Genomic DNA, 463,073 nt, shown 5'->3' on the forward strand with positions numbered 1-463,073 from the left:
AAAAAAATCAGTCAGCCTTTCTCCTAAGGCTCATATATTTTGTCTGTTGTAGTGGAAGACAGAATTATTCATATAAAATAATTAGCCGATACTTAGCAATCATGGTACATTGTTAAATGTACTCACATCACTGCACACACAATTTGTGAACCAAAAAAAGAGGATGAATTCTTAATTAATTTTAATCCTACCAAATAGTTTGGCTACCACTAGTTGTCATTATGGATGGGCAAGTCTTTGATGCTTTAGAGGTTTGGCTCAGATGCTTTTCTGAAATGTCAGAGTATAGCAATCAGTTTGGAAATACCATGAGAAGAGCCTTTCTTGTTGTATATCAATATCTGCCGTTGAGGGGCAAACTACAAAATAAAGAGAAATATGAAAATTAACATACAAATCTGAACGTCTTTGAAATATTTTGGGTTGGGGCACTGAAGGTTAGGATGGGCATGACCAGATACTATGTAACCAATCAACCCATTGCAAGATAATCTTATGTGACACATCCTACATAGTATCAAGTGAGTTATAAGATCAAGAACACATATTCCTGCGCATCCAGAAATATAATCTATGCTATCATGTGCCGAAAGTGTCCGTCTGCTATGTACATTGGACAAACATCTCAGACACTTCGCCAAAGGATTAATGCCCACAAAACAGATATCAGACAAGATCACAAAGAGAAAACAGTTTCTTGCCACTTTAACCAGAAAGGACACTCTCTAAATGACTTAGCCACCTGCATTCTGCTACAAAGACCTTTTACATCTGCACTTGAAAGGGAATCCTCTGAACTGTCATTCATGTTAAAATTCGACACTTGCCAACAAGGACTTAACAAGTCTTTGAACTTTCTCACCCATTACCAAGACAGTTTCCCCAATTATCACCTGTAATACCATTAACTCACAAACATCCCACTCTCCCTACCTTTAATATCAGCAATTCACAGACACTTACCTTCCTTCCTCCCCCCCCCCCCCCCCCCGCATCCCCCTTCTGTTCTGCAATGTGATTTGTCCTTTTCATATTTGTTCATTTTTTTTAATTGTATCCTTTGGTATATATGGTTGTGACTACTTTCTTCCACTATTTGATCTGAGGAAGTGGGTCTGGCCCACGAAAGCTCATCATCTAATAAACCATCTTGTTAGTCTTTAAAGTGCTACATTGTCCTGCATTTTGCTTCAACTACCCCAGACTAACACGGCTACATTTCTATCACTATTCTACATTGTATCAGCAAGCTGTCATTATAACCTTTGTCTTGAAGATGATTTATGGGACCTATATGAGCATTGCCTGATGTATGAAATATACACTGAGAGGCATTCAGGTGTGCTGCTTGGTTATTCAGTGCTCTGGCTCACTATTCCACTTTGTTCCCAGAGGTTGGTTAAACTGTAAACAGGCCACAAAGTGGAAAGAACCAGAGCATCAAACTGCAGCATGTGCGGCCAAAACAAGGCAGTGCACATAATTCATAAGTATAATCATGAACTTTCAACTACCACATTGTTGGGACAAAACTCCAAGGGCAGTAAGGAATGAATCCATTCTTGGAGTGTCTGTTAAGTAGGAGGGAATAGCATGAGCTTGACACTTTGGCTGTGTCTTCACTGGCAAGTTATTCCGGAAAATCAGCACTTTTCCAGAAAAACTTGCCAGCTGTCTACACTGGCCGCTTGAATTTCCGGAAAAGCACTGACGATCTCATGTAAAATCATCAGTGCTTTTCTGGAAAAACTATGCTGCTCTCATTCAGGCAACAGTCTTTTTCTGGAAAACTGTTCTGGAAAAGGGCCAGTGTAGACAGCACAGTACTGTTTTCCGCAAAAAAGCCCCGATCGCGAAAATGACGATCGGGGCTTTTTTGAGGAAAAGCGCATCTAGATTGGCCATGGGCGCTTTTCTGCAAAAAGTGCTTTTCTGGAAAAGCGTCCTGCCAATCTAGACGCGCTTTTCCGAAAATGCTTTTAACAGAAAACTTTTCCGTTAAAAGCATTTCCGGAAAATCATGCCAGTGTAGACGTAGCCATAGTGAATACAGTCACGACTTGCTTAGCTGTAGTACCCCTCGATCCTCTAGGAAGTATAACCCTGTTGTGCTGTGGCAAATACCAGATATGTGTAGGCAAAATGTGTCTGCTCTCCTTCTTGATGCACCAGAAATCCATGTAGAAAGCATGTGCTGGATTGTTGAATGGTTATTTATGGCTAGCTAGTGAAAGATGGGCTTATAGTTAAAATGCTGGATTGGAACACAAGGTCTGAGTCCATTTCCCAATTCTGTCACAGACTGCCTCTGTCACGATGGGCAAGTCACTTAATCAGGCTGTGCCTCAATTCCCCAGCTGTGGAATGGGGGTGATAATAGTTCCTATCTCACACCCAACAGCTTTTCCATGTAGATTGTAAGCTTGTTGAGGCACAGGTGGTGTGTACAGCGCCTAGCACAATGGAGTATGTTTCTCAGTTGGGGCCTTTAAGTGCTACCATAAGCGAAACCTTCTGCTGCTGAATTCTAGTAAAATGCACCTGATTTGTTGCTGAATGTACCTAATTTAACATTCAGTTGTTTTCAGTGGAATTTAAATGAATAGCAGAAGAGCAGGTACTGCCGGGGAATCAGCAAGCAAAATGTTACGTTCTAATTCCCATTTCCCATACATCTTTTTATCTGAATGGAGTTTTATCACCAGCGCATGTGGTGTTCTACGATGCAGATACGCATAGAAAGTTAAGACTTCCTGTGACAAGCAGAGAATCTCAATGGGTAAAGGAGTTCAAACAAAGATCCCACATTCTGGGTGCTTTTCCATGTCTATTGGAATGGAGCAGGTACTGTTTGGCCTTGAAATCAAGAGTAGAAGTTTGTTCGTCTCAGAACACATGGGTTCCTTTGAGCCAGAACATTCTGCCAGAATACATTTTCTCATTGCACTTAGGCTACGTCTATACTGCAAGGTTTTTGTGCAAAAGCAGCTGTTTTTGTGCAAAAACCCATGGAGCATCCACACCTCGAATGCACTTTTGCGCATGTAAATCAACAGTTAAACAGCAGAAGAGAGGGCTTTTGCCAGTGTAGGTAAACCTCCTTTTACAAGGCATAACTCCTTTTTGCACTACAGCTATTGTGCAAAAAGGCAAGTGTGGACGCTCCAGAAGCGTTTCTTGTGCCAGAAACACCTATGGGAAAAAGCACAGGTGCTCTTTTGTGATGTGCTTTGAGGTGTGGACTTGCTCTTGCGCAAGAAGTTTTTGCACAGAAACTCTTGCTCAAAAGGCTTCTTGCGCAAGAAGCATGTAGTATGGACGTAGCCTTAATGAAAAGATAGAAACCCCCCATGAATTTAGCAGCGCTTTTCCAAGGTGTGAGCCTGGTTCAAGCTTTGGGGAGAGTAGAGCGTCATTTCCCATTACAGTCAAATGGGCTGTCCAGTTCTGCTTTTGACACGGACTCCTTAAGAGCAAACACCATAGAGGACAAATTGCTCGAAAATATTTCGATTTTGATCCACCACAGGAGCAACCTCACTGATTCAAACCAGATTCCATCTAGCCCAGTGTCTTGCCTCTGACAGTGGCCAGCACCAGCTGTTTCAGAAAAGATGCAAGGAGCCGGGAAGCCGTGGGATAACTAGCCCCCAGGAAAAGTTTCCTCCTGGCCCCTATTAGGGTATGTCTACACTACAAAGTTAATTCGAACTAACAGCCGTTAGTTCGAATTAACTTTAATAGGGGCTACACATACAAACCGCTAGTTCGAATTTAAATTGAACTAGCGGAGCGCTTAATTCGAACTAGGTGAACCTCATTCCATGAGGACTAATGCATAGTTCGAATTAAGTAGTTTGAATTAAGGGCTGTGTAGCCACTTAATTCGAACTAGTTGGAGGCTAGCCCTTCCCAGGTTGCCCTGGTGGCCACTCTGGGCCAAACCAGAGAAACTTTTCTGCTTCCCTCCCGGCCCTGGAGCCCTTAAAGGGGCACGGTCTGGCTACAGTGCTTGTGCTAGTTGCAAGCCTGCCAGCACCCAGCCAGCAGACCCTGCACCTGGCACAGCATGAGCCAGCCACCTGCTGCCACCCAGCCCTCCGCCTCTTCCCAGGACCAGGCTGGTGGCTCCCAGGTGCCTGCCTGGGGCCACAAGAGGCGGGCGCCTGCCTGGTCTAGTGCGGAGATCGTGGACCTCATCGAGGTTTGAGGGGAGGCGCCCGCCTCTTGTGGCCCCAGGCAGGCACCTGGGAGCCACCAGCCTGGTCCTGGGAAGAGGCGGAGGGCTGGGTGGCAGCAGGTGGCTGGCTCATGCTGTGCCAGGTGCAGGGTCTGCTGGCTGGGTGCTGGCAGGCTTGCAACTAGCACAAGCACTGTAGCCAGACCGTGCTTAGTGCCTTGGAAAGGGTTCAGAAAAGGGCAACTAAAATGATTAGGGGTTTGGAACAGGTCCCATATGAAGAGAGGCTAAAGAGACTGGGACTTTTCAGCTTAGAAAAGAGGAGACTGAGGGGGATATGATAGAGGTCTATAAAAGCATGAGTGGTGTGGAGAGGGTGAATAAAGAAAAGTTCTTCATTAGTTCCCATAATATAGGGACTAGAGGACACCAAATGAAATGAATGGACAGCAGGTTTAAAACTAATAAGCGAAAGTTCTTCTTCATACAGCTTTCCAAGGCCAAAATATATTTTTTGAGGTGAGGAGACCACATCTGTACACAGTACTAAAGATATGACGTACCATAGTTTTATACTTCCCCTCCTCCTTCTTCCCTTGGCTTTCCCCTTCCAGCTCCCTCCTCCCAGATTTCCCCCTCCCCTCTTCCATCCTCTCTCTTCCTCTCTCCCACCTCCTTTTCCCAGTCTCCCCAGAGGTTAATCCCGTCCCCCAGTTTTGTTAAATAAAGAGAGTTTCTATTTTTGAACACACGTGTCCTTTATTTTTTACATCAGGAAGGGGGGCTAGAGAGTGGTAAGTGGAAGGAGGTGAGGGAGGAATGGGGCATGAGGCCCCGATGGGGAGGACTGGGGTGGCTCTGCAGGCTCCTCGGGGTGAAATCTCTCCTGCAGGGCCTCCTGGATCCTGACAGCCCCCCAATTGACCCCGCCCGGATGGCAGCCTGAGGCAAGTGCAGCCGAGCTGATGGCCGAGTGCTATGATGTGCCAAGTGAGGGCACTCAGGGCACTCCAAGACAGGACTGCTTTGCTGTCCCTCATCAAGTTAGACAAGCAAGTGGGGAACCCTGAGAACTGTCTGTCCGGGATGGGGGTCGGGTCCCTTTAAGCACAGCCCTCGGCTAGCCTGAGGCAGCAGCTCCACGCTCTAAGTCCTAACCTGATGCCCTGCCAGCACTGGTTCCGGCCAGCCTTAACTTTGGTCCAGGGTCTACTCAATGTGGACATGCTAGTTCGAATTAGCAAAACGCTAATTCGAATTAGTTTTTAGGTCTAGATGCGCTAATTCGAATTATTGAATTAACTAATTTGAATTAAGTTAGTTCGAATTAGTGCTGTAGTGTACACATACCCTTAGTTAGAAGTTGGCTCATGTTCAGGAGAGTTCACAGTGTCTCCCAAACAATCTTCATTGTTATAGCACTGGATGTTCTTGCTGTCCACAGAAACCTCCAGTTCTCTTTCAAAGCCTGCTAAACTCTTGCCTTCAGTGATGTGTGATACAGGAGCTAGAAACATGAGATTCCTTTCAGAAATTGGTTTTCGTGGCCAAGGTCTTCAATGATTGTTTCTTTTCTTTGTATCCATCAACAACCACAGTGCTATCAGACAAAGACACCCAAGCTTCTGTTTTAGTTGCATTCATACCTGGACCTTCAGAGGCAGATATTGAGAGAGGAGGTATTCAGCGAAGACAAGCTCTATCGTTTGTCTGATGAATGGAGAGGGCAGCTTTCAAAATCACACATAAGAAATGCTGGTCCTCACCCCCCAGAAGGCCCAGGTGAGCTGCTTACATGTGGCTTTCATCTAGCAGAGCAAGGACTGCTGAACTGGGAGGACGGCACGAGGCAGCTTCCAGAGTGATTTGTAAATAATTCAAAGGCCATAAATTCTGCTTTTCAAATTCTATAATTTGCCAGGGTTAGAGCTAACCAAATGCTCAAAGATTTTCCTCTTCTTAAGAGTAGCAAGAGGAACTCCGGTCTAGTGCTACAGAGAATTGGCCAGACCCTGAGCTGCAGTAACTCAGCGGAGTTTCAGTGAAGCCCGAGAGCTGCACTGGTTTACACCGGTTGAGGATCTTCTCTGGTGCCAACTGGTCTTGACAGAAGTGACATACAAGAGAAGCGGTTTGTCTAATTAAAGCCTAAAACAACCAATCAACAGCCAAAAATACCTCGTCGGCCTTCTTCAGCCTTTTAGTTGCCTTTCAGCTCCTTTACATATTTCATATGTAAACACTGAATTTGCATTTCAAAAGGTAAGCAGTTAGGCCTAGAGATGTGTTTCCAAACATGAAGGGACCCAGTACTTGACAAATACTTTTCTACCCGCAGTGTCTATCAAGAGAAAGAAAGCCAGTTGGTGGCATGAAGAATCCATGGCATCCTGCATAAACTTCCCACAAAAGAAGTTTTTTGGAAAAACTTCTAATTTCCAAAAGATAGGAGTTCATCTTCTGTCAGGGCCTTCGCAAAAGTTAATGACTTGAGAAGAGGGCGATTTTAAAACATGTCACCCATATCCCCAGCAGTGGTCCTTGTAAACTGTGTACTGGAGTGGCCAACTAGGGGAGATTCAAATGCCATCCAGCTGATTAGCACAGCACCTACAGCTGGAAGCATGGTAGTGCACATCCACACATGCCTCGGTGCACATAACAAAATGTATTCTGCACCTGGATGGAAAAAATTAGAGGGAACATTGACTCCAGTACCAACAGATTCAGGGCATTTTGGATTAGTAACCTTGGGCATATTGGAAAACACTTCATCTGACTAGCTTATAAAATCTACACCCGTTACAATGGGTGAGCAGATTTAAGATGATGTAAAGCGGGTGTAACAGCTGCCATCTTGGCTGACACCGGAGACAGAATAGAGAAACTCCAGTGCTAAGAGCAGGAATCACTACAGCTTGAACTAAAGAAGCAGGCTTTCCGACTGAAAGCCATACCAGTGAGCAATGCCAGAGAATTTGGAGGCTGCAATCTCTCATCTTTCCTGTTTGTGGAGAGCTGAATTTATTGAGACTATTTTCCTATGTACAGAACAATACCCTTCCTCCCTTTTTAGCTTGCACAACACTCCTGTAATTCCACTGGGGGGGTTCGGTGAGACAGGGTGGTGAAGCTCAGATCTCTGGAACCACAACTCCGAGTTATAGTCCCTTTGTTGGGGTATACATAGGATGCATTGCTTGACTGAAAAGCATGATTTAAATAAATCTTCTATCCCAGTCTCCATCTCTTTCCACTGCCCCTCTGCCTTTTCCATCTCTGGTTCTTTCTTTTGTCTCTTCTTTTCAGCCCTCTTTCTCCAGTGATGGTTTCTGTGAATGCTCCAAACCAAACTCCTCCAACTGGCCTCTCATATTATGCTTTCCTTGAGCTCCTGAGTGTTCCTGTTCATATGTGGGATTTGTTTTCTTGACCTACTGTATTTAAGCCCCATTTCTGTCTCCTTCCCCCTCTAACTCTCACATGGGCTTATTAATAGTAGTAATAATAATTACTCATCAATCATATAATAATCATTACATGTAAATAATAAACTTTACATTTTGGTCATGTCCAGAGCCCCCAGCCAGGATCAAGGCCTCATTGCTAGGTGCTGTAAAAACAGACTGTTTTGGAGTCAGACAGCTTACATACTCAAAGATGCCCGGGTATTGTTTTTTACCCACAGCAAACACCCTACACAACAGATGCAATACTGACATAGTGCCACAACAATGCGGCCATGTTGTGTCGCAGAAGCATGTTGCAAAGAGACTGTGTCATATTCTAATTCCTCCTGTTCCTGCACACATCGAGGGCTCTTGTGAAGCCAGTAAGACAGCCTTTTTGGTTGAGGGACAGACCTGGAGAATCAGGACAGGTGGAACCAACTTGGAAGGGTAGCACCAAATCTGTAGCTCTTCACTGCCTTGCAAGAAAGTGAAGCTACAGGAAGACCAAAAAGAAAAGAAAAAAAAACCAACCCACCAAATCTCAACCCATTGAATTATCCAATCAGTGTATTTTGACACAAATAATGTTAATTTATGTAGTGCCTGTCAATGTGTCTGTTAGAAATGACTCAGAGCCTCTGACTGAGAATTCGGGAAACCAAATTAGATATCACTTAATGCCTAACTCCCCAGTAGCTGAAGTCTCTTTTCCCAGTGCAGCTTGTTTTAAAACTAATGTGGTGTTGTTTTTCCTGGTGACTGGGGACCTGAATACCTAGCAGTTAACTGTGAAAAATACCGGTATCATTTAAATGAAAATATCAAAACCAAAACTCCAGAGACTGCTTTGTTAGCAGTGCAAGTGAGCAGAAAGCATCGGGAAATAGAGAAAGCTCTTTTGTAGGTTCATCTCTCTTGCAAATTGAATTCTATAGTTTTACCTTTCAGAAACAAGTGTGAACATGTAAACTGGAATCAGAGCAACCTGGAGGCTTCCGGGAGGGGTGAGAGGGGAACTAATGTTTCCTATGCTGATGGATTTAGATTAGAGGATGTCAGGAGACTTTCAAAAAACTTAAAAACCAACAAATGGTCCTGCAGCATCTTAGAGATGAAGTTTTTTTTTAATTACAGATTAACATGGCAACCCCCCCCCCCCCCCAGGGACTTTCAAGTTGGTCTGGAGAAAGGTAACCTGTACCACTCTGCAGAATTGTAAGTAATCTCATCATACACTTTTTGGACCTCAAGAAAGGTTTATCACGTGACTTTTATTTTTATGCAACTCTGTCTGCTGTGTGGTTGCTCCCAGGGTGGGCAGAGTAGAACTCAAATCTACCACCTTGTGGTCCCCAGGTGAGAATGCCCTATCCCCTAAGCCTCCAGCCCCCATGCTAGCACCATGATGGAGGATCCAAATACTTTAAGCATAAATCATATCAAATTTTATCAAACCCTGGTAATCTTGGGAAACCCATGAGAGAATCTTTCCCAGACGGAGTTTCACCTAAAGATGTTTGGATAACTGAGTAAGACACAGATCCCAAGAGGAGGCTGATCTTGTGGTTAAATGACCGATGTAGGTGTCAGGAGATCTAGGTTCAGTTTCTGACTCCAGACTGATGTCTTGTGGATGGATGTGGTGTAAGTCATTTAATTTCTCTGTGCCTGAGTTTTCCCTCAGTAAAAATTGTGATAACAGTATTTCCTTTCGCTCTCCCTTTATCTGACTTGTCTATTTAGGAGAGGGTTCATACCAAGAGGCACAGTCCCCAGAAAGGATGAGGAGTTAGGGGTACCTAATGGACTCGGGGAGGTCACAAGCCACAGAGATGATAGACCTGTTCAAGAGCCATCACCTCAGAAGGGCTGTGTCTAGTCTACATGGCTCCATCGACGGAGCCATGTAGATGAGTGTTATAGGCAAAGGGAAATGATAATCGCGGCTTCATTTAAATTTACATGGCTGCCACGCTGAGCCGACAAACAGCTGATTAGCTGTTTGTCCGCTCAGCACGCTAGTCTGGAGGCTCCCCTGCCGACATCAAAGCCCTTTGTCGGCAGCCCCGTTATTCCTCGTGGGATGAGGTTTACCGGGGCTGCCGACAAAGGGCTTTGATGTCGGCAGGGGAGCGTCCAGACTAGTGCGCTGAGCGGACAAACAGCTGATCAGCTGTTTGTCAGCTCAGCGTGGCAGCCATGTAAATTTAAATGAAGCCACGATTATTTTAATCGCGGCTTCATTTCCCTTTTTCGAATACACAAATCTACATGCCTCCGTCGACAGAGGCACGCAGTTTAGACGTACCCAAGGTGACTGAGAGGGCTGAGAGGTCCCAGCAGGACAGAGGGGCAAACATTAGAGTGGCAAAGAGGGCTTGCGTGGACCCAGATCCTGAAGACAGAGGGTCTAGGGGTATGTAGTCTGTGTGTGCAGATGGAGGAAGTGGAGAAAGCCCGTTGCAAGGGGGCTTTGATGGGGGGAGAGCTTTCTCTTACTGTGTGTGTGTGTGTGTGTGTGTGTGTTTGGAAAATCACTTCATCTCTCTCTGCGGGTATGTCTACACTACCACCCTAGTTCGAACTAGGGTGGTAATGTAGGCAACCGGAGTTGCAAATGAAGCCCAGGATTTGAATTTCCCGGGCTTCATTTGCATCATGCCGGGCGGCGCCATTTTAAAATGTCCGCTAGTGCGGACTCCGTGCCACGCGGCTACACGCAGCACGGACTAGGTAGTTCGGACTAGGCTTTCTATTCCGAACTACCATTACTCCTCGTTTCAAATCCCGGGCTTCATTTGCAACTCCGGTTGCCTACATTACCACCCTAGTTCGAACTAGGGTGGTAGTGTAGACATACCCTGTTTCTCTTTCCTCTGACTGTCTTGCTTATTAAAAGTGTAAGCTCTTGAAGGCAGGCACTGTCTCATAGGAGCTTTTGGTTCAGGATTTGACACAACAGGGTCCCAGTCTTGGCTGAGGTCTCTCCGTACTATTGTAATAAATTAATGATAATTAATAATAAATAGCACTTACCCTAACCAGACCTTTTCATCTCACCCCTGCCAAGTAACAATTTTGTGCTGAAGTCCTAGCCATTAGGAATATACAATTTTTCCTAGGAATAGAAAACCCAACTCTTCCACCTTAAGTGCCAATGCAATTTGGGACAGCTCTTTGATTCACAGAAATGGTACAAACAGCCCGTCACATTGTGAAAGAAACGTCTTCATCGGTATTTTCATGAATAAAAGCGCTAAGTTCAGTGGTCTGGCTTGTGCAGTCGCATTATTCATTATGAGTATTCAGACAAATGCTGGGTATTCATGGAAATGTTCCTGAGGGCTTGTCTGTGCATGAAAGATATTCTGGAATAAGGCAGGATATGAATTTAGATCAGAACAGTTAGTCTGGAATAACTCCATATGTTCATATTCTCTCATTCTGGAACAATTTAGTCGGAAAATGTTGTCTCTGCTCTTCAACAGCTACTCAGGAAAGACAAAGGCATTTAGGGTACATCTAGACAGGGAGGCTATTCTGGGATACCAGAGGTCTTTTAAATGCGCCCGTTTTTTTGAAATAACAGGCATGCTATTTTGGCATCCCTGTAACTTTCATTCCACGACGGTTAACGGGGTAGCGCGTTATTTCAAAATTTGGTGCTGAGTAGACGCAAAGTAAGATATGCAATTTATGGAGTGCAAATTGCGTATCTTATTTCAAACTTAGGGCATTGTGTAGACACATCCTTAGAGAAAATCAGGATTGGTGTATGTATCCATCAAGAAAGGGGGCACACTGGGAATGAATACTGCATAGTAATAATAGCATCCCTGAATTAACTGGGCTTACTCACATGCTTAAAGGTATATAAGTGTTTGGGGTCTTTGTGAGTTATAGCCAATGGTGAAATGGCTGGATCATTTTTCAACCAACTGTAACCCTAAATGCTTGGGGTGAAAAGGGTTAACTTAAAGCAAAGAAGCTGATTCCAAATATGCATCCCAGTGTCAGAGCCTTGGCCGTGTATTACAGCCAACTCAGGCTCAGTCCATGGGATTTTTGCTTCACCCAGGGCTGTCCTTAGGCATACACAGCTGTCCTACTAAAGTTGGGGTCCAGTGTAATCTAGTGAGGAAGACCTCGGACAATGTGGAGAAGACGTACTGAGACTGAAGGACAACAACTGGGGTACTCCTGGAGTCAGCTAGAAGTTTTGTCTCAAGACAGAGTGAAGTGGAGGAGACTTGTAAATGACCTATGCTCCACTCGGAATGCAAGGGTTTAAGAAGAAGTAATCTAGTGGTGCCCTATGCTGCATATGGCTAGGAAAGGCCACTTGACCCCCGTGGGCTCCCATCTCTATCCCTGGTCACCCCCGATGCAGGCCTTGCTCACCAGGCAGTAGCAAGGCACAAGCACAGGCTGGAGGACTCAGGAGGAGCAGAGGGTGGCCATGCAGCTGGCGGCTGGAGAGAAATGGTGCTTTACCCTTCCTTAAGGAACACGCCGTTTGGCGTACAATAAATAGTACAGCCCAATTTACACAAGAGATTCCGTTCCAACAAATTAACAGGGGAGGACGGACTAAGTAAGAAGGCATGTTGATTTGAAATGGGTTTTTTAAGGAATCAGAAAGGGGTTTTGTAACAGGATGAAGAACAGGTTGGTTTGAAATAACAATGGCGTTAACAGATGAGGATGATAAGGGATCAGAAGGAAATTTTGCAGACCTTAAGGCTGATCTGCTAGCACCAGTATTTACAAGACAAGTCACAGGCTGTTCCGTGATTTTACAATTTATGTAGGCCCTTTTTGATTAATAGGAATTAAAGGATTTATGATGCAGTTATGTTTCCTTAAGCTGTTCTAGTAGGAATTAGCTTCTGGAGAAAAGGAAGGTGCATCAAGGTTCAGGAAAGGCGGAGGAGGAAAAGGTGGTGAGGGGTTTGGAGAAGGTTGGTTCGGGCATTTATTTTTTTTTAATGTTTTTTTTTGGTGGCAGTAATGACACACCGTGCTTTTTGTTAGGATGGGGTATGAGGAACCTCCCCCCCCCCCCCCGTTCTTGACCTTGTTCTTATCCTTTTCGTATAACCCCACGGCCTTTATATTGATAAGTTTGCAACTGTAAAGCCAAGAGTTTTGTTTTAGTACCTTAGTTAAGGAGCGTCCATTTTCGGGATTGGTAGTGGGCCAATTGGTCTGAAAGAGAAGCCGTTGCCGGACTTTGGATGGCATAACTACTTGCAAGAGTTGTAACACTGAATTACTGTCTGGAGGTTTTTTGTTTTTAATTTTCAGGCTTTTTTTTTCTATTTGGGAACTTTTTGACCAGGTTTTTAAGGTTTTCCAGTGTTTAAGGAGCATGTACTGTGACCAAGTTTTTTTTTGCACCAGGCAGTTGTTTTAAGGGGGCCATGATTATTGAAGCCAGATTTTGTTGGTTTTAGTATGGTTTGCAACTGGGCTATTGGAGTAACCCTCCCTGGCCTGATAGGCCGAGGGAAGGGGAGATAGGGATGATTGCTTTTTAGAGAGCTTGATTTTTTTAAAATTTTATGTTTTTATTATTTTATTTTATTTTTTTATTTATTTTATTTTTTATTTTATTTTATTTTTTTAAATTTATTTATTTGCGATTGACATATGTGTTGGTAAGCCTTGTGCTGCAGCTTGTAGATTAGGAGGAGGTGCAGCTGACTGAAGGAGAGCAGAGGGGACTGGCTGTTGCCCTGGAACACTGCTGAAGAAATTTACAATGTTCTTAGCTGCCTTTTTTTTTTTTTTTTTTTGCTTTTAGTTTTAATTAATTGGGGATATAAAGGAGCCGAGGGAGTTAAGGAAGTAATTTGGGTGCGAAGACATTCGGGTGCTTTACATTTTGTTTTTAAATCCTGCACTTGAGTTTTTAATTTTTCCTGAGAGTCCTTTAGACTCCGCACTTGAGACTCATGGAGTCTCTTTGTGGCTTTTTTTTTTACCAATAGACAAGTGGCTTCCACTGCATATAAGAGAGAAGTGGCGCTTTGAAGGGTAAACCACCATTTCTCTCCAGCCGCCAGCTGCATGGCCGCCCTCTGCTCCTCCTGAGTCCTCTGACCGCTCGCTGCTCCTCCAACCCACACTCATAACACCCACCACCGCCCGCGCCTGCTCCCTCCCAGCTCTGCTCTGAGATTGCCAGCTCTCCCAAACTAGATGCCATTGCAACAAATGGCTTCTGTCCCTGCAGCTTCCCCATGGAGTAGACGCTCCGCCCTATGCGGGGTGGTGTGTATGTCGGTGCTGGGTCACATAGGGATGGGCCTGACTTTGGCTCTTGGCGTTGCAGATCAGTGAACTCCCCACACACAGAGCAGATGGGCCCTGACCTGCTTTGTTTTTGTACTTCTGTGCCTCTGGGGGCTTTGGGTTTGATTTGCCATTGGGAAAATAAGTAAATCATCATTAAAAATTGCTTGAAATGGATCATGCTAATGATGAAAATTGACAAGAAGAGTCGGGGCTGAACTGGGCATGCCTCTGAGATCCTACCTGGGTGAGGCTGCAATGGGTAGCGAAAGGTAGGGGCCAGGACAGGGGCATTATATCCAAAGGCCAACGTCCTCACCTAACCTCTCTTTAGAGATATGGGCCACATTTGGGGTTGCCCTTGAAGCTGAGACCATGGCAAGCACAGGACTGCTGCTCCTAAGTCTCCAATTCGATCCATAATGGATCCAGTCCATGTGGGCGGGGGGGAGGAGGAAACCTCACGTGTCCATCACGCAGAAAGTTCAGTTCCACCCGTCAGTCGTAATTGCAGAAAGCATGCCTACGTTTCCAAACTGTACTCTGACACTTGGGAAAACTGTTTCTTCCTGCTCCGTCTAGATTTTCTTGGGCGCAGGCTCTTGAGAGGAAAAGATGGTCTGAGTTTGCACATCCCACGGATCCACTGAGGGCAGACAAAAAGTTCTGTGTTTTCTGCAACACGCTACTCCAAACAAGCCCCATTCTGCAGTCCCTCTTTGATCTGTTCTGTGGACAGAGGGCTGGGTTCATCCTCCAGGCCTGTAAATCTCACCTCTGTGTCGTAGGACCATAAGCCTGGCCATACAGAGTCAGACCAATGATCCAACTTGCCCAGTATCTTTGGACTGCGATTGGTGCCAGATGTGTCAGAAGCAATGAATGGAACAGGGTGATTAGGGAGCGATCCACACCCTGTTGTCCAGTCTGGGCTTTGGGCAAGCAGGATTGTCGGAATGCAAATGCATACATGCAAGGGAGACTTCATTATCTTGCTGAAAGACAAAACCTGTCACACAGGGCCTCACACCAAGAAGCTGCCTCGTGGAGTCCCATCAGGGGTACACTGCAGTACTGGCCCCATGTCAGCTGATTTGGGCTCGGGCTGTAGGGCTTAGTTGTGATGTAGACATTCTATTTCTGTTTGCAACCCAAGCAGCGGGAATCTTCCCCCTCCAAGCCCAGACATCTGTACTGCAGTTAAGCAGCCCCACAGTCCCAGCCCTGTGAGCCTGAATCAGCTGACACAGGCCAGCTATAGGTGTCTGACTGCAGTGTAGACATACCCTAGGAGAAGCCAGTGTGTGGGGAATGGCTTCAGTAAGTTTCGTTGCTGTCCCTTGCCATGCGGGTGAGGATGGATTTTTGAAAGCGTGTGGCTATGCTCTTTAGGCTGAGCGACGCAGCTGTGAAGGTCTCCCTTCTCGGGGCCAGGCCTTGCACAGAGAGAATCCGCGAAGGTTGGCGCCAGCTGTATGTATTTTGCACCTCGGTCCCATCCCACTGGGACTGCAGGGTGCAGAGAAGTGAGAACCTAATGCAGCTGCTGTTTGTTGCGTTATCCCCTTAGAGTGAGTGCTGCAGAATAAAGAGACACTTTATATATGAACACAGTGATGCTCTGCCACTCTTAACTGAGTATCCCAAGCTCTAGAACTCTGGGGAGTGGAAAGAAGCCATGTTAATGTGAGTTTCCCCTTCCTGGTTTCTGCCCTAATGACTTTCCTAAAAAGCTAGAAATTCTTTTGTCCTTCTGATTTGCCAACCCTGCTGGTGGCTAACCATCCTCTGGCCTTTGTTGAATCTAGTTTGCTGCTGTGGACTTCCCATTTCTTTCTTCCCTGTAAGATAACAGGTAACTCTTCTCTGTTTCCTTCTGTTTAGGTCACTTGTTCCCTTCATTTCATAGGGTGTGTCTAGACTACAGGGTTTTGTCGACAAAAGTGGACTTTTGTCCACTTTTGTCGACAAAACTATACCTGCGTCTACACTGTCGCTGAGTTCTGTCGATGGCTGTAAACCTCATTCTACGAGGAATAACGCCTTTTGTTGATGGAGCTCTGTCGACAGAAGGCGTTATTGCATCTACACTGTCCTTTGCGTCTACACTGCCATGTCGACATAGCTGCTTGCTTTGTCGACAGAACTGGATGTAGTCTAGACGCTCTTTGTCAACAGAAGCTTTGTCGACAGTATCCGTCGACAAAACTTCTGTCGACAAAAGCCTGTAGTCTAGACGTACCCATAGAAATCCTTGGACTTATCTAGTTCATCATTGCAAACAAAACCACCCAGGGCATTTTAAACAAAACCACCCTGGCCTTTGGCCTGCTTCTTTTCCTCAACATGTTCCAGTTGCGTCTCCTGCCTTGGGTTCCTTTCATTGTATTCTTACTCTGGTTCACACTGAAGTCGTTCTGAACCTTTCGCTCCATGATTACAGCCCCTGTGTGCTGGCCACTGACAAACAAGTCAATTTAAAAACAATCCCTGTCCCTAAAGAACTCACACTCTATCCATCTGTTACAATTTGTCATAATTGTAACCAGACAAACAGGATCTGAGGACATTGTCACCGTGAAGACTGACAGATTTGCACACAATCTCGGAGCCAGATGCTTGGATGGCGTAAATCAGCATAGTTTCACTAAAGCTGATTTTACACCAGCCACATTTCTACTCCTCAATGCATTAGCAATCTCTTTTGACAGCACCATGGGTATATGGTTGGGCTGTATCTATTAGCAAGGCTTACTTATGTGTCTGCAATGACAGCAGAGGCATTAAGGAGTTGGTAAAATTCTGCAAACAACCCCTGAAGGAAACAAAATGTTGTGACAGAGTAACAAAACGGTCTCCTCGGCAACCAGTTGCCAATTGTTGTGCAATAATTAAACAGCTGCAAGCAGATGTGCTGCAAATCTTGCAGCGCTCACCGCCCTCACTACTTCTAGCTCTTACAAAGGCAGGTAATTTTTTTAAGATGGCAAACACATTCAGCCGGTACTTTTCTACCTACAACAGCAACTGGCCCCTGTATTGTTTCCCTCCACAGGGGGACACGGAAGCAAAGAGGGTCAGAAAGCAAGAGCCGTGTGCAATGCCAGCTGATTGCAATGTGTGCATGTGACTGCGTGAAAGAGATGGCAAGACATTTGGGGGGATCTCTGGGGTGTTTGCAGATTGATCTGGGTGTGTCCAGATTTGCTCAAACAGCAAATGCAACATTTCATTCTGGAAATCCTGATACAATGAAGAAACCTCCTGAATTTTGCCCCAGAGGAAGCATCACTGGTTTTGCCTCAGTACTGTCTTGGTCACCACCATTGGCTGTACCTAGAGTGCTTGCAAGGCCGGTAGATTTCAGGGCCCTCGTGGCCAGCAGTGGCCATGCCTGAACACCTCCTCCAACAAACCACAGAGAAAAATAACAAAAGCAGGCCGCACTGAATTTTAATGTGAACAATAATAGCTACCCTGCATGAGATGTGATAATGCCAGATGTTCTACAGAAGCAGCAAGCAGAATGTGTCTGGCTTGCAGCAGAGGCAGGTAAATGCTAGTCAGCCCCTGGAGGGATGGCTGGGTTTGCCATCAGCGTCTAAGTTAAACCTATTTCGTCTGTCAGGGAAAAGGACCTAAGCTTGCATCTTTCAAGTGCCATCAGGGCACGTGTCATTGGACGTGAGCAAAGGTGAAAGGAAGCGGGTGCACCCTGGTGCACAGCTCCAGCAAGAGCTGGGTGAGCTGCGGCAAAAGCCTGCAGGGAGCTATTTAAAGAGCTGGCAGAGACCTGGGTTGCAATAGGACAGTACCGGTAAGAAATTGTAAGTTACTTTCACCTCTGAGCACAACCCAAGAGCATTTGACTTTGTAGTTTGGGTAGTTGCTGCTTAATGTGTTGTGAAGCCAGCCTGCTGACTAGGATCCCTCCCCCCTGCCCACCTTTCCCCCGGCTGTGATCTGAAAGCAGGGCACTTGCTGAACATGGGACTTTGTGCGCACTAGCCCCATTGTGAGAGTGTCCTGCCCTTGTGTCTTGCAGTGAGATCACATGGCGCTAGCTATATACGGCCTGGTCTTAACCTGGTGCTACTGCGGCGAAAGGGATAGTTCAAACTTTACAAAGTGAAGGAGAGGGAGTGTTGTCCAGTAGGTGCAGCGAGGGGGCCAAGAGCTAGAGCCCTGGGGGTCTGCTCCCAGCTCTGTCATACACTCCTTGTGTAACACACATTGGGCAAGGCAGCTGCCCGCCTGTGTCTCCCTTTCCCTGTTTATACAACGGGGGTAACAGCGTTGATCTCGCTCAGTGGTACTGCCCGGCTGAGTTCACTCCTGTCAAGCACTTTCAGATGCTCAGGTGACGTTTGGGTGTTTGACCAGAGCTCTGTCAGGTGTAAGGGCAGAGAGATACAAGTCTCTGGAACTGGTCAGTACTATGAGAATATGATCACTAATTAAAGGCAAGGTTTTTTCAAAAAGTGATTATTTTGGGTGCCTTGATCTTTGGGGGGGGGGGAGGGTCCAACTTAAAGGTGCCTGATTTTCAATACTCAGCACTTCCTATGGGGTCTTAAGTTGGATAACCCAACTCATGAGTCACTTCTGAAAGTCCTGGGGATACTGGCAAACCCCTATAGAACAGCTATCCATCACAAGCGCTGTCTGCCCCTTTAAGAGCCAAGTAGCCAGAGGTCAGACATTCCAGCTGAGGGCAGGTGCTTTCTATAAAGGGCTGAGAAAGCGACACTGGAAGGGCAGCAAGTGGAAAGATGGGCTGATTCAGGAAGAGACTGAAAGGAAGGGGAGGCTGTCTTGTCCATTAATTTTCAGCACTGAGAGAGGCGAGGGGAAAAGCTACGGTGGGCAGAGAATTAAGTTTTATGAGCCTTTTTAGCTGTGTGGGCCTGGTTCTGAATCCAAAGTGGGAAGGTGGAGAGACACCACTTCAGCCAGGGGGATCTGAGACCATGGCTAGACTGAAGCCAGCCTGGCTACGTGATGTTGCAACAAGGTAAGACAAAGGCAAATCTGCTGTATTAAGCAGAGTTAAGTGATCAAAATAGAAAAACATTTGGAAATATCAAACTCCCTTGTGAACAATAGGCCTTTTTGTGTTTCTCTGAGCTTTTTGTGTGTGCTTTGCTCATTCAGAGAACAGATTGTATGATAAACCTTGTAAATTTGTTGCATGGGTCCTTAATAGCTGCTAATTCAAAAGGTGCTTGTCTGACAGTGCTATCAATGCAGCTTGATGGCTCTACAAATGTCTTCTTGAAAACTGTCAAAGTGTCACAAATTAATTAAATGTTAGCTTAAGTGACTCAGTGTGAAGGAGAGAAAAATCAGTGCTAAATGCAGCAATATCACTCTTTCTATTCTCCCGATGCCCTTTGATAATGCAAAGCTATCTTAAGAGAAGGCAGAAACTTGTGTGAATTGCAGGTTTTTTAAAAATAGCCCTCCACAAAATTCCCTAAAGCTGTGAAGCAATTCACTGGCAATCACTTGCTGTGTGCATGCATTCTCTCATCCCAGGCCCTCGATTGCCTCTAATCGGTGTTGGAATAGGGTCCGGAAGGCCATTTGAAAATATAATGTAGCCATTGACATTAAGGGCAGGTTTGTCACTTTTGGCACAGTCCTAACCAAGTGATGCTGCTGCAGGATGCACAAGGAGGAGTAATTCAGAGGCAAAATTCGGTACCTGCTTGCTCAACTGGAAGCAACAATTTGCTGTGGTCCAGATGTCACCCGCATGGGCTCAGTTGCTTTGGTGAGTGAGATCATTGCGGGGTGAATCCAAGTTCTACCCCTTCCTCCCTTTTCTAGGGGGCACAGTGGGCAGTGCCTGCTTCCTCCTAGAGGCCTGGACCAAGGCCTAAGTATATTGCACAAGGGCTCTGCTTTCTAGAACTCCTTAGCTTGTACAGGGCCATCTGGGCCCTGGGGCAACCCTCCCATAGTGTCCCAGGCACGAGGTTCAGGGTAACTCTTTTACCACAGGCCCCACCGCTGCTCTGCCCCTGTCCCGTTGTCCCCTCCCCTGAGGTCGCGGGAGCCAGAACAACCCAGCAGCCTGCTTCGCCCTGCTGCGTCACCCTCCCACCTAGCTGCGCTCGGCTTCATCATAGCAGCGGGAAGCGGGGGGTGGGGGCTGTGTCTGTGGCTGGGTGATTCCTGCTGCTGTGATGAAGCAGGACACAGCTGGTTGGGAGAGGGTGAGGGAATGGAGCAGGCTGCCAAGTTGCTCAGGCTCCTGCCACCATGGTGGGCGACGGGAGGCGACTCCTGCTGCTGCCATGTGCCAGGCCCCATGATAATCCCCTGGGCCCTGCCTATAGGACAGTTAAGGTGGCTGCCGTGGGGCCCACCCAAAGCTCGGGGCCTGGGCACCTATCTAGCATGACATAGCTAGCCTCTATGGGACTCTAAAAGGTGGGACTCTAAAATAGGCTGCCGCTCTGTTTTAATGAGGTCACCAGGGCTGGGGTTAATTCGTCTGAGGCTGAAGCCAAAGTCCAGGGGCTTGAGACCTGAATGGCAGGGCTTGGGCTTTCGCCCCACCCACTGGCTTGGGCCCCCTTTTCCTGGCACTGTGAAGTAATTTTTGTGGTCTGAAGGGGGTCGCTGTGCACGAAGCTTGAGAAATGCTGGTTCTAGCCCCATGACTCCCCAAAGAGCTGAACGATTTTAATTTGGGACTAGATAAGGTATAATTTGTGCGTCTCTTGATACCTTTTTTGCTTTTGAAGAGAGTACGGGAGATCTTCGGAAAAGTTACCCAGGTGACTATTGATTTTGATTTCCCTTCCTGGACTGTTATGTAAGGTGGATCAGCCCTTGATTGCAAACTGCTTCCCAGGGTGTGATGGCCAGGTTCCCTTGAACTTGAACCCATTCTGAAATTCAAATAAAGGTCATGAGACTGTGCTCTTGGCTCCCAAGGAGGGACGTAGTTTGGCATCTTTATCATTTGTAAACGGCAATGCTCCTCCGTGTCTCCCAGAATATCACGTAGCTTTATGGAGAGCAGGACTGCTCACAGAGCAGCCAGCTATGATGGAGGGTTTGGCTGATCAACTCCAAGTCACCACTGGTTGCACAGTACAGCTGAGGAATGCGAGGAGCCAACCTGTTTGTTCTCTAAACTATCCCTTTAGTCTCCTCGCACCTCCCTGCAGGTGGGAATTGAGGGCACTTTGTTAAATGGGCTGAAAGGTGTTCTCTTGCTTTTTCAAGGTGACTTCTGTAAGCGCTTCTGTGACCTTTGCAAACAGAAAAAGTGATTTTACGCAAAAATAATAAAAAAGCTCTTTCAGGATTTCCTGGAGCATCGTAGTCAGGTTTTTTTTAATTTATTTAGCACTATACAGTGATATCCATCACCCTGGAACCTGGAGTCTTTACATGGGCGGGAGTAGGATAGCCCAGTGGTTTGAGAATTGGCCTGCTAAACCCAGGGTTGTGAGTTCAATCTTCTAGGGGGCCATTTAGGGATTTGGGGCAAATCTGTCAGGGATGGTACTTCATCCTGCTGTGAGGGCAGGGGACTAGATCCCGTGACTCCTCAAGGTCCCTTCCAGCTCTATGAGATAGGTATATATCTCCATATATTATAACCAACTATTGACTAGCTGCTCCTTAAGGCAATGTCTACACTAGGAGCCTATTTCAAAATAACTAAAATTGATTTAACTCTCAAAATTGTATGCCCACACAATGGGGAAGCCTTGAAATTAGTCCAAGGCAGGCTCTGTTAATGTGGACATGCTACCTTGACTTGGAGACCCAGGAAGCACTGGCAAGTCATTAGTTCAAATTACTTTGGGGAGTAGTTATTTCAAAATAGCAGTGCTGGGACATCCTCACTATTTTGAAATTAGTGTTATTCCCCAAAGAAAGCAGGAGCACAGATTCCAAAATAAGCAGCAATATTCCAGGCAATAGAGTGGATGCTCCGCTTATAAATTCGACCTAACGGGGACAATTTCAAAACAAAGCCCTAGACCAGTGCACAGTCCATCCTGTGCACTGAATGTGGCAGGTAATCATGTAACTGAAAGCTTGTATCATAACACACACCCGAGGTGTAAATTGCATGGGCAACCTTGATACTGGCATTTCCTAACTCAGTTTGTAACTTTAATAATGTCCTTAACTTAGTTTGTGTTTCTCTGTCATTTGATTAACGCTGTACACGAATCGACATTGGAATTCTTTTTCTAGACCTGAAGAGCTCCATGTGGCTCAAAGCGTCTCTCTCATCAACAGCAGTTCTTGCAATAAAAGATATTACCTAATCTCTCTAATCAGGGGAACCTGACAGCATCATGTTAAGCACAGGAGTGATGACGTGTCTGTTCTGAATCACTGATGAATATTGCTGTAACGAATGCTTTGATTCTTATTGCTGATAAATAGTGTTTCAACAGGACAAAGAAGCACTTTAATGAATGCACCCAAAGGCTTTCTAAGTGCCTGCTCCTTTACGAAAGCAGGTGACAGGACAATGACTACAGAACAAAGTAAGTGCAGTTGGCGAGCCAGAGCACTTTGCTACAGGAGATGTGACCAAGGGAGAAAAAAACAACCCAAGAATAGCTCAGACCCTTGTTGTGCCTGGCAACTTGTCATTAACTTTGTACCTAGGTTTGAATGGTATCACCAGCATCAGAGGCCTCAATAATAAGATGGGCTGGCGGTTAGAGCAGTGGATAGTAACACAGGAGTGGGGCTGACCAAAACTTTTCTGTTAAAGCTTGTTTAATGGAAAACTAAATCTGTGTGTAATTGCTAGTAGAAGGTGTCTACTTGCTTTGAAATGTTGGATTTTTTTTCAGCAGAAACTGATGTGTGATGTTTTCAGTTATCTTAAAAAATCCCTCCTCCCCCCAATACTCACATTTTGGATTTTTTTTTTTTTTTTTGCCCCTATGTTTTGTTTTCCAGCAAACTTTTTTAGCTCTTGCTGTTTAAAAAAAAATGCTTTGTGTATTTTTTTTGTTACATTTTTTTTAAAGCCTGGACAATATCTTCAGTGTGAAGTGAAGCCTCCAAGTCCCACACATCCGCCTTGTGCTGTGTGCTGGTGCGATTCTGCCTGCCTCGGATGTTTGCTAACTCAGTTCCCTCACCACTGCTATCTTGCATAGAACCGGTGTTTGAAGACTGCTTTGGAAGCATTACATATCCCTCAGCAAGGCTATGACCATGCTGATGGAAATGAGTAGGTAAGGCGCATCCCAGGATAGTGAGGCTTCATTGGACTCCGAACTCTACGCTTCAGCTTAGTTAAGCGTACACTGAAGCAGCAGCAATAAAGTTACTAGTTCAGAGTGATTGCATTGATGGTGGTCGCAGAGGTATAAAGCGGTGTTTCTTAAACTATGTTCCATGGAACAGTGGTGTTCCGTGAAGAACTCACAGGTGTGCCACGACCTCTTCTTTGTTTTTGTCTTTTTTTTTTCCTGACAATTTTTTTTGAAGAAAATTTTCATAGGTGTTCCGCATTAAAAAAAAATATATTGTTTGGTGTTCCGGGGTCTCAAAGTTTAAGAAGCACTAGTATAAAGAGCTTGTGCTGTTTCCTAGATATTTACACATTCTTGCATCCTTCCTGCATTTCTTCTAAGCCTTGAGAGCTTCCATGGAAGGCCTCTCTCTCTCTCCCTCTCTCTCTCTCTCTCTCACACCCACACCCACACCCACACCCACACCCACACCCACACCCACACCCACACCCACACCCACACCCACACCCACACCCACCACTCAGGCACAAAGTGCAGTTCAGCTAGCTTGTTAGAAGACCGAGGGTTGCACAGCAAGGTCTGTAGCAAGAGACACTGCAGTGGGGCTTTAAGTTAAGGCAGTTCTCTTAACCAACAGCTGCCGATACACATTGTTAGAATCCCGCGTTGCAGATTTAGGCTAAACCTTCTTCGTGTTCTTGATTACATACCAAACGAGTAGAGCAGACCACTCCTACTGTACTACTTAAGTGGTGTGTTTGTTTACTGGAAAACGCACAAGCTGAGCTGTTCAGCACTTTGCAGTGTGTAAGTTGCTCAGCCATCTGCTACGTGATCATTTAGAAAAGCAGGCCACAGTATTGCACATACTTCCAAACTGGTAGTGGCCCACACAGAGCACCCTATACATGCTGAATATATTTTCACACTTGAATACAGAGCACAGAACAGTCTCCAGTGGTGACACATCGGAGAAGGGCTGGAGAATTGGGAAGCTTTTTCTTTAAATTTCAGAAGACAGCTCAGAGCTGCAAGGAGTCGGAGTTGGGTGTTACTCTTTAAATAGTTTGGAAACCCTATAGTGGGCTGCCTTGTTTTCTCTTCTGAGAGCCCTGCCCAGAGCAGTAGGACTTGTCTGTGTGAGTAACTGCAGTGGAAACCATCCATGTCTGTGAGGTTTCTGTACATTCCTCATGTTGTGTAGAGACCCACCTTCTGCATCTTTGCAAATGGAGAACCCTCATCTATGCTAGCCCTGCCTTTGCTCCTCTACAAACTTTCCAGCTTATGGATAACCCATTTGCATTCTTCTTTTCTTAGGGTGCATCTAAACTACAAAGATTTTTTTCAAAAGAGGATATGCAAATTCTGCAGGAATTTGCATATCTTCTGATTGCATTTTTGAAAGAGGATCTTTTGAAAGTGAAATTAGTCTGAATGCAGGTAGTTTGGGGAAAACCCCTTTTTCCAAAAACCCGCTCTTCCTAAAAAAAAAAAGGAGATTTACACAGGTTTTCAAAAGGGTTTTTTTTTTCTCCAAAAAAACTGTGTCCAGACTGCTTTAATTTTCGAAAGATCCTCTTTCGAATATGCGATAGGAAGAAGATATGCAAATTCCTGCGGGATTTGCATATCCTCTTTCAAAAAATCTTTGTAGTTTACACGTGCCCTTAATAGCCAGATCCCTTTCCCACCATTGTGCAGTTTAAAAATGGATCTGTTGGCAAGGCCAGTATTACTACTCTAATTACTGTTGTGGCAAACAAGCCTTGGATCTCACTAGTGTGCAGGCATGGACACAGGAATTGCTGAAGAGTGTGTGTGTGTGTGTGTGTGTGTGTGTGTGTGTGTGTGCTTTTTTTGTAAATATGGACCTCAAGGGTATGAATGCACCCCCTCATGGTCCCCTAAGTAAATGGGGAAATCAGCCCCAGCCTTCCACTGGCTGGCCGGAGCATGCTTTTGCACCTCCCTTCCCACCTACCCCCCACCTGTGTATGAGTCTGTTGTGTATAATGGGCCACACCTAACCATTTCCTTTTCTGGGCAAGGTGACTTAAGTCTGAGTCATGAAATATTCCTGAGATCCTTCCCAGCCACACAGAGGGATGACCCCGATGTCTCATTTGGATAACATGTAGCATAAAAGCCAGCCAAGGCCTTAGTGAGAATACCCACCTGTACCTTACTCTGATCTGAATCATATCTTGGATCTGCTCTGTGCCATGTCTCAGGGGTGGCCTGTCCATATAGGCAAACTAGGTGGTTGCCTAGGGCCCCACGTTAAAGGTGGCGCCGAATGGTGGCGCAATATTGTTGAGGGGTTTGGAGGTAGGGGTGCCGATTGCATGGTTCGCCGAGGGCACCAGTTGCTGGTAGCTAGTCTAGGGCTGCTCCTGTCTCTAGACTAGCTGGAGGTATTGCTTTACTTATCAGAAAGCCCCTGCTTTTAGGCATCCTTGCTTCTTTTTATTTCCCTCTCCAAACGAGAAACTTTTAAGATGACCCTCTTTTAGGCTTTGCCTCCTGTTGCAATGTTTAAAAAAAATCACCTAGATGGAACTCCGGGCAGGGAAGAGGGGGAAGATGCTTTGCCGTGGACCAAAACCAAAGATGTTCCCATAAATCATTGGGAAATTCCCGAAACTCTCCAAGTCAGTTGCCCTTTTGCCAAGAGGCAGCTCATGACTGAGGTATGTCTGCTGGAATCCCAGGCTTCCCCAGCACTAGTGAAATTTGGAGAGAGAGGTCCCATGCTTCTCTTCCTCCAGCAGCAGGGACCATGGAGGGGAATAAACTCTGCAGCAGCATCCAGGCTCTGACCTCCCAGCCCACGGGCATCTAGCAGGGCCGGGAAGATGAGTGACAGGCAGACCTGTTTATTGCTTGAATAATTCATGTTGTGAACTCCTGAAGCACCAAATGAGCCTGAGAGGAGAGCAAGCGAGCGGTGGCTTCTCCTCTCTTCCCAGAGTGAGAATAAGGGCAACATTTATGGGCCTAGATAAGGGAGAGGAATCAGGTGAGCAGGGGAACAAAGGGAGGGAGGAATGACCCAGGATTGAGCCAAGATGAGGTAAAGCGCCCCCAGGAGGACCTCAGGGACATAGGTGCTGGAACTAAGAGTGCGGGGTGTGGCGTCCGTTATACACAGAGTTTACAGTTTAGTTCAGTGGCACCCCCACGATAAAAATTATTCCAACACCCTGAGCAGGGATGCCACCAACTGTAAGAACAAGGGCTTAGGAGGCCGGTTCTTCAGTGTTGCTCCATATACTTCAATACACTAGTCCTCTGTGAGTCTAGGATAACTGTTAATGCACCGTAAGATCCCACCTCAGCTGATCCTATCTGCCTCAGCGTTTTCTTTCAGCATTGGCAGGTAAAACGCTAGCCAGATGTAGCCCTAGTACCATAGGGTATGTCTACCCAGCGCTATTTCAGCATTCCACGAGGGTTAAGGTGTGTTTTGAAATTGTGCATTATTTCAAAATTTGGTGCTGTTTAGACGTGCCAAATTTCAAATAAGCTCTTTTGAAACAATCTAAATAAGAGACGGAATTTGCATAGTCCAAAATGTGTATCTTATTTTGAGTTTAGGGTGCTGTGTAGAGGCATCCACAGTGTCCTTAAGTCAAGTAGGGGCTAACCAAGCCCTGGATAGCTGAGGGATCAAAGAATTAAAAAACAAACAGATTTAGTTCGGTTAAAGAGCATGTAAACTTTAAGCAGCTCGAAGCACTGTCTGTATCTCTAAAGGAAGTTGTTTTCCTGTCCCCTTTTAACTTTAAATCTATTATTCACATTTATTTGGTTTACTGCCTGTGTCTATCTAATCTCTCCTATTGTTCCCATCACCACAGTATTTGGGCTCACGAGTACAAGCACTAGACATATTAACCCCAAGGAGCTCTGGCACTTGGTACAGTAAGATTGCTGTAGGCTGCCTGGGCTGCAGAGTCAGGCTACTCAAATATTCTTGCTAGAAAAGTCATGCATGTTCTCTAGGCAGGTTCAGTAAAGCACCTGAGCCAAGCACTTACACCTGTAAATGCTGAGAAGTGCTATGAGCACTGTATTTTGTGCTTGGAAAACCCCTCCCCACCACCATCTCATGGGCCTTTGTGTCACTCTCTGTAATGATTCTTTTTGCTGGTGCCACAATATTTTCCACTCACAGAAGTTCATTCTTGATAATTGCACTGTTCAGAGCTCACTGCGTTAATTCAGTAACATGAATCACATTTTCCCGATGGCAGCCTAGGGAGAGGTTTGGGCATAGGAAACCAGAGCGTGAGCAGAAGCAGCCTTAAGCTCCTCTCTGAAATCCTCTTGCAGGACAGGATAGAGGGATCTGTGTTAAATTCCTGCTTCTTCCGCAAACTCCCTGTGAGTCTATGGCCGGGTTTGCACTGAGAGAGAAAGTCGACTTAAAATAAACAACTCCAGCTATGAGAACAGAGTAAGTGGAGTCAATGTGCTTTAGGTTGAATTTCTAGGGTGTCGTCCCCCTCCCCCTGTCCCCCGTGGGAGAGTGATGGGAGAAACTCTACCGTCACTTCCCTTACTCCTTGCAACCGAATGGAGTACCAGGGTCGATGAGAATGTGATCAGCATTAGATTTAGCAGGACCTTACGAGACCCACTAAATCAAACCCCAGGGCTGTGTCTAGACTGGCAAGTTTTTGCTTTTGCGGAAAAACTTGCCAGCTGTCTACACTGGCCGCTTGAATTTCTGCAAGGACACTGACGATCTCACGTAAGAAATCAGTGCTTCTTGCGGAAATATTATGCTGCTCCCGTTCGGGCAAAAGTCCTTTTGTGCAAAAGCTTTTGCGCAAAAGGGCCAGTGTAGACAGCTCAGATTTGTTTTGCGCAAAAAAGCCCCAATTGCAAAAATGGCAATCGGGGCTTTTTGGTGGAAAAGCATGTCTAGATTGGCACGGACACTTTTCTGCAAAAAGTGCTTTTGCGGAAAAGTGTCTGTGCCAATCTAGACGCTCTTTTCTGCAAATGCTTTTAACGGAAAACTTTTCCATTAAAAGCATTTGCGGAAAATCATGCCAGTCTAGACGTAGCCCAGAAGATTGATCTCTGAAGCATAGGTCTCATGGTAAGTGAAGACAAGGTCTGTGAATGTCAAGATAATTCAAGGCCATAGGGAAACACCAGATCATCAAGTGTAGTGACTCTCAACCTCTCCAGACTACTGGACCCATTTCAAGAGTCTGACTTGTCTCTTGTACCCCAAGTTTTGCCTCATGTAAAAATAACTTGCTTACAAAATGTCATAAAAATACAAAAGGGTTGCAGTGCACTTTTGCTGAAAAGTTGCTTACATTGTCATGTTTACTATAGAATTATAAAATCAATTGGAATATTAATATTGTACTTACATTTCAGCATATTGTATCTAATGCAGTATAAATAAGGCATTGTATTGAAATTTGAGTTTATACTGATTCCGCTTGGGCTTTTCATGTAGCCTGTTGTACAAGTAGGCAAATATCTAGATGTGTTGATATACCCCCAGAAGACCGCTGTGAATCCCAGGTTGAGAACCACACATCTAGTGTGAACTCGCATATCGCAAGATACCAACACCACCCTGCATCTACAGCCTAACTTCAACCTTGGGCAAGAAACTAGATTCTTCAATCTCCTATCTGTCAATTAGGAGAAAGGGATATTAATATTTGCTATCTTGGGCCCTAAACTTCCACTGGAGAGGGGTTTTTTTGGTGGGGGGGGGGAGAAATAATAGGTAGGTTGAGGTTTTTTTCAGGGGGGAGGATTAATAGGGCCTCTTTCCAAACCTTCACTGGAAACAATGGAGGAACTAACTCATAGGCCCACTACAGAGTTACCTGGTCATCCAGACAGAACTTAGGGTACCACTGTGCTTTCAAATTCAGTGCTGTTGGTCTATTGAAAACTGGTGCAAGCACTGGACTAGGCTATTCTTTTAGATTGGAACTTGAAGGGAGCAACTGAAATTCAGCGGGATTTGGGTGTCTAGCATGCTTAGGCCTTAGAATAGGTGTGACGGACCATTTTTGGCCGACCCACAGAAAAATCAATACACTAGTGAGAAGCAAACAACCAAAACATGCCTCCCTCCCACCCAAGAAAACCAACCCTCACTAATGTAACCCCTGACTGAGAAGAAGACAGACAGTCCCCACATTCCCCTCACACACCAGCACCTAGAGGGGCCCAGGCTTCTAGATTATCTGTGCTCCAACCCCACGGGGGGGAAAGCAGGGAGGCTGGAGCACTAGCATAGGCTCCCCAATGCTGGGGGGAGCCCTGAACCTTGGGGGTCAGATCCCGGCAAGCCAGGTACCACACCCATCCCCCAGGACTTAGGTGTCTCACACCTGCCTTAGAACATCCCAGCCTTCCATGGGAGGTGCTAGGCATTGTATAACCAAGAAAAGAAGGTATTCAGTGGTACTTTGCTATCAGTGTAGGAATCTGGCCACGCTAGAACTTCATGCCAGGACTATTTGCAAAGACTGTCAGCAAATCAATTTATTTTCTTTCATTATGGATTTGCTGCCCATGCTGCTAAATCTGCTCCCTGTGCTTTCGTTTTTGATAACTGGTAGGGATCTGACCAAACTATTTTTGTTTGAAAATGTCCATTTGTTGGCGAGAGAGGCAGTTCAAGAAAACCCTCGATTCAATTATTTTTGAAAGCGGTGACGTTGACGCATCCCGTTTTGATATTTTCTGCACAAAACAATTTGTTCTTCTTCTTGAAACAACTTTTGCTTCAAGATGTTAGTTCTACACTAAAGGTATATAAATAAAACAGGTCAACAATCAAATGAAATGTTTTGAAATAATTGAAACCACATGGTTTGATTGACCTAACCTGATTATTTTTCCCGGGATATTTTGAGATTTTTCACTTTTTGTTCCATTTTTGGGAGAGGGAAAATGTTCAAAATCTTAACTCATGTGGCCTGGAAAGAGAAAACCCAATGGCTAGAAGTTGAATTGAGATGATTTTAGTCTGGAAATAAGGTGTACATTTTTAACAGTGAGGATAATTATTGAACCAATTTTCCAAGGGGTATGTGGATTCTCTATGGCAGTGGTCCTCAACCTTTTCAGGTTGGCGGGCGCCAGGGGGCGTGGCCGTTCGCCCGCCGGGCGCCAGGGGGCGGGGACACTTGCCCGCCCGGAGGCGGCCCCCCCCAGCCGCATGCCCGGGGGTGGGGCCCCCCCATAGCCACGGGGCTGGGGCCGGGCCCCCCCCATAGCCGCGCGCCCGGGGAAGGCGCCCCCTGGCAAGCGCCGTGCGCCCAGGGCCGGCGCGCCTCCCCCCCCCCGTAAGCGCCGTGGGGCCAAGGCCGGGGCCGGGGCCAGGGCACGCGCGGCGCCCCCGGGGGTGGCACCTGCCAGCCCAGATTGCTCCGTGGGCACATGTAAAGAGCCCGGCGGGCGCCATGGCACCCGCGGGCACCGGGTTGGGGACCACGGCTCTATGGGTATGTCTAGACTACAGGGTTTTGTCAACAGAAGCTTTGTCTGCAGATACTGTCGACAAAGCTTCTGTCGACAAAGAGTGTCTAGACTACATCCAGTTCTGTCGACAAAGCAAGCCGCTTTGTCGACATAACAATGTGGACGCAAAGGACAGTGTAGATGCAATAATGGTGCATCGGTCGATAAAAGGCGTTATTCCTCGTAGAATGAGGTTTACATACGTTGACTAAACTGTTGAGTTTTGTCAACGTTATGTCGACATAACTCAAAGACAGTGTGGACGCAAGTATAGTTTTGTTGACAAAAGTCCACTTTTGTCGACAAAACCCTGTAGTCTAGACACACCTTGTCCATGGCAATTTAAAAACCAAGACTGACTTTTTTTTGTAAAAGATCTGTTCCAGTTGAAACAGGGATTATTTAGGGGCAGGTCCCAAGCTGGTATGATAAGAGGTCAGACTAATTGATCACAACAGTCCCTTCTTGGCTTGGAATCTAAAAAGGCCAATTCCCTCTCTTCTTCCCCTCTCCCCATCTGTTTTCCATGACTTACAAGATGACATCGTGTCCCAACCCAGCAATCACGGTAACACTTATTTTAAACCCCACCTCCACTGAGGAAACCTGAGAAGTGCACAAAGTCCTTGCAGGCTCAGAACAGCAGCTGTGGTGCTGGATGAGTCACTCTTTCGCCTTCAGAGAGGGGTGACTTTTCTGTGAGCCCACACCTGGGTGATCCACAAAATCAGCAATTTTGAGTGTTAATCAATATAGTTTCCTCCAGCAATTTTCCCTTTCAAATGAATGGCATGTCACTCCCACAACCCACCTGCATTTCAAAAAGAGACAGAGATTTGACTCCTGCCTGACAACTGGAGGAGAGACACCGATTCATGTTCCGCTGCGAGAATGTGTGGGGATAGGAGGTGCTTCAGTCTTTCAGCATTACACGGGGTGGGGGGGGAGACTAAGAACGTTCTCTAGCTGCTGCTATCCCCAATCCAGCTGACACTAAAGGTGTGGCCATATTGAGGGCAGACTCGTGCCTCCCAGCCTTGGCAAGGTTCAGAGTGGTATTCAACACAGCTTGGGCTCCAGTCCACCTGACCCCTCCCTGTTAGGCTGGAGAGTTTGAGCTGCAATGCCAGTAGTGAAGGAGTTAAGGACAATCGCTGATCCCCCACCCCACCATACCTGCAGCCCTGGGCTAAGCCAGAAGGGAGAATAAAAGGAGTCAGCCTGGTTCAGAGAACACTAGAACTGGAAGGGACCTCAAGAGGTCATCAAGTCCAGTCCAGGGCTGATTGGCCCCGAAGGAGGGAGAGTCTTGAAAGGAGCTTTGCCTGCCCAGGTAAGCAGTCTCTGACCGGCTAAGGAGAACAGCCACCAGGGAGGAGCAGCTAGACACTCCAGGGAGTGAAGGATGTTTGTGAATGGAGTCGGAAGAAAAAGGCAGGGACAGCCCAAGGGAAGGCTGGTGAGCAGCCCAGTATAGAACTGGCTTTGCTTCTTATTTGAGGAGACTTTGGGTTGAAAGCCCTCCAGCCACCTTCTCTACGGAAAAGGAAGAGGCCAAAGGAGCAATGAAACGTGAGCTGAAGTCAACTTTAATGGACCCTGGAGGCAGAAATTCCTTCCTCTTCAGGGAGACCCAGGATTGCAAGAAAATCCACAAATTTTACAAAACTAGTACAGAATCAGAACTTATTTGCAGAAATTATTCAGTGGTTAAACTCGAATTAATGCTTTCCAGAACTCTTTAAATAGCTCAAGGAGAAGTCAAACAGAAGAGGAGGTTAAATTCGTTTAATAAATTAATGGCACAGCTCTGGGTCCCTGGAAAAGCCACAAGGGGATATGGCTTCAGTCGCCCCCAATGCAGATATTAAACATCATGCTCCAGGGTTTAAAACAAGCTCTAATCAGTAGAGACCAAGGTGAGACCTAATGCAGGGGGCAGATGATTCTACAGTTGCTACAGCGTCCTCTGAAACCTCTGATGCTGGTAGCTATCTAAGCTGAGATACTGGTCTACACGCAACTTGGTTCTGGTCCAGTCTGGCAATTCTTATGGGCTTCTGTCCAACGTTGTCCAAAGCTCTGTTTGTTCCTGAATGCTATTGTACGTTGCCCATTCACTGCATTCCACACACCCAGAGCTGTGCCATTAATTTATTAAACGAATTTAACCTCCTCTTCTGTTTGACTTCTCCTTGAGCTATTTAAAGAGTTCTGGAATGCATTAATTCGAGTTTATCCACTGAATAATTTCTGCAAATAATTTCTGATTCTGTACTAGTTTTGTAAAATTTTATTTTCTAACTATTTGACAATTCCGCCCCCTCGCCCGAGTTTCCCTGTTTTCACTGGCTGTGGAGCTGGTTGAAGTTTTAAAGAATTATGTCATCAGAAGTTCGGGGAGTGGGAACAGGGAGAGGGAAATGAAAGATTTTCTTTAATTCCCCTCCTCCAACACTTTTTTTTTTTTCGGTCAGATCTTGTCTGTAGATGGTTTGTTCTAAATATTTGATACCCAATATTTGAACCATAGAGCCGAGTTTTAAACGAAGATAGGGTATGTCTACACTACCACCCTAGTTCGAACTAGGGTGGTAATATAGGCAACCGGAGTTGCAAATGAAGCCCGGGATTTGAATTTCCCGGGCTTCATTTGCATCTTGCCGGGCGGCACCATTTTTAAATGTCCGCTAGTGCGGACTCCGTGCCGCGCGGCTACACGCAGCACGGACTAGGTAGTTCAGACTAGGCTTCCTATTCCAAACTACCGTTTCTCCTCGTGAATAGGAATAGGAAGCCTAGTCCGAACTACCTAGTCCGTGCCGCGTGTAGCCACGTGGCACGGAGTCCGCACTAGCAGACATTTAAAAATGGTGCCGCCCGGCAAGATGCAAATGAAGCCCGGGAAATTCAAATCCCGGGCTTCATTTGCAACTCCGGTTGCCTATATTACCACCCTAGTTCGAACTAGGGTGGTAGTGTAGACATACCCATATTGATATAATAGGCATAACAGAAACTCGGTGGAATGAGGACAATCAATGGGACACAGTCATACCAGGGTACAAAATATATTGGAAGGGCAGAACAGGTCATGCTGGTGGGGGAGTGGCACTATACGTGAAAGAAAATGTAGAATCAAATGAAGTAAAAATCTTAAATGAGCCAAAATGTTCCATAGAATCTCTATGGATAGTAATTCCATGCTCCAATAATAAGAATATAGATGTAGGGATATATTATTGACCACCTGATCAGGGCAGTGATAGTGACTATGAAATGCTAAGGGAGATTATAGAGGCTATCAAAATAAAAAACTCAGTAATAGTGGGGGATTTCAACTATCCCCATATTGACTGGGTACACATCACCTCAGGTCGGGATGCAGAGATAAAATTTCTTGATACATTAAATCACTGCTTCTTGGAGAAGCTGGTTCTGGAACCCAAAAGGGGAGAGGCTATTACTGATTTAGTCCTAAGTGGATCGCAGGATCTGGTTCAAGAAGTAAATATAAGTGGACCACTTGGAATTAGTAACCATATTGCAATACAATTAAACATCCGTGTGGTGGGAAAAACACCTCAGCAGCCCAAAACTGCGGCATTGAATTTCAGAAAGGGGAACTACACAAAAATGAGGAAGTTAGTTAAACAGAAATTAAAAGGTACAGTGACAAAAGTAAAATTTCTGCAAGCTGCATGGAAACTTTTCAAAGACACCATAACAGAGGCCCAAATTAAATATATACCCCAAATTAAAAAACACAGTAAGAGAGCCAAAAAAGTGCCACTGTGGCTTGGCTTAACCAGGTAAAAGAAGCAATGATGGATAAAAAGATATCTTTTAAAAAGTGGAAGTCAAATCCTACTGAGGAAAATAGAAAGGACCATAAATGTTCTCAAATTAAGTGTAAAAATATGAGAAAAGCTAAAAAGGAGTTTGAAGAACAGCTAGCCAAAAACTCAGAGTAATAGTAAAATGTTTTTTTAAGTACATCAGAAGCAGGAAGCTGGCTAAACAACCAGTGGGCCTTTGGACGATCGAGATGCTAAAGGAGCACTCAACGATGATAGTCATAGCAGAGAAGCTAAATGAATTCTTTGCTTCAGTCTCCAAAGCTAAGGATATTGGGGAGATTCCCAAACCTGAGCCATTCTTGTTAGGTGACCAGTCTGAGGAATTGTCCCAGATTAAGGTGTCATTAGAGGAGGTTTTAGAACAAATTGGTAAACTTCACAGTAACAAGTCACCGGGACCAGATGCCGTTTCCCAAGAGTTCTGAAAGAACTCAAATGGGAAATTGTGGAACTGTTAACTGTGGTTTGTAACTTCTCTTTTAAATCCGCTTCCATACCTAATGATTTGGAGATGGCTAATATGATGCCAATATTTTAAAAGGGCTCCTGGCAATTACAGACTGGTAAATCTAATATCAATACCAGGCAAATTAGTTGAAACTATAGTAAAGAATAAAATTGCCAGACACACAGATGAATATAATTTGTTGGGTGGGAAGACAACATGGTTTCTGTAAAGGGAAATCATGCCTTACTCATCTGCTAGAGTTCTTTGAGGGGGACAAAAAACATGTAGACAAGGGGAATCCAGTGGATATAGTATACTTAGTATCAGAGGGGTAGCCGTGTTAATCTGGATCTGCAAAAGCGACAGGAATCCTGTGGTACCTTATAGACTAACAGATGTATTGGAGCATAAGCTTTCGTGGGCAAAGACAAAGTGGGTCTTTGCCCACAAAAGCTTATGCTCCAATACATCTGTTAGTTTATAAGGTGCCACAGGAATCCTAGTCGCTTTTATAGTATACTTAGATTTCCAGAAAGCCTTTGACAAGGTCCCTCACCAAAGGCTCTTAAGTAAAGTAAGTTATCATGGAATAAGAGGGAAGGTTCTTTCGTGGATTGGTAACTAGTTAAAAGACAGGAAACAAAGGGTAGGAATAAATGGTAAGTTTTCCGAGTGGAGAGAGGTAACTAGTGGTGTCCCCCAAAGGTCTGTCCTGGGACCAATCCTATTCAACTTATTTATAAACTATCTGGCGTTACAGCTTTGTTGTGTATTGATAAATTTGTTTAGGAAAAATAATCTAATCTGTTCAATAATTAAAGTGAGTTACCGAAAAATAGTCAGTATACATTGTTGAAATATAAGTTGATATAACTAAGGTGAGAAGCCTGAGGGGAAGGAGGGGAAAGGGAGCCGCGTGCCTGCCACTGGCGCCCGAGCCCACCCTCCACTTCCTTGTCCCTCTGCTGGGTGAGTGAGTGACTGTCCCCGCCGCTTCCTCTGGGAAGCCGTTTCTCCCCGCACTGCCAAGCTCCATGCAGCCCCAGGAAGAGGTATCGGTCTCTCTTCTCTTCCCTCCATCAGTCCCTTAAAACTTTCTCCTGGATAAAAGGTTATCCCATGCAAAGTTTGGCTGTGGTAGCTCTTACAATATTCAAGTTATTAGTGCACAAACATACATTCTACTTTATATATTAGATGATCCGGAGAAAGGGGTAAACAGTGAGGAGGCAAAATTTGCAGATAGACTTTTCAGCTTAGAAAAGAGGAAACTAAGGGGAAATATGATAGAGGTCTATAAAATTGTGACGGGTATGGAAAAAGTGAATAAGGAAAAGTTATTTACTTATTCCCACAATATAGGAACAAACCAAAGGAAGTTTTACTTCTCTCAGTGCACAATCAACCTGTGGAACTCCTTGCTAGAGGATACAGTGAAGGCTAGAACTTTAACACGGTTCAAAAAAGAGCTAGATTGATTCATGAAGGTTAGGTCCATCAATGGCTATTAGCCAGGATGGGTAGGAATGGTAACCCTAGCCTCTGTTTCTCTGGAAGTGGGAGACAGGGGAGAGATCACGTGAGGATTACAGGTTGTGATCCCTCTCTGTGGGGCATCTGGTATTGGCCAGTGTCAGCAGACAGGATCCTGGGCTAGATGGACCTTTGGTCTGACCTATTATGGCCATTCTTATGTTCTTATGTTCATCTGTGTTTGTCCAGCACAGTGTGTCCTGACCATGACTGGCTCTGCTAGGCACTGCCGTAGTAATAATAATAATAATAATAATAATTATTATTAATAAAATCTTCAGATTTAGCAATTAAAATATTTGCCTCTCACTTATATCATCTGCTGCTCATTTAAAATCAGATCTTTTTGTGAACATTCCTGTCAGTAGACTCATTTTGTAAAAACTATTTGCCAAAATAGCCAATTCAAGGGGGATATAGAGCAAGTGAATGTTGTTTGTTTGTGTGAATAGGTGTGAAAATGTTTTGGAAGGTGTTTGTACAGTAGCCCAACTCACTCATGTTTGCTGTAAAGCCTATTTTAATAGATCCTTTCTGGTTTGATGGAGGAGTGTCAATCAACCTGAGATTTATGTGTCTAGCCAGCTGCTAGTTCTCTGCATTTGAGACTAAAAGGAAACGTTACCTGACCCAGGCCTTGATCGGTCAAGATGAGTGAGTAAAAATGCAGACATAGAGTAAATAAGATGCTGTGCAGTTCCCCCCATGCTGCTCAGTCAATACTTTCCAACTCTGATTTCTGATGCCCTTTGATCATTGTTGCCACTTAACTCTGCCACTGTGTCTTCATCCTGATGTGCAATGTCCTCATTCTGTCCTATACTCGCCCAGCCAAAGAAATGTAGGGCTGGAGAGGACCTCGAGAGATCATCTAATCCAGCCATCCAAGCAAAAGCAGGACGTAGTGAATGTGCCTGTTATGTAAACAGATGAAGGAATTATCCCTGGCTTTGAGTGTGGCCCTTGATAGGTTGGACATTTGGACCAGAAAAATTGGTTGTGAAACAGCATACGTAGTTTTCCACTAGCTAAGGATTAGGCCTATTTATCTCTGTACTTCTGAGACCCTGCAGTCCTGCATTCCTGATTTGTAGCTCTCTGTTAAAATTATCAGCAACTATCTGACCTGCTACAGGCCCCGATTCAGGAACACATCCTTATTCTGCTTACATATTAACCGTAACTGTTGCTGAGCCCCTACATGGATTCCCTGGCCAGAGTGCATCATGGGAGATATGGTGTGGTTGACTGAGGAGATTAGGGTCATGCGGTAGCTGAACTATAGCTCTCCTCAGGGACCATTTCTTAACTCACATGTTGGAAGCTTTCGACCAAAAGACGAAAGCATTTTGGTTTGGTTATTGATGAGAAGCTGTTTTCTGGAGAAGGGAGACAAACGTTGTTTGGTCGAAAATCCAGTTTTCCCTCAAAGTTGTGTGGTTATCCTAGCGTACCAAAGTGTTGACATGGGGCAGGACATGGCCCTTCTTGTGCACTCTCTGTCTGAGGTACTTGTATGACCCTGGAATGGACAGGAAGAGTGCTGACCAGCACCCGGTGACTAAGGGGTTAAGCTCAGGTAGCTAGCAAAGATGTTGGGCAGGAGGGTGGGAGACCCAGTCGAGATCGAGGGTTGAACTATGAACTGGAGATAGGTTCCTCACCTGCTTTCTTTGTGTGGGAGAGAGAAACCAGGAGTTGACACACACAGAATGATTTAAACCAAGGCAGGACTGCCATGTCTCCAAGAAATTCAGGGCGTGGGAGAGGGTGAACAAAGAGAAAATCAGAAGTAAGGAAAAAGTGAATCTAGTCACATTCTGGGTAATTTTTCTTTATTTCGGGGTTAGGTTTGAACTGTGTGTATCTGTGCCTCTTCTCCCTGTTTACTACCTTGCATTGTGTCCGGACACTTTTCTCTGTGTTTTAATTAGCTCTCACTAACATCTAGCTACCAAGTATGCTCCATCAAGTTTACTTTATTCTGCCTCTCCCTGGGGGGCCAGGAGGGAAGCTAGAACCTACCACCCTGCTCTCCCCACATGAACGCCCTAGGCCATGACAGAAACTGCTTCACCACCTCGCTTTCAGGCTGCCCTTTATCACTTTCTTTTGAGGTGGTGATTTGATTCTTGTGTCCTGGAAGGTCTGTAGCTGCCAGACACACTTGATGGCGGGGAGGTTGGCCGGGAGAGGGGACGGGACTGGCCAGGAGGGTGGGGCAGGGGCAGTGCAGCTGGCCAGGGAATGTGGGGGAGGGGTCAGGGGCAGCGTGGCTGGCCAGAGGAGATGTGCGGGGGTTGGGGGCAGCGCGGCTGGCTAGGGGTGATCGGGAGGAGGAGAACCAGCAGGCAGGAAGCAGGGATGGCCAGGAGGAGGTGGGGGGGGGGGCAGGACTGACCCGGGCACGTGCAGATCCTGGGGCACTGTCAGTCCCGTGCACGGTCCGGGGAAGTGCAAGTGAGTCCAGCTGCGGCTCCACCACGCGCTCAGGAGCAGGGCCAGGGACAGGGCTTCTCCTCCTCCCCAAGGCATCAGACGCAGCCAGACTCCCAGCTCCAATCTCGCCCCACCTCCCAGCCACTCCCCCAGCCCCCGCCAGGCTTCCGTCCGGCGCCCAGCCAGAAATCCAGGAAATACCGGACATTGCACATCTCTGGTATTTTCTGGATTTTTTTACCAGACAGAGGCCCCAAAAACTGGACTGTCCAGATGTCCCATATTCTACTGGCAACCCTATCTGTGGATTATGATTCTGGGGGGACGTTTTTGTAACCAATGTCTGTAGAGGCAAGGTTTTGAAGCTCTCTTGTGGGCCCTCACCTTCTGCACTCAAAGTGCCAGAGTGGGGAACAGCCCTGACAGACCCCCTCACTGTCATGAATGTATTTATGTTCTGACTACCGCTTGGTGGTAGGGAAGGGCTATTTCCTCCATTTTACAGCCCACAGAGACCGATTTCCCATGGTTGACCATGAAGACTGGGTGGAGCAGGGGTTTGTGCCAAATTCTAAACTAGTGCTCTAACCACTGGGAAGCTCTTCCTCTCTGTTCACCTGATTCATCCCATGGAGGGGCCCAGCCTAACCCATTAGGCAGTACATCCCTCTCATTCTGTTGCTTGCTGTGACACAGGAGGCCTTCCCCAGTAGAATTATCGGGAGGTCTGTCTTTGCTCCCACTGAAGACACGGATGGGCTTTATATCTGGCCCTTAGCATGTGAAGCAGAAATATGTCAGGCATTCAACAAATTGCTGCAAGAGGGAGCCAAGAGCAGCCAGTAGCAGGGTTGAATGTTTTACGGCATATCGTAGCTCTTGCTATTGGGACCCACAGTGTTGCCACTGGCAATCAGAGCACGACATAAATTCAACAGAGATCCATTTCCTGGCGACATCCAAACCCCGGGGGCTGGGGAATGAAAAGGCACATGCAATGCGGTACAACAGTACGAGGCAATTAACTCACTCCCTTCCATTCTGCACCCTGGGAGAGATCGTCCCCCATCTGACGGTACAGCAGGGAGGCAGCCAGTGGCTGAGTTACTGCGGGATGCGGTGTGACAGGACGTGCCATGTTACGTCACATAATTCTGCAGAGCATGGCCCCTGTGTGACTCATCAAGGCTTCCACAAAACCCTCATTAAGAGACTGAATTGAGAAGGCAGAGGGAGCTTCCCCTCTCTCCACTCTGGTCCACTGCGCCCACAATGTTACTGGGTCATAGCTGTCTACTGACTATTCCCCTGGCTTCAGGTAACCCACATACCCACTGGGTGCGATGCACGTCTCCTCCAGTGGCACTGAGACCACTTCCAGAGAGAAGGATGAGTCTGCTCTACTGCCTGCTGGCTTTGGCTCATGCAGTGGAGGCTCATGAACTAAGCTCCAGAACAGTGGTCCCCAACGTGGTGTCCGCGGGAGCCAGGGCGCCTGCCGGGGCATTTATGTGGGCCCACCGAGTGACCAGGGCCGGCCCGACCCATTCTTGTGCCCCAACCCCCGGGCGCGCGACACATGCGCGGCCCCACCCCCGAGCGCCCGGCAGCCCCAAAAAGTTGGGAACCACTGCTCCAGAAGTCCCAGGTTTGACTCCACTCACAGACCACTGTGGTCTGTCTGCGTTACAGTCACGTGTCTGGCTTTCTTCACAGCTGTGTTCTGAGGGCCAGGCGTTACAAAGACACGGTCCAGTTGACTACAGGGGAGGAAAAACATCTGGGAGCTAATCCAGTCAGTGTTTTAGGATGGGATTTTCCAAAAAGAGCAAGGTAGTTAAGCACCCAACACTCTGACTTCCAAAGGGCATTGGGCACCTCACTGTTCGAGGCTCTTTAAAAATGCCAGCCTTGATCTCCTTGCTCCATACACTGGGCTTGTAAAATTGGACTCTTGTTCCTTGGAATCCATTTGCTCTTGCTGCTCTTTCCCCATTTGGAGTCATTACCCTTCAAATAAATGACAACACCGTTAGTGCTAAGGTAACAATCCCCATTCTGGCCTGCTGCTTGCTAGGGCAGCACAAATACATGCTCGCAGAAGAGCCTTGCTATAAACTGCTGATATTCAGCAGGGTTTTTTTTTTCCCCGAGGGGCTGCAAACACACCTCAGCCGCTCCTGGGCGAGGATGGAGTCTGAGCCTGTGGTGTCTGTGCCGTCTTCTGGCTGTCCCATTCAGTGCTTCCAGCTCCCAGATGACTGCGTCCTCTCTGTCTCGCTCATTAGGAGCCAGAAGTCTAATTGCGGTACCCGTACAGAGCGTAACCTAACAACGGAGTCTGTTTCCAGGGTTCCTGCCTATTGCCTCAGGGCTCTGAGCAGCACACAGCAAACGGCTTCAGGCTGATGGGAAAGTAGACGCTTGTGAATCTGAAATCTGTCTGCCCCTTTAGCGCAAAGGTGCCCCTGTAATTGGCTGTGTGACCTGCCTCTCCTGCACAAGCTCACACAGCCGGCACTTCTTAACCAGGGCTGGAAGTTCACAGGCAGCATAGTTGCTACGCTTCCAATAAATCCCATTTGCACTAAACGTTAGAGGCAAAATTGTGCTCTCGGCAAGAAGTTTGGACCTGTCTGAAAAAGAATACGATGCACCCCTGACCATCTGTCACATGCCCTGACACTCCAGTGGAGGTAATGCTGAGGCTAAAAAGCCACCCCTATGCTCTGTTCTTTAATCAGGCTGATACACCTGAGCAGAGACATGAAATGTAGCTGTCTTGTGCTACATGCTATAGGCCCAGTCCTTAATGCAAGCCAGACTCCCAGGAGCACTGCTTGCTGTGCGGGGTGCTGAGTGATGGGGTGAAAGGACTCTGTGCTTCTAAGAACTATATGTAGAGTGCTTAGGGTTGCCAGGTGTCCGGTTGTCAACCGGACAGTCCAGTATTTGAGCTTTCTGTTCGGGAAACAAGTTGAGAAAATAGAAGTGTCCGGTATTTTCTCAATAAGATGGAATGCGGATTGTGATGTCATGTCAAGTGTGTCCCAATATTTTTGTCAAAACCATCTGGCAACCCTAAGAGTACTGCCTCTGCAGCCCCCTGTGAAGCATATGGACAGAGTTCCCAGTGCCTCCTCCAGACTCTGACCACTTCCTGGTTCTCTACGGAACAGGCTCAATATAGAAACCATTCTGTAAGCTCGACAATAGCCTTGACACAGACCAGCCATCAGTCTCTTGAAGTGAATCCATTCAGTCAAAGAGAGACCCAAACCAATGGCTACTCCTCAACATCATTCAAACCACAGTTTCCTTTTCTCTTTTATTGCCTTGCATTCCGGCACTTCTACTTTCTGTTGGAACTAGAAGCTGAAATACTGGATGTTCTTGCTGGGTTTTTTCTCATGGACCTCTTACTAAAAAGCCTGCTCTTGGGAGATTTCCAGAGCTTTTCTGGACACTAGTATCAGAGGGGCAGCCATATTAGTCTGAAGCTGCAAAAGCAACATGGAGACCTGTGGCATCTTATAGACTAACAGATGTATTGGAGCATACGCTTTCGTGGGCAAAGACCCATTTTGTCAGATGCATCTGACAACAGGGCTGGCCTGAGCCATTTTGGTATCCCGGGCCCAGGCGCATGGTGCCGCCCCCAGGCGCACAGCGCATGCTTGGGCCCGCCCCCGGGGTACTGCTGCTGGCGCGTGTGCCGGGCCATGCAGGGCCCTGCGACCATGGGGGGAAGAGTGCTGCTGGCTGGTGCCACGGGGCTGGCCCTGCGGAAGCCAGGTGCCCAGCACCTGATGGCAGCTATAAGGGATGCCACGCACCCCTTACAGATGCCATCGGGTGCCCCCTATCGGTTGGTGCACTGGGCAGCTGCCCGGCTCACCCACCCCTCAGTCTGGCCCTGTCTGACGAAGTGGGTCTTTGCCCATGAAAGCTTATGCTCCAATTAGTCTGTTAGCCTATAAGGTGCCACAGGACTCCTCGTCACTTTTTCTGGACACTGGTGATCTGGAGAAGAATCTGACATGATCTTTCTCCATTTTGGGCCATCAACTAATTTTTCACTTAAAGATGACCCAACAATTTATGAAGAACTTCAAGAGGCAGCTTTGCTCTGACATGTTTCCAATGGCTTGTTAGTCTTTAAAGAGCTACTAGACTATTAGTTGTTTTTAAAGTTTTTCCTGTTACAGACTAACTCGGCTACCCCTCTGAAACTTTTGACTCCTGGGGTTTGTTTTAATTTGGGGACCTATATGTGGAGACGGGTAATCTGATTAGCTATTTATTACCTACAGATTCCTCTGTCGTCTGAGCTACTCTGGGGATACATGTAAATAACTAGTTATCCTTTATCCTTTATGGATAATTAAGGTGAAATTGGCTCAGGCCTTGACGTGGGACCTTTGGGGATTTATTTCAGCATGTAGATGATGTTTGCGCCGGAGGTACCAGTATGTGCCAGAGAGGGAAACAGCAGATCTCATTAGGTCTGGCACATCTCTAGCATGAATAAATTATCCCAAATGTTTGCACTGGCTGGAACACAGCCCCCGAGGCTGGAAGACAAAGGGTTAAGTAATTATAGAAATGATGCCTCCTGACCCCCTGCTCATGGGTGAGAGGCCAGAAAACACCGGGACAAATTCTCCGTAGGTGTAACTGTGCAGAAATCCATTGACGTGAAGGGAGCTGCATCTCTTCAAACCAGCGGAGATGATTGGCCCAAGCAGTGGAAGTATAGCCGGCATTTGCAACCAGGACAGGTGAAATCTAGCAACTGAGAACTGATGGTTAATTGGCCACAGCTGAAGCCCATGTTGCCTAAATCACAGACTGAGGCTAGGTCCTTACTCCAGACCTATATCGGAGGCACTACTTTGCTCATGCCTTGTGCAGACAGTGACTCATTGGTGGGAGAAGTTCCCCAATGACACAGCTACCACCTTTCAGGATGATGGATTAACACTGTTGATGACAGAAGCTCTCCTGTTGGCCAGGGTTATAATAGGTCTATGTTTACTTGCATGCTGCCTCCTTTTCTTTTGACTCTCTGCTCTCCATCCAGGCAAATTTTCCCACTAAGAATCCCTATCCAGGGTTGTTGCTGAGTAGTTACTGTGGCTCCGAAAAAAGCCCTGATTGGTCCATTCCCCTGCAGTCATGGCTGCTGGACCCCACCCACCCAAAGCCAAGCCCCCAGTCCTGACAAAGGGCCTCAGGAAAGTGCTGACGGATGGCTGATGTTGGATTCTGGGCTTGCGCCGACCATGCTACCATCATGAGAGGCAGCAACATTGCGTCCTCCCTCCCCGCTCCGGCTGTGTTCTCTTTTGGGAGCTTGAAATATGGCAGCCCTGCTGTCGGCATAGAAGTGGGTTCACTTAAGCGCTCCAGATGCACCATGTTAAGTGGAGACCTGCCCTGCCGAAGGAGGGGAATAGCAGCTTGCATGGAGGAAAGTAGTAAGAGATCTCTAACTACACTTTAGATCCCAGACTTGTGGGTGTATTTGCTGTCTGTGGGAGTTTCATCTAACTTGAGGCCTTCCCCAGTAGGAAAGGGTCTGTTAAATGAAGCCGGGGATTTACTTAAACCTAGTAATTGAGGCTCAGTAATGCTCTTGGAAACTGCTTCTGTATCGCATTCAGCTGGGATCAGCGGAATGATAGGCATGAAAATGGGGGTTGGAAGAGCAGTGAGCCAAATAGGGGTTTCTGAGCACGTAAGAAGATTTGGATTCAGTTTGCCTTTGGCCTCTGCTCTTCTTTGAGCTGAGCCGTATGGTACAAGAGAGAGCAGGCAGCTTTGGAAATAGAAACTCCAGGTAGGTAGGTAGGTAGGTGATTTCAACAGCGGCCTGCTGTAGCCCTGTCGTTTGGGGCTCATGTTGGAGTGTTGTGAAAGTCTGTGACTGTATCATACTGGAGGGAAATTTCCAGTGTGACAGGAGCATGTGACAGAGCAATGACACCACAGTCCTCCTCGCACAACAATCTGTTGCCATTCCTACATCTACATACTCTACATCCCCTCACAATATCTCAGGGAAGCTTCTTGGATCTGCTGGCAAATGCTCCATAGTCTCAAGCCACAGTGCTCTCTGTGATTCCAGGATCTTGCATTTCCTCCTGGACTTCTTAAGAGAGGAACGCAGGCTTTCCTCTTTCCTTTGTGTTCTTCCATAAGGCTGGTTGCAGGCTGGCTGATTCATTTCCAATCCCAAACTACCTGCTACAATCTCAGCCATGCACTCGGTGCTTCTTTTCTCTCCATTTGCTTTTTGCTTCATGAGAATAAGCAGCAATTAGAGGTGATGGGTGTTTGGGCAAGTTCTCCTAAAAAGGGTAATTACAGAGAAATGCTCCTGGCTAAGTAGCCTAAAAAAAGATGGTCAGAATTTAGGCCTGTGTGAATCCAAGTACTATCTGTGGTGACCGTGTACGTCAGCAAGTAGTCCAAACACTACGGGCTGGTAGGAATTCCCCATCTTGAGACTGTAGCAGACAGTCCAGCAATGGCTGCTAGCTCTCTGTTTCCTTGAAATACTTGTTGCTTCTCATCTTATTTCAAATCACTTAACGCTGGCAATACTAACAGAACCCCAAGACATGGGCAAGGTTATTCCAGCCCTATGTGTTCAAACAGAGTTCATTTGATCTATGCCTTGTGGAGTAGATCAGCTTGAAAGCACAGAAATTCTGCTGCAGCTCTGAGAGGACATTATAAGCAATAGCTGGGTTGTGGGTCTTGTTGCAGTAGCAATAGACCCAGCTAACTGCATTGGGATGAAATTGACTCTGTGTAAAAGGGCAGAAAATAGCTGGTTTCCGTTAGATTTAAATGCTGCATAAGCCTTGTGCTGATCCTCTGTGCTGGGGTGAATGTCACCCCTATGCACATCAACACTATCCCTGTTGGACAGCAAAGGTTTTGAAAGCTTTATGCAGATTTTTTTGGAATTCAGACTCGATGAAAAATATACACATGTTGCAAACTCCGCGAAACGTCAGCCAATTCATTTCTAGGGTTGACATGGCTGTGGTTCCTAGCTCAGGACCTCTTTGTGCTATCTGTGAGCATAAACAACTGTCTTTGCTCCCAAGAACATAAAGTCTAAATCCAGGGTGCCCACTAGAGCATTTCACCACACTCTAATGGCTGTGTCATTAGTGTTTTGACATCTTGTTTCCATCACTGTAGTTTAGTTGTGTTCATGGTCTGCATTGACAGCTGTTTTTCCACAAAAACTCAGAGCGTATACACCTCAAGTAATAGAGATGTAGCAGTGTTAGTCTGGTCTTGCTGAAACAAAAGACAGGACTATGCAGCACTTTAAAGATTAACATAAACCATCTTGTTAGTCTTTAAAGTGCTGCATAGTCCTGTCTACACCTCAAGTGCGTTTTTGCACAAGAGAATTGAAAACAGAGGGGTTTTTGTGCAAGTGGTATTCCTCTTTCTATGAGAGAGAAGCCTTTTTGCGAAAGAGTTTGTTCACAAAAAGGCATATGTGGACAGGGAAGAGGGGGTTTTTGCGCAAAAAGAAGAAAGAGGAAAAAGCACGGGTGCCCTGGTGGCCATTCCGTGCATACCGATCAGTGCTTACTTTTGAGAGAGTATCCATGCAGTCTGGATGCTCTCTTGCGGAAAAGCCCGTCTCTTTCTCGATGCACTTTTGCAGTGTGGACGTGCTCTTGCACAAGAAGTTTTTGCGGAAGATCTCGTCCGATAAAAGCTTCTTGCACAAGAAGCCTGAAGTCTAGATGTAACCTATGGGACTCAGGTGACCCGCCACAAGAGGGACAGCGAATGCTGAATGTCTGACTCAAACCGTTGTAAACAAACCCTAGGCTGGAAACTACTCATCAAACACCTTCATCATACAGCCATCCACATTATTTGACACACATAGGATTGGTTCAGGGATGACTTGATAACCACCAAAAGGCCACATGAATCAGATCTGAGCCAAGGTTTGGAGAACTCTGGTGGCAATTCCACTGACTTCCATGGGCAATGCATCAGACCCGATTTCTCCACCCACTTCCAGCAGTGGAGTTATGCCAGTCACTTCAAGTACCATTACATTGGTGTAAAAACCCATTGTGAGTGAGAAGGAGGCTTGGCAGGGCTCAGAGAATAACATAGCCTAGCAGGTGGAACCCTAGACTGATTGTGGCACAGAGGACAAGTCACTTTGTCTGTCTTTCTGTTTCCTTTCTGTCTGGTCTATTGAGAGTGCAAACTCTGGAAGGCAGGCACTTTCTCATAGCATGTGTTGTACAGTGGCTGGGACAATGGGGCGCTGATCTCCATTAGGGGCTCCCATAATAATGAGATTCATAATGAATATTATTCATAATTAATAGCTGGGACTGGCTCTTGTTATGAAATATGTATTGTTCCCTTATCCGTTTTATTCCAAAAACTCATTAGCAGAGCGCTATGTATTCATGAATGTTTCCATCCCATTATGTCTGGGAGCATATACTCTTTCAGATTCAAATGCCATAAAGACCCAGTAATGTTTTTAATTATTGAACGCCGGGTATGAGTAATTGAGAATTAAGGCAGAAATGAACCTTTGATGCCCTGACCATGCTGTCTTCATTGGCTGTTTTATTCATCATCTTCATAAACGAGGAACAAACGTGGTCCAGTTTGCTATTTGCTGAAGGTGATTGAAGCGCAAACCTCACCATGGGCGACATTGGGGAATGGCTAAACTCCAAGCAGGAGACCTTTATGTTTCTTCAAAGCTGATTAGAAAGTAGATGAAAACAGTGTGTTCCTCTTCACGCACCTCATTACGCTCTTGGCTCCCTGCCTCCTCCCGGTGAAACCTACAGTCCAGATGAATAAACCTGATGGGACAGTCCCTGGGATTTGGACTTTTTTTGTGGTGCTGATAGCCTGCTGATAGCCCCAGGAACTGTCTCACCGGAACTCTCTCACAATTGTCTAACTTTACATACAGCTATTTAATGCTGTAAAATTATTGGTGAGTTTCCTCTCAAATGCAATGGTCTGGAAAATGTTAATACAGTGGTTCTCAACCAGGGGCACAGGTAGCTCCAGGGGTTCCCAGAGATCTTCCACAGGATACATCTACTCATCTAGAAATTTGTCTATTTGTACAACAGGCTACATAAAAAGTGAAGCTAGTACAAATTAAAATGTCATACAATAACTTGTTTACCCTTCTGTATGTACTAGCTACTGAAATGCAAGTACAATATTTATATTCCAATTGATTTATTTGATAATTACGTGGCAAAAAAGAGAAAGCAGGCCATTGTGTATTTTTATGTCTGATTTTGTGAGCAAGTAGTTTTTGAGTGGTAAAAGTTGGGGGTATGCCAGACAAATCAGACTCCTGAAAGGGGTACAGTAGGCTGGCAAGATTTGAGAGCCACGGTATAAAAAAAAGTTCATAATAGGAGGATGACAACATTTTTGATAAGTTTTAATAATGAGCCAGATTCCCCATTGGTGTAAATCAGTCTAGCACCACTGACTCCAATAGACTATTCAACCTTTGCTGTCTTTGCTTAGATTTGCAGTCACGTGGGGCCAGTTGTGGATACATGTCCCGCTAGTAACAGGAGCGAGTCTCCATACAATTCCATATGTCGCACCAAAGTGATACACCATAGAAGCAACTTGGAACTAGTTGATCAAAAAGTTTAAAGTCCTTATATGTGATTAACTGAACACTAAGGTATGTCTACACTGCAATTAAGGTATCCTGGCATTGCTACCCAGCTTCTTTTGAATGCGACCGCTATTTCAAAATATAGCGGATGTGCTATTTTGACATCCCTGTAAACCTCGTTCCATGAGAATAAGGGATGTCTCAAAAAAGTGCTTTATTTCGAAATTTGACACTGTGTAGATGTAGCCTGTTTCGATTTTCGAAATAAGATATGCAATTTGCCTAGCACAAATTGCATATCTTATTTCAAGCTAATGGTGCAGTGTAGACTCGCCCTGAGTCACATGCAGTTCCTTATGCATCCTATATAGCTGCCATCGTTCACAGGTTCCAGGCTGATTTTTGTGAATACATCAGTGATATGCTCCTCAAGCCTCTGTATTTTGTGTTCAGATGAAGCTTGGCACCTCTGCCCAGGGTCACATCCACTGCAGAGGTGCGTATCCTGAAAGCTAATAACGCTGCCACTTTGACATTTAATGGAGGTAACAAGAACAGGACTGGAGTGTAGTAATGTCCATTGATTGTGCTGTGGGTAACACGCCATGGTTTTATTTGAAGCAATAGGAAAATAACATTTTTCTTAGCATCTTTAGACGTAGATTGGCAGTGGGAAGTGCTACGTGAAAGTACATAACCAATATTCCCTGGATATAAAGAACAAGAACACTTACCTGGCATAGCTCGGGTCCTTAAGGATGGGGGCTGGCAGTGGGGGAGGGGGAGAGGAGCATGAATCGGAGTGGGGAGTTGAGTATGTGAGGGTTTCAGTGCAGGAGGCAGGAAGAGTGGAGGGTGCAGGAGCCAGGACAGAGGGTGAGGAGAGGCTCAGGACAGGACAGGGTGCTAGGGGCCGTATTGCTTGCCAGAGGCAACTCATTGGGGCGCTTGATGCACCCCATAGTCATATGTGTGTATAACTGTCTCCTGTGCTTGCTCCCACTCCCCCCGTCGTCATGCATGAGTATAACTCTCCCTTCTCTCTCGCCCTTCCTTTTCCATTGGATATGAAACAGTCGCATTCCAGGCACATCCCATTATCCTGGCACACACAGCCCCGACCTCGCTTTACATTATGCTAAGAGAAAGCTGCCCACCCAATTTGGTGGTCTAGCTCTTACCATTCAGGAAGAGTCCTTGAAAAAATGGGCTCACAAAGCCGGCCGGACGGACAGACACACATTTCTAAAATATCTAGTAAAAGAAGGAATAGTTGTGAGGAAAGCAGAAGCTTTCTTTCAATTTTCATTTAGCCAAAGCCGGTTTTCCACCGGGAAGGGGAAAATGTTTTGATGGAAAATTGCAAACAGCTTGAGTAGTTAACGACACTTGAGAACATTAGAATCAAGAGTTTCAAAACTGCCTTTCAACTCCTCTAGCGTCCCACATCCCAGATGTGCCCCATATGGGATGTTTCCTTCTCTGACACGGACAGTCAAATCCTCTTAATTGGCAGACATCCTGCTGGAAACAGACCTGCCAAATGAACAATCATTGTGACTCTCAGGGGGCTGCTTCACACTCAGCAGTTTCTCCTATTTCACAAATTGTTTTAAATATAAAGCACAGACTACAAAGCATTGTTTGAAAGAACATGACAGTGAAGTGAACAAAAACTCATTTAGCAGCCAGCCAGAGCTGGGAAATTACCTGATATGAATGAAACCTACAAACCTTGGGGCAGATCCTCATCTCGTTTCAATGGGCCTAGCTTGACTGAAGTGTAACTACACTGTACACTATCAGGTACACCAGTCCCCATGTTACAATTACCACAACACATGGCTTTAAAGTACTATTTTAAATTATTGTGAGAACATTCAAATCTCTGACAGTTTTTTTTTTTTTATTCTAAGTCCACACAGACGCTAGATCAGTGGGTGTCTGATAGTTGACTGGTGCCCCTATGTGCAATAGTAAATAAATACAGCTAACTTAATAAAGTGTTATTTATTGCCCCTGCAACGGGGCCCAGATCCCCAGTTATGCACCATGCCCCTATGATGCTTGATGCTGTACAAAAAATAGAATGAAAAAATCGATGTAATAATACTAATTGTTAATAGTTTGCAGAACTCTTCCTTAACCTGGGGGGTTTCAGTGTTGACTTTTTGATTTCCCTAACTGCTAAGATAATTTAAAAACTTTAATATTCCTAGTCATATGTAATTCAGAAACTGTAAATAAGGCACAGACATATTCATTTGATGTCATGGCAGCTGAAGTATTTCTGTTCCATTGCAAACACATTTTGAAAGCCTCCTTAAGCCCTAGGAGAATGTAGATGAATCAGCTGGATGCTTATGCCACAGGGAAAAAAGTAGCATTTGCTGGTCAGTGGTATGTATCTAACTTTTAAAAGGGGGACAGGAATGGTGCCTTTTCTTTAAACTTAATCATAAGCTGTGTAATTTTCAGAGGCCAACATTTTCAAATGTGGATGCCTACAAGTAAGCCCCTAATGCCGCATTTAGGCATCCAAATAAAAGAAGCCCCTCTTGGAATGGCATAGGTAGGACTTCTGCAGCTCCCACTAATAACAAGGAAATTTGTGAGAATCATTGCTCCTCAGACCTTTTTAGGTCCCTGAATAGGGAGTGAAAAACCCAGTTCTGAATGTTAGTCAAGGAAGAAAGTGGTCAATGCACTAATCTAGGACATGGGAGACCTAATCTCAGTTCCCTGCTCCGCTAATGTTTTTGCATGTCCTTGGGTAAGTCACTTATCCCCTCAGTGCCTCAGTTCCCTATCTCTGCAATGAGGATAACAGTACTACACTAGGATAAGTACCTTACAGTGCACCCTAACTCAATGCACCCTATATTTTCGAAATAGCATCAAACTAAGATGAGCAATTCACGTAGCTCAAATTGTGTATTTCGTCATTGGGCACTGTCTACCCTGCGCCAAATTTCAAAATAAAGCACTATTCATAGAATGAGGTTTACAGGGACATCAGAATCGTGAGGCCAAAATAATGGACTTGCTGTGAAGACGTGGGATAGCTATTTCAGGAAACTTCAGTATCCCGAAATAGCATTGAAGTGTAGACGTAGCCTTAAAGAATTGAAGTGCTCAGATGCTACAGCAATAAAGGCCAGATAGACTCCGACACTGATAAATTCTGTTTTAGGAGCTTATCTGATTCTCATAAGTCTTAGAAATAACAGGAATCCAAAGTGTTTTGGGGGTGACTATCCAATGCATGTTGCTAATATCGATGGTGTGCTATATCAGTTAGTAAGTGTGACTTTGCTGAGGCCAGATTTCAGTTCTAGCATTCAAAGGAAGGTGAACATATTCATCACACTTAGTTCTTGGTTAAAATCTCATTTTGTAACACTGACGGATGCACTGCACCATCTCTGTATAATTTATTTTTATTCCACTTCCATGGTATCAGCAATTAGTCTCCCTTGAAAAATGCAGTAAAATAAAATACACACACCTTTCAATGAAAAGTATTTCCAACATTTGAAACTTGTGAAGCAGCAGTATTTACAGATGTGGGACTGAGATTTGGGAGAAATAAAGCCACACACAACTGATAAGGAGCTCTGAATCAAAATTAATATTAAGTACAAAGCAGAGACAATCAAAACAGATTTCACGTGTTCTGGACTGCTTGCTGATAAGCTGTCACCAAACAGTTTTACACAGATTCAGCATGTTCATTTAAAGCCCCTGGAAACTTACAATTTGACTCAATTCACGATTACTCTGGACTACTAATAGGACTTAATATTGTGTCTTATGCCTGATGGGCTTTGTTGCTGCTTACAGTCTATTCTTTTTGTCCAAATGCTGCATAACACCCAAAGCTGCATTTACATTTTCTGAATGGACTAATCATGTCTCTCGCTTTGATAAAGAACTTGCTGCCACCCACATACTCACATGGAATGCATTGGAGAAGAGTAAACCAGAAATAAATGCTTTCCAAGGGGATGGAGAGAAAAATACCCACAAAGATAATTGGGAGAGATGTACAAGCAAGTAACACATCACTCAGGCACATCTTCAAAGAAGTAAGGAAGCTAAAAATATGTACATGAGAGACAGCAAGAGAAAACATGACTGACGTGGAACAATCGAGAGAAGAGTTAATACTGATTAGCAACCATTTTAGATTGAAGATTGGTTGGTTTTCTGTAACAGAGTAAGGAGTGATGCCTTTGATAAGACTCAAACAGTTGCTTTCATAGAATCATAGAACCATAGAGCTGGAAGAGACCTCAGAAGGTCATCAAGTCCAGCCCCCTGCTCTAGGAAGGACCAATCCCATCTAAATCAACCCAGCTAGGGCTTTGTCAAGCTGACACTTACACACCTCTAGGGATGGAGACTCCACTACTTCCCTAGGTAACCCATTCCAGTGCTTCACTACCCTCCTAGGGAAATAGCTTTTCCTAATATCCAACCTGGACCTCTCCCACCACAACTTGAGACCATTGCTCCTTGTTCTGCCATCTGTCACTACTGAGAACAACCTTTCTCCTTTCCATAGAATCTAGTTAGCAACATGCTGGAAAGTCAAACTAATCAAGCTAATTTGTGTATTGCTGAAGAATTACTTAGAGTAACTATGGATGCAAAAAGCTTTTCCATGTACCTTTCGGTGCACAGGAGAATCAGGCCCCAAACAAATCACTCCCATCCAGACCCTAGCTCTTCAAATTGTTTGTCTTGAATTTGTTTAGAATCCAATTTATTGCATCCCTCTCTTATCCTGTCATCATAAACTTGCTTACATCTCTGTTGCACAAAAAGTGAGAAACAGAGATCACTTACTGTTAATAACAAATCAGTAGACAGAGGTTAAAATTCACCCCTGGGGAGAAGGCCAATACAAGGTCTATACACCGTTCAGTCCCACTCACACCTATAAGGTAGTGCATAGAGATTAACTCATGCATTTGATGTTGTGTGCATGCTTAAATGCTTTGCTATTATCAGGGCCCAAGTAAGCAATGTTCATCCTTGGAGTTTAAACTAACAAGGTTGCTAGGTGGAGAGGTGGGCCAGAGAGAATGGTAGATTGAGCATTAGTGTGTGCAGGGCAAAGCAAGAACATGCTGTGGTAGCTATGCTGAACCAGGAAGGAAGGAGACCAGGCTTCTGTATGTAAGCCTCTATTTCTGCAAAGGTCATAAATAGGCTCCCGTGTAGCTTAATAGTCTAAAGAATGTTTTTCTTTTTCCACCACTGGATGTTCTCTTTATTATGGAAGCATTTCAAGTTGGCTGCTGTAGAGAGTTCCTGTTAATGCTTTTGGATGCCAGTGGTAGAGACTGAGAGAGTCTAGACACAAGTCAATCCATATCTGGGTACATGCTCCAAACAAAAGACCACTTGGATAGTTGTCTGAAGTAGAGAGACTGTTGTCTGTCCCATAGGATTAAAAATTCTCCTTCCAGTAGCATGAGGTTTTCTGGCATGACTACCACGCATGAATAACATGTTGAAGAATCAACACTGAGGCATCCAAGGTAACTGCTTCTGAGATTAAGGTGTTGGTTGGTTCTTAAATGGAAGGGGGTTGAAAGATGTATGACATTCCAAGCTGCTTCTGAAATCAGAATATTACAAACTCTTTAAAGGAAGATTTGGGGTTTCAAATTTAAAATTGAGAAGGGAGGTGAATCCCTTAGCTTCTGTGATAAGAAGGTGACAAGTCTGAGGGGTAATTGTATCTGCAAAAACAAAGAGACATCCTGTGGCACCATAAAGATTAATTGATTTATTTGGGGACAAGCTTTTGTGGGTAAAACCCACTTCATTGGATGCATTGGAATATGTCAGATGCATTGCAATACATCTGAAGAAGTGGATTTTATCCAAGAAAGCTTATGCCCAAATGAATCTGTTAGGGTATGTCTACACTGCCACCCTAGTTCGAACTAGGGTGGCTAATGTAGGCATTCGAAGTTGCAAATGAAGCCCGGGATTTAAATATCCCGGGCTTCATTTGCATCTTGCCGGGCGCCATTTTTAAATCCCCCTTAGTGTACAAGGTGTACCGGTAGTTCAAATTAGAGAGCCTAATTCGAACTACTTACTCCGTGCTGCGTGTAGCCACGGGCACGGAGTCCGCACTAAAGGGGATTTTAAAATGGTGGCTCCCGGCAAGATGCAAATGAAGCCCGGGATATTTAAATCCCGGGCTTCATTTACAACTTCGAATGCCTACATTAGCCATCCTAGTTCGAACTAGGGTGGCAGTGTAGACATACCCTTAGCCTTTAAGGTGTCACAGAACTCATCGCTGTTTCATAAGAAGGTGAAAGTTATAGAAGAGAAAACATGCTACACCTCCCTTAACTTTCCTAATCTATCTTCTCTGCACCTTATTTCATCATTAAGACCTATGCAAGCTTAATGTAAATCACTGCTTTGGTAGCATTTCACCCCAATGAGTGACTGTCATTTTACTTATTTCCTTAATAAAACCAGTTAGTACAGACAGGAGTTTAAAGTTGTGATTGTTTGTGGTCACTGGCCTTGCCCTGTGTGGTCCTAGAGCCTCCCAGTTTGAGACAAGCACTGAAGGTGGTTTTCACCTTGTTGAGCTTGAAACTGTAACACCAGGAGCTGAACCTTCTGTGGTTTAGCACAGAGCCAGTAACTTGATTTAAAAAGAGGCTACGCTCGGCTCAGGTGGACATGGCTGAACAAGGTGCAGAGACCCCGAATGACTAACTTGACTCTGTTGGATTGAAGCAGTAGTAGGGAAGGCATATTTAGCTTGTAATTGCTTAATAGTCATGGTTCTTGCACTAGCCACTAGTGACAGCAACCCACTGAATCCAACTGTGGCATGAATTGTTATTCTATGCAGGTGAGATGTTACAGCAAAGCTGAAAAGGCTTTATAGTTAATTATTTCATCTGTTTCCTTCCACACTCCTAGGTTGCGTCTAGACTGGCATGATTTTGCGCAAAAGCGTCCGCTTTTGTGCAAAATCTTGCCGCCTGTCTACACTGGCCGTGAGTATTTGCGCAAGAACACTGACTTTGTAATGTACAAAATCAGTGGTTCTTGTGCAAATATTCTGACGCTCCTGCTCAGGGATAAGCCCTTTTGCGCAAGTATTCTTGCGCAAGAGGGCCAGTATAGACAACAACGTTAATTTCTTGTGCAAGAAAGCCCGATGGCTAAAATGGCCATTGGAGCTTTCTTGCGCAAGAGAGCATCTACACTGGCATGGATGCTTTTGTGCAAAAGCAAATCTTTTGCGCAAAGGCACATGCCAGTATAGACGCTCTCTTGCGCAAATACTTTTAACGGAAAAACTTTTTCGTTAAAAGTATTTGCGCAAAATAGTGCCAGTGTAGATGCAGCCCTAAAGTGTGCTGACAGCAGGTGCCTCTGTGATATCTCTGGGTATATGTGGAAGCTTGTCTGTGCTCTAATGCGGCACTGGAGATGCTGGGCCCAGTTCTATACTGCTGTAACTCCATTCACTTCAATGGATTTGTTCCTGATTTCTATTGGTGTAAATGAGAGAAGCTTCAAGACTTTTGGACCTCTGTGGACAAATCCCTGCTGCTAAGAGAGACACTGGAAAGAAGCCTTTGAAATCCTGCTGTCTCTGTTCATAAAGAGGGAACAGTATAACATTCTGGGGGGTTAGACTATGACTTCTGGCAAGGCTCTGCCCAAAATTGCACTACTGCAGGAGAGGCCTGAGAGGCATTGACTGGGCCAATCCAATCTGTCTCAGCTCTTCCTTTGCATCCTCCTTGTTCCCAGGCGCTAAGCATTCACCACTGGTCTATAGCAGCAGGAGATGATGGTCTCTTTCAGTGAAGAGCTCCACCAGGCTCCTCCAATCATCTGCTGGGATTGGTCCTGCTTTGGGCAGGGGGCTGGACTTGATGAGCTCCTGAGGTCTCTTCCTGCTCTATGATTCTATGCCCGCTTGTCCCAGCCAGGAGCCAGTAAGGAGATGAGGATCCTGGGAAATGTACCTGGATAGCCCAGGTAAGGGCCTAAAGGGATCCTCATTCCCTCTGACTGCTCTCTTGCCCACTCAGCCCATGTCACAACCCTGCTTTACCCTTTGGTGTTGTTTACAATATAAGTGTTAATACAAATAAAATGTGAGCTTTGGTCTTCAGGATATACATTGCCCACCCGATTAGTGATGCTGAATATTAACCCAGAGCCACTCCGCTTTTGTGATGGTCCATGTGAATCGGTCTGAAACCTGAAGAAAAATCATCTGCTTCTTAGAAGATGGCAGGGGTTGGAGAAAATTCTAACCGCATAGGAAGTCTTAAAACAACAGCTGGGCGCACAAAAGCTGCTGTACCTGAAGCATCTCTGTGCTTTAAGGCTGTGTCCAGACTCCATGCCTCCGTCGACGGAGGCATGTAGATTAGCCAGATCGGAAGAGGGAAATGAAGCCGCGATTAAAATAATCGCGGCTTCATTTAAATTTAAATGGCTGCCCCGATCTGCCGATCAGCTGTTTGTCGGCAGATCGGGAGAGTCTGGACGCGATGCCCCGACAAAGAAGCCTTTCTTCATCGACACAGGTAAACCTGGTTTCACGAGGCTTACCTGTGTCGATGAAGAAAGGCTTCTTTGTCGGGGCATCGCGTCCAGACTCTCCCGATCTGCCGACAAACAGCTGATCGGCAGATCGGGGCAGCCATTTAAATTTAAATGAAGCCGCGATTATTTTAATCGCGGCTTCATTTCCCTCTTCCGATCTGGCTAATCTACATGCCTCCGTCGACGGAGGCATGGAGTCTGGACACAGCCTAAGTGGTAATATGTTTTCCTCATTACAGAACAATAGCTAAGATATTGCAGTAATCCTTATGCTAACAAAGGTCACACAGATTATCTTGCGAGATACTTTATAGAACAATGGGGGATGTCATGCTGAAACCATGCTGTGAATATGTAGATAGTGCATGTAGGCTTAAAGAAAATCTGAAATTCAGAGCATCTTCAAACATAGCATGCAAATGGGTCATCATGGCATGCCATGTGCACTCTACATGTGTGTGCATAGCTGTAGGGCGCTTAGTGTGACATGCCATGGAGTCTTGTTATGCTGCACATGGGAAATTTAAATGGGCTCACCCCTGTGTGAGTAAAAACTGAGATCTAAATGGGAGAGATTTTGCCAAAATTTACACCAGAGTAATTCCAGTGTCTTCCGTGGAGTTAGTCTGACTGATTTTCACCAGTTTTACATGATAGCAACATTAAAAACTTTCTGTAGTTCATCTATGCAGCTTTCATTACATGCAAAAAGCACACAAAAGAGATTCAGTTTGTTCATAAATGAACACGGGAGTAATTTAAGAAAAGTTTACTTTAAGATGAACAGTTTTTGATTAGTATGCAGGCAAATGGAAGAGTTCAGGTTCAAAGATAGCATTTCCATAGACTTGAAAATGAAGCAGACAATGGGAAAAGAATACATCCCAGAAATTAAACTAATCAATGTTGATTACTGTTACTCAGCAACTTCTTATAGCCACTTCTTCTTTTAGGGAAAGAGCAGTAGCACCCATACATAGCTAACTTATTTTTTGAGTTGCTAGGAGCAACCCACAAAGACTTACTTTGGAAAGAAAAGTAAAATACCTAATATAAGCCTATGCGTTGTTACGGCCATTGTGTGATTGAGGAATCACACTTACATGTGTAGATGCTAAAACATACTCACTGTTCTGCAGTGAACTGCTTTTGTAAGCTGTCTTGGCAAGGGCTAGTGTCATTTCTCAGTTGGTTGCTCATAACTGACTTTAAACTTTATTTGCATGGACAGCAAAGCATGATCTACATCCTAACCTCCTGTTTGTACTGCTGCTCTATGTCTTGCATCTTGACTAGCTTGGCTGAGATTTTTGTGTACAAAGAATACCCCATATAACCCATTTACATCTAGCAACTCGAACAAAAATGCTTTATCACAGAAATGCAGCATTTAGGGCCCAACCCAACTCTCACTGAGGTCCCTAGAAAGATTCCCACTGACTTTGGTGGGAGGCAAATCAAGCCCATAATGTCATGGCAAAGACATGGGTATCAATGTAACAGGGAAGACTTATTCGTTCCCCACAAGTCATTGTCAATCATCCATAACAGTTACTAGCAATGGTTAGAGGAAATAACCTGAAGAACGTGTTTTCCAACCTTGATCTGGAAAAGGGGAAGAAGACAGATACCCCTCCACCACTAAAAAAGACTGTTTCTCACAAAGACCTGTCTCCTTTATTGTACTGAGAAATAAATAACAAGGGGAATTGTGGCTCTGACTTGAGCTGAAATACTAAGTCACATAAGAGAAAAAACTATTTTCCCCTTAACTCCCTTTATTTCCATCCTTTGGGGATGACAGCCGCAGTCTGCTGGATTCCCTGATCTGAGCACATCCAGGAGAATGGAATGAACTCCAAATGTGCTCCGTCTAAACATGGCCATTGGGGGTTTGCCCCCTTGGTTTGTTTCCTATGTGTTTGGGTGCAAAAAAGAGAGCGAGTAAGCATTACACTTCTAATGAGGGAAATGTGTTCCTTGGGCCACAATAAATGCATCTTACTGTTTCATCTGAACAGTGGGTTGTGCCCACAAAAGCTCATGGTCCTATATCGATATATCATATCATCTATAGATATATTGTTAGTCTCTAAGGTGCTACAGGACTATTTGCATCTTTGTGGTTTAGCTAGAGAGTTGGTAGAAAATGAGGATGAGAGCATGAAAATAGTTTTATTTTGTGTGTGTGGGGGGGGGGAAGTTGGTTCAAATTGTAGAAGAGAATTTCCACTGCAGTTTAGAAATGTGGAGGCACGAAATACAAAGCCCTAACCCAACCCTTAGCTCTGCCCGTCCATCTGTTTCCCTTGGCATCTGTACCATCCATATTACGGGAGGTGAGGAGGCGGGAAAAAAATGCACCTTAAAATGTTCTGTCTTACCTTCAAGCCATACGACTCCCTGGAGCAGAGACGGCAACTCTTCTTGCCCTGTATATCCACAACAGCCCCACTCTCCGCCGTGGCGTCTCCCACCCTTGTCAGGGCGTCCCCACAGACTTTTCCATCTCCAGGGGCACCTCTCCTGAGCGCGCACACGCGCGAGTGTTACCCCAACGCGCCCCACGTGCTGCTCCTGCCCAGTCAGCAAGGAGCCGGCGCTGCAGGGGGTCCGGTTTGGGGGAAGCTGCTCTGCGGCCGGGGGGCTGTGCAGGGCTCAGGGACGCGCTTGGCAAAGGCGTTTCCAGCAGCCCTTTGGCAGCAAGCCCTCAGGACTTGGGGTCAGCTCCTGCGCCGGGACCCGGGGGATCTTCTCTCCGGCGCGTTCTGCTGCTGGCGGCCAGAGGCAAAGTTTCCTCCCTCGGATCTCGGCGAGGAGGCTCCGCTCCCACGAGCCGGCTGTCTCCGCCCGCCCTGCGCCGGCGTGCCCAGGGCGGGGAGCTGCCTGCCAGTCCCGCTGCCCGCCGGAGCCGCGGCTGCTCGACTCGGCGCAGGGGGTAGGCGGCGGGGCTGCACCCAGCCGGCCGCGCTCCCGCAGCGGCGGCTTCAGCACTGAGCGCTGGACAGCTCCGCCGGGAGCCGGCGCGGGGGGCGGAGCTGAGCGGGGAACTCGCCCGCGCCTTGCCCGACCCCTCCGGCAAGGGTCCCCAGCCGCCCCTTTCGCTGGAGCGCAGCCCACGCGGCCGCTGAACTTTGGGGCAGCTGTCAAAGGCCGCCCCTGCCCAGGGAAGGAGCCAGGACATGCCCCCTTGCAGGGTGAGAGCCCAAGAAGCAGGAGGCTGGGCAAGGCAGAGGTGCAGGAGTTGGCTGGGCCTGGGAAGCACCCCCAGGTGGATTTGAATCTGGGACCTCAGAGCTTCGAGTCTGGAGCTTAGGGTAGGTGCCGCCACCGGGTCAACCGCGCTCAGCCCAAGCTGTAGAGGAGCCTTGCACCTATCGGTTGCCGGACGTGGTGTAAGTGCCACTACATGGGACAGTGAACCACAAACTCTAACCCCCAGTCATCTGAAGAAGTGGGCTGTGCCCGCAAAAGCTCATGATCCCGTCATATGTTTTGTTAGTCTATAAAGTGCAACCAGATCATTTGTTGTTTTAAAATTCACACTAGATGTGTGGGTTACACTATGACCCCTCTAGTCATTTCTGAATCCTGCCTGGAGGGCAGGGGACAGGACATGGGGACCTACTGAGGGCAATTGCCACCCCACACCTCTAGGATAGGGAGCTCCAATAGGCACGCTGTCCAGCCACTGCCACCCCACTAGGCAACTGCTCCAGCTACTGCTAGGCCCTTGGGGAGCTTAACTCCACCTGCTGCATCCCCACTGGGTTAGGAGCTCAAGCCTCAGTTGCAAGTGAGCTTCCATCTAATCCCCCCACTCTCAGCCCCTCTGAACTAGCCAGCTAGCTCCACCTGGCTGCACCACTTCACCAAAGCCCCACCTGTTTGTGTATGGCTAGTGTCACATACACACACACACACACACACACACACACACCCTTGCTGCATGAAATGCGGCATGTGAATATGAATGCACAACAAGAAGATGCTTGTTGCAAAAGGCATCGTGTAATATGTCAATTTTAAAGAAACAATCTGCTGAATCTGTATATCCTGTTTTGGTGCATGTATCATTCTTGTATATGGAGTTGGAAATATGACATGTGAATCTGGTTTTAAGTCTAAATGTACTAATAAGGGCCATTAGGGATGCTTTAGGAGCTTAATGCCTCAGTAGTCAAACCAACCATCTGTGAATGGTTTTATTCTTCCTGAAATCCCAAACTGTAGTTGGTCCTACAAAACCCGTGTTACCTGGTACTGGAATCCATCTTGAATCTAGTATTTTTCCATGGAATTGGAGATACTGAACAAAGGGTTCCCATGGTGGCGGCAGGGGTAGGTGTCTATTTAAAGAATGGAAAGCAATCAATTTTTGTCTTCATCTGGCTTTTGAAATTGCCTCACCTGCACTAAGGATAGGTCTACACTATAGAGAAGCTCGAGCTACCACTGTCAATCTTCCAGGATTCAAATTAGCAGGTCTAGTGGAGACATGCTAATCTGAACGGAGAGGGACACTCCAGACTATGCCAGTAGTTTTGCTTCCATGAGGAGTAAGGGAAGTGGAAGGGAAACTGTTCTCCTTTTGACTTCCTGCTGTGTGGACAGCACCAAAGGTCAAGTTAAGGTATTAGGAACTGGGGATACTTTTGCGAGAGGGGAAGCCTATACAGGAAGGATGGGCTCCACCTAATCCAGTGTGGAACCAGACTGCTGGCACTAAACATTAAAAGGCCATAGAGCAGTTTTTAAACTAAGAGATGGGGGAAAGCCGATTGGTGTGGAGAAGCACATAAATCAGACGGAGACTTCTCTTAGAGGAGAATCCATTGCTAGAGATTCTCTAAGCTGTAGTCAGAAAGAGAGGAGGGGAGAGGGCAAACCATGGGCCAGAGCAGACAAACAACCGCATATAAAGAAATCCAATGCATCAGGGAAGGGCAGACAAATAAACAGTGGCAATTTTTAAAGTGTTTCTACACAAATGCTAGGAGTCTGATTAATTAGATGGGTGAACTAGAGTACCTCGTATTAAAGGAGGAGATTGACATAATAGGCATCACTGAAACCTAGTAGAATGAGGAAAATCTGTGGGACACAATCATACCGGGATATAAAATATATCAGAGGGCTAGAGCAGGCCGTGTGAGTGGCAGAGTGGCACTGTATGTGAAAGATAATATAGAATCAAATAAAATAAAAATCTTAAATGAATCAACATGCTCAATAGAATCACTATGGATAGTAATTCCATGTTCCAATAATAAGAAATTAGCAGTAGGGATATATTATCGACCACCTGACCAGGACAGTGATACTGACATTGAAATGCTGAGGGAGATTAGAGAGGCTACCAAAATAAAAAACTCTATAATAATGGGGGGTTTTAATTATTCCCATACTGACTGGGTACATGTCACCTCAGGAAGAGAAGCAGAGATAAAATCAAGTATAAAAATGTAATAAGAAAAGCAAAAAAAGATTTTGAGGAACAGCTAGCCAAAAACTCAAAAAGCAATAGCAAAATGTTTTTAAGTACATTAGAAGCAGGAAGACTGCTAAAAAACCAGTGGGTCCTCTAGACAATCGAGATACAAAAGGAGCAATCAAGGACGATAAAGCCATTGCGGCAAAACTAAATGAATTCTTTGCTTCAGTTTTCATGGCTGAGGATGTTAGGGAGATTCCCAAATCTGCACCATCCTTTGTGGGTGATGAATCTGAGGAACTGTCCTGGATTGAAGTGTCATTAGAGAAGGTTTTGAACAAACAGAAAAACTTAATGTTAACAAATCACCGGGACCGGATGGCATTCATCCAAGGGTTCTAAAAGAACTCAAATTATCTGTGGTTTGTAACCTATCCTTTAAATTGGCTTCCATACCTAATGACTGGAAGATAGCTAACATGACACCAATATTGAAAAAGGGCTCTACAGGCAATCCTGGCAATTAGTCTAACTTCAGTACCGGGCAAATTAGTCAAAAAAATAGTAAAGAATAAAATTGTCAAGCACATAGAAGAACATAATTTGTTGGACAAAAGTCAACATGGCTTCTGTAAAGGGAAATCATGTCTTACTAATCTGTTAGGGTATGTCTACACTACCCCGCTAGTTCGAACTAGCGGGGTAATGTATGCATACCGAACTTGCTAATGCAGCCCGGGATTTGAATTTCCCGGGCTTCATTAGCATAAAGCCGGCGCTGCCATTTTTAAAAGCCGGCTAGTGCGAACCCCGTGCCGCGCGGCTACACGCGGCACGGGCTAGATACAGGAGTACAGATAGTTCGGAATGGCTACGTAGTTCGAACTATCTAGCCCGTGCCGCGTGTAGCCGCGCGGCATGGGGTTCACACTAGCCTGCTTTTAAAAATGGTGGCGCCGGCTTTATGCTAATGAAGCCCGGGAAATTCAAATCCTGGGCTTCATTAGCAAGTTCGGTATGCATACATTACCCCGCTAGTTCGAACTAGCGGGGTAGTGTAGACATACCCTTAGAGTTCTTTGAAGGGGTTAGCAAACATACAGACAAGGGGGATCCAGTAGATATAGTATACTTAGATTTTCAGAAAGCCTTTAACAAGGTCCCTCACCAAAGGCTCTTGTGTAAATTACATTGTCATGGGATAAGAGGGAAGGTCCGTTCATGGACTGAGAACTGGTTAAAAGACAGGAAACAAAGGGTAGGAATAAATGGTACATTTTCAGAATGGAGAGGGGTAACTAGTGATGTCCCCCAAGGGTCAGTCTTGGGACCAATCCTGTTCAACTTATTCTTAAATTATCTGGAGAAAGAGGTAAGTAGTGAGGTGGTAAAGTTTGCGGATTATGCTAAACTGTTTAAGATAGTCAAGACAGAAGCAGACTGTGAGGGACTCCAAAAAGATCTCACTAAACTGAGTGATTGGGCAACAAAATGGCAAATGAAATTTAATGTGGATAAGTGTAAAGTAATGCACATTGGAAAAAATAACCCCAACTATATGTACAGTATGATGGGGGCTAACTTGGCTACAACAAATCAGGAAAAAGATCTTGGAGTTATCGTGGATAGTTCTCTGAAAACTTCCACACAGTGTGCAGCGGTGGTCAAAAAGGCAAATAGGATGTTAGGAATTATTAAGAAACTGATAGAAAATAGGACCCAGAATATCTTACTGCCCCTGTATAAAACTATGGTACGCCCACATTTTGAATACTGTGTAGAGATGTGGTCTCCTCACCTCAAAAAAGATATTTTGGCCTTGGAAAGGGTTCAGAAAAGAGCAACTAAAATGATTAGGGGTTTGGAACAGGTCCCATATGAAGAGAGGCTAAAGTGACTGGGACTTTTCAGTTTAGAAAAGAGGAGACTGAGGGGGGATATAATAAATGCATATAAAATCATGAGTGGTGTGGAGAGGGTGAATAAAGAAAAGTTATTTATTGATTCCCATAATAGAAGAACTAGAGGACACCAAATGAAATTAATGGGTAGCATATTTAAAACTAATAAAAAAGAAAGTTCTTCTTCACACAGTGCATAGTCAACCTATGGAACTCCCTGCCAGAGGAGGCTGTGAAGGCTAGGACTATAACAGAGTTTAAAGAGAAGCAAGGGTATGTCTACACTACCCTCCTAGTTCGAACTAGGAGGGTAATGTATGCATACCGCACTTGCTAATGAAGCCCGGGATTTGAATTTCCCGGGCTTCATTAGCATAAGCGGGGAGCCGCCATTTTTAAATCCCCGCTGCTTCGAACCCCGTGTAGCGCGGCTACACGGGGCTCGAACTAGGTAGTTCGGACTAGGGTGCCTATTCCGAACTACCGGTACTCCTCGTTTCACGAGGAGTAACGGTAGTTCGGAATAGGACCCTAGTCCGAACTACCTAGTTCGAGCCCCGTGTAGCCGCGCTACACGGGGTTCGAAGCAGCGGGGATTTAAAAATGGCGGCTCCCCGCTTATGCTAATGAAGCCCGGGAAATTCAAATCCCGGGCTTCATTAGCAAGTGCGGTATGCATACATTACCCCGCTAGTTCGAACTAGCGGGGTAGTGTAGACATACCCCTAGATAATTTCTTGGAGGTTAGGTCCAAGGCTATTAGCCAGGGGATAGAAATGGTGTCCCTGGCCTCTGTTTGTCAGAGGCTGGAGATGAATGGCATGAGACAAATTGCTTGATCATTGTCTTCGGTCCACCCCCTCTGGGGCAGCTGACGCTGGCCACTGTTGGCAGACAGGCTACTGGGATAGATGGACCTTTGGTCTGACCCAGTATGGCCATTCTCATGTTCTTATGTTTATTTCGACTTCAGCTATGTCATTAACGTAGCTGAAATTCTGTATCTTAATTTGACCTTATCCCGTAGTGTAGACGTACCCTAAGAGGTTACACACAAAGAAACCTGGCAACAAAGAACTCTGAAAAAGCTATAGATCCAGGCCAGAGCAAAGATCAACTCTGACTTGAAGCATATTACCTGAGGTAAGAGAAACTGTTTAGGGTAAGAATTTGCAAGTAACAAGCTTCTAAGTATATTAGAATTATCTGGCATCTTTTCTTTATTCTATCTTAGTAACTTGCTTTGATCTGTCCATTTTCACTTGCAACCACGTAAATCCTACTTTTTATACTTAATAACAATAATTTTTATTATCAAGCCCAATGTAAATAATTGTTTGGGGGAGGATGGAAAGAGAGGAAGCTCTGTGCATATCTTTCTTCCATTGATAAAGAGGGATGGACTTATGAACTTTCTCTGTGTGAAACTTTTACAGAGCGTAAGTTGGATTTATCTGGGGGTTGGGTTCCCCATTTGGGGTTGGGTTCCTGGGTGCTGAGCCATGATAGCTGAGCTCTCCCAGAGCTGAACTGGTTCAGTGTCTGTGTTGCTCTGCAGGGGGGCAGCTCTGCCTTGTCTGGGGGAGATCAGAGATTCTGGCCCAGTAGCTGAAGGTGGTGGGGAGCCCCAGAGGGCAGGAAGATGAGCATCAATGGCTTGATCAGCCCCTTGGGGGACAACCCCAAGGGGATTCCAGTGATCCAATCCATGATAGATAGGAGTCAGGTTTGGGGCAAAAATGGAGTTACACCAGAACTAATATTGCAGCCGAGAGACTAGCCCCAGGTGTATCTGTGTGTGTGAAAGGAACAGGAAATCAAGGGGAAGGCAGCTGGGAGCATGGCCTTGAGTTGAAGCCAAGAGGCAAAGCTTCTTTTGAGCAGCATGCTTGCTGAAAAGACATATGTGGATTTCTGAACAAGGGCACAGCCTCCTGTAGCTTGTTTCTAGTGCATCCACAGAAACAGCACTTCCTTTATATTGTGTGTAAATGAACAGGCTGACTCCTCTCACCAGTTTCTCCCACTAACAGAACACTGCCCCCTCCCCCTACACACCCACTAGTTAGACCCTGAATACTGGCTCAATTCTTGCGGAGAAGAGGGAAAGCAATACTCATGGCGATAGCTAGATCCTTTTATCTATTAAGGGTAATTATTTTCTGATCCAGAGATTTTTCCTCTTGATGCCTTGTTAAAAGGGGAGAGGGGGGTAATCACAACAGAGTGGTACGAGTGCTGCCAGTGAAACATTTTGTTGCAATATTTTAATATATGCATTTCCTAAATTTTCAAAGACTAAAGTGTCTTGATTTTGAAGACAATGCCCACCTCTTTGATGAGACTTCTGTAAAAGCATTTATTCAGCTTTGTGGAAAGTGGCTAACCAAAGAGATGATCTAGATCTTGACTGAGCCTTCTGCTGAATTAAACTGATGGTTTTTTTTTCATTTTTATGCCACTGGTTAAAATATTGTCTCCTGGTGTATTTGATACTAAAAGACTGATTCATGATGTGACTGTGTGCAGTAGTGAGGTAGACAAATTTCTAACAGAGCCTTCAGCACAAGAGTCAGAAGCACTTAAATGACTTGCATTTGCCTAAGAAAATTGTGCTAGTCAACTCCCATTAAAGGAGGCTTCATAGATTTCCATTTCAGTATGTCTAAAGCAATCTGATTTCTGCTTGAACTGGGTCAAACCTTATTATATTTTTATTCTGTCTTACCACCTTTGTGCTCTCCCTCAAAACAAAACTATTTAATTCCCAGATGAACAGCAGTTAATGTAAGTTTTTTGGTTTTTTTAGTCATTAGGCTTCTTTTCCGAAGGCCAAGAAATAGTTTGTCCTTTTGTAGCCTCTTCTGCTTTACAATGATCACACAAATATGTGGTAGATCTGATCATTTCAGAGAAAAGCAACCACATTCCGCTGTGTTCCAGAAAAACAACGACTTGGTAATTCATAACTGGAGGAAGCCCTGTTTATGGACAAACTCCCAGGGTAACATTGATTATTTATTATGTGCCAAGGCATTGCATGGGAATCAATACAGTCAGGTTGATGTACAGGCTTTAATAAAGCTATGGGGGAATATTTTAGCTGCCTCTAATGGTCTTATTTATTTTTGCTGTCATTACATTTTTTCACTCTAATTAAAGAAAACTGCTTTAGTTTTATTCATTGGAAAGGTATGTGTTATCTGTCCGCCCTTGGGTTCCATGACCCTAAATTAATTCACGGGACCGAGGCTCTACCCAGATCCAATTTATTATGTCAGCCCTCTTCCCATTGGCTTACGATCGTCCCCTACGTTATATCAGAGTACAGATCATTAACATTTTAACCAAGATACCTGCCTTCAGACAGGTGATACAAGCCCCAGCAAGGGGAAGGGGGACTCGGGCCCACCCTCTCTCCTGAGTCCCAACACAGGGCTCTAAGGGTAGGGAACTTGCATCCCTATCCAGAAGATGGGGTCACAACTCCTAAACCACCCACTCATGGGTTCCATGGCCCTACCCTGGGTTGCTTCCTTCCCCCTTCCGTGCCCAGGGGTCGCTCATCCTTTCCAGCAACTCACCGTCCCCGTTATTCCCCGGTTGTCTGTCCTTGCTCCCCTGTTCCTCCCCTCTGCCCCCTGGCAGGGCTCCTTTTGAATTCCCCGCCGCCTCCACTGGGGCCGTCACCACGGCACGACCGGCGTTCTCGTCACCGGTGCGGCTAGTGACGTCATCTGGCTGCACCACAGCCCTTGCGTCTCTGGCATCCACACGGCCCCTGCCATCAGCTGTCTGGGCCATTCTGGCTCCTCTCCTGGCAGGTGCCGTTTCGCCGCACAGCTCCCGGCCGGTGTCCATTTGGGCAAGTGTGGGGCAATGGCGCCCCGTCACAGTATGAATTAAAACAACAGCTGACTTCATCAAAGGCCTTGGATTGGCTTCCATGTCCCATTGTCCGTGCAAATAATACCTGCTATCTTTTCCAAACTAACAGTATATAGATCCTTACCTGATGTGAACTGTAAACCAATTTATGTCTGCTGGGAATCTGTACTACAAAATATATAGTGAGATTCATTACTTTTGTACCATATATGTGGAATTTAAGTATCCCCCCTGAGATGGGAGTGAATTATTTGTAACACATGTGATGGGATGTATCTACCTTGCACTAGGTCAGAGCAGTCTAACACCATGCTATGGGCTGAGGACACCACACCCTTTTTCCCCTACTGGGCATGCTCCAACTGGAATCTTAGTATAAAAGGCAGCAATTCAGCTCAGACTGGGCTAACTGCCAATGAGAGCAGATGTTTGCTGCAGGCAGCTGCGGGGAAAGTCCCCAAGCCACCAGACACTGATGCCAGCCAGGTTGGTGCCTCTGCTGCATGCCAGCCAGCCATCATGGCCCAGAGGCTAGGCAGCTATTGCCAAGGGAGCACCTGCGTTGGAAGATGGGGTATGAATAGGAATGGGATAGTAGCTATGGGTGACTGGGAAGGAGAGAGCAGTATCAGTGCCCTACAGCCCTGGGTTAAGACCCACTGGAGTAAGTTGAGTGCAGGCCCCATGTCCCATCTCACCTAATGCAGATGCTGCTGGCAGGCGGGGAGGTGAATCAGGCTGCGGAAAAGCATTACATAGATGCTGGCCACTGGGCCATGTTGCCTTGAGAACAAGAGCCACTATTCAGACTTTGGCTACTACACCTGCTTGCCCTGAAGCCCAGATCTGCCTCAGTGATGCTGGCTGAGATGCCATACTGCCCTGAAGGACCAATGGGACGTACCTACCCCGCAAAGCGCAGACCCATAAGTACTGAGTGAATGTCACTTCTTTTATAAGATTTGTCCCCAAGCACAACCCACTTTTCTTCAATCCATTTGTGGCTTGCCATTACTCACTGAACAGTTTGTCTGACTAACTGTTAGTCTATCGACTATTCATCAGCATTTTACTGCTGGTACCCAATGCTGCACAGATATTGTTGGTCAATTTTGTTTAGGCACAGTGCACACAGGAGAGCACTTCCTCACCTGGATGAATGTAACTTTTGTAATACAGCTCCTGGGGTGCATACTCCTGTCTATTAAATCTTAATTTGCCTCCCTGAGCATTCTCCAAGATGACCTTAGTAGTCCCTCTGTGAGCTTCTCTGTTAGCAAAGTCACTGGTTAGAACTAGGGATGAAAGCGACTAGTCAACTATGCGATAAGCAAAAGCTTATTGAACAGTTGACTAGTCCCTCGACTAGTTGCTTTCCCCTCCCTCTTCCCCCACCCCCGCCACTTGTTGCCTCTATCAGAGGCAGCAAGGGGTGGGGAGCATGAGCCAGTTCTGAGGGAGCGGCTTAAAAGCCGGTTCCTCCCAGCATCATCTCCGTGGGGGGCTGAGGGATAGTGGGGACCAGGCGTGAGCTGGGAATCAGCTGATTCTCGACTTGTGTCCAGTCTCAGAGGCTGCGCCTCTGCTTTTTAAATGTGTTGAGGGCCTGCTGGCTTTTAATACATTTAAAAGGCAGAGCCAAAGCAGGGTTAGCTCCCGGGACCGGGCGCTAACCTCGCTGCAGCTCCCCTGCTTATTCACTAGTCAATGGAAATTCCATCAACTGGTTGATTAAACTACATTTAACATCCCAAGTTAGAACAGCACAGAAAGAGGGTCAAGATGGGCACCCACTGGGCCTCACTTTCCGACTGAGCAAACAAAATAGCACTGAAATCTCACTGTCATTGCCATAAGGACCAGGTGTGCATGTGGGAGGGGAGGGGGGAAGAGGAGCAGCTTGTTTGATGATCCTTCCCTCCCATTGCTTCATCTCTGGGCCTATAAGATGCCTGAGCATCCTCAGGAAAAAGACCATTCTAAGTGGTCAGTCAAGATGAAGATCATAGCTGACAGCTTCACTCTGTGGAAGGTCAGGACCTCCTTTGGTACTGGCACCTCATGTCCTGAGACCCCACTGAACCTATTTCCCCTGCCAATTTGGGCCCCTATTGCCTTGTCTTACTGAGCCAGACACACTAGCCTGCTGCAGCACTGACACAGGGTCCTGCCCATGCCCCCAAACTTGCAGACTTTAACTAAAAACAGCACAGAAAGATACCTGTCACCAGCACTCAGATACCCAGCCTCTCCAGAAGCTGAAGCCCAGATAACTCTGTCCTACACCGTATAGTATTCCATCCAGAATAAGCTCATAAATATTCACCCTCTTTCTCAATGTAAAGAGAGATATGCACAGAGCCCTTGCCTCCTCTCAGGTAACAATTATTTACACTGGGCTTCTTAATAAATAACAATGATTTTATTAAATATAAAAGGTAGCATTTAAATATTCATAAGAGATAGCACCTAGAACAAAGTCAGTTACTAAACAAAACAGAACACACAAACTAAGCGTAATAAACTAAAGAAACTATATGTGTTAAATATTTCATCTGAAAAGTTGTTCTAATAATCTTCTTAGAAGACCAGATATTCTTCCAGCCTGGGCCCAGTTCTTCCCCCAGGGGAGTGTTTAGTTGTTTCCAGAGGTCATCGTGGATGGGGCAGCCAGGGAAAACTCATGGCCAGGATTACCTCACTCCCAGCCCTTAAATAGGATTTGCATGAGGCAGGAATCTCTATTTCAGTCTGATCCCCTCCCATTTTCTCATGGAAAAGTACAGAGTTTACTATGGATTCCAGTATTACATGACATGATCACATGACTTTGCAAGGCCCCATGCTCCCTAATTCATGGGCTGACTTGCAGGTCCTTAGGGACACTCAGCTCAATTGTCTCTTGCTAATGGTCCATCACAGCCCTGAAGTATAATCAGTGGGAGTGATCCAAAGTAGTGACTATGCAATTACAGACACTCAGTTCAATACTCCTAGCTTGATCTACAAAAATGATACATGCATACAAATGGGATAATCAGATTCACTAGATTACAGTCGTTCCAATGATCTCTCCCATGAAGTGTCTCTCCCTAAAACATAATCCAGTTATATCTTATTCAGAAACATCTTCCCATACAGAATACAAAAGACCCCATCACACGCCTCTCTGGCATAATGGTACTATCCCAACAAAGGGGAAGTTCACCTGTTCTGGGGAGAGAGCATTGTGGAGAGCCAGACTGTGGGAAGAACTCTCCCCGAAACTGAGAACCATCACGAACCTCAATCCTTCCCCTTCAAGAGCAGGATGCGTTTTGTTGGTCTGACTTTTCTAACGTAGCCGTACAGCGGCGCATGTGCTCACACACAATTCCAAAACAAAACACTCCATGGCATCCACTTCTCCCTCTTCCTGGGGAATGGATGATACAATAAACACCTGCTTAACGTCTGGCCGGAAGTTGCTCAGATAGTAACAAGATAAGTGTGGCATTAGAATAGAACAGAACTCTCCCTGGGGCCAATGGGACTGGAGGAACCTCAGCAGCTTACAGGAGGCACAGTGTTCAGAAGTGGGGTTGTCCCAGAAGAGAGTGCTGTGCAGGCATGGGGAAGAGCTGAGGGAAGCACCTTCACCACCTCTCAGAAGTCCAGCACCATTGAAGCCAGGAGCCCCTCTTTCTATTCCAGCAGACCATCTCCAAGTCCAACTTCAACACCCCCCTTGCCCAACTACATGCCGTCACCCCACCCAGGCACTGCCTCCCAAACAACATTCTCACCAGCTCCCACTAGTAGACAAATCAGGGAATGCAAACATGGACATGTCTACACTGGGAAACTATTTCGAAATAACTAAAATCAATGTAATCACTCCCAAAATAACAAAATCGAAATCGCATGTCTTCACTATGGGGTAGCCTTGAAATTAGTCCTAGACAGGCTCCATTAATGTGGACGTGCTACCTCGACATAGAAGCACTGGGGAGTAATTACATTGAATGATTCGGGGGACGAAGTTATTTTGAAATAACAGCACCAGAGCATCCACATTACCGCTATTTCAAAATCACTATTTCGAAAGTAGGGTTATTCTCCAAGGAAAGCAAGAGTACAGATTTCAAAATAAGCATCCCGTTATGTTGAAAGAATGGGTTTGGCAGTGCTCCGCTTATTCATTTGACCTAAGGAAGTTATTCTGAAATAAAGCTCTAGTGTAGATCAGGGCAGAAATATGTGACCAGATTCTGGGGAAAGAGGGTGTTTTATTTTTGGGGGAGGTGTTGAGCATGTGCCCAGCTCTGATTCATTGGTGATTATTGCAGTGCTGGTTGGCTGGAAGTTGTGAAGCCACTATTAAACCTAAATACAATAGCACATTAGAATTCATCACAGAAGATGCTTCCCTTCTCTGTTTAGCTACATCTCGTTTCAGGGTGGATAAACTCGGGAAGAAGGCAAATTAGTCATTAGGTAATGTGCATAATGTCAGTGAACTTGAATGCTCTGCATATATTGGGGCACAAATGGTGTAATTACCAGACCCCCTACGAGCCTCTTACTTCCATTTCAGAGAAAAGACCGAAATGTTGTCTTTGTTGTAAAAGGAGGCTCTGCCACCGAGTTTCTATGTGGCACTGGGTGGATTCCTTAAAACAAGGGCTAATAATAACTACGCATCTTGCATGGGTGTAGTGTATCTCTATTACTTACCATCTGATCTGTCCAACATAGGTCCAGTCTGACCTGCATCCTTCACCTGCTTTAACAATTCTTTAATGGGCAGAAGACTTGTATCCTCTGCCTGCTTTAACGAGTCTTTAATAAACAAAAGTGACTGAATAGACATTCTCATGTAATTTATTGACTTGGACAACATTTACCTGCCCTACATGTCATTAGTTAGTTAGGAGACAGACACCACCTAACAAACATAGAACAAAACTGCATAAATTCAGAGCACAACCACACGAGACACGAGCAGCAGCCACACAGATCAATCAAAAATCGATTGAATATTTGACTGGAGAGGACCAAGGAGCTAAAACTCTACACTGCTTCAATTCTTGCTATGTAATGGGTTCCACCTCTCAGCTTCATAAAACACAGACAGCCATCAATGGCTGATGAAACTTTTGCAACTATCAGATTAAGGGAAGTATCAGATCTTGGGCAGTGAATTGAAGAGATTCTCATACGTGATATTCATGGACCAACCCTGAAGAGAAAACGTATATAGGGACTTATAGATTGATTGGATCCATGTATTTCATGGGCTTGGGGGTGAGAAGTGCCAATTATCATCTGTACTGATAAGGGGAATGTAGAATCATTGGGCCAGACTCTGAGATGGCATAAATCAGTGTTGCACCATTGACACCACTTGAGGTTTCTGGCCTGTTAGGAAGCATTCGTTTTTTTGCCTGGCAGTGCCCTATTCTTCTGGCTGAACTAAGCCACCTACAAAGCTGAGAACTAAGCCACCTACAAAGCTTGATCTACCTTGTGGATGGGGGGAATGAAAAGGTTTGTGGGGAGTAAAGGGGGTTGAAGGAAAAGAAGGGTTTTTAGTGGAAGATTTCCCTTTTGGCTGAAATTATCCTTTTTTCCCCAGTGAAAACCAAGAGAAATCATTGATTAAAAACTTTTTTTGGGGGGGGGGGCGGGGGTTGGCAGAAAGTTTGTGCTTTTGAAAAGTGGAAACTTTGACCCAAAACCGACACATTTTACTCCAACTGGTATTTGAGGACTGAAAAATTCTCCTAAGCAGCTAAATCACTTTTGACCATTGGACTGAGGCTTCTAAGTCACTTGGATGCTTTTGAAAATACCAAAGCAAAATGCAGGACTATGTAGCACTTTAAAGACCCTCACTCTAATGCACAGCTCTTTCATTGCCTCTCCTCAAGCTAGTTCCCTTCAGAGTTTAAAGCAGCTGCAGTCCACTGTGGCCACTGGAACTGCTGAGCAAACTGAGAGGCTGCTGAGCTGCTGAAACAATTTCCTCAGTCACACTCACACACACCTGATCCTTAGGAAGGACACTCATTGGTCAGAGCAATGCCATTCTCACCCTTAGCATTATTTCGGTGTGGTGTTTGTACTTGGGCCATGCCTGTTTTGTTCCATTTATTTCTAGGTGACTAAATGAAGCTGAGAATAATCAGGTCACAGCTGATGGAGAGGCAGCCAGGGGAATAAGAGGAGGCCAAGCAGAACAAGTTTTTTTTGCAGAAAATAGCAGGAAGATCCCTGTTCAACTGGCTTCCCCAGTTTCTCTGTGCTCTTTGCAGGAATTTGGCTGCAAATGCAGATGAGATCATGTTGACCACAGAGCCAGGATGCTCCAGGGCAGTGCATTCTCAGACCCACTTAGCTTAACAAACCAAATGGAAAGCCCTGATGGTGAGAATGCAGCAATGCACCATGTCAGAAGGTGCTAAAAGAAGATGATCTTTCAAGAGGAACCAAGACCCAGAGGAACCAAAGCAGCTGGTTTTAGGGCTACCAACAGAGGGCCATTTACATTGGCATCCAACACTCACACAAAAAACACCTCCTGTTGGCAGTAACAGGCTGTGAGGTGAGTTCTGGTGCGGCCTAGGGCAGCATTTCCCAAACTATGGGCCACGGCCCGGTACCGGGCTGCAGGAAGAAACTACCGGGCCTCAGCGTGGTTGCCGGGGTGTTCTGTGCTCCTGGAGTGCCCATGTGGCGCCGGGTCCCCCAAGCCCTTGGCCGGCCTGGGCGGAGTCTGCAGCCGGATGTTCCAGCTCCCGGCAGAGTCCTAGCTAGAGGAGGTGAAATTGATGGAGTCCAGAATTTTGATGCAACTCTATTTATTTACAAAGACTATGGAAAGTCGTGTTTTCCTGAACACAGTCAAACAACAGGAGATAGTTTCTTTGCTCATAGCTGCAAGCCTCTTTAAGTCAGCACCCTGCCCAAAAACACTCTGGCTGTGTCTACATTGGCATGATTTTGCGCAAAAGCATGCTGCCTGTCTACGCTGGCAGGGAGTTCTTGCGCAAGAACACTGACGTTCTAATATGTGAAATCAGTGCTTCTTGCACAAGAACTATGATGCTTCCGCTCAGGAATAAGCCCTCTTGCACAACTGTTCTTACGCAAGAGGCCAGTGTAGACAGGCAACATGAATTTCTTGTGCAAGAAAGCCCGATGGCTAAAATGGCCAGCAGAGCTTTCTTGCGCAAGAGAGCATCTACACTGACACGGATGCTTTTGCACAAAAGCACATCTCTTGCGCAAAAACACATGCCAGTGTAGACACTCTCTTGCGCAAATACTTTAACGCAAAAACTCTTGCGTTAAAAGTATTTGCGCAAAATCTTTCCAATGTAGACGTAGCCTCTGTCTCTTAGTTTTTTCTCCTGGGGAGTTTTTTCTCCTGGGCACATTTCCAGTGCTTCCAGGGCACGGTCTGGTACTTCCTCACTGTTTTCTCTCTAAATGTCTCTGGCCTTTCTGCTGTTTCTCTCTCCGACACACTGACAAACGGTTCCAATATCCTAGTCAGTGGTCCCTGTAAGCCATGCCTTTGTGCTGCTACTCAGGAGAGATTCAAATGCCAGCCTGCTGACTGAACAGTGAAGCTTTTTGTTCCTACTGGTGGTGCACATTTGCACATGGCTCCGCTATAATAAAACAATTTATTCCGCACATGGGATGGGAAAAATCCGTACATGGATGGAAAGGATCAGAGGGAACATTGGTGCTAGCCTCTGCGTTTCCTTAGGGAAATCCTTTCAGTCACATGTTCCAGGTTCTACCCAAGCCTCACCAAGTGCTTATGTTGGGATACCCCTATTGTTTCAACTCCCTGGTTACTTGTAGGAGCTTAATGGCTTTTTCCAGCAATCTGAAGGGAAGGGCCATGGTTCCATCCGCTCAACGGCTAAGAAGGTTGGGTTACACGATATCAATAAGCAGAGGGCTCCACCTAGCAGGGCATGCAGAATCTGTAACAGCCAAGAGGAGGTGGTAGTGTAAAGAATGCAGACTCCATGACTGAGCACCATGCTACAAGCTGAGCTACCAGGCAAGGTCTTTTGATGGAATGTCACTGCTGTTGCACATGGCCCCGTGCAGAACAGGGAACAAGCATTCCTGAGCATTATCCCCAGCTCTGGCACTGATTCATCTGGTGGCCTTGATCAAGTCACTTATGCCAAACATTGCTCGGAGATGACAAATAATAACAAAATGGGAGGTGAAGATACTCAGCACTATTGAGTAGCAGGCTCCCCATTATCACAAATTTGAAACCACCTGAATCGGTAGCTCTTTGGATAATGCTGGCTTTAATTTGGCTGACATGGTTTCCCATTCTGTAACATGAGGATAACAATGCTAAGACGCCTATCTTAATGCCCAGGGCTTTTTGAAGAATAATGAATTAGATACTATCTGTAAAGGGTTTGAACATGAAAAAGCACTACACAATGGCTATTGTTACACTTATCATCATTCATCCATTACTCATAGCTGCCTTCAGTTCTACAAAGGTCTATCCACTGAAAGCCCCAGAGACCTCTGGCTGGGGCCAGGTACCAGAACACATGCAAACAGAAACAAACATTGCCACAGCTGTTTGAGAAACATTGGCTTGGATTTTCTGCAAGGCAAAGCCAGGTAGGCTGCACAGTTTCAACAAGAGTTTGTAAATGAAAGAGGATAAAATACATATCATGATCATGCCTGAATGCCAGGTATGGTGACACATGCAGGGATCCACACGGTCCTGGGCTGATCTCACCCTATCTGGAAGGGTGCAGCCTGCTTAGCTCATCACACATGGGATGGGAGCAAGGGAGAGGATACAGGCTGCCTCCAGGCATTGCAACAACTGGATTTATCTCCAGTGCCACCCACAAGCCCTGGAGTGGGTAGAAAAGTAAACCTGACCACAAGCAGACAACGAGACTGCGGTTTATTAAGCCGGGGCTGAGAACCCCGCCATGGAACTGCATGGGCAACAGAGAACAAACCAGGGATAATTTTACAGCAAATTGATTTCTTCCAAAACACCTGACAGGAGCTGGCAAGATAAAGAACAATAGAAAAAGCACTTTCAGGAGGAGATATTATGCAGTGCAGTGGGCCAATGCTGGCAAAAAAGGCCAGGAGTTTCAGAGAGCTGCACACAGCATCTCTCAGATCAAGGAGACAGGAAAATCCATCCACACCTTGAACACATTGGGTTTTCTCAGTGCATTATGTTTTGAATCAGGGGTAGCAAGAGTCGCCCTTATAGCTTCTTTGGCAAACGAGTCCCCAGCCTGACAAACTGTTTGGGAAGGGGGCGTTACTCCCCCAATATACAATGACATGGAACAGCAGATTCAGCTCCCGGAAGGCAAGCCTGCTTAGGATGGACTTGGATAAAGGGAGACCTGGCACTAGTAAGTCTTTCTCTTCCAGCGACAAAAGGGCCATGAGATCTGAGAGGCCGCACACTCAGGCCTTGCTGTTTGTGCAGCAGAGCTGCTCCAAAATTTGAGTTGAAATTGTGTGCGGAGGGAGGGGCTTTTTATTAAGGCAAAGTTTCAATGAAATATTAGCATATGCCTTGTGCATTAGTTCTTACTTCTCCAGGATCAGGTTTCAGGTTGCCAGGTGTCTGGTTTTGAACTGGACAGTCCAGTATTGGAGCTTTCTGTTCAGGAAACAAATGGAGAAAATAGAAATGTCCAGTATTTTCTAAATAAGATGTAATGTAGATTGTGATGTCATGTCAAGTGTGTCCGGTATTTTTGTTGAAACCATCTAGCAACCCTAACTGAGGGGCTAATTAGGGTTGCCTGGTAGACCCTGCCAAAAAACTGGACACACTTGATCGTGGGCGGAGGGAGAGGGGGGCAAGAACCGGCCGGGAGGGGGGTGGGGCTGGCCAGGAGGTGGGCAGGGCGGGAAGCAGAGCTGGTGGGGGGGGGGGGTGCGTGTGGCTAGACAGAAGGAAGGGGGGGACGGAAGGAGGGGGGCGGGAAGCAGAGATGGCGGGGGGTTCTGGGGGCCATGGGGCTGGCTGGGAGGAAGGCGGGGGCCGGGAAGCAGAGCTGGAGGGGTTGGGGGCCACAGGGCTGGATGGGAGGAGAGTGGGACCCAGAGGAAGGGTGGCAGGAAGCAGACCTAGCGGGGGGGGGGTGCAGCCACTGGCCACAGCCGGAGTCCTTTGGGCCACGCCCCCGGCAGGCACTCCCTCTAGTTGCGAGCAGAAGCGGGGGGGGGGGGGGGGGAGAGGGAGGGGGCGGGGCTGGGAGTCACTCCCCCCCCCAGCTTCTGCACATGTCCGGTATTTTCTGAATATTTCTACTGACAGACGGTGCAAATACCAGACTGTCCAGTAGAAAACCGGACAGCTGGCAACCCTATCCCTGCAGGGCCAGGATCAAAAGCTAGTGATGGTATGTTTTGCTTGTACTGACATATTACAGCAGTTCATGCTCTGAACCTCAGCAGAATCAAACAGCAGCTGACTTCCATGTGCGCAGGAGTTTTTGGTGGCTTATGGAATCCGCTGTAGCAGCAGGAAGTCATTGATTTAGTTGGGTTACAACCGGATTTTCACACAATCTGACAAACAGCACCCCGTTGACCTTTCATTGCTTTTTAGCACAAGCTAAACCTATCTGCCCAGGCTGCTTGTTGAGGGATCCTTCCTCTCTGACCAGAGAAGTCACCAAATTAGGGTTGCCAGATGGTTTCAACAAAAATACCAGACACGCTTGACATGACATCACAATCTACATTCCATCTTATTTAGAAAATACCAGACATTTCTATTTTCTCTTTCTCCATTTGTTTCCCGAACACAAAGCTTCAAAACCAGATAGTCCAGTAACCCCTAGTCGCCATCAAGTCAGCAGTGAGCACAGACCAGTCTGTGAAAGCAAAAGCACTTTGTCTCATTGTTACAGCTGTGATAAGGCATCCGCCCAACAGGCCAGGGCAGAGTAGGTTAAATTAGGTTAACGAAGCTGAGAGGCTGCAGCTGGGGGAGAGCCAGGGTTGGCAAGACTGATTGATGGGGGAGCTGAGCTGAAAAGGCCTGATATAAAGTCAGGAAGTTAGCAGCAGCCCAGGTTGGTAGGGAAGGTTATCTAGCAATTTTTTTGGGGGGTAGGGAAAGGAAAGAGAAAGGAGGCAGGCAGGTTGGGAGCAGCTGTGTTGTGCAGTCTGTGGTTGCTTCCAGGAAGGGATGGAGTTCTGGCTGGGAAAGCTGGTGAGCAGGCTGAAGCTACAGTGAAGTAGGAAAGGGGTCCAGGGGATTAGCACCAGGCCTGGAAGCAAGCAGACCATGGCTGTATGTAAGATCCCTAGACTGGAAACTGGAGTAGTGAACAGGCCTGGGTTCCCCTATTGGCTGTTGGCAAAGTGGCCTGGGGCTGTCTTGGGAATCTGTCTGTCTGGGGTGGCCTGAGGAAAGCTGCTACAGTGGGACTGTGGTACCTGTGGAAGGGGAGGGCCATCCTGTGACCTGTCTGGAGGGCTGAGTCACCCAGAGGAAGTGCCAGACGTCCCAGAGAAGGAATGGAGCTAGGATCCGAGTGAGGTGAAGCACAGGCCTGCCAAGAACTAATCCCCCGTGCAGCCAGGAAGTGCTTTCCAGCAGCAGGTGTCTCTGGTGATGTGGTGCTTAAGGTAAGTCTCTGGAATGAACAATCTGACTTTGGGTATCTGCTCCCCTGCTCGGAGTGTCCAGATATCTCACTGGTGCCAGAAGCCCTGGTTTTTATGAACACTTTACAGACTTCACTGTCTGTGCTTTTGCAAAATCTTCATCAGAGGGTGCTCTACTGAGTCTCTTACAGCGATGAGTTACCTGGGTCTTCACTGTGGTTAAGCCAGTAATTATTCTAGGCAACATAATTTGCTTAAAACCATGACAGTTCAAAATATACATTAGGGCTAAATTATTGCTCAGCAAGACAGCTGGTAAAAATCCACCTTGTAGTAATAATGCAGCACTATAAATGTTCCTAGCCCATTTGGGGTTTTGAGTTAATATAGCTATTAAATGCTTGCTGCAATATCGCTAAAGTTCCAGAACATCAGACCTTTCTGTTCTCTAGTTGTGCATTGATAGAACAGATCAAATTAGCTTTCCATTGTCAGACTCAAAACATATGCTGATGGTGTTGGGTTTTTCTGTAGTGCCATAATTAATGAGGCTTGAATGCTAATTTAATCTCTAGTGAAACACCTCTGTTTTCAGGGTGGTTGATGGAGGTGAAAATGGTCTGCATATCCTTACTGGGAAACTGTTGAAACTTTTGTGCCTGAACTACTTGCAAATGCAAAGGTCCTCCAATAAGGGAGTTTGATTAGGAACTGGAGTGCAAAGAATTCCTTCCTATTGTGTGCTGCTTAATTACATGTGTCCTTTTGTTTTCCTCACTGTGGGGGTGTGAGGTGCTATGGGAAGCATTTTGTAGGCCAGAAGTAGGGAACTTTTTTGGGGTCGGGGCTGCTGACCCACAGACAAATCAGTCGGGGGGCCACACACAAATGAGAAGCAAAAAAAAAAACCCCAAACAAAAAAGCTGCCCCTGGCTGAGAAGGAAGGAGACTCCCCATATTCCCATCACACACCAGAAGCTAGGGGGCTCATACTAGTAGTTTGTGTGCTCCAGCCCCTTGGGGGAAGGGGGGGGGGGTGCAGGGCTGGAGTACCAGCATGGGCTCCCCAATGCTGGGGGGGAGGGGACTGAGCCTTGGGACTAGATCCAGGCAAACTGGGGGCCACATCTGGGCCTGAAGTTCCCCAGCCCTGCAGCAACTGACTAAAAAGCTGAGAAATGGGCCTGTTCAGAGTTTAGGTCTGCATGGAACAGTGGGCATTAAGTTGTCAGAAGGTGTGGAGTGCTACGAAATGACAATTTTAGAGATAGCAGGTCTCTTGGGTCTGCGGGTGTTGTACAGGGCATGGGTCATCAATGTATTTTTCTAAGGGTTAAGCAATATTACTGGTCTCTGAGGCAGGTTTTTGACTGGCTTAGATAGCAGTCTGCAGAAAAGTGAAGTAGTTGTTGTTCTCCAAAAGTGGCCTTGAGCAAACTGCGGCACTTAAAGATGTTAATGCACCTTCTCTCCAAATTGAGACGCATAGGTTGTGCTAGACAAACCAGGACACTGCCACCAAAATCAGCCAGTGTGGGCCATTAATCTGTGAGCCCAATTCCACTTTTTCAACTCTTTGCTACATCTGAGCGGTGCCAGACTTTACAGCAGTGTGGTCTGAGAGCCCGAGGGGCAAAATCTTCTATGGGTGTAAATCAGTGTAGCTCTGATTTCATAGTTGGCCCCTTGGGAGCACTGTCCAGGAGAGGCCGAGGAATATGCCCCTTGAACTCCCCTCTTACAAGTAACCCCACTGGAGCAGTTTGACGCACACTTGGGGGAATGTTGGCCTCATCTATTCTGTGCGGAAACCAGAGGCGTCAGACTCCAAGGCCTAACTTGCATGCAGGAGACTGAAATGAGACTGTGTAATGTGACTTGCTTCTGTTTGTAATGAAGTGACCTGAATCCATAATAAAACCTGCTTTTTAGGTGTAAAAAGCAAAGCTGCCACCCAACACTTGAGTAAGGCCTTGTCTCCAATTACCTTATTACAGGAGATAATTCTTTCCCTATAATGGGCAGCTTCACCATCAATAGAATGACCAAGGAGCCCCTACCAGTGCAGATGAGCTTTTAGGAAGTTCCAGAACTAGATTCTATGCTGTCAGGAGATTCCACATGGGAACTAGAGCCGGGACTGGAAATGGGGAGGGAATAGAAGTGACTAAACTACCAGTGCAGTTAATTCTGCTCTCAGCTACCAGTCCCCAGGGTGAGGTAGAGGAATCCCTCAGGGATGCTCTGATTTTCAGCAGCTTTGCACAGTTCTGTGGCCTGCCCTGCAGCCTAGAATAACCAGGGAGAAAAGAGGTCCAGCCATTTCTCCCCCTTGTGCCCTGGCACGCCCCCAGTTTGTGTTCTGATGTTCCTGCCCTGGCCATGCTCCAAGTTGCTAGAGCTTTGCATAAACTCCATCATTGGCCTCTGCAGCCACTTGTGGCTGTGTGAAAGATTCTCCTTTCTGCAGCATTTCAGTGTCAATTTTCCATGCTAATTGCAATAAATAGGACACTCTGGGCTTGATCCAGTAGAAAAGTTCCTTTCCCTTCGACAGGTTTTGGATCAGGCCTGTGGACTGTCTGAAAGCTGCTTGCAGTCAGACCTTACATTAGGCCAGTCTAGTGGGCATAATCTTGTTAGAGGCTGAACTGATTTATTGAAGGCCGAGAGAGTCTCTTTCCAGCCATCCGTCAGGCTAAGGAACACAATCCTAATTTAAATCCTCCTCAATTGGGGATTTCTCCGTGGCCACATGTCCTTCATCCTGCTCGGATAACAGTACAATTGCAGTTAGAGGAGTAATGTTGCAAGGTTCACACTCACGGCTTGAGTTGAGAACTTATTGAGAAATTATCTTGTCAGAGTCTCAGGGAGGGAACAGTCTCCCATAGTTACATAATCAAGACATCTGAGCTTTGACAGAAGGGCATCCCATTAGCAGGTGGCTGGAGGGTGTGCGGTTAAATTCCCTCTCCTTCTGCAGCTCATGCTGAATGCAATCCAGGCAACGTTTACCCCAGTGCCGGTTTGGTGTCTTCCATTAATGAAGTGTAAATGACACGCAATGTGGAGAGGTTCCCTGGTGTCCTTTGATGGTTGTCTGGACGAAAAAGCCTATTCATAGGCAGCCCCAGAGGACCTTGTTGGAGCACAATGGACACGCTACTTGTCTGCTGGAATGCCACGGCATGGGGAGCCCAGGCGAGGCTTGTAGGCAGCCTGTATTCTGTGCAGGGCTTCCTGTGTCCCAGCTTGTGGGGCTGACAGCAGGCTCCTGGATGAGGGGTGGGAGTGGTATGCTCCACACTCCTGGATGGCAGAGGTGCGGGTGGTACGCTCCACACTCCTGGAAGGGAAGGGGTGGAGCCTTCAGCAGGGGAGGGGGACATTTCAGATGTTGGTGGGAGGGAGGTGACTTGTACATGCTGTTACGGTGCAGGACACAGTGCAGGCATGGGGGCAAGACTGAGGGCAGTGGCTTCAGTAGTGTTATTGAGCATGCTCAGTACAAGCCAAGCAGCAAGTGGGTGGGGAAGCACCATCCATTCTCTTCCCCCACATCTCTTTCCAGGAGCTAGTAAGGCACTTGGTTTCTAGCATTTTGGCAGGTAACTTAGCAATGAGCTGATAGGAGCACTGTATCTAATTCCTATATAAAGACAGGAAATAAAATAAATATTAGACCCACTCAGCTCTAACACTAACCTCTTCTGACACATGGTGGTATCACATTCATCTGATGAAGTGGGTCTTTGCTCCAGAGGGAAGAGGCAGTCAAATGGTCCATCCCCTGTTGCCCACTCCCAGCTTCTGACCAATAGGCTAGGACATAATCCCTGCCCATTCCTGCTAGTAGCCATTGATGGACCTATCCTCCTGGAATTTATTTTGTTCTTCTTGGAACCCTGTTATAATTTGAGCCTTTCCACCGTCTCCTGGCCAACAGTTCTGCAGGTTGACTGAAGAAATAATTTCTTTTATTTAAATCTGTTGCCTGTAAATGTAATTGGATGAGCTTCTTGTGTTAGGGGAGAGTAACATTTCCTTATTCAGTTTTTCCACACCACTCATGATTGTCTAGACCTGTGGTTCCCAAACTTTTTGGCATCACACCCCCCCTCTTTTGACTTTTGAAAAACCCTCACGTGCTTCCCCCCCCCCCCCCCCCCCCCATAGCAGCAAAACTTGTTGAGCACAAAAAGGGAACTGAACAGGGCAGCAAAACTTGATTGGGGGGGGGGGGGGAGGCTGGGTCTCCTCATGCCCCCCTGGAATTTCTTCATGCCCCCAGTTTGGGAACCCATGTTCTAGACCTTACATACACTCCCAACCTTAAGTCATTTCTTTAGCAAACTGAAAAGTCCCAGTCTCTTTAATCTCTCATTTTAATCATTTGTATTGCCCTTCTCTGTACCTTTTCCGAATCAATACATCCCTTTAGACGTGGCAACCAGATATTCATGCAATGTTCAAGACTGTATATAGAGGCAATATATTTTCTGACTTATCTATTTCTTTCCTAATGATTCCCAATATTCTGTAGCTTTCTAGACTGCTACTGCACACTGAACAGATGTCTTCAGGGAACTACCCATCGGCTATGTCTACAGTGGCACAATCTTGTGCCAGAGCTATGCAAGTGAGGCTCGGCAATATTCCACGCTCAGCCTCATTTGCATATCTAATGAGCTGCCATTTTTGTGGAAAAGGCTCTTGTGTAAGAAGGAGCTGTATACACTACCCCTTGTGCAAGAAAAACCCTCTTGCGCCATGCCGTTATTTCTGAAAATAATCAGCATAATGGCATTGTCTACATAATGGCATTGTGCAGATAGCTCCTTCTTGCGCAAAAGCCTCTTCTGCAAAAATGGCTGCTCATTAGATATGCAAATGAGGCTCGGCAATATTCATGCTTAGCCTCATTTGCATAGCTCTGGTGCCAGATTGTGCCAACATAGACATAGCCATAATGTTTACCAGATCTTTCTTGAGTGGTAAGAGCTAATTTAGACCCCATCATTTTGAATGTATAGTTGGGTTTATATTTTTCTGTGCCTTGCTTTGCATTTATTAACATTGAATTCCACCTGCCTGTGTGTTGGATCTCACAAAACTGGGTGATTGCACCTTTAACTCTTTGCCTTGAGCTTTGGGCTTCATTGTTTTGAGAAATCTTAGAGCTGCAAATTTTGCCACCTTCACATTTACCCCTCTTAATGAATAAGTTGAATAGTCCCAATGCAGGCTACTTTCCCTCCTATCCTTTAAATGGAGGGCCTGGAAATGTTTTCATGATTGAATGATCCTTCCATTACTAGAATCACAAGCCTTTTGTTACCTTAATTACCCTGCCTCCCTCTGCTTAGAAAGACAAGTTGGGAGCAGTGCGAGCTCTGTTGCACTTAAGTGCTACCTCTGGGGCTAGTACGTGCACTTTAAGCAGACCTCAAGTATGAAATCCAGGCATTCAAACTTCATAGGGGGCTTCGAGCCCCCTTGTCACCTTTAAATGGTACCCCTGCTCTGGCAAAAGGGAGCCAGTTCTCTGCAAGGCCTGGAGCATGTCACACGCTGAGCCGCCGCCTCCTCTCTGCCCCGAGGCAGCCCTCCCAGCCACCAATAGCACACTGGTGACACTGATTGCCGTTAAAGGACCTGGACTCCCTTGTTGGCAGCCCTTGTACCAGTCAGCCAAGCTAGAGTTGGTGGTGATGGGGAAGTGGAATGCTAATTCTGCCAAACCACGTGAAAGCCATCTTCACTGCCTAGGCAGGTGTTGGGTAGGCTCCTTTTGTCCTAACTTCTATGGAAATCTTCTAGTCTCATCACTAAGACTTAGAAAATAATCATTTTCCAGGAGAAGGGTGTGCATGAGGGGGAATATGCTGAGCAATGCTGCTGGCACAGGAGAGGGAACAGATGTTCGACTGTTCGGTCTGTCAAAGCTGGAACGCAATGCAATGGCTGGAAAGTGAAGCTAGACCAACTCACAGGAAATGAAGTGGGGTTACCCACTGGAACAATTTACCAGGGGTCACGGTGGAATTGGCAGCAGAGAAGCACAGACTAAAGATTGGATGCTTCTCCAAAGATCTGTCTGAGTCATCCGGTGGCCATCTGAGGCCAGCGTTACGCGAGATATCACACTAATGTCTTAGTTCCAAGGCCTGAAGGGACCACACTTATAAATGACAGCTTCTGTTCTAGCAAAGGTTCTGGAAAAGTCCATATCTGTGACTCCCTAACTTAAGGGAGGACAGAGTGCTCACCATGCACATACACACACGGCTAGGGAAGTGGAATTAATGCTGCTTACTGGCAAATTCCAAAGTTCCGGAACAAATTCCAAAGTTCAGGAGCATCTATGACCTGTCCTGCAAGAGCCAATGGCATCTTCCCATTTGTTCTGCATTACCTTCATTAGTTCAAAAGCTATCCCTTAAGTCAGAGCTACTCAACATCTGTTTGCGGCCCACTGTGCAGTTTGGGTTTACATGGGGCTCAACATGCAACCTGCAGGTGGGAGCCAAACAAAGTGATCAATATAACGGTCTTCTGTTGATATGCGATTTAGTAGTTAAATTCCGGGACTTTCATTGATCATTAAAAGTGCTGACATATGGGTGGAAATCAAGTAAATATTGCATTTTTATTAACAGCAGAACTGACTTAAATGGGGCCTGCATGTTGTGTAGTCTTGCCTTAATCTTTGTATTCATGCCCATCAGTGTGAAAAGTTATTTGCATGTTATGCAACCGCACTTAAGTTGTGGCCCTCAGCATGTGCTGTGAGTGTCGTTGTAGAGCTTTCAAAGTTGAGTAGCCCTGCCTGAAGTGAATAGTATTTGGCCTGTATGTAACAGGTGCAGTAAAATGCCTAATCTGCCTTCATGCAATCCTTTTGGCTGTTGAACTAGGCAAAGATTTCAAAACAGAACTTCAGTTCTATGTGTTGTTTGTGAAGCTGAAATTAGGGCAGGTTCTGAATGCTGCTAAGGCCATGTCCACACTCACGGATATAAAGTGCTGGTAGTTACAGCATTGCTTGCAGAGCACAGCAGGGGAACTACCGTGGTGTCCACACTGTGATCCTTGTAATGATGGAACATGCCTACATTGGAAGCTCTTGAAATGTATTGTAGTAGCAGGGTGCTTTGGGAACAGTTTGTAATGCCGCATGGGGTTGTCAGCGCTGCATGATGCAGGTTTCTCCAGTCTATTGCTCTATGGTCATCCTGCTACATTGACAGCTGCTTTTCAACAGAAGTCAGGGGCAGGGGGAAAGAGGGTGATGGGAGTGTGTGTATGTAGAGTGGGGGGGAGATGGTGTGTTTTGGGAATGTGAGCATGCTGCCTTCTAAAGTCAGATAGGGACAGGAAACAACCCCTCCTGAGGTACGTGGAGAGAGAAACCCTAACCTCTCAGCCCCCCTCCCCCCCCCCGTTGTCTCCCTCCCCAGCTCTCAGAGGTCTACTTCTCTGTTCAGCAGCATGAGTGTTTCATCTGAATGGCTTGCTCTGGATCCTGGAGCAAATCAACACCGCTTGTAGGCTGTCAGACAGGGAGCTCTGAAAAGATCTAAACATACCTGCAGGGCAGTCAGCAGCACTCAAAACAAAGAGCAGGAGGGGACTTGAGGGTTTATGGACCATTTCTGGAGGTCAGTCACAATGCAGAAAACAATGCAAGCGTCCACACTGGCCCCCAAGTGCTGTATCCAGAGCGTAGCAAACTGTACTTCTTGTCACACACTAGGTGCCTTGGCCATGTGGACACATCAGGTGTTACAGGGCTGGGAGTTGACTTACTACACGGTAACTTGGCAGAAAGTGAGGCCAAGTCTACGTTGACAATCTTGTACCAAGTTCATGTACAAGAGTAATACACTCCAGCAATTTGTGAAGACTTGTTTCAAGATACAGCAATTGGTGAGTTTCTTGCCCAGCTCTTACAGCACCTTGCAATCTGCCCAGATCCAGATGTGGGATGAGGACAGAGAACAATAAAGGCTAGAAACAGAATACAGGCAGTCCCTGGGTTACATGGATCCGACTTACATCGGATCCCTACTTACAAACGGGGTGAGGCAACCCCGCACTAGCTGCTTCCCCCCAGCAGACCAGGGAGACGCGAAGCTAGCGCCCCTCCCCCAGCAGACCAGGGAGACGCAGAACGGCTTTTCTCAGCAGACACCTCAGCTTGAGAATAAAGGACTGAGGGAAGTGAGGTGTGGGAGAATAAAACTGAGCTCTGGAGAAATGTTTGGCTAGTTTCCCCTACAGTATGTACTATTTCCGACTTACATACAAATTCAACTTAAGAACAAACCTACAGTCCCTATTTTGTATGTAACCCGGGGACTGCCTGTAGTGTCTAGGGAGCGTTAAATGATGTAGAAGGTGTTTTACCATATCATGAAAATAATATTGTTCCAACTTCATCTCATGAGTCACAATGTCTGCGCTAAACTTGCAACGAATGGGAACACAGATGCTGGAATAAAGAGCACTAATAATTGACTGACATGAAGTGCGGGGTTTACATGGTGCACCATTTTGGTAGAAAGTTGGAGGATTTGTATTGCCTAACAAACCTGCATAAATTAGATGCTGCACTACGCAGTAACACAATTACACTTCAGGAATTGTCCTTTTCACTTGATTGGTCACTTGCAGCAGCAGCAGCAGCAGCAGCAAGCAATTGCTATTATGTGACCTTTGCATGCCAAATTAAAGTGATCATTTAGATTGGGGCAGGCAATTTTTTGATGGGGGGTGGGGGGCATGCCAAGATTTTGGAAAGTGGTTGATGGCTGCGCTCTTCCATGATATTAATGAAGGAGGTGCAGGGTCTGGGATGGAGGTTGTGTGCAGAAGGGAGCTAGGGGTAAGGGATTGGGGTGCAGGAGAAAGTGGGGTCTGGGAGGCAGTTGTGATCTAGGGCAGAGGATTGGGGTGCAGGGTTTTGGAATGTGACCTAGGGCAGAAAGGGGTTGTGATCTGGGGCAGGGACTTGGGATGCCAGATCTGGGAGGGGGCAGAGGGTTTAGATATGTTGAGTTGGGTGGGCAGAGGGTTGGGGAAGGAAGGGGCTGGGGTGCCAGAGTCAGGCTCTGGCCAAGAGACTTACCAGCCAGCAGCCAAACCAACCTGCCTGCAGAGCTAAATGCTTGTAGAACTTAGAGCTTTGCTCAGCCTGCCTGCCCTGTACCAGCACAGCCTTGTGCTTTTGTGAATAACTGAGCCGGAGGGGAGGTGGGGCATGGTGCTTCATGTGCTGCCTGTTGTTCAAAGAGGCAACTCCCATTGGCCAGTTTCTGGTCAGAAACTGGCCAATGGTATTGTGCTGGAGGCAGATGCATTGCCTTAGACCTTCCCTCCCCTCCAAAATCAGCTTTGAAAGAAACGGCCCTGCAGCTGCTTTTCTGAGTGATGTGCAGGCTGTGGGGCAATCGGAGGAGCTTGCTGGGGGTTTCCTGCTGCGTCTGTGGGCTGGATCCGGTGGCTTGGCGTGCTGGATCCAGCGCAGGGACCATATTTTGCCCAGGCCTGACTTAGATAAATGCAACCACATCACCCCAACACAAACGTGGAATCCCTGACTAATCATGTGACCGCATATATCAAGGTATCCTCTTATCTTGCAGGGGAAGTGCAGGTCTGATAACCCCATTCTCTTGGTGATGAATACCTTTCTAGCTTGCAGCTAATCCCTCCCTAAGGCTGTATCTGTTATTTGAAATTACCCAATTTTTCTAGTGAATCCCATATTAGCCCTTAGCTCTCTAGTACAGTAGCAAGTACATGCAACAGGCTAAGATTGTGTTTCGACAGTGGGACACGAGTCTTTGCAATGAGGCGCTTGGTGTGAATCCCCAAGACAGAAAAGTCTCGGGTGTGGGGAGCTCTGTGAGCCTGTAACATTTAAAAATGAGCAGTCCTGTGGCACCTTAGACTAACAAGAGAATTAGGTTCAAAATGCAAGAGTCCCCATGGCCACAAATCTATTGTAAAATTTGATTTCATGCACACCACACCGGTACCTGAATCACCAGCTCTTCCTTAGCTTCCTTTTTAGGAATCCTTAGTTATTGCCCAACTCTTTCAATCTCCTGCTGCAGATACCAGGGAATGACTCCCCCTCTCCTCCCCTTGTGATCAATGACTGGTCTGTCACAATTTGGTGGCTTTTGGAGCCATCACGATCCTATTTAGGGGGTCAATATGGCTAGTGGCTGGAAGGCTGGACTTCCACTCTGGAGATCTGGTATCTGTCCTGGGCCTTGCTGTTGCCTGATCTTGGGCAAATCATGTCTCCCCTTGGTGCCTCAGTTTCCCCCTTGTGCTATAGAGATAGTGGTACTGGTCTCCTTTTGTAAAGTGCTCTGATGTTGGCTGAAAAGCACTATATAAGAGCTAGGTGTTTTTAGTTGCCTGCTGCAGAGGAGTCGTCCCAGATGCTACAGCTGTTCTCTACTGAGCAATCACATCTAAATATACTTGTTTGGCTAGCCTGAGCCATGGCTATGCTATGTCTAGATCAAAGCTTGTACGCATCTAGCTGAGCAGTGTGACCCTGACCGCTCTGCTTGAAGGCACTTTCGAAAGTGCCCTTCCATGCTCTGTGGTGGTTGAGGGAAATGCTGCTGCTTTAGGATCTGATAAAACTTCCATTGTCCTGAACAAATGGGGTCTGGACCTTGGAATTGGGCACTCTGTGACCTAGAACAGAAAAGCATGCCTGCCTGGTACCTTCACCAGGGAAGTACTATGCAACCAAGTCATGAATGCTGCATGCAGTGGGGACTTGGGCAAATCTCATTGACCAACTTTGTCACTTTGTTCAGTAGGGCAAAGGCCTCTACTGCCCCCTGCTGGGGACTCCACTGCAGAGTCTGTCGCCCCGCCTCTTTTCACGTCTTCTCCAGGGCATTGGTGGGGCTCGTAGAGCAATAGAAGGCTGTGTAAATGACTTTTAAGTCCCTAAGCACATTCCGATGCATGCAGATTGCTGCCGCAGAATCAGATGGCTCTGTTTCAGTATGAAGAGACTATACTGTGATTTCCTAATGGATTTAGGCATAGTCAGGGCTTCCTAATCACACCTGACATCCTAGAGTTTTTGTGCCTTTCTTTGGAGCAGTAGGAATCTCTTCAGCACTAATATAAGCCATGACTTGCATTTTTATACCCCTGATTGGTAAGGGCTCAGAGTAAAACCCATGATACCTAGCCAAAACCAAAACAAATTCTGCTGTAATAAACTCTGCTTCACTTCCTGTTTTCTGATTTAGTTTAGAATAACTTATTCTCCTCCAAATCTGGTTTGGATTTATCATTGCCTCAGGAGCCCTGGAAAGGGTGCAGGCAATCTTTGGAAAAAAATCCTAGCAGGAAGGGGGATGCACTTTTGCCCAATTCTAATAGCAAATACAGGTGATGTTTCCATAGAATTTTGGCTGGTTGGGTGTCAGCATAAACAAGGTTTTCAGGCTCTTCCATCTTCAATTGGTACAACTGAAACTTGGGTTTCAAGTTTTGAATTGCGTGGGATTAGCCCCCACGGCCTAATTGTGCATTATGGGGTGTCAGTGGGAGCAAGACAAAGTTTATGGTGTTGCTTCTTGATTTTCCTTGAAAAGGGTCCTGGTGCTAATGCCCTACCCACCTGCATCCTGCTCAAGGCTAAATCCCAATGAGCTCTTCATGCCTGCCAGCCTGAAGCCTTGCCCAGTGCCACTCGCAGGCCCTCAGGTGTTAGCAGAAGGCTTTCAGGGGCTCATGCCAATTATTTTCTGTCCACTTTCCTAATGAGCACTTGTGTGGATTGTCTGCTCCGCTCTGGCAGCGGCTCTCACAGAAGCAGCATGTCCAATTTCCTAGCTCAAAAATAAATGTTCAACTCTCTTACCCCCCAGAGTTTCCAACTGGTGCATCCTCCGATGGTGGGTTTTTTCCATCTACAAGCAGAATAGATGTTATGTGCTGAAGCACGTGTGGATGTCTAACACATACTGCTGGCTGTGGGCATTGCGGGTGCTGTGCTCATGAGCTAGGCAACTTTAGAAACTCTCCTGGGTGGCTGACCGAGTGCTTAGGTTACCCACTGCGGTGTTGCCTGTAAGATAAGCAGAGCACCTCTGAGCTCATCAGCATGCAAGCCAGGAACCGCACCTCACAATGATCAGTTGATGATCTTAATCAGGAATCCAGAGACGAGTGTCCACGGCCTGTGTTCTGGAAGAGGTTGAAAAGGCCTGCCAAGCCTTAAAATCTGTGCATGAAATCCTGGCCCCATTGTAATCCACTGGAGGTTTGCTACTGACTTGAGCAAGACCAGGATTTCTCGCCAGGAATTGGTTTTCAAAGGGCTTTTGGTGCTAGACAGGCCTTGTGCACAGATAGGAAAACAGGAGGAAAGACCACAGCTGCATGCCCCAAGTGCAGCAGCTGTCTGGGCAGGGACAGCTGTTGCATTAAAATGCCCCTGGCTCAGTAAGAACCCAGGCTGCTGCTATGGAAGTTAACAAGACTCATTCATTACTTCCACGGCTCAGAGGGTAAAGCTCTGAGCTCTTGGAACAATCGACTTCGAATGCATGTTGCATGGGGGGAGGGCTCCTAGCAAGCAGCACACCCTTTGCAACTTGTGCAACTGAAAGCCTTCCAGTTGCTGCTGGTGGCATATCTTGTCGGTTGCCCTGCTCTGCAGGAAGCCCCCTGACTACTTGGGTGGTTAACCTGCAACCTGACAGGAGGAAGGGATTTGGGTAAGACTCTGAAGCAGGGCATGGCCGTTAGTCGCTTGCCATTGTATCGGTAACCCTGGTACCCTCAGTTGCCTTATAGGGAAGGAGAGCGAACCAGCTCCAAGGTTAGATGTGCTCGTGTAGGACCAAGCAGCTTGCGAATGAAACAATTAATGAATTTCTAAAGCCCTCCCGTGCCGAATTCTCTGCTGCATCTCTAGCTTCCCCCTCATGGGCTGATATCAGAAGAGGAGGGCACTGGTATTAATTTAATTAGCATGTCTATTGGCAGTGGGCTCATTGAATTATGTTTCCACGTCTTGCAAGGTCAGAGGATCCAAGTAAGAGAAATTGCTTGCTAAAGATATTGACTGAACTGTGGCTGTTCAGTGTGAGTAATGGAGCCACTGTTCCTATTGCTTAGCTTTTCAATTACCTGCGCACGCTGGCTGCTCCAAATGCAGCCTCCTGCCTGGAGTCCAGGGGAAGGGATGGTACAATGTTGGAACACATGAGTGATCTGATTGGGTTGATGGGACTAAGCAGCAAGGAACCCTTCTGATTAGCAGGCTGCCCTCCCAAATGGGGTGGGTGTTCTTTGGGTCAGATCCTCCTTTCTGGGATGGTGACTTTGCAAATATTGTCTATTCTGGGCCCCACGGTTCAAGAAGGGTGATGAACTGAAGCAGGTTCAGGGAAGAGAAATGAAAGGGGGGGGCAGTTAGAAAACATCCTATAATGAGACTCCAGGAGCCCAATCCATTTAGCTCAACCAGAAGGTGAAGTGAAGACTTGATCCCTCAGTACCTAAGAGGGGAGCTTTGCATTGAGGAGCCTTTTAGCGCAAAAAAAAAAAAAAAAAAAAACACAACAGGTCCCAAAATCTGGAAGCTGAAGCTAGACAAATTGAGACTGGAAATAATGTTTAGACTCTTAATACCAAGGGTAACGAATCCCTGGAACAATTGAACAAGGGATGTGGTGGATTCCCAATCGGGTGACTATTAAATCCATCTGGGCTGTTTTTTTTTTTTTTTTTTTTTTAAACTGTTTTAGGACTCTCTCAACAGGCCATTTGAAATTGTATGTGGGAGGTCCTAGGTCAGATCATACAATGACCATGGGCTCTTCAGCCCAGGAAGATACGAAGGTGGCTTGAGGTGTGTCCCAAGGCCAAAGACAGCAGGGTAGACCGTACACTTCTGATTGCCCCAGAGCAGGGCTCCGAGTGGCAAAAGCAGCAGGCTCAGAGCACTGAGGAAATGGGAAGTGGAATCTTGTCTCCGAATTCCTGTGCTGTCCAATTCCTTCCTCTATGTCATAGGTTCCCAATGGGGAGGGGGTGCCCCCCTGGAGGGCATGAAGAAATTCTAGGGGGGGGGCATGAGGCAACCCTGCCTCCCTGTCAATTTCCTCTTCCTCCTCCCCTCCCCCCAAGAAAGAGCCTGGTTCCTGCACCTCTAGCTGGCTGGGGTGGGGGGAGGATGGAGCATCCCGGGCATAGTTCAAAAGGGCAGTCTTTTTTTGGGGGGGAGGGGGCATGAGGGTTTCTCAAATCAAAAAGGGGACGTGATGCCGAAAAGTTTGGGAATGACTCACTGCTCTACATGAAGCTGGTAAAAATGGTCGTCAATGTTTTCCCTCCGGGCCACTGACCCACAGAAATCAGTCGGTCTGCACACAAGTGAGAAACAACCCTCCACCCCCACCAGTGTGGGCTCCCCTGAGCCTCGGGGGCCAGATCCAGGCAAGCCATGGGCTGCATCCAGTCCCCGGGGTTAGGTTTTCCACCCCTAAAGAGGACTGTTCCTAAATCTGCTTTCCAAACAAGGCCACAAAAGCTTGTTGAGTAGGAAAGTCGAAGTGGGGTTGATTCTCACCAATGCCCTTTCATCTGGGTCACAACACTGGCTACTAAGGGTCAGGTTCTGATTTTGCTTCCATTGGTGTAAATGGAGGAATCGTGCCACTGATGTGCTATCATAAAACTGGAGCAAGTGGAGACCCCAGCTCTACAGCTGTACTCTGCCCAGGCAACCTGATCCTGTACCAGGGCTCCCCTGCATGCACTTGAGAGAAGTCCCCGTGTACTTACTGTTAATAGTGGTGTCCCGTTTGGATACAAAATGGTGTATTCTGAAGCCCCAGCAGCTGTTCTGCTGCTGTTAATTCTCAAATAGCCTTCATGCTCCATCCCTGTTGACACTGTGGCTGTGTCTAGACTGGCAAGTTTTTCCACAAAAGCACATGCTTTTGCAGAAAAACTTGCCAGCTGTGTCTACTGGCCACTTGAATTTCCACAAGAACACTGACTTCCTACTGTCTGAAATCAGTGCTTCTTGTGGAAATACTATGCTGCTCCCGTTCGGGCAAAGGTCCTTTTGCGCAAAACTTTTGCACAAAAGAGCCAGTGTAGACAGCTCAGATTTGTTTTGCGTAAAAAAGCCCCGATCACGAAAATGACGATCGGAGCTTTTTTGCGGAGAAGCGCGTCTAGATTGGCCACGGATGCTTTTCCACAAAGTGATTTTTGCAGAAAAGCGTCCTGCCAATCTAGACACTCTTTTCCCCAAATGCTTTTAACGGAAAATCATGCCAGTCTAGATGTAGCCTGTTTGTTTCTACAGGCGTGGGTCTGGGTTAGAAGGCAGGGACTTGGAAAGACATGCTGCTGAGTGTCCCTTAAGGGGAGTGGGGAACGGTGTGCCAGCCCTCCAAGATGGGCTGTGGGGTCTCAAGGAATTGAAGGCTAATTTTACAAGATGGCCATGTGACATCTCCAGGACCACATCCAACCATGACGGGCGGCCCTCAGAGCAGAGGGGAGAAATTCTCTTGACATGGGAGTTAGCTGCGGTAATAAAGCCACCGTCGCTGCCCAACCTCTGGCAAGGTGACCACAAATGGAGGCCTGAAGGCTAGATGGCACTGAGGGAGAGGAGACTGCTCCTTGAGGCTTTGGTACAGAGTTGCAGAAGGAGACGTGAGTTTGGACCTAAGCTAACTGTGCTCCAAGAAGTTCTGCACGTGCCAGCGAAGGGGAGAGCTTTAAAGCCAGAGCTGTCGCCACCTGCTGCGTGTCTGTGCATTACAATCGGAAAGACTGTGTTGCCGGGAATCCCAGCATACTGCCTGCCCTTCATGAGAGGGGAGAGGGACCAGCAAAGAAAGAACCAAGGATGCTCTAGTATGGGGAGGGGCCCCCCTCGGACTTCTCCCAGCACCACCCCTAGCCTGGGCCCCTAGGCTACGTCTACACTGGCATGAATTTCCGAAAATGCTTTAACAGAAAACGTTTCCGTTAAAAGCATTTTTGGAAAAGCGCGTCTAGATTGGAAGGATGCTTTTCCGCAAAAGCACTTTTTGCGGAAATGTCCTTGGCCAATCTAGACGAGGTTTCCACAAAAAAGCCCCAATCGCCTTTTTCACGATCGGGGCTTTTTTTTGCGGAAAACAGTACTATGCTGTCTACACTGGCCCTTTTGGGCAAAAGTCTTTCGGAAAAAGACTTTTGCCCAAACGGGAGCAATATAGTTTTTCCGGAAAAGCACTGATGACTTTACATGATTGTCAGCGCTTTTCCGGAAATTCAAGTGGCCAGTGTAGACAGCTGGCAAGTTTTTCTGGAAAAGCAGATGATTTTCCGGGAAAAACTTGCCAGTCTAGACACAGCCCTGGAGTAAAGGGATGTCTGTCCAGCTGTGCTGCATTGGGAAGCAAGCAGCATGGCCAGAGACAGCCCCCTCTTCAGCCTTCCTGAAATCTCTCCATCTCCTCTTGCTCTGTTGCCTATAATGAACCAGACAGCTAGTGAGCTGGGGCTACTGCTTCTCTCATGGACTGAAGTCCTCATTGTCTGGAACCACCCTGGGTTCCCCATTGTCTCTTTGGCACAGGGACTCCGCTGGTCCAGGCCCTAGCAGGAAGGGACTGACTGGGGCGCATAGGTGCTGTGGGAACACAAATACTAATGTTTCAGGAACACCAAGAGTGGCAGAAACATCAGGTCAGGTTGCAGAGCCTGTACTCAGGGAAACGCTTACTCACATTCTGGGCATCCCGGCTTCTCTGGTCAGCTGGACGCAGTGCCTGAGGGCAACATCAGAATCCCTATTGCATTGAGCAGGATCAGGCCCATATAAGTGTAAATAAAGGCACCACGGTCTCACCCAAAGCAGTAGCTGTCACTAGCCAGCTGCAGTAGAACTGATAGAATACTAGGACTGGAAGGGACCTCAAGAGGTCATTGAGTCCAGTCCCCTGCCCTAATGGCAGGACCCAGCACTGTCTAGACCATCCCTGATAAACATTGATCTAACCTACTCTTAAATATCTCTATGGAGATTTCACAACCTCCCTGGGCAATTTATTCTGGTGTTTAACCACTCTGACAGTTACGAATTTTTTCCGAATGTCCAACCTAAATCTCCCTTGCTGTAGACATGACACTGGTGACCACAGCAGGGCTTTTCTAGGCCCAGGCTGATGCACAGGTCCTGCATGAGCGCGCACAGCTGTGGGCAGTTTTACATTTTACCGACTGGTTCTGATCAGGCAGGAACAGCTTTTTTCCAACCTCATTGTGGGGGAACTGAACCTCTGCCGCCTTTTGTTTTGCTGTAGATGTAGCAGAAAACTGAGATGTTGACTGTTCTATTCAGGAAGGGACCATCACAGCTGCTTGCTAGTGATCACTGGCCTTGAACGGCTTACTCAAGCCAGATCTACCTTCGCAGTGAGCACTGAAGGCATCTTGCCTAGGAACAGAATGATCTAGCTCCATTTCCTAGGTCCCAGATCCCTATGTTAAGCCTTTGAGCCTGTCTTATCGGTATGTCCAGGTCTGATGAGGAAAATTAAGTAGAGAAGGGTTTGATTGGAAAAAAAAAAAAACTAGTTGTCCCTGGCAGCAGCAAACAGTGGTGTTGAAGTTTCCATGCTAATTAATTTTGACTGTTGATGCATTTAATTACCACTTACATAAGGAAGGAATGAAAAGAAGGGGGAAGTGCCACCACGTTCTGAGTTGGGGAGAAATAAGCTTTTATTCATGAAAGCAATTAAATCTACAACTCATGCAGATCTGCATTAGAAATGCTTCGCTGGGGAGTTGCCTGCTCCCCCGCAGATCAGATTTTGCTGCAGTGCTATCCAGGAATCGCCTTGTTGAATAAAAACTCCAGCCGAGGAATCAAATATCCAGCAGGCTTCTGCTTGGCTACGGCCATCTATTTATTGCATTTGTGTGCTGCCTTTAATGGCATCACAGGGCCCTTGTTTGGGGCTACACCAGAGGGAAGGAGGAAGATGCATCTGTTGTACCTCTGTTCTGTACCTTGGTACCTTAGGTGGTCTGAACTGTCAATGTCAGCGTCGTCTGGTCCGGATTGTCCTGGCACAATCCTGACAGGGCCTCTACTCCGTCAGTGATAAACTTTTGGCTGCATGTGTAAGAATTGGTACTGTTTTTCTAGAGTGTTAGACCCCGGGCACTTGGGTCAACACAGGAGAACTCTGAGCGGCCCTGGAAACGACAGATGCAGGCAAGGTTTGAAATCAATCGAGCAGGTTTATTGTCAAATGCAAAGTTCTACCAGTTGGTAACAGAGATCAGGACAATGTTACACCACTGGGCACTATGGCCCGCGTTGACAAGGTACCGGGCAGGCCTATTGCCATAGACAGGTATTAACAGAAGTTAGTCAGAGTTAAGCTACTGTGCATTCTGTAAGTTTAGGCAATGACATCTGCCGTTCAGGCACCTAGTGCGCGCGCCCCCCCTCCCCGCCCCAAAAAAAGGTTGGCTGAAGAGCACCTTCTGCAGTATCCTTAGACCGGTACAAACACTTACATCACTTTACGTACCTGGTTGCCACCCTGTGTTGCCTAGATACCACCCCTCACCTTATGGAAGGGGGCCTTACTTACTATTCTTCATGCTGTCAATTCCAACCTGGTCCTGAACCTAGGTCAGTATGTGCATTAGTTTTTGGGGAGTCTTTGTACCAAGACACTTAAGATGTTCCGTTACTCCCTTTGGCTCACAGTCTGTACCCAGTGCCTCCCTGTGTCCTTCCATGCTCTAACTTACACAATTACAGTTATTAGGGCCTCTTTCTTGGCTCCTGTGTTACTGAACCAAAGTCTTGCTTACTAGATTCTAGGCCTGTTGCTGCTTTCATGTTACAGGCTTCTGTCATGTTATTGGATTGAGGGGAGCAGCTGGGTCACTGCTGTACCCATTTGGGGGGGAAAGGTGTTTGGCCCAAAAGTGGTACAAAGGGGGCCATGTGAGGGGTCAAACAAGCTTGCTTGCTTCTGATTCTGTATCTGCTCTTTATATGTCTGTGTGTAGTTAGGAATCTGTACTCTGTATGGAGACTGGAAGTCTCTCTGAATGTGCTTGAGTATTGGGCAAAGCTCGGCCTATGGACATGCTAATTAGCAAGGCTATGTGGGACAATAGCACTCAATAGGCCAAGGACCCCCCCCTCAAGAATGAGGGCTGAGACCTAAGAGCTGCCAGCAGGGAACACAGGGATAGACCGCTGGCCAGGTGATCTGCTGCAGCCAAAAAGAGACCAGGAAGGAAGTATAAATATGCCATGTGGTCGACTCCATCTTGGTGCTCAGCTCAGCACTTCAACCCAGAGGCAGCACTTCAACCCAGAGGCAGCACAGCAGGGATCGAAGAGCCAGAAAGAACTGTGGACCCATCCTAACCTAGGATGTGGAACAAGGACTTCTAAGCCAGCAGCTATAATCTCTGCTAGAACCTGCATCGAACTGGGAAATTCAATGCATGTAAGGTTGTTAAAGGATAATACTTTACACTCATGCTTTTCTTTCTGGTAGCAATAAACCTTTAGATGGTAGATTCTAAAGGATTGGCTCAGCGTGATCCAGAGGGTAAATTGACTTGGGATCTGTGGCTGGTTTCTTGGAACCGGACAACTTGTTCGGGGTAGGTGGGATTGGGTTCTAAGACCCCTCACCTGTGTATGAGGCCTGGGGTACGGATATTACTGGGGTGTCGGAGGGGTTTTGCTCATGAGGCTTCAGGCAGGCTGCTGAAGTGCTCTGTGGGACTGGTTTGTGGCCTATTTGGAAAGGTCACCAGTCTGGGGGCTGTAAGGAGCCCTGAATTTGAGCAATTTACCATGAGCGGATGCTCTCAGCTGAGCCCAGACCCAGCCTGGTCAGTCACAGCCTCTATTCAGGCCTACTTACTCCATGTTACTGACCCTCAACTTACTACAGCATCCTTGGGATAGCTTGGATGATTTGTCAAGTGGCCCAGAGCCATGATGCTCAGACCTCAGTGGTTTAGGAGCAAATGAGCAATGAACATAACCCCAAAGTGGTGTGAGCTCATGGTTTGATTTGCTGTACTACTATATAGCCCCACACACACACGATGACTGGGAAAGATTTAGCTTTAGACTCAGCCAAAAGACTAACCAAGTATCTTATCAATGACCATTGGTTAATACAGTGAAAGCATCTCACAGGAGGGATCAACCCAGCTGGTTTAAATTTAAATAGTGTGTTTAATATCATGGCCTGCCCAGCTACTGGGGATGCAGTCAACAGCCAACTGGAAATCACTGTCCCAGAGCAACTTGAGACATGGGTCGGTGCAACGCCTACATGCCTGGCCATGAGGAAATCTCTTTGCCACAGTCATGGCTGCCGCCTGCGGGCCTGACGAGTCTGTTTCAATCCAGGTGGTGGTGCCTTTGCATAGAACCCAACTGCTGGAGTGGACACTGGAAATGGCTTAGCTGAGGCACAAGGAGACACTAGCAGAAGCCTAGCTAGAGAAGTTGATGCTTGTAAGCTCTCAGGCACCACGGCATACAGATAAGTCTCTGGGCCGCATTGCACTTCTCGTGGTGGTGGTGTCCAAAGTGGATGTGGCCACGAAGAGCTTATCCAATGGAAGGGCTTGCTGTCTCAATTCTTTCTACGCAATCGCAGGTAGTGTACAGTCCACAATCCTGGCAATATAATGCAACTCTCTCCCCAGAGCTGAGAAGCTACTTCACCTTCCTCTTCCTGACAGACAACCTCAGCCTTTGCCTATACAGTTTGGCAAAGGAGGTCCAATTAAATCCCTTACTACTGCAACCGCGCTCCAGGTAACAGCTTCCGAGCTAGCAAGCAGCTGGGCAGAGACCCCCGTTCTCCAGTCATGCACCTGTTTTGACCTGTTCAAGCAGGGGAAGCCTATCAAATCATGGGCATAGAACTAGGCCTAGACCAGTGTAGACAAACCCTGCACCTACTGATGTCTAGGCTCCCAATGAGGCTTATCACTGGTGCCGGGGTTTGCCTATTGGAGTCTGATCCTTGGCAGTGTAATTCAAGGATACAATGGAGAAGAGGTGGCACCAAGTGACTGACTGAGTTTCTCTCTTGCGAGGTGCACATCTCTTCCTCTGTTATTGGTCACTGATGCTCCTGATATGTGGGTCCACCGTCTCTGGTGCCACGTGGACTCAGCCATCAATCGACAGATCTCATCTTCTAGGACGCCATTGGTTGGCATCAAGAGCAATACCTTCACATAGGAATGGATTTAAGTGAGGCAGGTTTGTGAGTTCGATTGCCACTCTCTTCTCACACCGACCATTGTGCAGAGGAACTATGACATGTACACTGGAGAGAGTGTGCAGGTTTGAGATCCCAGTTACCTTCTCCTAAACCAAATGTGCCTAAAAGGCTTAATGAGCTCCATCTGCCTCAGTTTGGAATCAGAGTTTTCCTTCTAGGTACTGTTGGTCCACGGCGCCTTATTCAGTGCAACCCCTCGGCATCACTCCATGGAGGGTGTCCTCAATCTGCCCCCCTGAGGACGCGCCTCAATGCTGTAATACATGACACCCCACGTGCTGGGGTAAGCTCTGAAATAACAGAGCCGTGCTGGGGAGGGAGGGACAGAAGGAAGGAGTCTGATCTTCTGGCGCCTACTTGACTGCTTCAAAGAACTCCTGCTTGCTTGTCAAAAGGCTTTTCCCCTTGAGACTATGATTTGCCAGCCTCTTTTGCCAGGCCCATTTCTTGCTCTGCCTGCCTCCCTCCCTTCCTGAACTGTTCTCCACTGGGTTTCGGCTCTGGGTCCTGCCCATGGTGCAGAACTAGAGATGTATCACTTATTGATGGTTTCACAGGGAGATGATCTTGCCAACCAAGAACATTTCCTGTGCAGAATGGCAGCAAATGGTAGAAGAATAACAATAATTAGGATTGAAAGGAAAACCTATTTACATGACAAAACCCATCTCTCAATTCTAATATCACGATTTTTTGATTTAATGAGCATCTCTCTCATACTTTGCTGGTGATGTATTAAAGCTTAGCATGGCACTTGTGTGCTCTACTTCTTGAGTAGCCTGGAAACACAATTCTGATAAGTTTGCTACTTGAATTACAGCAGCGCCTCCAGGATTCCAGTGAGTTCAGAGCCTCCCTGTTGTGCATGCAAACACATGGGAGTAGTCCCTGCAGACCTCATTGAAAATCATGAACAGTGCTGGGAGAGAAATGTGGTGTTGCTGTCTTACAGGTATGGGAGCTTCAGGGGGTAGCTGAGTTAGTCTGTTACAGGAAAAAACCAGCAAGCAAATGGTCTGGTAGCACTTTATAGACTAACAAAACATGCAGATAGTATGAGCTTTCATGGGCACAGCCTGCTTCTTCAGATGACCGGAGTTATGACTAGGGGATAAGAAACAGCATAAGGACCAAAGGGAGTTAGGTACCTTAAACCCACATTTAAGTGGCAAGTACCAGTTTTAGATATAACTCTGCCACAAAACCCCCGTTTGGCTGCTGCCTGGCCCTGTCAGTGGCTACATTCACTCAAGATCCCATTTCTACTGTGACAGTTCCTAGGAGCCCAAGTTCCTTCATGCTGAGTGTACATTGCTGCCTCCTAGGCATACAGATGCTCAAGTCCCACAAACCGGGCTAAGAAAGGAGCGTGCCTTCCTGTCCTGCCTGCAGGGCTGGCTGTGGTAGATGTGCTTAATGGTGAGAGGTGCAACACCGCAGTCTTGTTGTGGTTCCAGGCCTGAATAACTTGTTCGGAATCACACAGGGGATCCAGGATTCTGGGGAACGGAATCCTGCTCTTATAGAATTGTATTTTGAATAAGAGCCCCAGTCATGGGAACATGAGGCCGTAGGGGGTCAGACCAAAGGTCTGTCTAGCCCGCATCAGTGGCCAATGCCAGGTTCCCCATAGCGAATGAACAGAAAAGGTAATCAAGTGATCCTCTTGTTATTCCCAGCTTCCGGCAAACAGAGGTGAAGGACCGCATTCCTGCCCATTCTGCCTAATAAGCATTGATGGACCTTTCCTCCATGAATAAATATCTAGTAGAACACTGAGCAAAAGAACAAGTCCTGTCTCCAAAAATGCAGACCGTTGTGTTTCCCTGGATTGTGCATGAATCACCAAACCATCCTTCGTCACTAAACAGCTGGTTTGTCATCCCCCATGGCAGGACCCTTAAAGATGCAGCCTCCAGGAAAAAGACCATCATAGTTTCTACCTACACAGCTCATGCGAACCTGGACAACCCAGGTAAAATTCCCTGTTGGGTAGAGATATGGCCTACGCCCTGCACTTTAAGCCCTAAGTTTGTCCCTCAGATGAGCAAATTTCACTCTAAAGTGCTTGAGTTTCATGGCCCAATCTCACCTTTTTCGGGCACCTGATGAATCTATAGGCAACACAATCCTATTGCTTGAATCCTCCACTGACAATTGAATCCTTCAAAATGTGATGTGCTTTTGCAGAATATTATCCTCTGTCTTCTTGAGCCTTGGCAGATTTGCCTACCTAACTCTTTCAATTTAATTTGTTCTATTGCAATGGCACTTTCTGCTTAAATAGAATAATTGGCTTACAGGAGCTCAATAAACACTAGGCTGCATTTTTGTTCAGATAGTGTGCTTTTGAATGCCTCTTCTAATTGACGCTTTGCATTTTATTCCTTCCATTGTTTGGAAAAACCTCATTTTCCAGTTATATAAAATGTCAGAGGAGTTAAGCTGTGTCTGTCGAAGGCACTTTGATCTGAAACAAGCAAAAGGATAAATGTTTCAAGGTAGCTATCAACATCTCTGGCAGGAGCTTCAAAACGCAGAGAAAGGGAAGATAGTCTTTATTTTACGACTGCTCTCGTAGAATTTCTGAATGCACAGTGGCCTTGATTCTACATTGCTTTTTTGCTTTCTCCCACTTGTGGGTCTGAGGAGATCTGCGGGGGGGGGAAGGGGGGAACTGGAGTGGTAAGTTATCAGGCTAGATTCTCTAAGCTACACTAGTTAACTTTCACTGAGTTCAAAGGAGCAGTGCCAGCTGATGACAGCAGAGAAGTTGGATCACTGACTAATCAAAGATCTGTTTCAGAATGTGTCTAAATCCTGAGTTTCGCCTTGTGCCAGCTGGGGTAAAGCATTAACCCCTGCTGACTAGAACATATTTTCATATTGATTGATACCTATGCACCTCATGGGGGTAGAGTCTGGTCTGGTAATGTAGGCACCATGTGCAGAGATGTTCAAAAATTTTCCACCAGGTTGGCTATAGAAAGGGCAACTTGTTGAAATGGAAATTTTCTATGAGCTTCCATTTAAGCTGAACTTCATTTAGAAGGGGGAAGAGAAGAAGGCTGAATTTCCAGTGAAACAGCCATGCTGATCCCAAATGATTTGTTTTCAGACCTTTGCCTTTTAACTTGGAATGAAAATGACTAAAAGTTGCTTCAAGATAGTCCATTTAATGAAAGTTTAAAAGCTTCCTTGTTTTTAGCCATCAAATCAGAATAGTGTAGTGTTGGAAAGGACAGACCATCTGATTCTGCCCCCTGTCCAGAGGCAGGACCAAATACAGGCAGTCTCTGGGTTACGTACAAGATAGGGACTGTAGGTTTGTTCTTAAGTTGAATTTGTATGTAAGTCGGAACTGGTACATATTGTAGGGGGAAACTCTAGCCAAACATTTCTCCACAGCTCAGTTTTATTCTGCCACACCTCACTTCCCTCAGTCCTTTATTCTCAAGCTGAGGTGTCTGCTGAGAGAAGCTGCTCTGCATCTCCCTGGTCTGCTGGGGGGAAGCAGCCAGTGCGGGGTTGCCTCACCCCGTTTGTAAGTAGGGATCCGATGCAAGTCGGATCCATGTAACCCGGGGACTGCCTGTACACCTCTCAGGGATGCTCTCCAGGAGTATGTCTCTCTTGTTAAAGAAATGGGGATTCCCCTGTGGGTGTAACCTGACAAATGAGCCCTATTACTCAAAGACCAAATACTAGGTAAAATCAGATGCAAGAAATAAGTGACTACAGAAATAGCTAAATGTGTGGAGGGAGAAAATTTAAAATATTGTGAACTGTGGCAAAAGAGAAGCATATTGTGTAAAGGTTGGTTCTGGAACATGACCTGGCCCATATTAAAGTGCACAATATAATAGAGTGGAAGACGCAGGCTTAAGCCTACGGTTAAACTTGTACATACATTAACCAATGCTTGTGTGGATTGGTATGCCCAGTATCCACCTCTTTATGTGGGTCTGATCAGTTAGTTCTATGTAGTTCTACCTATGCTAATAAAGGCTCCAGAGTGAGCAATTTGAAGTCAGGCTGAGTTCTTGGGAAGAGGTTAAGAGATCCTCCCACCTGTTCCAGAGTTTTTCCTTTAAATGTCCTCCTTGCTGTGGGCTCAGCCCATTATTACTACTTTGTCTACTGAAGGCAGGACAACAGTTACTGGTCATTGTTCTCTTTGTAACCACCCTTAATAAATTTTAAGACTCCCCCGACAGGTCCCTCCTAAGCCTGTCTTTCCACACTAAACATGCCCAGTTCTTTTACCCTTTCCTGATAGACCTGGTTTTCCTAAACCTTTTGATTTTTGTCTTTATGGAATTTCATCTTGCTGGCTTCAGGCCAAATCTCTAGGTTTATAAAGGTCCTTTTAGACATTAGCTCTGTTCTCCAAAGTATTTGCAATTTTTTCCAACTTGTCATCTACATCAGTTTGAAAGCCCATTACTTTGTGGTCTGAATCATGTCTTGGCATGACACTTTAAGGACAAACCTAGATAGGTCTTCCCACTTTGACAGCAAACCTGAGGTAACTACTATGACTGGCTCTAGCCTTGTTTAAAATCGATAACGAACCTGCTTCCCCCTTACTGGCTAGGCCAGTAACCCTGTCAAAGAAGTAATTTAAACTGACTGTTTTTGTCATATCTGTGTTTCCAGCTCATTATCACATATTATAATGTAGGCTTTTGTTCTAGCATCTTTCCAGTATTTCCTGTAAACTGCCTGGTCTATAGGTCCAATTCTGAAATTGAAGTGTCCTATGAAACAAAGGCTGGTTCCCTCAGCACTAGTATGGAATATGAATACCTGTTGTGTGTTAAGGTAGCATCTGGACATAGTAATGAAAGCACTATGGGGCCTGCCTGCCAAGTGCTGAGCAAACATAGGGGCTAAGTCTACACTGGCATGATTTTCCAGAAATGCTTTTAACAGAAAAAACGGAAAAGTTTTCTGTTAAAAGCATTTTCGGAAAAGAGCATCTAGCTTGGCAGGATGCTTTTCTGCAAAAGCGCTTTTCTGTGGAAAAGCGTCCATGGCCAGTCTAGACGTGCTTTTCCGCAAAGAAGCCCCGATTGCCATTTTCGCGATCAGAGCTTTTCTGCAGAAAAGAAATCTGTCTACACTGGACCTTTTGCGCAAAAGTATTTCGGAAAAAGACTTTTGCCCGAACGGGAGCAGCACAGTATTTCCGCAAAAAGCACTGATTTCTTACAGTAAGAAGTCAGTGCTTTCGCAGAAATTCACGTGGCTAGTGTGGACAGCTGGCAAGTTTTTCTGCAAAAGCTGCTGATTTTCCAGAAAAACTGGCCAGTCTAGACACAGCCACAGAGAGGCAGTCCCTGCCTTGCATAGTTTGCCAGGTAAATTGGTATGACCAGATGTTGGGAGAAAGTATCTTCCCTGCTTTACAGGTGAGAAACTGGGACAAGTTGCAGTGATGTGCCCAAAGTCACATAGAAAGTTGACTGCAGAGCCAGATCGCTGGAGCCTCAGTTCTGTGTCTCTATTGGAAACTCTTGCCAAGAGGCCAGGGTAACTAAAGCACAGCCCAGAGCGGCCGTTGCTGACTTGTGCTTTCCTTCTCATTACCAAAGCCGCACCTGCTTGCTGCAAACCAAAGCCTACAGTATTTGGAGGTCCTCCCTGAACGCAGACTAAATTTGCTCTCCACATGGCTGGGAGTTGGAACTTGTTCTTTCATCAGACTACTCCTATTGCAATCCCCCTTAAGCATTTTCTCATTTTGGGGCTGGCAATCATTCTGCAAGAGCTTTGGCCAGGCTGGGGACCAATATAATTGTTAGCTCAGGGGCTGCTTTAACATGGTTTCGCGTTAATTAAAGAAATCCAACCTAGATGGAGCTACTACATGGTGGGTACATAACCGGCTAGATAACTGTTCCCAGAGTAGTTATCAATGACTCAATTCTGTGGAACAAGGGTTCCACAGGGATCAGTCCTGGGTTTAGGTCTATTGGAGGATTTAGATAACAGTATAAAGAGTACGCTTATAAAGTTCCCAGATGATGCCAAGTGAGGAGGAGTTGCAGTCCTCTGGAGGATAGGATTTTAATATGAAATGATCTGAAGTAAATAGGGTGACACTCAGTAAGGACCAGCGGCGGATTTAGGGCAGGGTGAGCAGGGCAGCTGCACCAGGCCTCGTGCATGTGCTGTGTCAAAGGAGGGGCCCTGTGAAATTTCACTGCCTGGGGCCTCGTGGCACTGCCCTGGGCCCCACAGCACAGTCATCTGCCCCTGGTGAGGACAAATGCAAAGTACTCTGCTTAGGACAAAGCAATCAGTTGCACACATACAAAATGGGAAGACTGCCTAGGAAAAAGTTCTATGGAAAGGGATCTAGGGGTCATAATGGACCACAAGCTGAATGAGGCAACAGTGTGACACTCAATCTTACACGGAGGCGGAGCTCAGCAGGTTCACATCAGCACAACTGATTTCGGCTCTAGATAATGGATTTACATCAGCTGAACTAGCCCCTGTGCTCAACTTGAGCCCAGCTACCAGTTATCTCCATCTCCTGGCTGGCTTGTTGATATCTGCATTAAAAGCCCCTTGGCCGCGTTCGCCTGCGATCTGAGTGCCAGCAGAACACAAGACGTTGCGGAGACATTCCAAGTGTCATTGCATCTATGTATGTCGCTACTTGCCCCCGTCTCACTTGGAAGGGAAGATGGCAAACCTGTGAGCCACTGTTTCCTTCCATAGCTGCTGAATTCCTAGCACTTCAGTCCTTGTCTGCTCATAATCTATCCTTTAGAAACCTATAAAGCATGCCTGAACACAGGATGGCCATTGCCTGCTAATGTATCCAATGTGTGTATCTTTTACCTACAAAAGCTCATGATACTATATATTTGTCTCTAACGTGCCACAGGACAACTCGTTATCTTTTAATGAGTTAGAGATGCCCTTTAGAGCTAATGTCATGAGAACACAACTCTGATTCATGGATTGTGGGAGCCTTTTTAAATGTCCTCTTTGTGGCTTCCCTCGCCAATGTCAATTCATAAAGTAGCAGACAAAAGCAAAATGCGTTCTACCGCCAGCGTTCTCCTACAGTAGAGAAACAGAATGAAGCATTAGGAACTTACAATCTTCAAAGTGTTGCATTAAACGATCTAAGTGTAAAACATAGCGTGTACTCCAGTTGGTCGGGGATGCTTTTAATTTGGTGCTGTTCATTGTGATTAAGCTGAACCCCTGAAGTAGTGATTTGTGCATGTCCATGTTGCAACATCCACGTTTGTTGTGAACATGGAGATCTGATCTTAACTAAATGACAAACTAAAAAGACCTATCGACTTAGGGCCTGTGAATAAGCAATCCTGACTTTCATTCCTTGCTTAGTCAATGCTGTGCCAGGTCACCACCTAAAGTTCTGTGATTTCTTTAGGACTCCATTTACCTTCCTACAAAATGGGAATGAAACACTGATCTACATTAGGGCTATGTCTACACTGGCGGGTTCTTGTGCCAGAAATATGCAAATGAGGCAAAGCGTGGAATATTGCTGAGCCTCATTTGCATATCTAATGAGCTGCCATTTTTGGGGAAGTGGCTCTTGCACCAGAAGGAGCGTCTACACTGCTCCTTCTTGTGCAAGAAAAACCCTCTTGCACAATGCCGTTCTCCCTGAAAATAATCAGCGTAGTGCCATTCTGGCGCAAGAGCCTCTTCTGCAAAAATGGTGGCTTGTTAGATATGCAAATGAGGCTCAGCGATATTCCATGCTTAGCCTCATTTGCATGTTTCTGGCGCAAGAACCCGCCAGTGTAGACATAGCCCATGTGATTGTGTGGCTGAATTTGTGCAGTGAGCTCACCGGATGAGTGCAAAAAATGCTAATGGGGTTAGACTCTTTTTTTTTTTTTTTTTTTTTTTTTTTTTTTTTTTTGCAGATTCCTCAGTGAGTCAAGTATTCACTGTAAAGAATAACACTTATAGCCCACCTTTCGTTTTCCCTCTTTGGTAGGGCGGCCCTTCAATGTTAATCTCCATCCCACACAATCCTGTTGCAGTCTCCCTGTTACCATTCATGATTGACAGTAATCATGCTGAAGGAGGAGCTGAACTTTCAAAGAAGGGATGTTTGTCAGAGAAGTGAACACCGCATGATTTAAAACCGCCTTCTCCATTTGCCCTGCGAGGACCTAAAGGATGGTTGTGCCAGCTATACAATAGGCGAGATGGTCTGGGATAACGTTCAGTACCATTGCATTGCATTTCACAAGTCTACTCAGTTGCCTGAGGGGGACTGTTGGTGCTGATGTGTCATGTGACACTGCGATCTGATGTGAAATAATTGAGCTCCTGAAACATTCTAACCAGAGGATTGGCTTCCCTTCCATGGATTCAAAAAAGGGAGTTTAAAAATGGCCCCAGAACAAAATTGCTACCTGGCTTGCATGGCTCCTGTCCCAATGCCAAGTGCCTTTGCTGGCTGTAACCAGATGCTCTGAGAGCACATGCATGCAGCTCCCTGGCTGTGTGGAGAAGGGAGAGGATATCTATTTAGCTCCAGACATTTAAATGTGTTAAACTGGCCAGTCACTTGGAGGGCCCTTGGTTTTCAGGCTTCTGACAACTGCATGGACCCTGAAAAACTGCCCTCTGAAAATCAGGTGCCTTGAGTTGGGCACCCCCAAAATTCATGTGCCCCCTTATGTGGCTCCCTGTGCTATGGTGTGTCTCCTGCTTTAATGTATTACCTTCACGGCAGCCCTGCGAAGGAAGGCAGGGTTGTAATCGTGTTCCCTGTAAGCTGAGCATTTGGTGGGGGCTATGTGGGAGAGCTTCAGCTGCTGCCTGGATGATTGGCAGTGTCCAGAGCTGGCAGCCTGTGTTCCTATTATTGGTGCACATCTGTGCATGCCTTGGTGCACAAACAATTTTTATTCCTCACAAAGATGGAAAGAGCATTGGCTGTAATCCCCGTTGTATAGATCAAAAACTGGGACACAATGTAAGTTACTTGTCCAGGGTTCACACAGCATGTGCAGAGCGGTGAATTAAATTCAGGTCTCCCAAGGCTCAGACACATGCTATAACTACTAGAGCAGTGGAGGGCAGCCTGCGGGCTGCATATGGTCCAGTTTGTGTGGCCCAAGAGGCATTTTGTTTACTTTTGCCCTCACATAGAGTTGCCAGATTGCACTAGTTTCTGTCCACATAGTGCCATGGTCCCCAACCCGGTGCCCACCGGGCCCTTTACGGCCCTGGGTGCGCCACGCATGCCAGTGCTGACCCTGATCCCCGCCCCCGGGTGCGCCGTGCATGCCCTTGCCGGCCCTGGTACTGGCCTTGGCCCCGCCCCTGGGGGCACCGCGCGGAACGTGTACAGCCTCTGCCCGGGATCGCGGCACATGCCGGTGCCGACCTTGGGCGTGCAGTGCATGCTTGGCCCCGCCCCCAGTCACGTGGCCTGTGAGCGGCCCTGCCCCCGTACGTGCAGCATGTGAGCATGAAATGTCGCCCCAGGCGCCTGGAAGCCCCAAAACGTTGGGGACCACTGACATAGTGTGTCACTTTTGTAATATTGGTAGGAAAACCTGTAAAGAAAGGGCATATGAAGTGAGGTGCATGCTGATTGCACACAGCTTTTGACTGACACCTGTGCACTTCTGCATCCAATCAAAGCACTGTTACGGTTCAGTTGGCATTTTGCGTTTGTGTACGTAGGAGTCACAGTTAGCAAAACAACCCTACCACGGAAGCAATGTTCCCTCTTAAGATTTTCCATTTGTGAGCAGAGTGAGTTATGTCTTGTGCGCCAATATTGACGTCATGTGCGCTTGTTCGGATGTGTGACACTGTGGCACCCACCAGTTAGTAACTAAATTTTATATACATAAAATTTAGGTAAGAAAACATACTAAAATAAGGGATAATTAACAAGGCTCATGACCTTGCACCTACCCACCCTGAAAACCACCCAGCTTGGTATATTATTCTGTTGCTAGATGTCTGTGCTTCCTGTGCAGAGTTCTGGGAAGGGTGTATTCCCTGGCAAGCAAAGGCGACACAGTTGAATCTCAAGCTGTGTACAAACTGTTTTTGTGTCTATACCTGTGGCTATTTTCTTTAATAAATGGTTCCTGCTTAAGTAGGATAGACATGAACTATTCTGGTCTAAACCCACTATCTTAGTATCCATACAAAGTTGGAATTAGAACTATGTTATTGCATGATTACTCATTGCACTGTTAGACCCATTCATTCAAAGTTAATTTAAATTAACTTGCAGCTCATCTAGTTTTCTTTTTTCAGAAAATCAAATTTAAATTATTTTAGTAACAATAGAATCCAAGGAAAAACATTCTCATGTTATTAGACTAGAATATCACTCACACAAATACACAAATTTGCAGGCCAGATCTGGCCCATTTGATAGATCTATTTGGTCTCCATGGTATAAAAAAAATTTATCGCTTGTGTTGTGCAAATAAAATTCTCCAAATGTGAGCCAGTTGCAAACTGATAAAATGCTTTCTTTCTAAGTCTGCAGGGGACCCTGTAATGAACTCCCCTTTAATTGCATTGGGATCTTAACTTCAAAGACTGAGATTTTTTTTAATGTTGTAATTAACCCTTTGCAGTGTTGTTGGGGCCATGTTGGTCCCAGGACATTGGAGAGACAGTTTGTGGTGTAATATCTTTTATTAAACCAACTTCTGTTTGTAAGCATGAAAGCTTGTCTCTTTCACAGTCTGGAACCACTCACCTGCCTGTGGCCCGTGACTGCAGAATCTTGAATAGTCCCTTGCAAAATGTGTAAACTCCTTATGCTAAACTGTCCGTTCCATCTTGTATTTAGTGGTAGCACCCGAATACCGTTCCCTGACCCAACGAAGAGTTCTCTGTAAGCTCAAAACTGTCTTTCACCAATAGAAGCTTGTTCAAAAAAGAAATTACCTCATGCACTTTGTTGGAATTAATTGTTTGTTTAATGCCTGCTTTATCTCTGTTTGGAGTCTGTAGAGATTGAGAACCACCAGTGTTCATAGCTCAGTATGAATGCAGGACCGTTTCTTTGCTATCAGTGTGCTCACAATATAATTCAAACTAATAGTCTCCTAAAAACTGAGCTGAGCTCTCCATTACTAGGAGCTTCCAAACTTGGAGGAGATAAAGCATTAGATTTGTCCTGTGTGCATGTGACATTTGCCAGGGTACAGTCTGAATGGCTGAACAGCTGTATCCCCTCAATTCTCCAACTTGGAGGAAGAGAGGCCTTTTACACTGCATTGTTGTGAGAACAACCACTCCTGGCCTGTTCATACACAGCATGCAAAATCATGCCAGGTGTATGACTGGAGTACTCTAGCCAGGCACTGCTGACATATATTGACACCAGCAAATTCTCAGGCCCAGATCTGTTCCCAGAAATGTGCATCTGGTATTGCTCTGTTCCCTCTAGGACAATATAAACTCATAGACAGTTTGTCATTTCATGAATAAAAAAAGATATCCACGACCCGTATTACCTCAAATAGATTGAAATGTTTAGCACCCTCCAAGCGTGCTGGCTTAGTTAAAACAAGTATATTAACTAGAGAAAGATTTTAAGTGCTTGCATGTAATGAGGCAAAAAGGTCAGAATTGGTTGCAAAGAAATAAAAAGTAACACACAAACTAAGTGAACTTTAAAGCAACAGGATTTCTCTTGCTTATATGTTCACAGTAGTCTGGCTGGATCTTTTAGCCAGTTCAATTCCCTCCTTTTGTCTTTCAAACCTTGTTGATGCTATGAGTCGAGATGAGGGACGCAAAGTGACTTGTGTCCAGTGTTGTCCCTTCTTGTAGCATTTCTTTGGGTTCAAGTGACAGGAAGTCTGTTTGTCAAGGTATACAATTTCTCACTCACCCTCTTCTACCTGCCAAAAACTGGCTGCTTAATCTGCTGACAGTCTCTTTCACTATGCAGACACCTGGCTGAGCTTGATGGTTAGATCTTTGTTTCTGGGGAACTGGTCTAGGCTGCTTCCTCAGATTTGGAATATGTCTTAGAAACATCATGCAGAAGAATTGTATAACTACGTTCAATGTCACCAGATATATTTTACCAAGAAAATAATATTTAGCAAATGATGAATTTTCAAAGGATATCTGTCACAAGCTCACAAAATCCATTGTAGTCTTGTAAAAAGTCTGAATGATGGTACAGTACATAGGCACTGAATTTTATTTTTCCTGGGGGTGCCCACTTCACCTGAGGTTATGCCTCTGCCTCTTCCTGCTCCCTTCCCAGGGTCCCTACCCACCAGCCGCTTGCAGCTCTCCACCCTTTCTAAACCACCAAACGGCTGCTGCCGTTGCTCCCCATGCAGCGGCTCTGGCCCTGGCTGCTGGAGCTGCCGCCACCATTTACCACGTGGTGGCTTGGGCCCGGCCACTGAAGCAGCTGCCAGAGCCTGGCCTGAGCCCCAGCTGCAGGAGAAGCCACGCTGCCTGTCATACATCAGCTCTGGCCCCAGCTGATGGATCAGCTGCTACCCACCCGCTATGCAGCCCAAATGGCTGCAGCTCCAGCTCTGGAGAAGGGCTGAATCATAGATGACTAGAACTGGAAGGGACCTCGAGAGGTCACCAAGTCCAGACCCCTGCCCTCATGGCAGGATCAAGCACTGTCTAGACCATCCCTGATGTCTATCAAACCTGCTCTTAAATATGGAGATGGAGATTCCACAACCTCCCTAGGCAACTTATTCCAGTGTTTAACCACTCTGACAGTTAGGAAGTATTCCCTAATGTCCAACCTTAACCTCCCTTGCTGCAATTTAAGCCCATTGCTTCTTGTCCCATCCTCAGAGGCCAAGAAACTATTTTTCTCCCTCCTACTTGTGACACCCTTTTAGATACTTGAAGAATGCTCTCATGTCCCCTCTGTCTTCTCCTCTCCAAACTAAACAAGCCTAATTCTTTCTGTCTTCCTTCATAGGTCATATTCTCCAGGCTTTTAATCATTCTTGTTGCTCTTCTCTGGACCTTCTCCAATTTCTCCATCTTCCTTTCAATGTGGTGCCCAGAGCTGGACACAAGACTCCAACTGAGGCCTAATCAGCACAGTAGAGTGGAAGAATGACTTCTCGTGTCTTGTTCACAACATTCCTATTAATGCATCCCAGAATCACGTTTGCTTTTTTTGCAACAGCGTCACACTGACTCATATTTAGCTTGTGGTCCACTGACCCCTTGTGATGGCACAGTCAGGGTTCCCCTCGATCCTGCAGCCCAGTAGCAGCAAGAACAGACTCTGCCAGCCAGTAGAACAGAGAGGATTTATTGCTTCTCCAGGATCTAGCACAGTACAGTGTACTCCGGGGCGAGAAAAGCTGCTCCACATCTCCCTGGTCTGCAGACCAGGAAGACGAGGAGCAAAGCCGCGGAGGGGCTCGGGCAGCCCAGGCGCGCCTGGGCTGTCCCACTGCCCGAGCCCCTCCGCGGCTTTGCTCCTCGTCTTCCTGGAGACCCCCCAGCAGACCAGGGAGACACGGAGCAAAGCTGGGGAGGATGCGGGCGGGACCACGGCGCATCTCCGCGGTCCCGCCGTCCGGGTTTCCCTGGTCTGCTGGGGGGCGCAGCTAGTGCGCCTCCCAGCAGACCAGGCTTTTCTCACCTGGGGTAGAACAGCTGGGGCTGCTGGGTTGGTCCTGCAGCGCCGCTCCTGGGCACTACTGTACCAACCGGGCAGCACCCCAGCTGCTCTGCCCCAGGTGTCCCCAAGTCAGCCGCTGCTGAAACTGATCAGCGGCTGACTCCAGGAAGCCCGAGGCAGAGTTGCTCTGCCCCGGGCTTCCTGGAATCAGCTGCTGATCAGTTTCAGCAGCGGCTGACTTGGGGACACCTGGGGCAGAGCAGCTGGGGTGCTGCCCGGTTGGTCCCCCCCAGTGCTGCCCCTGCGGGGACCTACCCGGCAACGCCCCAACTGCTCTGTCCTAGGCGTCCAGATTCAGCTGCTGTTGAAACTGATCAGCGGCTGATTCCAGGCAGCCCAGGGCAGAGCAACTCTGCCTAGGGCTTCCTGTAGTCAACCGCTGGTCAGTTTCAGCAGCGGCTGAATCTGGAAGCCAGTTCCGACATACACACAAATTCAACTTAAGAACAAACCTACAGTCCCTATCTTGTATGTAACCCGAGGTCTGCCTGTATAGACGAGATGTGGTTACAGGAGTCAAGGCCAGGATGCTTCACACCCCTGAGATTATACCATGGCAATGAGCCTAGTACCCAAATCTAAACAGAACAGAGAATGGGGGGAGAGGCTGTGTATCTAGGCTAGGAAACTCACTGTATTCAACCATTCCTCCTAACATTAGTGTTCAAAAGTCGCCTTTTACAGCAAAGGGGTTGTGTGGGATTGGTAATGCGGTCTGACTCCTGGGGTGAAGAAAGAAGCTATTTTACAAAAGAAACTTGCTTGTGTTCAGCACAGGTTTGAGGAGACATGTCACTAGATAAAATAGCTGGGAATTGCATTTCAAAATGAAATTTTGACTTGACACTTGATTTCTGAGCCTTGTAACTCTGTACAGGAAAAATGACACCTGCAGTTTCCATGTGCCTTTGACACCAGTTTAATATTGACAGTTTTTCCCCCACCTTATAATTAGCTGAATGTTCTGAATATCTCTGCTTGTCAGGGAGTCATTTGGGTGGTTAGCATTTAAGCATCGGTGGGATTTTTCTCTTGACAAGAAGACTCCATGTTCTGCCTCCTTGGTTTCATGAGCTTGTGTTGCCTAAGGCAGTTGTAGGCAAATAAATGATCCTCAAAATATTCCCTGGGTGGAGACCCTGGCTCTGATAGCTGTGAATCCAGCTGAGGGCTTGCTTTGTCTTTGTTCTCCCCACAAACTCTTGGGGAAAAAAAACCAAAGTTTTGTGACAATCATGAATCTCTGGCTTAAAGTTCTGTTTGTGCAAGTGACATTTCAGTGAAGTTGATGGCTCTAATAGGTAGCTTCTCAACAGAAGGGAGCTTCCCCTAGAGGCAACAAATTGGTTGCCTAAGTATCAGCTCCTGCTTGCTGATATTATTCCATGCCTGAAGTCAAAACCCTGTTTGCGATGGCCAAATCAATTCAATTGACTTAGAGAGCCTTCCTCTCACCAGCAAATCCAGAGGGATCTACAGTCCCAAGGAACTGAGGCTGTCACAGCAGGGAAGTACCTGAAATGCGCATGTTGCAAGATCTCCTTATCCCAACCCCGCAGCAGCAATTAAAATGGCTAGAGTCCTAATATAGCCTTTTGCTAGTCTAACTCCTCTTTGCAGTGTCTTTGAAGGGGAGCGTCTCTTGTTCGTGCTGCAGACCTCAGTGTGAGATGGTTCTCTTCCTTGCTTGGCTCCATAGCAGCATTAACATTGCAGAGATGTTCAAAGTGGCTCCTTTCTTTTAAGTGTCTTAAGGTCGATACAAGTTCCTGTTACAAGATGCTTCCCCCAGGCCTTGCTGTAAAAGCATTTATCTACTCTCAGTGCGCCAGTTTCTATGTAACTGATTCTCTTGGCTGTGTAAGTGCTTCAGTGAGAACATCTCTCCAATATGCAGTAGGGGACACAGCTCAGAACAGGTTGGGCACCAGCAGCCTGGGAGAATAGTAATATGAGGGAAGGATAGCTCAGTGGTTTGAGCATTGCCCTGCTAAACCCAGGGTTGTGAGTTCAATCCTTACGGAGGCCATTTAGGGATTTGGGGCAAAAAAAATTCAGGGATGGTACTTGGTCCTGCTGTGAAGGCAGGGGATTCGACTCAATGACTTTCAAGGTCCCTTCCAGTTCTAGGAGATAGGCAATCTTCATTATTTTTTTTATATATGATTGGTTTGCAGCTCAATCCCCTGGAGATTTTCTCTGAAACGGGGTTGGTGTAAGTACAAGTCAGAATGCCCTTGGTTTAGCAAGGTTCCACTCCAAGCAAAGAATGAATCTCTTCTTAAACACAGACTAAAAGCTGTCTCAGCACCACTGTCTACACTAAGGGCAGCATCAAGCCCTTAATAGAAGGTTCCTGGTTGCAGGTGCTAAGACGCATTGACACCAGGAAAAAGAGCTGGTTCTGCTCTAGTTAGGCCTCAGTTGGAGTATTGTGTCCAGTTCTGGGCACTGTGTAAGCGGGGGAATAGTCCCGCTATTGTGGGGAACTTTCCTGGCTTCTATACACCCCGGTGAAATGAACCAGCGAAAGGATCTGAGTCCCCGCTCCCACTTCCTTTACCCCACGGCTCCCTGATCCTGAGGGCTCCCCCTCCACTCTCCTGAGTAGCAGAGTCCTCGAAACCCCAACAAGGCTGGGCCCAGGTTTCCTGGGGCTTAATCCCTGACCTTGTAGTCACTAGGGGCAGGAGTTAGGGTGTCCCCACTCCGAGGTGCTCTTTACACTGCAGGCCTTCTTAGCCCAGTGATCACTTCATAAGGTTCAAAGCAAATACAATTTATTAAACAACAACTGATTAAAGAGAAAAGAATAAGAAAAAAATGAGTGGTTAAATGAGAACACACAGCCCTGCTCTGTAGCACAGGGACATCAACACAGCAGTCTGCAGAGTGTAAGGACAGTTCACAGTCTCTTCCTTAGAAGCCCTGAATGTGCTGCAAGGGGCTGCAGGCTGGACACGTTTGCACTGGCAGTAACCACACAGCCTCAATCTCTAAGTGGCCAGACCCCTCTCCCAGTCCAGAGCCTTTCCCCACACTTTGCAGGTCCCAGTAGCTCACCACATCCAGCTGCAGGCTGTGCTGCTTGGCCAGTTCCAGCTCCTTGTGTTGCTTCTCTGTTCCTTTTGCCTCTCTGAGCACTGCCAGTCTGCTGCTCAACACAGGGTCTGCACTGCTTGGCCTGTCTGTGTCTGGTTCTGTCGCTGCAGGACTTCTTCTTGTACTCCTCTTTCAGCTCTGTCTTTGCAGGACCTCTTCTGCACACAGCTGGCTCTGCTCTTTCAGCTCCCTGTTTGCTCAGAGAGAGCCAGAACAATCCCCACTTACAACCTGTCAGTCAGGCTGAGCTGGAGTGTTGACTGCTTTCCATTGTCTCTGGGGTCTGTCAGTCTCATGAACCCTTCCCCTTCTGAAGCTGGTAAACCAAAAAACTCCCACAGAGTTTTAGTAAGGGGTAACAGTCCCCTTACACTGCATTTCAAGAAGGATGTGGAGAAATTGGAGAGGGCCCAGAGAAGAGCAGCAAGAATGATTAAAGGTCTAGAGAACATGACCTATGAAGGAAGGCTGAAAGAATAGGGTTTGTTTAATTTAGAAAAGAGAAGATTGAGGGGGGACATGATAGCTGTTTTCAGGTATCTAAAAGTGTGTCATAAGGAGGAGGGAGAAAACTTGTTCATCTTGGCCTCTGGGGATAGAACAAGAAGCAATGGGCTTAAACTGCAGCAAGGGAGGTTTAGGTTGGAGATTAGGAAAAAGTTCCTAACTATCAGGGTAGTCAAACACTGGAATAAATTGCCCAGGGAGGTTGTAGAATCTCCATCTCTGGAGATATTTAAGAGTAGGTTAGATAAATGTCTATCAGGGATGGTCTAGACCGTATTAGGTCCTGCTGTGAGGGCAGGGGACTAGACTCGATGACCTCTCAAGGTCCCTTCCAGTCCTACTATTCTATTATTCTATGATTCTAAGACCTCTGGCTGAAGCAGCCATCTGGTGAGTTTTATACTTTAGCCTTATGCCACTAATTCTTTACCTTCCCTCCACTTCTCCCACCAATGTTCAGTAGCTCATGGTATACAAACACATGTTTGAGAGTCAGGAATTCCAGTTTTCTAAGCCAGTCTCATCGCAGATTCAGTGTCTGACCTTCTACAAGTGAACTGCAGCCAACTTTTCAAAAGGGGAGTGAAACTTTGTTACTCGGCTTGGGATCCTCTGCATTTGATTGCCCAAGGTGTTCAGTGTTGGGAGATGCAACTGATTTGCCTCTGATTTTCAAGAGGTGCTGGTTGTATGAGAAGGAGCACTTGAAATGAAGGGCTCAGAATCAGTGGCAGCTTTTGAGTGGATTTAGAGGAATAGCCAAGTCTAGGAATTGGGCAGCACTGTGCCTGGTGTGACACTATAAATTGTGGTTTCTCATGCTGGTGCATGTATCAGAGGGGTAGCTGTGTTAGTCTGAATCTGCAAAAGCGGCGAGGAGTCCTGTGGCACCTTATAGACTAACTGAAGTGTAGGAGCATAAGCTTTCGTGGGCAAAGACCCACTTCATCAGATGCATGTCATGCTGGTGCAATGGTCCTTGGTATACTGTTTGAATGTAGCCTTACCTCCTATGTGGAGTCTGCTTCCCTGCCATTTTAAAATGGGGAGTGATATTTGTTAAACTCCCAGAAACAATGTGGGAATTCATCAGTTCACTCTACACAACCAATGACTATTCCAAGGGCAGACCAGAAGGCATTGGTGTGATTGATAATTATCTCCATTTTATAGAGTGATACTTGAGAAGGCAACGAAGCCAAGTGATCTGCACTCAGTTGTGTGGTCACAGCTGAGTGAGGAGTGAATGCCGGCGTGCAGACTCGTTCTATGCTCTGGCTGCTTCCCTTATTTCTTTCGGTGGCAGTCACTTTGGGTTGCTTTGGAAGAGAGCGAAAAGGCATTCAAGTCAGCCTACGCTATTTCTGGGAGGGCTGGAGCATAGACCCGTGTAACTTAACCTTGGAACACAAATGCAGCTTGATTGCTCAAGATGGCATTCACTTGGCTAGGTCTCTATTTCTGTTTCACTTGTGAAGGCAGCTCCCGTTCCAATAGGCTTGTTTTTAAGTTGACCTTCAAAGACTTTAGAGGAACTTCAGAAAACCGCTTTTAATTACACTTCTAATTAAAAAGTCAGTCACGGGGATGACACCTTGAATGCATGCAAACGTGAAACACTTTATATTATTGTCATTCCCTCTTTTAAAAGGTTCCTGAACATTATCCAGGGTCTCACTGTGCAAGCACAGCCTGACATGCAAAACACCGGCTGAGGAATCAGACTCTGAACAGGAAGGATTCAAAGCAAAGGACATGAAACCAAAAAACAGAACTATGTAGCACTTTAAAGACTAACAAGATGGTTTATTAGGTGATGAGCTTTTGTGGGCCAGACCCAAATTTTGATCTGAGGAAGTGGGTCTGGCCCACGAAAGCTCATCACCTAAAGACTAACAAGATGGTTTATTAAAGTGCTACATAGTCCTGTATTTTGTTTCAGCTACACCAGACTAACATGGCTACATCTCTATTCCTATTCGACATGAAACCAATTCCTTTCCCTCCTCCCAACCCAGACTGTGTGATCTTGAGGACATAAAAGCCATTTAGAGTATCTATGCGCATTTAAAAATGGAAGGCGGGTGCTATCAATGGGAGAAGTCTTAACTACAGTTCTATTTCGCCTTTGATGCTACTGATCAATCCACTTCACAAGTGCACCTGGACTGCATTGTATCTATCCTGGCTGCTTGGCTTTGTATTCATTGGGCTGATGGGGAGCATTTATTTTTGTCTCTGAACTGTTCATGAGCAAATGGAACCTTTCCTTGAATAAGCAGCAGCTAATCTGGACTTTTCAGGACCGTGGTTCAAATGATGACCCAGCAGCTTGCTCTGAGACTCCTAGAGACCTGCCAATTTAGGCAGCAATTGCCTGCACATTTGCTGCACATTTCTCAGCAGGGTGAAAATGCACAGCACAGTCTATACCAGGTGTGGGCAAAATCTGGCCCGCCAAGTTACCTGATCCAGCACGCAGAGCCAGTAGAGAGCCCCAGGCAGGCTCCTCTGCTTGCCCCACAGCCCTGCACACTTCTAAGAAACACGGGTTCAGGGCACTTTCTGAGTCTGAAGGTTGGGGGGGGGGGGGATTCAAATGCTGCTCCTGCCCCCAGCACAATCCCATTGACCAGTTTCTGGACAGACACTGGTCAATGAGCTGCCTGTTTGAATAACAGGCAGCCACAAAGCACGACTCTCCTGCTCGTTCACTTAAGCACATGGCTGAGCAGGCAGAAACGTTTTAAGCTCTGCAAGCCTTTAACTTGGCAGGCAGGCTGGTAAGTCTCCTGGTGAGAACTTGCCACTGGCACATCAGTCCCTTTTCTCCCCACCCCTCTGCCCCACGTTCCTGCCCTGCTACTCCACATGCACCTATAATCCCCCCCCCCCACACACACACAACCCCCAATCTGGCATCCTAATCTCCTGCCTGAGATCACAATCCCCTCCTACCCTAGATGAGATCCCAAAACCCTGCACCCCAGTTCCCTGCCCTAGGTCACAACTGTCTCCTTCGCCCAAACTCCCTCCCAGACCCTATTCTCCCGCCAGTGCCCCATTCCCTTATCCAAAGCTCCCTTCTGCACCCAACCTCCCTCCCAGACACAGCACCTCCTCCATTAATACCATGGAAGAGGGTGGCCCTTGACCACTTTCCAAAATCTTGGGAGTGCCCCTCCCCCCCCAAAAAAAATTATTGCCCACCCCGGTCTAGACAGTTGTAAGCATGAACTGAATGGACCATGCCCAGGCTTTTCTGCACCACACTGTCCCACACATTGTGCTTGCGCAAATAAAGGGAAATGTAGCTTCCAGGGGCAGTTCTTTATTTGGCCCCAGGCTGCCATTGTGCATTTGATACAGGTGGATAGAAAATAACTGCTCCACATTACAGTGGCTGTTGAGTCGATATCCATTTCCTGCCCGTTGCCAAACCAAGGAGAGCGCCTCTCCCAACCACAGCAAACACATATTTTCCCCATTGGTTTTTGCCCAGGAGATGCAAATTGTGTCCCATGCCATTGCTCCTCATCAGGGTGACCAGAGGCAGAGCTCAGACAGGGACACGAATGACTCAATGTAAAGGCAAGTCTCTGTTCTGAGGTACAGATATACTGGTCACCCAGTTTTAACTCGGGTCCTGTTCTATCCAAGGCTAAGCAGTAGAGTCACCAGAAAAAACTCTCCCATGTGGGAAGAAAGTGGCATTGGGAGAAGAATTCCGGAGCCAGGCTCCAACGCTGTAACCGAACAGCATTTTAACCAAGGCTAAAGAGCCCTGAGGCCACATTTATGAGCTCCTCCTAGTACCCTAACTGCTTCCCCTAGATCGTCCTGGGTGTGATGGGGAGGCCAGTGTTCCAGTGAGCTGAGTGCTGCCTAATGGGGTCCCACAACCTGCCTGGGTTAAATGTAGGGCCACGCACTGCTCCTCCACACAACGAGTGGAATAAATGGGCGCTTTGTCTGTTGGAGCGCCTCCTAAGTTAAGAGAGATCAGAGCTCCAAGAAGGACCCGTGGGAGTCAGGGTGGGTCTCCAAGCAGAGGGCGTTCCCCTTTGGTGCTGATGGATTTAGACACTGATGTCAGACTTGGCAGGAAGGTGCTGGGCTGCTGGGAGCTTTGAGACTGTTCTCAGGCATCAGGGCAGTCCCGGTGCCTCTCTTCCCCCATACTGCATGTAAACGCTGCTTAGGAAGGATAAGGGGGAGGGATAGCTCAGTGGTTTGAGCATTGGCCTGCTAAACCCAGGGTTGCGAGTTCAATCCTTGCGGAGGCCGTTTAGAGATTTGGGGCAAAAAAAAAATCATTGGGGATGGTACTTGGTCCTGCTGAGAAGGCAGGGGACTAGACTTGATGACCTTTCAAGGTCACTTCCAGTTCTAGGAGATCAGAAATCTCTATTATAAGGCACTGGCTTCTTCTCTTGGCACCTCAGGCAGTCCCAGAATGGAGCTAGCAAGATACATCTTTGTACGTGCATTCCTACTGAGGAGAAAGCAATGCTAGGGGTGCAAGCAAATGCTTTGTATGAGCCCAGAAAAGATGGGCTAGAGTGCTGTTTCTCAACCTTTTTTTATATGAAGTACCCCTTTTAAAAAAAAAAAAGTACCCCCAGTACCTACAGTTTTCAGACACACACTTTTTTTTCTGCCCTTGCAACACATTTGTTTAAACAATTTAATGGTAGCCAGGCGAGCGCTGAAATTTTTGGGTGTAAAAAGTCCAAAAATAATAAAACGCTGTAAAACATAAAACAAAAGTTCAGTTTTCTCCAAATTTCAGTTGTTGATGTACCCTCCTCCCCAGACTGATCTCCAGTACCCCTAAGGATACTCGTACCACTGGTTGAGAAACACTGGGTTAGAGGAGAACTGAGCTTGTCTTCGCTTTGGCTCCTTCCCCCCAGGGCGGGAGCGGTTCAGGGTTCCTCATCCATCGAGTGATGGCTATGAGGGAAGGGCGTGTGATTTGAATGTCACCGAGCAATGGAAATCTCCTCCCTGCTTTCCCAATGGCTGACTTCCCTCTGAAGGGAGTTGTGATGTAGAAGCAGGAGCATTCGCTGGCAGCCAGGCCTTTCCCCACATATGCACGAAGGGGTGACACCGCTACTGGATGTTCAGCGCTCCTGTGTGCTCTGGGCTCTCTGGGGGCAGGGGAGGCTGTGCAAAGTTCAGGAGCTTCTGTTTGCACACATGGCTCACCGGCAGGGACCTGCCGAAGCTTCCAATCCTCCGTTTTCTTAAGCAAAGCTAGTAAAGGTCAGTGCGCTACGCTGGAATATTTAAGCTGGAATTTAGAAGGATGTGTCCTGGCGCCAGGCTAACCCTGGGTCTCCCACACCTCTGACCATACCCGAACAGCCAGGCTGAACAGCACGAGTCTCTCTCCCCGTCCCTGTGAAAATAGAATTGAAACCAGTAACATGTCTGCGTCAGCATATGGAATCGCAGACAGTGCGGCGTGTGAGGGAACTAAATCACTTGAAATATAAATATCCGAGGCGACAGATTAGTACTTGCAGATTAGCTTCACATTTGGCTGTCAATATGCATTAATTGCCGGTTGAGCCAGCTAATCTATGAAACCTATCGCTGTGGCAATCAGAACACTTACGTTTCAAAAAGAGGGAAGGATTTTCGTCTGTTAATTACACACGCAGGCGTTCTGCAGTGTGAATCCCACATGCAATTTAGACTAAATCAGCAGACAAATTGGATAACATGTTGCTTTTATTGAGCCAACAAACAAGAAAGCCCCCTGTCTCTTGGAGCTGGCAGCAAAGCTGCCAGAAGCGAGGAGGGCTGGCTCTGCAGAGACCCACGTGCTGGAATGGATATTCTCAGGCAAGGAGCCAAGACCTCTGGCGAGGGGGAAAGGCTGTGAGTTGCCAATTGCTGTGGAATTGTTTTCTTTTGCTGCGGAAACAATTTCCCGGCTGCTGTCCTTTCAGCCAGTGCAGCAGCATGTGTCTTACTGTGGATTGGGCGTGTTAAGGCATCGCAGGAACAAAGCAATGCATCATGGGAAGCTCTGTGGATTCTATACAATCGAGGCTGCACGCTGGGGCCCGATCTCTCCTGTGGCTCGGAAGCACTACTATGAAACGACCACAACTAGTTCCATGGGAGCCGCCAGTTTCGCGAGGAAATGATTTCCCAGCATCGAGGGGAGCTGCTCTTTTATTCTCATTCCGCCACACGATGAGGCACCGCTGTGAGTTTTAAACTAGCTCGGCTGGCTCATGATCATGCCACAAGTTGTTTCTAAGTGGGCTCCCTGCCATGCTGCTGGGTATAATCAGCAAAAGTCAAGATTCTGCTGAATAACTTCCTCCCACCCAATCTATATTGGGACATGTCCCCCGTAGGACCTTTTGGTGCTGTTGGCCCAATTGAAGAGGCAGGCCTCTGAATCTAATCCTTCCCCTGCTGCTCTGTCTCTCGCTATCCTCCTCCCCTATTGCTATCCCTGGGTCTTGGGCCGTGGCAATGGAGCTGTCGATAGCGGAATGGCTGATTAGTGCATGTTGATTTTCAGTACGACTGCCAGAGAGGTTGCCTGCTCTGAGACTAGTTATTTAGCATGGGAGGGGAGATTCTGGCCAATGCTGACATGGAGTCCATTTGTTGTTCAGTCAGAAATCAGTCCCAAGGGTGTTCATTCTGGGCCAGGACTTAGAAGGGGCTGAACCAGTGGACACGGCAGATTGTCCCTCCATTTGGGACCCAGGAAGCTCTGTGGTCTGTTAGTTTAGCATCCCAGAAACAAGTCTGCTAGTCATGGGAGCAAGTGGGCTGGCTCCTGCCTCTCCCACGGCGTGGGGGGAGGATGCTATAAGCACTGGACCGTAGCAATGCCATGGATTTGCTTGCTCTTGCCTGACCCCTTTTTACCTCTTGAATTCTTTAGCCAGAGTGAGCATCAGTGGCAGAGCCTGAGGTAGCTCCATGCATCCCAGAATTACCTAATACTTACCATTCCCTGAGAAATGGCAATCCCTCGGATGGAGGAGGGACTTGATTGGGTGGAGTCCCCCATCCCAGGGGAGTACCCAACCCTCTGAGATAAGTTATGAAGGAGGTCCCCCTCTCTGACTCTTCCCTGCCAGGACCTTCTGTGCACTCACTTTGGGGGCCCAATCCAGTAGGCACCGTGTGATCACGTTTATTGGATTGGGCCCTGCAGGCCAAGCAATGGTCAAACTCCTGTCTTTGCCCCAGGTCATGAGGCCCTCTGGGGCTTAGGGTGCAGTCAGGCATCAGGTGTGTAGAGAGGCAGTGGTGCTCATGAGGCAAACGGGCACTGAGATCTCTTTACTGAAAAACAAAAACTCAGTGGCAGGTGGGTGTAGGGGCCTAAGTAGGTGCCTCTCAGTGCTGAAACTAGGATATAGCTACCTCGAACAGGGGTGTAGATATCTTATTTTTTATTTTTTTTTGTATCCAGGCTTTAGTCTGCCTGTCTCTTAGTTCTCCTCAGTCAAACAGGGTTAAGAGCTCTGTCCTGCCTCTTGGAGGTGTCATGAGGAGAAATACTATAAAGATTGTCAGGTGCACAGATGCTGTGCTGATTTGGGGGCATGTAAGCACCCTACATGTCTACACATCACATGATCTCTGTCACTATTAAGTATTCAAATGTATGCCTGATGAGAGGCAGCCTTTCCCCATTATCTGGCCCCCGAGTTACCTGACTTTCTTCATGCTGAATTTTGCTCCTACATAACAATAGTGGTGTTATTGTTGCAAAACCAAGTGCAGGTCCCATGAGCCAGAGGTAAATGAAAGAAGGTATTCATCTAATTAGAAGGGCACCTTGGTCTAAGGGGCTCCACTGTGATTTTAAAGTATGGACTTGCATTAGGACTGTCGCAGTGCGTCCCCCATTGCCTACTTACAGTGGGCGAATGAAACATCAAGCCATTAAACTAACACTAAAAAAACTCTGATTGCATTTGTTGAAGCGTGAAGCCATAATTCAGCTGGTCAGACGTAGTTATGATTCAATAGCAGTACAGAAACTGATCAGGATGCTTTTCTGCTGACTCCCTGAGCAAACACGGAGAGGGGAGAAGCAAGATGGGAGAAGAGTCCCTAAAAAAGTGGATTTTTGTCTTGCGTGTTGGAATATGGCTACGCACAGTGTTGCAGTATTCAGGCGACTGCCCTTCTCTGTCAGCAATAAAGCAGAAAGGTTTTTGGGGTTTCCTCATTCCGATTGTGAAAACATTCTGGAGCTAGTGAGTCAGTGGAAGGCCTCCCGTTGCCTTAATAGGCTCCCTTTCTGTACAAGCACTGCTGGTTTGGGGACCATACACTGTCTTAGGACATAGCAACCCAGGTTTGAGCATATAATTAAAGTCTGTTAGCCAGGGGGTAGAAATGGTGTCCCTGGTCTATGTTTGTCAGAGGCTGGAGAAGGATGGCAGGAGACAAATCACTTGATCATTGTCTTCGGTCCACCCTCTCTGGGGCACCTGGTGCTGGCCACTGTCGGCAGACAGGCTACTCAGCTAGATGGACCTTTGGTCTGACCCAGTATGGCTGTTCTTATGTAAGGCTGACTAGCGACAACAGGCGTCTCCATAACAACTAACAGTAGCTTTGACTTTATTCTAAGAATGAATGTAACACACAATTCAAAGCAACCCGTCCCCTACTGTCCTATCAAAAGAATTGGTAAAATACCCCCCGTGCTTCCTTGATATCCGTTATCATGGGCTGTCTTCCTCCAGAGCTGCCGCAGTAAATGGCAGGAGTGACTGATGCTGTTTCTATGGCAGAACTTGTGGAACTGTCAACCTGTGGAACTCCTTGCCAGAGGATGTTGCGAAGACCAGGACTTTAACAGGATTCAAGAAAGAACTAGATACATTCATGGAGGTTAGGTCCCTCAATGGCTATTAGCCAGGATGGATAGGAATGGTGTCCCTAGCCTCTGTCAGAGGCTGGGAGTGGGTGACAGGAGAGGGACTGCTTGAAGATTCCCTGTTCTGTTCACTCCCTCTGGGGCATCTGGCACTGGCCACTGTCGGCAGACAGGCTACTGGGCTAGATGGACCTTTGGTCTGACCCAGTACGGCCGTTCTTATGTTGTTATGCATGAGGCATCTAGTCTTAATTAGTGCTGGGGCTTTCTGGCGCTGAGCCCCAGTGCCTCTTTGAGCACTGTCTGCATCTCCTAGGCAAGCAGAGCTATTTTCATGGCTGCCGGTTCACGCCACGTACTTTGCCCATTGGTTTGTAGCTCGGAGGTACGATTCAGGTGCCAGGATGGGGATGGATACGGGCTTGGGTGACGCTGCTTGATGGCTTCATTTGGCTAGGGCTGTTGTGCTGGCTGTGATGGACCGCTCCTCGGACCCACCACGAGCCAAACTGGATCAGACCTATGGTCCGTGTGATACAGTATCGTGCTCTGACAGTGGCCAGCTCCAACTGTGTCAGAGGAAAGTGCGAAAACCCTGCACTTAAGGGGTGTTTCCTCCTGAGCCCCCATCACAGGGGCAGTATGGGAAAGCTCAGCTGGTGAAGGTAAGCCCCAGCCCCACCATTTCCCCTTAAGCCCTGACCTCTCAGCAACCTCTTGGCTCCCTATTTGTGGAGCCAAACCAACTCCAGCCCCTGAACATCCCCAGACTGCTTAGTCTACCCATGTCCCGCTTAGTCTACCCATGGCAAGGCCCCCGCTGTTCCTGGTCGGCTGGAGCACTGGGCAGCCAGACACCTGGGTTTCCATGCCACAGCCCCCATTCTCCTGGGCAGCCGAGATTCCCTCCAGGAGGCCTGGGCCATGCAGAACATGGGCAGTTCGGGGAAGGCAACTTACACCTGGAAGGCTGCGGATTCGTTTCCCTTCCCAAATACTTGTGTGGAAATGCTCTACAATTTACTGTCCAGGAGCCAGCAAGGGAGTTTTAGATTAGATACTCAGCAAAACTGTAACTGTAAGGAACAGCTAATAGTCTAGTAGTACCTTAAAGACTATCAAAACATGTAGATGGTATCGTGAGCTTTCGTGGGCGCAACCCACTTCTTCAGATGACTGGAGTGTTAGAAGTCTAGATCCAAGAATAAATAAGGGAAAGTGGGGGGAGGAGAGAGGAAAGGAAGATATCATTTGTTTGGATCTGTGCACGTTTCTTTGTGTAGTTGATGGATTTCCACTCCATATGGCTGAATGCAGTGCCTTGCATGTTCAAAAGCTTCGGGGGGTAGCTGAATTAGTCTGTAACAGGAAAAACTTTAAAAAAACATCAAATAGACTTAAAGACTAACAAATCATGTAGAGGGTATCATGAGCTTTCGTAAGGGTAGCTAAGATCTGGAAGAGGCTTCCAAGGGAGTTTGTGGAATCCCCGTCACAGGAGGTTCGGAAGAACAGGTGTGACACACGCATAGCTGGGCGGTCTGGATAGATTTGATCCTTGCTGCGGAATGCTGAATGATGTGAGGTCCCTTCTGGTTGGATGCTTCTGAAATTCTATTGTCTCTCTTTTTCCCCGCCCCGCTCCGTGAATCCCACAAGAGGCACCGTCTACTCCAATCTCCACATTCTTCGGGCTCATTTCATTTCATGGTGTGGGCTGGTTCTCCTCTTGCGTGGTCTCTAGAGATTCTGGGCCTGGATGTGCAGACTGCATATTGAGCATTGCTGAAGCTGTTTTGTTTCCCTTTAACGGCTGGCACGGATGGTGCACGGGAAAGTGCAAGAGGGCAGGATAAGCAGAAAACTAATCACTTAAGCACTAATTAATAAGGGGATTCGGATGACAGGGAAGCCCAGTGTAATTACCACTAATTAGCAGCTGAGTGCAGGAAGAAAAAAAATGATTCGATGGTTTTAAGAAGCGCAAACAGGTCTTTGTAATTTACTGACAGCATCCAAATTCTGCATTCCATTGGATTGGGAGACAATGTACTGATCAGAGTTCTCAAGAGCTTTAGAAAATGAGAAGTATGTCCATAGACCAGATCGCCTGATCTCCCCCTCCCCCTTTTGATCCAGTTCTGTCAATAACAGAACATCTCCAGCATCTGAGTTCTGCAAACTTGTTTCTTTCCTACCTGGCTCTCATTGGTGAGATGAGTTTGTCGTTGTGCAAGCTGTTAGTTTAGTATGTAAATTCCTGACCCAAACAGCAACTGGACGAGAGGAGAGGCATCTCCAAGTTGTTGAGGGAGGCTGAGGCAGCATTTGCTTGCTTTGTTGCAAATCCTCACGCGTATAGATGGTGCAGTCGGCTGCTATTCAGGGACATTCAGCTGTACATAGATCCACCATTTAAGGGAAAATCCATGTGAAAAATCAGTGTGCATTGCATCTGAAATGCTAACTCTGCCATAAGCAGCGTAGTTGTAGCTGTACAGTATTGGTCCAGGATATTGGAGGGATGTTGGAGCTAATACCTACTTTAATAGACCAACTTTTCTTAGTGAGAGTGTTTTGAGCCAGAAGCAGCTCTTCAATATTGCTGCTTACGGCATTATCTTCATCTTGGGTCTGACCCAGATACATGATGTGTCATGATTGTTAGGTGTCCAACTGTCCTGTTTCCTGCAGATTGTCAGATATGTGTTTCTTGGTGCTTTGTGGAAACACATGCCTCTGCAGGAGTCTGTGATGTCGTGGCTTTTTAGGAGCCCCTCTGCCCATCAGATGGGTACTGTAACATGTCATTTGCACACGTGAGTGCTGCATTTTGGAACCTCGTGGCTACAGGTGTCCAGGGATTAGAAGATGGCTTTTCTTTCAGGGGAAAACACTGCTTTGTCAGGTGAAATGGTTTGCTGGAAAGAATCAATTTCCTGACTTAAATTTTGACAGGGAGAGGGAGAATATGTTTTGAAATGGGCCATTACCCGTTTCAAAAACAAAACTTTGTTTTGAAAACACCTGATTTTCTTCTTTTTTTGACCTTTTTTTTAAAGGTTAAATAGAAATATAGCTTGAAATTCAAATAGATGCCAGTGAATTGAAACATTGTATTAATCATTTTAAAGCTATTTTCCTTTGTAGGAATTTCAACTTTCTGTCTTAGTTTGGATTGGGGAGGGGGAGAGTTGAATTCTCAATTCTTCTGGAGTGGTCAAAGTATTCCCTCTTTCTCATGATCTGCATGGTGTTGATTCTGAGCTAGTGCCAGGCCTCCCTCTCCCTCCCTCCCTCCTCTCCCAAGACCATGCTGGCAGGAAGGGCCTCAAAAGACTCAAAATAACCCATAAGTTACTTCCTGTAGCTGGAACTACAGGTGGCAGGGTAAGGATGCTTTCGGAGTGAACAGCTCCTAACCCAATGGGGCTTCAACCTTCACTGGAAACCCTGGGAGTAACCAAAATATAAGTAAAAACTTAAACAACAAATAGAGTAGTAGCACCTTAAAGACCAACAAAACCTGCAGATCAGCATTTCTTAGTGTGTTCCATGGCACACTGGTGTGCCGCGAGGCAGTCAGAAGTGTGCCACAGAGATATGGTGACCATATGTCCCTTTTTTTCCCGGGACAGTCCTGGATTTAAAGACACCCCGCACTAGTGTGGCGCAGCGGCAACTCCCCGCCTCCACCCAGCACCTAAGTGGCTCCCTTGGTGTTTTGCGTGGGCAGCCAGGGCCACTGCCGGCGGCGCACAATATTCAAGCGTCCAGCTCCTGTCCAGTGCGCACTGCTATGCGGCAAACCCTCCCCACCCCGCATGGCCCTTCCCTCCCGCTGTGGGACCTCCTCCGCCGTGCGCAGCCGCCAGCCCGGCCTCCTCCATCCACAGGCAGCCGCCACCACTGCTGGAGGGGAAGGGGCGCTGGTTGGAGGTGAAACCCAGCAAGCCACTCCTGGGAGTGGATGCCAGAGTACCAGCAGAGTCTGGCTGGAGCACTGCAGAGCCGGTATGTTTGGTTTCTGCCAGTGCACGGCCCTTTCTCCCCCCGCCCCTTCCCACCCCACTGGGGGAGTGGCAGTGCACCCACCCACTCACTCTTCCACGCTCCATAAGCCGGCTGGGGTGGGGGGTTTCTCCCCTCGTCCCCCATCGCCCCCTCCCCCCCGCGCTGCTCCTAATGGGAGCCAAAGCTGGTGCAAGGGCTGGACTGCACTAAAATTAGCACTGCAGGCGGCCCAACTCCAGGTCTGGCAAGTGGTCCTGCCCTGGAAGCAGCTGGGGCCGGGGCTGCAGGGACTTCCCGAGCCCAACTACAGCCTCCAGCCCCGCAAACTGGAAGGCAAAAGGTGGGGGAGGGGCACAGAGAGAACTAGGGGGAAGAGGGTGGGAGAGGAAGAGGCTTGTGCTGAGGGGAGGGACCACACAAGCCACATGATCTCAATACTAGTGCACAACACAATTCATTCTGTTCATGGGAGGAAAATCTTAGAGGGAACACTTCCCCTAGCCTCTTCCCTCCTCCCCCCCCCCCCCCCCCAAGTTAATGTGATACTAATTGGGTTAATTTAATTGCAGGATAGTTGCATGAGGGGGGTTGGGTGGGGGCCAAACTCATCCCTGTTGGTAGGAGGATGGTAGGAAAAGTTATTAGAGGGGGTCACACGATACCTTTTATTACTGGTCATGTGTCCATCTTGACCCGAGAGTCAGGGGCATAGTTAACAGAGGTCGGGGGTGTGGCTAATATGTCCCTAATTTTGGTTCAGAACATATTGTCACGGTATGCAGAGAGAACAGAGTTCAAATGGCTGCCCTTAAAGGGGCAAGCCTGCTTTTTTTTTTTTTTTTTTTTCCCTCAACAAAAAAATCCTTGGAATTCCCCATTAAAAAAAAAATTGTTTGGTGTTCTTCGGTCTTACAAAGTTTAAGAAATTCTGATGTAGCTGGTATCATGAGCTTTCATGAGCCCAACCCACTTCTTCAGATGACTGGAGTATTAGAAGTCCAGATCCAAAAATAAGTAAGGGAAGGGGGGGGTGAAAAAAAGGAGAGAAAAAAAAGAAAAGGAGGGGGAAAGGAGACAGAGAGAGACAGTGAGTAGATGGTTCAAATAATTACAAGAGTCCCTTGTTTTGATCATTTGAACTTTACAAGAGAGGCTCTTGTAACTATTTGAACCATCTTCTCTCTTTCTCTCCTTTTTTTCCCCCCCCCTTTTTTCTCCCCTCCTTTCTGCCCCTCCCTCCTCCCTTACTTATTCTTGGATCTGGACTTCTAATACTCCAGTCATCTGAAGAAGTGAGTTGCATCCACAAAAGCTCATGATACCATCTACATGTTTTGTTAGTCTGCGAGGTGCTACTAGTCTATTTGTTGTTGGTTTTTTGTTTTTGTTTTTCCTGTTACAGACTAACTCAGCTACCCCTCTGAAACTTCAGAATATAAGTGTTGATTCATAGTTGTCCTGCACTACAAATATTTTCCTTTGTGTCACTACAAATATTTTCCTTTGTGTCACTATGTCATGCAACACTCACCACCAGCACCATGAATGTAAAATGCTCGTGTTCTGCCACGAGCATGCCGCCAGCATGGTCTCTGTAGCTGCTAGCTGCTGTTAGAATGATAAAGGCAACACAGTGGAACAGCGTTAATTATGACCCTGTTGCCTTCGTCCGCTCCCTGCTGCTTGTTTATCTCCATGCGTGGGGATGGAAAGTGCAGTTTGGCTCCTGCGAGGATGATTTTTTTTTAAAAGCGCTTTAAGTAGAAGCCTCCAGGGGAGGTTTTTGTCAAGGTCACAGAGTTGAAATTCAAATGATCAAACCTGTGAATATTTTTCCTTCTGTGAGCTTTAAAACCAGAGACAGGCAAATTGCAGATGGTTCAGAGAACCCCTCTCTCAGATGGTTCGGAGAAGCACAATGTTCCTTCAAAAGCAGCTCCTTTTTTGTTCTGTTTGTGCAGCGTTCACTTCCGCAGGGTGCTCTTTCATGATCAGGGCTTCTCGGTGTTACAGTCCCCATATTGCTTCAGTCTCCAGCAGGCAGGCTAGAAATCTAGCCTCAGCAAGCAGAGGCTGTCTGAGGTTTCTGGGAGAAAAGCTGATTGCTCACTTGTGGGTGCTTGGTGATGGCTGAGAGGTTATGGAGTGGAACTCAAGGCCTCAAATGGTGCAGGAAAAATCTTCTTTGGCCAAACCCCAGGCAAGCAGCAGAATTAACCGTTGGAAAGGGAAAGGGATTGATCTTGGAACTGTACTCATGTCTGTGTATATTGATTGCTTACCCAATACTCTTCTTTTTAAATAAACCTAAGTTAATAAGAATCCTGTAAGTGTATATTTGGGTAAGGTCTGAAGTACTCATTAACCTATGAGGTAGTATGTCTGATCCTTTGGGATTGGTAGAACTTTCTTAGGCTGTTCACTGATCTCATATTTGACTTGGGTGGCTTTAAGGGAATTGTGTCTTCTGGGTATCCAGTAATGTATCCTAGAGGCTGTTTTATGCCACCTTGGCAAATGTAAGGGTACGTCTACACTGCAACACTGTTTTGAAATAACTTAGTCCGAGTCTACAAAGCAGGCAGTTACTTCGAAATAGTGTCAAAATACTGTCAAGCTGGAGGACTGCTTACTCCAACTCTTGTAACCCTCATTGTTCGAGGAGTAAGGGATGTCAGCGGGAGCGTGCTCTATTTCAAAGTAAGCACTGTGAAGATGAAGCATGGGGTCATGGGTTCTAGTCCCGGGTTGGGTTGGGTGGACCAAAACGGGTCGGCTCCGGGGCTGGAGGGATAAAGGGTGCCCTGACAGTAAGGTGGTGGGGCAGGGTCCTGGGTTCCCCTGTGGCCTAGTGGATAGGGCTCTAGCCTGGGAAGCACAGAGTCATGGGTTCTAGTCCTGGGTCAGGTTGGATGGGCCAAAATGAGTCATCCCCAGGACTGGAGGGATAAGAGATACAATTAACATAGCTCAATTTGCATAGCTTATTTCAAATTAAACCCTGCAGTGTAGACACACCCAAAGTGTTGGGGTATCCACCACCCTTTCAGGACTGGCTATCTCAGTCTTTGCTATTTCATTTTAATGGAGTGATCTGTGTTGGGTCCCCTGGAGCTCTAGTCACAAATTCCAATTAACACTTTATGTCCATGTAAACCCCAAAGGACTCAAAAAGATCCCAGAAATGTGGTCCACTGTGGAATGTTGTTGGTAACATTGAGCAAATGTCATCTGCTATCATTGATCTCCTCTCTGTCTGTGCTTGGGAGGTTGTTTTCCTTTCTCCTTGATGAACGGGCTGGTCTGCAGGATGTTTCTTTGTTTCACTGTTTAATGCGGTTTTGTTTTATGCAAGGTCTCGGCAGGCTTCTGATAGCCGGGAGTAGATAAGAATGTAAATATCACCTGGAGCTCCCAGGAGCTGCTGTGGGAAGCTGTAGCCTTTCAGACAAATGAGAGATGCAAACTTTATGTGCAATAACTGTGCAAAATAATATTGCTTCAGCTCAGACTATCTTAGTTAAATCTGAGGCATTTATCGCTGTGGAATTTAAGTGGAAGAAATTTACATTTCCTTAACTCCTTTTGGCCGTTAAAATATGCCAAACGTGGGTTTTGAGTAAGGAGCAGGCTGATAACTTGGCTCTTCTTTTTGTTTTCTTGCCTCTGAGCTGGGCTGGGCCTTTCCATTCACTTCAGTTTTCTCATGTGCTAGCATATAAGCTCTTGCAAAAGGTCTTATGAGACAGCTGATCAACTCATTTTGACACAACTTGTCCTATCTAAATCCAAATGTGTTGTGGCATAGAACAGGGGTGGGATATGGCAGACTTGGGATTCAGAGCTGATATTGACCGTATTTTATTTCAATAGGCGTTAGCTGCCTTAAATATCTTGGAGGATCTTGCACCTCTCCTCCAGCCTTTTATCTGTCTTGTCTATTCAGACTGCAAGCTCCTTGGGGCAGAGACTCTTGCCATGTCTGCCTGGCACAATGGTGCCTGCATCTTGGCTACTTCCTCTCTGCACTACTGTACTACAATTAGATAATTGTGTTAATGCAGCAGATGGACTGTTTCCATTCCATTGGGCTTGGGGTCTAGGGAGAATGCTCCAGTTGCGGGCGACAAAAGGCAGGGTCCTTTCCCCTGGAGTTCATTAGCAAACCGACATGACATGAATTATTTCCCTGGTACTCTGGACTAGGCTGTAAATTGAGAGCTTGCTGTGCTGAACTGGGCCCTGAACTGGAGTGAGTGTAGTGTCAGCTGCCTGCTGTGAGCACTAAGCTCCACAGACCTAGTCAAACCAGGAAAGATGCTTTTTTTTTATTCCAGGTTCATGTGACTGCATCAGGCATTTGATTTCTCCGATTGTCTCTAAAGCTGACATTGCAAGCGTTACATTAAGAAAGTCTAAGAAAACGACAAAAATCTGGGCTTTGAAGACACTCTGCGAGGCTATTTACTGATGATTTTGCATCCTCACCCTTCTTTGTCTGCCTTGTCAAGCATTGATTTAAATTTGCAGCCACCTTGAGGAGATGCCCAATAAAAGGACAGGGAGTCACTCGTGCAGAGCAGAACAGCCAGTACCAAAAGATCAGAGGAAACAGCTGTTCCCTAAATGTTTATGATCGTTAAAATAACAAGTGACTAAATGACCTATTCTGCATGTCCCAGTCCTGGCTTAGATCCCTGTAAGAGAAGAAACACAATTAATTATACAAATAATAATGAATACCCTCCTGCTTGAATCCCCTTTTTGTAGTGTTCACTGCCCCCCTGGCTGAACACACAATTCCCATAGCACTTATGGTGGCTGCCCCATGAAAGGAACCCAGTGTTATGGAATTACATGTTTCCATTTTACTGAACAGTTTTCATCGGTGGGAAGTGTTCATATGGGGCGAATTCCAGCATCACTATGAAAGCCTTAGCCACAGTGGCAGCTTTGAACTGATGGCTGCTTTTATCCAAAGAAAAGGTAGCCTTGGTGGATGAACAACAGCTGAGGAAGGGCAAATGAGCTTGGAGGGAGGAAGACCATATAGGAATCTGCCCCCAAACACCCCAGAACATCTATTGCAGGTGTTAGTAGGATCTGGCACTTGATGAAGAATTCCAGATAACTCCCTTCCCTTGTGCTCAGTAGGGACTTGTATCTAGGAATTTCTTCCAGAGCCTGAGCTGCTAACATGGGAAATTCAGACTGAATGTGGCAGAGGATGTGCTAATCATACAAGATGCGCTAATGCCCTGATCCGAAGCCCAGTGGAAAAAATTGTTGGAGGTTCTGTATCATGATAGTGACCCTGTTGTAGTCGCCGACCCTGCTGCGCTAGGCGCTGTACAAACCCAGGATAAAAAGATGGCCTCTTCCCCAGCAAGATTACAACCTAAGCAACAAGCTGCATTTTGGGTCCATATCTGCTGTCATCTTTTAAGGCGATGGACCGGACCAAAGACAGTTCATAGTCAGCATCCCAATAATACTGGCATGTTATCAATATGCCCTCTAAGGAAGAAAGCTGTGAGATTCCTGAAGGTCCTGCTATTTTCAAGTGACAAAATCCTGCCAGACTTTTTTGCCGAACCTGTGAAAGAGCCATTCAAGAGCAGTGGAGCCATTAAACAGGTATTTGCCAACCCCAGGTATGTTCTGCCTGTTTCTGGATTTACTGTGTTAGTCAGCAGGACCTTAGTTCAAAAAGAGTTTTAAAAAATATACGAGTGTGTTGCTGAAGATGGTGAAATCCCATCTCTAAAAAATTATCTCCCCCAGGCTACCATTGGGCGTAGGGGTACCAGTTTAATAGGACTGTGTAGGGCTCCATAAATCTTAAGCACAGCCATTGGACCATCTCCTTTTCAGTAGTGGTGGATGGAGCTGGGCCCGACAGGCTATAGAATCTTGGTAAACAGAGTCATACCCCACATGCCCCTGGGAACCTCTGTTTTATAAAAAGACCCAACAGGCCCCGACCGTGCAATTTGCAGGAAGCAAGTCAGGGTGGCTTGCATGGAAGAAAATGTATAGAATCATAGAGCTGGAAGAAACCTCAGGAGGTCATCAAGTCCAGTCCCCTGCCCAAGGCAGGACCAATCCCAACTAAATCAACCCAGCCAGGGTTTTGTCAAGCCAAGACTTAAACACCTCTAGGGATGGAGATTCCACCACCTCCCTAGGGAATCCATTCCAGTGCTTCACCACCCTCCTAGGGAAACAGCTTTTCCTAATATCCAACCTAGATCTCCCGCACTGTCACTTGAGACCATTGCTCCTTGTTCTACCATCCGTCACTACTGAGAACAGCCTCTCTCCATCCTCTTTGGAACCCCCTTCAGGTAGTTGAAGGCTGCTATCAAATCCCCCCCTCACTCTTCTCTTCTGCAGACTAAACAAACCCAAATCCCTCAGTCTCTCCTCATAGGTCATGTGCTTCAGCTTCCTAATCATTTTGGTCGCCCTCCGCTGGATCCTCTCCAATGCGTCCACATCCTTTCTATAATGGGGGGCCCAGAACTGGAACAATATTCCAGATGTGGCAATTGCATGATCATATTTTCAAGATATGTTTGTCTCTGGTGTGCAGCCATCTTTAGACTACGAGTTGTCAGCCTCTTCCACCCCCAACTCACTGCAACAGCACTTAGACACTGGGAATGACTCTAGCTGTAATGCTGAAGAGGTTAAGGAGCCAGAATGCAGTTGCTGGAGCTGGAGGTAGCACGTCCGCTCTTAGGAAAAAGCCAAAAGATTTTTAGTTACTATGTTTTTATGGCAAGTAATAAAAGTCCGATGACATAATGCAACCCTCACACTTAATGACAGAAATTCATGAGGCCAACTGTGTGTCTCCCCGCATCATGGCTGACCTGTGCCTTCCTGGCAGTCACAGCTCGGTCGCTCTGAGGCTAAGACTCACTGGTTTGTCAAGGACCATGAAGGAGAGAACTTTCCTTTTGCTTCTGGCCCTGGACAAGATATCAAAATGGCCACCGCTCTCCGAGAATGAAAGTCAGAGGAAACCTCACAGACACACACTGGCTACGTCTAGACTGGTATGATTTTCCGCAAATGCTTTTAACGGAAAAGTTTTCCGTTAAAAGCATTTGTGGAAAAGAGCGTCTAGATTGGCACGAACACTTTTCCGCAAAAGCACTTTTTGCAGACAAGCGTCCATGCCAATCGTCATTTTCACAATCGGGGCTTTTTTGCGCAAAACAAATCTGAGCTGTCTACACTGGCCCTTTTGTGCAAAAGCTTTGTGCAAAAGGGACTTTTGCCCGAACGGGAGCAGCATAGTATTTCCGGAAGAAGCACTGATTTCAGACAGTAGGAAGTCAGTGTTCTTGCAGAAATTCAAGCTGCCAGTGTAGACAGCTGGCAAGTTTTTCCGCAAAAGCAGCTGCTTTTGCAGAAAAACTTGCCAGTCTAGACACAGCCACTGTGTGTGGGGGAAGGGTACAAGTGGTGGAGAGATGGAAAATTGGATGGAACCTACCTGGTCTCAACACACTACAGTTCACACTAGCACATCTACAGTCATTTACTGCCGGGGTGGGTTAGGAGAAATCTACTGCCCTGTTCAAACAATTGAGACTTGAGGTGACTCCAAATCTTGCCTCCTGGGTTGTTCCTGGGGTGCTGCAGTTTACACAGCCCCTTGTTCAAAGCTGTGCTTGGATTCCCATTCTAGGCCCTTACAGAATAGGCATCCAGAGCAAAACATAGAGGATCTGGTTTGAACAGAGAAAGAGGAGAGACGGTGGAGAGTCCAGCCCTGGATCTGACTTTCTCCATCCTATAAACCAGACATTCCTAGTTCTTGCTTCAGGCAGGCAGGTTGCCACAAGACTCTGCTGCAATCCTGCATCTCAGCCCAGTTCACAGCCAGCAGGAATTCCAGCTTCCCCCTGCCACGCTGCTATTCCTTCCAGGAGTCACCATGAGGGGCAGCACCTGGGAGGCGCACTGCCCCCTGCACCCCGCCACAATTTTAATTGCTAAATGGGGTGCCTCTTCATGCCCTCTCCCTGTTCCTCTAGGTGGCCCTGCCTGCACCTCCTCCCCCAAAGGCACCAGTCGCCTACGCTTCCCCGTGTGGATGAGGGAACTTTCTCCCCTTTGGCCTGCGACATTGTGAACAGCTTCCCTGGGTTCTCCAAATGCCGGTCCCCAGCCGTGTGGAGATCACCTCCCTACCATCCGTGCCAGACACTTACAGGGAGAGGAACTAGCAAGCTCCTTGGCCAAATGCCACCTATAAAGCATCCAGTCTGCTTCATGCATTGACATGGATGCCAATGCTAGTAACTTTTCAATGACTGTTCATAAAACAGCCATTAGGAGAGGAGGGAACCTTACCAGCTGATGTACAGTTTAGTTATTAGGATGTATTGATCTGATAGGTCGAACCTTCGCAAATGCTTATGCACGTCAAAAGCAGCATTGAGGGATTTCTCACTAGACCACAACCAGTAGGTGAGTTGTGCTCGCTGTGTATCGGGGCAGGGAGGGATTGGTCATGCTCTCTGGCCAGCAAGATGGGAAGCAGTAGGGATGTGGCTGTGTAAATGTGTACATGTTAATGGATGAGCCTGGGCTCACTGATTAACCTTCATGGTTAATCAGAGGCAGCACTGCAGAGAGGCAGGCGGGAGCCAGTGCGCATGGGGAGTGGCTTTTAAGCCAGCTCCCTGCGTGTACCAGTTCCCACGGTGCCACCTGCCTTCTCCTTACACATTGGGACCTTTGATAGAAACAGCAGTGCGAGGAGTGGGGGCAGGGCCGGTTCCCCACATGCACCAGCTTCCAGGGAGCCATCTGTCCCCCGTGTGTAAATGTGTAATTGCTGATGTTTTCAGTGGTTACACGTTTACCTAAATAAACTCACTTTAACATCCCTAGTGATCAGTGGTGGGCCAAGCAGATGGCTTCCAAGGCTTTGCTGGCTGAGTGAGTAATAGGTCTGACACCTTGGCAAGTGAATTTGCTACGACTCACTTGTATGGCCATTCCCTGTCTCACCAGCTTGTTTGCCTTGCCAGGAAACTCAGCAGGACTCTGCCAGTCCAAACCTTGTTATGCAGGTAACACTGAGCTGCAACTCCAGATTTCCCCAGAGCGGTCTTTGTGCAGTGTCCGGCCCTCTCACTGAGCACTCAGATGTGAAGTCCTTTAAAGAGACAACACAATGCACCCAGTTAGCTCCAATCAGTGCACTGATTACAGTAAACCACACATTTAATTAGCAAAGGACATGGGATTAAGTGATGCTAAGAACCAGGAATAAAGATAGAAAAGGTTACATGCAACCAAAACTAGATTTCTAAGACTTAAACAACTTCTCACCATGCTGGAAAAGAGAACTTTCTATCCAGGACCTTTCCTGGATCTTGGTGTTCAGTTCCTGTCTCTTCAGGTAAAGGGTGCCAAAATGGCTTGTCTTCTCTCTCTCTCCTTGTATCTTCTAAAAATTCCTTGACCCTGCTTCAAGAGACAGGAAGCTTCCTGGGGTGCCCTCTGTAGCCATCATGGAGATGAAGTAGTCGTCTTTTCCTACTTGGGCTGTGTCTAGACTGCAGGCTTCTTTCAGTAGAAGCTTTTCTGGAAGAGATCTTCCAGAAAAACATCTTTCGAAAGAGAGCGTCTACACAGCAAAAGCACAACGAAAAAGCAATCTGCTTTTTCGAAAGATAGCATCCAATGAATGCGGATGCTATCTCGCATTCAAGTTCTGATTGCTGTGGACAGATTGGCCACCAGGGCACCTGTGTTTTTCCTGGAGGCCTCTTCTTTTGAAAAAACCCTCTTCCATGTCCACACTCAGCTTTTTCCAAAAGTGCTCCTTCAGAAAAAAGCTTCTTCCTCATAGAAAGAGGATTACTGCTGTTGGAAAAACCGCTGCGTTCTTTCGACGTTCTGTTAAAAGAACGCAATTTCAGTGCGGACTTAAGTGTAGTATTTCCGGAAAAACTCTGCAGTGTAGACATACCCTTGGTCTCATGATGGCTTTGTTTACCATGCAGGTAAGTGCACTTTCTTTGGAACTGCCTGATGACAAGTTGTGACAGACAAGGAAATATATGTTCTTTTACCTGTGGCAGATGTGGCTTAGGTGTTGCTTCCAGAAAACATTTTAACAAAATTCTAGAACGCTTTGCAAAATTCTAACATTTCTTACAAGCTTTTGTTAACATCCTGTACAGTTCTCATGCCAAGGCTATCAGTGATCTGTGAGTAGCTAGTTCTCCAATGGAAGAGAACGTGCCACCTTTTGGCGTGCTGTGACAATAGTGTTAGGTGTCGTCAATGTCAGACCTGACGTGGTGCTGCCAGAGTAGTGAACCACCAAGGGGTCTCTGTCGTAATAGGCACTGATTGGAATATATGGAAGCCTAAGGTTGGAGTAACAGAGGTTAGTTGTGGGTGAGGAGCAGCAAGTTGTTGGGAGACGTAGGGCTGGAATAGTGGGAGGTGCTGCATGTCAGCACTGAGGAGAATCAGAACTAACGAACACCTACGACTGGAATAGCAGGGGGTGTTGGTCAGGTTGGAGAGGCATTAGCTGAGCTTTGCGCTGTGCTGGATGGGGTCCAGAGGTCCTGCTAGTCAGAATTCCACATTACAGGAGAGTTACATAAGAACGGCCATACTGGGTCAGACCAGAGGTCCCTCCAACCCAGTACCCGGTCTGCCAACAGTGGCCAATGCCAGGTGCCCCAGAGGGAGTGAATCGAACAGGCAATGATCAAGCCATCTCTCTCCTGCCATCCATTTCCACCCTCTGACAACCAGAGGCTAGGGACACCATTCCTTACCCAGACTGGCTAATAGCCATTTAATGGACTTATCCTCCATGAATTTATCTAGTTCTCTTTTAAACCCTGTTATAGTCCCAGCCTTCACAGCCTCCTCAGGCGAGGAGTTCCACAGATTGACTATGTGCTGAGTGAAGAAGAACTTCCTTTTATTTGTTTTAAACCTGCTGCCCATTAGTTTCATTTGGTGGCCCTTAGCTCTTATACTCTAGGAACAAGTAAATAACTTTTCCTTATTCACTTTCTCCTCACCACTCATGATTTTATAGACCTCTATCATATACCCCCTTAGTTGGCACAGCTCTTGACCCGGACCTAGCAGAGGATCGGCCTTGTTTCCCAAAATACTAACCCATAACTGAGGGCAAGTTTCCAAATAGATTAGCACCGCTCTAGTCAGACTCAGTTTGAGATTTCAGCTTTTCCATAGCAGTAGTGAATTGGTTTGTGACGGTCTCTTTTCATTTCCAGCTCTCACACACATCCTCTTCCTCCAGTTTGACATTATAGAAGCCTGAAAAGAGAAATTAGAATAACATTAAAAAGTGTATTAAAATTCCCTATCTGTGTGCCGTTCAGCCTCGCTTGATGCAGCGGAAATGAAGGGCGGGTGATCTCCATGGCTCAGTGCCTGTTAATTAATGAAGATATCCTCATCCTTGTTACTTCCCTTTTTGAAGTGAAATCAGAAGGTAACAGTTCTATAAGTCCATGGTCTGAGTTGATTAGGAAAGAAATGTTGGCATCAACTGCTATTTCACAGCTCCACAGACCTCACGGTCTGGAATAAGCATCCAGGCCTCAGCCTGAATTTCTTTTTCATCCCAGTTATACACCAAGCACCATCTAGAATAGATCATCCCTGATAGATGTCCGTCCAGCCTGCTCTTAAATATCTCCAGTGATGGAGATTCCACAACCTCCCTCAGCAACTTATTCCAGTGTTTAACCACGCTGACAGTTAGGAAGTTTTTCTGAATGTCCAACCTAAACCTCCCTGGCTGCATGCAGTCTAAGCCCATTGCTGCTTGTCCTATCATCCGAGGCCAAGGAGAGCAATTCCCCTCCCCCCCCCGCCTTGTGACACCCTTTTAGATACCTGAACACAGCTATCAAGTCTGCGCTCAGTCTTCTCTTTTTCCAAACTAAAGAAGCCCAGTTCCTTCAGCCTTGCCTCATCGCTCATGTTCTCTAGACCTTTCGTCATTTGTGTTGCTTTTCTCTTTAGGCTCCAATTCAGGACAGCAGTGAAACACACAAGCATAAACTGGCCCATTGGTTTGAGGGAGGCTACTACTCCCATGGAACGAGCTAGCATAACTTTTAATCCTACAGAAACTAATGGCCATTAGCTGCATCTCTGGTCATGTAATTGCATGAATTCATATACTGGAAACTAACGTTGCATTTCCCGCAGCTCCAGGAATTAACTGGCCTTCTCTGATCAGTTTTTCTAATAAACCCATAATTCAGTCCCTGGTTAAATCCTGCTTAAAGCTCTGAACTGTATGGAACTAGATTGGAAAGAGAAACACCTCCTACTTCTGAGAATGATGTTGTTTGTCCAGTGGGCCAGATTTTCAAGGTGGTGTTGTAGATCCACATAGCTCCACTATAGTCTTTGTAGTCAGTGAAATGGATGGAGCTGTACCAATTGACAGCTGAAGATCGAGCTTGGCTTGGTGAGAAGATACCAAGTCAAAAAGGCCTAGGGAATTCAGCGTGTGAGAGCAAAGAGTGGAGGCAACATTGCACAAGTTCCAATTTCCACTTAAAATCTAATTTTGTTTGGATTGTCATCACCGTTGTGACATTTGCTTTTTGCACACTTTGGAGAGCTTAGTCTTTAACGTGCATACTTGTGCATACAAGCTATAAACATTGCTGTACACAAGTGTTTGCTGAAAGTAAATTTCAGTGTGAGAGAGAGAGGGTAAAATTCAGTTTGTGGTGTTAATGACCTACAACATGTGAGATTATTCCGGTTTCCTGACTGGCTGAATTACATAACTGACTCACTGTGGATGGTGACTGTCATAACTGAACATGCTGATAAGCTTAGTTAGTCACATAAATTAGTGTGAAAGGCACTCCATTCCAGTACTGAAAATCTGCCCGATCTGCAGACCTTTAAAGAAATCCCAACACATGGAAGCATTTCATGATACGCTTGTGTTCAGTGCCGAAGAGAAGAGAGGTGATCATCCCTTGGACAGATTGATTTATTGTGACTAACTCAGCTCTAGCATTCAGCACCAACCTCTTCTCCAATCACTTAGCCCTAATCCAGCAAAGCATTACATTTAAAGATTGTCTTTGACGCAAAGATCTTACCGTGGGTAGCAGGTTTAAAACTAATAAAAGAAAGTTCTTCTTCACACAGCGTGTAGTTAATCTGTGGAACTCCTTGCCAGAGGAGGCTGTGAAGGCTAAGACTATAATAGAGTTTAAAGAGAAGCTAGATAATTTCATGGAGGTTAGGTCCATAAAAGGCTATTAGCCAGGGGATAAAATGGTGTCCTTGGCCTCTGTTTGTCAGAGGCTGGAGAGAGATGGCAGGAGACAAATCGCTTGATCATTGTCTTTGGTCCACCCTCTCTGGGGCACCTGGTGCTGGCCACTGTTGGCAGACAGGCTACTGGGCTAGAAGGACCTTTGGTCTGACCCAGTACGGCCATTCTTATGTTCTTATGTACCGTTTAAACAGCTGGAACAGATAAAGGGTGGGAGTCTTATTAGCCTCCAAACAGGTGTGGAGCTGAAACAGAAATGAAGGGACTTTGCTCCCATTCACAGAGGGAGCCTGTGAGAGTCAAGGCTTCATCCCTGAGCTCCTCAGTTGCAGTGCAGTTCCGTCAGCCACAAGGCCATCCTCCTTACATGGACTGCTGCATCATTCGCTTCTGTGGAGGCGGGAGACATGTAGGCTGCGCCAGACAGAAGAATTTGCAGGGTGTGGGAAGTGGAGTTAGCAAGCACAGGCTGCGAATATAGAGACAGCAGCCGCCAAAGGGGCATGATGTGTCCGCTTGAGCAGCCATCTTCTAGTGCGTCTGGTGGCTAAGGGCCGACTGTGAAATTCAGACGTGTATCTCCCCTAGAACACATTTGCTTCCCGCTGTCTCCATGTCCTTCATCTGTGGGGAGGGGAACAATAGGCCTGGCCTACTCTAGGAGATAAGTTTGAATTAACATAACTTGCAGTTGCATATCTTAATTGAGTAGCTTTAGTCTAAGTATCATAAGTCTAATTTTGGCGCTGTCCACACTGCGGGAAGTCTAAGGGAGTAGGGATGTGAAGGACTAGTCGACCGGCTAGTCAACTAGTCACTTCCCCCCCCCCCTTGCTGCCTCTATCACAAAGAGGCAGTGAGGGGAGGGGAGGGGAGAGGAGGAGGTGTACTTCAAAGCGGCAGCGCCACATGGAGCCTGGGATCAGCTGGGGACTCCTCTGCTGATCCCGGGTTCCATGTGGCGCTGCCGCTTTGAAACGCCACGTGGAGCCTGACGCTGGGTTCTCCGTGGCATTTCAAAGCGGCAGACCCACAGGGAGCCTGGGGTCAGCGGGGGAGTCCTGAGGGCTGTTGTGACACTTCAAAGACGGAGGCGGCCTATCAGCTAATCAAATCGTTGATGCAAAATGCATCAACTACTCAATTAGTCAATTACTCACAATTTAACATCCCTATAAGGGAGCACACTCTCCCTTCGACTTCCCTTACTCCTCGTAGGAGCAGGATTGCTGGCATTAATTGGAGCACCCCTCTGACTCCGAATTAGCTGTCTTCACTAGACTCTGGAACCCTGGAAGATCAACAGCGGCAGCTTCAATCTTCTCTGTAGTGTAGACATGGCCCAACAGAGTCGCTTCTTCCTTCCAGGCAGTTTGTGACTCTAAAGGCAAGGGAGGAGTGCGGGTGTTTGCTAAATGTGAATCTTCTCTGCATGAGCAAAAAATCGAGAGGGAGAAGAGTTGAAGTAAGGACTTGTTCTCTTCTGGCTCCATTTGTTGCATTGGGTGGGAGAGGCATGAGTCTCTTCCTGTGTCACTGGGGGCCTCGCGCTGTGCTGTAAATCACAACTTCCAGCCACTGATTCCAGCTGCGTCGAGTAAGTAACGATGTTCTGGCAAATGTTCTCACCGGGGAACCCATCAGTTAATGAGCCCTGCATGCTAGTTCAACGCGGTTGCTCTTGTCACTCGCCCAAGCAAAGCCGAAAGGATGGCACGGCGGGGGGAGAAGAGGGGTCACCTGTTTGGCTGGGTTCTTAGTGTGCTGCCCAAGCTCTGTGGAGACAGCAGACCTTGAGCAAATTGCCCAATGGCCGCAGATTCATTTAAGGCTTATTTGTTTGTTGTTGAAGCACCTGGCAGACTGGGTGAGGCTACGAAGTCCTGCACGCCCATTTCAATGGCTACAGTTCAGCGAATGGCCATTTTCCCCTTCGGCTGTGCAGCGACTCCCATTCAGATACAATGTGATACCCTCAAACAAGTGGGCTGTGTCTAGACTGGCATGATTTTGCGTAAATACTTTTAACTGAAAAGTTTTTCTGTTAAAAGTATTTCCGCAAAAGCGCGTCTAGATTGGCACGGATGCTTTTGTGCAAAAGGTGCTTTTGCGCAACAGCATCCGTGGCCAGTCTAGACGCGATTTTGCGTAAGAAAGCCCCGGTCTCCATTTTAGACATCGGGGCTTTTTTGCACAAAACAGTTCTTCCCTGTCTACACTGGCCCGCTTACACAAGTATTCTTGCACAAGAGGGCTTTTTCCCGAGCGGGAGCATGAAAGTATTTGCGCAAGAAGCACTGATTTTGTACATTACAAAGTCAGTGCTCTTGCGCAAATTCAAGCGGCCAGTGTGGACAGCTGGCAAGTTTTTGCGCAAAAGCAGCTGCTTTTGCACAAAATCTTGCCAGTCTAGACGTACCCGTGATGTATATCCCCTGACATGACTCATCACCTTGTACATGTTGGTTCGAGCAAAACACTATGTACTGTCATCCTGAACGTAGCGCTTAGGTGGGGCCAGTGTGTTCCTGTCATCCTTGGGGAATGTTTTTATACCAGCCTTGATATCAGGCTGTTCTGGTACCACTTGATATTGAGGAGAGGGGGGATTGCATAAGTGCTCTCTGCTTAGCACTTCTCAGGAACATGTATTTCTGTTCTTGGCAGGTGAGCAGGTCCTGCCTCTCACCAGGTCTCTGATATAAGGGCTTATGTCTCAGGCTTGTCAGTAGTGGGCGAGGGGCTTGGACAAATGGAAGTGGAGCTTAGGGGTATAAATCTCTCCAGGAGAAGAGACAAGAGGTGAGAGTGGCTCTGTGGGTGTAAATATCCGGAGAGCAGCTGGACCCTGGAGTCGGGCTCACTTACACTAGCGGAGAACTCGGATACAAATATCCAGGTGCTAGTGAAGGGGCAATGAACAAGACAGTCTGCAAACAACCTACATGTGGCCTAAACTCTCTAGTGGTTAGGAAACCCTAGACACACTTCTGGGAATCGGCTGTTCTGGGAGCTACTAACACGCTGGAAATAGGGTGGAGTTTCCAAGCACCCTTTCAGGCAGCTCTGCTCATAGTGTGTCTGTCCAAATGGTGAACACACAAAAACCTAATGAACCTTCAGCCAAAACCGGTCATGTTTTGATTGGGCTACAGTTTAGGGTTTTGGAGGTTTTGATGAAAACCAAAACAGAAATGGTCTTTAAAACTTTCAAGGGAGGTGGGGGGGGGGGGGGACTTTATTTTCTGATCAGTTCCAGTGATATGGCCACCTTTATATAGCAGATATGAAGCACACACCCACCCTCTGGTTTTTATATAGATCTAGGAAGACTGGTAACTCCCCTGCTAAGATCAGAACTTCTTGTGCTTGGTCTGAGCACTGACTTGCCCTGGACATGTATTGTGTCTGAGTGGCGGTCTCCCTGGCTGGAAAGCCAACTGCTTGCCTGTCACTGTCATCCTCTTCCATACCGGTTTCTGGAAAGTCTGTACCTGCTTGTAGAATAGTGGTAGAGATGTAGTACCTGCTTGGAAAGTCTGCCCTGGGCCTTTGTTGTGGTGGTGACTAACAGGAGTTTCCTGTTGGCTGCGCTCTGTGGTGCTGCCCTGCCTGTTCTCACCCTTCCAGTCTCTCGTTATTCAAACGTCCCTTGTGCTGCTCTCCCAGGAAGACAGTCAGGCCTGTTGCTAATTGCTGCACTGTGCTTCTCCCTTCCATTAGCCTGAGTGAATGGTGTGGGTTGACCAAGGCTTTCAACCACTACTAGAGCAGAAACAGGAGATGGTCAGGTAGAAGTGGCTTCCTACAGTGTGCTCCAGGGTCTCCCTCATGCCCGGAGTGAAACCCCCAAACCCTGGGATTTCCCCCTTCCCTTTGGGACACGGTGCAGGCCGACACCTCTTTGTCACGGACTCATTCCCAGCACACGTCGTCCTTTAACTCGAACAGCTGGGGAATAGTATCCCCTCCCTGCTTTGTGCATAGTGAGAGACAGGAAGAGACGCAGCCAGAACTCAAGTCAGTCTGGCTTTCATTTTCAAATCTTAGCGCTGAATCAGTTAGTAACTAGGATCTTTCTGGCATTTTGGCAAACTGCATTCCCCACTCCGTCCCCAACTGAGTCTCACACCTGGTGGCCTGTTACTTTAAGAGTATTTTTTACTTCAGTGTATTGTTTTCATCTTTCCTGTTGCTCTGCATCTCCTGAGCCTCGCTGCTTTCTTGAGGTGACTCCTGGTAGCTTCGTGGAAGGCTCCAGCTTCGACTAGGATGTGACCCCCCCCCCTCTTACAACTCCCAAAGATTTAGCTTCCGTTCACTGTAAATATTGTGTAGGCTTCACTTGCCAATAAGAGGACTCAAAATGTCAGTATTGTATACCAGAAATGCCTCTTGGCACATGCCATTCTTTTAAAGGGCCAGGCACAGCTACTATATTTACCTCTCTGCCCTACTGAGTTCTGGGTTCCAGGAACTTGACTCTGTTCTGTATAACACTGGGCATCCAGCGATTTATTCAAAATACATCCAAAAATTCACCCCACTGAGTGACCGCTGCTTCTCATACGCCCGTGCTTGGTAATTCCACTTCCCACACCCTGCAAATTGTTCTGATATAGCCTAAATTTCTCCTGTCTCCTAAGCACCCTCCACCTCCCCTTTCTTGCATTTGCTTATATTCCTCTTGACAGCTGGGCACCTGAGTGGAAGAACTCCGAAGCATCCACTTGAAGCTCAAATCCCTGAGGAATTGGTGAGGACGCAGTACCGCCTTGCTTGCAGAGAAGCCTGGGATCCCAGCTGGCATGAGAAGTTCATACCAAAGCTGCCTTAGGGCTTCTTGGAGATATGAAGAACAAAGGGGTAATTACAGAGAACAAAGTCTTCATGTTCTAAAATGTCAAGCAGAGTTTATCTGAAATCTTGCCCAGCTATGAGAAAATGCAGCAAGAAAAAGGCACAGGGAGAATGCGGAGCTCTGTGGAGGAAGAAGGCTATTCACTCCTCCTGAGGTGGGACTAACTCCTAACAACTGGGCACTGTCGTTTATGCCAACCTTCATGGAAAGTAGTCAGCTCACCACAGCCGACACTGAGGGACCTGCTTCATAAATAGCAGGAGAAGGATGGCCCAGGGTTATGGCCCTAGTTTTTGACTAAGGCTAAAATTCCTGGTTCTGCCATGAAATTCCTGTTGGACTTCAGGCAAGTTGCTGGTGGTTAGGTTAAACATGGTTTCTTCTATAGGCAGGGACCATCTTGTTTGTTCTCTGTACAGCGCCTAGCATAATGAAGTGCTGATCCAGACCTGGGGCTGTTGTACCGTAATACAAATAAATCCATTCTGTAGATAAATCTTACATCAATCCTAGCCAAGACAGATTTGCCGAGCTAAAAAAATCTAGAGAGCCGAGCTGCGCTCTGCTATTACCTTATAAATTTCCCATGCTCCCAAGTGTCCAAACATTGCCTACATTTGCATGTGCAAAGCTGGCTGTGTCCTTACATTAGATATTGTGGCACTGTGTCTGACCTTGTGGCTTTAGCTCACTGTGCCTTGGTCTGGGTATAGGACCGGGGTTTTGCCGGAGAAAAGCGCCAGTCTAGACGGGATCTTGCGGAAAATAAGCCCTTTTCCGGAAGATCCCTTATTTCTACTTGAAATAAGTATGTTTTTCCCCAAGCCGGAAAAAAGCGGCAGCCATGTTCATGCAAATGCTGCGGGGGATATTTAAATCCCCCGCGGCATTTGCAATTCCGACTGGTCTCATTAGCATCCCTTTTCTGGAAAAGGGTGCCAATGTAGACACAGCCCAGGACTACAACTGACAGGCAATTTTTTCCCTCCCTCTTGCTTACTCTGAAGGTCCCTCTTTTCCTCCACTCAAGATCATCTCATCTGAAGAAGAGGGTTTGCCCATGAAAGCTATATAGATTTTGTTAGCTTCTAAGGTGCCACAGGACTATTCGTTTCTTAAAGTTACAGACTCACATGGCTACCTCTCTGACACTTTTAAAAAAGGAATTAAGGTCAACATGTATCCACATATTCAATTTTTCCAGTGAAACAAAATATTTTGGGTCAGATAAAATGTTTTGTTCAACCTGGAACCATTGTATTTCATTGGGTTTTTTCCCCCACCTTTGAACTTTATATATCCAAGTTAGTAAAATGCCAAAGAGATGTCTTTCCAAAGCAATAAGCCAAAACTTTTTATTTTGGAAAGGCCAGAACAAACTGCTTAGAAACTGTCATTTTTCTTTTTAATAGGTTTTAGTGAACTGTTTTGGTAAACTATCAGAATTCACTAATTTTCCAATCAACCTGAATGTGAAATTTTTTCCAGTGGGAAAAAATGATTTGCTCAGAAGTTTGCCCAATTCTATCAAGTACTAGTCCGTCCATTAGTTTCATGGTGTGGGTGCTCCTACTTGTGGACTGTGGATTCCGGAGAGGCCTCACTGTAGCTTTGCAAGGTAGGGACAAGTATCCTTCAGTGAGGTAGGTAGCTAAAACCCTGATTCAGCAAAGTAATTAAGTACAGACTAAGCTTTAAGCATGAGTAGATGATGTGCTTTTAAAGGTGGGTCACATGACCCAAATCTCAGCTTAGGCACCTGAGTGTTCGCTGCATCACTCTGGTTTTGTGTGTGGGTAATTCCTTTGAAGTCAGCTGAGGCATGTAATTGCTAATGCACAACCAAGCATGCCTCTCCCATCCCAAAACAAGTGAACTAGATTCCACTCTCATTTGCTCACGTGTGCATGGGCTCCCTCTTCCATTGACTGCAGTGAGCAAATTGTGGCCTGTGGTACAATATCATTTTCATTCAGCAGGTCCAGGATGCGTAACCCCATGGCTGTGATGTTGGATATAGTTTGGAATGACAAGGCAGCCCTTTGCACGTTGCAGACCTAGATAGCAGATGTTTCGCATCTCTACCCTGGTCTCATAAAATGCCCCTAATGTGTCTTGCCCCGGGGGCACTTAGAAGAGGCCAATAAAAATTTAAATCTGGTGCATTTGACATTTCCAGGCAAAATCCTTGTAGCGCTAGTCACGTGTGACTGGAATCTAAATGTCTCCTGATGTCAATAGGAATCAATAACCTGCTTAAGCCGGAATTGCTACCCATTTTTCTTCTCATCAATTCCTCGCTGACCTAATCTAATGCTTCCAGGGCAGCTGACATATGAAAATGCAGCATTTGTTCAAACAGAACCGCCCTGATGCTGCCAAACAAATCCATGATGTTAAGAATCTATAACCTTGTTTCCGCATTCAATATAATTGAGGAGGAATGGGGCTGAGGCTGTCTGTCATAGTGTTGAAAATTGGAACAGGCTAATTGTGCAAACACTTAACATCTTGGACTGGAAAGTGACCGGGTTTCCTTCAAATAGGCACATGCTTTGCAAACTTGATGACCATGCAATCCAGATGCCGGCAAGAGGCATTGCTTGTGCACAGACAATAGCTCAGTAGAAGCCCTGGGCTGCCCATATCTGCCTGTACTGCCAGTGTTAACTGCTGCAGTACCCTGCGGAGGGGAGAGCTACATCTGGCAAACATGCAGTGATATGGAACTATAGAGGTACAGACAATTACAATTAGAAATCCAGTTCCACCCCTACCCCCCCCCCCCCCCCAATCTTAGCCATTAGAGGCACATTGACCAGGGAAGTGGTGGATTCTCCATCTTTTCATGTCAGTTCAAAACTAGATGCCTTTCAGGGATCTACTTTATCCAAACACATGTGTTGGGCAGACTAGTTAATGTGCTCAAGAAAGATTTAAGTGGGGGCAATGCAGTGACATATCGGAGGCAAGACTATATAAGATGCAGCCTGGGGACCAAATCCAGCCTGACTAACACTTTGATCTGGCCCACAGACTTCATCTGGCTGCTTTCTATTCATATCCTGCTGCTGTGCTACCGAATTTCCAGGCGGTGGCTCAGGCAGCAGGATCCTATTTAAAGAGCTCAGCTCTTGGTCATGATGCTACCTTGGCAGAGGTTGGAGTCATGAGCCCTTTAAATAGCCAGGCAATGCAGTAGTAGTGGGGCCAGGAGCCTTTTGTTGTGTTTTTAATTCAAAGCCTCCAGCCCCAGACAACCATAGGGCAATTCTAATCCCCAGCCCCGCCCCTTCCACACTAAGCCCCGCCCCTTCCCCACTAAGCCCTGCCCCTTCCAGGGGGTGGAGCCAGCCCACGACTGTATACCAAAATTAAGTGCCCCTCTCTGCAAAAATTATTGCCCACCCCGATCTAATGGCACCTTCTGGCCTTAAGCTCTGATATGAATAAAATTGTAGGAAGAGTTGGAGGCTAATTAGATGACAGTCTGCTGTATGTGTAACAATGCTAGCCAAGGGTGACTGGCAGTTTTTTTAACCTGAAGATTGCAGCACAGATTTCTGCTTGGGTTAAATAAATAGCTGTCAGCAGGTAGCATTGGTAAGTTGTTATTCTCTAGTGCAGGGGCAGAGAACCTTTTTTTGGGTCAGGGCTACTGACCCACAAAAAAACCCCAAACAAAAAACTCCTCACTGACGTAGGAGAAAGACCCCCAGATACACATGAGAAGCTACTTGCAACATCGTAAATAAAAAAGCGCTGGTGGTGGCTGCAGTGTGTGCATTTGCTATTCACTTGCCATGCATTAACAAAGCTAAGATATGCCCCTGTAGCTTTGGGTTACAGAGATGGATGCAGCACTGTTCTGGTGGGTCTGATCAGTGTTCACCCAGGTGTGTTCTCACCAACATATCAGATGCATTTCCCCACTCACCTACTCCAGCCTACAGCAGGAGTAACTTAGTGAAGTCAGTGGATGTACCCATGTAAAACTAGCATGAAAGGAGAATCAAACTCAGAATGTTCCTTTCTAAGCACCTGAAGTGAAGACGCACGGACCCGTTAGAGGAGTGATTAGGTCAGTGGTGGGCAACCCGCAGCTTACGAGCAACCTGTGGCCCATCGGGGTTCCATGTGCAGCTTGTGCACCCACGCCTCTTGCGCCTGATGGTCCCACACTTACCTGTTCCTCCCCCTCCCTCCCAGCATTTCCAGAATGTTGTGAATCAGCTGATTTGTCCCTAACCCCCACTCCTACCCCTCCCTCTCAGAGCTGGAATGTCATGGAGGAGCAAAGACAGGGTGTGAATGAGCCAATTCATGGCACGCTGGAAGTGCTCATAGGGACGGGGAAGAGCAGGGATGGGACATGCTTAGGAGAGGAGGCAGGAAGAAACCAGACAGGGATTTGATATTGTAAAGTGTAAAGGTTCTTTATTTGAAGTTAATGGTGGATCTATAAATAGATGAGTGATTACAGCATTTCTACTTGTGCTGAAAGATTCCGCAAGCCATGTGTTAATTTATTTAATCTAGTCCTTGGGGTCCTGGTTAATACTCTTTACTGATTTCAATCTTGTGGCCCACTGAGACCAAAGAGGGCTATTCATGTGGCCCACTCACGAGTCTTAGTTGCCCACCACTGGATCAGAAGAATGAAGGATCCGGAGTAGTTTACTCCTATTTACTAAAATAAGCATAGCTTGCCAACACAATGTAGCAACCATGGGAGGCATATCTGGAAGTATCTGAAAGACTCAGATTGGAGACAGATTATTGATCAGATCTCACTCCTACCGCTGGGTGAGAGAGGGTTTTCTGCGTCTGTGAATATGGATGAGAGTTGAAAATACTCCGTCTTGAACTGGGATGAGGATTTGAAATCTTAAATGATTCAGGAAGAAAAAGAAAAACAAAATTCAGTTCGGGTTCATCAAAATTTGATTTGGAGTTGGGCCTTTTTCCAACCCTTTTCAAACTTTGTCTAATTAGGGTTGGCAGATGGTTTCAACACACTTGACATTACATCACAATCTACATTACATCTTGTTTAGAAAATACCGGACATTTCTATTTTCTCATTTCTATATTCTCAATTTGTTTCCGGAACAGAAAGCTCAAGTACTGGTTCAAAACCCGACACCTGGCAACCCTATGTCTAATTAGTTTAAGTTTCGGGGGAGAGGGAAGGTCTCATTCTGAATCAAAAATAGAATGTTCCCTCTAGCAAATGTAGATATGAGCTGCTTTGACAATTCCTGCTTTTAAATATCATTTTGTGGTGGGAAACACATTGAATCCCAACCGGTTTCACCAACAGCTTCACTTTTGACAAACTGGCATTTTTTTTTAGCAGATTTCTCTATTCACTGCCTCTTTGCCACTTCTTGACTTTCTCAGCAACCTCTAGCATTTGTAGACTCCCATTCTCTGCTCATACTCATTATACCCTCTTTGTAAGTGCCCGCTTGACAGCCTTTTGACTACTCAGTCTTTCTTTCCAGCCCATAGACTTGATTCAAGCAGAGTCATCCATGCAATTACATTCACCTCGCTTTGCCCCAGCTCTGGGAAGTGGAAGTTAAGAGACAGCAGCGAGATGCAGGCATGGAGATGACGCAATTTCCCAGTGGGCAGTCCCTGCTTGCGGCGGTGACGTTAAGCTGCGTAGAGCTGCTAAAAGCAGGGAGTGGAAATCTCTGATCTCTGCAAGTGCCAGACACAGAAGGCTGATTATCTGCAGAGAACTGGGGCTGTTTTAAGAGGGCTGCAAATCTCCCACTTGATATCCTCTTGCCTTGACTCTGCAGATCCCACTGGGACAGGAAAACTGTTCCTCCGCACGAGTCGGCCCCAATACGTCAGTGGCTGGCAGTGTGTAAATGAGGCCAGGAGGTTTCAAGGCCAGAGTTTATGGTGGCTTATTAACCTCCTGAAATTTGAACTTGCATTTATACACACATGCATATTTATACAACCAGAGCAATTAGGTATCCAAAAGTAACAGAACTCCCCTTCCCCCATGTGAATAGTGACTCAAATGTGTGGAGACACAGGCATAAAGCCATGTTTGTATAAACAAGCCCCTGAATTTCAACTGTCCACAGATGTAAAATTCCCATTTTTTCCATGATGCAAATAACCTGCATGCCTACCAACTTCCGTTTGCATACCAAATGAGGGTGTTGTGCTTCTAATAGATATGTTTGCTCAGGCATTTTAATTAATAGAGCTTCCATAAGTGTAATGATTAGTGTTTGGGGATGGCAAAGTTATTTATCTGCAGCTAATAGAATTGAGTGCTTGCTACTTTAAGTGGAGCCAGCTGTTATAGCTCATATGAAAGCCATAACCAGACATCGTGATCACTTTTTCTGAAGTCTGTTTAAATATTAAAAAACATAATTGCTGCTCATAAATCTCTCTTTCTCTGACCTACCTGGCGTCAGAATGAGTCCAAGGTAGATATGCCTAAATAAAATATCAGCATGCACAAAAGATAAAGCAAACCAAGTTATTAACACAGCATTTATGATGGAAAAATAATGGTGCTAACACAGTATAGGAAGGAAGAGATTTAATTACATAGGCTGGTAAGCTCCATTTAGTTTGTGTCGCGAAAGGGTCTGTACTAAACTATGGAGAATAGGTTTCCACGGGTTATTATGAGGATGTAAAATGGGAAGCTGTTTTGATTGCAAATGAAAATGCCCTATCCCTCCATCTGTCCATGCATGCAATAAAAGCTGAATATTTTTCAGCGACACACTTCCCCATCAAAATGCCAATTAGTAGAAAGTGCTTCAATAAGGTCAATGTGTACGGGAAGAGAATGCTTTGAAAACCTCAAAACCACTTTTTTCATTTTGACATCTAATTGTATATTCTAATTTATAAAACTAGACGATTTACCCATTGTGGCTCGGGTCCTTGACTCAAGTTTTTTGTTTTTCTTCATTTTAACTCCGTGCTCTGGGTGGAGCTGGGCATGAGGGGTTCCATATGCAACTGTCCCAGGGAGAGCAAACAACCCCAGCCCACTCTCACCGCAGGAGGATAGGGCGAGGTGAGAAGGCACAATTGCGGGAGGGGTACATGCCCCCCATGTGGGGAACATAGACAAACCCTGACAGCTACAGTAGATAGTGGTCCCTTTCTCCACCCCTGCCTGCTGCTGGCCCAATGGGATTATAGCTGTCCTGTTCCCTAGCTGACCCCTTGCTGCCTCCCTGTGGTCATTCTACAGTATAACTCCCTCCTACCAGCCCCTTCCCTTTCCATTTTATGAGAATCAATTGAATTCCAGGCACATCTCATCATCCTGTCACCACCAAACCCTGACTTTGCATTAAGTGAAGAGGAAGGTGAATGCCCAATTTGGTGGTCCTTGCTCTTAATGTTTAGGAGTTCTTGAACGAACAGATTCTCAGACGGACAAGAGAGACAGACATTTCTAAAATATATAGTAAGATAAAATCAAGCCAAAACAGTCTGATTTTATGAAATAGTTTGATTAAAAATTTCTTTTAAAAAAAAGTTATGGGAAAGGTCAATTTTTGGTTTTCTGAAATGAGAACAATTGTGAAATGTTAGAATTTCTCACAGAATTCCTGATCAGAAGTGGCTCGATCAGAAGTGGAGTCGATCTCCATGGCATCCAAGCAGCTCCCGAGAGTAAAAACCAACAGCCGTGTTCACTGCAAGGCTCACCTGCTTTGTCTGCACAAACTTGAGGGGATTCTTCTTTTGTTGCTTGAGCACAGATGCAGTCCTGCCCAGGGTAACAGCTGTGCCAGCCATGGGATGCTAGTCTATTAACCATTCCACCTGCTCAGCGCCTGCTTTCATGGCACTGACAGAGTTTCACCTCTGCTGGAGCAACCAGGGGGGAGAATCTACTGAACTTCCCATTACCGGGGGATAAGTCATTGGAAACGGGGCGGTCCAGCGCAACACAATGAGATACTCGGGCTTTGTCCACAGTAGCAGTTTGTCACTCAAGGATGTGAAACTCTACCCCTTTGAGTGAAACCGGTTCCCTGGTGGGGACAGCGCTTTGTCAGCAGGAGATGCTGACTGCTGACACAGCTACCACTGCTCATTAGTGATTTAAGTATGCCAGTGAGGGAGTTCTCTCTCCCAGCGTAGTGTGACTCCATAGGACACATGACAGCAGGACAGCTGTGCACAGGCGCTGAAGTACCCCCGCCTGGAGAGGGAGGCGGTGTCTGTGCAGCTGCGCCACTGTAGGGTCTGTAGCATAGACATAGCCTTAGTTGGAACATAGTGCTCAGCCCGTCGGTGGTTCTGAGGGTTGGAATCTGGATGTTGTCTCTGGCAGACAACACAAGAAAGGACAAGGCTGCAGCTTAGGCTGAGTAGTTGCCAGGTTTTTTCAGTAGTAGCAGCTTTGTTCAGTCAGGGCCTTCTCCTTACGACAGGCTGGGACTTCTTAGCTCATGAGAGCTTGATTGACTAGAATCAGCATGAAACCTTTCATGCTCAAAAATCATGAGCTCGGCCCACCAAAATCATGAGATGTTGGGTTTCTGGTTTTGAAGCCTTTAGGATTTTTAAGATTCACCATTTCTCCCCAAACCAGAGGGCTAGAATTCAAATGCATTTGAGGAAGTCAATTCTCTCTCTTGAAAGCATAAAAAATGTGTTAGTTTTCAAGGTGTGACTGGGCTGTTTTTGCTGAAACAGACAAATACTGCTACCTCTCTGAGTCTCAAACGCAGGACTCCACAAGCTGAGGCTTGAAGAAAATATCATGAGGCTGGTAATCTTAAGAAGTAACAACCCTGTCTCCTGTCCATTTTGATATGGAAATCAAGATTGGTCAGCCACTCTCAGCACAGTAATTGCGCTGCCTTGTTTTGCTTGGGACAAGTATACTGTGGATGAAGACACTCCCATATGGCATACCTGAAATCTTGGCTGTAGTCAGGCAACATTGAGAAAGCTCTCCAAGTGTGCCTATGTGCCTGACCAACAGCCCTGTAAGGCATTGAAAACACAGATTCATTGGTCTTAATCCTGCTCTCACATAGGTGCAAATCAGGAATAACACCACTACTGTCAATGAAATTATCCCCTGTGTAAATCTGGTGGAAGTGAGCAGAGAATCTGCCTAGACCGCTGATAAAATAGGGTATATCTACACTTGCACCCTCTTTTGAGAGAGGGATGCAAATGAAGACATTCGAAATTGCAAATGAAGCCGGGATTTACATATCCCATGCTTCATTTGCATATTTGCATTATGGCGCTATTTCGAAATAAGACACTGTTAAGACAGTTATTTTGAAAGAAAACCCTTCCCTCGAAATAACTGGTAAACCTCATTGTATGAGGAATAACCGCGTCTTAACAGCGTCTGTTATTTCAAAATAGCCCTATTTTGAAATAGTGCCATAACAAGAATATGCAAATGAAGCATGGAATATTTAAATCCTGGCTTCATTTGCAATTTCAAATGTCTTCATTTGCATCCCTCTCTCAAAAGAGGGCAGACATACCCTTACACACACAGCTAACTACAGCCTGTGGATAATCAAAGCACAGCACCCTGGAAAAGGCTTTCAATGCTCAAATAGTCTGACTCTCTGCCTTTCACTGGTTTGAGGCTGGTGCATCTCCACTGATTTGGAATGGAGTTATACAGACACAGAATCAGGTTCAGTGTGTCTTTACAAGCAGCTTGCTCCAAAGACATAGGGGAACTGCAGGAACAAACAAACAAAAAATTCTAACCCAGAAGTCAGCAACCTTTCAGAAGTGGCCAACAAGATTAAACTTAGGGTACATCTAGACTGCAAGGCTATTTCGGAATACCAGAGGTATCCTGAAATAGCTGCCCGATGTCCAAGGAACACGTCCGCTATTTCAAAATAATTTTCTAAATTGTTGGACACGCTATTTCAGCATCCCTGTAAATCTTGTTCCACAAGGAATAAGGGATGTCTCGAACTAGTGCTTTATTTTGAAATTTGGCGCAGTGTAGGGGTGCCAAATTTCGAAATAGCCTATTTCAAAATAAAATCGAAATAAGAAACGCAATTTGTGTAGCATAAATTGCGTATCTTATTTTGATTTTAGAGTGCAGTCTAGACATACCCTTATTCACTGCTATTTACAGATCTGCGTGCCATTGATTTTTTTTTAAAGTCAATAATAGTCCTACTTACATTTTAGCAGCTTTATTAATCTCTCTCGGTTGCCTCAAGTGTGCGCCGCATCTTCCTTCACCCCCCTCCTGGCCCCACATCCCTGTGTCCCCGGTGCACACACTGGCAGGGTAGCAGCCCTGGGACTTGCCCCAGCGCTGCTCCTGGGGGGCCGCAAGGAAGGGCCGGGGGGCAGAGTCACTTCCCTGCCTGGCCCAGCCCTTTGCCCAAGGTTCGCCCCTCACCTGCAGGCTGCGACTTCAAGTCTGGGGCATGCAGAGCCCTTAGTTCCCGGGATTGTGTGCCCAGGCTGGGCAGGGGCAGCCCCAGGGACACAGAGCCCAGCTGAGGGTCATGCTGTCCGCTCCACTTGCCTGGCCCCTACGCCATGCTGCACGGTGGCCACGAGGCTTGAACCACACCACGGGCTCCCTACTGTGTGGGGGAGTGGGTTGCACTTGAGCCGTGGACCACCTAGGAGGCAGCCACGTGCCACTCAATATCATTGTGTGTGCCACTTATGGCACGTGCTGTACGATGCTGGCCCCTGTTCTAACCTTTCACACCTCCCGCAACTCTCCCCCACCCACACATACACACACCCCCCCTCTGTGGTTGGAGATAGGTTTGGTGCTTTAAAACTATCTCCTTTTCTGCTGTGCTTCAGCCTTTTAAAGTGAATTGCTCTTTGAATTCTCTGCACAAAACCTCCTGGGAGAGAGTACTGGAGAGTCTAGCAACTGAATGCCTCACCTTCCATTAGAACCCAATTTTTAGCTTTGCTGCCTGAAATGACAAATTATTCTGAAACCAGCCTAGAAATCAAGCAAGTCTGGACTGAGAGAGGTATTGAAGGCTTTTGGGGAGAACATCCACTTTCATCTTTGCACTTCCCAAATTTTGATTTACTAAGAATGTTGTCTTTAAAGGAAACAAAGCATTTCACGAAGGAATCAACCCCGATTGCTTGTAGGGAGTGGAGCTCATGTAACTTAGGGGGTTACATGATCAACACTTGCACTTGATCAATGAAAATGTTGTCATCAGAGGTGCTTAACCCCTCATGAAAATGAAATGGAAGGGACGATGTGACGCTGCATGGTCAGGGATAAAGGATTTTTGTCAGCAAAAGTGCAGGCAAACAGTGTTTTCACATGCCGACTTTTAGCAACAGGGCTGTGTCAACACAGCCTTATTGCTAAAAACCGCATAGTGTGGACGTGCCCAAAGGGAGAGGCATTACAATCAAGTTCTCTACCTATATGCTGGGAATTTGGTTTTGTCATCAGTTATCTGCTTGGCATCAGCAGAATTAGCACCCAGGCTCTCTCTAACTTAAAAGCAGGAGGCTCTACAGTTCTACTAAAGCAACAACTCCAGTAGCTGGCGGCTGTAGTAGACTCCTCCTCTTATGTAGACCAGCTAATAACAAAGACATAGGGGCTGCGTCTAGAGTGGCAAGTTTTTCCACAAAAGCAGCTGCTTTTGAGGAAAAACTTGCCAGCTGTCTCCACTGGCTGCTTGAATTTCCGCAAGAATACTGATGACCTCATGTAAGAAATCAGTGCTTCTTGCGGAAATACTATGCTGCTCCCGTTCGGGCCAAAGTCCTTTTCACGCAAAGCTTTTGTACAAAAGGGCCAGTGTAGACAGCTCAGATTTGTTTTGCGCAAAAAAGCCCCGATCGTGAAAATGGCAATCGGGGCTTTTTTGTGGAAAAGCACGTCTAGATTGGCCACGGATGCTTTTGCGGAAAAGCGTCCGTGCCAATCTAGACGCTCTTTTCCGCAAATGCTTTTAACGGAAATCTTTTCCGTTAAAAGCATTTGCGGAAAATCATGCCAGTCTAGATATAGCCAGGCTGTGCTAGTAAGTTAGAAATGTACCTGCAGAAATCCCATTAACTTCAATAGGGCAGGATCATAACTTCAGAGGGGTATTTGAGCTCTTCAAATGCCATAGCATAGGTTTGTCACTCATGGGCTTCCATCACAACTGGATCTATGCAACCAGAGACCTTCATGCCTTGGAAACCAACCAAAATGGAGTGTGAAAAGCAAAATGTTTCATTCTTGGCCTCTCCTTTTTCCCATCTAAATAATAAGCAAAGGTGAAAATGTCCTTTCACCATGATAAACTCTCTGCCCAATTTTGTTGGGCTAAATCCATCAAATACTGAATAGTAATGTTGGAGGCTAGGATTACGGCATGTTTTTAGTATGGGAACTTTTTTTTTTTTTTTTTTTTGCCTTGAAGCCAATTGGTGAACATTAACATCTGGCAAATGTTTTCACATGCTTTACCCAGGAAGGGGATCTTGTCCGAGCTATATGAACTCTGCGGTACTGCCAAATTTAGCTGGAACTTTCTAAGGAGCAGACTTTCTAACGTTATCCTGCTTCTGCCCATGGTTAGAAATCCCCTTTTATAGGGGAAACAAAAGACAGAACTATGTAGCACTTTAAAGACTAACAAGATGGTTTATTAGGTGATGAGCTTTCATGAGCCCATGAAATCTCATCACCTAATAAACCGTCTTGTTAGTCTTTAAAGTGCTACATAGTCCTGGTTTTTGTTTCAGCTAGACCAGACTAACACGGCTACATCTCTAACATCCTTTATAGGGGATTTGGGAACTTCCAGTCCCTACCACAGCCAGAAATACTCTGGCACTGACAGGACCATCCCTCTTCAGGTAGTTCTTTTCAAGGTTCCTCTATCAGAAATGGCTCAAGTTTCAGAGGATTCTTAATTTTCCCAATTCATTTGGCTCTTTCTTACCAGGATTACTTCAAGCAGGCCTGGCCTTTGGGCAAGGCGAGCGAGGCAATTGCCTTGAGCACTGTGTATTCAGGGCCCCACGCTGCCCAGCTCACAGCCCTGGCCACTCACTCGCTGTCCTGACTGGGAGCTGCACAGCTGTGCGGCTCAGCCAAACACAGCGTGCTGCCTTGGGCCCTGCGAACTCTTTGGCCAGGCTGGACTTCAATCCTTATCCTGTCTATTTAATCCTGCCTCAGTGTGGGAGAACGGACTAAGATGTCTTCTCATGATCCCTTCCAGCCCTACAATTTAACAACATGCTCCGTTCTGGAGGCTTCAGACTCCCTTTATTTTGGAAGAAGCACCATGCTCCATCTTTCCCTTTTTCTCCTCCTCGCCTGGTCGCGCTTTCTGGTGAGTCATTCACAGGAGGGTCTCCAACGCGGGCACTATCCAAGCCTTCTTGGCGCTGATGAGATGCAGCGCAACTTCTCGTCGCTCTGCACGCCCTGCTAGGGAGCTGCCATGTGTTTGCGCTGCGAAAGAACACAGCTTATTTAAGCCACATCTTCTTCCCTGAGAAGACAAGGTGTGGAAGAAGAGGGTGTGAGAGCACTAGTGGGTGGAGGATACGTGATACAGGCTACGTGAAGAGGCCTAATACACAGGGCTCGACAAATTATACAATCTACTCACCCGTGGCGAGTAGATTGTATCCCGGAAGAGCCGGGTTCAGGTGATCTGCGCATGCGCAGAACGATCTGTGCATGTGGAGATCGCCGGACAGCGCGGCTGGCGAGCGGGGCTCGTCGCAGTTTGGTGAGCCCTGCTAATACAGCTAGACTTCGCCGAGATGGCATAAATGTTACATGTGTGCAGAAGTCAGCAAAGCCACTCAGATTTACCCCAGCTAAAGATCTGGCCTGGTAAATTTCCCCTTCCATTCCACACTGCAGAATGAGATTTGGTCATTCACAGTTCTGAGTTTTCTCAGGCTGGCTTTTTTGGAGAGGAAATAAAACAGCCTCTTCTGTTGTAATGGCAACGGGTGCGTTAGAAAACTGACTTTGATCTGGTGACCGTTCTATGATGGGTGGAAATGTTCTCCTGCTGTTGGATTATTCATAAATAAACCCCATCAGCCATCCGGAGAGGGATGTTTCTCTGAATCTCAGCTGGGAATTCAGATTCCAAACTCAGAGACGAAGCAGAGATGGAAAGAATATGATTTAGCTCTAGCTTGCCCTTCTATAATCCGCTTCTTATGCAACTCCATGCTCTGGGTGTTCATTCGTAAACCAGAAACTGGGAGTGGACAACAGGGGATGGATCGCCTGAAAATTGCCCTGTTTGGTTCATTCCCTTTGAAGCATCTGACACTGGCCAGTATCAGACTGGGAACTGGACTAGATGGACCATTGGTCTGACCCATTATGGCTGTTCTTATGCTTCATTCAAACCAGAGTACAAGCCAAAATCTGCCAGTGAAATGATCCCTTGCTACTTTCCATAGATGCATTGATTCATAGACTTTAAGCCATTAAATCATTAGTCTGATCTGCAGCATAAAACAGGCGATTAAATTCCTGCTTCCCCTGTATTGAGCTCATTAAGTTTTGTTTGACTAAATCATCTCTTCTTGGCAGGCATCCAGTCTTGACACGATGATTTCAAAAGACTGGAGAATTCACTGCTCCCTTCAGTAGTCTGTTCCGATGGTTAATCACCCTCGAGGTTTTTAAAACATTGTGCCTTATTTTTAAATGGAGTTGGTCTGGCTTCAGTTTCTTAGTCCTTGTCACTCTGGCCTCTGTTTGTTTGGAGAGGACCTTATGCACTGTAATGAAGTCAGCGTGTGACCTCTTTGAGCAGCTGAAAAGCTAGCGCTCCTTCAGCCTCTTGCTGTATTGCATTTTTTCCGCACTGTTTTTTGTGGCACTTCTCTGCAGCTTCTTCCATGTAACTGCTGTGTCATTCGTTGGGGATGGACTACCCAGAGGCTGTGCCCAGAGACCCCCGAGGCTGGTGGAGCTCTGTTCTGTGAAACTTGTTTCCCTAGCTACGCGTCTATTGGGTTGAATCATAGGCCTTCCCTTGGAGTTGTCATCCAGTGTCCTCATCAAGCCTCTGATGTCCGCCTTCCTGCCCTCTGGGGCTCCCCACACCTCTCTCCTGCTGGGACAGAAGCTCTAGTTTCCCCCAGACAAGGCACAGAGTTGGGGTTGTTGCCCCCCTGAAGAGCAACACAGACACTGAACCAGATTTGCTCTGGGAGGACTCAGCTATAAGGCTGACGACTGCACCTGGGAACCTAACCACCAAAAGGGACCAAAGCCCCGAACAAATCAGTCTTATTCGGTACAGAAGTTTTACACAGAGAAAGCTCATATGTTTGCTCCTTTTATCAAATAAAGAGAGACGTGCACAGTGGTTGCTCCCCTGAGTAGCAATTATTTACACTGGGCTTGATGATAAACAAAAGAGTTTTATTACACATTAAAAGTAGGATTTAAGTGATTGCAAGTGAAAACAGAAACATCAAATAAAGTTACTAAGCCAAGATAAACAAAACAGGCCATGTAATCTCTATCCTTTGGAAATGTGGATATGTCTGCCTCTTTGGTCACTACTGGGGAGAGTGGGAGTGAAGAAACTGGCCATGTCTCAGAGCTCACTCCTCTAGACCCTGATTTAATCCTTAAAGCAGGTACAGCCTGCAGCTGCCCCATTCCCATCCTGCAGTGCTCCTCCTTCCATCTGCCCCCCGGAGACCTTTACCTGCAGGGAGCAATCGTGTGAGGGCTGTTTATCCCAGCAGAGAATTTGAGCCGTGTGTGCTGGGAGCTGCACCTCCTGGTAACAGATAAGGCCAGTTTGGAGGACTCTTGAGTTGTACTGAGCTATAACTCACTGTTGGGCTACCTCGGTTGATGTTGACGACTGAGCCTAGTTTTGGGCTAACAGCTGAGCAAGTTCCAGGTTTCCCAGTGGCAATCGCTAAAGCAGGGGTGGGCAAAAGGTCCCCCCCGGGCCAGATCCGGCCTGCCAAGCGAGTGGAACCGGCCTGTGGAGACCAATTAAGACCTGGGGGCGAGGGAGCACCCAAAGCCTTCTCTGCTCTACCCCCGCCCTGCGAGGAGCCCGTAGGGCAGGGGCAGAGCGGAGGAGGCTTTGCACTCTCCCCCACCCCCAGGCCTCAATCGGCTTGGGGTTGGGGAGCGCGCAAAGCTTCCTCACCCTGCCTGGAGCGTGTGGCATTTGAAACGCCGCATGCTGCTTGCAGGGCAGTGGGGAGAGCAGAGGAGGCTTCGTGTGCTCCCTCACCCCAGGCCCTGGTACGCTTGGGGGTGGGGGAGCGTGCCAAGCTTCTTCCAGGGCATGGGTGCCTAGTGAGAAGGGGGGGCAAAGGGGCTCCTCCATCCCCAGACCAATCATGGTCTGGGGGTGGGGTAGCCCCGCCCCTTCCCATTTAGGTCCCGCTCCTTCCTGTTTAGGCCCCACCCTTTCCAGGATGGCCCAGGCAAAAATTATTGCCCACCCCTGCGCTATAGGGAATGGCACAGGCGAGAGAGCATGAGTCTCTCTGCTGATGTGTGTGTGTGTGTGTGATACTTTCCAATCAAGCCCAGCCGCCTTATCGCTAACCCTCAGGAAAACCCACCTATGTCCTCTCCCTTTGCGGAGAGAAAGAGGAGGGGAATATACAGCTGCAAAGTGCTGAGGCTGGCTGATGAATTAGGTGGAAGCTTCTCTTGGTAATTGATAAGCCAAAGCATGGGCAGGCTGACTTATCCTTAGGCTCATAATGACCTGCCATTGCTCACATTAACTGACTTCCTTGCATTAGCTTAATAAACAAGGAGACGTTAATTGCTTCAGTAACAAATTCACATTGGGTTGTGGAGATATTTACCATATTTCCAGAGGGATGTTTTTATTAGAAGCCTGAGCACTCAAGAAAGCACTGCTGCCAGCAAAGCTTTCTTGGCCAACGAAAAAATTCTACCGTCTCCAATCTTTGGGGCTGTGAGATAAGTTAATTAAATCTCCAGTTAATAGAACAACCGTGCAAGTAGCAGGGGCCTGCTCTGAAGTTTTGCTCTCACCCTTGGACCCACAGAGACTCCATCTTGAACTATTCAAGGGTCGTGTTTCTCTCAAGTCGATGGATGGAGCTGTACCCAGGCAGTTTCCATTAGCATTTGCATGGAATGGAAAATGTTTATCATACTGCTTTATTCAGTTCAAGGTGCTGATTTTACCATTTGCACTTTTCCCCCAGAGGAACAGGAAAAATACCCCTTTACTGTGCTGCAAAAAAATAGGGATTTTATTGTCTGAGGCTATGTCTACACTGCACCCGTTTGACGCAAGAAATATGCAAATGAAGCGAAGCGTGGAATATTGCCGCACCTCATTTGCATAATTAATTAGGCTCCATTTTTGCGCAAGAGGCTTTTGCGCAAAAAGGAGCTGTCTACACAGCTCCTTTTTGCGCAAAAAACCTCTCTTGCACAAGAGACGTTCTTCCTGAAAAAAATGCGAAAATGGCTCTTGCGCAAAAATGGAGCCATATTAATTATGCAAATGAGGTGCAGCAATATTCCAAGCTTCACCTCATTTGCATATGTTTTTGTGTAAGAGACTACAGTGTAGACATAGCCTGAGTGTAGATTTGCTATTTTTCCCAGAGAACAATTGAAAATGCACATAAGAGCAGGAAGGGTTGAAGAACTCCAGCCATAGCACTAGAAAGGGCCCACCTGTGTTATGGAGGCCAGTTCTGCTATTGCAAACAATCCCTTGGTACATTGAACTAAGCTACATTTCCACATAGGGTGTTTGCTCTGGGAGGCTGTTCCAGAACCTCCTTCCCTTCTGAGAGTGAGAACCCTTGTTTGTGAGCGTGGTGTAACTGCTTTGGTCCCAGGACATGAGAGAGACAGGATGGGGGGAACATAAGAACAGCCAGACTGGCTCAGACCAAAGGTCCACCTAGCCCCATATCCTGTTGGCCAAGAGTGGCCAATACCAGATGCCCCAGAGGGAGGGATCAGTGTAGCCAGACGTGAACCCCCCTTGTAACATCCATCTTTGTCTGCTTGAAACCATGCAGGGCACATAAGAGCAGGAAAACAGCATATTCTTTGAAAACCTTGGAGCAGGAGGTTTAGATATGCTGGCTCAGTGACCGTGACCAACTGTAAGCAGAGATAGGAGGGTGGTCAAACTAATTGTTGACCAAGAGGCTGTACATCGTGCCCTTGACTTAACCCATATTGATACGAACACACAACCGTCCGCGGGGGGAGGAATCTCCCGCCCAACAAGAACATCCGGCAGTCCTAATTTAGCTATCTTCCTCTCTTACAAGTGTAAATTAACTTGAAACTTGCTTGTAAGAACTGGCGCCACAAAACGGACCAGTAAAATTTGGCTTCTTAAGATAAGAAAGAGAATATGGGCCCCCAGGGGTATAAAGATGGGTACAGCAGCACACTTGCTTTGTGTGTCAATCTACCATCTATCTGCTGGTCGGGTTTGGTGTTTGATCTCCCGAGGTTCCAGAGGGGACGCCCACCTCGTATTCGTCTTTCCGAGGAATTGAGAGACCGGCCCTGGCCTGACACGCTGGAGTCGAGAGGCACAGAAGAGGGTAAAAATTGTACCTGGATGTGGTCCTTTATTTAAGTATATATACATAGTGTTAGAGCTCTTTAAAGATTAAGCTGTCACTTGGTACCATTATTTCTATTTTCTATCTTTACCTTTTTCCTGTAACCATTTTAAGATCTATATTTTGCTAATAATTATGAAATAGAGCAATAGCCATTGTAACCATATGATTTATAAGTTCCTTTAATAAACCTGTAACTGTTTAAGTTTTAACCTGACTCCTTCAGTTGCTGTAATAGAACCAAGCACAATTTAAAAGAACTTCAGCCGGTCATAAAGGGACAGACATAGGAAGAGCTTGGGCGTTTGAATCTGTGTCACTCCCAGGTGACAAGATCCGCTAGGGCACCTTTCCAGCCTTTCCCAGGCTGCCCGCTGCGAAGGAACTTTGTGTTCTAGCAGTTAAAATCTAAGGTGTAATAAGCTCTTCCTATATAACAGGGCGTCTGTTGGCCTGCTGGCCACCCTCTGCGACGGGACCCCGGTCCTAGCAGTAAAGACACGGACGTTAAACCTTTTCTCGGAAACATACCCACACACACTGCCCTGACCGTCGGCTGACAATCAGAATGGGGAATCTTCAAGCAATCCCTCTCCCATCACCCATTCCCAGCTTCTGACACAGACTTTAGACACCATTCCTAACCATCCTGGCTAATAGCCATTGATGGACCTAACCTCCATGAATGTATCTAGCTCTTTCTTGAACCCTGTTAAAGTCCTGGTCCTCACAACATCCTCTGGCAAGGAGTTCCACAGGCTGACTGTGTGCTGAAGGAAGAAAAGCTTCCTTTTGTTTGTTTTAAACCAGTAGCCTATTAATTTCATTTGGTGCCCCCTAGTTCTTATGTTATGGGAACAAGTAAATAATTTTTCCTTTTTCACTTTTTCCATATCAGTCATGATTTTATAGACCTCTATCATATCTCCCCTTAGTCTCCTCTTTTCTAAGATGAAAATTCCCAGTCTCTTTAATCTCTCTTTATATGGCACCTGTTCAAAACCCCTCATCATTTTTGTTGCCCTCTTTGGAACCTTTTGAGATGAGGTGACCACATCTGTATGCAGTATTCAAGATGTGGGCATACCATGGATTTATATAGAGGCAATAAGATATTCTCTGTCTTATTTTCTATCCCCTTTTTAATGATTCCTAACGTGCTGTTTGCTTTTTTGACTGCCGTTGCACATTGAGTGGATGTTTTCAGAGAACTATCCACAATGACTCCAAGATCTGTCTCTTGAGTAGTTGTAGCTAAGTTAGTCCCATCATATTATATGTATGGTTGGGATTATTTTTTCCAGTGTGCATTAATGAATTTACCAACATTAAAATTCATTTGCCATTTTGTTGCCTAATCACTTAGTATGGTGAGATCCTTTTGAAGCTCTTCACAGTCTGCTTTGGTCTTAACTATCTTGAACAGTTTTGTATCATCTGCAAATTTTGCCACCTCGCTGTTTACCCCTTTCTCCACATCATTTATAAATAGGTTGAATAGAATTGGTCCCAGTACAAACTGTTAGAGGACCCCGCTAGTTACCTCTCTCCACTCTGAAAACTGACCATTCATTCCTAACCTTTGTTTCCTGTCTTTTAACCAGTTATCAGTCCAAGAGAGGACCTTCCCTCTTATCCCATGACAACTTGGGGAAATAAATCACCAAAAAGCCCAGACCTGGGGAAGAGCTGTGTGGAACTTGTAAGCATGTCTCTTTCACTCACACAGGACATTCCAATAAAAATTACCTCCTCCTCTTTGTCTTTCTCAGAAGTCTTCTAATTTCCAGCTTAAACTTACTCATGAGCTGTTGTTGTTGTGCAGGTCTGCCAATTGTGTGTGTGTGTGTGTGTGTGAGGGAAAATGGGGCAGTTGATGGGGGCCTGGGGAATCAACAGGGGTGAATCAGTATGGACTGGAGCCCCTTAAAATCACCCCCAGAGTTCCACTGAGGTGTGGTCCAGGCAGTGCTGGAGGACTGGAGAGGGAAGGCAAGCCCCCAGCCCCTTCTGTGAGCACAAAGCCGCCTCCCTCACCTTGCTCATGGGCCAGACAGTTCTGTCATCTCTTCCCCCCCCCCCCCCGGTCTTGTGCTAACGTTGTCCTTCAGCTTAAATAGCTCTTCTCCTGCTGCGTGTTTCTCTGTAAAACTAGGGAGGGAAGTGGCTTTACCTCTAGCCTGGCCAGCACTGAGGTCTCCTTTACACAGCTGTGTAGAGAGAAGTGAGAGCCCTTTGTGCACACATCACCCATCAAGATGAGACATTGGGAGCTTAGTCTGTGTGGGAGACTTCATTGGGGTAGATTTACGCCCGGCCCTAAGCAGCCTGAAAGGAATTTCTTAGGGATGGACCCCTGTCTGCTTTGCTAAAACCCTCTAGGTGCATTGGTCTGAGCAGCACTGCTAGGAAGAGGTGTTCTTAGCAAACAGCTCATAGTCACCTTGCATGCAGAGAGTCTGGGGAGAAAATTGAGGCAGTGATACCCTAGGGACCTGGGGCAATGGCACCATTTAACAGCAAAATCAATGGAGGGAGGAGGAGCTGGGTATCCTTGTCTGCTCCAAAAAGCTGTGCCCTAGGGCATGTGTTTGATCCAGTACAGTTACCCAGGGGTGAGCCTTCAGCAAGGGGGAGAACACAAATCCAAACTTTGGCACCCTTCATGCAGTTGATACAGGGTAAGGATGTTAAGTAGCATGTAATTGGCTAATCGATTAGTCGATAGGCTTACCAATGCCACAGTGTTTCAAAGGGGCAGCACTGCACTGAGCCCAGGATCAGCTGGGGACTCCACAGCTAACTCCAGGTTCTGTGGAAATGCTGCAGCTGATTGTGGGCTCCATGGAGCGCTGCCCCTTTGAAACACTGCCGCGGCGTTTCAAAGCGGCAGCGCCACTCGGAGCCCAGGACTCCATGCGGCACTGCCGCTTTAAAGTACCCGCCGCTTTCCTCCTTTGCTGCTTCTATCTAATAGAGGAAGAAAGAGGAGGGGGAAACGACTAGTTGACTATCCTGTCGATTATCTGATAAGCATTTGCTTATCGGATAGTCAGCTACTCCTTAACATCCCTAATACAGGGATCTCCTCTGCCCTTTTAGAGTCCCAATGAGGTCAAACAGCCTGTGTGGTTCAGTGACAGCATCTGGCCCTTAATTAAAAGCATTGGCCCACATTGCCCCCTGTAATCAGCAGAGTGCTTGCTGGAGGGTGGCACCGGCCCCATAGGTTGTGTTCCATTGTTTGTAACATCCGTGGTGCATTTGGGTCTTATCACACTAAAGGTGAGAACCATTGTTGTTATTTGCCTTGTGATGGTAGCAGAGACTCTCCTGAAGCCTTGTGGTGCTAGATGCCTCACATGTACACAGGGCTGGCCTTACCAGGAGGCAAATTGAGGCAGCCGCATCAGGTGCCAGACTGGGGGCAGGGGGCCACTAGGACCCAGAGTGTAGAAAATTGTGTCTGCTGCTGGTGCATATGTAGGTAGCAGAGCAGTCCCATGAGAGGAGTAGAACAGGAAGAAGGCAGAATTGAGACCTTTCAAAGTTTTGGCCCAAGCAAGGGGGTAAAGGGGTGTCATTTGAGCTCCCCGCCTCAGGTGCCAAAATGTTGTGGGCCGGCCCTGCATGTACAGCGCAAGAGATGGCCCCTGCCCTGGATAGTGTATAGACCCGACAGGACAGACAGTTGTCAGAAGTAAAAACTGAGGCATGTGATTTTCCCATAGTCACACAGTGGATCAATGGCAGAGCTCAAAGGAGAATCCGGGACCCTGGATTCCTGTTTCAGCAGCCTGCATGCAAAGCAAGCCACAGTGTCATAGCTAAAAAATAGCCCCCATCCCCTCTCTGGCGACAGCTATAACTCTGATTCATATCACATCCCATGTGCTGCTGCGAATGAATTTTCCCTGCAGATAAGTAGCAGTTTGGCAGAAAAGGACCTGGGGATTACAGTGGTTGAGAAGCTGGATATGAGTCAATAGTGTGCCCTTGTAGCCAAGAAGGCTAATGGAATATTGGGGCGCATTAGGAGAAGCATTTCCAGCAGATCTAGAGAAGTGAATATTCCCCTTTATTCGGCACTAGTGGGGCCACATCTGGAGTATTGTGTCCAGTTCTGGACCTTCCACTATAGAAAGGATGTGGACACAGTGGAGAGGGTCCAGCAGAGGGTAATCAAAATGATGAGGAGGCTGGAGCACATGACCTACAAGGAGAGGCTGAGGGATTTGGGCTTGTTTAGTCTGCAGAAGAGCAGAGTGAGGGGGGATTTGATAGCAGCCTTCAACTTCCTGAAGGGAGGTTCCAGAGAGGATGGAGAGAGGCTGTTCTCAGGAGTAACGGATGACAGAACAAGGAGCAAAGGTCTCAAGTTACAGTGGGGGAGGTCTAATTTTGGATATTAGGAAAAACTATTTCACTAGCAGGGTGGTGAAGCACAGGAATGGATTCCCTAGGGAGGTGGTGGAATCGCTATCCTAGAGGTGTTTAAGTCTCTGCTTGACAAAGCCCTGGCTGGGATGATTTAGTTGGGGTTGGTCCTGCTTAGGGCAGAGGGTTGAACTCGATGACCTCCAGAGGTTTCTTCTAGCCCTAGCATATTATAGGGGAGCGACAGCTCTGTGGTTTAAGCATTAGTCTGCTAAAGCCAGGGTTGTGAGTTCAATGCTTGAGGGGGCCATTTAGGGATCTGGGGTAAATCTGTCAGGGATGGTACTTGGTTCTGCTGTGAGGGCAGCAGACTGGACTCAATGACCTCTTGAGGTCCCTTCCAGCTGTATGAGTTAGGTGTATATCTATATATATTCTATAATGGGGAAGTGAGTGGCTGGTGGAATATCAATGGGGTTATAAAATCTTGGAGGAGTAGCCATGTTAGGGTGCATCTGCACAGTACCCTTACCTCAAAATTATTTATTTCTTGGCACTATCTACAAGTCCTTTAACCCTCATGGAACAAGAGTTACAGGGATGGCGAAATAGCACGCCCGTTATTTCAAAATCTATTTTGAAATAATGGGCACATTTAAAGATGCGGAATAGCTATTTTGGGATACTTCTAGTATTCCAAAATAGCACCACTGTTTAGACGTAGCCTAAGACTGTAACTTTAAAAAAAATGAGTCATCCTGTAGCACCTTAGGGTGTGTCTAGACTACATGCCTCCTTCGACGGAGGCATGTAGATTAGCCAGATCGGAAGAGGGAAATGAAGCCGCGATTAAAATAATCGCGGCTTCATTTAAATTTAAATGGCTGCCCCGATCTGCCGATCAGCTGTTTGTCGGCAGATCGGGGCAGTCTGGACGCGATGCCCCGACAAAGAAGCCTTTCTTCATCGACACAGGTAAACCTGGTTTCACGAGGCTTACCTGTGTCGATGAAGAAAGGCTTCTTTGTCGGGGCATCGCGTCCAGACTGCCCCGATCTGCCGACAAACAGCTGATCGGCAGATCGGGGCAGCCATTTAAATTTAAATGAAGCCGCGATTATTTTAATCGCGGCTTCATTTCCCTCTTCCGATCTGGCTAATCTACATGCCTCCGTCGAAGGAGGCATGTAGTCTAGACACACCCTTTGAGATTAACAAAAAATATATATAGTATCATGAACTTTTGCGGGCAAACCCACCTGGAACTTCTAGGTAATGTTGATTTTCATTTGAAATGTGATGAGATTATTTGTTGCTAGTCTGCAATTTTCAAGATCTGTTAAATACACAGAAGATTTGCTTGGGCAGCCCAGCAGCAGACTAATCTTACTACTTGTGCAACCTGCTCTGGAATAATGTCGGATATCTTCTGAGCAAGAACTCAGAATACTTTAATTTGTAAGTGATTCTGTTTCAACAATCCTGCGGGAGAGTTCCAACTGAGATAAGTCCAAGGGTTTGCTTAAGTGAAGGAGAAGCCTAAAACCACATAGGAGCAAACCTAAAATGCTTCCTAAGCTGACCAGAGCATGTGGCATTTTGGAAGCCCACGAAAGGGTGTGAAATTCCTGCCAGCAGTGGCTGCTGAGCGCAGTTAGCTCAGACAGAAGGGAGAGCATGAAAATGAGGACACCAGACATGATGATTTATTGTATTACGGGAACAAGCCAAGGTTCCTAACTAAATGAGACCCAGTCATGCTGGGCACTACACAAACATTAATAAAAGGCCGGTCCCGCCCCCCAAAACTTTACCTTCTCAGTCAAAGACGAGCCTCAAATATTAAAAAGAGGGGCAGGAGGAGAAGGGTTTCATCCAATTGCTTGGTTCTGTGCAAAACTGACAAAATCAGTTCTGATCTCAAGAGATTTCCCATCGAGGACAGAGACCTTACAACCTTAATTCACAGAATCCAGCCACATGCATCACCTGCATCCTATTAGATTCCAGGAATGTGGGTTGCAGGCTCCCTTCTCACAAAGCAGAGCCAGATAAGATCAGATGCAACAAGGGGTTCTCGTAGACACTTCCCCCTTTTTCTGTGTCTCCCCCATGATTCATTTACAGCATCTGATCTGTCGATGCTCATTGAATGCTAAGGAAAAACTCCCTACTCATTGCAGGGGGTTCAGGTGAATCAATAGCAATGCATAACTGCGATTTAGACTTTAACTGGTTGGTGCATTACAAAGCCAATTTCTCCTGCCATTAACATCATCCAGCCCACTTAATTAGCCTCATTAACACAGCTCTCTTGCAATTGAAAGGTACTTTCTTTGCTGTTCTAGATATCTCTTGGTTTCTGTTCTTTCCACTCCAATTCATCTGACGAAGTGCGGAAGCTCATGATGCTGTAGATTTTGATTAGCCTCTAAGGTGCCACAGGACCACTCGTTGTTTTTACAGTGACAGACTAACACAGCCACCCCTCAGAGATTTAGAAGTCAGCTGTTCTAGGCAGTCATTGTTTCTCGTTATGCGTCTTTGCCACTCCCAGCACAGAGCAGCCCCCATGTTGGTTGGTGTCTCTGAATGTAACCGTAATGCAAAGAATAAATAATTGGAGACCATTGGAATGGTCAGACTAGATCAGACCCAGGACGCGTCTACTCCAGAGCCTTTTGCAACAGCTGCCTGCCATTTGCCATCTCCACACAAAGGAGGAGACGTTAGTCATCGTCACCACGCAAAGCGACTGCTTCATCGGTTCAGCTGGCAGATAAGGACAAACTTTGGTGTGCCTGTCTTCACTGCTAAAGAAAGGCAGGTGTGTGCCACGGGGTAACTAACACGCATGAGCCATCTTGCGTTGAAGTCCTACTGGAGATAAACCGCTGGGCTGTGTCTACATTGGCATCCCTTTCCGGAAAAGGGATGCTAATGAGACACATCACAATTGCAAATCCGCGGGGGATTTAAATATCCCCCGCAGCATTTGCATTTACATGGCTGCAGCTGGCAAGTTTTTTCAAGTAGGAATAAGAAATCCTCCGGAAAAGGCTTTATTTTCCGGAGAATCACGTCTAGACTGGCGCTTTTCTCCGGCTTATCCCCAAGCCGGAAAAAAGCGGCAGCCATGTAAATGCAAATGCCGCGGGGGATATTTGCAATTGCGATGTGTCTCATTAGCATCCCTTTTCCGGAAAGGGATGCCAATGTAGACACAGCCCTGTAGTTTCACTGGGTGGTAAGTGAGGTGAGATCCATTCCTGGTGGAGGTTTAATGCTGGTCTTGCATAACTACATCATGATAAAATAAGAAGTTACTCCCCTTGTGCCGTAACAAAGGTTCTTTGAGATGTGTGTCCCTGTGGCTGCTCCACTCTAGGTGTCGGTGTGTCCTTGCACTGGCGATTGGAGATTTTTGCTAGCAGTGCCTGGCCATGCCGTGCACGTGCACTAGTCGTTTTGTGGTGCCATTTGGCACACGTGCATGGTGTGACTCCCTACATTCCTTCTCTTCCACAGAACTCAGAGATGAACTCCAAAGTAGAGGCGAGGAGGGTGGGTAGTGGATTACCCACAAGGACACGCATCTCGAAGACCCATCGTTCCTGCACAAGGTGAGTAACTTCTTCTTCTTCTTCGAGTGGTGTCTCTGCAGGTGCTCCACTTTAGCTGATGGTAAAACAGTGCCCCCTATCCAGAGGTGGTGGGATTTGGAGTCAAATTAGGGAATGGAGGATAGCACAGCAAGGCCGATGGTGGTAGTGGTGTAAGAGTGCCTGATACGGCACAAGGTTTAACAAAGGTATATTTGGAGGACCAGGTTGTGGCTCTGCATATATCCATAAAGGTATGTTCTTAAAGAATGTGGCTGAGGCTGCCATCACTTGAGTGGAGTGTGCTGTGACTCTCTGTGAGTGTTTTTATCATGTATTGTGCTGCATGCGTGTGTACAGGAGAATATCCATTTGGAGATACATTGAGAGAAGATTGCTGCACATTTGGATCATTCTGCTAGGGAGACAAATAGTCTGGTGGAAAGATTTGGTCCTGTCCATCGTGTCTTACAACTAGGCTGTGTCTAGACTGGCCAGTTTTTCCTGAAAATCAGCCGCTTTTCTGTAAAAACTTGCCAGCTGTCTACACTGGCCGCTTGAATTTCCGCAAAAGCACTGACTTCCTACTGTAAGAAATCAGTGCTTTTTGCGGAAACACTATGCTGCTCCTGTTTGGGCAAAAGTCCCTTTTGTGCAAAACTTTGTCGCAAAAGGGCCAGTGTAGACAGCTCAGATTTGTTTTCCGCAAAAAAGCCCCGATTGCGAAAATGGCGAGTGGAGCTTTTTTGCGCAAAAGCGCGTCTAGATTGGCACGGACGCTTTTCCGCAAAAGCGCATCGTTATAACGCGAACTCCGCGCCAATCTAGAAGCTCTTTTCCGAAAATGGTTTTAATGGAAAACTTTTCCGTGAAAAGCATTTCTGGAAAATCATACCAGTCTTAGACGTAGCCCTAAAGTACAAAGGGACACTTTAGTTGTAGTTACTTTGCTATTCCGGATGCTTGCAGCCAGGGGGCTGTGTCCATGAAACTGCTGTCGCTGTGCTCTGAGCTGCTGTGTTGGCTACATCCAGGGCTTCCTAGAGGGTTGGTCATAGTTGGCTAAGAAAGTCTCATAACTGGCTACCCAGAACTGGAGGGTGGCAGATGAATAGATTTTTCACCCAAAGAGGTGCAGGCATTTATGGCCCTTGTCCTGAGACATGGAGCAAAATTGCAGTTGCTTTGCTCTGTAGTGAACAGCCGCGACCACTAGGGAACTTGGTCATGGGTTGGAAAATAAGAAGTCCGTACCCATAGCCAGGACAAAATATTTTCTGCATGCCCAGTTGGTAGTGGGAGGGGCAGAGGCTGATGTTTGTCAAGTGGCTTCCGCAGACTCCCTTACTGCCTCATCTCTGGGGAGAACGATGTTAGTGGTAGCAGAAGGCTGCAGAATTTGCAGCAATTGGTGCTGTTTTTCCTGCACGTCCTGTAGTGTGGAGTCCTGGGCTGTGGCTTCTCCCCTGGACAGTTCTTGGAACCATTTGAGGCCATCCCCTGGCCCCGGGATGGGTGGTCTTGCTGCCTTCTCTGGTGAGGAGGTGGGGATGATTTCTCAGTAGATGTCTTCTTTGTTTCTGGGGGCGAGATCATCACCCTCCAGTGGTTCCTTATCCCCTGTATTTGAGGCTGTGTCCTGTGTCTGAGGCAAAGGGGACCTGATGGCCTGAGGGAGTGGGGTAAGTGGGGTGTATATTAATGTCTGTCACTCACCTGGGGTCCTACGGTGGCCACTGCATAGGATAAGGTGGTGGTGGGAAAGGCCGTGATTGCCCATACCATGGCTGTACAGGTCCTGCTGTGAGTGGTCTTGACTCTGGTGGGTTCCCAAGGGGGCCTCTTCTGTGTGGGGGAGGAGTGCTGTGAAGAGAGCTGCCATGCCCGGTGGTTCCACCCCTCACTATATGCAGAGGAGGCTTCAGGGGACAATGGAGGCTGTTCTGACTGGCTGGGTGGTGAGCAGTTGGTGCCGAGAAGCGGGGATTGCGGTACCGACACAATCTCCATGTCGCTTTGGTGTATCAATTGTGGCGTTGCCGACTGCTGTTGAAGCGTGGTCTGCTTCTGTACTGGTTTAGCGTTCGTGGTTGGGGCCGTGGTGTGCGTCGATGCTGGCGAAGGTGGCATGTCCAACCATGCAGTCTTTTGTGCCAAGTTGGTGTTGACAGTGCCACGGAGGGGACTTTTGATTTCGGCTCGAATTTAGCATGTTTGGCCAGACCTGGCTTCCACAGCTCAGCGGTGCTGGAGATGCGCGGTGTTTGGGGGGTATTGACTCTTGAGGAGCTCAGCACCAGGGGCAATGTCTTGCCAGGGATGCTCTCGACTGTCAAGAGTGCTGGTTAGGAGAGGAAGAGGCTCTCTTCCTTGAACTGCTGGAAGCTTGAGCCTCGGCCTTTGAGGTAGTTTTATGAGACGCTGTGGCAGGGGTCTCATCAGAGGGCTGCAGAGACTTCTCCAGGAGGATCATCTTCAGAAGAAGCTCTCCATCGTGTCTGGCCCTCGCTGTTAAATTATTACAATGGGGGTATTTGGGGGGTAAATGCGTTTCTGGACACAGAACGAAACCGGCACGGCCTCTCGGCACAAATCACATTTTATTAATCTGGCATCTTCTCATGGAAGGCAGCAGCGGATTTAGGGCAGGGCGAGTAGGATGGCTGCCCCGGGCCCCGCGCTTCCCAAGGCCCCACGCATGCGCCATGTCAAAGGAGGGGCCCCATGAAATTTCACTGCCCTGGGCCCCGCGGCACTCTCATCTGCCCCTGACTGAAGGTGTAAGTACCCTGATGGGTCAAGGAGGAGGGGGAATCTTTTTTTGTTTGTTTTTAAGTTAGGGAGTTAAAATGAGATTGGCAAGGGGAAGAAGTAATTTTGTCTTTCTGCCTCTTTCTTGTGCTCTTCCGGAGAGAGCACTGTCTGGGGCTCCATCTGCTGCTGAGGAGAGTAGAGGAGGAAAGGAGGGACCCGTGTGTGTGTGAAACAGAGGCCAATGGCACCACGGGGTGGCTACTGTGCATGTGGAGCATGGCCAGGCACTGCTAGTGAAAATCTCTGAGCGCTGGTGCAAGGAGGCACCGACACTGAGAGTGGAGCATCCACTGGGACATCACTTGCAGAAGAACCACAGGTGCCTTGTCTCTGCTCAGATTTAACAGCAAGATAGCTCTCACAGGTCAATTATCTTCCTGCAACTGTCCCCTGCCACGCATGCCCCTTTTGGGCCATAGGAGCTGGAGCTTAGCCTACTAGAATGTTTGCTTGGGGGCTGACCTTTGTAAAAGTTTCCCCCAAAAGGCTCGGTGGCTTCCCTGCAGACAGATGCTCATTTTCTCTTCGATGGACAACCAGAGGCCCGAATGACCAGCGCAGGCTGCCCTACACGAATTGACTGGTTTTATTAGAAAAGGGGACAGCACACAGCAGCTGATTAATTGGGTCCTTCCTCTGCGCCCCGCTGCTTTCCGCAGATAACACCCAAAGAGAGATTATATTGTCTTAGATGCTCATAAATCTCCTTCTGAAGCAGCAAAATCTGTTATGACTAGCCGCAGCTTCAGACTGCAATTATAAAGTTGTTGGTTTGGGGCTGGTGGGCTTTTTTCCCCAGCATCCAAGTCATATTAAATATTCATTTCAAGCGGAATGGCTGGGCAGCTTTCAATAGTGCACGGTTATTATTTCTGGTTGTTATTTATAAAGGGCCGTCGCTGACTATTGAGGTTAGTAAACTTATCTTTCTATCTCCCCGTTGTCAGACATTTCTTTCTTCCTTTCATCCTTTTCTTTGAGAGGGCTGGCCCTGCGGTCTGCCTGAGTACAGAATTCCATATGCAAGGAGCAAAGTGCTGTGGGCCTACAGAGTGTACTCGCAGGGATACGTAAGCCAGATTCGCTTGTTTTTCCTTCAGCTCCCCTTCTCTTTCTGTTGTCTGTTCTCTGCAGTCTTTGATGGCTGATATCCGCTCCTTGTTAGATGCAGCAGCCTGCAGAGAACAGGATCCAACCCACTTGCTCGCTCTCGCTCGCTAGGTCCAAATAATTGTTTTCACAATGGGAGGAAGACCCAATAATTTCCCACCCAGTTTTTGGGACTGAGCTGTATTTGCCTGTATGGGAATTGGGGAGAGGGGCTACTCAGCATCCAAAGCGTCAAAGATACATGAGATCCCCATCCCTGGGTCTGCTCACCTGCCGTTCTAGGAGATCGGAGAACAGATCCAAGCCCGTGTTCACTGCTGTCCCGGGGGGGGCTGGGGGGGGAGGATCAGGGGACTCGGGCTGTACGGCTCCTTCTATCCTTGGCTTCTCTGCTGAGACTGTGAATGGCTTTGCTGGCAGATGCCAGCTCTGCGGGTGAGTTGTTTTGGGTGTGATGTGGATGCCCTTCCCCTGGGAACTGCTGAGACCCACCAACCCCTTCAAGACATGCACTGCCTGGCGTAGCACACCGCCAGCTTGTCCCACTGTTGGCTTCCAATTCCCAAAGCTTCCAATTCCTCCCATATCTGACCACCCCATGCAGTGCCCCTGTCATGATCATGAGGGATAGCCAGCAGCCTAGGGGCTAAGGGGTTAACTATACCTAACTCAGGTATCTAGGAATGTAGGTAGGAATCTCAAACTAGGACAAAGGAATTTGGGGGTTTCCCTCCTTTGTCTCTGGGGAGTTTTTCTTTTCTCTCTCCAGCTTTTGAAGGGGGCAGGATGTCTCCCTCTAAGAAAATACTCTTCACAGTCTATAAGTAGGATAAAGTTTAGATAGATCCATTAGGATTTATTGTTTATGGTTTGGAAAATGGGATCTGATGTATTGGCTTTCCTTTGTAACTAAGTTCTAGGCCCATGGAGTTTCTCCATGAGTATATTATTTTGTTACTTTTCCATCTAATTATTATGCTTGCAACAGGAATAGTATGGTGATAATCAAAGTTTTCTCTTTTCTTTTTAACCTGGTATTGGTTAATGGTTGTGTCCTGGTTTGTACTTTAGGGGTGAGATTTCCCAAGTAGTCTCTCCCCTGATTTTCTTTATTAATATTTGGGAGGTGGCAGCGGACATTTTATTCCCAAAATCTAGGTTGTTAAGATTTTGGGGGGAAGTTTTATATCAAAGCCTGGTAGATAAGGTTTGGGGGTATTTTTTCTGGCCTCCATTCCTGCATTTATCATGCCAGAGTGGGGAAAGAGCCATGACAGCCCCAGATGAGGCCAAAAGCTCCTCTTGCGAATACACAAGCTGCTGGGTAGTGTTTGCACTTTCCCCCACCTGAAACAGGCCCGTATTTACCGAGCTGCCACTTAGAAGGGGGTGGAATTAAACGATGTGTCAATACCCCCAATGCCGGCTTGCAGGATAACATCCCTTCAAATCCTCCCCGCCTCCCCCAGCAATTTTAAACAACGGTTGTGCTTTCAGCAGCGATTTCTTGCCAGACTCTGCAGCCCTCCACAATGCAAGAGTGACAAAGGCACGGCAGAAAATTTCATGTAAGGAGCTATTTGTCAGGAATGACATTATTGACAGGCAAATTATCTGTCACAATCAATGCAGCCATCTTACAAATGAAACTTAAGCACCCCCGTAATAATAGCTCAGCAATCCGGTATTGATTAAGTTGCACAGGGCGCATTTGTCTGAGGAAAATAGCTTATTTTGCCTTATGCTCTGCAAACATCCTACACTTTAGACATGGTAATGCTTTAATGTTGGCTGGTGTTCTGACCAGCTTCCAAAGCGTGCCGGGGATCATGCTGCGGTTGGGGGGGAGAAGGAGCGGTTCATTGATTTGAGTTCCCCCTCCCTTCCCTGTCCTTGCTTCAAAGCCTCAGCCCTTGGATGAAATGAGAGAGAGAAACTGATCCCAGTGGAGGGCTGGAGGGAGTGCAGCTGTCTCCCGCCGAAATTCGTGAGGGGTGAGCCATGGGGCTCAGAACAGGAGGTAGGAGAGAGAGCCCAGAAGGAAAGAAGCTTGGGAAAGAGACTCATTAAAGAGAAAGTGAACGACATGGGAAGGGGATACAAAGCTTTAAAGTTTTTCTCTTTATGGGGAAACTGCTGCTGCTAAGGGCTGATCCTGAGATTTAGATCTCAGTGGGATTTTCTGTCAGGCCCCAAATGTGAATATCTCACTGCAGTAATGGAAATAGAAATTACTGGGCAGGGTGAAATGTGAAACCCCATTTCCCTTTTCCTGGGTCTTGTCTTCGTTCCTGCTTCCTATTACATGACGGTTTCTATGCAGTAAACTCCAGTGAACACAGAGCAGTGGTAGTTTGAACACAAGTTAGCAGCGCAAGGTAAACCCAACCTACTGATGCATCTGAGGCACTTACATGGCCCCCGTTCCTCCAATATCTGAGCATCATGCAATCTTTAATGTGCTTACCCTCACAAAACCGCAGTGCTATTCTTCCCCTTGTGCAATTGGGAAACAGAGGCACGAAGGGGCTAGAAGTCTAGCCCAAGATCACTCAGGAGGTCTGATGGAACAAAGTCTTGACTCAAGTCCCCTTGCCTATGGATAAGGCAGGTAGATGACAAGCTCAGGGCCATGCTTGTTGCAGACCTGTCACTTTTGTCTGGGCAGATACAGTGATGATTATACAAAGAACTCATTTGCTCCAATTCCCATAAGGTCAACGAAAATCTTTGCATTGCTTATTTAGAAATTTGGCACTGTCTACACAGCCCCAAATTTTTTTTAAAAAAGTGCTATTCCAAAACGTCCTTTAATCCTTGTGGGACAAGGTTACAGGGATGCCAGAATAGAGTGCCTGTTATTTCAAAATCTATTCTGAAATAATGGCCTTTAAAGATGCAGAATAGCTATTTTGGGATACTACTGGTATCCCAAAATAGCTCCTCAATGTAGACGTAGCCTCATTCATTTCCCCTCTATGAATTAGATCTTTCTATGGATACGGATATCCAGAGTTGTTATAAATAGGTTGGTAGAGTCACCATCCAAAGGAAAGACTTTCGTTGACCTTATGGGCATTGGATCGAATGGGTTCTTTGTATAATCATCACTTTCTCTGCCTCCTTCTCATAAGAACATAAGAACGGCTGTACTGGGTCAGACCAAAGGTCCATCTAGCCCAGTAGCCTGTCTGCCGACAGTGGCCAACACCAGGTGCCCCAGAGGGGGTGGACTGAAAACAATGATCAAGCAATTTGTCTCCTGCCGTCCCTCTCCAGCCTCTGACAAACAGAGGCCAGGGACACCATTTCTATCCCCTGGCTAATAGCCTTTTATGGACCTAACCTCCATGAAATTATCTAGCTTCTCTTTAAATTCCAAGAGGAATAAGTTTCATTGCGTTCTATAATTAGCTATCGTGCATGGAAAGGATGGAGCAATCTCTTCACATCTGACCTTGTTGTATTATTTAGCACTAGCTGCACTAAGGGCGTAGTGGGGGGGCTGTCTGCTCTGTAACCCGGGGTCCCCCTGCGCTGGGATGTGATTCTCACTGACTCACCCACATGTGTATTAACCCAGACACATAGGCTCAGCCTCCCAGGGAGAGAGACAAAGGGAGGAAGGCGGAGACCAGCACCTGGCTGGGGGGCAGGGCCTTGGGGGGAGGCAGTGGCTGTCTGGGGAACATGGAGAGAACAGGCTAAGCTGGGGGCTAGGGGTGATGGACCCTAACCCTAGGGGCCTGAGCCATCCTGGCCCTGCCCCCGGTAGCCACATCACGTCTGTGCTGTGCTGTATTCTGGAAACTCAATAAACCCCTCTCTGTTCTACTGGCTGGAGGAGACTGTTCTGGCTGCCACGGGGGTGCAGGATCGGGGAAACCCCAACGCGCCGTCACAACCACACTCTGAATTAACCGTGTGCAGCGCTCCCATCCTATGTGCTAGTGTCCATGGTGGAGGGCAGGCTTGTTCATTAGACAGTTCTTGGCACCATTCATCTGGTCGCGACATTCAGCCAGCTACTCTTGCGTTCTCCAAGGTGAACCACACATTCGTGGGGAAGGGGGAGTGGGAGGCTCTGGGTGCTCACGCAGTCTTGCCCTTCCAGCCCTGTCAGTCATACTTTGTAAGGCAGAAGCTGCAGTTTACCTGAGGAAGGCCTGCAAAGCCAGGGCTGGAGTCGTTTATGCTGCAATGGGAGGTGCTCTCATGCCACAACACCCGCCAGTGTGCAAGGAGCCTCACTAACCCTGAGGATAAGTCCAATAAGGAGGGGCTGCCTCAGTTTCCCAGCCATAAGGACCCCAACAAAGTTGTGAGCCAGGCCAGGTGGTGCCTCTGTCTTGTTGCTTTGTTACTGACCCCGGGAGGGGCTCAGTTTGTGTGGACTGGAACTTTTGCCTTTCCCCAACCCACAAGTAAAGTAAGCAGGCCTACAAGGACAGGACCCTACCCTAGCCAGGAGTGCGTGGCCTACATGGCCTGTGATCGCTGGGTGGAAAATGGACAGGGTGAGGTGTCCCCAAGAGACTCTTTTACAAGGCTGCTTTGGAAGAGGTTCTGGCAGACTTCTCCCTCAGTAGCTCACAGTCATGCATGCTGGTATTTTCCTACACTAAGGCGCTGGATTCGTATCATTTTTATCTTTGTTACAATATCGGAGAGCTTTGTTTTCTTGTTGAACAACATGCTCGTTCGCTACCTGAGTCATTGAAAGTGCACCCGCTCCCTCGGCGTCCTTTGGAACGTGCTCCTGTGCTGGGTGGGAGTTAAAGGCTCATGGAACTTCGTGTCTCACCTCTCGGTCTACTGGGATGCAGAGGGCACTCGGGGCTCTGATCCCCAAGCTAACCATGGGGCTTGAGGATGTGGCATCCGCTTACCTGGGTACCCCTTGGTTGGACCTGCCTGGGAGTGGACTGGTCAGAGGAAAGCAACTAGGACACGGGGGCTTGCACAGAGCAGGGGATAGCTCTGAGGACCTGGGAGTCAAGATCAGAGCTCCAGGGCGGGGAGCAGAAGAAAGCTGGAATGGCAGGGCTGGGGAGGAGCCAGCGGTGATCCGTGAGAAAGGCAGCGATGTTAATGAGGAGGCAGAGAAATTCCGAGAAACAACATTCCAACATCCCAGAGAGGAGCATCGCTGATGTCCTGAGCTCCTTGCATGGCAAGTGTCTCACCGCATGGATTTCCCCAGAGGCCTCCTAAACCTTTCCGGGAAGAGCTTAGTCATTTCTGGCATAATGACGCATCATAAATACACCACCAAGCGACATTCCCTGTACTGCTGCTTCCCAGGCCTCCTGCTGCTGTTCTGGGGCTCTGGGACCATTCTTCATGTCTGTTTACCTTTTGGAAAATCCTTTTAAACAGTATTAGCCATGGAAGGAGTTGCCACAATGTCCTGACAGCTTTCATGAATCAAAGCATCTTTAAAGGGTGGGGTGGCTTGTGGGGTCTTGGGCCAGGGAAAGCCACACGTCAGTCTGGCTTTAAGTTGATTTTCAGACTCTCTAATCTATTTGGATAAATATTTGTGCGTGGCAGTCGGCAGCATCGTAGGTGGGTGCAGCAGTGGGGGCCGGATGTTAGAGGAGCTCGACGGAGGACAACTGAAAAAGACAGCAGAGAGGACAAGGCAAACGCCAAGTCGTGGGACATGTGGGTGGATGGGTTAATAGAAGAAAGGAAGGGAGAGTCGCTTTGTTTTTCCTACTGCTGCTGTGCTTGCAGCTTACAGGGGAGATCAGAGCAGGAATGGCTGGAATGACCTGAAGTAGGGTAGGATCCAAGAAGAACCCCTGGAAAGGCCCAGGGCCATAATACATTTTGTTGATTCACTGGTAGTTGTGAGCAATCAAAGAAAAAATGCACTTGAGGTCGAACTGAAATGAACCTTTCTGAAAATTTCAGCACCTAGAAAAGTGCGGGAAAGAATCATTTCAGATCAAACCCAATGTCTCATTTGACCTAAAATGAAGGGATTCGTTTTGCTTCCACGAATTTGGTTTTTAATTTTAAAAAAGAAGGAAATTTCAAGCCATCACATCGTTTTGAACTGAAAAATCAAAATGGTTCCCTTTGAAAATGTAAAATGAACCATTTTCACTTCAAAAAAAATTATTTTGTTGGTTCTTTTCCAACACAAACAGCCAAACCGACACGAATCCCTGAAGTGTTTCAGTGGTGCCAAATCCGTATTTTTTGACTGGAAAAAAGTTTTGGCTCAGAAATGCTGCCCAAAGCATTGGTACAGACAACTTCTGCCCCAGAGCACGCATGGTCTAGGTGTCATACAGAATGCAAGAGGTGGATAAGATGGACAAACCGGGTGTCTCGGAGTGTGCCAATAAAATTAACAGAGTTTAATGGGAACACAGAAGTATAAGGGCTTGACTTCACAGCACAGTTGCCCCACTCAGCGAAGTCGCTACCTTGGTTGGCGGCAGGGCGTTTTCTATTGGCGTAGGAATTCCACCTTCCCAGGAAGTGGTAGGTATGTCAATGGGAGAAGCCCTCCCATGGACACAGTATGTCTACACTGGGAGTTCAGTCAGTATAATAATGTCACTTAGGGCTGTAGGGTTCCCACTTCCCTGAGGGATGAGGCTTAACCAACACAAATCTATAGCATAGGTCAAGCCTTAATTCCCACTTGCCTAGCCAATGCCTGATGAGAATCCTGGGGGAAAACCGGATTTGGCCAGATCTGCAGAGCCAAGGGTGGGGAAGGGAGCTTGGAGAACCATCTAAATTGCCTCTCTCCTCCAGCTCTTTGCATCTTAGTCCATGAGTGCATCCTCCCCAGATCTTTCCTCTGAGTTCTCTTGGCTTTGGATCGAGCCCCTCCACGGCCCACACACATAATCTGTGGTGTAATGAGCCTCCACAGCCGAGCGGCACCTCTCATCAGAGCCTAATAAAACATCATCTTCAAAGGATGTTTTTATCGCCTCGTTAATGTTCCCCCTAATTAACACACGGGAGGCAGCGCTGCCGTTTTTGCTATGTTCAGTCGGCTGATTCGCCCTGTGGAACAAAGGGAAATTGAAATTGAGGGGAGACGGCAGAATGGCCGTCTGGGTGATTAACCACGGCCGTGGCGATGAGGAGAATTATCTGCAGCCAATCGGTCTGAGCACATGGTGACTCGGGCCTGCCAAACATCCTCCATTGATTCCTCACTTGTCTTTCACGCTGCAGCCTCAGCATGAGATGAAGACCATACCAGATGAAGACCATACCAGGCTGTGATGCTCTGGGGTCCAACTCAGACCAGGAAAGGGGGGCAGCCCTTCTGCTCTGGGTGGGATAAATGCTATTCTGCCGCGCTCACAGAGCTGACACCAACAGCCAGCATAGGAGCATGAAGGGGGCTCCCTCAGCAAAACCAACAGCCTCACCAGGCCCCTGAGCAAGGCTGGGGGGCCTTGCTTTGTACCCTCAGAAGGGGCGGAACCTCAGATGGAAGGGGCGGGGCTAAGGCTAGGCAACTCTCAGCACCATTCAGAGAGCACTGCACCTCTCCTGGCAGCCCTCAGTGGTACCCAGCACATGTTGGGTGGAGCTCTGGCAGTGGTTTAAAGGGCCCAGGACTCTGGCTACCACTGCTGCCCCCGTTCCTTTGTCTCTTCGGGGGAAGAAGACAAAGGCCTTTTCTCTCTCCTTGCGTCTTCCCAAAGTTCATTGAGCCTGTTCTGAGAGGTGGGATGCTTCCTAGGTTCAGTCTCCATCCCCAGCTGTCATCTTTCCCCCCTTGCTCTCCTGAACGACTCACAGGTCAATGTGATTTTCTTTGTCTTTGGTTACACCTGGCTTAATTCACATCAGAGGCTATCTCTAGACCGTGGCGCTATTTTGGGATACTAGAAGTATCCCGAAATGGCAATTCCATGTCTTTAAACATCCCCGTGATTTTGAAATAGACTTTGAAATAACGGGCACGCTATTCCGGCGTTCAACAAGGATTAAGGGACTTATCGGAATAGCACTTTATTTTGAAATTACCTCGAAATAAGCTCCACAATTTGCATAGTACAAATTGAGTAGCTTATTTCGAGGTAAGGGTGCTGTGTAGACACAACCAGAGACACATTCAAGTGGTCAGAACCACCATCCTTTGTTTAGGGCAAGCATGACTTGGACCCAGCTTCCCAATTTGATTTCAAGAAGATAGTTCCAGGGCATCATGACAAAGTCCCATTGGGTATTCTTAGAGTCACATGAGGCTAATCCAGGCTCTCTCATAGTTGGGTACAGCAGGACACAATAACTCCACTGAAATCACCAACTCAAATTTTTCAGTTCACCAGATCCTTTGTGGATGTAAGTGGTTCTTAGGCCTGGCACCAGCTTTCTGCCCAGGGATGAATGTCACCCTCTGCAGAGATAAGCCTATATTTACTGCACAAGTACACATGGGTAATGCTGCCAGCAGTCTAGCATACATTAGGTGCGTATGATCGATTTAGCTTATTACATACAGATCCAATGTTAAAAAAACATTATTAAGCTTGCAGAGTCCAGCACTTAATTAGGAAATGCCAGATTTCAGGTTGCCTTTGTGTCTTAGTTTGGCCATCTTGTGCATATGCTTTACTTACATGACCACATACTATTTTTACTATTTTCAATACTATTTTTTCCATTGAAAATACCTTAATTCTGGCATTTCCTAGCTTTTTAATGGATGTTTTTGTGGGCATACCAAACACACACACATGCACTTTGCTGTGGTTTTATCACTACTACAACTCCTTCTTAAAAGCCCTATTTTGCTTTAATTAAAAACAAACCTCGTGTGGGCTAAAGAATAATTTCCCAACCAGCTCTAAACAAACACAAATCAATTTCTTTTCCTCACCTTTTTCAATTGTATCTAATGAGTCATGAGATTAGCACCTTTGAAATTACAAGGAGAAGACAAAAAGCCCTATTATCAGAAAGGAATCCTCCTGCATCTGATTTCTGGCAGCAAGTGACACAAAAGTTTCGCTGGGAAAGTCGAAGCTCGCCGCTTTGTGATTAGCTTTTCATTTTAACTGCTTTTTAAAAAAGCAGCTAGTGAAGCTTGAATCTCCTGTCAAACATTCGGTTCGCTTTGTAGTTAGAGGTTTAGTATGTGCAAGTGACTAAGATGAAAACAGTCAGCCATGTGTTTCAGTGTGTGTTTTTGTAGGGTTCAAAAAAGAATAAATGTTTAGGTCTATCAATGGCCTTTAGCCAGGAAGGGCAGAGATGGTGATTCTAGCCCAGGTATGGGCAATCATTTTTGATGGGAGGGCCACTCCAAGATTTTGGTAAGTGGTTAAGGGGCCACACTTTTCTATGGAGGGGGTGCAGGGCTTGGGACAAAGGTTGGGTGCAGAAGGGAGCTTGAGGAAGGGAGCTGGGGTTGTGAGTCTGCAAGGGAGTCTGAGTGAAGGAGGGGTTGTGACATGGGGCAAAGGATTAGGGTGCAGGTTCCAGGAAGGAGTAAGGGTGCAGGATTCTGACATGGGAGAGGAGTGGAAAAGAGGGTGCAGGGTCTTGGAGGGGCAGGAGGGGGCTGGAGTGCCACAGGCAAGCTTTGGCCAGGAGGCACTTACCTAGGTGGCTTCTGACCAGCAGCCCAGTGCGACCCTGGGGCAGGCTCCCTGCCTGCCACAGCCCCAGGCTGCTCAAAACAGCTGGCTGCTCCCTCCATGTGCCTCTATGCGCCGCAGGTGAGGGGGGGGGGGCGACATTGCGCACTGCCTATGCCCCCGAAACCAGCCAATGAGAGCTGTGATGAATGGGCTGAGGTGTGGGGGAGTGCATGAAGGGTCCCAGCTGCAAGGGGTGCGCAGCACCTAGAAGCACATGGAGCAGCTGACGCAGGCAGAGAGCCTGTCTCAGGGTCCCGGTGCAGTTGCCCATGGACAGGATCCAGCCTGCTCTAACCTCTGCCCGAAGCTGGGAATGGTTCCCGGGAAAGGCTCACTTGATGCTTCCCTGTTCTGTTTGCTCCCTCTGAAGCATCTGGCATTGGCCACTGTCGGCAGACAGGACACGGCTGGATGGGCCTTTGCTCTGACCCAGTCTGGCCGTTCTGATGTTCTTAGACACAGTTTCCCCCTCATACTTCATACTCGTGCCCCCATTCGACATGCCCACACACACTCCCTATGTCTAATCCCTCGTCTCCCTCCCAGCCGTTACGCACATGCCTCACAATTGGCACTCACACACCAGCTCTACGTGCACACACGTTCACCGTGGACACCCCCCATCCACACACGTGCTCACACCTAGCACTCCTTTGCCACACTCCACACACAGACGCTTCATGTCCCCCAGCCCACGCTCACGTTCGCACCCAGCCCCCTCTCCCCACGCGGGCATGCAGAACTAGCTACCCAGCCTGCTGCAAAACGTCAGAGCCAGGTGCTAACCATGCCAAGCTGGGTGCATCAGGCGGAGCTGAATGGGGAAGGAACTAGTCTGAGAACGGGCTAGAACCTGGGAGGGTTTCCGGGGAAAGGGAAAGGGCTCGGATTCCACTCCCCAGACAGGAAGTGCTCAGCAAAGTCTAAAAGGGGAGGCCGGAGGCCCAACAAGCCATGAGGATGTTAGTGCCCAAATGAGAATCCAGGCATCAGAAGGGGGCAAGCGCTCTCTGCCATTGCGGGGCACAATGTGCGCTCTGCTACGGGGCTGTGCATGACCGGAAATCTCAAGGCAGCAAATGAAAAGAGCTATTGAGAGCAGAGGGAAATGGGCTTTCGGCTGCTATGCCAGCAGCACAAAACTCACTCGGGAAAAGTAGGGAGGAGGGGAGAAGGAAAACAACCTCTGCCTGTCCCTCTCTCTGGGGCCTAGGATGATTTTATCGTCTGCCTCTTCCTCTGCAGCGTCTAAGCCAACACGTCAAAGCAGCCCCCAGCAGGAAATGCAGCATCTTTTTGCACTCCTTGTAAATACAGGGGCTCTCTTTTTTCCAAGGGGGATTTGCTTTAAATGTTTAGTCTGATGCTCAGCAGGGAGGCTCTTTTCAACAAGGCAGGAGGTAGAGGGATAAGGGAAATACCTTTCATAAGGCTTAGCGCTGTGCATCTTCGGAGCCCTACTTCCTCATTAGCTAACGAATCCCCCTAATGGGACCAGGAGGTGACTTCCATTCCCACGCGGCTGGCACCGCTGCACTGTGGCTGATTCTTGCAGTCGTTGCTGTTTTTCTTGAAGTCCCAGCTCCGGAGGCCATGTGATGATTAGGATGGACTCTTGGCTTTCTCCCCTCCTCCATCCCAGTAAGTTGGTTTCTGACTCTTGTGGCTGTGGAGAAAAGCTTGAAAACATGAACCCCCCCGCCTGTGGCAGATCATGCTCCTTGCAAAGCAGCCGCAGTGGGGGAGACTGTGGGGAGAGGTCGATGCTCTTTCTTCCTCACTGGGAGCCGCCAGATCTCCACCGCCAGAGAAGGGAGCAATCCGGCCTTGTATTAGTCACACTCCTTTAAACCCCATTGCTGTCTCCGTTTCGGCTTCCTCCTGTGTCTGGACCTGCCTCCACCCCCTTGTGCCGTTATACCTGGATTGAGCCCTGATATGACAATGTCAGGGGTGTGGCTTGTTAGTAGTGATCCTAGGGCAGGCCTGCACAACATACGGCCCGCGGGCTGCATGCGGCCCGCAGGGGCTCACTGTGCAGTCCGTGACGACTACAGGCCGCGCGGCCCCATCCAATCCGCCAACCGGGAGGAGGAACAGAGCGCCGCCGGGGAGGTGGAAGTGCGGCGATTCTCACTGCCAGGCTGCCTGCGTGCAGCTCCGGCGTGAGGAGGTGGGGCGCGAGCCAGAGGGCAGGACGCCGGCAGACACCAGGACGCTGGCGTGACGTGGCGTCGTGACGTCACGGCCGGCGACCGCCAGATTCAAAAAGGCTCCGGCAGCCCCGCAACCTGGAAGGCAGAAGCCAGGTAGGGGAGGGGAAGGGGCTTGTGCTGAGGAGAGGGGGCAGGTCAGGAGAAAGGGGAAGGGGCAGGGTGGAGGAGAGACAAATGCCAGGGGGCCAAGTGGAGACAATGAGGAAAAGGGCAGGAGGGGAGGTGTGACAGGGTGATGCTGGGAGGGGAGAGGGTAAGGGCATTGGGAGCTGTATGTTGTGCAGGCCTGATTTAATTGAAAAATTCTTAATAAAGTATCACCGCCCCCCCCACCAACCTACCCTTGCGGCCCGCAGCTGTTTCCTTTGGAGTAATATGGCCCTCGCCGCTATCTGAGTTGTGCAGGCCTGTCCTAGGGCAATCCCTAGTGTGATGCAGTGACATTGGCATAAAGGTGCCATATAGCAGCATAGCTTATCCCCATCCCCCACAGGAATCTATATCGGTACAGTATAGGCACATTGAGACTGGCATTACTGCGGGGTGGGTGGATGTGTTTGTATTGCTTGGACTGCACTGGAATAGGCTGGAGCAGTGTTTCTTAAACTTTTTAAGACCGAGGAACACTAAACAATAATTTTTCTTTATGAGGAATAGCAAGGATGTTTTGTTGAGAAGAAAAAAAAGGGGGGACAAGGCGAGGAAAAGTTATTGACAAAAAAAAAGGGTTGGAAGGGAAGTTGAGAGAAAAAAATGGCCTGCCCCTTTGAGGATGGCCATTTTGAACTCTGTTCTTCGTGGCACACCCCCGACTGCCTCGTGGCACACCCGTGTTCCATGGAACACAGTTTAAGAAACACTGGGCTGGAGAATACACCACTAGCAGCACTCTGGTCTACTTGGAATTACGATTGGTCTTTTCCATCTCTGCCTGCTTGGAAGTGCCGATGCGAAGCTGGCCCAGGAACGTGCTTCTGCTTGTAGAACAGGAAGCTCACAATGTGTTTGGATACAGGCAGGCATAGAGAGAGGGCCAAAGGGTGTGAGGGGAAGACTGAGGAGGTGAGACAACGTCAGGGTGTCCTGTGGAATGGGAGGCAGGTTGGCTTTGAGGTGGTGGCACTGCACTGGGAATGTGGAGACTGGGGGTTAGTTCCTTACTGTGATGGGATGTGCATACCTTCCAGGCCAGTGGGCGGAGTTAATAAAATGTGGTCAGTGGAAGTCCCACCCTCCAGCCATACTGAGCATGCTCCAAATGCTGGGTTACTATAAAAGGAAGCAACTCAGTTCAGTCTGGGTTGGATACGGGAGAGGAAGAACCTGTGATAGGAATGCCAGAGGTAGCCCTGCCACAGATCCTAACAATGAGTGCCAGAGACCCAAGAGACTGGAACAAGCCTCCAAAGCCAGTGGAGCCCTGGAGAGTGACTTACACGACCCCGAAACCTTGCAGATCACCCCATTGCCAGAGATGGTAGGAAATGACCCAGAGAGGAAGTGCAAGTGGTATCTCCCTCCTGAGTGAGCTCGGTGTATTTCAGTGGGATTTCCCATTGAGCTAGCGTGTAGTCAACCTGTGGAACTCCTTGCCAGAGGAGGCTGTGAAGGCTAGGACTATAACAGAGTTTAAAGAGAAGCTAGATAATTTCATGGAGGTTAGGTCCATAAAAGGCTATTATTAGCCAGGGGATAAAATGGTGTCCTTGGCCTCTGTTTGTCAGAGGCTGGAGAGAGATGGCAAGAGACAAATCGCTTGATCATTGTCTTCGGTCCACCCTCTCTGGGGCACCTGGTGCTGGCCACTGTCGGCAGACAGGCTACTGGGCTAGAAGGACCTTTGGTCTGACCCAGTACGGCCGTTCTTATGTTCTTATGACTACTCCACCCCTGCCAGGTCCCTGATTCGGGCCCCCCCTCCCAGGGCTGCTTCCCCACCTCTTCCCTCTAGAGACAGTCACCTTGGCACTAGCTATTAGGCCACACTGCCCTGCAAGCAAGGGCTGCCCTATAGACTCTGACCATTAGTCTGCACTGCCCTGCAAACAAGGGCAGCTCAAGAGATTCTCACTGCCCTGCAAGCAAGGGCTGCCCCATAGATTTGGACCTATAGGTCTCGCCGCCCTGTGGTGATGGACTGATTTGGGTCACAGAATGACATGAAGCAGTAAGAGCGATGTCCACACACCCCAATGACCCTCCTCTTGGGACACAGTGTGCATACACCGCCACACTGACACCGCCAGACTCCCTGTGAGACCCTGGGAAAATCCTTTACTCTCTGTTCTTCATCAGTACCCTGGGGTTAGAGTCCCCAAGCTCACACTCAGTTATCAGGACAAAGTCATTAGCAAGCAGCTCAGGTATTGCATAGAGCAAGGGTGGGCAATAAAACAGCAGCAGTTCACCAGGGTTAGCCGCTGGTGGGCTGTCACTATATTCACCTGCACCTCCCCAGGTACGGGCGATCGCAGATCCCACTGGCTGGGAACAATGATCCACGGCCAACGGGAGCTGTGATCACCTGTATTTGAAGAGCCGCAGGTAAATATGGCGCTGTGGGGGCCCACCAGGGTATTTGCCCACCTCTGGCACAGAGCCAGAGAAGCAATAAGAGAGAAGAGGCTGGAGCTTTCGAAAACTCCACAACTCCAGCCTGTAGCAAGACTTTGTTCCTGTGTCCTTTAGGTAAAGCCAGTTCCCTCCCATTTCTTGTTTGACTGTCTATGCACAGTGCAGCACCGGCTTTGCATGAGCATTTGGACTGAGAGCAGCCAGGGTAGATGCGAGTTTGTTCATCCCCGTAAAAGGACAGCCTCCTCTATCTGGAGAGTGACTGTTCGGTTAAAGAACTGCTTCCATGTCTGAAGGCAACTTGACGGCACAAAGCACCCCACCGCATGTTTCTGCAGCTAAATCCCACCAGCCCTGTGGGTATCTGCCTCTCCATGTGCAACTGGAGAGTAATAGTGATGGGATTGCCATGCCATCTGCTTCCCCTACGTCTCTGGTTGTTGTGCAAACACTTCAAAAGAATAATAGCAAACTCCTGGGCACGGCAAACATGGTGAATATCAAGAATCTTTATTCATTTGCCTCCATCAGTTAAATTCTCTGTTAGACAAATTTGTGTAAAATGGAAATACAATCCTGGGTCCAAATGCCTTCACGCTTTGCCCAAACCCAGATCTGCTCCCAGCACGGTGAAATTTGGGGGGAAGGACTTCTACGCAGCGTCTAAAACTTACTACCTGAGGACGCCTAGAAGACAAGAAGGTGATCAGTAACAGTCAGCATGGATTTGTCAAGAATACATCACGTCAAACCAATCTCGTAGCTTTCTTTGACAGGGGAACAAGCCATGTGGATGGAGGAGGGAAAGGGGGAGCATTTGATGTGGTATATCTTGACATTAATAAGGCATTTGGAACTGTCTCGTGACCTTCTCACATAAACAAACTGGAGCAATAGATTGTATGTAGCCTGCTGAATTAAATTTCTTAGCTAATGCAACCTTTTAGCATCACCCCCTCCCCCCCTCTCAAGCAGGAGGGGAGCTGCCATTCAGAGATAGACAGCACTGACCGCTTAGTCCCCGGAGTGAGGGGGAACAAGATGCCCTTTTGCTTCTCCTTGTATTCGCCAAAGTTCATTCTCTCGTTCTCTTTCTCTCAAGAGTCGGGCTGACTCTCTGGGGAGCAGACCTGCCGGACATGCTCTTCTGGGCTGATGGTGGCGTGCTGTTTCCTCATTCTCCTACCTAACTGGTGATCGCCTCTGATACAAATGAGCTGGCTTTACCCCGATTCATTTACATTCAAGACCCAGAGGCATCAACGTTCCTTTGTCTGGGACAAATTTGATCACCCACTTTGCCTCCAGAAACTACTGCAGGGAGAGATTTCCCTCACACATGCAGGCTGTCTGCACAGACATCAGACAGTGATATCAATGACGGGCGTGGCCCTAGATTTCATTTCATTTCATTTCACCTCACACAACCCTCTATACAGATAAATATGACAGCCGTGCGGGAGGTGCCGGGAGTATCTCAGGCCTAATCCAAGATACAGCACCAATTGACACTGATGGGCTCTGATGGTCATAACTTGTCAGTCCTCTCTTTATCTGTCTACATCGGCCCACCAAGCCTTTGGATGCGGCTGCCCTGCAAGGAGCCCCAGGCTGGTTCCCTGCCTGCTGGAAGCCCAGACGGCTCAAAGTGTCTGGCTACTCTATGTGCCTCTCTGTGCTGCATGCCTGAGGAGAAGGGGGAGGACTTTGTACATTGCCCCCACTGCTATCAGCCCAATCCTAACAGCTCCCGTTGGCTGGATTATTATTAGTGCCCACCCCTGATTCAGATTCCTATTTTTCACCCCCTCCCATGGAATCAGAGCCCCACGTAAAGAGAGGCTGCTATTTCTCTCTCCCAGCCAGCCAGCATGGGCCAAATGCTGAGCACACCCATGACAAAGGCAAAAGTCACATGGACTCTGGTGGCACACGCTTTGAAATTTTATACAAAGTTTTGCCCCCAACAAATTTTTTTTAAATCCTTCCCTCTGCAGAATTCCAGCTCTGTTGCTTTTTATAGCAAGAGGAAAGCCATTTGTGTGCTGCATCTTGGGATATTTTCAGAGCTCTCACATCAGTTCAGGCCCCCGGTCTTCCTTGCTGCTTTGTTTTGCTCGCCTTTAACTAGTCACTGAATGGTTCTGCCAAGAAAATCTGATGCATTGACAACACTGTCCCACGGGGAATGGGTTTTATAAATTGCACTTCCAGTGACACAGTTGGTATCCGCTTTGTAACGAGTATCAACTGCATTATTGAAATAGTCAAACATTTAATATCCACCCCCCACGGGTATAGCTTTCTACACATTTTAGCTGGAATAAGGTTATTAAAGAATAATAGAGCTAATACACATTCCATCACCAAGAAAATTCAATTGTTTTACGCTGTTTACATTAGCAGGAATGTTTCTGTGCTGCTGAATGACAATGTTGGCTTTTCAGCCCCCGGCCATCAGTTTCATTAGCACCTCACTGGGGGTATGTCTACACTGCCACCCTAGTTCGAACTGCAATGAGGAGTAATGGTAGTTCGAATTAGGTGCTTTAATTCAAACTACCTAGACCGTGCTGTGTGTAGCCGCGGGCACGGAGTTCGAACTACAGGGCATTTAAAAATGGCGGCGCCCAGGATCATGCGAATAATATGGGATATTTAAATCCCGGGCTTCATTTGCAAGTTCGAATGACTACATTAGCCACCCTAGCTCAAACTAGGGTGGCAGTGAAGACATACCCTGGGTTACACAAGTGCTATGTAAGTACTAGGTATTGTCACCTGATCTGGCAAAGGTTTCTTTTAAAGATCAAATGGGGGGGAAAGCTAGCACAGGGGTTAATCAGAGTGTTAGCGGTCAGCCTGTCATTCTGCTTTCCATCCCGCCTTGGTTTGGTCTCTGAGGCTGAACTGCTCCTAAGTGAAGAGTGAACTTCGATGACACTGAATGTGATCTCCCAAGGATGGGTAGAGCCTGCGAACCTGGAACTTTAGAACAGCAGGAATCCTAGCTCTGGAGGAAGATATGGGTTTCTGCAGCAAGGCGAGTTGTTGTCTGAGCTGGGAAGAAGGCAAGGCCCTGCCTACCCACTCATAAGGCACCACAAATGGAAATATGTGCTTTTGAAGACGCTGTTCTGCAGATGCCTTTATGAAAGTGGGAAACGGGATGGAAAAACTTTCATCTGGCTAAGGATGGAGTCAGCAAACCACAGAAGGCAAAGGATTATCCATGGGCTACAAAGAGCCACGTCCGCTGATGAGAAATGGGCCTGTGAGGAGACGGCATTTCAACAGGTAACGTTCAGCCTCCCAAGGGGTGTATTTGCTCAGTGACCGATGCTTTCACTGCAGGAAAAGTCTCACTACGCTACCGCGTGTTTGGTCCTGACTCCTGATCCGTTATTGATCCGGAGCTGCCTTCTAATGGAAAAGTTCCAATTGTTCGCAATGCACCTCGGGTTGGCGAAACCACGGGACGTGCATTGGGTAAGCAGAGGCAGGATCCACATTACAGGTTCTTCCTCGGGAGCCTCCTCGTGGCTTTACCTATAGCTCTGTACAAGCATTTGCAGCTCACCCCAGCTCGCCTCCTGGTGGCTCACCTGGGGATTGGTTTACCACTGCTCGCACGCCCTTTCCTGCAGTCACTCACCTCCTTGTATCCATCTCACCCTCTGGAACTCAGCTTTCTTCCTTGTGACTCAGCCATCCAGCCAGGGGTTCTCCCCTTCCAGGGGTCTGTCAGTGCCTCTCTGCACAAGCTGTCCTTCTGCCGTCCCAGGCAGGCCTCTGTTCTATGCCCATGGCTGGGACACTCCCCAGTGGCTGCTGGGGGCCCCTGATGCTGCCCATGATGCTGGTTTCCAGCCCAGGGACTCTGTGCTCTGCAACTATGGTCTATTTATTCCCAGACCTGCTTGCTACTTGCCTGGGCTCTGTCCCACTTCCTTTCCCTGTTCTCTGGCACCTTGGATTTTACCAGCTGTCTGATTTTTCTCTATTCCCCATGGTTGTTTCCCCTTTGTCTTCTTACCAGCCCCAACACAGCTCCATGCTGTCCCAGAGTGACAGCAGGCTATTTCCCTCTGGAGCCCCTTCTGTCCTCAGCATCTTGGCTTTATAGAACTCTTACCCGTTCCTGTCCAGGGGAGCGTCATCCTTCATTAAGTCCTGGCTCCCCTCCACATGCAGCCAGTACAGTTAATTGGCCCATGGAGATACCTGAACCCCTTCAGGACTGAGGGTGTGGGTTGAACACCATCACAAGCAGCCACAGAGAGAGATGTGAGTGGGCCTTGCCAGATCTTTATTTGGCTGAGGCTTAGTACAGATTTGGCAAAACACGTTCCCCTTGTGACTGCCCTCGATGTACCCTGGAAAGGCCCCTCTCACCCCACCTAAATGAGGAACTGAGTAAACTCCAACCCTATTCTGCATTTGCCCAGGATTTTGGGTCACAGCAGAAATGCAAGTACAATGTTGCGGTCTGTCTACACTGCCTCCCTACTTCGAACTAGGGTGGCTAATGTAGGCATTCGAACTTGCAAATGAAGCCCGGGATTTAAATATCCCTGGCTTCATTTGCATGTTCCCAGGTGCTGCCATTTTTAAATGCCCCATAGTTCGAACTACCTGCCCACAGCTACAGGCGGGCACGGACTAGGTAGTTCGCATTAAAGCTCCTAATTCGAACTACCGTTATTCCTCCTGCAAGGAATCCCAGGCTTCATTTGCAAGTTCGAATGCCTACATTAGCCACCTTAGTTCAAACTAGGGTGGCAGTGTAGATGTACCCTAAGGGATGGAGTACAGCCTAACAACACCGATGAAAATGGCCACAACTTTGTCCTGAAACTGCAAAACCGGTGCACCAGGATCCTGCTCTTCCTCCCGAGCCCCCTGGTGTTCATCTCCCACCTCTCCCTCTGCAGATCATTGGGCAGAGATAGAGAAAGGAAGAAAAAAGAAGCCGCTAGCTCAGACATTCAATTCCTCCCCAGGGGAGTCTAATATTAGACTCAGAGACTTTCCGCCAACTCTCATTAGATTCAAGCTCCGTGCGGGATTTCCCTGCAGTCCCTTTGCCAGGTGCTCGCCTCACAGGGTGGAGAGTGATTTATGGCGTCCTCCGTGATGCCGTGAGAGGTGCTGTTCCACCAGTCTCCCAAATACCAGGGTTACGGAGCAAGATTGGTTGTGATGTGCAACGTCTACTGGGACACTGAGCCTCACAGCTCCCGGGGTCAGTTTCTGCAGGTATCTAAGTGGTGGTAGGACAGGGCAGAATAACGTCCATCCTTCTTAGCACCGTCAGTCAGTCTTCATGGCACCTTCGGCACCTTTAGATCACAGAGTCACCACGCACCTGTGGGGTTGGGAAGTCTCATTATCTCCCGCAACCAACGGGGAAATCCAGGCATGGCTCCTGGCTTAGGGATGTTAAGGACTAGTCAGCTAGTTGATTCCCCCCCCCCTTATTGCTTTTATCAGCGAGAGGCAGCAAAAGGGGGGAAGAGAGGGTACTTCAAAGCAGCAGTGCTGCGTGGAGCTCAGAGTCAGCTGGGGATCGTGCACTCCATGCAGCGCTTCCACTTTGAAATGGCGAATGGAGCCTGGGATCAGCTGGGGACTCCCGGGCTCTGTGTGGCATTTCAAAGAGGCAGCGCAGCATGGAGCCCAGGGTCAGCAGGGGACTCTGAGTCCCCCACTGATCCCAGGCTCCATGAGAGCGCTTCCGCTTTGAAATGCACAAGAGCCCCAGGTAGGGACTCTTGTTCATTTCAAAGCTGGCACCTTGTGCATTTCAAAGTGGAAGCGCTGCATGGAGCCCACGATCAGCTGGGGACTCCCCAGCTGACTCCGGGCTGCACACAGAGTTCCGCATTCCTCTTTTGAAATGTACAAAAGCCCCAGCGGGGGCTCTTGTACATTTCAAAGGAGGAATGCAGAAGTGCCTATCGACTAGTCGAGTAGTGGATGGAAATTCTATCGACTACCTGACTAGTAAATTACTCGTTAGTTAACAGCTCTATCCTATCCTGGCTCCCTACTCTAAGCACTGGAGAACCCTTCCTTATGGACATCGTTGAGCATTCACGTGCTGTATGAACTCTCAGCTGACTATGACAGATGATTGAACCTATATCGACTCTTTTAGTATCTTTCCACTCAGTGAACCAACTGCTATAAAACAGTTCCCTTCTCTGCATAGCTTATGGACGGTTTGGTTGAGCATCTGTACCGTATGTGCAACCCACGTGAAACTAAGGGGAACTAAGAACAGCCATACTGGTCAGACCACAGTCCATCCAGTCCAGCATCCTGTCTTCCAAAAGTGGCCAGTGCCAGATGCCCCAGAGGCAATGAACAGAACAGGGAACATCAAGTGACTCATCCCTTCTCGCCCATTCCCAGCCTCTGACAAACAAGCCAGGGACACCACCCCTAATAGCCATCAAGAGGAGATACGCACTCACACGCATTTTTATTTATTGCCCTCGGTCATTCCTCTCTTGTCTAAAATACTCTGTGGATAATTCAATATAATTTGTAGCTATAAGCTCTGGGCTTGTCTGGACTGGGATACGGGCCATTAATTTTAATGGGAAGATGCATAACTGAGTCCCCATCTCTGCTTGGAAAATCTCACCCATTGGACTTATTATCTATTTATTAGTTGTGTTATGGTAGCAATTAGGAGCTGCAGTGACAGACCAAGACACCACTGTGTTAGGTGCCATACAAATGCAGACAAAAAGCTCAGTCTAGACACTGTACAAATGACCATCCAGTCTCAGTTACCAGAGTTGTTGCTTAACACAGTCCTCTTTCCAGTAAGTCTTAAAAGCAATCCAGTCTCTTAGTATTAAAAGTTCCCACACGATATAAACAACCATAATTATGCTGCTGTAACCAATAATTGTGAAAAAATGCCGAGGGGAAAGGCAAATATTTTATTTAGGTTTTTCCTTCTCCTTCCACATCAGAGGAAAAACCACAGAATAATGTATTCACAAGATACCAAGCAAAGCCATGATTTTCAGCCCCTCCTGCTAACTTCTGTCATCTGCATGGTGTTCAAGGTAACGCCAGGCTTTCCTCCTTCCAGCCAGCCTGATGCAATCATGACTAATTGGATCTCAAATGATTTCAAGGAGCAGAAATCAGATTTTGATTAAACTCAGAAAATGTGTTTAATTAAATATTGTTCATTTGAAATGCAGGCATGGAAGTAAATAGGAATTAACTATTACTTATGCTGGATGGTTCCTCCCCGCATTGGCACAGAAGCTTTCGCTCTTTCCTAGCCTCAGCGATAGAGGAAATTTGTTTCTATGGGAGTTGCTACAGCCTCACCCACTGGACCACGCAGGCTGCTTTGAAGGTGACGTTCACCCCAGCGCACTAAACCTCTTGGCCACTTAAGTTCCATGTATGATTCCAAAGCAGGAATCTACCCGAGCCCCCTGCAAAGTGCTGTATTTCAACCAGGGCGAGGGTTTAGAAAGATCGTTCCAGCCCTTGGAGGGTTTTGGGAGTGGAATGGGCAGAGCAACAAGCCGTGCTCTGGGACACAATCGTTGATTGGCAAAATCATGGGCTACATTGGTCCCTCTACTGTCCTTGTCTGCAGGGACAATACAAAATGGCCTGGCATATTTTTAGGAACAGCACAGTCAAGGGAGCTACCCATTGTGCCTTTCACACCCTGTGCAGGGGAGCCCGAATGCCTCTTCCTGTTCTTGCCCATTCCAGTTTCTTTGGAGTACAGACGTCCAAGTATATCACAGCAACACAGTTACCTTATCAATCAAACTTAATCTCCTCAATAGAAGATAATCAGAGGAGTTGCCTGCAGGCAGAAAGGCTGTCTCTAAGCAGGCCTTACTCATCCAGCCCAGGAGCCGCTAATAGACTAGGGAAGAGTCCAGTGGATAGATCCCTGGTTGTGCATTTTTAAGCCCCGTTTCTGAATGCTGTTGTCCTATTGTTACTGATAAACAAGACCCTATTCTTCCCTGCAGGCCGGTGAGAGCTTTGGGGTCGGGGTACGTCATGTTCCCTGGGGTATCACCGCTTTCCATTGTACCTCATTTCGCCCTAGTAATAGATGTTTGTGGGGGAGGGGGCGAGCTGAGCACAGGACTCTGCTAAAGTTACCCTCCCTTTTCCTGTCTCTTGTCAGCCTGGCCTTCAGGATTATGAAATACTTGGATTATTGTTGTTTATTTCATTGCTATCATTTGGTTTACAATGGCTTCCAGGCATGGTCAGGACTCCAAAGTGCTAGGCACCATACACACACACATAGTTTGAGCCAGTCCCTGCCTCCAAGAGCCTTCCATTCTATATACAAAGAGGGGTTTATCATCACCCCTCACCCCACTGTACAGGTCAGGAACTCAGGCATGGAAAGACTGGGTGACTTGGCCAAGGGGACTCAGGATGTCTGTGGCAGAGCAAGAGACTGACTCCAGTTCTGCTAGGTCCCAGTGCTTCAACTCCACAACCATCTGTGCACTTCTAGGACTGGAAGCGCTTTGCCTCTCTCTTTTCCCATGGCTGTCTGCAGTGTCTTGCCCAAAGGGGCCCTAACCCTGACCAGCATTTCCAGGCAACACTGTAATGCAAACAACAGCTGTGAAGGGGGAGCTGATATTCCCATTTTCTAGATTCAAATGCAAACTGGATATAACTCAGTTTAATGCCTGAGCACAGAACATTTATCAGCTTGATAGACACAAGGGCCTCAAGCCATGTTTTGCTCCTTAGTTACTGGGGAAAGGCTGATTTTAAATGGCTAGTTTATGTTGCACCGATGAGAGAGAACAGCTTGGATGGTCTCGTTCTGACTCAGGATGCTCTCTGCTAGGCATGGCAGCTTTTTCCTGATCCTGGGCCCGATTGGGTTTGCCAGATGGTTTAACAAAAAATACTGAACACCCCCCTGCCCCTCACAAAAAAAAATCACCGGGGAAAAATTCTGTTGAGGAAAAAAAGCGGGGAGGAGAGACCAAAGTTGTTAAGCAAAAGTTGCACCACTTCCTCCAGTTTGGGGCCACACACTAACCGCCAATGCACCCACCCTTCCCTCAGAGCCAGGCCCCTTTAGTACCTCCCCATCCAAATGCACCCACCCCTCCCTCAGAGCCAGGCCCCCTTAGTACCTCCCCATCCCAATGCACTCACCCCTCCCCCAGAGCCAGGCCCCTTTAGTACCTCCCCATCCAAATGCACTCACCCCTCCCCCAGAGCCAGGCCCCTTTAGTACCTCCCCATCCAAATGCACTCACCCCTCCCCCAGAGCCAGGCCCCTTTAGTACCTCCCCATCCAAATGCACTCACCCCTCCCCCAGAGCCAGGCCCCCTTAGTACCTCCCCATCCCAATGCACCCACCCCTCTCTCAGAGCCAGGCCCCTTTAGTACCTCCCCATCCAAATGCACTCACCCCTGCCTCAGACCCAGGCCCCCTTAGTACTCACCCCTCCCCCTGAGGCAGGCATCCCCAGCACCGGGAATGCCCCTCCCCAATCAAACCCTTCCCCCCTCCCTCTGCCGCAGAGCCAGAAATGGGACGGATGGGTAAATTAATCTGACTTTTAAAGTCGCTTCTCCTTCCGCCCGGCCCGGCTGCCTCGGCTCACATTGTGCAGAGGGAGGCATCGCGTGGCCAGTTCCTGGATCTCTGCTGGTCAAGTGGGCCAGAGCAGAGTGCACTCCGCTCCCACGCCAGCCCGGCGCCCCCTAGCATGGCACCCGGAAAGTGCCCCCTTCTGTCCCCCTTCACTTACGACACTGCCACGCTCCTCACTCCCCCGTCACCGCCTGACGTGGCAGGGGAAAATTGTCCCCACCGGGCTTCCATCTGAGGGAAATAGGATATACCCGACATTTCGCCTGTCTGGTGTTTCCTGGTTTTGTTTTTTTTTACCGCATGGAGCTTGCAAACACCAGACTGTCCGGGTGAATATCGGACACCTGGCAACCCTAGGCCCGATCCTGTGCACGCTGTATATGTGGCACTCAGCTGGCCAGGTCAGTGGGAGTTCCTAGTGCGTCAGGATCTCGTTCTATTTGAGAAGAGCCAAAAATTAGACGAGGGCTGGAGAGCAAAACCCTTATCCATGAGAGCCTTAGAGCGCTCCATCTGGTTAGCTTATAAAAATGGTCAGGAAGTGCGTTGATTACAGGCCCGCTGACGGGGAAAGGGCAAAGTTGACAGTTTGCCCAGAACCCTGTGACTCAAACGGGTCTGGAGCTCTTGGATGATACCCTAGGGGCAGCAGTGACTGGAGTCCTGAGCCCTTTTGAATCACTGCGGGAGCACGGCACGGCCTGCTCTGGGAAGCTCTCAGGGCAGATTGGCTGAGGGAGTAAGAGGGCAGCATGGCATGCTCTGGACAGTGCTGAAAGCTGACTACCCTAGCCCCGCCCCTTCTGCCCAAGCCCCACCTCTTCTGCCCATGGCCCCGCCCCTTCTGCCCAACGTCCCGCCCCTTCTGGGAGCGCAAAGCCAACCTCCACGCACCTTGCCCAAGGGTCTGACAAGTCCGTCGCCCCCCACCTCCCGCGGTTGATTATAATGCTTATGAACCTAGATAGCAAAATATACCAGGTAGTGGGGGGGAGGGGGCACATCTCTTTGCTCTAAACAGAAAGGTGTTCCCAGGACTCAAGGCTGGCAATTCAAACCAGACAAATTCAAATGTTTAGCAGGGAGGGTGATTAATCACTGGAGCGACGTGCCTAGGGAAGTGGAAAGCAATTCTCCATCTGTTCACGTCTTCCGATCAAGAGCGGGTGCCTCTGTGGAAGAGACGCTTCAGTCAAACACAAGTTATTGGGCGTGTCTGGATGAGTTGCTGCAGTCTGTGTTAGACAGAAAGGAGGCCAGACGGGATCATCGAATGGTCCCTTCTGGCCTTAAACGCTATGATCCTCATCATCATAATTAAAATTCACCCTACTGCACTGGCAACGTGGGAAGGGGTGCAGAGGGGCCATGTGCCCCCTTGAAATGCCATAGGCAGAAGGGGCAAAGGGCCAGAGCCTCTGTAGGCCCAGGGACTAGCGGTGGGGAGAGGGTCACTAGCGGTGGGGAGAGGGAGGGGGAAGAAGTGGAGCAACGAGGCTGCACTCCACCAGCTGCCAGCCCCTTCTCTTGGGGGCGGGGTGGGACCATGCCCCACTCACTGGCAGGAAGCAGAGAGACCTGGCTGGAGCAGTGAGCTGGGGCTGTGAGACTCCGCTTTCCCCCGGTCGGCAGCAGTGTTCCCTGTCAGCTGAGCACTTGGGCAGCCACCCAGGAGATTGAGTTGCTGCCCAGCTGATTGGCAGCTGCCCACGGCCAGCAGCATGTGTTTCTGTCAGTGGTGCACAGCTGCACATGCCTCCGTGCATATGCCAACATTTATTCCGCACTTGGGTGGAAAAAATTAGAGGGAACCTTGGTAGGCAGCCGATTTAAAACAAACCTCAGGCCGTGCTTATTCTCACAACACAAACCTGACCTCGGGAGCTCATTGCCAGGGGACCGTGCAAAGGCCCAAAGAATAACTGGGTTCAAAGAAGAGTTAGATTAGTTCCTGGAGGGCAGGTCCCTTGATGTCTGTTAGCCAGGATGGTCAGGGATACAGCCCCGACTTCTTAGTGATCTTCAACTTCTGACTGCCAACAGCTGGACCTGGGCGACCAGGGATGTTGCCCTGTTCTGTGCATTTCTTTTGGGGCAGTTGGCCTTGGCCACTGTTGGAAGTCAGGGTCCCGGGCCAGAGGGACCTTTGGGCTGACCCAGTGTGGCCACTCATCTGAATCTCTATCACCTGCCTTCTACGAAGATCAAACAGTTTTTCTTACGACTCCCCGTGTTGAAGGAGGCTGGAATGGCGTCTGTGGTTTGCGGCCTACTCCGAATACCTACCGGGATGGATGTCTCGGGGGTGCAAAACCTCCCCAAATATTTTATGAGTTTTTCTGCCACCTGGGATTGCAGCGTAAAACAATTTCACAAGCATTTAAATCAGGGGTGGGCAAATAGCGGCCGGTGGGCTGGATCCAGGCTGTTACCGTTAGCCCCACAGTGCCGTATTTATCTGGGCCTCTGCAGGTACAGGGGATCACAGCCCATTGGCTGCAGAGCACCGTTCCTGGCCAATGGAAGCTGCGATTGCCTGTACTAGAGATTGACTAGTCAATTAACCTCTTGAATTCTTATTGGTTACTCAACTATTCTACAGTCTCCAGGGGCGGGGCCAGCAGCCAGTGCTCTCCAGCCTCACTCCCGAGGAGCCCCCGCCACTCTGTGCTGCTGCTTCTGTATCAGAGGCAGCAGCGCAGGGTGTCAGGTGGGAGCTGGTCCATGAGGGGAGCCAGTTTAAAAACTAGCTCCCCTCCTGCACTGGCTGCCAGTCACCCTGTGCTGCTGCCTCTGAAAAAGAGGCAGCAATGCAGGGAGGCAGCAGCCCCTGTCTGGGGGAAGGGTCTGAGCTCCTGGACCCAGCTTGAGCCGGAAATGAGCCAGCTGCCTGGCCACCTGGCTCCTAACATATTTTAAATGCAGAGCCGCAGCTGGGGTAGGTCCTGGACCCGGCATGAGCCAGGACTAAACTGGGCTGCTGGCCAGCCTGCTAAAAAATGTACTGGTGGGGAAGGGGAGGGCATTGCATGCAGTCTATAGCATTAACCTACAAGCTTTTGCTTATCGGTTAATTAGTTAATCGACTACACTATTACATCCCTAGCCTGTGCCTGTGGAAGTGCAGGTAAATATAAGTGGCAGTGACCCACCAGGAGCTACCCCTGCTGAACCACTGGCGTTTTATTGCCCACTCCTGGCTTAGATCTATGTTTGAGTCATACATCTTGAAAGGGAGATTTCCTGGTTAAAGGTACAAATCCTTTTACCTTTCTGTTTATTTTTCTCTTTACATCATTTTCTTTCATCAAGTGCTGATGCTTCCCCAAGTTCTTTGAGCCCAGTTCTGTAGTCAGGGTTCAGCCCAACCTCTTGCAGAAGTGATCAGAACTTTGCTAGAGACTGGGAGGAGGAGCTGGGTTTCTTACTCCACACCTGCTCGTGGTCTGCTCCTGTGGGAACCCTCCAGTGCCGAGTGTTTGCCCCGCCTTGAGCACTTGATGTATGTGTTGTACTCTGCTGCTCATTGGCCCTGACCTGAAAAAAAAATCAATGCCCAAAAAATGTTGTGACAAAAAAACTTTCAACTGGCCCCAGCAGCCATCTCAATACCTGTCCCAAAGTGGCCTATTAGAGGCCTCATTAAAAGAAGTGCCGAAAAGAATCTGATATGGTTTACCCTCTGAAAAATTAATGCTTTCAATATGTATTTAAAAGCAGGGAATGATGGGTAAATCAGGAAGAAGTGAGTCTTAGGTTCCCAGGGACATCGATGCAAAAGATCTTTCCAGCAAAGGAAAACGTGAAGAAATAACTAGGGAACTTGAGAAAAAGCACTCCCTAAGTATTTGTTGTTATGTGTAAATGCTCTTGTTTGCTTCAAGTCTGCCCCAATGAGGGACCTGCCATTTGAAGAGCATTGCCTTGGGAAAACAGCAGAGCCCTTGTTTTATAGGAGCAAATTGGGATGAAAACATCTAATTTAATACTTCTATACTGTAGCAATTCCTCACAGATGCTCTGAAATCGCTTTCCTTTATCTCCCAGTTGGCATCCACTTTCTGCAAATCTGTTTACTTTGGAGCAGAAAAAAAGACTGGTGTGTTGATGAAATTTGCTGGATACATTAAGAAAGTATCAAGAAAGAAAGGTAACTTCCCAGTAGTGGAGCGCTACGTCTTCTCCCCCAGAATAAAGTGGGGTCTCTTTAGCACAAATTGCCGGGTGATTAGCTGATGTGAGATGCAGAAGGGAAAATAAACAAGGTGGGGGGGGGGGGGGAACCACTTTGTAAATCTTCCTACCAACTAGGGTTACCAAATGTCCCAGTTTTACAGGGACAGTCCCAATATTTGGGGATTTTTCTTATATAAGCATCTACTGCCACTCTGTCCTGATTTTCCACGCATGGGCTGTGTCTAGACTGGCCACTTGAATTTCCGGAAAAGCACTGACGATCTCATGTAAGATTGTCAGTGTTTTTGCGGAAATACTATGCCGCTCCCGTTCGGGCAAAAGTCCTTTTCTGAAAAACTTTTGTGCAAAAGGGCCAGTGTAGACAGCAGAGATTTGTTTTCTGCAAAAAAGCCTCGATCGCGAAAATGGCAATCGGGGCTTTTTGCGGAAAAGCGCTTCTAGATTGGCCACGGACGCTTTTCCGCAAAAAGTGCTTTTGCAGAAAAGCATCCTGCCAATTTAGACGAACTTTTCCGAAAATGCTTTTAACTGAAAACTTTTCCGTTAAAAGCATTTCCGGAAAATCATGCCAGTGTAGATGTAGCCATGCTGTCTGGTCACCCTGCTAACAACATCAGTATTCCGGGGTGAGAATTTCACTAGCCCTCCACAGTTGGATGCACTGGAGAAAGGAGAATGAATCCTTAATGCATGGATGCTTCCAGGCTGCTTCTGTCACCTCTCTGGTGCTTGAGGCAGAGCAGGGACTGTACATCAGCGTAGTAGGGGGAATAGAGACAGAAGCTGAGAAGGGGCAACAGGGGAGGGTCACTTGATTCCCTGTCTGTTCATTCCCTCTGGTGCACCTGGCACTGACCACTGTTGGACACAGAATACATGGTTAGATGGACCTTTGGGCTGACCTAGTAGGACTGTTGTTATGTGCGTATGCACCTCGCACCAGCCCAGCAGAGATGGCTGGGTTCATATAGGGCATTAGGGGGCAGGCCTGTAGCAAACCATTCCTTGCCCAGCTGAGCTAGGGAGTTCTGGAGGAGCTGTGCCTCAAAGGCGTGTGCCTGACAATACAACCTCACTCCAAACTCTCACACCAACTGTGAGTGTGAGGGTCTCATATCCAAGGAAATACGCCAACGGGCTGTTCCTAATGTGGAGTCGGTTCCCATGGATTAGGAAGAGCATCCTGGACTTTGGCTTGATTGGGGTTGGAGCTGACATCTGCAGGATGGCTTGGAGCTCTTGAATTTGGCCAGCTCAGTCCTCCCCAAGAAGGACCCTCCTCCTGGGCTCTCACTTGGCCATCGCCGATGGATCACGTTGATCCCTTCCCTGAACCTGCAGGCACTAAGACTAATATCAGAGTTGGTGACAAAGTGTCTGGCATAACTATGGTGCTGCTGTCTCACTGGACTCCCCCAACCTCCTGAGTCCAACAGAGACGGGGGAAACATTACAGTGGGTCTGTGTTTGTCTCCCCCAAGGGAAGGTTCTGTATTACCAACCATCACAGGGTCTGATCCATTCCCTGAACATCTTCCCGCTTGCTTAAAAGGATGCGTCCGCAGCTGGCATAAATTGGGGAAGTCACTGGCATTAAATTTTCACCAGCTGTGGGTCTGGCCCAGGATATCTGGGTTGGCGAGTGAGCCATCTCTTTTATCAGTCCTACTCTCAGCAGGTAAGCCAGCCTTCAGCAGATATCCCCGGCAGTATTCTGAGCTGCCCGCTCAGTATTCTCCTTGTGCTTGTTCAGTTGGATACGTTCCATCATGACCAGATCCCAGAGTGACTCTTCTGCAGGACTGTCTCCAGCCCGGCTTCGTGGATGTCAGGTGGTCACTTAGCACTGAGGGCCAGGAGGGCACCAGAATGAACGTGGCTAAGAACTGTATGGAGGTGGGAAGAAGGAGTCGATCACAACTGTGGCTCTGATGTTGTTTTTTAATTTGCCAACTAAGTGAACCCAATCAAACAGAGCTGCCTCTGGAGAGCCGCTCCACCTATAAAAGCCTTGAAGAGCCACTGAGAGACTATCTCATTGTTTCAAGCAATGGATGGTTTCCAGCTCTGGAGCCAGAAAGCCTCCGCGAGCCATTTCTGCCCAGTGGTCGGGCTTCTGGTATGAATGTGCAGTGTCATGAATCGGTAAAGTAGGCCTGCTAATCCCTTTAAACGTGACCTTGTGCAAGGGCAGGATTATACATGTGTGCGCAGCCAGCATTTCAAGGGCTTGCTTAATGATGGCAAACAAACCCTGAAGGACGTGCAAACAGCTCCTCTCGGCCGGAAGCGGGGCGCGGAGCAGGCAGGCAGCCTTTTTGCACATGGTTCTGGGTGGAGCACAGACTGTAGGATTGGGCTCAGCCGGAGCCAGGGGTTCTGTGGGTCTCTGGCTGCTACCACTGGAGAGCACGGGGAAGCTGATGTCCCCCAAAGCACCTTGCTGAACGTGGAGGTCTTTCCTCCAGTCCAGCTCCAGCCTGCTGCCACCGAGTCCAAACCTGCAGTGGACTTTGGTCAGTGAAACGGCTTCTCCTTCGCAGAGTTCAGACAGGGAGCTCAGTGTGCGCAGCGGGGGGAGTGCTCTTCCTCCGTCCCCTGCCTTAGCAGTGAGGGTCTCAGCATGCCGCCTCCTTAGCGTGTTCCGAGTTGGACAAACACATGTGGAAACGATCCTCCTGCCAAAGCGGCTCATGTGAGAAGATGACCCCAGTGGGTTCCCGCGTCCACTGATGCACACAGCTGTCCTGCTGGGTTCTTTCTGCTCTGCCCAACAGTAAAGATTCTGGGACTGGACGTGAGTGGTGGATGATCTTGATGGTGTGTGAAGCCCATTTTCCTGTTAGCTCCCTTGGTTCAATTTTCACCACCTCTCTCCTTGCCCTCTCTTGCCTTCTGGATAATGCCTGCTTAGCTCACTGGCTACTCCAGAAAGAAAGGCCCACCCTTCAATTATTTCTATGTGTCTCGTATCTCTATGGGATTTCCAGTTTCTCATGCATGAGCCACAGTGTGTGGGTAGAGTAAAAGTTCCCAAAAAGTTGTTTCTTTTTTCAGTTACAACTTTGCTTGATAATTGCCTTTCACCATTATGTATTTACAGCATGTACATTTATTTACAGAAGTAGGGGCTATAATTACATTCTAATTAAAATGTGTAATTAGGTAATTAGGATATGTAAATATATGGATTAAAATAAAAAAAGTAGTGTACAAAACTCCTTCAGGAAGCAAATGGGTTCCCAAGGCAGCAACAGTGTTTTCAGAGTGCTTGCTGGGGGCTGGTGTTTTCGTGTTCCTTTATCGGACGGAAAAAGCATATCTAGAGCAAATGGAAGGGATGCTGATGCTACAGAATTCAGAGTGCAGGTTGAACTGTAGAGCCCTGCATGGATACAAAATTCGTATTTGCATCTGAAAAAATAATCTGCGGATATCCACCCCTGCGGATGCAGATGCCCATATCCATAAAGCAGACATCTGCAGATTTGTGGGGTTCGACTGAACTGCCTAAGGAAGAAACGCACCTGAGAACCAAGTCAGGTCAGCAGTCTCTGGGCCCTGTTGTTCTGCCAAGATACAGCTGGCAAGAGTATCCGATGATTCCTGGAAATACTCTGTGCTTTTCTGAGGGAGACGCTGCAAACCGGGACAAGGAGAATGTTACAGGAAATGCTTTAGTTCACTGTGTAGGAGAGGTACAAGTTGTTCAGGAGTGCACGGGATGAATTTTATCAGGGGTTTTATCAGAATTTTAGCAGGCTCTAGCAAGAACCCAAAGCCCCACGCTTTCTTCCCAGCTGGGTGTCTCCTTGGCAGAAGGTTGATTCTAAATAGAATCTGTGCCTGGAAGTCCTGAGCAGCTACCAAGGATTTGCCGGTAGTAAAGTGCACAAACCGAAAGGCTCTGCAACTATAATGATTCCTGTTCTTTGATCTACCAGAAAGATCCAGCCAAGCACCAATCCTCCTCTCTCCTCCACTCACCTGAGCTTGGCTCCAGAGCTGGAAACTGAGAGCTGAGGAGCCACGCTGGGTGCTGTCTCCAACATTCCAAGAGCAGGGTCCTCTCCTGAAGCCAGGAGCCCTCTTGCTGTCACTGCTGCCTGGAAGTATGTGGTGCTCTCCGCTCTGGATGCAGCTGAGAGAGCCCTGAAGGAAGAACAGCACTGGGGCAGATTCTGAGACAACTTGCTCATTCCTTATGGTGGTGGTGGGCTTGGCGGGGTGCTGTCCGCCTGGCTGTATGGTTGTGAGGCCATTTCTGGCGGGCCTGTCGTGACATTTCCTCACCTCTAGCTGAACCATTCCAAGGGCACGCCAAGCCCTCACCGGCACCAAAGTTTTGCCCAAAGTTGCCAAATGTTTAGAAAATGGCTGTGCCCCTTTATATCCGAGCTGCAGTGGAATCTTTTTCACCTGAAGCCCAATTTTCCCGTCCAATGAAAAATGGCAGGTGCGCTCTGGAAGTTGGTATAGTGAGAAATGTAGAAAAAAAATTGGAAAAGGAGTCTGGCTGCAAATTCTGTGAGCTGGCCGGTGCTTTTTTTTGTGACGGTTCTGCCCGGTACGCAGTACTGGCACCTCCAGACACAGTACCAGCACCTCCAATCCGAGCTCAACAACTTTTCCCCTGGAGTACTGGCACCTTTTTTTTTTTTTTTAACAGAAAAAGCACTGGCTGGAACCAAATTTGTACCAACCCTAGGGAGGGGATGAGAGAGCAGAGAAAGACAAATTGTGAGCTGGCGCAAACGGGTGCAGCTCCATGGGAACCCTATTGTGACCCCACCTTTATTTCTGGGAAAACAAAATGTACCGGTCATAAAGGAGGAAAGCAAAGAAACTCCAGAACTTTTAGGTTATGTCTAGACTGCAGGCTTCTTTCAGAAGATGCTTTTCTGGAAGAGATCTTCCGGAAAAACTTCTTTCAAAAGAGAGCATCTACACAGCAAAAGCACAACGAAAAAGCAATCTGCTTTTTCAAAAGATAGCGTCCGCATTCATTGGACACTATCTCGCATTTAAGTTCTGATTGCTGTGGACAGAGTGGCCACCAGGGCACCTGTGCTTTTTCCTGGCGGCCTCTTCATTCAAAAAAAAAAAACCTTCTTCCCCGTCCACACACGCCTTTTCCCGAAAGAGCTCTTTTGGAAAAAGGCTTCTTCCTCGTAGAAAGAGGTTTACCACTGTTGGAAAAACCCCTGCGTTCTTTTGACTTTCTGTCGAAAGAACACAATTTCAGTGTGGACGTAAGTGTAGTTTTTCCGGAAAAATGACCGTTTTTCCAGAAAAACTCTGTAGTGTAGACATACCGTTAGCTTCTCTAATAAAGGAAATGAGTCTTCCTATCCCAGTGTGGCACTTGGGCTGAAAATAGAAATTCTCCAGGACTCAGATGCAATCTACTCTATGGAATAGCATGAAGGAGATTATTTTCATTCATATTCCCCTTTGCCACTGAAAAAGAGATGGCTAGACATGGCTGCTTTATCTCGATACAGCCTATGCTGAGCTGCAAAGCAGAAATTGTACAGTTTCTAGATAACATGGAGTAAGAAATCCAAGCATCCGAGGCCGGGTCAGCGAGGTTGCATCTGAAGATTGATTTTCTACCAGAAACAAATAGACACTCAGCTAAAGTTTGATGTCTGCTTGTGTCCCTCAGGGCACTCAGAAATCCTGCAGCAGCTTCATTGCTGGGAATTGCCAGTGCCCAGAGGAAAATAGAGAAAAAAAGATGATAAAATCATATTCATGTCGCAGGTTGGCAGTTGCACCAGTGATGTTTGACCTAGAGTGAAATGTATCCGGTTTAACAGAGGAGCCCGTTGTTGTTTTTTTTTAATCCCATGAATGCTGCAGCAACAAAACCCTGTTCACTGAGCTAGGAGTAGGTGTGTTTCAGGTTTGAAGTGAGAGGTGGAATTTCTGATCGCCCCTCAACACCCAGCCTAGTTCCATTCGTCTTTAGAGTTTCTCTTCACCTGGCCTTCTTTACTCTGACCAGTCAAGCTGCCCGAATCAAAACCCTTGTGGTATTTGGGATTTGTTCCAGGACAGCTCAGTCTGAACTGGTTCAGGAACTTGTGTACATCATAGTTAGGCTAAGATTTTGCTCATATAGTCATAGGTAAGATTAACCAGGCCTGATCCAAAGCCCATTAAAAACAGTGCGACTCTTACTCTTGACTTCAACAGGTTTGGATCAAGCCCCCAACTGAGTAATATAAACCATGCAGTAGTTTTCTAATGCATTTGTATAATTTCTTGTCAGACTGTATATGCTCAAGAAGGTGTCTATCGCCATGGGATTTGAGTCTTCTTCCACATTGCCTAGGAAAATCTACCATTTCCATGGATGATGGAGTATTATTTCAAGGCATGTCGATTTATTTTATATCTATAATATAAAAATATAGGAAGTGTAAACCATCTTACAAACCCTTGTTATGTAAATATCAGAAACAAAACCATCATTACAACAGTTTGCTTTTATTAGAAAAAGATTATCCCCCGCTTTTTCTACCTGACAGTGTTACCATTTTAGAGCGTCGGCATCATTCCAAGGCCTATAATACAGCTGGCCTGGCTTTGGGAAGGTACCTGTTCCCAGGGCACTGTTCCAAAGTGGGTGGCAAAATCAGATGTCCAGCTGCTCCAGCCTAGAGGAGGCTGCATTTCCAGAGTGGTTGAAATGAGGCGTTGGACGAATGCTCAGAAACCCGTTGGAAGCCTTGGAAGAATGTTGAGTGCACGGGGTTGTTTGTACCTTCTAACTTGGTGTCTACAGGTACGTCCTGGAGACATGGCCGTGAAATGCATCCCTGCCTATGAGGACCCTGTGTCCCTGTCTGCAGTGGGCATAGTACCCACATTTCCCCTCATTTCACCAGGTTTCCTCACTCTTTCCTTGTCCATGGGATTTCACATCTCCACATTCAGGTCCCAGCAAAGCCACCACGCATGTGTCTGGGCCCACATGGCCCATCTTCCCCATCTGCTTAAATGCTTTGCTAGACTCAGACAGCCTTTCCTTTGATTTCATTGGACTTTGAATCTGGCACTTTTTGAATGATTTTGCCACACAGCAGGAGAGATATGAACTTAGAAACCTTCTATATGTTTGGGGATGACTCTATATGCAGTTCATTTTGTTGGTTAATTAAGTGCATTAATGGGCTTTAATTTCCATCTGTAATGACTTCCTAGGAGCTGCAGAGACTGAGATCGACAATGTAATTGTCTAGGAAAAGCCTGCCCCCTACCCCTGTCCTCCATGGCTTTTAAGCAAGTTGCAGGGGGAAATGAATAAAAATGAAGTCAATCTCAGTATTTCTGCACCATGAGTCACATCTTCAAGTTATCACCCAAGGCTGAAAGGACATGGGTAAGGAAATCAAAGGGGGAACAACTGGTGATGCAGAGTCCCTTTGGGTCGGGAAGAAATCCTTTCCCTGGCAGAGATGGATCAAGTCCCCTTTGACCTGCAATTGCACAGAGAATTTTCCGATTCAGTAGCACACACAAAGTTCTTTGAAATAGCATGCTGTGCAGGTGAGCCCTGCACTGCCTATAGCATAAACATCTTTGAGGTAGGACTTCTGTATGCTGGCCTCTGAAGACAAGTTAATTTCACACAATGAACCCTTCTTCCCCATCAGATCCATCCTGAAAAGCCCACTCCGTTCACAGATTTATGCTATTTATGCTATTATTAATCATCATGTCAACGATCAATAATATTAAGTTGTATATATTCAGTCATTCAATGGGCATTCTTATACTGGCTCTTTGTTGACCACTTGTACTGAATTTTGATGCCGTTTGGCTCTTTGGTTTGAAAGGTTGCCAACACCCTGACCTAGGCATATCAGGCACTTAGCCCGTTGGAGCCGGGCCCTGGTCTTTGTATGTGTTCTCTGAATAGAACCCTGGACTCCACGGATACAGCTAGGCTACATCTACACTGGCATGATTTTCCAGAAATGCTTTTAACGGAAAAGTTTTCCATTAAAAGCATTTTCGGAAAAGCGTGTCTAGATTGGCAGGATGCTTTTCTGCAAAAGCACTTTTTGTGGAAAAGTGTCCGTGGCCAATCTAGACGCGCTTTTCCGCAAAAAAGCTCTGATTGCCATTTTCGCGATCGGAGCTTTTTTGCGGAAAACAACTCTCTGCTGTCTACAGTGACCCTTTTGCGCAAAAGTTTTTCGGAAAAAGACTTTTGCCCGAACGGGGGAAGCATAGTATTTCCACCAAAGCACTGACAATCTTACATGAGATCGTCAGTGCTTTCGCGGAAATTCAAGCAGCCAGTGTAGACAGCTGGCAAGTTTTTCCGCAAAAGCAGATGATTTTGCGGAAAAACTGGCCAGTCTAGACACAGCCCTACAGTGTAGCCTTCTTCCGGAAAAGCTTATGCAAATGAAGCTCAGTGTGGAATATCACCACGTTTTATTTGCATAATTAATTAGCAGACGTTTTTGCGCAAAAGGGAGCTGTGTAGACCAGGAGCCAGGCCCTCTGTTCGGTAAGAGGAATGGAATGGCAAATGGCACAGCTCAGAGACTTTTCACACAGAGGTGAGATGTGGGTGGGACTCTGTTCTGGAGGGAGCTCTGTATTCCAGACAGGTAGAAATTGATCTTCGTGGACTTGGCCAGCCTGCCACCCATCATCATTTATATTCAGCAGATGCCATGTTCATTAAGCATGTTTATGTCTCCGGTTAGGCCTGCTGCTGGAGAGGAGAGTGATTTCTGAAGGAAATTAGGATCCGCCTCTGTTTCGTAATGGAAACAATTTAGCAAATTAAAAAAAGAAAACAGAGCAGGGCTAAAACCACACCTGCTAAGTCCCTAGGAAATAAAACAGTGCTGTGGTGGAAAGGAGTGAAAAGCATCTCCGGCGGCTACAGGCTTGCAAAGGGCAGCTCATTCAAAGCACAGGGTCCCTGCTTTTGCAATGCTAAGCAAGGGGTGGGTGCTAGAGAGAGCAGTTTCTCGTGGAGCACAGGGGCTTGGAGCCTGGAGGATGGGAGAGAGTCCGATTGCCTGGCTGGGTTTTCTCTGCTGTTGTTTAGGTGGCAGAGAAAGAGAGCGAGGGCTCCCTGCCCTGGATGCACAAGCAGGCTGCAAAGAGGCCTAGAGATGCCGGGCTTTACTCCTTCCCTGCCCATGTCTGAGTGTGTGTTTGTTACTCTTTCTGGCCTTGCCCTCTGTGTGCCATGTGCTGGTTTCCATCCATTTGCATGCTCTGCAGGGAGGGGCCCTGAGGAGATGGTGAGACAGGAAATGGCACTGAAGCTAGATCTGCGTCAGCCTGCTCAATGAAATGGCCGTGACCCTGTAAATCTGCCTATTGGTGGCTCTCGGCACCCATTTGCGCCATCACAACCCACCGCTGAGACGTGGCACTGGCGGAATATTCAGCGGGTGGGAAATCAGCCGGAGCAGAGGAGGCATGTACAGAGCAGAGCTCCATTTGCAACGAGGATGCCCCCGTTATGAAAGGCCGAGGTAGGAGGGAAGCAGAAATCCAGATGATGTCAGAGGTCTCCTAAGGCCTCTGCAGCCCTTCGGGAGTTTCCCCATCAGGATTCATTGCTGCCTTTGGCAGGATAAGAGGCCACGTCGCTAGCGGCTGCTTTGATGACATTAATAGGTACAGAAGCTGAAGCCAGCAGCCATGCTCAGCGATGCGCCATATGCTTGGCGTGTGTCCTTGGGCTAATGACTATCCAGGCAGAAAGTGCACCCATTAAATGCCTCCAAAGACAGCAATAGGACTTGGCTGAGCCATTGCTTTCATGCAAAAGCTGTTTGCTTGCAAAATGTGCTATCCACGGCATGCCTCTGCCATGAGTGCTTTCCTTTGCTTCCCAGGCAGGAGAGAATTCCCACCCGGCTGAATGGAGGTACCTTTTGAATGCTCTGACAGACCCTCTAATACAGGCTGCAAAGAGGAGTAAAATAAATACGTCTCCACGCAAAGTACCTTGGGGCAAGAACAGCTCAGCCAGGAAGAACTAAGTTCTCCAGGAGTTCACACTGGCCTTGCTCCATCAGCAGAGGTGATGCAAAGGCCCTGCAGGACCTTGTATGGAGAATCAGCATTTCAGAGTCATTTCTGTAAGTGGAGACTCTAAGGGTACATCTAGACTACAGATACTGTTGACAAAGCTTCTGTCAACAAAGAGCGTCTAGACTACATCCAGTTCTGTTGACAAAGCAAGCCGCTTTGTCGACATGACAGTGTAGACACAAAGGACAGTGTAGATGCAATAATGCCGTCTGTCGACAGAACTCTGTCGACATAAGGCGTTATTCCTCGTAGAATGAGGTTTACAGCCATCAATAAAACTGCTGAGTTCTGTTGGCGTTATGTCGACAGAACTCAGAGGCATTGTAGATGCAGGTATAGTTTTGTTGACAAAACCCTGTAGTCTAGACACACCCTAAGAGTCAGGACCATGGGGAGCTGAGTAGAGGTTCCTAGCACAACCACTTCTTGCTCCTAGGTAGCATGGTAAAGGAAGCCAAGTCCTGGTTGGGGGAGGGTGCAGGCAGAATTCACTCAACATTTGTCTTAAGGGGTAAATAATAACCAAAAATCCATAGGGGGAAACTGAGGCAGAAAGTAGAAGGGACAGGCTCACACAAAATTAGAACTTTGGCCCCTTGTGAGGTATTTGCAGTACACCTTGCTCTGTGTGAGCATCCCAGCCCAATACTCAGCACCTCCCACATGACCGGACTCCTACGTCCCATGTGAGAAAAGCTCCTGCCTGAACCTGGACATCTCTGAGGAGCCTCATGATGATTCGATTCACAGGCTGCTCTGTGCATGTGGCTTGTTGCAGGCTATTGGGTCTCCAATCCTGGCTGTGCCGTTGGGGGATTCAATTCACTCAGACAAGGGGAGGCAGCTCTTTGATTCATAGTAACATTCAGGGAAACGATTAGCTCATAATTCTGAAAATTAAAGGGAGCGATGGCTAAGGAACTCAGTTTCCCTGCCCCCAAGCTGTAAGAGACCCCCTTTCCCACCAGGTCTGGGGGAAGGCATGAGGAGAAGCTGAGGGTGGGATGGGAGGAAGCTTTCTCTTTGGCAGCTGTAACATTATTGATTTTGTCTAGCTCAACATACAAATCATTGTTGCAGCCACTGCTGAATGTTTGTGCAAAGTGGGTCAAGTGAGGTGTCTATAGAAAGCTTATGATTTGCTGATTCTGCTTGTACTGCTCTCATATGCATGCAGGATTTTTGCACGGAAGTTACAAATATTGGCTCTGTACTTGTATTTCAAATGTTTGCTTCTGGGAGACGTCAACAGGCTTGTCCAAACTATTGTGAAAGGGTTGTAAGCCTAGAGAATTGCAGCACTTCGCTGACCATGCACCTCAAGTGGTGCCAATCCACATCTGAGGAGCTTTGCTGGGAACGTTCAGACCTGCACGTTAGCAATGGCTGCTGCCTAAAAAGGACTGAGTCATACCTAGACAGGAGACTTGCTCATATGACAATCTCCATCTTGGAACACGTGTTCCCACACTGAGAACAATGGAATTCTCTCCAGATGGGCAAAAGTATTAAAAGGGTCCTCGAGGTTCCTTCTTTGTTTTCAATCCTGCTGATCACCTATGAAGAATCTTTGCTATGAACGGAAGCCTGTAGTGACTGATGATTCATCCTAACAGTGGGTGTGTTCCAAGGACTTAATGTACGACAGCAGATCATTCCATCTCTGCTACAAGCCTGTCCCAAGAACTGTGCAGATGATGTCTGTATTATGATTCCTTTAACAATTTTACTTTCATCCTTTTCTTTTTTTCCCCTTTTATTAATGCACCTTTAGATTTTAATTCTAAATGAGTGGCCCAGCATGCTCTTTTGGGTAAGATCGAAGGTATAAATTGACCTGGGAATGTGTCGGGGCCTTTGAGGCTATGTCTAGACTGTAGGCTTCTTGTGTAAGAAGCTTTACCGGAAGAGATCTTCCACAAAAACTTCTTCCGCAAGAGCACATCCATACTGCAAAAGCACATCGAAAAAGCTCTCAAAAGTAAGTTCTGATTGCTATGCACAGAATGGCCACCAAGGCACCTGTGCTTTTTCCTCTTTTTGCACAAAAAAACTCCTCTTCCCTGTCCACACACGCCTTTTTGTGAAAGAGCTCTTTCGCAAAAAGGCTTCTTCCTCATAGAATGAGGAATACCTACGCCGGAAAAACCCCTCTGTTCTTTTGATTTTTTTTTTTTGCATAAAAACATACTTGAAGTGTGTACATTCTGTGAGTTTTTTCGAAAAAACGTCTGTTTTTCCCGAAAAATCTCTGTAGTGTAGATATAGCCTGAGATTGGAAGAATCTATTCGGATTTGATGAGGCTAGTTTTCATAACCTCTCATCTGTGTAAGGCGTAGTGCTGGTGGTGTCGCAGGAGAGCGGCAGTGTCTTAGGAAATTGCTTTTATAACTGCTTGCTAGCCAGTGTGGCAGAGGAGAAGAGCTCTTTACAATTGGTTTGGTGCCTTATAAGAGAGGATCCCCAGTCTTGGGCTGTAAGTAGCTCTGCCTCTAAGCAGTTTGCACGGAATTGACTCTCTCAGCAGTGCCCCAGAAACCTGCTGTATTATAGCAGATACTCTCCAGCAGTCCAGCACCTTCCAACCACAGTGAAACTCAGCATACGGGAGGGGCAAAGCAGAAGAAATTCTGTCCTAGAGCTTTGCAAAGGAGGGCCCCACTGCGTCCATCTTGAATGAAAGGCTGCGAGCCTTGAGATTTTGCCTCTGCAGTTGTGAAATAATAGCACTTGGCACCTATATGGACTTTTCCATCCATAGGCTTCACTGAGGCTAGAAAGGCAGGAAACTGGGAAACTGAGGCACAGAAGGACTCCCTTCCTCCAAGTCCGACGGTGAGTCCATAGCAGAGCTGGGAGGAGAGTGCAGCTTTCCTGACCTCTGGCCCTGAGCCCCAGTCATTGGACCATGCTGCAGATGACGCTGGATTTATCCACTTTACACGGGACAAAGTGGCTGTCTGCTTGTATTGCTCCCCTACCGGGATCTTCTCCCAGCCTTCCCCACCCCACATTGTCCCTCATCCCTCACACATTCAGCCTATGTCTACACTGCTGGGTTCTTTTGGCAGAAGATATGCAAATCGTGCTCTCATTTGCATATCTTTTGCCGATCCTTTTTGTGGAAGAGGTTTTGCCACTAAAAAGCCCCATGTAGATGGGGCCATTTGTCAGGAAAAACCCCTTTTGTGCAAGATCCCTTATTCCTCAAAAAATGCGATTTACCGGATCTTGCGCTAAAGGGGGGGTTTCCGACAAATGGCCTCGTCTACATGGGGCTTTTTAGCGGCAAAACCTCTTCCACGAAAAGGATTGGCAGAAGATATGCAAATGAGAGCACGATATGCATATCTTCTGTCAAAAAAACCCGGCAGTGTAGACCTAGCTTTAGCTTCATCCCCCAGCATAGAGAAGGAAGCCTTCAGTGTTGCCTTATAGGGCATGCCGCGAAGTCCCCATTTCATGTCCATTTTCAGAAGCAAACCAACCGCCACATCTGCTGTGTGTAAAAACCGCACTGCTGAGGCAATCCCCTTGGGCGAAGGAGTAAAGTTCAGGGAAGATGAGCTCCCCGAGTTCTCCAAAGGTCACCAACCCTCAGCACGTAATATGCTGCCTGGGACCCACCCCCTGCTCAGACAAATCCAGAACAGTGGTAAGATCCAGTCAGCAAACACACCCCGTGTGGCTTCAAAAGTGTGTATCTTGGGGCTTTTCTGTCATTTGGCAGTTGCTGGGGTGTCTGACTGGCAGCAGCCGTAGCCCTTGATGACAGCTGGAGCAGAAAGGTCTGTCCCTTCACACAAGGCCCCGTAACACTGGGTTTTCCTGCGAGCTCTGAACACACGGCTGAGGTAAAGAATCAGATGGGGCCAAGGGCTGGACTCAGGGAAATGGTGTCGGTTCTGTCCCAACAGAGCGACACAAACTCACATGCAGCCAGAGCAGAGGTCATTATGAATAATACCATAGTCAGCTCACCAGCAAGTGGATGGATGGGTAAGTAGCAAGAGGCTTTGGGAGGAACAGTGGAGTGATGCTGGTTTATATTAGCCATTTTGGCCTGAGGTGTTAGATATTAAAATACCTAGCCACTTGGCTAGCCTGAATGCCTTACTGATGTTGATACATGTAGCACTGAAGAGCAACCTTGTCCTCTGTATCCTAGGTCTGTAGAGCGTTGGGTTATTGAGTATTCTCCCCCCCTCGCCACACACACACAGTACAAGCTTAACCTCTGTGACCTGGATGTCCTTCGGCCATCATCACCCCTGGTCCAGCATTGTCTGAGATGCTGTGGGTGCTTCAGGGCTGGTGCACTCAGGAAGAAAAACTGACGGGCTGGGGCCAGGAGCGTTGGAGAGAGTGAAACTCCAGCAACCCAGAGGCTGACAGCGAAGTGGGCTAGGGGGATGAAATCACAGTGGGCCAGGGAAGCAGGGGGCCAATGTGCCAGGAATGGAGGGATCGGCATTGACCTCCCCTGGTCCGGCATATTCTCTGGTTCGGGACCCATCAGTTCCTGAGGGTGCCAGACTAGGGAGGTTCAACTTGCCATTCAGGGTTGTGGTTTGGGCAGTATCTGCAGTAATAATACCTAGCTCTTAGAGCACTTTCCATCAATTAGTTGGTTGTGCAGTGCTTCCCAGTCTTCAATGTGTTCCTCTCTTAGCACCCTGTCAGCGACCAAAACGCGTTTTGAGCAGTTGTAGAAACATCAGATCTGGCTCAAGTGCACCTGTCTTTGTGCTGCTCTGGAGCAGCCATGGTCTACACTAGGGGTATGTCTAAACTACATGTAAATTAGGCTGATCGGCAAAGGGAAATGAAGCTGCGATTTAAATAATCGCGGCTTCATTTAAATGTAAATGGCTGCCCTGCTGAGCCGACAAACAGCTGATCAGCTGTTTGTCAGCTCAGCGCGCTAGTCTGGAAGCTCCTGCGCCAACCTGAAAGCCCTTTATCGACCTCTCCGTTATGCCTTGTAGGATGAGGTTTACCGGGGAGGACAATAAAGGGCTTTCACGTCGGCACGGGAGCATCCAGACTAGCGAGATGAGCCGACAAACAGCTGATCAGCTGTTTGTCGGCTCAGCGCGGCAGCCATTTAAATTTAAATGAAGTCGCGATTATTTAAATCGCGGCTTCATTTCCCTTTGCTGAACAAACAAATCTACATGGCTCTGTCGATGGAGCCATGTAGTGTAGACGTACCCTAGGGCGTTATTTTGAAATAACCCCCTTCAGTCGAATTTATAAGCAGAGCATTCACACTACCAAGCCTGTTATTTCACACTGACCTTTTATTTCAAAATCTGTACTTCTACTTTCCTTGGGGAATAGCACTCCAGCGCTGCTACTTCTAATTAACTACTCCCCAGAGTAATTCAGACTAGTGACTCCCCAGTGCTTCCTGGGGGTCTACACTGAGGTAGCATATCCACATTAAGAGAGTCTGACTTGGACTAATTTTGAGGCTCCTCCGTAGTGTAGACCCGCTATTTTGATTTTGTTATTTTGAGAGTTATTAAATCAATTTTAGTTATTTTGAAATAGGTCCCTAGGGTAGACATGCCCATCATCTGATGCCAAGTGGACTGGACCAAACAGGGGGTCACTTTAAGACATTCTTCTCAACGTCAAGCATTTCCCAGACACCTGAGGATTAATTTTTAAAGGAGTATGACCTCCACCAGAATGGTTTCCTTCAGAATGAAAGCTACCCCCATTTAAAGTGGAGTGAAGGAGGAAGAGCAGGAGGGGCTGGCTTGATTAATTTCTCCTGTCTTTGGTTTACCAAATAACAGTGCTAAAAATAGAGCTGGTCCTCAGGGTACGTCTACACTACACAGCAATTTCGGGATACCGGAGGTATCCCAAAATAGCTACCCCACATCTTCACAAGCCGCCCATTATTTTGAAATATTTTTCGAAATAACAGGTGAGCTATTTCGGCATCTCCTGAGGGTTAAGGAATGTCTTGAAATAGCGCGTTATTTCGAAATTTGGCACTGTGTAGACACGCCAAATTTCAAAATAATCTATTTCAAAATTCAGTCAAAATTAGATATGCAATTTGCGTAGTGCAAATTGTGTATCTTATTTCAAGTTTAGGGTGCTGTGTAGATGCACCCTTAGGTATGTCTAAACTACATCCCTCTGTCAAAAGAGGAATGTAAATTAGGCAAATCGAAAGTGCAAATGAAGCGGGGATTTAAATATCCCATGCTTCCTTTGCATAATTACATCACAGTGATCTTTTGAAAAAAGGTATTTCAAAAATGAAGCCGCCATCTAGATGCAGTTCTTTTGGGAAAAAAAACCCTTTTTTGAAAGATCCTGTACTCCTCAAAAAATGAGGAGTTTTTTCGAAAAACCACATCTAGACGGTGGTTTCACTTTTGAAATACCCTTTTTCGAAAGACCGCTGTGACAGGATTATGCAACTGATATTTAAATCCCTGCTTCATTTGCACTTTTGATTTGCCTAATTTACATCCCTCTTTCACCAGAGGGATGTAGTTTAGACATAGCTTTAGAGCGCGACCAGGAACAGCTAACAGGAGAGTTTGGAGAGGGAGTTCTCCAGGTAAAAGAGGAGTAAAAACGGGACCCTTGTGGTAAGTGGCTGTCTGGAGTGTGTGTTTGTGTGTGGGGGAGTTATTTGCTGTGTGCTGAGCTTGTGTTTGGTTCGTTTGTTTGATTGTTTGTTTGTTTGAGGGAGCTTCTAAAAGGTTTGAAATCTAGAAGCGTCTGTTAATTGGCTGAGCCTCAGTCAGGGGGAGGGGCTACCAGAGCTATATAAGCCTGTGACTCAGCGACCAGCGAGAGCTAACAGGAGAGTTTGGAGAGGGAGTTCTCCAGGTAAAAGAGGAGTAAAAACAGGACCCTTGTGGTAAGTGGCTGTCTGAAGTGTGTGTTTGTGTGTGGGGGAGTTATTTGCTGTGTGCTGAGCTTGTGTTTGGTTGGTTTGTTTGATTGTTTGTTAGTTTGAGGGAGCTTCTAAAAGGTTTGAAACCTAGAAGCCTCTGTTAATTGGCTGAGCCTCAGTCAGGGGGAGGGGCTAGAAGAGCTATATAAGCCGGTGACTCAGAGACCAGGAACAGCTAACAGGAGAGTTTGGAGAGGGAGTTCTCCAGGTAAAAGAGGAGTAAAAACGGGACCCTTGTGGTAAATGGCTGTCTGGAGTGTGTGTTTGTGTGGGGGGCGGGGGGGGGGGGGGGGAGTTATTTGCTGTGTGCTGAGCTTGTGTTTGGTTGGTTGGTTTGATTGTTTGAGGGAGCTTCTAAAAGGTTTGAAATCTAGAAGCCTCTGTTAATTGGCTGAGCCTCAATCAGGGGGAGGGGCTACCAGAGCTATATAAGCCTGTGACTCAGTGACCGGGGAGAGCTAACAGGAGAGTTTGGAGAGGGAGTTCTCCAGGTAAAAGAGGAGTAAAAACAGGACCCTTGTGGTAAGTGGCTGTCTGGAGTGTGTGTTTGTGTGTGGGGGGGAGTTATTTGCTGTGTGCTGAGCTTGTGTTTGGTTTGTCTGTTTGATTGTTTGAGGGAGCTTCTAAAAAGTTTGAAATCTAGAAGCCTCTGTTAATTGGCTGAGCCTCAGTCAGGGGGAGGGGCTACCAGTGCTATATAAGCCTGTGAGTCAGCGACCAGGAATGGCTAACAGGCGAGTTTGGAGAGGGAGTTTAGAGGGGGACGTTAGAGGGCACTAGTGACTTCTGACCTTCTTTAAAACATAACTCTTAGAATAATCTATATTCCAGAGGTTTAAAAAGAATCCCAGTTTATATTTAAACTTATTCATTAGGAAAATGGAGACAGAAGCCCAGCAGCAGAGTGGGGGCTATCCTGTTTATTGCGTCGAGTGTAACATGTATGATTACCTGCTCTGTGGGCGGGTGGCGTATGTGTGCACCCGTTGCAAGGAGCTCCTGACCCTCAGAGACCGAGTTCGGGCTTTGGAGGCCAGGGTGGCTGAACTAGAGGAGCTAAGGGAGGTAGAGAGCTATGTTGATGAGACTTTCCGGGACACTGTAGTACTGTCCCACCTCCAGTCTGAGGGTATGTCTACACTACAAAGTTAGTTCGAACTAACGTCCGTTAGTTCGAACTAACTTTCATAGGTGCTACGCTAGCGCTCCGTTAGTTCGAATTTAATTCGAACTAATGGAGAGCTTAGTTCGAACTAGGTAATCCTCATTCCACGAGGATTAAGCCTAGTTCGAACTTACTAGTTCGAATTAAGGGCTGTGTAGACCCTTAATTTGAACTAGTGGGAGGCTAGCCCTCCCCAGGTTTCCCTGGTGGCCACGCCAACACCAGGGAAACTCGTATGCCCCCCTCCCGGCCCTGGACCCCTTAAAGGGGCACGGGCTGGCTACGGTGCCCGTGCAAGCCTGCTAGCACCCAGCCAGCAGCCCCTGCACCTGGCACGGCTCGAGCCGCCCACCCGATGCCCCCCAGCCCTCCCCCTCTTCCCGGGACCAGGCTGGCGGCTCCCGGGAGCTTGCCCGGGACCGCAAGAGGCGGGCACCTTCCTGGGCTAGTGCAGACATCGTGGACCTTGTCCACGATCTCCGCACTTGGCACAGGAAAGTGGCCAGCTAGGGCAGGAGAGCTGCTAGCCTGGCCACCCAGGAGCAGATGTGCATGAAAATCAAGGGGGTCCACTGAGACCCCCGACCCTGAGCCCTGAGCTTACAATGGCCATCCTGGTTCAGACCAAAGGTCCATCTAGCCCAGTAGCCTGTCTGCCGACAGCGGCCAACCCTAGGGACCCTGGAGGGGATGGACCGAAGACAGTGACCAAGCCATTTGTCTCATGCCATCCCTCTCCAGCCTTCCACAAACCTTGGGCAGGGACACCACTCCTACCCCCTGGCTAATACCACTCCATGGACCCAGCCTCCATGACTTGATCTCACTTCCCTTTAAACTCTGTTCTAGTTCCAGCCTTCACAGCCTCCTGCAGCAAGGAGTTCCACAGGTTGACTCTTTGCTTTGTGAAGAACAACTTTCTGTTACTAGTTTGAAGCCTGCTTACCCATTCCTTTCCTTTGGTGTCCTCTAGTCCTCCTTTATGGGAACTAATGAAGAACTTTTCTGTATGCACCCTCTCCACCCAACTCCCGCTTTTAGAGACCTCTATCCTGTCCCCCCTCCGTCTCCCCTTTTCTAAGCTGAAAAGTCCCAGTTTCTTTAGCCTCTCTTCATATGGGACCTGTTCCCAACCCCTGATCATTTTAGTTGCCTTCCCCTTTCCCAGCCTCTCTCTTCCCCTCTCCCACCTCCTTTTCCCAGTCTCCCCCAGTTTTGTTCAATAAAGACAGATTCCATTTTTGAACACAATTGTCCTTTATTTTGTACATCAAGAAAAGGGGCTAGGGAAGGGTAAGTGGAAGGAGGTGAGGGAGGAATGGGGTACGAGCCCCCGATGGGGAGGACTGGGCTGGCTCTGCGGGCTTCTGGGGGTGGAAGCTCTCCTGCAGCCCCCCAATTGCCCCCTCTCCCCACATGGCAACCTGCAGCAAGTGCAGCCGGGCTGATGGCCGAGTGGTGTGATGTGCCCAGGTGGGTACTCCAGGCACTCCAAGCCAGGACTGCTTTGCAAGCGGGGCACCCCTGAGAACTGTCTATCCGGGGTGGGGGTCGGGACCCTTTAAGCGCAGCCCTCTGCTAGCCTGAGACAGCATCTCCATGATCTAAGTCCTCCTCTGATGCCCTGCTGGCACTGCTTCCGGCCATCCTTAAGCCCTATTCAGGGTCCACTTAATGTGGACACGCTAGTTCGAATTAGCAGAACACTAATTCGAACTAGTTTTTAGTTCTAGACGCGTTAGTTCAAATTAGCTTAGTTCGAATTAACTAATTCGAACTAAGTTAGTTCGAATTAGCGCTGTAGTGTAGACGTACCCTGAGAGCCCCAGTGCTCTTAAGGAGGATGAAAGTCTCAAGGGAACAGAGCATTCAATGGGAGCAGAGGGAAACCATCCCGTAGTTGGGATCCTCCTCCCAGAGGATGTTGCGGTATCTTCTCGCACTGAGGATACCTCTGAGTGGGGGAGGGAATGCCAGTTAGGAAGACGCAGGTGTTAGTAGTGGGTGATTCGATTGTTAGAAACCTAGATAGTTGGGTTTGTGATGACCGGGAGAACCGTATGGTCACTTGCCTGCCTGGTGCGAAGGTTGCAGATCTCTTGAGGCATCTAGACAGACTTATGTGTAGTGCTGGGGAGGAGCCGGTGGTCGTGGTACATGTAAGTACCAGTGACATAGGGAAGGGTAGGAGAGATGTCCTGGAAGCCAAATTTAGGCTGCTAGGAAAGAGACTGAAATCCAGGACCTCTATGGTGGCATTCTCGGAAATGCTTCCAGTTCCACGCGCAGGGCCAGGTAGGCAGGCGGCGCTTCAGAGTCTCAATGCGTGGATGAGACGATGGTGTAGGGAAGAGGGGTTTAGATTTATTAGGAACTGGGGACACTTCTGGGAGAGGGGGAGCCTATACAGGAAGGATGGGCTCCACCTAAACCAGGGTGGAACCAGACTGCTGGCACTAAACAGTAAAAAGGCCGTAGAGCAGTTTTTAAACTAAGAGATGGGGGAAAGCCGATTGGTGCGGAGATGCACGTAAATCGGAGGGAGACTTATCTTAGAGGAGAATCCATTGATAGAGATTCTCTAAGCTGTAGTCAGAAAGAGAGATGGGGAGAGGGCAAACCATTGGCCAGAGCAGACAAACAACCGCATACAAAGGAATCCAATGCATCAGGGAAGGGCAGACAAATAAGCAGTGGCAAATTTTTAAAGTGCTTGTACACAAATGCTAGGAGTCTGACTAATAAGATGGGTGAACTGGAGTACCTCGTATTAAATGAGGAGATTGACATAATAGGCATCACCGAAACCTGGTGGAATGAGGAAAATCTATGGGACACAATCATACCGGGATATAAAATATATAGAAAGGATAGAGCAGGCCGGCTGGGTGGCGGAGTGGCACTGTATGTGAAAGATAATGTAGAATCAAACGAAATAAAAATATTAAGTGAATCAACATGTTCAGTAGAATCACTATGGATAGTAATGCCATGCTCCAATAATAAGAAATTAGCATTTCAATGTCAGTATCGCTGCCCCGGTCAGGTGGTTGGTAATATAGCCCTACTGCTAAGGGAGATTAGAGAGGCTACCAAAATAGAGAACTCTATAATAATGGGGGATTTTAATTGCCCCCATATTGACTGGATCCATGTCACCTCAGGAAGAGAAGCGGAGATAAAATTTCTCAATGGCTTAAATGACTGCTTCTTGGAGCAGCTGGTACAGGAACCCACAAGGGGAGAGGCAATTCTCGATTTAGTCCTGAGTGGAGTGCAGGATCAGGGCCAGGATATAACCGTTACAGGACCGCTTGGGAATAGTGACCATAATATAATAACATTCAACATTCCTGAGGTGGGAAGAACATCTCAGCAGTCCAGCACCCTGGCATTTAATTTCAAAAAGGGGAATTACACAAAAATGAGGAGGTTTGTTAAACAGAAATTAAAAGGCACAGTGACTAGAGCCAAATCCCTGAAAGCTGCATGGAAACTTTTTAAAGACACCATAATAGAGGCCCCACTTAAATGTATACCCCAAATTAAAAAGCATAGCAAGAGACCTAAAAGAGTCACCGTGGCTTAACCACCATGTAAAAGAAGCAGTGAGGGACAAAAAGGTATCTTTTAAGAAGTGAAAGTCCAATCCTAGTGAGATAAATAGAAAAGAACATAAACACTGTCAAATCAAGTGTAAAAATGTAGTAAGAAAAGCAAAAAAAGATTTTGAGGAACAGCTAGCCAAAAACTCAAAAAGAAATAACAAAATGTTTTTTAAGTTCATTAGAAGCAGGAAGCCTGCTAAAAAACCTGTGGGTCCCCTAAATGATCAAGCTATAAAAGGAGCAATCAAGGATGATAAAGCTATTGCAGAGAAACTAAATGATTTCTTTGCTTCAGTCTTCACAGCTGAGGACGTTGGGGAGATTCTGGAATCTGCACCGTCCTTTGTGGGTGATGAATCTGAGGAACTGTCCCAGATTGAAGTGTCATTAGAGGAGGTTTCAGAACAAATAAAAAAACTTAATGTTAATAAATCTCTGGGACCGGATGGCATTCATCCAAGGGTTCTAAAAGAACTCAAATGGGAAATTGCTGAGCTATTATCTGTGGTTTGTATCCTATCCTTTAAATCGGCTTCCGTACCTAATGACTGGAAGGTAGCCAACGTGACACCAATATTTAAAAAGGGCTGTAGAGGCGATCCTGGCAATTACAGACCGGTAAGTCTAACTTCAGTTCCGGGCAAATTAGTCGAAACAATAGTAAAGAATAAAATTGTGAAGCATATAGAAGAACATAATTTGTTGGACAAAAGTCAACATGGTTTCTGTAAAGGGAAATGCTGTCTTACTAATCTGTTAGAGTTCTTTGAAGGGGTTAACAAACATGCGGACAAGGGGGATCCAGTAGATATAGTATACTTAGATTTTCAGAAAGCCTTTGACAAGGACCCTCACCAAAGGCTCTTGGGTAAATTACATGGCCATGGATAAGAGGGAAGGTCCTTTCTTGGATTGAGAACTGGTTAAAAGACAGGAAACAAAGGGTAGGAATAAATGGTAAATTTTCAGAGTGGAGAGGGGTAACTAGTGGTGTCCCCTAAGGGTCAGTCCTGGGACCAATCCTTTTCAACTTATTCATAAATGATCTGGAGAAAGGGGTAAGCAGTGAGGTAGTAAAGTTTGCAGATGATACCAAACTGTTTAGGATAGTCAAGACAGAAGCAGACTGTGAGGGACTCCAAAAAGATCTCACTAAACTGAGTGGTTGGGCAACAAAATGGCAAATGAAATTTAATGTGGATAAGTGTAAAGTAATGCACATTGGGAAAAATAACCCCAACTATACGTACAAATCAGGAAAGAGATCTTGGAGTTATCGTGGACAGTTCTCTGAAAACTTCCATGCAGTGGTGGTCAAAAAGGCAAATAGGATGCTAGGAATTATTAGGAAAGGGATAGAAAATAAGACCCAGAATATCCTACTGCCCCTGTATAAAAATATGGTACGCCCACATCTTGAATACTGTGTACAGATGTGGTCTCCTCACCTCAAAAAAGATATTTTGGCCTTGGAAAGGGTTCAGAAAAGGACAACTAAAATGATTAGAGGTTTGGAACGGGTCCCATATGAGGAGAGGTTAAAGCGACTGGGACTTTTCAGTTTAGAAAAGAGGAGACTGAGGGGGGATATGCTAGAGGTTTATAAAACCATGAGTGGTGTGGAGAGGGCTGATAAAGAAAAGTTATTTATTAGTTCCCTAAATAGAAGAACTAGAGGACACCAAATGAAATTAATGGGGAGCAGGTTTAAAACTAATAAAAGAAAGTTCTTCACACAGCGTGTAGTCAACCTGTGGAACTCCTTGCCAGAGGAGGCTGTGAAGGCTAGGACTATAATAGAGTTTAAAGAGAAGCTAGATAATTTCATGGAGGTTAGGTCCATAAAAGGCTATTAGCCAGGGGATAAAATGGTGTCCTTGGCCTCTGTTTTTCAGAGGCTGGAGAGAGATGGCAGGAGACAAATCGCTTGATCATTGTCTTTGATCCACCCTCTCTGGGGCACCTGGTGTTGGCCACTGTTGGCAGACAGGATACTGGGCTAGATGGACCTTTGGTCTGACCCAGTACGGCCGTTCTTATGTTCTTATGAGTCTTATGAGTGCTGACAAAATACTGAGAGCAACTCCTCCTTACTGAGGGCACTGCTGTTTTACTCCAGTGGTGGATCTGGTCCTCCAGTAAATAAAAAAAAGACTTGTCATCTCTGGGGAATGTCAGGAGCACAACACCCACCGAATATCAGCTGGAATGCTTCAGCCAGGCACACTGACAGGGAAAGAACACTGTCACCTCACCTCCTCGCCTAGTGATGTGTGTTACCTCAGGATCACAGACAGCCCTGGGTACAGAGCAGTTTGAAGGTTCAGCATCTCTGTACCCACTAGCTCTTGCTCTGATAGCAAGGGCCACTAACTCTTGGTTAGCATGGAGGCAAAGGCAACTGGGATTCCGTGGGACAACTTCAGAAAAATAAAAGAAGCAAAGGGAGCAGAAGACTAAAAAACCAAACCTTTTTTCTGGGCAGGGCTCGTCCCTGAGGCTAAAATTCGCTTGTCATAATTAAGCCCTGAAATGACACATTCTCCGTTCAAGCCTTAACTGTCAGTGAAAAGGAGCAATGGGCTGTAACAATTAAAAGCCAGTTAATTGGCAAAAGAGCTTTATCTTAATGACTCCAAAGGGTATAATCTGTTACAGGAGGAAAAGCTCTGAGCCTGTCATGGTCTGGAAATGTCAAACACAATTGAGATAAATCTGGGTACCCACCCCCTCCCAGAGATCCAGTGATGGGCCAAGTCTACATGCGATCTAGCCCTACCGTGGCCCTCAGTGGCCTGCAAGACAACAAGAAAAGGGGTTCGCCAGATACCTGGTTGTGCTAGGGTTTCATGCGGAATTACTGGAATTCAGCTGCCTCGCCTACCCCTTCACCCATGAAGCACAGAGGAGCAGAATGTGAGAAAAGGAGGGCGGGAGGGGAAGGTAATGGAAAGTTCTGGGCATTACTCGGTGCACATTTTGTTCCAGTTTTTCAAAACGCTTAGCTCCCAGTTAGGTCCCAGTGTAGCTTTTGTCATTCCCACGAGGGCACTTTTAAAAATCTGGCCCTTTGAGTCTGGGCTGAAGGTTTGCCTGGACTATGGCTTTTACTGCCTCTTCTTGGTGGAGCGTTCATCACGCTTGCTCTGTGGTAGCGACAGATGGTTTGCAAATATGGGGCACTCAGTCTGCTCTGACTTTCTGCTCCTTTTCCAGAACAGGGCTGAGAAGTGCAGACCAGCTCCCCTGCCCGGGCAGTATGGCCGCTGATTTGTCTTTCATTCTGTTCCACAAGGTGCCAGCTGCTCTTGAAACAAACGATTGCAGTGGCTTATGGTGATGGCTTTCCTCCTCGATCTCTGCAAAGAGAAAGGGTACGTCTAGACTACCGCGTTTTGTCGACGGAAGTTTTGTCGACAGATACTGTCGACAAAACTTCCGTCGACAATTTGCGTCCAGACACATGGAGTTCTGTCGACAAAGCAAGCCACTTTGTCAACAGAACTCCGTAGTCTGGACGCAACGTTACAGGCAATAACACCTTCTGTCGACAGAACTCTGTCGACAGAAGGTGTTTTGCCTCGTAAAATGAGGTATACCAGCGTTGACAAAACCGCGGAGTTCTGTCGACGTTATGTCGACAGAACTCCGCAGTAGTGTAGACGCTGGTATTGTTTTGTCGACAAAAGTCCACTTTTGTCGACAAAACTAGGTAGTCTAGACACACCCAAACATGTCCTCCTGAAACTGTCGAAACTCCTCCAGAACCATCATGAAGTAAATTGCCTCAGGAGAGACTCTAGAATGAGGTCAGAGCTGAGTCCAGAGTTGCTTCTACCTCCCTACTGTAGACTGAAGCATGGAGAGTGAGACCCTGGGAGCTTTAGGTTTCTGCTGGGAGGGGACACAGAAGGTACATGGAGTTTTACAGGAATCCCACTTGAGTTGCACTGAGGCATAATAATTCACTGAAGGGTGCAAGGTGAGGTGTCTTCTGAGGCTTAGTAGCCCATTGGTCATTATAATCATTGCAATAGATGTGCATGGATAATATTTCAGGTGATATAGAGCTATGCCGATAATTGTGCTTTTACAGTATGGGCATTAAGGCAGGTTGCCAGACAGTAACTAAATGTCCTTTTCAGACAGGAGGTAGTAGATGCTTATCCCTCCATCTGGTCATGTGTGTCTTGTGGATTGTATGTCTTATAATGTCTTTAGGTACCGAGCCAGATACCAGGCATAAGACTGACTTCTACAAGAGAAAAAAACTCACAGGAAAAAGTAACCTAAGGGGTGATGTCCTGTTTCTGACTAAACTCAGTGGATCAGTCTGGCATTTCCGGTAATGCCAGGAAACACCCAACATCCTACGTCTTCGAGACAAGCAGGCAGTGTGTTTTGTCTCATGATAAGGGGATCGCAGCCTGCCTGCTGGAAAGCATCAGTGAGCAATACACTATTAAACAGGAGAGTATCCTATCAATTAAGTCCAGAGTCTACAAAGCAGCTTATGATTTTGTTTTAAATGGAAACAGATTTGCTTCCAATACTTCAATTTCCTAGCGCTCAAATCTCCGGCCTTTGTTAAATGAACTTTTATTTGCTTTCACTATAGGCTTATTGAAGCGCTGTGCAGGAAGAACCCTGCTCCTATTGTATAGGAGTTACTATAGAGAACTCTCTGGGTGTCTGGCTGGTGAGTCTTGCCCACATGCTCAGGGTTTAGCTGATCGCCATATTTGGGGTTGGGAAGGAATTTTCCTCCAGGGTAGATTGGCAGAGGCCCTGGAGGTTTTTCGCCTTCCTCTGTAGCATGGGGCACAGATCACAGCTGGAGGATTCTCTGCATCTTGGGGCCTTCAAAGTATTTGAAGGCTTCAATATCTGAGAGATAGGTGAGAGGATTATTCTAGGAGGGGTGGGTGAGATTCTGTGGCCTGCGCTGTGCAGGGGGTCAGACTAGATGATCATAATGGTCCCTTCTGACCTTAAAGTCTATGAGTCTGACCTGAGGTGGAACTGGGGTGTAAATACTGACACTGTCCAGCAGAGCAGGGGGATGTTTTAAAGGCTCTGGGGCTGGAATGCACCTATATCTGTAGAGACACAGTTGGGCCTTCATAGTTCAGGGTGGGGGTGCTTGTGTTGCCTGTGGAGTTAAGGAGCTAACCCTTCTACAGGCATGGACAAGCCCCCAGAAGAGTCTGAGAGAAGCAGAGAGCGGGAAGTTCCAGGAGTGCTGTTAGAGACTGAAGAGACCCCAAAGGTAAAGCCTAAAAGGTTCTAAAACAGAGGTGGGGAACCTCAGGTCTGGGGGGCTGGATGCGGCCCCTGGCTTGTCTGGATCTGGCTCCCGAGGCTCAAGGTACCCCCCATTGGGGATGGAGTACACCAATCTACTAGCCTGGGCCCCTCTAGGCTCTGGTGTGCGAGAGGAGCGTGGAGAATGTCTGTCTCCTTCTCAGTTGGGGGCCACGTCAGTGAGGGCTTGGTTGGTTGTTTTACTTCTCATTTGTGTGCAGCCCCTGACTGATTTTTCTGTGGGTCAGCAGCCCCCGACTCAAAGGTTCTAAGAGGAGGAGCAGACACATGACGCTGCTGGAGAGCTTTGTGGTGAGGTGAATGAGAAGAGTTTTCTTCCTGCTGGGCGGTGAGGTCCCAAAGAGGCTACTGCCATGTGTGTCAAACCAATGCTGATGCCAGGGCCTCCCTGAGGATTCAGGGGGCCTGGGGCAAAGCAATTTCGGGGGCCCCTTCCTGGCACTCCCTGTCTCAGACCTCAGACATTCTTGCAGGGGCCCCTGCGGGTCCCAGGGCTTGGGGCAAATTGCCCCACTTGCCTCCCCCCTCCCCCCCCCCGGGGCAGCTCTGGCTGATGCACAGGCATGACACACCCAGCACTTTCCTTAATCTTAGCCAGTGTCTCTGTTCTTCCCCGAAACCCAGCTCAGAAGCCATGTCTGACCTTTCCCAACATTCCCTCATCCTCACCAGAGGCACAAGCTAGCTCCCGTTCAAGAGTTTGCGCCAAAATGCATTTAAGGGAACGCTGCCTTCGGATCAGGCTTTGCGAGGAGTTAGAGTGAATGCCGAACTGCCTCAGCAGCGTGCTGAGGGCCTGGCGCTCTGTGGCACCAAACTCCATTCCATGGCTTTCGTTGTCCCCAGACAGCTTGGTCTCTAGTTGGCCCAGACAAAGAAATGAGCTACCGCCTTTCTGCTCATTGCTCCTTATCTCATATCTCTGTGGCCTTTTAAAGGGTCTTTCAGTTGCCCTTCATTGGGACTGCAAGGAAATGCTATTCTCACAGTCTGATCTCTGCGATTGAAACCCACAGTCTCCATTAGAAAAAAAAATCAATATTTCCTTCTGTGCACCCCGCACTGGGTAACAAGGGGTTAACCCTGCACTGAAGGCTGAGAAAGCCACACCCCTTTCACCTTACTGGGCATGCCCCAGGTGTATGGATATAAAAGAGAGCAACGCAGCTCAGTTGGGGTTGACTGCTGGAGGGAGAGGACATATACGGCCTGCTCCAGGCAAGGCCCATTGGAAACTCAGGCCAGGAGATGCCACAATCCAGGCTGAAGGCAGAGGCCTCATGGAGTTAGGAGGCACCAAGGAATGGGCCATCCGTGGACCAGGAAGGTGAGATGGAGGCCCGCACCACTGCTGTGAGGATGATGGCAGGGGAAGGTGAGTAGGCTGATGCCGGGGTGTCAGCATGTTCTGGCAGGAGCTTTTCCCTGTTGACTCAGTGGCTGATGCTACAGCCACTAATAGAACTCTGGGCCATGGTTCAGTGGAGAGGGAGGCACTGGACTGCCTTGCCTGGGGATATAACCCCCTCTGTCTCCGCCCCTAACCAGAAAGCCATACTTCCCTGCAAACGGGGACAAGTTTCTGGACTCTGGCCACTGGGCTGTACTGCCCTGAGAATGGGGGCGAGTTTACAGGCTTGCACTCTTTGGCCATACCACGGCAAGATTGAAGGCAAATCTATAGATGTGCGTTGGCGAGACCTAAGCAAGGAACTGCACAGAGGAGGTGGGCGCACTCGCCCACCCTGGGCGTGGGCTTCCCCAGCCATGTTACACCTTCCAAGGAGAGGGTTGCTGGGTTAAGCAGCATCTCCCATCAGCCTCCCAGTTACAGGAGGATTCTTGTTTCTGCATCTCATTACCACGGTGAGACCACATGAGCTGTGGGGTAGGAGCTGCGGGAACATCTCGATGCATATTCCTAACTTTCAGCTCGGTGTTGGCCTGGTCCCAAGAGCGCTCGAGTCTCACTGACATCAGTGGGAGCTCAAAGCCCACTTAGTCCTTTGCAGGAGGCTGCGTCTTGCCAACACCGGCCCACCTCTCTGTGTCCAGCCATCTGTGGCTAGCGTCTAGGCAGAGCCGAGCAGTGCTCTGGATGGACACTGAGAACTGCCCCCGGGAATGTGAGAACACACAAGGGGAACTTTCCACTTTCCCACAACGTGTCTTCTGTTTCAGTGACTAAACTGCAGCGACACTTTCCCTGCTCGTGAAAGCCCGATCTGGCTTCTGAAGCAGACACCACGTGCAGCCAGTTGCCGCGGCGCTGCCTTTTTTCATTATGTTGCACAAACCACTGCAAGACCCTCCGACACATTCTCCCTTCACCGTGGCCTGAATCTGAAGCAGCTGCACTGAACTCAGCTATTCTGGATTTACACCGGCATAGCTGAGAGCAGAGATGCTCCTGCTGAGTCCAGCATGGGGGCTGGAGGAATTTGAAAGGACTTTCCCTCTTCCTGCTGCTTCTCTTCCCGGCCCTTCCTTGCTCCCTCCTGTAGCATGAGTTACATTCCAGAGCTATGGGGACAGTAAATCTTTCATTTATTCACGGAGTCACCCACCCAGGCAGGAGCAGTGAGTGAGAAATGCAGTCTGTGGCGGTTCTCCACTGCTTGTCGCCTCACTAAAGACACATCTATGACAGACTGTCAGGGCAGTTTTTCCAGGGTTTCTATGCATGGCAGAGTGGGCCAGCGTGACATCTCTGACAGCCCTAGAGGGATAGGCCCGTAGCCTAGGACAAACTGTAGCCAGTAGCTAGAGGATTGACTCCTGCAGCCTCACAGAAATTGGCCCACGGGCGGTCGTGTGCCCCCGCACTGGTGGGGGAACTGGCAGGAGGGCCTGGCGCCTGCAGCAGAGATCCAGCCCCCATCACATTCACTAGCATGAGTGGCGGAAACAGAGCAAGGGGACTGCAGGTCGCTCTGCTCTCTGGGACTGCTCTGCGCTCCCTGGCGGGAAGTGGGGCGACTTGGCTGGGGGGAGCAAAGCGAACTGGGGCTGCCTGGCTCTGCTTCGCCCCTCACTGCAGTTGAGTGGGGGGCTGTACCCCTGCTGCCAGCACTGCCCCGCTGGTCTCCCGCTCACTGGGGGAAAGAGGCAGGGCGGGGGTGGAACAAGGGCGGGAAGGAGCCAAATGAGGCAGAGCCTGGGGCAGAGTGGGGTTGTCCCAACTCTGTCCTGGGCTGGGGGGGGATCATGTGTCTGGTGCCCCCTCACCAGTCTCCTCTGATAGTCAGCTCTGCACTTGGAGTCACTGCTCAGGAGAGAGATCTTGGAGTCATTGTGGACAGTTCTCTGAAAACATCCACTCAGTGTGCAGCGGCAGTCAAAAAAGCAAACAATGTTGGGAATCCTTAGGAAAGGGATAGATAAGACAGAAAATATCCTATTGCTGCTATATAAATCCATGGTACACCCACATCTTGAATACTGCATGCAAATGTGGCTGCCCCATCTCAAAAGAGATGTATTGGAATTGAAAAAGGTGCAGAAAAGGGCAACAAAAATGATTAGTGGCATGGAATGGCTTCTGTCTGAGGAGAGATTAATAGGATTGGGGCTTTTCAGCTTGGAAAAGAGATGACTAAGGGGGACACGATAGAGGTCTATAAAATGCCTGGTGTGCAGCAAGTAAATAAAGAAATGCTGTTCCCTAGACCTTGTGTTATAAGAAGGAGTGGTCACCACATAACATGAAGAGGTAGATGATTGAAAACAAACAAGAGGGAGTATTTGCGCATTCCTGGGCTGGTGGAGGGGGGTTGGTGGAATCCATTCCTAACATGACGGCTTTGCCCTGAGATTTCCTTGGGATCATTCATGCAAGGCCACCCAAATCAAAACAGAAAGAAACCAAGCGTTGAGCAGAGAACCCTCCCAACTGTAACTGCTGAATTCCACCCAAGTGCTCAGCTTACAGGGAACATGGCTCGGGAGGTTTCCCCTTTAGGAAACCACATGTCCCAGCCAGTCCCATCCCGGCCCCAGCTGCTGTTCTGGTGAGTTGCATCCTCTGGCTCAGTAGCCTGCTTGCTTGAACGGGAACCCTTCCTTTGCAGCAAAGCATTGCCGAGCTCCGGCCTTTCTGCATTGTCCACCACTAGCTTGCACACTGAAAGGCAACGTGCCCACATCAGGCCACTGGGATGAAAGAGCCACCGGGCAGGGAATGCATCCAACCAGGGGCAGCTTGAGGCGGGCTGCTGGCAGCTGGCACCCAAGGCAGAATGCGTGATCGGTGCCCCCACCTCTACAGCCCTCAATGGCGTGACATCATTTTAACGCGGCGCCCTAAGCGACAGCCAAGTCGGCCTATACGCACGGGCCACCCCTGCATCCAACCATCTGTTCTGCGAGGCTCCTGCATGGGGAGGGGATGTAAATAGCATATATCACAAATCATCTTCTCCCCTGCTAAAGGAAGGGTTAATGACCAGGAGGACTGGCTGACACAGGGGAAAGGCAGAGCTTTGGATTAGACACTGGTTCAAATCAGGCTCAGTTTGGAAATGAGCTGGGAGACCAGCATGGTCACAGGCTAGGCAGGAGCAAACTTTCCAAAGAACATGCCAAGAAACGGCCCCTTTGTGGTTAGACTAATCATGGACCAGAGTCCCATAAACTGATACTGCTGCTTTACATCAGTGGAACATCTGGTCCATTACTCCACCCCCTCCTCCCCACCTGGGACTTTCCAAAGTGAGGGATGGTTTTGTTCCAAAGAGAAGAAGTAAGACGTATGACGGCCTTGTACAGAACCTAGAAAGCCATTTTCTAAATGTAAATGACTAAGAAAACTTTGCATTCTTCATAACCGTGGCTGTCAGACAGTATTGATGGCTAACACGAAGGAATGTTTCAGCATCAGTATTGATGTCTGGAGTCTCCTGCTGCTTGTTTCCGTCCTGCATTTGTATTTTGTAATAGCTACATAAAAATATTGAGTGGAGCTCGTCAAAATGGGTAAAAAAATATGCCATGGCATCCCCTCCTCCTGCCCTTTTTGCACCATAATTATTCACTTCAAAAAACTCTGACCAGCTCTGGATTAGTCATTAGCATTTTATGGAAGACAAACAGTGCTGTAAACCGTGCACTTTATTTTCTTACATAAATACAAAGAGGGAGCTCAACAGCTGCAAAAAAATCAGGGAACAGCACAGCACTGAGGTGGGTTAGGCTGAGAGTGGGCTGGGCAGAATTCGTTTTCTCAGTGTTTATAATTGTGATGGATAACGTTGATGTCTATTTTTAAGCACTGGCTCTTGATTTGCCTCAATTCAAAATTTCACAAATTGGGGAAATGGGCGGGGGCTGGGAGTGGGGTGTCAGACATTGCCAGGTACCAGACAATAGTTACTTAATGACGGTGGATGTTGAGATTCAAAAAAATTAAAGCTTTTGTAGCTACTCAAGCAAAAAATTGTTAACAGTGCGTGTCGACTTGTACAAGTATCCTGAAATCGAGCTCTGGTAAGTTCTCAAAGTTCTGTCTGACGTTGCTTATCTGCATTGGTTAGAGTGTGTACCGTGGAATTCAGTTACTGCCAAAAACAGAACCCTTGCTAGTCCTGTTATGACTTACATGCAGTAATCACCTTCCCTGTATAACATGATAGCAATGAATAGCGTGTGTTTGTTTTTTACAGTTCGCCTTTCTTCACACAGCTCTGCTGGGAATCTGATACAGCCAGTCAATGGCTCCATCTGAATTCTTATATGCTGGGCAGCAGCATTTCTATAGGGGTCTTTTGGTTTTGCACAAAAAAGGAACGACATGTTTAGTGGCCGCAGACCCAAAACATTGATGGTCCTCAAATCCCTAAAGCTGTAGGAATATGGGGCTTTATGGCTAAATTAATTCTTGCCTCTGTTTTCTACCCACAGGCCTTTGGGGGATGTTCCTTTGGGGACAGGCCCAGAAAACAGCAAGGTGAATCCTATCAGCTGAGTAGCCTGGGAAAGGAGAAGTCGCCGACTCAGCAGTCCTGTGTATCGGAGAGTCCCTAGTCCTTCAGCGCCATCTGCTGTCTGCAAAGGTGACTAAGAGAAGACCAGACCCTTGTGCTATTGTTGGTGAGGCAGAGACTGCCTGGATGTGCAGGAAGACGCGTGAGGCTGGTTAGATTGAATCCATAGCAATCAAGGGCTCATGGGTTTAGATGCAAGTGGAAATGGGGAGGAGACTCTCCAGTCAATTGCTCCTAGGCTGGGCAATAAGGATGCAGCAGGGATGTGCCACTGACCCTTCCCCCGAGTTTGTGCAGCTCACTCTTGTGGGTGGCTCATGGGTCCCTCTCTCCCCATCCACAAAGGACAAGAGTCTGCGACAAGTGCGAGCTTGGGGATGTTGGTCCCTTCGCACACTCTAGAGCGCACTCTTAGCGCAACAGGTCCTGAGATCAGTTCCTGAAACTGACGAGATGGCGTCGCTACATTTGTAAATTGCTAGACAGAGCGGGGGAGGCCCTAGGAAGGACCAGGCATGACCCAGCGATGTGCCACCCCACCACTGCAGCACTCAGGGCTGGGCTCAGCCGGCCTCCCACATTCCCAGCACCTGCTGCTGGTCCCCCACCCCATCTACCTCTTGGGCCATCCTCTTGCCTCCTGCCATCCCTGCAGGAGCTCTGGCCTGTGCCTCTGAGTAGCTCTTAAGAGTGAAGGGGGGGAGGGAGAGCAGCTGCTGGCTCTGGCCACTGCACAGGTCTGGGCCTACGTGGTGTGTTGCTAACCTGCTGTGAAGCGAGGCCAGCAGCCCAGCTGAACAGACGCATCTCCAGTGAGCTCCAGCTTTGGAAACCAGAAGCAAACCTGGCTGCCAACAGACTAACCCCAAAGCCTCTGACTGTCTCATGCGGACAGCGACATCGCCCTCCCCGTGGTGTTACCTGAAGATGATGAAGTCTGGAAAGGGGCCATGGAGATGCATGGAGAAGGTTCCTTGCCGGTTTCCCTCTCCGTGCTAAGCCTCGGACTTCCACTGTTTGCAAGGAGGATCCCGGCAGCTTTGCTACTCTGAAGCTGGGACCTCTGCTCCTGCCACAGGTCCAAAAGAGCTTGGCCCAGGTTGGATACTGCCCCTTTGGGGAGCGATGCAACTGGCGGCAGTTTACAGAGACACGGGACGGTCTTTTCCAAGTGAGATCTCCCACTGGAACAGAGTGTTTAGGGTCATTAGGTTAAGAAGATAACGCAAACTTCTGTGCATGTGTAAGATGGCAGCGCATCCTGCCCACCTTACCCAGATGCTGAGGATTGATCTTGCTCTGGATCTTGTTTCAGTCTGCTCATCTCTCAGGACTTCGATTCCAGTCCTGTCGCCTGTTTCCAGGCCTCCCTTGGCTGGCAATAATGAGAAGTTAATGGTCCAGTTGATGGCTATGTAAGGAGGAAGGAGGGACCCAGGCCACCCACTGCTCTGGGTCCTGACCCAGAGACCCTCTGGTGACAGCCATTTTCTGCCCTCCATCTCTCCCCTTGACAGCTCCCATTCCCTGGGACCATTGCACCTTCCCAGTCCTTTTTATCACAGACAGAAGGTATCAGGCTGGAGCTTCTCTTGGGATCCCCTGAGCCTGCCCAGCATGGCTGTGTCCAAGGGGCGCTCTCTCTCTCTCTCTCTCTGCAGGGAGCTAGCTAGTCCTTGCTTGTCAAGGCCAGAGTGAGCTCCCCTCAACTCTGCAGCCTTTTGTAGGGCCCCACCAGCCCCTGATTGGCTGGTTTCTCCCTTCACCCTGATTGGCTAGGGTTATTCAGGCCCCCCCCCTCTGGCCTGCTTTTAATCCTTTCCTCACCAGAGTGGGGTAGCTGCCCACTACACCAACCTAGACAGGGGACTCTCACCCAGTCACTGCCTCTCTTACCTTCTGTCTCAGGAAAGCAAGAAAGCCCTTGCCCCACAGTGAGTAACAATACTGAAGGGGGTGGAGGGAAGCTGGAATATACGTATGTTTCTTAAAAATAGCACTGAGATTTCCTGCATTCTCTGCAGAAAGTTTTAACCCTTCCCTGCTTCTCATGCCCAGAGCCCCCAGTCTGTGTGCAACAAATCCATCCAGTGCCCACTTATGTCAGAGAATCTCCCCCTTTCAGAGCTGTCACTAACTGCCCCCTCCTCCCAGTGGCTGAGCCTCAAGAGAGAAGACAGGCTACTGGGCTAGATGGACCTTTGATCTGACCCAGTATGTCCATTCTTATGTTCCTCTGAGAAAAAAGGCCGATTCCTGGAGGCTGAGCTGCGGTGAGACACCTCCCCCCGGCAGTGTAAGCCATGCTGTGGGCTGGATAAAAGACTTTCATCCCCTGAAGATGTTGACCAGGCATGAAATTAACCAGCTTGAAATTAACATGGGAAATCATCTTTCACCAGCATGAAATTAACATGGGAAATCAAAACAGAACCAAAATGGCAGGACCCACCATGCTGACCTTTAGGAGAGTTGATTCTTTGCACTTGGCATGCAAAAGGCCCGGGGGACCCACAGGGAGCTCAGGGTCAGGTGCACGTTCCTGGGAAATCACACAGCCCTATTTGTTTGAAGCCTGCCGTGGTTCAAGCAGGTGCACGGGTGTAACCTTAAGACAAGTGCTGAGTAACTGTCACCTGGTTGGCAAATAATGCGCATGGTGCCTGGAGACGTTACCTGCAAATGTCACACTCCAAAGGGTGGGTTTGCTGAGACGCAGGGAGGCTCAGGAACAAGCGGCCATCAAACTGCAGCATCCAGCTGGTTTTCTGGGCCTCCGCTCATGCAGCTGCTCCAGCCCTGGGGTCCTCTGCTGCCACCACTCAGTCAGCTGAGTTTGCTCAGTGCCCTGCACTCCAGTAATGCGATGCAACCCTGCAGCCCCCTCCTCTGCTAGATCAGCCCTGCATCAGTGAAACACGCCTTGGCCGCCTTTCTCTGCACTCTGGGGCCATTCCTACCCTGCTAGGGGAGGAGAGGAGCCACCAGCCGCACTGCAGATGAGACCTGTACTACGGCCCCAACAGTCCCTGCCTTTGGGTCTGCTCTGATTTAATTGTCCCAACAGGCTCTTCCTTGTGTGCAGTGAGTGTAGGAATTAAAGTAGGGTGGGAGGCTCAGGACAGGGGTGTGGAGTGTCTGGGGGGTGCAGGAGTCAGGGGAGAGGGATAAGGGTGTGGGGGGAGCTTGGGCCTGGGATTGCAGCCATCATACGACCTGTCCACAAGATCCCTGGGACTGTCCAGGGTGGCAGGGACCGCATTGCCCGGCCACCCGAACACCAAGGCTGGGGTATTGGTGTGCTGTGGCCATGCAGCCCAAGGTGCTGGCAGCATCCAAAGCCCTGCCTCCAGCCAGCCAGTCTCTTATGGGTGCACCATCTTATTTTCACCTTTGTTTGTAGGCACTGGCAGCCACTGAGCTATCTAAGGCATGGATCTGAGAGAGTGTACTAGGAGAATGGGGCTACCAAGGAACTTGCAGTACCCAGCACGATCTCTGAACATAAGAACGGCCAGACTGGGTCAGACCAAAGGTCCATCTAGCCCAGTAACCTGTCTGCCGACAGTGGCCAATGACTGATGCCCCAGAAGGAGTGAACAGAACAGGTAATCATCAAGTGATCCCTCCTCTGTCATCCATTTCCAACCTCTGACAAGTGGAGGCTTGGGACACCATTCCTACCCATACTGGCTAATAAGTATTGATGGACCTAACCTCCATGAATTTATCTAGTTCTTTTTTAACCCTTGTTGAAGTCCTGATCTTCACAACATCCTCTGGCAAGGAGTTCCACAGGTTGGCAGCACACTGTATGAAGAAAAACTTCCTTTTGTTTGTTTTAAACCTGCTGCCTATTAATTTAATTTGGCGACCCTTAGTTCTTAAGTTATGGGAACAAGTGAATAAATTTTCCTTATTCACTTTCTCCACACGTGTCATGATTTCATAGACCTCTATCATATCCCCCCTTAATCTCCTCTTTTCTAAGCTGAAGAGTCCCGGTCTTTTTAAGCTGTCCTTACATGGCATGCTGTTCCAAACCCCTCATCATTTATGTTGCCCTTTTCTGAACCTTTTCCAATGCCAATGTATCTTTTTTGAGATGAGGTGACCACATCTGCACACAGTAGTCAAGGTGTAGGCGTACCAGGGATTTATATATAAAGGCGATAAGATATTCTCTGTCCCTTTTTTAATGGTTCCTAACATTCTGTTTGTTTTTTTGACTGCCGCTGCGCACTGAGTGGATGTTTTCAAAGGACTGTGGGCTCAGAGACCATCGTGGTAGGACGGAGGACAGTGCAAAGTGAGAGAAACCCCTTCTACTTCTGCAGTCACAACTGTTTCCACAGCTGATGGCCTTAATCTTTTCCCACCCCTGATCCAGGCAGGGCCAAAGAAACCCAGGGAACCTCATTGAACCATTAGATCCGGCCCCTGTTGGCTCCAAAGCCCAGGAGATGTTGCATGACTTTGAAAGGAAGAAGGAGACAATGGAAATGGCCTTGTAGCATGTGTAGCCACTGGCCCCCACAACAGCTGGGCGACAGGAACACGCTCCCTGGCTGCCGTGAAGCCTGCCCAAGACACGACTCCCGATGCACCGTGTTAATCTCAGCAGCACCCTGGAGCTTTTGCCAACGATCTGACAGGAGCAGAAACTGTTGGGAGTTGTTGATCCAGATTTAATACCAGCATGTGCCATTGGCACTGATGCTCTATGACTCGGGTAAAAGGATCCCATGGGGGGGGGGGGGGAGGATATGTTTTCCTCCTGCGTGATGGATGAACTGAACCTTACAGGGCTAGTCTGGGCTGCAGCGGAGGTTGCTCTCTTGCCGTGTTCATCACCTTGAATATTACGGCTGCACTGCCAATCCGTCTTGTCCGGACCGAATTGAAATGCACCAGCGGTCTGAGCTGTGAAACACTTCCACAAATGCCAGTGTCGCTCTGTCACAGCCAGCCCCCAGCCCCGCCGAGTGACAGCAGCGTTTCCCTGTGGGGTGCCCCCAAGAGCGGCATGCTTTCTGGGCATGGGGAGGTGGGCCAGGCGTTGCTAAGCGACTGCTCCCTTATCTATTCCAGGCGCCCAATGGACAGATTGTCGAGAGGAAGGCAAACCCGTCTGGCAGCCTCCTGACTTCGCTGGGAAAACAACAGCCCTATTCACTGTGACACGGTAGCTGCTGGCATTGTCTAGCCCAGGCGGGTGGTGTGAAACCCTCGCTATTTAATGGGAGGCCCGGGCGCTGCGCCTGTATCAGAGAGCAGCCGCTGGCCCCATGGAGCAGTGACTGTGAATTAGCTGCACGCTCTCACCCCTGAGCGCCGCTGTCATGGTAAGGAGCCTTTTATATCCTGAATGATCACTGGCTCTCTGGGACACGCAGCCGGGAGCCCAGCGGACCTAGGGGGCCTGCAGTTTGGTAGGGAAGTGGGGATCTCTGTGGGGTCCGTTCATGCGCCAGAGCAGGGGTTCTCAACCTTTGTTTTTCTGCACCCCTCCCTCACTCCCAATGTGCTATAAAAACTCCAGGGCTCAGCTGTGCCACAACTGGTTTTCAGCATATAAAGCCCAGACCGGGGTTAGCAAGCAGGGCAATTGCCCAGGGCTCCACACCACAGGGAGCCCTGCAAAGTGAGCTGCTCAGGCTTTGGCCTCAGTCCTATGTGGCAAGTTTTGTCCTGCAGCCGAACGGGGCAGGGTTCGGGCTTCCCTTTCTTCCCTGGGCCCAGGGACTCTAATGCCAGCCCAGCTCCAAGCTTCATGTGGGTAGCCCCCCCGAAACCTGTGTACAGCCCCCTGGCGGAGAACTTCTGCGGCTGCAGATCTAACACACCCTGACATTTGATGCCCGAGAGTAGGAGAATGGAATTGTGGGTTGGAAACGAGTGAAGAGCCCATAGCAAAGGGAAAGCCAAAGAGCTGAATGTTGTTCGGTTCTTCAGCGGGCATCCAGTCATTATCAGGGAGACAGCGTGTGTGCAGGACGTACATCAGCTGCATAAAGTACTTTATGTTCTTTCAGGGATCTTCTTACAGCTCTTTGGGGTACGCCGTAGTACAGCTTCTAGAGGGCAGCTTCAGCCTGCAGGGGGTGGAAATATTTCACAAACACATTTTTTGAACAAAATTAACATTTTAGGGAAACTTTGTTGTGGTCAAAAACTTGTTTTTAAACTTCGGGTGTTTTTCAGAGTTGGGAGTAGGGGGTTGCTTTCTTTCCCCCCTTTTCTTCCCCTTCCTTTAACAGTGGGAAAGGGGAGTGAGGGATTTATGTCGTTTCAGATTACAGAACAAGGAGCCATGGTCTCAAGTTACAGTGGGGGAGATCTGTTTCCCTAGAAGGGTGGTGAAGCACTGGAATGGGTTCCCTAGGGAGGGGGTGTCAAGTATCAGAGGGGTTAGTCTGAATCTGCAAAAGCGGCGAGGAGTCCTGTGGCACCTTATAGACTAACTGAAGTGTTGGAGCATCAGCTTTCATGGGCAAAGACCCACTTCGTCAGATGCATGTAGTGGAAATTTCCAGAGGGGGTGGAATCTCCATCCCTAGAGGTGTTTAAGTCTCGGCTTGACAAAGCCCTGGCTGGGTTGATTTTGTTGGGATTGGCCCTGCCTAGGGCAGGGGGCTGGCCTTGATGACCTCCTGAGGTCTCTTCCAGCTCTGTGATTCTATGATTCTAGTTTCACTGAAAAAACAACTGAAAAATATCAATGAACATTTTTTAAACAAAATGAAAATGTTTGTGGGTTTGAATTGTTTTCCCTACGAGCGCCCCCTGCGTATTGACCAGCTGTGTCCAGTCCACACCGAGCTGCCGGAGGAGTGCTCCAGTCTCCCATCCCACCCCCCAGTATCTCAGGCTTCCATTGAGAACAGAAGGAATGGCTCTTACCAAACTGCTCCAGCTTTATGCCTCTCCCTGAGAGCTCTCTGATCCGGCTCCTGAGCCAGCTGTTCCTTCTCCGTTCAGGGCCTCACTGGTGCAGCTCCTGCTTGGAGCATGCCCATTAGGGTCCCGTCCCTACGGGGTTTCCTCTAGGAAACCGAGAGAATCACGAGATTTTCATTGACTTTTTGGAGATTATTGGCAGGACCCTCTTTCAGCACAGCTGGACTCTGGCGCTGTAGGCTAGGGACATTGCGGTCGGTTGCATTGGGAAGGCACTTAGCTCCTAGGGTCTTACTAAACTGCATGGGGGAGAGCACACTGGCTATTTATCTTCCTAGCTAAGTGGGTTTTCAGGTCTGGACACAGCACGAGTGACAGGGCCATGAGCCACCTCCACCAGGACAGCTGGGGCCACCCCCCAATTATTTCTCTGCGGCCCCAGATTTGTACAGGTCTTTGTTTCTTTCCCTCTAGAGTCTGGGATCAATTGCCCAGGCCCCCATCGACCTACAGGGCCCCAGGGAGTCTGGCCAAAGCCCGGGGGCCAAAACAGAGCCGAGAGGAGAAGCGGGAAGGATACAGACCTCGGCAGGACATGGTGAGCTGTTCACGGGATGGGGCAGCCAAGGCAGCATGAGGGGGAAGGGGAGTTTCTCGGCTTCGCCAGGCACCCACAGAGCACACAGGACACAGACTGAGGCAGGACTGGCACCCGATATCTGCTCACATCAGTGTGGCCACACGGACCTGGCTTAGGCCAGGAGTTGTCGGAGACCAGGGGTCCTCACGTGGGAATCCCACAGTGGGAGAATCTCAGGCGACCGTCCGTCTCGCTCACCACAGAGCTGGCGGAAGCTGAGGCCACTTTCTCCAGGCCCCATGGTCTGCGCCCTCAGGGGCTGCGCTCCCCTTGTCAGCAGGCCGCAGCCCTCACCTCGCTTGGGAAGGAAAGTAGCCTCCTAAGCCTGACAAATCTGCCACCCCCTCGGCAGCCCCGGATGCTGCCGCTCAGACACAAAGCCGGCCCCTGCTGCTGGGAGGTACCAGCACAGAGCTCGGGGGTGGGGTTTGCAAGATCAAAAATGAGCCCTGGTAATGGGTGCCCCTCGGCCATTCTGCTGTCCCCTTCCCCCACCTCGTTATTCTCCAAGGGGCTGAGTGGTGCACAAGCCTTGGCCTGGCTCTCTGCCCCGAGGGGAACGTGAGGCCAGCAGGAACCACTCGGATTCTCTAAGCGAAGCGCCTGCAGCACATGCCAGTCGTGCTCCCTCGGCGGGGCTCTGTCGCATCAAGTGCTCAGCTCTCTGTTCCCCAATGCTGACCGGCTTCCCGGGGGGCTGCAGGCTGAGCTTCTTCCAGGCCTAGAGAGCCCTGCATAGAGGGTGCTGGAGGAGCCAGGCTGGAGGAGCCTCCCCACATCTCCTGGAGAAGGTCACTGTCCATTTCCCCTGGTTGGAGGGGTCCCCCCAGGCAGTCTCTTCTGCATTGCTACATGCAGCCAAGTGGGAGGGGTTCTCCAGGGTGTCAGGCTGAGGACCACGTGCTCGTTTGCACAGTGCAACATTGCACCACTGGCTCTGGTGCTCATGGAGATGGCCCAGGGTGTCTGTTGTGAGCGACAGACGTGGCAGGTGTTGCCTCTCCGGAGATGCAAGCGACTGTTCGTAAGTAGGCAGAGTGCCTGCTCCTGCTAAGCTGGCTTCTTCCATTGAAAGCAGCCTGCTGCCCCTCTGCCTTTGAGGGCGTTTTGTGCCCGGATGGATGGGGAAGGTTTCCTCGTGCGTTCCCACCTGCCATTTGCACCCCTGGGAGTCTCGTGAGGGATGGAGACCCAGGTGAATGGTGGGCAGCTGGGACAGTCCTCGGAGGAAGAGAGGAGACTTTGTGGTGAGCTACGGAGTTGACAAGGGGCTAGATAGGGCCCAGACTGGGCCATGGAGGAGAACACAACAAGACCCAGAACTTGTCCTGTATCCAACCTCCCCTCTTCTCTTCTTGTGTTATCAAGGTTCTTCCAACACGTCCCTGGAAAACCTCTGCCCCCTCCGGAGATGTCTCCTCTTGCTGGGGGCCATCGGGCTGCTGGCAGGGGTGGCTGTCGGACTGTGGCTCCTAGGTCTGTATCTCCCGGGGGGATTCCACACCTCTCTCGAACCTGCCCTTAGCCCCATGGCTGGAATGGAGAGTCAGGGCTTTGAGATCACACAAGCAATGAGCGAATGGTCATGAGGGTCCCAGCATCACAGGTGCCAGGCGTGGGAAAGCCCAGCTGCAAAGCCAATGGAAAGCGAGCACACAAGAGGCAGCACGGCGCCGTGGGCACTAGGGTGGGCCCTAGCCCCGGTCTGTCCTGGCCTGCTGTGTGACCCTGGGCAAGTTCTTCCTCTCCCGGAGCCTGTTTCCCACCCCTGCGTCCGTCTTGTCTGTTTCAGTGTAAGCGCTTGGCAGCAGGTACTGTGTGGTTTGTACAGCACCTTGCACAATGCAGTCTGATCTTAGCTGGGCCTCCCAGTGCTACTGTCGTGCAAATACTAGATTAGCCTCTGTGACGGCGCGTTGGGGGTTCCCCGTCTCCTGCACCCCGAAATGGCACCAACAGACTGCACCAGCCAGTGGAATTGAGGGTGGTTTATTGCTCCTCCAGCACAGCGCAGCACAGATGTAATCTGGTTACAGGAACTGGGGCTAAGAGGCCTCAGTGCCCCCCCTTGAGATAGGGGAGTCCCAGCCCCCTCCCCAGCTCCTTATTCCCTGCCTTCCAGATAGGAACTAACTCACCCTCTCCAAGCCCTGCCCCCCAGCCAGGGCAGCATTCCACCTTCCTTTGTTCCTCTCCATGGGGGGTGTCTGGCCACTGGTTCAACAAGTTTGGCATTACCTCTGCCTAGTGAGGTTTTCCCTGCTGGGTCTTGCTCCAGACAGCAGGGGTCACCACAGCCCAGCAAGTACCCCCACTACGTCACAGCCTCCTAATAAACAAAATCAACTGGAATCTCTCCATAGCCTTTGCATCAAATTCTACGGGTTTATCTAACTCCCTTGGGGCCAGTGCAGGGTTGTTCCCCATAGTATGGGCATTAGGGGCTTGTCTAGCCTGTTCCATCACATCTCAGTTCTTGTGCTTCCTTCTGAAGTGAAATTCCAGATGGCGCCCCCCTCGAACCAGGACTCCAGCCCGCTGCAGGACACGGAGTTGATCTCGATCTGCAGAGAGGCCGAGGAAGATGAGCCCACAGCTCCCAGGAGAGGTTTGGGGTCTTTACTCCCCACAGCCCCTGCTCTCCTTGCCGCCAGGAGCTGGGGGGAGAGGATGTATCCCCTGGTGCCGTCAGCTGGGCCTTTCGCTGTCAGCAATATATGGAACCACCCTACGATCTAGCCTGTCTGACCTCACAGCCAGCAGATTTCCCTTCCTCAAGGTCAAAGGCAAAGCAAAGAATGAGGCTGTCTCCGTGCCTTGACCTGCCCCTTTTTCCTTGTCAAGACAGACCAGAAAGTCCCCGTCCCCCCCTCGGTGCTCTACTTGTCTCCTTCAGCACTACCCAGAATGCTTTGCCACTACCTGGCAGTGCCACCCCCTGAATCCTGGGAACACATGGAAAGGAGCCAGGGGTGGTTTGCAATAGCCCCACAGGTTTTCTGGGGCACTTTGTGGGGCCAGACCTGGGGAGGAGATTCATCCCTCCTTAGACACCGGGACTTCACCAGGTTTGATTTTGGTCTCTGCCAAGAGCTGGTTGCAAGAAAGCTTGCAGGACGTGTTTAATAAAATGGCTTTAGTATCTTTCAGAATAAACACGGGAAACTTCTTGTTGGAAGTGCAGGTGGAAGGCAGGCCCGGCTGGCTCCTGGTGTGTCACGAGCGGTGGAATCTCTCCCTGGGGACCCTGATCTGCAGGCAGCTGGGCTATCTCCAGTAAGCGATGCTCCTCCCAGCAGAGACTCAGTCGGCCAGCCTCAGGCACACGACTTTGATTTGCCAGTTTTGCAACGATACTGCAAGAAATAACAGGATCCTAGCCCAGGACCATAGACTCACTGACGTTTATTTACTGGGGCTTAGAAACGGGGTCCCACAGTGCTAGACCCAGTTCTCCCCCTTTTCCTATTTTACCACTGGAAAAGGGAGGAATCTCCCAACATGAAACGATGTGGGGATGGAATTTTCACTGCAAAATGTAATTTTGTTCACTGGATATGTTTTAAAATGAAAAAAAAAATGAAAATTTCCAGGGAGGTGGGGGGAAAAATCTGCATATTTTTTTTTTGAGCCACGCTAGATGTTCCATAGCTCCTAGATCTAATGTCACTGTTCTCTTCTCCACTGCTGTTCTGTGGCTGTGCATTTTTCCTGCACATCACCATAGAGACAAGGGGGAGACTTTTGTGGCATAAATGATAAGCAGGACTCCTGGGTTCTAATTCTACCTCCTCAACCTTGTGGCCTTTTCCTCTCTGCCTCATTCCCCTCATCTTTCAAACAAGGATCATAATAGTCATCCGATCCCCAAGTGAGCATGAACTCATTCATGTTTGGAGTGTGTTGTGAGATCCTCATTTGGAAGGTATTAGCGAAGGACACAGAATTATTATTGTCTCCAGTTTGTACTCATATGCTGTTGACATTCCAGGGCTAGCAAAGGGGACTGCAGCTTCTGAAAACAGTTTAGTGAGGCAAGCAAACCTATCTCCTGATTCTGGGGTTAGCAGAGTGTCAAGTGAGGGTCTGGAGTATGTTCATTCGCAGTATTATTATGTAGCCACTAGATGTCCCTGTCTACTTTACAGTTCCAGTCAGGACGTTTCCTCTGGTAAATGAGAGAGACAAAACTGGAACTCAAGTTGTGCGGATGCCTGTTTTGTATTTGTAGTTAGTAGCCCTCCTGCGTAAGCACTGTGATTCCAAGAAACATGGCAGGGGAAAGGATTAGCCTTCCCAGTGTGTGGCTATGTCTACAGTGCCTGGTTTTTTTGGGGGGGTTTTTAAACCTTTTTCCACAGCACCTTTTCGTACCTTTTTCCACTTGTTTTTTCGGAAGGGTTTTTTCCGACATGTGGCCCATCTACATGGGGCCAAATGTCGGAAGAACCTCCTCTTTCGGAACATCCCTTATTTCTCATAAAATGAGGAATACAGGAATGCTGAAAGAACGTGCCCGCTTTTTTGGAAACGGTTCCAAAAAAGTGGACGTGTACCATGGACGTGGCAGAGTTTTTCCTGGGATACTCTGCAGTCTAGACATATCCTGTGAGAGCTAGTATGTTTAATCCTTTCATCTCTGTCTGAGCAGTGGCCAGAATTAGCATGTATAAACTACCGTACAATGGTTCTGTGCAGAAGAGAGGAAGAAAGTGACCATAAGAATGCAGTCATGTCAGGGGCATGGGTGAGCTCACTGATCTCTTGGCGGGATAGCCTGGACAGCCACTCACTCTGCGTGTAGGTGATGACGTTTGCCTTTGCTTCTGCAGACTCGCCCATCACAAAGGAGTGAACCTGACAGATGTCAAGGTGAACGATACCCAAGAGTTTGTTCAGATTGTGCCCGACCAGAAGAGCAGCATTGAAGCCATGTGGCAGGTCAGGTGGGTGACGGCGCTGGGGAGAGCAGGACTGGCATTGTGGGAACTGAACAGAAGGCCCTTTCCCTTCTGTCTTGTCTGAGGAAAACGTCTCCCTGGTTCTGGAGGTGACCGCCAAGCTCTGTGTCGACTCTGATCAGCAAATATGGAGGGAGGGAGAAAATCTGAACTGGCCACTCAGAGAAGTCCAATGGAATGGAATGGAAACAGCACAGTGCCTGCCCCGGCAGGAGCCACACCTGCAGGGAGGATCACAGCTGCCGTCACACCTCCACTTGCAGAGCAGACACCCCCTCAATACCTGCAGGGGAGCTGGCATACAGGCCTTTTCAGACAGGCCCGCTGGCCCTCTCAGGACAGCTCTGCTGCTGCAAAAACACACAACCTGCATCCTTGCACTTTCTACCCCTCATCAGCTCGTGTTTGCCAAGGGCTCTGCAGGTGAAAAGCCTTCGGCGGGCACCATGACAGTCCCCATCAGAATCCACATTCCAGGCCTCCTGAGGGAATCTGGCCTGTCACCATGCCAACGGGGGCTGCCAGGGAACCCCGGGATGGGCCATCTCTGTGTCTCATGGCTGCTGGGAACCTCATTGCTAACCCTGGTTCTGCTCTGGTGCAGGGGCAGCTGTGCTTCAGGGCGAATCGTGGCTCTGAAATGCTCCGGTAAGTGCGCTAGCCCCATCCTCAGAGAGCGCTGAACTCTCTCGCATTCCTTGTGCTGTTACAGATCCTCCGTTGTTAGGAAAAGCCCCAGGTCAGCTGGACACTGAGCACCCTGTTGCTCGACATGGGCCTGCTTTTCCTTTGAAAAGTCAGCGTCATTCCTCGCAGAGTGGCTTTCACAAACAAGCAGGCCCAGTGCTGAGGGGCCCACAAGCCGCGGAGTTACTCAGGGACGCAGCTCCAGCATCCCTATGGTAACACGCCTGCACCAACCAGCCTGTCTGGAGGGCAGGAAGGTTTGGCTTCCCATTGGGCTGTGGAGCAAAATAGAAGGTGGGTTTGCAGCTCCTGGAGTTCGCCTTTGCCCATGTGATTTCACAGCTGGGGTTTGCTTGCAGCGGCAGCAGCAACATGGCCTTCAGCCCCCAAACCCTCCTGTCCTTATGACCCATCTCGTGGGTAAATAGCAGCAGGTGCAATGAGCACCCCCTCCCCAGTATTGGTCTCACCGCCTCTGCTTGTCAAGGAAGGAAGCTGTGGCCCTAAACTTGCCCCGTGAGGCCCCGGGCTATTTCAGGGCGAGCGGCAAGGTGCAGACCTGAGAACGCGCAGGTGGAGAGGTGGGAATCCTGCATTCTTTGCTGTTTTCTCTCGCTCCCTCTCAGCTCTGGCTGAGCAGTACTGAGTGGGGATATCACTACATGGAAGAGACTTTGCTTAGGACCTGGGGTGGCAAGGCAGAGGCTAGCTCGGAGCACACAGAAGGGTGAGTGTGGGTTTCTCCATGTTATTTCTCATGGGGAGCAGTACAGGTGACAAAAAGCAAAGGAGAAAACAGGGGTCACCCTGAATCCCTAACAGCCTGTGGGGGTGACCCAGGCACTGGGATGGAGCATAGGTGGGACAGGGTCTGGGGTAATACTGTGGAGCACAGCTGAGAAGCAGGAGCATACACGGGATGATTCCTGCCGGCTGGTCCCTTCTCTGCAGCCTTGCCTTCTCCTTTTCTTTTCTTCCCTTTCCAGCCTGTGAGGTCGGCTGCTTTTCTCCTCCAATTCCAGTGCTCAAAGACCCGCTCTGTCTGCCTGCAGCCCCAAGTCAAAGCCCAGCCCAGCTCAGCTCCTGGAGAGGGCCGGGTTTCTCTGACCGGTGAGGTGTTTGCGGCTCCAGGTTCATGTCTCTCCCCCTTTGCAGAGTGTGGCGTGCGCTCCAGGGCAGCCCGGATCGTTGGCGGAAGTGAAGCCCCGTTGGGACGCTGGCCATGGCAGGTCAGCCTGTACCTCAACTCCAGACATGTCTGTGGCGGCTCCGTAGTGGCGCGCAACTGGATCGTCACGGCCGCTCACTGCGTGCACAGGTGAGTCTGGGAGCAGCAGGGCAGGAGGGCTGAGGGGGCAGCCTTGTGCAGGGCATGGCTTTTCCCCTGCATGGAAGGTGGTGGGGAATTGGCCACCCGAGCTATACCGCATCCCCAGAGGGACAGGTGAGTCATGTCTCTGCCCAGTTACAGGCTGCCCCACGTCTCCAGCTGGCTGGTCTTTGCCGGGATTATCACCCACGTGTCCGTCAAACAGCAGGCCGGGGCAGCGGTGGAGAAAATTATCTACCACCCCCGCTACGACGACCGGAGTCACGACTATGACATCGCACTGATGAAACTCACAGCACCCTTGAACTTCTCCGGTGAGAACTTACTCTGCCACCATCTCCCCCTTTGCAGGGTGGGGGATCCCCATGGGGAGGCCCTGGCTTCCCTTCCCAAAGGGACTGTAACAGGGCCACCCCCCTAAGGGTCTGATTCCCACCCTGGTGGCTTGTGCCGATCCTGGGGCAATGCCAGCAGCGGGGTGGAGAAAGCTTTCCCCAGGCAAGCCATGAGGCTCTGGTGATGGCACAGAATGCTCACAGACCTTGTCTCCCATGGCAGCGTGAAATAAGTGGGCCGATATCTAAAGAGCAGGGCTCTGGCTGCGCGGGTCCCAGCGGGAGCAGCGCTCTTTGGAGAACGTGGCCCCCGGAGCCAGGGGAGCAGAGCAGCAAAGGAATTTCACTCTCGATCGGTGCTGTGCGCTACGAGGGCCGTGCCGAGCTGGTGCTGCTCTAACACGCCTCCCTCTCTCCAGACGCCATCCGTGCGGTGTGTTTACCGCTCTCCCGCCAGGATTTCCCCCACGGCACCCGCTGCTGGATCTCCGGCTGGGGCTACACCAGCCCTGAACATGGTGAGCGGCTCCAGATGGCCTGGCGAGTGGTCTGGGGGCTCCTTCTTACCAGGCAGATGAGCGAAGGCTGCGTGTCACCGGAGGGGACGTCTGAGTCACCAGGAGAGCACTGAGTTCTGAGCTGCGACTCCCCTGCCGCCCTCAGTCCTGACCCACAGCCCCTGCTACTATTGCAGCCTAGGGCTCCTTGCACATCTACAGCCCTAGCCCCGATCTGCAGCCCTCCCCCCAACTTCTCCCCTCTCCTCCTCCCAGCACCCAGAGCCCTAGGGCTGAAGCGTCTCTGTATAGCTCGGCATCCCGCTGTGCCTTGAGCACAAACCCCAGCATTTAGCCCTCCGGCTGCAGTTCATCTGTCTCTCTCCTTTGCCTTCCTCTCCCCCAGCTCAGGTGGCTGAGATCCTGCAGGAAGCTGTGGTTCCCTTAATCAGCACCAAGAAATGCAACAGCTCCTGCCTGTACTCTGGTGAGCTCACCCCCAGGATGCTGTGTGCCGGCTACCTGGATGGGCAAGCAGATGCCTGCCAGGTAAGAGCAGGGAGAAAACATCCCCTGTTGTTAATAGGCGGGGGTGGGGGTCGGGTCCTTTCCCTCACTAAGGAACGGTGCGATGCTGCCACCCTGGGCTGGATCCCACCCGGGGTCTGTCACGGACATGCAAATGGGGGAGAGGGGGAGAGGACACGGCAGGAGCATGCTCAGTGCAGCACACAGAGGGCAGGGCAGGGGTGTGGAAAGGGGGAGGTGGGAGGGTCTTGGGGGCAGAGCAGGGGCACGTGGGGCATGTGCAGAGCTACTGAGAGGCTGCTGGTGTCAGGGTAAGGGCGTCAGGGCATGAGGGGGTTTGCTCAGGCCTTCTGCCAAACCCGGGAGGGCGTTTCAGGGTGTCAAAGGTGGGGAGGGAATGTGGCAGGAGTGTGCTTGGGGCTGCCTTCATCCTGGGGAACAGCGGGTCACTAGAATGTGTAGAGGGGCAGCCGTTGCTGAAGTTGAGGTAAATGCTCCTTTATTACAGGCAGGGCAGCTGTCCACCCCTCCCTACGCACCAAGCGGCAGCCAGTGTGTGTTTCCTCTGGCACTCAATTCCTCCTCCTCAGCAGTTGCTCCTAGCGATGGCCAATGCTGGATCAGTTCACACCCTGCACCCTCCATCCTGCACTCGCAGTCCCTTTGCTTTAGGACAGATAGGCACAGCCTGGCGTCCTGTTACGATAGGCTACTGCATGAGTCTTGGTTACAGGCTTGTCACCCTGTTTTCTGCACGGCCACCAGTCCCCGCTGGAGACAGGCCCGTAAGCAAGGCAGATCCTTGAGGTGAAGCTACAGCATCTCCTTAGGGGGGCTAGGCTCAGAGCCACAAACAGAGCCTGGCGCCTAACTCCTGTGGGTTTGTCTAGGAGATAGGGGTCTCACTTCATTTGTTCTTCTGGGCCTTAGGGGAGCAGCATCTTTGGTCTGGCTATTCATGAGGGATGGACCAGGCCAGGGAAAACCCCACACAACAAAGGCAGCCTCCGGCTGTTGGGCTTCATTGCTGTGCTGTGTTACAGCAGTGCGGGGAACAGCACAGAGGAAGAACTCTCCACTGGGCCCAGTACCCTCCTGCAAGCTGTCTGCAAATCCCAGCTTCTGCTCCTTGGACGCCGTCCCGCAGCATCTCCCCAGAAGGGAAGGGGGGAGCATTTTGGTCCAGATTCACAAAGGCGTTTTGCTGCTGCGCTCCCATTGATTCAAACCCTTAAATCCCTTTGCAGATCTGTGGGGCCAGGATTGAAAATGGCCAGTAAGGTACTTTGGGATCCTCTGCCTGAGGGAAAGGGAGTGGGGAAAATCAGGAGGAGTAAAGCGACATAACGGAGCTGGGTTAGCGATCTTCATGCCACGGGGACCTGCTGGCAGCTCTGCTCTGCCCCTTGCTGCATCGCAGCCTCTGGCCAGGCTGGTAGCGCCTACAGGGCAGGGGCAGCCCTACAGGGCAGAATCCCACCCCTGTGCTTTGTGGAAGCACTGCCCCCCCCCCCGGTGACACTTGCTCTGTCTTGCAGGGAGACAGTGGGGGGCCGCTGGTTTGCCAGGATGAGCTCACCTGGCGCTTAGTGGGCATCGTCAGCTGGGGCACAGGGTGTGCTGAGCCCAACTCCCCAGGAGTTTACACCAAGGTGGCCGAATTCCTGGACTGGATTTATCACATCGTCGAGGTGAGGGAAGCAAATGGACAAAGGGTGGACCTCCGGGGAGATGCTAGAACTCCGCAGGGGGCTGGTTCACTAGCTCTGTCATTCTGGCTACTACCCAATACAGTACTTAACAATCTGCCCCTTTAGCTAATTCTACCCCAGGAGAAATTCCTTCCCCATCCCTGCGACAGTCTCTTGCTTTGCAGGAGACATTTATAAGGGGCTGGAAGGGAGATGGGCTTTAAAACACCCTGCCATTACAGATGTAGTGCATCTCCTGGGAGAGAGCCAACTGCTGTGTGCTCTGCAGCAAGAGCCTTCCAGAGGGAGGAAATCAGACACACAAGCCTGCTTCCCCTGCGTTTGGTAGCAGAGAGCTGAGAAGCAGAGTGGCTTCAAAAGCCTTGGTGTTCCTCATAAAAAAAATTGGTGTTTCTTGGTCTTAAAAAGTTTAAGAAACACGGCCCTACAGTATGTGAATTGCAGACAAGGCGGGGAGCATGGCTGGTTTATGAAAGAAAATTGCCATAAAGCAGCTCAATTTTCTGATTTGTATGAAAATATTTCTATGGATCTCAGGGAACACTGAGCTTCAAATACAACTATCCCCCTCCATTTACATAGCTTACCAGAACAAACCCCAAACCCTCACGTAACAGGATTTTAATTCTTGCTTCCAAATTAACCATATTCACCCTTGTGATTCTAGCATTTGGGGGATCTCCCAAAGCACAGAACTGATGCAGCTTGTTGTCTGTTCTTTCAACAGAGCCACTAGGAACATAGCAAGGGGGTTGACTTAAGGAGCAGAACCACATGCCAAGCAAAGAAGAGTCACTATGGCGCTTTGTCCCAGTTCCTGTGTAGTGAACGTGAATCAGCATCAACTGACTGAGGGAGCTGACAGGCCGGCCTGTTACCAAGTGTAGGGTCTAGTCTCTGCTCTAGGGCGTGGGGCAGCTCCCCTGCTTTGTGCTTGTTGTAGCTATTCCATGTTAATTCATTAGCGTTTGGGCAATGGCTGCCACACCCTTTCTGCTCTAGTGCAGGGGCTTGGTGCCATGTTTGGGCTGTGTCTTTGGGGTGGGGGGGTGCATTCAAATACCTTTCCTGTGTTAAGCAGGGCTTTCAAGGGGGTGTCAAACACAGTCCTGCTGCACAGTCTTGCCTCATGTGCCTTGAGCAATGTGGGGCTTGCTTCACCTTGCCTGTGGAAACTGTTCCACTTGCATTCAATGCTATTCACACCAGCACCGTTTTTTTAGACTTCCTTGGGAGCCTGGTGGCTTGGCTCTGGGCTAGTACTGAGACAGGTGTGGGTTTGATTTTACCCAGCTACCTCATCTCTAAAAGTCATTGGCTTGCCCAATGAAGCTCTTCCACTTTAAGTGTGCTGTGAGCCAGGCTTCTCGTTAACCTCACTCTCTAGTCCAGTGGTTAGGATACTAGCCCAGGCTGTAGGAAACCCTGGTTCCAACCTCTCAGCTGTTTGGCAGTGGTTTGTGCTGCGCTCCCTTACCTCCTATGCAACCATCCTTTGCAGTGCACCATCCTTGTCCCCACCCCCTCTCTTTCTCAAGAGGCTGCTGACTTCTATCACGCCACCAAGCCAGCTATTGGAAGAAAATTACCACAGACAGCTCCTACTGAAGGGGCCTGGACAATGAGTCTTTCAAACACATGCACAATGTTTCTCGCAAGTCTCATGCTTACTGGCATGTGGTCCTACAACAACCAGAGGTTCATTTTGCAACAACTTACCAAGAGTCATGGTGGATTCTTCAACACAGACAGTGTCTAAATCCAGACTGGGTGTTTTCCTAAGGGACCTGCTCGAGGAATTGTTGGGGGGCACTTCACTGGCCTGGACCATCCATGAGGTCAGGCTGGGTGAGCACAGTAACAGTGGTGCCTTCTGGCCCTGGAATCTGTTGATGCTTTTTGGCTGCTGCACCAGCAACGTTCTCCAGTCTGTTCACCTTCATTCGCTGCTGCACTTCCTCCCCTGGTTGCCAGGGAGGGCTGTTTTGAAAACCCAAAAGACACACCAAGGTAAAAATGCCACCCTGGTTATTCTATCCAGTGTGCAGCTTTACAGCCCTTCAGAGGCAGGACATGGCAACCGGGAGTCAGGGATATCATCTTTGAATTCTAGTGCCAGGAGGAGGTTTGGTAGGTCTGTATAAATCTGACAGTCAATCCAATAGTAGCATTTGCCAACAATAACTGGGCAGGTACCCAGATTCACCTACTACTGGACAGACCCAACAAAGAAAACAACATAATGCCACTAGCCCCCATCGAAAAACCTCTCCTACACATCGTCAAGGATCTACAGTCTATTCTATTGCTCTCATAGGCCTTGGGAGGCAGGCCAGTCCTCACTTACAGATAGCCCTCCAGCCCGAAACACATACCCCAACCACACATCCCACAACAGAAACACTAACCCAGGAACCAAACCCTGCGGCAAACCCCGTTGTCAACTCTGTCCGCACATCTACCCTAGTGACACCATCATAGGACCTAACCACGTCAGCCCTTCCATCAAAGGCTAGTTCACCTGCACACCAACTAACGCAGGGGTCAGCAACCTATGGCTCATAAGCCAAATATGGCTCACCAGGGAGCCAGATATGGCTATTCTGGAGCTCCAGCTTAGCTCCCACAGCTCCCTCTGCAGCAGGGAGTCAGTGCTGATGCTACAGCTTTGACTCCCTGCAAGATTGGCACGCCAGCGCCAGCTTCCTGGTGGGAAGCGAGGAGGGAGAAAGCTCCGAGCCTTCTCACCAGATCTGGCATGCAGGGAACAACATTCCTTCCCCCAGCTGGGGAAACAACCTTGCAGGGACGCTCTTCCTGGAGGCTTACCCCTTTGTCCCCATTGGCCAGAATCCAGCAAATGGGAACAGTGGGAGACAGTGTTACATGGTGCCTGCGATGCAGCATGAAAGCAAGTAAGTGCTCCCCACCTCCTCATGCCCAGATCCTACACCCCCAACCCCCTCACTCATGCCCCACTGAGACCCTGCACTACCAGCCCCTTTACTCCCCCCCTGCCAAGACCCCTCCCCCAGCCAGACACCCTGCCCCCAGCCTGCTCCTGTACCCTATCTCCCACCTAGACTTCCCAACCTCACCCCCTCCTATACCCCACTTCCCATTCAGATCCTGCACCCCTATCCCTATCCCACTCACTGGCAGCCCTGTCCTGCACACTTAACCCTCCATTTTTGGCTCCAACCCAGAGCCTACAGGGGCCCACAAAATCCACTAACCCTGGAACCCCAGAAGAATATCTGGGTTCTGAAGCACCAGAGGAGTGAGGTGTTTCAGTTGGGGGCCATATCAGTGAGGGGTGGGTATTCTGGAGGTTTGTTTTGTTTTGTTTCTCGCTTGTGTGGTCCCCATTGATTTTTCTGTGGGTCAGTGGCCCCTGACCCAAAAGAAGTTCCCCACTCCTGACATAAATAAACACAATGTTGAAAGCTTTTGTGTTGGACATAATATTTTACTTTATTTAAAAATGAAGCCTGGCCAACAAGTTCCCAATTGGGGCCCAGTGCCCATCTGGCTGCAGCATCGTAACACTCCTACACCACCCCACATCCCAAACCTGAGCCCATCTTACACCTGAACCCCCTGCCACGAGCCCCTCATGTACCTCAACCCCGATTCCTGCACCCCCGCATCCGCAGCCCCCTACCATAACTCTCCTGCATCCCACACACACCCCACCCTTGTGCCCTGGGTCCAGCATACACCCAAACCCCTGGCCCTTAGCCCTTTGCCATAAGATTGACAGAAGACAGCCTGAATGCGTACATGAAGCTGGATTTGACCAGTTATGATGTAAACTTCAAAGAAACGTGAAAAGCTGCAACAGCAAAAGTCCCGTTAAATCTGTGAGTACAATGTTTCATTTATGCTATTATTAATCATTATGTCAATTATCAATAATATTAAGTTGTATATTTTCAGTCATGCAAATGGGCACTCTTATACGGCTCTTTGTTGACCATTGGTTCTGAATTTTGATGTAGTTTGGCTCTGGTTTGAAAAGGTTGCCGACTCACCCTGTGCTAATGGGATCGTGTGCCCTCTGCCATGAACATTAGACAAGCTGCACTGTCTCTACACAACAGAATGAATGGACACAAATCAGACATCAAGAATGGTAACATACAAAAACAAGTGGGAGAACAGTTTAACTTGTCTGGGTACACAGTTAAGACCTGAAAGTTGTCATCTTCAAACAAATAATCTTCAAAAACAGGCTGTAATGTGAAACTGCTGAGCTGGAATTCATATGCAAACTTGATACCAAAAAATGGGTCAGAATAGGGACGGGGAATAACACAGTCATTACCATAAGTAATTATCCACTTTAGGTATTCTCACCTTCTTATCCACGTACCCCTTATTGAATTAATTAGCAAGGAAAGTTTAGGTTGGACATTAGGAAAAATTTCCTAACTGTCAGCATGGTTAAACACTGGAATAAATTGCCTAGGGAGGTTGTGGAATCTCCATCACTGGAGATATTCAAGAGCAGGTTAGACAGACATCTATCAGGGATGATATAGACTGTGATTGGTCCTGCCATGAGGGCAGGGGACTGGACTTGATGATCTCTCAAGGTCCCTTCCAGTTCTAATATTTTATGATTCTATGATTAATTCTGATGGAACATTCCCATATCTGTATCTCTACCATCTGTTTCCTTAGTATTTCACTTAATTTATCTGATGAAGGGTACGTCTAGACTACATGCCTCTGGCGACAGAGGCATGTAGATTAGGCTACCCGACAGAGTAAAATGAAGCGGCGATTTAAATAATCGCCGCTTCATTTACATTTACATGGCTGCCGCGTTGAGCCGACAAACAGCTGATCAGCTGTTTGTCGGCTCAGCGCGATAGTCTGGACGCTCCCCTGCCGACATCAAAGGGAGTTGTCGACAACCCAGGTATGCCTCCTGGGATGAGGCATACCTGGGTTGTCGACAACTCCCTTTGATGTCGGCAGGGGAGCGTCCAGACTATCGCGCTGAGCCGACAAACAGCTGATCAGCTGTTTGTCGGCTCAACGCGGCAGCCATGTAAATGTAAATGAAGCAGCGATTATTTAAATCGCCGCTTCATTTTACTCTGTCGGGTAGCCTAATCTACATGCCTCTGTCGCCAGAGGCATGTAGTCTAGACGTACCCGAAGTGAGCTGCAGCTCAGGAAAGCTTATGACATAATAGAATTGTTAGTCTTTAAGGCTACGTCTACACTGCGCCGCTATTTCGGGATACCGGAAGTATCCTGAAATAGCTATTCCACATCTTTAAAGCAGCCCGTTATTTTGAAATAGATTTTTCTATACAGATTTCAAAATAGATTTTGAAATAATGGGCTCATTATTCCGGTGTCTCTGGAACCCTCATTCCACAAGGGTTAAGGGACGTTTCAGAACAGTGCTTTATTTCGAAATTACCTTGAAATAAGCTATGAAAATTGCATAGCTTATTTCAAGGTAAGGATGCAGTGTAGATGCACCCTGAGGTGACACCAGACTCATTGTTTTTGTTGAGCTAATGAATCAATAAATGCAGGGAAAGAGCTGATATCTACAACTAGCTCAGACTGACAGATAAGGAACTTAATAGCTAAAATGTGAAAGCAGAATGTAAAGGTTGTTACCCCCAAAATATTCTCACTGGAGACCACCCAGGGTTACACTAGTATGGGTTTATTTCCAGTAGGTAAAACTAAAGAGGAGAAAGCAGCCACCAAAGGTTTAAGCAAAGAAGATAGATCGATCTCTCTCTCTCTCTCTCTCGCACACACGCACCCCTCCATTCATTCACTCATTTACACCCATTTATTCCTGCCCTCAGGCAATCACACACTTACACAGACATATGGGTTGCAGAAGGAGCCAAGGCATGTGGATTCTGGAGGGTCTGTCTGCTCATCAAGGCTGGGGAAGCTGGTCAGGAGGAAAGACACTGGAGGGGAGCGTCTCAGGATCAGTGGAAGGAAAAAGAGAGTCTCACATGTGCTCCTTCTCCTTATATTGTAGCTGAATGGCTCCTGTGAATCATTCACCTTGTCATCAGGGAGCATGCCCAGACTTCCCTTTATCCAGCAGAGAACATGCCCAGACTTTGATGACTCATTGCCATGTAGTCCATTGTTCCAAGCCTTCTTCAAACACACTCACGCTCACTCTCTCTCCATTTACTCAGGGGAGAATTCAGCTTAAGGAAAGTTACAAGCAAGGTGGCTGCATGTTACAAAGATTACCAAGTTGCAGTTTACAGTAAGTTTGGGAATGCCTACATAGTTCGGACCCCGTGCCGCGCGACTACACGCAGCATGGACTAGCTAGTTCGGATTAGGCTAGGAAGCGCGGCACGGGGTCCGAACTAGCCGGCATTTAAAAATGGCGCCGGCCGGCTTTATGCAAATGAAGCCCGGGAAATTCAAATCCCGGGCTTCATTTGCAACTCCGTATGATTACATTACCCCCCCTAGTTCGAACTAGGGGGGTAGTGTAGACATACCCTTTGAGAGTTACACAGATTACAAAGATTGACAAGGATCATAATAAATTGCAGTTTAAAACTTTAGATCTTACAGTTTGGTGTAGCTTTAGAGAATCCATGTATATAAATCTAGTGAGCTCAGGCGGAGGCTTTCTTATGCAACAAAGGTCACCCTCAAAGCAGGACTTCAAAGGCCTTAACATTTTCATAAGAACATAAGAATGGCTGTACTGGGTCAGACCAAAGGTCCACCTAGCCCAGTATCCTGTCTGCCAACAGTCAGATGCCCCAGAGGGAGGGAACGGAATGTAATCATCACGTGATCCCTCCCCTGTTACCCATGTACAAACAGGATAGGGACACCATTTCTACTCATCCCGGCTAATAGCCAGTGATGGACCTAACCTCCATGAATCTATCTAGCTCTTTTTTGAACCCTGTTAAAGTCCTAGCCTTCACCACATCCTCTGACAAGGAGTTCCACAGGTTGACTGTGCACTGAGTAGAAAAAAAACTTATTTTTGTTTATTTTAAACCTGCTGCCTATTAATTTAATTTGGTGACCCCTAGTTCTTATATCATGGGAATAAGTAAATAACTTTTCCTTACTCACTTTTTCCACACCAGTCATGATTTTATACACCTCTATCATATCTCCCCTTAGTCTCCTGTTTCCTAAACTGTAAAGTCCTAGTCTTTTTAATCTCTCTTTTATTTCCAAAGCTTGCCCTTGGATACAAGGAAGTTAAAAACATTTAAGGGCAAGGTTTGCAGATGAAAATGTTTGGGAGTTACTAGTAAAACTTCTGAAGTGATTTAAAGATAACCAAATATTTCCCTCTAAGCAATGGTAAGTTACATCTAAATCTGATTAGTCAAGCAATTTTCAGTCAAAGACCTGTTGTAGAGGTCTTCTTTGCAGGTTTAAGAATATGGAGACACAATATGTCATTCTAGCTTAGAAAACACAGATCAGTAAATTAGAAATTTATTTTTTTCTTTTTGTGTACACACAAAATCTTTATACTTACATATATCAATGCCAATTGATGTTTTTAAATTATAATAATATTCAAAACAGGTGAAAATATTTGGGGTAAAATTATGAATATTAAAATTTTGGTTTTTTTATAAAGTTAGTGATTTTAAAATGTTGGTATCAGAAATATCAAAAGGGTCCAATTTTATTTATTTATTTATTGCTTTTGTTTTTTCAAAAATCAGGTTTTTAAAAGGGAAGGAGAATCCGAGGAAGAGGAGACCGGTCAGTCCCTGGAAGTATGGATTGAATAAATGGACTATAAGGTAGATAAAAAGCTGGCAAGATTGTTGGGCTCAACAGCTCGATGTCTAGTTGGCAGTAGATATCAAGCAGAGTACCCCAAGATTCAGTTCTGGGACCTGTTTTCTTCAACATCTTTATTAATGGCCTGGATGAAGGAATGGATTGCACCCTTAGAAAGTTCGCAGATGACACTAAACTAGGGGGAGAGGTAGATATGCTGGAAGGTAGGGACTGAGTCCAAAGTTACCTAGACAAATTGGAGGATTGGGCCAAAAGGACTCTGATGAGGTTCAACAAGGATAAGTGCAGAATCCCAAACACTGCAACAGGCTGGGGACTGACTGGCTAAGCAGCAGATTGGCAGAAAAGGACCTGGGGATTACCGTGGATGAGAAGCTGGATATGAGTCAACAGTGTGCTCTTATCGCCAAGAAGACTAATGGCATATTGGGGTTCATTAGAAGGAGCATTGCCAGCAGATCCAGAGAAGTGATTATTCCCCTTTATATGGCACTAGTGAGGCTACAGCTGGAGTATTGTGTCCAGTTCTGGGTCCTTACTCCCATTACAGAAAGGATGTGGACACATTGGAGACAGTCTAGGAGAGAGCAACAAAAATGATTAGGGGGCTGGAGCACACGATTTATGAGAAGAGACTGAGGGATTTGGGCTTGTTTAGTCTGCAGAAGAGAAGAGTGGGGTGGGATTTGATAGAAGCCTTCATCTTCCTGAAGGGGGGTTCCAAAGAGGCTGGAGAGATGCTATTCTCAGTCGTGACAGATGGCAGAACGAGAAGCAATGGTCTCAAGTAGCAGGAAAAACTATTTCTCTAGGAGGGTGGTAAAGCATTGAAATGGGTTACTAGAGAGGTGGTGGAATCTCCATCCCTAGAGATTTTTAAGTCCTACCTTGACTAAGCCCTGGCTGGGATGATTTAGTTGGGTTGGTCCTGCTTTGGGCAGGGGGTTGGACTCGGTGACTTCCTGAGGTCTCTTCCAGCCCTAGGATTCTATAAGGATGCAAAGCAGTAAATGGCCAAGTGATACATTTGCTAAAATGTCCAATGTTGCTGATTATGAGTATGTTCCAATGCTGGGATGACTTGTGCCCATCATATTATACTACCCTTAATCAAATTGACTTCTTTTTTTCTTATTGGAAGGCTATGAGAATCATGTTAATCCTAGATTTTAACCTAATGCTTTATCATGCTTTATCCTGAAACTCAAATGTAAAAAAAAAATATCAAGCGTGTAAAAGTAAGTGACAGTCCACCAAACAGCAACCATACAAACTGGTGGCTCTACATAGGCAGAGTCAGGCAGGGAAGTGGTTCCACAGACTCAAGGCTGGATTCCTTTTGTGGGGCTTGGGGTTAATAGATTTTGTAAGAGTCCCTCAGCCAGGATGGTGCTAGAAATGAAGAATTCAGCATGGGAGGAGGCTGTGGGTTGAGGCAGGAGGAGGTGACAGCTTTGACTGGAGGTGTGGGCTCTGCAGTGGGGTTGGGGATGAGAGGTTTGAGGTGCAGGAGGGTGTTCCAGGCTGAGGCCAAGGGGTTTGTAGTGCTGGAGGGACTCAGGGTAGGAGGTTGGTGTACAGGTGCAGGGTCAGGGCAGGAGTTAGGATGTGGGAGCGGGCTCATGGTCTGGGAAGGGGGGGGCTAGGTGTAGGGCATTTACCTGGGACTGCTCCCCTTTGGTGGTACAGACTAAGGATGTTAAGGACTAGTCGACTAGCTAATAAGCAAAAGCTGGGCAGAAAAATCAACCTTCGAGAGAGGACTGACTCTCAGCCCTGAAGTCTTCATCGCCAGTTTCTATAAAAGTTGCTCTGATATTATTAATCAAACCATACAAGAAAAATCCACCAAAGTTTTTGAGAGAGTAATAAAAGCAAAAAACTACTTCTGGCCTCAAGAAAGTTAAACTCATTAAGGTTCAGAATCATAACTGTCTGCAGACCAAGACGACTCAATTTTCTGAAAACCAATAGCCATTATTAACAATCTTAAGACAGCACTATTTGTTTAATGCAGGAACACCCAGTATTGCAAACTCCCACCAGTTACAGAGTTTTGGCACCTGAAGGAAGCGCTCTCAGTATGAGAGAACCTCCTTTATTATTATTATCTTCAGGTCTGCCCTGATATAGCAGCAGCTGTTCTAACTGTCCTCTCCACCATACCTCCAGCTAACTCCTGCCATTATCACCCCTGTCCACAATCTGCCAGAGGCTGTAGGAGGTGGGAAAGGCTGCTGTGTTGTTATATGAGTGATTGTTTCTATGCATAACTTAATCACAATGGCTACGTCTACATTGGCAAGATTTTGCGCAAATACTTTTAACGCAAGAGTTTTTGTGTTCAAGTATTTGCGCAAGAGAGCGTCTACACTGGCATGTGCTTTTGCGCAAGAGATGTGCTTTTGCACAAAAGCATCCGTGCCAGCGTAGACGCACTCTTGCGCAAGAAAGCTCCGATGGCCATTTTAACCATAGGGCTTTCTTGCGCAAGAAATTCATGTTGCCTGTCTACACTGGCCTCTTGCGCAAGAACAGTTGCGCAAAAGGGCTTATTCGTGAGTGGGAGCATCAGAGTTCTGGCGCAAGAAGCCCTGATTTCATACATTAGAACGTCAGTTTACTTGCGCAAGAACATGCAGCCAGTGTAGACAGGCAGCAAGTTTTGGTGCAAGAGCGGCTGCTTTTGCACAAGACCGCGCCAGTGTAGACACAGCCTGTTTGAGGTCTATTTTCCTAGTGTAGAGTTGGCTAATGTTTCAATAATTCCCAGCCCCCTTTGTTGACCAAAAAGGCACCATCAATAACACTTCCTCCATACAAAGCAGAAACATTGCTTTAGACAGATTGCTGCACCACAGTCCAGCTGAGGTTAACCCTTCAGAGATTTTTTTTACTCCCTCTAGACTCGGGAGGTCAATACAAATCAATATTTGCAGCAATTCAAAGTAAACTTTTCCAAAACGGGATAGATTCACATGCTGCGATTCACAAACCTAAAGTCATCACTCAGAATGAAGGGAAGAATAGTAATAGAAATGTAGCCGTGTTAGTCTGGGGTAGCTGAAGTAAAATGCAGGACTATGTAGCACTTTAAAGACTAACAAGATGGTTTATTAGATGATGAGCTTTCGTGGGCCAGACCCACTTCCTCAGATCAAATAGTGGAAGAAAATAGTCACAACCATATATACCAAAGGATACAATTAAAAAAATGAACACATATGAAAAGGACAAATCACATTTCAGAACTGAAGGAGGATGCGGGGGGTGGGGAAGGAAGGAAGGTAAGTATCTGTGAGTTAATGATATTAGAGGTGGGGAAAGTTAGATGTCTGTGAGCTAATGGTATTAGAGGTGATAATTGGGGAAGCTATCCTGGTAATGGGTAAGATAGTTGGGGTCTTTGTTCAATCCACCCCCCCGGATAGTGTCGAATTTTAACATGAATGACAGTTCAGAGGATTCCCTTTCAAGTGCAGATGTAAAAGGTCTTTGTAGAAGAACGCAGGTGGTGAAGTCGTTGAGACAGTGTCCTTTCTGGTTGAAATGGCAAGAAATAGTTTTTTCTTTGTGATCTTGTCTGATATGTTTTGTGGGCATTAATCCTTTGGCGAAGTGTCTGAGATGTTTGTCCAATGTACATAGCAGACGGACACTTTTGGCACATGATAGCATAAATTATATTTCTGGATGCACAGGAATATGTGTTCTTGATCTTATAACTCGGTTAGGTCCAATAATGGTATCAGCAGAATGAATATGCGGACAAAGCTGGCAACGGGGTTTGTTGCAAGGGAAGGTACCAGGGTTGGTATTAGTATGGTATGTCCTGTGGTTGTTGGTAAGAATCATCTTGAGGTTAGGTGGTTGTCTATAGGAGACAATGGGTCTGTCTCCCAGAGCCTCTTGGAGTATGGTATCCTGTTCCAGTATAGGCTGTAGTTTATTGATAATGTGTTGGACAGGTTTAAGTTGGGGGTTGTAGGTGATGACAAGTGGTGTTCTATTGTTGGTTTTCTTGGGTCTGTCTTGAAGTAGATGGTTTCTAGGTATTCGTCTGGCTCTTTCAATTTGCTTTTTTATTTCTCCGGGTGGGTAGTTGAGATTTATAAATGCTTGGTAAAGATCCTGAAGCTTCTGGTCTCTGTCAGTGGGATTAGAGCAGATGCGGTTGTATCTAAGGGCTTGGCTGTAGACGATAGATCGTATGGTGTGTTCTGGATGGGAGCTGGAAGCATGTAGGTAACTGTATGAGTCAGTGGGTTTTCTGTAGAGAGTGGTGTCTAATTTTCCATTGTTGATTTGTACTGTGGTGTCCAGGAAGTGGACCTCTCGTGTAGAATGGTCCAGGCTGAGGTTGATGGTGGGGTGTAGGTTGTTAAAATCTCTGTGGAATATCTCCAGTGTTCCTTGGCCATGCGTCCAGATCATAAAAATGTCATCAATGTAGCGTAAGTAGAGAAGGGGTGAGAGGGGACGGGAGTTGAGGAAACTTTGTTCTAGGTCAGCCATAAAGATGTTAGCATATTGTGGGGCCATGCGTTTACCCATGGCTGTGCCGCTGATCTGGAGGTATAAGTTGTTCTCAAACTGGAAATAATTGTGGGTGAGAACAAAGTTACATAGGTCTGCTATCAGGTTGGCAGTGGTGTCCTCTGGGATAGTGTTTCTAATTGCTTGTAATCCGTCTTCATGTGGGATGTTGGTGTATAGAGCTTCTACGTCCATGGTGGCAAGGATGGTGTTAGTGGGGAGGTTATCGATGTTTTGTAGTTTCCTTAGGAAGTCAGTAGTGTCTTGGAGATAGCTGGGGGTGTTGGTTGCAAAGGGTTTGAGAAGAGAGTCTACATAGCTGGATAGACCAGTAGTGAGTGTGCCAATACCAGAGATGATGGGACGTCCGGGGTGTCCAGGTTTGTGGATCTTGGGAAGCAGATAGAACAATCCTGGTCGGGGGTCAGAAAGTGTTTCTGTGTGGATTTGTTCCCGAGTAGCTGTGGGGAGGCTTTTAAGGAGACAGTGTAGTTTCTTTTGGTATTCCGAGGTGGGATCAGAGGAGAGAAGTTTGTAAAATGTGGTGTTCGAGAGTTGTCTGGTTGCCTCCTGGTTATAGTCGGCCTTATTCATAATGACCACAGCACCCCCTTTATCAGCTGGTTTGATGATAATGTCCAGGTTGTTTTTGAGACTCTGGATGGCATGGTGTTCAGCGCGGCTAAGATTGTGTGTCGCTTGTTGTCGTTTGCGAATAATGTCAGTCTGTGCATTGTTGCGGAAGCTTTGTATATAGAAATCCAGACTGTAATTCCAACCGTCAGGGGGAAGAAGTTAGCCTGCTGACGAGCCTAACATAATAACTTAAGCTCCTAATTTATATTTTTTTTATATTGTACGGCTCCTAACATTATTATAAGCCCCTCAAAGGGGAAACTGTATTAATCATCTCACCACCGTGCACTACAACTTTTTTAAAAGCAGCTTTTCATCTTCCTAAGAAAAAGCATCAGACTGGGTCTCCTCAGGAAGCCGTGTTACAGTTGTAGCGTGGCAAATACGTTTACAGTGTCACATCTTCAACAAGTGTCAGTCGTGCACGATTGTGATTTCACTGTTCAGCGTGCAAGGGCAGGGTGGTGAATTATACAGCTCACTTATGCACTGCTGCCTCAACAGCGGACAGGTGCTTGTCCCCCTATTTAAACCAGGGGCGGGCAAGACACAGCCCCCCCCGCCCCCCAGGCACTTTCATCAGCTGGCTGCTGCGGGGGGGGGGGGGTGGAGGTTCGCACCCCTCCCCCCCTCCAGTGGCGCGTTTCCCACGGATACGCGTTGCCTAGGCTACCCATGGGGCGGGGCGAGCACCGGCCCATCGCTCGCGGGGGCGGGGCTGGGGCGGAGAGCTGGGAGACCAGCGCTGGGAGAGTAGCGCAGTGCGCCTGCGTGGGCCGCGCCGGGGACAGCGCAGCGCGCGTGCGTCCGTGCGTGGACGGGAGGCTGGTGCAACGCGCCTGCGTGGCGGGGGGCGGCGCAACGCGCCTGCGTGGGCCGGCGGGTCCGGCCGGCAGCGGCGGAAGAGCTCGGGGGCGCCGCAGCCGGGTGAGCGCGCGCGGCTTGGGCGCGAACCCCTCCCTGCGGCGCGCGCGCCCTTGGACACCCCTGTGGCGCGCGCTGCCGCTATGGGGCGGGCGGTACCACGTGAGCCTCTGGGGCGGGGTGAGGCGGCTGGGGACCCGGGACCGGCCTCCCCACAGAGCCTGGCGTCTCCCCCCCCCCCCCCCCCCCCCCCGCTGCCGGCTCCATTCCGCGGGGCGCGTCTCCCCGCAGGTCAGTGTTTCAATAACCCCCCCCCCTTCCCGCCCACCCAGAAAGGTCCCATAAAAGCGCCTCTCGTGTGTGAGGAAACCCTCGGGGGGGGGGGGGGTTGTGGTGCAAGGGCGGGGGCGGGGCGCTTCCTTGCCTGTGAGCAGAGTTGTGAGCAGTGTTCTTCCCCCGCCCCCCGCCCCCCCATCCCTGTGTGGCAGATAGTTTGCTCCAGGCGCCTGCACACGCGCACCCCCAGTAGGACACGCGCTGGGCAGCATTGGACTCGCCCCCGGGGGGGCTGCCCACGCGCTCGGTGAGCCAAGAAACACTGGTTGTGACCTGAGTCACCTGGTCAGTGTCCGACTCCGAAGGGGACGCTTTTCCACCAAGATGGGCCTTGCGGCTCGGATACCTCCAGGGCGGGGTGCAGGCTCTAGCACGGTGAACATCGGGCTGGGAGAGATTTCTGTTTAGAAACTTCACACCTGACGAAGTGGGTCTTTGCCCACGAAAGCTGATGCTCCTACACCTCAGTTAGTCTATCAGGTGCCACAGGACGCCTCGCTGCTTTCACCTATTTTAAGGATCAATGTATTTGCTGTGATGTCAGGGAGTCTTTTCCAGTCCCCCGCCCCTGTCTTCCCAGAGCTGGATCAGCTGCAATGCAGCATCTCGAAGCACTAATCTTTGTTCCTCTGTGGTAATCTAGGGCAGAGTTCATACCGTCTAAAGCTGAGGCTCTAGGAACCCATCCTTCTGCCCTCTGCCCCTTTGTCTCTAAGTCTCAGGAGATTGCTGTGTGTCTGCAAACACTTCTTACTGCAGGTGCCTGACCTCTCCGGTCCATTGTCCTGCTGCCAAACCACACACAGTTCACATGTTCAGCCTGCTGTCATTAAGTGTTAATGTTCAGTCATTGGGATTCCCATGTTTTGTTCTGGGTCTTCAGTTAATATGTTGATTCCAGCCAGCTTTTGATGTCTTTATCTCATCCCAGTCAACCCTGGGATGCATGCCTCTCTGTTCCCAGAAGTGTTTTGACTCCTCTGCTTCCAGTATGTGGAAATACCAAATCAAATGGGTCCCCTGAAGCTTGTATTGTTGTATTATATATTTAGAAAGCTCCTGCTTTCATCACTCTATCATTCCCAGTCCCTTGTTTGTCCTGATGCAGAATCCAGCTGACATTTTGAATTTGGATTCCTGCCCAGTTCTCTACCCCTAGGCCATGGGTTTTCCCCTTTCTGACTCCCTTGCATACTCAGTTGTTTCTTATTGCTTAGTCACAGTTACATGGTTACATTTTTAATTGTTTTTGTACATCCTTAATGGTAATCACATTGGAGAGACTGGTTTAGACCACCACCATTGCAAGAGCTGGTTATATACCAAAGTTACAGAGGTGATTTGGGAGGCTACTTTTTGTAAAATGCAGGGAGCAGATAGTATTACACAACATTGCCTGAAGAGCGCTGTTATTCTGTATCCTCCTACTGCAGGACTCTCAAGTAAACATCCTACAAGTGCTTCTGTAACGGGAAAATAAACGTATATGTGGGGGAAGTTGGGTAACCAAAAGTTTGTCAAACATACCAACTGGGTGTTTGATATTCTTCACTAAACTGATCAGAGTTAAAAGCTCAGGTGGCTAAAATCTACAGACTAGACCTATGGTCACTAACCCGTCGATCGCGATTGACTGGTTGATCAGGAGGGCTCGACCAGTCAATCGCAAGGCATTCGAAAGCCCCCCCAATTTCCCACCCCCAAGAAGCCCCACTACTTATCTCCAGCAACAATGGGGGTAGTGCCAGCTTCCTGCGGGGTGGAAGCCCAGCAGCTGCACACCACTTCTGGGGTTTTAGGAAGTGCGCTGGCTGCTCCCCCTCCCCCTATAGCCGGTGCGGTACCACAACCCAGGTTTGTGGCATGCCGGGGACTTGCTGCGTGAGGTAGGAGTCACCAGAGGAGGCACACATCGGGGCTTCCCTTCTCTGGGGGAAAGTAGGGGGGGAGGAGTCCCAGGAGGAGGCATGCTCTGGAGCGTCCCTCCTCTGTGGGCAGGGGGGGAGGAGTCGAGTCCCAGGAGGAGGCACGTGCCAGGGCTTCCCTACTCTGGGGGGAGAAGGGGGTAGGAGTCCCGGGAGGAGATGCATGCTGGGGACACCCTGCCTCCATTGGCACCCTGCCCCAGCACCCACTAGCACTCTTCCTCAGTACCATGTCCCCTGCTCCCACCAGCACAATTGGGGCCACATTAGTGAGGTTTGGCGGTGGGAGGGGGTTGGAAGAGTTTTTTTTTTTTTGCCTCTCACTTGTGAGCCCCAACTTACTGTTCTTTAGGTCAGTGACCCCTGACTCAAAACAGGTTCTCTGCCCTTCTCATAAATAAAAACAATGCTGAAACTTTTTGTTTGACATATTTTATTTAAAAATGAAGCCTGCCCAACAAACCCCCAATTGGGGCCAAGCCTCCATCTGGCTGCTGCATCCTCCCCTTCCCCCCCACCCTAGATCTGAGCCTTTCATACATTGGAACCTCCTGTCCTCAGCCTCTCCCATCCTCAAACTCTTGCACCCTCACATCCTCAGTCTTCTACCACAACACTTCTGCACCATCCACACATCGCACATCTGTGTCCTGAGCCCATCATGCTCCCAACCTCCCTGCCCTGAGCCCCTCACATACCCCAACCCAAACTCCTGCACCCTCACATCTATAAGCCTGTGGCTTGCTCAGTACCCCAACCCTCCACCTGACCCCAACAATTCCCAGCCTGGAGCCTCCTCCCCAAGCCAGCATCCCCTTCTCCACCTCCTCCTGCATCCAAATTTCCTCCCAGAGCTTGCACCTCTTGCCCCTTCCCACACCCAAATCCCATATTCCCAACCCAGAGCCCACACATCCTGTCTCAACCCAGTGAAGGTATGGCTAGACTGCAGGAGTTTTTCTGGGATTCCAGAGGAATCCCGGAAAAACTCTTCCGCATCCAGGGACAAGTTTGTTGTTCTGCTTTTTTTTTTTTTTTTTTTTTTTTTAGTGGAAGAGCAAATATGCTTTTTTGGTAAACCCTGTATTCCTTGTTCCATGAGGAATAAAGGGGCTTCCGAAAAAAGGTGTTTTTCTAACTTTTGGTCCAGTCTAGACAGGCCAAAGTTTGGAAAAACCTCTTCCTACAGAAGAATCGGCGGGGGGGGGAGCGGCAGTATAGCCATACCCTGAGAGTGTATAAGGGCTGGGGATAGCAAGTGATAGCGAAAAGGAGAACAGAGAGCGGGGCTTCCAGGAAGGGATGGGGTCTTGGGGGAAGGATGGGGCAGTAGATCTTGGCTTGTTCTGACATTTAAAAAGTGATCTCGGGTATAAAAAGGTTGGAGACCACTGGGCTAGACTATCATAATGTCTGTCTTCTTCTTCATACAGATCTCTTGTTTGTGTGCTAGTGCCTGCTGACACACAACTCTTTGCTTTAAAAAAAGAAGTCTGTTGGTCTGTCAGTGACTGCTTTACAAGTGTGGTCAAGGATTCTTAAGGCACTCCTCATTACACACTCTGGTATTGAAGAAACATCGGACCATTGATTTCCTCTCTGTATTATACATCTGGAAGTAAACAAGAGCATGTTGGGTAGAACTGGCAAGAAATTGACGCATATTTCAGATTTTTCTTTGGGTCTGGAGTGATCAAAGGGACAGTGAGAGGACAAAGGAACAAAACATAAAGGTAAGGGAACAGATGTTGTAAACATTGTGTTCTAAATTAAGTTTGGAAGCTGATGTGTACTATGTGTGTTTTGTCAGTGAATTGATGACCTGTTAGATTTGATACTCATGTGCATTGGCTGTCTGGTGATGTTCCAGTACAAATTATCCAGGCTGAATGAAACACAAGACTATTCAGTTTAACTTTTGTTTATAATCAGTTTCAGGTCGACTCCCATGGCTAAGCACCATTTGAGTTTTCAAATAGTACAGAGAAATGCTTACATCCAAACTCTGTAAACAATTTTGATATTTGACTGTCAGTTGCCCGATATATGATAATGTAAAACTTAAAGTCTGAGTCTTACTTGCCAGAAGCTGTGCTTTATCTGCATACAAGGAGCAAATGTGGTGTCTTCTGCATACTCTGGCCCTGAAATCATCCTGGGTTGTGGTGGCAGTCCTGTGGGCTGAACCCCTGCCTGGTCTATCCATCTATGTTTTAGATAGATCAACACGTAGACATCTTACCACACTGACTGTTTCAGGGGTGATTAGGAGTACTTTCTGCCTTGCAGCTGAGAACAAGAAGGCTCAGGGACAGGAAAAGGAGGAGATGATGGTGAAAATGCCATGTTGCAGGGATATGTAATGTAAGTTAGAAATGAGAGCTGCTGGACCACCATGTTGGTGCATGTGCAGGATGTTTTCCTATTATGCTGGAGATAGAGAAGAATGAAGTTATTTCATCTGTACATGGTGCCACCATAGATTTCACTGAATGTTTTAATTTCCTCAAGAATTATCCCTTTAACTAATCATACTGGTTTGGAGAGTATGTCTGCGTATGTCAGAGACAAAAATTGGCAATTCTCCTGACCAACAGTTTCATTGGAAGGAGTATTGACAAGGGTTTTCGAGTACAGGCAGTCCCCGGGTTACGTACAAGATAGGGAATGTAGGTTTGTTCTTAAGTTGAATCTGTATGTAAGTCGGAACTGGCGTCAGCTGCTGCTGAAACTGATCAGTTTCAACCGCGGCTGAATCTGGATGCCAGTTCTGACTTACATACAGATTCAACTTAAGAAACCCAGGCGTCCCCAAGTCAGCTGCTGATTAAACTGATCAGCAGCTGATTCCAGGAAGCCTGGGGCAGAGCAACTCTGCCTTGGGCTTCCTGTAGTCAGCTGCTGGTCAGTTTCAGCAGCGGCTGACTTGGGGACGCCTGGGGCAGAGCAGCTGGGGTGCTGCTGGGTTGCTCCAGTAGGCACGGCTCCTCGGTGCTACTGGAGCAACCCAGCAGCACCCCAGCTGCTCTGCCCCAGGCGTCCTGATTCAGCTGCTGCTGAAACTGACCAGCAGCGGCTGAATCAGGACGCCTGGGGCAGAGCAGCTGGGGTGCTGCCGGGTTGGTTCGGAGCGGCGCTGCGGGACCAACCCGGCAGCCCCCAGCTGCTCTACCCCAGGGGTAGGCAATAAAAGCCTGGTCTGCTGGGGGGGGCACTAACTGCACCCCCCGCCCCAGCAGATCAGGGGGACAGGAGCAAAGCCGCGGAGCACGCCCGCAGCGGGACAGCCCAAGCGCGCCTGGGCTATCCCACTGCGGGCGTGCTCCAAGGCTTTGCTCCCCGTCTCCCTGCAGACCAGGGAGATAGAGAGCAAAGCTGCGGAGCACGCCCGCAGCGGGACAGCACAAGCGTGCCCGGGCTGTCCCGCTGCGGGCGTGCTCCAAGGCTTTGCTCCCCATCTCCCTGCAGACCAGGGAGACGGAGAGCAAAACCGCTGAGCATGCCCGCAGCAGGACAGCCCGGGCACGCTTGTGCTGTCCCGCTGCGGGCGTGCTCCGCGGCTTTGCTCCTGTCCCCCTGGTCTGCTGGGGGGGTCCAGCAAAGCCGCTGGACCCCCCCAGCAGACCAGGGACACCAGAGCAAAGCCACCGCCTGGGCGGCTCTGCTCGTTTGCCCGGGAGCAAAGCCGCCCAGGCGGCGGCTTTGCTCGGGTGTCCCTGGTCTGCTGGGGGGGTCCAGTGGCTTTTCTGGATCCCCCCAGCAGACCAGGGGGACAGGAGCAAAGCCGCCCAGGCGGCGGGAGTCCCGCTGCCTGGGCGGCTTTGCTCCGGGGCAAACGAGCAAAGCTGCCCAGGCAGCGGGACTCCCGCCGCCTGGGCGGCTTTGCTCGGGTGTCCCTGGTCTGCTGGGGGGGGTCCAGCAGCTTTGCTGGACCCCCCCAGCAGACCAGGGAGACCGGGAGAAGCTTTTCTCGCCCCGGAGAACACGGGTGGCGACCCGCCGCCCGTGAGCTCCGGGGCGAGAAAAGCCCCGTTCGTAAGTGCGGATCCGACATAAGTCGGGGACTGCCTGTATATAATTTGACATTTAAGTGGTCAGCATGTAAAATCCTTTGAGTAGAGATATATAATGGATGTGACCATTTACTCATCAACAAAGAATAAAAAAAACCCACATTAGCCTCTTTTTAGAGTCAACAAAAATCTTTTGTACTTGCTCCTGCTGGCTTTGGGGCAGCAAGTTTGCTGTCAGATATTCTCAGAGAAGTGCCCCCATTGCCTAAGGATGCAGGCCAACAAACCAAGATGAGTGGGCAAGGTAAAGAGATGGTATTGGACTATAATCTAGGTATTACCTTGGGGAGAGTTTGCTGCAGGGGAGAAGAGGTGATCCTAATGTTAGGCTGGCATGTGGAGAGATAATGCAGTGGCACAATGATTATGGGTGCTGTTTAAAACCAAATCAACCATTATAAACAATGCGTAGTCCTGGAGCACCTTAAAGACTAACAAATATAGTATCATGAGCTTTTGTGGGCAAAATCCACTTCCTCAGATGAACAGAGGAAGTGGGTTTTGCTCACGAAAGTTTGTGATACAACGTGTATATTTTTGTTAGTTTCTAAGGTGCTTACAGGATTACTCATTGTTTTTAAAGTTACAGACTAACACGGCTGCCCGTTTGAGAGAAATCAACCATGTTAATTGTAGTTATTAAGCCTGGGTAAAAAATGTTTGAGGGTGGAGTTGGTAAGAAATTCTTACTTTTAAGCTTCTGAGAGGATAGTCTAGCTAATGGGGAGTTTGAAAATATTTGTGGTCAGCAGCATCCATTAATCTCCTGGATATTTTGCAAAACTTCATTCAAAATGAGTTTTTGGTTCATTCCAGATGACTGAGTTGGAGCTGAAGAGTCCAGAATAGTGCAGTCCTTTGCCAAAAAGTGCTGATACAGATAACTAGACTAAATATTTGTTCTTCCTTTACAAAGTTAGTTAGGCTGCTCCAGATCAGATCACACTTATTAATTTTGCTTATTGTAAATTTGTCTGTTACAGAAACTGGATGGCTTCTACAGTGAGCATAAACTTGGATAAAGACACATTACTGGTGGATGGAATACCACCCGCAAAAAAACCCAGGTAAACTTACTAGTATTTCAATGTCCATATTGTATAAATAGGAGAAATGATGAAAGGCTTTTTTAAATGACCCTACATTTGTTTTAGAAAGGGGTGTGACACCTGGCACTAAGTCTCAGTGACCTTTCCAAGGCTTGTCTGATAGTGTGTGCTGCCTTTGGCCGTCTGTTATAACCATTATTTTCTTGTTGGTGTAAATAGAAATCTCTATTTGGGGAAAACAGGTTTTTTATTTAAATTGTATTTTTTTTTAATAAATCTGATTTTTATTTTCATTTTTAATCTTAAACTCAGATTTTAAACATGTTTATTTTAATACAAAATATGTTAAGGCCTAGTTATTGCTTAAAGCAAATAAATAAAAAATAAATATACTGACTCCGTGAGCCTGTCAAAGCTTTTGAGTGAAAGGCTGTTTTTCTATATAAAAAAGGCACGGGAGGAAAATCTAACACTTGAGAGAGTGGTTTATAATAAATATGGCACAACCAGTCATGTCCTGTGGGGGATTCAGGAGCTATTGGGTGCAAGAGGCTGGGGAAGTTCCCACAGATGTTGGGATCTGGGCTCTGGCTTCAGGAGACACCATTATGTATCCCATTACAAAGAAACAGCAAAAATAAAGACCAAATTGAAGCTTTCCCCTTGATGATTTAGATGCCTTTGGTTTAATTCAGTCCAGCCTGTTTCTTGTGGTGATTAGCCTGTAAGATAAGGTATTTAATTCAGGTTAAGAAAATTCCCAGAACGGGTTCTGTTTCAAAGCAGAAAAGGACATCCGATTTGTTTCAGTTACTTTAACTCCCTGGCATCCTGGAGGGTGCCTGGATGTGCTGAAGATACTAGCCAGTGCTTGATCTTCTCTCTGGGTTGGTTTGGCAGAAAAATATGTCTGAAGAGCTGTTGGAGGAAATGTAGTTGGCTAACTCGACTGACTTATTGGCTGTGAGAAGGCAGGAAGGGGGTGAAATAAAACTTAATTTAAAAAACAATAAAAGTCTTCAGGGTTTTTTTTAAATATTTTTAGTTTTTGTTTTCATTTTCCACCCTGTAGATCTCTAATGTAAACAGAAAGGAGACTGGGAGTGTAGGCTGGCTTGCTAGGAATGCAATAATAGAAATGGCTTCTTATCAGTGTGGGAACCAAATGTCTTTCTAGAAGAATTATTGCTTAGAATCATCTTTGTTGGGCTCATTTTCTGATACTCAGGCTCACAGGATTCTGAAAATATAAAAAGGCCTGATTGCACTTCCAGACTCTTAGGGAAAGTTTATTTCTTTTACGGGAGAATTAGAGTTCAGAAATAATTTAACTCCCTGCATAAAAATTACAGATCATATGAGTAGTAGAGTAATATCTGAATATATTCACAAACCAAAGGGTCAAAGAATTGTTTCCTCAAGAGGCAGCCAGTATGCAGTAGGAATGTTAGATATTGTGTAATTGAATAGATGTGTAACCTCATGAAATCTTAGTGATTACATGACTAATCAATAGTCCCCAAGGATGGGGGGCCGGCAGCCAGTGCGCTCCTGGCCCCACTCCAAGGGACCCCCTGCCATCCAGCGCTGCTGCCTCTATAATCAGCCAGATAAAAACCAGCTCCCCTTGTGGACCAGCTGCTTGCCATCCTATATTGCTTTCTCTGATACACTTCAGGTTACATAATTTCCTCTTCCCAAATCCCCAGGGTGTGCTGGAGCCCCCTTGCTACAGCACAGGGAGTGCATTGTGAGCCTGTTAGTGGGTGTGTACAAAAGTGTACATCAACTGGGATCATCAAGGCAAACCTCCTTGCCACTCACCACATTCCAGCCATCCTCCTAACCTGCATTTTTAGATGGCACCACTTGCTAGGACCTCTGCTGTCCTGCAGCTAAAATTAACTTGGCTTCCTCTGCTTTAGAAAGTTGTTTGGGTGCCAGGGAATTTTGCCTTAACTAGACTGATAAAGGACCAGGTTGTGACTATCTCATGCCTATAGTTGGCTGTTACTGGCCTGTAGAACTGCACTGCCTTTTAGGAGACTCTGTCGCTGCCCTGTCTCTCTCCATGAGTGACCGAGTGTACGCTTGGATTTGAAATCTGGGCATAGCAGGCCAACTCCTTCAGCCTCTCTTGCCTCCTCCAAGTTCTGGCCCCGGTGTGTGCATTTGGGACACGCATTTATGTCAGCACAAATGTCCTTCTCTCTTCCCTTGCTGCAGGAAACTATTGCCAAGCCTTAAAACCAAAAAGCCCGGTGAACTTGTTCTGGTAATTGGGACAGGGATCAGTGCAGCCGTAGCTCCTCAAGTTCCAGCACTGAAGTCTTGGAAAGGATTAATCCAGGCCCTGCTGGATGCTGCAATTGACTTTGATCTTCTTGAAGAGGAGGAGAGCAGAAAGTTTCAGAAATGTCTCCAAGAAGACAAGAACCTTGTTCATGTTGCCCATGACCTTATCCAGAAACTGTCTCCGGTGAGTGAATACCTGCAGGAGGATTCATCAACCCCAGGGTGTGTCTAGACTACAGAGTTTTTTTGAAAAAAGTGGCCTTTAAAAAAAAAAAAAAAAAAAAAAACTTCCTCTGCATCTAGACTGCTGCCGCGTTCTTTCTACAATAAATCAAAACAACACAGCAGTTTTTTTGACCGTGGAAAACCTCGTTTTACGAGGAATAACGCCTTTTTTTGAAAGTGCTCTTTTGAAAAAAGACGCTATGTAATGCAAACTGTGCTTTTTCAAGAGAGAGCATCCAGACTGCCTGGGTGCTCTTTCGAAAAAGCAGCTTTCTTTTTCGAAAGTACTGATTGTAGTCTAGACCAATGATTCCCAAACTTTTCGGCATCACTCCCCCTTTTTGATTTTTGAGAAACCCTTACACCCCCCCCCCCCCCAAAAAAAAAAGCAGCAGAACTTGGAGTGCTGTTGACGGGGATGTGTGTGGCAGGGTTGCCTCGTGCCCCCCCCCCCTGGAATTTCTTCACGCCCCACAGTTTGGCAACCCATGGTCTAAGATGCTCTTTTTCAAAAAAGGCTTGCAGTCTAGATGTAGCCCCACTGTGTAGAATGGGTCTGTTAGAGTGGGGGGTGGCCAAGGATTTGCCCTAGCAATTGCCCTAATGGGCTTGGCTGGCTAGGTATTGCTGTCCCTGAAACCCATCCACTGGTCCTGCCTCCTTGTCCTTGGGGCAACCTCAGGGAGTTGCATGAAGTTCCTACTCCCATCACTTAGTGTGCCAGGGTCAAGGTACCAAACCAGCCTAGCTGGTATCAGTGAGATGGTGCATCAGTTGTAGCTTGATGGCTCTGGTTCAGAAGTTCATGATTGTATTGACTGAAGTGGTGGGAGGGGGGCTCAGATGGGAGTTCCTCTGTGGAGATTACCTTGCTCTGTGCACTGTTTCCTTACATAGCTGTGTTGCAGAAAGTACCTGCTTCGTTAGCAGCCTGTGTTAGCACTGCCTGAGAGAGTAAAGGCTTAGTTTTTCTTAGCAATTCCAGAGTAAGCATGTTGTTTGGGGAAGAATGTGCCTCTGAGATGGGTTTTGGGGAGGCCTGGCCACCAGTGGTCTCAATTCTGGGTAGAAGGCTGTGCGTTCAAATCCCACTTCAGGCCTTGTGCTTGTCCTTGCTGCTGCCACGAAGGACAGCACTTGAGTACAGCAGTTAAAAGGGCCCTATTTTAACGGAATGGTTAAACCTATGTCCCTTTTGTCTGCATGAGTGCTCAATAGAGAGTAAAGATCTCACTGTACTTGTACATGCTTCTGTCTCAGCATGGTGAGCACGTTAGACATGCCAGGGTGGGCAATCGGTTTGGTGTCCTGGCCGAGGCTGCATCTCATCTGTTCACACAGCCTACTCTCTAACCTGAAAGCTCTTTTCTGATCACATAACTGCTGCTGTGTTTGCTTACACGTGGTCTGTACCCCCTGCTAACTCATTGCCTTGCAAAGTGCTTCAGGCTAGGTATGTAGGTTTGTATACTGCCCTCGACTCCAAGTCCATGCTATGAAAAATGCTACAGGGAACCAAATCCCAGCTCTGACCTTGCTTTCTCGATTCCCTCTGCAGCGCACTAGCAATGTCCGCTCCACGTTTTTCAAAGACTGTCTATATGAGGTGTTTGATGACCTAGAGTCTAAAATGGAGGATTCTGGGAAACAGCTGCTTCAGTCTGTGCTTCACTTGATGGAAAATGGAGCGCTCGTATTAACTACAAACTTTGATAACCTTCTGGAACTGTATGCAACAGACCAAGGGAAACAGCTTGAATCTCTCGACCTTACTGATGAAAAAAAGGTAAACCCGACTCTTCCTCATGGCAGCCAGGCTAAACATTCTGCTCTTTGTTCACACAAATCACAGGTCAGTGGTGGTGGAACATCCTGCACCTGCTCGAAATGTGTCGTGCTATTGACACTGACATTAATTTATAGTGGTAGATTATATATCCCAGGCTGGATGGTCCTTTAGTGTTGCAGTCTAGTATTCTAGGAGAGGAAAGAACATCCTCAAGTTCCTTTGCATCCCGAATGTCAGTCCTTAGAAATGCTGGCGGACATCCTTGTAACTCAGAAGCCCCAGGGCATATTTAATATCTTTTGTACTGCTCTGATTTGTGCTTAGGACTTCTGGCTTTCAGTTGCCAGCGTACTCCCAGCTTTGACTCCAGACAGGCCTTGGCTTTACGATTTTGAACTGTGCTGGCAGTTATATACACCAAAAAAACTAATCAATTTTTTTGGATAAAATATATTCCTTTTGTGGTATATTATAGACTATATAGGAATGTGTGATACATATTTAAATGGTTAATCAATGAGCGTTCTTATGTTCTTCCCTCCCCACGCTCTGCTATCTCTATATCAGAGGCAGCAGCATATGGGGAGGAGGGACAGGAGCTAGTGATTTTTCTTCATTATGCCCAAGTCAAATATATCAGTTCAATCACATTTCTAAATTCCAGTCTCCTACATGAGCTCCCAATATGCACTACTGGATATATTTACAGTGATCCAAATATAGTATTCTCAGTCATTGCAGGATTAAATAAGGAAAAGAGCTATGTAGGAATGAATTTGCAAACATGGTAAACTAGGAAAATGTGATAAGGATTTTATGTTGAAGCAAACAAAGGCTAACCTAAGCATGCTCAAAACTGTTTGGAGTCGAGATTGGAAATGGAATAAGCATGTAGTTTTGAGATCAATGCATATGAAAATAACGCTCTTACAGTTTGTTTTAACATTTCCTTGCTGAGTCCTGAGTGAGGAATCCTACTTTTCCTATCAACAGTGGGTGACAAGACAAAACAGCAACCTCTGCTGCAAATGAGCAGTGTAACACCATTTTTAATCTGCATGAGAAGATGAATCCAGAACTCATGAGAGTAGGGGTCTGAAGGAGAAGCTGACTGTTCAAATCGGCTGAAATTCAGGATGCTCCTGAAAAGCCGGGCTCTATTCATAACTTGAACTAATCACTACAAAATGATGCCTCAGCAAGACCTGCAATGAGGGGCCTGGGGAAAGCATCTGGCTCCCCTGTGGAGGACTGGCCGAAACTGACCCTTGGAAGGCTTTAGCTAAGCACTGACCTCCTGTGGTTTTAGATGTCTTGCAGATGATTTCAGTTTATTTTCTTCACATGCACTAGGATTTCTCTGCATCTCTCCTCGTCAGAAATGTTCTATAACAATTTAATTCCTGGAATGTCGATTTGCCAAATGAAGACATCCAGTTGCAGCTCGCTCTGCCCCACTCCATTCTGTCTTGCGGGTGGGCATGCCTTGCAGATACTTACCACACTGTTTGTTTTGTGCAGGTGCTGGAGTGGGCACAGGAGAAAAGGAAGCTCAGTGTCTTGCATATCCATGGAGTTTACACAAACCCCAGTGGAATAGTTCTCCATCCAGCTGGGTACCAGAATGTGCTGCGCAACACAGAGGTTATGGTGAGCTTCAGCTCGTGCGCCCTTTCCTGCCTGGGCCCCCAAGCTGAGAATGCTTTGCATAGCTGGGATCTTGTGATTGTTTGGCTTTTCCCTTCATTGTTGGGGTAATGGTGCTTGTTTTTCCACCAAATGTTTCTGCTTCTGCATAAGGTTCAGATCTCACTCAGCGCAAAGACATCTTGAAAGGGGCAAGATGGACTGTATGGTGGTGGAGTTTCCATTTTCTCTTGATGCTCATGGCAGACTCCTGTCACTAACTGCGCGATTAGCCAGTTAACCACTACTTAACATCCTTAACTCTGACTAGGGGTGTTAGCAAATGCTTGTCGGATAGTCGACTTGACTAGTTGCTTCCCCTTCTCAGAGAGGCAGTAAGGGGAGGAGGGAGCAGGAGCCAGTGCTGGGGGGAGGGGGACTGGTAAAGCCGGTTCCCCCAGTACCTTCTCTGTAGCAGGCAAGGGAGGCAGAGGCACAGCGTGAGCAGGGACTGCTTCAGTCCCTACTCCCACCAGTTCCCACTGCGGGCACTTCTGCTTTTGAAATGTACACTTCAAAGCAGAAGTGCTGCAGGGAGCACAGGGCAAGCAGGGACTCAAGCAGTCCCCACTAGACCTGTGCTCTCTGCGACGCTGCCCCCCCCCCCCCCCCCCGCTGCCTCTGAGAGGCGCAGCAAGCTGGGGACGAGAGCCGGCTTTAAAGCTGGTTCCCGCTGCCTCTAGTGAGGGGTGGGGAGGAGATGGGGGACACTGCTGTGGAGCAGCCCCTATCAGCTTGGGTCCCAGCAGGGAGCTTGGGCCCTGCCACAGACAGGAGAAAGGCAGGAGCTGTTGCTGCCAAGCAACCCGTTCATAGCAGTCAGCCCTGGCCGCCATGAACGGGCTGGAGCTGGAGCAGACTCTGTGGCGGCCTGCCATGAACAGGGGCTGCTGAATTCAGCGTGAGCCGGGACTGAGCAGTTCTGGCTCGCATTGATCGCGATGCCTCTGCATTTTAAAATGCAGAGCCAAAGCGCAGATGGCTCTGGAGCTGGCACAAACCAGGACTTGCTCAGTCCCGGCTCGAGTTGGCTCCTCTGGAGCTACCCCCACTATGGCCCTGCAGAGGTGCTTATCGACTAATCATACAGTTGATACAAATTAGCCAGATAATCACATTTTAATATCCTTAACTCTGACAGTTAAACATTATGGCTATGTCTACATTGGCCCCTTCTCCGGAAGAGGCATGTTAATTTCCAACTTCAGAATAGGGAAATCCGTGGGGGATTTAAATATCCCCCGCGGGATTTAAATAAACATGGCCGCCACTTTTTTTCCGGCTTGGGGAAAAGCCGGAAAAAAGCGTCTAGACTGGCGCGATCCTCCGGAATAAAGCCCTTTTCCGGAGGATCTCTTATTCCTACAAGAGATCCTCCGGAAAAGGGCTTTATTCCGGAGGATCGCGCCAGTCTAGATGCTTTTTTCCGGCTTTTCCCCAAGCCGGGAAAAAAGCGGCGGCCATGTTGATTTAAATCCCCCGCGGATTTCCCTATTCTGAAGTTGGAAATTAACATGCCTCTTCCGGAGAAGGGGCCAATGTAGACGTAGCCTACCAGCATGTACATGTCTTGTATCCTGCTTGCAGCCACTGCTATCCTGATGTGTATTTTTTTTATTTCTGTTTTTAAGGAAATTGTTTTTCAGCAAAACAATCAGATTTGTCTATACAGGTTTCTCCAGAAGCCCTTAACTTAGGCATTGGTCCCTTTCCCCCACCCCTTGGGTCAGACAGTCTGGCTAGAACTTCTCAGGCCCAGCCTTCTATAAATTAGTTCGAGAAGTGGAAGAAAGTTGATGTAGTTCCAAGTATTTTAAAAGGGCAAATGGTATGCGCGAGGTGATTATAGGTCTTTATCTGACATTGATCCCTGGCAAGGTAACAGAGTTGCTGTTTAAAGGATTGTAATAAAATAAATGCCATAACCTCATCAAAATAAGTGTTGATATAATACCTAGACTTCTGTAAGGCATTTGACTTGACACTTTCATTACACCACTATTATATAAAATTAATATGATGCACAGTCTGTGGATTAGAAGCTAGGTCTTTTGTAAATGCAGACTTCAGCAAGTAAGTGTGTTTCAAGGGTGTTCTGTAGGGATTGCTTCTTGGCCCTACTTCATTAACATTTTTGTTAATGACCTGGCTGTAAACACAGATTTGCAGAGGACACAATTAGGGGATTAGTAAAGAACTAAAAGGACAGGAGTCTGGAGTACTTGGTAATATGGATGCAAGCAACTCTTACACGTTTTAATTTGGTTGTTTACACCGGGGCACAAAGAAGGGAGGCCATACTTACTAGAGGAAAGTCTCTATCCTGGCATTTCAGATGAATCTGTGTTTAGGATGAATGGGTGAGTTGCCATGGGATAGGAACTCTAACAATAACTGAACTAATGTAAACCTTGTCATATTAAGAGCCCGAGGCTTTGTAAAAGCCAAATGGTGCGTAACTTGCATGTTGCAAGAGCCGTGATAAAACCTGCCCAGACTGCTCTTCTCTCTCTTTTTTAAAGCGGGAGATCCAGAAGCTGTATGAAAACAAATCATTCTTGTTCCTGGGCTGTGGCTGGACTGTGGATGACACCACATTTCAGGCACTCTTCCTAGAAGCTGTGAAGCACAAGTCGGATCTGGAGCACTTCATGCTGGTGCGGAGGGGAGACGTGGATGAATTTAAGAAGCTCCGTGAAAACATGCTGGATAAAGGGATTAAAGTCATTTCATATGGCGACGAATATGCCGACTTACCTGACTACTTCGAGAGGTTAACAAGTGAGATCTCCACGCGGGGTCAAGCAGGTACGTGGAGTGATGAGCTTTGTGCTGAATAGTAATGCACTGCACTCTGGCATGCATCACCTCATGTCTCCAAGCCATTTCAACAAGGGCTTCAGTGTTATGTACGATAGCGTAGCAAGCTCTGAGGGATAATGCCTGAGCTGCCCCTTTATCTCTTCTCTTGGTAACACTAAAATACCAGTTAGCAGAAAATTGGAATTACTGAAGATTTTAAAACACTCATTTTGTGCCTGCTTTGGCATGGTCTGTACCGTTTTATTCATTGAATAATTTTATTCTTGCATTGAGCCAAAGTAATGCAGGTGGGGTCTGTTTCGTTTCAGTGCTGGTTAAACTTAACAGTAGATAGCTGTTGTTGCTGTTGGTTGAGTGCTGCTTCCTAGGGGATGTAAGCTACTAGTCGACTATCAGAGGGGGGGGAGGAGCCAGGGGAAAGGATATCTGTGTGTCAAAACACCAGATGCACAAGCCAAATAGTCTTCTTTAGTTCTGAATTCTACATTTGGTGTCTGCCTAGGGACCCTTACAGCACTTTTCCTCTCCTTTTGGTCTGTATCGAGATGTAAGATTGATCCTTCCCTTCCAGCATGTAACTTCCAAATTATTTATTCTCTCGCTCTCACTCACCCCCTTCCTTCCTCCATGGGGTGGGAATAAACAGGAGCAGCAAATCTCATTCCCCTGACTGGCTTGCTGCTTCATTTTATTTCCTGGGGTTTTAGCTGGCTGGAGCTGTACCAAACAACATTTCTTAAATACCATCTTCTCTGTTCCCCAGCTCAGCCTAGAGAAGGACAGCTAAATGGCTCTGCTACAGCCCATGCTGAAATAAAAGGTATGGCATTTACTCATGAAGCTCTTAAGGTAGAGATCCAGCATGGCAAAACTGGGAATGTTTATGCCAGGGAGGGAGGGGAGACAGCCCTCTCCCAGAGATGCAACCATCTAGTCCAGGGCTAAAGGAGCTGCTGCTTGTGGTCATAGGAACAACTAGTGGCAGCTTTGAGATCAGACTTGTATATACTGATGTGCTGGATCTGAGAACAGTGAGGCAGTGCCAGCCACCTACCTCTCTTAGCTGGCTGACTTTGGAGGGTTGATGGTCAAAGCAGCTTTCAGTGAAGGTGGGCCAAACACACAGATCAAACAGCTTAAAAGCTGCTTGCACAGTGTCACAAATTAAGGCACAGCAGGGGAGTATATGCTACCTTTCCTCCTCCAGGACCTGGTATTCAAAATTTAGCATAGGGGTGCTATGAGCAGTTTAATGTAGATGAAAGAAACAGTTTCTGGACCTCTTTGAAAGGCTATTTTAACTTTTACACAGGGGGCAGTACCTGAGCTTCTACTCAGCTGTTTGTGCTACTGGTTCACCTGAGTTCAAGACCTTGGCAGCTATCCCACCAGCCTGTGGACCTCAGTCAGTTTACAGGAAAAGCACTCACTTTTTCAGTGGCTGGTTATTAAGAAACTGGGATTCAGTTGTGATCCTGCTAGAAACAACCAGACTTGACTGAGCCCCTGTTGGATGATCCTAGCTGCTGAAGATGGCTTGTAGTTTACACAGCAGTTACTGCAACCTTGAAGAGAAAGGAGGATTATTGTATCTGGAGGGAATCTCTCCCTCTCTAAACAGCAGCAGCCTCTGCAGTTTAATATCTTGCACATTTCAATGAAATGAAACTTGGAGCAGTTTTTATTACTTGACGCTCTAGTTTTCTAGTCCTTTCTTTATACTGTATTTTGTATGTTGAAGCTGTATTAAAAGCCTGTTCACTTAACTGCTTTGGCTTCATTCATTTCACTGGGGTGTAGCACCACATCCCAGGTGCCTAACTCAGTTTATGGTAGGGCTGAAGAGACAAATAAGTTAAACATTTCAGAGTGTTCATCCTAGCAACCTATCCTGTCCCTTCAACAAGAGAAACAACTTATCCAACTTATTTATGAAATTTATTTTTATATAAATTATGTAATTCTTTTAGCAGACAGCATTCAAGTTATTGCACTAGCACATCTGCAATACTGAGCTACAAGACATCTTAGAGTTTTGTATTATTCAATGTGTAGCACTTTAGACCAGGATCTAGAGGCACTCTGAATGGAGGGAGAAGGGGGGGCAGGAAAGCAGCAAGCAGCCAGCACTGTCTTCCTCTAAACAAGTTTCATTTCACTAGCTGGTTTATTAGAGGCCAAAGCTAATGCTGTTGGGACAGCAGGCAAGAGTTCTGGTAGTATCAGTTTGAGCCTCAACACCAGGGAGCTAAGGGGGCATGAGTCATTAATAGAAACAGCTTCTGAGAAAAAGGGTTGTGCAGTACAGAAACCAGTTCTAGCCTATACCCTAAAGCCTGCAAGAAGCCAGGCAATGCTCAGTCAGCTTTGATGGCAATACAGCTCTTGGCAACTAACAATTCCAGCCTTAGACCAAAGTAAGGACCCTAGGCTCACTGTCAAATAGCCCTCAGAGTCCTACAGTTCCAGAGACAGGGAAACTAGGGACCTTAAGGCAATTTCAGCATCATCCCTACAGGTCCCTGCGTGACAAGCACAACAGCCTAGACTTACTATTTTTGGTTTATCAACTTTGGTGAGCTGCTATTCTCAGAGCTAGCAGCAGGTATTAGTCAGGTTGGCTACACAAATTGTCACTAAGCAGCATCTATTTCTGCTCTATGGAATGTGCAAAGCTAGCCTTAGGATTAGCCCCTGGACTGGGACATTCACGCTCTTGGATCCCACTAAGCCTCACATCTAAACATCCAGATTGGCTCATAGGCTCAATACCTTTAACAAGCTCAGTAGTCCATAGATGCTTTGTTTGTGGCAGATCTTAGCCACCACTCAAAAGATATGAACAATACAAAGCTCTGATTTCAGCTTCCACTAAACAGAGCAATCCAGGAGAGAAGGGCTTTTGCTGGACGAAGGCCACAGAGCTGTTCTGGCAAGGGTGCTCCACCTGAAGGAGACAATTGCTTTATAGCCAATAAATATGGAAGAAGTGTAGCTAATCAGAATAAACAACATGATTGAAGATAGCAAACTCCTTCCAAGTCAAGTCATGCACCAGGTAACAGGAAGGCTGTGCACTGGTGAAAACACTGATGTATTCAAGCACACGGTGAAGAGAGCAGCCCCTAGCTCTGTTATCCCTTCATTCTGTTTTACACTACACTGAAAAGACAGTCACATTGTAAAGCATGTTCTTCGGAGACAGCTGCAAACAGCAATTTGGTGCAACAACTGGATTTTAGGCCTTCATGAGAGCAGTGACTACAGCCTTGGCATTAAGGCTACGCAGATCACAGTAGGTTTGTCCAGTACCAACAAACACAATGGGCTTGCTAGTGATGTAAGTCATGGAGATTGCAGCACCGACCTATGGGAGAAAGAGCATCCATTAGTTGGTTGGAGGAGAGCTACTGAACAGGACTCTGCCTCAACATACAACCCAGGCCTGACAAAATATTCGTTGTGTGATTGGCTAGAATAGAAGCCTATAATCTGGGCAGGTTCAAGTCCAATTAGAGTGACAGCAATTTGTCAGAGTTCTGAGACGAAGAATGTAAGGATTTGATAGCCAGGAATTTGAATTAAGGTTCTAAACAGTCTGAACTCCCTTCCCCACCCCTCTGGTCCCACTCCAGCCTGGCCTTGTCTGTCCCATGAGACAAGATAAAGCCAAAGTTTACTTGGCTACCCCTCCGAGGCTGAGAGAAGCGACACAGGCTAAGCGGTATACAGGTCATCAGGGAGTCACAATAGCCTCTTTGGCCTTAAGTTTTTATATTCACCCAGCAGCAGGAAAATTAAAAACTATAGTGTGAGCAGTCAGAAGGGCGAGCAAAAGTAATGACTGGTAATTTCTTCTGAACAAATTAGAGATGCGGATGGCCCACTATAAACTGAACTATTTCCTGTCTTACCCCACCATCTTTTTAATGACAACTGCCGCAAGGCCTTAGTTGCTGGCTGTAAGCAGCAGCTGAGCCATGTTTGTGAGGTCCAGCACTGACACTCAGTTGTCAGAATTAGAAAAGACCAGACAGTTTGTTTAGGTCAGTGGCCTCAAAGTTCAGAAGGCCAACATCTCGCCAGTAACTGTTCCCCACACACCCTGGAAGAACAATGGCACTGCCTTTCCAAATCCCCTGCTGCAAGGTGAGCAACACCAGCTGGAATTCGTGTCGAGTATAAACCTTTGCACTCATGAAGGTTTTTCTACTCAACACACCAGTCCAGAAGAAAATGAGAAAAAGCTGTACAATGGAATATGCTGCCATCAAGAGGACATTTGAGAATGCAAGAAATGTTTGCTATGAGCTATGTTGAGCTATGGCAGCTCTCCCTCATATAGCCGTTCTAACGAGCAGTTTAGAATGGCTTTCATTTGCCACCCACAAGTTTTGGAATTCTGATTTGCATGATGATTTCCTTGGGGGCCATGTGCATCTTGGTTGTTACAGCACTGCTAAAGGGAGTAATCGGAATAGCTTGAGACTTCCAAAATACTCAGACCAACAAAGATTCCACTTGCCCCAGTACAGTATTGTGATATTCCAAAGCAACTCCACCACAACGTGAAACATGTTGCCTCAAACTACTTCAAAGTGGACCCAAAGAAAATAATTCCTTGTGAGAGGAGTCTCAAGGAGATGATATTGACTAACGCATCAAAAGAACATGCCTTGTTGAGATCTGAAGACATGGTTGTTTGATTTCTCCCCCCGTTTGGTCTCAGCAAGGAGAGGATCCATATGAGGTCATTTAAAAAGACATTAAAACACAAGACTCCAGCGGGGAGAGAAAGAATGCACACGCTCCTTGTATGAAGTGAATGGCCATCATACCTTGTCATCGATGGTATCAAATTTGGTGAGCACAATTCCATCAATGAGACGTGGTACCTGGGTCATGGAGTGATCAGCAAGGGCCTTGTTAAACTTGACCTGGGGGAAAATACAGCCCAGAAATAAATCCATGTAAGTTCTTCTAAGCAGATGTCCATTACTGGTGTGCAAGCACCTCCCAACACGTACGAAGAGGCTCATGCCACCTGGGGACTTCCCCCTGTGGCAAAACTTTGAGGTTAAAGAATCAAAAACTAACCAGCTGATCCACAGCTTCGTTTCCCACCAGGGCTTCCCCAACAAACAGGACCAGGTCCGGGGTGTTGACTGCAATGAGTTTAGCCAGAGCCGTCATCAAGGGGGCGTTGTCCTGCATGCGGCCAGCAGTGTCCACCAATACCACATCGAACCCCTGGTTACGTGCTAGGAAAAGAGACGCGAAGGGGTTTACTAGGTGAAGGAAGCTGAGAGAGTTACTATTCATAGACACACTGCTCCTCCAGCCACTGCCCTTCCTCAGAATATCAGGGATTTACTCAAGCCTCTTTCCTCCACACACCTTTTTTTTCCCCCACTACATGACACAATCCGTAACACAAACCCTCTCTGGGACAGGAACAGGCAGTATATATATTAGGGGACTAGAACCCAGATAAACAGCCTGGTACTCTAGGTACTGTCAGGTTGATGGTACAGCTTGGGCCCTTTTCTCTAGCAGGTCAGTTCAAATCTCAATCACAAACCTTTCCCACCAGGCAGATTCTATTCAATCTTCAGCAGGTAACTTGTTGCTCAGTTGTGGAAACAGCCATAGACTGACACCCCTCCCCAATACACACCGTGAAACTGGCTTCCTCCACCCCATCCCTATGCTGTTCAGAATTCAGAAGAGGGCCTGGCAGCTAGTGCACAAGATCTCTGATTTCCTGGACCAAGAATTCATCCCCACTGCTGGAGCCTTCCCTATTCTCCAGTCTGTGCTCCACACCTGCTCCACACCTCCCCCACACCAGAGCTATTTCCGACCTGTCAGGGAGGTGGGGTCTATACGAGCATGGTGGCAAGGACGCCCTGTCAATGGCCAAGCCAGGAACAAAGGCCAGCAGGCCTAGCTCCCCTTTCCCTACTCCAGTTCAAGCCGTTCAGCCATCCTTCGCCCCAGGACTCTGGACTGGCATTCCCATCTCAAACCCCATGTCACTTCTCCCTTAGGAGGGCCAGAGCCTCTCAGAAAAAGGATTTCTGTCCTGGATGCCTCAGAGGAGTTGGCCAAGGCAGGGGACAGGGCTCACCATAAGAAATGGCCTCCATGGCAATGCCAGCGGCGTCTTTCCCATAGCCCTTCTCATAGAGCTGCACCATGGTGCGGCCGCCGTGGTTTTCTGGGGGGTGCAGAGCGTTCAGGCGGCGGGTGTGAGTGCGCAGCTGTTCCACGGCTCCAGCTCGGAACGTATCGCAGGCAGCAATGAGGACGGTGAACCCGTTTTCAATCAGCCAGAAAGAGATCTGAGAGCGGGAGAAGGGATCCTATTACTGTCCCCAGCCCGAGTCTAGCTCTGCTCAGCTCCCAGCTCATCAGAGCCCATCGCCTGCCCCCAGGCAGTTTGCTGGTTCACTTCCCCGTCCCAAAGTTCAACAAACGAGTTTCACTAAGTGTCCTAGCCCACGACAGTCACTGACAGATCAAGTGGGGAAGGACCCTGAGTCTCCAGAGAAGATTGGTGAGTATGTTGGCAATGCTCCTCCTTCAACCACCCCCCAAAAAAGAAAAGGGAACCAGCTCCATGTTCTCCTATCATGTCAACATGCTTCCATGTCAGGTCCCACCTGAGTCCGTTGGCTACATTACAAGCTCTTCACTTCCCTAGAAATACTCCTGTGAACACACCACACCAAGGCAGTGATCAACCAGCACTGGTTCCCATCTCCAACACCAGTAGAATCTGCACATTCTTGTGGGCATCGCTATGCTCTGCCTGTAGTGTAGACCCTGCACGTCTACCCAGCCTTTTGTTGAAGGGGATCAGAGCACTCTGGGGCATGCCCATTGCCTGCTCAGGGCTGTATGGAGGAGCCAGACAGTTTTCCCCCAGCGACAACTCTATCTTGGTGATGACAAAGACACTGCTGCAGCTCAAGGCTGCCTTCCGACTGACCCCTGGCCTACACAGCATGGCCTGAGTCCGGCATTTAACTTCACTGTTCATGTTACCATATCAAGGCTTCTGGTCAGTCAGACACATTACAGGAAGAGGCTGATCACCTAAGGCAGCATGAGGGAGGTAAAGACACAGTAAAGAGTCCAAAGGACTTCTACAGACCCTCAGTTTAACCACACCATGGGGTTTTAAAGATCAGCATGAAGGGTTCTGAAATTGTCTAGGTATTTCAAAACGGTGGGTAGACGTCCCTATAACTAGCACAAATCTCTTCTCTTGATGCTGAGTAGGGGCTCTTTAGCAGGGAGGGAGATGTGCATGTGAATGGGGTCAGAGCACAAGCCAGCTCTCCAGCCTCACTAGGTAACATACTAGTGGCAATATACTAGTGCAAGATTCAGGAAGTTGAACTGCCCATCAGCATAACACAATGCAAAGCGCTGTCAGACCTACAAGGGAAGTGAACTGCTCAGAGGAATGGTTGTAGCTAATATTTCAGTTCTAGGGATCTGGGTGCCATATGCAATAGCTGTAGGCAGACAGTCCTACACTACGGAGATGTTGCCATCACAATTAGCCAAGGGGGTTTGAGATGGCGTCCCCAGAATGTGCACAGGAAACAGGGTGGATAAAAATCAATGATTAAAAAAAAAAATTAAATTTAAAAAAAAATTAAATTTAAATAAGAAAATCCAATTTAAAATCAGATTTTTTTTATAATATGCTTTTTGAGGGAAAAAACCTACATAAAGATTGTTAATTACGATACATTATAGCTCAAAGATATCTCACCATGGAAGAGAGATTATAAATTATAATTATAATTCATGTAATGTTTAAGAAAGTTTTGTAAAAAAGAGTTCCTATAGTTCATGGGTTTGGGATCCAGTCCTCTGGGGTTCTAGAAGCTTCTGTATAGATGATTTGGGTTAATCTTTCTATCTACTTAATAGGACTCAGTACTCAGTCTAGAAAAGGCCATCAAAGGTGCCTAATTTTGCAGTTCTCAAACAGTCTCCAGAGAGAACATGCTTGTTAATAGCAAAAATCTTTTAAAATAAATAATCTAGAGGTGAGAAATAAGACCTTAACCCTCCTGTCCTCTGCACATTTCTGTACAGTCAATCCCTTCCCTCTCTAAAAGTGCAGTTTCAAAAAGTTCAATGAATAGAAGCCAAAATTTTAAGTTTCTCATGTTGACTTCGCTGACAGACAATTTAATTTTTTATTTTAAAAATATTTCATTTATTCTAGTTATTTAACTAAAACAAACCTATTTTAAAAAAACATGAATGTTTAAATTCAAAAATTCATGCTTGTTTTGTTAAAATATGCTGCTTACTGTTGAAGAAAAAAATCCAGAATACATAACGTTTTAGTGAAATAAAACAATTTAAACATCTGTATGGTGATGTTCTCCTAATACAGCATCACAAGAAAATTCTCCAAATAGTAATGATTGACCTGTTGAGTTGAAGATAGTTTACCTCCCACTGACTTCATAAATATCTGCGGTAAATGAAATAACCAATCATTTTCTGATATGAATCATATCAATATAAAACTAATCTGAAAAGTTTTCAAACTAAAACACCGTTTAAAAATGTCTACCTTCTAAAAATGAAACCTACATCCTCTCTGAATGGTGATGAATATGTATTAATGTGATGACAATTAACAAGAATGCACTTTTATGTAGAAAACCATGATTAAATCGAGCCTTCCTGAGGAGTGATTTAAATCACTAAGTTAAAATCAAATCCTCCCTGACAGGAAAGGATCCTCCAGGAAAGGGCCCGAACTGATCGCTGAGAACACAAGCAGCTGCGCCCTACCTTTGCCAGGTTGGTCGACTTTCCAACCCCATTGACGCCACAGAAAGTGACGACATATGGCCGGCGGTGGCGCTGGGCATCCATGACCTCACGCAGCATGTCCACGCGGCGCTGGGGCTGCAGGATCTGCACCAAGGATTCCTGCAGGGCCTGCTTCACTGTGGAGGTCACCGCTGGGGAAGACATGAGAAGAGGAACCTCTGTCAGTGTTTGATCGCAGATGGAGTGGCTGAGTGCCCACCCTTCCCCCATCGCATCTCAGGAGCACACCAGTCAAATGTGACCTACACAGCTGCCACATGAAGGGGCTTGGGTTCCCTTCAGAGCAGGCTCTTCCCTTATTAGTCTGCTGATTGTGTCATTAAGTTCACTTTTACCTTCCCCTGACAGTGAACAATGCTGCCTCCTCCACAGGAGTCCTCACTAGCCTGGAGAAGGCACTCCTGCCTCCTACTACTACAAAAGGTGCGAACTTAGCACCCTGCATTCTATAGATTCTCAGGCCTCTGCTGATCCTTTGGCCCTCTGCCCATTTCATCTACTGCAGCAGAGCTTCCCATCAGCAAATTCCAAGGGGTTAAACGTGTGAACTGCTGCAGAGGTTGGCATCACAGAAACCTCCCCCCACAGCCTGCGAGGGCCAAGCTACAGGAATCCAGAAGTGCAGCGGCTCAGACATTCCTGAACCACGGAGAGGTGCTTACCTAGCAGGGGGAGGTTATTCCCTTCTGCACATGCACGGAGAGTTACAAGGCACTTGGCAACTAGAGCCTAAACAGGCCTCTGGGGCAGGCTGGAACAAGCCCAGGGTCCAATGTCCCTTGGGCTGAAACCGCCAAAGAGCAGCAATGACCCGCTGGGACCAGCATGCTTTGTTCCAAGCCTCAGGGCAGCAGATGGGAAGAATGAAATGGCAGCAGAGGGCTTTCAGAGCAGCTCCTTAAATGGAAGGACAGAAGCACTTACTGGTGAAGGTGCCCATCACTTTCCCTTCCAGTTTCTTAGCCACCGATTCACACAGCTGGACAGCGATATCGGCTGCAACATTCTTCGCTGTGGAAGAGAAAAGCCAAGGGAGTAGGAGTTAGCACCGAGAGACCCTTGGGCTTCAGGACTCTCCCAGTCCCCCCAGAGGCTCTGTACACCTGCTAGCTCCAAGAGCGAGGCCACCCCATGGGAGAGCAGCGCTTGGCAGCGCCAATGAAACCCTGCTCTACAGCTGACAGCAATACAGACACTCCGTGCAGAGAGCCTTCAAGGCCGGGAGAACGTGCCGTCTTAACACAACCCACAGCCCAGATGCTTCCTCAAATAATCTTTTAACCCAGAAGTAACCCCTCCCCCACCTCTGGGGAAAGCAGGTAAGGAGACACTGTCTGGCCCCAGGCCAATGCAGAGCCTGTTTTGGGGCCAATGGCTTCTTTCCACATTACTCAACTCTAAGGATCCCAACCATTTTATCTTCCTCCCCTGCCCATCAGAGTCCTCTGGATAAAATAAGGACTTCAGAGCCCATTAACATCACTGTCTAGGACCCTGGCTCCTTACTAGTCAGTTCCAAAATGTGCATTATATTCAGTTCAGTCTGATTCAGCTTGAAGTGGCCAAATTACTGCCCTCTTAAGGCCTATGACTGTCACTAGAACTTGAACATTCCCCACTTTGTCACCAATAGAACCCCAGAGCGTTTTACAGAATGTGAGCAAATCAGCTGGAACATACAGAGCAGGGGTAGGGATCCTTTATTGGGTTGGGGGCTGCTGATCCCAGTAAAATCAGTCAGGGCCCCATAAAAGTGAAAAGGAAAAACCCCACCACTGCCGTGGCTCCCGACTGAAGCAGAAAGACACTCCCCACATTCCTCTTGCACACAAGAGATTGTGGCCAATTGGAGCAGCAGGGGGATTTGCTTTCCCCAGCTAGGGGGAGGTGCGTGGGGAGTGGCAGCACGCAGCGCTGCTTCCTCTCCCCCCGCCAGGCAGAGCCTGTGGGTCGAACGTGACACTGGCCTGCCTGACATTGGCTTGCGAGGCTCAGGGCTTTCCCCCTCCCACAACAGAGAGCCAGGGTTGGCACCCCAGCCCCACAGGGAGAGCTACAGGGAACCCTGCCGGAGCTCAAACATTTACGCATGCTCCCCAATTCTGTGGGGAGGAGCCCTGAGCCTCACGGTCTGGGTCCAGCTCCCCAGGCCGAAGGCTCTCCACCCGATAGAGTAGGGTCTCTGTTAACTACAATGTGCAGAGACTCACAAACGTACAGGCCTACCATCCTAAGCACCACATAATCTATTAGTCCAAGAGAAGGGTATCGCACCAGGCATAACAGATTTATCCAGCGTGTCATGTCACACGAAAGAGAAAGGACAAACTGTCGCAGATTTCATCTATGACCTGGTTATCAGAGAAGCAGCTGGCCACATTTGATCCAACTGCAAAGTCCTTGTGAGCAATCTTACACTAGCATTGGTGCAAGCCACAGGTCTATTGCAATCTCATTCAAAAGACAAGGACACTGCACAAGTGAATCCCCCATTCACCAAGTTTAAAGTCAGGCACATGCATTAGAAAAAAGCTCATCAAGAGAGAATTTTTCTAGTTGGTGCTGTATGTGGGGCACATGCCAAACATCCTTTACTATGTTAACCTCCCTCTGTTAGTCTTGTTCTGCACATATATTCAGGGCAGGAGAACATATGTTGTGGAAATTGTTTATGCAAGACTCCTGCAGCAGTTTATAGACAGTGTGGAAGGACACCACTGAACGCCAAACTCTGTAAGGAGAGACTACAACAATACAGGGAGGGATAGCTCAGTGGTTTGAGCATTGGCCTGCTAAACCCAGGATTGAGAGTTCAATCCTTGAGGGGGCCATTTAGGCATCTGTGGCAAATCTGACAGGGCTGGTAATGGTCCTGCTGTGAGGGCAGGAGACTGGACTTGACCTCTCAAGGTCCCTTCTAGCTCTATGAGATGATAATACATAGATATATACTTAAGAAGAATACAAGAGGAAAGGTTATAACAACAGTTCCATGCTCATTGGCATGTGGTAAAATACAGGGCCAACAGCATCTGTGACTGAGCTACAACTCTACTTCCTGGAAGAGTCACTTTACATTTTTAACGCGACTGTGGATACAAAAAAGGAAAATAGAATTTTAGTGAAAGGCCTGGAGAAATGGTTCCTTCCAAATGCAGACCAGTAGATCTACAGAGCCTGACACCAACCAGCAAGGACACAGGGCACTTATTTGTAAGAGACATTCCAGACTTACCGATCAGATGATCCTTCATCTTCTCCAGCACAGACTCCATGTCCTCTCTTGTTAAGCTTTTGGAGCCCACCAGGCCTTTCAGCATCCCGAACATGCCTCCCAAAGCACCCTTCTTAGCCCTGTGAACACACAGTGTAGTTACCTATCAGTTCTCTAGCGTAAAGGGATGGCAGTGATCTCGAAGAGAATAGCAGCTAAAAGGGAGGGATAGACCAAACGGGGGAGGGATAGCTCAGTGGTTTGAGCATTGGCCTGCTAAACCCAGGGTTGTGAGTTCAGTCCTTGTGGAGGCCATTTGGGGCAAAAATCTGTCAGGGTTGGTACTTGGTCCTGCTTTGAAGGCAGGGGACTGAATGACCTTTCAAGGTCTCTTAGAGTTCTAGGAGATAAATACATAAATCATTGGAGATTGCCTAACACATTTCTTAAGCTAATATATAGTCAGTCAATTTTGCCTTCTGGTACTGAGCTGCTCCTTAGGTCATGGCATTTTAATATGAGAACCAGATTAACAGTTCAAACTGGGAGACGGCCTTTACTAGCTGATCTGCAAGCAGCCATTCTGTACACTTTGCAAACCCAACTTCTGTATGAGGCATGTTCCAAAGTTGTCTGGGAACTCGCACGGGTTTGCTCAATTACCATGCGCAGAGAGGTGAACAAAGGTAGAGCAGGAGTCATTGGGAAGCAAAGATCCTGCGTGGAAGTGGCAATTACAGGATCATTTAGTCTAACGATTCAGCCTTCAGAAACAGAAGGACCACTCATGAGCAGACTGTTTATCCACCATGTGCTCCCTCAGCTGGAACAAAGTAGGAAGCAGCCAAAACCATGTAGCGTGTTAGACAAGACTTCCTTCCTGCAGAGGGTCCAAAGCCAAGGCTTTAGCTAGCTAGTCCAGGATCCATGTAAGCAACCCCATACAAGCTTAGCAGACTGGACATGCAGGAAAAGCTGTAGGAGATAAAGCAAGGAGATAGCTATGGGCAGGGGAGCAGGCCTTGCAGGAGGACTTACCTGGGCTGTGAAGGGTTCTGAATAATCTTCTCCTCTTCTGGTTCCTCTTCATCACTCTCATATTCAAGATCATACAGGCGGCCAGGCTCCCGATCTCGATCTCCTAGGGCCTGTAAAGGATGGACAAGGCAGAGGCGTATACAGAGATTCAGTAACTGACATTTACGCTTCAATTCCCTTCTTTTGCTGGCTCACTGCGAAGGGGAACGGTTGGCTCATGTTAGGAGCCAAGTCAACTTTTGCAATGGTTCTGCCAGGAAGGAGCATCCAGCTATTTGCCACAATCTGTGAGGAAGCGGGGTACTGATGAGGGGCCAGTCAGAATAACGTGATCATTTGTAGTGCCTGCAGGAACTTCTGGGAGTTTCATCTAATCTCCACAACTCCCAGTGAGCTAAGTGCTGGTTTCCCTTTACACAGAAGACAAATAACTTATCCCAAGATCACACAGCAAAGCAACAACAGATGGGAATAAAATTCCCAGTCCTATGCTCCATCTACAAAACTACTTTTTATATTGCACAGGTAAGCTTTAAGGTAGGTTCTACCACCTTCCTCCAAACAGCTTTGCTAGCAGTTGGGGGGGGGGGGGGAGGCTGATTTCAGTTCCTCCAAGAGAGGATTCCTCTAGCACTGAGCTCCAAAATGGTGAGAGCACCATGAGGAACCAGACAGGTGAAACTGACACAGCCTTATGGAGACTGAGCAATACTTGGGCAGTGCCTTTCCACTTCTCAGGCAGCTACCAGTTTGCCAAGCTAAGATCTCATCCGCAACAGCCACTCCTCCGTTTGTTCCATTCTGCATGCTCCAATCCAGCATGTAATCCAATCTGAGTACTAGCTTCCATGGCAATGCCCTTGGCTTTGTGTACTAGCTGCCGTGGCAATGCCCTTGGCAAAGAAGCTAATCATGCCATAGAGAGGGGAATGTTTAGGATCTTACCATATCAGGGTCATATTCCTCTGTGGGACAAGTGTCGGTGTTTCCATTGGTAGTGGAATTACTATAATCGAGTACTTTGGCATTAGAGTTTCCCAGATCCCATACACGGGGCTTCTTCCCCTTCTCCTTCTGAGTCTCAGGCTTTGGGGACTTGCTGGGAAGGCAGAGGAGAAGCTATTAAAGAAAACTTTACCATGACGGCAGTCAGCAGTTCCAAGAAGAGATTTTAGAAAGACGGTATCTCCCATATGAATGGGCTGAGTTTATAGGGGTTACTATGTGGGACTGGACTGCTCGGTTCAACAGGTATTGCACAGTAGCCAATATGCTGATGCAGCAGTGAATGAGAAAACTTCCAGAATAACTCTCCCTCACTTTTGATAATTCTTTTTCTGACCCCTCAGCCTGGGGGGTAAGTTGCTAGCATCCCTTTAATCCAGACAGAGTCAAGAAAGCATCAGTAACATTCAACAAACACCAACATTAGCCACCCAAACATTGCAAATTATGGTGAACAGAGCATGGAAGGATACTGCAAAGGCCACCCAACCAGCCTCAGCACTGAGGCTGTATCACTGCCAAATGCAGTACATGTTTCTTTTATCTGTAGGTTTTCCCCAGTACAATTCAACATGCTGCTCTTTGCACTTGCCAAGAGCTCCATCACTGAGGAAGTTTCTACCTGCAGGTCCCATACTCCCCTTCTCTTTGGAGTCACATGTACCAGTGGGGAACAGAGCTGTACAATTGTCTCAGACACTCTTTGGAGACACAAACAAGCCACATTCTCTCTCTCCCCCTCCAGTGAATGACACAGGCATCCCTAAAGAAGCCAAAAGCCACAGGGTGTTTGAATGATAGCAGCCTGCAACCACTGGCAGACTGAGTGTATTGGGATGCCAATAACTGCTGTGGTCTGATAACATGAGCTTCTGGAAAATCACCTGGAGTGAAATCATGGCCTCACTGAAGTTAATGGCAAATCTTCCCCAACTTCAATATGGTGAGGGTTTCACCCTTTGTTCTAGTTCCTGATCAAGCACAGGGCATAGACATGTAGACAGCACTGGATCCCTCAGAGCGCCCCCAAAGTGCCATCACCACAGGTCCAAGCAAGCTCAAGGAAACACTTTTCCAAAAGCCAGTGTCTTGGTTAAGCCGGTCTCATTCGAACCCTTAGGTAACCCACGGCTGCCTCACCTTCACCCAGGAAACACGGCAAAGACATTTCAAAGAGCATGAGCACTTACAAGTCACAGCATGTGCCAGTCCCCAGGACTAGAAAGAGCACAGGTCATTGGAACAAGGGATATTCCTGCATTGCAACGCGAGGGAGGGGTGCTTTAGGAGGAGATGTTTGTTCCACCGTAAGGACAAGAGAGTCTGAAGCTTTCTTGCCCACTATCTACGCAATGCAATTACAATTACAATTGACAATAGTTTGTGGTTCGAGAGCAATATGAAAACCAGCTCCTTGTCCATTGTCAATGCATGAAATCCTTCACCGACACAGTTCTGCCACCCTATCACCACTACCCCTCAGACTGGGGAGGGCAACACAGACCTGTCATCTTCTCACTCACTTTGACTTCTCTCCTCCTTTCAGGCGTTTCCTGAAGAATTCCTCACGGTTCTTTTGCAGGATCTCATCCTTGGTCAGTTCCTCCCTGTCCCCGGCTGCCACGGGAGGGTTCTGCTTTGCATCTGGGGCTGCTTTACTGGGCACAATAGCAGCTTCGGTTCCTGAAGCTGGACAAGACAGAGCCCTCACCACAATGCATTTAAAACTAGAGAGAAGTGACGTTTATATTGCACTCTGAAGAAGAGAGGTTTGTGATCGTAACCTTTCCCAGAGGTTGCTGTGTTAGGAGCTGGCTCCCAAGGAATCCATCTCCTGTGATGGATTTATTGTAGACAGTGCATTTTCCATTTAAATAGGGGGGAACGAATGGCTAGCATGTGTAACATGGCTGAGTCACTGCCAGAGTGACTTGAACGTCAGGATTTCCCTGACCTCAGCACTGAATTCCATAATCTTCATGCAGTTTTCCCTGCTTGCAGCAGGTGGAGGCCTACAGTGGCGATGGCCCCACGCTACAGCTTTCAAAATGCTTTGACTTGCTTATTTCAGGACCACCTTTCTCCCCTCCCACAAACAAAGCAAATGCAGCTAGTCCTCAATGGGCTTAAACGCCAGCCTTTTTGCTGGAACATCATGTTAGAATTTAAAGTGACCAAGGAAGCAGCTGCAGCAAACAAGACTCCTTTACTATGGGGACAATCCGTTCCTGCAGAAGCATCCCACGATAACAGCATTCAGTTAGCCTAGAGGTTTTGAACTTGGGCACTGAAGTCAGATCCTAAATCCATATTTCAGGATCTAACCAAAGGAATCAGGTTTTCACAAGGGCTAAGCACTGGAGTCAGCCAGGCTACTTTGATTTGCGTCACTACTGTTAGTTTGAAAAATTTAACCGAAGTTTGTATGAAACAAAGCAGAGCAAATTAGCAGCAAACCTGTTTGTCATGCAACGTGACCAGGTCTGTTTCACCGAATCAACTGCTCTATGTAGGACGAGGGATTCTGGCAGCCATAAAAGGGCAAAAGCAACTAGCATACGGGATCCGAATCAACCTGTTCCACTAAGATATGCGACTGGGCAGATGTGCCTGCACACAAGCAGGCAGTGGTTTACTGTCACTGAAGTCTAGGAGACAGCCTGGTTCTGGAACCCTCTGGGATATTTGCTCATCCCACTTCACAGATCTCTAGGCTGCACCCACTTACCCTCCTTTTTGGAACCTTTGTTTTTCTTGTTCTTGGCTTTCTCCTTTGGTTTCTCTCCTCGGGTTTCTATCATAGATTTGACAGTCTTCTGAGACTTTACAGACTGTTCAAACGTCTTCATGGCAGTAGGAACTCGGATTTTACTGCTGTCCTCTGCTTCCCTGATCAAAGAGAAAGCGTGTTATTCACCCTCCAAAATCTAGTCCAGGTCCAGAACTTAGCATCACAGCATGATAATCACTTGGGCAAGAGTTGAGCTGCAACATCTACCAGGCTGCAGCTCTTCAAATCATTCAGCTCTTCAAATCCCTCTGAAGACATCTTTTCTCCCTTTGCGGTCTCCCATTTCCTCTGCTCATTTATTGTTTCACTAACTGTATTATACACGATATGAATGCAGTTTTTGTGTGACAATACGAAGACAAGAGATGAAAGGTGCTATTGAATATCCCTTTCTGAAAAAGAAGTCTTATCTGTACTTATTGCCCATTAGAAAGACAAGCTAGGTGAGGTAATATCTTTAATTCTGTTGGGGAGAGAAACTTTCAAGCATCTTCAGATCTCGGAAATGTACTCAGGGCTTGCCTACACTACAAAACTAGGCTGACTTAATTTAGGTTGACCTAAAGCCACTGCAGTAATTCAGTCGGCTGTGGGTATCCACACTACTCTCCTTGTGCTGGTGTTGCATGTTCTCACCAGGAACATTTGCACTGACCGAAGTGGGGCACTGTAAGGCACTGATGGTTGCATGGGAATCACAGCTGTGCTCAACTTGATGACTATGATAACTAGGCCCTAACCAACAACTCTCAAACATCACCTGGTGAGAACATGCAACACGAGCACAAGGAGAGTAGGTCTGCTTATGTTTGTGTACTTGGGATGGGTTCTTAGGGGATGAATTTGTACAATTTCTCTTGAAGGAGTTTGAGGATGATGCACTGAAATTCAAGGATATGTTGCGGAATGGGATCATTTTTGAGTTCAGTGAAATGTGGCCCACTCTGGGGCAGAATCATCATTTAATAGCACCAGTACTTGCCCGCACAAGAAGTGAAGAGTCATGCATCTAATTAAATCAAGAATTACACTGGAGATTTATCAGGAAATTAAATCAACACTCCCATTTATCAAAAAAGAGTCAGAGGATCTTTAATGATAAGAAAGCAGAACCTCACTGTTGCATCTCTTCTCAAAGATAGCACATTGTTGCATTGCGGTTAGTGCTGAAAGGGAGTGTTCCCTTTTGAATCACCCAACAACTGGAGATCTCAGAGTATTGACCAGGCCCACACAACATAAGGTTACAGCCCCAAGCTCATGCTTCAACTATTTAGCAAGACTGGTCTTCAGGAAAGGTTTGTTACAATCCTCTGCATCAACTGGTGGAAGCGTATGAAGGATGAAACAAGCAATTCCTACTGCAGTTTGAAACCCCTACAAATCCATAGGTCCACTGGCTGTGCAAGTCCTATTGCCTGGGACTTTAAGGGGTGAGCAAAACACTAGAAAGTCCCTCGTACATTCCACATACAAACAGGAGTCTGGGGATGGGCAGAATCATTTTTAGGACTTTCCTATCTGACATTTAGGATTCAATAGTTACTACTTTTGCCTTTTAAAATGTGACAAAATGTGTTAGGAACATCATTCCAGAACCTGAAACGAATGATTTCAACTGTTTATTTTGGCTAAGGCTGCAGTGCTCCTCTCACCTGGAAAAGAAACAAGCTTTGTACTCACCAAGGTTTCATATTAACAAGGACATTGTCTGCCCCACTCTGACCCCACAGTGATCCTAATCACCAACGAAAAACATTCCAAAGGCTTCTATGGTGAAGTAGCTTAGAAAGAGGTAAGAGTTGGCATTTCTGAAACAGCAGCAACTCATATCGGGGATGCTGGGGAAGGAGACGTTGGATGTATGGGGAGTGAAGAGAGGCTCCAAAGGGATGCTTTCAATACCACCTGGTTTGTTCCCACTCTGATTGCAAGCCTGCCTCAGAACCAAAGATCTGTTGATGCAATGCTGAAGTTGAGGTTCTGTTCCCAGCTGGCAGGGTGCAAGATGACCAAGAGTCACTTTCACTGGCATATATCACTGATAGCCAGCTGGGGGAGGGAGATGTACAGCTAGCTCAGTTACATCCAAATGGACAATGCAGCAGGACCCCAACACAACAGTTCTGACTGAGATGACCTCAGTGTTCCAGTGGCCCAGTTAGAGAGAAGCCTTAAAAACATTAGCATGGGCTGGTCCACTCCTGGATTTTGGGTCTTGAGTATCTAGCCTAGGCCCCTTCTCCCGGGAAAGCTCCTGCATGAGAAGTCTCCTGGCATGGTGACCATAACAGCCTGTTAAAGAGGGGAGCTCCCATCTCTTGCTCCAGCTACATACAGGTCACAAAGGACGTCAGTTGACAGAGACTTTACTTAGTCAAACACTATGGGGATCCCCAGGTTAAGCCTAGTAAGGATCACAGCCAGTCGGGCAATGCAAGGCTAATCAGTTCCCTGCGCTAACTCCAACAATCAGCCCCGCGCACTAACTACATCACTGACTCCAACCATCAGAATGTAAGACAGCCAGCCAAAATGAGAGTCCAAACTGTACACTGCCTGGGCGCACAGATACACTATGGCTGCACTGACTAGGGATGTTAGATAGCAGGTTTTTGAATAGTCATATAACCACATGACATCTTCGCAATTACACAATAGTCCCCAGGGGCAGGGCCAGCAGCCAATGCGCTCCCAGCCCCACTCCCGGGGAGAGCCCTGACACTCCTCTACCAGAGGTAGCAGTGCAGGGTGAGCCAGTTTAAAAACCAGCTCCCTTCATGGATTGGCTGCCTGCCACCCTATGCTGCTGCCTCTGATACAGCTTGGACCCCACCTCGGATGGGGGCTGCTACCGTGAATCAGCCTCTGCTTGCGGCGGGCCCAGGCTCACGAAGGACAGAAGCTGCTCTGGAAAATGCAGAGAAGCCACTGTCTGCAGGGAGCTCTGACCCCCCTGTGGACAGGGGCTGCTACCTCAAAGCAGCCTCTGCTTGTGGTGAGTCCAGGCCCACTGTGGACAGAGGCCTTGTGGTGGCCAGGCCTGCCCCCCAACCCCTGCTGCTGCCTCTGATAGAGGAGGGGAGGGAACAGACAGCACCCTCCTTTGGGGGGCAGACAGGCAGCACCACGGAGCAGGTGCTGGGGAGAACTGGCTTTTAAGCTGGCTCCCCCCAGCACTGGCTCCTGATACAGAGGCAGTGTGTGTGTGTGGGGGGGGGGGGGTGAGTAGTCAACAAGTTTAACTGATAAGCCTAAGATTATCTGTTAATTGTCCACTTGACTACTCATTGACATCCCTAGCACAGACCAATAGCCAATATCTAACAGGGCATTCAAAACCACTTAGTACAAAAGAAATACACAAGGAAACAGTGCCATAGCAGAAATGGTCTCATTACTGGAGGAGGCGTAAAAAATCCTCTTTAAAATCAAAGGTGCCATTGAGGAGCCCCAAAGTGCCTTTCTGCTGGAATTCATTGCGGTATTTATCCCTGAACTCTTTATGGACGTCATCTATCAACTTATCCACATAGGTCAGAGTCAGGATCTTCTGAAATCCAACCTGGAAGGAGGAGAGCAGACAGTTACAATCACTGTTAGAGAGCAGCTAAGGTGTATCATTAGCTGAAAGATACACTGCAACACATTCTTATTGATACATCCGTTACAAACTACTAAAATTAAAAGAAAGGAGCTAGAAGACGCTGCTATCTTGACAATTAGATGATTTATGACTCTAGGACTACAAAGTCTACTTCAAAGCTTGGAGCTCAGAGTCTTTTCAAGATGCTGTAAGTAAAATTATAAGTTTAAACAATATCTATTAAAAGGGAATAGTATAACTACTGTTACAAAGATAATACTAACAGAAAAAAATATTTATTTTCCTTGGGCTGTTGTACATTTGAGTACTTGGTACAGTTAGCTTCCTTGGGCTGTTGTACATTTGAGTACTTGGTACAGTTAGCTTCCCTTATGAACTGGACTAGAACAGAAATACATTTGGAAAAAAACTGGAAGATGTTATTGTTTAAAAAAAAGGGGGGGAAGATATAACCTGAAAACTATTTCTAACTTTTTAAAATGTACTAAATTTCATCTTGAAATGTGCCATTTTACTATTTCCAAACCAACTGTTCAGTTTCTAAAAACTAATTAAGTTAATGTAACATACTATACAGCTTTAAAAAAATCTGAATTTTCAATGGAGACCAATCTCAGTCCCACCATACATCATAAGACTAGAATTGCTAGGATCTACAATGCTGGATGATGAAAATAGCTGCCAAACACACTTATTACTGAAGAGAGATCAGAATAGCAGCTGGTATTGCCAAAAACTTCTCAACATTTATTTAGTGTACACACCCACTTAAAGTGCACTTTTTTAGGACCCAACTCTGCAAACCACCTTCAACTCAGAGGTCATTTTCACCCACTGAAATCAAAGAAAATTGAAGGCTCTCATCTCACAGAATCAGGCCCTAAATTATCCCTAAATTTGAAGTGCATTAATGAGTGGAGGGCATTCTCCTTTATACCTAGTGTACAGATTATCCTGTACAAATGCACTGTACACCACATTAGGAAGGGGGTAGCCACAGATTATTTTACAGCAATACAGAGCTTTCACTCATCCCCAAATAGAGCAGCTATTCTCAGGACACAGTGTAAAACTGCATGCAAGATAACCTTAGAGAGACCTGGCTAATCTGGGATTGACTTTTGACCCCAAGCAAAGGGCATCCAGAACAGCTAGGCAGAACAGAGATGACAATAGATACATGTGCCACAGATGCCTTAGTCTGCACTTTGTAATCTGTGGCTAACCTCAACAAGCTCGTTTTAATCAAACACTAAAAACAAAACTGTAAACGGAAAGAAATGTGACTAAATATCTACAACTTAAGAAGCTGCTGCTAATTCTAACCATTCCAAGCAAAGAATGCAAACGTTTGGCACCATCACCACTGCTAAAGACTCTAAAATTTTCCACTTATAGCAAAGGAGAAGGGGGACTCATGCGTCTTTACTTAAGGCTCTCGACAGAGCCTATTAGAGACAGGCACACACTAAAATGAGACCAAAAGTAAATTCTCAGCCCCACTGAAGCCAATGGGAGTTTTACCACTAACTGCAATAGGGCCAGAACTTCACTCTAGGCTGCCCCTTATGGTAAGAGTACCAGATTTTTAGATTTCAGAAAGATTTTTGTCAAACAACCTTAAACTGGATAGTAATAGAGATGTAGCCGTGTTAGATGGTAGACTTACCACTGGAATTATATCTGACACCCACAAAAAAAGTGATATTTCACTGCCCTCTAGTGCCATGGCTCAAACTTACTTACCAATGGCACCTCCATTGTACATCATGGACCAGAAGCAACCCCAAAATGCACTGCAAGTATGAGTTACAATTGGCCAGTCTTCTATGGCACATTCTAATCTACCCTGTTAAACCTGGGAGAGTCAATTCAAGTTCACAAGTAAATTGGACAAGTTACCTCACTACAACAGCAGCCTGGACTCCTTAGTCAATATTGATAGAAATGTAGCCGTGTTAGTCTGGGGTAGTTGAAGCAAAATGCAGGACAATGTAGCACTTTAAAGACTAACAAGATGGTTTATTAGATGATGAGCTTTCGTGGGCCAGACCCACTTCCTCAGATCAAATCCATTTGATCTGAGGAAGTGGGTCTGGCCTACGAAAGCTCATCATCTAATAAACCATCTTGTTAGTCTTTAAAGTGCTACATTGTCCTGCTTTTAGTCAATATTGTAACAATTCACGCATCCTATTACTGCTCACTAACAAAATGGCTCTTCTGGAAACAATAGCCAGTCACTATTTTGAAAATGAAATACACCTTGAGCTGATATAGCACTTCTATGCAAGGGTTTCAGAATCTCTTTCATTCATTCATTTCACCCCAAGGCTCTATACTTTGAGGTAAATATCAGAACTATCTTACTTAGAAGCAACACTGAAGTTCAAGGATACTTTCTAGTTCAATGTCACGAAGCAAGTCCAGAAAATTGCTGAGAACAGAGTCCAGAATATGAAACAGGCTTTTTCAGCCATGCACAATGTATTGAATTTAATATGTTCTATTAAGTGTGTATTTATCAGTACATCAGCTTTGGGATTTTATGTCATTCCAGATACAGAGTCCTAAAAAACTGCCCAAACACTTGGGCAAGCAGAAGGGGCTGTTAACACAATTTACTTACCACAAACACAAGCTCAAATTGATTGTCCAGTTTGTACTTAAGCGTAAGAGCTTCATGGTTAAAAGAATTGTTGCCACCTCGCTCCTATGAGAAAAAACAAACAAAACAATTACTCTGTCATTGAAGAGCTGCCCTAAAACTGGAGAAGAATGCTCTGTATACAAATGCCCAGAGTTCTAAAAGTTCCTGTAGTCCCCTCTGCTGGGAATAGGGACCGTCTCTCTCTCTCGCCCCCTCTCCCGGGGCTGAGGGGCAGGGGACGGTCTCTCTCTCTCCCCCCCCCTCCCGGGGCTGAGGGGCAGGGGACGGTCTCTCTCTCCCCCCCCCCCCCGGGGCTGAGGGGCAGGGGACGGTCTCTCCCCCCCCCCTCCCGGGGCTGAGGGGCAGGGGACGGTCTCTCTCCCCCCCCCTCCCGGGGCTGAGGGGCAGGGGACGGTCTCTCTCTCTCTCTTCCCCCCCCCCCCCGGGGCTGAGGGGCGGGGGACGGTCTCTCTCTCTCTCCCCCCCCGGGGCTGAGGGGCGGGGGACGGTCTCTCTCTCTCTCTCTCTCCCCCCCCCCCAGGGCTGAGGGGCGGGGGACGGTCTCTCTCTCTCCCCCCCCCCCGGGGCTGAGGGGCGGGGGACGGTCTCTCTCTCTCTCTCCCCCCCCCCCGGGGCTGAGGGGCGGGGGACGGTCTCTCTCTCTCTCTCCCCCCCCCCCGGGGCTGAGGGGCGGGGGACGGTCTCTCTCTCTCTCTCCCCCCCCCCCGGGGCTGAGGGGCGGGGGACGGTCTCTCTCTCTCTCTCCCCCCCCCCGGGGCTGAGGGGCGGGGGACGGTCTCTCTCTCTCTCTCTCTCTCTCCCCCCCCCCCGGGGCTGAGGGGCGGGGGACGGTCTCTCTCTCTCTCTCCCCCCCCCCGGGGCTGAGGGGCGGGGGATGGTCTCTCTCTCTCTCTCCCCCCCCCCGGGGCTGAGGGGCGGGGGATGGTCTCTCTCTCTCTCTCTCTCTCTCCCCCCCCCCCCCCGGGGCTGAGGGGCGGGGGATGGTCTCTCTCTCTCTCTCTCTCTCTCCCCCCCCCCCCGGGGCTGAGGGGCGGGGGACGGGGTCTCTCTCTCTCTCTCTCTCTCTCCCCCCCCCCCCCGGGGCTGAGGGGCGGGGGACGGGGTCTCTCTCTCTCTCTCTCTCTCTCCCCCCCCCCCGGGGCTGAGGGGCGGGGGACGGTCTCTCTCTCTCTCTCTCTCTCCCCCCCCCCGGGGCTGAGGGGCGGGGGACGGTCTCTCTCTCTCCCGGGGGGAGGGGCGGCCTCACCTGCAGCAGCACGGAGCGGATGAGCGCGTTGACGGGCGCGGTGCAGGCAGCCGCGGGGCCGCGCACGCCCTGGAAGCACCAGAGCACGAGGCCGCCCTTGCTGAAGATGGTGAAGAAGTCGAGCATGGCGAGGGGGGGGGCGCCGGGGAACCGGCCCGACCACCTCGGCACACGTCAGACTAACTCGCCGCTCACTTCCGCCGGAAACCCCGCGCCGCGGCCGGGCACAATGCAGGGGGCGGAGCCGGACGGAGAAAGCGATTGGTCCGTTCCCTGACCATGCTGTCCTATCCCGGCTCGTGTGGGGGCGGGAGCCGGAGAGCGAAGCCGCCATTGGTCCGCTCTACGTATGGAGACGGCCCGGTGTTCGGACTGCCTATCCGCACGAGCGCTTCGGGGCGGAGCTGGTATTCGCGGCATTGATTGGTCAATTTTATCAGGAGGCGATACCCGAGCACGGGACCGGCGGATTGGCCAATCCCTGGCCATGGGCGGGCTCCAGGAGTGAAGGGCAGACAGGGAGGAGGCGGATTGGAGGCTTGCTCCGGGGTGGAGGCGCGTACTCGGAGGCCATTGGCTAGCGTGGAGGAGGGGGCGGAGCCTGCCCCTGCGCTCCGGAGCCCGCGCATGGGGCTCCCTGTCAGGCTGGCGGCATGATCCGGGCTGGCCGCGTGTGCCGGGGCCTGGCGCCCCTCCGCGCCCGCCCGCCGCCCGAGCCCGCCGGGGGCTGCGCGCCCCGACCCCGCGGGCTCCGCACCGGCCGCCCCCAGTGCCGGGGCCTCTTCGGCGGTGAGGGGCAGGGGGGTCCCGGGGGGGCTCGGCTCGGGGGGGGGGTTGGCTTGTGGGGGGGGGCAGCTCCGGGCTCGGGGGGGGGCTCCCGGCTCGGGGGGGCTCGGCTCGGGGGGGGGGACTCCGGGCTCGGGGGGGTTTGGCTCGTGTGGGAGGGGGGCGGCTCCGGGCTCTCGGGGGGGCTCCCGGCTCGGGGGGGGCTCGGCTCGAGGCGGGGGGGGCTCCGGGCTCGGGGGGGCTCGGCTCGTGGGGGGGGGGGGGCTGTGCGTGTATGGGGAGGGTAACCCGACGCGGGTCTGGTCTTGGCTGGGCCCCAGGCTTCCCCTGGCATTGCAGTGTGATGGGGTCTCAGCAGGCAGGGTCTCCGGGTGAGGGCTGCATGGCCAGGGGTCGAGCGGTGAACTCACCCACACAGGGGCCGAGGGGTTTTCCTGTCCTGCCTAGGCTGGAGAGATGCTCCACCTCGCCCAGGGCCAGGGACCTGCCTGCCTCCAGGTCTCAATGCACTTCGTAAAATGTCTGGAGCATAGGGCTGGGGCCAGGACTCCTGGGTTCCATCTGCAGTCACTGTCCCTCTTGGGCAGGGCCTCTCCCTGGGGGCAATTTCCATCTATATGAGGAGGGGGAGGGTGGGTGTGTTCCTGGGCCAGGGCCCTCTTGTGCTTGGTGCTCTACAAACACAGACCAAAAAGATGGCACCTGCCTTGGCTGTGAGGTTACATTCATTCACGTTCCTAAAACGTTTCAAACTTGGCTAGAAGTGAGGAGAGTGTCACCCTGTGGGCCCGTGTCCCTGTGTTTATCAGAGTTCATCAGGCAGGTTGTGTTCATTATTAACCCACCTCGCATTGTTTATTACAACTTTTATCTCTTCTGGACAAGTTCCTCCCTGGGCTATCCCTGCTGCCTCATCATTGGTGTCTCTTGTGGGTAATTCAGCCCCTGGATTTTATTGTTGAGAGATTTTTGGACAGGGCACTGGACTTGGACTCAGGAGATGTAAGTTCAGCTCCTGGCTCTGCCAATGGCCCACTGGGCAAGTCATGGCTGTGCCTCAGTTTCCCCATTTATAAAATTAGGCTAATGATGCTGATTTCCTTTATAAAGCCCTTTGAGGTCTGTGGATGAAAAGCCTGCATAAAGTTAGGTATTATTATTGCACATGTTTAAAGAGACAGGTTGTGAAATGGGGTTCATTCAGCTCTTAAAGTCTCCGGCCGACCACACATCCAGTGGTGGTAGTGAACGTTGAGCCATGTTTTAGGAAGTAATGAACGTGTGATATGCAGGAGCAGTGGAAAGAGACTGATGTCTGTTTCTTGGCCTCAGTTACATGATTTTGATCAGGGTTACAATAGACAAAAAAGTGTATCCTATATGGCAGGAGTCAGTGACTCCAGTATAGCAGTGACTGCTACACATGGGACCAGCTTTGACCAAAGCCACATGGGATACTAAAAGAGAGACATGTCGGTCTCTGGGTTTCCATTAAACGCTGGACTGGTGTTGGAACTGGGCTGAATGACTAGGCACTGAGCTAGCCCTCTAACTGGCATGCCAAGAAGAGGATTGTGCAGAGGGCATCTTAGAATGCTGCACACAAGACTAGCTTCTGGGGAGATTGAAACGTATCCTTTCATTTCAGTATGCAGATAGTCCCCGATTTACCAACGAGTTACGTATCAAGCACTTGGTTGTAACTCGATCTGTTCGTAAGTCGGACCCCATTCATTTACATGTGACCATGCTGTTCGTAAGCACAGATCGCACGTTTGTAACTCAGGGACGCGCTTAGTGGGAGGCTGGTCATAAGTAGAGCTCGACAAATAATGTAATCTGCTTGCCTGTGGCGAGCAGATTACAACGCAGAAGAGCTGGCACAGAGCGATCTGCGCATGCGCAGAGCACAGAACCGCCCGAAACCGCGTGGCTGGCGAGCAGGGTTCACTGCCGCTTGGCGACTCCTGGTCATAAGGCCAAACTGTCATAAACTGATGCGTTTGTAACTCGGGGACTACCTGTATACTGTTCTGTTGTATATTCAGAGCTAACTCGACCTTCGTTTGGCTGCCATGCAGCAGAGAAATAAAACTGCAAGGACTGCAGCAGAAGGCCCAATGATGTAAAGGAGCAGATGCTTTTTTTTAAATCTCAGGCCAGTTCTCAAAGGTGACTTTTCCAAAACCACCATCACCTTTAGCACCAGTGTCTCATTTGTGGGCAGTCTGAGCAGAGAAGCCAAGGAATGAATGAGGAACTGGGATTCCAGTAAATTCTTGGGCCACGGTAGGGCCCTCCATTGCAAGATGGAGACTGTATTGGCTGGGCAGTGTGAGGCAAGTTTGTACGTCACTGCCAAGTTCATTTTGAGGGCCGTCAATTAGGTGTCTTTCACCTGCACTGAGCCCACTTTGCAGAGAAAAAAATCCCCGTAAGTATCTCCCCCAACCTTCCAAAGGAAGTGGTAAAAGCCCTTAGGTGAGCCATTGAAAATTGGACTGAGGAGCATGTGGTGGTGTTTTTACATGGTACGGCTTGTTCAGAGAGGTTGCAGTCAGACCGAGGAATGAGCCTAAGAGTCCAGGAGTCCCAGAGCCGGGGTTCTATTGGGTCTGGGAACCAGAGGATGCTCTCCTCCCTGAACCATGTGAGTTTCTCCCACGGCAGAGTTCCTGTGGCGCATAGCTCTCTTGTAGGCTGCGGGGTCCGGGGCCATCATCACCTCTTCCCGCTCTGCCCCCGCTCTCCCCCCTTGTTCTCCTTCCCTGAAGCTCCTCCCCAGAGCTATGCAACGACTCGGGAGGTTAGCAGGGAGCCTGGCAGCAGGGGTTGCTGCCTGCGGGAGGGCTCTGTGTACCACACATGTGTGACATGTTCGCATTGGCCTTGGTTAATGAGAGATGCTGCTGCGGGCTGAATGAGGCATCAGTTGAATCCAGCCCTAGATGGAACAAAGTGTCATTATGCAGCCCACGGGGGGTGGGGGGTGAATCTCAGTGGCTAGGTCCTCCACTGAAGGCAGTTTCCTGCCACACAAGGAGGGAAGGAAGAATCCCTCACCTAGCAACAGTCTCCACATCCAGGGCTAGTCCGGGATCTGGCGGCACCTTGAGGCTTTGCACCACCCACCTGGTCTGATGACTCTGCTATAGGAGAGGTGTCAGAGCATGTCAGCGTCTTCCCCGTCCACAGAACATCCTGTGTGATTTTTCCTGAGTTGACCCAGAGCCAAATGCTCTTTGTCCACCTGTCAAACTCCTCCAGATGCTGGGACACCTTGGGGATGGTGGAGGCTGTATCAGTGAAGAAGGGAGCTATGCAATTATCTGCATCTCACACAGGGCCCAAACTCCAGCATCTCCTGGCCTTACTACAGGTTGGATCTCTCTCATCTGGCGCCCTCGGGACTGGACTGGTCCTGACTGAGGGGTTTTGCCAGACCAGAGGAAGTCCCTCCTTACATAGCCTGTGCTGAATTCCTGCCCCCTGCTAGGGCTCCAGCCCGGCATTGCTGCTGTCTGCCTGACCATGGCTCCCCAGGTTGGAGCTCCCTAGCTGCTGCTGCCAGACCCTGAGCTCCAGGGTCAGAGCCCCGCAGCTGCTGCTGGACCCGAGTTCCAGGGCCGGGGCTGGAGCTCCCCAGCCACTGCTGACCCCTGCTACCTCCCGGCCACAGGGGGCACAACTCTCAGCTGCACTGCCTGCCCCTCCGCCTCTACCCTATGGGGCTCCCAACTGAGTCGCTGGTCCCCCCCACTCCCGCCACGCTCCTGCCCCACGACCCGACCTCTTTATACCTGGGCTCTGTGGTCCAGGAACATCCCTGGTCCTGCTGGATCACAGATGTTGCCAGACCAGAGAGTCCTGGCTAAGGGAGGTACAACCTGTACATGGCGTAGTGGACAACAGAGGGGGGAAGTGTGTCCTGAGCCTTGGCTGACCTTGCCCAGTCAATGCAATAACCCTTTGCCTAGCCCTGCCCCGCCCCTCCTGCACACCACTTGCAAAGCCCTGTTTGGCCTGGGGATTGTTTTTGCTGCCTGTCTTCCTCATGCTGGGGCAGGCTGAAAGCACCTAACAATCCCATCTCTCCTTACAGACCTAGGGAAGGAGGTGGGGAAGTTCCAGAAGAAGTTAAAAGAGAGTCTCCCCGGCAGTGAGTGGAACCCTATAGACACCACCAAAGGTCTCCCCCCTGAGCAAGCAGATGTGGTCATCGTGGGGGGAGGGGTGATGGGCTGGTCCGTCGCCTACTGGCTGAAGTGCCTAGAGACCCGGAAAGGCGCGCTCCAAGTGGCCGTGATTGAGAAGGACCCCACGGTAAGTTACCCAGGAGGAGGCTTCTACTTAAACACAGCATCTCAGACTTGTGCAGAGCCCAGGTCTTATTTAGAAACTGAGCTGAACTCCCAAGCACTGTGGCTGCTCTGCACACCCGCCCCACCCTGTCCCCCTCCTTGCACCAGGTCTCCCTTCCTTCCCCACAAGAAAGGTTTGCATCCACAAAAGGTGAGGCCAGCTGCCCCAAAAGAGCCGAGTGGGAGGAGTCCAGAGAAGAGCCAGCTCGGTATGTGAGGAGAATCAGAGGCCCTGCAGAGCTGTGGAGGAATGGTTCTAATGGGGGGAGTCAAGGAGCAATGGCCCAAGGTGAAGGAAGGAAAAGTTCATGTTGAGCATTGGGGGAAGAGAAAGGGTCTTAGCAGCCAGAGCAATTGGGGCAGTGGAGGCTGCAAAGACTGATTGGAGCAGGGTCGGTAGGGAATGGAGTAGTAGCTGCCTTGCAGAAAGAGCAGTTGGGCTGGGTGATCCAGTAGTTCCTCTGAGACCAGCATGCCGGGAGGCTACAGTATTCCGACCCTCTTGTTTGGATCAAGGACTCATGCATTCCGTGGTATTAAGATAGATCAGCACCTGTGTGTTCAAGACGTAGCATAAGCAGAACCAGGATAGTATTCTTGCCAGCAAGTTAAGGAACTATGGATTGGATACATGGACGGTGAGGTGACTGGACAGCTGGCTAGATTGGCAGGCTCATCAGGTAGTGATCAATGACTCATCTGGCTGGCGGTCGGTTTCAAGTGGAGTGCTCTGGGGGTTGGTTCTAGGTCCTGTTTTGTTTAATGAAGACATTGATGACCTGGATGAGGGGATGGGTTGCACTGTCAGCAAGTTTGTGGATGACACTAAGCTAGGGGGAGGTAGATACGTTGGAGGATAGGAATATGGTCCAGAGTGACCTAGACAGATTGGAGGATTGGGCCAAAAGAAATCTGATGAGGTTCAACAAGGGCAAGTGCAGAGTCTTGGGATGAAAGAATCCCAAGCATTGCTACAGGCTGGGGACTGACTGGCTAAGTAGTAGTTCTGCAGAAAAGGGCCTGGGGGTTACAATGGATGAGAAGCTGGATATGAGTCAGCGGTGCGCCCCTGTAGCCAAGAAGGCTAATGGCATATTAGGGTGCATTAGGAGGAACATTGCCAGCAGATCTGGAGAATTGATTATTCTCCTTTATTCGGCACTGATGGGGCCACATCTGGAGTATTGCATCCAGTTCTGGGGTCCCCACTATAGAAAGGATGTGGGTGCATTGGAAAAAGTTCAGCAGAGGGCAACCAAAATGATTAGGAGGCTGAAGCACATGACGTATGAGGACAGTCTGAGGTATTTGGGCTTGTTTAGTCTGCAGAAGCGAAGAGTGAGGGGGGATTTGATATCTGTCTGAAGGAAGATTCTGGAGAGGATGGAGCCAATCTGTTTTCAGTGGTGACAGGTGACAGAATGAGGAGCAATGGTCTCCAGTTACAGTGGGGGAGGACCAGGTTGGATATTAGGAAAAACTATTTCCCTGGGAGAAATAAAAGATAGAACTATGTAGCACTTTCAAGACTAACAAGATGGTTTATTAGGTGATGCGCTTTCGTGGGGCAGACCCACTTCCTCAGATCAATATGTGGAAGAAAATCTGCACAGCCATATATACCAAAGTGATACAATCAAAAAAAAAAAGTGAACGCATGTGAAATTGACAAATCAAATTTTAGAACAGAGTGGGGGTGACGGGGGAAGGTAAGTTCCTGTGAGGTAGTGACATAGGGGTGATAATAGGGGAAGTTTCTGTGAGGTAATGACATTAGGGGTGATAATTGGGGAAGCTATCTTTGTAATGGTGAGATAATTAGAGTCTTTGTTTAAACCCATACATAAAGTGTCAAATTTAAGCATGAATGACAATTCTGAAGCTTCTTGTTGAAGTCTGGAGTTAAAGTCTCTTTGAAGCAATATGCATGTTTTAAGGTCATTAAGTGAATGATCAGTCTGGCTGAAATGGCAGGCAACAGAGGCCTTTGCCTCTGTGATTTCATCCTTTTTCCTCCCCATTGTATTTCTTTACCCACTAATGACCAGGGTAGGATTGTGGCAGGTTTTGGCCCCCTATCATAGGGTAACTGCGTTCCTGCTCCACTGGGGTCACCGCTAAATCCCCACAATCAGGATTCTCCTGAAGATGTATCTGGTTTCCAAGAGATGAGTGCCCACATCACCCCATTGGTACAGCCGCTCCCCAAGTTGCGAGCGGTCGAGTTACGACCATTCACACTTACGACCAAAGCTCCCATGGAGCGGTCGTAAAGACGGTCCCCGAGTTACGAACGCAACCCTCATGTACAAACAGCGCGGTCACGTGTAACTCAATGGGGTCCAAGTTACGAACAGCTCGAGTTACGGCCAAATGTTTGGTCCATAACTCGTTCGTAACTCGGAGAGAGGCTGTAGTCTCAGGAGGGAATGGTCCATGAAAACCGATGTCCCCTCTGCCCACTAGAGGGAGCTCCCGGGGCTCCTTGGTAGGCAGCGTAGCTCTGCTTCTACTGGTCCTGGCTTTGCTCCATGGATAGAGCTGATGGGTCTGGGCCTTTCACCAGCATTAGAGCCTGGGAGAGGGCAGACCAGAAAACTCACTGCCTTCTTTCTGTTTTGGTAACAGTCGTTGTGACCATCCTTCCCCTGCCCCTTTGGCTTCCTTGCAGTACTCGAAAGCCTCCACCGTGCTCTCTGTGGGAGGGATTCGGCAGCAGTTCTCCTTGCCAGAAAACGTCCAGATGTCCCTCTACTCAGCATTCTTCCTGCGCACAATCAACGTACGTCCCACAGGCCAAGCTCTGGCGGGAGGCGCGAGGGCCTTGTGTTCTCCAGGGGCCCCAGAGTCTGTGAGCTCCGTGCTAGAGGAAGTCAAGAGTCAGGCTGAGGGGTGCTACAAGCATGCTGACCCCCTTGTCGCCATGACTGCAGGTGGAGCCTACTACGATTCACGTCATTAGCAGTGTGTCTGCGTGACTGTGTTCATCACACATTGTTTTGATCGCCTTGTGGGCTTCTATCTCCTGCTTGCGGGTGTCAATCTGGAGTGGCTCTGGATTTACACCAGTGTGTAAGATCAGTATTTGTCCCTTCTGCAGGCATTGGCCTATGCTTACTAATACCTCAGGCTTTCTGTTGCTCTTTGCACGTTGTAGCACTGCACAGACATTAACTAGGTCACCTGCTGCATGACCACGCCAGCGGCCTGGGTTTGATTCCCATCTTTGTTCCCGAGCTGACAAGTGCTGGGAAATGTGTGTAGGTGATGCTGTCGGTCCCTAGAGAGACCTGAAGGGGGTTATGTCGCTTGTCAGCAACCCCTCGGGCAGAGCCAAGAGCTGCACTGGGGTCTCTAGCACAGGAGAACAGGTCATTCTGAGGAGGGTGTCAAATCAGTGCAGTTCCTCCATAATGCAGTGATGATTTCTTGAGTGGGTCCTGGCCAGGTCCTTTTTCCTCTGCGTCTCTCTGAACAGGTTAGTGACTGAAGTATTGACAGGCACACTCTGTCCACAGGAGCATTTGGGGGTTGTGAACGAGCCGCCCATAGATATTCAGTTTAACCCCTTGGGGTACCTCTTCCTGGCCTCAGAGGACGGAGCTGCCATATTGGAGGAGAACGTGCATGTTCAGAGGTACAGCCTCTCCGCGGGGAGCATGTTGGGAGCTGGGAAGCGAGGCTGTGGAGGTCGTGGCCGATGGTGGGCAGCCAGTGTTGTAGCAAAGAGCCCAAGCAGTTACCCTGGGAGCAAAGTAGGCACCGAGGATATTGCCTTTATGGGCACTCCAGCTCAGTACTGAACTCCCTCCAGCTCTGCAGAGAAGCCTCCAGCATCTGTACAACCTCGCGGCTCTAGGTTGGGGTTTTCCCATTCTGCCTGTCCTGGGCCCCCCTTGCAGAGCATTTTTACCGCACCCCAGTCTGGCCTGCCCATGCCTCCCTTCTAACTGCAGCCTCCCGAGATGGGGTAACTGACTGTGGAAAACCCCTGGGGCTTCATTAAAAGCTCGGTGGAGAGCCCCCAAAATTATTCCTTATCCCTTGTGGCCAAAGCTCTTCTAGCCCAGGTGATTAGATGGGAGGAGCTTGTTCGCTGGCCCTTTGCCCCACCTGGACTCCCATGGCACTGAGCAACTTGAGTCCCACAAAGCGCTGCCCCACCAGTATTCTACACTCCCTGGCAATGAACTCAGATGGTCACGGGTCCTGTGCGAATAGGTGGGTCTTGCCCGGCAGTGGGAATTGGCCATTTCCAGAGGTAACCGAGGGGAGCCGCGGGGGCAGAGAACCTAACTTGTTTCAAGACTGAGCTGGCCAAGTTTACAGTGGTACAGTGAGACTGGTGGCACAGTGAGGCTGCCGACAGTGCCGTGTAGCCAGTCTGAGACTACTAGCGGCAAATATCTCCAGTGGCTGGCGACGGGACACTAGGTGAGGTGGGAGGCCCTAAATTACTACTGGAGACTCTGCCCCAGGTGTCTTCCTGGCAAGTCTTGTCCACATGCTCAAGGTCTAACAGACACTGTATTTGTAGTCAGGAAGGAATTTTCCCTCTGGCTCAGATTGGCACAAACCCTGGAGGTTTTTCACCTTCCTCTGCAGTGTATGGGGGATGGCTCGCTTGCTGGTTTAAACTGTGGTAAATGGCTGCTCTGTAACGGAGTCTTGAGATGTGATTTGAGGACTTCAGTAACTCAGCCAGCGGGTAGGGGTCTGTTGCAGGAGTGGACGGGTGAGGTCGGAGCCTGCAATGTGTCGGAAAGCAGACTAGGGGGTCACGATGATCCCTTCTGGCCTTCAAATCTGAGTCTATAGCGATTTCGGTGGCCATGGGGTCTTCTGCTGAGCGTGCCCATGACCCGTCCCTGCGTGAGTAAGAGAGGTGGGCTTGACAAGCTTGAGGAATGATGCCTTGATACCCTTAGTATGGGGAGGAGATCTGAGGAGAGAAGCAAAACTGCTGGGGGAAGGAAGGAAATTCTTTCAAGTCCCCTACATATACTGCAGAGGAAGGTGAAAACTTCCTTGTTTTCCCCTGGCAGTTATGCTTTGTTTTCTCCAGATCTCCTCCCCTATGTTTCCTTGCTCTAGCTAGATCAGGACAAAACTGGCATATTCTGATGTATATTTAATGGCTTTTCAGGGACCAAGGAGCGAAGGTCTCCCTTCTGTCACCAACACAACTGAAGAAGAAGTATCCATGGTTGAATACCGATGGTGTGGCTGTGGCATCCTACGGTACTTAGTTTCTAGACCCCTGTCTAACCCATGGGGGACTGGAACTCCCTTTATACTTCAGTCTCACTAAATATTAGAGGAGTGAAATGAAAAAGAAAATGTAACGGCTGTGTCTGAAACTTTAGAAAATGCCATTGAAGGAATTGAAAGGACCAGCTCTCAGTGCAAGGGTTCATCTTGCGCTTAATATTTAAGTGCAAAACCACATTTTAATGCCACGTTAGGGCTGAAAAATCAAAGTCCAAAGTAAGAGAGTACCAAAAATTAAGGTTTCTGATAAATATTAAACCAGCTTGGTACATGTCTTGTCTGTTTTATGGCACACTTCGAATAACATAAGCAGTAGTACACCATATAACAAAGCAAATGGGGAAAATCATTATGTACGTACATATGTACAATATTACCAAGTAAATGTAACTTTTGGGGGCTTGATTTCTCAGCAGTACATTAACATTAGGTGGCAAGAATTTATTTCCTTGTTTCCTTATGTATCTACTGAGAACACAGTTAATTGAAAGCGTCGCCACGTCAGACTGGGGAGGAGAAATAGAATTCAGATGGATTTGTTCCGAGCTGCTGACTTGACGTGTTCATGCTTCTCAAATTATCATACTGACGTCAGATTTGAATTGGTTTCCCTTCCCCATTGAGGTCTACAAATGAAACCAAGTTAAAAATTTCTATCCTTACCCTCTCGTAGCAGAGGAACTGAAAAGCCTCAGCTGGCACGTGTGGGGACAGGATTCTATCTTCCTGGCTACTTGGCACAGTCACTCTTCAAACAAATAAATCTTTTGGATGAGACCATACACAGAACCATTCAAACCTGCCGCCAGAGGGGAGGCGAACACTTGACCCGGGGCCTGGCCATTCAAAGGGGCTCCTGACTCAGGCTATGCCTACTGCAGGAATTGTCCCCGGAGCAATTTGGGTGGCACTGAAGGCTGGTTACCCCAGCCTTCCCCTCCCCCACACCTTGCCCAACGGTCTGTGAGATCTGTTACCACCCCTCTCCTGGCCAATGAGAATTTGTTTGACGAGACTGAAAAACAAAAGTGGAATTTGCCCTCGTTAAAATGCTCCTTGCTGGGAACTGGTGTAACATTCACACAACTATAAGTTAAATATTTAAGTGTCGCTGAACAATGCCTGTATCTTCAAGAAAAACATTGATGCCTTAAGCAGACCTTAAGCAGGTCTAGCTAACCTCACCTCCTCTATAACATAGGAGAGTAACACATACCCATCTGTACCGTGCATAAGATAATGCACAGGTTCTTATATACAACTTCTTTTTGTGCCTGTGACTAATTCTCCTCGGGCTAAGCATAAGCACTGGTATCTGCAGAACTGGGGCTGTAGTTTGCAGGCATCCTACATTTTGGGGGCTTGAAGGTTGCTTTGTTCATCCTGTTCTTCCATGTGTCCATTCCTGGTTTCTATAGGCCTAGAAAATGAAGGTTGGTTTGATCCCTGGGCCCTCCTCCATGCCTTCAAGAGGAAAGCAATATCCATGGGTGTCTATTCGTGCCACGGAGAAGTGACATGTAAGTGACCCATCTGTGTCTGAGGCTGGCCCTCTGTACGGTTACTATGTGCTGAGATCCTCCAAGTGAAGCAGGGTTGGATCTGGTCAGAACTTGGATGAGAGACCTCAGAGGAGCACGTAGGATTGCAAGGAGTAGCATTAGGGATTTGATACTCCTCCACCAGAGTGCTGGGGGTTGCTTAGCTGAGCGGCTGCTGAAGATGGTGTCTTTGAAATAAGATAGGAAAATTAAGATAGCCGCTGAAATGAAATAAATAGCCACCAAAACTATTGAAAACCTTGAATCAGAAACAGAATGATGAGGCTGTGAAACACTGGAAATATCTTTTAGACACACACTGAAAGTTGTTGTCATTTATGGACTCAGACTGGAGTCCAGGAGTCTGTTTCCCTTGCCACTGATTAGAGGGGACGTCACACACGCTAGAGCAGTGTGAGGACTGTAACTTCGGACCCTGCTTTGGAAATCAGAGATCCCATCAGCTGTAGCAGGAATGAGTGACAGAGGGTGCATCACGTGGTGGTTCCCTGTTCTGTTCATTCCCTCTGGGGCACCTGGCGCTGGTCACTGCCAGAAGACAGGACTCTGGGTTGGATGGACTTTTGGTTTGACCTAGTCTGTGCTTCTGTTCTCAAACAGAGCTCTGAGCTCAGGTAACAAATCTTTAGTTCCAAAGATTTAATTAAAAAATGACAGACAGCCCCCTCCCAGCTTTTTCTAGTCACTTTCCTCATCTCTTCGTTTAAAATTAAATTACATGAAGCACTGGAGGCTATCGCCGGTAGGGAATAATGGAAACGTGTTCCGAGAGACTCCCCGAAAGGGTACCATCTGATGTCTGTGTTGAATGTCATGGCTGTCGGCTACCCAATGGGTCAACGAGCAGAGAGGGTTTATGGAATAAGGACGGGGAGTCGGGATACGAAAGGTGTATTCCTAGCTCCATCACAATGTCACTGAGGGTACGTCTAGACTACAGGCTTTTGTCGACAGAAGTTTTGTCGACAGTGTCTGTCGACAAAGCTTCTGTCGAAAAAGAGCCGCTTTGTCGACATTACAGCGTAGACGCAAAGGACAGTGTAGATGCAATAACGCCTTCTGTCGACAGAACTCTGTTGACAAAAGGCGTTATTACTCGTAGAATGAGGTTTACAGCTGTCGACAGAACTCGGCGGCAGTGTAGACACAGGTATAGTTTTGTCAACAAAAGTTCATTTTTGTCGACAAAACCCTGTAGTCTAGACACACCCTGGCTGTGTCTAGACTGGCAAGTTTTTCCACAAAATCATCTGCTTTTGCGGAAAAACTTGCCAGCTGTCTACACTGGCTGCTTGAATTTCCAGAAAAGCACAGACGATCTCATGTAAGATTGTCAGTGCTTTTCCGGAAATACTATGCTGCTCCCGTTCGGGCAAAAGTCTTTTTCCGAAAGACTTTTGCGCAAAAGGGCCAGTGTAGACAGCTCAGATTTGTTTTCCGCAAAAAAGCCCCGATCACGAAAATGGCGATCAGGGCTTTTTTGCGGAAAAGTGCATCTAGATTGGCCAGGGACGCTTTTCCGCAAAAAGTGCTTTTGCGGAAAAGCATCCTGCCGATCTAGACGTGCTTTTCCGAAAATGCTTTTAACGGAAAACTTTTCCGTTAAAAGCATTTTCGGAAAATCGTGTCAGTGTAGACGTAGCCCGTGAGTGACTTTGGGCAGATCACTTAATCTCTCTGGATCTTTGTTTTTCCAGCTGTACTGTGAGACTAAGGACTGCCAGCTGTCTTTGTAAAGCATTTTGAACTCTATGGTTGAAAAGCACTTTGAGAACTAAGTATAAGTATCCCGCATCTAAAACACAATATCTCTGATTGCTGGGTCTTGGGTGGTTTAGCACAAGTTCATTTCTCAGTAACCTGCCTAGTGACTTCCCCACTTTTGTTGTGACTCATTCGTGAGCTCCATGGCTGCCTGTTATCAATCACTGCGCATTACGGATCAGTGAGCGAACATTGTGACAGAGCAGGGATTGTATTATGCACTGAAAACAAGCTAGCAGCTGTCAGAGATTTTAGTATGAGTGGCCTGGGAATACACAATATGTACTAGCGAAGGGACTGTAGGTACTTCACTAGCAGTCCAGAGCAGTGTTTCTCAACCTTTTTTTTTTTTATAAAGTACCCCCCCCCTTTTTTTTAAATTATAAGTACCCCCAGTACCTACATCTTTCAGACACACACAATTTTTTTCTACTATTGCAACACATTTGTTTAAACAATTTAATGCTAGCTGGGCAGGATATGAAATTTTTGGGTATAAAAAGTACAAAAAGAATAAAGCGCCGTAAAACTTAAAACAAAAATTCAGTTTTTTCCAAATGTCAGCGGTGTTGATGTACCCTCCAGACTTCTCTCAAGTACCCCAAAGGGTACTTGTACCACTGGTTGAGAAACACTGGTCTAGAGAGTGCCACTTATGAGCTGTGCTAACTGGCCAGCTGTGCGTGCTGTAGGCAGATCTGGATCCTCAGAGATATTTGAAGACAGGGAGCAAGTTGCTGTTTGCTGCATGTTTTTTGTTTTTGTTTCTTTCCCAGCCTTTACCACCTCCTCCACAGAACTCCTGACGCCTGAGAGGGAGCTGACCTTGTCCCGCATTAATTATGTCCATGTAAGTAACCTCCCAGTGGTCTGGTCCCACAGGAACTGCTCTAGTTCAGACAGGAGAGATCTGTGCTGGATCCTGGTTTGACCCAATTTATCACTTGGTGGAAGAAAAATACCTGTCTGTGTAATTGACTAGGCTCTCCTAAGACATTTGCATTAGGGGGCCATGCTGGGTCCTTCGGGTAACCCTGCAAGGGGGATATTTTAACAGTGAGGGGGTCTGGCCATTAGAACAGCTCCTGGAGGGCCATGGTGGGTTCACCTGCACTTGGAGTCTTTCAGATTGAGACTGGATGTCTTCCAAAAGGCTCCACTGCAGTTCAACTGCAAGTCACTGGTCCCAGTGCCCAAGTCGCTGGGTGGCATCCCGCAGCCCAAGCCATGCTAGAGGACAGATTGAATGCTCACTGATCCATCTGGTCTTGAGTCCATGAAATCCAAACACACTGCATAACTGCAAAAGCTTCCCTGAGCTTTGCATGGGCTGTTGGCCAGGGGAACAAGTGTAACCACACAGTGATGCCTCCTAGTCCAAGGATCCAGGCAGTGGGTCTTCATGGGTGTGGGGCTCTACCTCTGCCGGCGTGACACTCTCTCTCCGTGGGCTTCCTTTTCTCCCCACAGTGAAGTCAATAATATTGATTCACTTCAAGGGATGGGGAAACCGAGGCACAGAGCGATGCTGGCACTCACACAAGGCCGCATTCTGAGTCAGTGGCAGAGCCAGGAAGAGAACTGTCCTCACCACTTCCTGCTCTCCAGCAGCCCGTACACACCCCACCTGCCCTCCCCCATCTCTTGCTCTTTCCCATGATGCAGTTTCCAGTGCAGGGTCATTCAGGAGCCGGTTCTTTGCCCCCAGCGTAGCGCTGTTGCTCTGTCTCTGGGCAGCCTGGAAAACCTTCCTGGACATCTGCCCCCAGAGTTCTTTGGGGTCTGTGAAACTCCCTGCTCTCCCCTCTTGGGCCTTCCAGGTTCAAATGCCCAACAGTTTGGAGAACCAGCCCGTGGAGTGCTCCCTGGTGGTCAATGCAGCTGGCTGCTGGTCAGGGAAGTTGGCAGAGATGGCTGGCGTTGGGATCGGCTCGCCCAACACCCAAGACGAGATTAAGCTACCAGTGGAACCCAGGAAAAGGTGCAGGTTACCCACCATGGCCCGGTGGAGTGGGAGATGTGACACAGGAAGAGACTTTGTGGGGCCGAGGCCCTGGGGGGTTGCTTTCCGGGAGGGGTGGGCATTGATTTCCACATTCGGGTTTGATTCCTTTACCGGGAACCCGCATGTCCCCACCACCAGGGGACGGGCTGGGGAAGGGCGTAGCTGGTTGGGCCAAGTGAAACTTCAGCACCACAGCTGAGGCGGTGACACGGCGCGTGCTCCCTAAGGGTGACTGCGCTGGGCAAGGGAACGGAAGCAGTTTTCCAGAGCTCTCTGGGAAATACCCCACTCTCGCTTCTGTTGCTCTGTGAAGGCGGAAAAGAGGAGCCTGGGGAATCGGGAAGAGCTGGGGGGCTGGGATTCCCTTTGCCTGGAGTGGGCAGCAGGCCCTGGCGTGGGCGGCAGGCCCTGCCCTTAGGGGCGCTCACCTTCCGGAAGCTTCTTCCCTGTGTCTGCTCTGGCTCCCAGGGCTCTGCGAGCACCCATCTCAGGATGGGGTGGGGTGGGGTCTCTTGGTGTTCAGTCCTGTAGCCACACTGACTGCGCCCCCTGTACCCCAGGTACGTCTATGTGTGGCACTGCCCCGACGGGCCCGGCCTGGCGTGTCCCACGGTGATTGACACCACAGGGACTTATTTCCGCCGGGAAGGCATAGGAGGCAACTACTTGGGGGGCCTCAGCCCAACAGAGGTGAGTCCATCGAGCAGTGTCCTCTGTAAGCTGGGTGCACGTCCGCGGGTGGTGCCCACCCGCCCCTGCCTCCGTGCGCATAAAATGTATTCTGCACATGAATGGAAAAAATTAGAAGGGACATTGGTTTCAAGGCATCCGTCATCGGCGTATCCGCTCAGACAGGGGGAGCTGGGGAGGACTCTGGGGGAGCAATCGCCACATTAATGGGTGGGTCAGGGGAGTGATCGTGCCATAATTGTGGCGGGGAGAGCAGAGGAGCAGTAACCCTGGAGATCTATGGATATGGATTGGGCGGGAGTTAGTGACTGTGCCCCTCCTCCCCCTTCCCCCAACGGCAGACAGCTCATCCCAGCAGGAAATCTGGGTTCACTGAAACAGGAACCAGCCGAGGAAAGTGGTTTTAGTTGCTCGCCAGCGGGTTTGAGGAGCGTGGATGAACTGCCAGAGGCGTTCTGATGTGGCAGGGGAAGGCGGTGGTTGCAGTGGGCGACTGGGGGAGGGGAGGGCAACAGCTGTTAGCTGAGCTGCTCTGTTGCTACGCTGTCAGACACAGCCTTGGGTGCACGTACTCGGTCCATTTAGCATGGGGGAATTCTCCAAGGAAGTGATGGGGCTCCCCAGTCCTTACAGAACCCCAGACCGACGTGGCTGTAATGATTTACCCGGCTCCCCCACCCTGGAGCTTCATGTGCAGAGTGGAACCAGATTTGTCCCCCACCAGCATCCCCACACAGGAGCTGGGTTCTGCAAGCCCACAGCCAGCACTTGTGCTGTTACAGCCTCAAAGCCAGGCTCCCCCACGCTGCCAGGCAAAACACCCTGCCGACTGAGCTGTCCCCTGAACGCCTGCTCTCCAGCAGCCTCTCCCAGCTCAGGATGCTCACCGGTAGCTCCCTGCTTAAGTCTCTGCCTTTCTAAGCTGGCTGAGCTCAGGCACCATGGCCATAGATGGCTGTTTGTTTGCGGGAACAAACCCTCTCTCTCCGTCCTACCCCCCAGGAAGAAGAGCCAGACATCCAAGACCTGAAAGTCGATCACAGTTTCTTCCAGGAGAAGATCTGGCCCAAGCTGGCCCATCGGGTGCCGGTGTTTGAGTCCCTGAAGGTAACGGGGCCCATGCTTGTCCCCCTTGAGAAAGGAGGCTGAGGAAGTGAATCTCTCTCTCTCTCCTGGGGGGGGTCGGTCCCTGGCTTGGAGAACCCCAGGGAAAGAAGGTTTGCTGATGGGATCTGATGGGTAGCATGGCACTGCAGGAGCAGCCAAGCTGGCAGGACTGCAGCAGCTTGTAGCCCTATGGCCGAATCCGCACAGGTGGCTGGTGGGGACACAGGGCCCGGGGAGAGGAGTGAGGGGAGCAGCTTTTAAAGTGAGTGGAGCACTGGGGGAAGGAGCTGGGCTGACAGCTTGCGGGGGAAGCCTCTGTCCCCCGATTGGGAACAACATGGGGGGCAGTCAGTGACAGCGGGAGGGGCGTTGCCTGGCAGCTAGCTCAGTCCTGTGCCCTGAGTGTGTGTTCTTTGGGCAGGTGAGGAGCGCCTGGGCTGGCTACTACGATTATAACACGTTTGACCAGAACGCGGTCTTGGGCTCTCACCCACTGGTGGAGAACATGTTCTTCATCACGGGATTCAGCGGGCACGGGCTGCAGCACTCGCCGGCGGCAGGCAGGGCCATGGCCGAGTTAATTCTGGAAGGCAAGTTCAAGACCATCTGCATGGAGAAGTTCTCCTTCAACAGGTTCATCACTGGGGAGCCGGCCCTCGAGAGGAACATCATCTGAGTGCTTGGAACTAACCCAGCAGGTAGGTCTCACCTCCCTCCTCCCACATCTGACCCGCTCTGTCCAGGAGCATCTCAGAGCTCTGCAGCCTGACAACCCACTTGTTAGCACAGGAAACTGAGGTATGGCAGGTCGGTGGCTGAGCTGGGAATAGAGTCCAGGCCTCTGCTGTATTCACTAGGCAACACTGCCTCTAGGGGGCTGTTGGTTTTGGCTCCCCTTCTCCCAGCTGCTGACCCAGTCATGTTGTGAGCTGAATATGTGAGCCCTTGCTCTGTGACGGAGGTTGCAGCGCAGGGCTTGCTGCAGTCTGTACTCAGACGCTCGGTGCACCCTTTCTGCCTCGGTGGTGTCCTGGACCCCTCTCAAGATCTCTGGTGCTGGTGCAAGATGTAAGAGTGTAACCGTTTAAATGGGTAACCAGTGAGCACGAGCTTATCGGTTACCCCAGTGGTTACGCACGGCTCCTAGTCCGGCTCCCCTGGAGCCAATTGCTGCCTCTATCAGGGTGGCAAGTGGGAGCTGGTACGTGTGGGGAACCGACTTACAAGCCATCTCTACACACACCAGGTGCTGGCTGCTGCCCTGCGCTGCTGACGCTCTCTATGAGAGTCTGCAGTGTGTGGCAGCAGCCGGCTCCCCGGGGTGGAGCTGGCAGCTGGGAGCGCACTGGCTGCTGGCCCTGCTCCCAGGGAGCCAGCGTGTCACCGCTAATATTTGTAGTGGCTACTCGGTTACAATAATCAGCGTTTAACATCCCTAGTGGACGGTGCTTGCTCCTCACACAACGTCTGTGTATTTCGCAAACCAGAGACCTCCAATGAGTGCTGTGCCCAGCTACTGCTCACTTGGGCCAGATGTAGCCTGGGGACAAGAGGGGAAAGGCCCCATATCCCACTTCACTTTCGTTCCTGTAGGAGAAATAGGCTTTCCCTCCACCACTTTTCTGTGAGCCATCTGCCCGGTCCCTGGGTCCAGCCTCCCCAGGCTCCGAAAGCCACCAGCTGTCCTGAAGGCTCTGCTGATCCTGGGAACCGAAATTAACCGACTGGTTCCACAGCCTAGTGCCTGCCAACTCCTGCATGTAGGGTGAAGCCTCAACAGCAGGATGACTAAGAACATCCATGTTAAAGGCGGTTCATGTGCTCTCTTGCATCTTAGAGAGCTTAACTTAATCTGACCTTTGTTTCTTTGAGGCTTCGTTTTGCTGGACAGATTCCAATTGGCTAATGATTCTGCCGATCTCCATAGCCCTTGCAATGTCCATTAACTAGAGTTGTCTTCACTTCCTATCCCAAACAGTTGTATGCTAGTATAAAGCTGTAACATTCCCCCCAGAGGTGGCCGCAGTTCAACATTATGGCTACATCTACACTGGCATGAATTTCCGAAAATGCTTTTAACGGAAAAGTTTTCCGTTAAAAGCATTTTCGGAAAAGTGCGTCTAGATTGGCAGGATGCTTTTCCGCAAAAGCGCTTTTTGTGGAAAAGCGTCCGTGGCCAATCTAGACTCGGTTTTCTGCAAAAAAGCCCCGATGGCCTTTTTCGCGATCAGGGCTTTTTTGCGGAAAACAGTACTATGCTGTCTACACTGACCCTTTTGCACAAAAGTCTTTCGGAAAAAGACTTTTGCCCAAACGGGAGCAGCATAGTTTTTCCGGAAAAGCACTGATGATTTTACATGAGATCGTCAGTGCTTTTCCGGAAATTCAAGCGGCCAGTGTAGACAGCTGGCAAGTTTTTCCAGAAAAGCTGATGATTTTCCAGAAAAACTTGCCAGTCTAGACACAGCCCACTTGGGTGCAGAATTTTAACCCCTCACCCCCCAAATGGGGCTGCAGAATGCTTTGGCGCCTTAGGACTCACAGCACTGTAGGAACAGAAGTTCATTTGGAACTGCAGGCCCTGGAGGAGGTGCAAAGCAAACATTCTGAGAGCATGTGTCTTTACAGCCCGTGGGCAGTGCTCTCCGTAAGCTGAGCACCTGGGCAGCCACCCAGGAGGGATGCAGATGCCGCCCAGCTGATTAGCAGAGCACCCACGGCTAGAAGGAGCTGGCAGCATGTGTTTCTACTGGTGGTGCACATCTACACATGTCGTGGTGCGCGTAACATTTATTCTGCACACAGCTGGAAAAGATTAGAGGGAACACGTCCAGTGTCTTGTTCTTGTCTGCAGCGATTCTCCCCTGAACACCTCAGGGAGCAGGCCATACGCGGCCCAGAGCAGCGCCCAGACACAGTGTTAACTCCCTCAAATGTTCTGAGATCCAGATTGCAGGGTGGGCAAGAGAAGTAAAAACACATGGATCCCTGCAAGGAGCTGGAGCACTAATCAGTGATTCTTCCTCTCGCAGATGGAGCCCTGGCCAACGCTGGCGGCTAGTGCTGCTCCCTAGCCAGGAACTGACTGGACTGCTTGTTTTCAATGCAGCCTCGTGGGAGCCCCAGAGTGGATCAGAAACCCATCCAAAGAAAATCCCTCCTGCTGTTGCTAAACCCTCACTTTGCTGGGGTGCGGACTCCGTTTCAGAGGCACAGAACTGAGGTCTGGGGTCTGCACGGTGCAGGGAAGGAAGATCAAAGCTGTGCCAGAGGTGACAGATCACAGCTGGCCCAGATGGGGGAGGCACATGCTGCTGGTCTCCCCCAACTGCCACAGCACAGCCTGGATGTCTGACAGCTGAGCTGCCGCCATGCCCTGCCTAGTTTGAGATGTGCTTTTCCCAGGGCATGGCCATTGCTTGAGCCATTACCCTGGCATGGGCACCCCCAGGGCTGCTGAGCTATAGAACTCTACCACCGCGTTGAGCTCACCCTCGCTCTGCAGGGTGCTGGGTTAAGAGGGATGGGATGCGTGGGGGCCACAGCTGGTGGGGGGGGGGAGGGAGGGGAGAATAGCCCCCAGCTGCTGTCCTATCCCAAGCGTGCCGCAGTGCTCAAGGAGAGGAGTGCGAGCAGGCAGGGCTGGGCCCCCCCGGACCTCCGTGCAGCTCCAGTTGCACAGCAGAGATTTTGTATCATGTCCTCTCTCGTGATCTGGACTGAAATGAAGCGATTCTGCCCCACGGGCTGGGTGTGTGGCAAAGGGCAGCGCCCTCACCCTGTCCAGGGCTGCACTGCAGGCGTTGACAGTTGTACCTCGTTCAGCATCACAGGCAAAACTGATGCCGGCATCAGGCCCTGGCTGCCCCTGCCCGGTGCCACCAGCAAACGGCAGTGGGAGAAAGTAAGGAACCTTGACCAGAGCAGGACTGTGCGAGGGGCCTGGGCCTGCATTTGCACCGCCCTGGGCTGCTTACCAGACATCCAAGAGGGGAGTCAGCTGTTTTAAGGCTCTACAGTCTTCGAGGGACACTGGGATGCTGCGACCATGTGGCCCAGGATCAGTGTTGGGCCCTGAGCTGCCCTTTAACTTACACAAACCCTGTCCCAGAACTCCAGCTGGGTGATGCTCCATAGACTCCTAGGGCTGGAAGAGACGTCAGGAGTCATCAAGTCCAGCCCCCTTCCCAAAGCAGGACCAACCCCAACTCAATCAACCCAGCCAGGGCTTTGTCAAGCCAGGACTTAAAAACCTCTAGGGATGGAGACTCCACCCCCTCCCTAGGGAACCCATTCCAGCGCTTCACCATCCTCCTAGTGAAATAGTTTTTCCTAATATCCAACCTAGACCTCTCCCACTGTAACTTGAGCCCATTGCTCCTTGTTCTGCCATCTGTCACTACTGTGAACAGCCTCTCTCCATCCTCTTTGGAACCTCCCTTAAAATAGTGGACTAAACAAAGCCCAAATCCCTCAGCCCTTCCTCATAAGTTGTGCTCCAGCCCCCTAATCATACACCCCTCTCCTCCCCCCTCCCCCTCCCCCGTTTTCCATCTGCGGAAGCCTGTGAGAGGTGTAGCCATACCAGACACAGAGCGCCTTTGCAGATGCTTCTTAAACACTGTTGCTGTGCCTTACTAGCACAAGAAATACACAGATCTATGCACAAACAACCCTCCACTCAACATCCCTACCTTGATTTCCTCACCTTCTTCGGGTTGGGGCTGCCCAGGGTACGTCTTCTGCAGCATATGGTTTGTGTTGAGAACGACGGAGCTGTCTCGCCCCAGCCCGCTTTCTGTCCTCAGTTGGCCAGTTCCTCGCCCCTGCCCAGCTCAGTCAGTGAGTTGTGCTGGTTTAATGCATCCAGGGCTGGGGGCGGCTAGCCGGGCAGCTGCCTGGGGCGCCAACCTATGGGGGACACCTGATTGAAGTGGTATGGAGCACTGCGTGCCCAGGGGCAGAGCCGTGCGTACGCCGCGCACCCAGGCGTGCAGCTTCCCTTAACACTTCAATCAGGCACCCCCATAGGTTGGTGCCCAGGGGTGGGACCGTGCATGTGCCCGCTGCCCGGGGTACAAGTATGCCTCAGTCCGGCACTGAATGCATCCTGCTGCTGGTGCCTTTCTGTTCTCCCACAGACAAGCCAGGGGCAAGTGGCTGCCTCCAGCTCCGTTTGGCTGCTGCAGCAGCATCTTGTGCCCAACCTGAGCCCAGTCACTGAGGAGAGGTGTTCCCGCCTGGCTGGGGCCTGGTGGTGGCTACTCGAAGCTGGCGCTGTTCCGCGATGCACGTTTCCTATAGTGTCACATTGATCGCGCTCGGCCCTGTGATGTCAGCTGGCGCGAAGGGTTCAGGGGCTCACATCAGGGTTTACCCAAGTGGGAACAGATGGTGGGATTGTTTAATAAGTTTGCTTACTTGATTACCAGGCATCTTAATGCTTCACTAAAAGCCAGTGAGGGTGTATGTTACCATAGCACCAGCTGTAGCCCTTGGCATCTCCATACACACAATAATCCCTGCACCAAAGAGTTTCCAATCCTCCCCCCACCATAGACAAACCAACATCAGCCACTTAATGCATTAAGGGGATGGAACAGAGTTGATGGAAATAAACCACAAGAGATAACAGCTGATGCCATGAGTCAGCTGCCAGAAAGCTGCTCTGTCTAAAATGACCCAGGTGGTAGAGTGCCGCACAGACTGGGCAAGTAAATACATACATAGCCAGCTAAGATGGGGAGTGGGTACCAACAGCACAGACAGCCGGAGCCTCCCCCGCAGCCAGGGAAGTGAAACCTACAACAGGAATGAAAGCAGATGTAACTGGTTTTATTAAAGCTACTGTTGCCATAACAGCTTAAGGAAAGAGTGTCTAGACAGCTGGATCTAAGGCGGGGGCTGGAAACTTTTGTGGCACTGACCACAGAAACAATCAGGCAGGGGCCACGCACAAGTGAGAAGGGAAAAAAAAAAACTCACTGACCTGACCCCCGATTGAGAAAAACTCCCCACATTCTCCTCACACAACAGAGCCCTGGGGGCCCAGGCTAGTGGATTTTGGGGGCTCCAGCCCTGAGTTGGGCAGGGGGAGCTGAAGCACCAACACAGGCTCCCCAATACTGGGGTGAGTCTTGGGGGCTGCATCCAGCCCCCCAGGCCTTAGGTTCCCCACCGTGGTCTAAGGCATAAATTAGCCAAAAGTACAAAGTTTGGTCTAAAAAAATCTATATGATTCCTAATCTGTACTATCCTAAATTCAGGTTAGTAAATGTAACAATACAATTGAGATCTCCACATCCAGTAACCTTGCTCGGAAGAGGCTACACTAAGGGTGTGTCTAGACTACAGGGTGGCCTTTTTTCGAAAAAACTTCCCATGTCTAGACTGCTGTTGTGCTTTCAAAAGTAAATCGAAAGAATGCGGCATTTTTTTCAACTGCAGAAAGCCTCGTTTTACAAGGAAGAACGCCTTTTTTTGAAAGTGTTCTTTAGGAAAAAGGCGCTATGTAATGCAAACTGCTTTTTCGAAAGTACCAGCTGTAGTCTAGACGCTCTTTTTCGAAAGAGGCTTGCAGTCTAGACGTAAGTTGGTGGAAAGCAAATACAGCAGGAAGCATAGACGGTCCCTCCATAACTGAGAAGTCAGGACCGCGTGTCCCTCAGCTAGTACAATGTCAGAGAAGCGGCTGAGTTACTTTCTTGGCTTTGGGACATCGAGATCAGCTTTGCCCCCCACTTTAGCTACGACAAGACTCCCTGTCCTGCTTTCAGAGCCACAGGAGACCAGAGCCAAGGGACAGTGGATTCAGACCTGGGTTGGACAAGCCCAAGAATGGTGGCAAAGTTTCAGCATTTCATGCTCCGCACAAAGATGGGCAGAAGGCAACAGCCATGTCAACATTCCTCACCGAGGCCTCCCACTCTGCCGGCTGCCACAGAGGGCTGCAAAACTTAACGATCAGCTCACTGGTTCCCAGCAAGGCTTACTCGGGCAGACCACACGCAAGCAAGGCATTAATATGCCTTTAAAAAAACATCCGCTCCCTGAGCTGGCTGTGGTTTTGACTTCTGTGGAGCCCGCCTGGAAGGCAGTAGCCTGGGGTGTGTCCCAGGCCTGACAGGTCAGAGGCTGCACAGACTGTTTGCTAAGAGAGAAGTTTAAAACGTACCCATCAGCTAAACATTTGCCACAGCCCAGCTACAAAAAGCACAGGGCAGTAACCAAAGGGTGGCTCGTGCATACAAGGCGTTAGATCGGTAATGGGCAACCTCGGCTAGTGAGTGGCCCTTCTTCATCCGAGTGGGCCACCGATTGTCTTAACCAAACCAGTCTGGGCTAGGGTAGCTTTGCTAACTGTGCTTGCATACCTAGAATTTGCAGGGGGTGCCGTGCCGACTGAACCGTAGCAGCGCTGTGGAAGTGCCCGGCTCTCAAGCTCACGTGCAACCAACACACATCTCACTTCATGGGTGTGTCACTTTAGTAATACCCAATAAGAAAAAACGGGCTGAAAACCAGCAGAATCTGGTCCCCCGTGCGTTGGCAACGGTAAACCAAATGTCTCACGGGCCACACATCGAACCCCAACGGGCTGCGGGTTGGCTCCCATCGCAATCGATTGTAACGCAAGATCTGGGTTTAGGCCCCAGCTCAGCCTCCCTGAGTGATCTGAGCAAGTCGCTTAGGGCCAGAGTTTTAAAGGATCCAGCAGCTCCCCTTGGAAATCTGCCCAGTGCGCCATGTGCAAAATGGGGGTGGTGATACTCCCTCATTCCCCAGTTGCTGTAGGATAAATTCACTGTGACACACAGACCCACTGCACAGCAATGGCCTTTCCGAAAAGATTCAGCTTTTAGTGTGGCAGCAGCATAGAAAGCCCAAGCACCAAAGGACAGGTGGCCAAACCAGCTGAAGGGGCTAACACAAGGTACAGCATGGCAAAGTCTCCTGAGCGAATGCCAATGGACGTGCCAATCTTTCCCCCCCCCCCCCCCCCCGCTCTCCCTTGACCCCACGGCCAGGGCTGTCAGTCAAGGGATTAGGACAGAGTCCAGGGCGCACCAGGGATGCAAGTGGACTCGTGTGCTGCCTGGCTCCAGCATGGGGCTCTCCCCACGTCCATAGGCCGCACTGAGGAATTCAGCTTTTAGTCTTTGGTTTCTTTGTCAGTAGTTCAGCTACAGACGGAGCAGCTGGGAGCTTCCGTTTAGCACCTAATGGGAGAAATGAACAGCCAGGTTATTAGGCTACAGAGGGCAGGCCTGGCCTGTCTCCCTGCTCACACATTGCACTAGAGCCCCATGAGCTGGGGAGGCATGGATGGAGCCACCGAGCAGTTTGCCATGTCTCAGGTGGCAGGAAGAGCCACCCCTGCAATAACAGCACTTCGCTCCTGCAGAGCATTTCTCATCCCGAGGCCTGCAAAGTGCCTTGCAAAGAGTCCCATGTGGTTATCCCCATTTTATATGTGGGGAAACTGAGGCACAGGGAAGTCATGTGATTTCCCATGGTCACCCAGGAACTTAGTGGCTGAACTGGGGACAGAGACATCTGTTCTAAAGCTCCGGTTCTGTATTCTAGCCACTAGCCACGCTGCCTCCCCAAGGCTGGGCTGCCCGGGGTGGTCTCCTCCCATTATGCACAGCCAGCACCTTGCACGTCACATCCTGGCCAAGAGAGGCCAAGACAGAGCGGATCCAGGCCAGGAGGCTCGCTACCTTTCTTGCCGCTCCCTCCCTCCAGCTGGGCGGTGGTGCTGGCCGATCGCCGGGCGTAGGCCGCCTTCATCCGCTCCACGTTCCTCTTGCTCACCACCTCGTGCACCACGATGGGCTTGGGATAATCTCGGCCAATCACACAGCCCGCCTGCTCCTGCATGCTTCGCGGCGCCTTCCAGGGCTCGTAGATGTACGCGGCAGGGAACCGCTGGAGGAAGGGGAGGTACTTCCTGCAGCAGGGTCAGGCCCCAGAGGAACAGGCAGCCCCACGGGAAACAAGCCAAGGGGGAAATTCAGTGCTGAGTTACCGGTCATCCAGGCATCCAAAGGCAGGGCCAGTGGCCTTCACCAGCCTGGCCCAGCCCGGCCAGCCCATGCTGAGAGGGCTAGAGCACAGGACACATGACCAGTCCTCTGATGCTGCTAAGGGTGGGAGTGGCCACCCTGTCCTTCCCTCCTGGGAAAGAGAAGAGCTCCCACATGCCCGTCTTCCAAGACCACCCCACCTGGGGGTGACTGCCAGTCGCCATGGGGCTCAGAGAAGGAGAGCCCTCAAACCCATGGAGATCCGCTTTTTAGCTGTGGGCATCCATGGATACAGATGCAAATATCTGCAGCTCATTTTGTGGATATAGAGGTAGATACCCTGCAAATCTGTGGCTAGCCACACTCTGGCCTAGGGTTGCCAGGTGTCCAGTTTTCACCTGGACAGTCCGTTTTTTCTGGCCCCTGTCTGGTTAAAAAAAAAAAAAATCAGACATGTCTGGGTGTGGAGGAGCGAGGACTGCAGGGATTCTTAAAGGCGCAGAGCCTTTTTTTTTTTTTTTGCGCTCAATGGCTACGTCTAGACTGGCATGATTTTCCACAAATGCTTTTAACGGAAACGTTTTTCCGTTAAAAGCATTTGCGGAAAAGAGCGTCTAGATTGGCATGGACGCTTTTCCGCAAAAGCACGTTTTGCAGAAAAGCGTCCGTGCCAATCTAGACGTGGTTTTGCGCAAGAAAGCCCCAATCATCATTTTCGCCATCGCGGCTTTTTTGCGCAAAATAGTTTTTAGCTGTCTACACTGGCCCTCTTGCGCAAAAGCTTTTCCGGAAAAGGGCTTCTGCCCGAACGGGAGTGTGAAAGTATTTGCGCAAGAAGCACTGATTTTGTACATTACAAAGTCAGTGTTCTTGCGCAAAATCAAGCAGCCAGTGTAGACAGCTGGCAAGTTTTTCCGCAAAAGTAGTCGCTTTTGATATGGAGGTGGATAACCACCTCCATATCCACAGCCAACAAGTTTGGTCTCCCAGGGGTTTTGTTTTTTTGCCATGTTTGGGATTTTTGGTGAAATCACCTTGCAAGCCTACTCTAGCCACGGGCATCTGCCTCCACAGATATCAGTGTGGATATGCGCGGCTTTTTTTTGTGGAAGTAGATACAAGTTTTGTGTCTGCACAGGGCTCTACAGCTGAGGAGCCTGGAGCTAGGAGGAGTCACGGCCACCACCCGTCGCCTGGGTGGAGAGAGAGAGAAAAAAATCCCGATCCCCCTCACCCACTGCTTCCTCTGCAATACCAGGCTGGAGCCACACACTAACGGCAGCATGCGCAGGGCTGTCAGGAGCCTGCATGATCCAGGAAGAGGCTGGGCTCTGCTGGACTTTGTCCTGCACTTACTTGATATATTCTCCATCTTTGTCTGTCTTCTTGCCGAAGGCGACAGGCGAATAGACACGGAAGAACTGGTGGAAGAAGGCGCTTGCTGACAGCCACTGCCAGTTGCCGGCATTCAGGGACCAGTCGGCATCTAGTAACAACTCCTCAAAGACCTGGGGGGGAGCAGGGGTGAATGCTTTAGGAGATCACGCCTAACCCGCCCCCACTTCCAACACTGCTGCTGCTCTTTAGGCTGACCTCAGAGGGCTCCGGCTCTGTGGCACAGTGCAGGGGTGGAGGCTCATCATTCAGCAGCTGGTCTCTGAGGAGTCACCCCATTGCTCCTGCTATTAGCACTCCATCCACCTGCTTCCCAGCTGTGGCAGGGGAACTCCCCAGGGCTTCTATCTCAGTGCTCCGCAGGCCTGGGTTGCCTCTCCTTGGGGCTCCAGCCTCTGAGATGGGCAAGGAGACCCTACCCCCCACAGCTGGGATATTGCTGCTTACAATCAGGCTGCTCAGCCCACATGCAGGCCAGGCAGCTGGGGAAGACAGAACCAACATTCTCCCTCCTGCCCTGCGTGAGACCCAGGCAGGGCGGCTATTTAGCCCCCTGGCTTCCTCCCCTTTGGCAAAGCAGCTCAGGTCTGAGACCTCTCAAGAATGCTACATGCCTCATCTCACTTAGGCAGGCTCTCAAGGGCCCCAGCATTTCAGCAGCGCCGCTTGTGACATGCCTGACCTTTTGCCCTTCCTCCCAGGAGATCCACAGGTCCCCTCGCGTCAGGAAACAGGCCACAGCGTGCCGGGCCAGGTGATGGATCCAGCCTTCAGTGCGCAGCTGAGTCATGATGGCATCTATGAAGGGGTAGCCCGTCCGCCCCTGCCATGGGGAAGGCAAACAGGGCTTAAGTGTCATCTCCAGCAAGCTAACGTAGGGAGCTTTACGCCGGGTTGACGCCCGACGTCACCTGTCTGGCCACAAGGGGCAGGACCCGCAGAGCAACAGGCCCAGTTACTCCCACCAGCCAAGGGAGATCTGTGGTAGCTCAAGATGCGGCGGCTGTATTGTGACGCCGAAGGCCCAAGGTTCTAGCCCTGGCGGCCCATGCCTGTCTGACGTATCGAATGACCCCGTCTACTCTCTGCCGAGCGTCTGCTCCTCCTACCATCTTTACCCTGGCCCTGCATTGAGCGGCTCCCCTTTGAGACAAGCATGAGAGTGTGGGTCAGACTGGTCCCTGGTGGAACTCCATGTAGCGTTACACTGGGATGTACTTGGGCCCTGGGCATGTCACCGTCCTAGCCCGCTATGCAGCTGCAACTGCCAGCAAACGTAACGGAGGATGCGCTGCTGTAGTTCTCCCACAGCAGTGGTGCCGGAGGGTGTGACCTGCTAGCCAGGCCACGCGCTAGGTGTGTTCCCTCTAGTCAGCACAACTGCTGAGTGTCAGCACTTGGGTTCTCCAGCACTGGGTACGGCCCCACCAGGGCTGGGAGGCATGGGAAGGCCCAGAGCGAATGTCAGCCAGCCTGGTTCCCACAGGCCATGTCCTGACCTAATTCAGAGAACAAACTGACCAAGTAACACGGCGAGTTCTCCCAAGCTGGACCAGCACAGGCCTTCTCTCCGCTCCAACCCTCCCTCCCGCTGGCCTCTCTCAGCCCTTTGCAAGGATCACCTGACCCCTTCCTCGCTGGGTCTAACATCAAAGGGGCTGGCCCTGGCAGATGACTTTGCTACAAGGCTCCTGTCCCCGGGACAAAACAGTCAGTGATCTGTGCTGCCAAAAGCGGGTACCTCGCGCCAGGCTCTGAGGTGCTCCGGATTGTCATCCCAGTCCACCTGCAGACAGACGGGGTTGCCTTCCATCCTGCTGAAGTTGGGGATCCCAGCTCCTGCCGTGTAGAAGAACTCCCTCCACAGGAGCTGCCCGTGCAAAGAGACGGGCGGACTGGAGTGTTTCCTCTGTTAAAAGAGGGCAGGTGTCATGCTCGTCTCTGGCCCACGAGGAAGTAGAGTCCCGCAGAAGGGATCCAGTGCTGGTCCCCTTGCTGGGGTTACTGCACTTGCTTCTCCCAAATACCGAGTGGAGTGTAAGGAATCAAAGTGAGAGATTAACAGGACTGGGTAGAGTGGGGCACAATCCGGGGAAGTGCTGGAAAAGCTCCCAGGATGCACCCAGCTCTGCCAAGGTATCTCCCTGGCCCACAGCAGCCTCTGCTCTTCCAGGCCTCGGCTTTCTTGTCCCAAGGCCTCGATGGAGCCAAATTGTGAAGTGCCCTGGTCTTACTGACAAACAAAGGCTGTGACAAGTCACAAGACAGATTTCCCTTTGGGATTCTAGGGTTTAAACCTGAGATTCGGGTGTAGGTCTAACCCGCCGCATTATCCAGTTCGCCCACCGTCCTCCCGCAAAGAGGTTCTGCTGCCATGGACTGAGGCAGCATCTTGACTGGCCATGCCAGGAGGGCTGTCTGCCCACACAGAGCAACAGCTCTTACTCCAAATGCCCCATGGCCGCAGGTTCCAGCAGCCCTGGCAGGGCAGAACGCTATGAGCCCCCCCACGGTACCGTTAGGCTGAACCCGAGCACGGGAAAGACGCTGCCTCCTTACCCCCTGGTAGACGTCAGCCAGCCGCCACCAGAAGGTTCGCACCGACAAGCATCCAAACTTGAGGTGAGGACTCAGCACGGTGGTGCTGGGGCTCAGGGAGTTGGGTTCAGTCTGGGGCTTCTGGAAGTTACACACCCAGGCCTGCAAAAGGACAAGAGAAGCAGATGAGAGGGCAGAGCTCAGGGGCTCCCTCCCAAGGGACGGGGATGGCCTTGCTGTATGTCTTAGGAACCACTTCAAGCCAAGAGCGGCAGCACCCCCAGCATGCCTAGTCCAGCACCTACCCTCCTGGGACCATAATATAACAAGGGGGGGGGGGGGAATGTACAGTGTAACCAGTCAGACACGACATCCCCCCTCTTTTCCACTGGTGTCTAGCTGTCCTGACATGCTCCTCTGCTTTTCCTTTCTTCCCTGACCTTGGCTTTCTTAGTTATACTTTGTGAAGCTTTTCATCATGCCTTTGCTGTGTTATTTTTAGTACAATGCAATTTCTTGTACTCAAGGCCATGAGGCCCCACTCTGCTTTGAAACCACATTGCTTATGAATATGTATGGAACCTGTGGAATGTGTGTGAGGTATGAATGAGAAATACCCAACCAAAACGGCAGTTTAGGATCTGTGACTTTTTAAGGCAGACAAAGATGCTGCCAGCAGATAAACTGAGAGGTGGCCAGAAAATCTCTCTCTCTCTCTCCTGGACAAAATGTGACATCACAGCGGAAACCTGAGACCGGTCCAGAGACAGTAAAGCCTCCTGCAGATCCGAAGGGCTCTCCCAGAGGAACGTCATGGTCGAGTCTCCGGGAAGCTGACACCTGGCCAGCACTCCAACCACCAGCGAAATCAAAACTGATCTACAGCACACTTGCAGCCTGCCTCCACACGGCCAGCATGAGTGTGATGCGTATGTGTGAGTACCACTTCACTCTTAAGAATCTGTGCCAATAAACAACCCCAAGAGCAATACTGCTCCAGCCCACCCTTTGTCCAGATTTGTTCCTCAACAGGTCAGAGGAAGTGCAACACACAGCGCTGCTGCCATTGCAATGATCATTGCCCGCCCGCTTTGCTGTCACTTAGCACAGGGGTCAGGGATCGCCAGCGCAAGACCTGAACGAATTAGGCCTGAGGTCTGTAATGGAGCGGCTGGCAGTGCTGCATCTCCAAGACGCTCCCCGTGTGGGCTCAGCCCATTGCTGGGAATCAGTCCGAGGTGTTTCTCTTACGCTGCCTGCTTGGAAGCGCAAGAGCTCAGTGTTCGCCCTTCACTGCCCTAAGCCTCGGAGGGAGAGAAGATCAATACCAACTCCCATACCGTCCGGTTCATATGCAAGTCGAGCCTGCCAAGCGCCTCAGACTCTCCTCCTGGGTACAGGTGAGGACCTGCCTGCGTGGGGTCCTGACCCAGCTCCTCCAGCGTAGGGATCCCATACTCTGCATCGTGGTTGTCTCCGCAGGGAGTACGGCAATCTGTGGAAAGCGGCACAGTCAGTACCAACTTGCACCAGGACCCACAGGATGTTTTCTCACCTCTTCAGATACAAAGAATCTCAAAGGGCTTTGTAGAGCTAAACAGGACTGTAACAGGGCAGCTGCCCTGTACTGGCCCTTTAAGAGTCAAACCCCAGCCTGGAGCAGGGCCGGGGAGTTCAGCCCAGCTGGGCAGCGTTGGCCAATTAAGGCCCAGCTGGGAGCCATAAAAGGGAAGGGCTGCTTCAGAGAAGGCGGTGTGAGCCTGGCTGCCGGGGGAGCAGGATGCTCCCTGGAGCTAGGGCAGGGCTAGAGAGTCAAGGCTGGGCCAGGGGTGCTCAGACAAACGGACAGCCTGCTAGGCCTGAAGTAAGGCCTGCCGGAGAGACACCAATCCCCCGGAAGGGGGGGCTCAGAGCGAGTGACTTGGGCACTGCCGGAGGGCAGTGTGGCGAAGAGAATGACGTGACCGGAGGATTCCAGAGGGGGAACCCCACGTGAGCAGAGGCCCGTGCGGGCGGAATGGACTGATTCCGGGGACAGATGACGGACCCCCGCTACGGTGGTGAGTGACCCCCTCACAAGGACCAACACTGAAATGCAGCCACCTCTGGAATGGAACGTGGCCACCGGTTGACAGCCTCATAACACCACTATGCCAGACTCTAGGGGTACGTCTACACTACATGGCTCCGTCGATGGAGCCATGTAGATTTGTTTATTGGGCAAAGGGAAATGAAGCCGCGATTTAAATAATCGCCGCTTCATTTAAATTTACGTGGCTGCCACGCTGAGCCGACAAACAGCTGATCAGCTGTTTGTCGGCTCAGTGTGCTAGTCTGGACGCTCCCCTGCGGATATCAAAGCTTTTGTCGGCAGCCCCGGTAAACCTCACCCCACGAGGAACAACGGGGCTGCCGACAAAGGGCTTTGATGTCAGCAGGGGAGTGTCCAGACTAGCGCACTGAGCCGACAAACAGCTGATCAGCTGTTTGTCAGCTCAGTTCGGCAGCCATGTAAATTTAAATGAAGCAGCGATTATTTAAACCGCCGCTTCATTTCCCTTTGCCTACAACACTCATCTACATGGCTCTGTCGATGGAGCCATGTAGTCTAGACACAGCCTAGGAGACAGAGAGAGGAAGCCCTTGTCCTGTGGAAATCATAGGGAGATTTTAGGGAACATAGCAGGGGAAGCCTAGAATACCAATCCCAGCAGCTTGCAGTCCCATGGCAGAGAACCACCACGTTACCAAAGGCTCATCCCATACTCAGTATCCAAAGGGTATGGCCAATCTGTAACCCACCCCCTTAGTGCACCAGGCCCCCAGGGGCCATACAGTTCCACTGGGGCAGCCCCTCCAGGACTTAAGACTGGGCCTTCAGGTACCAACCAACCCTCCCACTACAGCTCCCTGCAGCAAATCTAGCTGAGCCAGACTCCCACGGAAGCCTGCATGGGCCCGTCAGGGCAGTGTTCTCAATGGGCATTTGCCGTGACACAAACAAGGGAACCATGTACGAGTCACCTGGTTCCCAAATGTGGAAGCCCTTACGTTGGCCCAGAGAGGTGAAGTTAAGACATAGGCCACACTGGTGTAAATACCAGCTATGCTGGGTTGGGCACCATCTCTTTCCCAGCCTCTGTCCCTTGTCCAACCCCAGCCTGGCACAAGCAGTCAATTTCTTCAGAAGAAACATGTCTCTAGGCAAAGGACCAGTCAGTGCCAGGAATGAGAGACTGCCCCCTCAGCGGGACAAATACAACTCTTTGGGTGCACGTTTATACACAGGCACAAACAAGATACACTTCACTCCTTGATGTATCAGGCTGCCACCTTCTGACGTACCTAGATCCACCCATTACCATGTACCTGGGGAGTGGGGGGAGTCAATCTCTATGTTTCATGCAGTCAGGTTAGACTCTATCCTGAACCTAGGTTGGTGTGTCTGTTATTTGTGGGGAGGAGGTTGGTACCAAGGTGTTTCTTAACAGGGTAGAATAATGATAGAAATGTAGCCGTGTTAGTCTGGTGTAGCTGAAACAAAATACAGGACTACGTAGCACTTTAAAGACTAACCATCTTGTTAGTCTTTAAAGTGCTACATAGTCCTGTATTTTCTTAACAGGGTGTTCGGCTACCACCCCCCTGGAATGTGTTTCCGGCCTATGCTCAGTACCTGTTAAGTAGGAGTGTTTTTATAATATCAGCCCTGTTCTTGCCAACTTCTGTGAGCAGGGCCTGCCTCTTGCTCACAGCTTAACTTTGCTTTATATTAACAAAGTCTTGACCATTCCTGTCTAGGCCTCAGGCCCCACACCAGGCCTGTGATACCTGGGCTTATATTTCAGGCCCTCATCTTACTATACTCCTATTGAGCGTTGATGGGACATCCCGTTATTACTCGGGACCCTCTTTCGATCTGAATCAGCTTCAACCAGTTCCTTAACAACCCCGTTTGTTCCACCCACAGGGTGAGGTGACACCCACCTGTATGGAAGGAAACTCAGGCACGTGTATGAATCATTATTAGCAAGCCCTTGGTTCTACTCACCCTTCAGGTTTTCCAGAGTGGGAGCTGGCACAGGCCGCTTCGGGGGTCCCAGTTCTGCCACCAGGGTCTGCAGGCGCACATAGGTCAGAGGCACCTTGTCATTGTTCTCAGCAATTATTCTGTGGATAGTCAAAAGCTAGAGGAATCATTAAGAAAGAGATATAGAATAAGATAAAAATAACCTATTTCCTCCTGGTATTCATGGTACGCCACATCTTTAATACAGTATGCAGATGTGGTCACCTCATTTTTAAAAAGACATGTTAGCATTGGAAAAAGTTCAGGAAAGAGCAACAAAAATGAGGAGAGGTATGGAACAGCTTTCAACTTGGAAAAGAGAGGACTAAGGGGGAGGGCACGATACAGGTCTATAGAATCATGACTGGTGTGGAGAAAGTAAATACGGAAAGTTATTTCCACTTTCTCATACCACAAGAATTAGGAGTTACCTAATGAGATTAGTAGGCAGCAGATTTAAAAAAAAAAGGAAGTATTTCTCTACACAAGACACAGTCAAACTGTGGAACTCCAGGCCTGAGGATGTTGTGAAGACTTTACCAACATTAAAAAAAAGCCAGATAAATTAATGGAGATATATTAATGGTGTCAAGGCTGATTCCCCACTCTGGCATGATGAATGCAGAAGTGGGGGCCCGCAAAAGTACCCCAAAACCTTATCTTTCCAGGCTTTGGTATAAAACTTCCCCCCCCCCCGAAAATCCTAAAAGCCTAGATTTTGGGGATAAAAATCCGCTGCCACTATCAAGTGCTTTTGAACCCACAAACGGAGCTGAACTCTTGAAATCAACCCCAGGGCAGCCCCAGCTCTTTTCCCCAAAGAGCTTGAAAAAGAAAAGAGAAAATACAAACTGCAGTCTGTGGCTGCTATCCCCTAGTATGAGGCATGCAGATCCCACAGACAGATTTTCCAGGACACAGAACTGACCCAATACCCAGTTAATAAAAAAGAAAGAACTTTTACCATCACAACAATACTCCTGTTACATGCATAGCTGGATTGGCTAGATGGCAAGAGCCACCAATTAATAAACTCATGGGGAATTTTCCCATGGGAACAAAACTGAGTTGCAAGAGAAAGGAAAACCCATTTCTAAATGCACAGACATCAGATTCCCATTCCCAAACCATAAAACAATAAAACCTAACAGATTTATCTAGACTTTGCCCTACTGACAGATGGTGAAGAGTCTTTTCTTGGAGAGAGACATGTTGTCTGTCCCCCTCAGTCTCTGGAGAGTCAACTGCCCAGAGACAAAGGAAGGAAAACCCCAAAATTCCTTTGTCTCAGTTTGAAATCCCTATCTGCATTTCTATTGGCTGACTGCTACCTGGTTAGGTACAGTTAACCCCTTAGTCCCCAGGCTGCTGGCCATCCCTCATGACCATGACAAATAGCTAGCCTAGCCTCTGTTTGTCAGGTCTGAGAATGGGTGACGGGTGGATCACTTGTTGATTACCTGTTCATTCCCTCTGGGGCACTTGGCACTGGCTTGATGGACTTTTGGTCCGACCCAGTACAGCTGTTCTTATGTTCAATGCACAGCAAGGAGCAAGCCACAGAGGGATCCCACCCCCATCCTGGGACTCACCTGTCAGTGTCATAGAGAGTGTTGGACACCTTCTGAATAACCTCAACGCCGTGTTCAGCCGCCAGCCTCACCACCTCGGCATCGCGCTGCCTGGAGTAGGGCTCCGTGTCTATCTCGAATGTCAGCCGCGTCACCTTCCACTCTTTAAAGAGGCCTGGGAATACCTCCATGGGGCGGCCACGCACCACAAACAGCCTGCGGAGATGCCACCAAAACCCAGTCACTGGAGGTGAAGTAAGGAGGCTGACACAGGAGCCCAGGCGTGGCAAGAGAGCACTGCATGGTGGGAATCGTAGTCTCCCTTTGGTCATGTCAGGCCACTTCCAAGCAGGGCATGTTGGGACTTGTCTCCAAGGGCTGCACCTCCATGTCAACAATTGGGGCAGCTACGTCCTGCTCAATTGTATGGACAGTCAGGTGGACCCCTCCGGCTCCTGGCTGAGGGTCGGTTGGGCTTACAGTGCCACTCTGGCTTCTGTCTGACAGCTCAGCAGGAATACAGGGAGAATGAGATCTCCAGATCATGGTAGCCTCCCCTTGGGGCTCCAGCCTCTGAGATGGGCAAGGAGACCCTACCCCCTCACAGCTGGGACATTGCTGCTTACAGTCAGGCTGCTCAGCCCACATGCAGGCCAGGCAGCTGGGGAAGACAGAACCAACATTCTCCCTCCTGCCCTGCGAGAGACCCAGGCCGGGAGGCTATTTAGCCACCTGGCTTCCTCCTCTTTGGCAAAGCGGCTCAGGTCTGAGACCTCTCAAGTATGCTGCATGCCTCATTTCACTTAGGACCTGGAGATGCAAAGGATTGTGAGGAACCCCCCCCTTCCCCCACACACAGAATCATCCTCATCGACCCCTCAGTAACAGCCTTTCTGCTGCTGCCTACTCCAGCCCTACGTCACCGCGCTTGCTTTCCTAGCCAAGTGCCTTTGGAAGGGGCTGCCACTCAAATCCCCAGTTAGTTAAGATCAAGCGCCTTCCTGACGTTTGGGACTGCTCCTGACCCGGCACTGGGAACCCATTTCTGCACTGCCCTGCACCACCATTGCACACCTGGGTGAAGCGCATGCTGCACACGACTAAGTCAACTATCAGAGAGGTAGCCGTGTTAGTCTGAAACTGCAAAAGTGACGAGGAGTCCTGTGGCACCTTATAGACTAACAGATTTATTGGAGCATGAGAAGTGGGTCTTTGCCCACAAAAGCTTATGTTCCAATAAATCTGTTCGTCTATAAAGTGCTACACAACTAAGTCAGACTAGTAACTATGCACCAGTGTCACAAGATGCAGAGCGACAGAGAACCAGGCCCCATGTGTTTGGGGGCAGAGAAGCAGCTACCCTGGTGCAGTTCATTAACGTGGCAGGTTGTTAAAGTGACAGGTGTGACCGGAGCATTGCGGCGGAGGAGGGAAAATACATTTGTTTGACTGAGGAATGCTGTTCTCCAGGCACAGAGGCTGCCAGCTCTATGCACTGTGAATCCACAACTCACTGGCATGGTTTTCTCAAGGACAGGGAGCTCCAAACAGCTGGGGCCAGAGGGACTTAAGGAAGCAGAATTCTAGCATCGACTGGGCCCACATTGCCAGCTCCTTATGTACACAGCTCCCAGCAAATGCAATGTGGGTCCCATATAGTGCGGGCTAGCAGACTCAAATCCGTTCTTTTTTCCAGGCACCAGAGATGACTCCAGCAATGTAAGAATGCTCTGGGCTGGCCATGCCTTGTACGGTATTAGCCCTCTCTACACTCATGCCAAGTACCTGCCTGGACAGGACTTGCCTTGAGTTCAGTTTCTTGAGGCTTTCGTCCAGATCTCTCAGTGACTCGACCAGAAACCTCCAGCGGTTGACGCTGACCCGCATGTTCTTTGGGAACCAGGGGTCGAGGATGAAGATGGGATAGAGCTGGCGGCTGTCCCTCACTGCCGCCAGAAGGGCAGGGTTGTCATGAAGGCGAAGCCCCTTACGGAACCAGTGGATTGAGCAGTGCTTCATGCTGCCGGCCTGTGCTGCTCCCTCGTTCATCTGCGGCAGGTCTCGGGGGCAAAAGGAAACAAATAAAACTAAGCACCTTGGGATCACCTCCCCGCAGAAGCCAAACAGCACCCAAACCGATCAGAGTTAGGGGCCTACATACCTGGGGCTCTAGGAACTCAATGGGAGTTAGGCCTTGGAGGATCTGGACTCAGGGCTCAGTCCCGCCACACAGATGGGCATAATCGGAGTCCAAGGGACTGTCATTGCCTAGTCTATGGCCAGAGGACTCCCCTGACTCAATTCCTGTTTGCACTGCAGCAGCCCTCTCCAGGAAAAGCGGCCCAGTCTTGCACCAAGGCTGCAGCAGTGATGGAGAATCCACCCTTCGCCGGACGCTTCACCCCGGACCGGTGACCAATTGCCCTCGCTATGAAAAGCGCCGCCCTCCCTGTCCAGGCACTGCCCTGGACGCTTTGCAGACCCCGACCCCTCTGCCCATCTCCGCTTCCTTCTCACCTGGGCCGCGCGCCCAGCCGCGACCCTTCCAGCTGCACCAGGCGGCTCGTTTCCCTGCGCAGCCGGCCAGGGCGCGGTCTAGCCCGGGCTCCCGGAGCCTGCTTAGGTAACGCGGCTTGCAGGGCTCCCTGCCGCGTGGGAGCCGCTTACAAAACACGCCGCTGTCAGTCAAGGGGCGGAGGCCTCGCAAGGCTTCCAACCAGGGGATCCGCCCGCGCCCCCCCCAGCGCGCCCAGGGCAGAGGCTGGCTGGTGGGGGCGCAGCTCCGGAGCCGGGCCCGCAGAGCGGGGACCCTCCCGGCACAGGGCTGTGGCCAGAGCCCGGCTGGGGTCGCGGAGACCCGCGCTCGCCCGGCTCCGCTCTGGCCTTTGCTGGGGGCTGTCGGGAGAGCCCGGCCGCTGGTACTGCCCCAGGGACCCAGAGCGGCCCGGCCTCGGGGCCCCGCCCGCTGGTGCCCGCGGGGGTGGAGTTTCCTCGCGTGGGGGGAGACTTCCCCAGCGCGCCGCTTGCGCAGAGCGGCCGGGAGAGGCGGGCCCGGGAGCCCGGAGCGGCGGGCGGGGAGGAGCGCAGGGACCCCAGAGCCCGGCCGGACGCGCGGGGCTGGGTGAGTAGCCACCCGCCGCCTCCCCGCCTGGGCGCCCCGCTCCGGCGCAAACCGCAGCTCCCCAGCCCGGGGCTGCACCAGACGTGGGGGACGGGGGTTGCCAGGGGGTGCAGGGGCAGCCCGCGCCCCTACCTGCAGCGCCAGGGCGCGCCCGCAGCTCCCTCCCCGGCAGGGCAGCTCCAGGAGGGCGGCCGAGGCAGGAAGCTGCATGCCTGAGCGCAGCGAGGGAGGCAGGGGGGAGGCATGTGCCTGGCAGCCGGCTGGCAGCAAGTTTTCAGATCCTTTTCTGAGGGTGCCCGGCAGGCTGCAGAGCGCAGCGGGTGCACGCAGGGTGCCCTCCTGTTGGGGGCTGCAGTGGCCTGCAGCAGGTACAAGCCCTTGAGGGGACCCTGCCAGCCAGGGGGAGTACAGACCCAGAGCTTTGCTGGGCAGGGTCTAGCTGTCAGTCCCTTTTGTGCAGAGGGAAATCCGCGGGATGGATGTAAAACTCCATTCGCTATCCCCAAGCTGCTGGAAATTTTCTCTACAGGGAAATGACTCATAGACTTTAAGGTCAGAAGGGATCATTATGATCATTTAGTCTGACCCCCTGCACAGTGCAGGCCACAGAATCTCACCCACCCCTCCTAGAATAATCCTCTCACCTATAGCTCAGATATTGAAGCCTTCAAATACTTTGAAGGCCCCAAGATGCAGAGAATCCTCCAGCTGTGATCTGTGCCCCATGCTAGAGAGAAAGGCGAAAAACCTCCAGGGTCTCTGCCAATCTATCCTGGAGGAAAATTCCTTCCCGACCCCAAAAATGGTGAATGATGTTGCCACTTAGAGGGTGTCATTAGGTTTCAGGGTTATCACACAGACTGACCTGGAGAGCCCGGTAGCCAGGCCACTGGCTGAAAGTTTTCTTTGTAAAGGTCTAGAGGGGTTGACAAAGTACTACTGCCTGGTATGGTGGTACCAGCCTGACTCACTTCAGCGTGGTGCACCTGGGTGCGGGGTGCTGGGCTGGCGCTCTGTCGCAGACTCAGGGATGCTCTGAGAGCTGCAGGGCAGGACCGTTTCACAGATAGCCAGTGGCTCTGCCCAGCTCCCATCCCTAGCAGCTGGACCTGTATGTCACTGCTGCTAGGAGCTTCCAAGCGTGGCTGAGCAAAAGGGGACCCACGTAACTTGGTGTCTTTGCACTGACTGATGGGGAATCTCCACCTGACGGAGTGAAGACTGACCGTGAGCCTTGCTGCCCTAGCCCCCTCTGGACTTGTGGAGCCTGAGCTGTGCCCAGAGAGAGGTCTCCACATAGATCCCCCTTTTCCAAGCCTTCCATCACACGACTGTTGTTAGGAATTGCAAGACAAGGCTCGAAAACATGCTCAGCCTTTGATGAGATAAACATTAAGAAGCCCCTACCCCAATTAGGTCCCACTCCAAGGGGCAAACCCAGAATGCACTGGTGCTATTTAAGGATCCCTGGAGCACCAAAGTCCTTTGCTGCTGTGAGTAGCAGGTGGTTAGAACAGGATCCTGGGTGAGCCCTAAGTCTGCATCTGCTGCTTTGTTCTTGTAGGGCAGGGCTACTCAACTTTGGAAGCTCTGGGGGCCACAATGATACTCACAGCACATTCCAAGGGCTGCAGCTTAACTGTGGTTGCATATACATGCAAAGATATGCAAATAGCTTCTTTCACACTGATAGGCATGAATAATAAAAGGCAAGACCACACAACACACAGGCCCCGTTTTAGTCAGTTCTGCTGATATTAGTAAAGTGCAATAGTGACCCAATTTCCACCCATATGACAGCACTTTTAATGAGTAATGACAGTCCAGGAATTTAACTACTAAAACACATTTCAACAGAAGACCATTATATTGACTACTTTTTTTTTTTTGGCTCCCACCCACAGGCCACGTGTTGAGCCCCACGTAAACCCAAACTGCACCGCGGGCTGCAAACAAGCGGGCCACATGTTGAGTAGCCCTGTTGTAGAGTCACTTGTGCATCTAGTTATTACTGGACATATGCTCATTAGAGGCTCGTGCACACTCGTGCACACCTAGCCGCATGCACACTCATCCTCTTGGAGGTTCACTTGTGAGCACTTAGACAGCTGGCGTCAGCTTGCGGTAGAGTTGTGGGCTCTGGAGGTACACACACTGGCTCATGGCAGCACTGGGACTACATCCATTCATTTGTCATTGTAGGGCCCTGGGCGTTGTGTTGGGGGGGATGGATGGGAAAGGGGGAATGTTTAACTCTGTTTGAAGCATTTGTTTTAGGGAGAAAATACAAATTACAATGTGGCAAAGAAATATAATTTTTTTTAAATTGATGTTTGACCCCAGCCTCAAGAGTGTTATTTTGAAACAACCAAACCCATGATGCACTGGCCTCATATAGTTTCTCTGCCCCTTTGTATTCCCCATCTGTTTGGGGTAGCCATTCTTCCTTGTCCTAGATGGAAGGTTTTCTGTGAGGTTCACAGTTACGTATTTGCATGGTGTTGAACACAGTGTGGCTGTTGCTCATGGCACTGCCCTCATACAAATCAAAAATTACACACAGCTGTGTTTTCTTCAGCTAGGAAATTACACACACAAAACCAAAGTAAAATATTAAAAGCAGGTGCTGCCCCATTCTCTCCCTCTCCCGCACCTTATGCTAAGCTCATCTTTGCTACAGAGAGCAGGAGAGGGCTTGTTGCATCTATTTGTTGGTGTTCTCAGTTACGTTTTATTGTAACCAAGGAGGGAGACCCTGAAATCAGCTTTCTTGAGATAATTGTACCATGTTTCTGGAAAGATAGTGATAGAAATGTAGCCGTGATGGTGCAGCTGAAACAAAAAACAGGACTATGTAGCACATCTTGTTACTCTTTAAGTGCTACATAGTCCTGTTTTTTGTTTCTGGGAAGATAGTGTACTAGAAGATTTCCCCAGCATTGGTTGGGTCCTTCAGGGCAGAGGCTTGGGGATGTGGCGGCCCAGGGCAGGGGGCTGGAAGTGTGGGGCATCCAGGAGTCAGGGCAGGGGATGTGGGTGGCTGGTGGCTGCTCCCTAGGTCAAGGCCTGGGGGGGCCCACACTGCCTGGCTCCTGCCCTGGGAGCAGCCGCCTGATGCTCTGCAGCTCTCCAGGACTGTCAGGCAGGCAGGGGGACCCTTGGTTGTTGCCCTCCTATCATCATTGTGGAGTAGAACTGTCCCTGCTATCACAGCCCTCCCTTTCCATTTGATGAGAAACAGTCGCATTCCAGGCACATCCCATTGTCCTGGCACACCTGAACCCAGACCTTGTTTTACGTTAGGATAAGAGGAAGCTGTATAACAAATTCGGCAGTCCTAGCGTTTACCATTTAGGAGGAGTTCTTTAATAAACAGGGGCTATGTCTATATTGCACATTCTTGCGCAAGAAGATATGCAAATGAGATGTGGCGATGAATATTTACAGAAATAAATGTTAACATCCCTACTATATATAGTAGAAGAGTTAAGAAAACAAGAATGGCTGAACTAAGTCTAGCCCAGTATCCTGTTTTCTGTCGCTGTCTGGTGCCAGATGCTTCAGAGGGAATGAACAGAACAGGGCATTTATCCAGTGATCCATCCCCTATTAGTCATTTCCAGCTTCTGGCAGTCAGATGATTAGGCACACCCAAAGTGTGGGGTTCGTCCTTTCATGAGTTTATCTAGTTCTTTTTTTTTTAAACCCAGTTATATTTTTGGCCTTCACAACATCCCTTAGCAATGAGTTCTACAGATTGTATGTTGGATGAATAAGTACTTAGAATCCTAGGGTTGGAAGAGACCTCAGGAGGTCATCAAGACCAACCCCCTGCTAAAAGCAGGACCAACCCCCACTAAATCATCCCAGCCAGGACTTAAAAATCTCTAGGGATGGAGATTCCACCACCTCCCTAGGTAACCCATCCCAGTGCTTCACCACTCTTGTAGCAAAATAACGTTTCCTAATAGCCAATCTAGACCTCCCCCACTGCAACTTGAGGCCATTGCTCATTGATCTGTCATCTGTCACCACTGAGAACAGCCTCTCTCCATCCTCTTTGGAACCTCCCTTCAGGTGGTTGAAGGCTGCTATCAAATCCCCCCTCACTTGTCTCTTCTGTCTACTAAATAAGCCCAGTTCCCTCAGCCTTTCCTCATAAGTCATATGCTCTAGCCCCCTAATTATTTTTGTTGCCCTCCTCTGGACTTTCTCCAGTGTGTCTACATCCTTTCTGAAGGGGGGCCCAGAACTGGACACAGTACTCCAGATGTGGCCTCACCACCTTCCTTTTGTTTTAAATCTACTGAGTATTAATTAATTTCATTCTGTGATCTCTGTGTTTTGTGTTCTATGAAGGGGTAAATAACGCTTCAGGCACCTATTATATCCTCCTTTAGTCATCTCTTCTAAGATGAACATTCAATGCCTTTTTAATCTCTCCTCATATGGAAACTGTTCCATACCCCTAATTATTTTTGTTGCCTTTCTCTTTACCCTTTTCAGTTCTAATGCATAGGGTTTTTTTTGTTTGTTTGGGGGGGGGGGGGTTAGATTGAGGTTTTCAGAGAATTATAGACAATGACTCCAAGATTTACTTTTATGTGGTAACAGTAATTTACATACAAAATGATGTAGTCTACATTTGGGATTGTGTTTTTCAGTGTACATTGGTTTACATTTATCAACATTGAATTTAATCTGCCATGTTGTTGTCCAGTCACCCAGTTTAGCGAGATCCCGTTGGAACTCTTTGGACATAATTTTCTTGAGTAATTTTTTATTGTCTGCAAACTTTGCACCTCCTTCTTTACCCTTTTTCTCCAATCACATATGAATACGTTGGATAATACCGGTCCCAGTACAGATCCATGAGGGACCCCAGCATTTGCCACTCTGCATTGTGAATACTGACTATTTATTCCTTCCCTTTAATTACTGGTCCACGAGAAGGTCCTTCTTATCCTATAACTTATTACTAATGTGGGGTCTTGTCAAAAGGTTTCTGAAAGCCTGAGTACACTATATCAAATGGCTCCCCCTTGTCCACAACTTTTGACATTTATTCTCAAAGCATTCTAATGGATCGGTGAAGCATGCTTTCCTTTTACAAAAGTTGTGTTGACTCTTTCCCAATTTATCAAGTTCACAATTCTGTTCTTCATGATCATTTCAACCAATCTGCCTGGTGCTGAAGTTAGGCTTACTGGTCTGTAATTGCCAGGATCATCTCTGGAGCCTTTTTTTTTTAAATGGTGTCACATTCGCTATCCTCCAGTCATCTGGCACAGAGGGTCATTTAAATGGTAGGTTACATACCACTGTTAGTAGTTCTGCGGTTTCCTATTTGAGTTTCTTCAGAACTCTTGGGTGAACATCTTCTGCTTTTACTGCAGGTTTTATCTGGGAGAGTTGCTCAGATTTGTCACCTAAAAAGAATGACTCAGAGGTGGGAATCTCCCTCACATCCTCTGAAGTGAAAACAGCTGCAAAGAATTCATTGAACTTCTCCTCAGAGGCCTTGCTTTCCTTGGGAGCTGCTTTAGCTCTGTAATGGTCTTACAAAACTGGTTGCTGTTAGTTTTTCTTTCTATTTCTAGTTGCTTCTCAGTTTCATTTTTGGCCTCCTGCCTAATGCTATTGCTACATTTGATTTGCCAGAATTTCTGCTACCTTCTATTTTCCTCAGTAGGATTTGACTTCCGATTTTTAAAGGTTTCGCCTGTCTGTTTTACTCTGCTGTTTTGTCAAGGTGGTATGGGAGGAGTGTCCCTCTTAATGGTTCTTTGTTGTTGTTCATGGTTACTTGGAATACAGATGTAGTTAGCACCTTTGTTATGGTGTTTCTCAATAGGTTCCTTGCAGCGTGCAGAGATTTCACTGTTCCTTGTAATTTAAAAACATCGTGGCTGTGTCTAGACTGGCCAGTTTTTCCGGAAAATCAGCTGCTTTTCCGGAAAAACTTGCCAGCTGTCTACACTGGCCGCTTGAATTTCCGCAAAAGCACTGACTTCCTACTGTAAGAAATCAGTGCTTCTTGCGGAAATACTATGCTGCTCCCGTTCGGGCAAAAGTCCCTTTTGAACAAAACTTTTGCGCAAAAGGGCCAGTGTAGACAGCTCAGATTTGTTTTGCGCAAAAAAGCCCCGATCGTGAAAATGGCGATCGGGGCTTTTTTGCGCAAAAGCGCGTCTAGATTGGCACGGATGCTTTTCCGCAAAAATGCTTTTGCGGAAAAGTGTCCGTGCCAACCTAGACGCTCTTTTCCGAAAATGCTTTTAACGGAAACTTTTCCATTAAAAGCATTTCCGGAAAATCATGCCAGTTTAGACGTAGCCCGTATGTACCCAGTGCTTCATCCTTTCTGCAGTATGGTACCTGCCAAACACAAACATCTCTCAGCAGCACTTGAGCTACTGAATTAAATTATTGTAGGCAGCAGGGGAGCCAACAGCCATCCTGGGCTCCTGGGCAAGGGGGGGAGCTGCTCTGTGTTCGCAGAAGGGGCGAGAGCAAGGGCAGCTGGCCCTCAACACCACCTGGACCATGGTGCCCCCCCCCCAACATTGCCTGGAGTGCACCATGCAGCACTAACGCTAGGGATGTAACTGGTTAACCAGTAAGCATCACCCTAACCAGGATCCCGATTAAGCGGGTGACTGGTTGAGTGTAACATTTAACTGGTTAACTGGTTAAACAGGATTTTACATCCCTAACTCCAATGGCTCTGAGCACCGGGTCTCAGAGCAGTTGACCCCTCTGCCCCCTCCCCTCCGGCCCCTTGTCAGTGGGCCTGGTAGGCAGAAATAGTCAGCAGTGTATCCAGGGAGGGAAGTATCCTGTTTGAGGGAAGGAATACTGGAGTTCAGTGATGTTCTCTCCCATTGCGGCTATCCCTGGCTATATGGAAAGTGGGGAGCATTGGTCCCTTGCCATTTCAGGGACCTGGGCAAGGCAGCTCCTGCAGAGAGCACCCCTGAGATACTTGTCTGCCTCCTGTATGCCTGAGGGATGCGCAGGGCTGGAGGGAGGCTCAGCCCAATGGATAAGGCAGGCTGAAGAAAGCTGGCGGGACCACCCCACTGTTTGAATTGTTCTCTGAGGGGTGAGGGGGACAGAACAGTTGTGAAGCCAGAGCCTGCCTGTTTGCAGGCTGGGAGGGTAGACTTAAGCCCAGGTGACCAAGTGTCTGCTCTGTAAAGAGGATGCTGTGTTCATGTGCCCAATAGTCCTATGCGGGTGGAAGGGTCCTGGCACCTCTCAGTGTATTTACATAAGCTGAGTTCATCCCGACATTGTGTTTGCCTAAGCACAGCTTGAGCGTCAGCAAGAAATGGCCTTTACTTCATTTCCTTTTTTTTAGAGAAACTGCATATTCGACACAGCAGCAAGCACACACTGGTGCCAGCTTTCGCAGCCCAAGAGAACCCGACATAGCCAGGCTGGGGGTGGCTCGTATGGAGCCGCTGTCTCCTTGCTGTGCCCAAGACAGTCTCCTTAGCTACACCCTGGGTGCTTTGTGAGGGAAGGGGGTGATGCCTGTTGGTAGGCAGGACAGCTACATGGATTTAGTGCAGACTAGATGACCTGGGAGACGGAGCTGCCCTGTGTACCCCAGACCAGACAGCCGTGCCAGCGAGAGATCTCTTAGGCAGCGCTAGAATGTGGACTACACGGATGGTTCATTCCCCATGAGTCGGGGGCATGCACCCACCTTTTTGCTGTGGAATTGTACAGTGCCTACCACAACGGGTACCGGTTGACTGGGCCTCCCAAGTGCTGTGGCCTACAAGTACCTACGATTTAATACCAGCATGACAGCTCCTTTCCTGTCCCTCTCTCACAGGGTCACGATCCATGTGGGCGCTTCTCATCGGACCGTTACCTTTGACATGGCTGGTAAGTCAGCGAGCAGCGTGTTGGCAGCTTGAGCTGAGTGAGGGGCTGGGAACAGGAGGCAGAGAGACTGTCCAGTGGAGGTCACTCACAACCCACTGCCCAGCATAGCAACCAGCAAGGTACCCCCACTACGTCATGGCCCTTCCGTGCCTGGAGCTATGGAAAGGCCTCTCTCTAGCAACTGTTGGACTAGACCTGTCTGCTAGTCAGAAGTTCTAGCTCAGCACAGGGCGCCACCTTAGTACCAGGTCTGTCTGCTTGGGTCCTGGGGCAGGGCTGACACTTGCTCTCTGGGTCCCAAATGGCCCCTGGATAAGAAATCAGGAGTTTCAACGAAGAGGCTCCTTTGGGTGCCTGGGGAGGGGCTGTGACTATTCCCAGAGGCATTTCACCTTTCAGCGAATCTTACTCTGATTTTTATACTCCACAGGCTGGCTCAGGAGGCTCCTGCAGAAACCCAAGCAAAGCTCCAGCTCCAGAGGAAGCAACTTGAATGCTGTCTCCAACCAGGCACCCTCCTCCACTCCCTCCTCCTCCTTGGAGACAGCTGCCAGCTTTTCCACCAGCAGTTCCGTGGTCACCCTGGGACAGCTGCCTTCCACCTCCCCGGTGAGCATGAGCAGCTCCGGGAGTGCCCGCTGGGCCAAGAGCTACGACGTGTGCATCTGCCACAGCGCCGAGGACTTGGAGTTTGCTGAGGAGATGGTCTCCTATCTGGAGAGCCAGCCCGAGAGCATCCGGTGCTTCCTGCAGTTGCGGGATGCCATGCCGGGGGGCGCTATCATGACAGAATTGTGCAGTGCCGTACACAACAGCCACTGCTGGGTCCTGCTAATAACCCCCAACTTCCTCGAGGATTCCTGGTGCCGGTACCAGATGCATCAGGCACTAGCAGAGGCGCCCATGGCCAATGGGCGCATCATCCCCATACTGAAGGGCATTGACCGGAAAGACTACCCCCAAGAGCTGAGGTGCCTCTATTACATCAATGTGACGCTCCAGGAGAACGGCTTCAGGCAGATTAGAAACACAATCCTGTGCTGTAAGTAAACTGTAGCCCAGGGCTACTCAACTTTGGAAGCCCTGGGGGCCACAGGGATACTCACAGCACAAGCCGAGGGCCACAACTTAAGTGTAATTGCATATACATACAAATATAGATGCAAATAGCTTTTCACACTGACGGGCCTGAATACGAAGATTAAGGCAAAACTACACAACACACAGGCCCTGTTTAAGTCACTTCTGCTGATATTAATAAAGAGCAATAGTTACCTGATTTCCACCCACATGGCAGCACTTGTAATGAGCAAGGACAATCCACGAATTTAACTACTAAAATGCATCTCAACAGAAGACCATTCTATTGACTGCTTTTTTGTTTTGGCTCCCGCCCACGGGCCACACGTTGAGCCCAGCGTCAACTCAAACCGCACCGCTGGCCGCATACAGCCCTCGGGCCGTGTGTTGAGTAGCCCTGTTGTAGTGGGCAGGCAGCTTCATAACAGGCCTGGCTAGGGTGTTGACTCTTCACGGGCTAAATTCAACCATCTGGAGTGTCCATTTGATCATACCCTGCATTTCTATAGCGTCTTTTCAGCTTCTGGGCCTTAGGAATGACTCTACCAAGCCAGGGGGCGCAACGTAGCAGCACGCTGACAGTCACCCTGTACAACAGGCCTGGGCAAAATACCCGGCCTGCCAAGGCACCAGATCCAGCCCACGGATGCAGTGGGGAGCCTCAGACAAGCCCCCCACGTGCTTCTGAGAAAAGCTGCCGTGGGGCTCTATTTGAAGAGCTGTGAGCCCTGGGGGAGAGAACAGAAGCTCCTGCCCCCAGCACAATCCCATTGGCTAGTTTCTGGCCAATGGGAGCTGCCTGTTATTAACCAGCAGCTTGCGAAGCACCCTCCCTTCCTCCCCTCAGGCTCCTAGGCTGTTCAAAAATCACATGGCCCCTGCAGCCAGTGCGGGGTGGAGCAGGCACGGGGTCTGCTTGAGAAGGTTGCTGGCTGGGAGTCAAGCTGCTAAGTTTCCCAGCCAGAGCCTGTCTCTGGCACCCCAGTGCTTTGCCCCCCCCATCCCACATAACCAATGCCCTCTGCCCCCTCCACTCCCAGATCCTGCACCCCAATTCCCTGCCCCAGGTCACAATCCAAACCCTTGGACCTCAGTCCCTGCCCCAAGGCGCAGCTCCCTCCTACCCTCGGACATAGCTCAAACCCCTCTGCCCCCTCCTGCACCCTAGTCCCTGCCCCAGGTCACAACTCCCTCTTGTCCAAGGTCACAACCCCGACCCTAATCCCTTAACCCAGGTCACAACTGCCTCCTTCACCCAAACTCCCTCCCAGACCCCACTCCCTCTCCTGCACCCCAATCCCTCACTGCAGGCTCCCTTCTGCACCCAACCTCCATCCCAGACCCCAGACTTCCTCCATGAATATGGAAGAGTGCAGTCCTTGACCACTTTCCAAATTCTTGGAGTGCCGCCTCCCCCCATCAAAAATTATTGCCCGCCCCTGCTGTACAACCTTCTGGAGAGGATGTAGAGAATCCTGTGTCCCTCTGAAACTGCAAGGAAAGATCTAAACAGAGGGGGTTGGTACCTGTGTATCCCATTTGCATAGGGCACAGTGTAGGGCCTCCCTCTGGGAGGAGAGATACCAGTTCATTGCAATGTGACAACACTGTGACGTCAGTCCAGCTGAGGTCCCTTCATGACCCTTGTTTCTGTCCTGTCTCTCAGACCTGCGGGAGCTCTGTTGAAGCACCACAAGCAAACAGCGTGACCGAAGCCTCGCACGGGAAGTGAGCACCTCCAGAAAGCAGGGAAATGGAACAAGATTCCAGGCGGGCTGCGACTAAGTTCCTGATCCTCAAATCACCTACAGGTTGGCAGAAGGGAACTGATTCTCGCAAGGGCTTCTGAAGAGAAGTCTTTCTCTCGCATCGGGCAGCTCTGCACCATGAAAGAAGTCCTGCTGAGAGGACACGCAAAACGTCTAACACCAATGGAGAGTGAGGCTCACATAGAGCTTCTGGTACTAAAGACTTGGAAGAAATATGAGGCTTGTTCCAGGTTGTACTCTGCGGTGCAGAGGACTTGGCTGGAACCTGCAGCTGGAGTGTTGGTGACTCCACAAGGCAGCAAAAGGGAGAGGAAAGATGGCTGAATGGAGTTTACTCACTTCTCATTTGGGGAATAGGGAGTGTAGTTGAGGTTGGCTTACCCACTTCTTTTCTTCCCGCCACCCCAGGGACTCCTGGTCATTCTATGACTATTGAGGTTAGTGATAGACTCCTCATGTAGGGTCCTGCAGCCTAGGCAACCGTGTCAGATCCTGACCCTGCATTGCACTAATACACAGTGCCATGCTGCACTGCCACATTTACAGCCTCAGGGCAATATGCTGTGCCCCTTAGGCCAGGCTGCTTCCCTGCTCTCCTGGCAGCTCTGTCAGGATTCTCTGCATTGGGATGGAACGGCAGGAGGCTGCAGCAACTGAAGATCTGCTCCGTCCCTTGGGGTTGGAGCTGTAAGTGGCTCTAGAGCCAAGTGGCCTTGCTGATTTAAAGGTGTGTCAGATGCCCTAAGTAGCCAGGAGGGCTTGGCTAGGAGTTGTAACTAACTAACATGGTTTTCAAAACACACCGTATACCCCACTCCATACAGGCCCTAAGAACTGACCCCCACTGGGTACAGTGTAGACAGTTTGTCCAGCTCTTTCCTAGAAATCCATTCACTGTGGGGCTGACAGAAACCACCTTCCATTCAGTTCTGTCAAGTCACGGGCTGAAATCTGCCTCTGCCCGCCCCCCTCTCTTGCCTTATACAGAGAGACCAGTGTGTGTCCTGGGAAGTCCAAGAGTCTCTTCCGCTGATGTTCATTAATTAGGGGAAAATGGATTGTTGTGTCTCCCCTTACCAGTGTCTAAGCATCTTTACTGTGAGAGTCCTCACATGCCCCTTGAGTCAGGGCAAGGCTCTTATCCCCAAACCGGCACGGAAAAGCCACGTGACTTGTCCTGGCTCATGTAGGCAGTCTGACAGCAAGTTGGAACGCAGGTCCCCCCTGTCGTAAACTAGCACTTTACTTGTTGGGCCACCCTTCCTTACAAGGAGCTGCAGGGCAGCTAAATCTCTAATGACCTTCCAAAAGCCAGTTAGGAGCTGTCACAATACAGACGCTTGCCCTTGTTAAATTACTCCACACCCCAAGGAGCACAGTTGCTGACGTGAGGTGCGTGTGGTAGGCTCTGGGGCTGGTGCACCCAACATAACCCATAAGAAAAAATAGTAGGTGCTCAGATCCACCGGCCACAGCTGTCTGGGTGGCAGCCACCAATCAGCTGGGGAAGACGCTCGGCAGATAGTGGAGAGCAGCAGGTGAGCAGGACCCGGGGGGAAGAGCTGGAGCGGGGTAGGAGGAGGTGGGGTGTCAGGAGAGAGCAGAGCTTGGCAGGAAGAAGTGGAGCAAGGGTGGGGCCTTGGGACAGAGCAGGGGTGGAGCATCTCTGGGGGTGGGGGGGATAAAACACAGCATGTATGCCAAGGAGTATAAACTGACAGGACTGAGATACTCCTGATGAGGAGCTACCCATCGTTGGTATGTGACGTGTAACGTCACTTTGGTTTTTACAATTGTAATTTAAACTGGTGTACAAACAAATACAGAAAAGTTATTTTGTATCAAGTCTCCCCTCACTTTTTTTGGAACAGGTGTATCTACTGCTGGTGAAAGGGCCTACGGGGGCAGCGTACTGTGAACTATTTAGTCCTAGAGCTGATGAGCTGCCACTGTCCAGCTGATTTTCTTGTTCTTCCAGTCTGCTTTCTACTTTCTCCTCCTCTACACTAGGGATGTAAGTGAGTAGTCAACTACTTGCATTCCCCCCTTGCTGCCTATCTATATGAAAGGTAGCAAGTGGAGAGAGAGCTGGAGCCAGTGCTGAGGGGAGCTGGCTTAAAAGCCAGTTCCCCCCAGCACCGTCTTTGCAGGGTTGCCTGACCCCTTGCTGCTGCCTCTATCAGCCTGGGTAGGGTTGCCAGGTGTCCGGTATTCAACCGGATAGTCCGGTTTTTGGGCCCTCTGTCCGATAAAAAAATTCAGAGAATACCAGATATGTGCGATATCCGGTATTCTCTGGTTTTTCGACTGGGCGCCAGTCGGAAGCCTGGCAGGGGCGGGGAGAATGGCTGGGAGGCGGGGCGCGATCTGCACTGGGAGCCTTTGGTTGCGTGTGATGTAGGTAGGAGTGACGCCTTGGGGAGGAGGAGAAGCCCTGTCCGTGCTCCTGATCGCTGGTCAAGCGCATTGTGGAGCCGTAGCTGGACTCCTCGTGCTTTGCCGGGACCATGCGTGGGACAGGCAGCGCCCTGGGATCTGCATGTGTCCAGGTCAGTCCTGCTTCCCGCTGGCCGATTCTCTCCTCGCACTCGCCCCTCCGACCAGACTCGCTCCCCCGACCCCCTCCCGGCCAGCCCTGCTTCCTGCCGGCCGATCTCCCCGGGCCAGCCCCGTTTCACCTGACACCCTGCCCCGACCTCCTGGCCAGCCCTACTGCCCCCAACCCACCCTCCCGACCAGCCCTACATCCTGCTGCTCCCTTCTCCTCCCCCCCGATCTCCAGCCAGCCCCTCTCCTCTCCCAGCTGGTCCCTTCCCCGCTCTGCCCCTACCATCAAGTGTGTCCGGTATTTTTTCTGAAGCTACCTGGTAACCCTAAGCCTGGGCCACCGCAAACAGGGGCTGCTCCAGTTAGGCAGCCCAGCTCGGTTCCGGCTTGCACCAGGTCCAGGAGCTACCACCACTGCAGCTCTACAGTTTAAATGTTCTAAGAGCCAGGTGGGCCGGCAGGCCAGCTCCTGTTATATTTAAACTGCAGAGGTAGTTCTTGGACCCAACGGAAAAGTTTTCCGTTAAAAGTATTTTTGGAAAAGAGCGTCTAGATTGGCACGGACGATTTTCCGCAAGAGCACTTTTTGCGGAAAAGCGTCCGTGCCAATCTAGACGCGCTTTTCCGTAAAAAAGCCCCGATGGCCATTTTCGCGATCGGGGCTTTTTTTGCGGAAAACAAAGCTGAGCTGTCTACACTGGCCCTTTTGCGCAAAAGGGACTTTTGCCCGAACGGGGGCAGCACAGGATTTCCGCAAGGACACTGACGATCTTACATGAGAGCGTCAGTGCTTTTGCGGAAATTCAAGCGGCCAGTGTAGACAGCTGGCAAGTTGTTCCGGAAAAGCGGCTGATTTTCCGGAAAAACCGGCCAGTCTAGACACAGCCTGAATGTTTTGCTGGTCCCTAAGGTGCTGCAGGACTAGTCCTTGTTTTTGTAAGTCCTACACTTGGGGCTGCCACGTGGGGGCAAAGGGGCGGAGCTTGGCCAGGCCCAGGCCCCTCCTCCTCTGCACAGCCCCCTGCCCCCCTTGCCCCTCAGGACTGAATAGCATCCTCCACCCAACCTCATTTCCCCAGTGGTTCCCGCCAATAGCAACACCAGCCCAGCAGGGGGCGCCTCCTGGAGGGGAGGCTGGAGGACCGAGTCCTCTCTTCGCCTTCGCCCCTGCCTGGCTGTCGTTAGCGCGGCGCATGCGCGCTCCCTCCGACAGTGATGGCGGAGGCCAGCGGCGCCAAGAGAAAGCGTGAGGGGGAGGGGGAGTCGGCCGAGCGCCCGGGCGGCGACGGTGGCTCCTTTCCCTTGGCCGAGCTGTGCGTGCGCAGGGTGCTCAGGGAGTCTGCGCGGGACAAGACCATTTTCCTGCACGGGCAGGTGCTGTGGGCGAGGGGGAGGATGGGCGGTACCACTCAGGGCTCCGGGGGGATAAGGAACGGGGGCGGTACCACTCGGATGGGGGAGGGGATTGGTGACGGAAGGGGCGGTACGACTCGCGCGTGCGGAGTGTTGGCGATAGGTAGGGGCGCGGTGACGCGGGGCGGGGAACGACAAGAGGATGCTACTCTAACCTGGTGTGGGGAGGGGAGGAGATTGCGGGAACTGGAAGATACCACTCTGACGGGGGGGGGAAGGTGATTGCGGGAACAGGCAGATACCACTCTGACGGGGGCGGGGGAGAGTGATTGCGGGAACTGGAAGATACCACTCTGACCGGGGGGGGGAGGTGATTGCGGGAACAGGCAGATACCACTCTGACGGGGGGGGGGAGGTGATTGCGGGAACAGGCAGATACCACTCTGACGGGGGGGGGGAGGTGATTGCGGGAACAGGCAGATACTACTCTGACCGGGGGGTGGGGGAGGTGGCTGCGGGAACAGGCAGATACCACTCTGACGGGGGGGGGGAGGTGGCTGCGGGAACAGGCAGATACCACTCTGACGGGGGGGGGGAGGTGGCTGCGGGAACAGGCAGATACCACTCTGACGGGGGGGGGGGAGGTGGCTGCGGGAACAGGCAGATACCACTCTGACGGGGGGGGGGGGAGGTGGCTGCGGGAACAGGCAGATACCACTCTGACGGGGGGGGGGAGGTGGCTGCGGGAACAGGCAGATACCACTCTGACGGGGGGGGGAGGTGGCTGCGGGAACAGGCAGATACCACTCTGACGGGGGGGGGGAGGTGGCTGCGGGAACAGGCAGATACCACTCTGACGGGGGGGGGAGGTGGCTGCGGGAACAGGCAGATACCACTCTGACGGGGGGGGGAGGTGATTGCGGGAACAGGCAGATACCACTCTGACGGGGGGGGAGGTGGCTGCGGGAACAGGCAGATACCACTCTGACGGGGGGGGGGGAGGTGGCTGCGGGAACAGGCAGATACCACTCTGACGGGGGGGGGAGGTGGCTGCGGGAACAGGCAGATACCACTCTGACGGGGGGGGGGAGGTGGCTGCGGGAACAGGCAGATACCACTCTGACGGGGGGGGGAGGTGACTGCGGGAACAGGCAGATACCACTCTGACGGGGGGGGGGGAGGTGGCTGCGGGAACAGGCAGATACCACTCTGACGGGGGGGGAGGTGGCTGCGGGAACAGGCAGATACCACTCTGACGGGGGGGGAGGTGGCTGCGGGAACAGGCAGATACCACTCTGACGGGGGGGGAGGTGGCTGCGGGAACAGGCAGATACCACTCTGACGGGGGGGGGAGGTGGCTGCGGGAACAGGCAGATACCACTCTGACGGGGGGGGGGGAGGTGGCTGCGGGAACAGGCAGATACCACTCTGACGGGGGGGGGAGGTGGCTGCGGGAACAGGCAGATACCACTCTGACGGGGGGGGGAGGTGGCTGCGGGAACAGGCAGATACCACTCTGACGGGGGGGGGGAGGTGGCTGCGGGAACAGGCAGATACCACTCTGACGGGGGGGGGGAGGTGGCTGCGGGAACAGGCAGATACCACTCTGACGGGGGGGGAGGTGATTGCGGGAACAGGCAGATACTACTCTGACCGGGGGGTGGGGGAGGTGGCTGCGGGAACAGGCAGATACCACTCTGACGGGGGGGGGGAGGTGGCTGCGGGAACAGGCAGATACCACTCTGACGGGGGGGGGGAGGTGGCTGCGGGAACAGGCAGATACCACTCTGACGGGGGGGGGAGGTGGCTGCGGGAACAGGCAGATACCACTCTGACGGGGGGGGGGGGGAGGTGGCTGCGGGAACAGGCAGATACCACTCTGACGGGGGGGGGGGGGGAGGTGGCTGCGGGAACAGGCAGATACCACTCTGACGGGGGGGGGAGGTGGCTGCGGGAACAGGCAGATACCACTCTGACGGGGGGGGGGAGGTGGCTGCGGGAACAGGCAGATACCACTCTGACGGGGGGGGGAGGTGGCTGCGGGAACAGGCAGATACCACTCTGACGGGGGGGGGAGGTGATTGCGGGAACAGGCAGATACCACTCTGACGGGGGGGGAGGTGGCTGCGGGAACAGGCAGATACCACTCTGACGGGGGGGGGGAGGTGGCTGCGGGAACAGGCAGATACCACTCTGACGGGGGGGGGAGGTGGCTGCGGGAACAGGCAGATACCACTCTGACGGGGGGGGGGAGGTGGCTGCGGGAACAGGCAGATACCACTCTGACGGGGGGGGGAGGTGGCTGCGGGAACAGGCAGATACCACTCTGACGGGGGGGGGGGGAGGTGGCTGCGGGAACAGGCAGATACCACTCTGACGGGGGGGGAGGTGGCTGCGGGAACAGGCAGATACCACTCTGACGGGGGGGGGAGGTGGCTGCGGGAACAGGCAGATACCACTCTGACGGGGGGGGAGGTGGCTGCGGGAACAGGCAGATACCACTCTGACGGGGGGGGGAGGTGGCTGCGGGAACAGGCAGATACCACTCTGACGGGGGGGGGAGGTGGCTGCGGGAACAGGCAGATACCACTCTGACGGGGGGGGGAGGTGGCTGCGGGAACAGGCAGATACCACTCTGACGGGGGGGGGGAGGTGGCTGCGGGAACAGGCAGATACCACTCTGACGGGGGGGGAGGTGGCTGCGGGAACAGGCAGATACCACTCTGACGGGGGGGGGAGGTGGCTGCGGGAACAGACAGATACCACTCTGACGGGGGGGGGGAGGTGGCTGCGGGAACAGGCAGATACCACTCTGACGGGGGGGGCGGGGAGGTGACTGCGGGAACAGGCAGATACCACTCTGACCAGGGGGGGGGAGGTGATTGCGGGAACAGGCAGATACCACTCTGACCGGGCGGGGGGAGGTGATTGCGGGAACAGGAAGATACTACTCTGACCGGGGGGTGGGGGAGGTGGCTGCGGGAACAGGCAGATACCACTCTGACGGGGGGGGGGAGGTGGCTGCGGGAATAGGCAGATACCACTCTGACGGGGGGGGGGGAGGTGATTGCGGGAACAGGCAGATACCACTCTGACCGGGCGGGGGGAGGTGATTGCTGGAACAGGAAGATACTACTCTGACCGGGGGGGGGGGGGGGGGAGGTGGCTGCGGGAACAGGCAGATACCACTCTGACCGGGGGGGGGGGGGGGAGGTGGCTGCGGGAACAGGCAGATACCACTCTGACGGGGGGGGGGAGGTGGCTGCGGGAACAGGCAGATACCACTCTGACGGGGGGGGGGGGAGGTGGCTGCGGGAACAGGCAGATACCACTCTGACGGGGGGGGGGGGAGGTGGCTGCGGGAACAGGCAGATACCACTCTGACGGGGGGGGGGGAGGTGACTGCGGGAACAGGCAGATACCACTCTGACGGGGGGGGGAGGTGGCTGCGGGAACAGGCAGATACCACTCTGACGGGGGGGGGGGAGGTGGCTGCGGGAACAGGCAGATACCACTCTGACGGGGGGGGAGGTGGCTGCGGGAACAGGCAGATACCACTCGGACGGGGGGGGGGAGGTGGCTGCGGGAACAGGCAGATACCACTCTGACGGGGGGGGGAGGTGATTGCGGGAACAGGAGGATACCACTCTGACCTAGGTAATGGGGGGGTGACAGGAGGATAACAATCTGTCTGGGGGGGGGGGTTGGTGAAGGGTTCTCCTACCAGTGTTCTGATCCGAGATGGCGACGGAGGGGGGCGAGTGACGGATGCGGTGGGCGCCACTTAAGGATATTTAAATGCAGTTACTTTCCTAGTCGAGTAGTCGATAGATTTTTTTTTTTTATTGACGACTTGATTAGTCGATGAGGGTAGGCAGTTACCGCGCTCAGTCTGGCTTGCGCTGTGCCCCAGCATAACCTCTCCCCTCCCTCCACCCCTCCTCCCCACTGCTGCTCTGCATTACAAAGGACAGGGCAGCGGACCTGCGAAGATGCCCCACTGCTGGCTCCCCTGTTCCTTGTAATGCAGGGTGGCAGCAGGGAAGCAGAGGTTTATGCTGTGTAATGAGTGACCCAGGACCAGGGACTGAGCCAGCATCTTCTCAGTGCAGAGAAGTGGGGGGATGCAACTAGTTGAAAATGCTAACTGATAAAGCGCCTGCTTATTGGGTAGTTGACTAGTTGCCTACATCAGTAGTACCACTGCTGTGATCCTGGGGAGGATAACGAGGGGAGCAAGCGAGGCTGCCCTGACCTTACATTGGGGGGTGATGGGGAGTGTCATCGCTCTGAACCAAGGCAGGGAGTTGGTGACTGGAAGGTGTTACTCTGACCCTGGTGTGTGGGTGATGGCCTGGCTATGTGCATGGGGCGGCTGTCCTACCCCACAATCTTTCCTGGTAAAAGTCCCATTCCTTCCTTGTACTCTCAGCCCAGGGGAGCAATGGCGAGGGGCACCTCTCATGGCAGGGCCCCCATGTGCTCACCCTGGCATGTCCTGGGGGGAAAGTTCCAAGCCTCCAGCTCCTTTGGACTCCCTCCCTTCTCTTGCCTCTTGGTAAGGTCACTTGGGCTAGTTACAACTGGGCGGCTGGGAGACCTGGCTCCTTGGCCCAGCCATGTTTAAAAACTACCTTGAGTTTCTTTTTTAAAAATGTCTATTTTTTTAAAACTTTTCTATTTGTTTGGTACATACGAAATATCAGATCTTGCTTTTCTCTGTTTGCAGGAAGACTACAGCTTGGTATAGACTTTAAAGAGATAAACGTACCTTACCTCAGTACTGCGAGTCTGGGACAGATTTTGTGTCCTGTGTACCGTAGTTATATCAACCTAAGCCCCAGGTTTAGACACCACTAGGCTGATGCAAGAATTCTTCCATCAGCCTCGTTCATGCCTCTCAGAAAGGTGGATTAACAGTGCTGATGGAAAAATCCCTTCAGGATCAGAAGCATCTCTATGCTATGGTGGTGTAGCTTCAGCATTGCTGTGTAGTGGCTGTAATGTACACCTGGCCTTAGACAAGGCTTTTCAGCTTCTGAATAATGACATCACAAGTGCTGAAATCTTAATGGAGATCCCCAAAATCATGGGTAGAGGGAAAAAAATAAAATTTGTAGAAGCAAGAGCATATTTTAGACTTCATAAAAGGCACAAATTACTCTTTCCACTTTGCGGCTCACCTGTAAGCTATATTTTTGTTTCTCTCTTGAACTGACATAGTTATTTCAGCTGAAGAAGAGAAATCATGTTCTTTTCTCATTGCTTCATTTGTGTTGGGGAGATTTTGATATCTTCAGCTCCCTCTGGAGAAAAGAATCGGTATATGGTTTGTATGCTATTGACATAGTAAAATCAGTAAATCAACGAATATGAAATGAATTTGGGGGTTTTTGTAGGAGACACAGCTTGGATTTCTCCCACTCAGTTTTCTGAAGGATAAAATAAGTAATGCATACACTTAATTACCCAAGATAAATAGGAGCCACAGTGCCTAGGTTGTTAAAAACATGTTGAAGGGTACAGTCTTTCCTTTATCCCCCACAGAAGATGGGCTAGATGAACTAATGGGTTTTTAGTATTTTAATACTGTGACGCTGTAGATTTTTTTTTAACTGGGTTACAATTTACCATTGCTATTACCAACAATGCCTGTTAATATTTTCCCCATCTTCTCCGTTTTCTGCTTGACAGTGACATGCTGAAATTGCATTCCTTCTGTGTGCCAGATGAGCGTGTCTCATTTTTTAAGACGATCTAAATCCAATTTCCATTATTAAAATTATCCAAGTAAATCAGATCCCTCTGTCATGCCCAGTAAGTCCCTGGAATGTAAGAAGCGTGGAGCAAATAGTTTTTTTTAAAAACTAAAAACAGTGTCATGGGCTTCAAACCATAGGAGGAAAACACAGCTGGTTCTGTGTTTGGGGGCTGAGTCGCGGCCAAAGCCAGAGAGGGCAGGATTGCACCATCTCATGTTTTCAGCACCTCCTTGCTTGAAACACATAGCTGAAGCAAGACCCATCAGCCTGTTCTCTCATAAAGATTTATTACTGCTCTGTGTGCCTGCTTTGGGGTTGGAAAAGAATGTGGACTGACTTGGACAGAAAAAGGAAATGGCAGGCGTTCTGGTTGGCGCATTCTCACTAGCTGTGAGTGTGTTAGTTGGACTGGGGACTCCTTGCCTCAGCAGTAATAATTATGACTTACCATTTTATCCGAGGATCACAAAGTGTTTTGCAAGCTTTAACAGAGCCTTATAACACTTCAAGGGAGCAGGCATGCTTGTTTTCCAGATGGTCAGACTGGAGTGCAGGGGCCATGACTGGCCATGGTCATATAAAAAGTCAGCAGATCTGGGGATGTAGCCCAAGAGTTTCTATTCCCAATCATTTGATCTAGCCACTAGATTGGGTTGGGCAATAATTTTTAATGGGGGTCCACTCCAAGATATTGGCAAATGGTCAAGGGCCACACTTCTACGGGAGGGATATAGGGTCTGGGATGGAGATTGGGTGCAGAAGGGAACTTGAGGTAGGGGACTGGGGTGCAGGAGGGGGTGTGGGGTCGGAGAGGGACTTTGGGTGAAGGAGGGGGTTGTGACCTGGGGCAGAGGTTTGGGGGGCAGGGTCCAGGAGGGATGCAGGAGAGGATTCTGGCCTAGGGGAGGGGCTCTAGGAGGGGGGCAGGGTCTGGGAGGGAGCTGTGACCTGGGAGAAAGGGTGGGGAGGGGTACAGAGGGTTTGGGTGGTTACCTGGGGTAGATAGTTGGAGGGAAGTGGAGTGCTAGAGGCAGGCTCTGGCTGGGAGGCGCTTATCTAGGTGGCTCCTAGCCAGCAGCCCTGCAGGAACCTCAGGCAGGCTGGCTGATGCATTCCCAGGCTGGTGGGCTAGCTGTACCATGTGGCTCTACTCTGGGCATGGGGGTGGGACGGAGGCTTCACACACTGCCCCTGCAACATTTCTCACTGTCTACACTGGCGGGGAGTTCTTGCGCAAGAACACTGACATTCTAATGTAAGAAATCAGTGCTTCTTACGCAAGAACTATGACGCTCCTGCTCAGGGATAAGCCCTCTTGCCTAAGTGTTCTTGCACAAGAGGCCAGTGTTGACAGGCAACATGAATTTCTTGCACAAGAAAGCTGGATGGCTAAAATGGCCATCGAGCTTTCTTGCACAAGAGAGTGTCTACACGGGCACGGATGCTTTTGCGCAAAAGCACATGCCAGTGTAGACGCTCTCTTGCTCAAATACTTGAACACAAAAACTCTTGCGATAAAAGTATTTGCGCAGAATCTTGCCAATGTAGACGTAGCCTGTTTGTCCAGTCACATGATGAGAGGTGGGGGGAGAGAATGGAGGAAATGAACTTGACTTTAGACTGACTCAGCACAGCATTTCAATATCTTTTATATCTTAGGGTACGTCTACACTACAGCACTAATTCGAACTAACTTAGTTCGAATTAGTTAATTCGAACTAAGCTAATTCGAACTAACGCATCCAGACTAAAAAACTAGTTCGAATTAGCGTTTTGCTAATTCGAACTAGCATGTCCACATTAAGTGGACCCTGAACCAGGGTTAAGGATGGCCGGAAGCAGTGCCGGCAGGACATCAGATGAGGACTTAGAGCGTGGAGCTACTGCCTCAGGCTAGCCGAGGGCTGTGCTTAAAGGGACCCGACCCCCACCCCGGACAGACAGTTCTCAGGGGTGCCCCGCTTGCAAAGCAGTCCTGGCTTGGAGTGCCCTGAGTGCCCACACTGGGCACATCACACAGCACTCGGCCATCAGCCCGGCTGCACTTGCCGCAGGCTGACATCTGGGGAGAGGGGCCAATTGGGGGGCTGCAGAGCTTCCACCTCCAGAAGCCTGCAGAGCCAGCCCAGTCCTCCCCATCGGGGGCTCGTACCCCATTCCTCCCTCACCTCCTTCCACTTACCCCTCCCTAGCCCCCCTTCCTGATGTACAAAATAAAGAAAACGTGTGGTCAAAAATAGAATCTCTCTTTATTGAACAAAACTCGGGGAGACTGGGAAAAGGAGGTTGGAGAGGGGAAGAGAGAGGGTGGGAGAGGGGAGGGTAACTAAAATGATCAGAGGTTTGGAACAGGTCCCAGATGAAGAGAGGCTAAAGAGACTGGGACTTTTCAGTTTAGAAAAGAGGAGACTGAGGGGGGGATAGGATAGAGGTCTATAAAAGCATGAGTGGGGTGGAGAGGGTGCATAAAGAATAGTTCTTCATTAGGTCCCATAATAGAAGGACTAAAGGACACCAAAGGAAAGGAATGGATAGCAGGCTTCAAACTAGTAACAGAAAGTTGTTCTTCACAAAGCAGAGAGTCAACCTGTGGAACTCCTTGCTGCAGGAGGCTGTGAAGGCTGGAACTAGAACAGAGTTTAAAGGGAAGTGAGATAAAGTGATGGAGGTTGGGTCCATGAAGTGGTATTAGCCAGGGGGTAGGAGTGGTGTCCCTGCCCAAAGTTTGTGGAAGGCTGGAGAGGGATGGCACGAGACAAATGGCTTGGTCACTGTCTAGGGTTGGCCACTGTCGGCAGACAGGCTACTGGGCTAGATGGACCTTTGGTCTGACCCAGTACGGCCATTGTAAGCTCAGGGCTCAGGGTCGGGGGTCTCAGTGGACCACCTTGATTTTCATGCACACCTGCTCCTGGGTGACCAGGCTGGCAGCTCTCCTGCCCTAGATGACCACTTTCCTGTGCCTAGTGCAGAGGTCATGGACAAGGTCCACGATGTCCGCACTAGTCCAGGCGGGTGCCCGCCTCTTGCGGTCCCGGGCAAGCTCCCGGGAGCCACCAGCCTGGTCCCGGGAAGCGGGGGAGGGCTGGGGGGCATCGGGTGGCTGGCTCGAACCGTGCCAGTTGCAGGGTCTGCTAGCTGGGTGCTGGCAGGCTTGCACCTGGCACGGGCACCGTAGCCAGCCCATGCCCCTTTAAGGGGTCCGGGGCCGGGAGGGGGGCAATAGAGGTTCCCTGGTGTTGGCCAGAGTGGCCACCAGGGAAAGCTGGGGAGGGCTAGCCTCCCACTAGTTTGAATTAAGGGGCTACACACCCCTTAATTCGAACTAGTAAGTTCGAACTAGGCTTAGTCCTCATGGAATGAGGTTTACCTAGTTCGAACTAAGCGCTCCGCTAGTTCGAATTAAGTTCGAACTAGCGGAGCACTAGTGTAGCGCCTATGAAAGTTAATTCGAACTAACATCCATTAGTTCGAATTAACTTTGTAGTGTAGACATGCCCTCAGTGATTCCATCATCCTCAGTGGAGTTATTCCTGCCCAGCACTGGTATGAGAGGTGACATTTGGGCTCTAGGTGTGTACTTACAGCGATTCAAATTCAGCCCTGCTGCGAACAGGTATATTTCCCATTGAAGTCGCAAGGGATTGTGCACCTGCTTACACCAGGAATGACTAGCCCCAGGAGTGCTGGGGACAGTTCGTGGGTGAGAAAGAGGCTGCTTTTTCCTATTCCATCCCAGTGTTGTTTCTGCTCGTTTTCCTGCTGACCATCCCTTCAGGATGCATGCCACACTTGTTTTGCATACCCTCCGAATGTCGAGCTGGTGCTAGTTATGCTGTTTCTTCCATTTATACCACCCTTCATATGACTGCTGATTTGACCTAGAGCTATTCCTAGGAGTTGCGGAGTTTTAAGTATTTTGTAAAATAATTGTGAACGCACGCACAGCTCTCTGCATATAGTAAATGTTTCTGTGTGAAGTCTGTCTGATATCTAGCCACTGTTGAGATGATGCTTAAGATTTTCAGCATGAGCAGACTCAAACATAACTAATTCCAATAACTGAACTGCAGAGCGGCATACAGATATCCTACCACAATCCCCTGGCTGCTCCTTTTGTAATTTCTTTACAAAGTAACTGAACCCTGAAGAAAAACAAGTTTCAAAACCAGCCAAAAAGCAATCTCCCATTTGTGAGTCCTCTGAGGCTATCTGTCTTGCTACTGTATCGCACTAGGTTCACAGGAGATTGTGCTAGCGTAGCAGGAAAGTCATTGTCAGTCCTTCTCATTCTTGTTTTAATTTTCTCCACAGCCTTTTAAAACTCCTAGTTTTAAACTGCAGGGTAAGGAAAACTGCCCCCAAAAGGGAGTTTTATCGTTATTTACAAATTGTTAATTTGGGGGGCAATGATATAGTGCTCTGAATGTGAAATTAGAGGCAGGCAAAGAGTCAGAATTGGTCAAAAAGAAGGTAAAACAGTTTTGGCTTCCTTAGTGCATCTTCAGTGGGGAGGGGAAAGTGTTACAGGACGGCAGAGCTCTTCTGTTAACCCTTCCTATTAGTAGCAGTTGAAGCTGGAAAGGAAATGCTGCCTGATTCCTGCTGACTCCTTGGGCCAGGTGTAGCTTGTTAACTCCTGCCTGGATTTAAGGGAGGCTGGAAAAGCCACCTGGGCTAGGGATGTGATCGACTAGTCAACTGTCCAATAAGCAAATGCTTACCAGATAGTCGACATGCTAGTTGACTAGTTGCTCCCCCGCCCCTTACTGCCTCTGTCAGAAAGAGGCAGTGAAGGTTTGGGGGGAGAGGAAGGGGTGCTTCAAAGTGGCAGCAACTGGGGCCAGACCCTCGGTTCCATGCTTTGAAATGCTGTGTGCAGCCCAGGGACAGCTCAGAGTCCTCAGCTGGCCCAGGCTGTACGTGGCGTTTCAAAGCGGCAGCGCCATGTGGAGCCCGGTGTCTGCTGCTTTGAAACACCTTGTGCAGCCCAGAGTTCGACTGCTTGAGTCCCCCACTGGCCCAGTGCTCCCCACAGCGCTTTCACCTTTGAAATGTAGCAACAGCCCTGAGGCTGGCGGAGGTGCCCAGATTGCATTGACTATTCGATTAGCCAAATAATCGACATTTTACATCCCTTTTCTGGGCAGTGAGATTTAGGGCTAAGAAGCTGTAAAGTACCCTTGGGAACAACCCAGCCTGAATGCAAGCTTGACCCGGAGTTTTTATTTTGAGTTAGGTTTGTTAACTCCAGCCAAAGCAAGGAGTAGCATGTGTGGCTTTTGTTCTGGAGCAGTGCAGGCATGCCACCTGCTGACATATCTAGATTGTAGAGAGATCCACGAGTACAGCAGGGAGAAAAGACTGGAGAGTGATATTGGATTCTGTCTGACTGTTATGTAACTCATTAAATGGTAGGTGCTATGTAAATAAGGGGTAATGCTTTCAAAGAGCAGCCATGTCTCACTTTCAGAAACGAATTTAGGTAACTTTTTTTTTTTTGGGTGACGATTGCGCAAGGACAACAATAATACATATAACAGGTCTATCTCTTACCAGGTGGCTATGGATCCTTTTTTTTCTGAAAAGACTGATGAAGCCTGCTAGAATAAGGTTACAAGTCAGGTGGAATGGTTTTCTTCCACAGAGGGCCAGCGGGTGTATGTTCTTTGTGGCTGGGTGTTTCCCACTTCCTTGCTCCTGTGGATTGTTACATGATCCTCTCTAAGCAATGTGGAGTGTGGAAAGAGATGCACAAATTGCCCAGCCCCTCTCTGAACCACTCCAAGAAACTCTTCTGTGAAAAACCCACCATCTTGACAGTTGCCTGTCTCTGCTTCAACCTAATTGTATCCTCCAGGCCTGAAATTCATTGTGCTATTTACCCAGTTAAGTGCGCTCTCCCATTCAGTGTTGTTAGTGGCAAGCGACTAGTGCTTGGGTTGCATCTAGTTAGCTCGTTATGTCTCTCTTTACTAAACTAGTACTTTAGTACTAGGACTGACAACTATGACGTGCATCCACACAACATGTTGAGTACAAGCAAGAGCAGTGTTAGTTTCTATAGTTGCTGTTTCATCTGACCCAGTTTACCTCCCTCTTTACCTGAAGGGACCCTCCCATAAGAGTACAAGAGGAGTTTAGCTTTATGAACCATTTTAATCCCAATCTTTGAAGAGCCTACCTATGGTGTTGGCTTTTAGGGTGCTGAATTTGTCTATTGGATGTTTATACCCCTACCCCCAGCAACCCCCTCCTTGTCACCAAACAGCTTTCCTTTTCATAAGAACGGCCATACTGGGTCAGACCAAAGGTCCATTCAGCCCAGTACCTTGTCTGCCGACAGTGGCCAATGCCAGGTGCCCCACAGGGAGTGAATCAAACAGGTAATGATCAAGTGATCTCTCTTCTGCCATCCATCTCCACCCTCTGACAAACAAACAGAGGCTGGGGACACCATTCCTTACCCAGACTGGCTAATAGCCATTTATGGACTTAACCTCCATGAATTTATCTAGTTCTCTTTTAAACCCTGTTTATAGTCCTAGCCTTCACAGCCTCCTCAGGCAAGGAGTTCCACAGATTGACTATACACTGTGAATTTGAACTTCCTTTTATTTGTTTTAAACCTGCTGCCCATTAATTTCATTTGGTGAACCCTAGTTCTTATATTATGGGAATAAGTAAATAAGTAAAAAGCTTTTCCTTATTCACTTTCTCCACACCACTCATGATTTTATATACCTCTATCCTATCACCCCTCAGTCTCCTCTTTTCCAAGCTGAAAAGTCCAAGTCTCTTTAATCTCTCCTCCTATGGGATCCATTCCAAACCCCTAATCATTTTAGTTGCCCTTCTCTTAACCTTTTCTAATGCCAGTATATCTTTTTTGAGATGAGACGACCACATCTGTACACCGTATTCCAGATGTGGGTGTACCATGGAATTATATAAGGGCAGTAAGATATTCTCTGTCTTATTTTCTATCCCTTTTTTAATGATGCCTCACATCCTGTTTGCTTTTTTGACTGCCGCTGCACACTGTGTGGATGTCTTTAGAGAACTATCCACGATGACTCCAAGATCTCTTTCCTGATTAGTTGTAGCTAAATTAGCCCCCATATGTATAGTTGGGGTTATTTTTCCCAATGTGCATTACTTTACATTTATCCACATTAAATTTCATTTGCCATTTTGTTGCCCAGTCACTTTAGTTTGGTGAGATCTTTTTGAAGTTCTTCACAGTCTGCTTTGGTCTTAACTACCTTGAGCAGTTTAGTATCATCTACAAACTTTGCCACCTCACTGTTTACCCCTTTTTCCAGATCATTTATTAATATGTTGAATAGGATCAGTCTTAGGACTGACCCTTGGGGAACACCATTAGTTACCCCTCTCCATTCTGAAAATTTACCATTTATTTCCTGTCTTTTAACCAGTTCTCAGTCCATGAAAGGATCTTCCCTCTTATTCCATGACAACTTATTTTACGTAAAAGCCTTTGGTGAGTGACCTTGTCAAAGGCTTTCTGGAAATCCAAGTACACTGTATCTACTGGATCCCCCTGGTCCACATGTTTATTGACCCCTTCAAAGAACTCTTAAGGCTGTGTCTAGACTGGCAAGTTTTTCCGCAAAAACTTGCCAGCTGTCTACACTGGCCACTTGAATTTCTGCAAGAACACTGACAATCTCATGTAAGAAATTAATGCTTCTTGCGGAAATACTATGCTGCTCCTATTCGGGCAAAAGTCCTTTTGCACAAAAGCTTTTGCGCAAAAGGGCCAGTGTAGACAGCTCAGATTTGTTTTGCGCAAAAAAGCCCCGATAGCGAAAATGGCGATCGGGGCTTTTTTGCGCAAAAGCGTGTTTAAATTGGCACGGATGCTTTTCCGCAAAAAGTGCTTTTGCGGAAAAGCGTCCGTGCCAATCTAGATGCTCTTTTCCGCAAATGCTTTTAATGGAAAACTTTTCCGTTAAAAGTATTTGCGGAAAATCATGCCCAGTCTAGATGTAGCCCAATAGATTAGTAAGACATGATTTCCCTTTACAGAAACCATGTTGACTTTTGCCCAACAAATTATGATTAAAATCTGAGGCTGAGAGGTGCAAAGTCCCAAACAGCTCAGATTTATAGAAGCAAGTCCATGTGTTCTGCATGCCCCCAGTGGCACAAAGCCAGCTGTATGTACACCTGAGATTCCATCTGGCAAAATCCAGAAGCCTGGCCCCAGATCTTCAAACAAGCTTTAGCTTTTTAGCATCCTGAAGAGTCCCTGCCTTTGACTAGTGTCAGACTTCAAAACCAACTGGAGGGAGGGAGGTTAATATGTTTTTAAAGAATAGCCCTATTAAACTAGGCTTATTAAAATGCCATTCCATTGAGAGAGACTTTTTTGAAAGTAAGTTTAAGCATGTTAGAGAGGCTCAACAATTTTAAGTCTGGTGCTATCCAAATCCAGTTTACTGTGCTGTGAGGCAGGGAGATGTTGGAGTAGGGTGATGGCAATTGGTCTCGGTAACAAAGCATTGGAAACCTATCTAAAGCCTTAGATTATTTTTCTTATTAGCATATCTATTGCTTTTGGCCTGGAGATGAGCTTTTCATGTTTAAAGTGTAATTGAATTGCAAACTAGCTGTTAACTCAAATGCTGTAAATAAGATGGATGGACTTGCCACTCAGGGCCCATAAAATGGGAAATTTGTAAGTACTCTTTTAATTCAGCTTTTAAAAGCCATACACCAGTCTGGAAAAGTCTGGCTGTAGCTCGCAACTCAGCATAAAAGCGTGGTATACTATTGAGTTAGTTCTTATTGTCTGCAGAAAATCCACTTTCGAGAGAGCTGAAGCAGATGACGAAGTGTCAGGAAATTACAAAGTGTCTCATCATTTCAAAGCAGCATGTTTATCTTGGATGAATAAATCCTTTACGAGAGAGGACTAGAGTTTACGTTCTGGGGCCAAATTCAGGCACCAGGTGTCAGTGGGTCAAATTAGACTCTTGTAAATGGGTGTACGGGTGAATAACTTACATACTGATGCTTCTGTCACAGTTCAGGGTGGCTGCACCTGCACTTACACTCAATGGTCCAGCCATGACACCTGCTCTCAGGCTTCCAGCTCCCAAGCTGTTGTCTGTCTTGGCTGGAGACCCACGTCTCTCTCTCCCTTCTGACTGAGGTATTCCTAGGCATTATAGTTCTCTGCCTTGTCAGTGTTATGTCCAGCAGAGGCAGGCTGCCCAAGCACACCCGCTGGCTTTCTCCTCAGAAACTGATCACAAAGTGATTCCTCCGGCTATAGGTTACCACAAACATTTTCTAAGCAGGTCTACTTTATTCTTCAGGTAAAAGGTGTTAGAGAAAACATTTGAAAACAATGAAAGAACCTGTACAGTTGCAAAGAAGCTTACCAGAGTTCATCCCAACTCTCCCACGGGTTACGGTGGGATAAATCCTGTCACCTTCTCTTAGGCAAGTCCTTAGGGTTACCAGTTCATCTTTCAGATTCAGCTCAGACCAAGCACACTCATGACATGTCCAGTCCAACCTTTTCTATAGCTCGGGGTCTTTGTCCTGGAGGCTCTAGAAGCTGATAGTAGCAAACAAAGAGTCTCTTCCCTCCAGGGTAAAACTTCAGAAGGTTGGCTTGGGAGAGGGAAAATTTACATCCAGCTCACCACAAGGATCCTAGGGAAATCCGCAGTGCACACAAGGATAAAAAAAAGAAAAAAAGAAAGCCCCTTTGTACCTCCTGAGATAGCAAGAAGATAGGATCAATGCAAAATAAAATTCCATACTGTGTCACATACATCTTTACATTTCCAAAACACTGTACCCCTGGGTTATTAACCTGACATCAGTAAGGCTTAATTTACACCAGTAATGTTCAGTCGGGATATTACAGGGTATTGCCAGTCTATTGCAGCCTCTGCTTCTCTCCCTTACATAGCCCTCATACTGTCTGCAGACTGAAGAATAGTATCTACAAGCATGGAGGTTAAATGGCCAGAGGCAAGTTTGCTACTGACTGTTAGCCAGCATGCTCTCTACCCTCCTGATGGGAAGCGGCTAAAGCTAGGAAGCAGTGTGGCTACTGTAGTGGTGGGGGAGGGGAAATATATAATTGCTGAGCTAGAATAAGTTTGTTTGCAGGCTGATAGTGACTTCTAACGCTAGGTGAATGGAGCCTCCGGCGATGCAGAAGATGCTGTAGTGATCCTGGAGAAGACTCCCTTCCAGGAGGAGAGCATCCCCGATCTGCTGAAGAAACACACAAAGTTGCAGCTCCAGATGTCCAATGATATCTACAGTACCTACCACCTGTACCCACCTCCGCAGCTGAGCGGTAAGTAGACAAAATGTGTCTAGACTTTCCTATGCCTGCTGGTGGCAAACATAAAGGACCATGGTGCCTGGTATGCAGCGTGGACTCCCTTTGCCTTAGTCAGTATAGTGTGTGTTTCAGGAGAGTGGTCCATTGTTATTGCTGTGTTGTGGTGAGGAGAAGAGACCCAGCATGCTAGCTCACCCTGGAGTTAACCATGTGGCGGAACTGATAGAGCTCTGACTCTATGTCATGAGTCCAAGTCCCACAATGCTGGGAATGTGGGGGATCTTGCATGGTTGCAGATGCCATCTTTCTGCTGAGCTGTTCCTTCTGGTTGTACTGGAGAAAGTAAAATGTCACTGCACGTTCGCCAGTAACATCAAGGGTTAATCCCAATGCACTCACTTCTGTCCCCAAACTGCTCTTCCTCTCCAGAGTGGCCTTTAAGCTACTGTCTGGGGCAAACAGCTGCTGTGGGTGCCATCGGATGCCCATTCTGCCCTAGTAGGACGAATTTCCTTTCTTTGGAAGGCCTGTTGAGGGGGGGGGGGAGAGAGAGAGAGAGAGTGTGTGTGTGTGTGTGTGTCCCCACAAATCAACACATTTGTATAGCTCAGTCAATGGACATGCATCCTGCAGAAACATTATCACTTCCCTCAAGGCAACAAACATCTGCCAGGTGAGTACTGGGCTAAATAGTGGCCTCTGCTTGGAAATGCTCTGAGATCTAAGGATAAAAAACCCTATCAAAACGCCAGGCATGTAGAGGGGGAACATAGAAGAATGCTTGTTGTTTGTAGTTCATTAGAATGCCAGTTCTGTAGACACTGACTTTCACACTGGATTATTCTAATTAATTACCTTGTTCAAGGGGGCAACAAACTCTAATAGGTAGAGCAGGGAATTTGGAGCCAGGAATCGGAGTTCTACTGAGCATTCTTTACTCTGTGACCTTAGATGAGCTACCGTACTGTCCCATGCCTCAGTTTCCCTACTTGTAAATGGGGCTAATGGCACTTGTCCACTTCTTATGGGTACTTTGAGGTCATTTTTAGAAGCCCATATAGAAATGCAAACTATTAGTATTTTTGGAGAATTCCTTGCATCCATGCTCAAAAAAAAAACCCTTTATGCTGGTTCTTTTGATTCTGTGTACAGGCAGTCCCCGGGTTACGTACAAGATAGGGACTGTAGGTTTGTTCTTAAGTTGAATCTGTATGTAAGTCGGAACTGGCGTCAGCCACTGCTGAAACTGATCAGTTTCAACCGCGGCTGAATCTGGATGCCAGTTCTGACTTACATACAGATTCAACTTAAGAAACCCAGGCGTCCCCAAGTCATCTGCTGCTGAAACTGATCAGCGGCTGATTCCAGGAAGCCTGGGGCAGAGCAACTCTGCCTCTGGCTTCCTGTAGTCAGCCGCTGGTCAGTTTCAGCAGCGGCTGACTTGGGGACACCTGGGGCAGAGCAGCTGGGGTGCTGCTGGGTTGCTCCAGTAGCGCGGCTCCTCGGCGCTACTGGACCAACCCAGCAGCACCCCAGCTGCTCTGCCCCAGGCGTCCTGATTCAGCCGCTGCTGGTCAGTTTCAGCAGCGGCTGAATCAGGACGCCTGGAGCAGAGCAGCTGGGGTACTGCCGGGTTGGTCCGGAGCGGCGCTGCAGGACCAACCCGGCAGCCCCCAGCTGCTCTACCCCAGGGGTAGGCAAGAAAAGCCTGGTCTGCTGGGGGGGGCACTAGCTGCAGCGCCCCCCCCCCCCCCAGCAGACCAGGGAGACGGGGGTGGCGGGACACCCAAGTCCTCCACGGCTTTGCTCCATCTCCCTGGTCTGCTGACCTGGGACACCCGGAGCAAAGCCTTGGAGCACGCAGGCAGCAGGACAGTCCAGGCACGCCACGGCTGTTCCACTGCTGGCGTGCTCCGAGGCTTTGCTCCCCATCTCCCTGGTCTGCTGGTCAGACCAGGGAGACGGGGAGCTAAGCCGCGGAGCACGCCCGCAGCGGGACAGGCCTCTCTGTCCCGCTGCGGGTGTGCTCCAAGGCTTTGCTCCCCGTCTGCCTGCAGACCAGGGAGACGGAGAGCAAAGCCTTGGAGCACACCCGCAGCGGGACAGCCCGGGCGCGCTTGGGCTGTCCCGCTGAGGGCGTGCTCCGCGGCTTTGCTCCTGTCCCGCTGGGCTGCTGGGGGGGTCCAGCAAAGCCGCTGGACCCCCCCAGCAGACCAGGGACACCAGAGCAAAGCCACCGCCTGAGCGGCTTTGCTCGTTTGCCCGGGAGCAAAGCCACCGCCTGCGGCGGCTTTGCTCTGGTGTTCCTGGTCTGCTGGGGGGGTCCAGCGGCTTTGCTGGACCCCCCCAGCAGACCAGGGAGACCGGGAGAAGCTTTTCTCGCCCCGGAGGACACGGGTGGCGACCCGCCGCCCGTGAGCTCCGGGGCGAGAAAAGCCCCGTTCGTAAGTGCGGATCCGACATAAGTCGGATCCGCATAAGTCGGGGACTGCCTGTAATCCCCACTTTGATTTAACAGATAGCAACAAACCTGGAAGGGATGGAAAAAAGAGGGAGGAGAAAAAAGAGGGAGGAGAGATGGCACCAAAAAAGAATGTGCATAGTTATCCATTCTCTCTCATTTGTACACAATCTTGAGTTCTTTGTCCTGCAGTAAGTGTTTGGAAATGACCATTGTGGAATCAATAACATTTCCTGTGACAGCCTCCTCTCATTCTAAGACATCATCTCATGTTTTCTTTTTGTTGGGCTAACACTTTCTTGTAGGACAGGCAAGTCATGTGCCAGCAATGGGACTACAGATGTGTATAACCTCAAATGTCTGGGGCACATGGACTTATCTTCCTTTTAGTCTGCTTTGTATTGATTTCACTCTTTCATGCAGAACAAGCTACAAACAGTAACTGGTTAATAGTCAGATGTACTGGGTCAGGAATCTCACCATCTCCAGATAGCTGTGGTTTTTCTTAGGGAGGGAGGGAAAGATTAGTGTAGTGAGTGGCTAGGTGGAGGAATTTGCACTAGCCTAATCAGTAAGGCACCAGTCTATCTATTTTTGGTGTAGTATCTAGGCATCCGGTACAGAACTGAGATTTACACTGAACTTGTTTATAGCGAATGCAACTCATCATCATTCCCAGGTTCAGTGGCTTGGAGGTGGAGTTTCTTACTGCCTCCTCTGTTTTTCTCCCTCCTTTGTTACTATGGGAAGGCTTGCCACCAGATTTGGAAGAAACATCTCTGATCTTATGTCAAAGGTACTGATTTTAAAGCCACAACTTCCTTCTCTTACACTGACTAGGACCAAACATATGCTGTCCAGTTTTGGATCAAGCCATTAACCATGTAAAACCACTCAGCAGATGGCTATAAATAGGAAGCTTTTCCCTTACTATGATATCACATCCTAATCATAGGAAAATGCCTTAGTTCACTTCAAGAAATATGCTAAGGTGATTGTTCTTGTTGTCCGACATAGCAAGAGCATTAGTGAGGTTGCTGAATGCATTAGATCCTTTGCACAATTATGATTCAGTAATTCAAAGGAATCTTGCTTTATGACTTGCCATTGTTTGGCACTGCTTTGGATTTGACTGGGTGAAAACGAAATGCAGGGATTTCCACAAGGTGGCATTGTTGCATTAGAATCCCAGAATCTCTTTCCATAGTAATAGTACTGAGTAATGAGAAACCTTAGGTACTAGTGTTTGATTTCTTTTTTACCAACTTGCTACAGCAGCATATAACTTTATCATCTAGATTTATATCAGGCACAGGACCTTGTATTTAGTGGTCCACAAATATATTTTGGGGAAAAAAAGCCCAACCAGATCTTTTAAGTTAACTCTCAGTCATATTACTGAAATTCATGCCCCTCACTTACCAATCTTGATGAAAGCCCCTTGATTTGAAAATAAAATTGTGGCCTGTGGGAAAAAGAACCCAGCCTTGCATTGTCACCTGAACAGCACTAAATTCCAGCTTGATGAGAGAGCTCCACAGGTGAGGGCCTTCAATAGTAAAACTGATACAAAGAGGCCACATCTCAGCCATAATGAATCTAGCCTTCTAAATGCCAGCTAGTCTACAGCCTAAACAGCTGTGATAAAAACATATTTACATGAGTGCTCATCTCTTAGAGCAGTACCGGCATTTATAGTAGCTCGTGTCTGGAGCTGGACTGAGCTCTGGCATATGGACAGTTGACAATCTGTGTTGGCTGTGTAGTGAACTGAGCCTGGGTTTGTCATCTCCTGAGTTATCATCTCTACCTGTCTCCTGTGTAGCTTTGGGCAAGTCACTTTGCTGTCCTCGGTCTGCCCATCTATGAAATGGGGACAATATCTACCTGTGGGCATGTTGTGAGGAATAATTCGTTTGTGCATGTCAACCCTCTGAGGTTTCCGGATGAAAGGGTCGGTAAAAGCAAAAGGGGAAGGTTAGGGGGAAAGTAGCTCAAGTTTGCAAAGTGTTTTTACACTATGAAAAGTAAAATGGAAATACTTGGGTGAAAGATCTCCTAGGCACTGCAGGAAGCTCTATTGGTAACTCAGTCATAGGGATAAAAGCGACTAGTCGAGTATCCAATAAGCACAAGCTTATCGGATAGTCGACTAGTGTTGTGACTAGTCGCTTCTCTCCCCAACCCCCCTTGCTGACTCTATAAGAGAGAGGCAGCAAGGGGGTGAGGAGCAGGAGCTGGTGCTGGGAGGAGCAGGCTTAAAAGGAGGTTCCCCTCCAGCACCGTCTCCATGGGAGCCTGCGGAGGTAGAGGCACAGCAGGAAACGGAGCAAGTGGAGACAGAAGCAATCTCCCATATATATATATATGAACTTTCACCCTAGCATTCTTCTTATTATGGCTGACCCTAAGTACCAATGTATTGTATCATGCCATCAGTTACAGATAAGATAAAAAGACATCACCCCCCCCCACACACAGGCTACGTCTAGACTGCAACCCTCTTTCGAAAGAGGCTTTTTTGAAAGATACTTTCGAAAAAGCCTCTTTCGAAAAAGAGCGTCTAGACTACAACCAGTACTTTTGAAAAAGCAAGCCGCTTTTTTGAAAGAGTGCACTGACACAGTCTGGATGCTCTCTTTCAAAAAAAAAAGCACCGTTTGCATTACATAGCGCCTTCTTTCAAAAGAGCACTTTTGAAAAAAGGTGTTATTCCTCGTAAAATTAGGTTTTCCGTGGTCGAAAAAACTACTGCGTTCTTTCGATTTACTTTCAAAAGAACACGGCAGCAGTCTAGACACGGGACATTTTTTTGAAAAAAGGCTATTTTTTTTTTTGAAAAAATCCTGCAGTTTGGACACACCCACACACACGTACCTGCAAAGTTTGGATAATAAGCTGTTTTTCTTAAAGACCTGTGCTGCGCTGCTGCACAACACCAGTAATAAATGGTGGCAGGAATGGTTTCCTTGGCAAAGAGCAATTGCTGCTGTTCTCAAGGTTGGCAGAACCTGACCTGCCACAAATGAACTGTTAATAATACTTTGCAATGGCTAGAGAGATGGGGGTTGCTGGAGATGGAGCCTGGGCCGCAGTGCATGTTGAACTTATTATAATATGAGGGATTCTGAGTTTTGTTTCCTGCATTTTTGCTGTAATTTCTTTCCTCTTGGATGTTCCTTCATCATCCATAGGAACTGTATCCCAGTCTGTGCTGCCTAAAACCCACTCCTGCAGTTTTAAAAAATGGAAGTGAGGGAAAATTAGCAAGGAGTACCATGCACCAAATTTTTACGCTAGTGTTTTCATGGTTAACAAGTAGAGCTGGTCAAAAAACGCTGCAAATTTCAGTGGGGAAAAATCCTACTTGTTTAAAAAAAAAAAAAAAAAAAGATTATTTTATTTTTTTGTGTGTGGCAAGTAAACATTTGTCATAGCAAAGGTTTGTTTTGTCAAAGGACCAGTTTTCCTTCAGAAATTGGCAACCAGCCCTGGAAAAGAACAGTTTTTAATCAGTATGGTGAGACCCAGGCTGTGTTGTCCATTTTCCCCTACTCCAGTCTTGCCACCTTTTGTGATTTTATTTTTTTATTGTAAGACTTACATTACTTTTCTTAAAGCCACCCTGGAAAAAAGAGTGCATCACAATGTCTGCTTTCACCTTTTTAAAAAATGGTATTTGTAGTTGCAGAGGAAAGCTAGAAAATGTGAAGCAGGTGTACCCTAAAGCCTCAGACGCCAGACGGCAAATGATTTTTTTTTTCTTGTTTGAGTAATGAATTGTACGTCATCATGGTAAAACTATGGCAATTGCTTTAAGAAACGTGAAAGTGCAAAACAAAGACAGACAGACCCACTTAAACAAATGAGAGGCAGTGACATTAATAGACCCAGATTTCTTGAAAATGCTGACAAATGTTGAATACCAGATCAGTGAGCCATAAAAAAACAGCTGCTTCGTTACTTAGTCTTTTTGATGAACATATGATCTATGCATACAATGATAACTTTACATAAGAACGGTCATACTGTGTCAGACCAAAGGTCTGTCTAGCCCAGTATCCTGTCTTCTGACGTGGCCAATGTCAGATGCCCCAGAGGGAATAAAGGGTATGTCTATACTACCCCCCTAGTTCGAACTAGGGGGGGTAATGTAGTCATACAGAGTTGCAAATGAAGCCCGGGATTTGAATTTCCCGGGCTTCATTTGCATAAAGCCGGCCGGCGCCATTTTTAAATGTCGGCTAGTTCGGACCCCATACCGCGTGTAGCCGCGCGGCACGGGGTCCGAACTAGCCGGCATTTAAAAATGGCGCCGGCCGGCTTTATGCAAATGAGGCCCGGGAAATTCAAATCCCGGGCTTCATTTGCAACTCCGTATGACTACATTACCCCCCCAGTTCGAACTAGGGGGGTAGTGTAGACATACCCAAACAGAAACAGGTACCGTAAATTAACGTATATAACCCATGGGTTATACACGTTTTTATACCCCTCCCTTCCCCCCCATAGGGTATATATATGTCCGCGGGGCATACAAGTTTATTTTTACTCATGAGCAGCTCCGCTGCAGGGAGGGCCTGACGAGCTTCCAGCGCGCCTGCACTGTGCTCTCTGCTCCCCCGCCTGGAGGAGGGTGGGTTGCGCCTGGCTGTGGCTGTGTGGGGCCTGGGTGTGAGTGCGGCTCCCCTCCCGCAGGCTGGCCAGGAAGATGAGGTTGAGAAGGCCCAGGATGGTTTTGGAGGAGGTGATCCCACACTGCCTCTTAGCTCCAGCTCCTGTGCCCTGCTGCTGCCCTCCGTGCTGCCTCGGCCCCAGCAGCATGGCTCTGGCCGCTAGCGCTGCTGCTTCCCACCATGCGGCTCTGGCCCTGGCCAGGCTGACAGAGCAGCAGCCACCGCCGCCTGCCACGCAGCCCCGACTTGGGCTGCCAGAATAGCTGCCTGCCACGTGACTGGCAGTTGTAGCCCTAGGGAAGGGCTGAAGCTAAGGCCATGTGCTGGCTGCCCTGCTCTCCTGGGGTCTGTGCTGAGCAGGGTGGGCTGTGGGCCAAAAAGTACGAGAACCACTGGTCTAAGGGCTAGAATTGTTCATGTTGAAGGATTTTAACAGGAACTTGCATTAGCTGTGGCTTTACATGCCATTTGTCACGCCAGCCATTTGCTGAGGTTTGTCCAGGTGCACGTTGTCTCACATCTACTGAGGGACCGCTCCTGAGTCCCGCATTATCTCCCATGATCCTCTTTGGCTCCCCCTCCCCCTGGAAAGCAAGGTGACACCTCTGAAGGGCCACATCTATTTCTGTACTCCATGGAGAGCTAATGGAAACCTTGCAGGGGTGCAGAGGCAAGAGGAGTGCAGTATGTGCATGCAGGGGATTATTGGGCCCCATTGCAGCAGGGACCCATTGCACTGCCAGGGTCTGAGCCACAAGAGCCGCCATGGCATTAATTCCCTGCCGTTTGTCAGCAAGTCTTCACCATTTGTCTCGGAAGCTGTCACTGCACAGTGGCTATGCAAAGGCTTCCGAGTCTAGTAAGCCTCTTTTACTAGAATATGGATGACTTATGGGACCTTAATCTCATCAGCTTCCTACATTGACATCTCATTAAAATTTCACAGAGGAAACTGTAAGTAGGGTAAATAATGATCTCGGCAAGGAGAAATCTCCCGACCCTGCAGCCCTTTTTTGGCAGTTTATGTCCCACTTTCACAGACTAAAAATGATTTTATTTTTTAAAAGAAATTCTACTTATAAGAAAACGGGGCCCTTGATGTACAAGCTGCCTTGCTCCCTGAAGAGCTTCAGAAACTGCAACATAGACTTCTGCTTGACTAGGCTCTGCAAGTTTCTCTCTTCCTTCTTAGACTCGGTATGCGCTGCTCCAGGCTTCCGAAATCAATGGCGTCTAATCGCTTGACTAGACTCTCTCTCCTGCACAGGTGGCACTGATAGTGGGTGGTCCCTCTTGATGTCTAGCAAATTGCTCTATGGTCTGGGTAGCTGCATTTGTAGACCGATCATTTGTAGATGTGGAACAAGCAATTGGCATCATGAGCAGGTCACAGCAGGAGAAATTAAAATAAATAGATCTGAGGTGGGGGAAACAAAAACCAAGGAGAACTTGACGTTTAGTTCCTTGCCAGATTATAATTCAGTTTTCTCTTGCCTATGTGGGTGGGGCTAAACAGCATTTAAGCACGTTAAGAAATTGTGTTAGCCGGGTGCGAACAGGGAATCAGTATTGCGGTTAAGCCGTTGCTTTTTCCCATTCCCGCAGGCAGGACCAGATTCTGGTGTTATGTGATTCTCAAACATCAGAGTCCTCGCTGCACCAATTTTCACTGAAAAGGAATCTGTCGATCTGAGGGTCTGATGTTATTTGACTGGACCATTAGACAGCTGATTAAAATGTGGCACGTGGCCAGAAAGGGCTAACCCGCTCATAGGCTGACTGACCCAGGTTGAGCTTTAAAGACTTGTTAGGAAAATGTGTACATGACAGATATTACTTTTAGGGATGTGAAAGTTTAGCCAATTAACTGGTAAGCATCACCCTTAATGGGTGGTACATACTGGTTCTAGTTAACTGGTGGAGACTGGAACAGCTTCCAGTCCATCGTTGACAGGGACTGATTGGGCCCAGGCACCCCGCAGGTGGATATGGAGCAGCCTCTGTCCACGGCAGGTCCAGGCGCCCCGCTGGGAGGGGCTGCTCTGTGAATGGAGCAGCCTCTGTCTACAGCAGACCTGGGCGTGCCGCAGGCGGGGCCAGGGTGGAGCAGCCCCTGCCTGTGGCTAGGGAACTGCTCCAGCCTTTCTTCGCTGGTTTGGAGGGGGCTCCCACATTCGCCCCCCCTTAATCGGTTAACGTAGGGGTGGGCAATCATTTTTTATGTGGGGGCCACACTATGATTTTGGCAAGTGGTCAAGGGCCACACTTCTCTATGGATGGGGTGCAGGGTCTGGGATGGAGGTTGGGTGCAGAAGGAAGCTCGGGGTAGGACACTGGAGTGCAGGAGAGGGTGTGGGATCTGAGACAGAGTGGGTGAAGGAGGGGGTTGTGACCTGGTGCAGGCTCCAGGAGGGGTTATGGGTGAGGGGGGGATTCTGGCCATAAGTGAGAGGCATCGGAGGGGGTGCAGGGTCTGGGAGGGAGTTGTGAGCTGGGGTGGGCAGAGAGTTGGGTGCAAGAGGGGGTGGGGTGCAGGAGGTAGGCTCTCGCCCAGAGGTACTTACCTAGGCAGCTCCCAACCTGTAGTGCAGTGGGATTCTCAGGCAGGCTCCCTGCCTCCTGCAGCCCCAGGCTCAAAGCGTCTGGCTGTGCCATGTGGCTCTCTGCACTGTACGCCGGGGCAGGCTTTCCATGCTGGCCTGACCTCAGCACAGTCTCTACGCTCCCTCCACACCCACACCCACCTCCTGCATGCGGGACAGAGAGCCACATGGAGCAGCCAGCTGCTTGGAGCAGCGTGGAGCTGCTCTGTGCCTGAGAGTCCCTGTGGGGCGGGCCATGGACTATATTAAAAGGCTTGGTGAGCCAGATTTGAACCACAATCTGTATCTTGCCCACCCCGGTCTCTAAGGTGCTGCAGGACTCCTCGTTGTACCAAACTGAATTACTCAAGTCTCAGCTGAAGCCATGTCTGTCTGTATATTGGCCTTTTAACCAATATTCTCTCTCTTTCTGTTTAAAAGTGTTAGTTTGGTGTAGCTGAAACAAAATACAGGACTATGTAGCACTTTAAAGACTAACAAGATGGTTTATTAGATGATGAGCTTTCGTGGGCCCACGAAAGCTCATCATCTAATAAACCATCTTGTTAGTCTTTAAAGTGCTACATAGTCCTGTATTTTGTTTCAGCTACACCAAACTAACACTTTTAAAGTGCTACATAGTCCTGTATTTTGTTTCTGTTTAAATACATTTTAGTTTAGTTAATAAGAATTGACTATAAGGGTTTATTTTGGGTAAGATAGATATTGACCTGGGTGCGTGTCTGGTCCTTTGGGATCAGAAGAACTCTTTCTTTTATATCATGAAATAAGAATTTCAGTAATTGTCATCATATTTGACCTGAGTACTTGGATGGAGGCCTGAGGCCGGGTACTGTGTTGTTTGGACTTCTGTGTGGCAGTGAGATAGTGTAGAAGCTGTTTTGTGCTGGTGTGGTAAATCTAAACATTGGAATATCCACTAGTTTGGGGGATTTGTCTGCCCCATTCTGTTTGCAGTTCACCTTAACCGAGTGACCTCTGCTGGCTCCCACAGGGACCATGATTACAGAGGGATTTCACATGCCCATCCCCATCGCATCTAGGCCCTTAGTTTGTGGAAAGGACACACACAGAGTGGGCTCTTCACCCATTGAAGTTAAAGGAAAGTCGCTTCCTGAAAACTTTTGACAGAGGAATTAGCAAATACAAACTAAACTCAGGAGCCCACTCTTAATCAATTACATAAAGGGCAAAGACATTGCAGAAGAATCAATATGTTTCCTCTTTCGATAAGTTGACTTCAGATGGAAGTCTCAAAATAAAGAACACTTTTAATTTTGCATAGGGATGTTAAATTGCGTTTAATCAGCTAATCGACTAGTCGATAGAATTTCCATCAATTAGTCGATAAGGGGGGAAACTGCAGAGCCGCAGCAGGGTTAGCTCCCGGGGCCACCAGGTTCTTAATACATTTCAAAATCAGAGGCACAGCCGGGGAGGAGGCGGACTGGCCATGAGCCAGGAACCAGCTTATTCCTGGCTCGCAACTGGTCCCTCGCTAGGCTTCTGCCTCCACTGCCCTCTTTCGGAGACCGTGCTGGGAGGAACCAGCTTTTAAGCCGGCTTCCCCCCAGCATCAGCTCCTGCTTCCCTCCCTTGCTGCCTCTCTCTGATTGAGGCAGCAACGATGGGGACGCAACTAGTTGAGTCACTACTCCACTACCCAATAAGCACATGCTTATCGGATATTTGCCTAGTCACTTACATCCCTAATTTGGCAGCACATGCTCTTTTCACCCATCTATGGTGTAAAGCTAATATGGATGCTATTTAATTAAACCTTGTCAATGTACTTAGACCTGGAAGTCGGATTGAATTGCTTGGTGTATGTGGTCAGACCCGAGATACCTTATGTGAATGACTTGTTCTTTCTGTGCCTCAGTTTCTTATCTATGAAATACGACTAATCATTCTTCCCTACCTTAGTGGGGCTGTGTGAGGTTTAAGCAAACAAAGTTTGCACAGCTTGGATACTATGCTAAGTGTCATGGAAATGGCTAGCGTTAAGGCCCTTGGCTGAAATTGAGTGGTACATTACATAGGTAGGTGGGTGTATTTTGACAACACAGGAGACTGAAGCTTTCTGTATATGCTGCTCAGAGGCATTTATTTAAATGACTGTTCCTTTTAATCAACTCCCAGTCACCTTATTACCAGGCAGAATCCTGACTGAGTCACAGCGCTGGGGCTCAAGGGATTAGACTGGCATCTTTTATTGTGGATGCAGGACCGAAGGTCAGCACAGTTTGGACTAGCCCTAAAATGGCACTCTGTGTGCCCAGATAAGAAATGGATAGTGTTTGTTATGCAGATGATTTCTAACAGAATAGTGACCATCAAGAATGTAGATGATTTGAATTGACCACTTCATATGAACAGCGGATTTCCCCAAGGACTTGTCCTGGCTCAGATGCTCTTTTAATATATATGCAGCTGGTCTGCTGTCCATCCCGGCAACTCAGTGACATCTGCATAGAAGTAGCCAGAAGGAGCTTTGAGGAACTGGACTCCTGCCTGTCGTCTGACCTTGACATCTTGGCCAAGTACTTTTTGAAGTGATGACTTAAACTAAATGTACTAAAGACTGTGCCATTTTGTTTCCAGCTCCCCATTGGGTTCTCATCGGCAGCTGCAAGTCTGTCTGAGCAACCAGCTGATCATTTTTGAGCTGTATCTTCCTTATTTGGGGATAATGGTTGACCACTTTCTGCCCTTTTCCCACTAGTCGTCTTGGTGTATTGTCAAAATCCGGTTGAGAGTTGCACTCCTCTGCAGGTTTTCTGACAACACCTGGGATTCTAGCACCGCAACCTCATGTAAATCCACCAATGCCCTAATTATTGCACTTGCTGAACAGTGTATGGCAGCAGAGGGCTCCAGTTGTCATTCTGGGAAGTTGGACTCAGAAATCCGCTCTGTCCTTCACTGGTGCAATCCGGATAATTCACGTCTCCAGCCTTCCAGTCCTGGCTGGCATTGCTCCTTTGATGATTAGGCATGAAGATAGGGCTCTGGGTACATTTTTGCACCCAGTCAGCCATCAAGACTGCTCATTTCACAACTTCATCTCAATGCCAAACTTAAAACATCAGCTGAAGTCAAAATGCCTCTTTTCTGAAATGGTCAGGCCTGTCAAAACAGTGCGTCAGGCTAGAGATGTAAAAGAGTAGTTGACTAGTCAACTACCCAATAAGCTTAGGTTTATAGGGTAGTCGAGTCGACTACTCACATCCCCTTCCCCTTTCTGTCTCTGTATCAGAGGCAGCAGTGTGTGGGGGGGAAACAGGAGCCGGTGCTGGGGGGAGCTGGCTTAAAAGCTGGGGGGACCTGGTTCTGTGATGCTACCTGTGTCCCCCCTCCCCCCCCGCACACACACACCACTGCCTCTATCAGAGGCAGCAGCGTGGGGGGGGGGCAGGGGAGGCTGCCGCGAAGCAGCCTCTGCCCGCAGTGGGCCCAAGCTCACCACCGGCAGAGGCCACTGCAGCAGCAGCCCCTGTCTGTGGGGGGGTCCCAATGGGGAGCTAGGACCCATCGTAAACCAGGGCTGCTGGACCCGGCGCAAGACGAGTCTGAGCAATCCTGGCTCAGTCCCGGCTCATGCTGGGTCCAGGAGCTACTCCCTCTGCAGCTCTGCATTTTAAATGCAGCAAGAACCACGCCCAGCTCCTACTACAGACTGCAGAGCCCCGGGGGGGTAGCTCCCATACCCAGTGCGAGCCAGGACTGAGCACCTTCCCTAATCGACTAATCATGTAGTCGATACAGTTTGTGTCAGCTACACGATTAACCAATGACCCGCCTCTTAACATCCTTCAGTGCAGAGTTTGATATGTCTGAAGTAGCTTGCGTTGCCGAGGAAACGTAACAAAACATTCTACACTAGTTGGAGTTTACTAACGGGTGAAGGTTTCACGATCAGGTACATTTCGCTGCTGCAAGCAAGTTGAGAGGCAACAAAGGCACCAATAACCAAGACCAGGTCTTTGTCTGCCTGGTTCGGATGGCGTTTCCTAGTCAAGCAGGTGGCAGAAAGCATTGCTCATGGATCCTGCTATGTGAGAGCTCAGCATCAGCAAGGGAACCAAGAGTACTGCTAGACTATACACTGTGAGTGTCTATCTAGTGTATATCTTCAACCAACAGAGACTGCCCAGTGGCTGCAAGCTCTCCACGGTGCTTTCCTGTGCCCACCATGGCTTTCTTGGGTTCAGCTTCTGCCAGCTGATCTTACCCAAGAATTAGGCCTTCTTGCTTGTAATGGAGTAGACATGTGCAGTGAAGGATAGGTAAATCTGTGAATGATTTGTATATTGCTGGCTCTTGAGTCCAAGTAATATGACCAGTTCATTGAGGATATGTGGCGCTGTGGCAATCGATCCACCGGGGATCACTTTAGCAGATCTAGTGAAATCCTACTAAATTGACCGCCTAACTCGCTCGTGTCAACTCTAGTACTCATCAGAATGAGAAGCTTAAGGTAAGTGAAAAGGAGAGTTTCTCTATTTGTGGGATCTTCATCCTGTTCTGCCATCACCCATAGGGTTTTCTGGGAAAGCTGGAGTTGTAGGCGAGACTGGAATTTCTTATGCAAAAAAGAAACAGATTGTGTCCTCTTTTTTTAATGTCTTTACCAGCTACCTGGGTATCATTATGCATCAGGAAAGAGATACCAGTATGTAAAATGAAAAATGTATTTGGTCGCCATTGGCTTTTGAGTCTCCTGATGAAAGCTATCTTGTTGGCGTCAGATCTCATTCAAGATGCTGGCTGTAGGGGGCAGTGGAGACTTGCTGTTGGAGTATGTTAACCAGTTTCCTAGTCCATAAGTGGCTTAATAATCACAAGAGAAACTATGATTAGCTTCTGAAAATCAAAAGCAGTTTTCATGATTGTTTTAAACCAGTCATTGGTCTTGAAAGAGATTGTTTAACACTAAACTATTGTGATCTATCTTCATAGATCTGTGGAGGCAAACATTAAATATTCTTTAATGCACTTGGAAAACTGGGTTGAATTGATTTTTCCTAAAATCAGTGCTCTGTGTGTACAGCTGATTTAAACAAGTTCCCTACTATACATTAATGTCTATTCAACGATTTTCTCTCATTCGATAGGCAACTAACTAAGTTGGAAAGTTTGAAATGCTGACAAAACACAACCCAGAGTTTCCTAACTCACTTTGCTGAACAAGAGGACTGCAGAGTTTGCTTCTACAGTAGAAAGAGTTTCTGATGCCAAAGGCTCCATCATAAAAGCCAGATCATTTAAACTCCATATTGCTTATTTTTTTATTTGTGCTGGTCTGTTTGTTTAGGCAACATCTGGTTTCTTTTAAAGTACTATCATTCATATTTTGTGAAAGAGCATGAGTATTCCTGTTGCACTTAGGAAGCAGTGTTTCCCAGTTCCAATAAGAGATGGCTTGATCCAGTAAAAACGTTGCGTTCTGTAGTTCAAGGTCTTCCATTGTGAATCCTGTTTCGAAGGATGTTCTAGTTAGCTGTGCACAGCTATGCATTTTAATGATTAGCAAATACATGGGTATCTGTCATTGTGTGTAGGAGAGTTGAGTGCTTCTGCATCTCATGGAGAAGGAAACTTACTGGTCTCCTGAGCTCCCTTATACTAGCACATTAGTGATTCAAATTCTAGTACCCTCACTCTGCTGCTGAGCACATGAGATAGGGAGGTTGTAAAGAAGAGTCTAGAAGCTAGGGAAAAATGATTCAAACATACAGGAAGTGATACTGCTTCTCTCAAATCCAAACAGTATCCTATTCCAGGCTGCAGAAGCTAGGGACTAACTTTATTTGAGACGATGTGACCCATATTACAAACTGAAACAATTTGTAAAGCTTTCAGCAGCAATGCAGGGTGGGAGGATAGTATCTGGAAACAAAGGAAAAATAAGGAAGACATCAGATGGGGAAGAGCAACAAAGTAGAGGCTGGACTCTGGCAGGATATTCAAAATCTATGCTCCTTGCTCCAGGGGGATTTCTAGATGTTGACAATACTCTTTCAAGCCCCCCGTGATTGGGGAATCAGCTGCTTGAAAGATTTCTCCTCCCACCCCCAAATCCTTCCTGTGCATAGTGCGTTACAGCAGTAGCTAAGTCATGGTAGTCCCCAGGTGTGAGCTACTGAGGACCAGTGGCTGAGTCGTTTTGATGGAGCCTCCTTACCTTTGTAGCTTGCTCTCTGTGGCTGTCCACTGGCATTAACATGTTGGCTTCTCAAGAAGGCTCATCTTTGAACCAAGCATTTGCCTAATAGGGTCTAAATTATGGAGGCATTTTTCTTTTTTCCTGGTGAGTGGATAATTAGGGCAGGGTTTTTGTTACAGCCAGCTCTTGTCACTTATGAAAGGGCTTGAAGCTGTGTGGGTTATAATTGGATGCTTTAGCTGAGAGAACTATACAAATGTGGTCATAAGTAAGAGATAACTGACATGAACACTATAGAGGAAGGATTTTTGTGTCATATTGTTGACAGTGTCCACTCCTGCTTTTTGCTGTTTTTGAAGTGAATACCTGAAGGTTAAATGCGAGCAAGTGTAGGACAGGATATGGATAGAGATAGGGGTCTTGAGAAAGCCCGGCATTAAAATGTTCTATTATAATTTCTGTGGCATCTTAGCCATGCAAGGTACTTTTCAGACACAGTGTTAATTCATTTAAAAATAAGGAATAGTATCAGTTATGAACCAGACAAACATTCCTTCCATTCCCGCTTGTTACGGGAAGACGTGTGTGTTGTTACTTGAGCCCATGAAAAGCAAAGTGTCAAGCTATCCCCTCCCTGCAGGCTCCTCACCTTTATTCAAACCCTGAATATATTTCAATTTGTTAAAAAGCTTACCTCATTAATACTGCTGGCTGTGTGCTTGGGTAGGATGAGAGAAGAGAGGACAAGGCTTCTCTGCTTCAGCTGGGACTCCCCATCGTGCGCTCCTTTTAAATTTGCATTGGATTGAAATTTGATGTGCTTAGCTAGATATGAATTTCTAAAATGTCGTGGAAAGACTGCCAGATGAGAGGGGGTGGAAGAGAAAATGTTACTGAAGAACTAGAGTATTAAATGCATCTGAAATTGCATTTATATTTATATTTTATTATTATTATTTAAACTAGAATGCTGCAATATCTTAATTTTTTTTTCTGGTCATCATGGGTCATTCTTCAGAAGGACCAGCTTAACTGTCTGAGTAGAGACCGTTGCTTCTTAATTGAGCAAGGTAAAAAGCTAAGGCAAAAAGCTATCCTGCCATAACACCATGGGTTTGAGTTAAAGCCGTGTAAGATACAGATATCGGTCCATGTAGAAGTTGCCCTGGTGCTTTATATTCCAACTTTAGTGTGTCTCAGCATTTTATTGTATATGAGCCCAGTCTACATTAGATGCTGCAACAAACCTCTGGATGTCTGAAGCATTGTAGCATCTTGCATCAATACATAACAGCTGTTGCAGGGGAGTTGTCATTGATTGTACAGGTTTGCGGCAACACCTGTTAAGAAGACATCAGCTGTAGTCCAGCTGAATCCGTGTATGCTACAGTGTATGCTAGTATACTTCAATCCATCGAGTTACACTGGTTGAAGCAGATTTAATAAAAATAGAGGTTTGCCAAGTCCCAGCATGCCCCAGAATAGGCACAACTATAAGGCCTCTGTGTGGATGCACCAGAATGATTCCCTATGATAACCCATTTCCAGGATAAGCTGCCCAGGTAGCCATTTTGTGCATTCAGAGTACCCACAGTGTCTCCCTTGCATGGTTCCTATTTGGTCCTCTCAGGTTTTGTCTACACTAGGGCTGTGTCTACATTGGCGCGATTTTGTGCTGCTTTTGCGCAAAAACTTGCTGCCTGTCTACACTGGCCGTGAGTTCTTGTGCAAGAACACTGACGTTCTAATGTGTGAAATCAGTGCTTCTTGCACAAGAACTATGATGCTCCCACTCAGGAATAAGCCCTCTTGTGCAACTGTTCTTGCGCAAGAGGCCAGTGTAGACAGGCAACATGAATTTATTGCGCAAGAAAGCCCTATGGTTAAAATGGTCATCAGAGCTTTCTTGTGCAAGAGAGCGTCTACACTGGCATGGATGCTCTTGCGCAAAAGTACATCTCTTGCGCAAAGACTTTAATGCAAGAACTCTTGCGTTAAAGAGAATTTGCGCAAGATCATGCCAATGTAGACGTAGCCTAGACGTTTTTAACTCCAGTGAACTGTCAATTCTAATTTGTTTCAAGATAATCCCAAACATCGGTGACGTCTTCACACTAGCATGCAACAGCGAGTTAGTTAATTCAATTTGAAAAAACTCTAGTTGAGACAATCCCTCAGGCCCTGATGAGAGTGCAGAATCAGAGGGTGAGTGGAGGAGTGACTCATTTAACTCAGTTTCCCAGCTCTTGTAGGTTTCAGTCATTACTGGTATTTTAACTTGTGTGTAGCGTCTCAAGAACTGTATCCTTTTTAGAATTTTTAAAGGAAGAACCAACGCAGCTGGTCACCAACAACTGGAGAGACTTAGCAGTTTAGTGGTTAGCATTTTCTCATTGATGTCTGTACAAAAGAGCATTACTGTGGCTAGGTGAAGCTGCTCAATGTGAATCAAACCGATCCCATTCCATATCTGGACTGCCAGGCAGGCACCTAATTGAAGTCAGCATCTGAATTTGGTCTGTGTTAAAATGACTTCTCTAGCTTTAGTCATGTACATTAATTAGTGGTCTCAGGATGTTCCAGGGTAGATGAGACCTTTAGAAGGGAAATGATCATTAGTGAACCACAGTCTGCCTTCTGCTTTTTTCATAATCTTTAATTCTCGACCACAGCTGTGACTTAAGGGTTTTTTTCTTTTAGCCTGCATTGGGTTCTAGAAATGTATAAAGTACATTAAGCTGCAATCTGCACTGAAAGCAACAGCTCAGAAATTGTAGATATAATTGTTCCTATTACTTGTTGGCAAGTTTTTGATTAAATATTGGGGAATAAGCCATAAATGATGTGTAATATTCAACACTGGAAAGCCCAGGCTTAAAGGAGAACACTGCAAAAAAATGCTGGAGTACTTTACCTTCCAGACTGCATAAGAAATAGTCATATCCAATAACCAAGTCTGCCATGATTTGAATCTGTACCCTTTCTTGAAGGGAAGAAATCGAGATGCCAAAGTTTCCCCTGGCAACTCGGAATGTTTCAGTATATTTTTGTCTACATTGCTTAATCATCATCAAAACAAGACCGTTTAAAATAACACACACTAGCAGCGCAACAGCAAAGTCACAGCCTTGTCTTCTGCTATTACCTCATCTAGAGAAATGCTAACCAATGGCTGGAAACCGGTCCAATTTGGACATGTGTGTGGTGGGAATCGGACCAGACTGTCCTTGTGGTTCACATTTTCATATTTCATGTTGCCAGCATTTTCCTGTGGATTTCATTAAGCTGGGCTTGGCGTGAAATGAAAAGGCCCTGTCTCCCAGCTTGTGCAGCACTGACCTAAAAATGTTAAATCCTGGCTTTAACGACAAATAGATATTTGTTATCCAGACCTTCGACATATATTTACACTAAGCATATGCAGTCATGGTGTACACATTGATTTTTCTAATTGAGGCTCTCCAGATGCTTCCTGAGGGATAAGTCCCTAGACTCCATGAGGATAACAGGTATGATATTTAACCCCTTGTTATGTATGGGGAAACAAATTCATTCTGTCCCCCACCATTATGCAGTTAGTGGTTAGCAAAACAGTAGAGTAGTGATTAAAACGTAGATCTCCCTAACCCCCTTTCTCTGCCCTAGCCGCTAAACCAAGTTGCCTTCCTTCTGTATAAAAGGGTCAGCATATGACTTGAAGTGTAAATCTAAATGGATAGGTACTGTACAGTATTTGTGGAGATGATCAGTGCTGAAAAAGTAAATGTGGGAGAGAAGACCCTATATTTTAGGTTGGATAAAGGAGTTTCACTTGAAATGCCCCTGACTGCTCATTGGGAGTGAATGAAACTGTATCTCCACCTCCCTCAGTTGTTCAGGGTTTTGTTTTTCCATTGCCTCCATTAAAATTTATAGCCACTTTCCATAACAATGAAAGTTTTACAGCAAGAGGATTGCCTACATACTTAGTGTTACAGTGGTTCTGTGCAACACACTGAATTCCCAGCTAAAGAGGTTAAAGTGGTGCTTTTTATTTCTTTGTTATAATGCTGTGGTTGGATTAATTACTCATGACTGAGGTCAAAGCTGTCAGTCTGTAGGGTAGAAGACTATATCCCCTATCATGCATTGGTAAATACATGCCAAGATCTTTAATCTCAAGATAAACAGAAATTGTTTTTTCCTTGTTAACTGTAAACTCTTTCTAAACACTGTCCACATGTCAGCTGGGTCTAGGAATAAGACATTGAATCACTGTTGTGTCCTTTCTCTGTGTCCTGTCTTCAGTTGTATTAATTTTATCTTTGCCAGTTTCCTTTGGGCGCCCCCCCCACCACCACCAATGCCTCTCCATCGTGACGCGCTGTCTCTTTGCAGTCACACAAGAGGCCTCATGCTCTGGGCCTTATTGTTCTCTATGCTTCAGTCTTTGGGAGGAAAGCAGATTGGAGCATCTCTGAAAGGGAGCGTGTAAATAGCTCCACATCTTGTTTTCCTTCCTCCAAGGAGCCAGGAAGAGTCCCTCTGCCAAAGCAGGGAGAGAATGAGCAAGTCAGTCACACATCCCGGCTATGTCTACATTGGCCCCTGTTCCGTAATAGGGATGCTAATGTAGCACTTTGGAATAGGCAAATCCGCGGGGGATTTAAATATCCCCCGCAGGATTTGTATTTTCATGGCTGCCGCTTTTTTCCGGCTTGTAGATAAGCTGGAGAAAAGCGCCAGTCTGGACGCGATCCTCCGGAAAATAAGCTCTTTTCCGGAGGATCTCTTGAAAGTAGGAATAAGAGATCCTCCGGAAAAGAGCTTATTTTCCGGAGGATCGCGTCCAGACTGGCGCTTTTCTCCAGCTTATCTACAAGCCGGAAAAAAGCGGCAGCCATGAAAATGCAAATCCCGCGGGGGATATTTAAATCCCCCGCGGATTTGCCTATTCCAAAGTGCTACATTAGCATCCCTATTACAGAATAGGGGCCAATGTAGACATAGCCCCCCTGTTTCTGGCAGGGAGTATCCAAATGCATGTCAATATCCACGCCCACCTTGCCCCCCGGCCTTCAGTGACTGTTGGCCCTGGTGTCTGTACCAAAGCTAGTGCTGGTAGTAGCAGCACTAATGTCTCTGCCCTTTTATCTTCCTTGGAGTGCGGAGCTGTTTGGTCAACTAGAAGCCTGCTGCTGTGGTGGAGGCGATGGCCCAGCTGTGGTGTGTAGAGATCCACGCTGAACTTCAAGCCATCTCTGGGTTAAGACTTTGAGATCTTCGGGTGAGAGTGGCAACAGCGGAACCGAGTGTGATTATTGGCTTAGGGGTGTAAATTCAGTTGATGCTTTGAACAACGCAAATGACGGGCCATTGTCCTGACCCTGGTCATGCTAACTTGGATGTAACAGAGTGGTACAAAATGGGCGTTCGGATGGCAGGAAGTCAGCAGCTAATCAGATCATGGCATGTGCATTTCATCAGCTCTTTCATGTGTCTCGTACTGAATGTAGGAAAGTTTGGAGCCCTAGGAGTCTGGCCAAAAGTTGTGAGTCACAAGGGAGGGATCTGAGGGAGAGTGAGCTGTACAGCTTGTGGGCTGCAGGAGATTTTTCCAGGCTTTTTAAGGGGTATGAGAAAATCAAATTAATTTGAAAACAATGGCCGTGAGCTAAAGCTCAGCAGAACAAATAACAAAGAGCACTTGGGCTGCCATGGAGAATCGGCAAGAATAAGTATCCGGGAGAGAAAGCGTTGTGCTTTACACAGATGACCTCCCTTCTGCCTCTAAGATCAGTTGCTGAGAACTTCACCCTGTTGCCTGTCTCTGTTTCCAGCAGGGGTTCCACAGAAAGCTTTCTGATAAAGAGCCTCCCCCTTAAAGGTTCAGCCAGGGGACCTCTCTTTGCTGTCGGAATGCTTCCAAAACACCTTTGTCAGGTGTCAGCACTTCCAGGGCTAGAGAGTAACTAGCCAGAGACCGATACCAAGGACTGGGGAAGGAGAAGTTCCCTGGGGTAGTGTCCTCATTGGCAGCCCAGTACTCTCTGCTCTCTTCCTCCCTCCCCCCAAAATGTTGCCCCTGGAAATTTGGCTAGCAAATGACTGTTAAATACAAAGGTTTATTTTCTCCCTCCCTCTCCTCCAAGTACATCTGGCATAAGAGGTAGAGGGACCCACCACTGTGACTTGCTCTTCAATGCCCTCTTAAGAAGGGGGGTGTGATTAACTCTCTAGAGTAGGCCTAGGCAAAATATGGCCTGCGGGCCAGATTCGGCCCGCCAAGCCACCGGATCCAGCCTGCGGAGGCAGTGGGGAACCCCAGGCAGACTCCCCTGCTTGCACCACATGCCACTCCCAGCACAATCCCATTGGATGGTTTCTGAATAACAGGCAGCCACAAAGCAGAACCCTCCTGTTCACTCACTCAAGCACATGGCTGAGCAGGCAGAAACATTTTAAGCTCTGCAAGCCTTTAACTCTGCAGGCACACAGGCAGGTGGGTACGTAAGACTCCTGGTGAGAACCTGCCTCTGGCACCTCATCCCCTCCCTTCCCCAACCTTCTGCCTCACACTCCTGCCCCGCTACTCCACATGCACCCATACCCCCCTTCCCAGCTCCGGCACCCCAGTCTCCTGCTAGAGATCACAATCCCCTCCTACCCTAGGTCACATCCCAAACCCCTGCACCCCAGTTCCCTGCCTTAGGTCATAACTGCCTCCTTCACCCAAACTCCCTCCGAGACCCCATTCTCTCTTCTGCACCCCAATTCCTTACCCCAAGCTCCCTTCTGCACCCACCTCCATCCCAGACCCCACATCTCCTCCTTAATACCATGGAAGAGTGTGGCCCTCAACCACTTTCCAAAAACTTGGGAGTGGCCTGCCATCAAAAATTATTGCCCATCCCTGCTCTAGAGTTTGCACTCTAGTTGCTGTGTTCCCTGATCAGCCTGACCGAAATAGGGAGTGGCATGGAACAGAATAAGAGCAGGTAGACTTGAACACTCTGTTGCTCCTTTGTGATGAGCACCCAGATGTGCTTCAGTAGTTCATTTAATTGACATCCTGCTTGTTGGGGCTGCCCACTTCTGTTTGTTCCTTTTTTCCATTCCAGCGAAATCAGATGTATGTGGTTTTTGTGCTATCAGGCTCTTGAGTCTCTGTCTCTGCCTCAAGCTGTCCCGCCCGCATCCTCCCCGGCTTTGCTCCGCGTCTCCCTGGTCTGCTGGGGGTGGGGGGTGGGGGGGCGCCAGCAGACCAGGGAGATGCGGAGCAAAGCCACGGAGGACGTGGACAGCGGGACCGCGGCGCATCTCGGCGGTCCCGCCGCCCGCGTCTCCCTGGTCTGCTGGGGGGAGGGGGCGCTGCTAGTGCGCCCCCTCCCTCAGCAGACCAGGCTTTTCTCACCAACGCCTGGGGTAGAGCAGCTGGGGCGCTGCCGGGTTGGTCCTGCAGCGCTGCTCCTCGGCGCTACTGGACCAATCCGGCAGCACCCCAGCTGCTCTGCCCCAGGCGTCCTGATTCAGCCGCTGCTGGTCAGTTTCAGCAGCGGCTCAATCAGGACGCCAGTTCCGACTTACATACAAATTCAACTTAAGAACAAACCTACAGTCCCTATCTTGTACGTAACCCGGGGACTTCCTGTACTGCTTATTGCGCGAAACCAGTCGGGTCATATCTGAAGCCAGGGCGTGGAGGCTGCTTGCAGAGCAGCCCAACACACACCGATTATTAATAATTTTGCCAACAGCCGATGTGCCAAGGATGTTTTGAGAACAGGATGTGGTACCTTATTGCTCTTTAACAGAAATCTGGCTGCTTCATCTAGATCTGCAGTGTCTAATGCTAGCCACTAGCCACATGTGGCTATTTGGCCAGTTGAGTGTGATTGGTTAGCTTGAACAGTAAAGACTCCAAAATCGTTGCATTCAAAAAAAAAATTTAATCAGAAAACAAACATTTCCAGAGAATTAAAGAAAAACGTTCAGATCTTTGAGTTCTAAAGCCACTTTCTGTTAGTTTGACCCATCCACTGGATGGAGACTTCCACCGGTTAGTGGAATAGCTTAACTATGCTGCTTAAGCCAGAAATCATCATGCATAATTGAAATCCATGGCTGATATTTCTGGGTACTAGTTTTTCACTGATATTTATCATCAAAGCCTTTCTGAAAGTACTTGGGAGTTCTCTGTGTAAAATTATTTGTTCTTGTACGAAGCAGCTCAGTTTTCAAGCTGGCCAGTTTTCTCCTGGCATTTATTTCAACCTCCAATTTAAATTTAGGTTAATCACGGGCATGCAATTAGGTTAAAATGTCTCTTAGGTGGCCAAAAGTTTTGTTCATTAAATATAGCAATGTATATTCGCAAAGCCATGTTGAACCAAGTCTCCCAAATACCGTATTGGGCAGGGATGGGCAGTTGATGGGGGGGCCAATACAAGATTTTGGAAAGTAGTTGAGGGCTGCACTCTTCCATGATATTAATGAGGGAGATGCAGTGTCTGGGATGGAGGTTGGGCTCAGAAGGGAGCCTGGGATAAGGGATTGAGGTGCAAGAGGGAGACTGGAGTCTGGGAGGGAGTTGGGATGAAGCAGGTGGTTGTGACCTAGGGCAGGGGACTGGAGTGCAGGGGTTTGGGATGTGACCTAAGGTGGAAGGAGATTGTGATCTGGGGCAGGAGATTGGGGTGCCAGATCTGGAATGGGGCTTAAGAGGGGAACAGAGGGTTTGGGTATGTTGGGGCGGGGGGAGGCAGAGAGTGAGGGCAGGAAAGCACTGGGGTGCCAGAAGCAGGCTGCGGCCAAGAGACTTACTTGCCAGCTGCCAATCCAACCTGCCTGCGTGGCCATGTGCTTCATGAATAACTGGGCCCAGTGTAGTTCTTCTTAGCTGCCTGTTATTCCAACAAGCAGCCCGCATTGGCTGGGGTCCGTCAGAACCTGGTCAATGGGAATGTGCTGGGGGCAGGGCGGCTCCTAAAACTTTCTCCCTCCTCTCCAGCTTTAAAACAGAAAGGGAGCCCTGCAGCCGGGTTCTGCGAATGGGGCTGCGGGACAAGCTGGGGAGCCTGCCTGGGGCTCCCTGCTGCCTCCGCAAGCCAGATCCGGTATTTGCCCAGGCCTGGTATTGGATATTATTGCCATGTTACACATGGAGAAACGGGCGCAGAGAGGACGAGTGAGTGACTTATGGAGGGTTGCACGTGACTCAGTGGCATTTGAGAATAGAACTCAAGTGTCCTGTGTCCCGGGTCTCAGTAGCTACCAAGAGCACACACTCCTTCCATGAAAGGTGGGGGGGAGAGTTTCCTTCCACCTACCTGGGAGCTTTCCTCTTTAATTCCCTCAGGGATACCCAACATTCTCATCTTTTTCTGAACTCTCTAGTCTCTGTCCCAGAAGGATATTTGCCTGGCGGACAAGATGAATTTGTGCTTCATCTGCCCTATTGGTGCATTTTACTTGCAGCCTCTTCTGCTTGACATAAACTCACCTTAGCTCCTTCTCTGTTTCCCCCTCCTGTTTCTTAAGAGCTGTCCTCAGACCGTGTTTTAATATTTCTCAGGGCACAGCCTGGGATTTTATTATAGCTGTTTAATAGCTTAGTGATTATTCAGTTCCTTGGCATGCTTCCTGAACACAGATAATAGTAAGTCCATTACTGAGTCGCTTTCCTGAGAGTGGGGCCTGTTTGCCAGGGCTGTTTCTCTGTCCTGTGACTGAATACAGAAGCCATCTGGCATAAGTAACCTATCTGACCCTTCTTCTTCTGTGGTCAGGGATTCCTCCCGCCGCCTCTAGCTAAGTCATGCCAATGCTTTCAGACTGAAATCCAGGGCCGTAAAGCAAGGTTTCTACAGAGCACAGAAAAGAAGCATCCAAGACAAGCGAGTCTGCAACACATGGTCAATGTGTGGTGTGTGCAGTGGAGAATGCCTGAAGTTTTACTCGCAGCTGGTGAATCTTACCCCTTCCCAGCTCACCCTGGGTTTTCTGTTTTCTCATTGAAGGGGAGGGCAATTCTCCACTATGCCAGAAAATGAACTGTCCCGTTTGACGTAAGTCTGTGGCCGGCCTAGCCCAGAGCAGTGTTCTGGGTTTTTTGTCCTGCTGCCTCCCTCGCTGAGCAGTAGCAGTCAGCAGAGCGGGGCATGTGCTCCTCCCAAACCAGCAGCCTTGCAGGTGGGAGTAGGGGTGAAATTCTCGGTCTGTAGCAGTCTCCCGCTATCTCCTCTAAGAGTCTCACGGCCAAGAACTCTTAGGCAGACATGCCCTGGGTCAGGGACACTGAGCAGCACTCTCAACCTATAGAGTTAGCTAGTAAGGAAACATTTTCAAAAAGGAATTCTGTGTCAGGGCTGAAATAGCTTCCAGCTGGATTTCCAGAATTGTTTTGGCCTTGGGACCAACAGTGAAAATGGGAGTCATGGACTGATAAGAGCAGATAAACCACATTCATGGGGCAATTATTAAATTAAACAAAAATGCACAAGTCAGAGAACAAAAAACACTTATGGAAAGTTATAGAAAGATTCTGACTCCAGGAACCCAGATTGTTTTAGAGCATCAGAAAAAGATCAGCTCAATGTGGAGTCGATATTCCTGTGTAAATGCAAGTCGAGGGGAGCTAGTGCTGTTGGGCTGTATCCCTGTTTCCTTACGTGCTAATGCGGATTCATTGAAAATGACACAGCTTGGAATGTTATTTTAAAAGTAGTTATTGAATCTTGGTGTAAGTTCTGGACACTAAGCCCTGTTTCTAGAAAGTCATGGCAAGGTTTTTAGAGAGAGAGGTGTTTGGTGAGACTTTCAAAAGCACCTGTGTGCATCTTTAGGCATTTAAACACATTTAAAAATCTGGGCCAGGCTTGTCTTTTGTGCTGCTAATGTGTCTAGCCTCTGGTGGGGTGGGCCCGTGCCAAACCTTGCTGTAGGTTTGATAAGCAGTTCAGTCTCTCTGGCCCTCTAATGTCTTGGACACTCTGCAGGCAACTATGGAGAGAGGCCAGATGTGTGATGACTTTGTGTGTGTCTCAGTGCCCACACATACACACAGCTCATTTGCTCTCAGGCAGGACCGTACCCAATTCATGGTCCCTTTTGGTTAATTTCACAGTAATCGGATTTTAAAAACCATACATTTCATGATTTCAGCTATTTAAATCTGACATTTCATGGTGTTGTAATTGTTGGGGTCCAGGCCCAAAAAGGAGTTGGTTGGGGGTTGCAAGGTTATTTTGGAGAGGGTTACTTCTACCCTGACTTCTGTGCTGCTGCTGGCAGGGGTGATGCCCTCAGAGCTGGGAGCTAGAGAGTAGTGGCTACTGTTTGGACGCCCAGTTGTGAAGGCAAAGCCCGCTGCCAGCAGCAGCTCAGAGGTAAGAATGACCTGGTGGTATTGACACCTCTATTTCTGCTCTGGACTCTTGATCAGCGCTTGCCACTCTCTGGCCTCCTAGCTCTAAAGGCAGAGCAGAAGTAAGGGCAGCCCCATAAAATAACCTTGTGACCTCCCCCCTGCAACTCCCTTTTGGGTCAGGACCCCTGACTTAAGAAATATTGATCTCTCCCATGAAATCTGTATAGTAGAAGGTAAACGCACACAGGAGACTAGATTTCATGGTGAGAAACAAGATTTCACAGTCCGTGACGTGTTTTGCATGGCTGTGAATTTGGTAGGACCCCACTCAGAGGCCTCTGGACAGACATAAGGGGAGGGACAATTTCAGATGGCTGCTGATCTGGGCCAGATTCTAGCTAAGGGGTGGGCAATAATTTTTGATGGGGGCGGGAGCACTCCAAGAATTTGGAAAGTGGTCAAGGGCTGCACTCTTCCATATTAATGGGAGGGAGTGGATGTGTTTGGACAGAGTGTGGGGTCTGGGAGGGAGTTTGAGTGAAGGAGGCAGTTGTGACCTGGATTAGGGGACTAGTCTGCAGGGGTTTGGGTTGTGACCTTGGGCAAGAGGGGGTTGTTACCTGGGGAAGGGCACTAGGGTGCAGGAGAGTGTGAGGGATTTATGACCTAGGGCAGGAGGGGATTGTGACCTAGGGCAGGGAGTTGGGGGGCAGAGGGTTTTGGTTATGTGGGGGAGGGAAGCAGAGGGTTGGGGTGCCAGAGACAGGCTCTGGCTGGGAGACTTACCTGCTTGACTCCCAACCAGCAGCCTGCTCAAGCAGACTCCCTGCCTGCCCCACACCTGCACTGGCTGCAGGGGCCATGTGGTTTTTTTAACAGCTAGGAGCCTGAAGGGAGGCGGGGGAAGGTGCTTTGCAAGCTGCATGTTGACAACAGGCAGCTCCCATTGGCCAGAAACTGGCCAATGGATTTGTGCTAGGTGTAGGGGCAGCGCATGAAGCCTCTCCCCCCACCCCAAGCTCACAGCTGTTCAAACAGAGCCCTGCAGTGGCTGCTTTTCTCAACAGTGTACAGGGGGCAGCAGGGAGTCTGCCTGAGCCTCCCCACTGCCTCAGCAGGTCAGCTCTGGTGGCTTGGCAGGCCAGATCCGGCCTGCGGAGGGTATTTTGCTCAGGCATGTTCTAGCTGAAGAACAGGTCTGTGCTGCCTTGAAGTTTTACCTTGAATTCTGTATCCTTTGCTGGGTGCGCACCTGAGCAGGGCCAGCCCAGCCCAGCTCTGAGTATGCACTCAAGAGCACGTATGCACCCTTACTAAATTCACTCAGGTTTGGGATTGAATTGTTGATGGGCCTGGACCTGAAGGTGAGGGAAGCTCATCCAGAATTGCTCTGGCTTTCCCCAGTTCGCTTCCCCAGGTGTCCGTGATCCACTTGCAAAGACACTCTGAGCACTTGTATTTTTATTGTGTAAATATGAAATCATTTTTGAGTTACAGAAGTAACAATAAATAAATCTGAGCTCAGGAGATCACAGCTTTTGGGTTTCCTTTCTCTGATCCAAAATTGGTTCAGCGACTTCTAGTTTCACGGCAAATACTCCTCATTTGGCTAGGGGGTAAGCCCTCAGGCACTGTTCCTAAAGCAAGTGTATTAGGCTAAAAAGTTTGGGAGCCATTGGGGTAGCTTAAATAGGTGCTAAGCCTGCAGTGCTGCAGCCAGTGTCAGAACAGATCAAGAATTCCCCTCCAGTTTCATTCAGACATAACCTGCAGGTCCTGGCTCTGAAAGGGCACAGTTCAAAAAAGGGAAGGGTAAATTACATCTCCCTACAATCTGGGCCTTCCCCCTTCTCTCTGGGAGGAGAGGGAGTTTCAGGCATTTATGCCCCATCCCTTGTCCCTTCCTTGGCGAGTGAGGATGGGCAACTTTAGTGGTCAGGGGCTGTAAGATTTTTTAAGTGTCCTGCTGTTTGAAGATGCGGCAATGTGCAGAAAAGGGGCATGCTACAGCTGTTGAGGTCATTCCTCCTTTTGTTGTGCCCTATCTATCTCATAGAGCTGGAAGGAACCTTGAGAGGTCATTGAGTCCAGTCCCCTGCCCTCACAGCAGGACCAGGCACCATCCCTGAAAGATTTGCCCCAGATCCCTAAATGGTCCCCTCAACGATTGAGTTCACAACTCTGGGTTTAGCAAGCCAGTGTTCAAACCACTGAGCTATTCCTCCCCCCCACCCCAATGTAGGGAGATTGTGACCATTCTCTGTGGCTGCCAACTCCCCTCCCTGGTGGCTTTTTCACCTTCAGAGCTCCCCAGGTGGAAAAGAAAAAATGAGGGAGCCCAGAGTGATCCACGTCTGGATTCACAGCTTTTTTCTGTGCTACAGCACTGTCGGATTAATTTTGTTCAGCTAACTGGTGACAGTTCGCCTGCTGTTCCCTTGGAAGTGGTCAGGTAAATTCAGGTTGCTGCTTCTTTTGCCATTGAAAAACAAGCGTGCAGATATATTTTAACCTGTGTGTTCCCTTTGCTGGAAATATGCACTCTAAGGGTACGTCTACACTAGCCCCCTAGATCGATTTAGGGAGGCTAATGCGGGCAACCGGTATTGCAAATCAAGCCCGGGATTTAAATATCCTGTGCTTGATCTGCATATTCCCGGCTGGTTGCCATTTTAGAAATTGACTAGCCCGAAGTAACTGCCCGTGTCTACACACGGCAGTGAAACAGGATTCTGGAATAAAGCCCTAAATCGAATTAGGTGGTATTCCTCGTGGAGTGATCTAGGGGGCTAGTGTAGACGTACCCCAACTGTTTTATCAACTGATTGTCTTCAGCACACGGGGCCCAGTGAACCTTTCTTGATGCAAATGAGCAATATGAGCTTTAGGGCATAGTGCTCCTGTGATATTTATGCAAATCTCCCAGTACCTTTGAAGTAATTTCTGAAATCTATTACCATAACGTTGATTAAAAATGAGAAACAATTCATCTGTGACAGGCTGTAACTTAGATTTCGTCTCTTCCGATTATAACATTGTGAACGTATTTATTTCCAGAGATAAAAACCACAGTGGTGTACCCAGCCACAGAGAAACATCTTCAGAAATACCTGCGTCAAGAGGTGTATCTCATCCGCGAGACTGGGGAGGATTACAAGAACATTACACTGCCCTTTATACAATCCCAGAGCTTCAGCATCCAGGTACTGTAGGTGCTTACCTCTGTGGCCTAGTGTTATCTGGGTCATCCAACTGTTTTCCTAAAATATCTCTGTGAGGGTGAGCCTTTTGGATAAAGGCATAGTCACCTGTGTTCTTTTTTGTGTGGTGGCTGCCGAGTTTGAATAAATTAGATCAGGTGCCAGTCTGGATGGGATAGATTTGGAGTAACTCTGAAGTTAAGGGGGAGTAGGGAGAGGGAAAGGTTGATACACCTAAGACCTTGTTGCCTGCTTATCAGTTTGTTAAATGTTATTTGTTCAGACCAGATTTGGTTTCCCTTGGGGGAAAAAACTTATGGATTAGAACCCTAGCTTGGTTTTAATACTCCATTCATCTGAAGAAGTGGGTTGTGCCCACGAAAGCCCATGATACCAGCCACATATTTTGTTAGTCTTTAAGATGTTGCTAGACTGTTCATTGGTTTTTTTTTATGTTTTTCCTAGTTTGGTAGTTACCTTGAATTTGAAATTCCTGCACACAATCCTTAATAACGTTGTATGCCTCTTTCCCTCTCATCATTTTGCTAACTGTGTACTTGGGAACACATATAGTTGATGATGTTTAAAACTGCAAAGTGTGAGACAGACTTAAAGATGGCACTGCAGATGTCCCATCGTGCTCTTCAGACAAACAGACCAGAAATAAAAAGCTTGTCTTTGAGCCAGAAATCTACATGAAAACTTGAATGTGTGGGAGTCTTAGGAGCAGAGGCAGCACTCAGGAATTGGCTGCCTTTGTCAGCTTGTGCTGATATGCACGGGCGACCTCTTGAAAATATCAGGTCATGAGATCTCTACTTGGCGGATCAGATCTTGGCAGTCTCAGCAAAATATTGTCTCCCTTCTGGCCACCTGCCCCATTTCCCCTCTTATCACACTCTCCTCTGTCACACCCCATCTCTATCTGTTCTGTTCAAGAACTCCTCCGAAACAGTAAGAACTAGGGCTACCAAATTTGGATATGGTGACCTCTTATTCTAACTTAAAGAAAGGTCAGGGTTTGGTTATGCCAGGGCAATGGGATGTGCCTGGGATGGCATTGGATCTCAAAAACCATAGAGAAAAGAGAGAGAATCACCAGGCAGGTGAAAGAGGCTGGCTGGGGGTGACCCTCTCCCCCGTCCGGGACTGTCGCAGCCCTGAGCCTCCTACCTCTCGGGTGTCCTTTAGGGAGAGCAGGGTGGGCTGAAGTTACCCTCCCCTTCTGTGCCCCCCCTTGCAATTTGTATGGGAAAAGAATGAGGGGAAAGTGCAGAGTTTGCTGTATTCCTCACTCTGGCTGGGTAAGGGGGGGCAGGAATGGACCTTCCCTAGCCCCTCCTCCAGCTGTGCCTGTGGGGAGCTGCAGCAGCCATGGAGAAGCAATTCTCATTTAGCCCCAAGCTTCTGTGGTGAGAGAGAGCTGGGGTTGTCCCCTCTCCCAGGGCAGCCTGCCTCCTGAACCCCTCATCCCTTGCCCCACCCCAGAGCAATGATTTAAATGAAGAAGAAAAAATTGAGCTAAGAACCCGAGCAATGCCAGGTAAATATTCTAGTTATGAACACCAACGCTCACCATCTGTTCTTCTCCTCTAACCTCTCCCCTGCCACACTGATCCCATTCCGTCCCCAACCCCCTTCACCCTCACTCTCAACCCGTCTTCTCTTTAACCTCCCGCTCCTCTCTAGTTCTTTCCCTTCACAATGCAAACATGCACGTTTCCCACCCCTTCAAAAAACCCAAAACCAAACCACACACATCACCCTTCTTACCCATTCAGCCACCTCCATCTCCCTTCTACCATTCATCTCCAACATGGAGTCCTTAATTTCCTGTGTGGCGTTCCTCTCCTCCAATTCCTATCAGGCCCTCTCCAGTCCTGCTACTTCCCTGTTAGCCCCTCTAACAAAAGCCACTGATGCCGTGGTCCTGGCCAAAGCTCAGAGCCAACATCGCCGCCTCCTCCTTGACTTGTCAGCTGCTTTTGATACTATTGACAGACTCTTCTTCTTGGTATTTTGTCCTTCCCTGGCTTTCTTGACTCAGTCCTCTCCTGGTCCCCTTCCTACTTCTCTGTTTCATCCCTTGGTGTGTCCTTTGCAGGATTCTCCTCATCCCCCCCATCCAGCTTCCACATGGCTCTGTCCTGAGTCCCCTCTTTTTTCCCTCTGCATCTCTTATCTCTGGGTAATCTCATCTGCAGACTTAAATTCAAAGGTTGTCTCTGTCGATGACTCGCAAATCTGCTTCTCTGTGCTGTGTGTGTCTCGCCTGCTCTAAATCTGTGACATGATCAGCTTAAGCTCAACCTGGCTAACACTCAACCCTGATCTACAATACAAATGTATGTCAGTGTAACTGTGTTGCTCAGGAGAATGGAAAATCCACACCCCTGAGTGCAGTTATTACTGACCTAACTCCTTGCACAGATAGCGCCGTGTTGAGAGGAGGGCTCCCGTTGACATAGCTACCACTCTTGGGGAGGCGGAGTACCTAGTAGGGATGTGAACAGGAATCCGTATATACGGTTAACTGATGAGTCTGGGCTCATCTGTTAACCCTCACAGAAACGAGCAATCCCCCCCACCCTTAGCTGTTGCCTCTGTATCAGGGAAGGCTGGAGTTGGTGTGCCCACAGAGGCAGCAGCACAGAGGGAAGGGGGGGCAGACGGGAGCCAGTGCTTGCAGGGAGCTGGCTTAAAAGCCGGCTCCCTGCAAGCACCAGTTCCCACGGAGCTGCCTGCCCACTCATGCTGATACGGAAGCAGCAGCACGGTGTAGAGGGGCCAGGCAAGAGCTGGTACATGCAAGGAACCAACTTCCATGCTGGCTCCCCATGTGTACTGGCTCCCGCTGAGCTGACTGCTACGCCCCTTTCCCCCCCTGCACTGCTGTCTCCATGGGAGGCAGCTCCGCAGGTGGGGCTGCAACTAGTATGCATGGGGAGCTGGCTTTTTAGCTGGCTTCCTGCAGGACTGCCTCCCCCACACTATGCTGCCTCCCACAGAGGCAGCAGCCTGGTCGGGTGGGAGGCAGGCAGGAGCCAGTGCTGTCCCTGCGTGTAAATGTATAACCGCTGAAAATTTCAGCAGTTACACGTTTACAAAAATAAACACGTTTTAACCTCCCTAGTACCTACGACAACGGGAGACGCTCTGCCATCAGCATAGGTAGCACTGTCACGGTGTACTCCCATGCTGTAAGTGTTGACAAACCCTGTGCTCGTAATCTTTCCCTCTAAGCCCCCTCCACTGCCTCCTTTCCCCGTAACCACAGACACCACCATCATTCTCCCTACCATTCTAGAACTGGGCATCATCTTCATCTTAGCCTCCCTAGATCTTGCACCCAGCTGATGTCTGAATCTTGCCCAGTCAGTCTGCCTAGTACTGATGCAAAAATAATTTTCCTGGTTCATTGTTTTGACCACAAAGCTGCTCTTTTTGCATCTCTCCATGGCTTCCCCTTTCTCCATCACACCAAACACAAACTACTTGTCTTCTCTCTCAAAGACCCCTCCTTAAAACTCTCTGTGATGCCTACAAAAAACTTGCCAGTGGTTGGGCTGCTGGTGTGCTGAGACGACTTCCTCTCATCTCGGCTGACACTGTCTCACTGGTTCCTTGTACTCCTTTCTCTGTGTCTGTATCCAAGTGTTGTCTCCCTCTTTATATGCAGTCCCTGACTTCAAGAGCTCGCAGCCTGTCTTCTTGTTCTGTGTTTGTACAGCGCCTAGCACAGCCATGGCCTGTTCTGTGCTCCCGGATCAATATGAATAATAATTGAGTTCCTTGAAGTTTACTGTGTCAGGCTCTTCCAGAGGATGCTTTAAACACCTGTGCTGAGATTGGACATTGAAATTTCCCCTGGTCCATTTCGGGAGACAGGATTGGCTGTGATGGCTTGTGTAAAATCTCCCAGCCCTCCGTTGGGGCAATATCCAGCCTGGTGGGTCGTTGCCACCCTCTGTTGGAGAGGTGGCTGCATTTTAATTTTGGGGAAATCTTTTGAAAAGAAGAGTGCTCCAGAAATGTTGGGCATTGTAATCATTGTCCTTACATTGCTTTATTACAATACATGGTTCGCTCTTTATGGTATTGTTTCAAAACAAGCTCCGAGTCTCCTCCGAGTTTCTAACTTCTCATTTCATATGGAAAAACTCAGTCCTGTGCTAGGATGAGAAATCCTCAATCCCACCCCTTTGGATGGTTTCTGTCTCTTCTTTAATTAGATGCTGCCACTTTGGAGCAAGGGGTTTGTTCTCCTTTCTTACCTGCCTTCTGACAAAACAGCCCTGCTTGCCATTGCGCTTTGCTGCTTTGCAGGGTAGAGGAAAACAATTCTACTTGTCTGCGGGGACCCACTTACGCTGATTGCACAGACGTAGGAGTAATTATTCCAGAAATGCAACATTGACTCTAATTAGTTAATATTTGCGTAGAGCTTTGGAAAGTGCATTAAAAGTGATGATAGTAATTAACTTCTGTCTAATCTGAACAGCAGCTGATGTAAAATCAAAACCAACATCCAATCCAAACTGTTCCTAACCCTCTTTGCTCCAGCCTCCATGTGTTTTCCTTTGACGTTGCCTGGGCTGATTGGCAATGAGGGCGTTGCATGCCTCGCCATATGACCACACAGGTGAGAGTCCACTGAGGCAGTACTTGAAAAATAACTTCTCTCTGAAATGCTGATCTCTCATTGGAATGTTGGGGCTCTTGCACTGTTGTACCTCGGACCCAGGGGAGCCATCCACACCCGTCAGCTACTCTGCCCAGCCCTGAATCTGTTAAGAACAAGGTGGCTGTTGAGATCTTTGTTTCCTGATCATTTAGAGGCGACCATGGTTGGGATATTTTTGCATTTAGTAAGGGAAGCCACGAAGCTGCAGTGTGCGCTCAGTTACTTGCCTGTCTCAGTTACTGTCCTTTTGTTTGGCCCAAATTTCAGCTGCCTACTCAAACGAGGGCACCTATATACACAATAGGAGAAAGCGGGAGGAGGCTTCTGTAGATTAGGGATGTTAACGTGTAGACAACTATATGATCCCCACCACCTTGCTGCCTTTATATCAGAGCAGTTGCGGTGGCAGGGAGGTGGGAGCCGGCTTCCCCACCCCCAAACTACTGCCTCTGACAGCAGCCCTCAGAGTGAGGGGGGCAGGTGGGAACGGATACGTGCAGGGAACCAGCTTTTAAGCGGCTCTCCACGTATGCTGTCTCCATGGACCCATCTGCCTCCACCCTTGCTGCCTCCTACAGAGGCGGAGAGGAGGGGGCAGGCAGGAGCTGGTTCTGGTGGGGGTGGGAGCTGGCTTAAAAGCCAGCTACCCACAACACCGGCTATGCGGTGCTGCCTTCCTTTCCCACTTCGGCAGGAGGCAGCAGCATGGAGGGGATAGGGGAAGTTGTCCGTGGGGGGTCCGAGCTCCCTGTAGACAAAGGCTGCTCTGGCATCTGCAGCTTGGACCCTCCCTACGGACAAGGGGTTGCTGCCACACCGTATTGCTGACTCTGCATCAGAGGCAACAGCGTGGAGTAGCAGGCAGGAGCCTCTCTGTGCAGGAAGCCTTTTTTTTTTTTTTTTTTTTTTTTCCTGATAGAGAGGTAGCAGCATGGAGTAGCAGGGGGCTCCCCAGGGTGGGGTCAGGAGTGTGTCTGCTGGCCTTGCCCCCGGGACTACTGAATAGTTGTGTAACCGCTAAAATTTGATGCGGTTACACGACTGTTCAATTACACGCTATCTAACATCCCTAGTGTAGATTACTGTAACTTTCTAAAACAAACCTTTTTCCCCCATGTCTTTCTCTGACAACTGTAAGCATCCTGGTCTTGGCTGCTGTTGTCACTGAAGCAGAAAGAGCCCTCTCTGTTGTGGCTGTGTGAACTGTGTATATTCCAGTCTGCACTCCTGAGATGGGCTTGAGAATACACGGACATCATCCTGGGAAAGCAGAGTAACCAAGACACCTCTGATGGTCTATCTCTGATCAAATGAGTGACATTCCCCAATGTAGTTTTATGGTATAGCCTAGCCATCCACTTATCATAGAATCATAATGCTGAAAGAGACCTCAGGAGGTCATCAAGTCTAGTTCCCTGCCCAAGGCAGGACCAATCCCAACTAAATCAACCCAGCCAGGGCTTTGTCAAGCCAAGACTTAAAAACCTCTAGGGATGGGGATTCCACCATCTCCCTAGGGAACCCATCTCAGTGCTTCACCGCCCTCCTAATGAAATAGTTTTTCCTAATATCCAACCTAGACCTCCACCACTGTAACTTGAGACCATCCGTCACTACCGTGAGCAGCCTCTCTCCATCCTCTTTGGAACCTCCCTTCAGGAAGTTGAAGGCTGCTATCAAATCCCCCCTCACGCGTCTCTTCTCCAGACTAAACAAACCCAAATCCCTCAGTCTCTCCTCATAGGTCATGTGCTCCAGCCCCCCTAATCATTTTGGTTGCCCTCCACTGGACCCTCTCCAATGCGTCCACATCCTTTCTATAGTGGGGGAGGGGAGGCCCGGAACTGGACACAATACTCCAGATGTGGCGTCACCTTATGATACTGCAGTGTCTCATCCTCTTCTTCCTCTTGTTGAAGCCAGTAGAGCTGACAAAATAAGCTCAGTAAGAAAAATTTACTTGGAAAAATCATACAAGATCAGGGTTGGAGGAGACCTCAGGAGATCATTGAGTCCAGCCCTCTGCCCAAAGCAGGACCAACCCCAACTAAATCAACCCAGCCAGGGCTTTGTCAAGCCAGGCCTTAAAAACCTCTAGGGATGGCAATGCTTTTGTTTTGACAGTAAGTACCGGTACGGCCAGGAGCGGCCCTAGATGAGCTGCCGGCAACTGGCACCCTAGGCAAAACGCGTGGTCGGTGCCCCCGCCTCCAAAGCCCTCAACGGCTGTTTATCTTGGTGCCCTAGGCAACTGCCTAGGTCACCTGTATTGACGGGCCGCCACTGGGTAAGGTGTACTGTCAATTTTTTGGGGGAGCACTTGCCGCTTTCCCTTGGCACAGCCCCCAGCCGGCCTTGGGAGCACTCATGCCATGCAGGACGGAAGTGCGCTTGGGACACCTGGCAATTAAAGGGGCCCGACCACATTTCGGCCTTTTTTTTTCCTTCTTTTTTTCCTCGACAAATTTTTTGAAACCCTAGTACCTGCACCTTTTTTTAATTTTGTAATTTTTTTTTACAAAAATAGCACCAAGGGGAGATTCCACCACCTTCCTAGGGAACCCATTCCAGTGCTTTGCCACCCGCCTAGGAACATAGTTTTTCCTAATATCCAACCTACACGTCCCCCACTGCAACTTGAGACTGTTGCTCCTTGTTCCATCATCTGTGGTTAAGAAGTGGAATAACTTGCCTAAGGAAGTTGAGGAGTCTCCATCATTGGACGTGTTTAAAAGATTAAATAAATATCTGTCAGGGATGAGCTAGATGGCGCTTGGCCCTGCTATGAGGGCAGGGGACTGGACTTGATAACCTCTTGAGGCCCCTTCCAGTATTCTGATTCTGTCTGTCACCACTGAGAAGAGCATAGCTCCACCCTCACTGAAATCTTCCTTCAGGTAATCGAAGGCTATCAAATTCCCCCTCAGTCTTCTGTTCTGAAGACTAAATAAGCCCAGTTCTCTCAGCTTCTCCTTGTAAGTCATGTGCCTCAGACCTGTAATCATTTTCATTGCCCTCTGCTGGACTCTCTCCAATTTGCCCATCTCCTTTCTGTAGTGGGGGCCCCAAAACTGTAAGCAGTACCCTAGATGTGGCCTCATCAGTGCCAAATAGAGGGGAATCATCACTTCCCTTATCTGCTGCCAGGGCTCCTACTAATGCAGCCCAATATGCCGTTAACCTTCTCGGCAACAAGGGACCGGTTTCTTTTCTGCAGCCTGTAGCATTGCATGAACTTCTTTTGTTCTAAGCGAAGGACTCTGCACTAGGCCTTGTTGAACCTCATCAGATTACTTTTGGCCCAATCCTCCAATTTGTCTGGGTCACTCTGGACCCTGTTCCTATCCTCCAGGGCATCTACCTCTTCCCCCACAACTTAGTGTCATCTGTGAACTTGCCATCCTTGAGAAAACAGTCTGTTTTCCACTTCAGTCTCCATCCTTCCAAACCGAGGACTCCAAAGGAGGGGTAACTTTAGAACTGTGTCCCCCCTGAAGCTGCACTAACTGTGTCCAACTTGTTTACAAATGTAGTGAGAGTTTGATAGGGCAGAATTGTGGTTTCAAAATTCAAAGTTCCATCTTGCAGCTTTCTGAAGAGACTGGGGTTCCTAAAGACATATGTGCCATGCGCCTTTCCTGACCATCCCACCTTGATGGCAGTGAAATGGCCCTTGCAGTTTATGTTCTCCCTGGCAAAGTGGTCTGGTGCCAAGGTAGGGATGCGCGTTCCATCTGTCACCCCACCACAGTCAGGGAACCCCATCACGGCAAAGCCATCCACTATAGCCAGCATGTTCTCCAAGTCAGTATCCTTCCTAGCAGAAGTGTATTGATTGCTCTGGCTGCTTGGATCACAACACTTTCCACTGTAAATATACCCACTCCAAATTGATTCCTGACTGACCGGCTGCCGTGGGGACGTGAGCCTTTCACTTGACAAAAGTTGGATGCTAAAATCAACTGCAATAAATGCAACCTAAATCAACCTTCATATCCTCCTAGAGTCTAGCAGGTGCTGTTACAGTGCTTCATTTACAATAAACCTGGCCTAGCATCTTCACACCTTATCTGATTGTGTGGTCCTTGGGGTTCTCTCGGAGTCTGCTGTGCTGGCTGTGTGCACAATCAGGGCAGCACACAGTGGGAGCACATGCATGCAGCCAAATGGTTATCAACATTTGACAGAGCAAAGTATTTGCCAGGACACCAAATCTATGACTTCTGATGACACTCATAGAAGTGTAGGACTGGAAGGGACCTCAGTAGTTCATCCAGTCCAATCGCCTGCACTCAAGACAGCACTCTGTAATAACTAGACTAGCTCTGACAGCTATTTGTCTAACTAGTTCTTAAAAACTTCCAGAAGAGATTTTGCAACCTCCCTAAGCCATCTGTTCCATTGCTTAGCTACCCCGACAGGAAGATTTTCCTTGTGTCCAACCAAAACCTTCCTTGCTGCAGTGTAAATTCATTGCTTCTTGTCATATAATCAGAGGTTAAGGAGAACAATTTTTGTCCTCCTTGTAACAACCTTTTCTTTACTTGAAAACTGTTGTTGTGTTTTCTGTCCAGGCTAAATAAGTCCAGTTTTTTCAATATTTTCTCGTAGGCCATGTTTTCTAAACTTTTAAGCATTTTTGTTGCTGTCCTCTGGAGTTTATCTAGTTTGTCCACATCTTTTCCTGAAATCTGGCCTACAGAACTGGACACAATATTTGAGCTGAGGACTTACTAGCACAGAGTAAAGTGGAAAAATTACTTCTTGTGTCTTGCTTACAACACTTTTGCTAGTACATCCCAGAATGATGTTTGCTTATTTTTGCAAGTGCTACACTGTTGGCTCATTATTTATCTTGTGATCTGTTTTAAACCCCAGATCCCTCTGCACAGTACTGCTTCCTAGGCAGTCATTTCCTGTTGTGAATGTGTTTAATTGATTGTTCTTTCCTAAGTGAAGTACTTTTGCAGTTGTCCTTATTGATTTCATCACATTTCTCCAGTGTGTCCAGATCATTTTGAATTTTAATCCTATACTCCAAAGCACTTTCTACCCCTCCCAGCTTGGTATCATCCACAAACTTTATAGATGTACTTGCTAGGCCGTTATCTAAATCATTGATGGATGTATTGAACAGAAGCAGGTCCCAAACTGTTTCCTGCAGGACACCACCTGATACGCTCTTCCAGCTAGACTGTGAATTACTGAGAACTACACCCTTGGAATGGCTTTCCAACCTGTTATGAACCCATCTTACAGTAGTTCTAGCTAGCTTGTGTTCCACTGGTTTGTTTATGAAGAGGTCATGTGAGACTGTATCAAAAGCTTTCATACAATTAATAATAATAATAATAATAATAGTAATAATTAATAATGATAATTAATGCCCTGTTTCCCTAGCTCTGCGTCTGAGACTAGTCTTGCTGTGACTAGATCTCAGCTCCTTTTATAAAGTACCAATCTTATTACAAATTATTTAGTGAAGGTGTCAAATACAAACAAAACCACCACAGAGGAAAAACACAGACACACACACCCTCCTCCCCCACATTGCAAAGCTCATTAACGAGAGATTAATGGGAATGACCATGGCATAAAACGTTGATCAGTGATATTAGCCCTAACAGAGCTGGTTTGCTGTGTGTAACTGACTGTTAAAACATAGTGATTTCATGTGGGGGAAAGCCAGCTGTATTGTAACCATTTGATTTAGTCAGGGTGGATGGATATAAGTTTGTTTAAAGCTAGGGCTAATGTACTTTTTTTAACCTGGTTATAGTATAGAATAGATTCAGGCAGGAGCAAACCATATGACAACACACAACATGTTCTGTGGTGACTGGCAGTTTTGTGAATTAATATGATGATAGCCCCACTGTGTTACTGTGAGATCATACAGCATATGTAAGAGAAGAGTGCCTGTTCAGAAACCTTAAAGTCTGTCTACACCGCAAAAAAATCTTTGGCTGGCCAATGCCACCTGAGCTGAGCTCCTGGAACCGGGCCTGAGGGCTTGTTTCCTTGCTGTGTAGGCTCAGGCTGGAGCCTGGGCGTGGGACCTCCAGAAGTCTGCACTGCCATGAAACTGGCCAAACCCCCATGAGTGTGAGTTGGCTAGAATGGGCCAGCCGTGTATTTGCTGTGTAGGCTTACACTGAGTCTCATTTAATGTCCTAAAAGATAAGTCAACCCTGTTAAAGAGCTGTGCTTCAGCAATATCCATTTCATAGCAACTGATCGATCCTGTCCAGGAGAATTCTTTCCCAGCTCTCGTATGCAGGTATATAGCATTTGCTAAACTGGATTAAACCATCCAAATCCAATATCACATTTCCAGCAGTGGTCAGAACTTAATAGAATCATAGAAACATAGAGCTGGAAGTGACCTTAACAGCTCATCTAATCCATTCCATTACACTGAGACAGGACTGACGAGTTTTTGTCTAATCTGCCCTTAAAATTCTCCAGTGGTACAATTCTATGACCTCCCTAGGAAACCTGTTCCATTGCTTAACTAGCCTCATAGTTAAAATAATTTTTACCAATATCTAACCTAAATCTCCCTTAATGCTTCAGAAGAAAACAAAATTCCTCCCTAATTCATCTAGTAAATTGGGCAATGATCTACATGTGTGAAAAATTCCCTCCACGCCCCTCTAGTGATCAGTTGTTGTCCTGGAACATATTTGATTATTTCATGGCTAATCAACTACCAATGTTATTGGTCATTTTAAAAATTCAAGTGCAGCTTCCACTTATATAGAATCAGAATAAGTCCAAGATCCTGAGGTGAAGTGTGCAGCATTTGATTATTTGCTCTCTTTATAAACTGTGTCTGTCTTTCTTCTAGTGGGTATATAACATTCTGGAGAAGAAGGCTGAGGCTGATCGAATAATCCATGAAAATCCTGATTCTTCCAATGGTTTCATTCTCATTCCAGATTTTAAATGGAATCAAAAACAGGTCAGGTTCTTATTTGATTGCCTAGCTCTTTAAAGGGACTATGCATGTTCAAACTAACACAAAAGAAGCCTCTTTAACTGTATTTTTTAATAACACTTGAAACTATAAAAACTGCAAGTTTTAAAAATGAAATGTACTGTTCTCATTAATGGTGTTATTAGTTAATTATTTGCCATTCACGTAACACTTTACATTTCACTCTGCTTGACAATGTGAACGGACTGGTCAGTTTCACTTTTGTTAAGTGACTTACTAGTAAACTGCACTTGCTGGTTTTTGTGTACCTATGCAAACATTGCTGGGGCACTTTTAAAGCCAGAGTTACTTATCTGTTCTAGACAAATTTCTATTGACTTTTGGACTATGTAAAACCTAATTTTTGTAAATCTAAATATTAGATGTAAAGCAACTTGGCAGTGTCTCTTTTAGTTGATGTAATTAATTTTTCCTCTATTTTGAATGTTTAACTATATGCACTTGCATCATAGCATGTATCACACAGTCCTCTCATAAACAACTGCTTAACCCCTTACTGGAATGAATACTCCTTCTGCATATATTGAAGTTCACAGGCCCAGTCCAGCCTATCACTCTAAATGTACTGGTTCTTAACTATAATTTTTTGTTCTTCTACTGAATATGCTTAATGTGGTATTTTTGTGGTCTGGAAACTCAAAGGCCTGGGACCAAACAAATGGAATTTAAATCATAAACCTTATAATAACAAGACTCCAAGACTGCAGTCCTGGCTCCATTGAAATCATTGACAAAACTCTCATTCATTTCAAGTGGAGCCAGGATTTTGCCTTGGCTTTCTGATTCTCAGAACATTTAACTACACTAAACTGGGGAAGATTTCCTATTGTTCCGCTTCATAAACCATACAGACAAGGACTGAAAAGAACTCTTGAGCATTCTGAGTTAAAACTGCAAAGTAACGTCATACTTCTTATAGTCAAATGTGTTTCAGCAAATAGAGCACCAGGCTGGCAGTCAAGAGAGCCTATTTCTGGCTTTGTCACTGACTTGCTGTACAATGTTGAGCAAAACACATCCATCTTTGACAGATGTTTTGAGATCTCAGGACAAAAAGTGCTATTTATAATTATACCCTCTGTCCCCGGTGAAAATATTTTCATGTAGGAATGCAAAAGGCATCTCTCTCTAGAACTGAAACATGTGACTCCAGCCAAGGGTAGAAGTGCTGATATCAGTTCCTCTAGAAGGATTCGTTTGCCAGCATCAGTGGAACCAGTTCAGATATTTAGGGCCCGTAATATCTAGATTGTATTGTTATCTTTGTTACTTTTTTTTTTCTTTCCCCCAAATAAAGAACAAGCAGAAAGTCGAGCAGTGTGAGCCTTCCATTGAATCCGGTGTAAAATATTGCTCTTTCTCACAGGCTTCCATTGCCTTTAAAACCATAGAATAATCAGTTTCGTTTCTTAAATGCAAATTCTGTCTCCTGATTTCTGCTCTTTTAGGGTACTAGAAAGAAGTGCAAGAGCTGTTAGAAAGCTTGACGCTAATGCAGTACGTTGGACCCTTTCTGCTCACTGATTTGAACATTTGGAAGTTGTCAGTAACAGAGCAGCTGCTGAGATATAAAACCCATAAAATATATGCAAGGGCTGCCTCAATTAGTGATTTATTAATTAAAGTCTGCAAGACACCTGGGGATCCTTGGATGGAAGTCAATTTAGAATTGCAAATTGCTCTCAAATTCCTAGCATACTATTGGTATGATAAACAAATAATAAATTATTTTGAGAAAATGTGGCTTTAACTGAGACATCCCTAAGAAGCGAGAGAAAAGGAGTAGAGTAAGAACAAAGAAACAGTAGTCGGAGCCTTTGTTACAAACTTCAGTGCATTACATGCTCTCTTGAACTCAGCAGGTTGCATACACCGTTCATAGCCTTCCCCCAGAAGGAGCAGAATGATGTACTTCAGATCAGGTGACTTGTGGGAAATTCAGGAGAGAGGGAAAATAGCTAGGAGAAGATAGGCATACGGTGTAAATAAATTAGTCTGAAAAACCCTGAACAAGTTGGAGTCCAGTGCATCTCGAGTTCTACAAACTTGCTATCTGTCATAACAACCATTTCAGCTGTGACTTCAAAGCACTCCTCTGTTATGAGCTGTCTGAATTTGATTCATCTGATCAGCACATTTGTCAGGCTTCATCCCAGAGCCCTAGGCCACTAGATTAAATTACAGCAACCACACGTGTCTCCCAGTAGGTCTGTCAAAACATCTCTCGAGCTAGGACTTAGAACAGTGTTTCTTAAACTTTTTAAGATGGAGGAACACCAAACAATTTTTTTTTTTTTAAATGAGGAACACCAAGGATTTTTTTTGTTGACCAAAAGGGAGGGGGGAGGGTCGGGGGACAGTTATTGAGGGGAAGAAAAAGAAAAAAAGTCGCCTTTCCCTTTAAGGGCAGCCATTTTGAATTATGTCGTTCTCCATGGTGTACCCTCTGACTGCCTCTGTGCCACAGAACACAGTTTAAGGAACACTGACTTAGAAGCTTGCTCAGTAGGGTTGTGTTCTGCTAACTTAGCACATTAGGAAATGATGATGCATGGGTGGAGCTTTTAATTATATTGGGCTGGTGAGTTGCAACAGAAATCTTTGTTTATTCTTTGAAATTGTTCTGAATGCCAGTGACCTCAATGAAATGAACAGAAGCTGCTGACTGACTTTACTTGCTATCAGAATGTGAAATCTGCATAATCTCTTTTTTCCTCCCAACCTACATAATGCAATGGAAGATATCTCTTGCTGACTGTCTGGAACTGTGATTTCAGGCTTCAGCATCAGGGTCTGCAAGGCTAGAGTCTTTGAAAACATTGCATACTTAAGTATAAGGAGAAGACTGGAATTGTCTGTGCAGTGTACTTATTGCCATAATGTCTGACTTTCCCATAATGTCTGACTATTGCTCTGCTGGGAGAATTAAGACTCTGTCTAGTTGTGTGTCTCCCCACTGAGCTAATGACCCATAGTATGATTACAGATAATGCTCAGGTTTTATGGTAAAGTTGTTTGGGCCTTACACAGGTTCAAAGTTCTCTCCTAGCCGACATCTATAAGGCCTAAGCAGTCAAAGGGCCAGATTCTTAATGGTGCCGCTGCACTGACTTTAATGAGACCACACCGGTTGACATTAGCTGGGAAACTGGACCTCCGCGTGCTCTGTAAAAGATGGTTACAGACTCCATGTGGCCACGTGTCTACATGATTATCTTTGCTCTGACCACTCACCAAGGGCAGCAAGTGGGCCAAGCCACAGACCTCCCTGTGTAATTGTAACTTTTGAACTGAAATTGTGGGCGAAGTTCTGTTCCAGCCTAGCAATGTCAGGGAAATGGGAAATCCCACATGGACAAGCTGAGTTTTCCAAGTGTTTGAACTAGTTCAGGAAGTGCCTCTAATCATCCATTTCAGCTGCTGAAGTTTGGATTAGAAGGATCTTCTCCAGGATTACCAGGCCATATATAATTGGAGTAAATTGATACCTAGGAAATACAGTAGCTGTTTTTTTGGCCTTCACAGAGGAATGTGTTTTAGTTTAAATATGCTGCTAAAAGCCGGTTTTAGATCTCTCTTAACGTCTCACCACTTCTCAAACCCACAGGAGCCCTGAGGCGTTGCCTGAAATGTTTTACATTACATCATCCAGAGCCTTTTTAGCAACAGGGTTATTTATTTCAAACAGCAACATACAGATGTTGTTCTAAGGAGGAGAGCGAGATTTGCTTTGCTTTTGCAATCCAGGTCCAATAGGGAGTCTAGGGAGATTTTACTAAACCTCAATAATATGCTGCCTTGTCTAGGAGCAATAAAGAGAACCCACTGAGCTAACTAGGTCAGCCTCAGAATGATAAATAAGTGTCAAGTAATGAAAATTACTTCGTGCCTTGGAAACAAAAAGATGTAATTGGAAGTGTCATGCTTTAGGTATCTGAGTAGGCATCCTGAGAGCCATCTTCGCACATAGACTGCTGTTTCTTAATAGCCAGGCCAGGTGGAATTATTTTAATGGTGAAAAAGCATAGATGATCTTAGACATCTACATTATTTGTCTTATAAACATGTTAAACAGAGAGAGTAGCTGACTTAGTACAATGAGCACAAGCTGTGGAGCCCTAGAAAAAGGGAATGTTTGCATACACAAAGGATTTGACTTTGGAAGCATGGGGCTGTTGATAGAATAGGCTACAAAAACTGCATTCTTTATAGCTTTGAGCAAATATTTGTTTCAATGAGTACCCGGGGCAATGCCGGAAGCCTGGCTGATCATTTTGTAGATGAGATATTGCCCACTGCATTGGTATTATGATGAATTGACTCATTAATTCTTTAGAGATATGTTATTTAAAGAATCAGAGTGACTGACTGGAAACGGGCCCATGTTGTAATACTCAAGCCGAAACACATGAGACCATTTCATTTTGAAAAATAAAATTACACCTTTGCCCTTCTAAATTCTTAGAGAAAGCTGCTGCTTAACATCTGTGAAGGGAGACGTGTCGCTCCTCTGTCCTGCAGCGAGAGGGTGCTTTGAGAAAGTGGATGGGAATCTATGCTCCTGACTTGTATTCCCATTTCTCCCATTGCCTCACTCTGACTGTGAGCAAGTCTGTGCCTCGTTTTCCCCAGCAGTAAAATGGGAGTCATTACAGCGTGTCTTTCTGACAGCACTGTTGTGGGACCTTATTCCAGGATTTTAAAACTGATTTTGCAATGCGTTAAAGGTGCTACAAAGCATAAATTGTCACTATGGAAGGTTATTTGACTGGCTAATTTGTTTAAAACATGTTGGCAACAGGAGAGTGAATATTCAAGGCCAAAGAGCAATTTGTTCAGATGACAGAAGGAGAAACAGACATAGTCGTAAAAGATTTGGTCCTACTGCACCTTACCATCATTAGGTTTTATCTAGCAGAACTGGCCAAATGAGAGGGGTGGGCGTCAGAATTGCGAATACATTATTTACTGATTGGGGGAAAATTTTGATTAATGGTATCTGACCAGCTATAGAACTGGCTCAACAGTGGGTGAATCTCCATTCACAAAGAAATCATTCCATGCTATATGGGGAAAAGATATCTAGTATCCTATTTGAGAAATAACATTCAGCCCAATCTAGGTGGCTGTGCGATGGATGACGCCAGTCCATATCTATAAGGGGTGAGATCCTTGTCAGAGCTGCACTACTATGGTTATATTTTCTGTGACGCTCTGAGAACTAGCTTCTCCACATGCTTTTATGTTCTTTTGTGGTGGTAATAATGTCCTGTCTCTGCAGATAGATGACCTGTATTTGATAGCCATCTGCCACCGTCGGGGGATAAAGTCACTGAGAGACCTCACCTCTGAGCATTTGCCTTTGCTGAGGAACATCTTGCAGGAAGGAAAGGTGGGTGCTTCTAATGGCCTCCCTCACTTTAGTATCTAAGCATTCATCAGGGCTTTTGTTTTAATCCTGATGGGGACTGTCTTGGTTTCCCATCAGCAGGGAAGAGCAGCCCATGTCACCCTGCTTATGCTGGCTTTCTGCTAGTGAGGTTAGGGAGTTGAGCTGGGCCGTCATGAGAGCTGTTTCCTTGGGAGCAGACTGGAAAGTGTCCGGCTACGCTTAAAGCGAAGTTCACAGACTCTCCTCCTGGGTTTTTTTCTGGAATGTTTTGTACCCACCAGCCTACACACCCTGGGCCTGAATTTCCAGTTTCATTCTCCATCCACACCTGTTCTGCTGGAGACAATAATTTGATTGTGATTAATTTTCTGCTGTCAGTGTCACTGACAAAATGAAAAGTGGCTCTGTGATCAGATGTTGGACATGGTGTCACCAAGGGCAGTGACACAATGCCCACCAGCTGTTAACCAAATGAAATCTCAAAGTGGAGGCTTAGAAGTGTGAGGATCCAGTTTGAAAAACCTCTGCCTTTACTGAACACCTGGCACATTCCTTTCTACCCCAGAGATAGCAGCAATTTTAGTAGCGCCGAGTGGTGTTTGTGAAGCTCCGAGGGGTGAAAACTGTTTGGTAAATACTAATTTATGTATGAACATGGCAACCCTGCATCATCTAAGTTCTAAAGGCACCATCAAAGTCCTGGTTACCACATATGATGTGTGTGGTAGTGGTTCTGTGGTAGAAGAAGAAATCAGCAAAGGAAAAGTCTTAGGCCATGTCTACACACAAGTTCTGGCAGATATAGCACTAGTAGTTACAGCACTGCTCACAGAGCACTGGAGGGAAAACACTTTGTGTGTCCACACTGTGCTGGTTGTGATGGGGGAGCATGTCCGCATTAACAGCTCTCGCAATGCCACAGAGAGCAGTGCATTGTGGTAGCTGTGCAACTGGCCGCAGGGTGCTTTAGGGAGAGTTTGCAATGCCACATGGAGCAGTCAGTATCACATGATGCAGGTTTCCCAGTTCCATTGCTCCATGGTCCTCCTGCTACATTGACTGCTGCTTTTCAACAGAAATTGGGGGAAGGGGTGAGTGTGTGACAGGGAGTGTGTGTGTACGTACGTGCGTGCACACACGGACACAGAGTGGAGGGGAAGACAGTCTGTTTTGGGGAATGTCAACATGCTGTCTTGTAAGTTCAGACAGCAGCAGGAAACAGCCCCTCCTGAGACAGGTGGAGAGGAAAACCCTGATATCTCAGACCCCTTTCCCCGCCTCCCTACCCAGCTCTTTTCACAACCTTTCTCTCTTTCACACTTGCTCACACACACACACCCCCTCACACCCTACCTCTGTTCAACAGCATGAGCATTTCATCTGAATGGTTTGCTCTGTGTCCTGGAGCAAATCAGCACATCATGCAGGTTGTCAGAAATGGAGCACTGAAAGGGGATGTGCGCATGCCTGCAGGGCAGACAGATGAGACAGGACTCGAGGGATTATGGGCCATTTCCGGAGGGCAGTCTGAACGCAACAATCAGTTCAAGTGTCCACACTGGCTCCCGGTGCGGTATCCAGAGCATAGCAAAACCTGTGCTTCTCGTCACGGCGATTTACCTAGAGCGCAGCAGCTGCAGAGTTAGTGCGCACTAAGTGCTTTGTCAGTGTGGACACCTCAGAAGTTCCAGCGCTGGGAGATGATTTATGTTACTTCAGTAACTTGCCAATGTAGTCCTGGCCTAAGTGTGATGTAAAGTGTATTCATTAGAGGCCAGATGAGTTACAGCGGCCCAGCCTCAAGTGCCTCTGGCAATAATAAGGGCATAGTACCTAGGAAAGCAACATGTCTCTGTAGGGCCATTGAGGTATTTTCTGGTTTTCTCCCCTACATCTCCCATGGAATCTCCATTGTCTTACCAGCCTGGTCTCTCTCCTGAGGTCCAAGCACAGAGCTCCAACGGTTAACCTCCTCTTCTGTAGCTTTGCAGGTGTTGTCCTGGTGGGACAAAGCTGATTGGCAGTTCCCAGTTCTGGGAAGATGACCCAAGAAGAGCAAAAGGTTCCACTAGCTTCAGAATTGGAGTGAGGACAAAGCTTCTCCATGGCAAACTAGTGCGTTCCTTATGCTGGGGGGAGGGAGGGTGAGTTTTGATGACAGCCGCTCTCCCTAAGGTGCACTTGGCTCAAGCTCTTAGTAGAGCCTGTCTCAAGGCCTAGAGTAGCAGCATCCATCTTCACTGGATTCAGCCTCCCACACAGTAATTCTCTTCTGGCATTAGCTGGCTCTCTGGGCTGATATTACCCACTCTTTAGAGCAGAATCTGAGACTCCTTTTAAAAGAAAACACCCTTTTCCTCTTGGCACGTGGGCTTGGAACATTAAAGTCTGAACACACAGTCTGACATGGAGGTGGGATTTTCAGCCTGAGCCAAGTGAGTGCTCCACCCATTCTCGCAAAGCCTTCGCTGAGACTGGTTTAGCTGTATGAGGCTCTAGTGCTGTAACTATAACTGCCATGGCTTGAGCTCTGCCCGATGAGTGGGCCCGCTAGAGAAAGTTCACTGCAGCTTGCTGTGACCTCAAGCTGGCTGGAAGATATGAAACACCAGACCCTAGAGAGGGAAATAGGACGGTCATGGTTAGAGCAGGGGGGCTGGGTGTCAGAGCGACACGTTCTGTTTCTTTTTGCCACTCGTGATCATGGGTTTCCCATCTCCATGCCTCAGTTTTCCCCTCTGTAAAAGGGGATAATACCTTCTTTGCCAGAGTCTGACAGATGCACTAGGTAATGTGTGAAGTGCTTAGAAGAATTGGGAAACAGACCTTAGGTTCTATTTAGCTTGCCAAAGGAGAAGTTAAGGAGTGACTTGATCACAATCTGTAAGTACCTGCCTGTGGCAGAGAAATTTGATGATGGGTTTGTCAACAATCAGGAAAAGGTATAACGAGATCCAGTGGCTGGAAGTTGTATATAGACAAATTCAGACTGGAAGTAAGCCAGATTCTTAAGCGAGGGTGAGTAACCACTGGAACTGCTCACAAAGTGTTGCGGTAGATTCTTCTATCACGGGGAATGTTTTTAATAAAGTCTGTGTCATGTAGGAGGTCGGACTTGATTGTCACAGAGGTCTTTTTGGCCTTGAAATATCTGGACACAAAGCTCTGTAGAGGTGCTAAGCATTATTACCGTGACCCCTGCAGAAACTGCCTATTGGAGGGGAGGGCAGTTACTTTCCTGAGCCAACCACGAGGCGTGTCCCCTGCATTAATAACTTGCTTTTAAACTTCTACCCATTTTTCTGTTCCCGATGATCTTTTCTAGGCCCACGATGCAGCTTGTTCAGTAACAGGGAGTTGAGTTTTTTCTCCTTCATTGCACTGGCAATTCAGAAAGTAATTGCACCGGGGAAAGCAGAGATTAATTAAAAGATTGGGTGAGGAATCAGCGTTCCCAACGTGCACGCAAGCACAGCATATTGGAAAGGTCCCTGACAAGTTCACTGTCGCTGTTTATAGCTTTAATTACACCAAAGAGTAATAGGATCCTGTAACTCACCGAGCAAACTGGAGCGCTAAGGCTGGAATGGAGAACAATAGAAGCTGAGAGAATGCACTCTTAAAGGAACCATGCTGTGCATGTTATCCAGCCCCCACAGGCCTTATTGTGGAGATACTTAATGGTAAGGAGGCAGCTTTCTGCACAGCAAACCACCATTCCAGCAAATCATCTTGTACGGGCCCAGCTCTGGGTCTGTCTCACTGGTCACACTATGGGCACGGACTCAAGGGCCTTCAGTGGAGTCGCTCCAGATTTATACTGGCGGAGCTGAGATCAGAATCTGGCCTACTGTTACCACTGTTCCTGTGCTGGGTATGTGCTGAGCTGGAGCCCTTGGCTTTGCTACCCAGGTGTCCTGTAATTTGCATAGGAGAAGACCGTGTCCGAGGAGGAATGTGCCATTAGGCTCAATGGCACGTGTGGGTGGTGACCAAAACTCCTCCCACCTCTGCCTCCACAGTGACCTCCAGATTGGTTGGGGAAACTGACCTCCCCTCCCTTTCCGCCTGCTTCTCTAGCTGTAGTGCTGAGATGCTTTCCTCCACAGCAGCCACCATCTCCTCTTTTTCCACCTCCCTCCTCCCCGTTGCTTGTCTCCTGCCTTCCAGCTTCTGCTTTAAATGTTAGATAATGGCTCAGATGCTCAGACATCATCACAGTCTTGACACCTGCTCCTTTCAGTCCTTTCTGGTAGAAACAACAAGTTCTCATCTCTGTTTTTGCCACTCAATCCTTAAGGGTTTCCCTGCATGATACATCTGAACCTACCATAGTTCTCCGTCCATTTAAAACACTTTTGCAGGCCAGCCAGTAAGCTCATCTGGTAACAGGCTTTTGGGCAGGGCTTGGCGAGTCTGTTCCTTCCTCTCTAACAAAGCTTTCATTGCAGCTGGCCGTTATCTGCACTGAGCTAGAATTTTCACCGAGACGCTGAGCAGAGGGTTTACATATGGGCGGACTGTCGGCCAAGTATCTAGTATTGCATGACCCTGTCCATCAGTTTCCTTCTGTAGAAATCTGAGAAGTCAATATGTACAATATGTACAAACATTGGAGAACCAATTCCTTAATGTGCAATCTGAACTCTGTCTCCTGTCATTCTCAGACGAGACCTAGAACTAAGGGTATGGTCATGACAGGTCCCATGGCAATTTCTGGAAAGCAGGAGTATTAATCCTCTTGTCCTGTCTAAATTCCACTTGTGTGACTGAATTCTGCTACCTCCTCTTGCTATTTAGCTGGTATTCTGCACTTTCTGTACTAAATGATCCACAGCATTGCTATGAACTCAGCTTTTGTGCTCCACTTCAGAGGTTGCTGTATTTCAGCAATTCTTCTGTACAATTTGGAAGGTTTCTCCTGAATGTTTTGGGATCATTAGATGAAAGGAGCTGTTTTGAAGTTTCTTGATGTTAATTCATCCATGACAGGAGATGGGGCTTGGTCATAGGATGTACCAGTATGCTTCTATCCAGTCCCCTACCCTTGGATATGATGCTAAAACATTTCAATGTATTATTTGGGAGATGAAATTTTCTACCCTTTCTCCCCCAGGAAGCCATATTAAAGCGCTTTGGCCTGGTTGGCTCCCAGCTGCGGATTTATCTACATTATCAGCCATCCTACTTCCACCTGCACGTACATTTCACCGCTCTGAGCTACGATGCACCAGGCTGCTCAGTGGAGAAAGCTCACCTCCTGTCGGACGTTATTGACAATCTGGAGCTCGACTCCCAGTACTACCAGAAGCGTGCGCTGACCTTTGCCCTCCGAGCAGACGAAGCTTTGCTGAAGAAATTCCAGGAAGCAGGCAAAGCTTGAGAGTTCAGGGACTGGGCGTGGGCTGGTTTTGTACCTTTTTAATGTATGGATTATTTGTATCTTTGACCTTTTTTTAACTTCGTTTTGTAAGAATTGGGATTCCATTCCCATTGCCATAGTAACTGTTCCTTGTATTTCTATCAATAAAATGTTGTTTGAGCAGAGACTGTTCATCACTGTGGTCACATGGCATCATGTCCCCTGTTCTCTGCAGAAAGGTGCACCTAACTTCTGTGACAAACTAGAAGCTGGTGCGCTGACTCACAGGGCGGTAGATCTGAAAACTAGAAAAAAACTAGAAAAAAAGGAGACATATAAAAAATGGAAACTAGGACAAATAACAAAGGATGAATATAGGCAAGCAACACGGGAATGCAGGGACAAGATTAGAAAGGCAAAGGCACAAAATGAGATCAAACTAGCTACAGGCATAAAGGGAAACAAGAAGACCTTTTATAAATACATTAAAAGCAAGAGGAAGACCAAGGACAGGGTAGGCCCACTGCTTAGTGAGGAGGGAGAAGCAGTAACAGGAAACTTGGAAATGGCAGAGATGCTCAATGACTTCTTTGTTTCGGTCTTCACCGAGAAGTCTGGAGGTGTGCCTAACGTAGTGAATACAAGCAGAGAGAGGGTAAGTTTAGAAGATAGGATACACAAAGAACAAGCTAAAAATCACTTAGGAAAGTTAGATGTCAGCAAGTCACCAGGTCCTGATGAAATGCATCCCAGGATACTCAAGGAGCTGATAGAGGAGGTATCTGAGCCTTTAGCTATGATCTTTGAAAAATCATGGCAGACAGGAGATTCCAGAAGACTGGAAAAGGGCAAATATTGCGCCCATCTATAAAAAGGGGAATAAGAACAACCCAGGAAACTACAGACCGGTCAGTTTAACGTCTGTCCCAGGGAAGATAATGGAGCAGGTAATTAAGGAAATCATATGCAAACACTTGGAAGGTAATAAAGTGATAGGGAATAGCCAGCATGGGTTTGTGAAGAACAAGTCATGCCAAACTAATCTGATAGCTTTCTTTGATAAGATAACGAGCCTTGTGGATAAGGGAGAAGCGGTGGATGTCATATACCTAGACTTTAGTAAGGCATTTGATACGGTCTCGCATGATATTCTTATTGATAAACTAGGCAAATATAACTTAGATAGGGCCACGATAAGGTGGGTGCATAATTGGCTGGATAACCGTAGTCAGAGAGTTGTTGTTAACGGTGCTAAATCCTGCTGGAAAGGGATAACAAGTGGAGTTCCGCAAGGGTCTGTTTTGGGACCCGTACTGTTCAATATCTTCATCAATGATGTAGATATTGGGATAGAGAGTACGCTTATTAAGTTTGCAGATGACACCAAACTGGGTGGGGTTGCAACTTCTTTGGAGGATAGGCACATAATTCAAAATGACCTTAGCAAGTTAGAGAAATGGTCAGAGGTAAACAGGATGAGGTTTAATAAAGAGAAATGCAAAGTGCTCCACTTAGGAAGGAACAATCAGTTCCATACATACAAGATGGGAAGCGACTGTCTAGGAAGGAGCATGGCGGAAAGGGATCTAGGGGTCATAGTGGACCACAAGTTGAATATGAGTCAACAGTGTGATGCTGTTGCAAAAAAAGCAAATATGATTCTAGGTTGTATCAATAGGTGTGTTGTAAGCAAAACTCGTGAAGTCATTCTGCTGCGCTACTCTGCACTAGTTAGGCCTCAGCTGGAGTACTGTGTCCAGTTCTGGGCGCCACATTTCAAGAAAGATGTGGAGAAATTGGAAAGGGTACAGAGAAGAGCGACAAGAATGATTAAACAAAATACAGGACTATGTAGCACTTTAAAGACTAACAAGATGGTTTATTAGATGATGAGCTTTCGTGGGCCAGACCCACTTCCTCAGATCAAATAATGGAAGAAAATAGTCACAACCATATATACCAAAGGATACAATTTAAAAAAAATGAACACACATGAAAAGGACAAATCACATTACAGAACAGAAGGGGGATGTGGTGGGGGGGCGGGAGGAAGGTGAATGCCAGTGAGTTAATGATATTAGAGGTGGGGAAGGGGAATGTCTGTGAGTAAATAGTATTAGAGGTGATAATTGGGGAAGCTATCTTTCTAATGTGTAAGGTAGTTGGGGTCTTTGTTAAGTTCAGTGTGGAGAGTGTCGAATTTTAGCATGAATGCCAGTTCAGTCAGATGCAGGTTAGCAGGTCATTGAGACTGTGTCCTTTCTGGTTGAAATGACAAGCAACTGTTTTTTCTTTGTGATCCTGTCTAATGTCTGTTTTGTGGGCATTGATTCTTTGGCGAAGGGTCTGAGACGTTTGTCCAATGTACATAGCAGACGGACACTTTCGGCACATGATAGCATAGATTATATTTCTGGAGGCGCAGGAATATGTGTTCTTGATCTTGTAACTCACTTGGTTAGGCCCAATAATGGTGTCAGCAGAGTGAATATGTGGACAAAGCTGGCAATGGGGTTTGTTGCAAGGGAAGGTACCAGGGTTGGTATTAGTGTGGTATGTCCTGTGGTTGTTGGTAAGAATCATCTTGAGGTTAGGTGGTTGTCTATAGGAGACTATGGGTCTGTCTCCCAGAGCTTCTTGGAGTTTAGTGTCCTGTTCCAGTATAGGCTGTAATCTATTGATAATGTGTTGGACAGGTATAAGTTGGGAGCTGTAGGTGATGACAAGTGGTGTTCTATTGTTGGTTTTCTTGGGACCCTGGTACTTTCCCTTGCAACAAACCCCGCTGCCAGCTTTGTCCACATATTCACTCTGCTGACACCCCGGGCGCAGCTATGGGGGGGGCGCGCGGCTATGGGGGGGCCCTGCCCCCGTCCCCGCCCCCTGGCGCCCGGCGGGCGAACGGCCACGCCCCCTGGCGCCCGGCCACCGCCACAGGTTGGGGACCACTGCTTTAAAGTGTTACATAGTCCTGTATTTTGTTTCAGCTACACCAGACTAACACGGCTACATCTCTATCACTATTCAAGAATGATTAAAGGTTTAGAGAACATGACCTATGAAGCCAGGCTTCATGAACTGGGCTTGTTTAGTTTGGAAAAAAGAAGATTAAGGGAGGACATGATAGCGGTTTTCAAATATCTAAAAGGGTGTCACAAGGAGGAAGGAGAAAATTTGTTCCTCTTGGTTTCTGAGGACAGGACAAGGAGTAATGGGCTTAAAGTGCAGCAGGGGAGGTTTAGATTGGACATTAGGAAAAAATTCCTAACTGTCAGGGTGGTCAAATATTGGAATAAATTGCCAAGGGAGGTGGTGGAATCTCCCTCCCTGGAGATATTTAAGAACAGGTTAGATAGACATCTGTCAGGGATGGTGTAGACGGAGCTTGATCCTACCTTGAGGGCGGGGGGCTGGACTCGATGACCTCTCGAGGTCCCTTCCAGTCCTATTATTCTATGATTCTAAATAAAGCTTTCAGCAGCAACAGAATTTGTCCCTTTCTTCAGAGATAGTTTATTTCTGTAAACCAATTCCTGTTGTCCTGGGCCCTTTCCACATTCTTTTCCCTGACCCAGGTGTCTTCTGCAGAGCTCTCTCCAACAGAGGTGCTTGGTTGACCTTTAAACTAATGACCCTGTGACCTGAAGGCTATCACCTGAGCCCTGGGCTCACACCTGTCACTTAGAAGGAAGCTAATAAGTCACAGGTGAGGCTAAACCCACCTCTCTTGGAAGTTTACTCCCATTCTGACTCCTGGGTTTTGCAGCAATTCCTCATCAACTTTAGATAAATGGAAAAAAAATTGAGGATTTTAACTAAATTAAATCTGAAAACGGATAATAAACCTGTAGTGTTTTGAGATTTTTGCTGTCCCTGCATTTTCAGTGTGCAGTAAGATGTACTCATAACTAGGGGTGTTACATTTTGATTAATCAAGTAATTGATGCAGTTTCCATGCATTAGTCGATAAGAGGGGCGCTCACTATCCCACTGCACCTCTGCACCACAGGAGGCTCTTGTACATTTCAAAGGGAGAGGCGTAGTAGTAGGGATGCCTCGGCCTCTCTCGCCTCCTGCAGAGACCGTGCTGGGGGAAACCAGCTTTTAAGATGGCTCCCCACCACCACCGGCTCCTGCTCCCCGCCCTAGCTGCCTCTCTCGGATAGAGGCAGTGGGGAGGGGGGAAGTGACTCGTTAAGTGACTACTCAACTATCTGATAAGCTTACGCTAGTTGCCTACATCCCTACTCGTAACACGTAATTACATCTTAGAAAATGCTTAGGGAAGAGGAGGAGGGCTTGGCTCCAGGGCAGCAATTTGGGATCATGAAACAAACACGTGAGTTGCTAATTTCTGCTAAAATGAGCAGCAGTGAAATAGTTAACAGTGCTGACATTGAAATTGTTGATGTTTGGGTCCAGCGCTCTAGCTAAGAGATGAATAGGGCAGTTCATGTACAGAAGGTTTTCTTTACAACTGTTTTTTAATGAAATCAACTGCAAATGTTTGCTGCTGGTGAATAGTCCTCTGCTCTGTCCAGTCTGGAAATCTGAACGCAGCAAATCCAATAATCTGTGGGGAGGAGAAGGTAACTTGCTATCAGCAGAGCGATGGGAGAGTGGAATTGCCAACTCAAATCTGCTTATGACTGCTGCAGCAATTTCCTGCAGGAGAAACCTGATTGAAATAAATATCTTAGGAGTTCTTTTACTAAAAATGCAAATGTTCACATAGTCAAGTGGGAGTGTATGTAATGTCTGTAGGAGGCAGACACAGCTTATGTCAACCCTGGAAAGTGTTTTGCGCTTCAGTGGGTTTTTTGAAACAATTTGCCAGGTAGGAGTGCACTTCTAGTTCAGTGGGTTTCCTAGGAAATACTTGTGAGGAGGGGAAGGCAAATTCTCACCTCTGGAGCCAGTTTTTTCAAGCTACGCTCTAAGGAGCAGCCCATCTGCTTATCATCCGTTCCTCAAGGTCCCACCTGTTGAAAGGAGTGACGGATCTATGGGTCTGCTTATTCTGAGCTAACAGCTGTTCTGAGTTGTGACCATAGAAAAAAACCTCTTGGTGGAGATTAAAGGGCTGCCAGGTCCCTTGCTGGAGTTGGGCTGATTAGCTGCTAGTACGTGGGTAAGTTTTTAGGGTTTCACTATGTTTTCACTGTAATGCTTTTCTTTGAAAAATACATGTGCTTGCTTAGACAGGGCTGTCTGGGAATTTAACTGGGCATTTATGCTTCTAATAGTCAGTGGAAGGCAAGCAGGCCTGCTTAGGTAGTCTGACTTACTCATAGACTTTAAGGTCAGAAGGGACCACTATGATCATCTAGTCTGACCCCCTGCACAGTGCAGGCCACAGAATCTCACCCACCCCCTCCTAGAATAATCCTCTCACCTATATCTCAGATATTGAAGCCTTCAAATACTTTGAAGACCCCAAGATGCAGAGAATCCTCCAGCTGTGACCTGTACCCCATGCTACAGAGGAAGGCAAAAAACCTCCAGGGTCTCTGCCAATCTACCCTGGAGGAAAATTCCTTCCTGACCCCTAGTATGGCAATCAGCTAAACCCTGAGCATGTGGGCAAGACTCACCAGCCAGACACCCAGAAAGTTCTCTATAGTAACTCCTATCATGCCTCCATTGACCTATTTACCACTGAGAATGAATGGTCAATTAGTTCACAGTGTAGGCAGGGAACTGCAGCCTGGATATAACCCAGCCAAGAGGAAGAGAGATGTGGGTCTCTACCCAAGAGAAGTCTTGAATGGGTGCCCTGAACTGAGACACTCCTTACATGCTGTGTGTGATTTCACTGCTTTGAAAAGTAGTGGCATGGCAGCCCTAGCCACTGAAATCCTCCCTCTCTTTCTCCAGAACTTGTGTAGCTCCGTCTCATCCCCTTTCACGACTCCTCACCATTATGACTTAACTCTGACCTGAAGGGCTTCCCTGTAAAGGAGAGAGAAGAATTTGCTTGCCATGGTTCATTCGAACCTTTGCTGACCCAAGAGCAAGGAGTCAGCCAGCAGCTGAAAGGACCCAGAGAGAAGGAACTCCATGTGACAGATGGTTACATGGCATAATGCAGTTCTGGCAGATGCCCAGATACAGCAGGGAAGAGGGTGGGGTAAAGAATCTGTATGGGCTAGAACTGGAAATGCAGAAGTGAAAAGCTTTCTAGCCTACTGTGGATCCGCTGAAATTTCACACACCCCAATGTCTGCTCGTTCTCTAGCTCTCCGAAACAGCAGAGCTATGAATAACTGTGTGTGTGCTCACTTCCTGATTTACTAAGGCTTCCTCTACACACATCTCCAATACCCTGAGTTTTCTCCCTCCCCTGAGTTTTCTCCCTCCCCAACTTGGAAACTACTGCCTAAAGAATTCTTCGCTCTTTCCCAAGCCCTCCTTTCCCACAGCTTCCGTTAGGTAAGAATATCTACCTCCAGATGCTAGAAGGGTTTTAACATTGTTGATGGGATAGTGCACTGGAGTTAAGCCCCGTTGTAGTTTGTCTGTGAATTCCCCCAGGAGCTTGGGTTTGCGAGGGAAGCATTTGTCTACTCTCTGCTGTTTCAGTTGCCAGCTCTAATCCATCTGAGGAAAATGCCTGGGGAAGAGAAAGCCACTTAGATTTATCAGCAACCATAACTGGCAATTCCACTGGGGAGCAGCTCGTACCCCATGGGGTTGTTCCAGACACACCCAAGCCGGGCCGGGATCAAGGAATTGTGGTACTTTGAATCCTAGGGCTCGATGACCTCCTGAGTCTAACTCCTGCCTAAGCAGGACCGACCCCAACTAAATCATCCCAGCCAGGACTTTGTCAAGCTGGAACTTAAAAATCTTTAGGAATGGAGATTCCACCACCTCTCTAGGTAACCCATCCCAGTGCTTCACCACTCTCCTAGTGAAATAGTGTTTCCTAATATCCAACCTAGACCTCCCCCACTGCAACTTGAGACCTTTGCTCCTTGTTCTGCCATCCCTCACTACTGTGAAAAGCCTCTCTCCATCCTCTTTGGAACCCCCTTCAGGTAGTTGAAGGCTGCTCTCAAATCCCCCCTTACTCTTCTCTTCTGCAGACTAAACAAGCCCAAATCCCTCAGCCTCTCCTCATAGGTCATGTGCTCCAGCCCCCTCATTATTGTGGTTGCCCTCCACTGGACCCTCTCTGTGTCCACATCCTTTCAATAGTGGGGGGCCCAGAACTGGATGCAATACTCCAGATGTGGCTTCACCAGCGCCGAATAAAGAGGAATGCTGGTATGAAATGATGTTCCTGTGTGTGAGGCAGAAAAGGCACCTTTCTAGCACAACAAGAAATGCAACCTGTCTTTCCTTCTCTCCTGTGAGAAGCAAGGGGCTTCCTAGCAATAGGGCCGTTGTCTCTGAACAGCCCTCCACACACAAGCCAATGGAGATGAGGAGATAGTGGAGCCTGAGGGAAATGGGACAGAGTCAGTTTTAAAGAAGGGTGCTTCTCTGAGCAACCAAACTAGCTTAAACGTACAGGCCAGGCAACTTAGGAGATAAATGCTTCTAGCTCTTCTTGGAGCACAAAGCAGGGAAGGGCCCGTTTCTTCCAGACGTGACGACTTTAGCGGTGGTGAGCTGCTGCAAGCCAGCCAATCTAGCCCTTTAAGGGGAGCAGGGACTGGTCAGTGGTAACCCTTTTCCCAGGGAGAACCTGCCATGGGCTGGTGAGTGGAATAACATCACCAAAGGCAGCAGCAGTTGATACTCCAGCCCCACCCCCTAGCCATGTTACCTTAATGTGACTAACATGGCCCAAGAACAAGCATTTCCACAAAACAAATAGCATCTGCTCCAGGGGAGAATCTGAAGTGGTGAACCTTAATGAATGCATGCGTCCAGCAATAGGGTGGTGGCAGCTTTTTGGACATCACACTTCAATAGCATTAGGAAGAGCTCTGAAATTTTGCATGTATTTTAACTCAACCAACCCCTTTAAAAGAAATAGAGCAGATCTCATCTCCTAAAGTTGCAGGAAGGGAAATTAGTGCTGATGTCCTATTTAGATTGCCTATTGCCTTGTTTGATAACAGTGCTGAATTTGAACGACTTTGGAGGTGAGAACTCTGATGACTGTATAATATTGGTTGGGTTTGCGGATAGTACCCCTGCTGACAGTTCAGATGCAATTAATGGTTGCATTAGTTTTAAAAGAGTTCAAACACACAGGTATAATTAAGGGGGATGTGGTGCTTTGTCGATTTCTTACTATTCTTTGCTTGAGCTAAACAATTTAGGAATTTTATAGCTAGGCTTTTATTGTTCCCAAAAGCCATTCCCCTCAAGTCCAGCTTTTGAATGAGTCTCAGCCCAGTAGTAAACAGATTTTATAGAGCTGTTTGATAAGAAACCTCGCAAAGTATGTGGAACAAGCTCCATCTATGGGCTTGGAAGGATTAGACTTTTATCAGTGAATGCTGGTAAATGTTGATTTTTGTTAGATGCATAAACCTATAAAAATTATTTCCATGGGCTTACACTTAGCAAGTCTCCTGGCTTCCTGCCTCCATCACAGCCTCGTCTCTGCCTCAGCAGCCAGGGAAACCCATCAGTGCACATGGCTTAGCTCTGACTTAGTTAGCTCCTTGGGTTGTAGCCCCACAGCCTCCAGGTGTGTTTACTACATAGCGGGGCTCAACTGTGCATGCTGCTAAGCCTGAAAGAGAGCACTTGGCACACATTGGCTTTCCTGAGGCCTGGGACTGGCTTGGGTCCCGGACTCACTTTCTGGCAGCCAGTAGCGCATTTCAGTGTGATCCTATGTGTGTCCAGCACCTAGCGCAAGTACAGGTTGAACCTCCCTTGTCCTGCACCCTCAGGACCTGAGTGATTCTGAATTTTAGAATTTGCCAGACAAGGTGAGGTCAGGCTCTGCTCCTGGCTAGGGCTATGCTCCATGCTGCCTGCCCCACTGCCTCCAGCCCTGACTGGGGCTGCAATCCCCCCCCCCCCACACACACACACACACCAGCCCTGGACAGGGACTGACCCTGCTGCCTCCAGCCCTGGCTGGGGCTGCGCTCTCCCACTGCACCAGCTCTGACTGAGGCTGTGTTTCCCACCTCACCAGCCCCGGCTGAGCTGCGTTCCCCACTACCCGCCCAGCCAGCGCTGCACTTCTGAACCTGGCCAGCAGGGACTCTCTGGTCTAGCAATATCCCTGCAACTGCTGGACCAGAGAATCCCAAATGTTAGAGGTTCAATCTGTACCTCTAGATGCTACCCCAATAAGAATCAATGTTGGCCTGGTGAGACTATGGGAACAGGAAAAAGTCATTCTCCAATTCTCACCTAGTAGCCCCTGATATTTATGTAGCATTTGGAGGTCATATCATATACACCCCCTCTGTTTTACCGTGCACAGCAGCACTGAATAAAAGCTGGGGAGAGGAAGTGAACAGATCTCTAGCCAATTGGAGCAGAAGGGAAACAGAAGAGTTGTGCTGCTGAAGAGGACAGAATTAAGTTAGGGACATCGGGTCTTTGTTTTGCTTTTTTTACCCCAAATACTTTGTGGCAGAAATGGTCTAACCCCACTAAAACCCAGGGCCATTCATTCCTATAGCCTGACTGCCTGTTTCTTCTATCAAAAGCTTCAGAGGGGTAGCTGATTTAGTCTGTAAGGCTACATCTACACTGTGAGTTTTCTTGGCAAAAAATATGCTAATGAGGAACTCATTTGCATGAGTCGTGATCTCATTTGCCTATTTTCTGCCGATCCATTTTTGTGCAAAAATAAGCAGTGTGGATGTTTTCTTTTTGCACAAAAACCCCTTTTCCCGCAAGATCCTTATGTCCCAAAAAAGGAGGTTTACCGATCTTGTGGGAAAACGGGGATTTGCGCCAAAAAAAAAAGTCCACGCTGCTTGTTTTTGCGCAAAAACGGATTGGCAGAAAATATGCAAATGAGATCACAACTCATGCAAATGAGTCCCTCGTTAGCATTTTTTTGCTGAGAAAACTCATAGTGTAGTCATAGCCCAACTGGAAATACTTAAAAAACAATGAATGGTCTAGCAGCACCTTAAAGACTAAGGATACGTCTAGACTACATGCCTCTGTCGCCAGAGGCATGTAGATTAGGCTACCAGACATAGGAAAATGAAGCGGCGATTTAAATAATTGCCGCTTCATTTAAATTTACATGGCTGCTGCGCTGAGCCGACAAACAGCTGATCAGCTGTTTGTCGGCTCAGCACGATAGTCTGGACGAGCGGGTGTCGACATCAAAGGTATTTGTCGACCACCCAGGTATACCTCATTCCAGGAGGCATACCTGGGTGGTCGACAAATACCTTTGATGTCGCCACCCACGCGTCCAGACTATCGCGCTGAGCCGACAAACAGCTGATCAGCTGTTTGTCGGCTCAGCACGGCAGCCATGTAAATTTAAATGAAGCGGCGATTATTTAAATCGCCGCTTCATTTTCCTATGTCTGGTAGCCTAATCTACATGCCTCTGGCGACAGAGGCATGTAGTCTAGACGTACCCTAACAAAACATGTAGATGGTATCATGAGCTTTTGTGGGAACAACCCCCACAAAATGCAATTTCCATCATTTGGCCCTGGGTAACTTCCATCCGGGCAACCATTCAGAAGGAATTCACAATCGTTTGTGGAGGGGAAAAAAATCCATTGGCGTTAGATTGAACATTCTAATTTTTAAGCGGTTTCATTACGGTGAATTCCTCCTGTAGGCCGGGGACAAATAGCTTTAAAGGCAGCGAGATAGTGCTCATTATAAATGCATTTTTCAAATGTCCTAGGATTTTTCCCCTTCTTTAAATTACTTCTCAGTGATCGTGCTGAATTAATCTAACAGGCAATTTTTCCCTTTACATGCTTTGCAAATTAAATATTAGGGCAGCGTGGCTTAGTTAGAAATGGCTGACTTTTACCAGGAATGCTAGTGGCAATCAACTAGCACAGGAAATACGTTTTTAAAATATGAACTTACCTTTACGCTGAAATTATGTGCATGTTTTCTAAATAATGGATTGCAGTCTGTTATAACAGCGGGATTTAAATATGTACCATCAATTAGAATCACTAAAGGTAATTATAATTTCTTCTGCTATCTAACACTACTGCTCAGTTACGATTACTTTCAGGCAGTCTTTATAACTCCCTGTTTTTACAGAAATTCTCTTTCTCTGCTGGGAGTTTCTCAGCTCAATCTCACCTCCAAAGAGAATATTTTGAGGGTGACTAAGCCACATTCACTCACCTCATTTGAAGAGGTGGGAAAAGAGTGTTTTGCCACACAATTTCCTGGACTCTCAGCATCCCACACTGTCAAGCACAAGAATTTGCTGTCTCAACCGAGAGGTGGCAAGAGCCCAAGAGAGCATGCTAAAGTGGGCTGAACCCTTCCTGGAGGGACACACCCAATGAGCAGTGCTGGAAATGTGCTCCCCCACCACTAGATCCCTCTCCCGTGGATGCCACAAGAAGCAATTCTTTCTTCGGCCCTATTCAATATCTACCGCAGCTGCTAGGTGAACTGGTCAGCTGACATGGACTCGGGTGCCAGCATTATGCAGGTGATGCACAGCTCTACCCTATTCTCCACCATATACAACTACTCCACTACATGGGACAGCGCTTGGATGTCATCGGTTCGTGGCTGACAAACAGCTGGTTGAAGTTAACCCCAAGCAAGACAGAGGTGCTGCTGGTGGTCAAAAGGCAGCAATGTAAAGAGCTTTTAGCCACGGTGACTTGGGCAATTCCGTCCAAGTGTGCTCCTGGATTTGTTGACAACGTTAAGCACTCACCTAGCCCCAGAAAACTCCTGGACGTAGGACAGATTGGGGCAGCCGCCCCAGGCATTGCACTCTGGGGGACCCCGTGGTGACTGCCCCAGCTGTCCTATGGACTGTTCAGTCTCCCATATTGAGGTTACTTAGCAGGGCATAGGACGGCCTAGGGAGCCTGAGCCAACAGCAGGGGTTGGGCCCCGCTGCATTGGCCACAGTGGCTGGAGCCATGGGAGGTGGAGTAATGCAGCAGACGGCTCCATTCCGCCATCTCCCAGCGGGGTTGCTCCGCTCCGCAGCGGCAGGAAGTGGAGTGACCCAGCCTCAGCCCACTCCACTTAGAATCACAGAATCCTGGGGCAGGAAGAGACCTCAGGAGTCACCGAGTCCGGCCCCCTGCCCCAGGCAGGACCAATCCCAACTCAATCATCCCAGCCAGGGCTTTGTCAAGCTGAGACTTAAACACCTCTAGGGATGGAGATTCCACCCCCTCCCTAGGGAACCCATCCCAGGGCTTCAACACCCTCCTAGGGAAATAGTTTTTCCTAATATCCCACCTAGACTTCTCCTACTGCAACTTGAGACCATCGCTCCTTGTTCTGCCATCCATCACCACTGTGAACAGCCTCTCTCCATCCTCTTTGGAACCTCCCTTCAGGAAGTTGAAGGCTGCTCTCAAATCCCCCCTCACTCTTCGCTTCTGCAGACTAAACAAACCCAAACCCCTCCCTCTCTCCTCGTAGGTCATATGCTCCAGCCCCCTAATCATTTTGGTTGCCCTCCGCCGGACCCTCTCCAATGCATCCACATCTTTCTGTAGCGGGAGGCCCAGAACGGAACACAAGCGATGCAGGGGGATGGGCAGCCTAGTGGAGCCAGCTGCTGAGTCCCTCCACTTCCCACGACCCCTGCTGCTGCCCCGCACCAGACCCCCTGGTAATCCACTGGGTTGTGTCACTTGGAGGGGAAGGGGTTTCAGAGAAGGGGTGCAATGAGGGGGAGAGGGCAAAGCAGCGGCAGGAAGAGGCAGGCCGGGGCCAAGCAGGGGCTGGGCTTGGGAATGGGTGGAGTGGAGCAGGGGGCAGGAGGAGGTGGGACAGGGGGGCAGGGCTTGGGGCAGAGCTGGGGTTGCTCCAAGCCCCACTAGGGATGGCCCTGCGTAGCACTATCCATGAGTAATGCCTTCTACCATCTGTGGTCGGCTAGGACATTCCATCCTATGCTAGCAATGCCCTGATCTCAGTTGTTCGTGCCTTCATCACCTCTTCACAGCAGTGTGATATAGCTGTGCATGAACCAGAGAAAGGAAGGTCTGGAGATCATCTGGAAATGAAGGTCTGGAGTGACTGGGCAACAAAATGGCAAATGAAATTTAATGTGGATAAGTGTAAAGTAATGCACATCGGGGAAAAATAACCCCAACTATATGTACAGTATGATGGGGGCTAATCTGGCTATGACAAATCAGGAAAGGGATCTTAGAGTTATCGTGGACAGTTCTCTGAAAACTTCCACGCAGTGTGCTGCGGCGGTCAAAAAGGCAAATAGGATGCTAGGAATTTTTAAGAAAAGGATAGAAATTAAGACCCAGAATATCTTACTGCCCCTATATAAAACTGATACACCCACATCTTGAATACTGTGTACAGATGTGGTCTCCTCACCTCAAAAAAGATACTTTGGCTTTGGAAAGGGTTCAGAAAAGGGCAACTAAAATGATTAGGGGTTTGGAATGGGTCCCATATGAGGAGAGGTTAAAGCGACTGGGACTTTTCAGTTTAGAAAAGAGGAGACTGAGGGGGGATATGATAGAGGTCTATAACATCATGAGTGGTGTGGAGAGAGCAGATAAAGAAAAGTTATTTATTAGTTCCTATAACAGAAGAACTAGAGGTCACCAAATGAAATTAATGGGTAGCAGGTTTAAAATTAATAAAAGAAAGTTCTTCTTCACACAGCGCGTAGTCAACCTGTGGAACTCCTTGCCAGAGGAGGCTGTGAAAGCTAGGACTATAACAGAGTTTAAAGAGAAGCTAGATAATTTCCTGGAGGTTAGGTCCATAAACGGCTATTAGCCAGGGGATAGACATGGTGTCCTTGGCCTCTGTTTGTCAGAGGCTGGAGAAAGATGGCAGGAGACAAATCACTTGATCATTGTCTTCAGTCCACCCTCTCTGGGGCACCTGGGGCTGGCCACTGTTGGCAGACAGGATACTGGGCTAGATGGACCTTTGGTCTGACCCAGTACGGCCGTTCTTATGTTCTTATCAAGTCCACTCCCCCACCACCATGCTGAGGCGGGACCAAGCAAACCTAGACCATCCCTGAGAGGGGCAGCAGCCAGTTGCTTCTGTCTAGTTTTGATCCTTCCCAGGTGGATTGTTTAATGCTCTTGAAGTGTGGGGAAGGTGCGGTCTGGGGTGAGGAACAACTGGGAACAGTGCAGTCTGATTGCTCTGGACCTCAGCTGAGTTCTGCTGCAGGAGATACGATGTATCTGGTGCTTCCAGGATTGGCACTATCTCTTTGACTCTCCAGGAGGAGGTGAACAAACCTTACACTCTAACAAGGGGTTTTCCTTTGCAAGGAGCTAGTGTGCTCTGTATCCAGACTCTGCCTCCTCTCCCCTTCCCAAGGGGAAAAAGCAAAGCTACCCTCCTCCTCAGAGTGTTGATGGCAGAATTCATGGATGCATGAGAGCCAAAAAAGTCATCCAGCCTCTATTTCCCTCCTCCCGGAGGAGATGCCTTAATGCTTCGGACAGGTGGGCTGACAGCCCCCTAGAAGCACAGGTTCAAATCCTAGCAGGGTCCATCAGTTTATGCTTCTGAAGCAGCTGAATCAAAATCCAAGCAGCTTTTTGTGTGTGCTTTTTTCGAATGCGACCTTAAAAATACAAAGATAGCAGGAGACACCAGGGGGCGATGTTACACATACTCTTACACATCCTTTTTCTGAGGGCTTGTCTAGACTCTAGATTGGGGCGGGGAACCTTTTTTGGGCTGGGGGCTGCTGACCCACAGAAAAATCACTCGGGGGCTGCACACAAGTGAGAAGAAAACAAAACAAAACACCCCGCACTAACGTGGCCTCCAACTGAGGAGAAAGACACTTCCCTGCATTCAAGGCAAGCCGGGGGCTGCATCCGGCCCCCAGGCCTGAGGTTCCCCACCCCTGATCTAGATGGACAGTTAGGGTACAGCTAAACTGCCGGGGGGGGGGGGGGTTCGGGATACCTCCAGTATCCCAAAAAAACTCTGCTGCATCCAGGGAATGCGTTTGCTCTTTCGTTTTTTTGCGGAAGAGCAAACGCACACTTTTGGAAGCCCCCGTATTCCTCGTTCCATGAGGAAGAAGGGGGCTTTCAAAAGAGGGGGGGAGGTTTTCTGAAATTTGGCCCTGTCTAGATGGGCCAAATTTCAGAAAAGCTTCTTCTGACAAAAGTATCGGAAAAAGATATGCAAAATGCGGAGCCCATTTTGAATATCTTTTTCCGATAGTTCCTCGCAGTCTAGATGTACTCTTAGGCTACGTCTATATTGCAGGGGTTTTGCGCAAAAACCTGCGAAGCATCCACACCCCAAATGTGCTTTTGCACAAGTAAATCAACAGTAAAACGGCAGAACAGAGGGCTTTTTGCCTTGTAGGTAAACCTCCTTCTATGAGGAATACCTCCTTTTTGTGCTACAGCTGTTGTGCAAAAAAGCATGTGTGGACACTCCACAGGGGTTTATTGCGCAAATAGAGCCTATCCAAAAAAGCACAGGTGCTCTGATGGCCATTCTGTGAATGGCCATCAGAGCTTTCTTGTGCAAGAGCGTCCATGCAGTGTGGATGCTGTCTTTGCACAAAAGCGCATTGCAAAAGCAATGCGCTTTGAGGTGTGGACGTGCTTTTGCACAAGACGTTTTTGCGCAAGAACTCTTCCACAATAGACTTCTTGTGCAAAAACCCCGCAGTGTAGCTGTAGCCTTAGTGGGTAGCAGGCTGGGGGTGTAAATCTACACTAACTGCAATGCAGAATAGGTCAAAAAACACTCGGGAAGTTTTAATGCTGAGGAGCAGGGTTTACACAGTGTACAGCAGGCTAACACACTTCATAGTTACACCCCAGCTTGCATGCACTAACTAGATCAGCAGTTTTCAAACTTTTTTTCTAGTGACCCAGTGGAAGAAAAAGTCGCAACCCAAAACAATAATGTCTTCTGACGAGAGTTTTGATCAAAGCACAGTAAAGACATGGTAGCTTGAACCACTTTGAGTAACAACTAATAACTAAATTTAGACATTGACAATACAGTGCTTGTAAAACATTTTTAAATATAGCATAAATATAGTAAAAAAGATGTTTAGGTTGAGTTTTACTTCTTTGATGTGGTGGGTGGCGTGCCGGTTGTTCATGATCTCTTTCCAATCTGGATCACAAAATGATAGGCGTGCAGTTGAGTCAATTTCTTTCTTTTGTTTTTAACTTTGTCAGAGTTGAAAATGCCAGTTTGCATGTGTAGGTTGTTGTAAACTATAGCAGCAACAGAACACTGATCTTACTTACCAGTGAAAATCCTTATACAAAACTCTGACAAGTTTAATGATTTGTGGTGTGTTTTGAGTGTTATGACAGATGACTTGCAGCAGCTTTTTTTTTCTCCCTCTTTCTCGCTCAAGCATCAAGTTTTGCTCTTTCTCGCTCAAGCCCTCTTTCTCGCTCAAGCATCAAGTTTTGCTCTATTATTGGTTCTGGATTTTTGAAAGCAGAAAGGTCTTTACTAGGTTTTCAAGAGAAGTAGCGACTAAAACTGTCAGCGTGATGTGACACTTCTCATTTAATTCACTTTTTCTTCACTGATGTTGAGAACGTGGTAGCTCGGACAGTTTCTCTTCAGTTGTGCTTGCCACAGTGCAAATGGTTTTTGGAATGCTTGTATCTTTTCAGAGTCTTGACACAAACCATCCCCTCTTTCTTGTAACTTCAAATTCGGTTAGTGTAACATGGAGAACATGTCAGCGAGGGATGACAACTTTATTAACCACCTGTCATCGTCAAGCAAATTACCAAGTTCGAATGTTTCTTCTTTAAGTCATGTCCCTCTGGGTGCTTCACTTCAGGGGCATCCCTGAGCCTTTACTCGGAGAGTTTTGATAGCAGAGCCATACAAGCTGGACATGTGCAGTGTTTGACTCGTGGTGCTGTTAGCACCTTGTCTAGCATGCATTTGAACCATACCCCTCAGTTTCTTCTCAACCATCCCAGCCTGAGATGAAGTCTTTAGCAGTCCCGTTAAATCTAGATAATACTCTCTTTTAGATGGCTTAAAATAAGGCAAGAAGACTAAGTTTCATTCCTTAGTTTTTTACTCACCCCTTTTCTTCCTTAAAATATTTTTTCGAGTTTAATTCATTTCTCTGTCTGGATAGAGATCACAACCCAATATATAAAAAAATGCTCGATTCACCAGGATTCAAAAACTGCATGCCATGCAGAGAAGCAACGGCAGGGTCAGATGAACACACTCAATGTGTCCACTGGTTGGACAAAATGCACAAAACCCCCAAAACAATCCTCCATTATCCAGCTCTGACTGAAGATTTTACCCTTCCCTTCACAAATATGGTAGAGGGTACAGCACGCGGTGATAACCATAGGGATGTCATCCTTGGCCAGGTCCAGCTTCCCATGCAAACATCGCCAGTGGGCTTTTGACAAGGCCGGACCGAGCCATTCCGGTGCCCCGGGCAGACGGTTTAATTGAGCCCCGAATTGGGGGAGGGCGCCTTAGCGGCCCCGCCCCCGCCCAGCATGTGGGGGAAGGTGTGCAGAGCTGGCAGCGGCAGGACGAACGTGCCCAGCCCAGCTTCTGCTGCTGGCGCGCAGCCTGGGGCTACCCGGGGTGGGCCGAACCTGGCCGTGCAGGGCCCCACATCCGTGGGGGGAAGGGCACTGCTGGCCGGCACTGTGGGGGTTAACGCAGCCCCCAGCCCGGGTGGCCACTGCAGGGTGGCCGCTGGGAGCTGCTGCAGCCCGCGATCCGGGAGCCGGGCGCACGGCGCCCCCTATAGGTTGGCACCCCCCATCAGGCACCCCCCATAGGTTGGCGCCCCGAGCAGCTGCCCGGCTAGCCCGTGCCTTAATCCGGCCCTGGCTTTTAAACAACCCAAAGCACATGCCACAGTCATTCTGCTCCTGCTCAGCCTGTTACTGAACAGTTCCTTGTTGCTGTCAGGGCTGCCCATGTGTGGCTTCATGAGTCATGGCATTAAGGGGTAGGCAGGTTCTCCAGGGATCACAATGGGCATTTCCACTTCTCACACGGTGATCTCCTGGTCTGGAAAGAAAGTCTCCGATTGCAGCTTCCTGAAGAAGCTTGTGTTCCAAAAGAGGCGGGAGTCATGCACCTTTCTGGACCAGCTGGCGCTAATGTCCGTGAAACGCCCACGGTGATCCGCAAGTGCCTGCAGAACCATGGAGAAATACCCCTTACAGTTAATGTACTTGGAGGCTAAGTGGCCTGGTGCCAGAATTAGAGTGGGCATGGCCACCTATCATCTATGAGAAGCCCATCCAGGCAAAGCCATCCACAATGTCCTGCACGTGGCCCAGAGTTGCAGTCTTTCGGAGCAGGATGCGATTGGTGGCCCTGCACACTTCCACCAACGCAAGTCCAGCGGTTGGCTTTCCCGCTTGGAAATGATTGGCATCTGAGCAATAGCTGTGTGGAATAGCCAGCTTCCAGCGTGCGGTCGCCATGCGCTTTTCCCCCAGCAGAGCAGCTCTCATTTGCATGTCCGTGCACTGTAGGTCGGGGGTGCACTCAGCACACGGTCCCGTGAAAGCTGCTTTCCTCGTCTGAATATTCTGCAGCCCCCGCCCATCATCCCAGGCTTGCATGACGATAGGATCCCTGCATGCAGTGCTTGTCTTCTGAGCCCAAAAGCGATGTTCCGGTAGGGTCAGTACCTCCATGAATGCCACCAGAAATCCAGTGTCATACGAATGCAGCATGGTCTCCTCATCGTCACTTTGCTGCTTCAAGAATCCCTTGACTGCCATGCATGCTATGTTAGTGAGACTGACCAGCATTTTTGTCAACAGCTGGGGATCTGTTCCCTCACACTAAGAAGGCAGAGCTCGCAGCAAAGAAGCCATTGAAAGATGATGTCAAACAGGGATGTAAGCGACTAGTCGACAAGTCGACTCTCCGATAAGCAAAAGCTTATTGGATAGTCGACATACTAGTCAACTAGTCGCTTCCTCCCCCCTTGCTGCCTCTATCACAAAGAGGCAGCAAGAGTGAGGGGAAGAAAAAGGAGTGCTGGAGGGATCCAGCTTAAAAGCCGGTTCTCTCCAGCTCCAGCTTTGTGGGAGAAGGCAGGGGCACAGCGGCAGCGTGGAGCCTGGGGCCAATGGGGAGTCCCGCTGACCCTGGGCCCCATGCGGGCACTTCCGCTTTGAAATGCACAAGAGCCCCTGCTGGAGCTCTTGTACATTTCAAAGGCAGAACGAGGAAGTTCTTAATGACGAATCGAATAGTCGATGGAAATCCCATCAACTATCCGATTAATTAATCGAAATTTAACATCCCTAATGTCAAATGCAGATGGAAGCGCAGGGGTCTCTGGGATGTGAAGCGAGACTCCACCGGGCACCTCTGTTCTGCCTCCCCACAAACCTCAGTGGCAAGAGAGGAAGAGGAGCTCTGTAGGTCAGCTGCCCAGAATGCACCACTCCCAAAGGTGCTGCGAGTGTGGTCACACTACTGCGCTGGCAGCTGCCAGTGCGAACACCCAACAGCGATTCCTGGCAGCGCTCAGTGAGCGGCGCTGTAACTGCCAGAGTACACATGGGCTCGTCATGAGGGGATTTATCGTGCGAACACTGTAGGCTGGAAAGAGCGATACGGACCCTCAGGTCGCGTGGCAATGAGCCCAGCAGTAACTTGAATCGCAATGTTCAACAATAAGGTTATCCGGCCCGCTGAGCAAGGAGCAAAGGTCTCCAATATGGAGAGAAGCTGCCCTGGCGTTAATCAAACTGCCGTTTGGTCATTCCCAAAAGCAGCCGGCTGACTGGTCGTGAGCCCATACTCACCTGGGCATAACCGAGGCTGACTCGGCGGAGCTCTGTGGCTGGGCCAGGTGCCAGTCCTCATGGATTTCAAGACAAGCGCTGGCATGAAACACGGAGGAAGCCAAGCAAAGAAGCACTGAGTAAAGCATCCTTGCAGGGCATTAAGTGGGAAGCTCGCCAACAGCTAGCATTGTCTCCTACGGATAGCTTCCTAACCCGCCCCGGGTAACAGCATTCAGAGGCAGTGAATGTAAAAGGAGGGAGAACGCAGCAGGCAACAAATGAAAAGCTAAACGGTGCCATCTTAACCCAGTCCCTGCTTAACATCTCCAACCTCTAGCAGGCCTGGGCACTCAGGTGTGGTGGGCATCCCCTGGCAATGAGAATTCAGTACAGCTGGCCTCAGAGGTTCACAGGCACATTGGTCTGTTGGGTGCCTTTCCCACCCAGTCCAAGCTGGTCTGCTTTGCTGCACACTGTAGCATCCTTTCCTAGCATGGTGCCTTTTTCCACCACCCCAGTCAGATGCCACACAATCACACCTGGTCCCGAGGATGCAGGGCTGGATTAACCTTTTGTGGGCCTGGCACCAAACAAATTTGTGGACCCCCCATGCAGTTGTCCTTGGCCCCTCCTGACTCTCCCGCGAGCATCCAGAAGTAGAGCCCAGGTTTCCCTGTTTACCCGCAGGAGTGAGACATCAGCAAGAGTGAGGCCAGCCGGTGGCCAAGTGAGGCACTATTGGAATTGTTTCCATGGGAACCTGTTGCACAAGACAGGACTGCACTGTTTTAGGCCCCATGTGCATTCCTCATTCCCCCTAACTCACCAATGCTCACAATGCCTGCAGAGACGGGTGCTTAGCTCTAGGGCCAGAGGCAAATTGGCAGCTTATGTTGCTTGAAAGTGCTTTTCAGTGAAATGTTTCAACCTTGGGCAGCGATTTTACAGTTCCTCTTTTGTGACACTTAAGTTGCAGAGGAGACCTTGACAGACCAGAAACTTTTCCCGCGAACAGACAGCGCCAACAGAGGAGAAGACCGGAGAGGAGCAGAGAAGACACGGGGACGGATGTTTTGCACCATTCATCAATGCAAGCAGAAAGGTGGCAAAAGGAGCTGAAAGATAGACAAGGCGCCACTGACCATACGATCAAGTCATGGAAGAGCAGACGGAGATGCTGAGGTGTTTAATCAAGATACAGCGTGAATATAAGTAGCATCAGTCTCCCTGGCAACTCAAACAGAAATCTTTGTCCAACAACCCCCACACACTCCTTTTCACTGTCACAGAATGCTCATTTTTCACCACACTCCCCTCCCCAACTGCCACTACGACAGCTGGACCTCACACAGTCGCCCCTATGCCTAACCGTCCCTTACCAGCAAACACTGATCCTGGGCACGTGACCGTGATTTGCAGTGGTCAATAACGGCAGAAGGGTGTGATGACTTTGTTTCCTGTTCCACAACACATACCAATTGCCCAAGCCCCAGTTGAAGGCTCTCACGTTCCTTGCTATCAAAGAAATGCGTTACTCAGGATGAGTCTTGGGAGGCAGCAGGGAAGCAACCCGAATATAGACACGTTTCAGCATGTCTCGTGGTCTAAGTGATTCCTCAGAAATCTCTCGGATATTAATGGCCACCCCCCTGGGCTCCTCTGACAGCCCTAGTGTCCGGCTGCTCCAGCTGTGCACCCAGGCACTGTGCCTCAGACCCATGAGCCAACACTTATCTTCTCACAGGTTGTGACTAGCATGCGGCTATTACCATGGGCCATGATCCTCCAACAGGTCCAACCTGCCGTAGAGACACCTCCACCTCCCTTTCAATCTGCCAAAGGCACATCTCCCTGCCAGGGATCAGCTCAGCCTGTTGTTGAACCGCTCCTAACTGCTGCCCAGGTGCCCCGTGTAAGGTTTCATGAGCCAAGGCTGTAAGGGGGAAGGTGGATCACCCAGGATCACGATGGATGTTTCCACTTCCCCCACTGTAATGTGGTGGTCTGGAAAGAAAGTCCCAGCCTGCAGCTTTCTGAACAGGCCCCTGTTCCTGGCGATGTGTGCGTCAGGCACCTTTCCAGACCACCCCACAGTTACGTGTGTGAAATGCTCACAGGGATGCACCAGCGCCATGGCGAGGTGGAGTAGCTCTATAATGGGCAGACGTGTGCCATCCATCGCCTCACCACGGTTTGGAAAGTCCCTTTCAGCAGAGCCAACCACTCTGTCAGGGGTGGGGAACCTTTTTTGGGCCGGGGGCCACTGACCCAGAGGAAAATCAATTGTGGGGGAGCCAGAAGAAAAACCCCTCACTGACGTGGCCCCCAACTTAGGAGAAAGACACTCCCCACATTCCCATTGCACGCCAGAACTTAAGGGGGCCAGGCTAGTAGATTTAGTGTGCTCCAGCCCCACAGGGAAGCTGGGACACCAGCACCCAATACTGTGGGGAGGGACTGAGATCCAGGCAAGCCGGGGGCCACATCCGCCCTCTGGACCTGAGGTTCTCCACCCCTGCACTATGTCATACACATTTCCCCGAGTCACAGTCCTATGCAGCAAAACGCGTTATCTTGCCCTGCACACTTGCAAAAGTGCAGGACAGATAGCAGACATCCTCGCCCCAAACCGACTAGCAGCTGGACAGTAGCAATGCGGGGGGGAGGTTGCCAGCTTCCACACCGCAACGGCCTCTCTGCTGAGAAAGCAGCTGTCATTCGGGTGTCCTTGCACTGCAGGTGGGGAGCCAGCTCAGCTCACAGCTCCAGGAAAGTTGCTTTGCGCATCCAAAAGTTGTCCCGCCACTCAGTGCTGGGATCCCAGAGGGCTGGGACACAAAGCGGTGCACGATGGGATGTTTTTCACATTCCCAAGATGCACTGTGCTCTGTTCTGCGTCCCCACGTTGCCTAGTGAACGTAGCTTGTTGCTAGGCCCTGCGGGATGCATCCCCACAATGCTCGGCTTGTCCAGAGGGGAGCTAAAAATGTGGCCATGATCTGTTGAGAGAGAGATGCAGACAGAGGGAGGCACCAAAGTCACTCGCGTTGGTGACCTTTTTTTTTTTTTTTTGAGACTTTTGTGTCGACATTAATTTCATCACCAGACTTTTGCAGTGTAGACATACCTTTAATTGATCCTCGGGATGCCCCTGTGCGGTAGGACGGGGACACTTGAAACTCTCTGTGCAACAATTTAAAGCAGGGAAAGAACCATGTACCCAAATTAAACTGCAAAGGTGTGTTACCTCTACAGGGCTAACTAGCAATCAAGTGGTGGCATTTTATGCTCCTCATAAAAGTGGGCAGGTAGGATGCTGAGTTTATGGGGAGGGGAGAACTGGTCTGTTGTGTCTCCTGGAGCTGTGGTTGTGGGAGCCCTGCACAAAGCAAGAGAAAGGACAATAAAAGTAATACCTAGCACTTCTCACCGGTAGATCTCGAAGCGCTTACTAAATGAGGTCAACCTCATTTTACAGATGGGGAAATCGAGTAAGTATGTTAAAATGCGGTTACCAGGCTGATCGTATAGTCGATACTGTTTGTATCAACTATATGATTAGTCGATAGGGCCGCTCTGCAGAGCCGCAGCGGGGGTAGCTCCAGGAGCCGGCTTGAGCTAGGACTGAGCAGCCCCAGCTCGTGCTGCCTCCAGGAACCACCCGCACTACGGCTCTGCAGTACATTTTAAATGCAGAGGTGCGGAGATCAGCTGGTGTTGAGTCCAGTAGGCCCTGTCCATGGCAGACGGCTGGGGCTGCTGCTGGAGCAACCTCTGTTCACAGTGGACATGACCGGCTGATGCAAACAGAGGCAGCTCTGGCACCAGAAGATGGTTAGGCAGAGCCGGCCTGAGCCATTTTGGCGCCCGGGCTCCAGGCATGCGGCGCCATCCCCGGGCACACGGCGCATACGCGGGCCGGCCCCTAGGACGCACGGCCCCACCTCCGGGCGTATGACACATGCACAGGCCCGCCCCCAGGGCATGTGGGCAGATGCACGGCGCATGCGCTGCCCAGTCGGCCCAGCCACCGCCGATGGCGCGCAGCCCAGGGCCGCCTGGGGCGGGCTGCGCCTGGCCGTGCAGGGCCCTGTGGCCACAGGGGGAAGGGCACTGCTGGCCGGTGCTGCAGGGGTTAACACGGCCTCCACCCCAGGCAGCCGCTGCAGCCTGCTGGGAGCTGGGCGCCCCCTGTAGGTTGGCACCCTGGGCAGCTGCCCGGCTAGCCCACCTCTTAGTCCAGCCCTACGGTTGGGCCCTGCTGGGACCTCTCGGGACAGGGGCTGCTTTGCAGCAGCCTCCCCTATTCCCCCTCCCCCCCGCTGCCTCTGATAGAGGCAGGTGGCACCCCGGAAATGGTGCTTGGGGGAACCGGCTTTTAAGCCAGCTCCCCCCAGCACCGACTCCTGTTCCCCCTGCTTGCTGTCTCTCAGAGATGCAGCGGGGGGGGGGGGGGGGGGGGCACCACAGGAAGCATGGGGACAGCCAGGACTCAAGCGGTCCCCACTGACCTTGTGCTCCCTGTGGGGCTCTTGTACATGTCAAAGGCTGAAGCGTGGCCGTAGGAACCGGCGTGAGTGGAGACTGTTTCGGTCCCCCACTGTGCCCCTGTCCCCCCCACCTCCACAGACACAGTGCTGGGGGGAACCGGCTTTTAAGAGGTTCCCCCCAGCACCGGCTCCTGCTCCCCCCTTGCTGTATCAGAGGCAGCAAGGGAGGAAGTGGGGGTCAGTGCCCATCTGATAGTGATACAGCAGCACCTAGGGTGAGAGGGGCAGGCTGGAGTGGGCATGCATTGGAAACCAGCTTTCAGGCCGGCTCCCCGCATAGATCGGCTCCTGCGAACCCGCCTGCCCCCCGCTGCCTCCTACAGAGACAGTGGGGGGGGGGAGGCTTAAAAGCAGCCTCTGTCCACGGTGAGCCAGGAATAAATCCTCTCTTAGGATGAGTCATCAGGCCTTTCACACTTCTGCTCATAGCAGAGATTTCTCCTAGGTGATGAGCCGGATTGAAGACAAAATGGAGGAATCCGCGGGGCCCTCTTTGTACCCTTGCCCAAGTGAAGGGAATCCCATTGTCCCAAGATGGAGTTTGTCACATGAGCAAGTCACCTCTTTGTGTCCTTTTTAGGCAGCAGCCACCTGAGCAGAGGTTCCCAGCAAAGCTCATCAGATGTGGATTGGCACCATCCGAGGCGCATTGTGGTGAAGTGTTGCTATTGACTTATCTAGCAACCTTTTCACAAGAGGGTGGCCAAGCCTGTCGCTGTCTCCCAGAAGCAAACATGTACAGAGCCAATACTGACAACTTCACACACAAAAAGATACATGCACGTGAGCACTACAAACAGAATCAATCATGCGCTTTTCCTAGGCATCTTACACGGCGCACGGTACGAGATTTGGTGCACACATTTAACACGGCAGCAAAGCTTTGTGCATTCACCTCGCAATCCAATAACGTCACACCCCTCCCCCATTTTCACGTTAAAAGCATTTGCGGAAAATCATGCCAGTCTAGACGTAACCGTATTGTAGTACAGTATAAGGGGTGCCCAAGGGCTGTTTCCTATTGCAGCAGGGGGTCACAGTTTGGAAAAAGTTGAGAACCATTCATTAGTCAGACCTGCATATAACATAGGCCTCAGAATTGCACCGTTCATGCCTGCAGTGGAGACACTTATTTTTCCCAACTTTGTTATCAAGTTCAATTAGTTCCTCTCAAATGGGAGCTTTTATAAAGACTTTATAAGCTGCATTTTAAAATTACTCCTTTTTCTGATGAGGGATGGGGGGAGAATAGAGTCTAACCTTTTTTGGATCTCCCTAGCAAAGAAATCTCAGATGTTTGATAGTTTGAAACTGAGTCACCAATATTATTCCAATGCCTAAGGCTATGCGAATTACTTATTCATAGACATATTTTCTGATGAGTGACACCTACACGTTTCCGCTGCTGGGTTTGTTGGAGAATCATCATTCCATCCAATGGATGTAGGGGTTTTTGCAGTTGTGTTTACATAGACATTCCAGTCAAGCATGTGTCTGAGTCCTGATCTTCCAAAGGCTGAGGGAAGGGCATATGGGGGAACCAGTCACCCCTTCCCGATGAGTGCTGGTCCCCAGGAGTGTAGTACATGAGCACAAGATAGGCACTGACTCTGTTTTAAGCTTGTTCTTGCACCTAAGATGGCGCCTGGGAGGGACATCAAGAACTGTCCCCGTTCCTCTCCCCGATGGACAATCATTCCTCACCGAGACCCTCAGGAGAACTCCCCTCTTGAGCTCAGCAGGATGGGAGTTCCTGGAGTGCAGACAAGGGGAAACCCCATAGCAAATACCTCCCTTCCCACTCTAGTTGTGCACTGCCCTGTGGCTTTGGCCAAGGCCTTATTCTTTTTTGTGCCTCAGTTTTCCCATCTGTACAATGAGGCGAAAGTCCCTCACTGGGGGGGCCTGGGCGGCTGTG

The 463,073-nt window shown here is 48.5% G+C and overlaps 7 protein-coding genes across 16 annotated transcripts; 5 read left to right on the forward strand and 2 right to left on the reverse strand.

Moving 5' to 3' along the window:
* Window positions 1-18,699: 18,699 nt before the first annotated feature.
* On the forward strand, window positions 18,700-263,905 carry TMPRSS5 (transmembrane serine protease 5). Of its 4 annotated transcripts, XM_075909414.1 has the most exons (17): window positions 18,700-18,943; window positions 176,407-176,501; window positions 241,673-241,824; window positions 245,159-245,363; window positions 246,847-247,100; window positions 249,130-249,253; window positions 250,664-250,771; window positions 251,790-251,903; window positions 252,436-252,571; window positions 254,128-254,241; window positions 254,861-254,904; window positions 256,099-256,261; window positions 256,409-256,587; window positions 257,028-257,126; window positions 257,512-257,654; window positions 259,172-259,324; window positions 260,073-263,904. In XM_075909414.1, exons 5-17 carry the CDS (start codon window positions 247,098-247,100, stop codon window positions 260,079-260,081), a joined length of 1,389 nt encoding a protein of 462 aa, XP_075765529.1. In that variant the 5' UTR covers window positions 18,700-18,943; window positions 176,407-176,501; window positions 241,673-241,824; window positions 245,159-245,363; window positions 246,847-247,097; the 3' UTR covers window positions 260,082-263,904. The 4 variants fall into 4 exon arrangements, with proteins under 4 accessions (XP_075765529.1, XP_075765528.1, XP_075765530.1 ...); XM_075909413.1 differs by lacking the exon at window positions 18,700-18,943 and adding an exon at window positions 79,629-80,157 and having other exon boundaries at window positions 245,159-247,100; XM_075909415.1 differs by lacking the exons at window positions 18,700-18,943; window positions 176,407-176,501 and adding an exon at window positions 235,409-235,718 and having other exon boundaries at window positions 245,159-247,100.
* A 9,200-nt stretch (window positions 263,906-273,105) lies between these two features.
* FAM118B (family with sequence similarity 118 member B) lies at window positions 273,106-291,148 on the forward strand. 3 transcript variants are annotated; one of them, XM_075909290.1, is made up of 9 exons: window positions 273,106-273,244; window positions 276,876-277,175; window positions 280,499-280,582; window positions 282,791-283,043; window positions 284,643-284,870; window positions 286,395-286,523; window positions 289,082-289,367; window positions 290,146-290,202; window positions 290,695-291,148. In XM_075909290.1, exons 3-9 carry the CDS (start codon window positions 280,506-280,508, stop codon window positions 290,706-290,708), a joined length of 1,044 nt encoding a protein of 347 aa, XP_075765405.1. In that variant the 5' UTR covers window positions 273,106-273,244; window positions 276,876-277,175; window positions 280,499-280,505; the 3' UTR covers window positions 290,709-291,148. The 3 variants fall into 3 exon arrangements, with proteins under 3 accessions (XP_075765405.1, XP_075765408.1, XP_025039661.1); XM_075909293.1 differs by lacking the exon at window positions 273,106-273,244 and adding an exon at window positions 273,427-273,472; XM_025183876.2 differs by lacking the exons at window positions 273,106-273,244; window positions 276,876-277,175 and adding an exon at window positions 277,757-277,806.
* A 150-nt stretch (window positions 291,149-291,298) lies between these two features.
* SRPRA (SRP receptor subunit alpha) lies at window positions 291,299-314,048 on the reverse strand. The gene is made up of 14 exons (XM_075909283.1): window positions 313,829-314,048; window positions 312,541-312,624; window positions 309,706-309,869; window positions 306,242-306,402; window positions 305,037-305,202; window positions 303,454-303,607; window positions 302,509-302,618; window positions 301,492-301,610; window positions 299,181-299,267; window positions 298,215-298,387; window positions 295,513-295,726; window positions 294,480-294,643; window positions 294,221-294,319; window positions 291,299-292,749 (listed from the first exon to the last, which is right to left on the reverse strand). Exons 1-14 carry the CDS (start codon window positions 313,952-313,954, stop codon window positions 292,621-292,623), a joined length of 1,950 nt encoding a protein of 649 aa, XP_075765398.1. The 5' UTR covers window positions 313,955-314,048; the 3' UTR covers window positions 291,299-292,620.
* On the forward strand, window positions 310,023-337,666 carry FOXRED1 (FAD dependent oxidoreductase domain containing 1). 5 transcript variants are annotated; one of them, XM_075909289.1, is made up of 13 exons: window positions 314,491-314,617; window positions 315,500-315,616; window positions 318,717-318,937; window positions 321,647-321,757; window positions 322,494-322,612; window positions 324,122-324,216; window positions 325,665-325,766; window positions 328,349-328,422; window positions 329,393-329,553; window positions 330,138-330,267; window positions 331,270-331,374; window positions 331,796-332,072; window positions 334,407-337,666. In XM_075909289.1, exons 3-12 carry the CDS (start codon window positions 318,851-318,853, stop codon window positions 332,048-332,050), a joined length of 1,239 nt encoding a protein of 412 aa, XP_075765404.1. In that variant the 5' UTR covers window positions 314,491-314,617; window positions 315,500-315,616; window positions 318,717-318,850; the 3' UTR covers window positions 332,051-332,072; window positions 334,407-337,666. The 5 variants fall into 5 exon arrangements, with proteins under 5 accessions (XP_006111305.2, XP_075765403.1, XP_075765402.1 ...); XM_006111243.4 differs by lacking the exons at window positions 314,491-314,617; window positions 315,500-315,616 and adding an exon at window positions 310,023-310,098; XM_075909288.1 differs by lacking the exons at window positions 315,500-315,616; window positions 334,407-337,666 and adding an exon at window positions 334,003-334,321 and having other exon boundaries at window positions 314,427-314,617.
* Window positions 337,189-352,025, reverse strand: LOC102447702 (cryptochrome-2-like). The gene is made up of 10 exons (XM_075909285.1): window positions 351,781-352,025; window positions 349,998-350,192; window positions 348,388-348,506; window positions 345,677-345,831; window positions 344,358-344,498; window positions 343,540-343,707; window positions 342,481-342,621; window positions 341,760-341,911; window positions 340,098-340,327; window positions 337,189-339,593 (listed from the first exon to the last, which is right to left on the reverse strand). Exons 1-10 carry the CDS (start codon window positions 352,023-352,025, stop codon window positions 339,520-339,522), a joined length of 1,620 nt encoding a protein of 539 aa, XP_075765400.1. The 3' UTR covers window positions 337,189-339,519.
* Window positions 352,026-353,007: 982 nt separating this feature from the next.
* TIRAP (TIR domain containing adaptor protein) lies at window positions 353,008-365,787 on the forward strand. Its single transcript, XM_006111247.4, has 4 exons — window positions 353,008-353,097; window positions 360,944-360,996; window positions 361,427-362,038; window positions 363,743-365,787. The coding sequence occupies exons 2-4, from the start codon at window positions 360,990-360,992 to the stop codon at window positions 363,760-363,762; spliced, it is 639 nt and encodes a 212-aa protein (XP_006111309.3). The 5' UTR covers window positions 353,008-353,097; window positions 360,944-360,989; the 3' UTR covers window positions 363,763-365,787.
* Window positions 365,788-367,572: 1,785 nt separating this feature from the next.
* On the forward strand, window positions 367,573-436,924 carry DCPS (decapping enzyme, scavenger). Its single transcript, XM_075909294.1, has 6 exons — window positions 367,573-367,766; window positions 383,687-383,855; window positions 414,157-414,302; window positions 425,834-425,947; window positions 431,265-431,375; window positions 436,492-436,924. Exons 1-6 carry the CDS (start codon window positions 367,608-367,610, stop codon window positions 436,756-436,758), a joined length of 966 nt encoding a protein of 321 aa, XP_075765409.1. The 5' UTR covers window positions 367,573-367,607; the 3' UTR covers window positions 436,759-436,924.
* The last annotated feature ends 26,149 nt before the right edge of the window (window positions 436,925-463,073 follow it).

Source organism: Pelodiscus sinensis, chromosome 26 (genome assembly GCF_049634645.1).
Source record: "Pelodiscus sinensis isolate JC-2024 chromosome 26, ASM4963464v1, whole genome shotgun sequence".
NCBI classification, from domain to species: Eukaryota; Metazoa; Chordata; order Testudines; family Trionychidae; genus Pelodiscus; species Pelodiscus sinensis.

Excerpts from the sequence above, each read along its gene's own strand:
- TMPRSS5 (XM_075909414.1), top strand. Across the intron at positions 251,904-252,435 it reads GCCCACAGCTCCCAGGAGAG|TATCTTTCAGAATAAACACG; the intron begins GTTTGGGGTCTT and ends AAATGGCTTTAG. Across the intron at positions 254,905-256,098 it reads CGTGGCTCTGAAATGCTCCG|AGTGTGGCGTGCGCTCCAGG; the intron begins GTAAGTGCGCTA and ends CCCCCTTTGCAG.
- FAM118B (XM_025183876.2), top strand. The coding sequence starts at position 277,787 with ATGTTGCAGGGATATGTAAT. Across the intron at positions 286,524-289,081 it reads TGCGCAACACAGAGGTTATG|CGGGAGATCCAGAAGCTGTA; the intron begins GTGAGCTTCAGC and ends TCTTTTTTAAAG. Across the intron at positions 289,368-290,145 it reads CTCCACGCGGGGTCAAGCAG|CTCAGCCTAGAGAAGGACAG; the intron begins GTACGTGGAGTG and ends TCTGTTCCCCAG.
- SRPRA (XM_075909283.1), bottom strand. The coding sequence starts at position 313,954 with ATGCTCGACTTCTTCACCATCTTCAGCAAGGGCGGCCTCGTGCTCTGG. Across the intron at positions 299,268-301,491 it reads GATGAAGGATCATCTGATCG|CGAAGAATGTTGCAGCCGAT; the intron begins GTAAGTCTGGAA and ends TCTCTTCCACAG. Across the intron at positions 292,750-294,220 it reads TTGATACCATCGATGACAAG|GTCGGTGCTGCAATCTCCAT; the intron begins GTATGATGGCCA and ends TTTCTCCCATAG.
- FOXRED1 (XM_075909288.1), top strand. The coding sequence starts at position 314,482 with ATGATCCGGGCTGGCCGCGTGTGCCGGGGCCTGGCGCCCCTCCGCGCC. Across the intron at positions 318,938-321,646 it reads TGATTGAGAAGGACCCCACG|TACTCGAAAGCCTCCACCGT; the intron begins GTAAGTTACCCA and ends GCTTCCTTGCAG. Across the intron at positions 325,767-328,348 it reads GTGCCACGGAGAAGTGACAT|CCTTTACCACCTCCTCCACA; the intron begins GTAAGTGACCCA and ends TTTCTTTCCCAG.
- LOC102447702 (XM_075909285.1), bottom strand. The coding sequence starts at position 352,025 with ATGAACGAGGGAGCAGCACAGGCCGGCAGCATGAAGCACTGCTCAATC. Across the intron at positions 350,193-351,780 it reads CTCAAGAAACTGAACTCAAG|GCTGTTTGTGGTGCGTGGCC; the intron begins GCAAGTCCTGTC and ends GCATCTCCGCAG. Across the intron at positions 344,499-345,676 it reads ACTTGCATATGAACCGGACG|GCCTGGGTGTGTAACTTCCA; the intron begins GTATGGGAGTTG and ends GTCCTTTTGCAG.
- TIRAP (XM_006111247.4), top strand. Across the intron at positions 362,039-363,742 it reads TAGAAACACAATCCTGTGCT|ACCTGCGGGAGCTCTGTTGA; the intron begins GTAAGTAAACTG and ends CCTGTCTCTCAG.
- DCPS (XM_075909294.1), top strand. The coding sequence starts at position 367,608 with ATGGCGGAGGCCAGCGGCGCCAAGAGAAAGCGTGAGGGGGAGGGGGAG. Across the intron at positions 414,303-425,833 it reads CCCAGAGCTTCAGCATCCAG|TGGGTATATAACATTCTGGA; the intron begins GTACTGTAGGTG and ends TCTTTCTTCTAG. Across the intron at positions 425,948-431,264 it reads TTAAATGGAATCAAAAACAG|ATAGATGACCTGTATTTGAT; the intron begins GTCAGGTTCTTA and ends CTGTCTCTGCAG.